Source organism: Anomaloglossus baeobatrachus, chromosome 1 (genome assembly GCF_048569485.1).
Source record: "Anomaloglossus baeobatrachus isolate aAnoBae1 chromosome 1, aAnoBae1.hap1, whole genome shotgun sequence".
In the NCBI taxonomy this organism is placed as follows: Eukaryota; Metazoa; Chordata; class Amphibia; order Anura; family Aromobatidae; genus Anomaloglossus; species Anomaloglossus baeobatrachus.
In genome coordinates, this window is record NC_134353.1 from 735,934,750 (window position 1) to 736,416,976 (window position 482,227).

The 482,227-nt window shown below is 49.4% G+C and overlaps 3 protein-coding genes and 5 non-coding genes across 9 annotated transcripts; 6 read left to right on the forward strand and 2 right to left on the reverse strand.

Moving 5' to 3' along the window:
- Window positions 1-61,469: 61,469 nt before the first annotated feature.
- On the reverse strand, window positions 61,470-84,013 carry BRI3BP (BRI3 binding protein). Its single transcript, XM_075322475.1, has 3 exons — window positions 83,751-84,013; window positions 74,251-74,353; window positions 61,470-62,501 (listed from the first exon to the last, which is right to left on the reverse strand). The coding sequence occupies exons 1-3, from the start codon at window positions 83,943-83,945 to the stop codon at window positions 62,083-62,085; spliced, it is 717 nt and encodes a 238-aa protein (XP_075178590.1). The 5' UTR covers window positions 83,946-84,013; the 3' UTR covers window positions 61,470-62,082.
- DHX37 (DEAH-box helicase 37) lies at window positions 77,313-296,076 on the forward strand. 2 transcript variants are annotated; one of them, XM_075322468.1, is made up of 28 exons: window positions 77,313-77,724; window positions 99,235-99,347; window positions 99,427-99,593; window positions 108,486-108,598; window positions 108,843-109,191; window positions 125,350-125,498; window positions 127,282-127,374; window positions 146,847-146,943; window positions 158,163-158,276; window positions 158,406-158,507; window positions 185,786-185,900; window positions 186,099-186,197; window positions 201,649-201,722; window positions 202,147-202,285; window positions 202,433-202,509; window positions 202,591-202,823; window positions 203,005-203,116; window positions 204,201-204,307; window positions 249,236-249,424; window positions 255,732-255,856; window positions 264,100-264,216; window positions 264,294-264,466; window positions 264,696-264,810; window positions 272,149-272,286; window positions 287,846-287,940; window positions 288,024-288,097; window positions 289,301-289,398; window positions 295,724-296,076. In XM_075322468.1, exons 2-28 carry the CDS (start codon window positions 99,245-99,247, stop codon window positions 295,804-295,806), a joined length of 3,450 nt encoding a protein of 1,149 aa, XP_075178583.1. In that variant the 5' UTR covers window positions 77,313-77,724; window positions 99,235-99,244; the 3' UTR covers window positions 295,807-296,076. The 2 variants fall into 2 exon arrangements, with proteins under 2 accessions (XP_075178583.1, XP_075178576.1); XM_075322461.1 differs by lacking the exon at window positions 77,313-77,724 and adding an exon at window positions 97,620-97,690.
- Window positions 296,077-314,580: 18,504 nt separating this feature from the next.
- TRNAA-UGC (transfer RNA alanine (anticodon UGC)) lies at window positions 314,581-314,652 on the reverse strand. The gene has a single exon. It is a non-coding gene; the product is annotated as a tRNA-Ala (tRNA).
- A 102-nt stretch (window positions 314,653-314,754) lies between these two features.
- Window positions 314,755-314,826, forward strand: TRNAD-GUC (transfer RNA aspartic acid (anticodon GUC)). Its single transcript has one exon. It is a non-coding gene; the product is annotated as a tRNA-Asp (tRNA).
- Window positions 314,827-314,996: 170 nt separating this feature from the next.
- On the forward strand, window positions 314,997-315,069 carry TRNAF-GAA (transfer RNA phenylalanine (anticodon GAA)). The gene has a single exon. It is a non-coding gene; the product is annotated as a tRNA-Phe (tRNA).
- Window positions 315,070-318,407: 3,338 nt separating this feature from the next.
- TRNAD-GUC (transfer RNA aspartic acid (anticodon GUC)) lies at window positions 318,408-318,479 on the forward strand. Its single transcript has one exon. It is a non-coding gene; the product is annotated as a tRNA-Asp (tRNA).
- Window positions 318,480-318,679: 200 nt separating this feature from the next.
- TRNAD-GUC (transfer RNA aspartic acid (anticodon GUC)) lies at window positions 318,680-318,751 on the forward strand. Its single transcript has one exon. It is a non-coding gene; the product is annotated as a tRNA-Asp (tRNA).
- Window positions 318,752-323,302: 4,551 nt separating this feature from the next.
- On the forward strand, window positions 323,303-328,088 carry UBC (ubiquitin C). The gene is made up of 2 exons (XM_075322487.1): window positions 323,303-323,403; window positions 326,401-328,088. Exon 2 carries the CDS (start codon window positions 326,404-326,406, stop codon window positions 328,003-328,005), a length of 1,602 nt encoding a protein of 533 aa, XP_075178602.1. The 5' UTR covers window positions 323,303-323,403; window positions 326,401-326,403; the 3' UTR covers window positions 328,006-328,088.
- Window positions 328,089-482,227: the final 154,139 nt, after the last annotated feature.

A 482,227-nucleotide genomic window follows, 5' to 3' on the forward strand; every position in this document is an offset into this window, starting at 1 on the left:
ATTGACCTTCATCTCATCGCTGAAAATCACTCATTTCCAACCTTCTACTGTCCACTTTTCGTACTTTTTGCAAACTCGAGCCGACGCTTCTTATGACGTAAAAATAACATTTTTCTTTCCTGTCATACCACTTTGTATTAATTCCTGAAAAGGACTGGAAAGGTTAATAAACTACATGACAGCAGTTTTGCATATGGTAAGGGGTGTTGTTTTTAAAATGGTATCACTTTGAGGGGTTCTCGACCTAACGTTACCATTAGGAAAATACAATGTGTGACGAAAAAACAATCTCAAAATCACTGGAATATGTTAAAGCATCCCAGAGTTATAGCCACATAAAGTGACACTGGTCAGATTTGAAAAATTTGACCCAGTCACTAATGGGTTAGAAATGTAGTATAGTTCTCCTGATTAGCTATGTCTCTTACATCACATGCAGGACATTATAGTACCTTAGGTATCAATGGTTATGGACACAAGAAACTAAGTAACTACCTGTCCCTATATGAATGGGTTGTAACTATTCATACCTAAGCTACTGCAATGCCCTGCACATGAGGTAAGCCACATAGCTAATCAAGAGAACTATACTACATTTCTAATTGGAGGTATTTGCTGATATTATTATTATTACTACACCTACTACATATTGAGATAGGATCTTGGAGATGGGAATATCCCTTTAAACAATCTCCAACATGTGATATACAACCCATTCAGTGAGAGAAACCAAATTATAATTTTGTAGTTGTGATACCTTTTAATGGCTAATAAAATAAAAAAAAGATGTTACAAAGCAAGCTTTCAATACTTCTTAGGTCTCTTCATCAGGCATAGTATGACAAAATATCTGAAGAGACACCAATATATGCACAAACAGAGCAGAGGCATGTGATCATGATGTTACTGCAGGAGCAAGTGCAGTGGTTTCTTTCATTACCAAGTAATATAATGTTACGACTGTCCACATACTCACACAGTTACATACAAAACGGTAAAATACCACACCTGTGCCCAACATGTCCCTGTTCAGACTAGAATGGTCGCTAATCTGATCCTAATTTGTCCCTGCCTGACTATGGAGGTTGGCACCCTAAGAATACGCAATGGTCCCCCCCACTCAACATCAACTGACCCGGAGTGTCCTTAACTGCATCCAAACTCTAGTCAATTTGTAACACAAAACAGGGATAACTGCAAAACGAAATACACATAACTAGAGGATTAGGCACAGGCCTAGGAATGTGTTCACATAGTAACACAGGACAGAGAAGTATATAAGAAGAACCCAGGAAGAAATAAATACAATAGGAGAAATTGGGTGGTTGCCGGGGCGACGTCAAGGAGGTGACATGTAGAAAAATCACCAGCAATGTCTTACTCCAAAGCAACTTTTTTTTATTAAACTTCTTGGTGGATTTATGGAAAAAAAAGTAACAAGGAAGGCAGAGTGGGTCATCTGGAGAATTTCAAGACCATATCCATCAAAATCGGTGAAGGCTCTTAGAAGATATAGCCAAAAATCTTCGACGGTGTCAGTTCTGTTGGCTCTGCGCAAAGCCATTAATAAGGCTATGGAGAATTAATCTCTGTGGACCCTGTACTGCGACAGCATTTTCACATCCCACATTCAGGATTTCCGGACTCAGATGAAGGTGCAGAAAATTTTGATACCACCCCCATGAAAATCGGAGGTGGCACACCAGAGATATAAGGAAAAAACTGCGGCAGATTTTAGTGAGTACAAGCGATCAGCGCTATCCCCAGACCATTTACACTGATCACACTGAACCCTGTTCCCTGTAAAATTTTATGCGCCCCCCCTCTCCTAAATATTATTGTAGACCTTGGGGAGATGTGGAAAAACCCACAGAAATCTTAAAATCCCCCTTCTGTGACACATATATTAACCAACTAGATCCCGAGTTGGGGTCCGAACAGCGGCCATTTTCTGACCACAAAGTGAAAGTGACAGTTGGAGTCAGTGAGGTGCGGCCATTTTATAAGTCCTGGCCATAATATTCCCTAATAGCCACCTATAATCACCCTAAATAGTGGTTATAAACCTTACTGGAAAAGTCCTATTGCTCTGTACTCTTCCCTGGAGGCTGCACTGTCACAATAAAGCAGCATAGCAGAAGTACCAGCAAAATTGATTTAATTAAAAACGTCAAATTTCGGATTTAAAGGGATAGCTCTGATTTCAAAAATTTTTTTTAAAATGGATAAAGGAGCAAGGCAGAAGATAAACCCAACCATAAAAAATGACCAAAAAATCTCCTTGAAGGCGGCACATAAAACCACTCTGGATAAGGATAATCTTGCCTATAACCTAAAATCCATCACCCCTAAAATAGAAGCTTCAGCAGCCACAGTCCAACATGTAGGAGGAGGTATAGAGACTAAACATCAATCAAGATTAAACCATAGAGATTGTGTGGAGCAGGGGATGAAAAGCACTCAAGCACCACTCCTCAATCTCGCTTCTCATAATAAGGTAGAACAATCCAACATCTCAGACATGGAAACATCATCTTCCAGTTCTAATAAAAGAAAAGGCCAGACTATAAGCAATGATGCGCTAATAGGAGACTTTAACAACTCTTCTTCATCCGCTAGTGAAGAATTTGACTCGTTAAGTCCCGATAAACAGAGGCCTAGACTCGATTACAATTCACCCTCACTACTTTCTGCTGAATCAAAGATCCTAAACAGCAGTGAAACTCATCCAAATCTTGTGAAAAATGACTCTGACTCCTATTTAGTAAACCTTATTAAAGCATTCAATAAAGATATGGTCTTAGCATTCGAAAATCAAACAAAGATCCTACGCGAAGACATTTTACAAGTCAAAAACAGATTGGATGCTAATGAAGCCAGAATATCCCAAGTAGAGGAAAAAGCGGACACACTCTCAAAGGACCAGTGTGAACTACAACTTCAGGTTCAATTTTTAAAGGGCAAAGTGGCTGACTTGGAGGATCGTGGTCGTAGAAATAACATCAAACTTAGAGGCGTTCCGGAGTCGGTAGCAAATAAAAACCTGGCAACCTACACTAAGGGACTTCTTAAATCTGTTATACCATCTTTATCGGAGTTAGAGATTATGATTGACCGGATACATCGTCTGCCCAAACCCAAATCTCTTCCTTCAGACATCCCCAGGGATGTTATCCTACGTCTCCATTTCTTTACCACAAAGGAGATTTTACTAAAATTTATACGAGAAAACAGGACACTACCGGATCCTTATCATCATATCAAGGTCTTTGCCGACTTCTCCAAGGAGACAATGGAATCAAGAAGAAGATTTAATGACATCACCAAACAACTGCGAGAATGGGGTATTCTTTACAGGTGGGGGTTCCCCACTAAACTTCTTGTCTGGTTAAATGGTAAAACAACCCTCATTAAAACCCCAGAGGATGGCTTAAAACTTATATCTTCATTAAATAATGAAGGGGACCCGAGAAGTCAACGCTAATGACCTCTCTGTTCAAATACTATTTTTCTTATGAAGAACCTAATATGTATATAATTTCAGGAGAATTGAAAAAGGGTGACCATCCCATTGGATTACACCATCTTTTCTTAAATCTAGATTTTGAAATAGTCTATTCCCTGGGAGCTTTTCCACCTAGAATTGAACTCAGAGAATCTACAGGAGGACACGTTGCTGTTATTATTCGGATTAAACTATTTTTTTTAATTTTTTCTCTGTCCACGTTTTACTTCAGTATTAATAGAGACAACACTTCTTTCTTGACGGGGAAAGGAGACAAGTATTATTTAGTCTCCTTTCTCTTCCACAAACTTTGACCTCTATTTGAAGGTTTTATCTTACCCGTTTAGTGGAGATACCTTCAGGGAGAACTTTTTTGCATTTGTCATTAAAAGTTTGCTTGCCACCCATATTGGACTCCCTCTTGATCCAACCTAGAAGTTTTTTTGTTCAGTTAAAATATATTAGAAATTATTTCCTTACATCCTTAGTAATTTTAACTAGTTGAGGGAAAGTTATATTGTTCATTGGAAGCACTGTAGTTATTTACAGATCTTATAATAACATATTATAATGGTAGTTTTGAAGTAATGAAAACCGTGAGAAAACCCTTAAAATTTTCAATTTTTATTATTAAAGATTAAAAACGTATCCCAAAAGACAATACACACATATGCATATATATACACAAATCAATGCAGCAGTGCAGCATGGGAGTGGACAATCACCCTGTCACTCCTCCCTACCTGTCCTGCGGAGGTCGGCACCCTAAAGTTGCGCAATGGCGCCCCCGCTCTCCGTCGGCTCGCCCTCCTCTCCCTGCACTACAATGAAGGTGCAACTAGTCTGGGAATGTGGGAGTGCTCAGGAAGGATATTGCTGCACTGCCAAAACAAATTATCAAAAGGTGCAAATGCTTTAAAATATTAGGGATAGCCCTAATGACATGTGACACACATATGGGTGTGGCTCTACAGGCTGACTATCAAACCTAAAATGGCTGTAGGAGATGTAAAGATTGGTTTCAGGACAATCCTTCATAAGACATACTGTAGCTGTAATAATATAACACTCATAGAGCACTCTGTACAAATGCCTGTTGTCCTACACATTCAACCGAGGCGGGGACTAGGACCGAGGCAGAGCGGCAGACTGTGGCCGTTCTCACTGCGCCCGATTGTGGGAGCTCCTGAAGAACCCTGGCGGGACTAGATACCAGGGGGAAACGCGTCGAGCGAGCAAGCGGTTTCCAATACTGTGCCTGCAATTAGAGTCCTGGCGATCTTATTGAAGGATTGCTGGCGGTCTGGCGATTGGTCCATATCTTCATTATAAGATAAGTGTATGAGTACATTATCATTACATGCTTTACAGTGCAATACCTAGAGTGGGAGGTTGATCCACGAGGCTGTCATTTGGCTATACTTATAGACTATAGATGTGTGTGCTGACGGGGGAGTCAACTCCATGATTGGTGGCATACGGCTATTGGCCCGTGGACAGCCATGTGCTATGGTTGAATGTGTAGGACAACAGGCATTTGTACAGAGTGCTCTATGAGTGTTATATTATTACAGCTACAGTATGTCTTATGAAGGATTGTCCTGAAACCAATCTTTACATCTCCTACAGCCATTTTAGGTTTGATAGTCAGCCTGTAGAGCCACACCCATATGTGTGTCACATGTCATTAGGGCTATCCCTAATATTTTAAAGCATTTGCACCTTTTGATAATTTGTTTTGGCAGTGCAGCAATATCCTTCCTGAGCACTCCCACATTCCCAGACTAGTTGCACCTTCATTGTAGTGCAGGGAGAGGAGGGCGAGCCGACGGAGAGCGGGGGCGCCATTGCGCAACTTTAGGGTGCCGACCTCCGCAGGACAGGTAGGGAGGAGTGACAGGGTGATTGTCCACTCCCATGCTGCACTGCTGCATTGATTTGTGTATATATATGCATATGTGTGTATTGTCTTTTGGGATACGTTTTTAATCTTTAATAATAAAAATTGAAAATTTTAAGGGTTTTCTCACGGTTTTCAATATATGATCCCTTAATAATCATCTATAACGGTTTTGTAGTTTTGAAGTAAGTTTCCTTTAGTGCATATTATTATTTTTTTTTTTTCTCTACTCTCTTCTCTTCTCTTCTCCTTTCTCTCCTTTCTTTCCTTTCCCTCCTCTTCCTTACTTCCATCCCTAAACATGACTGTTAAATTCATTTCTTATAACGTCCATGGTCTAAACTCTCCTAGAAAACGATATCTGACCTGGAAAGAACTAAGAAACTCTAAAGCAGATATAGCATGCCTACAAGAGGTGAAATTCACTAGAGACGATCATCCAAAATTCGTTAATAAAAACTTTCCACACATTCTCTCCTCACTAAGTGTTGGAAAAAGAGCAGGAGTAATGATATTGGTTAAAGATACAGTGTCCTTTAAGCTTCTTACTGAGAACAAAGACAAGGAAGGTAGGTATATTGTCATTACCTGTTTAGTAAATAATCATCCCTGTACTATAGTTAATGTGTATGCTCCTAACCACGCCCAAATTGGCTTTCTGGATAAACTATTCGAGTTGGTCCAGGAGGTCAAACAAGGCGATCTTATACTCTTGGGTGATTTCAATCTTGTCCCAGACAATGAACTTGATTCAACAGCTCAGGCAAGACACAAGAAGCACTGTCTGAAACATTGGTTACAAAGACAGGAACTTCTTGATGCCTTTAGATGTATAAACTCTACATCAAAAGAATTCACGTATTATTCTGACATCTATAACACATTTTCCCGGATTGACCTAATACTAACGGACTCATTCACAATCTCTAAAATAAAAAAAATTGAAATTTTACCCAAAACTTTTTCGGACCATTCGCCAATAATATGCGTTGTATGCCTTAATACTTCCTCTTCACACAATTTTTTATGGAAATGTAACTCTTTCCTCTTAAACTCCCCAACATATAAAAAAGACATTGAAAAGTCAATTAAATTATATTTTGATGAAAATTCAACTGAAAATATGTGCCCTTTTGTAATTTGGAATGCTCATAAAGCGGTAATTCGCGGGAGCCTCATCCAATTATCCTCGCAGCATAAAAAACGTCAAAGGGAAAAAGTTACAGCAATACAAAATATGATCAGACAGAAGGAAGAAGCTCAACAAAAACTTGTCTCTCCATCCACAACAATCCACAGGGAAATCTTAACTCTTAGAGCTGAATTAAAATCTGAACTATTGAAAGATTTTGAACAATATTCCCACAATATGCATTTCAATATTTACACCTCTATCAATAAACCCAGTAGACTGATGGCGCAAAGAGTCAAACAAGCCAGAATCAAAAAAAGGATTCATAAAGTTGCAAAACCTGACAGCTCCTTTGCATATCATCCAAAGGAAATTGCTGAAACTTTCGCCAACTATTACATCAAACTATATAACCTAAAAAATGACCCATCAATTTCCCAACCAGATGACACGACCATTAATAGTTTCCTAGACAGAATTCAACTTCCCAAAATTTCCAAACAACAACTAGACACTCTTGACTCCCCATTTACGGATACAGAAATTATTAGAAGAATATCAAACTTAAAATCCAAAAAATCCCCGGGGCCGGATGGGTTTAGCAATGACTACTATAAGGCTTTTCCACATGTTCTCTCCCCCTATCTGGTCAATATTTTTAATAAAGCCGCTGACACAGGAACATTTCCTAAAGAAATGCTAGAAGCTACAATTATTATAATTCCAAAATCAAAGGGAAATGAAGACCTCGTAAGCAACTACAGGCCTATATCCTTGATAAATACTGATGTAAAAATCTATGCCAAGTTGATCGCGGACAGGTTAAAAAAAATACTACCTGATATTGTCAATAATGACCAGATGGGATTCGTGGAAAGCCGACAAACTTCTGATGGTACAAGGAGAGTAATAAATCTAGTCTCTCATATCAACAATAGAAAAATCCCTTCTATGCTGTTGGCATTGGATGCAGAGAAGGCTTTTGATCGAATCAATTGGAAATATTTGGAATTGGCTTTATATAAATTTGGATTCGACAAAAAAATTGTTAAAACCATTTTAGCCCTCTATTCTAATCCCACTGCAAAAATATACACCAATAATCACTTATCAAAGCCTTTCCCAATTACAAATGGTACTAGACAAGGATGCCCCCTTTCTCCCCTCCTTTTCGTTCTGGCTATTGAACCCCTTGCAGAGTTAATCAGAAACAATTCCAACATTTTAGGTATAAAAACAAGTAACCGCCATCATAAAATTGGACTTTTTGCGGATGACATTATTCTTTCCCTCTCAGACCCCCTAAACTCTATCATAGAAGCCCAAAAAATCCTGAATGACTATTCAAAGACTTCCTATTATAAATTAAACAACAATAAATCTAAACTTCTTCCCTTTTTTCTTAAAACTAGTACTATTAGTCTCATTAAAAAAGTTTCCTCTTTTACTTGGGAAGAAAACTCATTTGCCTATTTAGGGATCAAAATTACCAATAACCTGGATTCTTTAGTGGAAACAAATATGGAGGACCTTGTTAAGATTACTCAAAGAAAGATTACAGAAATGCCCAAGAACAATATAAGTTGGTTGGGAAAAATTATGGCATACAAAATGATTATATTACCTAAAATTTTATACTACTTTAGAACGATACCCCTCTTAATCCCATTAAATTATCTATACAAATTACAAAGTCTCTTGAATGAGTTCATCTGGGACAAGAAAAAGCCAAGAATTGCCAAGAATACACTGACGAAACACAAAAGAAGAGGTGGGTTCAGCTTACCCAACATATTATGTTACTATAAGACTAATATCATCAAACAGAGTATAAATTGGATTCTAAACAATCACACCCTCCCATGGCTCGATTTGGAATTATCCCTCAATAACTACTCTTCCCTGCGATCCCTTATTCTACTTCATATCCTGAACCCTAAGCTACCTCTCCCAAACTCCCCTACAATTGCATCCACTATATCAATTTGGAAAAACTTTTCCAAGCAAAAATCCAAATTAACCAAATTTGAACAAATCAGTAATTTCCCCCTAAAATTCCTTGCCTTAATGACAAATGAGATCATTCCTGAAACATGGAATACTTTGGGCCTAAAATTAATAAAAGACATACACAATGGCAGAGATTTCATCTCATTCTTAGACATTAAAATAAGATATGATATACCTGACTCTGACTTTAAGTTCCTAATTTCTCTGAGGACCTCCCTCCGGAAAATCCTAAGCACTAACTATTCTCTCCCGGACTTTATTAGTATCCTATTCTGCAACTTAGAGAAACAAAGCGTTTGGAGTACTAGTAACATATATAGATTCTTAAATGATGACTATATATTTTGTAAGCAAACCTACATGGAAAGTTGGGAGAAGGATTTAAAGATGTGTTTCTCTGATGAGAAATGGCAAAACTGCCTAAAAGTTACGTACTCCTCCACCATCTCCTCTATCTTACAAGAAACCTTCTATAAAACTTTATCAAGATGGTATCTTACTCCGGTACGTTTAAACAAATTTGATAAATCAAACTCTCCTGATTGTTGGAGAGGATGTGGACATAAGGGTAGCCTATTGCATATCCTATGGGAATGTCCTAAAATTGGAAACATGTGGTCAGAGATCAACAACCTCTTGAATCATATATCTACTTCAAAGGTTTCAGTCTCCCCACAAATGGCCCTTCTGTCCCTAGATTTGGAGGACACTGACCCTGCCTTGGTTCCCATATTTATACATATATTTCTGATTATTAAGCAACTGTTAACAGTAAACTGGAGAAGTAATGTTATTCCTACCACCTCGGAAATAATTAAGCTAATGAATAAACACCAAGAATATGAGAGAAAGTATGCAATATACAATAATCTTTTCAGTTCATACTACAAAAGATGGAGTCTATGGCCTACAAACATCAGTAATGCCTCAACGTAAATGGAATGAACCCTTCCCCCCCCTTTTTTTTTCTCTTTCTTTTGTATCTTTATTCTTCTCTCTCTTCTCTTTTTCATTCTTAGCTTCTTATTGCATTTATATATGTCTTCACAGAGTTAAATAATAATGTAAATAATAGCAAATGTTATGGGTGTCAACATCTGCAAGTCTACAATATTCACTAGTCTGATATGATTTTTGTAAATAGTTTAATCCTGTATGTTTTCCCATTTCCCTCCCCCTGTGGTTTCCCCTATATATTTCCAAAATTCCCCCAATAAAAGCATTGTCCCTTATTTTTCCTCCCTCCCTTCCAATATCCTCCTCCCCCTTAAATTTCAATGGTTAAACATCTTTATGATTACTTATCTAGTTTTGAATATATTTACATAAGAGTGTTTGAAATTCTATGACTGTTATGTTATGTTATGTTTTGTTATGTAATAAAAATATTGAAACACACATACAATAGGAGAAATCTCCCAGACCCGCAGAATAAGAGAAAAGGAAGAGCTGCCAGGAGGGGAATCAGGATAGGGCCCATTATACAAAGAAAGGGTACATTATACCAGAAATTGACCCAGGATAGGGCAGATTATATCAGGATGGGGTACATTTTACCAAGAAGGGGTACATTATACCAGGGATGGATCCAGGATAGGGAACATTATACCAGGGATGGATCCAGGATAGGGCACATATCAGGATGGGGCACATTTTACCAAGAAGGGGTACATTACACCAGGGATGGATCCAGGATAGGGAACATTATACCAGGGATGGATCCAGGATAGGGCACATATCAGGATGGGGCACATTTTACCAAGAAGGGGTACATTACACCAGGGATGGATCCAGGATAGGGCACATATCAGGATGGGGCACATTTTACCAAGAAGGGGTACATTACACCAGGGATGGACCTAGGATAGGGAACATTATACCAGGATGGGGCACATTACACTAGAGATGGACCCAGGATGGTGCACATTATACCAGAATGGGGCACATAATATCAGGATGGAGTAAATTATATTAGGAAGGGGACCAGGATAAGGCACATTATATCAGGATGGGGCACATTTCACCAGGGATGAACCCAGGATGGGATACATTATATGAGGATGTGGCACATTATAGCAGAAAGGAGTCCAGGATGAGGCAACATTATACCAGGAAGGGGACCAGAATTGTGCACAATATACAGGAAAGGAACAAGGATGGGGCACATTATACCAGGATAGGGACAAGGATGGGGCACATTATACCAGGATAGGGACAAGGATGGGGCACATTATGCCAGCAAGGGGACCAGGATGGGGCACATTATACCAAGATAGGAAACATTATAGCAGGACAGGGACAAGGATGGGGCACATTATACCAGCAAGGGGACCAGGATGTGGAACATTATACCAGGATAAGATACATTGTTCCAGGAAGGGGATGAGGATGAAGCACATTATAACAAGATGAGGCACATTATACCAGGAATGCACCAAGGATGGGACAAAGTATATGGGGCACGCCAAACCAGAAAGGGGCACATTGTACCAGGAAGGGGACTCGGATGAGGCACAATATACAGGAAAGGAACCAGGATAGGGCAACATTATATCAGGAAGGGGACTAGGATGTGGCAATATTATAAGAGGAAGGGGGGGGATGGGGCATATTATACAGGAAATGAACCAGAATGGGACACATTAAACCAGGAAGGGAACTAGGATTGGGCAACATTATACCAGGAATGGGACTAGGATATGGCGTAGTATACAGGAAAGGAATCAGGATGGGGCACATTGTAACAGGACAGGGACAGTAGCCCAGGTTGGGAGACACTATCCAATAAACGGGCCCAGTATGGGGAACATTATTACTGGAAAGGGCCAATGGCTGCATTGATCAGTGTGACAAGATGCGTTGTGGGAAAATGTCGACATAAACGTCCGACCAGATAGAGAAGAAACAACCGAAAACTAATCGGATGAGAAGTAAGCGGTAAGTTATTTGATGTAAAAATTGGTCAGCACACTGACACCTCACACAGATACAGAAATGTAGCCTTATTTTGTAAAGCACAGTCCCTTAGTATATAGTATGGTAGTATGGTGTCTTGTTAAGGCCCCGTCACACTAAGCAACATCGCTAGCAACATCGCTGCTAACGAACAACTTTTGTGATGTAGCAGCGATGTTGCTAGCGATGTTGCTGTGTGTGACATCCAGCAACAACCTGGCCCCTGCTGTGAGGTCGTTGGTTGTTGCTGAATGTCCTGGGCCATTTTTTAGTTGTTGCTGTCCCGCTGTGAAGCACAGATCGCTGTGTGTGACAGCGAGACAGCAACAACTAAATGTGCAGGCAGCAGGAGCCGGCTTCTGCGGAGGCTGGTAACCAATGTAAATATCGGGTAACCAAGAAGCCCTGTCCTTGGTTACCCGATATTTACCTTTGTTACCAGCTTCCGCCGCTCTCACTGCCAGTGCCGGCTCCTGCTCTGTGCACATGTGGCTGCAGGACACATCAGGTTAATTAACCCGATGTGTGCTGTAGCTAGGAGAGCAAGGAGCCAGCGCTAAGCATTGTGCGCTGCTCCCTGCTCTGTGCACATTTAGCTGCAGCACACATCGGGTAATTAACCCCATGTGTGCTGTAACTAGGAGAGCAAGGAGCCAGCGCTAAGCAGTGTGCGCTGCTCCCTGCTCTCTGCACATGTAGCTGCAGCACACATCGGGTAATTAACCTGATGTGTGCTGTACTAGGAGAGCAGGGAGCCAGCGCTAATGCACATGTAGCTGCAGGACACATCGGGTAATTAACCCCATGTGTGCTGTAACTAGGAGAGCAGGGAGCCAGCGCTAAGCAGTGTGTGCTGCTCCCTGCTCTCTGCACATGTAGCTGCAGCACACATCGGGTAATTAACCCGATGTGTGCTGTACTAGGAGAGCAGGGAGCCAGCGCTCAGTGTGCGCTGCTCCCTGCTCTCTGCACGTGTAGCTGCGTGCGCTGGTAACCAAGGTAAATATCAAGTTGGTTACCCGATATTTACCTTAGTTACCAAGCGCAGCATCTTCCACGCGGCGCTGGGGGCTTGTCACTGGTTGCTGGTGAGCTCACCAGCAACTTGTGTAGCCACGCTCCAGCGATCCCTGCCAGGTCAGGTTGCTGGTGGGATCGCTGGAGCGTCGCAGTGTGACATCTCACCAGCAACCTCCTAGCAACTTACCAGCGATCCCTATCGTTGTTGGGATCGCTGGTAAGTTGTTTAGTGTGACTGGACCTTTAGATACACCACTGTCCCTAATTACATTGTTTCCTTTTTTAGCATAATAAATATACAGTGGAACCTTGGTGTTCGAGAACAATACGTTCTGAGAGTGTGCTTGTAAGCCAATATACTCGTCTAGCAAAGCAAGATTTCCCATAGGAAATAATGCAAGCTCAGACAATTCGTTCCACAACTTGTTAAATGTCCCATCCTGGTCCCCTTTTGTGCCATTCCACACACGTACAAACACACACGCACGTGCACACACATATTATGCTCACCTTACCTTCCGTTCCATCGCCGGCCTCCCGGTTCTTGCAGTCCACCGGTACAGGATGTGTATCGAGTAACCATCACGGCGATGGAGGAACGTTCACTGCCAGAGCGCTGATGTCAAAGGCATGAGCGCTTGCCTCTGGTTGGTCAGCACTCTGCCTTTGAGAAGCACCTGATGGCGGAAGTTCCTCCATCGTCGCGATGGTTACCTGATACACCTCCTGCACCGGTGAACTACAAGAACCGGGAGGCCGGCGATGGAACGGAAGGTAAGGTGAGCATAATATGTGTGTGTGCATGTTTGTGCGGACTGCAAGAGCGGGTCAGAGCGCGGTGGATGTACGGAACCGGAAGTGTGTGCGGTGAGTATTTGCTTGTACAGAAAAGCTTGCTCATAAACTGAGTTGCAAATTTACAGCAAGCTTTGCTCATATAGCAAAATACTCGCACACCAAGTTACTCGTAAACCGAGATTCAGCTTCCACTGTATACAACACTGGCCCTTATTATGTAGCATTCCCTCTAGTTATGTATGGTGCTGTCCCTTATTATATAGGGTCTGTAACACTCTCCGGTGTTGAGGCGAGCAGTAGTAGGAGTAGAACCACTGGACCACAGGGGGGAACCTGGGCTTACCCTGGCGTGTGAGGGGCTTAACTAAGCGACCACCGAGGTAGATGCCAAGGGCCACACCCAGGGCAGTGTCCGGGACTCAGGCAGCTGACCCCCAGAGCAGGGAACGCACTGACGGACACAGGGTGCAGGTGGGCTCTACAGCGTCCTTTCTTGTTCTCTTAAAGCAGCGTCCCTTACACAGCATATTCTTATTCTTGTTATTCACAGAGCACAATTTGTTACGTAATCCTTTATTGTTAGATATAAAATGTCTGCAGATGCAACAGCTTCTGATCAGAAGACCAGTCCATCAGCAGTCATTTAATTTTGTATTACACCCAAGTTATTATTTCTATAGGGGCTAAAGCTGCCCATATAAAGATTATCATGAACGAGTTTTCTTACAAACGTTTGTTTCACGATTATCTTGCCGTGTAAATAGTCTGCGAATCAACCAATGAACGAAGTAAAGACTCGTTCATCAGGAGAAATTGTCTTTTGCTGGGCACATAAGATCACTCTTGGCCTGATGTGTAATCAGGACTCGCACTGCCAAGAATGATTGTGTGCTGTGTGCACTGTGCAACCTGGTATAGATCACTCAATGTCATCGCTTTCTTTGGTCTGCCAATGTATAATAGCCTTTATATATCAGCCAGTCGCTCCATTTCGTGACATCAGTCGGGCCATTTAAACGGCGCTTTAGTCCCCTATGTGACAATGTGGTTAGTTCAGTGTTTTTGAAGTAAATGAACCTGTCACGTGAAAGAAAGATGCTAATAACCTGCAGATATGTCCTGACATGTGCGGTGTACTAGTGGGCACGCACATGACGGCATGTATGTGATTTGTATACTTGTATACATGTCAACTAGAATCCTCTGCGCCTCTCAGTTCTCTTCTATTGGGAGAAGCAGAATGAGACTAGTCAGCATGTGATCACAAGTATGTAAATCACATGCATAGCAATCCTGACAGTGCACACTCACACACTGTCACAATTCAGCAGTCTGCAGTCACATACATTGACTGAGCCTTGTCTTCTGAGACTGGACAAGCCCTTTAAGCATGGATCCCTACTCATAGATAGATGTGGTGTGCTTCCCCCAGGAATCCATCTGCCAGCTCCTGGGACATCCCCTGTAGGCAGCTTTATACCGCCAGAGCCAGCGTGTGATTGCCTGATGTCAGCTAAATTCTGCTTCCAGATAATTCTATTCTCTGCCACATAACAATACACAATATATGTGATAGCCAGAAGCAGACAAGTAGTGATAAGCCGTGATAGGACTGATAACAAGCGCCGTACTCCCGGCCACTCAGACAGGTGACGACCCTCCCGGGGGCGGGACACAGGGGCGGAACCATCACACCGTGTCCCAGTCAGGACAGGGCTGCGGGGCGGACACGAGGCTGTGACGTTCCCGGAGCGGCGGAGGGATATGGAGCTCACACACCACCATCACACAAGCGCTGATTGGTTAACGAGACTCTGGCTCCACATCAGCCGAGTGCTTGTAGCGTGCATAAGAAGCTGTATGTGAAAAGAACCAATGGTGGAAGAGCTAAGCCTTCCTCTCGGCCAATCACAGTGTCCGCCTGGTGGGTGCGTCCTGTCAGAGGCAGCGATGTTTATGTGTTGTAACAGGAAGAGTGTGACTGTCTGTGTAACGTGTAATCCTGCCCGACTGGGCGGGGCTAAAGTTTAACCCTGTGTAGTCCTAATGGAGGATGACGTGCTAAAAAGTGATGAAAGCCACAGTAATGTTCTCTTTACAAGTGTAACATTACTAAGCCCTGGATGACTGGCCAGTATAAGGTCATATGTAACTCAGAGCCCACAGGTTACAGCCAGCGCAATAGCAAGCCTCCATCAACATCTAAGATTTTGCCCTTTAGTTACTCAGCCACTAATGTGCTCTTCAGCCCCGGGGAACCCCTTAGTTACTCAGGCACAGATATGCTCTTTAGCGTCTGCACTGTGAGCCCTTTAGTTACTCAGCCACAGATGTGCTCTTTAGCGTCTGCACTGTGAGCCCTTTAGTTACTCAGCCACAGATATGCTCTTTAGCGTCTGCCTTGTGAGCCCTTTAGTTACTCAGCCACAGATATGCTCTTTAGCGTCTGCCTTGTGAGCCCTTTAGTTACTCAGCCACAGATATGCTCTTTAGCGTCTGCACTGTGAGCCCTTTAGTCACTCAGCCACAGATATGTTCTTTAGCGTCTGCACTGTGAGCCCTTTAGTCACTCAGCCACAGATATGCTCTTTAGCGTCTGCACTGTGAGCCCTTTAGTCACTCAGCCACAGATATGTTCTTTAGCGTCTGCACTGTGAGCCCTTTAGTCACTCAGCCACAGATATGCTCTTTAGCGTCTGCACTGTGAGCCCTTTAGTTACTCAGCCTCAGATGTGCTCTTTAGCGTCTGCCTTGTGAGCCCTTTAGTTACTCAGCCACAGATGTGCTCTTTAGCGTCTGCACTGTGAGCCCTTTAGTTACTCAGCCACAGATATGCTCTTTAGCGTCTGCCTTGTGAGCCCTTTAGTTACTCAGCCACAGATATGTTCTTTAGCGTCTGCACTGTGAGCCCTTTAGTCACTCAGCCACAGATATGCTCTTTAGCGTCTGCACTGTGAGCCCTTTAGTTACTCAGCCACAGATATGCTCTTTAGCGTCTACACTGTGAGCCCTTTAGTTACTCAGCCACAGATATGCTCTTTAGCGTCTGCACTGTGAGCCCTTTAGTTACTCAGCCTCAGATGTGCTCTTTAGCGTCTGCCTTGTGAGCCCTTTAGTTACTCAGCCACAGATGTGCTCTTTAGCGTCTGCACTGTGAGCCCTTTAGTTACTCAGCCACAGATATGCTCTTTAGCGTCTGCACTGTGAGCCCTTTAGTTACTCAGCCACAGATATGCTCTTTAGCGTCTGCCTTGTGAGCCCTTTAGTTACTCAGCCACAGATATGTTCTTTAGCGTCTGCACTGTGAGCCCTTTAGTCACTCAGCCACAGATATGCTCTTTAGCGTCTGCACTGTGAGCCCTTTAGTTACTCAGCCACAGATATGCTCTTTAGCGTCTACACTGTGAGCCCTTTAGTTACTCAGCCACAGATATGCTCTTTAGCGTCTGCACTGTGAGCCCTTTAGTTACTCAGCCTCAGATGTGCTCTTTAGCGTCTGCCTTGTGAGCCCTTTAGTTACTCAGCCACAGATGTGCTCTTTAGCGTCTGCACTGTGAGCCCTTTAGTTACTCAGCCACAGATATGCTCTTTAGCGTCTGCACTGTGAGCCCTTTAGTTACTCAGCCACAGATATGCTCTTTAGCGTCTGCCTTGTGAGCCCTTTAGTTACTCAGCCACAGATATGTTCTTTAGCGTCTGCACTGTGAGCCCTTTAGTCACTCAGCCACAGATATGCTCTTTAGCGTCTGCACTGTGAGCCCTTTAGTTACTCAGCCACAGATATGCTCTTTAGCGTCTACACTGTGAGCCCTTTAGTTACTCAGCCACAGATATGCTCTTTAGCGTCTGCACTGTGAGCCCTTTAGTTACTCAGCCTCAGATGTGCTCTTTAGCGTCTGCCTTGTGAGCCCTTTAGTATCTCAGCCACAGATGCGCTCTTTAGCGTCTGCACTGTGAGCCCTTTAGTTACTCAGCCACAGATATGCTCTTTAGCGTCTGCCTTGTGAGCCCTTTAGTCACTCAGCCACAGATATGCTCTTTAGCGTCTGCACTGTGAGCCCTTTAGTTACTCAGCCACAGATATGCTCTTTAGCGTCTACACTGTGAGCCCTTTAGTCACTCAGCCACAGATATGCTCTTTGGCGTCTGCACTGTGAGCCCTTTAGTTACTCAGCCTCAGATGTGCTCTTTAGCGTCTGCACTGTGAGCCCTTTAGTTACTCAGCCTCAGATGTGCTCTTTAGCGTCTGCACTGTGAGCCCTTTAGTTACTCAGCCTCAGATGTGCTCTTTAGCGTCTGCACTGTGAGCCCTTTAGTCACTCAGGCACAGATATGCTCTTTAGCGTCTGCACGGTGAGCCTTTTAGTGTCTTTGGCTCTTGTGCCACCAAAAAGGGTTCAGTAATCTAATAAAGTGACAGCATTGTTATAATTTGTCTTGGTCTGACCTCTTGAAGTTCCACATTTCTGAGGATGAGGGGTCGGAGTGCTGATACAGAGCTGCACCGATTGCAAGATGTCAAATTTAAATTTTAATTACTCTTCTCCATTTTGGAGGTATTAGATTGTAAAGTTTAGGTTATAAGTTATGTTCTAGTTTAACCGGGTGTTACCAGAAATGTTTCTCTAGGGTCGTGTTCTTCTTCCCCTGCATAAGTAAGCAGCATCATGTAGGGAAGTAAATAGCTCGCCCTCCTCTCCTCACTGATCTCTGCAGCCAGAGCTGCCACTAGGAATTTCAGGGCCCCATACTGGCAACATTTTTTGGGCCCCCTTGAGACACCACCCAGGCGCTACCCTAGCTCTGCTTCCACCCCTCAAATCCTCTAGTCTCATCACCACTTTTGGAAAAATATATATATTGTATATATATATCTTTATATGTATAGATATATACACACACAGTCATGGCCAAAAATGTTAGCAGCACCCTTGAAGTTGTTGCAGAAAATGAAATATTTCCCTCAGAAAATGAATAATACAGCCCCTACACCATCCTTCTCCATAATACACCCTTCTACACCGCCCCTCTCCATAATACACCCTCTATACATTACACCCACTACACAGCCCCTCTCCATAATATCTCTCCCACACTGCCCCTATGTATAATATCCCCCACACACACTGCCCCTCTGTATAATATCTCACACACACTGCCTCTCTGCATAATATTTCCCCACACACTGCTCCTCTGTATAGCATCCTCCTGCACACACACACACACACACACACACACACAGCCCCTCTGTATAATATCCACCACCACACACACACACCCATACACACACACACACACACACAGCCCCTCTGTATAATATCCACCACACACACACACACACACACACACACACCTCCTTGCAACACTTTGTTAAGAAAGAAGTAGTGGGCACCACAGTGTAGTAAATATAAATAAAGGGCTTAGTGCAAAAAATGAATTATAACATGAGAGGAAAAAAGCTGCATAGTAAAAATGTGCACATCCAGCTATTTATATAAAAACATGTCTTTTATTTTTACAAAACATATAAGGCTGAGAAAAACAAAAGGTTAAAAACATGATTGACAAGAGAAAATTAATAGATGAAGTAAGGATATGGACATAATAATCCTGTACATATCCCCAATGAAGTATCAGGGCACTGATAATAGAATGCACAATAAGTATATAAACAAGGCAGTGTCCGCAGATAATATAAGGCTGGTTTCACATCAGCGGTATTTTGCCGCAAATCCGGATCCGTCACAAATGTGGTACAGTTCAATACAGTTCACTGGCATTGCGGCAAGTCCGGTCACATGCGGTCATGATCATTTGCATATGACATCCTACCTCTGTTGGGCCCCTCGGCTGTCTATCTAACCATAGTTAAATATGTGAGAGTTGATATTCAGATGTCATTACCAATTAGCTTTCAGATCCATAAAATTGGTCAACAGATGGCAGGAATGGGTGATAAATGTGGCAAACATCATTGGTGCCAACTGGACTTTGCAGCACACTGACTGATCGGGTACATTCCAAGTAACCAATATTGATCTCTCCATCTTTGAGCACCATAAAATGGAATTGTATGTCTTCAGTTACCCAGTTTGTCTCGTCTTTTTGTATGAGAGATATTCGGCTATCCCGCTGTAGCAGGCATTGTTGTGCATAAGTGGCACCAGGGATGTCATAGCATTACAACAGTATGGATTTAGAGTCATATAATCGGCGGTTAACACGGAGGTTTTATTCTTAATAGATTAAAGTAGTATTCTGAAAGTTAAATTCCTGCATCATTATTTTTGATAATCTGATAGAAGTATGCTTGCACTATTATTATATACAGTGTATTTTTTTAATTCCTCTTAATTTATCATATGACTTACCCGCAGTGACCCCCCTGCATTCCTCAGCATCAGGATTGTGGTGGGCAGAATTTCTGATACAGCCCGCATGACAGGTGCCGCTGTCTAGACTACGATTTAACTCTCCCTTTGCGTGTTTCAGTCTCTCAAGGACACAGGGATAAGACAGGGGGCAGTGAAAATCATTGCTGAACTATGCACGCTCGACTAGGTTTAAATAATGGACTCCAGGGCATAGCCACAGACAGCACTAACTAAGCAAAGCCTAACATATAAAGGCCACATAACAATTGGGAATAGACCATGGCACACAAAGATGACCCTCCACACCTTTAGGTATGGCAAGAGCGGCACACAAGTTTTTGCATTGATAAATGTACTCTAAGGGTATTAAAACAAGAGTTAATCCCTTACTTAGAAGCCAATCAGTGACTGTTTAATGGTCTGTTGGGACAGGTTGACCGCACCTCTGTGTGCACAGAATAAATGTTAATATGATAATTCCATGCACATAGAGTGGTCTTGTTCTCCGCAGCACATGTCTTTTTTACACAGAATGATATGCTACCAAGAATTATTACATTTAGGCAAACTTAAAAATTGTTTCACCCGACGAACAAGCGTTTTGCTCATTTGGTGGGTGAATGGCAGCTTGTTCAAACATGGTGATTATCAGGAAATAAATGTTTCTAGGAATTGTTCCTGATAATTAGTTAGCATAAGTGCAGCGTAACCATAGAACGCATACCTGGGGCCCTCACAGGCCTGCTAGGTTACTTGTTTTCTATTGTAAATTTCTATGGTTGCACGTTCTAGGGTTAAAAGATGTTAAAAATGGGTAGAGATGAACGGACCCGAACTCTAAAGTTTGGGGATCGTACTGAACACTGACTATACAAAACATTAGTATCTGACTACGGAGTTTGGGTACTGTATGTATGCTAACCACTCGATCGAGCATCACTGTGCTCGGGTACAGTCGGTGCTCGGCCCAGTGGGAGACGTTTGCAGTCTCTGAATGGCTGTCACTGTGGGTAAAAACGTTTTCGAATGTAGTATGTACAAAAAACCCCACCATTCCTCCTCCACAAATGCTCTGTTTATGGTTGACTCTATGTTGGAGGAGAGCCGAAATACCCAATCAGTCACTTCTAATGGGGTTCGGGCTCCAGGATCAAGTTCAGGTCAAGTTCAGGTCCCGAACTGAAGTTTGTCTAAACACGGCGAACCCGAATTAAACAGATCAGCACATCTATAAAGATGGGCATTATAGTCATCCTGTGCAGTTGTGTTCCAGCAGGAAGAAATAGTCTCACTAGTAGGGCAAATTTTGTCATTTACTTCTTTTGAGTCTTCCAAAGATGAGTAATATATCATGAACTAAACCAGGTGTCTGAAGGCATAGCTTTGGAATGAGAGATGATGAGCGCTAAAGTATAGAACAACTAACCAATATCAGATAAAGAAGAGATCCATATACCAATTCACAATCAAAAAATCCCTTTAAAATTTTAATTTTTAATCATGATCATTAAAACACTATTAGTGCATGTACAAAAAACACACTCCATAAAAAGAGGGTGGACTAGAGGGTAATTACAGGAGAAAAAAAAAGGTAAAGGTGTATAATATACCGGAGAGGCCCTGATGTTACCCCTAAAGTTTCATAAAGTTTCACCTGGCCTTACTGCGTAGGTCGGCGCCCTAAATAAAACGCAAATTGCACCCCCCCTATATTGTATTTATTTTTGATGCTGGATATATTAGGTTCAGCATATTATGTGGCTACTGGATACAATTTTTTGAGATTAGTGTCTGAGTCTGGTCATTGTACCTTTTGGTCAGAATTATTTACTTACCTATTTTTTTGTGGTGGATATCATTTGTGTTGGTTGGACTTATTGTAGAAACTCCAAAGGATCTCTGAGGGTGAGTCTTCGGTGAGCGGGAGTGTCATTTGCATTTTATTTAGGGCGCCGACCTCCGCACTAAGGCAAGGTGAAACTTTAGGGATAACATCAGGGCCTCTCAGGTATATTATACATCTTTACCTTATTTTTCTATATGGGCATAGCTCAGAGACTCGTAGCTATATAAGATATTTTTAAAGTGAAATGTCGGCAGAATTGACCCTACTAACTGCTGATAGAGATAGACCTGGAGACCCAACTAGACATATATTTTTGGAGTGTTTTAGGTACGTCATGGCTGTAGGTCCATTGAGGAACCCACTACTGCAATCGATCGGAAGCAGAGGGGAAGACTTCAGTGTTAGGGACAACATCTAATGCAGGGGCAGGCATATTATTAGTAGAACATGGGCAGCCACACAGGTGCCTAAGAGGTAAGGAGGCCCACATCAACTTCTAAAATGGCAATTAGCTTCTTTCACGTACACTTTTTTTGGTTTGCAGAGGGCCCATGTAGTGTTCTTGCACAGTGTCCCTCTTCTGTGTGTCTCCATCCTGATCTACTCCACTTGAGGGAGTGTCTGGTGTTTAAATAAAACTTAACTTCAAGAATCTTGCTAAGGGGTGCTTCACACACAGCGAGCTCACTGCCGAGATCGCTGCTGAGTCACGCTTTTTGTGACGCAGCAGTGACCTCATTAACGATCTCGCTGTGTGTGACAATGAGCAGCGATCTGGCCCCTGCTGCGAGATCGCTGCTCGTTACACACAGCCATGGTTCGTTTTCTTCAAAGGCGCTCTCCCACTGTGACACACAGATCGCTGTGTGTGACAGCGAGAGAGCGACAAATGAAGCGAGCAGGAGCCGGCGTCTGACAGCTGAGGTAAGCTTGTAACCAAGATAAACATCGGGTAACCAAGGTGGTTACCCGATATTTACCTTAGTTACCAGCCTCTGCAGCTCTCACGCTGCCTGTGCTGCCGGCTCCGGCTCTCTGCACATGTAGCTGCTGTACACATCGGGTTAATTAACCCGATGTGTACAGCAGCTAGGAGAGCAAGGAGCCAGCGCTAAACAGTGTGCGCTGCTCCCTGCTCTCTGCACATGTAGCTGCATTACACATCGGGTTAATTAACCTGATGTGTACAGCAGCTAGGAGAGCAAGGAGCCAGCGCTAAACAGTGTGCGCGGCTCCCTGCTCTCTGCACATGTAGCTGCATTACACATCGGGTTAATTAACCCGATGTGTACAGCAGCTAGGAGAGCAAGGAGCCAGCGCTCAGTGTGCGCGGCTCCCTGCTCCCTGCACACACAGCTAAGCGGTGTGCGCTGGTAACTAATGTAAACATCGGGTAACCATACCCGATGTTTACCTTAGTTACCAGTCTCCGCAGCTTCCAGACGGCGGCTCCGTGCAAGCGCAGCGTCGCTTGCACGTCGCTGCTGGCTGGGGGCTGTTCACTGGTCGCTGGTGAGATCTGCCTGTTTGACAGCTCACCAGCGACCATGTAGCGATGCAGCAGCGATCCTGACCAGGTCAGATCGCTGGTCGGATCGCTGCTGCATCGCTAAGTGTGAAGGTACCCTAAAATACTCCACACATGTATACATAGGCTGATCTATTTATGCCTGCTGCTGTCTGGTTCTTCACCCTGCCTGAATGACATAGTTTAAAAAGACATGATAGTAAACTTGATGAACTCTGATCACATGCACCCAAATTTGTGCGCCCATGGGCAATGTTAGGTAAGTGCTGAGGGAAAAAAAAAGGGAATCATGAATGGATAAGAAAGTCGGGTTTAACACTGCGCTAAAACCATGAAGCCAAACGATGTGATGAATTCTTTGCTATATTTTCTTTATTTAGGCCAGGTCTACGCGTTTCAAAGGCATGTCCGCCTTCTTCATCAGGACAAAGGAAAAAACAGCATGATACCTAGGTGAGGTATCATGCTGTTTTTTCCTTTGTCCTGATGAAGAAGGCGGACATGCCTTTGAAACGCGTAGACTTGGCCTAAATAAAGAAAATATAGCAAAGAATTCATCACATCGTTTGGCTTCATGGTTTTAGCGCAGTGTTAAACCCGACTTTCTTATCCATTCATGATTCCCTGTTGCATCATCGGGGCTGCTGCTTGACCATTTTCTGCATACATAGGAGTTGTGCCTGTCACAACTTCCATAGGTGAGCACCTGTTTTCATTTTCTAAGCCTGCATTGTTTGCCAGATAAGACCCTATGTGCGCTTTTCTCTCCACAGCATTTTGAGGGAAAAAAAAAGACACATGGATTAAATCACCAAATTATTGTGACGCCCCTGGACTATCAGGTCGTCACAGGGTACTGCACAAGCTGCCCTCCCGTGCAGTATTTCGCCTCCCTCTTGGTTCTGGGTCCCTACTTAAGTGGTGTTGCCTCCAACAGCAAATCAAATCCTAGATACACCCTGCACCACACCCACCAAACACACCAGTGGACGGCTTCAGTGGAATAGAGTCATCCACCTGGGGGGTCAGGGAGGAGGGGTGAGGAGTGTAGTGAGTCGGTGGAGAGAGAGAGTTGAAGGAGGAAGGTTGGGAAGTAGCCCTCGAGCTGTGAGGAGCACAGATGAAGTCGGGAGTGGTGACTCCTGAAGGAACTGTCTAGGTTGCAGACGGTGGTCTGGGCCTAGAGGAGTCGGACCCCCAGTCACAGGGGATTGTGGCGAGGTGCTCAGACCTGTCGAGGAGGACAGCCGGCAGCCTAGCACTATCACCGGTCTGGGACCGAAGGCACGACGGGGTACATGGACCCTTGGTCGGGGAGTAGCTTCAGGTAACCCGACAATTCACCTGAGGAGAACGGAGCCTTTATGATTCGTTCTTACCCACTCCAGAATCAGGGCACTAGCGCAACGAGGGGGATAGGACTTTCCAACCCAAAACGGTCCAGAAAATCCCAAGCGTGAGCCCTGAGAGCAAGCTCCCATACTTAGCCATAGTAGGGAGCAGGGCCCGGCTAGTTCCACGCTACCGGGCCATCAAGTTGAAGTCAAACTAAGTGCCAGGAGGCAGGTCACGGATCACCAGGCAGCACCACTTGGGGACGGGACCCGGAAGAGCTCCCCTCAGCGGCAGCGGTACCCAGAGACTTGATTTACCTGGTTGTCAGTGCCTGCTTATGAACTGAGTGAGTACGAGAGTGACCCCTGCACCCCACAGCACCCCTCACCGAGCCCCAGGGCATCCCCCCTACCCGTGGAGGGTTACAACACCAAGCTGCCCCACTTCATCGCCCCGGGTACTCCCAACGGCAGCGGTGGTACTCCCCAAATTACCGCGCACCACGGGTGGCGTCACGAACTATACATCAACTCCCCTGTAAATACCCCCTTTCATTAGAGTGGCCGCATGACCCCCGGGTCCGGAGACCCTCGAGCCACAGTGAACCCGGATCCGAGCAGCTTGGCTGCTTCCACGGGGGCGGAACATTATTGCAAGTGCTAGACAGATGATCTGACCTTCACAGCGTAATGTCCAACAGTTGAGTCAACAACTCGTGAGCCTACAACACACATTTAGTATGTGGCTATGTGTACTTTTACTCATGGATTACTTTACTTTTTGTGTGTAATATGTTTACTTTATCCATGTTAATGATGCAGATTTAATATGGCAAGTGTGCCAGAACTCTGGGGAAAATTGTACAACCCAAAGAAACAGAAGCAGAGACCAGTGGGGATCAGGTGAGCCTGGGGGGATTTAAAGTGAACGAGTATCGTTTAGTATTTTAGGGCGCACCAAGGCATTAATATAGTAAAATGGCTGGATCACACCTTAAAGAAGTTTTCCCACAACAAAGGGAAAGGCGGGTTGGGTTCTACACAGCAGCAGAAATGGTAAAAGTCAAATTTTTAATTAAACTACATTAAAAAAATACAAAATACTAAATCGTAAGCATTGGGGTACTAACGCATTTCGGACCTCAAACCAAATATTAAAAACAGTCCTTAGTCATAGGTAAGTATGCCCAGCATAAGGACTGTTTTTAATATTTGGTTTGTGGTCCGATACGCGTTAGGTACCCCAATGCAAACGATTTAGTTTTTTGTATTTTTTTAATGTAGTTTGAATAAAAATTTGACTTTTACCATTTGCTGGTGCTGTGTCCAACCCAACCTGCCTTTTCCTACTGCCTGCATCTTTCCAGACTCAGGCTGTCTGGTGGACACTTTGCACCTGAAGCACGCCTGTAGCAGGTAAGCTGAAAACATTTTTTCCTATTTCCACAACAAAGTTTACTTTAATCAATTTATCTTGGAATAACAAGTTCAACAATTGGATGTAAATAAAAAAAAAATCTTCCTCCGCTCAATTAATCTTATATATATATATATATATATATATATATATATATATATATATATATATATATATACATATATATATATATATATATATACAGTGCCTACAAGTAGTATTCAACCCCCTGCAGATTTAGCAGGTTTACACATTCGGAATTAACTTGGCATTGTGACATTTGGACTGTAGATCAGCCTGGAAGTGTGAAATGCACTGCAGCAAAAAAGAATGTTATTTCTTTTTTTTATTTTTTTTTTTTTTAAATTGTGAAAAGTTTATTCAGAGGGTCATTTATTATTCAACCCCTCAAACCACCAGAATTCTGTTTGGTTCCCCTAAAGTATTAAGAAGTATTTCAGGCACAAAGAACAATGAGCTTCACATGTTTGGATTAATTATCTCTTTTTCCAGCCTTTTCTGACTAATTAAGACCCTCCCCAAACTTGTGAATAGCACTCATACTTGGTCAACATGGGAAAGACAAAGGAGCATTCCAAGGCCATCAGAGACAAGATCGTGGAGGGTCACAAGGCTGGCAAGGGGTACAAAACCCTTTCCAAGGAGTTGGGCCTACCTGTCTCCACTGTTGGGAGCATCATCCGGAAGTGGAAGGCTTATGGAACTACTGTTAGCCTTCCACGGCCTGGACAGCCTTTGAAAGTTTCCACCCGTGCCGAGGCCAGGCTTATCCGAAGAGTCAAGGCTAACCCAAGGACAACAAGGAAGGAGCTCCGGGAAGATCTCATGGCAGTGGGGACATTGGTTTCAGTCAATACCATAAGTAACGTACTCCACCGCAATGGTCTCCGTTCCAGACGAGCCCGTAAGGTACCTTTACTTTCAAAGCGTCATGTCAAGGCTCATCTACAGTTTGCTCATGATCACTTAGAGGACTCTGAGACAGACTGGTTCAAGGTTCTCTGGTCTGATGAGACCAAGATCGAGATCTTTGGTGCCAACCACACACGTGACGTTTGTATACTGGATGGCACTGCATACGACCCCAAGAATACCATCCCTACAGTCAAGCATGGTGGTGGCAGCATCATGCTGTGGGGCTGTGTCTCAGCCAAGGGGCCTGGCCATCTGGTCCGCATCCATGGGAAGATGGATAGCATGGCCTACCTGGAGATTTTGGCCAAGAACCTCCGCTCCTCCATCAAGGATCTTAAGATGGGTCGTCATTTCATCTTCCAACAAGACAACGACCCAAAGCACACAGCCAAGAAAACCAAGGCCTGGTTCAAGAGGGAAAAAATCAAAGGTGTTGCAGTGGCCTAGTCAGTCTCCTGACCTTAACCCAATTGAAAACTTGTGGAAGGAGTTCAAGATTAAAGTCCACATGAGACACCCAAAGAACCTAGATAACTTGGAGAAGATCTGCATGGAGGAGTGGGCCAAGATAACTCCAGAGACCTGTGCCGGCCTGATCATTTCTTATAAAAGACGATTATTAGCTGTAATTGCAAACAAGGGTTATTCCACAAAATATTAAACCTAGGGGTTGAATAATAATTGACCCACACTTTTATGTTGAAAATTTATTAAAATTTAACTGAGCAACATAACTTGTTGGTTTGTAAGATTTATGCATCTGTTAATAAATCCTGCTCTTGTTTGAAGTTTGTAGGCGCTAACTTATTTGCATCTTATCAAACCTGCTAAATCTGCAGGGGGTTGAATACTACTTGTAGGCACTGTATATATATATATATATATACACACCACTGCTATGTACTGTGTAATGGCAGTGTCTCACCCAGTGTCCAGGGGTCCAGTATTGGAAGAATAAATTCTCTGAGCAAACCTAAGATCTGGTAGTGCTCTGCTGTGGAGGTTTGCACCCTAAAAGCAACGCAAGATATGGCGCTCCCGCTCAACATGGACGCTCTCTCTCTGTCCCTATAAGGCCCTAAACAAAATCACTCACTGATACAATATATGTACCAGATTATAAAGGTGAAAAAAACCAACAAAATCACCAGAGCAGATGGTAATTAGCCAAGTTATGGTATGGAAAAAAGTATATATGCCCCACATGGAACAATAAATAATATCCACAAAGAAGTGATTAAGCGGCTGGTCACAATGGACCCAATGAACATATCACTTGACTTGATAGAAGGAATATGTGGTTCCCAAAACACTTCTGACATATAGAATGTAAACCAAAACTGGAAGAAATATCAATTCCCCTTAAGATGAAATCCTAAGGCATGGCCTACATGCGTTTCCCCCACAGATACCGGTTCAGGAGGCTGGGCAGTGGTGGACTGGCAGGGATTCTGGAAATAATGGATGCTGGATACTATCATACCAAACATTTTGGCAGGTTTAACACTAGTACTACTGGACTCGTGACACCTATATAGAAATACATAGTGCAAAGTAGTCAAAATGAATACCTCAGTAGTTCTAGTGTTAAATACTTACCCCCAATGAGATGCTGTGGATGAGGCATAATAATATATGTGGATCATACATTAAAAATGTCCCCTAAGTATACGGAGTGCATGTGTGCCTCCCCCACGTCAGCAGCCGAGCTGCTCGGATCCGGATCCGCAGTGGCTCGAGGGACCCGGGGGTTGTGCGGACACTCAAATAAAGAAGGGGATGTAGTATGTACATGGGATTGTTGTAGATTCTTCGTGACGCCACCCATGGTGTGTGGTAAGATGGGGTACCACCGCTGCTATTGCGGAGCACCCGGGGCGATGGATGACCCCTCCGTGGGTAGGGGTGGGTGCCCCAAGGCTCAGTGTCCAGAACACGGGAGCTGATGGTTTCCGGTGATGGTGCGTCGGGCCGGACCGGAGGGTGTTGGTGTACTCACGATTAAATGATTGCACACAAGTCTGCTGGTAAACCAAGGTGTCAGTGGCCGGCTGCCGCGTCCGGGTGTACTTGGTTCCCACACCCGGCTGGTGTACCAATGTCCCTTCCTCCGGCACGCTGTACTTTTCCTCTATTTTGGACAACCTCGTATGGAACGGGGAAGTCTGCTCCCGGTGCTGTTTTGGTTGGGAGACGTGTCCGCGAAAAAACTAACCCTTGGGATCTCAGTGGGTGTTTGCGGATACCTTATCCCCCGCAGTGGGCTGCCGTTTCACTCTGGGCTAACACACTGGAACAAAGTCTGGAACCTTGTCCCCGGCCTGGTTAATTAGAGAAGGGGCTTGCAACCGTCTTCTAACTAGGGCCCAGGTCCCCCGCCTGTGCACGGTTTCCGGACCGGATCTCCGCTGTCGGTACCAGCGGACTCCAACCCTGCCCTGGTCCACTTTGGATTTCCCACGACCAGACACCCGTCGCCTTCAGACATAGTCCACTGCTTGCCACCTAGCCAGTAGACCAGGGCCACTACCCTGGCTACCCTTCACTAAGCTCAGACTTCCACTTCACTTGAACTCCAACTCCACACCGACTTTGACACTGACTCTGACACTTTCTCTCTGACTGGTTCCCTCCCCCGGATCCTCAAGACCACTAGGTGGGCGCTCCCAATCCGCCTGGTCCCGCCCACTGGTGTGTCCTTCCTACCCTGAGGGGGATGGCTAGGATTTTGTGGCAGATGGTACCTGATGTAGGATGGTGTTTTGCTGGGTGCACTGTTTCTTCTGTGACCACCTGGCGGCGCCAGGGTGTCACACATGCTCCTAAAGCCATACCCCATAGTAGATAAAGAGGTCTCCAATAAAATGGTTGCTAAGTTAGAGCATCTTAGAACAGGCAGGGGGGATGAGGGGGTTGAAATCCTTTCAGATTTACTCAGAGGGGGAACAAGAGAGAGGCCTGGGTTCATTAAGAGACCTGAAAGCTTCTAGTAAGAAGATGCTTAGAACTGGTGATTTGACAAGTATTGATATTTTCATCATGGTAGTGTAAGGCTGCTTTCACACATCCGGTTTGAGCAGTGTGACTAAATCCGGCTGTAAAACCTATGCAACGGATGCGGCAAAAAAAACGCATCGTTTGCATAAGTTTTTACATGCGACCTGTCCGTTTTTTTCCAGTTGCAGCACGCTGAGCATGCCCAGTGCAAAAAACGCATGCGGCGGCCGGATGAGTTTTTTGCCGCATCGCGCCACATCCAGCGTCCATAGGCATGCATTGGAAAATGCACCGCATCGGCCGGATGCGGCGCGATGCGTTTTTTTTGCCAGACAAAAAAACGTGCCAGGCAATGTTCGATCCGGCCGCCGCATCGGCTAAATATGCCGCGTCCGGCAAAAAACTAACCGAACGCAAGACCATGCGGCACAACTGGGCACTAATGAAAGTCTATGCAGGAAAAAAACGGAACTGGCAGCAAAGAGCCGGATTGTGCCGCACAGCCAAAACCGGATGTGTGAAAGCAGCCTAAGGCAATTTGAAAAGAATACAAGACAGGACAGAAGCCTGAATCTCTCTGAACATGAGAGAATAACTTTGGAAAACTTCTGGGGAAAACCTCAAAACAAAATATAGTCCTTAAGCTCCGACAAAGGGTGGAAATCTGGTTATCTTTAATAATGATAATTACAGCCAGGTGTGGTATAGATTACTTGAGACCAAGGATAGGATCTTGAATGGAGTTGAAACGGGCTCTTTTGAGGATCGGTTGACCAAGATCCTGGTTGAGGCTCTAGATATGAGACTTATCTCGAAAAAACGAGTTTGATTTCATATTAGCAGTAATTCCAATCTTCCAACCTTCTATGCTTTGGAAAAAAAAAATATACAAAGGATTGAATCCCTTGACGGGATGCCCAATAGTCTCTGGGGTTAATTAATCAACATCAAAATGTTAGTGTTTATCTGGATAAGATCTTGAGCCCTTTCGTGCTGACACTCCCATCTTACATTATGGACAAGTCAGACATTTTGACTAAACTGAAAAATGAAAATAAAGAAATCTGGCACTTAGAAATGGATAAGGTGAAATCCAATAGCAAGTTTATTTTAGTGGTCCAAAGGTAATTGTTATGAATTTTTGATGTTGCAGCCAAAAACAGACCTTTTTCAAACAATGCGCATTACCCTGAGCGGTGCGGTCACGTACCCCACAGCGCTACATTGCTTTGCTCTCTATACAGGTGGCCACACTCCATCTGTGGAGGTTTGGAAAGGTCTGTTTTTGAAGTCATAAATTCATACAGAATTACCTTTGGACCACTAAAATAAACTTGCTATTGGTTTTCACCTTATCCATTTCTGAGTGTCGGTTTTGTCCATTTTCAGTTGATAGAAGGGGTGGGACCCTATCCAAAGCACCAACAATCCTCAGGAGTGCTGTATTTTCCTCTTAACGTAAACTGAAAGGAATGCATGATATTATGGGTCTGGTGTGATATTCTATTTGGCATGGCAGCCCCTCAAAACTTTCCCAAACCAATGATGTAGGGCGAGCTTATTATCAAACCACCCATCTTATGAATATGAATGGTAATTTATTATGAGGGGACATTTTCCATTAGTACCATGGAGGGGATGGCATATGATAGACTGTATTGTTTGTAAGAAAACCTGGCAAGTGGTTTAGGTGGGTAATATGGGCTAACTGAAATATGGCTTAGTACCATATGATATGCACATTAGTATAAAAACTGCATAATATAATGGAAGGACATGACATGTTGGTCACTGATTGACAAATAAGGTAATATTAGGGCAGTGCAAAAATAGATGGGGGTCATGAGTACTGCCTCATTAAATTGTTGCAGTAACATGATGTGCTGTAAGGATTATGACTCAAATGGCTGACTGACCGTAACTACAGGAGTTGTGCACACTTGATGGTGGTATGCGTGGGTCTCTACGCTGCGGCAATGCGGACCGTGTATGCCAGGGGCAGGCATGTGTGCTGGTTAGCGTGGCAGGTGGGACCATACACACATGTGGGCCTCAACTGTGAAAGCATCCAGGGAGGCAGCATTAGTGGCTGACAAAAAAGAAATGACTCATATGAGGTGGGCCTGGGAATACTGCACATGCACTGATTGGTGTAGTGCTATTGGTCCAATAATGACAGGTAACTCCCTGGTCTCACATTTAAATGCAGTGCCTAGTAAGTAATAGCCACACCCCTTGAAAAAGCAGTCGTTTGCGAAACGTGCGTTGGGGAAACAGATGAGAGATGTGAATCATACTATGGGTAAATAACTTTACTAACAATGTCCTATGTTCATTTATGATACTTCAAGTGATCATATGTAACTTAATAGTCCAGTGTATGGCATGCTCTGACACTTTACTGTGAAAGACTTAGCAAGGGTACATAGGAGATATAGCGCCCTCTTGTGCTGTTAGGATTATTACATGTGAAAAAAGGATTTATTGTATATTATGCATTGACACTTTATTGCTTGGGAATAACTTAGCAAGCATAAATGGAGGTGGGAGGGGTGCTTTCCTGTTACTTCACACAAGGACTACATGCACTTTTTGGTAATTCTATACTATATGGACATACTACTGTAAGATTAAATGTTCACCTAATTACGGTACGAACTTACATGTCAGAACAGCTTATATAAATTGAATTGGGATTATTATTTAAATCACCACTATTAAAATAAAGGTTGTTTTTATTTAGAGTGAAAATAACTCATTGTTATCCTGTTTATTATATATATATGTTGAGGATAAAGAATTGAGTATCCAAAAATACTTAATTCAGCCATTTCATAGACTCAGTTATATAGTTCAGTAGATGTGAACTAACACACATATTTGTGAATGCTTTTGTTTCTTACTAACATGTATATATGTATATTGCATATTCAGTGTATTTTCCTTAAACTCAGTATATACTAGGATATATATGTATATATGTATAGCTTGAAGATGGCCACCATTTCCTGTTCTCCACCCAAGACAGATCGACAAAGAAATTCCTGGAGCCTAGACTGACCAATCAACGGAGAATATGGAGATCTCTCTACGTCATGAAGCCCTGACTTACGATACTTGATTGGACTAAAACTTTTGTTCACACCCCCTTACTGTTTGGTCTAGAGTTTCTTTCAAACAATAAAGAACACACTTGGTTAAGAGCCAGTCATGGAGATAGACATAACTGACTTTGCTGTGCAGTTATTCATTCTCGTGTGCACACATGACATTTTAATTAGAAGCAGCAGCCGGATATCAAGAGATCCTTTGAGTCTCATCATCATCGTCATTGTGACCTTGACAGCTGGCGACCACGAAGGGACTACCGAGAAGGGTGAGTCAGAGCTTCCATTTTCCGGACGTCTGGGGGCTACTCCACAAGTATCCAGGTGTTGCTCGATATCAAGGATTTGATCACCCTTTCGTTTCCGCGGTAAGCATCATATACATTGTGTGTGCTGTTTTACCTGTGGTTCGAGAGACACCTGGCGAAAGTGGGTGGTCACTAGTCCAGAGAATGGTAGTGCACCGGAGACCTAACGGTGTGACTGTCACCCGCCGGTGGGCTAGAAGGACCCAGCTCCCATAGGGGCTAGGGGTAGGTTGTAAAGTATCCGGCTGTCTGTAATTAGAAATGGGGTGTTTTCTTGAGTAGCTGTTTTTATTTGTATAAAGTGTATAGTTGGTCAGGCTTGTGGTTTCTCTGTTTGGTTCTCGGAGAGTTGGTTGTCTGTTGTTGTTCACTGGAGGGAGAGAGGATGGGGGCTGGGGATGCAGCTGCGATGCAGCTGCTGGCTTTGTTCTGTGAGAAAGCGGGGGGGGGGGGGTTGTCGATCGCCCACTGCCTGCAGTTTTTTTTCTTCTTCACTGAGAGCGAAGAGACAGACTGCGGGGGTCTGGTTCAGCCCAGGGATATCCATGACAGTCTTTCTATTGAGAACAAAGAATGCGAGAGGGGGGAGCAGAGGCCCACGGAGGCAGCTACATCTTTACATTCTTACACTCAGAGGAAGAAAAAAGGTGGGGGCCATATGTCCACCAGCTGCTTGAGACAGAGCGGAGATCATATTACACCGCTCGGTCTCTGCTGTCTTTTAGCTAAGAAGCAAGGGGGGTGGAGGGTGAAGAGGCAGACGCCGGGGGGGTTAAAACAGCGCAGCTCTTTGGAGTGAGGAGAAAGGAGGTGTCAGTGGGCTAACATACAGGAGATGGCTGCAGCCTTTGTATAATACAGCAAACAGAGTTGTAATGATTTGAAAGAAAAACAAGTGTTATTTCGGTTTGTATTAGAGAGAAATTAACGGGTTCATGCATTTTTCAGTTTTTTTAACTTGTTTATTTTTGAACAGAAGTATGAGAACTAGCGATTCCCCTGTGTTGCGGACACAGCCACTGTTTGTTAGATATTAAACATCAGATATTAAATATTGAATATTAAATATTAAATATTGAATATTGAATGTTGGATAAATAATAGACGAGGCGGGAAGGGTTCTGTTAACTTAAAGTGGATTTAGCGTATTCCCCTGCGGTTAGGCGCATGTCACTGTCTGCGTGGCAGACGAGGCGGGAAAGGAACTCACTGTAGTTAAGGTAAAAGTGTCGGAATTAGCGTATTCCCTTGCGTATTAAACGTGAGTCACTGTTATGAGGCGGTAGGTCTTCATAACGAGACGGGAAAGAATTTCGGTTGGAGCCGGCCGGTCCAATTAAGCACTGTATACTCTGTTCAAAAGATAAATATGTTGTTTTTAGTAGAAGCTGAGAACGCTGTCGCCCTAGTTACAAAAAACGGGAAAAATATAAAGGATTGCAAAAAAGTTGTGTAATATCGTTGGACTACCACTAGATGGCAGGCTGCAACCCATGTATTGAAGTTCAGATTAATCTGTAGTGAGTTTATAATGAAGAACGAAGACCTCACTCACTGTCTGTTGCTGTTTGTAGAATCACTAAATGTGTTTCTCTAGCGGTGCCTCATTGTTCTGCTCTAGAAGTCATTATATCTGGTGCTAATCAAATCTCTCCTTTGTATGCTGGAATGCAAATTTACAGGCACTAAAGTATCCCTGGTTTACTACGTAGTTCCAGCCACTCCCAGTACACCCAGGGAGTCACAACATGGATGCTACACCCGGAAGTCAGGTGCCTGGAACTTCCTGTGGCAGCCGTCTTGCTACACCCACTGATGGCAGTACACCTCATAAGCCACACCCCTCGCAATGGCTCTTTGTTCAAAGCTCTCCACCCATCCCCGGTGGGAGGTGTTCTCTGGTATATATGACTAACACATTTGAATAAGTATAAATAGTATATTTGTTTACTCAGTTATCCCATAAGTGCAAGTCAAAGATAAGTAAGTGAAACTTTTACAGAATTGATGTGGAAAGATCTGTTCACATAAAATCAATTGGTATTTTAGAAGTCCTGTAGCATTATATCATAAAATAAAATAGAGGAAGGTAAATATATATATATCTTTGTATTATGTTAGTTAATTTAAAACAAAAATTGTAAACGACTTACCCCTACTGATGTCAAAATGTATCAAATCCATTTGTAAAAAAGGAATTAGGAAAAATGTATAATGCATTCAATGTAGATATGGGTAATGGATGTGTTCCCTGCTACGTCTTTGTTATAACAAAGGATGAGTTTTTTTTCCTTCTTCCTCTCTCACTTTTAAGAAGTAAGAATGGAATGTGTCTCTCTCCAATAGTGACGTAAGTTTGGTTTAACCCTTAGAGTTCAGGGTTTCCCATTTTTAGTTTGCTGTTTATACCTGAATAGGGAATATTAAATTTTATGGGATGTGCGATATAATTTGTGTTGTTTTGTGTTTAATGGCGATTTATTTGAACAATATATTTTTATTTTGTGACTCTATCACCTTTTCTGTTTTTACGATTATTTCTAAACCATTTATATATTTTTGCAGGTTAGTCGCCCAGTCACAGCTGTCATTTCATCATGTCTCAGTCGTTTCTACTATGAAAGGTTTTTCTTTTCTTTATGGATACAGTGTTGTTTATTGTAAAGTTTAAAATTTCCCAGTAATGTATAGTGTTCTGAGATGTACGTTATTTTCAGTGTTTGTTCATTTTAGGTTTTAGTATGTGGCTAATTTATTACCTGCTGTTTTATCTTTTCTTTTAGGGAATACCAGTATACAAATGCTGAATTTTGCCATATTGGTAAATAAACAATTAAACAAGGGGGGAATAAGGTATTAATTATATTCTGCAGTTTCTTGGAGGGCGCAGTAGGCATATTAGATAGGTTTTGAAGCTGACCTTTTTCCCATAAGTTATGTTTATTAGATTACTATGAGGTATATCTGTTAACTGAAATAGGAAAGTTTGTCTTATATGTTTATTCATTTATTTGTTTGTTTATTTATTTAGTATTCTCAGTCATGTGAAGTATAGATGACCACTAACTGTATTATGATCAGAGATGAAGTTATAAGAATGATCTAATGTATATTTTTTAGTTTTTGTTTTTATAGATGAAACCAGATGGTGGTCGATTCTGCACTGGATATGCTGCTGTTTACTCCACATGAGGTAGATCTAAATTCGACCACTCCCTCCAATCCTATTGATACAGGAGACAGTGATGCATTAAATGCCTCTCTTGATGGGTAGAACAGGAGTGGGTAAGAGTCTTTAGAGGTGTATGATGTAGGTTGTAGATTTTTTTCCTGTTGTCAAATGAATTAGGTATGCCGAAAAGAAAGTCTAGATCTGAGCTGATGGATTCGGATGGAGATCCTCGCACAGGTGCAGCTGACCAAGAAGCAGTGAACGGGCCTAGAGTTGAGAGTCTTTCACCAATACCGACCATGCCTTGGTGACATTGGTCACGTCAGTGACTTCTGTCACTCCTTGTGTTCTTAAATCCCTACAGGAACAAGCGATACAACAAGGAATGGATTGTGACATGCAGGGAGCCAGCTGACTGAGGAAGGTCTGTGGACAAAGGGTGGTAAGCTTTCTCTGCCATGAGAGCTCTTCTTAATGATGGCCCAGGTAACATCTGTGAAAGACAATTGTCAGTGTGTGCTTTGGTGACACCGGGTTCAGTACCCAGGTGGGCAGATTCACCCAGTCTTGTGAGACAATTGCCTAGAACGAAGTGAGAAAAAAACTGTAAAGAGTCCGTAGAAACACCCTGCACCTGCTCTACCCATTCTTAGAGACTGCAAACTGATTATAGATGTATATCATGAGCACGTTGTATGCAAGTCTGTGCGTGTTGTGTAAATTTCTCTCCAGGTTTGGTCAGAGGCATTCCAGTGCAGAAAACGACATTATTGTTGAGAAGCACATGAAGGTGGTATGTAAGAAAAATGTGTTTACAAAAAGTGTATATTTTATAGAAAAGTGGAAACTAGTAAATGGTGTATAAAATGTATATGTTCTGTTTTCTTTTTGCAATAAACAGGTTTTTATGTAAGATGTTTTTTGGTTTAGCATAGACATGTATATTTTTATATAATTGACTGAATAGTGTGATAATCAGGTGTATTCTCCAATTCCAGATCTTAAATCAGAGCTATTAGCATATGGTCTCCAGTCAGGAGACTGATTAATCCTAAAGGACAAGCGAGAAAGAGCTATGAGTCAACACTAGAGGAGCCGATCCAACCGCAGAAACATCTATGGATCCACACCTCGCATTGTAGAAGGGTTAATCGACCGGAGCTGCACTGAGCGTTCTGCTCATACTTAACCTTTTCAGAAAACCCTGTACAGTCTTAGACCAGCATTGCCAGAACAGTTAGAAGAGAGGACTTAGAGAACCTTGAGACATGGGAAAGTCCAACTACAAAGGGTGAGGACTCGCCTAGGAGTCCTTGGTCTCAAACCGGTGAAGAAAACCCCTTTCCCCTTTCCGCCCATGTTTCAACGTTCAGTTAGGCAGGTTTTTCAACAGATCTTCCTACCTCTCTTCCTAAGGGAACATAGTACCCTTAGAATTCAGAAATGGCAGAAGTAAGTCTTTAGGGGGGACTGTTGAGGATAAAGAATTGAGTATCCAAAAATACTTAATTCAGCCATTTCATAGACTCAGTTATATAGTTCAGTAGATGTGAACTAACACACATATTTGTGAATGCTTTTGTTTCTTACTAACATGTATATATGTATATTGCATATTCAGTGTATTTTCCTTAAACTCAGTATATACTAGGATATATATGTATATATGTATAGCTTGAAGATGGCCACCATTTCCTGTTCTCCACCCAAGACAGATCGACAAAGAAATTCCTGGAGCCTAGACTGACCAATCAACGGAGAATATGGAGATCTCTCTACGTCATGAAGCCCTGACTTACGATACTTGATTGGACTACAACTTTTGTTCACACCCCCTTACTGTTTGGTCTAGAGTTTCTTTCAAACAATAAAGAACACACTTGGTTAAGAGCCAGTCATGGAGATAGACATAACTGACTTTGCTGTGCAGTTATTCATTCTCGTGTGCACACATGACATTTTAATTAGAAGCAGCAGCCGGATATCAAGAGATCCTTTGAGTCTCATCATCATCGTCATTCTGACCTTGACATATATATATATATATATATATATATATATAATATAAATCTGAATGTGTGTGTGTGTGTGTGTGTGTGTGTGTGTCCGGGATTGGCATCTGCACCGTCGCAGCTACAGCCACAAAATTTTGCACACTCACACTTCTGGACCCCGAGAGCGTCATAGGCTATGTTTTGAGGGGAAATTTTAACCCCGCGCTTTACAGTTATTCACCAAAAAACCTGCCTCTATTAAAGCAAATGGAGCTGGGAGCCACATTGCAGCCAGAACTTCAGAAGAATGCGCAGCCACGCCCTTAAATGGAATGTTGGCGTGTCACAATGCAGCCAGGGAAAGAGACAGACACAGACAGGGAAAGAGGCAGACACAGACAGGGTAAGAAACAGACATAGACAGGGTAAGAGACAGACCCAAAGAGACAGACACAGACAAAGAGACAGACAGACACAGGGAAACAAACAGGTAAAGAGAGAGAAAGAGACAGGGTAAGAGACAGACAAAGACAGGTAAAGAGACAGACAGAGGGAAAGAGAGGGAAAGAGAGACAGGGAAACTGACAGATAGATAAACAGGGAAAGAGATAGATAGACAGGGAAAGAGACAGCCAGACAAAGAGATAGAGAGAAAGACAGGGAGATATATACAGAGGGGAAGACAGACATTATAATTACATTTATATCTATTTATTTTGTGTTTTTTGTCTGCAGAATACATTTTTGTTAATCCATTCTATTTTGTTAACAGCAGTTATTAACCCGGACGAAGCCGGGGAGTACAGCTAGTATGAACATATATATATATATACACACACACACATACATACATATATATACACACACACACACACACACACACAGTGTGTCCACCCATATCCTGTCCACCGCCATTAACTTGAGAATGGCGGCAGCTATAGGCATAGAAGTGGTGTCTAGGTATAGTAAAGTAGCCATGCGCTACGCAATGAAACCACCTATAGCACCACCTGGTTGAAAACAACGGAATTAGTATTTTGTATCTCGAAAACTGAACGAGATAGAGAAAAAAAGTGACTTACAAAGTTGTAGGGCATCATCAATTCAATACGAATCGACACCTTGCATAAAGAAATGCTATAATGAGAACATGTAAAACTCACAAGGCTGCGGACGTGAAGCGATACCTCATGGAGACCTTCCTACAAGTCATCGGGTATGGTGGCTGCATGGAGTGGCCTCCACGCTCACCTGAACTGGCCCAAATGGACTTCTTTCTGTGAGGTCACATCAAACAGCAGGTGTATGCGACCCCTCCACCAACATTGCAGGACCTACGACGACGTATCACAGATGCTTGTGCAAACGTGTCACCTACCATATTGCACAACGTGCAGCAAGATACAATATGCTGTCCAGAGTCCAGATGTGCATTGCAGCTGACGGTGGCCACTTTCAGCATCGGAGTTAAATAAGCACCATATGCGTGACCAGCATTCAATGTTTTGGGGGGGTCATGGGTTTCATATCATAGCTTTTCTGTATGCAAGGTGTCGATTCATATTGAATTGATAATGCCCTACAATTTTTTTAATTCACTTTTATTCTATCTCATTCCGTTTTCAATATAAAAATGCTAACTCCGCTGTTTTCCACCAGGTGGCACTATAGGTGGTTTCATTGTGTAGCGCATGGCTACTTTACCATACCTAGACACCACTTCTATTCCTATAGCTGCTGCCATTCTCAAGTTAATGGCAGTGGACAGGACATGGGTGGACACACTGTGTGTGTGTGTGTGTGTGTGTGTGTGTGTGTGTGTGTGTGTGTGTATTATATACACATACATACACACACTTTGGAGTCATACCACTTTTTATGTTCAAATTGTTTGGAAAATGTAGTTGTTTTGGAATTGTCTAGGTATACTAAACTGAAAGATCTTACTCTGGAAGACAATATTTACCTGGCATGGATCGATATTAAGTCCTTTTACAGCAATATTCCTCGGAAGGAAATTTAATTGCTAGGAAATTTTCTCAAGTCCAGAGTTGTGTTCTATAACTCACATAATTCTCTGGTCCTCAGCCTCCTTAAACAACTACTTCCTGTTTGACGGGAAGTACTTCCACCAGCTTAGGGGGACAGCGATGGGGACTTCCTGTGCCAAGTCATATGCTAATCTCTTCCTGGGTTGGTGAGAGGAAACAGTCGTCCTTCGGGAGGATGCGGTGTGGTGAGGCCCCAAAAATTGAACATACATAACTTCCATATCCAATCTAAAGAATCTCTGATCGGTGGGGGTGTAGGGTGTCTGACCCTGGCTAATGAGCTATCCTCTGTGACAGCGGTAGCAGGCGGCCACAAATGCTCACTTCCAGAGCTGCCACGTCAACTGATAGCACCATCCACCTGTCATGGATTTGAATAGGAGATGGATGTGCAATACCCATCCACAGTCGCTCCGGAACTAAGCATTTTCGGACGCCTGCTGCCACTGCCGGGATTGAGAACAGCTGATCGGTGGGGATGCGAGCCAACCTTTTTAATATACTGAACTGCTCTTCAACGGTTGGCGGAGAAGTTACAAATTGTAAAAGGTCCATTTTCTCCTATTACCCTTTTTCAAAATCAAAAATTTGATACCAAAGTATCATTTTAGTGGCAATCTTTTTTTACATTTTTTTTCAATCAACTTTGTGAATAGCTGTAAAGCATCTAGCTGTAGGGTTAACAAACTTCCTGAATACCTTTAAGACTGTAGTTTTTTTTTTTTTTTTAAAGTGAACCTGTCAGGTGCAATATGCACCCATAAGCACGAGCAGTTCTGGGTGTATATTGCTAATCTCTGCCTAGCAGTCACAGCCTATAGTAGCATATATAGAAATCTTTAGGGCTCATGTCCACTTGCGATCTTCATGTGCGAGTGCGATCCGATAAAAAAAATCGGGTAGCAATTGCACCAGTGATAATCTATGGTACAGTGTCCTTTTGCCATTGTTTTCTTGCCTCGAATCGTGCTCTCGGTGCAATTACAGCATGCTGCGTTTTGCACCGAGTCCCTGCTCACGCACCCTCAACATCGCACTGCACTCGCATGTTATGCGACTGCAGTGTGGTGCATACATAGACAGACAGTGGAGGATATGGGGAGAAAGTGTTCCCTCCATCTTCTCCCCTCCTGTGATGCAATCGCAACACAGTTACATGACCCCCCAGCTGACGCATGCAGCAGAGGGTCATTAGCATATCGCTTCCGATGCTCTTGGATCGGAAGAGGTACGCAAGTGGACATGAGCCCTTAGAAAAAGTATTCCTAAAGATTTTATTGTATGCTAATGAGCGAGGGACCTACTCCCCTGGGAATTAGTTCCCCTTGCCAGTTGCCCCAATTAGCACATTAGTATGGCCCTGTGGGCGTGCGATCATGCTAATATGCAGCGTCACAGGATGATCTCACTCACCTCTCCGCCGTCATCGCGTCTGACATGGGATTTTGGCTCAGTGAGCATGACAAAGAGTTTGGGTCATGCTCACTACTTCAGTTTGAAGCCAGGACGCGTACAGCCGGCTTCATAGTGCGCATGACCCAAACTCTAGGGTTATGCTCACTGAGCTAAAATCCCCCGTCAGACGCGATGGCGGTGGAGAGGTGAGTGAGATCATCCTGTGACGCTGCGTATTTATTAGCATGATAGCACGCCCACAAGGGCATACTAACATTTTAATGGAGGAAACTGGCCAGGGAACTAACGCACAGGGGTCTAGTCTCCTCGCTCATTAGCATACGATAAAAGATCTTTAGAAATACTTTTTCTAAAGATCTCTTTATCGATCCTAGTGTATACAGGGACGGTTAGGCAGGGATTAGCAATATGCACCCAGAACTGCTCGTGGTTCTGGGTGCATATTGCACCTGACAGGTTCCCTTTAAAATGTGGTCTTCGAAGGGCTTAAATATAAGAAAAAGCCCATAGTCACTTTTAAGTTAGGGCTGCACAGAAATCACAGCTACACATTGCAATGTTGGGTGTAATGATTACTTATAGGGTCACTATTGATCTGTGACAGGGGTCACAAATATTTTTCAGATGTATTGGATTTTCTGTTGCAAGATGCACTTTATTTACTTGCCATAGACTTATCTGCAAATTGGCTGTTTTATTCACAGCAAAATCAGAGCCTTAAATAAGTTGTAGACAAACCACAAATGTTTTTTTTCACCCGATTGTTCAGATAATTGCTGTTGCACTACACGTCACCATAGGGTCTACAAGTTAAGTGGTCCCTAAAACAATTGGATTTGTAAATTTCCTTTGAAAAATGTAAAATTGTTACTAAACTTTTAACCATTCTAACATCAAAAGGATGCTTGAAAATGGATTTTATAAAGTACAGATATGGTGATTGTTATTTATTAACCATTTTGTGTGGTATGACTGTTATAAAGACAAAAACTCAAAGTTGGAAAAATGTTCATTTTACAATAAATTTCATAGATTTCCATACTTGCAAAACATTTTTACCTAAATTTACCAGTATTGTAAAGCGTGATACATCAGATCTGAAAAATTGGGCTCTGTCCAGATGGTCAAAACTAGCTTCAGTAGTACGAGGCTAAAGGGGTCGTCTGGGTTTATCACGTCCTCATGCGGTGAGGATTCTCTTGTGGCGCAACACAGAGTGGTCGTGTGACCTCAAGTATGCAGATATGTATACTCTTGGCCACATTCAGACTAGACAGGTGTGGGATCACTCACTTCACTTATAATGAGTGAGGCCACGCATGTCTAGTTCGAATGTGGTCAGGATTACGCATGCTGCCGACTCTCGCCGCCGGCATCGGGGAATCCTCACAGCGTGCAAATTGATAAATGGATTCAATGTGACTGCAGACTTTCATGAGAGCTACCCCTTTAGAAAAGGGGAAACTCTTTTCATAGGTCCTATTATACATGATTAGAGGAGAGCACCAGTTTATCCTCCTGTTTAGACCATATGGGCAAATTTTTTATTTTCGCTCGTTTTTTTGTCTCTTACTATAGCCTGAACATCTATAAGTAAAGCTTAACGCTTGTACCAGGAAGCAAAATGTAATCCATACCACATGCAGCAAGAAAAAAAAAAAATAAAAAAAATAAAGAAGGGAATTTTGTTTACTTACCGTAAATTCCTTTTCTTCTAGCTCCTATTGGGAGACCCAGACAATTGGGTGTATAGCTTCTGCCTCCGGAGGCCACACAAAGTATTACACTTTAAAAAGTATAACCCCTCCCCTCTGCCTATACACCCTCCCGTGCATCACGGGCTCCTCAGTTTTGGTGCAAAAGCAGGAAGGAGGAAACTTATAAATTGGTTTAAGGTAAATTCAATCCGAAGGATGTTCGGAGAACTGAACCCATGAACCAAAAGAACAATTCAACATGAACAACATGTGTACACAAAAGAACAACAGCCCGAAGGGAACAGGGGCGGGTGCTGGGTCTCCCAATAGGAGCTAGAAGAAAAGGAATTTACGGTAAGTAAACAAAATTCCCTTCTTCTTTGTCGCTCCATTGGGAGACCCAGACAATTGGGACGTCCAAAAGCAGTCCCTGGGTGGGTAAAAGAAAACCTCGATAAAAAGAGCCGACAACGGCTCCCTCTTACAGGTGGGCAACCGCCGCCTGAAGGACTCGCCTACCTAGGCTGGCATCTGCCGAAGCATAGGTATGCACCTGATAGTGTTTCATGAAAGTGTGCAGACTCGACCAGGTAGCCGCCTGACACACCTGCTGAGCCGTAGCCTGGTGCCGCAATGCCCAGGACGCACCCACGGCTCTGGTAGAATGGGCTTTCAGCCCTGCAGGAATCGGAAGCCCAGAAGAACGGTAGGCTTCAAGAATCGGTTCCTTGATCCACCGAGCCAAGGTTGACTTGGAAGCCTGCGACCCCTTACGCTGGCCAGCGACAAGGACAAAGAGCGCATCAGAACGGCGCAGGGGCGCCGTGCGAGAAATGTAGAGCCGGAGTGCTCTCACTAGATCTAACAAATGCAACTCCTTTTCACATTGGTGAACTGGATGAGGACAAAAAGAAGGTAAGGAGATATCCTGATTGAGATGAAAAGGGGATACCACCTTAGGGAGAAATTCCGGGACCGGACGCAGAACCACCTTATCCTGGTGAAAAACCAGGAAGGGGGCTTTGCATGACAGCGCTGCCAACTCCGACACTCTACGGAGCGAAGTGACTGCCACTAGAAAGACCACCTTCTGCGAAAGACGTGAAAGGGAGACATCCCGCAGTGGCTCGAAAGGTGGTTTCTGAAGAGCCTTTAGCACTCTGTTAAGATCCCATGTTTCCAGCGACCTCTTGTAAGGTGGGACTATGTGGCAAACTCCCTGCAGGAACGTGCGGACCTGCGGAAGCCTGGCTAGACGCTTTTGAAAAAATACGGATAGCGCCGATACTTGTCCCTTGAGAGAGCCGAGAGACAACCCCTTGTCCATTCCGGATTGAAGGAAAGAAAGAAAAGTGGGTAAGGCAAACGGACAGGGGGTAAAACCCTGATCAGAGCACCAGGATAAGAAGATCCTCCAAGTCCTATGATAGATCTTGGCGGACGTTGGTTTCCTGGCCTGTCTCATAGTGGCAATGACATCTTGAGATAAGCCTGAGGACGCTAGTAGCCAGGACTCAATGGCCACACAGTCAGGTTGAGGGCCGCAGAATTCAGATGGAAAAATGGCCCTTGAGACAGCAAGTCTGGTCGGTCTGGGAGTGCCCACGGTTGACCCACCGTGAGGTGCCACAGATCCGGGTACCACGACCTCCTCGGCCAGTCTGGAGCGACGAGGATGGCGCGGCGGCAGTCTGACTTGATCTTGCGTAACACTCTGGGCAGCATTGCCAGAGGAGGAAATACATAAGGCAGTCGAAACTGCGACCAATCCTGAACTAATGCGTCCGCCGCCAGAGCTCTGTGATCTTGAGACCGTGCCATGAATGCCGGGACTTTGTTGTTGTGCCGAGACGCCATGAGGTCGACGTCCGTCGTCCCCCAGCGGCAACAGATCTCTTGAAACACGTCCGGGTGAAGAGACCATTCCCCTGCGTCCATGCCCTGGCGACTGAGAAAGTCTGCTTCCCAGTTTTCTACGCCCGGGATGTGAACTGCGGAGATGGTGGAGGCTGTGGCCTCCGCCCACAGCAGAATCCGCCGAACTTCTTGGAAGGCTTGACGGCTGCGCGTGCCGCCCTGGTGGTTGATGTACACGACCGCCGTGGCGTTGTCCGACTGTATGCGGATCTGCCTGCCCTCCAGCCACCGATGGAACGCCTTTAGGGCTAGGTACACTGCCCTTATCTCCAGAACATTGATCTGAAGGGAGGACTCTGTCGGAGTCCAGGTTCCCTGAGCCCTGTGGTGGAGAAACACCGCTCCCCACCCTGACAGACTCGCGTCCGTCGTGACCACAGCCCAGGATGGGGGCAGGATGGATTTTCCCTTCGACAGAGAAGTGGGAAGAAGCCACCTCTGAAGAGAGGTTTTGGCTGCCAGAGAAAGGGAGACGTTCCTGTCTAGGGACGTCGCCCTCCTGTCCCATTTGCGGAGAATGTCCCATTGGAGTGGACGCAGATGAAACTGCGCAAAGGGGACTGCCTCCATCGCTTCCACCATCTTCCCCAGGAAGTGCATGAGGCGCCTCAAGGGGTGTGACTGGGCCCGAAGGAGAGAGTGCACCCCAGCTTGCAGGGAACGCCGTTTGTCCAGCGGAAGCTTGACGATCGCTGAGAGAGTATGAAACTCCATCCCGAGGTAAGTCAGTGATTGGGCCGGAGTCAATTTTGACTTTGGGAAATTGATGATCCACCCGAACCTCTGGAGAGTCTCCAGAGCAACGGCCAGGCTGTGTTGACATGCCACCCGGGAGGGTGCCTTGACCAGGAGATCGTCTAAGTAAGGGATCACCGAGTGGCCCTGAGAGTGTAGGACTGCCACAACGGATGCCATGACCTTGGTGAAGACCCGTGGGGCTGTCGCCAGGCCGAAAGGCAGTGCCACAAACTGAAGGTGTTCGTTTCCAATGGCGAAACGCAGGAAGCGTTGATGCTCTGGTGCGATCGGCACATGGAGATAGGCATCCCTGATGTCGATTGATGCTAGGAAGTCTCCTTGTGACATCGAAGCGATGACAGAGCGGAGGGATTCCATGCGAAACCGTCTGGTTCTCACATGTCTGTTGAGCTGAGGTCTTTTTGGCTTGGATTGGGGTAAGGACGAGTCCTTTCCCTTGGATTGCTTAATAATTTCATCCAATTGCTCGCCAAACAATCGGTCGCCAGAAAAAGGCAAACCGGTCAAGAACTTCTTGGAAGCAGAGTCTGCCTTCCATTCGCGTAGCCACATGGCCCTGCGGACTGCCACCGAATTGGCGGATGCTACCGCTGTACGGCTAGCAGAGTCCAGGACGGCGTTCATGGCGTAGGACGAAAAAGCCGACGCCTGAGAAGTCAAAGACACTACTTGCGGAGCAGAGGTACGTGTGACCGCATTAATCTCAGACAGACAAGCTGAGATAGCTTGGAGTGCCCACACGGCTGCAAAGGCCGGGGCGAAAGACGCGCCTGTGGCTTCAAAGATGGATTTCATTAGGAGCTCTATCTGCCTGTCAGTGGCATCCTTGAGCGATGAACCGTCAGCCACTGCTACTACGGATCTAGCCGCCAGTCTAGAGACTGGAGGATCCACCTTGGGACATTGAGCCCAACCCTTGACTACGTCAGAGGGGAAGGGTAACGTGTGTCATTAAGGCGCTTAGAAAAGCGCTTGTCCTGAAAAGCTCTGTGCTTCTGGACAGCATCTCTGAAGTTAGAGTGATCGAAAAAAGCACTCCGTGTACGTTTGGGAAACCTAAACTGGTGTTTCTCCTGCTGTGAAGCCGACTCCTCCACAGGTAGAGGCGGGGGAGATAGATCTAGCACCTGGTTGATTGACGCTATAAGGTCATTTACTATGGCGTCCCCTTCAGGTGTATCAAGATTGAGAGCAACGTCAGGGTCAGAGCCCTGGGCTGCGCCTCTGCCTCCTCCTCCAGAGAGTCCTCAAGGTGAGACCCCGAACAGCCTGATGAAGTCGGGGAAGATTCCCAGCGAGCCCGCTTAGCCGGTCTGGGACTGCGGTCCGTGCCGGAGTCCTCCACGTGATACCTAGGGGCCACCCCAGGAGCATGCTGCGGCGCAGACCGAGAGGGGCCTGGGGGCGATGACCCCGCAGTGCCTGGGGCCTGTGTAAGGGCCGGTCTGGACTGTAAGGCTTCTAGTATCTTAGCAGACCATTTGTCCATAGACTGAGCCATGGATTGTGAAAGTGACTCAGAGAGTTTCTCAGCTAAAACTGCAAACTCTGTCCCTGCCGCCTGGACAGGGGAGGCCGGCGGTTCTACCTGGGCCGAGGGTCCCACCAGTGCCCGAGGCTCCGGCTGAGCGAGTGCCACAGGGCCCGAGCATTGCTCACAGTGAGGGTAGGTGGAACCTGCAGGTAGCATAGCCGCACAAGAGGTACAGGTTGCAAAATAACCCTGTGTCTTGGCACCCTTGCTCCCTGTGACCGACATGCTGTTCTCTCCTAGGAGAGTAATCACTGAGGGTATATAGCCAAAGGCTAAACACTGCGGCCGAACCTAGAAAATGTACACAAATATTATATATATATATATATATATATATATATATATATATATATATATATATATATATATATATATATATACAGTTCGGCACCCTAGGGGGACCAGCACCGTGTGACCGGTGTGGCTTACCGACCGCCCAGAGCGGTGTGTGTCCACCAGATTCCCTGCCTTGGGTCTCCCAGAGCTGCAGCCAGAAGTCCTCCACCGGCAGAATGTGTTTAAAACATGGCTGCCGGCGTTCTAAGGGGAGGAGGGAGCCGTGGGCGTGATCAATAAAGTGCGGGAATCTGGTGCCCCAGAGTGATGAGTGAGGGGGGAGGAGGACACTAAAGTATGCTCCAGTCCTCACAGTCGACGTCAGGCCGACCGTCCCGCCCTTACCCCTGACTGGCAGGCCCGGGGGCGGGAGTTTAATGCACTAGGCCGCAAAAGCCGGGGACTAAATTTAATACCGCGGCCGGCAAGCAGGCGCGGTCGGCGCGGTAGTCCCGGTCGTCACACAAAAACAGCAGCCGCTGCAGCGTCTGAGACCAAGTGCTCCATGCACCGTCCCCAAGGGGACACAGAGTACCTTTATGATGCAGGGCCTGTCTCTGATGATACTCAGTCTCCTGTCCGTCAGAATCCCACAGGGGCTGCGGAGGGAGCCCGGTCCCAGTGCCTGGATGACCGGTTAGGATCCCACTTCTCCCAGAGCCTCTAAGGGATGGGGAAGGAAAACGGCATGTGGCTCCAGCCTTTGTACCCGCAATGGGTACCTCAACCTTAACAGCACCGCCGACTTAGTGGGGTGAGAAGGGAGCATGCCGGGGGCCCTGGGGCCCTCTTTTCTTCAATCCGATAAAATCAGCAGCTGCTGCTGACTAAAATGTGGAGCTTGAGTGAATGTGTGCCTCCTTCCACACAAAGCATAAAAACTGAGGAGCCCGTGATGCACGGGAGGGTGTATAGGCAGAGGGGAGGGGTTACACTTTTTAAAGTGTAATACTTTGTGTGGCCTCCGGAGGCAGAAGCTATACACCCAATTGTCTGGGTCTCCCAATGGAGCGACAAAGAAAATATGTTTAAATTAATAATGGACACCCTATTTAAAAAATAAAATCTGTACTCTACAATTTCATTTACTTTCACATTACAGCATTCATATTTTTTTCAACTACTTCCGTTCCAGTTGCCTCCGTCTTTGCTGGTGGACATGCATGTTTTGGGTCCTAGCTCTGGGTCATTAGCAGAGGAATCTTTGGCTTGTTGCCTCCTGTTGTATGGGCTGTTGGATAATCCTGGGGGATTGTTGCCACGTCATGGATGTTAGCGTTTCCAAGTCTAATATGTACCTAAACATTGCTTTTTACTTTGCGCAATAGGAAGTATCTGATGATCATAGGAGATGATTGTAGAAAGTCTCATCAGTTGGATTCCCTCCATCAGTGTTTCCCAACTGCCAATCCTCACAGGCCCCTCAACAGATCAGGTTTTCAGGATTTCCATAGTGTAGCACTGGCGGTGGAATCATCATCAATGCATCAGAAATTGCCACCTTTACAATACCAAAGGAATTCCTAAAAACATGATTTGTTGTGGGGGTTGTGAAGACTGAAGTTTGGGAAACACTGCTCTAGAGTCCTCCACACTGCTTTGGACTCTAAGGCTATGAACGCACTTTGCATTGCCCTACATGCAGTTTAGAACGCACGTTTTTGCCTTAATTGATTTAACCAAAGTTGCCCGTTTCAGAAATTAAGCGCTGAAAACGCATGCGTATTTACCGCGTTTTTGATGCGTTTTTAGCGCTTTTTACCTGCGTTTTGACAGATGCGTTTTGAACATCAAGACACTGCTAAATAAAGTTTAAAGAGTCAAACTCAATGAAAAAATAGGAAAACAAGAAACAAAGCTATATTTTTAGGAAAATTCATGGAATTATATTTATTTCATTAAATTTTAGCGGTAATATATTTAATGGAAAAATAGCAATAAATTACGAAATTTCTTAATTTTAATTGTCGGACTATGGTGTGTAAAGGGACATATGAAATCATTATTTTGATGTGCAGAAAGCATACGTTTTTGAAGTCCAAAACGCATGTCTTCTGCACCTAAAAAGCAGGTAAAACACAGGAATTCAGAAGATTCTTGGTTTTTGCCATTTCTCATAGACTTCAATGTTATCAAAACGCACCCAAAATTGCAAAAACAACTGACATGCTGCTTCTCTTTGAACGCATGGTTTTTGCCACAAAATATGCAAATTAAACGCTGCGTTTAGAAACGCAAAGTGCGGACAGGAAATCAACATTTTCCATTGACTATCATGGAAAACCAAAACGCATGCCATTTGGCATGAAAACGCTGCAGCTCAAAACGCTGCGGAAACACAGGTAAAATCGCAAAGTGCGTTCATAGCCTAATGCCAGTTTTATCCAGGCCGTGCTTGGATAGGAAACCCAGGCCGATCACTGGATCTCCCTGCTTGAGCTAATCGAGTCATACTATAGTTATATAAGAAGCAATTAGCTAAGGTGGGCAGACCTGCTCGTTAGGCCGGTTTCAAATGTCCGTTTTTAAATCAGGTACAAGCCACACGCATGGTTATGATCATGCGTGTGTAATACGTGTGTCACGCGTATGTCACACGTGTGATATCTGTGTTTTCATAAGTGTGAGACATACCGAAGAAAATAAGGGTCTTTGAAATAAAAAGACATTCTATATTCACCTGTATCCAGTGGTGCAGTCTTCGGCTCTGCTGCCTCCTGCTTCTGACCCCCGCTCATTATATTCATTGATTATTTACCTCATTAAGGAGCTGGAAGGAAGCCAGAGCATCGCGGGGACAGCATCACTGGGGACAGCTGAGTATTCAGCAAGCAGTATGTGCAGTGACGTCCAGGAGGTCATTGGAGTCGCACGTACCTGAAACACGGAAGTCTGAAACCGGCCTTAGGGCTCTTCTCCACTGGCGTTTATCTCCAAATCCCATCGCCTGGAAAAACGGATTGCAATCTGTCCAAGGGTTTCATATGATGCAGTCTCCATTTCCACGTTTTTTTCAGACTCTACACAGGCTCTCCTTGAAATCGCAGCATCCTACGATTTGATACGATTCTCAGCTCTCTCACCCCCATGCAATGGGGGCGAGAGAATAAGTCAGAATCCGGGTGGCATGCGCATGTCACACGGATCCTGACACTTGAATACCTATCCTAATGATAGGTCATCAATGATACAGTCCAGGACAAGCCCTTTAATTCCATTGAATGTCAATAGGGCTAATGTTCATGCAGATCTAAAAACTGCTGTGGATTATTGCAGGGTACCGACTAATTGCGGTCATTGATCTTCTTCTGAACATGTCACAATATAAGCTATATGTTTGCCATTATCATGAAATAATAGGCTGGACCTCTGTTTTTTTCACATATGTGATTTATTGATACAATTTTTATTGTAAAGTCTCCCACTACAGCAAGTAGATTCATTAATAGAACAGAACGAATGGCAAATATCCTATTGAAAAAATAGATTTCCAGAGTACAGCAATAAATCTAGTATTTCACCGGAGGATTACAAGGAAACACATGATAACATGATTATTTGCGGGTAATTGCCAATACTTTGTCAAATACTTTTAGTAAGTGTAACCACACACAAATATTGGATTTTGCAGTCGTGGTGGTAACAGTAGTACAATACAGTCATTTTACCATAAACTATTAATACAAGTACCAAACCATCACAGTTGTCGTTAATGAGTTGATTTACAGGTGAACAAATAGAAATGTATCAATGTGAACATACAGAAGCAAAAATAGTCTATAGTACATAAAAGAAAATGACAGAGCATATTTAAGCTCTTTAGAAATTTACATTTTAGAAAGTCTTTTTTTCTTCTTCCCTGGAACAGTGCCACCCTTGGTGAAGGGCTGTGTCTGGTATTGCAGCCTACCCTTATTCTAGTGAAAGCCCTGAGACAAGAGTGGCTCCAATATGGGAGGCAGGAAAAAAGCCTATATTAAGAAACATTATGTTCTGCATCACATGCCCGACAGAAGGTCTCCAGTAGAGTGTCAGGTGCTTTGCTTCTGAAAATTTCTCATGTAGCTTAAAAGGAACCAGTCAGAAGGATTTCACCCCAAGCTACTTGTATGCGCATGAAGCACTTTCGAAAACAAGTCCAGCAATACCTTTACATGGCCGATCAGTTTCTCCATTACCGTGAAATCAGTTTGAGTTGATAAACAAATTATTGTCTGAATGTCACTCCAGCTCTATTCCCTGCTCAGTCCTCTTTTCCTGAACTCACACAGCATGAAGGCGGGAATAGAGCTGGAGTGATCTACAAATAACTCTTCAGTCTCATTTGCATATTAATTCAAACACTGATTTCTCAGTAACAAAGGAAGGGACTGGTCATGTAAAAGTATTGATGGACTCTTCCAAATAGTATAAATGGTTTAGGGGTGAAACATTGTTGACCAGATCCCCTTAAAGTGTGAAAGCCATCCATGGTTATAAGCATATAGACATTTATATAACATCAGTAATCTTTTGCCACTGTTTGCTTTGCTGGTAGAACTGCATGGCATCCATGCATTGTTTGGACCCGTATAGACATACAGAAGATACCTATCCTACTCAATACACTCCTATAGCAAATGGAGTCAGCAGTACTAAAATATACATATAATTATGGTCAACAGAGGTAAAGCATCTCTAAAACATGGACATCTAAGATAAAAGATTTCTATACTAACTTTACTTATTTGGTTTAATATCTAGTCTTCATTGGAGGGGTATGAGCTGCCACCAGTGGGTTAGTCTGAGTTTCCGGAGAATTAACCTACTTTAAGAATATACCCCTCCTCCACTACTATCAGCAGGTGGTCTCTACAAATTATTAGTACTAAGGAAAACCTTGTTAGATTGTAGATCCGCTGTTGTCAAGATGTGAGTATACATCTACCCTATGACCAAGGCAACAGAGCAAAACCACGTCAGTGTAAAGCCAAGGAAGAAAACTAAATCCAGCGTGGACTCCGGACAGTCATAAGAAACTACTGAGCATCAAGGTTTTTTTCCCACTAAATATATTCTATAATTAGTCAATAAATGTATGATCACAAGTGGAGGGGGCGGGTGTGCGACCACTGCCCTATTTACTTCTATGTAAAAGAGAGAGTCCCATAGAAGTTAATAGAGCTGTGGACACCGCTCAATTTACTTACTAGTAAAGACCCTTTGACAAAGACTGTTATTCCAACACCCGGATAATACGCTAAGTAAGCACTCATAATATAAAGAGGTCCTCTGCTCTGTGGTCTCGGAAAACGTCATTATCAAGCTTATTAAGTTATTATAAAACCAGCTGCCACTGTTCTAAATAAGTCAAAGAAATGCTAATCATGTACTCTCTTCCACATGATCCATCGATGACCCTCCTGAAGCACTTACCGCCTTTGTTTACATGCCGATGGTATGTGCCGCTGCAGCTTATCAGTGGCTGCAGCAATCACATGTCATACATGCCAACATTGCTTTATAAGCATGTGGTGATGCCAGCAGAATGGCACGTGACTACTGGAGCCACGAGACCAGGAGCACTGTAAGTGGGTTAACGGTGGATCGCGGTACAAGAGCCTAGGGGAGTAGTGTTCCTTTTATTATTTTAGACCCTCTATAACTTACGACAGTGCATGGTCTAATTAGTGATGAGTGAGCACTACCATGCTCGGGGTACTCGTAATGAGCAGTTGGACACTCAAGTGGGCGCGACACGAGTACCTGAGTATAATGGAAGGCAATGGGGAACTTAAGCATTTTTCTGGAAAATCTTGCGAAAAATGCTTGAAATTCCCATTGACTTACATTATACTCCGTACCTGAGTTTCACCCTCCAACCTTGTTTCGAGTACAGAGCACCCATCATAGTGCTCGCTCAGCACTATTCCTAATACTAGAAGATCTCAAGACCTAGGTAGCTATGAAGATTAACTCATTACAGGTAAAAATGGGAAGGGAGAAATTGCAGTTCCTATAATATCTTCTATTATTTCTAAGCCATACACATACAGATAATACTGACAGTAGCTATATATGTAGAACCTTATATTTATGCACAAAAAATTAGTGCAAAATTCTAAAAATGAAAAAAGAAGAAGAAGCAGAAGACATTTTTAAACTAGAATCTTAAAATATATTGCAAACCCTGCCCTAATATATGCAATACTAATCAGTGCAAAATCCTTACTAGTGCAGCGCTTATACTTCCTATAGGATCTAAACTAGAACACTCACATGTAGCACAGGTGATAGTTCACATTTCAGCAGCAAAAAGGGACACAAAAGAGCAAAGAACTAAAAAAATAAAACACATTAGGTTTTCTAGCACTAGGTTTCCCCAGGACCCATCCATATAGTCTACATTTCCATAAAAATATATCCCAAGCTAGTACAGTATATATAAATATATATTGGCCACAAGATATTACATGAAGTTTCTATACAAAACAGTAGAAGTAACCAAACCTGTGATACTCTAGTAAAACTACCGCACCTTGCCACTAGGGGGAGCATGTATACTATAATAATAAGTTTTATTTCTATAGCGCCAACATATTCCGCAGCGCTTTAAGAGTCAAACACATGACATAGGAATAGACTGAAATGTCAGATTTTCGTCACTATGGATAATGGTCCCAACATCTCAAACTCTGCACTTGATGAGGGATATACATTACTGGACGTTCACTTAATGTAAAGTGCTGACCAACGAATGACAGGACCACATATAAGCTTTTTGGAGCGAGATATTTTTACATTAGGTCACATAGAAAGTTATTAAGAGGGTTTTCCAAAGTCAATACATTTGTCTGAAACAGGTAAGGAATCAAAATAACATATACTCATCTAATATATCCACAACCATTGCTCCGGTGGTTCCCACCAGCACCCACCCATCCAACTGCTGGTTACGAGTACCGAGCATGGTAGAGCTCGCTCATCACTAGTTATAGCACTCCTCTTACTAAATGAGCCATGCGTGCTTCTTATTAAAATGTCTTCACAAATTCGCCCAATTTTTTACACCCATAATTTAACATTTTCTAATATTTTTGTAAAAGCAAAACTATGAACATAGAAGCAAGCGATAGACAGGATTGCATGGCTCTCTCTGACCCAACGTCCGGATCCGCGCGGTTTGAGCGGCAGATCCGAGTCCGACCCGGAATTCGGGGTGCACGATCCTGATTCGGGAGTGTTGTTTTTGTGTTGTTGTGTTCTCTCTCTCTCTCATTGTCCGGATTCCGGATCGGATCTCGGACTTCTGAGCCAAACCGACAATGATCCGCCGGACCCCGGATTATAAGCGATCCGCTCAACTCTAGTCACTAGCAGTAATTGGTAGCACAGTGCTGATATACATGCGAGCATAGTGCTGCAACAACCTTACAAATCTGATCTTACCTTTCCTAATAGAGGACATGTCTGACCACCTGACATTCGCATTACTAGTTTAAAAAACCCCACAAATAAACATTTCAAAAGAAATTGTGGAGAATCCCTTCTCTATGTTCCACTAGTCCTGTTATTTCTCCTAGACACTGACATCCGGGCGTTCCCATTCTTCTTATTAAAGGAGTTTGTGTAGAGGCGCACCCTGCCGACAGAGGAAGCAGTAACACCAAGTTGTAAAGATCTTCAGAAGTTTCCACGAGGAATATTAGAGGAAAGGCACAAGGTGAGGCTGTAGTTTGAATCACCAATTTATTCAAGGAGTGTGAAAAACATAAAGGCCTCAACTTCATCAAAGCCTTTATGCCAGAAAACTGAAAGAAAATGCTTTGAAAAGTCGTAATTTTTTTGTGGAACGCGAAGTTGTGGATTTTACGCCACTTTGACATGGAGACGAGCTCTGACAGGACATGGCTACAACTGCCCGTCAAATTCAGCAAAAGTGCCATCATTTTTTAAGCCAGAGATGCTACCCCATTATTGACTGGAGTAGCATCTCTATCTAGGTGGTATGCGCCTCTTAATGAATTTATGAGTAAGATACCTACATGATACATAGGAATATGAGTAACTCAGAGTATCGTATCCCAGCAATCCTTCATTAAAGAAGTTGGTCACTACTTTTCCACTGATGGCCTCAATGTCTGCTCGGCTGGGGTCCGACACTCAGCTGTTCTTGGTGCCAGCGGCAGCTAGAGATGCTCAATTACCGAGCTGCCCAGTGTTCTGATAGTGCCCGCAGCTGAGTACTGCACACCCACCTCCTATTCATTTGAAAGGAAGTCAGATCTGCAGTACCAGGCCTCGGCCACTATCAGAAGATGGGGAAGCACTGAAACCGAGCAGTTCAGGCTGCCTGCCCCGCCAGCACAGAGTACATCTGATCGTGGGGGTACGGGGTTTTGGACCCAAATGATCCGACATTGATGACCTAAGGATAGGCCATCAATGTAAAAGTAGTGGACAAGCCCTTTAAAATTGACATGCGCAATACCAGAACTTCATGAATCGACCCCAAAGATTTTTTTTTTTTTTTTTTTTAAAGCTGAATACACTTAAAAGAAGACTCTTCATACGTATAACTAGGGTGAGAATAATATGCCCTGGAAGAAGGATGCAGGCAACATCTTTTTCACACACCTGGTGCCACATCTCACTACCGGTATAATGTGTAGGTATCTACACAACCTCCCGAGCAGGATATTCGCAGTGATACACATCTGCACACCCAACAAAATTCATCAGGACAGGTATGGCAATCAGTTGAGTGCTTGCCAGCTACAGAACAAGTTCTCATACCCACACTACATATCTCACGTTCTACACTTCATTTTCTTATGTTAGACTATATAAAAAGGTAAAAAGGTATGGTAACCACAACAGTGCTATTCTAATATCCCTGAGTAGTAGAATGTGTACCTGTCACCAGCTGACAGGGGTGGCGGCCATGTGAAGGTACAAAAAAATAAAGCACAAAAACGTTCCTAGGATCAAGTGCAGTACAGTCAGATGAAGTGGTTTTGTCTACAATTTTACAATTTGGCTGCCCCAAATATGTTCAGAAGAGCACACCTTAACCATACAATGCACTCCCTGTGTGAATGTACGTAGTGATGCTAATGAGAAGATCTAGGGTCTATGCATTTTAGAAGTGTCAGCCACCAGTGTAAAAATGACAATATTTTGGTGTAGAAATTATATAATCTCGACATACAGTACATATACACCAAAATCTTATTCTTAAGCTGGGTTTACACACTGCAACATCTCAAACAACATCGCTGTAACGTCACCGGTTTTGTGACGTAATAGCGATGTCGTTTGCGATGTTGCAGTGTGTGAAACACATCAGCGACCTGGCCCCTGCTGTGAAGTTGCTGATCGCTACAAATCGTTCAGGACCATTCCTAGGTCCTTTGTTTCCCGCTGTGCAGCATGCATCGCTAGAAAGTTTCAGTGTGTGAAAGACTTTGCAGCGACTTTGTTAGCAACTTCCCTTTCAAAAAGCTGATTATCAACGTCCCCAACAACCAGCTAGGTCGCTCTGCAGGTCCGGATCGCTGTTGCGTTGTTGGCCAGGTTTGCCTGTTTGACAGCTCACCAGCGACTCAACAGAGACTTAGGGAGGTCGCTGTTACATCACAAAACCGGTGACGTTACAGCGATGTCCTTTGCGATGTTGCAGTGTGTAAACCCAGCTTTACACTGGCCTTTGAGCCTCATGTTAGGTTGACACTTCCTATTCTGTGAGGATCTGATTTCAGGAGTCATGTCATTATCATCACAAGTAGGCTTAGGGTATGTGCGCACGTTGCTTTTTACCTGCTTTTTACCTGCTTTTTTGCTGCTTTTTCTTCTGCGCTGTTTAATGCCAAAATGGATGTGTTCTTCTATTCAAGCAAAGTCTATGGGAATTTGGGTTTCTTGTTCACACTATGTTGTTCAAAATGCTGCCTTTTTGTGGCAGAACTTTGGTCAAAAACTCAGCTTTGCAGTGCAAAACCCAAATGGCAAAAACAATTGACATGTCGCTTCTTTGAAAAGCTGAGTTTTTGACCAAAGTTCTGCCTCAAAAAGGCAGCATTTTGAACAACATAGTGTGAACAAGAAACCCAAATTCCCATAGACTTTGCTTGAATAGAAGAACACATCCATTTTGGCATTAAACAGCGCAGAAGAAAAAGCAGCAAAAAAGCAGGTAAAAAGCAGGTAAAAAGCAACGTGCGCACATACCCTTACAGTGAAAGATAACACCATTATATAGAATACACAGGATTCACCATTCACAATAGGCAATATTCACAGCTCACCTCCTTCCCCCTCGCTGCATAATAACCTCTACCAAGTCAACAAATCAATGAACATCTTCAGTCTATTGTTACCTATGGTCCATGTAGCTGCCATATAGCACATTTCTAGATGTTATTAATGGTGTATTCTCAAGTTTGAAAGTCATCTATCTAAATGGGTAACTTTCACATCGCCATAGCCCCTTAAAATCCCGAGAACTGGGGCTCTGAAGTGCTTCATGTGAATGAAGAGGGGATCAATCATGTGCACCCTCGAGATAGCCGAGCACAGCTCATAGATGGTCTTCAGCACTCCCATTAGAATAAATGGAGAGACCGTGCAAAAGCTCAACCTGAGCACCAGTTCTCACCATGGCTGGGGGCCGTGAGGATCAGACCCCCTCCTGTGGATAGGAGAGAACTTTCAATCTTGATAATATCCTTAAAACAGAAGCTCGGGCAAGATGGCTACATGCACAAAAAAAAAAAACACGATAAAACCGTAAATAAAATGCAGTAGGAAAAAAAAAAGTAGAAAAGATCCACATTATGAAGCTCTATAAAACACAAGGATTTATTTTCGGTCCTTGAGATATACTATCAATAATAAACAATTACCTCTAAATTCAAGTAGAATAGGAAGAAAAAAAATACTAATTTAGCTCCAAAGAACCCCCGATAAACAGCTAATAAGGTTTCAGAAGGTTAGACCACCAACCTGATTAGATCATGCACATCAACCAAGAATGACCACCACATTTTCAGATGGGGTCTACTGGGATGTCACAATTATTCTTAGAACACATATCTGGCTCTTTGCATAAAGATGGAACATCCCCGGTGGGGAGTATACTTTTACAAGGAGGAAACCGTGATTGAGCAGGGGTTGTTTGAATAATGGACAACCTCTTTAAGGAGCTCCTGTTGTCAAAGTGTATAGTTTTTGGGTTGATGTTCACATTTTTCTTTAACAATCCACTGCGTGGTTCCACAGATATGGGACATTTTATTTAGTGTGCAGAAGATGCTAATTTTTATGGCCTTTACCAAAGGGGGAAAGTCCTCCTTAGGTGGGAACAGCCACTAAACTTTACGGAACATACCTGGACAGTAATACAACTAGTGTGTATGGATTTATGGTCTCCTATTTATATAGGAAAATTATCCAGGGATGAGCAAATATCACTGCTACTAGTATTGTCTAAGAGAATTAAATGAACAAAATCCAGGTGCAGACAAAATATCAAACGCAGCACGTGAACTGACCACGATTCCTACAAAGTGATGCTGAATTGTATACTAGATATATTACCTGGAACGTGACTGAGGAGTTCCCACAAGACCATAAACCTGCACAGCACAAAATATTAAAATGGCTTAGTCACTCGGCGTCACCACGAATAATAAGACCGAACACAACTAGCTTATTGCCGCTTGTCAAACCCTGAGAAAGATCTAAGCAGCAACAGGAGGAGACATTAAGCTGCTAAATTTCTAACCAAGTCCAATTTGGAAACTAAATGTCAATCCACCAACTACAACCAAAAAACAACACATAATAAAAACAACAATACAGTATAAACGTGTCTAATAAAACCCGCTATTCTACAAAGTGTAGTACAACATAAAGCACAGCGGTAACAGCACGTAGAATTGTCTGTATATGTATATTCTACCCAAGTAATCTACACAACTGTGTACTTAGCACAAAGGAAAACAATAAAAAAAAGGTATAAAAACACAACAGTAATTACTTCCTATTTAAAAAATTCTATATTGACCACTATATATATTTATCTAAAAAAGCACAAGTCAAAACGGATACAGATTTTATACACGTTGATATTCTTAGCTGATGCAAGACTTAGGCAGTGAGCTGCTTTGAAGGATGCACATAAAGTACTCTTTCTTCCAATACAGAACGTTAGATCTATTTTCTTCTTGAACCTTAACGCCAATTTCACAGGAGTGAGTACATTTCTTAAAGCCTGAACTGGCGCCCAAATTAGGAGTTTGTGGAACTGGGAAAAACAAATCACTTTTGGGTCACTGAGAATTTGGGCAAGAAAAATCAAGAGCTTCGTGCACCTTTGCATTATAGGGACCCAATGTCTCCTTCGGAGGGTGGATCTGATCACACGAAGAAGACAAACTTCATACTGGTTTACATTTCACCAGGATTTCATTTATTTGGATGGCAAAATGCCAATACGGTAAAAAAATAGAAATGGATACTTGGCAAATCAAGAGGATCCATTGTCCTCCTGTGAAAAATGATCTAATTTTACCAACATCTCTAAGCCAGAGGAACAGGGAAGAAGGAATAAAACCAGAAAGGTAAACACTAATTCCTAAAGGTTTAGGATATAATTTCGATAAGTCTGAAAGATGGGAATAACCCTTGGAGACTAGAATTAATCACTTGGTGCATTTATTTTTTTAAACCAAAGCCAGAAGTGGTTTAGAAGGAAATACAACGTATAATTCTCTTCCCTTCAAGATCCACTTCAGGCCTTGGCTTTAACCCCCACCCTGCATTTCCAGTCTTTACATGGGGTATTTAAAGAGCGCTGTCACTTTAAGGCTATGTTCACAGACTTTGGTTTGAGGCTTTAAAAATCGTTGTTCGTTTTTTTTTTAAAGCAGAAACCACTATAGAAAATACTCTTTTATTGGGAGTTTTTTTTTTCCCTGTGGTTTTAGAAGAAATTTTAACCTGGAGCATTTTGAGACTAGGGCCTAGTTTAGATTGAACTAAATAAGGGATTTGTGACACACATACTTTTCTTTCCACCAGATGGTTGTTTCGAAGTTAAAAAAAAAAACCTCACCAGGAAAGAAAATACTCCAAAAACTTCTCATATGAACAGTATGTGGATTTTCTATGTTGACGAATAGGAAAAGATTTCCAAGCAATTTGTTAACCATTTTGGAGTTGGATTCTGGGCCAAATTACCCCCAAAACCCATATGTAAGCCTAGCCTTAAAGATACTCTTAGCAAATGTATGTATGTGTATATATATATATATATATATATATATATATATATATATATATATATATATATATATATATATATATATATATATATATATATATATATATATATATATACATATATATACATATATATACATATACATACATACATATACATACACACACACACATATATTATATATATTATATATATATATATAATAAATATATTAGTATCTGCTAAATTCAGTCTAACACATTTAAACAGAAATTTAGCGAGAGAGGCCAAATGAATGCAAGTTTTTCGCCACTGAGTCTTAAAGGGGGCCTGCAGATTGCAGACAGGCACCAAAAAATTATTGGGAGGGCTCAGAACTTGCTGCATATGCTCTGATATTCAGAGAAAAGCCATTCAGCAAAGCAGTTACAATTCTACAGTAATAGTATTTTAGAATATAAGCCTAAAAAGTGTCTAGTAGACTTTAGGGAGGTCTACCGTACATTATAGAAAGGTAAAAAAAAAAAAAAAAAATATTCGACTCTACAACTTTATGTAGTATAAGCTAATAGGGGATTCATACTGCGATACGAAAAAAACCCACAAAGCTAAAAGATATTTTTGTAAAATTTGAACATCTAAGTTGGCAAAAATTTTTTTTGGCCTACTCTGATTTATTAATTGTTTTTTCTACTACAAAGAATTCCATAATTTGATAACGTCACAGATTCACACCGTACGGCCGACGTATAAACAGAGTGCTTTATGTGCTGGTGTCATCTACCGAACAGGAGGATCACTGCTCATTGGCTCGATCCAGACTTTCTATGACCCTTGAGAGACGGATATTTAATAGCCTGATCTGATTGTCTAAGTGATCGATCTTGTCTTCCAGGTTGTTATTGTTGTTCCTCCTCCAGTAAACTCCAACCGGGCCCGTCATAAAGTAGATGGCTACAACGAAACAAAGAGGCACCACGGCGTGCTCCGGCTCTCCTTCATATTTCTGGAGGATATAAACGCAGGAAAGTGCAAAGAGGCATACTCTGACCAGCCATAAGAAACGTCCAAAGATAACATGTAAAATATAGAAGAAAAATCCCAGGAAGAGGGATGCAAAACAATAGGCTAGGAGTACCGCCCCCACCAGCATCGGGACCCGAATTGGGTTACTGGCGACTGAAGCTGGACTAAAGTAGTGAGTGAGGTTGGAAGCTAGAAAAGACAAAAGAAAAGAAACAAGTGTCATTATTAGATTTAAAAAAAAAATACATTTCACAAAGCTAACAATATAATTTACATGGATTTTCAGTAATTAAAAAACAAAAAAAAAAAAAAAAGTGTTCAAAGGCAGACGATGTAATAAAATAGCAAAAGCACCTATACTCACCAACTACATCCCTCGATGCTCCCTTGTGGTCAAGATTTGACTGTGGCAATGACCTGCTCATTTATACATGTGACTGCTGCAGCCAATCACAGTAATTGATTGGTGGTATTATACCATATGACAGCTGAGATTAGTGAGTGACTGCAGCGCTCATGTTTATACTATGGCATGTAATCGCTGCAGAATAGTAAACAAGGACACATGTTGCAGAGAGGAGGTCTTCATTTAGTGACCGGCTGCAATGCTTACGTGCACTGTCATCTGTGTAGCACAAACTAGGACAGTCTGAGAGGGTCGGTGCTGAAAGGTTTTTTGTTTTTTGTTTTTTTGCCCTAATGCCCACTTTTTTCATATCTTAGAAAGAAAACCCTTTTAATGAATGGTCACATTTTACTGTGCCATAAGTTCTATAATAATGTTGACCTATGCAGGGTTAGTGTCACGCTAGGTACAGGGATGTACCAAATGCACAGCGAAAGGAAACCTTGTGTCTAGGGAGAAGGAAAATGATGACTCCTGACCGAACCTACTGCTGGTCCCTGACCACCCTCGATAGGGATACCTAGGGTCAGGTATTCGGCTCGGCGCATAGGTGTGGAACCTAATGCTGGGCCCTAAATAAGGAACAAAAGGGAAGAGCTCTTTGTCAACCCCAGTAAAAAAACTACAGAAGATACAAGGGGAACACAGAGGGGGAAAAGCATGAACTACTTATCATGAGATGACTCAAGTAGAAGTACAGCAGAGATTCAGCAAAGATACCACAGAGGAGTACAAACCACCTGCTTGCAACCTTGTCTTGAAGGAAAATATTACCAGCACAGTCCACAGGAAGGAAGAGGTATTTAAACACCAAGGGAATACTGATGATCAACAGCTGGGTGGAAGTCGAGCTCCTGCTGGGTCCAAAAGGGAGAGAGATGAATCCAGCAGGAAAGCTACCTCTATCAATAAATACTGACAGCAAGAACAATGGAAAGTCAGGGCGCATTGTGCGCAGCCAGATGCTGTGTTGTTCTATGACCAGAAATCACACAACTGTGTCACATGTGACACTCGTGATACTTATAGGCCATCACTTTTAAAAAAGAAGTTATCCACTACCCCAACTCATTTTGTTCTTTATTTATGAATCGTACTATTACGTGCCACTAAATGCATCCATGCTCTTATTATAGTAATTTAAACCTTTTACGAAGCAGATAGCATCACTTGGGGTCTCCCAGCAGTAGCTCTGATATTTAGATAGAGCTCTTCCCCTCCCCAGGGTTACTGTGTGCTTATACTATCAGTTCCATCATGCATTGATGCAGCCTGTGAAATTGCACTTAGCACTCCCTTCTCCATCCTGTGCTGCTGAAGATATTGGGAAACACCAAGTGTCAGGGCAACCCAGGGTAGAGACAAACCCATATAGCGATTGCCAGATGGCCAGTACAGGCCTGCCACATTGTTTGCTCAGCAAATTTCAGCACTTTTCAGTAGTGAATGTCAGTGATTGGATTACGTAAACCCCTCTGCTTTTGAAATACAGATTGCAGCAGTTCACTTGGTGTCGGCCCCTGCTGTTACTGCCGAATGAAACTATCAGCTTAACTTGATGAGACAGCAAAGCAGACTAATTGTGATTCATTCCAAAACGTCCGCACCCTCCATCAGGAGCCCAGTGACAACTTCCTTTCGTTTTGTCCGATGTCTGTGCCGGTAAAGAAAGTATCGGACATAACTAGAGGAAGAAGACTATGCATAACAATCCAGTACTATGTGATCCCTGCTGAGATGCGCTCATAGAAGCTATACATCCAATATAAGTAGATTACAAAAGGTATTGTTTAGAAGAACTATGATTTATGGCAAGGGGGTCAAAAAGTAGTAGAAAACCCCTTAACTTGGTGAGGGGTTGACTTTCAGCTTTCTAAAGGATCAGATGTTTGGAAGGGCAGCAGCGCTCCAGCGAGTGCCATGTCCACCTTTCGCTGCGGTTATCTGATTTGCGGCTCAATCCTATGTATTACAAACATATCCTGTGTAGAACAAAACTCTACTTCAATTTTTTTTCTTTTATTTAGCAAAAAATCTACTGAATTCATAATGTCCCTAGAAAATTACAATAAAAAACATTTAAAATTCAGGGAGAGAATACATGATGCGGAAAACAGGATCAGGAGGTGTGCTGAAATATTCTCAAATAATTACAAAAATATACACGATACTAAGGGTAAAATGAGAACGTGCATAAGTAATTATGACTATATAATCATAAGAAGCAAAGTAAATGAGCTGCATGTACGTGCTGCACTCCTCCACGGAGTATTAAAAGTAATGATCTCCCAAATGGAGAATGTTGGAGAATATAAACCAACCCTTTTCAAGAAGCCAACAGGAAACGCGTACCAGGGATGCTTCTGGTGGTATATGCTGCATGGTAAATAGGTGATTTCTCATGATTCCTTAATGGGATTGTCCAAAGGCACAAAAATATTTTATCTACATTCCTATCTATTAAGTGCGGCAATGTAAATTATTTTCTAATATGTTTGCATTAAAAATTCCCAATCCCTCCTTAACTACAATAACTGTTATTGTATTTTATTCACCTACTTTCTGTCTGACCATACTTTGTTTGAGAATCTCAGCATATGCTGTGATATTCAAAGTAGAGTCATCAGGTGGCAGAGGCTGTGGTCAATGTCACAGCATCTAGCCCTTCCCAAAAGAAAAAAAAAAAAAAAATATCGAAACATCAGTGATGCTCATTTTAGGAGCTGGGTTAGTCTCCGCTCTCTGTGCATTGAACACAATAACAGCGCACTCTCTTATGCCGGCTCAGATCAGAAATAATAAGCTGGTAACAGAGCAGAGTGCACAATTAGTGCGCATTGTCAGGATACCTGCATGCCAGGTATTTTGCTAATGCACACTGACTGTTGCTGGCTCATTACTAGTGATCTTAGCCGGCATCAGAGAGTGCGCTGTCATTGTGCACATTGCACAGCGACTAAAGCCCCTTTCACACACCAGTTTTTTGCCATCAGTCACAATCCGCTTTCTCGACAGATCCGTCACAGATTGTGGCTAAACTGATGCGACGGATCCGTTTTTCGACGGATCCAATTAGCTGGGGGCTAAATAATAAACTAGAGCATGCTCAGTTAAAAAAACCCCCAAAAAACGAAATCTGTCACCGGATTCTATCATTTGACGGATGACGACGGATCCTGTGCCTATAGGCTTCCATTCTACCAAACGATGGACGGCGACGGTTCAGTCGCTGTCCGTTTTTTTCGACGTACAGAAAAAGCGTTACTTTGGCCGTCGTCTCCATCCGACGGACAAATGTGAGGCCATCCATCGCTAATACAATCATAATCCAGTGGCATCGCCGGATCATTTTTTTTCCAAATTCGACGGATTGTGACTGATGGCAAAAAACTGATGTGTGAAAGGGGTCTAACACAGTCCCTGATATGAGCGTCACTGATAACACTTTGTTCCAAGGAGGCTGTAGCAGTTTTCCACATCATCTCTTCTCTCCTTGAAAATTGAATGTTTTCGGGGGTTTTTTTGTTTTTTTTTTATTTTGTACTAGCATTATGAATTAATAAAGCATTTTGTTTTAATTAAAAATATAAGTAGGGTCTTATTTTACATATCATATAGTTATATAGACTGTCATCACTTATTGGACCAAGTTGTTTGACCATTTACTACAAAGCTGTAGAAGAAGAGCAGCTCCAAAAAGTACCGATCTCTGCCTGGTAAACAGTAAAAGGGATGTGGTTTTTGCCAGAGCGCCAGATCCTACCGCTACTTTTGATGGCTACTCTAAGGCTATGTGTCCACGGTAGAATGTACCTGTGGATTTTTCTGCATGAAAATCCGCGACTTTCGCGGCAAATCCGCACCCGCGGATTTGCCGCGGATTTTGATGCGGATTTTTTTTTTTTCCATTCTATACTCAAAATCCGCACCAAATCTGCAACAAACAATTGACATGCTGCAGATTTTTCCGGATCAAAATCCGCGGCAAATCCGCAGCGGAAAAATCCGCAGCATGGACACAGCATTTCCAAAATGCCATTGAAATGGCTTGGAAGTGCCGCTGCTGCAGATTTTCGGCAAATCCGCGGCAAATCCGCGGCAAAATCCGCGGCAAAATCCGCGGTAAATCCGCAGCGTGGGCACATAGCCTAAAGGACACAAACAAAAATATCCAAGGCAGCAGATATTTAAATAAGCGTTTAGATGCACCAATATGCAGAATTTTGGCCTTTTTCTAGCTTGGAAAAGAAGGGAATTTTGTTTACTTACCGTAAATTCCTTTTCTTCTAGCTCCAATTGGGAGACCCAGACAATTGGGTGTATAGCTACTGCCTCCGGAGGCCACACAAAGCATTACACTTAAAAGTGTAAGGCCCCTCCCCTTCTGCCTATACACCCCCCGTGGGATCACGGGCTCCTCAGTTTTAGTGCAAAAGCAAGAAGGAGGAAAGCCAATAACTGGTTTAAGAACAAATTCAATCCGAAGGAACATCGGAGAACCGAAACCATTCAACATGAACAACATGTGTACCCGAAAAAACAAAAATCCCTAAGCAAACAGGGCGGGTGCTGGGTCTCCCAATTGGAGCTAGAAGAAAAGGAATTTACGGTAAGTAAACAAAATTCCCTTCTTCTTTGGCGCTCCATTGGGAGACCCAGACAATTGGGACGTCCAAAAGCAGTCCCTGGGTGGGTATAATAACCCCTCGTGATAGGACCGTAAAAACAGCCCTTCCCTACAGGTGGGCAGCCGCCGCCTGAAGGACTTGTCTACCTAGGCTGGCGTCCGCCGAAGCGTAGGTATGCACCTGATAGTGTTTGGTAAAAGTGTGCAGACTCGACCAGGTAGCCGCCTGGCACACCTGCTGAGCCGTAGCCTGGTGCCGTAATGCCCAGGACGCACCCACGGCTCTGGTAGAATGGGCCTTCAGCCCTGAGGGAACCGGAAGCCCAGCAGAACGGTAGGCTTCAAGAATTGGTTCCTTGATCCACCGAGCCAGGGTGGATTTGGAAGCTTGCGACCCTTTGCGCTGACCAGCGACAAGGACAAAGAGTGCATCCGAGCGGCGCAGGGGCGCCGTGCGGGAAATGTAGATCCTGAGTGCTCTCACGAGATCCAACAAATGCAAATCCTTTTCACATTGATGAACTGGATGAGGGCACAAAGAAGGCAAGGAGATATCCTGATTGAGATGAAACGGGGATACCACCTTAGGGAGAAACTCCGGAATCGGGCGCAGAACCACCTTGTCCTAGTGAATCACCAGGAAGGGAGATTTGCATGACAGCGCTGCTAGCTCGGACACTCTCCGGAGAGACGTGACCGCTACTAGAAAAGCCACTTTCTGTGAAAGTCGAGAAAGGGAAACATCCCTCATAGGCTCGAAAGGCGGCTTCTGAAGAACAATTAGAACCCTGTTCAGATCCCAGGGCTCTAACGGCCGCTTGTAAGGAGGGACGATATGACAGACCCCTTGCAGGAACGTGCGTACCTGAGGAAGTCGTGCTAGGCGCTTCTGAAAAAATACAGATAGCGCTGAGACTTGCCCCTTGAGGGAGCTGAGCGACAAACCTTTTTCCAAACCGGATTGCAGGAAGGAAAGAAAAGTAGGCAATGCAAATGGCCAGGGAGAAACTCCCTGAGCAGCGCACCAAGATAAGAAAATTTTCCACGTCCTGTGGTATATCTTGGCGGAGGTAGGTTTTCTAGCCTGTCTCATGGTGGCAATGACCTCTTGAGACAATCCTGAACACGCTAGGATCCAGGACTCAATGGCCACACAGTCAGGTTCAGGGCCGCAGAATTCTGATGGAAAAACGGCCCTTGAGACAGCAAGTCTGGTCGGTCTGGTAGTGCCCACGGTTGGCCTACCACGAGGTGCCACAGATCCGGGTACCACGACCTCCTTGGCCAGTCTGGAGCGACGAGGATGGCGCGGCGGCAGTCGGACCTGATCTTGCGCAGCACTCTGGGCAACAGAGCCAGAGGTGGAAACACATAAGGAAGCCGGAACTGCGACCAGTCTTGAACTAAGGCGTCTGCCGCCAGAGCTCGGTGATCGTGAGACCGTGCCATGAAAGCTGGGACCTTGTTGTTGTGCCGAGACGCCATTAGGTCGACGTCCGGCATCCCCCAGCGGCGACAGATCTCCTGAAACACGTCCGGGTGAAGAGACCATTCCCCTGCGTCCATACCCTGGCGACTGAGGAAGTCTGCTTCCCAGTTGTCCACGCCTGGGATGTGAACTGCGGATATGGTGGAAGCCGTGTCTTCCACCCACGTCAGAATCCGCCGGACTTCCTGGAAGGCTTGCCGACTGCGAGTTCCTCCTTGGTGGTTGGTGTATGCCACCGCTGTGGAGTTGTCCGACTGAATACGGATCTGCTTGCCTTCCAGCCACTGCTGGAAGGCTTGTAGGGCAAGATACACTGCTCTGATCTCCAGAACGTTGATCTGAAGGGTGGACTCTTGCTGAGTCCACGTACCTTGAGCCCTGTGGTGGAGAAAAACTGCTCCCCACCCTGACAGACTCGCATCTGTCGTCACCACCGCCCAAGATGGGGGTAGGAAGGATTTCCCTTTCGACAATGAGGTGGGAAGCAGCCACCATCGAAGAGAATCCTTGGCCGCCTGAGAAAGGGAGACGTTCCTGTCGAGGGACTTCGACTTCCCGTCCCATTGGCGGAGAATGTCCCATTGCAGTGGACGCAGATGAAACTGCGCGAAAGGGACTGCCTCTATTGCTGCAACCATCTTCCCTAGGAAGTGCATGAGGCGCCTCAAGGGGTGTGACTGGCCTTGAAGGAGAGATTGCACCCCTGTCTGTAGTGAACGCTGTTTGACAAGCGGAAGCTTCACTATCGCTGAGAGAGTATGAAACTCCATGCCAAGATATGTTATCGACTGGGTCGGGGTTAGATTTGACTTGGAAAAGTTGATGATCCACCCGAAACCCTGGAGGGTCTCCAGCGCAACGTTCAGGCTGTGTTGGCATGCCTCTTGAGAAGGCGCCTTGACAAGCAGATCGTCTAAGTAAGGGATCACAGAGTGTCCCTGAGAGTGCAGGACTGCAACTACAGCTGCCATGACTTTGGTGAAGACCCGTGGGGCTGTCGCCAGACCAAAAGGCAGGGCTACGAACTGAAGGTGTTCGTCTCCTATAACGAAGCGTAGAAAACGCTGATGCTCTGGAGCAATCGGTACGTGGAGATAAGCATCCTTGATGTCTATTGATGCTAGGAAATCTCCTTGAGACATTGCGGCGATGACGGAGCGGAGGGATTCCATCCGGAACCGTCTGGTTCTCACATGGTTGTTGAGAAGTTTTAGGTCCAGAACGGGACGGAAAGACCCGTCCTTTTTTGGTACCACAAACAAATTGGAGTAAAAACCGTGACCTTGCTCCTGAAGAGGAACAGGGATCACCACTCCTTCCGCCTTTAGAGTGCACACCGCCTGCAGAAGAGCATCGGCTCGGTCGGGAGGCGGAGACGTTCTGAAGAATCGAGTTGGAGGACGAGAACTGAACTCTATCCTGTACCCGTGAGACAGAATGTCTCTCACCCAACGGTCTTGGACCTGTGGCAGCCAAATGTCGCCAAAGCGGGAGAGCCTGCCACCGACCGAGGATGCGGAGAGAGGAGGCCGAAAGTCATGAGGAAGCCGCCTTTGTAGCGGGTCTTCCGGCTGTCTTTTTTGGGCGTGACTGAGCCCGCCAAGAATCTGAACTCCTCTGATCCTTTTGAGTCCTTTTGGACGAGGAGAATTGGGACCTGCCCGAGCCTCGAAAGGACCGAAACCCCGACTGTCCCCTCCTCTGTTGGGGTTTGTTTTGTCTGGGCTGAGGTAAGGATGAATCCTTACCCTTGGACTGTTTAATGATTTCATCCAAACGCTCACCAAACAGTCGGTCACCAGAAAATGGCAAACTGGTTAAGCATTTTTTGGAAGCAGAATCTGCTTTCCATTCCCTTAACCTCAAGGCTCTGCGTAAAACCACGGAGTTGGCGGACGCCACTGCCGTACGGCTCGTAGAGTCCAGAACAGCATTAATCGCGTAAGACGCGAATGCAGACATTTGAGAGGTTAAGGATGCCACCTGCGGAACAGATGTACGTGTGACCGTGTCAATCTGTGTAAGACCAGCTGAAATAGCTTGGAGTGCCCAAACGGCTGCGAATGCAGGAGCAAACGACGCGCCGATAGCTTCATAGATGGATTTCAACCAGAGCTCCATCTGTCTGTCAGTGGCATCTTTAAGTGCAGCCCCATCCTCCACTGCAACTATGGATCTAGCCGCAAGCCTGGAGATTGGGGGATCCACCTTGGGACACTGGGTCCAGCTCTTGACCACGTCAGGAGGAAAGGGATAACGTGTATCCTTAAGCCGTTTGGAGAAACGCTTATCTGGATAAGCGTGGTGTTTCTGGACTGACTCTTTAAAATCCGAGTGGTCCAGAAAAGTACTTAATTTACGCTTGGGATACCTGAAATGGAATTTCTCCTGCTGTGAAGCTGACTCCTCCACTGGAGGAGCTGGGGGAGAAATAGCCAACATTTTGTTGATGGACGCGATAAGATCATTCACTATGGCGTCCCCATCAGGTGTATCCAGATTGAGAGCGGTCTCAGGATCAGAATCCTGATCAGCTACCTCCGCCTCATCACACAGAGAATCCTCCTGCTGGGACCCTGACCAGTGTGACGAAGTAGAAGGCCGCTCATAGCGAGCACGCTTAGGCTGTCTGGGACTGTCGTCCGTGTCAGAGCCGTCACCCTGGGATGCATGGGACACCCCCGGAGCCCGGAGCTGTTCCAACTGAGGGGGACCAGGGAGCAATGAATGAACAGTGCCCATGGTCTGAGTTACTGGTCTAGACTGCAAAGTTTCTAGAATCTTAGTAATAGTCACAGACAATCTATCAGCAAAAATTGCAAACTCTGTCCCCGTCACCTGGACAGTATTCACAGGTGGATCTCCCTGGGACACCTCCAGCAGGGGCCCCGGCCGAGCAAGTGGCACAGGGGCCGAGCACTGCACACAATGGGGGTCAGTGGAACCTGCCGGTAGAACAGCCTCACAGGCGGTACAAGCAGCATAGAAAGCCTGTGCCTTGGCACCCCTGTTTTTTGCGGACGACATGCTGTATTCTCCACTGAGCAATCTAGGAGGGTATATAGCCAAGAATCACCAGCGACCGTTTAGTGCAATGTATAGCATGCAAGCATAAAAATACAATTGTACACTTCGGCACTAGTGGGTTCAGCACCAGAGGTGCCGCTTACCGCCCGCTAAAAGCGGGTGTGTGGTCGCCAGAATCCCGTGCCTGGGTCTCCCAGAACTTGTCTCCCCTCTCCAGCTCAGACTGCATTCAGGAATGGCTGCCAGCGTTCTGTGAAGAGGGGCAGACCGTGGGCGTGCCTCAGACAAAGTGCGGGAAACTGGCGTCCCACTGTGCTCAATGTGAGGGCTGGAGTATGTAAAGCAGACTCCAGCCCTCGGCGCTGACGTTCTGTACAGCGTCCCGCCCTTCCCCTGACTGGCAGGCCTGGGGGCGGGAACGAAAGGAAACTAGGCCGCAAAAGCCGGGGACTCTAGTAATAAGCGCGGCCGTCAAATATGCACGGCCAGCGCGGAAGTCCCCGGCGCACCACAAGTCCCAGCCGCGCCGCAGTAAAAACTGGTAGCAGCGGCCGGCGCGGCAGTTCCCCACACAATAACCCCTCAGCAAGCTGTGGGAAGTGTGGCACAAGCGCAGCGCTGCTGTCCCCGGCGCACTAACACACCCAGCAATGCTGCGGTGTGCGCGCGGTCTGTACGGGGACACAGAGTACCTTGACGTAGCAGGGCCTGTCCCTGACGATACTCCGCTCCATATCCAGCAGATTCCCCAGGGGCTGTGGATGGAGCACGGTCCCTTGTGCCTGGAGACCGGTAAAATCCCACTTCACCCAGAGCCCTAAGGGGGATGGGGAAGGATGCAGCATGTGGGCTCCAGCCGCCGTACCCGCAATGGGTACCTCAACCTTAACAAACACCGCCGACAAAAGTGGGGTGAGAAGGGAGCATGCTGGGGGCCCTAGTATGGGTCCTCTTTTCTTCCATCCGACATAGTCAGCAGCTGCTGCTGACTAAACAGTGGAGCTATGCGTGGATGTCTGACCTCCTTCGCACAAAGCTTGAAAACTGAGGAGCCCGTGATCCCACGGGGGGTGTATAGGCAGAAGGGGAGGGGCCTTACACTTTTAAGTGTAATGCTTTGTGTGGCCTCCGGAGGCAGTAGCTATACACCCAATTGTCTGGGTCTCCCAATGGAGCGCCAAAGAAAAAGACTTTTGAAATCACCGATGAGAGGATACAACGACATGCACCCTCACCAGTGTACATTAAATGCTGCTGTCACAGGCTGACAACGGCATATAACAGTTTAAGGTCTCGAGCAGAGCGAAGCTTCCCTTGCAGCTGTTAGAGGCAGGTGATGACTGAATATCACAGCCATCATCTGCCGGGAAAGATGCCAGCTCGGTGTGTGAGCCCACAACAAAGGCAGGCAGTGACTTATGACAACCTGGGCTATGGGCAGGACACCGATATGGATGAGAAATTTCGGCCTCCACGGCTTATATTAAGGAACCAATCCAGAGAGTTTTTTTTTTTTTTTTAATATATTTTTTATTTTATTGCTGCACTGGTGCTTTAAATCTAAGTTCCCTGACCCTAAACTCTTATACTTACCCTTCGGCGTCTTCACCTGCTATCGCCAATGCCCCTGATGGTCTCTGGCAGTTTGTGACCTGCAGGCTGCTCCAGTGTTTCATGGAGTGAGCCGGAGGTCACACAGAGCGAGTAGTGCTGGAGATTTTACAATTTCTGTCCTAAGGATAGGCTATCAAGTCTAAACAACCCCTTTATTAAAAGGGATTGTCTACTACTTGGACAACCCCTTCTCATTCGACGTTTGCACCCCATTAAAATAAAAAAAAAAAGCTTATACCCCCCTCCGGTACTGACGCCTTTTCAGCACTCGCTCTCCCGGGGATCACGTGAGGTTGTGACGTCACACGGGCCCAGTGCCTAATAAGCACCGCCTTCACTGTCCCGCCTTCAGACAAATAAGTAATCAACAGGAAGTGACTGGCCAGCTGCAGCTCTCACTTTCTATTGGTTTACTTACACGTCTGAAGGCGGGACAGTGAAGCAGACGCCAAATAGGCGTGGGACCTGCATTGAGCCCCAGGAGAGTGAGTGCCAGCACCCCTGAAACAGCATCTGTGAGTGTAAGCTTTTTTATTTTTAAATGGGAAAACATGTATAATGAGAGGGTGTTGTCTGAGTAGTTGACAACCTCTTTAAATATGCTCATTGTACAGTATTGTGGGGTAGTTTCTTTCTCCCCATATTTCTTCACCCGTTAATGCTTATGTCACATGAAATTACACTATTACAAAGATCTGTTACCTCACTAAGCAACCTTTTCTACAATGTTAGCTATCCTTTTTAGCGGAAGACAAGCTTTAAATAATCTACTCACCGTCAATCCCCAATACATCCAGCAGATCTGTCCAAATTTTCCACACGGTTTCCACCAACACATCGACTCCATAGACAAAGCGTTCGGTTAGTCGTGAGAAGAACTAAAAAAAAAAAAAAAAAAAGATACAGGGAATTCAGGTAACTACAAATTCATGCGATGTGGACACACAACTCATAGTCTATACTAACCAGTGACTGTGTGACTGGAGACCTTGTAATGACCGGTCGTGCTCACACACAACAGTATCACAGACCCGTGAACCTGCATAGTCAATTGGGCCCTACTGTCCCATCATATGTATGACTCATCTGTAAATACATAGCAGTGCTCCTCTGTGATGGATTATAATCGGTCATCAAATATTGATCTCCGTTGGATAATTGTCATGTAGAAAAGAAACAGTGGAGAAAGTGTCTAAGCTAAAAGGCACCAGAGATTTCTGATACAATTCACACCAGAAGATTGGATATGCTCTGTCCCTCATTTAACTTTTTCCCTACCTCAGTAAGGCTATGTGCGCACGTGTGCATAATTCATGCAGTTACGCTGCGCTTTGTAGCACAGTGTAACTGCATGCATCCTGCGTCCCCTGCACAGTCTATGGAGATTGTGCAGGGGCCGTGCGCATGTGGCGTCTTAGAGCGCAGCGCTTCGGCTGCTGCCCGAAGCGCGCGTTCTAAGAAGTGACATGTCACTTCTTCCGTGCGCTTTGCCGGCAGCCCCTGCTCTGTCTATGGCAGGAGCTGCATGCAGAGCGCACGTTCTCTGCCGGCACCATGCGCTTCAGAACGGAGCTTTTCAGCTGCGCTCTGAAGCGCACCTTTTAGGTGCAGTGCAGAGCACACACGTGCGCACATAGCCTAAGTGTGAGACATAGGGCACCAAAGTTTTGGTCAAAGTAAGCCAAGCAGTAGGTTGTGTACAGTTAGATTAGACCAGGGGTCAGGAACCTATGGCTCGCGAGCCAGATGTGGCTCTTTTGATGGTTGCATCTGGCTCACAGACAAATCTTTAATAAAGAAATACTGTATTTTCCAGTTTGTAAAACGCACTTTTTCCCCCCATAACTGGGGCAAAAAATGGAGATGCGTCTTACAAACTGCACATGGCTTACTGGGGCGGCAGTGGTGGCACAGGGTCTGCGATACTGCGGACTCGTGGGGTGTTGCGGCGGCAAGTCCGCAGCGGCCGGCAGACTGCTTTGAATCTCCCGCAATTGACGAGATCAACTTCAAGAAAATGGCCGCAGATAGGACTCCGTGGCCATCTTCTTGAAGTCGATCTAGTCAATTGCAGGAAATTCAAAGTAGCCCGCCAGCAGATTAATGGTGCCCGCCACCCCCTCCTCCGTGCCAGCAGCATCGCCTACCCTGCCTTCTGAGCTGCTCCACCACCGCTGCTCCCCCCTGGCGAGTATGGCTCTCACGGAATTATTTTAAAATATGTGGCGTTTATGGCTCTCTCAGCCAGAAAGATTCCCGACCCCTGTATTAGACCATCTAAAAATAAATTCAATGTATCATCCTGCATAAGCAATATGTATGGCGCCTTTTTAGACTATTTTGTCTAAGTTTAAAGGGGTTTTTCCCTTTAAGAAAAGTGGACCCCCAACGCTGTTATGTACATAATATAACAAAGAGCAGGTACTCCCCTGCTGCCCCATCCCAGGTTCAACAATTGCTCCACATCACTGCTCCGGTGTCAGTGTTTTGGCTTTAGTGTGCATCAATGCTGCAGCCAATCACTGTGCTCGGCAGCTCATGCAGTCTACATCAGCATAAATAGTATAATAGCAATTCTGCCAAGCAAAGAGATAGTGCCCAATAGTCCAAATACAATAATAATAATAATAGCAGGGACTAAAACTTAACTTTTAACCTAACAATAAAATTGATAATAAAGTGCTTGTGCATAACGCGTCGGGAGGGCGTCCCTTTTTTTCTCTTTTGTGTGGTTGCGGGGGAGACATTTTACTTGGGTGCTGCCCTTGTCAGGGCGGAAGTCCATTCACGGGGCACGACAGGGGCTGATACACCATTACCCGACGGCTGACCCTGGTCCTTCTAGCCTGTGACCTCTCACTCCTGGATAGGTGTACAGTCTTACCCATGGAGTAAGTTTGGGTGAGATCTTTCTAATTTGTTGCCATCCGGCATTATTGTTTATTGCACAAATTATGCACAAGCACTTTATTATCAATTTTGTTAGATTAAAAGTTAAGTTTTAGTCCCTGCTATTATTATTACATCAGCATAAACAATGAGCTCAGTGATTGGCTGTAGAGGTGTTGTGAGCTGTTGACACCACTGAAGGCAAAATACAGATCAGAGGACCAGTGGGAGATACACAGTGTAAAGGGGTGTAAGACTCGGCCTCCCCAGACCTGCAAATGTGCATACTGTGTATGAAATGCAATGTTTGAAGTTCATGTTCTGGTGTAATGTGTTCATACGGCCATTAGGTGGCGACAATGTGTAAGCTGCTTCCCTGGTTCTCGCGGGCTAAAGGGAGTTAGTGAAGGGGAGGAGCTTAGTTTGAAAAATAACGGTTAAGAAGTCAGTTGGTGTGAGGAGAGTCGCTGAGGAAAAGGAGTAGACTGCGTCTGAGAGGCGTGGTGAACGAAAAAATCCTATTACTTTAATTTGGTGTGACCTTGGTCGAATCAAGGTGCTGGACACGCAGTGCAGCACGGGTGGTGGCCATTCCCTGACAGAGACCTAACGAACCCCTCAATCAGTGGAAGGTCAGTGGGCTCGAGAGAAGAGTAGAGCCTGACTGACCAGAATGACTGATGTTTCTGCCGTGAACAATGAAGCTGAATGAGAGGATGAGGAGCTTCAGGAGCATAAGTGTGGTATCCCACAAAGTGGCCAACTCCATGGGATACCAGAAATATAGATATTTCACACAAATGTAATTTTCATAGTGTGTACTGTAGGATATTGTGAAAACCTGCTGACAGGCAGCACTCAGAGGGTTAAGTTTCCCCTGTGCAGTCAGCCAATGACTGCAGTGGTAGGAGTCCTATGCAAGGGGAGGAGCTAACTGCGACTACGCGTGGAAGGATAGGGTCAGTTGGGAGACGGCAGTTGTGAGGAAAAAAAAAAAAAGAGTTGACGTCCTCCATTTTGTGAGGATTTTCTAACAGATCTGGAGAAGAAAAGCTGCCCCTCAGAGGTCTGCCGTCTGGTGTGGTTGCATCTATAACAGTATGTGTGGAAAACACTGACCAGCTGTCATCTGTAAATAGTTATCTAGATCACCAGTAAACAGACTGTTAATCACCGAAGCGGAGTTGTTTTATGAGTAAAGATTAACAGCAAGAATAACAACTATTACCGCCATCAGACTCTACCGTGTCCCACACGAGGTTACCACACAAGTCCCAGGGAAGAGGTCAGCTGGAAAAATTAATGAATTATCCGTTGCTAATGGTAATTCCTTCGGGGAACAAGAATGCATCCACCTCAGGTGAGATAAAACACTGTTTTTGAAGTTGACAAATAAAAGGACTTTGGTTGTGACAGTATCAGTGCTTGACGCATGAAGAAAAAAGTATGCTTATTACTGTATTGCACTGAAGTTAGGGTGCGGAGAAAGAACGCCGGGCTGCAATGCAGCCAAACAGCAGGCTCTGCCACGACTAAAGAGGCCCCCAACCGCCCCTTTAACAACAGCACAGATGGGGTCTTGCAGATAAAGGCATAATGAGGAAGGTTTCTGCCAGACAATTTCATGGGATTAAAGGGCGCTTTACACGCTACAATATATCTTACGATGTGTCGGCGGGGTCACGTTGTAAGTGACGCACATCCGGCATCATAAGTTATATTGTAACGTGTGACAGCTACGTGCGATTGAACGTTAAAACGTTTATCGCACGCACGTCGTTCAATTCCTAAAAATTGAATGTGAGGTTGTTCAATGTTCCCGAGGTACCACACATAGCAGTGTGTGACACCCCGGGAACGGTGAACAGCAGCTTACCTGCGTCCCGCGGCTCCCGCCGGCAATGCGGAAGGAAGGAGGTGGGCGAGATGTTTACGTCCCGCTCATCTCCGCCCCTCCGCTTCTATTGGCCGGCTGCCGCGTGACGTCGCTGTGCCGCCGTACGTCCCTCCCACTCCAGGAAGTGGACGTTCGCCGCCCACATCGAGGTCATATGGAAGGGTAAGTACGTGTGACGGCAAATAATAGTTTGTGCGACACGGTCAACAAATTGAACGTGTCGCACATACGATGGGGGCGTGTCAAATCGCATACGATATCATATGCGAAATTGACACATATAAAGCAGGCTTAAGAGTGCAGTTGGTAAAATACTATTACAAAGCAGCAAACAGGTATTTAAAGGTGGTGCCTCAGGAGTCCAGCGGACATAAAGCTGTAGGAACATCCAGAGGCTTGCAGTTGTACAACCCCTGGCAAAAATTATGGACTCACCTGGCTCTGAGGATATTCATTCAGTTTACTTTTGTTTAAAAAAAACAACAAAAAAACAAAACAACAACAAGCAGATCACAAACATGCATCCAACTACTCCACAGCATGGCTGGCCAATAAAGGTCTAAAAGATGGAAAAATAATGACATGGCCCCCTTGTTCACCTGATCTAAACCCCATAGAGCACCTGTGGTCCCTCATAAAATGTGAGATCTACAGGGGGGGAAAACAGTACACTTCTCGGAACAGTGTCTGGGAGGCTGTGGTGGCTGCTGCATGCAATGTTGATCATAAAAAGATCAAGCAACTGACAGAATCTATGGATGGTAGGCTGTTGAGTATCATCATAAAGAAAGGTGGCTATATTGGTAACTAATTTTTGGGGGTTCTCTTTTTGCATGTCAGAAATGTTTATTTCTAAATTTTGTGCAGTTATATTGATTTACCTGCTGAAAATAAACAAGTGAGATGGGAATATATTTGTTTTTTATTAAGTTGCCTAATAATTCTGCACAGTAATAGTTACCTGCACAAACAGATATCCTCCTAAGATAGCCAAATCTAAAAAAAAACACTCCAACTTCCAAAAATATTAAGAATTGATATTTATGAGTCTTTTGGATTGTAACGCATGATTTCAAGATTTGTTAACTACAAAACCTAATAAAAATCATTTGAAGAGAACATAGTTGTTGATCAATAATAAAAAAAATCCTCTAAAATACAACTTGCCTAATAATTCTGCACACAGCGTAGGCTAATATTGGTCTGAGTGGAATGCGATTTTTTATCGCACCAATTTTCATGCGTTTTGGTTTTTTTGCTCCCCTTCTTCAGAGAGCCATAACTTTTTTTATATTTTCGGCAATTTTGCCATAGGAGGACTTGTTTTTTGCGGGACAAGTTGTGCTTTTATGAAACCATGAGTTTTACCATATAGTGTACAAAAAAAAAAATTTCAAGTGCAGAAAAACTGCAAAAAAAAAACAACGTGTGATCGCACAACAGTTTTAGGGATATTTTATTCACCATGTTCACTATGATAAAACCAATGTGTTGGGGTGATGTCTCAGGTCGGTATGAGTTTGTAGATACCCCACATGTATAGGTTTACTTTTATCTAAAAAAAAAAAAAAAAAAAAAAAAAAAAAAAAAAAAAAAATTCACAAGTTTGTCCAAAAAAAAAGTGGCGCACTTTTTGCATCATTTTCTGAAACCCGTTTCGGGATCTATGGCTTAGTGACTGCTTATTTTTTGCGTCTCGAGCTGATGTTTTAACTGTACTATTTTTCGCAGATGCTACGTTTTGATCGCCTGTTATTGCATTTTGTGCAAAATTTGTTATCACATGATAACGCGCTGTTACATCTCGCTGTCATATTTTGGCAGCGAGACGTAAGGGGTTAATAAGTGCGGGTGGAACGAGATTCCACTTGCGCCTAGCAGGCACATGTCAGCTGTTGAAATCAGCTGAGATATGCACGGATCACCGCGGACTGCCCACGGCAGCACGTGGGGATTAACCTCACACCATCCATGACGTACCCAGTACGTTATGTGTTGTGAAGAGGATATGCAAACCACTCGGGCGAAGCATCGCTATGCTCGGGTGCGCTCAGGCCAGTGCGAGCGGCTTGCAGTGTTTGAACATGGTATCACATGCCCACATTTCAAGGTCCGTGTAGGAAATACAATTTCTGTACTGACTGCAGGTCATATAACCCGAATGAAAAGCTGTATACAGTATATCACAAAACTGAGTACGCTCCTCACATTTTTGCGAATATTATTATTATTAATAATGATGGGCGAACATTACGGTGCTCAAGTACACGTTACTCGAGTCGAGCTGGTCAAACGCTCAGATGGGCTCAATCCGAGTATTATGGAAGCCAATGATTGGCCAGTTCGGCTCTCTGCCCACATACAGCCAGCCATAAAGAGAGCATTTCCAGGGGGAGGGAGGGCTGTAGTTATTTATTTTTACATACTACACACCAAAACCTTGTTTTTAACCCCCAGTGAGAGCCATTCAGAGACTGCTCGCTTCATTAAGTAAAGAAAGACTGTGATTTGTGCTCAATGTTTCACAAACGCAGCCGAGCCCAATGAGTCCCCGAGCACCCCGATGCTTGATCGAGTACTGAACACACAGCCATTAATGTTTAAACCGCTTGCAGCAAACTGTGCACAAAGTGTCAATATTTTGTGTGGCCACCATTTTTTTCCAAGAACTCTCTTAACATTCTTGGGCATGAAGTTCACTAAAGCTTCACAGTAGCCACTGAAACCTCTTGTATCCTCCATAATGATATCATGGAGCAGGTGGATGTTTGAGACCTTGCACTCTTCCATTTTCTGTTTGAAGAAGATGCTCCACAGATGCTCAATAGGGTTTAGTTCTGCAGACATGCTTGGCCAGTCCAGCACCTTTACCCCCAATTTCTTTAGCAAGGCAGATGTCTTTGTGGAGGTGTGTTTGGGGTACAGTTTCTGAAGGGAAGGGATCATGCTTTGCTTCAGTATGTCACAGTACATGTTGGCATTCATGGTTCCCTCAATGAACTGTAGCTCCCCACAGTCGTCAGCACTCATGCAGCTCCAAACCATGACACTCCTACCACCATGCTTGACTGTAGGAAAGACACACTTGTCTTTGTATTACTCATCTGGTTGCTGCCACACACAAATGGCACCATCTGAACCAAATTATTTTATCTTTTTCTGATCAGACCACAGGACCTGGTTCCCGTAATCAATGTTCTTATCCTGTGTCTTCAGCAAACTGTTGGTTGATTTTCTTGTGCACCAATTTTAGAAGAGGCTTCCTTCTGGGCAGATAGCCATACAGATCAATTTGATATTGTGAGCGGCGTATGATCTGAGGACTAACAGGCTGACCCCCACCCTGTTATCCTCTGCAGCAATGCTAGCAGCACTCATACATCTATTTTGAAAAGACAACTTCTAGATAAGATGCTGAGGATGCGCACTCAACTTCTTTGGTCAACCATGGTGAGGACTGTTATGAGTGGAACCTGTCTTGATAACGCACTGTATGGTCTTGGCCACTGTGCTGCAGCTCAGTTTCTGGATGGTAACATTCTTCTTATAGCCTAGGCCATCTTCATGTAGAGTAACAATTCTTTTTTTCAGATCCCCAGAAGATTCTTTGCCATGAGGCTCCATGTTGAACTTATAGTGACCAGTATGAGAGACTGCATGAGCAATAACATCAAATTTTACACACCTGCTCACCATTTCACCATTCACACCCGAGAACTTGTAACACTTAAGGGTGCTTTACACGCTGCGACATCGCTAACGATATATCGTCGGGGTCACGGTGTTTGTGGCGCACATCCGGCGCCGATAGCAACATCGCAGCGTGGGACAGCTAGGAGCGACGATCAACGATCGCAAATCCGGCAAAAATCGTTGATCGTTGACATGTCGTTCCAAATCATAATGTCGTTGGTGTTTCATTCCGCAGGTTGTTCGTCATTCCTGCGGCACCACACATCGCTGTGTGTGACACCGCAGGAACGACGAACATCATCCTGCCTGCGTCCATCGGAAAGAAGGAAGGAAGGAGGTGGAGGGGATGGTCTGGCTGCTCATCTCCTTTCCTCCTCTTCTATTGGATGGCCGTTTTGTGACGCCGCTGTGACACCGAACGCACCTCCCCCTTGAAGGAGGGATTGTTCGGCAGTAACAGCGACGTCGCTGAACAAGTATGTGTGTGTGATGCTGCCGTAGCGATATTGTTCGCTACGGCAGCGATCACATGTCGCACGAACGACGGGGGGTGGGTGCTATCGTTCGCGACATTGCTAGCGATGTTGCAGCGTGTAAAGCACCCTTAATGACTCATATGACACCAGGCAGGGAAATGGCTAACTGGGCAACAATTTGGACATATTCACTTAGGGGTGTATTCACTTGTGTTACCAGTGGTTTAGACATTAATGGCTGTATGTTCAGTTAGACGGCACCCTATGTACACTATTATACAAGCTGTACACTGACTACGGCACATTGTATCCAACTGTCATATCTTCAGTATTGTCCAATGAAAAGATAATACAATATTTACAAAAATAAGAGGGGTGTACTCACTTTTGTGATATACTGTATATGCCTGGGAGCCCCACGGTCAGTGTGGTAATTGAGGACTTGAACACTATACTGGACTCACTTGCAACGACCAATTAATAAAAGGAGAGTAAAAAAATATACCATTTGCATAACAATTTGGTACGTGCTGTACGTTTCCACTCTGATAAAATAATAACACCTATACTCCCCTCTGGTGCTGGCGGCGTTCCAGCAATGTTAACTTCAGCTCTGCCAAGGATCGTGTATCATTTGTATATCACACGATCCCTGCAGCCAATCAGAGCAGGCTTCACTGTCCCACTTCCTCAAACGAAAGGAAACAAAAGCTGCAGCAGCTCTCACTTCCCCTGGATGTCTGATTTGTCCAAAAGCGGAGACCATGAAACCAGCACTGATTGGCTGTAGGGATCGCATGACAATGTCATGGAATCCACAGGAGAGATAGTGTAGAGACAGAGAACTCTGGAGTGGCACCGGAAGCATAATTATTTCACTGCAGAGAAACAGGGATTAAGAAGGGACTGGTCAAGTAGAGGACAACCCCTTTAATGTACACGAAATAAGCATTTTGTGACCTAATGCATAAAGTACATGACGAATGTCTCTGTGGCTGGTACATATGTAGAATTTGAAAGAAATGCCTGAAAAAGCAGATCCCCCTTACTGCATGTTGCCTGGAAGCCCCTCTCGCCTACAGTGATCTATAGCACAGCAGTGAAGGAGAATATACAGTATGTTACTAATACATTATAGAGGGGGCTGGTACAGTGACTCTTGTGCCACTTACAACACACATGGAACCGGATCCACCATTGCATCAATGTGATGGCTGTGGTCAGCCTGTGCTCACATGGAGGGGGAGGGGCACGATGTGCCCGTGTAGTGGGTGCAGCAGTCTGCTGGGGTGCCCCTGCTGGTGCCCGATCCCTGCCCACCTTCTGCACGGCTCTCACGTTCTCCTCGCCGAACGTGCCGCTCATGGTCTGGTAGAAGCCGCTGGCCGCCTTCCGAAAGGAGTTGTTCTGCTTGTCATGGCCCCGATTCCTGGTAGCCTGCGCGCCCCGCACCGCCGCCACCAGCAGCAGCAGCAGGGCCAGGAGCCAGGGCAGCTTGGAGCGCAGGGGAGCCATGTCCGGCAGGTTAGCAGATGGCAGAAGACGTCTTCCACAGTACGATGGACGGCTCCTGCCTTCCGTCTCCTCCCAGCACCGGAAGATCAGCCCCTTCCTAAAGAAAGCCTACATGCACGCTGGAGATAGGCTGTTGTCAAAGAAGTGGCGGGGAGGCAGAAAGTACGGACCTCGCTGTAACTACAGAGGTGCCGGAGCAGCAGAGTGCCGGCTATTAGCACAGAGGTGCCGGAGCAGCAGAGTGCCGGCTATTAGCACAGAGGTGCCGGAGCAGCAGAGTGCCGGCTATTAGCACTGAGGTGCCGGAGCAGCAGAGTGCCGGCTATTAGCACAGAGGTGCCGGAGCAGCAGAGTGCTGGCTATTAGCACAGAGGTGCCGGAGCAGCAGAGTGCCGGCTATTAGCATAGAGGTGCCGGAGCAGCAGAGTGCCGGCTATTAGCACAGAGGTGCCGGAGCAGCAGAGTGCCGGCTATTAGCACAGAGGTGCCGGAGCAGCAGAGTGCTGGCTATTAGCATAGAGGTGCCGGAGCAGCAGAGTGCCGGCTATTAGTACAGAGCTGCCGGAGCAGCAGAGTGCCGGCTATTAGCACAGAGGTGCCGGAGCAGCAGAGTGCCGGCTATTAGTACAGGGGTGCCGGAGCAGCAGAGTGCCGGCTATTAGTACAGAGCTGCCGGAGCAGCAGAGTGCCGGCTATTAGCACAGAGGTGCCGGAGCAGCAGAGTGCCGGCTATTAGTACAGGGGTGCCGGAGCAGCAGAGTGCCGGCTATTAGCACAGAGGTGCCGGAGCAGCAGAGTGCCGGCTATTAGTACAGGGGTGCCGGAGCAGCAGAGTGCCGGCTATTAGTACAGAGCTGCCGGAGCAGCAGAGTGCCGGCTATTAGCACAGAGGTGCCGGAGCAGCAGAGTGCCGGCTATTAGTACAGAGGTGCCGGAGCAGCAGAGTGCCGGCTATTAGCACAGAGGTGCCGTAGCAGCAGAGTGCCGGCTATTAGCAGAGGTGCCGGAGCAGCAGAGTGCCGGCTATTAGCACAGAGGTGGCGGAGCAGCAGAGAGTACTGTCTGTTAGTACAGAGATGCCGGGGCAGTAGAGTGCCGGCTATTAGCACAGAGCTGCCGGAGCAGCAGAGTGCCGGCTATTAGCACAGAGGTGGCGGAGCAGCAGAGAGTACTGTCTGTTAGTACAGAGATGCCGGGGCAGTAGAGTGCCGGCTATTAGTACAGAGGTGCCGGAGCAGCAGAGTGCCGGCTATTAGCACAGAGGTGCCGGAGCAGCAGAGTGCCGGCTATTAGCACAGAGGTGCCGGAGCAGCAGAGTGCCGGCTATTAGCACAGAGGTGCCGGAGCAGCAGAGTGCCGGCTATTAGCACAGAGGTGCCGGAGCAGCAGAGTGCCGGCTATTAGCACAGAGGTGCCGGAGCAGCAGAGAGTACTGTCTGTTAGTACAGAGATGCCGGGGCAGTAGAGTGCCGGCTATTAGTACAGAGGTGCCGGAGCAGCAGAGTGCCGGCTATTAGTACAGAGGTGCCGGAGCAGCAGAGTGCCGGCTATTAGCACAGAGGTGCCGGAGCAGCAGAGTGCCGGCTATTAGCACAGAGGTGCTGGAGCAGCAGAGTGCCGGCTATTAGCACAGAGGTGCCGGAGCAGCAGAGTGCCGGCTATTAGCACAGAGGTGCCGGAGCAGCAGAGAGTACTGTCTGTTAGTACAGAGATGCCGGGGCAGTAGAGTGCCGGCTATTAGTACAGAGGTGCCGGAGTAGCAGAGTGCCGGCTATTAGTACAGAGGTGCCGGAGCAGCAGAGTGCCGGCCATTAGCACAGAGGTGCCGGAGCAGCAGAGAGTACTGTCTGTTAGTACAGAGATGCCGGGGCAGTAGAGTGCCGGCTATTAGTACAGAGGTGCCGGAGCAGGAGAGTGCCGGCTATTAGCACAGAGGTGCCGGAGCAGCAGAGTGCCGGCTATTAGCACAGAGGTGCCGGAGCAGCAGAGTGCCGGCTATTAGCACAGAGGTGCCGGAGCAGCAGAGAGTACTGTCTGTTAGTACAGAGATGCCGGGGCAGTAGAGTGCCGGCTATTAGTACAGAGGTGCCGGAGCAGCAGAGTGCCGGCTATTAGTACAGAGGTGCCGGAGCAGCAGAGTGCCGGCTATTAGCACAGAGGTGCCGGAGCAGCAGAGTGCCGGCTATTAGTACAGAGGTGCCGGAGCAGCAGAGAGTACTGTCTGTTAGTACAGAGATGCCGGGGCAGTAGAGTGTCGGCTATTAGTACAGTGGTGCCGGAGCAGCAGAGTGCCGGGTATTAGCACAGAGGTGCCGGAGCAGCAGAGTGCCGGCTATTAGCACAGAGGTGCCGGAGCAGCAGAGTGCCGGCTATTAGTACAGAGGTGCCGGAGCAGCAGAGAGTACTGTCTGTTAGTACAGAGATGCCGGGGCAGTAGAGTGCCGGCTATTAGTACAGAGGTGCCGGAGCAGCAGAGTGCCGGCTATTAGTACAGAGATGCCGGCGCAGCAGATAGTACTGTCTGTTAGCACAGAGATGCCGGGGCAGCAGAGAGTACCGGCTGTTAGCACAGAGGTGCCGGGGCAGCAGAGAGTACCGGCTGTTAGCACAGAGGTGTCGGGGCAGCAGAGAGTACCGGCTGTTAGCACAGAGGTGCCGGGGCAGCAGAGAGTACCGGCTGTTAGCACAGAGGTGCCGGGGCAGCAGAGAGTACCGGCTGTTAGCACAGAGGTGCCGGGGCAGCAGAGAGTAACGGCTGTTAGCACAGAGGTGCCGGGACAGCAGAGAGTATTGGCTGTTAGTACAGAGGTGCCGGGGCAGCAGAGAGTAACGGCTGTTAGCACAGAGGTGCCGGGGCAGTAGAGAGTATCGGCTGTTAGCACAGAGGTGCCGGGGCAGTAGAGAGTATTGGCTGTTAGTACAGAGGTGCCGGGACAGCAGAGAGTATTGGCTGTTAGTACAGAGGTGTCGGGGCAGTAGAGAGTATCGGCTGTTAGCACAGAGGTGCCGGGGCAGCAGAGAGTACCGGCTGTTAGCACAGAGGTGCCGGGGCAGCAGAGAGTACCGGCTGTTAGCACAGAGGTGCCGGGGCAGCAGAGAGTACCGGCTGTTAGCACAGAGGTGCCGGGGCAGCAGAGAGTACCGGCTGTTAGCACAGAGGTGCCGGGGCAGCAGAGAGTACCGGCTGTTAGTAGAGAGGTATTGGGGAGCAGAGAGTACCGGCTGTTAGTACAGAGGTGCCGGGGCAGTAGAGAGTATCGGCTGTTAGTAGAGAGGTATTGGGGAGCAGAGAGTACCAGCTATTAGTACAGCGGTGCCGATTTAGCAGAGTACTGGCTGTTAGTACAGAGGTATCGGGGCAGCAGAGAGTAACAGCTATTAGATCAGAGTTCCCAGAGCAGCAGAGAGGTCCCAGGGCAGTAGAGAGCATTGTCTGTTAGTACAGAGGTGCTGAGGCAGCAGAGAGTACAGGCTATTAGTAGAGAGGTGTTGAGGGAGCAGAGAGTACTGGTTATTAATACAGAGGTGCCGGGGGAGCAAGGAGTAATGCTTATTAGTAGAAAGACGTGTCGGGGGAGCAGAGAGTTCCGGCTATTAGTACAGAGACATGCTGGGTGAGCAGAGTTGCAGCACTTAGTACAGAGATGTGACCGGGAGCAGAGAGTACAAGCTTTTCTATAGAGATATACGTACAGGCGGAGCAAAGTACTGCTATTTATTATAGTGATGTGCCCAGAAACAGACAGTGCTGGTCATTCTTCACCACGCACTTGTATAGCCTACATATAATGTCTAGTTCCAATTATGTTTATAGTTCTAAAGACATGAAACACAATGTGAAGTTAACTTTCCATAAAATAAATAACTTACTGAGACCTCCAGTGTTCCTGAGAACTGAAGCCTGGTTTGAAGGGAGCAGAGCTACGCGCGCTCATCCTCCGCTGCACTCATTGTCTATGGGACTTGCAAAGTAACACATCCCTATTCCAGCAGTCCTATAGACAGTGTATGGAGCAGAGGTCCAGCATGCGCACCTCTGCTCCATTGAAGGCAGCTATTATAGGGATGCGGAGACCTGTTCTCAGGATCACGGAGGATCCCAGCAGCTGACACCTCAGCAGTCAGTAAGTTATACTCTATCTTAGGGTACTTTCACACTTGCGTTCAGCGCAGTCTGTCACTATGGAGACTAGCGCAGTCCGTTAACACACTGCGCTATTCTCCATAGACTTGTATGGACGACGCACTGTAACGCAAGTGTCAGCGTTGCATTCGCTGGACGACGCAGCGTCGTTATTTTGACACTGCGTCGGGCGGAGGGAACGCAGCATGTAACGTTTTATTGAGCAGCGCAATCCGTAGGATTTCACTGCGCATGCTCTTTTTTTTTTTTTTTTAAATCACATAAATTTTATTTTGTCTCTCGGTGGCCGAACGTTCAGCTGAGAGCCCAGCCGCCGGCATGTGAGAGCGCTCAGCTGAGCGCCCGGCCGCCGGCATGTGAGCGCGCTCAGCTTAGTACCCGGCCGCCAGCATGTGAGAGCTCTCAGCTGAGTGCCCGGTCGCCGGAATGTGAGAGCTCTCAGCTGAGTGCCCGGTCGCCGGAATGTGAGAGCTCTCAGCTGAGCGCCCGGCCGCCGGCATGTGAGAGCTCTCAGCTGAGCGCCTGGCCACCGGCATGTGAGAGCACTCAGCTTAGCACCCGGCCGCCAGCATGTGAGAACGCTCAGCTTAGCACCCGGCCGCTGGCATGTGAGAGCGCTCAGTTGAGCGCCCGGCAGCCGGCTTCTGAGAGCGATCGGTTGAGCGCCTGGCAGCCGGCTTCTGAGAGCGATCAGCTGAGCGCCCGGCCGCCGGGTGATCAGCTGAGCGTTCACAATAGTCTACTGCCGGTAAAACTGTAAAGAAAAAAAAAAAAAAAAAAAAGCTTTCCGTTGTTTTGTACGATCCGTTGTGCCATTATATGCAATGCAGCTGTTGCATCCGTCACACAACGCAACGGATACCGTTCAACGCAAGTGTGAAACTAGCCTCAGTCATTCTTCACACGTCCGTTTAAAGAAGGCACGTGTTGCACTATTCATTTTGTCCATCTGTGTGATCGGTACTGGAAAAAATGTATGATACTGAAATGAGTGGGTTTTATATGTAAAATATGTGCAAATATTTAAAACTATGTAGATACATGATAGATATCTATATAGCTTGTATAGCTATATAGCCCAGAAAAAAAAAATTAAGGGAAAAAAAATGATGTTAGCCCCCCCCTTTTGTTCATAACCAGCACAGGTAAAGCAGCAGCTGCGGACTGCAACTCACCTTTCAGCTGCAGACAATATTAGCGTATGGCATCCGATGCGAGAGCGTCATATGCGATATGCTAATGACCCCCGGGTCAGGCGCTGCTGCGAGTGTGAGCCGAGTGTCATGTGACTGAAGCTGAGGGCGGGGCGCTGCAAAGGAGAGGGAGGGGTTAATCCCCCCATCTCCTCCATTGTCAGCCTGTGCGTATATCGCACTGCACTGGGATAACATCCAAGTGCAGTCCAATGTTTCTCTCGCACCCATATACAGTGCCTACAAGTAGTATTCAACCCCCTGCAGATTTAGCAGGTTTACACATTCGGAATTACCTTGGCATTGTGACATTTGGACTGTAGATCAGCCTGGAAGTGTGAAATGCACTGCAGCAAAAAAGAATGTGATTTCTTTTTTTAATTTTTTTTTAAATTGTGAAAAGTTTATTCAGAGGGTCATTTATTATTCAACCCCTCAAACCACAAGAATTCTGTTTGGTTCCCCTAAAGCAGTGTTTCTCAACTCCAGTCCTCAAGACCCACCAACAGATCATGTTTTCAGGTTTTCCTCAATATTAGACAGGGGATAATTCCATCACCTGTGCAACATTAAGGAAATCCTGAAAACCTGATTGAGGAAAACCTGAAAACATGATCTGTTGGTGGGTCCTGAGGACTGGAGTTGAGAAACACTGCCCTAAAGTATTAAGAAGTATTTCAGGCACAAAGAACAATGAGCTTGACATGTTTGGATTAATTATCTCTTTTTCGAGCCTTTTCTGACTAATTAAAACCCTCCCCAAACTTGTGAACAGCACTCATACTTGGTCAACATGGGAAAGACAAAGGAGCATTCCAAGGCCATCAGAGACAAGATCGTGGAGGGTCACAAGGCTGGCAAGGGGTACAAAACCCTTTCCAAGGAGTTGGGCCTACCTGTCTACACTGTTGGGAGCATCATCCGGAAGTTGAAGGCTTATGGAACTACTGTTAGCCTTCCACGGCCTGGACAGCCTTTGAAAGTTTCCACCCGTGCCGAGGCCAGGCTTGTCCAAAGAGTCAAGGCTAACCCAAGGACAACAAGGAAGGAGCTCCGGGAAGATCTCATGGCAGTGGGGACATTGGTCTCAGTCAATACCATAAGTAACGTACTCCACCACAATGGTCTCCGTTCCAGACGAGCCCGTAAGGTACCTTTACTTTCAAAGCGTCATGTCAAGGCTCGTCTACAGTTTGCTCATGATCACTTGGAGGACTCTGAGACAGACTGGTTCAAGGTTCTCTGGTCTGATGAGACCAAGATCGAAATCTTTGGTGCCAACCACACACGTGACGTTTGGAGACTGGATGGCACTGCATACGACCCCAAGAATACCATCCCTACAGTCAAGCATGGTGGTGGCAGCATCATGCTGTGGGGCTGTTTCTCAGCCAAGGGGCCTGGCCATCTGGTCCGCATCCATGGGAAGATGGATAGCACGGCCTACCTGGAGATTTTGGCCAAGAACTTCCGCTCCTCCATCAAGGATCTTAAGATGGGTCGTCATTTCATCTTCCAACAAGACAACGACCCAAAGCACACAGCCAAGAAAACCAAGGCCTGGTTCAAGAGGGAAAAAATCAAGGTGTTGCAGTGGCCTAGTCAGTCTCCTGACCTTAACCCAATTGAAAACTTGTGGAAGGAGCTCAAGATTAAAGTCTACATGAGACACCCAAAGAACCTAGATAACTTGGAGAAGATCTGCATGGAGGAGTGGGCCAAGATAACTCCAGAGACCTGTGCCGGCCTGATCAGGTCTTATAAAAGACGATTATTAGCTGTAATTGCAAACAAGGGTTATTCCACAAAATATTAAACCTAGGGGTGGAATAATAATTGACCTACACTTTTATGTTGAAAATTTATTAAAATTTAACTGAGCAACAAACTTGTTGGTTTGTAAGATTTATGCATCTGTTAATAAATCCTGCTCTTGTTTGAAGTTTGCAGGCTCTAACTTATTTGCATCTTATCAAACCTGCTAAATCTGCAGGGGGTTGAATACTACTTGTAGGCACTGTACTTGAATGGGTGCGAGTGATACGGCTCTCGCAGAAAATCGCAGCATGTTGCGACTTTTCTCGCATCCAGAATCTCGATGCGAGAAAAGCTACCCAACTGCTCTCCCTCATTTGTTAACATTGGTCAGAGTGCAATGCGAGATTTTATCACATTGCACTCGTCTGTTTTTCACGCTCATCTGAGCATGCCCTTCTGCTGTGCCTTGGGTGGCTATCAAAAATACAGGGGATCTCATGCTGTTTTTTTTTTTTTTTTATTAAATGGCATGTATCCTCCCCATTTTTCATAACCAGCTAAGGTACAGCAGACAGCTGGTATTATTAGGGTGGGAAAGTCCATTTTTATTTGGCCCCTCAAAGCTTAAAAATAGCATCCCACAGCTGCCCCAAAAGTGGCGCGACCATTAGATGTGCCAATCTGGCACTGAACACAGCTCTTCCCGATTGCCCTGGTGCAGTGGCAATCAGAGTAATGGTTTATGGGGTTTATGCCAGCTGTGCATCAGAGATACCCATTACTAACCTAGTAGATGTAAACAGAAAAACAAACACAAAAAATGTTATTTTAAAAAAAAAAAAATAATAAATAAATCCCAACTCTGGCCCTCATTCACCAAATTCTAAAACAAGAAATAATAAAAGCATTAAAGTTCCGACATAATCCACATGGAGGTCCCACGACATTCCTCAACTTGGTGGCCTGGTCTATGAAGAATGTTCTGAGAATGAACCCCATAGGCTTGAACATCAGCCACTGCCGACTCTCACGCTGCACTCCATGAGAAACGGCGGCGGCAGTGACGACATGAGGTCACTGCAGTTCACAATAGCCAGGTCTCACAAAAGGAAGCGTGAGAACCGCAGCGGTAGTGACGAGCAGTGACGTCATGAAGCCTTAGGGTATGTGCCCACGATTCGCACACGCTGGATGCTGGTCTTCTGACACTTATTGGTTGTAGTCTTCTGCCATTTCCAGTGCTGCTTCGGTCCTCTTCTGGGACTTGTGACCACAGTAGTGACCTGTCAGCGCAATCCAGTATTTACTGTACGGACCCAAAGTCTGTGGGTCTCAGAACGAGGCTCTTAGATACTTATTTGAAGGCCTCGCTCCCGCTTGTGTTTAATACGGACGAGTGCACTCTAATAAAACATCGGATTGCACTCATCTGAATGTTAAATAATTAGGCAGTGTTCATCTGAGTTTTTCTCATTCTGATTTGGCATGAGAAAAAAATTGCAGCGTGCTGCGCTTGACAGCGAATCTCAGATCACACGTACTCATACACTTCTATGGGTGTTTGTGAAACGTCGGACTGCACAGATCTCACCTAAGTGCAGTATGGTATACCCAGAGACAGGCAGTGGAGATGGAGAAATTAACTTCTCCATCTTCTCCGCTCCTGTGCTCAGATTCTTAACTGCGGGAGAATCAGATCACAGGAAATAACACTCGGCTCACACTCGCAGAAGAGCCTGAACCGAGGGTCATTCGATGATGTACGCTAATGGGAGGGAGGCCTAGAGCGCCACGCTAGTACTGGGAGGGGGGTTGCAGTATTTGAGTGGTGCTTCTGATCGAAGTCCCCCAGTTTTATATTCAGCCACTGTCGCCTTCATCTTCTATTGCCACTGCTGTGGTCAGTCCAGGGCCGTATTTACCATTAGGCACCCGTGGTCCGGTGCCTAGGGCGGCAGATTGTGAGGGGCGGCACCTTCTGGCAGCAAAAAAAAAAAAAAAAAAAAATTTTTTTTTTTTTTTACATTTTTTTTTTGTGGCCGCCGAGCACAGGGAGCTGATTGACCCCGGAACTGCCGGCGCCTGCACTTCCAGGGTCACAGGCGCGCACCAATCAGCTCCTTCCTCTGTGCTGCGTCCACTGCTGTGTGGACGTCACATGCAGAGCTCACAGCAGGACGCCGCGGAGGACGTGATGGAAGCCGGTGTCAGAAGAGGATACTCACGTGAGCCAGGAAGATGGCGGCGGGCACTGGAGCAGGTAAGTGGATTCATAAGGAGCGTGGGAGTGTCTCTAATGCAGACCGGAGATCTGCGCATGCGGGGGGGGAGGCGGCAAAGGCAGATACTGGAGGGAGGCAGAGGCTGAGACTGGGGGGAGGCTGGAGGGAGGCAGAGGCTGAGACTGGGGGGAGGCTGGAGGGAGGCAGAGGCTGAGACTGGGGGGAGGCTGGAGGGAGGCAGAGGCTGAGACTGGAGGGAGGCAGTGGCTGAGACTGGGGGGAGGCTGGAGGGAGGCAGAGGCTGAGACTGGAGAGAGGCAGAGGCTGAGACTGGGGGGAGGCTGGAGGGAGGCAGAGGCTGAGACTGGAGGGAGGCAGAGGCTGAGACTGTGGGGAGGCTGGAGGGAGGCAGAGGCTGAGACTGGAGGGAGGCAGTGGCTGAGACTGGGGGGAGGCTGGAGGGAGGCAGAGGCTGAGACTGGAGAGAGGCAGAGGCTGAGACTGGGGGGAGGCTGGAGGGAGGCAGAGGCTGAGACTGGAGGGAGGCAGAGGCTGAGACTGTGGGGAGGCTGGAGGGAGGCAGAGGCTAAGACTGGGGGAGGCTGGATGGAGGCAGAGGCAGAGACTGGGGGGAGGCTGGAGGGAGGCAGAGACTGGGGGGAGGCTGGAGGGAGGCAGAGGCTGAAACTGGGGGGGAGGCTGGAGAGAGGCTGAGACTGGGGGGAGGCTGGAGGGAGGCAGAGGCTGAGACTGGGGGGAGGCTGGAGGGAGGCAGAGGCAGAGACTGTGGGGAGGCTGGAGGGAGGCAAAGGCAGAGACTGGGGGGAGGCTGGAGGGAGGCAGAGGCAGAGACTGGGGGGAGGCTGGAGGGAGGCAGAGACTGGGGGGAGGCTGGAGGGAGGCAGAGGCTGAGACTGGGGGGAGGTTGGAGGGAGGCAGAGGCTGAGACTGGAGGGAGGCAGAGGCTGAGACTGTGGGGAGGCTGGAGGGAGGCAGAGGCTGAGACTGGGGGAGGCTGGAGGGAGGCTGAGGCTGAGACTGGAGGGAGGCTGAGGCTGAGACTGGGGGGAGGCTGGAGGGAGGCAGAGGCAGAGACTGGGGGGAGGCTGGAGGGAGGCAGAGACTGGGGGGAGGCTGGAGGGAGGCTGAGACTGGAGGGAGGCTGAGACTGGAGGGAGGCTGAGGCTGAGACTTGAGGGAGGCTGAGGCTGAGACTGGAGGGAGGCTGAGGCGGAGACTGGGGCAGGCTGGGGCAGGCTGGGGCTGGGGGGAGGCAAAGGCTGAGACTGGGGAAGAGAGGCTGATGCTGAGGGAAGATAGAGGCTGATGCTGGGGGAGAGAGGCTGATGTTGGGGGAGTGGGAGAGAGGGGCTAATGCTAGAGACAGAGGACAAGGGATGAGGGATAGTGCAATGACAAAATCGATTGGGTGGGGGGAGTGTAAGGACTCAGAATAAGAGGGGGCAGCATTGGGAGCTCATTGTGAAGAAGGGGCAGCATGTGTGGGATCAGTATGGAGTGGAGCAATGTAGGGGAGTCAATATCAAGAGTGAGGTAGTGTGTGTGTGGGGGGGTCTCAGCATAAGCGTTAGTGTGGTGGTCTTAGCATGAGTGGGGCAACATGAAGGTCTCATTATGGAAAAGAGGAAGGCAGCATTAGGAGCTCATGGAGAGGGACAGCATGCATGAGACATTGTGAGAAGGGGGCAGCATGCATGGGACACTGAGGAGGGGGCAGCATGCATGAGACATTGTGAGGAGGGGGCAGCATGCATGGGACATTGTGAGAAGGGGGCAGCATGCATGGGACATTGTGAGGAAGGAGCAGCATGCATGGGACATTGTGAGGAGGGAGCATCAAGCATGAGACATTGTGCGGAGGGAGCAGCATGCATGGGACATTGTGAGGCGGGAGCAGCATACATGAGACATTGTGAGGAGGGGGCAGCATGCATGAGACATTGTGAGGAGGGAGCAGCATTCATGGGACATTGTGAGGAGGGAGCAGCATGCATGGGACATTGTGAGGAGGGGCAGCATGCATGGGACATTGTGAGGAGGGAGCAGCATGCATGGGACATTGTGAAGAGGGGGCAGCATGCATGGGACATTGTGAGGAGAGAGAAGCATGCATGGGACATTGTGAGGAGGGGGCAGCATGCATGGGACATTGTGAGGCGGGAGCAGCATACATGAGACATTGTGAGGAGGGGGCAGCATGCATGAGACATTGTGAGGAGGGAGAAGCATTCATGGGACATTGTGAGGAGGGAGCAGCATGCATGGGACATTGTGAGGAGGGGCAGCATGCATGGGACATTGTGAGGAGGGAGCAGCATGCATGGGACATTGTGAAGAGGGGGCAGCATGCATGGGACATTGTGAGGAGAGAGAAGCATGCATGGGACATTGTGAGGAGGGGGCAGCATGCATGGGACACTGTGAGGAGGGGGCAGCATGCATGGGACATTGTGAGGAGGGGGCAGCATGCATGGGACATTGTGAGGAGGGGGAAGCATGCATGGGACATTGTGAGGAGGGGGCAGCATGCATGGGACATTGTGAGGAGGGGGCAGCATGCAAGGGACATTGTGAGGAGGGGGCAGCATGCAAGGGACATTGTGAGGAGGGAGCAGCATGCATGGGACATTGTGAGGAGGGGGCAGCATGCATGGGACATTGTGAGGAGGGGGCAGCATTCATGGGACATTGTGAGGAGGGGGGCAGCATTCATGGGACATTGTGAGGAGGGAGCAGCATGCATGGGACATTGTGAGGAGGGGGCAGCATGCATGGGACATTGTGAGGAGGGGGCAGCATTCATGGGACATTGTGAGGAGGGGGGCAGCATTCATGGGACATTGTGAGGAGGGGGCAGCATGCATGGGACATTGTGAGGAGGGGGCAGCAAGCATGGGACATTGTGAGGAGGGAGCAGCATGCATGGGACATTGTGACGAGGGAGCAGCATGCATGGGACATTGTGAGGAGGGGGCAGCATGCATGGGACATTGTGAGGAGGGGGCAGCATGCATGGGACATTGTGAGGAGGGGGCAGCATGCATGGGACATTGTGACGAGGGAGCAGCATGCATGGGACATTGTGAGGAGGGGGCAGCATGCATGGGACATTGTGAGGAGGGGGCAGCATGCATGGGACATTGTGAGGAGGGGGCAGCATGCATGGGACATTGTGAGGAGGGGGCAGCATGCATGGGACATTGTGAGGAGGGGGCAGCATGCATGGGACATTGTGAGGAGGTGGCAGCATGCATGGGACATTGTGAGGAGGTGGCAGCATGCATGGGACATTGTCCTCACATCATGCTGCTCCCTCCTCACAATGTACAGATCATATTTCATAATCGAGGAAGGTGTGGTGCATATACAGTAGTTTATAAGGGAGGGCAGTGTGTAGTTTATTAGGGGCAGTGTCACAGTCACAGTATATAAGTGGGGACTGTGTGGTGGGAATATTTTATACTCATGCTATGTTTTGATGTGCCTGTGGTGATTCCCATTGGGGGGGGGGTTCGTTTCTTATTGATACTTTTTCAAGTGTTTTACAGAGTAGATCTGCCTTAAACAGATGTCGTGTGCGAAAACTCAGTTTTACGTTGTCACTAAGGGGCGCGACCACTTAAAGTGCCTAGGGCAGCATGAAGGCAAAATACAGCCCTGGGTCAGTCTCCTGTGATTTGTGACCTGCTAGCAACTCCAGTGTTTCATGGAGCGCACTGGAGGTCACAACTCAATAAAACTCTATGAGAGCCTCATTCTGTCCTCATTCTGGCTCTCATAGAGTTGCACTGGGAGCTTGTGATGTGACATCTGACTTCCGGCCAGTCAGATGTCGGGGTCACAAGATGGCACTGCGGGAATGCCGTGGCATCGGTATAAGGTCAAGACCACGGCAGGTGAGTATATGACGGGACCTAGATTATTAGAACCCAGTACAGCAAACAAAACCGCGGAGGGATGCTCTGAGAGAAAAAACCGACAGCATCGAGAGTGTGCTGGAATCCATGTAACAAAGCTGCTGCAGTTAAAAGCCGCAGTCTGACCGCTATGTCTGAACACAGTCTCATGCTGGGGCTGCATGCATTACGTATGACAGGTTAGCGGACCAAAGATGGCGGCGTACCGCTGCTGCAATCTTTGGCCACACACCCTGTGTGGCGGCTGATCACCGTGCAGCCCAGACCGTCCTCAACTGTAGTCACAGTGTCTTGTGTACTCGCCCCAGGTATATACACGAACATCACAATGTACAAAGGGCGGGACATGATCACTGCACTGCTGAGGCCGGAACGGGAGCTGCGCGCTGTAGTTCCCGAAGTGAAGCAGACGCAGAGCACCGCTGACGTCACTTCCTCTTCCGGCTCCTGCACATGTGTGTTCCATGCCATAGTGATCCGCCGTGCTCAGGTTTGTTTGTTTGTGTGTCCATGAAGTTGCGTCTGGCTCTTCCATCCCAGGACTGCAGCTGCCGAGTGTAGTGAGAGGCTCCATGGCCAGGCTGACTATAGGCTCCATTCCCTGCACTCAGGTCTCATGTAGGTCCCATAGAAAGTAACCTTGGCCATTGCAGAGAGCACTTCCAGCTGTGGCTGAGCCTGTGTTTTCTTCTCTGAAATGTAAATGGTGGCTTCATTTAAAGAAACTGAAGAAATTTGCTCCATTTACAAGTGTCAGAAATGTATGCGCTCCACAGCAGATCATCAGTCCTGTGGGTGATGTCCGAGCACCCGCCGATCATCATCAGTCCTGTGGGTGAGATCTGAGCACCCGCAGATCATCATCAGTCCTGTGGGTGAGATCTGAGCACCCGCTGATCATCATCAGTCCTGTGGGTGATGTCCGAGCACCCGCAGATCATCATCAGTCCTGTGGGTGATGTCCGAGCACCCGCAGATCATCATCAGTCCTGTGGGTGATGTCCGAGCACCCGCAGATCATCATCAGTCCTGTGGGTGATGTCCGAGCACCCGCCGATCATCATCAGTCCTGTGGGTGATGTCCGAGCACCCGCAGATCATCATCAGTCCTGTGGGTGATGTCCGAGCACCCGCCGATCATCAGTCCTGTGGGTGATGTCTGAGCACCCGCCGATCATCATCAGTCCTGTGGGTGATGTCTGAGCACCCGCCGATCATCATCAGTCCTGTGGGTGATGTCTTAGCACCCGCCGATCATCATCAGTCCTGTGGGTGATGTCCGAGCACCCGCCGATCATCATCAGTCCTGTGGGTGAGATCTGAGCACCCGCCGATCATCATCAGTCCTGTGGGTGATGTCTGAGCACCCGCCGATCATCATCAGTCCTGTGGGTGATGTCCGAGCACCCGCAGATCATCATCAGTCCTGTGGGGGGTGTCTGAGCACCCGCCGATCATCATCAGTCCTGTGGGGGGTGTCTGAGCACCCGCCGATCATCATCAGTCCTGTGGGGGGTGTCTGAGCACCCGCCGATCATCATCAGTCCTGTGGGTGATGTCTTAGCACCCGCCGATCATCATCAGTCCTGTGGGTGAGGTCTGAGCTCAGTTGGCCTAGGTGTCTGCGTCCTGCCACTTTTTTCACACAAACCATGAGGCCATGTAAGAAGTTGTTGGTGTGCACAAGTACGCATGTTATTATTGGACCAGTGTGCCGCCAAAATCCGTCCAGCTGAATGAGCCCTATAACATTTCTGATTTTAAATATAGTAATCAGAAAAAATCCCTGATCTTTAATCCAATTCTATTATTATGTAATGTCATTGCTGTCAGGCACCCAGGACCTTTCTATTATGACGTTCACCTGCCCTTACTGGTGCATGTGGACAAGATGGAGGGGATTTCTCTGTTTGATGTAACCGATGTATTCTCAAAGTATCTAAGTGGCTGCAGAGTAATTATTCACCTCTGCATTATTCAGCATTTTCCATGATGCCAGTATAGGAAATGTTAATTGTCATCTTGTGATTACAGAACTACCAGCATGGGCAAACAGAAGAAGGGGCATAACTGGAAAGCGAGACAGCAGGTGCAGTACACAGAGGACAAAGCCGAAGCTGTACAAAATGTACAGATTGAATTAGAAGGTGAGATATTAATTCCATGCTACTAGATAGTACCAATATAGACCACTAGATTTATATCTGGTAAAATAATATATTCCAGGAGTTGAGCAATTGAAAGGCGTCGATGAGAGCAACGTTCTAGTGTTACCATCCAAAAAAACCAAGAAGAAACAGGTTACTGCAACTGCTCCCACGAAAAAACCTCTAAGTCGGAAACAGAAAAAAGCCCTACAGAAGATCTTGGAACAAAAAGAAAAGAAAAGCCAGGTCAGTCTGTCTGATGGGTCAGTTACTGATCCTAATTTTTGACAGTTAAAGGCGTTTTCCCATTAACAAAGTTAATTTTAATGTTGATTGTAATCAATTGATCATGGAAGAATAATAAGTTTCACAACTGGATGGGTTTAACCCCTTCACGACCTTGGACGTATATATATATCTCTCCAAAGTCATGTCCCTCGGGTTACTGCGGGCTCCGACAGTGAGTCCGCGGTAATCCCTGCTGATCAGCAGCCATGTGCGGCTAGCAAGCATGGGTGGATGAGAGATCCACCTATGCCTGCTAATTATGGAGATCGTGCAGTCAAAATATAACAGCTGGATTTTCATGGCTGCAGCCGGGATTCTGCCATTTTTTGCTGCGATTGGCAGCCCTGTGACGTGATCCTGGGGTGCCATGGTGTTGCCATCGTAGCGCGGGGTCAGCTGTTAATCAGAGCGATGCTGCATATATTGCATTGACTCAAGCTGGATGATAAATTTGTCAAATCTTGAGACACTGTCTAATTTTGCTCCTTTATAAGTCTACTTACCATGCACCAAACATTTGGGACAATTTTTGCACATGGTGCCACGCTTGGTAAGTTACACTACTTTTGCACTACGGTATGCCCTTCTCATTCCAAGCCCTCAATTGTCCTGACTTTTTAAGCAGCCTTGGTACAATGAAAGCTATGCAGTGATTGTTTGCTATTTGCATGAAATACGTTTTTTCTTTAAGACAGTTTGCATAATCTGACAGGTTTTTGTTTTTCTTTTTCGCTCCTAATTGGGAGACCCAGACAGTGGGTGTATAGCTACTGCCTCTGGAGGCCGCACAAAGAACTACACTTAAAAGTGTAAGGCCCCTCCCCTTCTGGCTATACACCCTCCCGTAGGAGTACGGATTCCTCAGTTTTAGCTTTGTGCGCAGGAGGTCAGACACGCACGCATAGCTCCATTGTTTTTAGTCAGCAGCAGCTGCTGACTATGTCGGATGGAAGAAAAGAGGGCCCATACAGGGCTCCCAGCATGCTCCCTTCTCACCCCACTGTATGTCGGAGGTGTTTGTAAGGTTGAGGTACCCATTGCGGGTACGGCGGCAGGAGCCCACATGCTGATTCCTTCCCCATCCCTTTTTACAGGGCTCTGGGTGAAGTGGGATTTACTGGTCTCCAGGCACTGAGACCGTGCTCCATCTACAGCCCCTGGAGAAGATGCTGGATGGAGCGGAGTACATCAGGGACATGGCCCTGCTTCCTCAAGGTACTCTGTGTCCCCGTGCATTTGGCGCTCACACCGCAGCATGCTGGGTGTTGTAGTGCGCCGGGGACATCAGCGCTGCGGCGCTTGTGCCATGGCCTCATTCAGCTTCGCTGAAGCAGGCACACTTCTGGGAATCGGTCGCGCCGGCCGCTGGGACTGCGGCGCGGCTGGCACTTGTGGTGCGCCGGGGACTTCAGCGCGGGCCGCGCTTTTACGGCGGCCGCGCTGATAACTCGAGTCCCCGGCTTTTGCGGCCTGCTTCCGTTCGTTCCCGCCCCCAGACCTGCCAGTCAGGAGAGGGGCGGGACGCTGGTCAGTGCATCAGCGCCGAGGGCTGGAGTCGTTTTTACATACTCCAGCCCTCACAATCGGCACAGAGGGGACACTGTTTCCCGCACTTTTGTTTAGGAACTCCCACGGACCGCCCCTCTCCACAGACGCCGGCAGCCATTCCTGCTGACACGCTGAGCTGCAGAGGGGAGCCGGGGAGACCCAGACAAGGAATTCTGCGCCTCTTACCCGCTATTCAGCGGGCGGTAAGCAGCCCTCAGGGCTCACCCCCTCTTGTGCCAGAAGTATTCTTAGTATTTTGTTTCTACAAATACTTTGTATTGCATAGCGCTGGTCGCCTTTTGGCTATAGACTCTCTCACATTGCAGAGAGCCAGCAGCATGTCGTCCGTAAAACGCAAGGGTGCCAAGGCACAGACATTATATGCTTCCTGCACCGCATGTGGGACTTTTCTACCGGCAGGCTCCACGGACCCCCATTGTGTGCAGTGCTCGGCCCCTGCGGCGCTTGCACAGTCGGGACCTCTGCTGGACGTGACCCAGGGTGTACCACCTGTGAATACTGTCCAGGTGACAGGAACTGAGTTTGCAGCTTTTGCTGACAGAATGTCTCTCACTATGTCACAAATTCTTGACACATTGCGAGCTAGGCCTGTACTTCAGGCCACGGACACTGTGCAATCATTGCCCCCTGGTCCCCCTCAGCTGAGTTACCTCCAAGCTCCGGGACGGGCACATACACCTCAGGGTGAAGACTCTGACTCGGACGATGGCCCCGGGCAGCCTAAGCGGGCTCGCTATGACGGGCCTTCACATTCATCTCAATGGTCAGGATCCCAGCGAGATGAATCTATGGGTGATGAGGCGGACGTAACTGATCAGGATTCTGATCCTGGGACCGCTCTCAATCTAGATACACCAGATGGTGACGCCATAGTTAATGATCTTATATTTAACATCAATAAGATGTTAAATATTTCCCCACCAGCTCCTCTTGTAGAGGAGTCAGCTTCGCAGCACGAGAGAATCCATTTCAGATACCCTAAGCGTACATTAAGCACTTTTCTGGACCACGCTGACTTTAGAGACGCAATCCAGAAACCCCACGCTTATCCTGAAAGGCGTTTTTCTAAACGGCTTAAAGATACACGCTATCCTTTTCCCCCTGAGGTGGTCAAGGGTTGGACCCAGTGTCCAAAAGTGGATCCTCCAATTTCCAGGCTTGCAGCTAGATCCTTGGTTGCAGTTGAAGATGGAGCGGCACTTAAAGATGCCACTGACAGGCAGATGGAGCTCTGGCTGAAATCCATCTATGAAGCGATTGGAGCGTCATTAGCGCCATCTTTTGCGGCCGTATGGGCACTCCAAGCTATCTCAGCCGGGCTTGCGCAAGTCGACTCAGTCACACGTGCATTTGCCCCGCAGGTAGCACCATTGACCTCGCAAATGGCGGCATTCGCGTCGTACGCGATTAATGCTGTTCTTGACGCTACAAGCCGCACGGCAGTGGCGTCAGCCAACTCCGTTGTTTTGCGTAGGGCCCTGTGGTTGAGACATTGGAAAGCAGATTCTCATTCCAAGAAGTGCTTAACCAATTTGCCTTTTTCTCGTGACCGATTGTTTGGAGAGCGTTTGGATGAAATCATCAAACACTCCAAGGGTAAGGACTCATCCTTACCGCAACACAGACAAAACAAACCCCAACAGAGGAAGGGTCAGTCTGGTTATCGGTCCTTTCGAGGACCGGGCAGGTCCCAATTCGCCTCGTCAAAAAAGACTCAAAAAGACCAGAGACGCTCAGATTCTTGGAGGTCTCAGTCACGCCCAAAAAGGACAGCCGGAGGAACCGTTGCCAAGACGGCGTCCTCCTGACTTGCAGTCTCCGATTCCCACACCCGCGGTCGGTGGGAGGCTTTCCCACTTTGGCGACATTTGGCTGTCACGCGTCAAAGACCGTTGGGTGAGGGATATTCTGTCTCACGGGTACAGGATAGAGTTCAGTTCTCGTCCGCCAACTCGTTTCTTCAGAACTTCTCCACCACCAGACCGAGCCGATGCTCTGTTGCAGGCGGTGGCCGCTCTAAAGGCGGAAGGAGTGGTGACCTCCGTCCCTCTTCAGGAACAAGGTCACGGTTTTTACTCCAATCTGTTTGTGGTCCCAAAAAAGGACGGATCGTATCGACCCGTCCTGGATCTAAAGTTGCTCAACAGACACGTAAAAGTCAGGAGGTTCCGGATGGAATCCCTACGCTCCGTCATAGCCTCAATGTCTCAAGGAGATTTTCTAGCATCAATAGATATCAAAGATGCGTATCTCCACGTGCCGATTGCACCAGAGCATCAGCGTTTCCTACGCTTCGTCATACACGACGAACACCTGCAGTTCGTAGCGTTACCTTTCGGTCTGGCAACAGCCCCCCGGGTCTTCACCAAAGTCATGGCAGCAGTAGTAGCTGTTCTGCACTCGCAGGGTCACTCGGTCATCCCGTATCTAGACGACCTGCTTATAAAGGCACCCTCTCAAGAGGCATGCCAGCACAGTCTGAAGGTGGCACTAGACACTCTCCAGAGTTTCGGGTGGATTATCAACTTTCCAAAGTCTCATCTAACCCCGACCCAATCTCTGACTTATCTTGGCATGGAGTTTCATACTCTCTCAGCGATAGTGAAGCTTCCACTGGACAAGCAGTGCTCGCTACGGACTGGAGTGCAATCTCTCCTTCAGAGCCAGTCGCACTCACTGAGGCGCCTCATGCATTTCCTAGGAAAGATGGTAGCAGCAATGGAGGCAGTCCCGTTCGCGCAGTTTCATCTGCGCCCTCTACAATGGGACATTCTACGCCAATGGGATGGGAAATCGACGTCCCTCGACAGGACTGTCTCCCTCTCTCAGACTGCCAAGGACTCTCTGCGTTGGTGGCTTCTCCCCACCTCATTGTCACAGGGAAAGTCGTTCCTTCCCCCGTCCTGGGCAGTGGTCACGACGGATGCGAGCCTATCAGGGTGGGGAGCGGTGTTTCTCCACCACAGGGCTCAGGGGACGTGGACTCAGGAAGAGTCCACCCTGCAGATCAATGTTCTGGAAATCAGAGCAATCTATCTTGCCCTGCGAGCCTTCCAACAATGGCTGGAAGGCAAGCAGATTCGGATCCAGTCGGACAATTCCACGGCGGTGGCGTACATCAACCACCAAGGGGGAACACGCAGTCGCCAAGCTTTTCAAGAAGTCCAGCGGATTTTGACGTGGGTGGAAAGCAGAGCGTCCACCATATCCGCAGTTCACATCCCAGGCGTGGAAAACTGGGAAGCAGACTTTCTCAGTCGCCAGGGCATGGACGCAGGAGAATGGTCCCTTCACCCGGACGTGTTTCAGCAGATCTGTTGCCGCTGGGGGACGCCGGACGTCGATCTGATGGCGTCACGGCACAACAACAAGGTCCCAGTTTTCATGGCACGGTCTCACGATCACCGAGCACTGGCGGCAGACGCCTTGGTTCAGGATTGGTCGCAATTCCGACTCCCCTATGTGTTCCCACCTCTAGCATTGTTACCCAGAGTTCTCCGGAAAATCAAGTCCGACTGCCATCGAGCCATACTCGTCGCTCCAGATTGGCCAAGAAGGTCGTGGTACCCGGATCTGTGGCATCTCACGGTAGGCCAACCGTGGACACTACCAGACCGTCCAGATTTGCTGTCTCAAGGGCCGTTTTTCCATCTGAATTCTGCGGCCCTGAACCTGACTGTGTGGCCATTGAGTCCTGGATCCTAGCGGCCTCAGGTTTATCTCATGAAGTTGTTGCCACAATGAGACAGGCTAGAAAACCATCCTCAGCTAAGATCTATCACAGGACGTGGAAGATATTCTTAGCGTGGTGCTTGGCTCAAGGGTTTTCTCCCTGGCCATTTGCATTGCCAATTTTTCTTTCCTTCCTGCAGTCTGGGTTGGAAAAAGGTTTGTCGCTTAGCTCTCTTAAGGGTCAAGTCTCCGCGCTATCCGTATTCTTTCAGAAGCGCTTGGCACGGCTTTCTAAAGTACGCACGTTTCTCCAAGGAGTTTGTCATATCGTTCCTCCTTACAGACGGCCATTGGAACCCTGGGATCTGAACAAGGTTCTCATTGCTCTCCAGAAGCCGCCTTTCGAGCCTTTGAAAGAGGTTCCCCTTTCTCGGCTTTCACAAAAGGTAGTTTTTCTTGTGGCGGTCACGTCTCTTCGAAGAGTGTCCGAGCTAGCGGCGTTATCTTGCAAATCTCCCTTCCTGGTGTTTCACCAAGACAAGGTAGTACTGCGTCCAATTCCAGAGTTTTCTCCCAAGGTGGTTTCTTCCTTTCATCTCAATCAGGATATCACTTTGCCATCTTTGTGTCCGCATCCAGTTCACCAATTTGAAAAGGGTTTACATCTGTTGGACCTGGTGAGAGCACTCAGGATTTACATTTCTCGCACGGCGTCTCTACGCCGTTCTGATGCGCTCTTTGTCCTAGTCGCTGGTCAGCATAAGGGATCGCAAGCTTCCAAATCCACCCTGGCGCGGTGGATCAAGGAACCAATTCTTCACACATACCGTTCTGCTGGGCTTCCGATTCCATCTGGACTGAAGGCCCATTCTGCCAGAGCCGTGGGTGCGTCCTGGGCATTGCGGCATCAGGCTACGGCTCAGCAAGTGTGCCAGGCGGCTACCTGGTCGAGTCTGCACACGTTTACCAAACACTATCAAGTGCATACCTACGCTTCGGCAGATGCCAGCCTAGGTAGACAGGTCCTTCAGGCGGCGGTGGCCCACCTGTAGGAAGAGGCTGTCTGACAGCCCATTCATGTGGTATCTTTTTACCCACCCAGGGACTGCTTTTGGACGTCCCACTGTCTGGGTCTCCCAATTAGGAGCGAAAAAGAAGGGAATTTTGTTTACTTACCGTAAATTCCTTTTCTTCTAGCTCCAATTGGGAGACCCAGCACCCGCCCTATTTGTTCTTAGGGTTTCGTTTTTCGGGTGCACATGTTGTTCATGTTGTTTCTTAAGTTCTCCGATCTTGTTATCGGATTGAATTTGTTTTTGAAACTGTTATTGGCTTTCCTCCTTCTTGCTTTGGTACTAAAACTGAGGAATCCGTACTCCTACGGGAGGGTGTATAGCCAGAAGGGGAGGGGCCTTACACTTTTAAGTGTAGTTCTTTGTGCGGCCTCCAGAGGCAGTAGCTATACACCCACTGTCTGGGTCTCCCAATTGGAGCTAGAAGAAAAGGAATTTACGGTAAGTAAACAAAATTCCCTTCTTTTTTGCTCAAATTTATTCAGAATCTTGGTAAATTTGGTTCTGTAACTCCCCCTCTTCAGGATTTTCACATCAGATTTTTCTGCCCCAGTGGCCAGCCCAAAATGTATGGGTCTAAGTAAGAAAACAAATCACAGGTACATTCCAAATGATGTAGATAAACCTCCGCAACACATTTGAGTCCATGTGGCTTAAGGCCCAGTCACACTAAACAACTTACCAGCGATCCCAACAACGATACATCCTGATAGGGATCGCTGGTAAGTTGCTAGGAGGTCGCTGGTGAGATGTCACTCTAAGCGACGCTCCAGCGATCCCACCAGCAACCTGACCTGGCAGGGATCGCTGGAGCGTCGCTACACGTGTAAGCATGCTGCGCTTGGTAACTAAGGTAAATATCGGGTAACCAACCCGATATTTACCTTGGTTACCAGCGCATACCGCTTAGCGCTGGCTTCCTGCACACAGAGCCACAGTACACATCGGGTTAATTACCTAATTGCATGGTCCCCTGAGGAAGTCACCACGAAATACGTATTGGGACTTTTTTCCCCCCTTGTGTGACTGCATGTGAGTGCTATAATTGGTGGAATATCCACCGGGCTATGTGTTTGGGTAATGTGCTGATGATTATGTACTAAGTGTTATCCTGTCATTACTGTGAACTTGGAAAGGCACTTACATTGGTTTTGCTGGGAATACTTCCCAGTCCGTTGGACCATGTGCTTGTGTAATGTGCCTATTGTCATTCACTAAAGTGTTACCCTGTCATTTGCTGTGAACCTGTTTATGATATAGGCACGTACACTGGCCCTGCTGGGAATATATCCCTGTCCATTGGACTAGATGCCTGGGCAATGTGCCTATGTTCATATACTTGAATGTTACTCTATCACTCACTGTGAACCTGTTTATTGCAATGGCATTTACACTGACCTTGCTGGGAACACATCCCTGTTCACCGGATGATGTGTGTGGGTAACATGCTTATTGTCATTTACTTAAGTGTTATTCTGTCACTGACTGTGAATTTATCTTTTGTATAGGCACTTACACTGGCTCTGCTGGGAATATATTCCTGTTCATTTATCTGTAATGTGCCTAGAGTTCTTGATTAGGTGAACCTGCGTTTTGTAAGAGGCACCTACACTGGCCCTGCTGGGAGTACACCTTTTTGTGTGCACCTAATTTGATCCATGCAGCCCCACATGGGGTTCTTTATTCGCTCTTATATGTCATTTAACCTACTTTTCACAATTTTTATATCCCATGTAATATTTATATGCTTGACCCAACCAATTAAAGTTTTTCTATGTGCAACTTACTTTGGTGTTGGTGGTTCTTGGGCCATGGGATATGATGTAATATAAGGCAAATTTAAAGACTTTTTTTTTTTTCTGCTGTTTCAATACGTGTGCAGGCAGCAGGAGCCGGCTTCTGCGGACGCTGGTAACCACGGTAAACAGCGGGTAACCAAGAAAGCCCTTCCCTTGGTTACCCGATATTTACCTTCGTTACCAGCGTCCGCCACTCTCACACTGACACTGCCAGCTCCTGCTCCCTGCATTCCTAGCCACAGTACACATCGGGTTAATTACCTGATGTGTACTGCAGCTACGTGTGCACAGAGCAGGAGCCGGCACTGACAGCTGAGAGCGGCGGACGCTGGTAACGAAGGTAAATATCGGGTAACCAAGGTAAGGGCTTCTTGGTTACCCGCTGTTTACTGTGGTTACCAGCGTCTGCAGAAGCCGGCTCCTGCTGCCTGCACATTCAGTTGTTGCTCTGTCGCTGTCACACACAGCGATCTGTGCTTCACAGCGGGACAGCAACAACAAAAAAATGGTCCAGGACATTCAGCAACAACCAACGACCTCACAGCAGGGGCCAGGTTGTTGCTGGATGTCACACACAGCAACATCGCTAGCAAGTTGTGAATCAGCAGCGATGTTGCTAGCGATGTTGCTTAGTGTGACGGTACCTTTACTATTGTTTGTCTGCAGTGAGGCACAAGCCAGGCTTAGCTTTTTTGTGATAACAAGAAAAGTAATAAATGATCCGTTTTCCTTCGCAGAGATCAGATATCCTCAGTAAACTGAGTGCGGTGCAGGCCTCTGAGAAAGAACTGAGTTTGCTGTATACAACCTCCAAGTTGGGCACCGGAGATCGACTGTACAGTACTAAACGGTAAGATTTCCCAGAGGAGCCCTGTCCGGTATATACTATCATTTCTGACTTTTACTTACTGGGCATAGCATAGATAGTCTTTTGTAATGTAGGCATACATTTTAGGATCTATTCAGGAAAGTGACAATTTGCAGGCAAAGAGGTTTTCACATCTTTTTGTTGTATCCAGACTATAAGCTCAAATGCTGATTATAATAGGCATCAACCTTAATTTCTACTAACATTTAGCACGTTTCTTTTGCAGCACATATGAAGAAGTCAGTAGTCCAGGATTGGGATGTATAAGTAGCATCAGCGGAGCAAACAAGAAGCATAGGCGAAAAGTTTCAGTAGAAGAAAATAAAGAACAGATAGACGAGGGCATGTCGTCTGACAGTTCTAGTGATGAAGAGGAGACGGATGCCGCAGAGAAGGAAGAGAAGATTGTGGCTAGTGTCAGCTCTCCTGTGAAGCCTATAGATGCAAATATCTCACAGAGGGTCCCAGCAGAATCTAAGCCAGCACATGCTGAGAAGCCACCTGTAGAAAAACCTGCTCCTCCGCCCTCACAGCCAGCAATATTCATTCCTGTGGACAGGTCTCCTGAAATTCAGGTAAGGATGTTACCTCGCCTAGGCTCGGTTTATACTGCTGTTTTTGTGTCCATGTGCTCAGCAGACAGTGATAACTGGTGTACGTGTGCTCTCTAGCTATATCTACCCCCCCCCCCCCACGCTCCCCCGTCAAAATCAAAATTGCAGCATGCACTTGTCTGGCCTGTTTTATTGACAGGCCTGGGGCATGTAATAACACACATGCACATACAGCCATGGGCAAGTGTATTTTCAGATATGACTGTCCCCTTCTTTCAATATATAATAGATCAGTACAGCACTCTTGAGTTTTAGGTCCAACCCCATAGTAAAGACAAAAAATAAATCTGGCATTGAAAAATTACAGCAAATGTGATTACATATATTTCTTTGTCGCTCCATTGGGAGACCCAGACAATTGGGTGTATAGCTTCTGCCTCCGGAGGCCACACAAAGTATTACACTTTAAAAAGTGTAACCCCTCCCCTCTGCCTATACACCCTCCCGTGGATCACGGGCTCCTCAGTTTTATGCTTTGTGTGGAAGGAGGCACACATCCACTCATGCATTCTCATATTAGTTATGTCGGTTGGAAGAAAAGAGGGCCCCCACGGGGCCCCCGGCATGTTCCCTTCTCACCCCACTATGTCGGCGGTGTTGTTAAGGTTGAGGTACCCATTGCTGGTACAAAGGCCGGAGCCTCATGCCGTCTCCTTCACCATCCCTTAGCGGCTCTGGGAGAAGTGGGATCCTGAACGGTCAGCCATTTGCTGGGACCGTGCTCCCTCCGCAGCCCCTGTGGGAATCTGCCGGACCGGAGTCTATTCAACCTCAGGGACCGGGCCCTGCAACTCTAAGGTACTCTGTGTCCCCATTGGGGAATATGCAGGAGCGCACCTTCTTCCCGGACGCTGCGGCAGCTGCTGAATTGAGAAGACCGGCGGACTTCCGCGCCGACCGTGCCTGCTTGTCGGGCGCGGTCTCAAATTTAGTCCCCGGCTTCATCGCGGCCTAGTCGCAAAAATCCCGCCCCCGGGCCTGCCTGTCAGGGGTAAGGGCGGGACTGCCGACCTGACGTCGGATGTGAGGGCTGGAGCATCCTGCATGTTTCCTCCCCCCCTCACTGATCACTGTGGGGACCCCAGATTCCCGCACTTTCCTGGCGCCGCCCACGGCTCCACTCCTCCCCTGAGATCTCCGGCAGCCATTTCTTTGTCGCTCTATTGGGAGACCCAGACAATTGGGGTGTATAGGCTATGCCTCCGGAGGCCGCACAAAGTATTACACTCAAAAGTGTTAAGCCCCTCCCCTTCTGCCTATACACCCCCCGTGCTCCCACGGGCTCCTCAGTTTTTTGCTTTGTGCGAAGGAGGTCAGACACGCACAGCACAGCTCCACAAATTAGTCAGCAGCAGCTGCTGACTATGTCGGTTGGAAGAAAAGTGGGCCCATATAGGGCCCCCAGCATGCTCCCTTCTTACCCCACTCTTGTCGGCGGTGTTGTTAAGGTTGAGGTATCCATTGCGGGTACGGAGGCTGGAGCCCACATGCTGCTTTCCTTCCCCATCACCCTCAGGGCTCTGGGTGAAGTGGGATCCTATCGGTCTCCAGGCACTGAGACCGTGCTTCATCCACAACTCCTGTGGAGCCTGCTGGATAGGAGCCGGGTACCGTTCAGGGACATGGCCCTGCTACGTGAAGGTACTCTGTATCCCTGTGGGGACCGCGCACGGCAACACCTCAGCTTTGCTGGGTGTGCTAGTGCACCGGGGGACCGGGTTAAACTGTGCCATTACACACTCAGCGTCGCTGAGTGTGTTTATATGTAGGGGCTACCGCGCTAACCGCCGCTGCCATGGGAAACTGCGGCGTGGCTGGGACTTGTAGTTCGCCGGGGACTTCGGCGTCGGCCGCGCTTTTACGGCGGCCACGCTTATACTCGAGTCCCCGGCTTGGCTTGCGGCCTAGTTTCCCTTTCTCCCGCCCTCAGCCCTGACAGGCAGGGGAAGGGCGGGACGCTGCACGGAAGAGCAGCACTGAGGGCTGGAATATGATTTCCATACTCCACCCCCCTCACTGTGCACAGTGTGAGCACCTCGGCCACGCCCACGGCTCCCTCCTCTCGTCAGGACGCCGCAGCCATTTCCTGTCAGCTCCTACGACGCTGCAGAGAGGGACAAACCCTGAGAGACCCAGACACGGTCTCTGGTGGCCTCATAACCGCTTTAGGCGGCTGGTAAGCAGCACCTGTGGTGCTAGCCTCATGGTGCTGTAGTGTACTGATACATTATTTGTTTTTAGTATATATTTTACACTGTATGAGCACAGTTCATTCTGGCTATATACCCTAGTGTGTTACTCAGGGAAAACAATAGCATGGCGCCCACAAAAGGCAGGGGTGCCAAAAAACACAGGCTTATTTTGCTGCCTGCGGCGCTTGTACGACCCAGCTGCCGGCAGGTTCCATTAATCCTCATTGTGTGCATGTTCGGCGCCGGTGACACTTCTTTAGCCAGGGCCTCTGCTAAGAGGGGCCCAGGGGGAGCCACCTGTTGACACTGTCCTAGTGACGGGGACGGAGTTTGCAAAACTCTCTGAGACTATGGCTAAGATACTAGAAGCCTTGCAGTCCAGGCCGGTATCTCAGCAAAGGGACTCTGTTGAATCATTGTTCCCTGGCCCCCCTCAGTTGGACCAACAATGTCCTCCCGGGTATCTCATACATCCCAGGCTGAGGGTTCTGACTTAAACCCCAGCCCCAGACCGACTAAGCGGGCTCGCTTAGAATTTCCCTCGACATCATATTGTTCAGGGTCTCAGCGGGGGGAATCTCTGGTGATAATGCGGAGACAGCTGATCAGGATTCTGATCCTGAGGGCGCTCTCAATCTTAATACTCCAGACGGGGACGCCATACTGAATGTTCTTATTGCGTCCATCGATCAAATGCTGGATATTTCTCCCTCAGCTCCTCCGGCGGAGGAGTCAGCTTCTCTTACACAGAGTATGTTTCTAGACCACTCTGATTTCAGAGAGGCAGTCCAGAATCATCATGCTTGTCCAGATAAGCGTTTTTTCTAAGCGCCTTAAGGATACACGTTATCCTTTTCCCCCTGACGTGGTTAAAGGTTGGACTCAGTGTCCCAAAGTGGATCCTCCAATCTCCAGACTGGCGGCTAGATCCATTCTTGCAGTGGACGAGGGGGCCTCGCTCAAGGATGCCACTGACAGGCAGATGGAGCTCTGGTTGAAATCCATCTATGAAGCTATCGGAGCTTCTTTTGCCCCAGCATTCGCAGCTGTATGGGCGCTACAAGCTATCTCAGCAGGTCAAGCACAAATTGAAGCAGCCACATGCACGGCCGCGCCACAAGTGGCATCCATTACCACCCAGACCTCGGCAATTGCGTCTTACGCTATTATTGCTGTCCTGGACTCTGCGAGCCGTACGGCGGTCGCGGCCGCCAATTCGGTGGTACTCCGCAGGGCCTTGTGGCTACGGGAATGGAAGGCAGATTCTGCTTCCAAAAAGCGCTTAACCAGTTTGCCAATTTCTGGCGACAGGCTGTTTGGCGAGCGTCTGGATGAAATCATCAAACAATCCAAGGGAAAGGATACATCCTTACCCCAGTCCAAAAAGGACATACTCCAACGGAGGAGAGGGCAGTTGAGGTTTCGGTCCTTTCAGGGCGCGGGCAGGTCCCAATTCTCCTCGTCCAAAAGGTCTCAGAAAGTACAAAGGAACTCTGATGCATGGCGGTCTAAGTCACGTCCTTAAAAGGCCACCGGAGGCGCCGCTAACAAAGCGGCTTCCTCATGACTTTCGACCTCCTCTAGTAGCATCCGCGGTCGGTGGCAGGCTTTCCCGCTTTTGCGACACCTGGCTGCCACAAATAAAAGACCGCTGGGTGAGAGACATTCTGTCTCACGGTTACAAGATAGAGTTCACCTCTCGTCCCCCGACTCGATTCTTCAGGTCATCCCCGCCTCACTAGCGAGCCGAGGCTCTTCTGCAGGCGCTGCGCACTCTGAAGGCAGAAGGAGTGGTGATCCCGGTTCCTCTTCAGCAACTGAGCCACGTTTTTTTCTCCAACTTGTTTGTGGTCCCAAAGGAGGACGGGTCTTTCCGCCCGGTCCTGGACCTGAAACTGCTCAACAAACATGTAAAAACCAGACGGTTCAGGATGGAATCCCCCCGCTCCGTCATCGCCTCAATGTCCCAAGGAGATTTCCTTGCGTCGATCGATATCAAAGATGCTTATCTCCACGTACCGATTGCTCCAGAGCACCAGCGCTTCTTGCGCTTCGCCATAGGAAATGAACACCTGCAGTTCGTGGCACTGCCGTTCGGCCTGGCAACAGCCCCACGGGTTTTTACCAAGGTTATGGCTACTGTAGTAGCGGTCCTCCACTCTCAGGGTCACTCGGTGATCCCGTACTTGGATACTGATCAAGGCACCCTCTCAAGAGGCATGCCAACGCAGCCTCGACGCTTCCCTGGAGACTCTCCAGGGTGTCGGGTGGATCATCAATTTTACAAAGTCAAATCTGACCCCGGCCCAATCGCTGACATATCTTGGAGTTTCATACCCTCTCAGCGATAGTGAAGCTTCCGCTGATCAAGCAGTAGTCACTACAGAAAGGGGTACAATCTCTCCTTCAAGGCCAGTCACACTCCTTGAGGCGCCTCATGCACTTCCTGGGGAAGATGGTGGCAGCAATGGAGGCAGTCCCTTTCGCGCAGTTTCACCTGCGTCCCCTTCAATGGGACATCCTACGCAAATGGGACAGGAAGCCGACGTCCCTCGACAGGACCGTCTCCCTCTCTCAGGCGACCAAAGCTTCCCTTCGGTGGTGGCTCCTTCCCACTTCATTATCGAAGGGGATATCCTTCCTACCCCCATCCTGGGAAGTAGTCACGACAGACGCGAGTCTGTCAGGGTGGGGAGCGGTTTTTCTCCACCACAGGGCTCAGGGTACGTGGACCCAGCAAGAGTCCTCGCTTCAGATCAACGTGCTGGACATACGGGCAGTGTATCTTGCCCAGAAAGCGTTCCAGCAGTGGCTGGAGGGCAAGCAGATCCGAATTCAGTCGGACAATTCCACAGCGGTGGCATACTTCAACCACCAAGGCGACACACGCAGCCGGCAAGCCTTCCAGGAAGTCCGGCGGATTTTGATGTGGGTGGAAGCCACGGCATCCACCATATCCGCAGTTCACATCCCAGGCGTGGAAAACTGGGAAGCAGATTATTTCAGTTGCCAGGGCATGGACGCAGGGGAATGGTCCCTTCACCCGGACGTGTTTCAGGAGATCTGTTGCTGCTGGGGGGTGCCGGACGTCGACCTCATGGCGTCCCGGCACAACAACAAGGTACCAATGTTCATGGCACGGTCTCAAGATCCCAGAGCTCTGGCGGCAGACGCCTTAGTTCAGGATTGGTCGCAGTTTCAGCTCCCTTATGTGTTTCCTCCGCTGGCACTGTTGCCCAGAGTGTTACGCAAGATCAGGACCGACTGCCGCCGCGCCATCCTCGTCGCTCCAGACTGGCCAAGGTGGTCGTGGTACCCGGATCTGTGGCATCTCACGGTCGGCCGACCGTGGACACTACCAGACCAAACAGACTTGCTATCTCGAGGGCCGTTTTTTCCATCTGAATTCTGCGGCCCTCAACCTGACTGTGTGGCCATTGAGTCCTGGACCCTAGCGTCTTCAGGGTTATCTCAAGACGTCTTTGCCACTATGAGACAGGCTAGGAAACCAACGTCCGCCAAGATCTACCACGGGACGTGGAAAATTTTCCTGTCGTGGTGCTCTGCTCAGGGTTTTTTCTCCCTGGCCTTTTGCCTTGCCCACTTTTCTGTCCTTCTTTCAATCTGGACTGGAAAAGGGTTTGTCGCTCGGCTCCCTTAAGGGACAAGTCTCATCGCTCTCTGTGTTTTTCCAGAAGCGCCTAGCCAGGCTTCCACAGGTACGCACGTTCCTGCAGGGGGTTTGTCACATCGTTCCACCTTACAAGAGGCCGTTAGAACCCTGGGATCTAAACAGGGTTCTGATGGTTCTTCAGAAACCACCATTCGAGCCAATGAGAGATATTTCCCTCTCACAACTTTCGCAGAAAGTGTTTTTTTCTAGTAGCAGTCACTTCTCTTCGGAGAGTGTCTGAGCTAGCAGCATTGTCGTGCAAAGCCCCTTTCCTGGTGTTTCACCAGGACAAGGTGGTTCTACGTCCGGTTCCGGATTTTCTCCCTAAGGTGGTGTCCTCCTTTCATCTCAATCAGGATATCTCCTTACCTTCTTTTCTTTGTCGCTCCTAATTGGGAGACCCAGACAATTGGGTGTATAGCTACTGCCTCCGGAGGCCACACAAAGCATTACACTTAAAAGTGTAAGGCCCCTCCCCTTCTGCCTATACACCCCCCGTGGGATCACGGGTTCCTCAGTTTTCAAGCTTTGTGCGAAGGAGGCTGACGTGCTGTTTGAGCTGGAGAAGGGGAGACAAGTTATGGGAGACCCAGGCACGGGATTCTAGCGACCACACACCCGCTTTCAGCGGGCGGTAAGCGACACCTCTGGTGCCTACCCCACTTGTGCTGCAGTGTTCATTTGTATTTTTATGCTATACATTGCACTGTACTGGCGCTGGTAATTCTTCACTATATACCCTCTTGGATTGCTCTGAGACAACAGCATGTCGTCCGCAAAACCAAGGGTGCCAAGGCACAGGCTTTCTATGCTGCCTGTACCGCATGTGGGGCTACTCTACCGGCAGGTTCCACTGACCCCCATTGTGTGCAGTGCTCAGCCCCTGTGGCACTTGTTCGGCCGAGGCCTCTGCTAGAGGTGACCCAGGGAGAACCACCTGTGAATACTGTCCAGGTGACGGGGACAGAGTTTGCAGCTTTGCTGATAGATTATCCGTGACTATGACTAAAATCCTAGAAACTTTGCAGTCTAGACCAGTAACGCAGACCATGGGCACGGTTGAATCACTGTCCCCTGGTCCCCCTCATTTGGAACAGCTCCGGGCTCCGGAGGTGCCCCATGCATTCCAGGGTGACGGCTCTGACACGGACGACAGTCCCAGACAGCCTAAGAGAGCTCGCTATGAGCGGCCCCCTACATCATATCACTGGTCAGGCTCTCAGCAGGAGGATTCTCTGTGTGATGAGCCGGAAATAGCTGATCAGGATTCTGATCCCGAGATACTCCTGATGGTGACGCCATAGTGAACAATCTTATCGCGTCCATCAATAAAATGTTGGATATTTCTCCCCCAGCTCCTCAAGTGGAGGAGTCAGCTTCACAGGAGAAATTCCATTTCAGATTTCCCAAGCGGAAATTAAGTATTTTTCTGGACCATTCTGTCTTTAGAGAGTCAGTCCAGAAACACCACGCTTATCCAGATAAGCGTTTCTCCAAACGGCTTAAGGATACACGTTATCCCTTTCCTCCTGATGTGGTCAAGAGCTGGACCCAGTGTCCCAAGGTGGATCCCCCTATCTCCAGGCTTGCGGCTAGATCCATAGTTGCAGTGGAGGATGGGGCTGCACTTAAAGATGCCACTGACAGACAGATGGAGCTCTGGTTGAAATCCATCTATGAGGCTATCGGCGCGTCGTTTGCTCCTGCATTCGCAGCCGTATGGGCACTCCAAGCTATTTCAGCTGGTCTTGCACAGATTGACACGGTCACACGTACATCTGTTCCGCAGGTGGCATCCTTAACCTCTCAAATGTCTGCATTGGCGTCTTACGCGATTAATGCTGTCCTGGACTCTACGAGCCGTACGGCAGTGGCATCTGCTAACTCCGTGGTTTTACGCAAAGGGAATGGAAAGCAGATTCTGCTTCCAAAAAATGTTTAACCAGTTTGCCATTTTCTGGTGACCGGCTGTTTGGTGAGCGCTTGGATGAAATCATAAAACAGTCCAAGGGTAAGGATTCATCCTTACCTCAGCCCAGACAAGACAAACCCCAACAGAGGATGGGACAGTCGGGGTTTCGGTCCTTTCGAGGTTCGGGCAGGTCCCAATTATCCTCGTCCAAAAGGACTCAAAAGGATCGGAGGAGTTCAGATTCTTGGCGGGCTCAGTCACGCCCAAAAAAGACAGCCGGAAGACCCGCTACCAAGGCGGCTTCCTCATGACTTCCGGTCTCCTCCCTCCGCATCCTCGGTCGGTGGCAGGCTCTCCCGCTTTGGCGACATTTTGCTGCCACAGGTCCAAGACCGTTGGGTGCGAGACATTCTGTCTCACGGGTACAGGATAGAGTTCAGTTCTCGTCCTCCACCTCGATTCTTCAGAACGTCTCCGCCTCCCGACCGAGCCGATGCTCTCCTGCAGGCGGTGTGCACTACCAGACCGACCAGACTTGCTGTCTCAAGGGCCATTTTTCCATCAGAATTCTGCGGCCCTGAACCTGACTGTGTGGCCATTGAGTCCTGGATCCTAGCGGGTTCAGGATTGTCTCAAGAGGTCATTGCCACCATGAGACAGGCCAGACAACCTACCTCCACCAAGATATACCACAGGACGTGGAAAATATTCTTGTCTTGGTGCTCTGCTCAGGGAGTCTCTCCCTGGCCATTTAGTTTGCCTACTTTTCTTTCCTTCCTGCAATCCGGGTTGGAAAAAGGTTTGTCGCTCAGCTCCCTCAAGGGGCAAGTCTCAGCGCTATCTGTATTTTTTCAGAAGCGCCTAGCACGACTTCCTCAGGGACGCACGTTACTGCAAGGGGTCTGTCATATCGTCCCTCCTTACAAGCGGCCGTTAGAGCCCTGGGATCGGAACAGGGTTCTAATTGTTCTTCAGAAGCCGCCTTTCGAGCCTATGAGGGATGTTTCCCTTTCTCGCCTTTCACAGAAAGTGGCCTTTCTAGTAGCGGTCACGTCTCTCCGGAGAGTGTCCGAGCTAGCAGCGCTGTCATGCAAATCTCCCTTCCTGGTGATTCACCAGGACAAGGTGGTCTTGCGACCTATTCCGGAGTTTCTCCCTAAGGTGGTATCCCCGTTTCATCTTAATCAGGATATCTCCTTGCCTTCCTTGTGCCCTCATCCAGTTCATCAATGTGAAAAGGATTTGCATTGTTGGATCTCGTGAGAGCGCTCAGGATCTACATTTCCCGCACGGCGCCCCTGCACCGCTCGGATGCACTCTTTGTCCTTGTCGCTGGTCAGCGCAAAGGGTCGCAAGCTTCCAAATCCACCCTAGCTCGGTGGATCAAGGAACCAATTCTTGAAGCCTACCGTTCTGCTCGGCTTCCGGTTCCCTCAGGGCTGAAGGCCCATTCTACCAGAGCCGTGGGTGCGTCCTAGGCATTACGACACCAGGCTACGGCTCAGCAGGTGTGCCAGGCGACTACCTGGTCGAGTCTGCACACTTTTACCAAACACTATCAAGTGCATACCTACGCTTCGGCGGACGCCAGCCTAGGTAGACAAGTCCTTCAGGCGGCGACGGCCCACCTGTAGGGTAGGGCTGTTTTTACGGTCCTATCACGAGGGGTTATTATACCCACCCAGGGACTGCTTTTGGACGTCCCAATTGTCTGGGTCTCCCAATTAGGAGCGACAAAGAAGAAGGGAATTTTGTTTACTTACCGTAAATTCCTTTTCTTCTAGCTCCAATTGGGAGACCCAGCACCCGCCCTGTTTGCTTAGGGATTTTTGTTGGTTCGGGTACACATGTTGTTCATGTTGACTGGTTTCGGTTCTCCGATGTTCCTTCGGATTGAATTTGTTCTTAAACCGGTTATTGGCTTTCCTCCTTCTTGCTTTGGCACTAAAACTGAGGAACCCGTGATCCCACCGGGGGTGTATAGGCAGAAGGGGAGGGGCCTTACACTTTTAAGTGTAATGCTTTGTGTGGCCTCCGGAGGCAGTAGCTATACACCCAATTGTCTGGGTCTCCCAATTGGAGCTAGAAGAAAAGGAATTTACGGTAAGTAAACAAAATTCCCTTCTTTATCCTCATCCAGTTCACCAATGTGAAAATGATTTGCACTTGTTAGATTTGGTGAGAGCACTCAGACTCTACATTTCTCGTACGGCGCCCTTGCGCCGCTCGGCTGCACTCTTTGTCCTTGTCGCTGGCCAGCGTAAAGGGTCACAGGTTTCCAAATCAACCCTGGCTCGGTGGATCAAGGAGCCAATTATCGAAGCTTACCGTTCGGCTGGGCTTCCGGTTCCATCAGGGCTGAGGGCCCATTCTACCAGAGCCGTGGGCGCGTCCTGGGCTTTGAGGCACCAGGCTGCGGCTCAGCAGGTGTGTCAGGCAGCTACCTGGTCGAGCCTGCACACTTTCACGAAACACTATCAGGTGCATACCTATGCTTCGGCGGATGCCAGCCTAGGTAGACGAGTCCTTCAGGCGGCGGTTGCCCACCTGTAGGAAAGGGCCGTTTTACGGCTCTCTTACGAGGTATTATTTTACCCACCCAGGGACTGCTTTTGGACGTCCCAATTGTCTGGGTCTCCCAATAGAGCGACAAAGAAGAAGGGAATTTTGTTTACTTACCGTAAATTCCTTTTCTTCTAGCTCTAATTGGGAGACCCAGCACCCGCCCCTGTTTTTTTGTGTACACATGTTGTTCATGTTGAATGGTTTCAGTTCTCCGATATTCCTTCGGATTGAAGTTACTTTAAACCAGTTTATAATTCTTTTTCCTCCTTCTTGCTTTTGCACCAAAACTGAGGAGCCCGTGGGAGCACGGGGGGTGTATAGGCAGAAGGGGAGGGGCTTAACACTTTTGAGTGTAATACTTTGTGCGGCCTCCGGAGGCATAGCCTATACACCCCAATTGTCTGGGTCTCCCAATTAGAGCTAGAAGAAAAGGAATTTACGGTAAGTAAACAAAATTCCCTTCTTTTTGGGCATTTTGCCGGTGGAGGATTCTCAGGAACATCTCTGCAGCTCCAGGGGACCTAAAGCTGGGAATCTGGAGGCACACACTCCGCTTGTTAGCAGTCGGTAAGCCACACCGGTCACCCGGTGCTGGTCCCCCCTAGGGTGCCGGAGTAGATATGTATTTATATATATATTTCTGTTCGGTCGGGCTGTATACCCTGTTTTTGCCCATATACCCTCAGTGATCATTCTCCTAGGAGACAACAGCATGTCGTCCACAAGGAGCAAAGCTGTTAAGGCACAGGGTTTTTTTGCGGCCTGTACCTCTTGTGGGGCTATGTTACCTGCGGGTTCCACCTACCCTCACTGTGAGCAATGCTCGACCCCTGTTTCACTTGCTCTGCCGGAGCCTCGGTCACTAGTGGACCCCTCGGCTCATGTAGACCCCCCTGCTCCCCCTGTCCAGGCGGCAGGGACAGAGTTCTCCTCTTTTGCTGAGAAACTCTCTGAGTCACTTTCACAATCCATGGCTCAGTCTATGGACAAATGGTCTGCCAAGCTGCTAGAAGCTTTGCAGTCCAGACCGGTCCTTACACAGGCCCCGGCCCCTGTTGGATCGTCACCTCCAGGCCCCTCTCGGTCTGAGCCGCTGCGCGCTCCCAGGTTGGGCCCTAGGTCCCACGCGGAGGACTCCTGCCAGGACCACAGTCCTAGACAGGCTAAGCGGGCTCGCTGGGAATCTTCCCCGACTTCTTCACGCTGCTCGGGTTCCCAGCTTGAGGACTCTCTGGAGGACGAGGCGGACGTCGCAGCTCAGGGTTCTGACCCTGACGTCGCCCTTAACCTTGATACACCTGAGGGGGACGCATTAGTGAATGATCTTATCTCATCCATCAACCAGGTGTTGGATCTCTCTCCCCCGCCTCCTACTGTGGAGGAGTCGGCGTCTCAGCAGGAGAAACACCAGTTTCGGTTCCCCAAACGTACACGTAGTGCGTTCTTCGATCACTCTAACTTCAGAGACGCTGTCCAGAAGCCCAGAGCGGTTCCGGACAAGCGCTTTACTAAGCGCCTCACTGACACGCGTTACCCCTTCCCCGCTGAAGTCGTTAAGGGGTGGGCTCAATGTCCCAAGGTGGATCCTCCAGTCTCTAGATTGGCGGCTAGATCTGTGGTATCGGTGGCAGATGGCTCATCGCTAAAGGATGCCACTGACAGGCAGATAGAGCTCCTGGTGAAGTTCATCTTTGAGGCCACGGGCGCATCTTTTGCCCCGGCCTTTGCAGCCGTGTGGGAACTCCAAGCTATCTCGGCTTGTCTGACTGAGATTAATGCTGTCACATGTAATTCTGCTCCGCAAGTTGCGTCTTTGACTTCTCAAGCGTCAGCTTTTTCTTCCTACGCCATGAACGCAGTCCTAGATTCTGCTAGCCGTACAGCTGTGGCATCCGCTAACTCTGTGGCAGTCCGCAGGGCCATGTGGCTGCGCGAATGGAAGGCAGACTTGGCCTCCAAGAGGTTCTTAACCGGTTTGCCGTTTTCTGGCGAACGCTTGGATGAGATTATTAAGGAATCCAAGGGAAAGGACTCCTCCTTACCCCAGTCCAGACCTAAGAGACCTCAACAACCCCTAACCGCATCCTCGGTCGGTGGCAGGCTCTCCCGCTTTGGCGACGCCTGGTGGCCACATGTTCAAGACCGATGGGTGAGAGACATTCTGTCTCACGGTTACAGGATAGAGTTCAGCTCCCGTCCTGCGGCTCGTTTCTTCAGAACCTCTCCGCCCCCCGCTCAGGCCGACGCACTTTTTCAGGCGGTGGACGCTCTGAAGACAGAAGGAGTTGTGACCCCCGTTCCCCTTCAGGAACGTGGTCGCGGCTTTTACTCCAACTTGTTCGTGGTGCCAAAAAAGGACGGATCATTCCGTCCCGTTCTGGACCTCAAACTGCTCAACAGACACGTGAGAACCAGAAGGTTTAGGATGGAATCTCTCCGCTCGGTCATCGCCTCGATGTCACAAGGAGACTTCCTAGCATCGATCGACATCAAAGATGCTTATCTCCACGTGCCGATCGCACCCGAACATCAACGCTTCTTTCGTTTCGCCATCAGGGACGAACACCTTCAGTTCGTGGCATTGCCTTTCGGCCTGGCGACAGCCCCACGGGTTTTCACCAAAGTCATGGCATCCGTCGTGGCGGTCCTACACTCTCAGGGCCACGCGGTGATTCCCTACCTAGACGATTTCCTAGTCAGGGCCCCTTCTCGGGTGGCGTGTCAACACAGCCTTACAGTCGCTCTGACGACTCTCCAGCAGTTCGGGTGGATCATCAACTTCCCAAAATCCAAGTTGACACCGACCCAATCACTGACTTACCTCGGGATGGAGTTTCATACACAGTCAGCGGTAGTCAAGCTACCGCGAGACAAACAGCTTTCTCTGCAGGCAGGGGTGCAATCACTTCTTCGGAGTCAGTCACACCCCTTAAGGCGCCTCATGCACTTCCTGGGGAAGATGGTGGCAGCGATGGAGGCAGTGCCGTTCGCGCAATTCCATCTACGGCAGCTCCAATGGGACATTCTCCGCAAATGGGACAGGAGGTCGGCTTCCCTCGACAGGAACGTCTCTCTTTCCCTTGCAACCAAGACGTCACTTCAGTGGTGGCTCCTTCCCAACTCTCTATCGCAGGGAAAATCCTTCCTACCCTCAACCTGGGCTGTGGTCACCACGGACGCGAGCCTGTCGGGGTGGGGTGCGATTTTTCTCCACCACAGGGCTCAGGGAACCTGGACTCCGATAGAGTCATCCCTTCAGATCAATATTCTGGAAATAAGGGCAGTGTATCTAGCCCTATTGGCTTTTCAGCGGTGGCTGGAGGGCAGGCAGATCCGTATCCAGTCGGACAACGCCACTGCCGTCGCATACATAAACCACCAAGGCGGCACTCGCAGTCGTCAAGCCTTCCAGGAAGTCCGGCGGATTCTGCAGTGGGTGGAAGCCACAGCCTCCACCATCTCCGCAGTTCACATCCCGGGCGTAGAAAACTGGGAAGCAGATTTTCTCAGTCGTCAGGGCATGGATGCGGGGGAATGGTCTCTGCACCCAGAAGTGTTTCGAGAGATCTGTCGCCGCTGGGGAACGCCGGACGTCGATCTCATGGCGTCACGGCACAACAACAAAGTCCCGGCATTCATGGCACGGTCTCAGGATCACAGAGCTCTGGCGGCGGACGCGTTAGTTCAGGACTGGTCGCAGTTCCGACTGCCTTATGTGTTTCCTCCTCTGGCGATGCTGCCCAGAGTGTTACGCAAGATCAGGTCCGACTGCCGTCGCGCCATTTTCGTCGCTCCAGACTGGCCGAGGCGGTCGTGGTACCCGGATCTGTAGCATCTCACGGTGGGTCAGCCGTGGGCGCTTCCAGACCGCCCACACTTGCTGTCACAAGGGCCATTTTTCCATCTGAATTCTGTGGCCCTCAACCTGACTGTGTGGCCATTGAGTCCTGGCTCCTAGCGTCTTCAGGGTTATCTCAGGATGTCATTGCCACCATGAGACAAGCCAGGAAGCCAACGTCCGCCAAGATCTATTACAGGTCTTGGCAAATCTTCTTATCCTGGTGCTCTGATAACGGTTTCTCTCCATGGCCGTTTGCCTTACCCACTTTTCTTTCATTCCTCCAATCCGGAATGCACAAGGGTTTGTCACTCGGCTCTCTCAAGGGCCAAGTATCGGCGCTCTCCGTATTTTTTCAAAAGCGTCTAGCCAGGCTTCCGCAGGTCCGCACGTTCCTGCAGGGAGTTTGCCACATAGTCCCACCTTACAAGCGTCCGCTGGAACCCTGGGATCTTAACAGGGTGCTAACGGCTCTTCAGAAACCACCTTTCGAGCCGCTGCGGGATGTCTCTTTATCACGTCTTTCGCAAAAGGTGACCTTTCTAGTGGCAATTACATCACTTCGGAGAGTGTCTGAGCTAGCAGCGCTGTCATGCAAAGCCCCCTTCCTGGTGTTTCACCAGGATAAGGTGGTTCTGCGTCCGGTTCCGGAATTTCTCCCTAAGGTGGTATCTACTTTTCATCTCAATCAGGATATCTCCTTACCTTCATTTTGCCCTAATCCAATTCACCAATGTGAAAAGGATTTGCACTCGTTGGATCTGGTGAGAGCACTCCGGCTCTATGTGTCTCGCACGGCGCCCCTGCGTCGTTCAGATGCGCTCCTTGTCCTTGTCGCTGGCCAGCGTAAGGGTTCGCAGGCTTCCAAGTCAACCTTGGCTCGGTGGATCAAGGAACCGATTCTTGAAGCCTACCGTTCTTCTGGGCTTCCGCTTCCTTCAGGGCTGAAAGCCCAATCTACCAGAGCCGTGGGTGCGTCCTGGGCATTGCGGCACAGGGCTACGGCTCAGCAGGTGTGTCAGGCAGCGACGTGGTCTAGTCTGCACACTTTCACGAAGCACTATCAAGTGCATACCTATGCTTCGGCAGACGCCAGTCTAGGTAGGCGAGTCCTTCAGGCGGCGGTTGCCCACCTGTAAGAGGAGGGCCGTTCGGCTCTTTTTATTTGAGGTATTCTTTTACCCACCCAGGGACTGCTTTTGGACGTCCCAATTGTCTGGGTCTCCCAATGGAGCGACAAAGAAGAAGGGAATTTTGTTTACTTACCGTAAATTCCTTTTCTTCTAGCTCCTATTGGGAGACCCAGCACCCGCCCCTGTTCCCTTCGGGCTGGTTGTTCTTTTGTGTACACATGTTGTTCATGTTGAATTGTTCTTTTGGTTCATGGTTTTCAGTTCTCCGAACATCCTTCGGATTGAATTTACCTTAGACCAATTTATAAGTCTTCTCCTTCCTGCTTTTGCACCAAAACTGAGGAGCCCGTGGTCCACGGGAGGGTGTATAGGCAGAGGGGAGGGGTTACACTTTTTAAAGTGTAATACTTTGTGTGGCCTCCGGAGGCAGAAGCTATACACCCAATTGTCTGGGTCTCCCAATAGGAGCTAGAAGAAAAGGAATTTACGGTAAGTAAACAAAATTCCTTCTTTAAGCAATTAAAAAATGTGCAACATGTATGATATTTTGATTTGTTAAAACCTTCAAACACGCAAACAGACGGACTGTATATGATTCATGGGAGCAGCACTGTGTAGATGCGACCCCCATCACTATAAAGAATGGCGCCAACTATACTTAAAATGGAGTATATAAAGTGACTGCCGAGTCACAGAAAGATGTATAACCATGGCAGAACGGATACAGTTGTCACTTTGACCTGTGCAATGTGATTGGCAGACTTTATTGAACATTAATGAAAGCTAACTATTACTGTATCGTGTAGGAGGCGAGGTTACAACTCCCAATCCTGGCTGAAGAACAGGTCATTATGGAGGCCATTAAAGAAAACCATGTTGTTGTTTTATGTGGTGAGACTGGCAGTGGGAAAACTACTCAGGTGCCACAGTTTCTGTATGAAGCCGGCTATGGAAGGTAAGTCTATGCTTCCGAATTTGTCTAAGTATAGAAGGGGAGAAATGATGGTACAAATGAAAACGGCATGCATACACATGCAGCATGGATAGTGTTATTGTAAGATTGCTCTATTCAGCTCCAGCTCATCTCCGCTCTTGTATTCCTCAGGATACAATCCCTAACGTAGATATGTAAAAAAAAAATAGCTTCGTTTCCCCCTTTCTTGTTACCTATAACATATTTCCATTTATGAAGCTGAGAGAGGTCTTTTTATTGCTAAAAATTTGGGTACATACAATATTTTGATCATTTTTAGCAAGGTGATGAAAAATGTACAGTGACTACTGCATTTATGATGGAATATGTCACTTTATACTTTAATAAAAATGTAATGTTTTAAAAAAGAAAAAAAAAACATGCAATTTTGGCATTTAAATTTTTTTCTTTTCATTTTGCGTCATTTACCTTACAATTCATTAATTTCATAATTTGATAGACCGGACATTTATGGATGTTGTGAACTTGTGTGTTTGCTTTTTTTTTTTTTTAAATATTTATTTTGGGTTGATTTTTAAAAACTAATTTTTTTATGCTCGTGTGTCCTTACTAGACTTGTACCTGCCATTGTTTAATGTCCTGTACGATATACTGTAATATATAGGAAAATTCATGGTCTTCCATGGGACTTAGCCTATGGCTGAGCTTCACAGGGGTAAGGGATGGCAGCCGTAGGGGTTTCAGTAGGTTAACAGCTGGAGCTGAGCTGCTACTGATAGACACAGGTACCAGCTATGTAACACAGCCAATCTCTACCGTGTGAGAGCGAAGCTCAACTTCTGAGCCTCTTCCGCACTTGCAGCCCTCTGGCCAGGATGTTTATTCACGTCAATGTGCGCCATGCCATGTAGTGTAATGAACAGTGTCTTTCTGGTGCTTTCTGTTCTTTTATGTAGAAATCCCTAGGCCGTAGTCTCCTTGGAGTTTGGCTGGATGGCTTAGGCTGCTTTCACACTTGCATTGATTTGCATCCATCACAATCAGTTGTGTGACTGATGCAACCGATGCGTTGCAGATAGTGGCACAACTGATGTGACTCATGCTGCAAAACAACGATCCGTTGTTTTGGGGTTTTTTTTTTTTTTTTTTTTTTACTGGTTTACCGGCGGCCGGGCGATCAGCTGATCGTTCACAGTAGCCGGGCGATCAGCTGATCGTTCACAGTAGCCGGGCGATCAGCTAATCGTTCGACCGTCGAGAGAGAGACATTGCTTTCAATGATTAAACACGAGCTGAGCATGCGCAGTAAAGAAAAAGGATTCCGCCGCTTAAAAAAACGCTATATGCTGCGTTCCTGCCGCCCGACGGTCAGTCGTTCCACAACTGATCCGTCAAGCAGTGGATGCAACGCAGCGTGATCAGTCGCAATCAGTCACTAATAGAAGCCTAGGGGAATAAACGGAATCCTGCAAAATATTTTGCAGGATACCATATTTCCTCAAGGCGACGGATTGTGACTGATGCAAAACAACACAAGTGTGAAAGCAGCCTAATAGTCAATCAGCATACTGGCCTTTTACAACACAAAGCATACCTTGTTCCTGCACATAAATCCTTGTAAGGATTACAGAAAGGTTATTAAAGGAAATGCTTTTAATCGGAGATCAAGGCTAGTTTATATAGTTAAATTTCCACTACTTTTTCTTTTATTTCTACATTTCCTCTACTATCTTACACACTTATATAAGACTATGAAGCAAAGTAGAAGTCTGAATTTTGTAATTTCCCTCTTTTTATTCCTTAGTAATAATGACATAATCGGCATCACAGAGCCTCGCCGAGTGGCCGCAGTGACCATGTCACAGAGAGTGGCTCATGAAATGAACTTCCCTCAAAAGTAAGTTGTAGCTGCTGGGTTGCAATCTGCTTGATCTATAAGTAGATAAGTACTTTGTCTCTCCATGTACACAGATGTATATTTCTATTAATGCCATATCCTGTCACTGTGCTAGGCCTATGTACTGTCTACTAGGAGAGGCCCTGCTGTGGTGACTGGGGAGCAGTGGATGTAACGCTATGACTACTAGGGAAAGCTTGCGACCACTACTCGGACAACAGCGTCTCAATCAGTATGTTTCCCCCACTTGTAAAATAATATGCACCTCCAATACTGGCGCTGTTTCAGTGGTGTCGGCACTGGCTTTCCTGGGGTTCTGTGAAACTTGTTTTGCTCGATCCCTGCAGCTAATCAGTGGTAACTTCATTTGCCCCCCTCTTTCGGACATAATTGAATTCTGGTGAAAGTGAAAGACCAGCCGCAGCTGTCCCTGGAGGATCCAGTGCCGGCGCCACTGGAATGGTAATGGCACCACAGGCAAAGTACTAGTGTTAATATTATACAAGGTGGGAACATGGTGATTGAGACAAGGTTGTCAGAGTAGTGGACAACCCTTTTTAATGTAAAGTTAAAAGGGCACTGCTTTGACTATTAGAGAGGGACTGCAAAATTTATTTTTTGGTTAAAAAATGGAAATGGCAGGGTAGCTTTTGTCATTAACAGGATTGTTGAGATGAGATAACCCCTATTTAGATTAGACCTACAGTGCCTTGAAACAGTATTCATACCTAGTGAACTTTCCACGTTTTTTCATGGTACATCCACAAACTTTACATGTTTTTTATTGGGATTTTATGTGCTACATCAACACTAAGTAACAAGTATTTGTGAAGTGTAAAGGAATTGATACTAAAATAAATGTATTTTAAAAATATAAATCTGTAAATTGAGGTCCATTTCTATTCAGCCCCCTGTTGTCTTATACCCCCCCACCCCCAAGAAAAAAAAAATCTTCGTGAACAATTGTCTCCAGAAGTCACCGAATTAGTAAATTAAGTCCACCTGTGCAATTTATTCATTGTATAACTACAGGTGCTCTGTGAAGGCCTCAGAGGTTTGTGTATCAACATTTTAAGGATAAAACGTCATCATGAAAACCAAGGAACACACCAGACAGGTCAGGGGTAAAGTTATGGAGACTAAAGCAGCAGAGTTAGGTTGTTAAAAAAGACCACACAAAGCAAAACTGAACATATCACAGATGACTGTTTAATCTATCATCCAAAAATAGAAGTATGGCACAACTGCAAATCTACCAAGACATGGGCATTTGCTTAAACTGACGTACTGAGCAAGAACATAACTAATTAGAGAAGCAGCCAAGATACCCGGGATCACTCTGGAGGAGCTGTCCACTAGAGATCCACAAATCAAGTGGGAGAATATGTCCAAAGGACAACTATTAGTCAACTATTCAAGAAATCTGGCCTTTATGGAAGAGTGGTAGGAAAAAAGCCATTTTTGAAAGCAAGCCATTAGAATTCTCATTTGCATTTTAGAAAAAGCCATGTAGGGGACACAGATAGAAGGTGCTCTGGTCAGATGAGACCAAAGTAGAACTTTAAGGGCTAAATGCAAAACTCAGTGTCGAAAAACTAAAACTACGCCTTATCTTGAAAATCCCATCCCGACTGTCAACATGGTGGCAGCATCATGCTGTGGAGATGCATTTCTTTGGAAGGGATGCTGAGCAGAGTTGATGGGAAGATGGATAGGACTTAATACAGGGAAATCCTTGAGGAAAACCTGTTAGATATTGCACAAGACTTGAGATTGGGTATAGGTTCACCTTCCAGCAGGACAATGACCATAAACATACTGCCAGAGCTATAATGGATGGTTTAGATCAAAGCATAATCATGTGTGTGTGAACGGTCACAGTCCAGACCTAAATCCCATTGAGAATCTGTGACAAGGCTTGAAAATTGCTGTTCACTCCTTTCTCCCCTGAGGAAGCTGCTCCATTAATCCTTCCTTGGAGCCATGGGTCTTGTAATATGGCTGTTTCTTTATGGTTTGAGTACTTATTACATATTTGACTTTATTATTATTATTATTATTATTATTATTATTAATATTATCTTTATCGTTCCTATGGGAGACCCAGACCATGGTGTTTAGCTTCTGCCTCCGGAGGACACACAAAGTACTACACTTAAAAGTGTAGCTCCTCCCTCTGAGCTTATACACCCCCTGGAGAACCAGATCTAGCCAGTTTATCGCTTTGTGTTCAGGAGGCATACATCCACACATGCATTCTCATCTGATTTCTTTGATTTTTGGAAAGAGTTTGAAGAAAAGCGGGTCCATGTTTGGACTCCCGGCATGTTCCTTCTCACCCCACTGTGTCGGCGGTGTTGTAACGTTGATTCCTAGGCTGGAGCCTTACATGCCGTGCTCCTTCACCATCCTTCCTGGGCTCTGGCTTGAAGTGGGAGCCAGCACGGTCTCCATGCTTGGCAGGAGACCGGTCTCCATCCGCAGCCCTTCAGGACCCTGCTGGACTGGAGCACTCATCCCCAGGGACTTGACCCTGCGTCTCAGCAAGCTAAGTACCTGAGACGTTTACTTTTCGGGGTCCCTGTACATTATTGTTGTGGGAGAGTGTGCTTATTGTGTTTTTTGACATTTCCGGCGGGTTCTCTAGCTGTCGCCTGAGAAGCGCGCCGATGGTGCCTGCGCGCCGGCCGCGCCGCTCAAATTTAGGCCCCGGCTCCGCCGGAGGCCTAGTTTCGGTTTCACTGCCTTTGCATGTCACTCATGCAGAGGGACAGGCTCGGCTCCGCCCGGCGGCCGTTCTGCACAGGGGAGGGACACTCCCCACTGCAGTGTGTGTCCCCTCCCCTGTAGGTCTCTATGGCCCTCCAGATCCCGCTCCTCAAGCAAGTCCCGCCCCCTCCCTTCGGCGGCCATTTTATCAGCGTTCTCTCTGCGATCAGTCACATTGCAGCGCTGGTCTGCAGCATCTCTGCTGAGGTGCTGTGCTTGGGGGTCCGGGCTTCGGGATCTGGAGGGCACACAACACCGCTCCAGCGGTCCGGTAAGGCACAACCGGTCTCCGGTTGTGGACCTCTGTTTATACTCTCTGGGTTTCATTCTCTGGCAGAGCCCCCACTCCAGCAGCATGTCTCACACGAGGAGCAAGGCTCCAAAGCTGTATTCAGTATGCACTGCATGTAAGCTCCTGCTGCCTGAACCGAGCATATTCCCACATTGTGATGCCTGCTCTAACTTGGCGGTGCCTCAGCCTGGAGTCTTCCCCCCCCCCGCCCCCCAGTGGTCTCTCAGGCTGCTCCTGCTCCTGTGGCTGAACCCCCGGCTTGGGTAGAATCCTTTTCTAGGTCTATCTCCCAGTCTTTTGCTGACTCCATGGGACTTCTGTCCAGGACTTTGCTGAACATGCATCAGCCCCCTTCACAGGGTGCCTCTGCTGCTAAGGGTCTCTCAGGACCGGAGCTCACAGAGGATTCATCTGGTCCCAGACCCCGTCCTCCGAAGAGACGCAGGGTTCCCTCTCCTTCCTCGTCCCGCGGCTCTGATTCAGTAGCTGACTCGCAGGATGAGGAGGATGCCTTTACAGGGGGCTCAGAGGCTACCTCCATGTACCCCATTGATCTGTCCGAAAGTGACTCAGATATTAGTGACTTGATTGCCTCCATTAATTCTGTACTGGATCTCAATCCGCCAGTATCAGAGGAGCAACCCTCTCTGGCAGAAAAGCACCAGTTTACCTCGCCTAAGAGAGCAAAGAGTGTGTTCTTTAACCACTCCAGTTTTCAGGCCGCTGTGACCAAGCCCAGGGCCTGTCCTGACAAACGCTTCCCAAAGCGTGGTTCTGATGACCGCTTCCCCTTTCCACCTGAGGTGGTCAAAGAGTGGGCTCATTCCCCAAAGGTAGACCCTCCGGTGTCTAGGCTCTCAGCCCGGACCGTTGTGTCGGTGGCTGATGGCACCTCCCTTAAGGATTCCACTGACCGCCAGATTGACCTTCTGGCCAAATCCGTATATGAAGCGGCAGGGGCCTCGTTTTCCCCGACTTTTGCAGCAGTGTGGGCTCTCAAAGCCATCTCTGCTTCTCTAGAGGAGATGCATTCCCTCGCCAGGGAATCTATGCCCGAATTGGTTCCCTTAACTTCCCAAGCTTCAGCTTTTTCATCCTATACCATGTCTACCATGCTGGAGGCTTCTCACCACACTGCGGTGGCTTCGGCTAATTCCCTCGCTATCCGCAGGATCTTGTGGCTTCGAGAGTGGAAGGCAAATGCTTCTTCAAAGAAGTACCTTGCTGGGCTCCCCTTTGCTGGGTCCCGGCTGTTCGGTGAACAGCTGGATGAAATTATTAAGGAAGCTACTGGCGGGAAGAGTACTTCAATGCCACAAACCAAAACCAGGAAACCTGTCCAGGGTAGGAATCAGTCGAGGTTTCGTTCCTCCAACTGGTCGTCCTCTAAGCCCTCGGCCTCATCCACTAGCTCAGCCAAGGACCAGAAATCCAACTGGCGCCCAAAGCGTGTCCACAGAAGACCGCAGGAGGTGCTGCCGCTAAGGCAGCCTCCTCGTGACTATCTGTCCGCGCCAGCAACGTCCTTAGGCGGTGGCAGGCTCTCCCACTTTGGCGACACGTGGTTTCAACACGTCTCCGATCAGTGGGTAAGGGATATCATCTCCCACGGCTACAGGATAGAATTCTCTTCCAGCCCGCCAATCAGATTTTTTCTCTCAACTCCCCCCTGCTCCAAGGCCGTCGCCTTCTCACAGGCCGTGGCATCCCTGCAGGCAAGCGGAGTGATTGTACCAGTTCCCACTCGGGAACGGTTCAGAGGTTTCTACTCAAATCTCTTCCTAGTTCCTAAAAAGGACGGTTCCTTCCGGCCCATCCTGGATCTCAAGCTTCTCAACAAGCATGTTCAGGTGCGACACTTTCGCATGGAGTCTCTGCGATCAGTCATTGCCTCAATGACCTAAGGAGATTTCCTGGCGTCCATCGACATCAGAGATGCCTATCTGCATGTGCCAATTGCAGTTTCTCACCAGCGTTGGCTACGTTTTGCAATCGGAGAAGATCATTTCCAATTTGTGGCTCTTCCTTTCGGGTTGGCCACAGCTCCTCGGGTATTCACCAAGGTCATGGCAGCAGTGATTGCGGTCCTGCACCTACAGGGGTTGGCAGTGATTCCTTACCTGGACGACCTTCTAGTCAAGGCGTCATCCAGCGTGGACTGTCAGCGGAGTGTCTCGCTCACTCTCGCTACTCTAGCCCAGTTCGGGTGGCTTGTCAATCTTCCCAAATCCACTCTGACTCCGACCCAGAGTCTCACGTACCTAGGGATGCAGTTCGAGACTTTGCCGGCACTTGTGAAGTTGCCCTTAGTCAAACAGCAGTCCCTCCAACTGGCGGTGCGCTCTCTGCTGAGACCCCGCCGTTATTCCCTGAGGCGCTTGATGCAGGTGCTGGGTCAAATGGTGGCATCAATGGATGCTGTTCCCTTTGCCCAGTCCCATCTGCGTCCCCTGCAGCTGGACATTCTCCGCTGTTGGGACAAGCGGCCTTCCTCCTTGCACAGGTTGGTGGCTCTGTCGCCACAGACCAGGAGCTCTCTTCAGTGGTGGCTTCGGCCCCTCTCTCTGTCCCAGGGACGCTCCTTTCTGGCCCCGTCCTGGGTGATTCTCACCACGGATGCCAGCCTTTCCGGCTGGGGAGCGGTATATCTCCACCACAGAGCACAGGGCACTTGAACTCCGTCCGAGTCAGCCCTTTCAATCAGCCCGGACCGTTGTGTCGGTGGCTGATGGCACCTCCCTTAAGGATTCCACTGACCGTCAGATTGACCTTCTGGCCAAATCCGTGTATGAAGCGGCGGGGGCCGCGTTTTCCCCAACTTTTGCAGCAGTGTGGGCTCTCAAAACCATCTCTGCTTCTCTAGAGGAGATGCATTCCCTCACCAGGGAATCTATGCCCGAGATGGTTGCCTTAACTTCTCAAGCTTCAGCTTTTTCATCTTATGCCATGTCTGCCATGCTAGAGGCTTCTCACCGCACTGCCGTGGCTTCGGCTAATTCCCTCGTTATCCGGAGGATCTTGTGGCTTCGAGAGTGGAAGGCAGATGCTTCTTCCAAGAAGTACCTTGCTGGGCTCCCTTTTGCTGGTTCCCGGCTGTTCGGTGAACAGCTGGATGAAATTATTAAGGAAGCTACTGGCGGGAAGAGTACTTCCATGCCACAAACCAAGACAAGGAAACCCGCCCAGGGTAGGAATCAGTCGAGGTTTCGCTCCTTTCGTTCCTCCAACTGGTCGTCTTCTAAGCCCTTCGCCTCGTCCGCTAACTCAGCTAAGGACCAGAAATCCAACTGGCGCCCAAAAGCGCGTCCACAGAAGACTGCAGGAGGTTCTGCCACTAAGGCAGCCTCCTCGTGACTCTGCCCGCTCCAGCAACGTCCTTAGTCGGTGGCAGGCTCTCCCACTTTGGCGACGCTTGGTTTCAACAAGTCTCCGATCAGTGGGTGAGAGATATCATCTCTCATGGCTACAGGATAGAATTCTCTTCCAGCCCGCCAAACTGAATTTTTTCTCTCAACTCCCCCCTGCTCCAAGGCCGCCGCCTTCTCACAGGCCGTGGCAGCCTTGCAGGCCAACGGAGTAATTGTACCAGTTCCCGCCCGGGAACGGTTCAGAGGTTTTACTCAAACCTCTTCCTAGTTCCCAAAAAGGACGGTACCTTCCGGCCCATCCTGGATCTCAAGCTTCTCAACAAGCATGTTCGGGTGTGGCATTTTCGCATGGAGTCTCTGCGATCCGTCATTGCCTCAATGACCCAAGGAGATTTCCTGGCGTCCATCGACATCAGAGATGCCTATCTACATGTGCCAATTGCAGTTTCACACCAGCGTTGGCTACGTTTTGCAATAGGAGAAGATCATTTCCAATTCGTGGCTCTCCCCTTCGGGTTAGCCACGGCTCCTCTGGTATTCACCAAGGTCATGGCAGCAGTGATTGCGGTTCTGCACCTCCAGGGGTTGGCAGTGCTCCCTTACCTGGACGACCTTCTAGTCAAGGCTCCATCTAGCGCAGACTGTCAGCGGAGTGTCTCGCTCACTCTCGCCGCTCTAGCCCAATTCGGGTGGCTTGTCAATCTTCCCAAATCCACTCTGACTCCGACCCAGAGTCTCACGTACCTAGGGATGCAGTTCGAGACTTTGCCGGCACTTGTGAAGTTGCCCTTAATCAAACAGCAGTCACTCCAGCTGGCGGTGCGCTCTCTCCTAAGGCCCCGCCGTTATACCCTCAGGCGTCTGATGCAGGTGCTGGGTCAAATGGTGGCGTCCATGGAGGCTGTTCCCTTTGCCCAGTTCCATCTGCGTCCCCTGCAGCTGGACATTCTCCGCTGTTGGGAGAAGCGGCCTTCCTCCTTGCACAGGTTGGTGGCTCTGTCGCCACAGACCAGGAGCTCTCTTCAGTGGTGGCTTCGGCCCCTCTCTCTGTCCCAGGGACGCTCCTTTCTGGCCCCGTCCTGGGTGATTCTCACCACGGATGCCAGCCTTTCCGGCTGGGGAGCGGTATATCTCCACCACAGAGCACAGGGCACTTGAACTCCGTCCGAGTCAGCCCTTTCAATCAATGTGCTGGAAACCAGAGCTGTGCTTCTAGCTCTCCTAGCCTTTCACCACCTGTTGGCGGGCAGGCACATTCGAGTCCAGTCAGACAACGCGACAGCGGTTGCCTACATCAATCACCAAGGCGGGACACGCAGCAGCCTGGCAATGTTGGAGGTCCAACGCATTCTTCAAGGGGCGGAGGACTCCAAGTCCACCATATCCGCAGTCCACATCCCAGGCGTAGAAAACTGGGAGGCAGATTATCTCAGCCGTCAATCCGTGGTCGGTGGCAAGTGGTCCCTGCACCCGGCAGTGTTTCAGTCAATCTGCCGCAAGTGGGGCACTCCGGACGTGGATCTAATGGCATCCCGTCACAACAACAAAGTTCCGGTTTACGTGGCTCGCTCCCACGATCCTCAGGCCTTCGCCGCGGACGCTCTGGTTCAAGACTGGTCCCAGTTTCGTCTGTCCTACGTGTTTCCTCCTCTAGCTCTCTTGCCCAGAGTCCTGTGCAAGATCAGAATGGAGGGTTGTCGAGTCATCCTCATTGCACCGGACTGGCCCAGGCGAGCTTGGTACCCAGACCTGCTCCATCTGTCCGTAGAGGTGCCGTGGCATCTCCCGGACCGTTCAGACCTTCTCTCGCAAGGTCCGTTTTTCCGCCTGAATTCTGCGGCTCTCAAATTGACGGTGTGGCTCTTGAGTCCTGGATCTTGACGGCTTCTGGTATTCCTCCTGAAGTCATCTCCACTATGACTCGGGCCCGTAAGTCTTCCTCCGCCAAGATCTATCACAGGACTTGGAAAATTTTCCTGTCCTGGTGTCGCTCTTCCGGCCATCCTCCTTGGCCATTCTCCTTGCCGACCCTTCTGTCCTTTCTACAGTCCGGTCTGCAGCTAGGACTGTCCCTCAACTCTCTCAAGGGACAAGTTTCAGCTCTTTCAGTGCTGTTCCAGCGGCGTCTCGCTCGGCTGGCTCAGGTCCGCACCTTCATGCAAGGCGCGGCTCACATCATTCTGCCTTACCGGCGGCCCTTAGATCCCTGGGACCTTAATTTGGTTCTCGCGGTTTTGCAGAAACCCCCCTTTGAGCCCCTTAGGGAGGTTTCTTTGTTTCGTCTTTCACAGAAAGTGGCCTTTCTGGTGGCCATAACTTCCCTCAGGAGAGTCTCTGATTTGGCTGCGCTCTCCTCGGAGTCACCTTTTTTGGTTTTTCATCAAGACAAGGTGGTTCTCCGTCCGACTCCGGACTTTCTTCCTAAGGTGGTCTCTCCTTTCCACCTTAACCAGGACATTACCCTACCTTCCTTTTGTCCGGCTCCTGTTCATCGCTTTGAAAAAGCGTTGCATACTCTGGATCTGGTGCGTGCTCTCCAGATCTATGTGTCTCGCACCGCTGCTCTTAGGCGGTGCACTTCTGTTTTTGTGCTAACCACAGGCCGGCGCAAGGGCCTCTCTGCTTCTAAGCCGACCGTAGCCCGTTGGATTAGGTCGACCATTTCGGACGCCTACCAGTGCACTCAGGTACCTCCCCCGCCGGGGATCAAGGCACATTCGACCAGAGCTGTCGGTGCCTCTTGGGCTTTCAGGCACCAGGCTACGGCTCAGCAAGTCTGTCAGGCTGCCACTTGGACTAGCCTGCATACCTTTTCAAAGCACTACCAAGTGCATGCTCATGCTTCGGCAGATGCGAGCTTGGGCAGACGCATCCTTCAGGCGGCTGTCGCCCATTTGTGAAGTTAGGCTCCGCCTACTTCTTAGTTTTTCTGTTTATTTCCCACCCATGGACTGCTTTGAGACGTTTTATGGTCTGAGTCTCCCATAGGAACGATAAAGAAAAAGAGAATTTTGTTTACTTACCGTAAATTCTTTTTCTTATAGTTCCGTATTGGGAGACCCAGCTCCCTCCCTGTTGCCTGTTGGCAATTTCTTGTTCCGCGTGTTATCACCGGCTGTTGTCGTGGACAGAGTCTCCGGTTGTTCCGGTTCTTACTTGGTTCTACTTGTGGGTGGCTATTCTCCTTCAGCTTTTGCACTAAACAGGCTAGATCTGGTTCTCCAGGGGGTGTATAAGCTCAGAGGGAGGATCCACATCTTTAAGTGTAGTACTTTGTGTGTCCTCTGGAGGCAGAAGCTAAACACCATGGTCTGGGTCTCCCAATACGGAACTATAAGAAAAAGAATTTACGGTAAGTAAACAAAATTCTCTTTTATTCACTCTTAAGCTGGGTTCACACTAAGTGACAACGACGTCGCTGTTACATCACCATTTTCTGTGACGTAGCAGCGACCTTGTAAGTCGCTGTTATGATCGCTGCTTAGCTGTCAAACACAGCGACGCAGCAGCGATCATAACGTCGCTGTGCTACATGTGCAGAGAGCAGAGAGCCGCGCTTAGCGCTGGCTCCTTGCTCTCCTAGGTACAGTACACATCGGGTTAATTAACCCGATGTGTACTGCAGCTACATGTCACAGTGCAGAGAGCAGGGAGCCGCGCACACTGCTTAGCGCTGGCTCCTTGCTCTCCTTGCTACAGTATACATCGGGTTAATTACCCGATGTGTACTGCAGCCACATGTGCACAGAGCAGGAGCCGGCGCTGGTAGCAAGGGCGGAGGCTGGTAACGAAGGTAAATATCGGGTAACCAGGGAAGGGTCTTCCCTTGGTTACCCGATGTTTACGCTGGTTACAGCTTACCGCAGCTGCCAGACGCCGGCTCCTGCTCCCTGCTCGCTTCATTTCGTCGCTCTCTCGCTGTCACACACAGCGATGTGTGTGTCACAGCGGGAGAGTGACGACCATAAAATGAAGCTGGACATTCAGCAACGACCGGCGACCTCACAGCAGGGGCCAGGTCGTTGCTAGATGTCACACACAGCGACAGCGACGGGACGTCGCTGCAACGTCACAGAAAATGGTGACGTAGCAGCGACGTCGTTGTCGCTGTGTGTGACACCAGCTTTAGACCCATTAGTTGCTTTATGGCCATATTGATATGTTATTGATTGTATATCTTTCAATCTAGAGAGTACAAACAGTATTATTGCACATCATTGTTGTATTCACATATATTTATGGGCTTGTCTTCGTTTTAATTGTTTAGTTATGTGGTGCTAATAAAATTGATTGCCCCGTATTTCTGGGTGTGCACCTTTTTTCTATATTCCTTGTCTTTCCTCTTTTTTTGATCAATACTTGAAAATTGCATATCACAGACTTCTCCATCTAATCTGGAGATATTTCTCCCCATGCTTCCAGAAGCCCCTCGCACAAGTTGGATTGGCTTGATGATCACTTTTTGTGCACCATACGGACAAGCTGCTCCTACAACAGCTCAATAGGGTTGAGATCTGGTGACTGGGCTGGCCATTCCATTACAGATAGAATACTAGCTGCCTGCTTCTTCCCTAAATAGTTCATGCATAATTTGGAGGTGTGCTTTAGGTCCTTGTCCTGTTGTAGGATGAAATTGGCTCTAATCATGCGCCGCCAACAGGGCATGGCGTTGCGAAATGGAGTGATAGCCTTCCTTATTCAAAATCCCTTTTACCTTGTACAAATCTCCCTCTTTACCAGCACGAAAGCAACCCCAGACCATCACATTACCTCCACCATGCTTGACAGATGGTGTCAGGCACTCTTCCAGCATCTTTACAGTTGTTCTGCATCTCACAAATGTTCTTCTGTGTGATCCAAACACCTCATACTTTGATTCGTCTGTCCATAACACTTTTTTCCAATCTTCCTCTGTCCAATGTCTGTGTTCTTTCGCCCATAATCTTTTCCTTTTATTAGCCAGTCTCAGATATGGCTTTTTCTTTGCCACTCTGCCCTGAAGGCCAGCAACCCGGAGTCATCTCTTCACTGTAGACGACACTGGCGTTTTGCTGGTACTATTTAATGAGGCTGCCAGTTGAGGACTTGTGAGGCGTTGATTTCTCAAACCATAGACTGTAATGTACTTGTTTTGTTGCTCAGTTGTGCAGCGGGGCCTCCCACTTATATCTACTCTGGTTAGAGCCTTTGTGCTCTCCTCTGAAGGGAGTAGTACACACCGTTGTAGAAAATCTTCAGTTGGCAATTTCTCGCATGGAATATCCTTCATTTCCAAGAACAAGAATAGACTGTCCAGTTTCACATGAAAGTTCTCTTTTTTTGGCCATTTTGAGAGTTTATTTGAACCAATAAATATAATACTCTAGATTCTCAACTAGCTCAAAGGAAGGTCAGTTTTATAGCTTCTCTAATCAGCAAAACTGTTTTCAGTTGTGCTAACATACTTGCACAAGGCTTTTCAAGGGATTTCTAAACATCCATTAGCCTTCTAACACAGCAAACACAATGTACCATTAGAACACTGGAGTGGTGGTTGTTGGAAATGGGCTTCTATACACCAATATACATATTGCATTCAAAACCAGACGGTTGCAGCTAGAATAGTCATTTACCACATTAACAATGTGTAGAGTGTATTTCTGTTTAATTTAATGTTAGCTTCATTGAAAAATGTGCTTTCCTTTCAAAAATGAGGAAATATCTAATGACCCTAAACTTTTGAACTGTAGTGTATATTTTAACATTTTTAGGATACCATACTTCTTTTCCTTAAACACTTCACAAATATTTTCTATTTTTGTGTTGGTATAGCAGATAAAATCCCAATAACATGTACTTGTAATTTGCGAGTGTAACTAGTGATGGGCAAGCAGTACAATGTTCGATACTCGTAATGATGAGTGAACACTACAGTGCTCGAGTGCCCTTTACTGTTGTGCCGGTCGGTTGCACACACAGACACGAGTATTATGGAAGTGATTGGGCAGTTCTGCTGTCCATCCAAATACAGGCAGGGGAAAGGAGGGTGAGGGTTTCTATATTTTTTTTTTTTTTGGGACACACTACGTCTGAAAACGTTAATTTCTTTATCGTTCCTATGGGAGACCCAGACCATGGGTGTATAGCTTCTGCCTCCGGAGGACACACAAAGTACTACACTCAAAACGTGTAGCTCCTCCCTCCTAGCATATACACCCCCTGGTAGCCAGTCCTAGCCAGTTCAATGCTTTGTGTTTCAGGAGGTCACACACACATGCATTCTCTGATTTTTGATTTTTCCTTTTGGATCAAAGATTTGGAAGAAAAGCGGGTCCAGCTGGACTCCCGGCATGTCCCTTCTCACCCCGCTGTGTCGGCGGTGCTGTTAAGGTTGATTTTCCAAGGCTGGAGCCTTCTCATGCCGCGCTCCTTCACCATCCCCTGGGGCTCTGGCTTGAAGTGGGAGCCAACACGGTTCTCACTGCTTTGCAGGAGACCGGTCTCCATCCGCAGCCCTTTTTCAGGATCCTGCTGGACGGAGCGATCACCCCCCAGGGACCTGGCAACCTGCGTCTCACAAGCTAAGTATATGAGACGTTATTACCACAGAAAGTGGTCTTTCCAGGGGTCCTTTATACTTTATTTATTGGGGAGAGTGTGTTTTATGTTTGTGTAACATTTCCGGCCGGTTCTCCAGTTTTCACTGGAGAACCGCGCCGATGGTGCCTGCACGCCGGCCGCATGTTTAAATCTAGGCCCCGGCTTCTCCTGAGGCCTAGTTTCGGTTTCCACTGCCTCTGCATGTCAGTCATGCAGAGGGACAGTGTGGCTCCGCCCAGCGGCTGTGCAGCACAGGGAGGGGACACTCCTCACTGAGGAAGGATTCCCTCCCCTGTCTACCTCATTTGCCGCTCTCAGAGTAGGCCCCGCCCCCTCTCCTCGCTCCGGTCGCCATTTTCTCAGCATTCTCTGTGCCTGCATAGGCACAGAGATTCCACATTGTGACAAGTGGGGGCCTGGGCTGAGGGACTGGAGGGCACAGAAATGTCTGTTTAAACGATCTGGCAGCCACAACCTCCGGTTTGTGCAGCTGCTTATTTTATCTGTTTATATATGCTGGGGGCCATTCTAGGACAGAGCCCCCACCTCTGCAGCATGTCTCACATCAGAGCAAGGCTGCAAGGCTGTTTTTATTATGCACTGCATGTAGTCTCGTACGGCTGTACCGAGCTCATAAACACAGTGGCCCCTCAGCCTGGAGGCTCATCAGTGGTCCCTCCAGCTGCTCCGGCTTTGGTGGCTGACCCCCGGTTTGGGTAGAATCCGCTCTTTCCGGGGGTCGGCTGTCCCGGAATCTGCTGAGCATGCATTAGCCCCCTTCTCAGGGCGTTTTCTGCTACAGCTCGCTCAGCAAAGCTCACAGAGGACTCTCCTTCTGGTCTCAGACCCCGTCCTCCTGACATGGAGACGCAGGGTCCCCTGTCCTTCCCCGTCCCGCAGCTCTGATTCACGAGCTGACTCACTGGACGAGGAGGATGTCTCTACCAGGGACTCGGACGCTACTTTATGTATCATTGATCTGTCCGTAGGTGACGCAGATGCTAATGATTGGATTGCGTCCATTATACTTGTACTGGACCTCCATCCGCCTGTATCAGGGGAGTATTCCCCGCTGGCAGAAAGGCATCAGTATACCTTAAACAGGACAAGGAGTGTGTTCCTTAACCACTCCAGTTTTCAGCCCACTGTGTCCAAGCCCACAGCCTGTCCTGTCAGACCCCAAAGCGGGGTTCTGATGACTGTGTTTCCCCCTTCCACCAGAGGTGGTCAAGGAGTGAGCTCATTCGCCAAGGGTGGTCCCTCTGGTGTCTAGACTTTCAGCCCGGATAGTTTTATCAGTGGCTGACGGCACCTCTATAAGGATCCCACTGTACATTTTGTACTGGACCTCAATCCGCCGGAGTTACCTTACCTAGGGGAACACAAAGTGTGTTCCTTAACCACTCCAGTTTTCAGGCCACTGGGACCAAGCCCAGGGTCTGCTCTGACAGTCGCTTCCCATGAAGCGTGGTTCTGAGGACTGTTTTTCCCTTTCCACCAGTGGTGGTCAAGGAGTGGGCTCATTCACCAAAGGTGGCTCAGCCCGGACTGTTATGTCAGTGGCTGATGGCTCCTCACTTAAGGTTTTGCTGTCCGCCAGGTTGTCCTTCTGGCCAAATCTGTATGGGGGCGGCAGGAGCTTCGTTCTCCTCAGCTTTACAGCAGTGGGGTTTTTTTTGTAGCCTTCTCTGCTTCTCTAGAGGAGATGCATTCCCTCACAGGGACTCTATGCCCGAAATGGTTGCCTGAACTTCCAGACTTCAGTCTTTTCATCCTATGCCATGTCTGCCATGCTGGACACCGCACTGCGGTGGCCTCGGCTAATTTCCTCGCTATCCGCAGGCTCCTGTGGCTTCGGAAATGGAAGGCAGATGCTTCTATAGAAGTTCCTTGCTGGGCTCCCTTTTGTTGGGACCAGTCTCTTCGGAACCAACTGGATGAAATTAAGGAAGCTCTTGGCGGGAAGAGTTCTTCCATGCCACAAACCTAAACCAGGAAACCTGTCCAGGGCAGGAATCAGTTGAGGTTTCGTTTTTTTTTCGTTCCTCCATCTGATCGTTCTCTAAGCCCTCGGCCTCGTCCACTAGCTCGGCCAAGGTTCATAAACCCAAATGGCGCTCGAAGCTGCGTCTTCAGAAAACCGCAGGAGATGCTGCCACTAAGTCAGCTTCCTCCGAGCTATCTAGCCACGCCAACAACGTCCTTGGTCGGTGGCAGGCTCTCCCACTTGGCGACGTATGGTTTTAACACGTCTCCGTTCAGTGGGTGCGGGATTATATCTCCCATGGCTACAGGATAGAATTCTATCCACCCGCCAAACAGATTTTTTCTGTCAACTCCCCCCGGCTCCAAGGCCGCCGCCTTCTCACAGGCCATGGCATTCTTGCAGGCCAATGGAGTAATTGTACCGGTTCCTGACTGGGAACGGTTCTGAGATTTCTGCTTAAATCTATTCCTAGTCCCCGAAGAGGGCGGTGCCTTCCGACCTGGATCTTAAGCTTTTCAAGCATGTTCAGGTGTGGCGTTTTCACATGGAGTCTCGGTCTTGTTCCGTGTGTTTTTCACCCGATCAATCAATAACCCAAGGAGATTCCCTAGCATCCATCGGCATCAGAGATGCCTATCTGCAGGTGCCAATCGCAGTTTCACACCAGCGTTGGCTACGTTTTGCAATCGGAGTGGTCCAATTCGTGGCTCTTCCCTTGGGGTTAGCCACGGCCCCTCGAGTATTCTCAAGGTTGGGGCAGCTGTGATTAGGGTCCTGCACCTCTAGGGATTGGCAGTGATCTTTTGCCCTGGACGGTCTTCTTGTCGGGGCTTCATCCAGTGCAGACTCTTAGCAGAGTGCTTCGCTCACTCTCGCCACTCTAACCAATTCGGGTGGCTTGTCATTCTGTCCAAGTCCACTCTGACTTCGAACCAGAAGTTCCCGTTCCCAGGGACGCAATTCGAGACTCTGTCGGCACTTGTGAAGCTGCCCTTAGTCAAACAGTAGTCCCTCCGCTGGCGGTCGACGTCGTTCTATCAGGCACCGAATACAGGTACTGGTCAGATGGTGGCGTCAATGGAAGCGATTCCCTTGCCCAGTTTCTCCTGCGTCCTCTGAGGCTGGATATTTTCCGCTGTACAAGCGAACGTCCTCCTTCCACGGGGTGGTGGCTTCGCCACAGACCAGGGGCTCGTTTCAGTGGTGGCTTCGGCCACTCTGTCTCAGGGACGCTCCTTCCTGGCCCCGTCCCGGGTGATCCTCACCAGGATGCTAGTCTATCCGCCTTGGGAGCAGTATATCTCCACCGTGGAGCGCAGGGCGCTTGGACTCTGTCCGAATCAGCCCTCTGGATCAATGTGCTGGAAATCAGAGCTGTATTTCTAGCTCTCTAAGCCTTTCACCATCTGTTGGCGGCTAGGCACATTCGAGTCCAGTCGGACAACGTGACAGCGTTTTCCTACATCAACTTCCAGGGCGGGACACTCAGCCGCCTGGCAATGTTGGCGGCTCAACACATTCTTCAGTGGACGAGGGACTCCTAGTCCACCGTATCCGCAGCCCACATCCTAGACGTGAAAACTGCGAGGCAGACTATTTCAGCTGTCCAACCGTGGTCCACGATCCTCAGGTTTTGCGGCAGACGCACTGGTTCATGTTTGGTCCCAGCTTCGTCTCTCTTACGTGTTTCACCCTCTAGCTCTTGTCCAGAGTCCTGCGCAAGATCAGTAAAGAGGGCCGTCGGGTCATTCTCATACTCCAGACTGACCCAGGCAAGCTTGGTACCCTGACCTGCTCCATCTGTCCGTAGTGTTGCCATGGCATCTTCCGGACCGTCCAGACCTTCTCTCAAAAGGTCCGTTTTTTCCGCCAGAATTCTGGACTCTCAGATTGACGGCGTGGCTCTTGAGTCCTGGATCTTGACGACTTCTGGTATCCCTCCTGAAGTCATCTCCACTATGACTCGAGCTCCAAAGTGTCCTTTGGCCTTTTTGGCCTTGCCGACCCTCCTGTCCCTTCCACAGTCCGGTCTACAGCTAGGACTATCCCTCATTAAGGGACAGGTCTCGGCTCTGTCAGTGTGTGCCAGCGGCGTATCGTCCGGCTGGCTCCGGTGCGCTCCTTCAAGGGCGCATCTCACATCATTCCGCCTTACCGGCGGCCTATGGAGCCCTGGGACCTTAATCCGGTCCTCACGGTTTCCGGAAACCCCCCTTTGAGCCTCTTAGGGAGGTTTCTTTGTTTCATATTTCACAGAAAGTAGTCTTTCTAGTGGCCATAATTTCCTGCCAGAGAGTCTCTGTTTTGGCTGCACTCTCTTCGGAGTCACCCCCTTTTTTGTTTTTTTTTCATCAAGACAAGGTGGTCTCCGTCCGACTCCGGACTTTCTCCCTAAGGTGGTTGCTGCTTCCACCTTAACCGGGGCATTTTTCCTGCCTTCCTTTTGTCCGGCTCCTGTTCATCGCTTTGAAAAAGCGTTGCATATCCTGGATCTGGTGCGGGCGCTCTGGATCTATGTGTCTCGCACCGCCGTTATTAGGCGGTGCACCTCTCTCTGGTGCTGACCACTAGTGAGCGTAGCGGTCTCTCGGCATCTAAGCCGACCCTGGTTCGTTTGCTTAGGTCGGCCATTTCCGATGCCTACAAGTGTACTCAAGTGCCTTCCCCGCCGGGGATCAGGGCACACTTGATCAGAGCTGTCGGTGCCTTTTGGGCTTTCAGGCACCAGGCTACGGCTCAGCAGGTCTCAGACTGCCACTCGGATTAGTCTGCATACTTTTTCGAAGCACTACCCATGGCATGCTCATGCTTTGGCAGACGCGGGCTTGGGCAGACGCATCTTTCAGGCGTCTGTCGCCCATTTGTGAAGTTAGGTTTCGCCTGCTTCTCAGTTTGTCTGTTTATTCCCACCCATGGACTGCTTTAGAACGTCCCATGGTCTGGGTCTCCCATAGGAACGATAAAGAAAAAGAGAATTTTGTTACTTACCGTAAATTCTTTTTCTTATAGTTCCGTCATGGGAGACCCAGCACCCTCCCTATTGCCTGTTGGCAGGTTTCTTGTTCCGTGTGTCTTCACCGGCTGTTGTTGTTGTAGACAGAGATTCCGGTTGTTCCGGGTTTTACTCTGTCTCTACTTGTGGGTGGATGTCCTCCTTCAGCTTTTGCACTAAACTGGCTAGGACTGGCTAGCAGGGGGTGTATATGCTAGGAGGGAGGAGCTACACGTTTTGAGTGTAGTACTTTGTGTGTCCTCCGGAGGCAGAAGCTATACACCCATGGTCTGGGTCTCCCATGACGGAACTATAAGAAAAAGAATTTACGGTAAGTAACAAAATTCTCTTTTTGTACCCCCCAGTGACAGCCATTTAGATTGCGAATGGCTCACTGGAGGGCCGACTCACATCATTCAGTGACGCAAGCCTGTACTTTGTGTTGAATGTTTCACAATTGACACATCCGCTCAGGCTGCTTTCACACATCAGTTTTTGGCCATCAGGCACGATCCGGCAGAAACATGAAAAAACGCATCAGGCGTCTGTTGCTGCTGGATGCGTTTTTCCCCCCATAGACTTCTATTAGTGCCGGATGGCCTTGCGTTCCATCTGGCTTTCGCCGGATCCAGCAAAATGTGCTTGTCCGGCGGTCGGGATGGAACGTTGCAGTGAACGTTTTTTGTCTCCGGCGAAAAAACGTATTGCACCGGATCCGGTGACGTACGGCGTGTTTTATAATGGAAGCCTATGGACGACGGATCCGGCGTAATACGGCAAAAAACGGATTACAGACGCCACATCCGTTTTTTTTGAATTGAGCATGCTCATTATCACAACGGATCTGTCAAAAAACTGAAGGAACTGATGGAAAAAAACTGATGCCAACTGATCCGTTTTTTCGCCAGATCAGTCCCATCAGTTTTTTTTGCCGGATCGTGCCTGATGGCAAAAAACTTATGTATGAAAGCAGCCTCCACTGAGCGTACTTGAGCACCTGTGCCGAGCACACTCACTCGTCAATAGGTGCGACATGAAAAAAGTGAAAGTTCGCAGGGTATGAATACTTTTTCAAGGCACTTTTAAAGAATGTACTTTGACACTCTTACCTTTTTGGAATCCGATCTCTGTTGTTTTTTATGGTTGGTCCTAGATTTGGCCATGACCAATCCTTGCGTGTTTCAGATGATATACAAACATTTTATGTTGACCACCATGTTTGCATTAAAACATGTCAGACCTGTTGACATATGTTGATTTATACCTAAATTTAAAGGGGTTCTTGAATAATGAAAAAGAACAGAAAACGTAATAGCAGAAAATGTAAAAATATAAAGCACAGCTGTATACTCTTGAGCTACTCCACTGCAGTCCAACATCAGTACAGTATAATTGGTGGACAATAGGGAGTATGGGTCCGATGGGGAATCATTTTTTTTTTTTTAACTGTTTAAGCTGATTTTTTTTTTCTTTTATTCTTTTAAGTGTTGTTTCTTATCAAATCCGATATGAAGGAAATGTTTGTTCTGAAACAAAACTGAAGTTCATGACAGATGGTGTACTGCTAAAAGAAATTCAGAAGGTGAGCATGTTCCTAATCTGTGGCTGAGTGATGATGATGGTGGATGATTTATAAAGTTTATTTTTACAGCGCCAACCTATTCTACAGCACTTTATAATTAAGAGGGGACTTGTACAGACAAAATGCATTTTAACCACTTCATGGCCAATTGATTTTCTCCCTCCCCCGGAGCTATAGCTTTTCTATTGTTGAGTGCTTTTTTTTTTTTTCTTATGGCCCATCTTATGAAGGCTTGTTTTTATTCAGGAAGAGTTGTGTTGAAAGACTGCATTCGTTATGCCATAAAGTGTGCTGGAAATGGGAATGATTTTCCAGGTCAATATGATTATTGTGATTTAATACGTATTGTTTTTCTTCTCCAAAAATCTTTTACACCACTTAAAGGGTGGTTTACCCCTTTTCATTACTGGCCACAACAATATTATGTCTCTCTCACATTCCATGTGTTGCCGATAGTGCCTATTGCGAACCGCTCACCCTCTTCGTGTGACCCTCGGGCTCCGTGACCTCTGATGTCCAGTGATGTCAAGTCAGCTGAGGCGGGCTGCAGTCTTCCTGAGTGACTGGGCTGTGGGCGACATTTCACCGCCCGTCACAGCCCAGCATCTCCCTGCTTCCTCCTCCTTAACTGCAGAGCCCCGCAAGCAGAAGCAATGCTGGGCTGCGCTGAGCGGTGAAACTCCGCCCACAGCCTAGTGACTCACGGAGACTGGGGTCGGCCGCGGTGATCTCAGGTCAACAGGAAGTTGACGCGTCCTCACTGGACATCAGAAGTTATGGAGCCCGGTGGCACGAGGAGGAGGTGAGCGGACCACAATAGCGCCGTCCACAGGCACAATTGCCACCACAAGGTATTTGAGAGAAGCCTTGTTTCTCATCATAATATCATTGTAGATAATGAAAAGGGGTGAACTACATCTTTAAGGTATTCTACTATTTCCTGTTGTCATTTTTTGAGACCTGTAATTTTATTTTCTTTTTCGCTCCTAATTGGGAGACCCAGACAGTGGGTGTATAGCTACTGCCCTCTGGAGGCCGCACAAAGAACTACACTTAAAAGTGTAAGGCCCCTCCCCTTCTGGCTATACACCCTCCCGTAGGAGTACAGATTCCTCAGTTTTAGCTTTGTGCGCAAGGAGGTCAGACACGCACGCATAGCTCCATTGTTTTTAGTCAGCAGCAGCTGCTGACTATGTCGGATGGAAGAAAAGAGGGCCCATACAGGGCTCCCAGCATGCTCCCTTCTCACCCCACTGTATGTCGGAGGTGTTTGTAAGGTTGAGGTACCCATTGCGGGTACGGCGGCAGGAGCCCACATGCTGATTCCTTCCCCATCCCTTTTTACAGGGCTCTGGGTGAAGTGGGATTTACTGGTCTCCAGGCACTGAGACCGTGCTCCATCTACAGCCCCTGGAGAAGATGCTGGATGGAGCGGAGTACATCAGGGACATGGCCCTGCTTCCTCAAGGTACTCTGTGTCCCCGTGCATTTGGCGCTCACACCGCAGCATGCTGGGTGTTGTAGTGCGCCGGGGGACATCAGCGCTACGGCGCTTGTGCCATGGCCTCATTCAGCTTCGCTGAAGCAGGCACACTTATAGGAATCGGTCGCGCCGGCCGCTGGGACTGCGGCGCGGCTGGCACTTGTGGTGCGCCGGGGACTTCAGCGCGGCCCGCGCTTTTACGGCGGCCGCGCTGATAACTCGAGTCCCCGGCTTTTGCGGCCTGCTTCCGTTCGTTCCCGCCCCCGGACCTGCCAGTCAGGAGAGGGGCGGGACGCTGACCACGTCTAGGAATCGGTCACGCCGGCCGCTGGGACTGCGGCGCGGCTGGCACTTGTGGTGCGCCGGGGACTTCAGCGCGGCCCGCGCTTTTACGGCGGCCGCGCTGATAACTCGAGTCCCCGGCTTTTGCGGCCTGCTCCCGTTCGTTCCCGCCCCCAGACCTGCCAGTCAGGAGAGGGGCGGGACGCTGGCCAGTGCATCAGCGCCGAGGGCTGGAGTCGTTTTTACATACTCCAGCCCTCACAATCGGCACAGAGGGGACACTGTTTCCCGCACTTTTGTTTGGGAACTCCCACGGACCGCCCCTCTCCACAGACGCCGGCAGCCATTCCTGCTGACACGCTGCGCTGCAGAGGGGAGCCGGGGAGACCCAGACAAGGAATTCTGCAGCCTCTTACCCGCTATTCAGCGGGCGGTAAGCAGCCCTCAGGGCTCACCCCCTCTTGTGCCAGTAGTATTCTTAGTATTTTGTTTCTACAAATACTTTGTATTGCATAGCGCTGGTCGCCCTTTGGCTATAGACTCTCTCACATTACAGAGAGCCAGCAGCATGTCGTCCGTAAAACGCAAGGGTGCCAAGGCACAGACATTATATGCTTCCTGCACCGCATGTGGGACTTTTCTACCGGCAGGCTCCACGGACCCCCATTGTGTGCAGTGCTCGGCCCCTGCGGCGCTTGCACAGTCGGGACCTCTGCTGGACGTGACCCAGGGTGTACCACCTGTGAATGCTGTCCAGGTGACAGGAACTGAGTTTGCAGCTTTTGCTGACAGAATGTCTCTCACTATGTCACAAATTCTTGACACATTGCGAGCTAGGCCTGTACTTCAGGCCACGGACACTGTGCAATCATTGCCCCCTGGTCCCCCTCAGCTCCAAGCTCCGGGACGGGCATATACACCTCAGGGTGAAGACTCTGACTCGGACGATGGCCCCGGGCAGCCTAAGCGGGCTCGCTATGACGGGCCTTCACATTCATCTCAATGGTCAGGATCCCAGCGAGATGAATCTATGGGTGATGAGGCGGACGTAACTGATCAGGATTCTGATCCTGGGACCGCTCTCAATCTAGATACACCAGATGGTGACGCCATAGTTAATGATCTTATATTTAACATCAATAAGATGTTAAATATTTCCCCACCAGCTCCTCTTGTGGAGGAGTCAGCTTCGCAGCACGAGAGAATCCATTTCAGATACCCTAAGCGTACTTTAAGCACTTTTCTGGACCACGCTGACTTTAGAGACGCAATCCAGAAACCCCACGCTTATCCTGAAAGGCGTTTTCCTAAACGGCTTAAAGATACACGCTATCCTTTTCCCCCTGAGGTGGTCAAGGGTTGGACCCAGTGTCCAAAAGTGGATCCTCCAATTTCCAGGCTTGCAGCTAGATCCTTGGTTGCAGTTGAAGATGGAGCGGCACTTAAAGATGCCACTGACAGGCAGATGGAGCTCTGGCTGAAATCCATCTATGAAGCGATTGGAGCGTCATTAGCGCCTTCGTTTGCAGCCGTATGGGCACTCCAAGCTATCTCAGCCGGGCTTGCGCGAGTTGACTCCGTCACACGTGCATTTGCCCCGCAGGTAGCACCATTGACCTCGCAAATGGCGGCATTCGCGTCGTACGCGATTAATGCTGTTCTTGACGCTACAAGCCGCACGGCAGTGGCGTCAGCCAACTCCGTTGTTTTGCGTAGGGCCCTGTGGTTGAGACATTGGAAAGCAGATTCTCATTCCAAGAAGTGCTTAACCAATTTGCCTTTTTCTCGTGACCGATTGTTTGGAGAGCGTTTGGATGAAATCATCAAACACTCCAAGGGTAAGGACTCATCCTTACCGCAACACAGACAAAACAGACCCCAACAGAGAAAGGGTCAGTCTGGTTATCGGTCCTTTCGAGGACCGGGCAGGTCCCAATTCGCCTCGTCAAAAAAGACTCAAAAAGACCAGAGACGCTCAGATTCTTGGAGGTCTCAGTCACGCCCAAAAAGGACAGCCGGAGGAACCGTTGCCAAGACGGCGTCCTCCTGACTTGCGGTCTCCGATTCCCACACCCGCGGTCGGTGGGAGGCTTTCCCACTTTGGCGACATCTGGCTGTCACACGTCAAAGACCGTTGGGTGAGGGATATTCTGTCTCACGGGTACAGGATAGAGTTCAGTTCTCGTCCGCCAACTCGTTTCTTCAGAACTTCTCCACCACCAGACCGAGCCGATGCTCTCTTGCAGGCGGTGGCCGCTCTAAAGGCGGAAGGAGTGGTGACCTCCGTCCCTCTTCAGGAACAAGGTCACGGTTTTTACTCCAATCTGTTTGTGGTCCCAAAAAAGGACGGATCGTATCGGCCCGTCCTGGATCTAAAGTTGCTCAACAGACACGTAAAAGTCAGGAGGTTCCGGATGGAATCCCTACGCTCCGTCATAGCCTCAATGTCTCAAGGAGATTTTCTAGCATCAATAGATATCAAAGATGCGTATCTCCACGTGCCGATCGCACCAGAGCATCAGCGTTCCTACGCTTCGTCATACACGACGAACACCTGCAGTTCGTAGCGGTACCTTTCGGTCTGACAACAGCCCCCCGGGTCTTCACCAAAGTCATGGCAGCAGTAGTAGCTGTTCTGCACTCGCAGGGTCACTCGGTCATCCCGTATCTAGACGACCTGCTTATAAAGGCACCCTCTCAAGAGGCATGCCAACACAGTCTGAAGGTGGCACTAGACACTCTCCAGAGTTTCGGGTGGATTATCAACTTTCCGAAGTCTCATCTAACCCCGACCCAATCTCTGACTTATCTTGGCATGGAGTTTCATACTCTCTCAGCGATAGTGAAGCTTCCACTGGACAAGCAGTGCTCGCTACGGACTGGAGTGCAATCTCTCCTTCAGAGCCAGTCGCACTCACTGAGACGCCTCATGCATTTCCTAGGAAAGATGGTAGCAGCAATGGAGGCAGTCCCGTTCGCGCAGTTTCATCTGCGTCCTCTACAATGGGACATTCTACGCCAATGGGACGGGAAATCGACGTCCCTCGACAGGACTGTCTCCCTCTCTCAGACTGCCAAGGACTCTCTGCGTTGGTGGCTTCTCCCCACCTCATTGTCACAGGGAAAGTCGTTCCTTCCCCCGTCCTGGGCAGTGGTCACGACGGATGCGAGCCTATCAGGGTGGGGAGCGGTGTATCTCCACCACAGGGCTCAGGGGATGTGGACTCTGGAAGAGTCCACCCTGCAGATCAATGTTCTGGAAATCAGAGCAATCTATCTTGCCCTGCGAGCCGTCCAACAATGGCTGGAAGGCAAGCAGACTCGGATTCAGTCGGACAATTCCACGGCGGTGGCGTACATCAACCACCAAGGGGGAACACGCAGTCGCCAAGCTTTTCAAGCCCGGACGTGTTTCAGCAGATCTGTTGCCGCTGGGGGACGCCGGACGTCGATCTGATGGCGTCACGGCACAACAACAAGGTCCCAGTTTTCATGGCACGGTCTCACGATCACCGAGCACTGGCGGCAGACGCCTGGGTTCAGGATTGGTCGCAATTCCGACTCCCCTATGTGTTCCCACCTCTAGCATTGTTACCCAGAGTTCTCCGGAAAATCAGGTCCGACTGCCAGCGAGCCATACTCGTCGCTCCAGATTGGCCAAGAAGGTCGTGGTACCCGGATCTGTGGCATCTCACGGTAGGCAACCGTGGACACTATCAGACCGTCCAGATTTGCTGTCTCAAGGGCCGTTTTTCCATCTGAATTCTGCGGCCCTGAACCTGACTGTGTGGCCATTGAGTCCTGGATCCTAGCGGCCTCAGGTTTATCTCATGAGGTTGTTGCCACAATGAGACAGGCTAGAAAACCATCCTCAGCTAAGATCTATCACAGAACGTGGAAGATATTCTTAGCGTGGTGCTTGGCTCAAGGGTTTTCTCCCTGGCCATTTGCATTGCCAATTTTTCTTTCCTTCCTGCAGTCTGGGTTGGAAAAAGGTTTGTCGCTTAGCTCTCTTAAGGGTCAAGTCTCCGCGCTATCCGTATTCTTTCAGAAGCGCTTGGCACGGCTTTCTAAAGTACGCACGTTTCTCCAAGGAGTTTGTCATATCGTTCCTCCTTACAGACGGCCATTGGAACCCTGGGATCTGAACAAGGTTCTCATTGCTCTCCAGAAGCCGCCTTTCGAGCCTTTGAAAGAGGTTCCCCTTTCTCGGCTTTCACAAAAGGTAGTTTTTCTTGTGGCGGTCACGTCTCTTCGAAGAGTGTCCGAGCTAGCGGCGTTATCTTGCAAATCTCCCTTCCTGGTGTTTCACCAAGACAAGGTAGTACTGCGTCCAATTCCAGAGTTTTCTCCCAAGGTGGTTTCTTCCTTTCATCTCAATCAGGATATCACTTTGCCATCTTTGTGTCCGCATACAGTTCACCAATTTGAAAAGGGTTTACATCTGTTGGACCTGGTGAGAGCACTCAGGACTTACATTTCTCGCACGGCGGCTCTACGCCGTTCTGATGCGCTCTTTGTCCTAGTCGCTGGTCAGCATAAGGGATCGCAAGCTTCCAAATCCACCCTGGCGCGGTGGATCAAGGAACCAATTCTTCACACATACGTTCTGCTGGGCTTCCGATTCCATCTGGACTGAAGGCCCATTCTACCAGAGCCGTGGGTGCGTCCTGGGCATTGCGGCATCAGGCTACGGCTCAGCAAGTGTGCCAAGCGGCTACCTGGTCGAGTCTGCACACGTTTACCAAACACTATCAAGTGCATACCTACGCTTCGGCAGATGCCAGCCTAGGTAGACAGGTCCTTCAGGCGGCGGTGGCCCACCTGTAGGAAGAGGCTGTCTGACAGCCCGTTCATGTGGTATCTTTTTACCCACCCAGGGACTGCTTTTGGACGTCCCACTGTCTGGGTCTCCCAATTAGGAGCGAAAAAGAAGAAGGGAATTTTGTTTACTTACCGTAAATTCCTTTTCTTCTAGCTCCAATTGGGAGACCCAGCACCCGCCCTATTTGTTCTTAGGGTTTCGTTTTTTCGGGTGCACATGTTGTTCATGTTGTTTCTTAAGTTCTCCGATCGTGTTATCGGATTGAATTTGTTTTTGAAACTGTTATTGGCTTTCCTCCTTCTTGCTTTGGTACTAAAACTGAGGAATCTGTACTCCTACGGGAGGGTGTATAGCCAGAAGGGGAGGGGCCTTACACTTTTAAGTGTAGTTCTTTGTGCGGCCTCCAGAGGGCAGTAGCTATACACCCACTGTCTGGGTCTCCCAATTGGAGCTAGAAGAAAAGGAATTTACGGTAAGTAAACAAAATTCCCTTCTTTCCATCGAAAGACCTGTTTGGTTTTTTTGTGTGGCAAGCTAATAGCTTTGTTGATACTAGTTTGATTTGCATTTTTTTAGGGGTTTGTGACGACAATTTTTGCATCTTGATTTTTATATATTTTTTTTTTTCTACAGCCTATACTATACGGATTGATTGCTTTTATATTTTAATAATCTGGACTTCTATGGATGCAGCAATACCAAATACACGTATATATGTATGTATGTGTGTATTTGCTATTGCCACAGGCGGAAAAGTCCAGATAATAAGTATTTAATCTGTATGGTAAAGACAGTAGAGAGGAAAAAAAAAATGAGATGCAAGAATTCAGATGTTTTTGTTTTTTTTTTTTTTTTCTTTTCAGCCTGATTGGGCTAGGCTTTATATTTACAGGAAGTTTCAGCAGGCCAACTGCTGTCATGACAGTTACTATGCCTCGATCGTGGGGGTTGTCAGTGATTGATGGCAGCGTTCAAAAGGAGAGACCACAGCAATCTAAGCTGGCTCCAGTTGCTGCTTTTAGGGTATGTGCGCACTAGGCGTTTCTTTCACGCTGCGTTTTTATGTGCGTTTTTGTCTAAAAAAACGCACCCGCGGCTAAAAAATCGCGGCAAAAACGCATGCGTTTTTGCCGCGATTTGGTGCGTTTTTTTGCTGCGTTTTTGCTCACTGCGTTTTTAATCAGTGCACAATACCATTAAAGATTGTTGATGAAAAAAAAAAAAAAAAGGTCTGATGTCATTTCCTTCTTCAAAATGTTCACTGTATGCAGGAGAGCAGACAGCTGCAGAACTAGTGTATGCAGGAGAGCAGACAGCAGCTGCAGAACTACAAGTCTCAGCATCCTCCATTCACCAGTGTATGCAGGAGAGCAGACAGCAGCTGCAGAACTACAAGTCTCAGCATCCTCCATTCACTAGTGTATGCAGGAGAGCAGACAGCAGCTGCAGAACTACAAGTCTCAGCATCCTCCATTCACTAGTGTATGCAGGAGAGCAGACAGCAGCTGCAGAACTACAAGTCTCAGCATCCTCCATTCACTAGTGTATGCAGGAGAGCAGACAGCAGCTGCAGAACTACAAGTCTCAGCATCCTCCATTCACTAGTGTATGCAGGAGAGCAGACAGCAGCTGCAGAACTACAAGTCTCAGCATCCTCCATCCAGGACTGTATGCAGTTTTTTGCCCAAAAAGAAAAAAAAAATGACATGGGCTTCGCCATATTTTTGTATGCTAGCCGGGTACAGCAGGCAGGTACGGGCTGCCCCCAACCCCCAGCTGCCTATTTGTACCCGGCTGGGAACCAAAAATATAGAGAAGCCCTTTTTTTTTAATTATTTCATGAAATAATTAAAAAAAAAAATGACGTGGGCTTCGCCTAATTTTTGAGTCCAGCCGGGTACAACTAGGCAGCTGGGGATTGGAATCCACAGTGCAGGGTGCCCATGCTTTCTGGGCACCCCCACTGCGAATTGCAGTCCGCAGCCACCCCAGAAAATGGCGCTTTCATAGAAGCGCCATCTTCTGGCGCTGTATCCAACTCTTCCAGCTGCCCTGAAGCCGGGTGGCTAGCCGGGTAATAATGGAGTTAGGGCTAGCTGTATATTATCAGCTAGCCCTAAGCCCGAAATTCATGGTGTCACGCCAATATTAGACATGGCCACCATGAATTTCTAGTACAGATAAAAAAAAAAACCACAACACACAGAAAAATATTTTTATTAGAAATAAAACACAACACAATTAGTGACTCCATCTTTATTGAAATAAACCCCCCTCCGCAGTAATCCTGGGTCAGGGTCCCGCGCCGTCCAATCAGGATCCAATATCATCTGATCGGTTTGCTGGAAGGCAAAGCGATCAGATGATGTCAGGTTAAAGGATGTGAATCACATCACACATCAGCTGATTGTATAAAAGCCGGTTATACAATCAGCTGATGCATCAGTAGAAAAAAAAAAAAAAAATAATACTCACCTATGTGCTGTGGTGATTACCGGCAGCTCCTGGAGCGATCGATTGGACAGGAGTCTGATCCCGTCCGATCGCTGCAAGAGCTGCCGGTAATCAGCTGATGAAGTCCCCTGACGGCAGGATCAGCTGATAGCCGGCCGGACACGAAAAAGCCGGCGAGACTACGATCAGCTGATGCGTCAGGTGACTGCATCAGGTGATCCACCGCCAGGTCCTGCAAGCAAGGTCCTGCCCCGGGGAGACTGCACACAGGCAGAGCGGCGGGACCGGGAGGAGATGGGAGCGGGCATGGCACCGGGACCCTGCGGACAGGTGAGTATATATGACATTTTTTTTTTTTCTACTGTTCACTTTGATTTTCGCCGCTGCCTCGACCTCCCGCCCAGACATGGCGCCGCACGGAGCTGACATGCACAGGACGGGAGGTGGAAGCAGCAGTGGCGGTACCGGGAGGATTCACGCTTCTGTGTTTACCAACAGAAGGAATCCTCTTCCTGTACACGTCACTGTAGTACCCACCCCTTGCGTTTATAGCTGCGTTTTTAGTCATAGAAACGCGGCTATATGCATTTTTCATTGCGTTTTTAACATCTCATTGAATTCAATGGGTGAAAAACGCAGTGAAAAACGCAGAAATAATTGACATGCTGCGTTTTTGTGGTCACCACAAAAACGCAGCTAAAAAAAAACGCTGTGTGCGGACAGCACTTATGAAAACCCATTGACATTGCTGGGGAAGCAATGTCACTGCGTTTTCAGCACAAAAACGCGGTAAAAAACGCCGCTAAAAACGCGGCAAAAACGCCTAGTGCGCACAAGGCCTTACATGAGGTGCTGACTCTGTATGGCAGCTAGTACTTCCTGGGTATGGGGCAGGCTCAGCTCGAGACCTCTCTATAAATAGTCACCCATTGTGTAGGGGTTAAGAATGATTCCAAGGAATTATGCTAGTGAATGAAATGGATAATGCAAATTACAACTGAATTTTCGCAAATCACAAAACTAGCAGTACATTTGTAAGGACGTACAGTGAACCTCGGTTTACGAGTAACTTGGTGTGCGAGTATTTCGCTATACGAGTAAAGCTTGCTGTAAATGTGTAACTCCGTTTATGAGCAAGCTTTGCTGTACGAGCAAATACTCAAAGCACACACTTCCGGTTCCATACTTTCACCGCGCTCTGACCCGCTCTTGCAGTCCGCACAAACACACATGATATGCTCACCTTATCTTCCGTTCCATTGCCGGCCTCCCGCTTCTTGCAGTCCACCGGTACAGGTTGTGTTTCGGGTAACCATCGCGACGATGGAGGAACTTCCGCTTTTAGCCGCTTCTCAAAGGCAGCGCGCTGACCAATCAGAGGCAAGAGACTCATGCCTTTGACGTCAGCGCGCTAGCAGCGGAAGCTACAGCATCGGTCGCGATGGTTACCCGATACACATCCTGTACCGGCGAACTACAAGATCCAGGAGGCCAGCGAGGGAACGGAAGGTAAGGTGAGCATAGTGTGTGTGTGTGTGTGTGTGTGTGTGTGTGTGTGTGTGTGTGTGTAATGGCACAATAGGGGACCAGGATGGGACATTGCACAAGTTGTGGAACGCATTGTCTGAGTTTGCATTATTTCCGATGGGAAATTTTGCTTTGCTAGATGAGTAACTTGGTTAAGAAGCACACTCCCAGAACAGATTGGTCTCGTAAACCAAGGTTCCACTGTACTTTGGGAGAGAGCATGAAATTAGGAAGAGGTACAGTGGAGGAGCAGTAGTGCGCATGTATGACCACCACTCCTATAGGCAGTGTATGAAACAGTGGTTGCGCATGTTCACTTAATATGGGACCCCTGTTCCTATGATCATCGGTGTCAGCAATCTGAACCCCAGAGATCAAACGCTTATCTTGTGCATAGGTGATATATGTGGTTCATGAAAACCCACTTTACCTATATAGGGAGGTTTATGAAAACTAGAGCAAAAAGATAGTGGAAACCCATTAATTTCCAGATCTTCCTTTTTTTCTTAAAGGCTTTAGAAAAATAACAGTTTTAATCTCACTGGAAAGTCTACTTTTCATCTGTTTATGGCATATCCTATTTGTAGGCCACGAAAGCCTATGATGGGAGCACTCCAGTAATTCTTAGATCTTTTATTTTATTTGTAGGATTTCTTGCTTACGAGGTACCGAGTAATAATTATAGATGAAGCTCATGAGCGGAGTGTCTACACTGACATTTTAATTGGACTTCTATCTCGCATTGTCCCTCTTCGGGAAAAGGTTTGTTTATATTTTATATCTCACTTGACCTTTCAACTTTCTTTTTTTTACCCTAGATTACATGTTCTGTTATACATGACTATATGTAATGTAATCAGTAAGAGAACATTATCTGCATTTCTTTTTCAGAAAGGACTCCCATTAAAGTTGATTATCATGTCGGCTACTCTGCGTATCGAGGACTTCACTGAAAACAAACGATTGTTCCCTATTGCTCCTCCAGTGATTAAGGTGAACAGGGCATAAACTATATTATGGCTGAGATATGTATTCCCATGACGATTGTATGCCTATATGTAAAGGACAACTTATTATTTTTTATTTTTTTTTTATCAAAATGACTTTGAGAGATTCACATAACAATGAAACATTTATCCGATCTTATGAACTTAGGAGAATTTAAAGAAAAAAGAGCAAATAAGGATCTTGGCACAATACATGTGGAAGGGCATTTATTCCCACCCCAACTCCTCCCCCCCTCTTGTTTGGCAAGCACACCAATAGAAACACATATACAGTTATAAACCAATGTTACAATACTTTAAATATATTGGGATTGTCCCCAAAAGAATCAAAGGATTATCCTAGAATTGACAAATTGAAAATGACATCCCTTGCAAGATCTTCAGGTACCACAGTTGGGCATCCGGTCTCCCCACTGCTTCCCAATCTTGGCTGGTGCTCGCCTCTTAATGCAGGCCTTTTTTTCAATTACGATAGTATTGTTTAAGCACTGTACCTCTTCCTCTTTTGTAGGTGGACTACTCGACAGTCAATGTTTAGCAATAGACTTTCTCGTGTGGTATAAAATGTAACTTATGGCCAGATGTATTGGGAGAGGGACCTATTGTTTCCCACATACCCTAAGATGCAAGATATGGAATTCATAACTAGGTGAATGTTAAATACAGGGCGCTTTACACGCTACAATATATCTTACGATGTGTCGACGGGGTCACATCGTAAGTTTCATAGTTTTTAAGGTTGAAGGGAGACTCTAGAGAGTCCATTTAGTTCAGGGGTCTCAAACACGCGGCCCCCGGGCCGCATGCGGCCCGCCAGTCTGATTTATGCGGCCCGCAGACACACAGTGCAGAACACTTGATATTTGCCCTCCACTGCCTCCAGTCATTTAGCGGTAGACAGCCGCACTTTCAAATTGCAGCCGCGGCCGGCCGCACTTCCGCATTGGAGAAGCCGCCAGGGAGAAGCAATCAAATGCGGAGTTCAATCAGATGTCACGGTAAAGCAATCGACCGCGGCGTTCAACTCGAGCTCAGCAGAGCGACCCGAGCAGCGCTGACGTCAGCTTCTTTGCCGGCGGGTGCAGCAGAAGGAACAAGAGCATAGGGCACGTTAGAACGTACGTGTGTGTGTGTGTGTGTGTGTGTGTGTGTGTGTGTATGATGATGATGATGATGGCTGGGTAAAACAGACACAGAAAAAGACTTGGGTGTATGGGTGTATGGTAAACTTCACTTTAGTGGACAGTGTCAGGCAGCTGCTGACAGGGCTAATAAAATAATGGGATGTATTAAAAGAGGTATAAGTGTTCATGAAAAAAATATAGTTCTACCTCTGTACAAGTCACTAGTGCGACCGCACTTAGAATACTGTGTACAATTCTGGTCACCGATATATAAGAAGGACATAGCTGAACTGGAGAGGGTGCAGAGAAGAGCGACCAAGATTATTAGAGGAATGGGTGGGCTGCAATACCAAGACAGGTTATTAAACTTGGGGTTATTTAGTTTGGAAAAACGAAGGCTTAGGGGGGATCTAATCACAATGTATAAATATATGAGGGGACAGTACAGAGACCTTTCCAAAGATCTTTTTACACCTAGGCCTGCGACTGGAACACGGGGGCATCCGCTACGTCTTGAGGAAAGAAGGTTTAATCATAATCACAGACGAGGATTCTTTACTGTACGAGCAGTGAGACTGTGGAACTCTCTGCCGCATGATGTTGCAATGAGTGATTCACTACTAACATTTAAGCAGAGCCTGGATGCCTTTCTTGAAAAATTTAATATTACCTGTTATGTATATTAGATTTTATGACAGGGTATTAATCCAGGGAACTAGTCTGATTGCCGGATGTGGAGTCAGGAAGGAATTTTTTTCCCCATTGGAACTTGTTTGGCACATTGGGGGGTTTTTTGCCTTCCTCTGGATCAACATGTTAGGCTACGGGTTGAACTAGATGGACTTAGAGTCTCCCTTCAACCTTAAAAACTATGATACTATGATATGATACTATGGCTGTATGTGTGTGTGTGTGTGTGTGTGTGTGTGTGTGTGTGTGTGTGTGTGTGTGTGTGTGTGTGTGTGTGTGCGATGGCTGTGTGTGTGTGTGTATATGATGATGATGGCTGTGTGTGGATGATGATGATGATGATGGCTGTGTGTGTTGATGGTGATGATGGCTGTATGTGTCTGTGGATGATGATAGCTGTGTGTGTGGAGGATGATGATGATGATGGCTGTATGTGTGTGTGGATGATGATGATGGCTGTGTTGATAATGAGGAGGATGATGATAGCGGTGGTGGCTGTGTGTGACTGATGATGGTGGCTGTGTGCGACTGATGATGATGATGTCGGTGGTGGCTGTGTGTGACTGATGTGTGACTGATGATGATGGCGGTGGTGGCTGTGTGCGGCTGATGGCGATGGTGGCTGTGTGCGACTGATGATGATGATAGCGGTGGTGGCTGTGTGCCACTGATAATGATGATGGTGGTGGTGGCTGTGTGTGACTGATCATGATGATGTCAGTGGTGGCTGTGTGCGACTGATGATGATGATGATGGCGGTAGTGGCTGTTTGTGACTGATGATGGTGATGGTGGCTGTGTGCGACTGATGATGATGGCAGTGGTGGCTGTGTGTGACTGATGATGGCGCTGGTGGCTGTTTGCGACTGATGATGATGATGATGGCGGTGGTGGCTGTGTGTGACTGATGATGATCGTGGTGGTGGCTGTTTGTGAGTGACGATGATGATGATGGCTGTGTATGATGATGATGTTGGCTGTGTGTGTGTGTGTGTGTGTGTGTGTGTGTGTGTGTATATATAATGATGATGATGATGATTGCCATGTGTGTTTGTATGATGATGATGGTGGCCGTGTGTGTATGATGATGATAAAAATGATTTTGATGATGATGGTGACTGGAAGACCGGAAAATGTTACTTTCAGTCTCAGCCTTCTTGTCGGTCTGGACAGACGCTCATCTGTTCAGAGCGATGAAGCTGAGCTGACATTGACTTTGGACTACGTCAGAGGGAAGCTTTTTTTTTTCTAAAAAAAGATGGGAGTCCCTAAATGTGTTTTTTGTTTAATTTCTAATAAAAATATTTTTCTCTGTGTTGTGTTTTTTTACTGTTTACTAAAAATTCATGGTGGTCACATCTAATTTGACATGACACCATGAATTTCGGGTTTACTACCAGCTGAGAATACAAAGCTGGTATTAACCCCATTATTACCCAGCGTGCCACTGCCACCAGGGACGCTGGAAGAGCCAGGTAAAGCACCTGGAAATGGCGCTGTGATGAATGCGCCATTTCCAGGGGCGGTTGTGGGCTGCGGGGGGCTCAAAATGCTTGGGCCTTACCACGCTGAGAATCCCAGCCCTCAGCTGTCTGGTTTTACCTGGCTGGTGATCAAAATATGGCGGGAGCCCACGCATTTTTTTCCCCATTATTTAATTAAAAAAAAATTGGGCTTCCCTATATTTTGATTGCCTGCTAAGTAAAAGCCAGGCAGCTGGGGGTGGCAGCCCGTAGCTGTCCGCTTTATCTGCTCTGAGAATCAAAAATACTGCGGAGCTCTATGTCATTTTTTTAATGCTGTGACAGAGAATGAGTGTCTGTGCTTGGCTGTTGGAATAACCTGGAATCTGCTTATACATTTTGATGCTGATGCCAATCACAGATGCCCACTCTCTTTGACAAATAAATAATATAAAAAAATGACGTTTTGCTTCACGGTATTTTTGATTCTCAGCGCATACCAATGTAGCATTGTTATAATAGTTGAAATAATTAATTAACAATTATATTGTATTGTATTAAATTTGAAAGGAATGCGGCCCTCTGCCTTAAATTTTTTTTATGTGCGGCCCACTTACTCTGACGAGTTGGAGACCCCTGATCTAGTTCAACCCGTAGCCTAACAGTGACGCACAAGTGACGCACATCCGGCATCGTAAGTTACATTGTAGCATGTAACAGCTACGTGCGATTGCGATTGAACGGTAAAACGTTCATCGCATGCACGTTGTTCAATTCCTTAAAATTGAACGTCAGGTTGTTCATCGTACCCGGGGTAGCTCACATCGCAGTGTGTGACACCCCGGCAACAATGAACAGCAGCTTACCTGCGTCCCGCGGCTCCCGACGGCTATGCGGAAGGGAGGAGGTGGGCGGGATGTTTACGTCCCGCTCATCTCCGCCCCTCCTCTTCTATTGGCCGGCTGCCGCGTGACGTCGATGTGACGCCAAACGTCTTTCCCACTCCAGGAAGTGGATGTTCGCCGCCCACATCGAGGTCGTATGGACGGGTAAGTACGTGTGACGGGGGTTACTAGTATGTGCGACACGTTCAACAAATTGAATGTGCCGCACATACGATGGGGGCGGGTACGATCGCATACGATATCGTATGCTGGATCGTATGGTGTAAAGCAGGCTTACCTTTCCGACCAGCCTACACTGTCGCACTGTCCTACACTGTCCTAAAATCCCTTGAGTCTGGAACATGTATCAGTTCTGGCCTCTCTTCAATACATCTTGGACATGTCGTCCTTCCTGAGGTTCATTTTTAGCACAATCTTTGGAGTTCTGTAAGCTCTGTGAATGAGAAATAGCTGTGATCTCCTTTGTGCCACAATTTTCGGCACCTTTCCTAGAGTCTCCATGATATCCTGCCAGTTTCTGAGAAGATGCAGCCCACCTCTTTCCCAACAGGACCTAGTCCCGGCCGTAGGCTCCACCCAGAATCTTGGGTAGCAAAGCTTTGTACATTAAAGAGATTTGGCCTCGCTGCTTGAGCTTGAACATGTTAATCCAGAAGCCCATTGGAAGATACAGTAAGAGTCGATCCTTGATAAAGATTGATGGGTTGATGAGGCACATGAGAATACCTTTTGCGTCTGAGAATTTTTCCCTCCAAATCAGTCTCTCCTTTCAAATAAGGCAACCAAAAGGTGATAAAACATTACTTCCCTCCGGAAATCTCTCTATATGGATTACAGATATTATTAAAATCTCCCAGAATTACCAGGCATGTATCCAGCCATTTCGCTATTTCTTTATCGTTCCTTTGGGAGACCCAGACCTTGGGTGTTTAGCTTCTGCCTCCGGAGGACACACAAAGTACTACACCTAAAAGTGTAGCTCCTCCCTCTGAGCTTATACACCCCCTGGTGAGCCAGTCACAGCCAGTTTATCGCTTTGTGTTCAGGAGGCATACATCCACACATGCATTCTCATATGATTTTTTCTTTTTTTTTTGGAAAGAGATTGAAGAAGTGCGGGTCCACGTCTGGACCCCCGGCATGTCCCTTCTCACCCCACTGTGTCGGTGGTGTTGTAAGGTTGATTTCCAAGGCTGGAGCCTTACATGCCGTGCTCCTTCACCATCCCTCCTGGGCTCTGGCTTGAAGTGGGAGCCAGCGCGGTCTCCATGCCTGGCAGGAGACCGGTCTCCATCCACAGCCCTTTAGGACTCTGCTGGACCGGAGCACTCATCCCCAGGGACCTGGCCCTGCGTCTCAGCAGCTAAGTACCTGAGACGTTCATATGTTGGGGGTCCCTGTTCTTTATTGTATGGGGAGAGTGTGCTTACTGTATTTATTTTGGCATTTCCGGCGGGTTCTCTAGCTTTCGCCCGAGAACGGCGCCGATGGTGCCTGCGCGTCGGCCTAGTTGCTCAAATTTAGGCTTTGCCGGGGCCTAGTTTCTGTTACCTGCCCTCACATGTCACTCATGCAGAGGGACAGGCACGGCTCCTCCCGGCGGCCGTCCTGCACAGGGGAGGGACACTCCCCACTGCTGGAGCGTGTCTCCTCCCCTGCAGGTCTCTATGGCCCTCCAGATCCCGCTTTCCTACAGGAACGCCCCCAAGTCCCGCCCCCTCTCTTCGCTCCGGCGGCCATTTTCTTAGGCAGAGTTCATTCTGTGCTGGGCCATCCTGCACTCTGCATCCCTGCTGAGGTGCTGTGCATTGGGGGTCCGGGCTTCGGGATCTGGAGGGCACACAACACCGCTTCCAGCGGTCTGGTAAGCCACAGCCGGTCTCTGGTTGTGGACCTCGGTATATTCTCCCTGGGGTTCATTCTCTGCAAAGCCCCCACTCCAGCAGCATGTCTCACACAAGGAGCAAGGCTCCAAAGCTTTATACTGTATGCGCTGCATGTAAGCTCCTGCTGCCTGAACCGAGCACCTATCCACATTGTGATGTCTGCTCTAACTTGGCGGTGCCACAGCCTGGAGTCTCACCCCCAGTGGTCTCTCAGGCTGCTTCTGCACCTGTGGCTGAACCCCCGGCCTGGGTAGAGTCCTTCTCTAGGTCTATCTCCCAGTCTTTTGCTGAGTCCATGGGACTTCTGTCCAGGACTTTGATGAATATGCATCAGCCCCCTTCACAGGGTGCCTCTAATGCTCTTGCTAAGGGTCCTTTAGGATCCCTATCATCTGACCTCCGTCCACCGGAGCTCACAGAGGATTCATCATCAGGGCCCAGACCCCGTCCTCCTAAGAGGAGGCGCAGGGTTTCCTCTCCCTCCTCATCCCGCGGCTCTGATTCAAGAGCTGACTCGCAGGATGAGGAGGATGCCTTTACAGGGGGCTCGGAGGCTAACTCCATGTACCCCATTGATCTTTCCGAGGGTGACTCAGATCTTAGTGACTTGATTGCTTCCATTAATTCTGTACTGGATCTCAATCCGCCAGTATCAGAGGAGCAACCCTCTCTGGCAGAAAAGCACCAGTTTACCTCGTCTAAGAGAGTAAAGAGTGTGTTCTTTAACCACTCCAGTTTTCAGACCGCTGTGACCAAACCCAGGGCCTGTCCTGACAAACGCTTCCCAAAGCGTTGTTCTGATGACCGTTTTCCCTTTCCACCTGAGGTGGTCAAGGAGTGGGCTCACTCCCCAAAGGTAGACCCTCCGGTGTCTAGGCTCTCAGCCCGGACCGTTGTGTCGGTGGCTGATGGCACCTCCCTTAAGGATTCCACTGACCGTCAGATTGACCTTCTGGCCAAATCCGTGTATGAAGCGGCGGGGGCCGCGTTTTCCCCAACTTTTGCAGCAGTGTGGGCTCTCAAAACCATCTCTGCTTCTCTAGAGGAGATGCATTCCCTCACCAGGGAATCTATGCCCGAGATGGTTGCCTTAACTTCTCAAGCTTCAGCTTTTTCATCTTATGCCATGTCTGCCATGCTAGAGGCTTCTCACCGCACTGCCGTGGCTTCGGCTAATTCCCTCGTTATCCGGAGGATCTTGTGGCTTCGAGAGTGGAAGGCAGATGCTTCTTCCAAGAAGTACCTTGCTGGGCTCCCTTTTGCTGGTTCCCGGCTGTTCGGTGAACAGCTGGATGAAATTATTAAGGAAGCTACTGGCGGGAAGAGTACTTCCATGCCACAAACCAAGACAAGGAAACCCGCCCAGGGTAGGAATCAGTCGAGGTTTCGCTCCTTTCGTTCCTCCAACTGGTCGTCTTCTAAGCCCTTCGCCTCGTCCGCTAACTCAGCTAAGGACCAGAAATCCAACTGGCGCCCAAAAGCGCGTCCACAGAAGACTGCAGGAGGTTCTGCCACTAAGGCAGCCTCCTCGTGACTCTGCCCGCTCCAGCAACGTCCTTAGTCGGTGGCAGGCTCTCCCACTTTGGCGACGCTTGGTTTCAACAAGTCTCCGATCAGTGGGTGAGAGATATCATCTCTCATGTCTACAGGATAGAATTCTCTTCCAGCCCGCCAAACTGAATTTTTTCTCTCAACTCCCCCCTGCTCCAAGGCCGCCGCCTTCTCACAGGCCGTGGCAGCCTTGCAGGCCAACAGAGTAATTGTACCAGTTCCCGCCCGGGAACGGTTCAGAGGTTTTACTCAAACCTCTTCCTAGTTCCCAAAAAGGACGGTACCTTCCGGCCCATCCTGGATCTCAAGCTTCTCAACAAGCATGTTCGGGTGTGGCATTTTCGCATGGAGTCTCTGCGATCAGTCATTGCCTCAATGACCCAAGGAGATTTCCTGGCGTCCATCGACATCAGAGATGCCTATCTACATGTGCCAATTGCAGTTTCACACCAGCGTTGGCTACGTTTTGCAATAGGAGAAGATCATTTCCAATTCGTGGCTCTCCCCTTCGGGTTAGCCACGGCTCCTCTGGTATTCACCAAGGTCATGGCAGCAGTGATTGCGGTTCTGCACCTCCAGGGGTTGGCAGTGCTCCCTTACCTGGACGACCTTCTAGTCAAGGCTCCATCTAGCGCAGACTGTCAGCGGAGTGTCTCGCTCACTCTCGCCGCTCTAGCCCAATTCGGGTGGCTTGTCAATCTTCCCAAATCCACTCTGACTCCGACCCAGAGTCTCACGTACCTAGGGATGCAGTTCGAGACTTTGCCGGCACTTGTGAAGTTGCCCTTAATCAAACAGCAGTCACTCCAGCTGGCGGTGCGCTCTCTCCTAAGGCCCCGCCGTTATACCCTCAGGCGTCTGATGCAGGTGCTGGGTCAAATGGTGGCGTCCATGGAGGCTGTTCCCTTTGCCCAGTTCCATCTGCGCCCCCTGCAGCTGGACATTCTCCGCTGTTGGGAGAAGCGGCCTTCCTCCTTACACAAGTTAGTGGCTCTGTCGCCACGGACCAGGAGCGCTCTTCAGTGGTGGCTTCGGCCTCTCTCCCTGTCCCAAGGGCGCTTCTTCCTGGCCCCGTCCTGGGTGATTCTCACCACGGATGCCAGTCTATCCGGCTGGGGAGCGGTATGTCTCCACCCCAGAGCGCAGGGCACTTGGACTCCGTCCGAGTCAGCCCTTTCAATCAATGTGCTGGAAACCAGAGCCGTGCTTCTAGCTCTCCTAGTATTTCACCACCTGTTGGCGGGCAGGCACATTCGAGTCCAGTCAGACAACGCGACAGCGGTTGCCTACATCAATCATCAAGGCGGGACACGCAGCCGCCTGGCAATGATGGAGGTACAACGCATTCTTCAATGGGCGGAGGACTCCAGGTCCACCATATCCGCAGTCCACATCCCAGGCGTGGAGAACTGGGAGGCAGATTATCTCAGCCGTCAAAGCGTGGACGGTGGCGAGTGGTCCCTGCACCCGGCAGTGTTTCAGTCAATCTGCCGCAAATGGGGCACTCCGGACGTGGACCTAATGGCATCCCGTCACAACAACAAAGTTCCTGTTTACGTGGCTCGCTCCCACGATCCTCAGGCTTTCGCCGCGGACGCTCTGGTTCAGGAATGGTCTCAGTTTCGTCTGTCCTACGTGTTTCCCCCTCTAGCTCTTTTGCCCAGAGTTCTGCGCAAGATCAGAATGGATGGCCGTCGAGTCATCCTCATTGCACCGGACTGGCCCAGGCGAGCTTGGTATCCGGACCTGCTCAAATTGTCCATAGAGATGCCGTGGCATCTCCCGGACCGTCCAGACCTACTCTCGCAAGGTCCGTTTTTCCGCCCGAATTCTGCGGCTCTCAAATTGACGGCGAGGCTCTTGAGTCCTGGATTTTGACGGCTTCTGGTATTCCTCCTGAAGTCATCTCCACTATGACTCGGGCCCGCAAGTCTTCCTCCGCTAAGAGCTATCACAGGACTTGGAAAATTTTCCTGTCCTGGTGTCGCTCTACCGGCCATCCTCCTTGGCCATTCTCCTTGCCGACCCTTCTGTCTTTTCTATAGTCCGGTCTGCAGCTAGGACTGTCCCTCAACTCTCTCAAGGGACAAGTTTCAGCTCTGTCAGTTCTGTTCCAGCGGCGTCTCGCTCGGCTGGCTCAGGTCCGCACCTTCATGCAAGGCGCGTCTCACATCATCCCGCCTTACCGGCGGCCCTTGGATCCCTGGGACCTTAACTTGGTTCTCACGGTCTTGCAGAAACCCCCCTTTGAGCCTCTTAGGGAGGTTTCTTTGTATCGTCTTTCACAGAAAGTGGCCTTTCTGGTTGCCATAACTTCTCTCAGGAGAGTCTCTGATTTGGCTGCACTCTCTTCGGAGTCACCTTTTTTGGTTTTTCATCAAGACAAGGTAGTTCTCCGTCCGACTCCGGACTTTCTTCCTAAGGTCTCTCCCTTCCACCTTAACCAGGACATTACCTTACCTTCCTTCTGTCCGGGCCCCTGTTCATCGCTTTGAAAAAGCGCTGCATACTCTAGATCTGGTGCGTGCTCTCCGGATCTATGTGTCTCGCACTGCTGCGCTTAGGCGGTGCACCTCTCTTTTTGTGCTAACCACAGGTCGGCGCAAGGGCCTCTCTGCTTCTAAGCCGACCTTAGCCCGTTGGATTAGGTCGACCATTTCGGACGCCTACCAGAGTACTCAGGTGCCTCCCCCGCCGAAGATCAAAGCACACTCGACCAGAGCTGTCGGTGCCTCTTGGGCTTTTAGGCACCAGGCTACGGCTCAACAAGTCTGTCAGGCTGCCACTTGGACTAGCCTGCATACCTTCTCGAAGTACTACCAAGTGCATGGTCATGCTTCGGCAGATGCGAGCTTGGGCAGATGCATCCTTCAGGCGGCTGTCGCCCATTTGTGAAGTTAGGTTCTGCCTACTTCTTAGTTTTTCTGTTTATTTCCCACCCAGGGACTGCTTTGGAACGTCCCAAGGTCTGGGTCTCCCAAAGGAACGATAAAGAAAAAGAGAATTTTGTTTACTTACCGTAAATTCTTTTTCTTATAGTTCCGTCTTGGGAGACCCAGCACCCTCCCTGTTGCCTGTTGGCAATTTCCTTGTTCCGCGTGTTATCACCGGCTGTTGTCGTGGACAGAGTCTCCGGTTGTTCCGGCTCTTGCTCTGTTCTACTTGTGGGTGGCTATTCTCCTTCAGCTTTTGCACTAAACTGGATGTGACTGGCTCACCAGGGGGTGTATAAGCTCAGAGGGAGGAGCTACACTTTTAAGTGTAGTACTTTGTGTGTCCTCCGGAGGCAGAAGCTAAACACTCAAGGTCTGGGTCTCCCAAGACGGAACTATAAAAAAAAGAATTTACGGTAAGTAAACAAAATTCTCTTTTCTTTATCGTTCCTATGGGAGACCCAGACCATGGGTGTATAGCTACTGCCCCCGGAGGACACACAAAGTTACTACACTCAAAAACGTGTAGCTCCTCCCTCCTAGCATATACACCCCCTGCTAGCCAGATCTAGCCAGTTTCTTGCTTTGTGTCAGGAGGATCACACACACACATGCATCCTTTTTTGATTTTTCATTTTTTACTAAAAGATTTGGAAGAAAAGCGGGTCCACTGGACTCCCGGCATGTCCCTTCACACTCCCCTAGCGGCAGTGCTGTTAAGGTTGACTTCAGGGCAGGAGCCCTTCATGCCGCGCTCCTTCAACATCCCTTAGGGGCTCTGATTTGAAGTGGGAGCCAACACGGTTCTCACTGCCTTGCAGGAGACCGGCCTCCATCCGCAGCCCTTGTGCAGGACCCTGCTGGACGGAGCACTGACCCCCACCCCACAGGGACTGGACCCTGCGTCTCAAAGCTAAGTATAGAGACGTTTATTCAGAGGGTCCTTCTGCATTGTGGGGCACTTTTATTGGGGGGGACAGTGATTGCTGAATAATGCTGCTTTGTTTACTGTGTTTCCGGCCGGTTCCACAGTTTTTACTGAGAACCGCGCCGATGAGGCCTGATTTTCGGCCGCATGCATAACTTTAGGCCCCGGCTTCAGCCGCGGCCTAGTTTCGTTTCGTTCCCCTGCATGTCAGGCATGCAGGGGGACGCTGCAGAGCCGCCCGCCGGCCGCTCTGCACAGGGGAGGACGCTCCTTTTTTGAGGTGATGATTCCCTCCCCTGTACATCTCCTTCGCCCTCCGATTCCCGCTCCTGGGTTAACCCCCGCCTCCCCCCCTCACTCTGGCGCCATTTTCTCAGCGTCTTAGTACACTGGTCGGCGCTGGCTGCCCTGCAGCACAGGGAGGGAATACTGGCTGAGGGTCCAGGCTTGGAATCCGGAGGGCACTCATAATATGGCCTGATAAGTCACAACCTCTGGTTGTGCACTTTTTATACACTCTCAGGCATTCTGAAGGAGTTAATTCTTTATCATAGAATCTCCTCCTCAGCAGCATGTCTCACTCTAGCAGCAAAGCTACAAGGCTGTACTCTACATGTGCTGCATGTAACCTCATATTGCCTGAACCGGCACACTGTAATGGTTCTTAGGTGGGAGTCTCCCCAGGCTGAACCCCTGTCTTGGGTATTCTACGCATGCTAAAAGACAGAGCCCCCACCTCTGCAGCATGTCTCACAGAGCGAGGCTGCAGGCTGTTTTTTATTATCCACTGCAGGTAGTCTCGTACGGCTATACCGAGCTCCTAACCACTGTGGCCCCTCAGCATGGGGGCTCATTAATGGTCCCTCCAGCTGCTCCGGTTTCGGTGGCTGACCCCCATGGGATTCCTATTTCCAGGGGTCGGCTGTCCCGGCATCTGCTGAGCATGCAGTCCCCCTCTCAGGGCGTTTTCTGCTCGCTCGGCCAAGCTCACAAGGGACTCTCCTTCTGGGCTCAGACCCCGTTCTCCTGACAGGGAGACGCAGGGTCCCCTGTCCTCCCCGTCCCGCAGCTCCGATTACGAGCTGATTCACCGGACGAGGAAGATGTCTCTACCGCGGACACGGACGCTACTTTATGTACATTGATCCGTCCGTAGGTGACGCAGATGCGAATGATTGGCTTGCGTCCATTATTCTTGTGTCCGCCTGATCAGGGGAGTATTCCCCGCTGGCAGAAAGGCACGGTTTACCTTTAGCAGGTCAAGGAGTGTGTTACTTAACCACTCCAGCTTTCAGCCCGCTGCGTCCAAGCCCACAGCCTATCCTGCAGACCCCACAGCGGGGTTCTGCTGCCTGTCTCCCCCTCCCTTCAGAGAGGGTAGCCACTCCGGTCTAGACTGCCCGGTTAGTTGTATCAGTGGCTGACGGCACCTCTATAGGATTCTACCGTACATTAATTTTGTACTGGACCTCAATCCGCTCTGAGATGAAGCGTGTTTCTGAGGACTGTGTTTCCCCTGTCCACCAATGGTGGTCAAGAAGTGGGCTCATTCACTTCAGGTGGCTCAGCCCGGACCGTTATGTCAGTGGCTGATGGCTCCTCACTTAAGGTTCTGCGGTCCGCCCGGTTGTCCTTTGGGCCAAGTCGGTATGGGAACGGCAGGAGCTTGTTCTCCTCAGCTTACAGCAGTGCGGTTTTTTTGTAACTTCTCTGCTTCTCTGGAGGAGATGCATTCTCTCACAGGGACTCTATGCCCAAAACGGTTGCCTGAACTCCAGACTTCAGTCTTTTCATCCTCTGCCAGGTCTGCCATGCTAGATGCCGCACGGCGGTGGTCTGGGCTACCTTCCTCGCTATCCGCAGGCTCCTGTGGCTTCGAAATTGGGAGGCAGATGCCTCTATGGAGGTTCCTGGCTGGGCTCCCCCTTGGTGGGCCCAGTTTCCCCGGAACCAAGCTGGGTGAAATTAAGGAAGCTCTTGGCGGGGAGTGTGCTTCCTCGCCACAAACCTGTCCAGGGCAGGAATCAGTTGAGGTTTCGATGGTTTCCGTTCCTCCATCTGATCGTCCTCTAGCTCAGCCTAGGTTCATGGAACCAAATGGCTCGAAGCTGCGTCTTCAGAAGACCGCAGGAGATGCTGTCACTGAGTCAGTTTCCTCCGAGCTATTTAGCCACGCCAACAACCTCCTTGGTCGGTGGCAGGCTCTCTCCACTTGGCGACGTAGGGTTCTAACACGTCTCCGTTAAATGGGGGCGACATTATATCTCCCTGGGCTACAGGATGGACTTCTGTCCACCCGCCAAACAGATTTTTTCTGTCAACTCCTCCCGGCTCCAAGGCCGCCGCCTTCTCACAGGCCGTAGCATTTCTTGCAGGCCAATGGAGTAATTGTACCGGTTCCCGACTGGGAACGGTTCTGAGATTTTTGCTTAAATCTATTCCTAGTCCCCGAAGAGGGCGGTGCCTTCCGACCTGGATCTTTAGCTTTTCAAGCATAGCCAGGTGGGGCGTTTTCACATGGAGTCTCGGTTTTGTTCCGTGTGTTTTTTCTCACCGGATCAATCAAGAGCCCAAGGAGATTCCTTAGCAGCCATCGGCATCAGAGCTGCCTATCGGCAGGAGTCAATCGCAGTTTCTCACCAGCGTTGACTACGTTTTGACAATCGGAGTGGTCCAATTCGTGGCTCTTCCCTTGGGATTAGCCAAGGCCCCTCGAGTATTATCATTGAGGCAGCTGTGATTACGGTCCTTGCCCCCCTAGGGTTTGGCAGTGATCTTTTGCCCTGGTCAGCCTTCTTGTTGGGGCTTCATCCAGTGCTGACTCTTAGCAGAGTGCTTCGCTCACTCTCGCCACGCTGACCTATTCGGGTGGCTTGTCTTTCTGTCTAAGTCCACTCTGACTTCGAACCAGGGGCGTCAATGGAAGCGGTTCCTTGCCCAGTTTCCCCTGCGTCCTCTGAGACTGGATGTTTTCCGCTGTACAAGCGAACTCAATCCTCCCACGGGGTGGTGGCTTCGCCACTGACCAGAGGCTCGTTTTCAGTGGTGGCTTCGGCCACTCTGTCTCAGGGGCGCTCCTCTCTGGCCCGTCCCGGGTGATCCTCACCAGGATGCTAGCCTATCCGCCTGGGGAGCAGGATATCTCCACCGTGGAGCGAAGGGCGCTTGGACTCTGTCCGAATCAGCCCTCTGGATCAATGTGCTGGAAATCACTGCTGTATTTCTGGCTCTCCAAGCCTCCCCATCTGTGAGCGGCTAGGCACATTCGAGTCCAGTCGGACAACGTGACAGCGTTTTCCTATTTCAGCTCCAGGGCGGGACGCTCAGCCGCCTGGCAATCTTGGCGGCTCAACATTCCTCAGTGGACAAGGGACTCCTAGTCCACCGTATCCGCAGTCCACATCCTAGATGTGAAAACTACGAGGCAGGCTATTTCAGCTGTCCAACCGCGGTCCACAATCCTCAGGTTTTGCGGTAGACACACTGGTTCATGTTTGATCCCAGCTTGTCTCTTTTCGAATTTCACCCTCTACCTCTTGTCCAGAGTCCTGCGCAAGATCGGTAAAGGGGGCCGTCGGGTCATTCTTCCAGACTGACCCAAGAGGGCTTGGTCCTCTGACCTGCTCCTTCTGTCTGTTGGGTTGCCATGGCATCTTCCGGACCGTTCAGACCTTTTCTCAAAAGGTCCGTTTTTCCCGTCAGAGTTCTTGACGGCATTGCTCTTGAGTCCTGGATCTTAGCGACTTCTGATATCCTTCCCGAAGTCATCTCTGCCTTGACTCGAGCTCCAAAGTGTCCTTTGACCTTTTTGGCCTAGCCGACCCTCCTGTCCCTTCCACAGTCCGGTCTACAGCTAGGACTATCCCTCATTAAGGGACAGGTCTCGGCCCTGTCAGTATGTGCCAGCGGCGTATCGCCCGGCTGGCTCCGGTGCGCTCCTTTAAGGGCGCATCTCACATCATTCCGCTTTTCCGGCGGCCTATGGAGACCTGGGACCTTAATCCGGTCCTCCCGGTTCCCGGAAACCCCCCTTTGCGCCTCTTGGGGAGGTTTTGTTGTTTCATCTTTCACAGAAAGGTACACCTTCTAGTGGCTATAATTTCCCGCCTGAGAGTTCTGGCTGCACTCTCTCGGAGTCGTCCCCCTTGTTTTGGTCTTTTGCATCAAGACAAGGTGGTCTTCGTCCGACTCCGGACTTTTTTCCCTAAGGTGGTTTCTGCCTCCACCTTATCCGGGGCAATTTTCCTGCCTTCCTTTTGTCCGGCTCCTGTTCATCGCTTGAGGAAGCGTTGCATATCCTGGATCTGGTGCGGGCGCTCCGGATCTACGTGTCTCGCACCGCCGTTATTAGGCGGTGCACCTCTCTAGTGCTGACTGGTCGTCAGCGTAACGGTCTCTCGGCATCTAAGCTGACCCTGATGTTGGCCTAGGTCGGCCATTTCCGAGACCTATGAGTGTACTCAGGTGCCTTCCCCGCTGGGGATCGGGGCACATTTGGTCAGACCTGTCGGCGCCTTTATTTTTGGGCTTTCAGGCACCAGGTTGCGGCTCAATAGGTCTGTCAGACTGCAGCTCAAATTAGTCTGCATGCTTTTTCGAAGCACTCCCAACGCATGCTCATGCTTTGGCAGACGTGGGCTTGGACAGACGCATTTTTCCGGCGTCTGTCGCCCATTTGTGAAGTTAGGTTTGCCTGCTTCTCAGTTGTCTGTTTATTCCCACCCATGGACTGCTTTTGAACGTCCCATGGTCTGGGTCTCCCATAGGAACGATAAAGAAAAAGAGAATTTTGTTTACTTACCGTAAATTCTTTTTCTTATAGTTCCGTCATGGGAGACCCAGCACCCTCCCTATGCCTGTTGGCAGGTTTCTTGTTCCGTGTGTCTTCACCGGCTGTTATTGTTGTAGACAGAGGTTCCGGTTCTTCCGGTTTTTACTCTGTCTCTCTTGTGGGTGGATGTCCTCCTTCAGCTTTTGCACTAAACTGGCTAGATCTGGCTAGCAGGGGGTGTATATGCTAGGAGGGAGGAGCTACACGTTTTTGAGTGTAGTAACTTTGTGTGTCCTCCGGGGGCAGTAGCTATACACCCATGGTCTGGGTCTCCCATGACGGAACTATAAGAAAAAGAATTTACGGTAAGTAAACAAAATTCTCTTTTTTTGTCAAGATTCTTTAAGTATGGGGTAGGTATATAGACCATGATAAATTGAAAGTGCATGATTTTACATCCAACCCTAACAAATCTGCCTTCAGTATCTTTGAGTCCATATGTGTAGACTGCATGCTGTTGTTGAGGGGAGACACTAGGGGTCTCTCAAGGTCTGACTGCTCTTTTCAGATTATAATGTCATGTGTGCACGGGTGGGAAGAAATAACAGACTTAAATTGGTAATGAGCTTCCTTTTATGACGGACGCCAAAGAAATTCCTGTCATTTATTGTTCACAAAACTTTTATCGTTCTAGATAAGAAAAGGGTGTAGACAAAATATAGTCCAATCAAATATCACAGGTTAGGTTCAGGGCGTGAAGCAACTTGCATAGTCTCTACTGGAATGGTTGTTCCAAGCTTTGGGTGTTTTCAATCTCCTTATCACCTTAGGCATTGTCCACGATGCAGGTGCCATCTTTGAGTTGCATATGCTGGCATTTTGTATTAAGGAAAATCACTGAATATATTTATATATGTGTTAGTAGAAAACAAAAGCATTCATAAATATGTGTTAGGCTACATCAACTAATCTGTGAAATGGCTGAATTAAGAATTTCAGGTTACTCAATTCTTACCCTCAACACGGTTATGCACAATTGGACTACCTCTCCTACAATAGTTATGCAAGGCATGAAGGGTGTACCCCAACCAGAACCTGTGTACCTGGTTAATAGTATAATTTGTTAGATGGGTCTCCTGTAGCCCTATTGTTGAGGGGTTTACTCTTTTTATACAGTCAAGAAATAAAATGCAAATCTTTTTGAGCTGTCACTGAGACTATGAATCTTCCAGCATATACCGTATTTTTCGGACCTTAAGATGCACTTTTTTCCCCCAAAATGTTGGGGGAAAGTGGGGTTGTGTCTTATGGTCTGAATGTGGCTGTGGGGAATGAGGGTGCTGTGGTGGAGCGGGTCATCGGGGGCATGAACAGGCTGTAGCAGCCTGCTGTGACCACGTGGGCCCGCTCATTTCATATGCACGTCCATCCTCCCACCCATCATCTCTCAGCGCTGAAGTCGGCACTAACAGGTGGGCGGGAGGATGGGTGGGGGGTGCGCGTATAATTAACAGCCGGCCCGCATGATCACCCCTGGCAACTACAGCCTGGAGTGATCATGTGCGGCTGTATTCACTGCCCCCCGTGCATCATTATCAGCGCGGGGTACAGTGAATCAGTGTACTCACCCGTCACAGTGTGTGGAGCCGTCACCGTTGTCTGCAGCATCGCAATGTCTTCATGTCTGTGCCGGTCAGCTGATCTGTGTAGAGAGCGGTGAGCACGGCGATGACATCATCGCTGCGCACGCCGCTAGTGTCCACACAGATCAGCTGACCGGCACAGACAGGAAGACATCGCGATGCTGCAGGGGGGACGGCTCCACACAGGTCAGCAGCGCTGCTGCTGAGACAGAGAGGAAGATGATCGGTGCTGCAGGGAGTGAGGAAAGGGGAGTATAAACATTTTTTTTTTTTCTGTGCCATAGGATACAGGCCATATACCAGGATCGGGGTATTTTATGAGCAGGATGGGGGTATATTATGAGCAGGATGGGGGTATATTATGAGCAGGATGGGGGTATATAGCAGGATGGATGGGGGTATGTGAGCAGGATCATATACAACGCAGGAGGATAATTACCAGGCTGGGGTACCTTAGTAGAGAATTTGGGGACATTACCCCCATAACAGTGTCAGCAGCAGATCCTCGCCCCATAACAGTGTGTCATGACCACTTTTTTGGTTAAAATTTTATTTTCCTATTTTCCTCCTCTAAAACCAGGGCGCGTCTTATGGGCCGCAAAATACGGTAAAATCAACCGTAGTATGCATCTTTAAGAGCACCTAACCCTCTCAATCCTCAGTATTATCCAAATTTCCATGCAGTAGCATTCCAAACCCCCTCCTCCCACCCTACCCAACTGCGAACCAACCAAACTTTACCCGTTTCTAATGTAACCCTGCCCTTAACCTCTTCACGACCTGACGTTCTGGTACGTCATAGGTTATGTCACTCCCTTTTAATGTGGTTTCGAGTGTCGATCCCGCATATTTCCCTGAGCATGTCAGCTGATTGTTATTTTTTTATTTTTGAATTAACACACATTATGCCAATCTTCTACTTTTACTAAGACTGAAATGTTAGGTTACGAATGAGGTTTATAACGGTCAATTGTTTTTAGAGCGCATTCATCTAACACCTGACTGTATTCCGTTTTCTACACGATCAGCACATTTATCAATCATAATAGATTCTATTATAGAAAATAAAGCTTGCAGAATTGTCTATTTATTTATTTTTTTTTTTCTTTGTCGCTCCATTGGGAGACCCAGACAATTGGGTGTATAGCTTCTGCCTCCGGAGGCCACACAAAGTATTACACTTTAAAAAGTGTAACCCCTCCCCTCTGCCTATACACCCTCCCGTGCATCACGGGCTCCTCAGTTTTATGCTTTGTGTTGAAGGAGGCACACATTCACTCATGCTCCCATTTTAGTCAGCAGCAGCTGCTGATTTTATCGGTTGGAAGAAAAGAGGGCCCCCACAGGGCCCCCGGCATGCTCCCTTCTCACCCCACTAAGTCGGCGGTGCTGTTAAGGTTGAGGTACCCATTGCGGGTACAGAGGCTGGAGCCACATGCCGTTTTCCTTCACCATCCCTTAGAGGCTCTGGGAGAAGTGGGATCCTAACCGGTCATCCATTCACTGGGACCGGGCTCCCTCCGCAGCCCCTTTGGGAATCTGCCGGACAGGAGACTTGGTATCATCCGGGACAGGGCCCTGCATCTAAAGGTACTCTGTGTCCCCATGGGGACGGTGCATGGAGCGCTGGTGTCACAGACGCTACAGCGGCTGCTGTTTTTTTGTGACGACCGGGACTACCGCGCCGACCGCGCCTGTTTGCCGGCCGTGGTATTAAATTTAGTCCCCGGCTTCTGCGGCCTAGTACTATAACTCCCGCCCCCGGGCCTGCCAGTCAGGGGTAAGGGCGGGACGGTCGACCTGACGTCGACAGTGAGGGCTGGAGCATACTTTAGGTGTCCTCCTCCCCCCTCACTAATCACTGAGGGGCACCAGATTCCCGCACTTTATTAGTCGCCGCCCACGGCTCCCTCCTCCCCTGAGAGCTCCGGCAGCCATTTTTACAATCACATTCTGCCGGTGGAGGATTTCAGGAAGTCGGAGCTAGCAGCGTTGTCATGCAAAGCCCTTCCTGGTTTTTCACCAGGACAAGGTGGTTCTGCGTCCGGTCCCGGAATTTCTCCCTAAGGTGGTATCCCCTTTTCATCTCAATCAGGATATCTCCTTACCTTCATTTTGCCCTCATCCAGTTCACCAATGTGAAAAGGATTTGCACTTGTTAGATCTGGTGAGAGCACTCCGGCTCTACGTCTCTCGCACGGCGCCCCTGCGCCGTTCTGATGCGCTCTTTGTCCTTGTCGCTGGCCAGCGTAAGGGGTCGCAAGCTTCCAAGTCAACCTTGGCTCGGTGGATCAAGGAACCGATTCTTGAAGCCTACCGTTCTTCTGGGCTTCCGATTCCTTCAGGGCTGAAAGCCCATTCTACCAGAGCCGTGGGTGCGTCCTGGGCATTGCGGCACCAGGCTACGGCTCAGCAGGTGTGTCAGGCGGCTACCTGGTCTAGTCTGCACACTTTCACGAAACACTATCAGGTGCATACCTATGCTTCGGCAGATGCCAGTCTAGGTAGGCGAGTCCTTCAGGCGGCGGTTGCCCACCTGTAAGAGGGGGCCGTTTTCGGCTCTTTTTTATCGAGGTATTCTTTTACCCACCCAGGGACTGCTTTTGGACGTCCCAATTGTCTGGGTCTCCCAATGGAGCGACAAAGAAGAAGGGAATTTTGTTTACTTACCGTAAATTCCTTTTCTTCTAGCTCCTATTGGGAGACCCAGCACCCGCCCCTGTTCCCTTCGGGCTGTTTGTTCTTTTGTGTACACATGTTGTTCATGTTGAATTGTTCTTTCTTTGTCGCTCCATTGGGAGACCCAGACAATTGGGTGTATAGCTATTGCCTCTGGAGGCCACACAAAGTATTACACTTAAAAGTGTAAGGCCCCTCCCCTTCTGGCTATACACCCCCAGTGGGATCACTGGCTCACCAGTTTTGTGCTTTGTGCGAAGGAGGCAACACATCCACGCATAGCTCCACTTTTTAGTCAGCAGCAGCTGCTGACTATGTCGGATGGAAGAAAAGAGGACACATATAGTGTCCCCAGCATGCTCCCTTCTCACCCCACTGTATGTCGGAGGTGTTTGTAAGGTTGAGGTACCCATTGCGGGTACGGCGGCAGGAGCCCACATGCTGATTCCTTCCCCATCCCTTTTTACAGGGCTCTGGGTGAAGTGGGATTTACCGGTCTCCAGGCACTGAGACCGTGCTCCATCTACAGCCCCTGGAGAAGATGCTGGATGGAGCGGAGTACATCAGGGACATGGCCCTGCTTCCTCAAGGTACTCTGTGTCCCCGTGCATTTGGCGCTCACACCGCAGCATGCTGGGTGTTGTAGTGCGCCGGGGGACATCAGCGCTGCGGCGCCTGTGCCATGGCCTCATTCAGCTTTGCTGAAGCAGGCTCACTTATGGGAATTGGTCGCGCCGGCCGCTGGGACTGCGGCGCGGCTGGCACTTGTAGTGCGCCGGGGACTTCAGCGCGGCCTGCGCTTTTACGGCGGCCGCGCTGATAACTAGAGTCCCCGGCTTTTGCGGCCTGCTTCCGTTCGTTCCCGCCCCCAGACCTGCCAGTCAGGAGAGGGGCGGGACGCTGGCCACTTCCAGGAATCGGTCGCGCCGGCCGCTGGCAGCGGCGCGGCTGGCACTTGTGGTGCGCCGGGGACTTCAGCGCGGCCCGCGCTTTTACGGCGGCCGCGCTGATAACTAGAGTCCCCGGCTTTTGCGGCCTGCTTCCGTTCGTTCCCGCCCCCAGACCTGCCAGTCAGGAGAGGGGCGGGACGCTGGCCACTTCTATGAATCAGTCGCGCCGGCCGCTGGAACTGCGGCGCGGCTGGCACTTGTGGTGCGCCGGGGACTTCAGCGCGGCCCGCGCTTTTACGGCGGCCGCGCTGTTAACTCGAGTCCCCGGCTTCTGGGCCTAGTCTCCCTTCGTTACCGCCCACAGCCCTGACAGTCAGGGTAGGGGCGTGACGCTGCATAGAGCAGAGCTGAGAGCTGGAGTATGTTTTGCATACTCCACCCCTCTCACTGTGTGCACTGTGAATCCGGATTCCCGCACTTTCTCAGGCACGCCCACGGCTTCCTTCTCTACAAGGACACCGGCAGCCATTAGTGTCAGTTTCTGTACGATACAGAGACAAGTGTGGAAGACCCTGGCATTCTGATAGTCACACAATCGCTGTAACAGGCGTTAAGCAGCACCTGTGGTGCTAACCCCACTAGTGCAGAAGTGCACTTATAGATATGCTTGTACTATATACATTGCACTGTTTGGTCGCACGTTGTATATACCCTCCTGGATTATGCGGAGGAGTTATCAGCATATTCTCTGTGTAAAACAAAGGTGCAGAACCACATGTTTTTCTATACAGCTGGTACAGCATGTACGGCTATACGGCCGGCAGGTACATAGACTCCCATTGTATGCACTAATGGCCAGGGGATGAGGACGGTGTCTGCAGTATTTACTGACAGTTTTTCTGAGACTATGGCTATGATACTAGAAGCCTAACAGTCCGGACATGTCTCTCACAATATGGGCACTGTTGAATCATTGATCCATGGCCCCCCTCAGTGTGAATAACTAACAGCTCCGGGAATGTCACACGCATCCCAGAGTCACGGCTCTGCACGGACGTCAGTCCCAGACAGCCTAAGTGGGCTCGCTATGAGCGGCCTCGGTTTCATCAGGGTCCTAACAGAAGGACTCGCTGTGTAATGAGGCGGAAGTAGCGGCTCAGGATTCTGATCCTGAGACCGCTCTCAATCTGGATACACCTGATTGTGACGCCATAGTAAATAATCTTATAGCGTCCATCTATAGAATGTGGGTTATTTCTCACAGCTCCTCCAGTGGAGGAGTCAGCTTCACGTATTTTTCTGGACCACTCTGCCTTCAGAGAGGCAGTCCAGGAACACCACGCTTATCCAGATATGCGCTTCTCCAAACGGATTAGGATACACGTTATCCCTGTCCCCTGACTTGGTCAAGGACTGGACCCAATGTCCCGAGCGGCATCCTCCAATCTCCAGGCTTGTAGCTAGATCCATAGTTGCAGTGGGAGATGGAACTGCAAACTCAAAGATGCCACTGACAGACAGATGGATCTCTGGTCGAAAGCCATCTATGAGGCTGTCGGCACACCGTTGGCTCCGGCATTCTCTCCCTTGGGGCACTCCAAGCTATTTCAGCTGGTCTTACACAGATTGACACGGTTACACGTACATCTGTGCCGCAGGTGGCATCCTTAACCTCTCAAATGTCTGCATTTGTTTCTTACGCGATTCAGGTTGTCCTGGACTCTGCGAACCGTGCGGCGGTAGCCTCCGCTACTCCGTGTTTTTAAGCAGAGCCTGGTCTGCTCGTTAAGTGAATGGAAGGCAGATTCTGCTTCCAAAAAAGGTTGCCTAACCAGTTGCCTTTTTCTGCTGACCGACTGTTTGGTGAGCGTTGGATGTAACCATCAAACAGTCCAGGGGTAAGGATTCATCCTTTCCTCAGCCCGGACACAACAAACCCCAACAGAGCAAGAGGCAGTCGGGGTTTTCGGCCTTTTCGAGGCTCGGGCAGGTCCCATTTTTCCTCGTCCAATGTGGACTCAAAAGGATCAGAGGAGCTAAGATTCTTAGCGGGCTCAGTCTCGCCCAAAAAAGCGACAGTCTGAAAACCCGCTTCCAAGGCGGCTTCCTCATGACTTGCGGCCTCGGTCGGTAGCAGGCTCTCCCGCCTTGGCGATATTTAGCTGCCATAGGTCAATGACCATTGAGTGTGAGACATTCTGTCTCACGGGTACAGGATAGAGCTCACTTCTCGTCCTCCCACTCGATTCTTCAGAATTTCTCCACCTCCCGGCCGGGCCGCTGCTCTTCTGCAAACAGGGTGCACTCTATAGGCAGAAAGAGTGATGACCCCCGTTCCTCTTCAGGAACAAGGTCACGGTTTTTACCCCAAATTCTTTGCGGTACCTATAACAACGGGCCGTTCCGTCCCGTTCTGGATCTAAAAATGCTCAGCAAGCTCGTGGACACCAGGCGGTTCCGGATGGAATCCCTCCGCCATGTCATCGCCTCAAGGTCCCAAGGATATTTCCTAGCATCATTAGGCATCAAGGATGCTTATCCACACGTGCCGATTGTTCCAGAGCACTAGCGTTTCTACGCTTCGTTATAGGAGACGAACACCCTCTGTTCGTAGCTCTACCTTCCGGCTAGCGACAGTCCAACTGGTCTTCGCCAAGGTCAGGGCAGCAGTAGTCACAGTCCTGCACTCTCAGGGTCACTCTGTGGTCCCGTATTTAGACGATTTACTTGTCAAGGCACTCTCTTAGGAAACATGCCAACACTGCCCGAACGTTGCGCTGGAGACTCTCTAGAGTTTTGGGTGGATCATCAACTTTTTAAAGTCAGATCCGACCCCGACCCTATCGATAACATATCTAGGCATAGAGTTTCTTACTCTCTCAGCGATAGTGAAGCTGCCGCTAGACAAACAGCATTCACTACGGGCTGCAAGCTCTTCTTTAAGAACCAGTCGCACACATTGAGACGCCTCATGCACTTCCTACGTAAGATGGTAGCAATGGAGGCAGTTCCTTTCGCGCAGTTTTACTGCGTCCACTACAATGGGACATTCTCCGCCAATGGGACGAGGAGTCGACGTCCCTCAACAGAGTCGTCGTTCTTTCTCAGGCGGCCAAGGAATCTCTACGGTGGTGGCTTCTTCTCACCTCTTGGTCAAAAAGAAGGTCCTTCCTATCCCCGTCCTGGGCGATAGTTACGACAGACGCGAGTCTATCAGGGTGGGGAGCAGTTTTTCTCCACTACAGCGCTCAGGGTACGTGGACTCAGCAAGAGTCCACTCTTCAGATCAATGTTCTTGAACACAGAGCAGTGTATCTTGCCCTACAATCCTTCCAACAGCGGCTGGAAAGCAAGCATATCCGACTTCAGTCGGACAGCTCCACAGCGGTGGCATACATCAACCACCAAGGAAGAACGCGCAACCGGCAAGCCTTCCAGGAAGTCCGGCAGGTTCTGATGTGGGTGGAAGACACGGCATCCACCATATCCACAATTCACATCCCAAGTGTGGAAACTAGGAAGCTGACTTCCTAAGTCGCTGAGGTGTGGCCGAAAGAGTATGGTCTCCTCACCCGGACGGGTTTCAGGAGATCTGGCGCCGCTGACAGAGGCCGGACGTCGATCTAATGGCGTCACGGCACAACAACAATGTGCCAACTTCATGGCACGGTTTCACAATCATCGAGCTCTGGCGGCAAACGCCTTAGTTCAGCATTGGTCGCAGTTCCAGCTACCTTAGGTGCCACCTCTGGCATTGTTGCCCAGAGTACTGCGCTAGATCAAGACCGACTGCGGCCGCGCCATCCTCGTCGCTACAAATTGGCCGAGGATGTTGTGGTACTCGGTTCTGTGGTGCCTCACGGTAGGCTAACCGGGGGCACTACCAGACCAATCAGACTGGCTGTCTCAAGGGCCATTCTTCCATTTGAATTCTACGGCCCTCAACCGGATGGTGTGGCATTGAGTCCTGGAACCTAGTGTCGTCAGGATTACCTCAGGACGTGGTTGCCACCATGAGACAGGCTAGCATACCAACGTCCGCCAAGATTGACCACAGGACGTGGAAGATGTTCTTATCTCGGTGCTCGGCGCAGGGTGTTTCTCCCTGGCCGGTTGCATCGTCTATGTTTCCTTCCTTCCTGCAATCTAGGTAGGAAAATGGGTTGTCGCTCAGTTCCCTTTAGGGACAAGTCTCAGCGCTATCTGTTTTTTTTCAGAAACGACGACTTCCTCAGGTACGCACGTTCCTACGGGGAGTTTGTCTTCTCAGCACTCCGTACAAGCGGCCGTTAGAGCCCTGAGATCTGAACAAGGTTCTAATTGCTCTCCAGATGCCACCTTTCGAGCCTTTGAAGGATGTCTCCCTTCCCGTTTTTCACGGGAAGTGGCCTTCTAGTAACGGTCTCGTCTCTTAGGAGAGTTTCCGAGCTAGCAACGCTCTCATACAAACTCCCTTCCTGGTCCTTCACCAGGACAGGGTAGTTCTGCGTCCGGTTCCGGAATTTCTCCCTAAGGTGGTATCCCATTTTCATATCAATCAGGATATCACCTCACCTTCTTTGTGTCCTCGTCCAGTCCATCAATTTCAGAAAGATTTGCAATCTGTTGGTTCTGGTTAGAGCACTCAGGTTCTACTTCCCGCATGGCGCTCCTGCGCCACCCGGATGCACTCTTTGTCCTTGTCGCTGGTCGGCGTAAACAGTCGCAAGCTTCCAGATCCACCCTTGCTCGGGGGCTCGAGGAACCAATTCTTGAAACCTACAGTTCTACTGGGCTTCTGGTTCTCTCAAGGCCGAAGGCCCATTCTACCAGAGCCGTGGGTGCATCCTGGGCATTACGGCACCAGGCTACGGCTCAGCAGGTGTGTCAGGCACCCACCTGGTCGAGTCTACTTACTTTTACCAAGCATTATCAGATGCATACCTACGCTTCGGCAGACGCCAGCCTAGGTAGATAAGTCATTCAGGCGGCGGTTGGCCACCTGTAGGAGAGGGCCGTTTGACGGCCCTATCATGAGGTATTCTTTTACCCACCCAGGGATTGCTTTTGGACATCCCAATTGTCTGGGTCTCCCAATGGAGCGACAAAGAAGAAGGGAATTTTGTTTACTTACCGTAAATTCCTTTTCTTCTAGCTCCAATTGGGAGACCCAGCACCCGCCCTGTTTTCTCGGGGTTTTTCTGTTTTTTCGGGTACACATGTTGTTCATGTGGTATGGTTCAGTTCTCCGATGTTTCCTCGGATTGAATTGGTCTTTAAACCAGTTATTGGCTTTCCTCCTTCTTGCTTTGGCACTAAAACTGGTGAGCCAGTGATCCCACTGGGGGTGTATAGCCAGAAGGGGAGGGGCCTTACACTTTTAAGTGTAATACTTTGTGTGGCCTCCAGAGGCAATAGCTATACACCCAATTGTCTGGGTCTCCCAATTGGAGCTAGAAGAAAAGGAATTTACGGTAAGTAAACAAAATTCCCTTCTTTGGTTCATGGTTTTCAGTTCTCCGAACATCCTTCGGATTGATTTTACCTTAGACCAATTTATAAGTTTCCTCCTTCCTGCTTTTGCACCAAAACTGAGGAGCCCGTGATGCACGGGAGGGTGTATAGGCAGAGGGGAGGGGTTACACTTTTTAAAGTGTAATACTTTGTGTGGCCTCCGGAGGCAGAAGCTATACACCCAATTGTCTGGGTCTCCCAATAGGAGCTAGAAGAAAAGGAATTTACGGTAAGTAAACAAAATTCCCTTCTTTTGTTCTGATCCCAGTTGTTTACGCATGTGTTGCTTCTTTTCCTGTATATGTGTAGGTGGATTCCCGGCAGTTTCCCGTCACGGTCCACTTTAATAAACGGACTCCATTGGATGACTACGCAGGGGAATGTTTCAGGAAGGTCTGCAAGATTCACCGAATGCTCCCAGCAGGTAAGATTATACATTGCCTATGGAACTATTGCATTAGAGATGATTTCTTCCAAGGTGCCATAGTTAATGAAAAGACATATAACTGTACAGTTTTTATATGCTGATTTCTTTTTTTATAACTGGTGGTAGTAAACGGTTACCCTATTATTAATAAAATGAAAAAAATTAATTACATATAAAATGTCTTTTTATTATTAGGGGGCATCTTGGTGTTCCTCACAGGTCAAGCAGAAGTACATTCCCTTTGTAGGCGGTTGAGAAAAATGTTCCCTTGCCGAGAAAAGCAAGGGTCTGAAGGTAAGTTTTCACATGCTTGACTTGCTTTGCTTTCATTGTCAATATGACAATGTCCTCCAAAAATTAAGTATTACTCACAGCAAGTTGGGCTGTAGTGTGTACATCGCCCAGGCCAAAAGCTAATGCTCTACCAGGATACAGCTAAACTCCCACTAATGTGGAAGCGTCACAGGTGCAGGAGAAGCAGATCACACACACACCTCCATGGAATGGAGGGGAGGCGAATGCTAGATGATAAAACTGCACACAAGTGGCTTGCATAGAGCGCTGTTCACATGCAGATGGCACAGTCACAAACCCGCACCCTATTAGGTGACGCCCTTCTATTAGATCAGGCGGGCTGCCAAGCCGTACCCCACTGTGTATCATGCACGGACAGACACTCTACAATGCAAGGCCCAACAGAAAGGGGCCTGGCTGTATCCTGTACAAACAAAAAAATATGAGGTTTTTGTTGGTATTTATGGCCATAAAACGTAAGCCTACACCCTCGTCATGGGACCTCATGTCTGTAGGTCCCTACACTAAATATAAAAATAAAAATGGTGTAGGCTTACGTTTTATGGCCATAAATACCAACAAAAACCTCATATTTTTTTGTTTGTACAGGATACAGCCAGGCCCCTTTCTGTTGGGCCTTGCATTGTAGAGTGTCTGTCCGTGCATGATACACAGTGGGGTACGGCTTGGCAGCCCGCCTGATCTAATAGAAGGGCGTCACCTAATAGGCTGCGGGTTTGTGACTGTGCCATTGCATGTGAACAGCGCTCTATGCAAGCCACTTGTGTGCAGTTTTATCATCTAGCATTCGCCTCCCCTCCATTCCATGGAGGTGTGAGTGTAATCTGCTTCTCCTGCACCTGTGACGCTTCCACATTAGTGGGGGTTTAGCTGTATCCTGGTAGAGCATTAGCTTTTGGCCTGGGCGATGTACACACTACAGCCCAACTTGCTGTGAGCATTGTCTATATGACTTGCATAAATCTGTCAGCTGTTTTTTTTTTACTATATAATCTGAGAGCAGCATGATGCAGGGGCATAGACCCTGATTCCAGTGATGTCACTTACTGGGCTGCTTGCTTTAATGCAGTGGGAGCGACGGTATGCATAGCTGAATAGCTATAAATGCAAGACAGCTAGTCCTGTAGCGTTTGTCTCCTGCTGATTAAAACATTGAATTAATTAAAACAACATTAAGCAATCTAGTAAGTGACACATCACTGGAATCAGCATCTCAGTCACTACATCATGGTGCGCTAAGATTACAATCAGACAGATTCCCATTAAGTCATCTGTCACTAGATTTTTGCTACCCGATCTGATAGCAGCATACTATAGAGACAGAGACCTTGATTCCAGCGATGTGTCACTTACTGAGCTGTTTGCTGTCATTTTGATAAAATCAATATTTTCTCTGCTGCATAGCTCATGAATTTGCTGGACTACCTGGCAGCAGGGCAAGTAGTCATGTAATGATAATCTACTGCTGATTTATCAGTGATTTTATCAAAACTACACTAAGCAGCCCAGTAAGTAACACACCGCTGGAATCAGGGTCTCTGCCCCTACGTTATACTGCTCTCAGCTTAAGTGGCAAAAATATGGTGACAGATACTCTTTAAAAGCCGAGTATAGTGCTTGGCTTCCTTCAACTGACCCATTGACGTTGTATGGGGTAAAAGTCGAGAATATGCATTCCTGCCCCCATTCAAGCCAGGGGTTATAGCCCCAATCTCGGGTCAGCAGAGCCTTGATTTCAGGTAGGACCCCACTTTTCTGCATTTAATTAGTTTATCTGTGTAATAACCCTTTAAAACATTTTCATGTACAATCCGAGGCTGAAAAGCATCTCTTACCTATTACTGCTCACAGAAATGACAGTTCATTAGACTGCAGGAGTGTAAATCAGAGCCTGGAGACAGACCCGTGCCGCTGCTGTTTGGCTTCTACATAATAGAAAATGTCAGCTGTGAACAGAAAATGATTGTGTTTTCTCTAAGATGATTCTTTCATAGTTTTTAAAGGGAACCTGTCAGGTGCAATATGCACCCAGAGCCACGAACAGTTCTGGGTGGATATTGCTAGTCCCTGCCTAACTGTCCTAGTCTATACTAGCATAGATAAAGAGATCTGTAGAAAAAGTATTTCTAAAAATCCTTTGATATGCTAATGAGTGCAGGGGCTAGTCGCAAGGGCGTTATGTCCCCCGACTAGTCCGCCCTCTCAGTATGTTAACACGCCCACAGAGACGTGCTAACATGCTATTCAATGCCCGTTGCCCAGCGTCATCAGCGGTGATGCATGTACTTGTCTGCTGTCTCGACTTCGGAACACCGAGTTTAGGATCAGTGCGTATTATCTGAAGTTGTGGCACTTCCGTCATGCACGCCAGGACGCGTACACCCAGCTTCACAGTGCGTATGACCGGTAGTGCTGGGACTTGTGATCGTATGCACTGACCCTAAACCTGGTGTTCTGAGGCTATGACAGTGGACACAGGTACGAGCATCACCGCCGATGACAATGGGCATTTAATAGCATGTTACCACGCCCCTGTGGGCGTGCTAACATCCTGAGAGGGCGGACTAGTCGGGGGACATAATGCCCTTGCAACTAGTCCCAGCGCTCATTAGCATATCATAAAGGATTTTTAGAAATACTTTTTTGTTCTTTGTTTGCTGCTAGATGCAGGGACGGTTAGGCAGGGATTAGCAATATGCACCCAGAACTGCTCGTAGTTGACAGGTTCACTTTAAGTTTGACAGTAGACGCCAGTCCATCGAGTTCAACCTATAGCCTGACATGTTGATCCAAAAGAAGTCAGAAACCCTATGAGGCAGATGCTAACTTCCCGTATTTGATGAGCATTATAGGAATAGTACTTACTTTTATACTTGTCAGTAAATTTTTGGTTGCTGGATAGAGGTGAATTTTACAATGCAGCCCGTGTTACTTTGATTTGAGTGGTTGCTTTTCTGCGTGCATGGGTAAAGGCATTTTCAATTTTTATCTACTGTATATGATCACATTACCTACATTAATTAGATTGACTAATACTGTTTTCAGTTACCATTTTCCGATATTACGGTCAGTGAATGAGAACTTTCTTGTTTACATTTTGAAGCGACAGACTGATTGTAGCAAACTAGCCGGGAGATCGGTGCAGCTACTGCCGTGTACTGAGCTCACAGGACATTGCCTGGACTTCATACCATTGTTGTTTTTTTATTTTTGCTCCTGTCTCTGATTGTCAGCAGGATTGTTCTCAGGTATTGACTGTAAGCTTATATTGTGGAGATGTAAAACACAAAGGGGCTGATTCAGTCAGACTGGCATTGCACACACTAATGTTAATAGCTCGCTGGAGTGCAATGTGTCAAATTCATTAAGAGGTGCACGCCAATTTAATGAGTTTGATACATCTTCCGTGGCGATTGCATCTCCAAAAATGTAAGAATTGCCAGCATTTTTGCTGAATTTGGTCGTTGGGTGTAGCCTTGCCCTGTCCTACCCCAGCTCCTCCATTCTTCACTCATTTTGGCAGAGCTGCTTTAGGCTACATGCGCACGCTGCAGTTTTTCTTTGTCGCTCCATTGGGAGACCCAGACAATTGGGTGTATAGCTATTGCCTCTGGAGGCCACACAAAGTATTACACTTAAAAGTGTAAGGCCCCTCCCCTTCTGGCTATACACCCCCAGTGGGATCACTGGCTCACCAGTTTTGTGCTTTGTGCGAAGGAGGCAACACATCCACGCATAGCTCCACTTTTTAGTCAGCAGCAGCTGCTGACTATGTCGGATGGAAGAAAAGAGGACACATATAGTGTCCCCAGCATGCTCCCTTCTCACCCCACTGTATGTCGGAGGTGTTTGTAAGGTTGAGGTACCCATTGCGGGTACGGCGGCAGGAGCCCACATGCTGATTCCTTCCCCATCCCTTTTTACAGGGCTCTGGGTGAAGTGGGATTTACCGGTCTCCAGGCACTGAGACCGTGCTCCATCTACAGCCCCTGGAGAAGATGCTGGATGGAGCGGAGTACATCAGGGACATGGCCCTGCTTCCTCAAGGTACTCTGTGTCCCCGTGCATTTGGCGCTCACACCGCAGCATGCTGGGTGTTGTAGTGCGCCGGGGGACATCAGCGCTGCGGCGCCTGTGCCATGGCCTCATTCAGCTTTGCTGAAGCAGGCTCACTTATGGGAATTGGTCGCGCCGGCCGCTGGGACTGCGGCGCGGCTGGCACTTGTAGTGCGCCGGGGACTTCAGCGCGGCCTGCGCTTTTACGGCGGCCGCGCTGATAACTAGAGTCCCCGGCTTTTGCGGCCTGCTTCCGTTCGTTCCCGCCCCCAGACCTGCCAGTCAGGAGAGGGGCGGGACGCTGGCCACTTCCAGGAATCGGTCGCGCCGGCCGCTGGCAGCGGCGCGGCTGGCACTTGTGGTGCGCCGGGGACTTCAGCGCGGCCCGCGCTTTTACGGCGGCCGCGCTGATAACTAGAGTCCCCGGCTTTTGCGGCCTGCTTCCGTTCGTTCCCGCCCCCAGACCTGCCAGTCAGGAGAGGGGCGGGACGCTGGCCACTTCTATGAATCGGTCGCGCCGGCCGCTGGAACTGCGGCGCGGCTGGCACTTGTGGTGCGCCGGGGACTTCAGCGCGGCCCGCGCTTTTACGGCGGCCGCGCTGTTAACTCGAGTCCCCGGCTTCTGGGCCTAGTCTCCCTTCGTTACCGCCCACAGCCCTGACAGTCAGGGTAGGGGCGTGACGCTGCATAGAGCAGAGCTGAGAGCTGGAGTATGTTTTGCATACTCCACCCCTCTCACTGTGTGCACTGTGAATCCGGATTCCCGCACTTTCTCAGGCACGCCCACGGCTTCCTTCTCTACAAGGACACCGGCAGCCATTAGTGTCAGTTTCTGTACGATACAGAGACAAGTGTGGAAGACCCTGGCATTCTGATAGTCACACAATCGCTGCAACAGGCGTTAAGCAGCACCTGTGGTGCTAACCCCACTAGTGCAGAAGTGCACTTATAGATATGCTTGTACTATATACATTGCACTGTTTGGTCGCACGTTGTATATACCCTCCTGGATTATGCGGAGGAGTTATCAGCATATTCTCTGTGTAAAACAAAGGTGCAGAACCACATGTTTTTCTATACAGCTGGTACAGCATGTACGGCTATACGGCCGGCAGGTACATAGACTCCCATTGTATGCACTAATGGCCAGGGGATGAGGACGGTGTCTGCAGTATTTACTGACAGTTTTTCTGAGACTATGGCTATGATACTAGAAGCCTAGCAGTCCGGACATGTCTCTCACAATATGGGCACTGTTGAATCATTGATCCATGGCCCCCCTCAGTGTGAATAACTAACAGCTCCGGGAATGTCACACGCATCCCAGAGTCACGGCTCTGCACGGACGTCAGTCCCAGACAGCCTAAGTGGGCTCGCTATGAGCGGCCTCGGTTTCATCAGGGTCCTAACAGAAGGACTCGCTGTGTAATGAGGCGGAAGTAGCGGCTCAGGATTCTGATCCTGAGACCGCTCTCAATCTGGATACACCTGATTGTGACGCCATAGTAAATAATCTTATAGCGTCCATCTATAGAATGTGGGTTATTTCTCACAGCTCCTCCAGTGGAGGAGTCAGCTTCACGTATTTTTCTGGACCACTCTGCCTTCAGAGAGGCAGTCCAGGAACACCACGCTTATCCAGATATGCGCTTCTCCAAACGGCTTAGGATACACGTTATCCCTGTCCCCTGACTTGGTCAAGGACTGGACCCAATGTCCCGAGCGGCATCCTCCAATCTCCAGGCTTGTAGCTAGATCCATAGTTGCAGTGGGAGATGGAACTGCAAACTCAAAGATGCCACTGACAGACAGATGGATCTCTGGTCGAAAGCCATCTATGAGGCTGTCGGCGCACCGTTGGCTCCGGCATTCTCTCCCTTGGGGCACTCCAAGCTATTTCAGCTTGTCTTACACAGATTGACACGGTTACACGTACATCTGTGCCGCAGGTGGCATCCTTAACCTCTCAAATGTCTGCATTTGTTTCTTACGCGATTCAGGTTGTCCTGGACTCTGCGAACCGTGCGGCGGTAGCCTCCGCTACTCCGTGTTTTTAAGCAGAGCCTGGTCTGCTCGTTAAGTGAATGGAAGGCAGATTCTGCTTCCAAAAAAGGTTGCCTAACCAGTTGCCTTTTTCTGCTGACCGACTGTTTGGTGAGCGTTGGATGTAACCATCAAACAGTCCAGGGGTAAGGATTCATCCTTTCCTCAGCCCGGACACAACAAACCCCAACAGAGCAAGAGGCAGTCGGGGTTTTCGGCCTTTTCGAGGCTCGGGCAGGTCCCATTTTTCCTCGTCCAATGTGGACTCAAAAGGATCAGAGGAGCTAAGATTCTTAGCGGGCTCAGTCTCGCCCAAAAAAGCGACAGTCTGAAAACCCGCTTCCAAGGCGGCTTCCTCATGACTTGCGGCCTCGGTCGGTAGCAGGCTCTCCCGCCTTGGCGATATTTAGCTGCCATAGGTCAATGACCATTGAGTGTGAGACATTCTGTCTCACGGGTACAGGATAGAGCTCACTTCTCGTCCTCCAACTCGATTCTTCAGAATTTCTCCACCTCCCGGCCGGGCCGCTGCTCTTCTGCAAACAGGGTGCACTCTATAGGCAGAAAGAGTGATGACCCCCGTTCCTCTTCAGGAACAAGGTCACGGTTTTTACCCCAAATTCTTTGCGGTACCTATAACAACGGGCCGTTCCGTCCCGTTCTGGATCTAAAAATGCTCAGCAAGCTCGTGGACACCAGGCGGTTCCGGATGGAATCCCTCCGCCATGTCATCGCCTCAAGGTCCCAAGGATATTTCCTAGCATCATTAGGCATCAAGGATGCTTATCCACACGTGCCGATTGTTCCAGAGCACTAGCGTTTCTACGCTTCGTTATAGGAGACGAACACCCTCTGTTCGTAGCTCTACCTTCCGGCTAGCGACAGTCCAACTGGTCTTCGCCAAGGTCAGGGCAGCAGTAGTCACAGTCCTGCACTCTCAGGGTCACTCTGTGGTCCCGTATTTAGACGATCTACTTGTCAAGGCACTCTCTTAGGAAACATGCCAACACTGCCCGAACGTTGCGCTGGAGACTCTCTAGAGTTTTGGGTGGATCATCAACTTTTTAAAGTCAGATCCGACCCCGACCCTATCGATAACATATCTAGGCATAGAGTTTCTTACTCTCTCAGCGATAGTGAAGCTGCCGCTAGACAAACAGCATTCACTACGGGCTGCAAGCTCTTCTTTAAGAACCAGTCGCACACATTGAGACGCCTCATGCACTTCCTACGTAAGATGGTAGCAATGGAGGCAGTTCCTTTCGCGCAGTTTTACTGCGTCCACTACAATGGGACATTCTCCGCCAATGGGACGAGGAGTCGACGTCCCTCAACAGAGTCGTCGTTCTTTCTCAGGCGGCCAAGGAATCTCTACGGTGGTGGCTTCTTCTCACCTCTTGGTCAAAAAGAAGGTCCTTCCTATCCCCGTCCTGGGCGATAGTTACGACAGACGCGAGTCTATCAGGGTGGGGAGCAGTTTTTCTCCACTACAGCGCTCAGGGTACGTGGACTCAGCAAGAGTCCACTCTTCAGATCAATGTTCTTGAACACAGAGCAGTGTATCTTGCCCTACAATCCTTCCAACAGCGGCTGGAAAGCAAGCATATCCGACTTCAGTCGGACAGCTCCACAGCGGTGGCATACATCAACCACCAAGGAAGAACGCGCAACCGGCAAGCCTTCCAGGAAGTCCGGCAGGTTCTGATGTGGGTGGAAGACACGGCATCCACCATATCCACAATTCACATCCCAAGTGTGGAAACTAGGAAGCTGACTTCCTAAGTCGCTGAGGTGTGGCCGAAAGAGTATGGTCTCCTCACCCGGACGGGTTTCAGGAGATCTGGCGCCGCTGACAGAGGCCGGACGTCGATCTAATGGCGTCACGGCACAACAACAATGTGCCAGCTTCATGGCACGGTTTCACAATCATCGAGCTCTGGCGGCAAACGCCTTAGTTCAGCATTGGTCGCAGTTCCAGCTACCTTAGGTGCCACCTCTGGCATTGTTGCCCAGAGTACTGCGCTAGATCAAGACCGACTGCGGCCGCGCCATCCTCGTCGCTACAAATTGGCCGAGGATGTTGTGGTACTCGGTTCTGTGGTGCCTCACGGTAGGCTAACCGGGGGCACTACCAGACCAATCAGACTGGCTGTCTCAAGGGCCATTCTTCCATTTGAATTCTACGGCCCTCAACCGGATGGTGTGGCATTGAGTCCTGGAACCTAGTGTCGTCAGGATTACCTCAGGACGTGGTTGCCACCATGAGACAGGCTAGCATACCAACGTCCGCCAAGATTGACCACAGGACGTGGAAGATGTTCTTATCTCGGTGCTCGGCGCAGGGTGTTTCTCCCTGGCCGGTTGCATCGTCTATGTTTCCTTCCTTCCTGCAATCTAGGTAGGAAAATGGGTTGTCGCTCAGTTCCCTTTAGGGACAAGTCTCAGCGCTATCTGTATTTTTTCAGAAACGACGACTTCCTCAGGTACGCACGTTCCTACGGGGAGTTTGTCTTCTCAGCACTCCGTACAAGCGGCCGTTAGAGCCCTGAGATCTGAACAAGGTTCTAATTGCTCTCCAGATGCCGCCTTTCGAGCCTTTGAAGGATGTCTCCCTTCCCGTTTTTCACGGGAAGTGGCCTTCTAGTAACGGTCTCGTCTCTTAGGAGAGTTTCCGAGCTAGCAACGCTCTCATACAAACTCCCTTCCTGGTCCTTCACCAGGACAGGGTAGTTCTGCGTCCGGTTCCGGAATTTCTCCCTAAGGTGGTATCCCATTTTCATATCAATCAGGATATCACCTCACCTTCTTTGTGTCCTCGTCCAGTCCATCAATTTCAGAAAGATTTGCATCTGTTGGTTCTGGTGAGAGCACTCAGGTTCTACTTCCCGCATGGCGCTCCTGCGCCACCCGGATGCACTCTTTGTCCTTGTCGCTGGTCGGCGTAAACAGTCGCAAGCTTCCAGATCCACCCTTGCTCGGGGGCTCGAGGAACCAATTCTTGAAACCTACAGTTCTACTGGGCTTCTGGTTCTCTCAAGGCCGAAGGCCCATTCTACCAGAGCCGTGGGTGCATCCTGGGCATTACGGCACCAGGCTACGGCTCAGCAGGTGTGTCAGGCACCCACCTGGTCGAGTCTACTTACTTTTACCAAGCATTATCAGATGCATACCTACGCTTCGGCAGACGCCAGCCTAGGTAGATAAGTCATTCAGGCGGCGGTTGGCCACCTGTAGGAGAGGGCCGTTTGACGGCCCTATCATGAGGTATTCTTTTACCCACCCAGGGATTGCTTTTGGACATCCCAATTGTCTGGGTCTCCCAATGGAGCGACAAAGAAGAAGGGAATTTTGTTTACTTACCGTAAATTCCTTTTCTTCTAGCTCCAATTGGGAGACCCAGCACCCGCCCTGTTTTCTCGGGGTTTTTCTGTTTTTTCGGGTACACATGTTGTTCATGTGGTATGGTTCAGTTCTCCGATGTTTCCTCGGATTGAATTGGTCTTTAAACCAGTTATTGGCTTTCCTCCTTCTTGCTTTGGCACTAAAACTGGTGAGCCAGTGATCCCACTGGGGGTGTATAGCCAGAAGGGGAGGGGCCTTACACTTTTAAGTGTAATACTTTGTGTGGCCTCCAGAGGCAATAGCTATACACCCAATTGTCTGGGTCTCCCAATTGGAGCTAGAAGAAAAGGAATTTACGGTAAGTAAACAAAATTCCCTTCTTTCTGCACACAAAATCCAACCAAAACTGCACCTTGTCAGAGAGGGCCTGGAAATGTAAAAAAAAAAAACACTTGTAACGTAGGTGCATTTCTTTGTCGCTCCATTGGGAGACCCAGACAATTGGGTGTATAGCTTCTGCCTCCGGAGGCCACACAAAGTATTACACTTAAAAGTGTAAAGCCCCTCCCCTTCTGCCTATACACCCCCCGTGCATCACGGGCTCCTCAGTTTTTATGCTTTGTGCGAAGGAGGCTGACATCCACGCATAGCTCCACATCTTAGTCAGCAGCAGCTGCTGACTAGGTCGGATGGAAGAAAAGAGGGCCCATAACAGGGCCCCCAGCATGCTCCCTTCTCACCCCACTCTGGTCGGCGGTGCTGTTAAGGTTGAGGTACCCATTGCGGGTACATAGGCAGGAGCCACATGCTGTTTTCCTTCCCCATCCCTCTCAGGGCTCTGGGTGAAGTGGGATCCTTATCGGTCTCCAGGCACTGGGACCGTGCTCCCTCCGCAGCCCCTGGGGATTCTGCTGGACTGGAGCTGAGTATCGTCAGGGACAAGGCCCTGCAACTGTGAGGTACTCTGTGTCCCCGTGGGGACCGCGTATGGATCGCTTGTGCCACACACACTGCAGCACTGCTGGGTGTGTTAGTGCGCCGGGGACTGCCGCGCCGGCCGTGCTTATTTGCCGGCCGCGCTTATAACTTTAGTCCCCGGCTTTTGCGGCCTAGTTTCGCTTATTCCCGCCCACAGGCCTGCCAGTCAGGGGAAGGGCGGGACGCTGCACAGGACGGCAGTGCTGAGGGCTGGAGCATACCTAGTATCCTCCTCCCCCCTCACTCAGCACAGTGGGGCACTAGATTCTCGCACTTTTCAAGGGCACGCCCACGGCCCCCTCCTCTCCACAGAACGCCGGCAGCCATTCCTGTCAGCACTTCAGACCGGAGAGGACAACAGGGAGGCTCAGGCAGGGAATCTGATGATCACACAATCGCTTTGAGCGGTCGGTAAGCAGCACCTGTGGTGCTGGCCCCACTGAGTGCAGAAGTGTACATATATATATATATGCTTATATGCTATACATTACACTGTATGATCGCACTGTTGATTTTTGGCTATATATCCTCCTGGATTGTATCAGAGGAGACAACAGCATGTCGTCCGCAAAAAGCAAGGGTGCCAAAGCACAGGCTTACTTTGCAACCTGTACCTCATGTGCGGCTATCCTACCGGCAGGTTCCACTGACCCGCATTGTGTGCAATGCTCGGCCCCTGTAGCTCTTACTCAGCCGGAGCCCCTGCCACTGGTGGCCCAGGTAGAACCACCTGCTAACACTGTCCAGGTGACAGGGACGGAGTTTGCAGTATTTGCTGACAAACTGTCTGAGAGTATGGATAAATGGTCTGCTAAGATACTAGAAGCCTTACAGTCCAGACTGGTGACTCAGGCCCCGGGCACTGTTCAATCATTGGCCCAAGGCACCCCTCAATTGGAGCAGCAAAGTGCTCCTGGGGTGACCCACAGGTCCCAGGGTGAGGTCCCTGACACGGACCGCAGTCCCAGGCCGCCTAAGCGGGCTCGCTGGGAAATTCACTCGACTTCATCACACTGCTCAGGGTCTCAGCAAGGACTCTCTGGAAGATGAAGCGGAGGTAGCAGATCAGGATTCTGATCCTGAGATCGCTCTCAACCTAGATACACCTGAAGGTGACGCCATAGTGAATGATCTTATAGCGTCCATCAACCAGGTATTGGATATTTCTCCCCCAGCTCCTACAATGGACGGCTTCTCAGGAGAAATTCCGTTTCAGGTGTCCCAAGCGTTCTTTGAGTACGTTTCTGGATCACTCTGACTTCAGAGACGCAGTCCAGAAACACCGGGCTTGTCCAGATAAGCGTTTTTCCAAGCGCATTAAGGATACACGTTATCCCTTCCCCCCTGACGTTGTCAAGGGCTGGGCTCAGTGTCCTAAGGTGGATCCTCCAATCTCCAGACTGGCGGCTAGATCCATAGTTGCAGTGGAAGATGGGGCTTCACTCAATGATGCCACTGACAGACAGATGGAGCTATGGTTGAAATCCATCTCTGAAGCTATCGGCGCGTCTTTTGCTCCAGCATTCGCAGCCGTATGGGCACTCCAAGCTATCTCAGCTTGTCATGCGCAGATTAATACGGTCACACGTTCATCTGCTCCGCAAGTGATGCCCTTAACCACTCAGGCGTCGGCGTTTTGCGTCCTACGCCATTAATGCTGTCCTGGACTCTGCGAGCCGTACGGCGGTAGCATCCGCCAATTCGGTGGTAGTCCGCAGGGCCAAGTGGCTACGTGAATGGAAGGCAGACTCTGCTTCCAAAAAAGTTCTTAACCTGTTTGCCATTTTCTGGCGGCCGCCTGTTTGGCGAGAAATTGGATGAAATCATTAATCAATCCAAGGGAAAGGACTCATCCTTACCCCAGGCCAAACCAAACAGACCTCAACCACGAAAGGTACAATCGAGGTTTCGGTCCTTTCGGACCGCGGGCAGGTCTCAATTCTCCTCGTCCAAAGGGCCTCAGAAAGATCAGAGGAACTCCGATCATGGCGGTCTAAGGCACGCCCTAAAAAGACCGCCGGAGGAACCGCTCCCAAAGCGGCCTCCTCATGACTTTCAGTCTCCTCACACCGCATCCTCGGTCGGTGGCAGGCTCGCCCGCTTTTGCGACACCTGGCTGCCACAAGTAAAAGACCGATGGGTGAGAGACATTCTATCTCACGGTTACAGGATAGAGTTCAGCTCTCGTCCTCCGACTCGATTCTTCAGAACATCTCCGCCCCCCGAGAGAGCCAATGCTCTCCTGCAGGCGGTGTGCACGCTGAAGGCGGAAGGAGTGGTGATCCCTGTTCCTCTTCAGCAGCAGGGTCACGGTTTTTACTCCAACTTGTTCGTGGTGCCGAAAAAGGACGCATCCTTCCGTCCTGTTCTGGACCTCAAACTGCTCAACAAACATGTAAAAACCAGGCGGTTCCGGATGGAATCGCTCCGCTCCGTCATCGCCTCAATGTCCCAAGGAGATTTCCTAGCATCAATCGACATCAAAGATGCTTATCTCCACGTAACGATTGCACCAGAGCGAACACCTTCAGTTCGTGGCACTGCCTTTCGGCCTGGCGACAGCCCCACGGGTCTTCACCAAGGTCATGGCAACAGCGGTAGCAGTCCTACACTATCAAGGACACTCGGTGATCCCTTACTTAGACGATCTGCTTGTCAAGGCACCCTCTCAAGTGGCATGCCAACACAGCCTGAACATTGCTCTGGAGACTCTCCAGAGCTTCGGGTGGATCATCAATTTTCCAAAGTCAAATCTGACACCGGCCCAATCACTGACATATCTTGGCATGGAGTTTCATACCCTCTCAGCGATAGTGAAACTTCCGCTGGACAAACAGCGTTCACTACAGACAGGGGTGCACTCTCTCCTTCAAGGCCAGTCACACCCACAGAGGCGCCTCATGCACTTCCTAGGGAAGATGGTAGCAGCAATGGCGGCAGTCCCTCTTGCGCATTTCATCTGCGTCCTATTCAATGGGACATTCTCCGCAAATGGGACAGGAAGTCGACGTCCCTCGACAGGAACGTCTCCCTTTCGCGGGCAGCCAAGGCTTCCCTTCAGTGGTGGCTTCTCCCTACTTCTCTGTCGAAGGGGAAATCCTTCCTACCCCCATCCTGGGCGGTGGTCACGACGGAAACCTGTCAGGGTGGGGAGCGGTTTTTCTCCACCACAGGGCTCAGGGTACTTGGACTCAGACAGAGTCCTCCCTTCAGATCAATGTTCTGGAGATAAGGGCAGTGTATCTTGCCCTAAAGGCGTTCCAGCCGTGGCTGGAAGGCAAGCAGATCCGAATTCAGTCGGACAACTCAACAGCGGTGGCATACATCAACCATCAAGGCGGCACACGCAGTCGGCAAGCCTTCCAGGAAGTCCGGCGGATTCTGCTGTGGGTGGAAGCCACAGCCTCCACCATATCCGCAGTTCACATCCCGGGCGTAGAAAACTGGGAAGCAGACTTTCTCAGTTGCCAGGGCATGGACGCAGGGGAATGGTCCCTTCACCCGGACGTGTTTCAGGAGATCTGTTGCCGCTGGGGGATGCCGGACGTCGACCTAATGGCGTCCCGGCACAACAACAAGGTCCCGACATTTATGGCGCGGTCTCAAGATCACAGAGCTCTGGCGGCAGACGCCTTAGTTCAGGATTGGTCGCAGTTTCAACTCCCTTATGTGTTTCCTCCTCTGGCACTGTTGCCCAGAGTGTTACGCAAGATCAGGTCCGATTGCCGCCGCGCCATCCTCGTCGCTCCAGACTGGCCGAGGAGGTCGTGGTACCCGGATCTGTGGCATCTCACGGTGGGCCAACCGTGGGCACTGCCAGACCGACCAGACTTGCTGTCCCAAGGGCCGTTTTTCCATCTGAATTCTGCGGCCCTCAACCTGACTGTGTGGCCATTGAGTCCTGGATCCTAGCGTCATCAGGGTTATCTCAAGAGGTCATTGCCACTATGAGACAGGCTAGGAAACCAACGTCCGCCAAGATCTCCACAGGTCGTGGAGGATATTCCTACCTTCTTGCTTTTGCACCAAAACTGAGGAGCCCGTGATGCACGGGGGGTGTATAGGCAGAAGGGGAGGGGCTTTACACTTTTAAGTGTAATACTTTGTGTGGCCTCCGGAGGCAGAAGCTATACACCCAATTGTCTGGGTCTCCCAATTGGAGCTAGAAGAAAAGGAATTTACGGTAAGTAAACAAAATTCCCTTCTTTCGGTGCGTTTTTCACCACATGCGTATTTGATGCGTTTTTGTGACATATGTTGACAAAAACGCTAGAAGAATGAACATGTTGCATCTTTTTTGTCACAAACTTTTGACATAAAAAAGCTGACAAACTGCAAGGTGCACATAGCAAATATGACTTCTCATACGCTTTGCTGGGAAGTCAAACGTCAGAAAGTTCTGACAACAAAACTGCACCAAAAAACGCAGCATGTGCATGTAGCATTAAACTGGTGTGAAAATTCCCCAAATATGTCAGAATTATTGCGCAACTCCCATTTTTGCCATTTCTTAGCATTTTGGGTCTTTTTCTGGTGTAAAAGCTTTGATTCCTCAGACCCAAAGTGCATAGAAAGTTGTAGAGCTTTTGATTTAGAGTATTTTTGTGTTCTGTTTAAATAAGTCTAAAAGTAAATGGGAAAATGCCCCACTAGGCAAAGGAAAGCTTGATTTTATAGGGGTCATCTCAGGACAGACATTTTTGGGACGTGTCTCCAGGTTCTCTGTACATCATGCTAGTCTCAGATTAGGCCGAGTACAGCGATAGGTCACTTACTGGGCTACGTGTAATTTTGATCATTTCCTGCTGATAAAACAGTGGTTTTATCACTGGAGTGGTGCTTTAATGCTGACTAACCTAGTCTTTACTTATTTCTCATTAAATCATTTGTATTCATACATAGATTATCAATTTTGATAAAGGAATTCAGTCAGTTAATTTACATTAAGTATTTTAAACATTTATATATGTATTACTTTATTTTTATTAAATGGTTAAACTTTGTTTTTCAGTTGTAGTTGAAAAGGATGAGGATGGCCAGGATGCTGAGGCACTGAAAGAATTCAAGAAGTCCAAAAGAAAGAAGGTAGAAATTTTTATACTGGAAGCGATACAAACTTAAAGGGTGTGTCTAGGCTAATAATATTAATCACAGGATCAACGGGATATGTCATGAAGATCAGATTATGGGGTCTGACATCTGGCAACCCCACCGATCAACTGTTATTGGCTGCAGCGGTTGGATGTAAACCATGAGCTGAGCTGGACAGTGCATCTCCATTCATTGGAGTGACTACTACCCCGAGATCTGGAGATGATACCCCTGAACGCGAGCCGAGCTGCAGTCCTCAGCAGCTGATCAGTGGGGTATTCAGCCTCCACCGTTCTGATACTGATGACCTTCTATAAGAATGGGTCATTGGTATTATTAGCCTGACAACCCTATAATGTGACTTTGGTACAATCGCATTTGTTTTACTGTCTGCGCATTTTTTTGTACTTTTATTTAGAACCTGCCTAAAATCAGCTTAGACAATTATTCAGCTTTGCCCATGGATGAAGGGGATGAAGATCGGGAGGCTGGTGGAGATGAAGAGGGAGAGGGGTCTGACTTTGACCTGGATTTAGGAGATGCTGGATCAGATGAAGGTCTTGATTACTCTTATTTCTGAGTGTTAATTTATTGATAATATGGTTTATACAAAATGGCACATATGTCAGATACATGGCTGCTTTATCAGTTACTTCTGTAATCTAATTAGGCAATGCAGTGTAATTGCTTTTCTCCTTCTCCAGCTGAAGAATCGGACTCCTCCCTCCCGCTTTATGTGTTACCATTGTATTCCCTGCTAGCTCCTCAAAAGCAGGCCAAGGTAAGAATTTCTTTTTAAATAAAATTCCATTTATAATTTCTTTGATTTAGGTCTTATTCTTTTTTACTTGTTTTCATGCAGGTCTTTCGCCCCCCACCGAGTGGTACTAGGCTATGCGTTGTGGCAACCAATGTAGCAGAAACATCTCTAACTATTCCTGGGATAAAATATGTTGTGGACTGTGGAAAGGTTAAGAAAAGATACTATGATAAAGTCACCGGTGTCTCCTCCTTCCGGGTAGATTGGACTTCACAAGCTTCTGCTGATCAGAGAGCAGGAAGAGCAGGACGTACTGAGCCCGGCCACTGCTACAGGTGACTACCCAGCTATGGACGGGTTCATGTTAGGGAATATGGTCAATGTTCAGCTTTTCAGCTCATATCAGTAAAATAAATACAGTGTGTTCAGTCGTAATGGAAATGTTTACTTTACGTCTTGGGAATCCAAGACCAATATTCATTTGGTGCCATATATCCCCTTTCCGCACACATTTAGGTTGTACTCTTCAGCTATCTTCAGTGATTTTGAACAGTTTTCACAACCTGAAATCACAAGGCGTCCTGTGGAGGATTTAGTTCTTCAAATGAAAGATTTGAACATTGAAAAGGTGAGAAAAATACTAGTAGCGAATTAGGATATTTAGGTTATTCTAGTTCAGTTACAAAAAGCTAGTATTGCTAAATAAGACTGAAATATACGTTTAAAGGAGTGGTCCACCTTTTAAGGGTAATAGATTTAGTTTGTTTTCCTTAAACATATGATTTTAGCTAAAAATACTTTGTTTTTTAATTGGGTGTCATTAAAAATGTTACACCGTTTGACCTTAGCCTTTTTGTTGCAGTCTATTGCTGACTGCACAATGGGTTTACTGAGATCTGTTAGTGAGCTGTCCAGTCAGAGAGCCTAAAGGGTGCTTTACACGCTGCGACATCGCTAGCGATCTCATTAGCGGTGTGACACGCTAGATCGCAGATGTGATTTGTCGAGATCGCACATAGGTCGGTTTTGTAGCGCCGGTCACATGTGCGATCTCGGCAGATCAAATCTGCGATCTGGTGTGTCACATCGCTAACGAGGTCGCTAGCGATGTTGCAGCATGTAAAGCACCATTTAAACACTTATCTGTCTTTTGGACATCTCTTAGCTGAATTACGACTGCAGACTACATCAAAGTTGAATATGCAGGGACATAGAGCATGTAAAAGCAAAACTGGGATATTTTTATTGAAACCGAAAAAAACAAAAATGTATTTTATCCCTGAATACATATGTTTAAAAATAATAAGTAAAAAAGGTTCCCAGAGGTGGAGAACACCCTGTAAAAATGATCATAATGTCCAAAGTAGAAAGTGTAGGTATATAATACTTTTTATAGTCTCTAATATAAGCAAAATGTCTTAAAGCTTTATACATACACATTAGATGGTCAGCCATCCTGATAAAATTGGCTAGTGTGGTTGATGCTCAAGACTTTCCTCCTAAAGGATGTATTAGAGGGAAATAAGTATCAGGTGTTTCTCATAGGAGATTACACAAGGCTAGAGGTGTCTAGTAGCATCTTCTCCATTCTTGACTGAGAACACATGATGGACGGCTATCTAAGGTGAATGACCGTCTTTGAAATAAATGTCCTTCATTTTATGAATTATATGTTGTACATCTTCTAATTCACCTACTAATTTGCTTTCTAGGTGGTAAACTTTCCTTTTCCCACACCACCTTCAGCTGATGCTTTGATAGCAGCAGAGGAGTTATTAATTGCCCTTGGGGCATTGCAGGAGCCCCCGAAAACTGGCAGGTACAACCATTTTACTGATATTCCTTAAGTCGTATTTCTGTGCTTCTAAATTCCTTAATAAGCGAGCATGAGGACTATATGGACATCACTGCATTAAAGAGGAGCATCCACCAGGATTTTGCTATATGATGTAAATGGAGTGCTATACTGGCATTAAGATGCTGAATCCAAGCATACCTGTTGTAGAAAGATCGGATGCTTGGTTGATTAAATATCTTTAATCCAAATTGCAGAAAAGAACTTTACTTTGATTGTGTGCAATATGGGTGGGTCTTTGTGGGTCGGGTCCTTACATTTATTCCTCCTACTCTTGCGTCCTCTAGCATGCCCCCTTTTCTTTCTTTGAATATTGTGCCACCATTGCTGTTGCTGGTGGTGCAAGCGCATTGCCACAGTAGTCAGATCTTCTTCATTAAAATGGCGGAATGGGCACGCGCTGCCAACAACAGCAATGGCGCTGCAATATTCAAATACAGAAAAGGTTGCAAGACAGAGGATGCCGGAGGAGGAGGAATAAACACGAGGACCCGACCCACAAAGGCCCATGTTGCACACATTAAAGTACAGTGCTTTTCTGCAACTTTGATTAAAGGGGTGGTTCACCCATTTTTTTTTTCCCCCAATGATTCTCACTTACCATTATATGCATCTTCTGCATTGGCTTCTGTTTCCATTTCTGGCACTGAGCGGCGCTATCCTGCACGCTCAGTGCCAGTCACATGACCCCCTGGAGCTGTGGCCGCCGGCATCCTCTGACGTCCCGGCATTTCCGGGCTCTCAAACTGGACGGGTACGTCACAGGATGCCGGCGCCACTCACAGTGATTGACTGGGCTGTGGGCGGTGACTACCTGATGTCACAGCCCAGCATCGAGGGGAGGAGCCGGAGGATGCCAGTGTGTGGAGCGGTGAAGGCAGAGCGCGCGCTACCAGCATTCAGCTGTGGGAGGTACGGGGCGCCAGTGTGGAGTACAGGGGGGGTTTCTCCAACTGAAATCCCCCCTGTCACGCAAGTATGTGATCACACTGTCCACCCGCCCGCTGTGCTCAGCTGTCAGGAGAGCGGGCGGTGTCGGCAGTGTGATCATATACTCCCACCAGCAGCACAGGTGACCGGACGCGGAGTGAGTGTGTATGTGTATGTCATACTCACCTTTCTTCGGCGCTCCATTGGGAGACCCAGACGATTGGGTGTATAGCTACTGCCTCCGGAGGCCACACAAAGCATTACACTAAAAAGTGTAAGGCCCCTCCCCTTCTGGCTATACACCCCCCGTGGGATCACGGGCTGCTCAGTTTTCAAGCTTTGTGTGCGAAGGAGGTCATACATCCACGCATAGCTCCACTGTTTAGTCAGCAGTAGCTGCTGACTATATCGGATGGAAGAAAAGAGAGCCCATATAGGGCCCCCAGCATGCTCCCTTCTCACCCCACTTGCGGTTTGTAAGGTTGAGGTACCCATTGTGGGTACGGAGGCTGGAGCCCACATGCTGTTTTCCTTCCCCATCCCCCTGAGGGGCTCTGAGGAAGTGGGATCTTACCGGCCTCCAAGCCCTGAGGCCGGGCTCCGTCCACAGACCCATTGAACCTGCTGGATAAGGAGCCGGGGTACCGTTCAGGGACAAGGCCCTGCAACATTCAGGTACTCTGTGTCCCCCTATGGACTGGCCGCGCACACTCCAGACTTGCTGGGTGTGCTAGTGCGCCGGGGACAGTAGCGCTGCGCGCTGGGGTTTGAGTCACTGCAGCTTAGCTGAGTGACTTTATGTGTTGGGAACTACCGCTCCGGCCGCTCCGGGAGCGGCGGCGCGGCTGGGACTTGTAGTGCGCCGCAGGGCTGTGGAGTCGGTAAGCCAAACCTTCGACTCCGACTCCGACTCCTCAAATTCTCTTGCACCGACTCCGACTCCGGCTCCGACTCCGACTCCGGCTCCGACTCCGACTCCTACATATATTGCTTATAGTTAGGTGAAAAATTTATTGTAGTACATGAATATGTGTATGTGAACATCAGACATTTAATAATTTTTATGATACAATAATCAAGATATTTGGATAGAACATAAAATATATTTATTGGAATACAACTTTAGAACACAAAAAACTGTAATAAATTGTAAATATGTAATACACTATGTAATATACAGTAGATTACATATATATCTTGTGTGTGTATATACACTGTATATATATATATATATTATATATATTACATATTTACAATTTATTAGTTTTTTTGTGTTCTAAAGTTGTATTCCAATAAATATTTTATGTTCTATCCAAATATCTTGATTATTGTATCATAAAAACAATTAAATGTCTGATGTTCACATTGTACTACAATAAATTTTTCACTTAAATATAAGCATTATACTAAATGTTGTTATTTAGTAAAATATTCAGCACATTCTGCATTGCACTCCTGTCCCCAATTTATTATATATTTTAGGAGTCGGAGTCGGTGCATTTTATACCGACTCCGACTCCACCAAAATGAGCTCCGACTCCGACTCCACGACTCCGACTCCGACTCCACAGCCCTGGTGCGCCGGGGACTTAGCGCCGACCGTGCTTTTACGACGGCGGCGCTTATAAATCTAGTCCCCGGCTTTTGCGGCCTAGCTCCGCTTCGTTCCCGCCCCCTCCCTGTCAATCAGGGAAGGGGACAGGCGTTGTGCAATCGTCAGCGCCGAGGGCTGGAGCCTTATTTACATGCTCCAGCCCTCTCACTGGGCACAGTGGGACGCAGGTTTCCCGCTTTTTGTCTGAGCACACCCAGGGCCCGCCCCCCCTCCACAGAGACGCCGGCAGCCATTCCTGCATGCAGTATGGCTGGGGAACGGACGCAGGCTCTGGGAGACCCAGACAAGGGATTTCTGGCGACCACACACCCGCGTTAAGCGGGCGGTAAGCAGCACATTCGTGCTGGCCCCACTAGTGCCACAGTGTTATTTGGTGTACTTTTTCCTGTACCAGATATATCTATATATATATATTGCACTGTAAGGTCGCTTCTTGGCTTTATACCCTATATGCTCTGAGGAGACAACAACATGTCATCCACAAAACGCAAGGGGGCCAAGGCACAGGCTGTATACACTGCTTGTACAGCATGTGGGGCTAATCTACCGGCAGGCTCCAACGACCCCCATTGTGTGCAATGTTCGCTCCCGGTGGCACTTCGTCAGCCAGAGTCTAGGGTGGTAGTGGCCCAGGCAGAGACGCCTGTGAACCCTGCCCCGGTGACGGGGACAGAATTTGCAGTTTTTGCTGATAAAATGTCTGTGACTATGACAAAAATCCTGGAGACCTTGCAGTCCAGGCCAGTGGCTCAGACCAGGGACACTGCTGTATCTCTGCTCCCCGGTCCCCCTCAGTTGGAACTAATCCGTACTTCAAGGGGGTCCCAGGCATCACAGGCTGAAGGCTCTGACTCTGATGACAATCCCAGGCAGCCTAAGCGAGCTCGCTGGGAGAGACCCTCCACGTCATCACGCTGGTCAGGGTCTCAGCGAGAAGGGTCTCTATATGATGAGACAGAGGGGGGTGATCAGGAGTCTAGTCCTGAGACCGCACTCAATCTGGATACGCCTGATGGTGACGCCATGGTAAATGACCTTATAGCGGCCATCAATAGGCTGTTGGATATTTCTCCCCCAGCCCCTTCAGCAGAGGAGGCAGCTGCCCAGCAGGAGAAATTCCATTTCCGGTATCCCAAGCGTAAATTGAGTACTTTTCTGGACCACTCTGACTTCAGAGAATCAGTCCAGAAACACCATGCTTATCCAGACAAGCGTTTCTCCAAACGTCTTAAGGATACACGTTATCCCTTTCCCCCTGACGTGGTCAAACGCTGGACCCAGTGTCCAAAGGTGGATCCCCCAATCTCCAGGCTTGCAGCTAGATCCATAGTTGCAGTGGAGGATGGGGCTTCACTTAAAGATGCCAATGACAGACAGATGGACCTTTGGTTGAAATCTGTCTATGAAGCTATCGGCGCGTCGTTTGCTCCAGCATTCGCGGCCGTGTGGGCGCTCCAAGCTATTTCAGCTGGTCTGGCACAGGTGGACTCTATCATACGTCCAGCAGTGCCGCAAGTGGCGTCCTTAACTACGCAAATGTCTGCGTTTGCGACCTACGCTATCAACGCGGTACTGGATTCTACGAGCCGTACCTCAATGGCGTCCGCCAACTCTGTGGTTTTGCGCAGAGCCTTGTGGTTAAAAGAATGGAAAGCAGATTCTGCTTTTAAAAAATGTTTAACCAGCTTGCCATTATCTGGAGACAGACTGTTTGGTGAGCAATTGGTTGAAATCATTAAACAGTCCAAGGGTAAGGACTCTTCCTTACCCCAGCCCAGATCAAGCAAACCTCAACAGAGGAAGTGGCAGTCGAAGTTTCGGTCCTTTCGCGGCTCGGGCAAGCCCCAATTCTCCTCCTCCAAGGGGACTCAGAAAGAGCAAAGGAGCTCTGATTCCTGGCGGGCTCACTCACGCCCCAAGAAAACAACCGGAGGTACCGCTTCCAAGGCGGCTGCCTCATGACTTTCGGCCTCCTCCCTCCGCATCCTCGGTCGGCGGCAGGCTCTCCCGCTTTTGCGACATTTGGCTGCCACAGGTCAAGGACCGGTGGGTAACAGACATTTTGTCTCACGGGTACAGGATAGAGTTCAGTTCTCGTCCTCCGCCTCGGTTCTTCAGAACCTCACCACATCCCGACCGAGCGGATGCCCTTCGGCAGGCGGTGGGCTCACTAAGAGCAGAAGGAGTGGTGATCCCTGTTCCTCTTCAGGAACAAGGGCAAGGTTTTTACTCCAATCTCTTTGTAGTTCCAAAAAAGGACGGCTCGTTCCGTCCTGTTCTGGACCTAAAACTACTCAACAAGCATGTGAAAACCAGGCGGTTCCGGATGGAATCCCTCCGCTCCGTCATTGCCTCAATGTCCCAAGGAGATTTCCTGGCATCAATAGACATCAAAGATGCTTATCTCCACGTGCCGATTGCTACAGAGCACCAGCGTTTTCTACGCTTCGTAATAGGAGACGACCATCTGCAGTTCGTAGCTCTGCCATTTGGTCTGGCGACAGCCCCACGGGTTTTCACCAAGGTCATGGCGGCACTGGTAGCAGTCTTGCACTCTCAGGGACACTCGGTGATCCCGTACTTAGACGATCTTCTTGTCAAAGCACCCTCTCAAGGGGCATGCCAACTCAGCCTGAATGTTGCGCTGGAAACTCTCCAGACTTTCGGGTGGATCATCAACTTTCCAAAGTCAAATCTGTCACCGACCCAATCACTAACGTATCTTGGCATGGAGTTTCATACTCTCTCAGCGATAGTGAAGCTTCCGCTGGACAAGCAGCGTGCACTACAGACAGGGGTGCAATCTCTCCTTCACGGTCAGTCGCACTCCTTAAGACGCCTCATGCACTTCCTAGGGAAGATGGTGGCGGCAATGGAGGCAGTCCCGTTTGCACAGTTTCATCTGCGCCCACTTCAATGGGACATTCTCCGCCAATGGGACGGGAAGTCAACATCCCTGGACAGGAAAGTCTCCCTTTCCCAGACGGCCAAGGATTCCCTGCAGTGGTGGCTTCTTCCCACCTCATTGTCACAGGGAAGATCCTTTCTACCCCCATCCTGGGCGGTGGTCACGACAGACGCGAGCCTGTCAGGGTGGGGAGCAGTTTTTCTCCACCACAGAGCTCAGGGTACGTGGACTCAGCAGGAGTCCACCCTTCAGATCAATGTTCTGGAAATCAGGGCAGTGTATCTTGCCCTACTAGCCTTCCAGCAGTGGCTGGAAGGAAAGCAGATCCGAATTCAGTCGGACAACTCCACAGCGGTGGCATACATCAACCACCAAGGAGGGACACGCAGTCGGCAAGCCTTCCAGGAAGTCCGGCGGATTCTGATGTGGGTGGAGGACAGAGCATCCACCATATCCGCAGTTCACATCCCGGGCGTAGAAAACTGGGAAGCAGACTTCCTCAGTCGCCAGGGCATGGATGCAGGGGAATGGTCCCTTCACCCGGACGTGTTTCAGGAAATCTGTCGCCGCTGGGGCGTGCCGGACGTCGACCTAATGGCGTCTCGGCACAACAACAAAGTTCCGGCCTTCATGGCGCGGTCTCGCGATCAAAGAGCTCTGGCGGCAGACGCCCTAGTGCAAGATTGGTCGCAGTTCCGGCTCCCTTATGTGTTTCCACCTCTGGCACTCTTGCCCAGAGTGCTACGCAAGATAAGATCCGATTGCAGCCGCGTCATACTCGTCGCCCCAGACTGGCCGAGGAGGTCGTGGTACCCGGATCTGTGGCATCTCACGGTCGACCAACCGTGGGCACTACCAGACCGGCCAGACTTACTGTCCCAAGGGCCGTTTTTCCATCTGAATTCTGCGGCCCTGAACCTGACTGTGTGGCCATTGAGTCCTGGATCCTAACGTCTTCAGGATTATCTCAAGGGGTTGTTGCCACCATGAGACAGGCTAGGAAGCCCACATCGGCTAAGATCTACCACAGAACGTGGAAGATATTCTTATCCTGGTGCTCTGCTCAGGGAGTGTCTCCCTGGCCATTTGCATTGCCTACTTTTCTTTCCTTCCTGCAATCTGGGTTAGAAAAGGGCTTGTCGCTCGGCTCCCTTAAAGGGCAAGTCTCGGCGCTATCCGTGTTTTTTCAGAAGCGTCTAGCACGGCTTCCTAAGGTGCGCACGTTCCTGCAGGGGGTTTGTCATATCGCACCCCCGTACAAGCGGCCGTTAGATCCATGGGATCTGAACAGGGTACTAGTTGCTCTCCAGAAGCCGCCCTTCGAGCCTCTAAGGGATGTTTCACTTTCTCGACTATCACAGAAAGTGGCCTTTCTGGTAGCGATCACGTCTCTTCGGAGAGTGTCTGAGCTAGCAGCGCTGTCATCTAAGGCTCCCTTCCTGGTATTTCACCAGGACAAGGTCGTGCTGCGCGCCATTCAGGAGTTTCTCCCTAAGGTGGTATCCTCGTTTCATCTTAATCAGGATATCTTCTTACCTTCCTTTTGTCCTCATCCGGTTCATCGGTATGAGAAGGATTTGCATTTGCTAGATCTCGTGAGAGCTCTCAGAATCTACATTTCCCGCACGGCGCCCCTGCGCCGCTCGGATGCACTCTTTGTCCTTGTCGCTGGTAAGCGCAAAGGGTCGCAGGCTTCCAAAGCCACCCTGGCTCGATGGATCAAAGAACCAATTCTTGAAGCCTACCGTTCTGCAGGGCTTCCGGTTCCATCTGGGCTGAAGGCCCACTCAACCAGAGCCGTGGGTGCGTCCTGGGCATTACGACACCAGGCTACGGCTCAACAAGTGTGCCAGGCAGCTACCTGGTCGAGTCTGCACACTTTCACCAAACATTATCAGGTGCATACCTATGCTTCGGCGGACGCCAGCCTAGGTAGAAGAGTCCTGCAGGCGGCAGTTGCCTCCCCGTAGGGGAGGGCTGTCTTTGCAGCTCTATCATGAGGTATTTCTTTACCCACCCAGGGACTGCTTTTGGACGTCCCAATCGTCTGGGTCTCCCAATGGAGCGCCGAAGAAGAAGGGAATTTTGTTACTTACCGTAAATTCCTTTTCTTCTAGCTCCTATTGGGAGACCCAGCACCCGCCCTGTTGTCCTTCGGGATTTTTGGTTTTGTTCGGGTACACATGTTGTTCATGTTGAACGGTTTTCAGTTCTCCGATGTTACTTCGGAGTGAATTTGTTTAAACCAGTTATTGGCTTTCCTCCTTCTTGCTTTAGCACTAAAACTGAGCAGCCCGTGATCCCACGGGGGGTGTATAGCCAGAAGGGGAGGGGCCTTACACTTTTTAGTGTAATGCTTTGTGTGGCCTCCGGAGGCAGTAGCTATACACCCAATCGTCTGGGTCTCCCAATAGGAGCTAGAAGAAAAGGAATTTACGGTAAGTAACAAAATTCCCTTCGTCTGCAGGGTCCGGGTGCCATGCTTGCTTCCAGCCCCTGTCCCGGTCCCGCCGCTTCGGCTGTGTGCAGTCTCCCCGGGGCACGCACGAAGCTTGCAGGACCTGGCCGTGGATCACCTGATGCAGTCACCTGACGCATCAGCTGATCGTAGTCTCGCCAGCTTTTTCGTGTCCGGCCGGCTATCAGCTGATCCTGCTGTCAGGGGACTTCATCAGCTGATTACCGGCCGCTCCTGCAGCGATGGGACAGGATCATACTCCTGTCCAATCGATCGCTCCAGGAGCTGCCGGTAATCACCACAGCACATAAGTATGTATTTTTTTTTTTTTTTTTTTTTTTGGCACTGATGCATCAGCTGATTGTATAATCGGCTTTTATACAATCAGCTGATGTGTGATGGGATTCAGGCACTTGATCCTGACACATCATCTGATCGCTTTGCCTTCCAGCAAACCGATCAGATGATATTGGATCCGGATTGGACGGCGCGGGACCCTAACCCAGGATTACTGCGGAGGGGGGTTTATTTCAATAAAGATGGAGTCACTAATTGTGTTGTGTTTTATTTCTAATAAAAATATTTTTGTGTGTTTTTTTTTTTTTTTTTTTTTTTTTTTTTATCATTACTAGAAATTCATGGTGGCCATGTCTAATATTGGCGTGACACCATGAATTTCGGGCTTAGGGCTAGCTGATAATATACAGCTAGCCCTAACTCCATTATTACCCGGCTAGCCACCCGGCATCAGGGCAGCTGGAAGAGTTGGATACAGCGCCAGAAGATGGCGCTTCTATGAAAGCGCCATTTTCTGGGGTGGTTGCGGACTGCAATTCGCAGTGGGGGTGCCCAGAAAGCTTGGGCACCCTTCACTGTGGATTCCATTCCCCAGCTGCCTAGTTGTACCCGGCTGGACACCAAAATTAGGCGAAGCTCACGTCATTTTTTTTTAAATTATTTCATGAAATTCATGAAATAATTAAAAAAAAAAAAAAGGGCTTCTCTATATTTTTGGTTCCCAGCCGGGTACAAATAGGCAGCTGGGGGTTGGGGGCAGCCCGTACCTGCCTGCTGTACCCGGCTAGCATACAAAATATGGCGAAGCCCACGTCATTTTTTTTTTCTCTTTTTTGCCAAAAAACTGCATACAGTCTGGGATGGAGTATGCTGAGCCTTGTAGTTCTGCAGCTGCTGTCTGCTCTCCTGCATACACTAGTGAATGGAGTATGCTGAGCCTTGTAGTTCTGCAGCTGCTGTCTGCTCTCATGCATACACTAGTGAAGTTATGTACTAGTAAAACAACTCCCACGTCAGGAGCCAAAATTGGGAAAGATTTGTTTTGCCGAATCCATTGCAGGGTTAATGGTGTTCTCAGATTTTACAGAGGACCTCAATGTTAGCCTGTGTGGATGACGTAGGACGCATTAAGCACCCAGGCTTCAGAACAAGGAGGACAAAGATGGCCAAAAGAGGAGGCGCTGCACCCGGAGAATGGAGACGGTCATCTGACCAGTCTGCATCGCCCCTTAGGTAAGTATTATAAAGTCATGTTTATGTTCTACACAGCGGCCTGGGCTCTTATATACAGTATGTTAGAATGCTGTATATAAGAGCCCACTGGTGGTGGCCGCAGCTTATAGTCACCAAATCTGGTGACAGGTTCCCTTTAAGTGCCCGGCTCCTGGTCTTATACTCACCTTACAGCGTCTTCATCTTCCATCAGTGGTTTTCTGTAGTTTGTGACCTGCCAGCTTCGCTAATGTTTCATGGAGTAATCTGGAGGTCACAACTCAATACAAGTCTATGAGACCCTCGTTCTGGCATTCATAGAGTTAGATTGAGAGCTTGTGACGTAACTTCTAACTTCCAGACGTGATTGTCACAAGATAGCGCTGCGGGACCGGAGTATCGCCGATAAAATACACAACAGGGGTTTTAAGCGCCACTCGCGTGCTGAAATAAAACACTGGAGCGGTGCTTTAAGTAAAGGCTGTAAAGCGGTAGACAACCCCTTTTACGTTTGGCCGGTTGCTAATTTCTACTGAAAATTAGCCATTTGCCATAATTCAGAGATTAGCATCAGAGTCCTGATAGCCATAAAGACCTAAAAATCAAGGTGAAGGTGAAGGTGGGACTCACCTGGTGCAGGTCCATGTGGAAACGGATCTGTAAATGTATAAAGCATTGCGATGAAAACAAAGTAACGGCTTTCCTGTAAGGATTGCCTGTCAGCTGGTGCTAAGGCTGCTTTCACACATCCTGTTTTTGCTGTGCGGCACAATACGGCGCTTTGCAGAAAAAACGCAACCTTTTTTTTTTTGCCGCCGGTTGAGTTTTTTTCTGCATAGACTTGCATTAGCGCCGTATTGGGCCGCATGGCCTTGCGTTGCGTCCGTTTTTTGCCGGATGCGGCATATTTAGCCCATGATGGAACGTTGCCTGGCACTTTTTTTGTGCGGCGAAAAAAACGCATCACGCTGGATCCGGCGAGATTTACAATGCAAGCCTATGGACGCCGGATGCGGTTTTTTGCACTGCGGATGCTCAGTATCAAGCCGCATCTGGCAAAAAACGGACGGGCCGCATGGAAAAACTTATGCAACGGATCTGTTTTTTTCGCCGCATCCGTTGCATAGGTTTTCGAGCCGCACTGCAAAACCGGATGTGTGAAAGCAGCCTAAGACGTCTACTACTTCCAGACCGTGACCATATAGTGTGGTGAGGACTGAAAGCAATTACTACTCTGAGGCTGGACCAGAGCGCAGCAGGCAGACGCTGACCCCCTTCTCTGCTCCAATCATGCTCTGACCTGATTGTATATCATCAAGGCTGGAGCTTTCCATCCGGTGGCCATTCACAGAAATGTTCAGATATCAGCAGGCGAGAGAAAAGAACACAAGGTCCGGAAGCAGAAGCAGATACATATAGCGGAGCACTGCGGGAATTTGTGATTTGGCACATTGCTACACCAACACCAAGATTGGTACTTCTCTGGGGAGGTGGTATGGTCATAGTAAAGGCCGCTTTACACGCTGCGACATCGCATGTCGCTAGGGATAGCACCCACCCCCATCGTTCGTGCGTCACAGGCAAATCGCTGCCTATAGCGAACAATATCGCAGGAACGCGTCACACGAACTTACCTTCCTAACGACGTCGCTGTGGATGGCGAACAACGTCCTTTCTAAGGGGGCGGTTCCTGCGGCGTCACACGGCAGCCGTCCAATAGAAGCGGAGGGGCAAAGAGCAGCCGCATGAAAGTCACGCCCACCTCGTTACCAGAGGACGCAGGGACGGTGTTGTTCGTCGGTCCCGGGGTGTCACACGTAGCGATGGAACGACAGGAACGACGAACAACCAAATGAGCAACGATATTTGGAAAATGAACGACGTGTCAACAATCAATCAATGATTTGGTGAGTATTTGGGATCGTTAGCGGTCGCTTGTAAGTGTCACACGCAACGACGTTGCTAACGAGGCCGGATGTGCGTCACAAATTCCGTGACCCCAGTGATATCTCGTTAGTGATGTCGCTGCGTGTAAAGCGGCCTTAAGTCAGGGCTCCTACAGAGGTATATATAGGTGGTGGTGATCAGAATAGAAAAGGTACACAAAGAAAAAGGGAATGATGGGCACACCGGGCTGTATGTAGGGTGTTCTGTGTACACGAGCCTAAGGGTATGTGCCCATGATCAGGGTTCAGGGCGCTGAAGTCTCTCACTTGTGTTCTCCCTACGGAGGACACAGGCGAATGCGCGATAAACAACTGACATGCTGCAGTCTGGAAAGACGCACCGCAGATCAGGGTTTGCTGCGGAAAAAACAAGCACAGCGGGCACAGGATTTCTAGAAATCCCTCCACTGTGCTTGTACTGTACAATGCAGCGTTTTGGACACAGCTGAAGAATGCCGCATCCAAAACGCTGCAAACACTGATCGTGGGCACGCACCAGCAGACATTCAACTTCTCCCACACAAATGAAAAGCAGAAACCTTGTAGCACCTGCACTTATTGGAAGATAACCCATAAATATCGCTACTATCCGTCATGAGGTCATTTAAGTGGCCGTTGGATCATTCGGCCAAAAGCAATCATTCTGGATTCCCCCATACATAGTAACACTTAGACAGGCCAACATGCCGAATACTATTTTTTCTTTATCGTTCCTATGGGAGACCCAGACCATGGGTGTATAGCTACTGCCTCCGGAGGACACACAAAGTACTACACTCAAAACGTGTAGCTCCTCCCTCCCAGCATATACACCCCCTGCTAGCCAGTCCTAGCCAGTTCAATGCTTTGTGTTTCAGGAGGATCACACACACATGCATTCTGTGATTTTGATTTTTGATTTTTCCTTCTGGATCAAAGATTTGGAAGAAAAGCGGGTCCAGCTGGACTCCCGGCATGTCCCTTCTCACCCCACTGTGTCGGCGGTGCTGTTAAGGTTGATTTCCAAGGCTGGAGCCTTCTCATGCCGCGCTCCTTCACCATCCCATGCTGGGGCTCTGGCTTGAAGTGGGAGCCAACACGGTTCTCACTGCTTTGCAGGAGACCGGTCTCCATCCGCAGCCCTTTTGCAGGATCCTGCTGGACGGAGCTATCACCCCCCAGGAACCTGGCAACCTGCATCTCACAAGCTAAGTATATGAGACGTTATTACCACAGAAAGTGGTCTTTCCAGGGGTCCTTTATGTTTATTTATTGGGGGAGTGTGTTTTATGTTTGGTGTAAACGTTTCCGGCCGGTTCTCCAGTTTTCACTGGAGAACCGCGCCGAGGGTGCCTGCACGCCGGCCGCATGTTTTACTCTAGGCCCCGGCTTCGCCTGAGGCCTAGTTTCGGTTTCCACTGTCTCTGCATGTCAGTCAGGCAGAGGGACAGTGTGGCTCCGCCCAGCGGCTGCGCAGCACAAGGGAAGGGACACTCCTCACTGAGGAAGGATTCCCTCCCCTGGCTACCTCATTTGCCGCTCTCAGAGTAGGCCCCGCCCCCTCTCCTCGCTCCGGTCGCCATTTTCTCAGCGTTCTCTGTGCCTGCATAGGCACAGAGATTCCACATTGTGACAAGTGGGGACCTGGGCTGAGGGACTAGAGGTCACAGACATGTCTGTTTAAACGATTTGGCAGCCACAACCTCCGGTTTGTGCAGCTGCTTATGTTATCTGTTTATATATGCTGGGGGCCATTCTAGACAGAGCCCCCACCTCTGCAGCATGTCTCACAGAGCGAGGCTGCAGGCTGTTTTTATTATTCACTGCAGGTAGTCTCGTACGGCTGTACCGAGCTCATAACCACTGTGGCCCTCAGCTTGGAGGCTCATTAGTGGTCCCTCCAGCTGCTCCGGTTTCGGTGGTTGACCCCTGGGGGAATCCTATTTCCAGGGGTCGGCTGTCCCGGCATCTGCTGAGCATGCAGCCCCCTTCTCAGGGCGTTTTCTGCTTCAGCTCGCTCAGCAAAGCTCACAAAGGACTCTCATTCTGGACTCAGACCCCATCCTCCTGACAGGGAGACACAGGGTCCCCTGTCCTCCCCGTCCCGTAGCTCCGATTACGAGCTAATTCACTGGACGAGGAGGATGTCTCTGCCAGGGGCTCGGACGCTACTTTATGTACATTGATCCGTCCGTAGGTGACGCAGATGCGAATGATTGGATTGCGTCCATTATACTTGTACTGGACCTCCATCCGCCTGTATCAGGGGAGTATTCCCCGCTGGCAGAAAGGCATCAGTATACCTTTAACAGGACGAGGAGTGTGTTCCTTAACCACTCCAGTTTTCAGCCGCTGCGTCCAAGCCCACAGCCTGTCCTGCAGACCCCAAAGCGGGGTTCTGCTGCCTGTTTCCCCCTCCCATCAGAGGTGGTCAAGGAGTGTACTCATTCGCCAAGGGTGGCCCCTCCGGTCTCTAGACTTTCAGCCCGGATAGTTGTATCAGTGGCTGACGGCACCCCTATAAGGATCCCACGGTACATTAATTTTGTACTGGACCTCAATCCGCCGGAGTTACCTTACCTAGGAGAACACAACGTGTGTTCCTTAATCACTCCAGTTTTCAGGCCCCTGTGACCAAGCCCAGGGTCCGCTCTGACAGTCGCTTCCCATGAAGCGTGATTCTGAGGACTGTGTTTCCCCTGTCCACCAATGGTGGTCAAAAAGTGGGCTCATTCACCTCAGGTGGCTCAGCCCGGACCGTTATGTCAGTGGCTGATGGCTCCTCACTTAAGGTTTTGCGGTCCGCCCGGTTGTCCTTTTGGCCAAGTCGGTATGGGGGCGGCAGGAGGTTCGTTCTCCTCAGCTTTACAGCAGTGCGGTTTTTTTGTACCTTCTCTGCTTCTCTGAAGGAGATGCATTCCCTCACAGGGACTCTATGCCCAAAACGGTTGCCTGAACTTCCAGACTTCAGTCTTTTCATCCTAGGCCAGGTCTACCATGCTGGACACCGCACGGCGGTGGTCTTGGCTACTTTCCTCGCTATCCGCAGGCTCCTGTGGCTTCGGAAATGGAAGGCAGATGCCTCTATAAAGGTTCCTTGCTGGGCTCCCCTTTGGTGGGACCAGTCTCTTCGGAACCAACTGGATGAAATTAAGGAAGCTCTTGGCGGGGAGAGTTCTTCCTTGCCACAAACCTAAACCAGGGAACCTGTCCAGGGCAGGAATCAGTTGAGGTTTCGGTGGTTTCCGTTCCTCCATCTGATCGTCCTCTAGCTCGGCCTAGGTTCATAGAACCAAATGGCTCGAAGCTGCGTCTTCAGAAGACCGCAGGAGATGCTGCCACTGAGTCAGCTTCCTCCGAGCTATCTAGCCACGCCAACAACCTCCTTGGTCGGTGGCAGGCTCTCTCCACTTGGCGACGTATGGTTCTAACACGTCTCCGTTCAGTGGGGGCGGGATTATATCTCCCATGGCTACAGGATGGAATTCTGTCCACCCGCCAAACAGATTTTTCTTTATCGTTCCTATGGGAGACCCAAACCATGGGGTGTATGCTACTGCCCCCGGAGGACACACAAAGTTGCTACACTCAAAAACGTGTAGCTCCTCCCTCCTAGCATATACACCCCCTGCTAGCCAGATCTAGGCAGTTTCTTGCTTTGTGTCAGGAAAGGAAGCTCTTGGCAGGGAGTGTTCTTCCTTGCCACAAACCTAAACCAGGGAACCTGTCCAGGACAGGAATCAGTTGAGGTTTCGGTGGTTTCAGTTCCTCCATCTGATCGTCCTCTAGCTCAGCCTAGGTTCATAGAACCAAATGGCTCGAAGCTGCGTCTTCAGAAGGCCGCAGGAGATGCTGTCACTGAGTCAGCTTCCTCCGAGCTATTTAGCCACGCCAACAACCTCCTTGGTCGGTGGCAGGCTCTCTCCACTTGGCGACGTAGGGTTCTAACACGTCTCCGTTCAGTGGGGGCGAGATTATATCTCCCTTGGCTACAGGATGGACTTCTGTCCACCCGCCGAACAGATTTTCTCTGTCAACTCCTCCCGGCTCCTAGGCCGCCGCCTCCTCACAGGCCGTGGCATTTCTGGCAGGCCAATGGAGTAATTGTACCGGTTCCCGACTGGGAACGGTTCTGAGATTTTTGCTTAAATCTATTCCTAGTCCCCGAAGAGGGCAGTGCCTTCCGACCTGGATCTTTAGCTTTTCAAGCATAGCCAGGTGTGGCGTTTTCACATTGTCTTGGTTTTGTTCCGTGTGTTTTTTTCACCGGATTAATCAAGACCCCAAGGAGATTCCCTTGCAGCCATCGGCATCAGAGATGCCTATCGGCAGGAGTCAATCGCAGTTTCACACCAGCGTTGACTACGCTTTGACAATCGGAGTGGTCCAATTCGTGGCTCTTCCCTTCGGGTTAGGCAAGGCCCCTCGAGTATTCTCATTGGGGCAGCTGTGATTAGGGTCCTGCCCCCCTAGGGTTGGCAGTGATCTTTTGCCCTGGACGGCCTTCTTGTCGGGGCTTCATCCAGTGCTGACTCTTAGCAGAGTGCTTCGCTCACTCTCGCCACTCTGACCTATTCGGGTGGCTTGTCTTCTGTCCAAGTCCACTCTGACTTCGAACCAGAGGTTCTCAGGGCGTCAATGGAAGCGGTTCCTTGCCCAGTTTTTCCTGCGTCCTCTGAGACTGGATGTTTTCCGCTGTACAAGCGAACTCACTCCTCCCTCGGGGTGGTGGCTTCGCCACTGACCAGGGGCTCGTTTCAGTGGTGGCTTCGGCCACTCTGTCTCAGGGGCGCTCCTTTCTGGCCCGTCCCGGGTGATCCTCACCAGGATGCTAGCCTATCCGCCTTGGGAGCAGTATATCTCCACCGTGGAGCGCAGGGCGCTTGGACTCTGTCCGAATCAGCCCTCTGGATCAATGTGCTGGAAGTCAGAGCTGTATTTCTTGCTCTCTAAGCCTTCACAATCTGTGGGCGGCTAGGCACATTCGAGTCCAGTCGGACAACGTGACAGCGTTTTCCTACATCAGCTTCCAGGGCGGGACACTCAGCCGCCTGGCAATCATGGCGGCTCAACATCCTTCAGTGGACAAGGGACTCCTAGTCCACCGTATCCGCAGTCCACATCCTAGATGTGAAAACTACGAGGCAGGCTATTTCAGCTGTCCTACCGTGGTCCACAATCCTAAGGTTTTGCGGTAGACACACTGGTTCATGTTTGATCCCAGCTTTGTCTCTTTACGAATTTCACCCTCTACCTCTTGTCCAGAGTCCTGCGCAAGATCGGTAAAGGGGGCCGTCGGGTCATTCTTCCAGACTGACCCAAGCAGGCTTGGTACTCTGACCTGCTCCTTCTGTCCGTTGGGTTGCCTTGGCATCTTCCGGACCGTTCAGACCTTTTCTCAAGAGGTCCGTTTTTTCCCGTCAGAATTCTGGATTCTCAGATTGACGGCGTAGCTCTTGAGTCCTGGATCTTGGCGACTTCTGATATCCTTCCTGAAGTCTTCTCCACTATGACTCGAGCTCCAAAGTGTCCTTTGACCTTTTTTGGCCTTGCCGACCCTCCTGTCCCTTCCACAGTCCGGTCTACAGCTAGGACTATCCCTCATTAAGGGACAGGTCTCGGCTCTGTCAGTATGTGCCAGCGGCGTATCGTCCGGCTGGCTCCGGTGCGCTCCTTTAAGGGCGCATCTCACATCATTCCGCCTTCCGGCGGCCTATGGAGACCTGGGACCTTAATCCGGTCCTCCCGGTTCCTGGAAACCCCCCTTTGCGCCTCTTGGGGAGGTTTCTTTGTTGTATCTTTCACAGAAAGTAGTCTTTCTAGTGGCTATAATTTCCCGCCAGAGAGTTCTGGCTGCACTCTCTCGGAGTCACCCCCTTTTTTGGTCTTTTGCATCAAGACAAGGTGGTCTTCATCCGACTCCGGACTTTTTTCCCTAAGGCGGTTATTGCTTCCACCTTATCCGGGGCAATTTTCCTGCCTGCCTTTTGTCCGGCTCCTGTTCATCGCTTGAGGAAGCGTTGCATATCCTGGATCTGGTGCGGGCGCTCCGGATCTATGTGTCTCGCACCGCCGTTATTAGGCGGTGCACCTCTCTGGTGCTGACTGTTCGTCAGCGTAGCGGTCTCTCGGCATCTAAGCCGACCTTGATCGTTGGCTTAGGTCGGCCATTTCCGAGACCTACAAGTGTACTCAAGTGCCTTCCCCGCCGGGGATCAGAGCACATTTGGTCAGACCTGTCGGCGCCTTTTTTTGGGCTTTCAGGCACCAGGTTACGGCTCAGTAGGTCTGTCAGTCTGCAGCTCGAATTAGTCTGCATACTTTTTCGAAGCACTACCCAAGGCATGCTCATGCTTTGGCAGACGTGGGCTTCGGCAGACACATTTTTCCGGCGTCTGTCGCCCATTTGTGAAGTTAGGTTTGCCTGCTTCTCAGTTGTCTGTTTATTCCCACCCATGGACTGCTTTTGAACGTCCCATGGTTTGGGTCTCCCATAGGAACGATAAAGAAAAAGAGAATTTTGTTACTTACCGTATATTCTTTTTCTTATAGTTCCGTCATGGGAGACCCAGCACCCTCCCTATTGCCTATTGGCAGGTTTCTTGTTCCGTGTGTCTTCACCGGCTGTTATTGTTGTAGACAGAGGTTCCGGTTCTTCCGGATTTTACTCTGTCTCTTCTTGTGGGTGGATGTCCTCCTTCAGCTTTTGCACTAAGGGTATGTGCGCACGTTGCTTTTTACCTGCTTTTTACCTGCTTTTTTGCTGCTTTTTCTTCTGCGCTGTTTAATGCCAAAATGGATGTGTTCTTCTATTCAAGCAAAGTCTATGGGAATTTGGGTTTCTTGTTCACACTATGTTGTTCAAACTGCAGCCTTTTTGTGGCAGAACTTTGGTCAAAAACTCAGCTTTTCAAAGAAGCAACATGTCAATTGTTTTTGCCATTTGGGTTTTGCACTGCAAAGCTGAGTTTTTGACCAAAGTTCTGCCTCAAAAAGGCAGCATTTTGAACAGCATAGTGTGAACAAGAAACCCAAATTCCCATAGACTTTGCTTGAATAGAAGAACACATCCATTTTGGCATTAAACAGCGCAGAAGAAAAAGCAGCAAAAAAGCAGGTAAAAAGCAGGTAAAAAGCAACGTGCGCACATACCCTAAACTGGCTAGATCTGGCTAGCAGGGGGTGTATATGCTAGGAGGGAGGAGCTACACGTTTTTGAGTGTAGTAACTTTGTGTGTCCTCCGGGGGCAGTAGCATACACCCCATGGTTTGGGTCTCCCATGACGGAACTATAAGAAAAAGAATTTACGGTAAGTAACAAAATTCTCTTTTTTCTGTTAACTCCTCCCGGCTCCAAGGCCGCCGCCTTCTCACAGGCCGTGGCATTTCTTGCAGGCCAATGGAGTAATTGTACCGGTTCCCGACTGGGAACGGTTCTGAGATTTTTGCTTAAATCTCTTCCTAGTCCCCGAAAAGGGCGGTGCCTTCCGACCTGGATCTTTAGCTTTTCAAGCATGGTCAGGTGTGGTGTTTTCACATGGAGTCTCGGTCTTGTTCCGTGTGTTTTTCACCGGATCAATCAAGAACCCAAGGAGATTCCCTAGCAGCCATCGGCATCAGAGATGCCTATCTGCAGGGGTCAATCGCAGTTTCACACCAGCGTTGACTACGTTCTGCAATCGGAGTGGTCCAATTCGTGGCTCTTCCCTTGGGGTTAGCCACGGCCCCTCGAGTATTCTCATTGGGGCAGTTGTGATTAGGGTCCTGCACCCCTAGGGATTGGCAGTGATCTTTTGCCCTGGACGGCCTTCTTGTCGGGGCTTCATCCAGTGCAGACTCTTAGCACAGTGCTTCGCTCACTCTCGCCACTCTAACCTATTCGGGTGGCTTGTCATCCTGTCCAAGTCCACTCTGACTTCGAACCAGAGGTTCTCAGGGACGCAATTCGAGACTCTGTCGGCACTTGTGAAGCTGCTCTTAGTCGATCAGTAGTTCCTCCGCTGGCGGTCGACGTCGTTCTATCAGACACCAAATACAGGTGCTGGTCAGACGGTGGCGTCAATGGAAGCGATTCCTTGCCCAGTTTCTCATGCGTCCTCTGAGACTGGATGTTTTCCGCTGTACACGCGAACTCCCTCCTTCCACGGGGTGGTGGCTTCGCCACTGACCAGGGGCTCGTTTCAGTGGTGGCTTCGGCCACTCTGTCTCAGGGACGCTCCTTCCTGGCCCCGTCCCGGGTGATCCTCACCAGGATGCTGGTCTTTCCGCCTTGGGAGCAGTATATCTCCACTGTGGAGCGCAGGGCGCTTGGACTCTGTCCGAATCAGCCCTCTGGATCAATGTGCTGGAAATCAGAGCTGTATTTCTAGCTCTCTAAGCCTTCACCATCTGTTGGCGGCTAGGCACATTCGAGTCCAGTCGGACAACGTGACAGCGTTTTCCTACATCAACTTTCAGGGCGGGACACTCAGCCGCCTGGCAATCTTGGCGGCTCAACATTCTTCAGTGGACAAGGGACTCCTAGTCCACCGTATCCGCAGCCCACATCCTAGATGTGAAAACTGTGAGGCAGACTATTTCAGCTGTCCAACCGTGGTCCACAATCCTCAGGTTTTGCGGTGGACACACTGGTTCATGTTTGATCCCAGCTTCGTCTCTTTACGTATTTCACCCTCTTCCTCTTGTCCAGAGTCCTGCGCAAGATCAGTAAAGGGGGCCGTCGGGTCATTCTCAGATTCCAGACTGACCCAGGCAGGCTGGGTATTCTGACCTGCTCCTTCTGTCCGTTGGGTTGCCATGGCATCTTCCGGACCGTCCAGACCTTTTCTCAAAAGGTCCGTTTTTTCCGTCAGAATTCTGGATTCTCAGATTGACGGCGTAGCTCTTGAGTCCTGGATCTTGGCGACTTCTGGTATCCTTCCTGAAGTCATCTCCGCTATGACTCGAGCTCCAAAGTGTCCTTTGACCTTTTTGGCCTTGCCGACCCTCCTGTCCCTTCCACAGTCCGGTCTACAGCTAGGACTATCCCTCATTAAGGGACAGGTCTCGGCTCTGTCAGTATGTGCCAGCGGCGTATCGTCCGGCTGGCTCCGGTGCGCTCCTTTAAGGGCGCATCTCACATCATTCCGCCTTTCCGGCGGGCTATGGAGCCCTGGGACCTTAATCCGGTCCTCCCGGTTCCCGGAAACCCCCCTTTGCGCCTCTTAGGGAGGTTTCTTTGTTTTATCTTTCACAGAAAGTAGTCTTTCTAGTGGCTATAATTTCCCGCCAGAGAGTTCTGGCTGCACTCTCTCGAAGTCACCCCCTTTTTTGGTCTTTTGCATCAAGACAAGGTGGTCTCCGTCCGACTCCGGACTTTTTTCCCCTAAGGTGGTTACTGCTTCCACCTTATCCGGGGCAATTTTCCTGCCTTCCTTTTGTCCGGCTCCTGTTCATCGCTTTGAGGAAGCGTTGCATATCCTGGATCTGGTGCGGACGCTCCGGATCTATGTGTCTCGCACCGCCGTTATTAGGCGGTGCACCTCTCTCTGGTGCTGACTGCTAGTCAGCGTAGCGGTCTCTCGGCATCTAAGCCGACCCTGGTTCGTTGGCTTAGGTCGGCCATTTCCGAGGCCTACAAGTGTACTCAAGTGCCTTCCCCGCCGGGGATCAGAGCACATTTGATCAGACCTGTCGGTGCCTTTTGGGCTTTCAGGCACCAGGCTACGGCTCAGTAGGTCTGTCAGACTGCAGCTCGAATTAGTCTGCATACTTTTTCGAAGCACTACCCAAGGCATGCTCATGCTTTGGCAGACGCGGGCTTGGGCAGACGCATCTTTCCGGCGTCTGTCGCCCATTTGTGAAGTTAGGTTTTGCCTGCTTCTCAGTTGTCTGTTTATTCCCACCCATGGACTGCTTTAGAACGTCCCATGGTCTGGGTCTCCCATAGGAACGATAAAGAAAAAGAGAATTTTGTTACTTACCGTAAATTCTTTTTCTTATAGTTCCGTCATGGGAGACCCAGCACCCTCCCTATTGCCTGTTGGCAGGTTTTCTTGTTCCGTGTGTCTTCACCGGCTGTTATTGTTGTAGACAGAGGTTCCGGTTCTTCCGGGTTTTACTCTCTCTTCTTGTGGGTGGATGTCCTCCTTCAGCTTTTGCACTAAACTGGCTAGGACTGGCTAGCAGGGGGTGTATATGCTGGGAGGGAGGAGCTACACGTTTTGAGTGTAAAAGAAAAAAATCCAGCACTCGTGTCCAGGAAATGTAATAAAATTTGCTTCTTTTATTTATTCAATTTTCATAGTAAAATTAGATCATATCCACAAAGTATAAAAAATCCCCATAAAGACAGGATGGGATGACAGAGGAGTACGCGTTTCGAGCTACATGCTCTTAATCTCAATCCACATTGAATGAACAACCACATGGGGATTTAAAGGGAAAAAAGAAAAAAAAAAAAAAAGGCGGAGGAAAAATTTGAATTTAAGACGGATATGACACCATAGAAAAAAAAGTCAGAACCAAACAAAATAGCAGCAGATAAAAACAGAGCAGAATAACTAAGTACATTGTATGAATAGCAACCCCATATATACATATATAGAGAGGGGACGATCTGCAGTAAAAGTATGCAAAGTGACAAAACACATGTATCAAATATATTCTAGACGTACAAGTGCATCCTTATATATTTTATATTATAAATTTTTATCGACATTGTACATATAAGGAAAAAAAAACCAAAAAAAAAAAACAAAAAAAAAACCAAAAAAAAAACATCATTTCATTTTATCAAAGCCGTGTACCAATTTCAAATGCATTAATATATATTTCTTAATTCATCTCTTAAATTCATGCCTTGAGGGGCTCTAGTCTCCATCAAGAAAATCCATTTTGCCTCCTTCTTGCGCATGATTTTTGTGATATCACCCCCTCTATGTGGTAACACAATTTTCTCAATAGCATTCACACGGCAGCTGTTTGTGCAGCCACCGTGAACAGAGATAAAGTGTTGTGAAGCACCTGAAGGGCTTCTGCTACTTCTGTTACAAGCATCATATAGGTGTTCTGAAATCCTTTTCCTAAGGCTACGGCCAGTGCTTCCAATATACTGAATATTACATGTATCGCATGTAATGAGATACATGACATGAGTTGTACTACAGTTTATAAAAGAATTGATATTATATTCTTTTTTCGTTACACTAGATACAATTTTTTTCGTGTTAGGCATATATTTGCACAAGCCGCATACCTTCTGTCCACACCTATATGAGCCCGTAACAGATAGCCAATTATACACACCACCTCTATTACGATTTGTATGGTCACTGGGAGAGATCATAGAGGCAATAGTGTTGTTACGTTTAGAGACAAATTTTATTCCCTCCTCAAGAATATTTTTAACGGTATCATCCGTACTGAGTATAGGGAGATATTTCTTAATGATGTTGACAATAGAATAAAAATCCGTACTATATTTAGTGGAAAATACAATTGATGGCTGTTTATGTGTGAGGTCCATTTGTTTGTTCAATAGATACTGATCTCTGGTTTTAGAATCTGCACGTGCTTTAGCTTTGGAAATAATCGCATCAGAGAAACCCCGACAGAGAAACCTTTCCCTAATGATCCTACATTCTTTCACATATGCTTCCTCTGATGAGCAACACCTCCTTGCCCGTATGAACTCTCCTGTGGGAATGTTATCCACTACATGTTTTGGATGACAGCTATTAGCGTGGAGCAGGGAATTCCCTGCTGTCGGCTTTCTAATGGCTATGGGTGCGAAATTTTCCCCCTCCCTAGCAAATATTTATTTGTCTTGGTGGGAGGAGGGAAACATTTTTTCTGTGGACAACCCATTTTCACATAATATTGCAATATTCCTCCGTTATATTGATGACGTGATCATTGTGTGGAAAGGGGAGGATGAGGAGATTGTAGATTTCATGACATATCTAAATAACAACCCCTACAATCTTGGGTTTACATATGAACATCATAAAGAACAAATTACATTTTTGGATGTTATTTTTTCATCTAAACCTGGGAATGAGGGTGTAACTTGCAGTTTATTTAGAAAGCCGACAGCAGGGAATTCCCTGCTCCACGCTAATAGCTGTCATCCAAAACATGTAGTGGATAACATTCCCACAGGAGAGTTCATACGGGCAAGGAGGTGTTGCTCATCAGAGGAAGCATATGTGAAAGAATGTAGGATCATTAGGGAAAGGTTTCTCTGTCGGGGTTTCTCTGATGCGATTATTTCCAAAGCTAAAGCACGTGCAGATTCTAAAACCAGAGATCAGTATCTATTGAACAAACAAATGGACCTCACACATAAACAGCCATCAATTGTATTTTCCACTAAATATAGTACGGATTTTTATTCTATTGTCAACATCATTAAGAAATATCTCCCTATACTCAGTACGGATGATACCGTTAAAAATATTCTTGAGGAGGGAATAAAATTTGTCTCTAAACGTAACAACACTATTGCCTCTATGATCTCTCCCAGTGACCATACAAATCGTAATAGAGGTGGTGTGTATAATTGGCTATCTGTTACGGGCTCATATAGGTGTGGACAGAAGGTATGCGGCTTGTGCAAATATATGCCTAACACGAAAAAAATTGTATCTAGTGTAACGAAAAAAGAATATAATATCAATTCTTTTATAAACTGTAGTACAACTCATGTCGTGTATCTCATTACATGCGATACATGTAATATTCAGTATATTGGAAGCACTGGCCGTAGCCTTAGGAAAAGGATTTCAGAACACCTATATGATGCTTGTAACAGAAGTAGCAGAAGCCCTTCAGGTGCTTCACAACACTTTATCTCTGTTCACGGTGGCTGCACAAACAGCTGCCGTGTGAATGCTATTGAGAAAATTGTGTTACCACATAGAGGGGGTGATATCACAAAAATCATGCGCAAGAAGGAGGCAAAATGGATTTTCTTGATGGAGACTAGAGCCCCTCAAGGCATGAATTTAAGAGATGAATTAAGAAATATATATTAATGCATTCGAAATTGGTACACGGCTTTGATAAAATGAAATGATGGGTTTTTTTTTGGTTTTTTTTTGGTTTTTTTTTCCTTATATGTACAATGTCGATAAAAATTTATAATATAAAATATATAAGGATGCACTTGTACGTCTAGAATATATTTGATACATGTGTTTTGTCACTTTGCATACTTTTACTGCAGATCGTCCCCTCTCTATATATGTATATATGGGGTTGCTATTCATACAATGTACTTAGTTATTCTGCTCTGTTTTTATCTGCTGCTATTTTGTTTGGTTCTGACTTTTTTTCTATGGTGTCATATCCGTCTTAAATTCAAATTTTTCCTCCTCCTTTTTTTTTTTTTTTTTTTTTCTTTTTTCCCTTTAAATCCCCATGTGGTTGTTCATTCAATGTGGATTGAGATTAAGAGCATGTAGCTCGAAACGCGTACTCCTCTGTCATCCCATCCTGTCTTTATGGGGATTTTTTATACTTTGTGGATATGATCTAATTTTACTATGAAAATTGAATAAATAAAAGAAGCAAATTTTATTACATTTCCTGGACACGAGTGCTGGATTTTTTTCTTTTTCCTGGAGTTTCTTGGCCGGGCCGGCCTTCCCGTGCACCTGTCCTTCATTGGAGTCTCCATGTGATCTGGGTGAGCTGATTCTACCTTTACGTTTTGAGTGTAGTACTTTGTGTGTCCTCCGGAGGCAGTAGCTATACACCCATGGTCTGGGTCTCCCATGACGGAACTATAAGAAAAAGAATTTACGGTAAGTAACAAAATTCTCTTTTTTTCTCCCACATGTTACATTGTGGGCAGATCCAGCAAGTTTTGACAACTTTAATGTTTTTGGGGACCTTCGCTAATAGTATACAAACACTGAACAATAAAAAATAAATCTTTATTTTTATATAGCGCTAACATATTCCGCAGCGCTTTACATACATCAGGAACACTGTCCCCATTGGGGCTCACAATCTAAATTCCCTATCTGTATGTTTTTTGGAACAATCCTCTACTGACCACTTCTATAATCCAGCATCAAATACAGCTGACCGGGGCCACATGAAATATTCTACATTACTGGACATTTTAAGAACTGGACTTCCTTCACCAAAAAAAATAAAAAATTGCTAGTAATGATCTGTTCACATGGTATTTGATGAGGATTTTCAGCGGGAATGTGATGGCTTAGGCTGCTTTCATACATCCGGTTTTTGCAGTGTGGCTCAAAAACCTATGCAACGGATGCTGCGAAAAAAACGGATCTGTTGCATACGTTTTTCCATGCGGCCTGTCCGTTTGACGGATGTGGCTTGATACTGAGCATGCGCAGAGCAAAAAAAAAAACGTATTCGGCCGCCGGATGCAGTTTTTGCCGCAGGACGCCGCATCTGGCGCATGCAGGTGACAGGATGCTACATGTCACTAACTGTATCCACTCTGGGACTTGTGCAGGTGACCGGATGCTAAATGTCACTATCTGTCTCCACTCTGTGATTTCTGCTGCATAGTACCAACTGTATACACTCTCACCTGCAGAACAAGTACCACAGTGGAGACAGTTAGTGACATGTAGCATCCGTTCACCTGCACAACAAGTCCCAGAGTGGATACAGTGACATGCAGCACACTATGTGTCAGGGCACAGCATGTCACAAACTTGCTCTGCTCTGTCACCTGCGGTGCTGCATGTCACGTTTTTGCTGCGATTTGGTGCGTTTTTTGCTGCGTTTTTGCTCACTGCGTTTTTAATCAGTGCACAATGCCATTAAAGATTGTTGATGAAAAAAAAAAAAGGTCTGATGTCATTTCCTTATTCAAAATGTTCATTGTATGCAGGAGAGCAGACAGCAGCTGCAGAACTACAAGGCTCAGCATCCTCCATTCACTAGTGTATGCAGGAGAGCAGACAGCAGCTGCAGAACTACAAGGCTCAGAATCCTCCATTCACTAATGTATGCAGGAGAGCAGACAGCAGCTGCAGAACTACAAGGCTCAGAATCCTCCATTCACTAGTGTATGCATGAGAGCAGACAGCAGCTGCAGAACTACAAGGCTCAGCATCCTCCATTCACTAGTGTATGCAGTAGAGCAGACAGCAGCTGCAGAACTACAAGGCTCAGCATCCTCCATTCACTAGTGTATGCAGGAGAGCAGACAGCAGCTGCAGAACTACAAGGCTCAGCGTCCTCCATTCACTAGTGTATGCAGGAGAGCAGATAGCAGCTGCAGGACTACAAGGCTCAGCATCCTCCATTCACTAGTGTATGCAGGAGAGCAGACAGCAGCTGCAGGACTACAAGGCTCAGCATCCTCCATTCACTAGTGTATGCAGGAGAGCAGACAGCAGGTGCAGGACTACAAGGCTCAGCATCCTCCATTCACCAGTGTATGCAGGAGAGCAGACAGAAGCTGCAGAACTACAAGGCTCAGCATCCTCCATCCAGGACTGTATGCAGTTTTTTACCCAAAAAGAAAAAAAAATGACATGGGCTTCGCCATATTTTTGTTTGCTAGCCGGGTACAGCAGGCAGGTACGGGCTGCCCCCAACCCCCAGCTGCCTATTTGTACCCGGCTGGGAACCAAAAATATAGAGAAGCCCTTTTTTTTTTTTAATTATTTCATGAATTTCATGAAATAATTTTAAAAAAAAATGACGTGAGCTTCGCCTAATTTTGGTGTCCAGCCGGGTACAACTAGGCAGCTGGGGATTGGAATCCACAGTGAAGGGTGCCCAAGCTTTCTGGGCACCCCCACTGCGAATTGCAGTCCGCAGCCACCCCAGAAAATGTCGCTTTCATAGAAGCGCCATCTTCTGGCGCTGTATCCAACTCTTCCAGCTGCCCTGAAGCCGGGTGGCTAGCCGGGTAATAATGGAGTTAGGGCTAGCTGTATATTATCAGCTAGCCCTAAGCCCGAAATTCATGGTGTCACACCAATATTAGACATGGCCACCATGAATTTCTAGTAATGATAAAAAAAAAAAAAACACAACACACAAAAATATTTTTATTAGAAATAAAACACAACACAATTAGTGACTCCATCTTTATTGAAATAAACCCCCCTCCGCAGTAATCCTGGGTTAGGGTCCCGCGCCGTCCAATCCGGATCCAATATCATCTGATCGGTTTGCTGGAAGGCAAAGCGATCAGATGATGTGTCAGGATCAAGTGCCTGAATCCCATCACACATTAGCTGATTGTATAAAAGCCGATTATACAATCAGCTGATGCATCAGTGCCAAAAAAAAAAAAAATACATACTCACTTATGTGCTGTGGTGATTACCGGCAGCTCCTGGAGCGATCGATTGGACAGGAGTATGATCCTGTCCAATCGCTGCAGGAGCGGCCGGTAATCAGCTGATGAAGTCCCCTGACAGCAGGATCAGCTAATAGCCGGCCGGACACGAAAAAGCCGGCGAGACTACGATCAGCTGATGCGTCAGGTGACTGCATCAGGTGATCCACGGCCAGGTCCTGCAAGCTTCGTGCGTACCCCGGGGAGACTGCACACAGCCGAAGCGGCGGGACCGGGACAGGGGCTGGAAGCTGGCATGGCACCCGGACCCTGCAGACAGGTGAGTATGACATACACACACACACATACACACTCACTCACACACTGTATATATACACACACACTGTATATACACACACACACTGTATATACGCGCACACATACACTGTATATACGCGCGCACACACTTTCTTCCCCTGGCTGTGTAGAGCTGCTGCTGTCTGTATGATTGATCTCAGTGCACATCCACTGGGAAGAGGCAGGGAGGAGGGTTTGGGTGGGAGCAGAGTGGGTGTATTAGACACAATGGGTGTGTTAGATAAGCCAGACACCGCCCTAGAGCCACAAAGAATTCTGGGACTTGTAGGAACTGAACACAGGAAGTCAGAGGAGAGATTAACCCCATCAGAGCTGGAGCCAGCAATGACCGTGTGCTGCTAGTGCACAATGAAAGGTAATTTTGCTGAAAAAACATAATAGATGTGTTGAGGGGCACATATTAGCAAGATTTATCAGAAAAAAAAAAATCAGTTTTGGTAACTGGACAACTTCTTTAAAGATATTTAATCAACCAAGCATCAGATCTTTCTATAACAGCTAAGCTTGCAATCAGCATCTTAGTGGCAGTATGGCACTGCCTTTACCTCATAGCGCAAAATCTTGCTGGTTGGTCCTCTTTAAAGGGAACCTGTCACCATTAAAATGTAGCTCAATCTGCAGGCTGAATGTTATTGAGCAGGGAGAGCAGAGGACATTCATATATCAGTTTTTGAGAAAAAGTTCAGTATAATGTAGAGCGCTGCCACACCCCAGGCCCTTGGGATACCTTAGGCAAAACGGCGACATAGTTTATATACAATTTTAAACGGTTTAAGGCACACTGCACCCAGGGTTGCTGGGCCTAGTTTGTATCCTGTTCGTGACGCCAATTTGTAGAGCGCTGCCACACCCCAGGCCCTTGGGATACTCGGTTCCGGGTGGTGGATAATGGGGATCACTGTCACAGGTGGCCATGCCCGGTTCCGTTACCTGGGGGCGCTCGTTAACAGGGTTATTTTATATGTCACTTGTGACGCCATTGACTGGTTGCGGTAATAAGATGTCCCGCCGCTGCTGTGGTTTTAGGGACAGATGGTATAGCAGCAAGTGTGTTCGCACCCTCCGCCAGTAGGGGCTTAAGTCCCATGTAGGTGTGCTGCGCCTTGTGGTGCACCAGTAATAAACACGACACAGTTCTTGCAGATTAACTGGTAATTTACTCACAGGATGTTGCAAGTGCAATTTGGCACGGCTGGTCAACCGACTTTCCTTTGTCCCAGTGCTGACGTGAGTCCCAGTTGAGCCCTCCATGCACATGCAGAGCTGATGGTCCCCTTGCCTGAAGCTCCTTTGTTTTCCGGGCCCAGTATGACAGGCCTCGCGGTCCCTTGTGGGGTAGGCTACTTCTCTGTGCCCTCTCCCGGGTCCTATATATGAGGCTGTGTCCCTGAGCCTATGGGTGGTGTGGTACCCTGGAAGTCACCACACACGGCTGGATCAGCAGACCGCTTGGAGCTGTTGTCTACTCTGGGGTCCAGTACACCCCTCATGTGTAGTGCCTGGGATCTATCTACCCTCAGGCTACTACCTCCTAGTCGCCTTTTGGGGGACTCCTCACAATCCTCACACCCTTCTCACTCCCTGGCTCCTTTTAACTGTCACTCCTTCAACTGTCGTTTTTCCTCTCTGCCAACTCTGCCTAGCAACACCTGTTGCTTCCCACAAGCCACACCCCTTTCCCAGGCTCACAGCTAAGGGATTGGTTCTCACACCTGACCACTGTTAACCCTCTACATGCTGCGCCCAGGTCTCAGGGAATGTGCCCCTACCTGTGTGAGAGGTGTGGGTTGTCAGCATAGGGTGTTCCAGAAAGCCTTAGGATCCTGCAGATCACTGGGGTAGCATATCCCAGGGTGCTGCATTCCCCCTTGGTTAAGACCAGCACGTCCGCGGGCTGCAAAACAAGAAAATCTGCAAAATATATATTATTTTTAAAACAGCAATAAATAACAAATATACATTTGTAACAGGTTAGTACTCCGTACACTTTTCTTCCCACCACCCACAGTCTCTGAGGCCACTATCCGGTGGATCTCTCCGAACGTCCTGGTGACTGTTCCCTGTGGGGACTGTCCTAGGGAGCAAATCACTGGTTATGATGGTGATGGGGGTCTCAGCCTGCTTCGCTGCAGACCCTCCCTGCAACTTCCGGCTCAACTTTTAGGGTGTTGGGAACAAAAGTTCAGTTCCTGGGTAATCCCAATGAAAAGCACCACGTATGCAACTATATACAAATGTTTTTATGCCACGCCAGTCCTGTGGCTTAGGTCCATAAAAACAAAGGATGGGGAAAAACCTGTATTCTTCCCAAAGGGAGGCACAGTTCTTAAACAAACATTACGAACAGTTGTTAGAGACCCAAAAGTCCATACAGGTCAGTCTCTGTAGGGTTAACATTCTTAATATACATTATTTACATTTTACATACAGTTAATATGCATTTAATGACCATCTTTAGTAGTATTCCCACTCTCCTAATCTGGATGGGGGATGACCAATGTTGCTTCTGTTTGACCTACGCAACTCTGGTGTGTCAATGTTGTCTGTGTTTTGTACTACACTTGGTGCGGTAGGTTGACTTGGTAAGTATCTACGTGTTCTTACCCTTACTGTAGGATTGACAAGGTCAATGTTTGCAGAACGTTCTGGTTCAACTTCCCCTGAGATTTCTTCTGGTTCTTGTACTGGTACAAGTTCTTGTCTTGGTACAGGTTCTTCTGGTACTTGTGGAAAGGTGATACAAGGTATGACTATGGCTCCATTGTATTGCGGCCAATCTTCTGGGAAATCTCCTAATACAGTATGGATCATTTTCTTCTTTGGCTCAGGTTGAGGTAGATTTACAATTCTTTCTGTACTTTCTTTTGGTGCTAACTGTTCTGGACATTTCTTTAAATTGTCTCTAGAAACAGCTGTTGATGTTTTTCCTTCATCTTTGCTAATAATACAGACTTTTTAGTTGTCAAAGTTAGATCTTTTGGACAATGTAAGGTTCTTCTTCCCATTGATCATCAAGTTTGTGAAGTCTTCTTTTTCTTTTTAGTACCCTTTCTCCAGGTGTCAATGTTACAGCTTGCTTTTTTGTTGTAATCTCTTTCTTGTTTTTCCCTACTTTGGTCTAAATTCTTTTCAACACATTCTTGAACCTTCTTGTATTGAGCTTGACGAGTTGTATTCCAATCACTTTGTGGATGGTCTTCAGGGTTTAGGACTCCCATGTCTAAGTCGACGGGTAATCTTCCTGGTCTTGCTCGCATAAGATAAGCTGGGGTGAAGTTTGTAGACCCTACGGGGATGTTGTTATACATATCCACTAGGTCAGGCAATTTTCTTTATCGTTCCTTCCATGGGAGACCCAGACCATGGGGTGTATAGCTAGCGCCTCCGGAGGACACACAAAGTACTACACTCAAACGTGTAGCTCCTCCCTCCAGGCTATATACACTCCCTGGATGACAATCTACCCAGTTCAATGCTTTGTGTTTCAGGAGGATACACACACTTGCATTCTCTGATATTTTTTTCTCATTTTTATTTTATTTTAAAGATTTGGAAGAAAAGCGGGTCCAGTCTGGACTCCCGGCATGTCCCTTCACACCCCACTCTGTCGGCGGTGCTGTTAAGGTTGACTTTATAAGGCTGGAGCCTTCACATGCCGCGCTCCTTCACATCCTCTAAGAGGCTCTGGGTTGAAGTGGGAGCCTCCACGGTCCTCTCTGCTTGCAGAAGACCGGTCTCCATCCACAGCCCTGTCTGGTCCCTGCTGGAAGGAGCATTTACCCCCCTCTCCAGGGACATGGCCCTGCGTCTCAAAGCTAAGTATAGACGTTTTTCAGGGGTCCCGGGTACTTTTATTAGGGGGACAGTATGTGCGTTACTGTAAATTCCGGCCGATTCTGGGGATTTCCCCTGAGAACCGCGCCGAAGGTGCCTGCTCGTCGGCCGCGTTGTTAAATCTAGGCCCCGGCTTCTGTTTGGGCCTAGTTTCGGTTTTGGCTTCTCTGCATGTTTTGCATACAGCGCCGCCCACCGCCCGACCAGCAGAGGGGAGGGCACTCCTCTCTGGGGAGATGTTCCCTCCCCTGTATATCGTCCTGTATCTCTCTGCCCTCCGTTTTTCCCGCTCTTGGGCTTATACACGCCCCCCCTCTTTCTCCCAGCGCCATTTTCTCAGCGTTCTTACACTGGAGGGCGCTGGATGCTGCAGCTGCATACTATCAGGAAGGCTAACGCTTCACAGGGGAGCGGTGGAATCCGGAGGGCACACAGAGAGCACGGGCTGGTAAGCCACAACCTCTGGTTGTGGACTTTTATTACACTCTCAGGCATTCTACAGGAGTGTATTCTGGCTGCAGAGCCTCCACCTCAGCAGCATGTCTGTCACTAGGAGCAAGGCTGCAAACATGTACGCTATATGCACTGCTTGTAAGCTCATTCTGCCAGAGCCAAGCACATACCCACATTGTGATGCCTGTGCTAACATGGTTGTGTCTCAGCCTGGAGCCTCCGCAGGGGTCCCTCCGGCTGCTTTGGCCCCGGTGGCTGAACCCCCGGCTTGGGTAGCATCCTTTTCACAAGCTATTTCCAAGTCTTTTGCCGACTCCATGGGGCAGCTGTCCCGGACACTGCTGACCATGCATCAGCCCCCTTCTCAGGGTGCTTCGGCTGCTCCTAGCTCTGCAGAGCTCCCAGAGCATGTCCCAGGACCCCGTCCCCCTAAACGGAGACGCAGGGACCCTTCTCCTTCCTCTTCCCACGGCTCTGATTCACGTGCCGAGGTGCAGGGCGAGGAGGACTCGTTTACTGTGGGCTCAGACGCTACCTCTATGTACCCCATTGACTTGTCTGAGGGTGATGCGGATGTTAGTGACTTGATTGCGTCCATTAACTCCGTACTTAACTTCAACCCACCAGAGTCTGAGGAACAAGCCTCTCTGGTAGAGATACACCAGTTTACCTCACCTAAGAAAGCTAAAAGTATGTTTTTTAACCACTCCAGCTTTCAGGCCACTGTTACCAAGCCCAGGGCCTGTCCTGACAAACGTTTTCCGAAGCGTAGTTCAGATGACCGTTTTCCTTTTCCACCAGAGGTGGTTAAGGAATGGGCTCAGTCCCCAAAGGTAGACCCTCCGGTGTCCAGAATCTCAGCCCGCACAGTCGTGGCTGTGGCTGATGGCACTTCTCTTAAGGATCCCACTGACCGCCAGGTTGACCTTTTGGCCAAGTCTGTATATGAGGCGGCTGGAGCCTCGTTTTCCCCGTCTTTTGCGGCAGTGTGGGCTCTCAAGGCAGTCTCTGCCTCTCTGGAGGAGATGCATTCCCTCACCAGGGACTCTATGCCTGAGCTGGAGGCCTTAACTTCTCAAGCTTCGGCTTTTGCATCCTACGCCACGTCTGCCATCCTGGAGGCTTCTCACCGCACGGCGGTGGCCTCCGCTAACTCCCTCGCGATCCGCAGGATCTTGTGGCTTCGAGAGTGGAAAGCAGACGCTTCCTCAAAAAAGTACCTTGCGAGTCTCCCTTTTGCTGGGTCCCGGCTGTTTGGGGAACAGCTGGATGACATAATCAAGGAGGCTACTGGCGGGAAGAGTACTTCCTTGCCTCAAACTAAGGCCAGGAAACCTGTCCAGGGCAGGATCCAATCGAGGTTTCGTTCCTTTCGTTCCTCTAACTGGTCATCCTCGAAGCCCTCGACCGCGTCCACTACCGCAGCCAAGGATCGTAAATCGAACTGCCGCGCAAAGCCGCGTCCTCAAAAGACCGGAGGAGCCGCTGCCACTAAGGCAGCCTCCTCTTGACTATCTGGCTGCGCCAGCAACGTCCTTGGTCGGTGGCAGGCTCTCCCACTTTGGAGACGTGTGGTTCCAACACGTCACCGATCAGTGGGTGCGGGATATTATCTCCCACGGCTACAGGATAGAATTTTCTTCCAGCCCGCCAAACAGATTTTTTCTGTCCACACCCCCTTGCTCCAAGGCCGCCGCCTTCTCTCAGGCCGTGGCATCCCTGCAGGCCAACGGGGTAATTGTTCCGGTTCCCGCCCGGGAACGGTTCAGCGGTTTCTACTCAAACCTCTTTCTAGTCCCCAAGAAGGACGGTTCCTCCCGGCCCATCCTGGATCTCAAGCTTCTCAACAAGCATGTTCAGGTGCGGCACTTTCGCATGGAATCTCTGAGATCGGTCATTGCCTCAATGACCCAAGGAGATTTTCTGGCATCCATCGACATCAGAGATGCCTATCTGCATGTGCCTTTTGCGGTCTCACACCAGCGTTGGCTACGCTTTGCAATCGGAGAGGAACATTTCCAGTTCGTGGCTCTTCCCTTTGGCTTAGCCACGGCCCCTCGAGTGTTCACCAAGGTCATGGCAGCAGTGGTTGCGGTCCTGCACCTCCAGGGATTGCCAGTGATTCCTTACCTGGACGACCTTCTAGTCAAGGCCTCATCCAGTGTAGACTGCCAGCGGAGTGTCTCTCTCACTGTCGCCACGCTAGTTCAGTTCGGGTGGCTTGTCAACCTGCCCAAGTCCACTCTGACCCCGACCCAGGTACTTATGTACCTAGGGATGCAATTCGAGACTCTGCCGGCACTTGTCAAGTTGCCCTTAGTCAAACAGCAGTCCCTTCGGCTGGCGGTGCGCTCTCTGCTGAGGCACCGCCGTCATTCCATCAGACACCTCATGCAGGTGCTGGGTCAGATGGTGGCGTCAATGGAAGCGGTTCCCTTTGCCCAGTTCCATCTGCGTCCCTTGCAGCTGGACATTCTCCGCTGTTGGGACAAGCGGATCTCTTCCTTGGACAGACTGGTGGCTCTGTCATCACAGGCCAGGAACTCCCTTCAGTGGTGGCTTCAGCCCCTCTCCCTGTCACAGGGACGCTCCTTCCTGACTCCGTCCTGGGTGATCCTCACCACGGATGCCAGCCTCTCCGGTTGGGGAGCGGTATTTCTCCATCACCGAGCACAGGGCACTTGGACTCCGTCCGAATCAGCCCTCCCGATCAATGTGCTGGAGATCAGAGCTGTGTTTCTAGCTCTCCTAGACTTTTACCACCTGTTGGCGGGCAAGCACATTCGGGTTCAGTCGGACAACGCGACAGCGGTTGCCTACATCAATCACCAGGGCGGGACTCACAGCCGTCTGGCGATGTTGGAGGTTCAACGAATCCTCCAGTGGACGGAGGACTTCAAGTCCACCATATCTGCAGTCCACATCCCAGGCGTGGAAAACTGGGAGGCCGATTATCTCAGCCGTCAAACCGTGGACGGCGGCGAGTGGGCCCTGCATCCGTCAGTGTTCAGATCGATCTGCCGCAAGTGGGGCACTCCGGAAGTGGATCTAATGGCATCCCGGCACAACAACAAGGTTCCGGTTTACGTGGCTCGCTCCCACGATCCTCAAGCCTTCGCAGCAGACGCACTGGTTCAAGATTGGTCTCAGTTCCGTCTGGCCTATGTGTTTCCCCCTCTAGCGCTCTTGCCCAGGGTTCTGCGCAAGATCGGAACGGAGGGCCGTCGAGTCATACTCATTGCTCCGGACTGGCCCAGGCGAGCTTGGTACCCAGACCTGCTCCGCCTGTCCGTAGAGGTGCCGTGGCATCTCCCGGACCGCCCAGACCTTCTCTCTCAAGGTCCGTTCTTCCGCCAGAATTCTGCGGCTCTCAGATTGACGGCGTGGCTCTTGAGTCCTGGATCCTGACGGCTTCAGGCATTCCCTCTGAGGTCATCTCCACCATGACTCAGGCTCGGAAGTCTTCCTCGGCCAAGATTTACCACAGGACTTGGAGAATTTTCCTGTCCTGGTGTCGCTATTCCGGCCATGCTCCTTGGCCGTTCTCCTTGCCGACCATCCTGTCTTTTCTACAGTCAGGTCTACAGTTAGGTCTGTCCCTCAATTCCCTCAAGGGACAGGTGTCGGCTTTGTCGGTATTGTTCCAGCGGCGTATCGCCCGACTGGCTCAGGTGCGCACCTTCATGCAGGGCGCATCTCACATCATCCCTCCTTACCGGCGGCCCTTGGATCCCTGGGACCTTAATCTGGTCCTCACGGCCTTACAGAAACCTCCTTTTGAGCCTCTCAGGGAGGTTCCTTTGTCTAGACTTTCACAGAAAGTTGTCTTTCTAGTAGCCATAACTTCTCTCAGGAGAGTTTCTGATTTGGCTGCGCTTTCTTCGGAATCCCCCTTTTTGGTGTTTCACCAAGACAAGGTGGTTCTTCGTCCGACTCCGGACTTTCTCCCTAAGGTGGTGTCTTCCTTCCACCTTAACCAGGACATGTCATTGCCCTCTCTTTGTCCGGCCCCTGTGCATCGCTTTGAGAAGGCGTTGCACACCTTGGATTTGGTGCGGGCGCTCTGAATCTATGTGTCACGCACCGCCGTTTTTCGGCGGTGCACCTCACTTTTTGTGCTAACCACGGGTCAGCGCAAGGGTCTCTCTGCTTCTAAACCGACCCTAGCTCGTTGGGTTAGGTCGGCTATCGCCGATGCCTACCAGTGTTCTCAGGTGCCTCCCCCGCCGGGGATTAAGGCGCACTCGACCAGAGCTGTCGGTGCCTCCTGGGCTTTCAGACACCAGGCTACGGCTCAGCAGGTGTGTCAGGCTGCCACTTGGTCCAGTCTGCACACTTTTTCGAAGCACTACCAAGTGCATGCTCATGCTTCGGCAGATGCGAGCTTGGGCAGACGCATCCTTCAGGCGGCTGTCGCCCATTTGTGAAGTTAGGTTTTGCCTACTTCTCAGTTTGGTTTATTTCCCACCCATGGACTGCTTTAGAACGTCCCATGGTCTGGGTCTCCCATGGAAGGAACGATAAAGAAAAAGAGAATTTTGTTTACTTACCGTAAATTCTTTTTCTTGTAGTTCCGACATGGGAGACCCAGCACCCTCCCTGTTGCCTGTTGGCAGTTTTTTGTTCCGTGTGTTTCACCGGCTGTTGTTAGTAGACAGAGTTCTGGTTTTGCCGAGTTTTACTCTATCTCTACTTATGGGTGGATGTCCTCCTTCAGCTTTTGCACTGAACTGGGTAGATTGTCATCCAGGGAGTGTATATAGCCCGGAGGGAGGAGCTACACGTTTGAGTGTAGTACTTTGTGTGTCCTCCGGAGGCGCTAGCTATACACCCCATGGTCTGGGTCTCCCATGTCGGAACTACAAGAAAAAGAATTTACGGTAAGTAAACAAAATTCTCTTTTTTCTGGCCATTTGTTCCTATCTTCCAGTGGTAGGGTCTTTAGCATATAAATGACGATCTGATTCATTTTCTCACACATTCCATTTCCTTGAGGGTGATAGGATGTTGTACGAATCTTTTTACAACCATACATATTACAGAACTCTTGAAAAACTTCTGCTTCAAACGCTGGTCGTTGATCTGCAATTACTTGCTCTGGATAACCATGAGGTCTGCAAAAGTAGGCTTGAAACGCTTTTGCTGCTGTTTGTGCTGTTACGTCCTTGACTGGTACTACTACAAGGAATCTTGAATAGTGGTCTACAATGGTAAGGGCATAAGTATAACCTTTGGTACTCGGTGTTAACTTCACATGGTCTAAAGCGACTAGTTCTAGAGGTTGTTTGGTAACAATAGGTTGCAGTGGTGCTCTTTGACTATCTCTGTCTTTTCTTCTTAAATACATGGACCACAATTTCTACACCAGTTTTCGATAGAAGATCTCATTCCAACCCAGTAGAATCTTTCACGGAGTAATATCTCAAGTTTCTTCCAACCGAAGTGTCCGGCGTCATTGTGGTACGCTTCTAACACTATTGGGACGTCTCTTTTTGGTATTATCACTTGCCACCTCATCTCGTGAGTTTTTGGATTGATGAATCGTCTACAGAGTGTTCCCCGGTGGATAAACAACTTATTCCTATTCTTCCACAGATGTTGGGCTTCTTGTGGAGTCTCTGGTGCAAGACGAGAATCAGTTTGGCTTACCAGTCTCTTGATTAAGCTGACAGCGGGATCACATCCTGTGTCTCTTTCCAACTAAAATGTGATAAGGGTTTCAAGGTTGCCTCTTTTGGTCTAGAACCAATTTGTTGACATTGGCATGTTCTCTTGCGATGGAAGGCAGGTAACTCTATGGCTATGTGCCCACGCTGCGGATTTTGCACGGATTTTGCCGCAGATTTGCCGCGGATTTACCGCTGATTTCCCGAAAATCTGCAGCATCGGCACTTCCAAGCCATTTCAATGGCATTTTGGAAATGCTGTGTCCATGCTGCGGATTTTTCCGCTGCGGATTTGCCGCGGATTTTGATCCGGAAAAATCTGCAGCATGTCAATTATTCTTGCGGATTTTGGTGCGGATTTTGGGTATAGAATGGGGGAAAAAAAAAATCTGCATCAAAATCCGCGGTAATCCGCGACAAATCCGCGGCAAAAATAAGGTGCGGATTTGCCGCGAAAGTCGCGGATTTTCATGCAGAAAAAATCCGCAGATACATTCTACCGTGGACACATAGCCTATTTCTTCTAGCTCATCTATGTCTTCTCCCTCTTCTTGCAAATGGGGCATTCTTGACAGCGCATCTGCATTTGCGTTCTTACTCCAGCTCTGTACTTGATGGTAAAGTCATAGTTGGATAACCGAGCTGCCCAGCGTTGTGCTAATGCGCCCAACTTTGCTGTATCTAGATGGGTAAGAGGATTGTCAGTGAAGACTGTAAACTTAGTGGCTGCTAGATAGTGCTTGAACCTCTCAGTGATAGCCCAGACTATGGCCAGCAGCTCCAACTTGAAGGAGCTGTAATTTTCCGGATTTCTCTCAGTAGGCCGAAGCTTCTTGCTAGCGTAGGAAATTACTCGCTCTCTCCCATTCTGGACCTGTGACAACACTGCTCCTAATCCCACATTGCTGGCGTCTGTGTACAGCACAAAGGGTAAGTTGTAGTCTGGGTAAGCAAGAATTTCTTCCCTCGTCAGAGCCCACTTCATTTGTTTGAAGGAACTTTCTTCTTTTTCGCCCCATTCGAATGGAGGATCAGACTTCTTGCCTTTCTTGGGTTGACCAACCAGGAGGTCTTACAAGGGGGCAGCCATCTTGGTGTAACCTTTGATAAATCTTCGGTAGTATCCTACCAGGCCCAGGAACTGACGTACCTCTTAGATAGTAGTTGGTCTTGGCCAGCTCTTGATCACTGTTATCTTGTCTGGATCTGGCGCGACTCCCTCAGCACTGACTGTGTCCCAGATACTGAACCTTGGGTTTAAGTAGATGGCACTTGGATGGTTTCAGCTTCATGCCGTACTTGGATAGTGCTTCAAACACCGCTGCCAGATGTTCCAGATGATCTTCGTAGGACTTGGAGAACACAATGACGTCATCTAAATAAAGTAGTACAGTTTCAAAGTTCAGATGCCCCAGACAACAGTCCATCAGGCGCTGGAAGGTTCCAGGTGCATTAGAGTCCAAACAGCATACTGTTGAACTCGCACAGGCCCATCGGGGTGGCAAACGCAGTCTTCTCCCGGTCTTCCTCTGCTACAGAGACCTGCCAATACCCACTAGTAAGGTCTAAGGTGGAAAAGTAGTTAGCAGTCTTGAGTGCAGCTAGTGACTCTTCTATGCGGGGTAATGGGTTAAGCATCCTTATGTGTAATGCGATTTATCTGCCTGTAATCTACACACATCCGCATGGTGCCATCTTTTTTTCTCACTAAGACTAGTGGAGCTGCCCAAGGGCTACAACTATCTCGGATAACCCCAGCCTCCTTCATGTCATGTAGCATTTCTTTGGCCCTCTGATAGTGTTTTGGTGGTACAGGCCTGTATCACTCTCTGATGGGAGGATGGTTCCCAGTGGGGATATGGTGTTGTACCCCTTTAATTCTCCCAAAATCCAATCGATGCTTACTGAAGACTGGTTCATATTCCTGCACAACCCGGTATACTCCTTGCTTCTGGTAAGAAGGCGTGGAGTCGGTACTAACATGGAGTTCCTGGCACCAGTTTGCTAATTGCTCATCTGCCAGGTCTGTTGGGGCAAGTGGTTCTGCTGCTTGAATGGCATTTTCAGTGACGGTAAACAATTTACCAATGGTAGCGTACTTGGGCAATTTGGCTTCCTCATCCCCACAATTTAATATACGTACAGGAACTCTCCCTTTGTGTACATTGACTACCCCCCTGGCTGTCAGGATTGTGGACCAGTCCTCTGAGTACACGGGCTCTACCACTGCCTGGTAATCTCTCCCTCTAGGACCTATGGATGCCCGACACCACACCATCATTTCACTTCTTGGAGGTAACACAATGGGGTTAGAATCCATTACCCGCACACTACCCAGTTCTCCACTAAACTGGTTTACCTGTTGTTTTAGCAAGAGGGCTTTAATCTCCTTCTGCAGGACCCTCTGCTGCCTGGCATCGGCAGTCTTGGCGATCTGTTGGAGCAAGAACAATATTTCTCCCAAACAATTTTCGATGACATTGGTACCTAGGATCACATGGGGATTTCTATCATTTGCATCAGTTTTAACAACAATCAATCCCTGACCCCTAAGCTCCACCCTCCCCACCTTTATGGTTACTTCTTTAAATCCTATCTGCTCTACCGGTAACCAGTTTACAGCATATATGGTGAGGTTTGGATCAGGTCGGGTGAGTTGTTCATCACACCAGAATCGGCAGTACAGCTCATAGGGAATGGTGGTTACCTGTGAACCGGTGTCCAACAATGCAGAAGTGGGAATCCCGTCCAAAGTAATGGACAGAATCGGACGTCCTCCCACATACCGGTCCCGCCATTCCATTGGGCCTTGTCGACTTACACCTGGGGATTGGCCCTTGGCCCCAGGGGTTGCATATTTAAAGGACACTTTCTTGCAAGATGGCCTGTTTTACCGCAATGCCGGCAGATGGGTTGTCCTGAAGAACAATAGCGATCGGTGGGTCTTCCTCGCAGTGGGGGACTCCTCCGGTTCCTCATCCACGGGACGTCCTCAGGGCAGTCAGCAAGCAGGATACGGTCTGTTGTCTTGGGCTCTGGAGCAAGCTGCATGACTTTGAGGATCTTTGCTACGTCCTCGCTGAGTCGCTGCACTTGGGAACGCAGGTCCTCTAGTGCACTAGGGGGCGCAACCTGCCCGTTGGCCTTTGCTGGAGTAAAGGAGGCAGGTTCCACTTCCAAGGAAGGGACACTGGCAGGTAGTACCGTCCGGGAAGAGTCTGAGGTTGCCGTGGGCTGCAACGCCTTGATAGCCCGGTCTTTTAGAGTTGCAAAGTCCGTATCAGCATGTTCAAGGGACCACAGGCGCAGTTGCTTGCGGTCCTCTGATGACAACAGGCCCTGTATGAACTGCTCTGTTAGCATCCGGTTTTCCTCTCTGGCACTGAGAAGTTCGACATGTTTTAATGTCCTTATTGCTGCTTGGAGTCTCAGGGCATAGTCCCTGATGTTATCCTGCGGTTCCTGCCTGCAGTTGTAGAACTCCATCCGCAGTTCCGCCTCAGTGCAGGTCTCAAATGCAAGTTTCAATTTGTCAAAGATGGTGGTTACTGACTCGCATTCAGCGTCTGACCAAGTTTCTGCTTCTAGCTCCGCTGCCCCTTTAAGCTGACCCAGTATAATGGATGCCCTTTGCTTGCCGGTTAAGGGATACATGTCCATTGAAGTAGTTAATTTCTTTTTGAACCCGGCTAATGTACCCGATTTGCCATTGTACTGGGGCATCCAGGTCGCGCCTGGGAGGTAGGGTAGCATGAGCGGCATGATCGGTGCCACCGCCGCAGCGTCTGTGCTCTGACTCTGTCCGGCAGCATCTCCGTTTTCTTGCGCTTCCATTTTAGTCCCCCTTGGTTAATTTCAGCAACCTTCTCTATGGGGATCCCGAGCGGCTCAGGAGCTCCTGAAGTCAGGCTACTGCTCGGTGTTTGGCTTCTCTGCAGATTCGCTGTGGGGGGGGCGAGCCAGGTTTTCCTGCGCACTTTTTCAAACTTTGCTCTCTTTTACAGCCAGAGTGATGGCGCAGTAGTTTTTACTTAGGCAAAACGGCGACATAGTTTATATACAATTTTAAACGGTTTAAGGCACACTGCACCCGGGGTTGCTGGGCCTAGTTTGTATCCTGTTCGTGACGCCAATTTGTAGAGCGCTGCCACACCCCAGGCCCTTGGGATACTCGGTTCCGGGTGGTGGATAATGGGGATCACTGTCACAGGTGGCCATGCCCGGTTCCGTTACCTGGGGGCGCTCGTTAACAGGGTTATTTTATATGTCACTTGTGACGCCATTGACTGGTTGCGGTAATAAGATGTCCCGCCGCTGCTGTGGTTTTAGGGACAGATGGTATAGCAGCAAGTGTGTTCGCACCCTCCGCCAGTAGGGGCTTAAGTCCCATGTAGGTGTGCTGCGCCTTGTGGTGCACCAGTAATAAACACGACACAGTTCTTGCAGATTAACTGGTAATTTACTCACAGGATGTTGCAAGTGCAATTTGCCACGGCTGGTCAACCGACTTTCCTTTGTCCCAGTGCTGACGTGAGTCCCAGTTGAGCCCTCCGTGCACATGCAGAGCTGATGGTCCCCTTGCCTGAAGCTGTTGGTGACCAGCGGTGCTCCGCTCCTTTCTTTTCCGGGCCCAGTATGACAGGCCTCGCGGTCCCTTGTGGGGTAGGCTACGTCTCTGTGCCCTCTCCCGGGTCCTATATATGAAGCTGTGTCCCTGAGCCTATGGGTGGTGTGGTACCCTGGAAGTCACCACACACGGCTGGATCAGCAGACCGCTTGGAGCTGTTGTCTACTCTGGGGTCCAGTACCCCCCTCGTGTATAGTGCCTGGGATCTATCTACCCTCAGGCTACTACCTCCTAGTCGCCTTTTGGGGGTCTCCTCACAATCCTCACACCCCTCTCACTCCCTGGCTCCTTTTAACTGTCACTCCTTCAACTGTCGTTTTTCCTCTCTGCCTAGCAACACCTGTTGCTTCCCACAAGCCACACCCCTTTCCCAGGCTAACAGCTAAGGGATTGGTTCTCACACCTGACCACTGTTAACCCTCTACATGCTGCGCCCAGGTCTCAGGGAATGTGCCCCTACCTGTGTGTGAGGTGTGGGTTGTCAGCAGAGGGTGTTCCAGAAAGCCTTAGCATCCTGCAGATCACTGGGGTAGCATATCCCAGGGTGCTGCAATAACCTATGTTTTAATCATTTAAACCTCCGCTATTTTTGATCCACTGCCGGTCCTACTAGTGATTGACGGCTATCTATATATGCACACTTACTTTATTTTTCGGACTTAGAGAGCGCACTTTTTTCCCCCAAATGTTGGGGGAAAGTAGGGGGTGCGTCTTATAGTCTGAATGTAGGGCATGGCTGCGGGGAATGAGGGTGCTGCAGTGGCGCAGGTCATCGGGGGCACGAGCAGGCTGCAGCAGCGCCTACCGTGACCACGTGGGCCTGCTCATTTCATATGGACGCCCATCATCCCACCCATCATCTCTCAGCGCCGAAGTCGATGCTGACAGGTGGACGGGATGATGGGCGGGGGATGCGCGCATACTAAACAGCCGGCGCGTATGATCACCCCTGGCAACTACAGCCTGGAGTGATCGTGTGGCTATATTCACTGCCCCCTCGCGCATCATCATCAGTGAGGGGTGCAGTGAATCAATATACTCACCAGCCACGGCTGTGTGTGGAGACTAGCGGTGCGCACAGCAATGACGTCATCGCTGTGCGCACTTGTCCACACACAGCCGTGGCCGGCACAGACAGGAGGACGAGCGATGCTGAAGGGATCATGGCCGGTTCCACACAGGTTAACGGCGCTCCTGCTGGCACAGACTGGAGGAGGAGCGATGCTGCGTGGAGCGAGGAAAGGTGAGTATGAACGTTTATTTTTTGTGTGCCACAGGATGGGGTATATAGCAGGATGCAGCCATATGCCAGGATGGGGGTATATGAGCAGGATGGGGCCATACACCAGGATGGGGTACATAGCATGATGTGGCCATATGCCAGAATGGGGTATATAGCAGGATGCGGCCATATGCCAGGATGGCAGTATATAGCAGGATGGGAGCTATACCAGGATGAGGGACATATTTATGCAAAGCAGGAGGATTATATACAAGGCAGGAGGATCATTACCAGGCTGGGGTACCCTAGTAGAGAATTTGGGGACATTACCCCCATAACAGTGTAAGCAGCAGATCCGTGCCCCATAACAGTGTGTCATGACCACATTTTTTGCTTAAAATTTTATTTTCCTATTTTCATCCTCTAAAACCAGGGTTCGTCTTATGGTCCGGTGCGTCTTATAGGCTGAAAAATACGGTAAATAAAGAAAAACTGTCAGTCACTGATAGGACCGTTTACTGGACTGCAAATCCAGGAAAGAGCAGACAACTAAATGATTAAAACACAGGTTATACTGAATCTTTTCTCCCAAATCTATCTATATATCCATGTACTCTGTTCCCCCTTCTCTATAACATGGAGCCTGCAGATTGGACTGCATTTTCATGGTCACAAGTTCCCTTTTAAATGTTGCTTGATCCAGCTGATATTAATGGCTAAGAAAGAGGTTGTCTGTTATTTGGAACAAAAGTCTTTTTCTCCAGAAACGCCATCTCGGATGTTATATGTTGATGTTTCAAAACAGTCCCATTCAAATGAATCTGATCGAGCTGCAATATCAGACAAGGTCTATGGACAATATTTGCACTGTGCTCGGCTATCTTAGTCCCATAGACGGTGAATAGTGCGGCAGTGCGTATGCGCGACCACTGCACCATTCACACAGGAGGGCAGGACCCCTCTTCTCTTGGTGGTTCGGGATCACCTATCAATCAAAATCTTATTCCTTATCCTGTGAGGCTTTTTTTCATGTTTATGACCATCTAAAGAATAAATATATTTGTGCAGATAAGTTTTTACTGAAAATATTCATCTTTCTACAGACTAAAAGCCATGCAGAAAGCTAAACTGAGTTGCCCAATCACACCCCTCGGAAGGACAATGGCATCTTTTCCAGTTTCACCTCGATATGCCAAGATGCTTTCTCTTGGAAAGCAGTATGATTGCTTACCATACGTTATCACTATTGTGGCAGCCATGACTGTCAGAGAGCTGTTTGAAGAGCTGGACAGGTAGGTGGCATGTTGTTAATATTTTTTACTGTTAGGAGTTGTACCAAGTGTGAGTTAGCAAGAATGAATTGAGCGACCGTCTGTACGATCGACCTACACTCCATTTACAGTGGGCTCTTCAGTGCCCAGTTTCTCGGGGTCCCAGTGGTCAGATCCCCGGCAATTGGGAAGAAGCTATCCCCAATCTTTTGGATAGCGAATAACTTCCAACCTTGGTACAACCCCTTTAAATTGTGTGCGTATATATAGTTTATATACTATTCCAATATATAAATAGCTTCAGTTCCTGAATACTTCACTAGGGTTTGTATATTCTTAGAAAGCTAAACACGATCTTTTTTTCTGTCATCATTTCTGTTTTTCTCTGACGCCTCATTGGGGGACACAGGACCATGGGTGTTATGCTGCCTATCCATAGGAGGACACTAAGTAGATGCAAAAGCATAGCTCCTCCTCTGCAGTATACACCCCCTGGCCGGGCCAGGCAAGCTCAGTTTTAGCTTAGTGTCTGTAGGAGGCACATCTTCTAAGGTTTTGTTATTTTTTTGAGGGCGACGGTTTCCTTTTGGGACCGATCTCCCACTACCATCAACGGGCGGGAACATGAAGCGTTGCCTACACATACCCCCTCCCGTGACGCTGGATCCTGGGCTGGACGACGGGTTCCACAGACACCGATTTTCCAAAGCCCAGGGTAGAGGCCTGTGCCCTATAGCCCAATTCCTCAGCCCCTCTCTGCAGGCTCTGAGATGAAGATGGCACCAATTCCTCAGCCCCTCTCCGCAGGCTCTGAGATGAAGATGGCACTGATTCCTCAGCCCCTCTCCGCAGGCTCTGAGATGAAGATGGCACTGATTCCTCAGCCCCTCTCTGCAGGCTCTGAGTGCAATATGACAACGACACAACAAGCTGGCTCTGCTATTTTCACTGCCTGGAAAGCAGGTGAGATCCCCCCTGACTGGTTTCCCAGGCAAAGGGAGAAAAGACGCTGCAGGGAAGGCTCCCAGGCCATTTACAGTATTTATGTGCAAGGAGCAAGGATCCTGCACACACAGTGTTAACTTTCTCTAGCTTGCTGTCTGGGGGGAAGTTCTCCTGTTTGCAGAAAGTCTTGCAGATAACTTCCCGGTGGCAGGGGGAGGGCCCAAGGCTCAGGGACTGCTGTGTATTATCTGCTCTGTTTATTTGCTCCAGCAAAAGCCGGCTGATAACCACCACCGACAAGCTGTGTGGTGACTGTAGAGAGAGGAAGGAAAACTCAGAAGCTCACTTCCCGCCGTTTTTTACTACCCACAGCAGGTGGGGGCACACTGACTCATCTTCCCGCTTTTTTAGCGCTAAGCCCCGCACCCCCGCGGCCGCGATAAGCCCCGCCTTCCCCCAGGGAGCGTGCGAGATCTTCAAAGAGCTTAAGCCTTCCTGCGGACAGGGTCATCGGCTGATTCTGGTGAGGTGCTTGCTATCAATTGTAGCTCTGCTGAGCATTGCTCCCCCTCCTGGCATACTCCTATTAGGAACATGCAGAATTCAAAAGGCACGAAGAGGGCTAAGGCTCACATACTCTATTATTCAGCCTGCACTGCCTGCCATGTTGAGCTACCACGTAAACACACCTCTTCTCTCTGTGTGTCCTGTGCCCCTATATCCCCCAAGACTTCCCTGCCACCACCGCCGCAACTGGCAGCCCAGAGCCTAGGGCCCCCAGCCCACCGGAATGGGCACAGTTTCTGTCCCAATCCATGGAAAAACTGTCACAGAACCTGGTTCTGGCTATGCAATGTCGTCCTCCACACCCTTCTGGGTCCCTGGACAGAACGCAGCCTGAGGATACCCCTATGGAGGATCCTTCTGAGGTAATCCGGGCACATGCTTCACCGGTTGTAGGGATCAGGAAAAGGGCACACGGCCGGGTGTCTCAAGCGGGCTCTCCCTCCGGAGCACACAGGGCAGGCTCTCCCACACACTCCACGGCTTCTGAAGAGCTGGAGGAGGGAGAATGCTGTTTGTACCAGGAGGATTCCTGGGTTCCTCCCTCTCTCCCTCCTTTGCCTCTGTGTGGGTCGCAAAGGCGATCTCGGTCTGGGCAGAATCCCTTAACACTTCGCTTGAGGAATCCCAGTTCACTCAGACCTTCACAGAGGTAACAGCTCAAATTGCCGCTGCGGCGGAGTACCTCATCCAGGCCTCCATGGACGCTGCTACCTGCGCAGCGTTTGCCGCCTCAAATACCATAGCCATCCGTAGAGCTCTCTGGCTCCAACAATGGCGAGCGGACTCTGCCTCCAAGAAGTCTCTCACGGGCCTTCCTTTTTTTCCAGACCGATTGTTTGGCGAACGTCTGGACAAGCTCATTTCTGACGCCACGGGAGGAAAGAGTACCTCCCTCCCCCAGCTGAAGCCCAGGACGTCCTTCACCAGACGTCCACAGTCCTCGTTCCGCTCCTTTCGGAATTCATTTGGTTGGTCGACATCCCGTGCTGTCCCCGCCACCAGCCGCGGACTACGCAGGGACTGACCTTCTTAGCCCTCCCCGAAACCCACTTCGTCATGGCAGCCTAGACCGAAACAGTCCAGGACTAGGGAGACTCGACCACGACGTTTTCCCCCCTCATGACTCCTTCGGCGCCCCGGAAGACGCACTCATTGTAGGAGGTCAACTGCGGCTCTTTCAACACATCTGGGGTGCTGCCTCAGACGACAAATGGGTGCGAGACCTTGTGTCTTCCGGTTACCACATAGAATTTCGGACCCGACCCCCGAGTCGGTTCTTTCTCTCAAACCCCCCAAAGACTCGAAAACGACGCAAAGTTTTTTTTCTCAGCAATCCACTCGCTCCAAACAGCAGGAGTGATAATACCTGTCCCAGACGACGAGAAGTTCGGGGGGTTTCATTCCAACCTCTTTGTGGTCCCCAAAAAGGATGGGTCAGTTCGACCCATCCTGGACCTCAAACACCTAAACAAACATGTGCACGTACGGAGATTCAGAATGGAGTCCCTAAGGTCCATTATTGCATCCATGGTCGAAGGGGAATTCCTCGCCTCCATAGACATCAAGGACGCGTACCTGCACATACCCATCACCCCAGATCACCAAAAGTTCCTACGCTTCGCAATTCAGGACTCACACTTTCAATTCGTAGCTCTACCCTTCGCCCTTGCCACCGCACCAAGGGTCTTCACCAGTCATGGCGGCCGCCATGAGCGTCCTTCACGCCAGGGGAGTAGTCGTTCTCCCTTACTTGGACGACCTCCTCATGAAGGCCCCCTCCTTCCGCGACTGCTCAGCCAGCGTACAAATCACTGTGGACACCCTATCCCGCTTAGGGTGGCTAGTGAATCTGGACAAATCATCCCCAATCCCATCACGATCCATCACCTTCCTGGGCATGTCCCTGGACACCCGTCGGGGCTTGATCCTTCTCCCTCAGGACAAGGCGTTCGCTGTTCAACGAGCGGTACGCTGCCTTCTGCGTCCTCCGTCTCCATTCGATTCAGCATGAAAGTGCTCGGCAGGATGGTGGCGGCTATGGAAGCAGTACCCTTTGCTCAACTGCACCTCCTCCCACTGCAGCTAGCCCTTCTAGCGGCCTGGGACAAGAGCCCCTTCTCCCTGGACAGACATCTTCACATGACTCCTTCAGTCAGGTACGCACTCCGCTGGTGGCTTCGGTCCTCATCCCTATCGAAGGGGAGATCTTTTCTCCCAGTGAACTGGCTGGTCCTGACCAGGGACGCCAGCCTCCTAGGCTGAGGAGCAGTGTACCTGCACCACACTGCTCAAGGACGTTGGAACCCCCAGGAGTCTTTCCTCCCCATCAACATCCTGGAACTCCGCGCGATCTTCCTCGCGCTCAGAGCGTTCAGCCCTCTGCTAGCGGGTCGTCAGATTCGAGTCCAATCTGACAATGTGACAGCTGTAGCCTGTATCAATCGACAGGGGGGCACCCGCAGCAAAGTGGCTTATCTCGAGGCCCACAAAATCCTCAGCTGGGCCGAATCGACGGGATCAGTGATATCAGCGGTACACATACCGGGGGTAGAGAACTGGGCAGCAGACTTTGAGTCGCCAAGGCCTGGCTGCCGGAGAATGGTCCCTCCACCCAGATGTGTTTCTACACATCTGCACTTGCTGGGGCACACCAGACGTGGACCTAATGGCCTCAAGGTTGAATGCAAAGGTACCCGCGTTCATAGCCAGGTCACGCGACCCGCAGTCCATCGGCGCGGATGCTCTAGTCTGCTCCTGGCACCACTTCCGCCTGCCTTTACATATTTCCACCTCTACCCCTGCTGCCGCGGGTAATCAGGAAGATCAAGGCAGAGGGAGTCCCGGTGACACTGATAGCACCGGACTGGCCCAGGCGCGCCTGGTACGTCAAATTAGTACAAATGCTCACAGACGCACCGTGGCGCCTTCCAGACATCCCAGACTTGCTGACCCAAGGGCCAATTTCCCATCAGAACTCCAGAGCCCTGAAGCTGACGGCATGGCCATTGAGACCTGGATATTAACAAGAGCGGGATTCTCCCCCGCGGTTATTGCCACCATGATCAGCGCCCGAAAGCCTGCTTCATCCCGCATTTACCACCGTACGTGGAAAATCTTCCTTTCATGGTGCAGGGAAACTAACGTCCAACCTATGCCTCTGGCCATCCCCAGAATTCTCGATTTTCTACAGTCTGGCTTGCAAGCGTGGTTGGCTCTCATTTCCCTTAAAGGGCAGGTCTCAGCGCTCTCAATCTTCTACCAATGCCGCCTGGTTCAAAAACCGCAAGTCAAGACCTTCCTCCAGGGCGTTTCCCATCTAGTTCCCCCGTACAAACGGCCGCTGGAACCATGGGACCTCAACCTCGTTCTGGACGGTCTCCAGAGGTCTCTCTTTGAACCTCTCAAGGAATCCTCCCTTGCTCTTCTGTCCTGGAAGGTAACATTCTTAGTGGAAATTACGTCCATCAGACGGGTTTCGGAGCTGGCAGCACTCTTGCCGCGAGCCTTTTCTGATCTTTCACCAGGACAAGGTGGTTCTGCGCCCTCTCCCGGATTTCCTTCCAAAGGTTCTTACCCCATTTCATTTGAACGAGGACATTGTCCTGCCTTCCTTTTGTCCACACCCTGTTCATAGGGTGGAAAGGTCTCTGCATTCGTTAGACCTCGTCAGAGCTCTCAGATATTACATATCCAGGACAGCCCCCTTTAGGAAAACGGACTCTTTGTTCGTCATTCCTGAGGGGCCTAAGAAGGGACAGGCAGCTTCAAAGGCGACGCTGGCTCGCTGGATTAGCTGTGCGATCCAGGAAGTCTACCGCTTGCAACTCAAGCCCATTCCTAGTGGGCTGCGGGCTCATTCCACGTGAGCAGTTGGCGCTTCGTGGGCCATTAGGCATCAGGCTTCAGTGGAACAGGTGTGTAAGGCTTTGACCTGGTCTAGCCTACATACATTTTCAAAGCATTACAGAGTCCATACCCAGGCTTCAGCTGAGGCAAATCTGGGTAGGAAAATTCTGCAAACGGCAGTAAAGCACCTCTCTCAGTAGGCGCTCCAGGCTGTCTGGGACTGGTTCCTAGTCCTTGGGTTGTGTTGTCTTCTTTTATGTTTCCCACCCATGGACTGCTTTAGGACGTCCCATGGTCCTGTGTCCCCCAATGAGGAGTCAGAGAAAAACGGATTTTTGTGTACTCACCGTAAAATTGTTTTCTCTTAGCCATCATTGGGGGACACAGCAACTACCCTGTTGCCCTGTTGGGCCTTGGTTCTCTCAGTACCTTATTTGCTTATGACTCTTTTATTCTCATGTTCCTCTATTGAGAAGTTTTTACTGTTTTTTTTTCTCCTACTGCTTGTGTACTAAAACTGAGTTTGCCTGGCCCGGCCAGGGGGTGTATACTGCAGAGGAGGAGCTATGCTTTTGCATCTACTTAGTGTCCTCCTATGGATAGGCAGCATAACACCCATGGTCATCTGTCCCCCAATGATGGCTAAGAGAAAACTATTTTACGGTGAGTACACAAAAATCCATTTATTATTGTGTGGACGCGGTGGATTACTTTGCGCAGACATTTCCTGTAATGCCCTTTGCCCTAAGAATGTTGTTACAGTTATAAACGTCCTCTGCTTTTTACACATAAAGATAACAGAGTATCTTGTGAGAAGAGGGGCTCTAATCTTTATAGACATTAGCAAGATTCTGCCTGCCTACAAAGATGATGTAAGAGGGAATAACCTAAGGATTCTCTGCACTGCGCAATTATTTACGGACTAGCTGTGAGGAATGTTTTATCATTTTGATTTTATTTATTTTCTTAGGCCTGCCCTTAATGATGAAGAGAATGTAATATTGAAAGGCAAAAAAGCCCGAGTGCTGCAGATGCAGAAGATATGGGCCGGACAGGGCCCTGCACAGAAACTTGGTGATCTTATGGTTCTGCTAGGTATGCAATTAGAGGATTATGTGAGATTTAGGTAGCTACATGGCTATTTAACACCATATGTTCTGTGGCCATTTAATACAATTTGAGTTCAGAGTACTGTGGTTATACACCCTGTCACTAAGCGGCTCAACAGTAGGTAGAAAACAAATTGTTGGCTTCGCCTGGTGGGCTGTACCTTTTCCTTAGGCACGAGGTAGCTCCATTTTAGCCTGTTGATTGTAGAAGGCAGATATGACCTTTTATCAGGTCTCTCTGTATGGTTTTCCATTTTTTTTTTGTTTTTGTTTTGGCTTTCTCCTTTGTGGTATGGTGTCCTACACCTTATGCTCCATGGCCATTTCCTTCTTATCCTGCCCTTCGTTTCATGGTCCCTTAAACCATTTCACATCTCTTCAGACCACTGCATTTGCTGATGTCTGTTCAAGGTGAAGCTGTAAAATCCCTTGGGTCTATCTGAATCGGTCATCCAGACCATGCTGAAGGCTCATAAGCCACAGTTTGCCAAGTGTTCATGCCATTTTTGACCTTCTTGGCTTTTATGATATAGAGGGAGTTCGATCCAATGCTTCTTTTCATTTTTAGGATTCTTCTTTTTTGAATCCGATATCCGTGGAGGTCTCCTCCTTACCTTCTTGAAAGGACAGGTATTTCTGCCCTTTGTCAAAAAAAGCTCCTCCTTCAGGCATCCGGTTGAGTCTTGGGACCTTATCCTTCTTCTTTCTTCACTCCTATAGTCTTTCTTGATCCTCTCCACAACATCTAGCCAAAGTAATTTTCATGGAAGGTGGCATTTCAGGTGAACATAAGCTCCATAGCTTTCTGTTCTTCCTGCTTTTTCTTGCAGATTTTCTTTGTTTTCCTTAGGATAAGGTGGTCTTGTGCCCTGTACAATTTTGCCAAGTTAATCTCAGATTTCCTCATCAATGAGGTCATCATCCTTCTCTTCTTTGGTCATCTCCAGCTCACAATCTCTGAGAGTGTTCTCTCCACTGTCTGTATCTGCAAATTGGTGTTGTAACTTATCCCTTCAATTGGAAGCCTTTTTAATTCTATTAGTGATACCTGATGGTCCGCATAGAATTCGGTCAGCCTCCGTGACGACCATTTCCAAATGGTTCACTTCTGTTTTGTGGAAGCCTATATAGTCAGAGGCTGTCCTTTTTGGGTCACTGCTCATTTCACTAAGGCCCTCAGGACTTCGTGGGCAGTTAGGTATCGGGCCTTGCATGTCAGGTTTCCAATGTTTTCTTTGTCGCTCCATTGGGAGACCCAGACAATTGGGGTGTATAGCTATGCCTCCGGAGGCCACACAAAGTATTACACTAAAAGTGTAAAGCCCCTCCCCTTCTGCCTATACACCCCCCGTGCTCCCACGGGCTCCTCAGTTTTCATGCTTTGTGCGAAGGAGGCAGACATCCACGCATAGCTCCACAGCTTAGTCAGCAGCAGCTGCTGACTATGTCGGATGGAAGAAAAGAGGGCCCATAACAGGGCCCCCAGCATGCTCCCTTCTCACCCCACTCTTGTCGGCGGTGTTGTTAAGGTTGAGGTATCCATTGCGGGTACGGAGGCTGGAGCCCACATGCTGTTTTCCTTCCCCATCCCCTTTAGGGCTCTGGGTGAAGTGGGATCCTAATCGGTCTCCAGGCACTGAGACCGTGCTCCATCCACAGCTCCTGGGGACTCTGCTGGATAAGGAGCCGAGTATCGTCAGGGACAAGGCCCTGCTACTTTGAGGTACTCTGTGTCCCCGTGGGGACCGCGCACAGAAACACTCCAGCATTGCTGGGTGTGTTAGTGCGCCGGGGACCGCAGCGCTGACCGCGCTTGTGCCATCACACACTGCAGCGTGGCTGGGTGTGTTAGTTTACTGGGGACTACCGCGCTGACCGCGCGCTGCCATTTCACACTGCAGCGCGGCTGGGAATGTTAGTTCGCCGGGGACTACCGCGCCGACCGCGCTTATACGCCGGCCGCGCTTATAACTTTAGTCCCCGGCTTTTGCGGCCTACTCTCACTCTTTTCCCGCCCCCAGGCCTGCCAGTCAGGGGAAGGGCGGGACGCTGTACAGGACGTCAGCACTGGGGCTGGAACATGCTTTGCATACTCCACCCCCCTCACTGTGCACAGTGGGGCACCAGATTCCCGCACTTTCTAGGGCACGCCCACGGCCCCCTCCTCTCCTCAAGACGCCGGCAGCCATTCCTGTCAGCTCTTCTGACGCTGGAGAGGGGAGACAAGCTCGGGGAGACCCAGGCAGGGATTCTGGTGACCACACAACCGCTTTGAGCGGGCGGTAAGCAGCACCTGAGGTGCTGGCCCCACTAGTGCAGAAGTGTACTTATAGATTATATGATTATAAGGCTATACTTTACACTGTATGGTGCACGGTTGATTTTTGGCTATATACCCTCCTGGATTGCTCAGAGGAGACAACAGCATGTCGTCCACAAGAAGCAAGGGTGCCAAAGCACAGGCTTACTATGCTGCCTGCGCCGCATGTACGGCTATACTGCCGGCAGGTTCCACTGACCCTCATTGTGTGCAATGCTCGGCCCCTGTGGCACTTACTCAGCCGGAGCCTCTGCTAAGGGTGGCCCAGGGGGAACCACCGGCTAACACTGTCCAGGTGACAGGGACGGAGTTTGCAGTTTTTACTGAAAGACTTTCTGAGACTATGGCTAAGATATTAGAAGCCTTGCAGTCCAGACCGGTATCTCAGACCATGGGCACTGTGGAATCATTGTTCCCTGGTCCCCCTCAGTTGGAACAACAATGTCCTCCCGGGGTGTCTCATAGATCCCAGGGAGAGGTCTCTGACACGGACCGCAGCCCCAGACCGCCTAAGCGAGCTCGCTGGGAAATTCCCTCGACATCATCACATTGTTCAGGGTCTCAGCGGGAGGACTCTCTGTATGATGAAGCGGAGGTGGCTGATCAGGATTCTGATCCTGAGGCCGCTCTCAACCTTGATACTCCTGATGGGGACGCCATAGTGAATGATCTTATCGCGTCCATCAATCAAATGTTGGATATTTCTCCCTCAGCTCCTCCAGTAGAGGAGTCAGCTTCTCAGCAGGAGAAATTCCGTTTCAGGTTTCCCAAGCGTACAACGAGTATGTTTCTGGACCACTCTGACTTCAGAGAGGCAGTCCAGAAACACCGAGCTTGTCCAGATAAGCGTTTTTCCAAGCGCCTTAAGGATACACGTTATCCCTTCCCCCCTGACGTGGTCAAGGGCTGGACTCAGTGTCCCAAGGTGGATCCTCCAATCTCCAGACTAGCGGCTAGATCCATAGTTGCAGTTGAAGATGGGGCTTCACTCAAGGATGCCACTGACAGACAGATGGAGCTCTGGTTGAAATCCATCTATGAAGCTATCGGCGCGTCTTTTGCTCCAGCATTCGCAGCCGTATGAGCACTCCAAGCTATCTCAGCGGGTCAAGCGCAAATTGACGCACTCACACGTACGTCTGCGCCGCAAGTGGCGTCCATAACCTCTCAAACGTCGGCATTTGCGTCCTACGCTATTAATGCTGTCCTGGACTCTGCGAGCCGTACGGCGGTTGCAGCCGACAATTCGGTGGCAATACGCAGGGCCTTGTGGCTACGGGAATGGAAGGCAGATTCGGCTTCCAAAAAGTGCTTAACCAGTTTGCCATTTTCTGGCGACCGTTTGTTTGGTGAGAGATTGGATGAAATCATCAAACAATCCAAGGGAAAGGAAACATCCTTACCCCAGGCCAAACCAAACACATCCCAACAGAGGAGGGGACAGTCGAGGTTTCGGTCCTTTCGGGGTGCGGGCAGGTCCCAATTCTCCTCGTCCAAAAGGCCTCAGAAGGATCAGAGGAACTCCGATTCATGGCGGTCTAAGTCACGCCCTAAAAAGACCGCCGGAGGTGCCGCTACCAAGGCGGCTTCCTCATGACTTACGGCCTCCTCACACCGCATCCTCGGTCGGTGGCAGGCTCTCCCGCTTTTGCGACACCTGGCTGCCACAGGTAAAAGACCGTTGGGTGAGAGACATTTTGTCTCACGGTTACAGGATAGAGTTCAGCTCTCGTCCTCCGACTCGATTCTTCAGAACATCTCCGCCTCCCGAGCGAGCCGATGCTCTTCTGCAGGCGGTGGGCACTCTGAAGGCAGAAGGAGTGGTGGTCCCGGTTCCTCTTCAGCAACAGGGTCACGGTTTTTACTCCAACCTGTTTGTGGTTCCAAAGAAGGACGGGTCTTTCCGTCCTGTCCTGGACCTAAAACTGCTCAACAAACACGTAAAGACCAGGCGGTTCCGGATGGAATCCCTCCGCTCCGTCATCGCCTCAATGTCCCAAGGAGATTTCCTTGCATCGATCGATATCAAAGATGCTTATCTCCACGTACCGATTGCTCCAGAGCATCAGCGCTTCCTGCGCTTCGCCATAGGAGACGAACACCTTCAGTTCGCGGCACTGCCGTTCGGCCTGGCGACAGCCCCACGGGTTTTCACCAAGGTCATGGCTACAGTAGTTGCGGTCCTCCACTCTCAGGGTCACTCGGTGATACCTTACTTAGACGATCTACTTGTCAAGGCACCCTCTCAAGAGGCATACCAACACAGCCTCAACGTTACTCTGGAGACTCTCCAGAGTTTCGGGTGGATCATCAATTTTCCAAAGTCAAATCTGACACCGGTCCAATCGCTGACATATCTTGGCATGGAGTTTCATACTCTCTCAGCGATAGTGAAGCTTCCGCTGAACAAACAGCGGTCACGGCAGACAGGGTTGCAATCTCTCCTTCAAGGTCAGTCACACCCCTTGAGGCGCCTCATGCACTTCCTGGGGAAGATGGTGGCAGCAATGGAGGCAGTCCCTTTCGCGCAGTTTCACCTGCGTCCTCTTCAATGGGACATCCTACGCAAATGGGACAGGAAGCCGACGTCCCTCGACAGGAACGTCTCCCTCTCTCAGGCAACCAAAGCTTCCCTTCGGTGGTGGCTTCTTCCCACTTCATTATCGAAGGGGAAATCCTTCCTACCCCCATCCTGGGCGGTGGTCACGATGGACGCGAGTCTGTCAGGGTGGAGAGCAGTCTTTCTCCACCACAGGGCTCAGGGTACGTGGACTCAGCAAGAGTCCTCACTTCAGATCAATGTTCTGGAGATCAGGGCAGTGTATCTTGCCCTAAAAGCGTTCCAGCAGTGGCTGGAAGGCAAGCAGATCCGAATTCAGTCGGACAACTCGACAGCGGTGGCTTACATCAACCACCAAGGCGGAACACGCAGTCGGCAAGCCTTCCAGGAAGTCCGGCGGATTTTGATGTGGGTGGAAGCCACGGCCCCCACCATCTCCGCAGTTCACATCCCGGGCGTGGAAAACTGGGAAGCAGACTTTCTCAGTCGCCAGGGCATGGACGCAGGGGAATGGTCCCTTCACCCGGACGTGTTTCAGGAGATATGTTGCCGCTGGGGGATGCCGGACGTCGACCTAATGGCGTCCCGGCACAACAACAAGGTCACGGCATTCATGGCACGATCTCACGATCACAGAGCTCTGGCGGCAGACGCCTTAGTTCAGGATTGGTCGCAGTTTCAACTCCCTTATGTGTTTCCTCCTCTGGCACTGTTGCCCAGAGTGTTACGCAAGATCAGGGCCGACTGCCGCCGCGCCATCCTCGTCGCTCCAGACTGGCCGAGGAGGTCGTGGTACCCGGATCTGTGGCATCTCACGGTCGGCCAACCGTGGGCACTACCAGACCGACCAGACTTGCTGTCTCAAGGGCCGTTTTTCCATCTGAATTCTGCGGCCCTCAACCTGACTGTGTGGCCATTGAGTCCTGGATCTTAGCGTCTTCAGGATTATCTCAAGAGGTCATTGCCACTATGAGACAGGCTAGGAAACCAACGTCCGCCAAGATCTACCACAGGACGTGGAGAATATTCCTGTCGTGGTGCTCTGCTCAGGGTTTTTCTCCCTGGCCATTTGCCTTGCCCACTTTTCTGTCCTTTCTTCAATCCGGATTGGAAAAGGGTTTGTCGCTCGGCTCCCTTAAGGGACAAGTCTCTGCGCTCTCTGTGTTTTTTTCAGAAGCGCCTGGCCAGACTTCCACAGGTACGCACGTTCCTGCAGGGGGTTTGTCACATCGTCCCTCCTTACAAGCGTCCGTTAGAACCCTGGGATCTGAACAGGGTGCTGATGGTTCTTCAGAAACCACCGTTCGAGCCAATGAGGGATATTTCTCTCGCACGCCTTTCGCAGAAAGTGGTTTTCCTAGTAGCAGTCACTTCACTTCGGAGAGCGTCTGAGCTAGCAGCGTTGTCATGCAAAGCCCCTTTCCTGGTGTTTCACCAGGACAAGGTGGTTCTGCGTCCGGTTGCGGAATTTCTCCCTAAGGTGGTATCCCCTTTTCATCTCAATCAGGATATCTCCTTACCCTCTTTTTGTCCTCATCCAGTTCACCAATGTGAAAAGGATTTGCACTTGTTAGATCTGGTGAGAGCACTCAGATTCTACATTTCTCGTACGGCGCCCCTGCGCCGCTCGGATGCACTCTTTGTCCTTGTCGCTGGCCAGCGTAAAGGGACACAAGCTTCCAAATCAACCCTGGCTCGGTGGATCAAGGAACCAATTCTCGAAGCTTATCGTTCCTCGGGGCTTCCGGTTCCCTCAGGGCTGAAGGCCCATTCTACCAGGGCCGTGGGAGCGTCCTGGGCCTTGCGGCACCAGGCTACGGCTCAGCAGGTGTGTCAGGCAGCTACCTGGTCGAGCCTGCACACTTTCACGAAACACTATCAGGTGCATACCTATGCTTCGGCAGATGCCAGCCTAGGTAGGCGAGTCCTTCAGGCGGCGGTTGCCCACCTGTAGGACGGAGCCGTTACGGCTCTATTATGAGGTATTATTTACCCACCCAGGGACTGCTTTTGGACGTCCCAATTGTCTGGGTCTCCCAATGGAGCGACAAAGAAGAAGGGAATTTTGTTTACTTACCGTAAATTCCTTTTCTTCTAGCTCCAATTGGGAGATCCAGCACCCGCCCCTGTTTTTTTGTGTACACATGTTGTTCATGTTGAATGGTTTCAGTTCTCCGATATTCCTTCGGATTGAATTTACTTAAACCAGTTTATAATTTTTTCCTCCTTCTTGCTTTTGCACCAAAACTGAGGAGCCCGTGGGAGCACGGGGGGTGTATAGGCAGAAGGGGAGGGGCTTTACACTTTTAGTGTAATACTTTGTGTGGCCTCCGGAGGCATAGCTATACACCCCAATTGTCTGGGTCTCCCAATTGGAGCTAGAAGAAAAGGAATTTACGGTAAGTAAACAAAATTCCCTTCTTTCCAGGGCCTCCGTCCATATTTTCCTCAGGTTTCATAGTGCTGCTCTATGCGTTCTGCATATGACAGTTTTGCGCGTAGGTCCAACTACTCCTTTCTGTGTGAATCAATATTGGATCTAACCATAGTGTATAGATCAAATTCTCTTACCCATAGACCTTGTCTGAATAACAACTTCTGAGAATGTTTCCATTTAAAAAAAAAAAAAAAAAAATGAAGAAATGTCCTAAAAGCATAGCTATATTTGGTTAGTTGCGTAAATATTTCATATATTGTGTGACACTAGATTATTAGTAGTGATAGTGACACTGGAAACAATAATCTAATATATAAAGCTCTGTGTGTGTGTGTGTGTGTGTGTGTGTGTGTGTGTGTCCATGTGTCCATGTCCGCTAAAGGAATCCGCACTGTCGCATTTACAATCACGAAAATTTTGCACAGACACTCCATGTGACTCAGGGAACGTCATAGGCTATGTTTGGGAGGAAAAATGTAACCCCGTGCTTTCCAGTTACTCTACAAAAATCCTGCAGCCATTAAGTGAATGGAGCTGGGAGCTGTAGACTATAAATAGCAACTGTCAGTGGTTGCTAGGAACAAAATAAACTGTTAGTATAAGATAGGATAGATGGATAGAGAGAGAGACACAAAAAGACAGACAGACATAGAGAGACAGACCTAGAGAGACAGCCCGAGCAAAGAGAGAGCGAGACAGCCGGGCAAAGAGAGAGAGAGCGACAGCCGGGCAAAGAGATTGAGACAGACTGATGCAAATACAGAGAGATAGAAACAGACAGACAAGGAAAGAGACAGACAGCGACACACAGACAGAGACTGGGAGAGAGACAGAGAGAGTTACTATCCGGGCAACACCGGATACTACAGCTAGTTCCTGTATATAATCTTTTTGTAAATTTCATTTTTGCAGGTGCTGTCGGTGCATGTGAATATTCAGGATTAATGCCCAAATTTTGTGAACGTAATGGCCTCAGATTTAAAGCCATGATGGAGATTAGGCGTTTACGAGGACAGCTAACCACAGCAGGTAAGGAGAATTCTAGCATCCTAAATCAGGACGTCATGTCATGTTATAGCTAACAATCGGTCTTCTTCCTTCTACAGTGAACTCATTGTGCCCTGAAGTCTCCATCTTCCTTGATTCTAAGATGCCACCCCCTACAGAAAGCCAAGTGAACTATCTGAGGCAAATTGTAATGTCTGGTTTGGGCGATCACATAGCCAGACGGATTCGTCCTGAAGAACTTCTTGATGAGAAATGGAGGAATGCTTACAAGGTGAACAGACATACTCATTGCATGCAGTGACTCTGCTGTTTTGCTATGTGTTTCTTTCTTCCATCCATCATCTGATAATGATTTATCGCCTTTGTCCAGTGTCCTCATTATTTTGGCCACCAGTAGTAATCCTTCTGTTTCTTTGCTTTAGAGGAAAAATTCAATGCTCTGATTTGTTTTTTACATTTATATAGTTGAATCCATCAATAAACAATTTTTTTCTCCCCAGACTTCTCTTTTGGAAGATCCCGTTTTTATTCATCCAAATTCTGCTCTCTTTAGACAACTTCCTGATTTTGTGGTTTTTCAAGAAATAGTGGAAACAAGCAAGATGTACATGAAGGGTAAAGGGCAGTCTTGACTCGGGGACCGTTACTTTGTTTCCTTCCTGTTTAGTTTTTATAAAGCACCTGTCGCCATACCGGCCTGGTTGAGTAACCGCTTGTATTCTTTATGACACACCTATTCTGGAACATCTTTTCATACAGTTCTGCGTTGTACCCATCCTATGTTAATCCTCCTGGAAATTTCTGAATTAACAACCGGGTGATGCTATTTTTGTTTTTTTTGTTTTTTTTGTCAAAAAGCGGTGGAACACAATTTCTGGGAGGTGCAACATAAGTACTGTGTATTGCAGAGATGTTTGAAAAGATGCTCCTCAATTGTTATTTAATGAGAGATACATGAATCTGTCTAGATAGACATGGCAGGATATCTGAAAAGTCTGCATTTGATAGAAAGTTAAGTGACCCAAGGGCATGTTTCGGATTCTTAAACATTATCTCCCTCCCCCCCAAAAAAATACAAAAAAATATAATTTGTTGCTTCCTGTAAACATGAGTGGATGACCATGTATGACTCAATTTTAAAAGAGAACCAGTCATCGCGAATTTGCATGTTAAAGTAAAGGCATGGTGATAATGGTGGTGCTATACAGAGTAAATAGATTTAGTGAAGAAATATGCATCCTTGTTATTCTTTAATACCCAATTAAAGTTTGGGTGTAATATGGTTTTGGTGCATTGGGACCGAACTCTGGGTTTTCAGCTACTGTCTGTATCCGCCTTCTTTTTTAAGGTTTGCCCCTGCGAACTTATAAATCACGAGCCGATATCTAAATCTGCACATGCTCTGCCACTAGCATAATTTTACTGAAGACCACCAAGAGGTCAATTTGTGCAAGTGCCCCCACTGGCACCTTTTACTAAAGTCTGCCAGTGGAGCAATCTGCACAAGCACTGACCGCAGCGATAACTGCACTGGAAGAAGCTGTAAAAAAAAAGGAAGCAGAGGGGCAGGAGCTGAGGACCCTATCTATCTACAGTCCCACCCTAATGCACTAAAAGCGTATTACAGTCAAACTTTAAATGCAGATTAAAGAACAACCAGAAAGGGGGATTTCTTTGTCGCTCCATTGGGAGACCCAGACAATTGGGTGTATAGGCTATGCCTCCGGAGGCCGCACAAAGTATTACACTTAAAAGTGTTAAGCCCCTCCCCTTCTGCCTATACACCCCCCGTGCTCCCACGGGCTCCTCAGTTTTTTGCTTTGTGCGAAGGAGGTCAGACACGCACGCACAGCTCCACAGATTGGTCAGCAGCAGCTGCTGACCATGTCGGATGGAAGAAAAGTGGGCCCATATAGAGCCCCCAGCATGCTCCCTTCTCACCCCACTCTTGTCGGTGGTGTTGTAAGGTTGAGGTATCCATTGCGGGTACGGAGGCTGGAGCCCACATGCTGTTTTCCTTCCCCATCCCCCTCAGGGCTCTGGGTGAAGTGGGATCCTATCGGTCTCCAGGCACTGAGACCGTGCTTCATCCACAACTCCTGTGGAGCCTGCTGGATAGGAGCCGGGTATCGTTCAGGGACATGGCCCTGCTACTTGGAGGTACTCTGTATCCCTGTGGGGACAGCGCACAGCAACACTCCAGCTTTGCTGGGTGTGCTAGTGCACCGGGGACCACGGCGCTGACCGGGTTAATATGTGCCATTACACACTCAGCGTTGCTGAGTGTGTTTATGTATAGGGACTGCCGCACTGACCGCCGCGGCCATGGAAACACTGCGGCGCGGCTGGGACTTGTAGTGCGCCGGGGACTTTCACGCCGGCCGCGCTTTTACGGCGGCCGCGTTTATTACTAGAGTCCCCGGCTTTTTGCGGCCTAGTTTCCTTCCCTCCCGCCCACAGCCCTGACAGGCAGGGGAAGGGCGGGACGCTGCACAGAACGAGCAGCACTGAGGGCTGGAGCATGCTTTGCATACTCCACCCCTCTCACTGTGCACAGTGCGGGCACCAGTTCCCGCTCTTTCTGGGTCACGCCCACGGCTCCCTCCTCTCCTCAGGACGCCGGCAGCCATTCCTGTCAGCTCCTCGGACGCTGCAGAGGGGGACAAAGTCTGGGAGACCCAGGCAGGGACTCTGGTGGCCTCACAACCGCTTTAGGCGGGTGGTAAGCAGCACCTGTGGTGCTAGCCCCATTGTGCAGAAGTGTAACATTATATGTTTATGGTATATATGTTTTACACTGTATGGTGCACAGTTGATTTCTGGCTATATACCCCATTGTGTTACTCAGGGAAGATAATAGCATGGCGCCCACGAAAGGCAGGGGTGCCAAAACACAGGCTTATTATGTTGCCTGCGCCGCATGTACGACCCCCGCTACCGGCAGGTTCCACTGACCCTCATTGTGTGCACTGTTCGGCCCCTGTGGCACTTACTCAGCCGGAGCCTCTGCTAAGAGGGGCCCAAGGGGAGCCACCTGCTAACACTGTTCAGGTGACGGGGACGGAGTTTGCAAAACTCTCTGAGACTATGGCTAAGATACTAGAAGCCTTGCAGTCCAGGCCGGTATCTCAGCACAGGGACTCTGTTGAATCTTTGTTCCCTAGCTCACCTCAGCTGGACCAACAATGTCCTCCCGGGGTATCTCATGGATCCCAGGCTGAGGGTTCTGACACAGACCCCAGCCCCTGACCGACTAAGCGAGCTCGCTTAGATTTTCCCTCGACATCATCATATTGTGCAGGGTCTCAGAGGGGGGAATCTCTGGTTGATGATGCGGAGACAGCTGATCAGGATTCTGATCCTGAGGCCGCTCTCAATCTTGATACTCCGGACGGGGACGCCATAGTGAACGACCTTATTGCGTCCATCAATCGTATGTTGGATATTTCTCCCTCAGCTCCTCCGGTGGAGGAGTCAGCTTCTCAGCAGGAGAAATTCCGTTTCAGGTTTCCCAAGCGTACACCGAGTATGTTTCTGGACCACTCTGATTTCAGAGAGGCAGTCCAGTATCACCATGCTTGTCCAGATAAGCGTTTTTCTAAGCGCCTTAAGGATACACGTTATCCTTTTCCCCCTGACGTGGTCAAAAGTTGGGCTCAGTGTCCCAAAGTGGATCCTCCAATCTCCAGACTGGCAGCTAGATCCATACTTGCAGTGGAAGATGGGGCTTCACTCAAAGATGCCACTGACAGGCAGATGGAACTCTGGTTGAAATCCATCTATGAAGCTATCGGCGCTTCTTTTGCCCCAGCGTTCGCAGCCGTATGGGCGCTACAAGCTATCTCAGCAGGTCAAGCGCAAATTGACGCAGCCACACGCACGTCCGCGCCACAGGTGGCGTCCATAACCACTCAGACGTCGGCATTTGCGTCTTACGCTATTAATGCTGTCCTGGACTCTGCGAGCCGTACGGCGGTTGCAGCCGCCAATTCGGTGGTACTCCGCAGGGCCTTGTGGCTACGGGAATGGAAGGCAGATTCTGTTTCCAAAAAGCGCTTAACCAGTTTGCCAATTTCTGGCGACCGATTGTTTGGCGAGCGTTTGGATGAAATCATCAAACAATCCAAGGGAAAGGATACATCCTTACCCCAGCCCAAACCGAACATACCCCAACAGAGGAAGGGGCAGTCGAGGTTTCGGTCCTTTCGGGGCGCGGGCAGGTCCCAATTCTCCTCGTCCAAAAGGCCTCAGAAAGATCAAAGGAACTCTGACGCATGGCGGTCTAAGTCACGTCCTAAAAAGGCCACCGGAGGTGCCGCTACCAAAGCGGCTTCCTCATGACTTTCGGCCTCCTCACTCCGCATCTTCGGTCGGTGGCAGGCTCTCCCGCTTTTGCGACGCCTGGCTGCCACGGGTAAAAGACCGTTGGGTGAGAGACATTCTGTCTCACGGTTACAAGATAGAGTTCACCTCTCGTCCCCCGACTCGATTCTTCAGGTCATCCCCGCCTCCCGAGCGAGCCGAGGCTCTTCTGCAGGCGCTGGGCACTCTGAAGGCAGAAGGAGTGGTGGTCCCTGTTCCTCTTCAGCAACAGGGCCACGGTTTTTACTCCAACCTGTTTGTGGTCCCAAAGAAGAACGGGTCTTTCCGTCCTGTCCTGGACCTGAAACTTCTCAACAAACACGTAACGACCAGGCGGTTCCGGATGGAATCCCTCCGCTCCGTCATCGCCTCAATGTCCCAAGGAGATTTCCTTGCATCGATCGATATCAAAGATGCTTATCTCCACGTACCGATTGCTCCAGAGCACCAGCGCTTCTTGCGCTTCGCCATAGAAAACGAACACCTGCAGTTCGTGGCACTGCCGTTCGGCCTGGCAACAGCCCCACGGGTTTTCACCAAGGTTATGGCTACTGTAGTAGCGGTCCTCCACTCTCAGGGTCACTCGGTGATCCCTTACTTGGACGATCTCCTGATCAAGGCACCCTCTCAAGAGGCATGCCAACACAGCCTCGACGCTACCCTGGAGACTCTCCAGAGTTTCGGGTGGATCATCAATTTTCCAAAGTCAAATCTGACACCGGCCCAATCGCTCACATACCTTGGCATGGAGTTTCATACCCTCTCAGCGATAGTGAAGCTTCCGCTGATCAAGCAGCGGTCACTACAGACAGGGGTACAATCTCTCCTTCAAAGCCAGTCACACCCCTTGAGGTGCCTCATGCACTTCCTGGGGAAGATGGTGGCAGCAATGGAGGCAGTTCCTTTCGCGCAGTTTCACCTGCGTCCTCTTCAATGGGACATCCTACGCAAATGGGACAGGAAGCTGACGTCCCTCGACAGGAACGTCTCCCTCTCTCAGGCGACCAAAGCTTCCCTTCGGTGGTGGCTTCTTCCCACTTCATTATCGAAGGGGAAATCCTTCCTACCCCCATCCTGGGAGGTGGTCACGACGGACGCGAGTCTGTCAGGGTGGGGAGCGGTTTTTCTCCACCACAGGGCTCAGGGTACGTGGACCCAGCAAGAGTCCTCGCTTCAGATCAATGTTCTGGAAATACGGGCAGTGTATCTTGCCCTGAAAGCGTTCCAGCAGTGGCTGGAAGGCAAGCAGATCAGAATTCAGTCGGACAATTCCACAGCGGTGGCATACATCAACCACCAAGGCGGCACACGCAGTCGGCAAGCCTTCCAGGAAGTCCGGCGGATTTTGATGTGGGTGGAAGCCACGACCTCCACCATCTCTGCAGTTCACATTCCAGGCGTGGAAAACTGGGAAGCAGATTATCTCAGTCGCCAGGGCATGGACGCAGGGGAATGGTCCCTTCACCCGGACGTGTTTCAGGAGATCTGTTGCCACTGGGGGGTGCCGGACGTCGACCTCATGGCGTCCCGGCACAACAACAAGGTACCGACGTTCATGGCACGGTCTCAAGATCCCAGAGCTCTGGCGGCAGACGCCTTAGTTCAGGATTGGTCGCAGTTTCAGCTCCCTTATGTGTTTCCTCCGCTGGCACTGTTGCCCAGAGTGTTACGCAAGATCAGGGCCGACTGCCGCCGCGTCATCCTCGTCGCTCCAGACTGGCCGAGGCGGTCGTGGTACCCGGATCTGTGGCATCTCACGGTCGGCCAACCGTGGGCACTACCAGACCGACCAGACTTGCTATCTCAAGGGCCGTTTTTCCATCTGAATTCTGCGGCCCTCAACCTGACTGTGTGGCCATTGAGTCCTGGATCCTAGCGTCTTCAGGGTTATCTCAAGACGTCGTTGCCACTATGAGACAGGCTAGGAAACCAACGTCCGCCAAGATCTACCACAGGACGTGGAAAATTTTCCTGTCGTGGTGCTCTGCTCAGGGTTTTTCTCCCTGGCCTTTTGCCTTGCCCACTTTTCTGTCCTTCCTTCAATCTGGACTGGAAAAGGGTTTGTCGCTCGGCTCCCTTAAGGGACAAGTCTCAGCGCTCTGTGTTTTTCCAGAAGCGCCTAGCCAGACTTCCACAGGTACGCACGTTCCTGCAGGGGGTTTGTCACATCGTTCCTCCTTACAAGCGGCCGTTAGAACCCTGGGATCTGAACAGGGTGCTGATGGTTCTTCAGAAACCACCATTCGAGCCAATGAGATATTTCTCTCTCACGCCTTTCGTGGAAAGTGGTTTTTCTAGTAGCAGTCACTTCACTTCGGAGAGTGTCTGAGCTAGCAGCGCTGTCATGCAAAGCCCCTTTCCTGGTTTTTCACCAGGACAAGGTGGTTCTGCGTCCGGTTCCGGAATTTCTCCCTAAGGTGGTATCCCCCTTTCATCTCAATCAGGATATCTCCTTACCTTCTTTTTGTCCTCATCCAGTTCACCAATGTGAAAAGGTTTTGCACTTGTTAGATCTGGTGAGAGCACTCAGACTCTACATTTCTCGTACGGCGCCCCTGCGCCGCTCGGATGCACTCTTTGTCCTTGTCGCTGGCCAGCGTAAAGGGTCACAGGCTTCCAAATCAACCTTGGCTCGGTGGATCAAGGAGCCAATTCTCGAAGCCTACCGTTCGGCTGGGCTTCCGGTTCCCTCAGGGCTGAAGGCCCATTCTACCAGAGCCGTGGGCGCGTCCTGGGCTTTGAGGCACCAGGCTACGGCTCAGCAGGTGTGTCAGGCGGCTACCTGGTCGAGCCTGCACACTTTCACGAAACACTATCAGGTGCATACCTATGCTTCGGCGGATGCCAGCCTAGGTAGACGAGTCCTTCAGGCGGCGGTTGCCCACCTGTAGGAAGAGGCCGTTTTACGGCTCTCTTACGAGGTATTATTTTACCCACCCAGGGACTGCTTTTGGACGTCCCAATTGTCTGGGTCTCCCAATGGAGCGACAAAGAAGAAGGGAATTTTGTTTACTTACCGTAAATTCCTTTTCTTCTAGCTCCAATTGGGAGACCCAGCGCCCGCCCCTGTTTTTTTGTGTACACATGTTGTTCATGTTGAATGGTTTCAGTTCTCCGATATTCCTTCGGATTGAAGTTACTTTAAACCAGTTTATAATTCTTTTTCCTCCTTCTTGCTTTTGCACCAAAACTGAGGAGCCCGTGGGAGCACGGGGGGTGTATAGGCAGAAGGGGAGGGGCTTAACACTTTTAAGTGTAATACTTTGTGCGGCCTCCGGAGGCATAGCCTATACACCCAATTGTCTGGGTCTCCCAATTGGAGCTAGAAGAAAAGGAATTTACGGTAAGTAAACAAAATTCCCTTCTTCTTCGCTAAAGGTATTTATTGAATCTGTATAACAGCGCCATTATGGCCATGATTTACGTTAACATGCAAAATCGTGTTGACTGGTTCTCTCTAAGAGGGTTAGAATTGGGATCTGTGATCGAAAGCAGGCTGCATTGTTTCTCTGTTGTGCTCTATCTGTATAACATTTCTGTATCTGTTAATTAGTAAATGTAGGAATCATTTGGAACATCTTTTGTTTGCAGGCGTTTCCTCGATTGAGCCCGGGTGGATTCCTGCCTTGCTTCCACAGTATTGTCATTTTGGAGACCCGCTAGACGATCCATCTCCAACCTTTTGTCAAGCATCCGGAAGGGTGAAGTGTCACCGGCAAAGCACCTTCTGTATGTATAATTGAAGATACTTTCAGATTTGTTCTTGGTTTTATTAGCTGATTATGAAACTTTCATACTTTGGCTAATGATGTACATAGATATAAGACTTTAAGCGGTTGTGCACTACTTGGACAACACCTTCTCATTCCACCTGTTTGCCCCCATTAAAATAAAAAAAGTTTATACTCCCCTTCCGTTCTGGCTTCGTTCCAGCGGTGACAGCACTCGCTCTCTCAGGGCTCACATGATATGTCATACAAGCCGCATGCCCAAGCGGAGCAATCTTCACTGCCTCTGCCTTCGGACATTTCACACATCAAGAGGAAGTGAGCATGCAGCCGCAGCTCTTAGGCTATGTCTGAACTCTTCATTTTTGTGGTGACCACAGAAATGCACCAAAAACCTACCCTATGGTAAAAAAAAACCAACAAAAAACGCACGTTGGGGCAAAAAAAGCATGTTTTTTTTTAAAACATTTTTTGTATTTTTATATGCTTTTTTGACGCTTTTATTTTGTCACCAGTGGTTTAAAAACACAGGGGAAAAAGCAACATGCTGCATTTTTATGGTCACCTCAACGTGCGCACAGCAAATCTGAAAACTCAGACTTTGCCAGGGAAGGAAATTCATGCAGTTTGTGGTGACTAAAAGGTCACCACAAAATGCACCAAAACTGCAGCATGCGCATGAGGCCTTACTTTCTCTTTGTTACTTACTCGTCCGAAGGTTTTGATGCTGAAGCTGGCATGACATAAAATTGTGAGCTGCAGGAGAGAGTGCTACCACCACTGGAACAGCGCCTGCACGGCAGGGGAGCATCAGCTTTATTTTAACGGAGGCATACATGGGGAATGAGAAGGGGTTGTCCTCTATGAGGCTATGTGCCCACGGGGAAAGTGTCCTGCGGATATATCCGCACAAGCTCCCAGAAAACCGCAGCACAACTTTGTCTGTTTCCATGCTGCGGTTTTATTGTAGAATGTCCTGCAGATATGCTGCGGTCATTCTGCATTGAGGATACAGTACCATGGCTTCGGCACTGCATCCTAAATGCAGAACAAGTGCTGAGTGATCGGGGCGTTCATACTTACCTCCATCACACTTCACTTCAGTTTCCGGCCGGGTCTGTTCTGCACATTGCTGGAGAAGTGGGCGGGCCTGAACTAGCTCTGGCTGTCACATGACCAGAGCTCGTGCAGGCCCCGCCCACCTCCTGGTTCTGGCTCCACTGCCGTCCTCTGCACTGGAGGAAGTGACTCGGGTGTCTTCAATCAAGTCACGCAGGTAAGTATGGTATCCTGCGGAGAAATCCGCAGGAATTATTCACATGCTGCAGATTTTTCCGCAGGGAAATCTGCATTATTTCCGCTGCGGAAAAAAACGCAGCATGGGCACAGCAGTTATAAAATGCCATAGAAATGGCTGGGGACTCGCTCTACAGCGGATTTTTGAAAAATCTGCTGAATTTCCGCAAAAATATTGCGGCAAATTCCGCTCATTTTCCGCAGCGTGGGCACGTAGCCTTAGAGATATCTACTTATGATTCCAAGGTCCTACATAAATTACATAAAAATCTATACTTGCGTCCAAAACCAGTGCCACTCCTCTGCTGTTTGCCCTGTGTTTTCTGCCAGTTTTGGGCGTAAACAATATCATCTGACCACTACAGCTAATTAGCGGCTGCCGACTGACTGTAATCTTCACAATTTTGTGACCAAAAGGAGATCCAAATAGCTAGCTCACTTGAGTCTGTAAATTGCACAAAGAGCTCGGACAAACAATCTGTAGTAGCGTGGAAATCCAACAGGTGACAAGACATTCCAGCTCCAAACTGAAATAAAATGCAAAGCTTTTATTGCATATTAAATATAAAAAAAAAAACCAGCGTGGCATCTAAACAGCGTGGCTGTTTATCACCTACAGGCGTCAGCAACCCCATCATAATCATCATCAGACCAACATGATTTGTTATTTGCATGTTCTCTTTTTGGAATTTGGATTTTAATATTGCAATTAAAGCTTTAAATTTAATTTCACGTTGTAACTGGAGTTTATCTATTTGCCTTCACTATTGTGTCCAAGTGGAAGACCGCTTCCACGTAAATTTGGCTGTAGTGGTCATTGTTTACTCTAGGAGACAAGAAGGGCTCTGAGGCGGGGAAGCAACGCCGGTATGGGGTACAAGAATTTTTTATATATATTTGTTGTCGAGCCCTGTGGCCATTAATAGATTTATTTTTTTCCCCCAGAATTGGACAACACTTTTAAGATATATTGATTTAATACTTTAATGCAACTGCAAGAACAAATCCAAACATGGACATTTTTTTTTTTCTTCATCGTTCCTTATGGGAGACCCAGACCATGGGTGTATAGCTTCTGCCTCCGGAGGACACACAAAGTACTACACTAAAAAGTGTAGCTCCTCCCTCCGAGCATATACACCCCCTGGATAACCAAATCTAGCCAGTTCAATGCTTTGTGTTCAGGAGGCACACATCCACACATGCATTCTCATATGATTTTTGATTTTAAACAGTTGGAAGAAAAGTGGGTCCAAGCTGGACTCCCGGCATGTCCCTTCTCACCCCACTGTGTCGGCGGTGTTGTTAAGGTTGATTTCAAGGCTGGAGCCTTTTCATGCCGCGCTCCTTCACCATCCCTCGGGCTCTGGCTTGAAGTGGGAGCCAGCACGGTTCTCACTGCTTTGCAGGAGACCGGTCTCCATCCGCAGCCCTTTCAGGACCCTGCCGGACGGAGCACTCATCCCTCAGGGACCTGGCCCTGCGTCTCATAAGCTAAGTATTTGAGACGTTATTGAGGGGTCCCTTGTACATTTATTGTGGGGAGAGTGTGTTATTTAACTTTGCTGTGATTTCCGGCCGGTTCTCTGGTTTTCACCTGAGAACCGCGCCGAGGGTGCCTGCTCGCCGGCCGCATTGTAAAATTTAGGCCCCGGCTTCGGCTGCGGCCTACTTTCGTTTTCACTGCCCCTGCATGTCAGTCATGCAGAGGGACAGTGCGGCGCCGCCCACCGGCCGTTCAGCTCAGGGGAGGACACTCCTCTCTGAGGAGATGTTTCCCTCCCCTGGATATCTCCTTGGCACTCCGGTTCCCGCTCTTGGACTAGGCCCCGCCCCCCCTCCTTCCCCCGGCGCCATTTTATCAGCGTTCTCACACTGATCGGCGCTGGCTGCTGCATCTCTGCAACCTGTCTGGGGATCCGAGCTGTGGAATCCGGAGGGCACACAAAACGGTCTGGTAAGCCACAACCTCTGGTTGTGGACCTTCTTATACACTCTCTGGGGATCATTCTGAAGGAGTGTGTTCTTTACTGCAGAGCCTCCACCTCAGCAGCATGTCTCACACTAGGAGCAAGGCTGTACTCAATATGCACGGCATGTAAGCTTGTACTGCCTGAACCGAGCACATATCCACATTGTGATGCCTGCTCTAACATGGTGGTACCTCAGCCTGGAGTCTCCCCAGTGGTCCCTCCAGCTGCTCCGGCCCCGGTGGCTGATCCCCCGGCTTGGGTAGATTCGTTTTCTAAGGCTATCTCCCAGTCCTTTGCCGACTCCATGGCACAGCTGTCCCGGACTCTGCTGAGCATGCATCAGCCCCCTTCTCAGGGTGCCTCTGCTGCTTCGGCTCGCTCTGCAGAGCTCACAGAGGATTCTTCATCTGCTCCCAGACCCCGTCCTCCTAAAAGGAGACGCAGGGTCCACTCTCCTTCCTCGTCCCGCGGCTCCGATTCACGAGCCGACTCGCAGGACGAGGAGGAGGTCTTTACTGGGGGCTCGGACGCTACCTCCATGTGCCCCATTGATCTGACCGAGGGTGATGCGGATGTTAGTGATTTGATTGCGTCCATTAATTCTGTACTGGACCTCAATCCGCCAGTATCAGAGGAGCAACCCTCTCTGGCAGAAAAGCACCAGTTTACCTTGCCTAAGAGAACAAGGAGTGTGTTCTTTAACCACTCCAGTTTTCAAGCCACTGTATCCAAGCCCAGAGCCTGTCCTGACAAACTCTTCCCAAAGCGTGGTTCTGATGACCGTTTTCCTTTTCCACCAGAGATGGTCAAGGAGTGGGCTCACTCACCAAAGGTAGACCCTCCGGTGTCTAGACTCTCAGCCCGGACAGTTGTATCTGTGGCTGATGGCACCTCACTTAAGGATCCCACTGACCGCCAGGTTGACCTCCTGGCCAAGTCGGTCTATGAGGCGGCAGGGGCCTCGTTCTCCCCGTCCTTTGCAGCAGTGTGGGCTCTCAAAGCCATCTCTGCTTCCCTAGAGGAGATGCATTCCCTCACTAGGGACTCTATGCCTGAATTGGTTGCCTTAACTTCCCAGGCTTCAGCCTTTTCAGCCTACGCCATGTCTGCCATGCTGGAGGCTTCTCACCGCACTGCGGTGGCCTCCGCTAATTCCCTCGCTATCCGCAGGATCTTGAGGCTTCGACAGTGGAAGGCAGATGCTTCCTCAAAGAAGTACCTTGCTGGGCTCCCATTTGCTGGGTCCAGGCTGTTCGGTGAACAACTGGATGAAATAATTAAGGAGGCTACTGGCGGGAAGAGTACTTCCTTGCCACAGACTAAAACCAGGAAACCTGTCCAGAGCAGGAACCAGTCGAGGTTTCGTTCCTTTCGTTCCTCTATCTGGTCGTCCTCTAAGCCCTCGGCCTCGTCCACTAACTCAGCCAAGGACCAAAAGCCCACCTGGCGCAAGAAGCCGCGTCCACAAAGGTCCGCAGGAGCTGCTGCCACCAAGGCAGCCTCCTCTTGACTATCTGGCCGAGCCAGCAACGTCCTTGGTCGGTGGCAGGCTCTCCCACTTTGGCGACGTGTGGTTTCAACACGTCTCCGATCAGTGGGTGTGGGATATCATCTCCCACGGCTACAGGATAGAGTTCTCTTCCAGCCCGCCAAACAGATTCTCTCTGTCAACTCCCCCCTGCTCCAAGGCCGCCGCCTTCTCTCAGGCCGTGGCATCCTTACAGGCCAACGGAGTAATTGTACCGGTTCCCGCCAGGGAACGGTTCAGAGGTTTTTACTCAAATCTCTTCCTAGTCCCCAAAAAGGACGGTTCCTTCCGGCCCATCCTGGATCTCAAGCTTCTCAACAAGCATGTTCAGGTGCGGCATTTTCGCATAGAGTCTCTGCGATCAGTCATTGCCTCAATGACCCAAGGAGATTTCCTGGCATCCATCGACATCAGAGATGCCTATCTGCATGTGCCAATTGCTGTTTCACACCAGCGTTGGCTACGTTTTGCAATCGGAGAGGAACATTTCCAATTCGTGGCTCTCCCCTTCGGGTTAGCCACGGCCCCTCGAGTATTTACCAAGGTCATGGCAGCAGTGGTTGCGGTTCTGCACCTCCAGGGGTTGGCAGTGATTCCTTACCTGGACGACCTTCTTGTCAAGGCTTCATCCAGTGCAGACTGTCAGCGGAGTGTCTCGCTCACTCTCGCCACGCTTGTTCAATTCAGGTGGCTTGTCAATCTGCCCAAGTCCACTCTGACCCCGACCCAAAAACGTACGTACCTAGGGATGCAATTCGAGACTCTGCCGGCACTTGTGAAGCTGCCCTTAGTCAAACAGAAGTCCCTCTATCTGGCGGTGCACTCTCTGTTGAGGCCCCGCCGTCATTCCATCAGGCACCTTATGCAGGTGCTGGGTCAGATGGTGGCGTCAATGGAAGCGGTTCCCTTTGCCCAGTTCCATCTGCGTCCTCTGCAGCTGGACATTCTCCGCTGTTGGGACAAGCGGACTTCTTCCTTGCACAGGTTGGTGGCTCTGTCGCCACAGACCAGGAGCTCTCTTCAGTGGTGGCTTCGGCCACTCTCTCTGTCTCAGGGACGCTCCTTCCTGATCCCGTCCTGGGTGATTCTCACCACGGATGCCAGTCTATCCGGCTGGGGAGCAGTATTTCTCCACCACCGAGCACAGGGCACTTGGACTCCGTCCGAATCAGCCCTCTCGATCAATGTGCTGGAGATCAGAGCTGTGCTTCTAGCTCTCGTAGCCTTTCACCACCTGTTGGCGGGCAAGCACATTCCAGTCCAGTCAGACAACGCGACAGCAGTTGCCTACATCAATCACCAGGGCGGGAGTCGCAGCCGCCTGGCAATGTTGGAGGTTCAACGCATCCTTCAGTGGACGGAGGACTCAAAGTCCACCATATCCGCAGTCCACATCCCAGGCGTAGAAAACTGGGAGGCAGATTATCTCAGCCGTCAAGCAGTGGACAGCGGCGAGTGGGCTCTGCACCCGGCAGTGTTCCGGTCGATCTGCCGCAAGTGGGGCACTCCGCAAGTGGCTCTAATGGCATCCCGGCACAACAACAAGGTCCCGGTTTACGTGGCTCGCTCCCACGATCCTCAGGCCTTTGCAGCGGACGCGCTGGTTCAGGATTGGTCCCAGTTCCGTCTGTCTTACGTGTTTCCCCCTCTAGCTCTCTTGCCCAGAGTCCTGCGCAAGATCAGAATGGAGGGCCGTCGGGTCATACTCATTGCTCCAGACTGGCCCAGGCGAGCTTGGTACCCAGACCTGCTCCGTCTGTCCGTAGAGGTGCCGTGGCATCTCCCGGACCGCCCAGACCTTCTCTCACAAGGTCCGTTTTTCCGCCAGAATTCTGCGGCTCTCAGATTGACGGCGTGGCTCTTGAGTCATGGATCCTGACGGCTTCCGGCATTCCTCCCGAAGTCATCTCCACTATGACTCAGGCTCGGAAGTCTTCCTCGGCCAAGATTTACCACAGGACTTGGAGAATTTTCCTGTCCTGGTGTCGTTCTTCCGGGCATGCCCCTTGGCCTTTTTCCTTGCCGACCATCCTGTCCTTTCTACAGTCCGGCCTTCAGCTAGGACTATCCCTCAATTCCCTTAAGGGACAGGTCTCTGCGCTGTCAGTGTTGTTCCAGCGGCGTATCGCCCGACTGGCCCAGGTGCGCACCTTCATGCAGGGCGCATCTCACATCATTCCACCTTACCGGCGGCCTTTGGATCCCTGGGACCTTAATCTGGTCCTCACGGCCTTACAGAAACCCCCCTTTGAGCCTCTTAGGGAGGTTCCCTTGTTTAGACTTTCACAGAAGGTCGTTTTTCTGGTGGCCATAACTTCTCTCAGGAGAGTCTCTGATTTGGCTGCGCTCTCTTCGGAGTCACCTTTTTTGGTTTTTCACCAAGACAAGGTGGTTCTCCGTCCGACTCCGGACTTTCTCCCTAAGGTGGTGTCTCCTTTCCACCTTAACCAGGACATTTCATTGCCCTCCTTTTTGTGCTGACCACATGTCAGCGCAAGGGTCTCTCGGCCTCTAAACCGACCCTAGCTCGTTGGATTAGGTCGGCCATATCCGATGCCTACCAGTGCACTCAGGTGCCTCCCCCGCCGGGGATCAAGGCGCATTCGACCAGAGCTGTCGGTGCCTCTTGGGCTTTCAGGCACCAGGCTACGGCTCAGCAGGTCTGTCAGGCTGCCACTTGGTCTAGTCTGCACACCTTTTCGAAGCACTATCAAGTGCATGCTCATGCTTCGGCAGATGCGAGCTTGGGCAGACGCATCCTTCAGGCGGCTGTCGCCCATTTGTGAAGTTAGGTTTTGCCTACTTCTCAGTTTTCTGTTTATTTCCCACCCATGGACTGCTTTGAGACGTCCCATGGTCTGGGTCTCCCATAAGGAACGATGAAGAAAAAGAGAATTTTGTTTACTTACCGTAAATTCTTTTTCTTATAGTTCCGACATGGGAGACCCAGCACCCTCCCTGTTGCCTGTTGGCAGTTTTCTTGTTCCATGTGTTTTCACCGGCTGTTGTTGTAGACAGAGGTTCCGGTTGTTCCGGGTTTTGCTCTGTCTCTACTTGTGGGTGGATGTCCTCCTTCAGCTTTTGCACTAAACTGGCTAGATTTGGTTATCCAGGGGGTGTATATGCTCGGAGGGAGGAGCTACACTTTTTAGTGTAGTACTTTGTGTGTCCTCCAGAGGCATAAGCTATACACCCATGGTCTGGGTCTCCCATGTCGGAACTATAAGAAAAAGAATTTACGGTAAGTAAACAAAATTCTCTTTTTTTCTTTGTAAGTCTTATTGATTTCACACAGTTTTTGGAGTCTTCTTTGTACGTTTAAAATTTACCTAAAACAGCCATGTGTTTATGTTCAATTTTTAATGTATTTTTAAGTCATTTAACCAGTTGATGACCGGGTGAGTTTCCATTTTTTTGCATCAGTTTTGCTGTGAAGCGTTATTTTTTGCGGGACAAGTTGTACTTTTAAATGAAACCAGAAGTTTTACCATATAGTGTACTAGAAAGTGACAAAAAAAAATTCCGAGTGCAGAAAAATTGCAAAGTGTGACCGCATGATTGTTTTGGGGATACATTATTCACTGTGTTCACTGTATGGTAAAACTGATGTCTGTGTGATGCCTCAGGTTGGTACAAGTTCGTAGACCCCAAACATGTAGGTTTACTTTTATCTAAGGGGTAAAAAAATTCAGACGTTTGTCCCAAAAAAGTGGTGCACTTTTTGCTCTATTTTTCCGCAATCTGTAGCGTTCTCGTTTTCTTTATCGTTCCTTTGGGAGATCCATACCATGGGTGTTTAGCTTCTGCCTACGGAGGACACACAAAGTACTACACTAAAAAGTGTAGCTCCTCCCTCTGAGCTTATACACCCCCTGGTAGCCAGTCCTAGCCAGTTTATTGCTTTTTGTCAGGAGGCATACATCCACACATGCATTCTCATCTGATTTGTTTGACTTTTGGAAAGAGTTTGAAGAAAAGCGGGTCCATGTCTGGACTCCCGGCATGTCCCTTCTCACCCCACTGTGTCGGCGGTGTTGTTAAGGTTGATTTACAAGGCTGCAGCCTTACATGCCGCGCTCCTTCACCATCCCTTCTGGGCTATGGCTTGAAGTGGGAGCCAGCACAGTCTCCATGCCTGGCAGGAGTCCGGTCTCCATCCACAGCCCCTTGAGGATTCTGTTGGACCGGAGCACTCATCCCCAGGGACATGGCCCTGCGTGTCTGAGCAGCTAAGTACCTGAGACGTTTATGTTGGGGGTCCCGGTTCTTTATTGTAAGGGGAGAGTATGCTGTATGTGATTGTTTTAACTTTTCCGGCGGATTCTCTAGCTTTTGCCTGAGAACCGCGCCGATGGTGCCTGCTTGTCGGCCTCGCCGCTTAAATTTTGGCCCCGGCTTCGCCGGAGGCCTAGTTTCATTTTCCTGCCCTCGCATGTCACTCATGCAGAGGGACAGGTTCGGCTCCTCCCGGCGGCCGTTCTACACAGGGGAGGGACACTCCCCACTGCTGGGGCGTCCCTCCTTCCCTGCAGGTCTCTATAGCCCTCCAGTTCCCGCTCTTTTATAGGAACGCCCCCTAGTCATTTCTCAGGCAGAGTTCACTCTGCTCTGGGACATCCTGCATTCTGCATCTCTGCTGAGGTGCTGCGACTAGGGGACCGGGCTTTGGGATCTGGAGGGCACACAACACCGCACTCAGCGGTCTGGTAAGCCACAGCCGGTCTCCGGTTGTGGACCTCTATATATTCACCCTGGGGTTCATTCTCTGCAAAGCCCCCACTCCAACAGCATGTCTCACACAAGGAGCAAGGCTCCAAAGCTTTATTCTGCATGCACTGCATGTAAGCTCCTGCTGCCTGAGCCGAGCACCTATCCACATTGTGATGTCTGCTCTAACTTGGCGGTGCCACAGCCTGGAGTCTCACCCCCAGTGGTCTCTCAGGCTGCTGCTGCACCTGTGGCTGAACCCCCGGCCTGGGTAGAGTCCTTTTCTAGGTCCATATCCCAGTAATTTGCTGAGTCCATGGGTCTTTTGTCCAGGACTTTGATGAATATGCATCAGCCCCCCTCACAGGGTGTCTCTAATACTCTTGACAGAGGACTCCTATCCTCTGACCTCCGTCCATCGGAGCTCACGTAGGATTAATGATCCCAGACCCCGTCCTTCTAAGAGAAGGCGCAGGGTTTCCTCCCCCTCCCCTTCCCACGGCTCTGTCTCAAGAGCTGACTCTCAAGATGAGGATGCCCTCACTGGGGGCTTGGAGGCTATGTATCCCATCGATTTCTCTGAGGGTGACTCAGATCTTAGTGATTTGATTGCTTCTGTTAATTCTGTGCTGGATCTCAATCCGCCAGTGTCAGAGGAGCAACTCTCTTTGGCAGAAAAACATCAGTTTACCTCGCCTAAGAGAGTGAAGAGTGTGTTCTTTAACCACTCCAGTTTTCAGACCGCTGTGACCAAACCCAGGGCCTGCCCTGACCAACGCTTTCCAAAGCATGGTTCTGATGACCGGTTTCCATTTCCACCTGAGGTGGTCAAGGAGTGGTCTCACTCCCCAAAGGTAGACCCTCCGGTGTCTAGGCTATCAGCCCGGACCGTTGTGTCGGTGGCTGACGGCACCTCACTTAAAGATTCCACTGACCGTCAGATTGACCTTCTGGCCAAATCTGTGTATGAAGCTGCGGGGGGCGCGTTTTCTCCGTCTTTTGCAGCAGTGTGGGCTCCCAAAGCCATCTCTGCTTCTCTAGAGGAGATGCATTCCCTCACCAAGGAATCTATGCCCGAGATGGTTACCTTAACTGCTCAGGCTTCAGCCTTTTCATCTTATGCCATGTCTGCCATGCTAGAGGCTGCTCACCGCACTGCGGTGGCTTCAGCTAATTCTCTTGTTATCCGCAGGATTTTGTGGCTTCGAGAGTGGAAGGCAGATGCTTCTTCCAAGAAGTTTCTTGCTGGGCTCCCTTTTGCTGGTTCACGGCTGTTTGGTGAACAGCTGGATGAAATCATTAAAGAAGCTACTGGCGGGAAAAGTACTTCCATGCCACAAGCCAAGACCAGGAAACCCGCCCAGGGTAGGAATCAATCGAGGTTTCGTTCCTTTCTTTCCTCCAACTGGTCATCCTCTAAGCCTTCCGCCTCGTCCGCTAACTCAGCCAAGGATCAGAAATCCAACTGGCGCCCAAAAGCGCGTCCGCAGAAGACCGCAGGAGCTCCTGCCACTAAGGCAGCTTCCTCATGACTCTCGGCCCGCTCCAGCCACGTCCTTAGTCGGTGGCAGGCTCTCCCACTTTGGCGACGCTTGGTTAAAGCAAGTCTCTGATCAGTGGGTGAGAGACATCATATCTCACGGCTACAGGATAGAATTCTCTTCCAGCCCTCCAAACAGATTTTTTTTCTCTCAACTCCCCCCTGCTCCAAGGCCGCCGCCTTCTCGCAGGCCGTGGCGTCCTTGCAGGCAAACGGAGTGATTTGTCCCAGTTCCCGCTCAGGAACGGTTCAGAGGTTTTTACTCAAATCTCTTCCTAGTTCCAAAAAAGGACGGTACCTTCCGGCCCATCCTGGATCTCAAGCTTCTCAACAAGCATGTCCGGGTGCGGCATTTTCGCATGGAGTCTCTGCGATCAGTCATTGCCTCTATGACCCAAGGGGAGTTCCTGGCGTCCATCGACATCAGAGATGCCTATCTACATGTGCCAATCGCAGTGTCACATCAGCGTTGGTTACGTTTTGCGATAGGAGAGGATCATTTCTAATTCGTGGCTCTCCCCTTCGGGTTAGCCACGGCCCCTCGGGTATTCACCAAGGTCATGGCGGCAGTGATTGCGGTCCTGCACCTCCAGGGGTTAGCAGTGCTTCCTTATCTGGACGACCTTCTGGTCAAGGGTACATCCAGCGCAGACTGTCAGCGGAGTGTTTCGCTCACTCTCGCCACCCTAGCCCAATTCGGGTGGATTGTCAATCTTCCCAAATCCACTCTGACTCCGACCCAGAGTCTCACGTACCTAGGGATGCAGTTCGAGACTTTGCCGGCACTTGTGAAGTTGCCCTTAATCAAACAGCAGTCTCTCCGGCTAGCGGTGCGCTCTCTCCTGAGGCCCCGCCGTTATTCCCTCAGGCGCCTGATGCAGGTGCTGGGTCAAATGGTGGCCTCCATGGAAGGCGGTTCCCTTTGCCCAGTTCCATCTGCGTCCTCTGCAGCTGGACATTCTCCGCTGTTGGGACAAGCGGCCTTCCTCCTTACAGAGGTTAGTGGCTCTGTCGCCACGGACCAGGAGCTCTCTTCAGTGGTGGCTTCGACCCCTCTCCCTGTCCCAAGGGCGCTCCTTCCTGACTCCGTCCTGGGTGATTCTCACCACGGATGCCAGCCTATCCGGCTGGGGAGCGGTACATCTCCACCACAGAGCACAGGGCACTTGGACTCCGTCCGAGTCAGCCCTTTCAATCAATGTGCTGGAAACCAGAGCTGTGCTTTTAGCTCTCCTAGCCTTTCACCACCTGTTGGCGGGCAGGCACATTCGAGTCCAGTCAGACAACGCGACAGTGGTTGCCTACATCAATCACCAAGGCGGGACACGCAGCCGCCTGGCAATGTTGGAGGTCCAACGCATTCTTCAATGGGCGGAGGACTCCAAGTCCACCATATCCGCAGTCCACATCCCTGGCGTAGAAAACTGGGAGGCAGATTATCTCAGCCGTCAATCCGTGGACGGAGGCGTGTGGTCCCTGCACCCGGCAGTGTTTCAGTCAATCTGCCGCAAGTGGGGCACTCCGGACGTGGACCTAATGGCATCCCGTCACAACAACAAGGTTCTGGTTTACGTGGCTCGCTCCCACGATCCTCAGGCCTTCGCCGCGGACGCTCTGGTTCAAGACTGGTCCCAGTTTCGTCTGTCCTACGTGTTTCCCCCTCTAGCTCTCTTGCCCAGAGTCCTGCGCAAGATCAGAATGGTGGGCCGTCGAATCATCCTCATTGCACCGGACTGGCCCAGGCGAGCTTGGTATCCGGACCTGCTCCAACTGTCCGTGGAGATGCCGTGGCATCTTCCGGACCGTCCAGACCTGCTCTCGCAAGGTCCGTTTTTCCGCCCGAATTCTGCGGCACTCAATTTGACGGCGTGGCTCTTGAGTCCTGGATTTTGACGGCTTCTGGTATTCCTCCTGAAGTCATCTCCACTATGACTCGGGCCCGTAAGTCTTCCTCCGTCAAGATCTATCACAGGACTTGGAAAATTTTCCTGTCCTCGTGTCGCTCTTCCGGCCATTCTCCTTGGCCATTCTCGTTGCCGACCCTTCTGTCTTTTTTACAGTCCGGTCTGCAGCTAGGACTGTCCCTCAACTCTCTCAAGGGACAAGTCTCGGCTCTATCAGTGCTGTTCCAGCGGCGTCTCGACCGGCTGGCTCAGGTCCGCACCTTCATGCAAGGTGCGTCTCACATCATTCCGCCTTATCGGCGGCCCTTGGATCCCTGGGACCTTAACTTGGTCCTCACGGTATTGCAGAAACCCCCTTTCGAGCCCCTTAGGGAGGTTTCTTTGTATCGTCTTTCTCAAAAGGTGGCCTTTCTAGTTGCCATAACTTCTCTCAGGAGAGTCTCTGATTTGGCTGCGCTCTCCTCGGAGTCACCTTTTTTGGTTTTTCACCAAGACAAGGTAGTTCTCCGTCCGACCCCGGACTCTCTTCCTAAGGTGGTCTCTCCCTTCCACCTTAACCAGGATATTTCCTTGCCTTCCTTCTGTCCGGCCCCTGTTCATCGCTTTGAGAAAGCGCTGCATACTCTAGATCTGGTGCGTGCTCTCCGGATTTATGTGTCTCGCACCCCTGCGCTTAGGCGGTGCACCTCTCTTTTTGTGCTAACCACAGGGCGGCGCAAGGGTCTCTCTGCTTCTAAGCCGACCTTGGCCCGTTGGATTAGATCGACCATTTCGGATGCCTACCAGAGTACTCAGGTGCCTCCCCCGCCGGGGATCAAAGCACACTCGACCAGAGCTGTCGGTGCCTCTTGGGCTTTTAGGCACCAGGCTACGGCTCAACAAGTCTGTCAGGCTGCCACTTGGACTAGCCTGCATACCTTTTCGAAGCACTACCAAGTGCATGCTCATGCTTCGGCAGATGCGAGCTTGGGCAGACGCATCCTTCAGGCGGCTGTCGCCCACTTGTGAAGTTAGGCTCCGCCTACTTCTTAGTTTTTCTGTTTATTCCCACCCTGGGACAGCTTTGGAACGTCCCATGGTCTGGGTCTCCCAAAGGAACGATGAAGAAAGAGAATTTTGTTACTTACCGTAAATTCTTTTTCTTATAGTTCCGTATTGGGAGACCCAGCTCCCTCCCTGTTGCCTGTTGGCAATTTTCTTGTTCCGTGTGTTATCACCGGCTGTTGTCGTGGACAGAGTCTCCGGTTGTTCCGGTTCTTACTCGGTTCTACTTGTGGGTGGCTATTCTCCTTCAGCTTTTGCACTAAACTGGCTAGGACTGGCTACCAGGGGGTGTATAAGCTCAGAGGGAGGAGCTACACTTTTAAGTGTAGTACTTTGTGTGTCCTCCGGAGGCAGAAGCTAAACACCCATGGTATGGGTCTCCCAAAGGAACGATAAAGAAAGCGAGAACGCTACAGATTGCGGAAAAATAGAGCAAAAAGTGCACCACTTTTTTGGGACAAACGTCTGAATTTTTTTAACCCCTTAGATAAAAGTAAACCTACATGTTTGGGGTCTACGAACTTGTACCAACCTAGGACTGGCTACCAGGGGGTGTATCAGCTCAGAGGGAGGAGCTACACTTTTAAGTGTAGTACTTTGTGTGTCCTCCGGAGGCAGAAGCTAAACACCCATGGTATGGGTCTCCCAATACGGAACTATAAGAAAAAGAATTTACGGTAAGTAATAAAATTCTCTTTTTTCTCGATATGGGGCTCAGTGATGGCTTATTTTTTGCGTCTCGAGCTGACGTTTTTAATGATAACATTTTTGCACAGATAATACGATTTGATCGCCTGTTAATTGCATTTTGCGTAAAATTTGTGACGACCAAAAAAAATGTAATTTTGGCGTTCGGAATTTTTTTTGCTGCTACATCGTTTACTGATCAGATTAATTGATTTTATATTTTGATTGGGCGTTTTTGAACTCAGCGATACCAAATGTGTGCATATTTTTAATTTTTCAACCCTTTAATTTTCAATGGAGCGAATGGGGGGTGATTTGAACTTTTAGGGTTTCTTTTTTATTTTATTTTATTTTGATCTCTCATTCATTTCTCCTGATCAGAGCAGCACAGCTCTGATCAGGAGAAATGCTGTATTCTTGTTCTAGCTGCAGCTTTGTCTTCTGTAACAGGAACTACGTCATGATAGCGACAGGAGTCTAAAAATGACCCTGTGCTACCATGACAACCATCGGCTCCTCGTGATCGCGTCCCGGGGCCTCCGATGGCAGTGGGAAAAGGCGCATGCCCCGCAGCTGGCAATTAAATTGCGCTGTCACATTTTGACACTGCGATTTAAGAGGTTAACAGGCGCGGGTGGATCTCGGATCCACCTCTGCCTGCAAGGCACACATATCTGCTGTACAAATCAGCAGACATGTGTGGGGATCACCTAGAGTGCGGTTCCAATGTGGATATTGTTATTCAAGCTAGATTTAAAAATACAAAAAATAATGTTTTATTTCCCCCCTCTTTGAGTACTATTATCTGTACATGGTTGTAGTAGATATATCATTATATAATTTATATGTGGTCCTTGAATTTCTAATCTTACTTTTATCAGATCGAGTTGGATGGCAGCTACCGACTGTGGAGGTGGATTTCCCAGAAGGTCTTGAGCGCTACAAGTATTTTGCAAAGTTTTTACTAGAAGGAAAGGTAAAAAGATGTAGTACTTTTATTTATCCTGTTCTCTTGTAAATGATTTTTTGTTTTCTAAAATATTTTCTTTTTCTTTTTAGGTGATCAAAAAACTAGGCTCCTACACCAGTATTTTACTATCAAACCCTGTAACAATGATTAAAACATGGGCCAAGTAAGTGACTTGTCTGTATTCACTGCTGTAGTGTTAGTGATATTGTGACCATTAATGTTTCATCATGACAGTCCATTTCGATCAAGTAAGGATATTTCACATTTTGCTTAAGCCAAATATTCTGAATCTAGAGGGGTTATAGTGTTTCACTACTAGGATCCCTCGTGATCCACTGTAATATGTGGGGAAGTGTTAAAAAGAATCTGTCAGCAGGTTTTTTCTACCTCATCTGAGAGCAGCATGATGTAGGTAAAGATTCTCTGATTCCAACGATGTATCATTTAGATTCGTGGCAGCAGCTGTTCTGATAGAATCAAAGATTTTACATTTTGTATGTAGCAGGGTTGAGGGAACTTTCCCGCTCACACCAGGTTTTCAGTGTACATTTCCATAGACAGAAGCTGATAATCACAGAGAGGGGCAGAGTCTGGCCTGAGCTCCAGCTGCTGGGGTGCAACTAATAATAAAGATAGGAAGCTTAAGTTAACATTGCAAGTAAACAAAAACACACTCTGATAAGAGACACATGGCTGAATTTCTAGTGTTGACCCTTGCAGCATGCTGTCTTAAGATTACATAGAAAAACGCTGCTGACAGAGACCCTTTAAAGGGGTTGTCCAGTACTTGGACAACACCATCTCAATCCGTATGCTTGGCCCCAGTAAAGTAATAACACTTATTCTCACCTCCAGTGCCATTCCAGCTGTGTCAACACTGCCTCTCCTGGGATTTGCGTGACGTTATGTCCTGTGTTCCCTCTGGCCAATCAGTGCTGACAACACTCTCCACATCTACTGACTAATCACATCCGGAGGATGCAAGATCTGTTGGTCTCTCACTTTCTTTTGGATACATGTGATTTGTCTGAAGGCGGGAGAAAGCATAGGGATTGAGAAAGGGTTGATCTGACTAGTGGATAACCCCATTAAAATTCTTTATAGTGTTAAATTCACAGGAGTAATATTTACTGCAGCTCACCACGTCCAGTCCCACCATTGGATGTGATCCTTGTAAGAAAAAAAGCAGCCACATGTTTATCGCATGAAATTTCCATTACTTGTATACATGTAGTGGTTCTTTCGGAAGCAGTTGCCGCACATAGGAGTGTCTCGGCATAGGCTTACAAGAAGAACAGGAAATTGTACATTTGTCATAATTGTTTTGTGTTACTCATTTTAGCTTAATATTTTGTATCTCTCATAGGCTTCAACCTAGAACCGAAGTTTTATTAAGAGCATTGGTTTCTGCAAAGGCCGACAATCTATCTTCTTTACGTGCAGCTTGGAAAAATGATCCTGAATGTAAGTTTTGTTTTTTTTTTTCCTTGCTCTTTTATTTAACTTTTCAATAACTGGTTTGGGTTTTTCTTGTCTTTTCCAAGATATATTATTTATTTTATTAAGATTCGTTGTCTGATCAGCTACAATGGGTTGTGATCTCCCACACTATCTGACCTCATGTGTATCAAGATGCCACTACACGCTGGGTGATTCAGTTGCCGATGAAGCCGTCTGATACCCAGCAAGTATTGTGCACCATGACTGTTGGAATTATTGCCACTTTCTCTGACGCCTCATTGGGGGACACAGGACCATGGGTGTTATGCTGCCTATCCATAGGAGGACACTAAGTAGATGCAAAAGCATAGCTCCTCCTCTGCAGTATACACCCCCTGGCCGGGCCAGGCAAGCTCAGTTTTAGCTTAGTGTCTGTAGGAGGCACATCTTCTAAGGTTTTGTTATTTTTTGAGGGCGACGGTTTCCTTTTGGGACCGATCTCCCACTGTTTATTTGCTCTGCTCATTTGCTCCAGCGGCTCTGATTGCAGAAAGCCGGCAGAGATTATTCTTCGGTAACAAGCTGTGTGCTGACTGGAGGGAGATGTCACAGAAGCTCCCTTCCCGCCATTTTTTTGCTACCAACAGCAGAGGGGAACACTGACTTTTTCTTGGCGCTCTTCTAGCGCTAAGCTCCCCCCCCCCCCCCCCCCCGGAAAGCGTACAAAGATCCCCACACAGAGGTAACAGCTCAAATCAGAGCTTGCGCCTTCCTGAGTGCAGGCTCACATAGTCTACTATTCAGCCTGCACTGCCTGCCACGCTGAGCTACCACGTAAACACACCTCTTCTCTCTGTGGTTCCTGTGCCCCTATAGCCCCCCAAGACCCCCCCGCCACCACCGCCGCAACCGTCAGCCTAGAGCCTAGGGCTCCCAGCCCACCGGAATGGGCACAGTTTCTGTCCCAATCCATGGAAAAACTGTCACAGGACCTGGTTCTGGCTATGCAATGTCGTCCTCCACACCCTTCTGGGCCCCTGGACGGGAACGCAGCCTGAGGATACCCCTATGGAGGATCCTTCTGAGGTAATCCAGGCACATGCTTCACCGGTTGCAGGGATCAGGAAAAGAGCCGGCCGGGTATCTCCAGCACTCTCACATGGCCCCCATGACTCTCCCTTGGGAGCACACATGGCAAGCTCTCCCACACGCTCCACGGCTTCTGAAGAGCTGGAGGAGGGAGAATGCTGTTTGTACCAGGAGGATTCCTTGGTTTCAGCCTCCCCAGATGATCAAACTGCAATAGACTCCCTTATAGCAGCAATCAACCAAACTCTGCATGTGGAGGATTCCCCATCCACTACCACTGACCATGCGGTCTCCTTTAAGAGGGCAAGGAAACCCCAAAAGGTTTTCGCTGATCACCCTGAGTTTCAGGATATACTCACAAAGCAAAGGGAGAAGCCTGACAGGCGCTTCGGTAACCGAAAACTCATGGAGTCCCGGTACCCTTTTGCCTCACCTGCCCCTAAGGGCTGGGCCGATCTGCCCTCGGTCGACCCCCCCGGTCTCCCGCCTTACCACAAAGACGCTCCTGTCTGTACCCGATGGTTTCTCCATCAATGACCCGACAGACAGACAAGTGAAGCACCTCGCCCGCTCTGTTTTGAGGCTGCGGGTTCCTCCCTCTCGCCCTCCTTTGCCTCTGTGTGGGGCGCAAAGGCGATCTCTGTCTGGGCAGAATCCCTTAACACTTCGCTAGAGGAATCCCAGTTCCCTCATACCTTCACAGAGGTAACAGCTCAAAATTGCCGCTGCGGCGGAGTACCTCATGCAAGCCTCCATGGACGCTGCTACCTGCGCAGCGTTTGCCGCCTCAAATACCATAGCCATCCGTTGAGCTCTCTGGCTTCGACAATGGCGAGAGGACTCTGCCTCCAAAAAGTCTCTCACGGACCTTCCCTTTTTTTCCAGACCGATTGTTTGGCGAACGTCTGGACAAGCTCATTTCTGACGCCATGGGAGGAAAGAGTACCTCCTTCCCCCAGCTGAAGTCAAGGACGACCTTCACCAGACATCCACAGTCCTCATTCCGCTCCTTCGAAACTCATTGGTTGGTCGACATCCCGTGCTGTCCCCGCCGCCAGCCGCGGACTACGCAGGGACCGACCTGCTCAACTCTCCCCGAAACCCACTTCGTCATGGCAGCCTAGACCGTAACAGGCCAGGACTAGGGAGACTCGTCCACGACGTTTTCTCCCCTCATGACTCCTTCGGCGCCCCGGAAGACACACTCATTGTAGGAGGTCGACTGCGGCTCTTTTCAACACATCTGGGCTGCCACCTCAGACGACAAATGGGTGCGAGACCTTGTGTCTTCCGGTTACAGGACCCGACCCCCGAGTCGGTTCTTTCTCTCAAACCCCCCAAAGACTCGAAAACGACGCAAAGCTTTTTTCTCAGCAATCCACTCGCTCCAAACAGCAGGAGTGATAATACCTGTCCCGGACGACGTGAAGTTCAGGGGTTTTTATTCCAACCTCTGTGTGGTTCCCAAAAAGGATGGGTCAGTTCGACCTATCCTGGACCTCAAACACCTGAACAAACATGTGCACGTACGGAGATTCAGAATGGAGTCCCTAAGGTCCATTATTGCATCCATGGTTGAAGGGGGAATTCCTCGCCTTAGACATAAAGGATGCGTTCCTGCACATACCCATCGCCCCAGATCACCAAAAGTTCCGCTTCGCAGTTCAGGACTCACACTTTCAATTCGTAGCTCTATCCTTCGACCTTGCCACCGCACCAAGGGTCTTCACCAAAGTCATGGCGGCCGCCATGAGCGTCCTTCACACCAGGGGAGTAGTTGTTCTCCCTTACTTGGACGACCTCCTCATCAAGGCCCCCTCCTTCCGCGACTGCTCAACCAGCGTACAGATCACTGTGGACACCCTATCCCGCTTAGGGTGGCTAGTGAATCTAGACAAATCATCCCCGATCCCATCATGATCCTTCACCTTCCTGGGCATGTCCCTGGACACCCGTCGGGGCTTGATCTATCTCCCCCTGGACAAGGCGATCGCTCTTCATTCAGCGGTACGCTGCCTTCTACATCCTCCGTCTCGCTCCAATCGATTCAGCATGAAGGTGCTTGGCAGGATGGTGGCGGCTATGGAAGCAGTACCCTTTGCTCAACTGCACCTCCGCCCACTGCAGCTAGCCCTTTTAGCGGCCTGGGACAAGAGCCCCTTCTCCCCGGACAGACATCTTCACCTGACGCCTTCAGTCAGGTACGCACTCCGCTGGTGGCTTCGGTCCTCATCCCTATCGAAGAGGAGATCTTTTCTCCCAGCGAACTGGCTGGTCCTGACCACGGACGCCAGTCTCCTAGGCTGGGGAGCAGTGTACCGGCACCACACTGCTCAAGGATGTTGGACGCCCCAGGAGTCTTCCCTACCCATGAACATCCTGGAAATCTGCGCGATCTCCCTCGTGCTCAGAGCATTCTGCCCTCTGCTAGCGGGTCATCAGATTCGAGTCCAATCGCACAATGTGACTGCTGTAGCCTATATCAATCGGCAGGGGTACACCTGCAGCAAGGCAGCTTATCTTGAGGCCCACATGATCCTCGGCGGGGACGAATCGACAGGGTTAGTGATATCAGCGGTACACATACCGGGAGTAGAGAACTGGGCAGCAGACTTCAAACTCGCCAAGGCCTGGCCGCCGGAGAGTGGTCTCTCCACCCAGAAGTGTTCCTACACATCTGCACTCGCTGGGGTACACCAGACGTGGATCTAATGGCCTCAAGGTTGAACGCAACGGTACCCGCGTTCATAGCCAGGTCACGCGATCCACAGTCCATCGGCGCGGATGCTCTAGTCTGCTCCTGGCTCCACTTCCGCCTGCCTTACATATTTCCACCCCTACCTCTGCTGCCGCGGGTAATCAGGAAAATCAAGGCAGAGGGAGTCCCGGTGATACTGATAGCACCGGACTGGCCCAGGCGCGCCTGGTATGCCAAATTAGTACAAATGCTCATAGACGTACCGTGGCGCCTTGCAGACATCCCAGACTTGCTGACACAAGGGCCCATTTCCCATCAGAACTCCAGAGCCCTGAAGCTGAAGGCTTGGCCATTGAGACCTGGGTATTAACAAGAGCAGGATTCTCCCCCGCGGTTATCTCCACCACGATCACCGCCCAAAAGCCTGCTTCATCCCGGATTTACCACCGTACGTGGAAAATCTTCCTTTCTTGGTGCAGGGAAACTAACGTCCAGCTTCTGCCTCTGGCCATCCCCAGAATTCTCGATTTTCTGCAGGTTGGCTCTCAGTTCCCTTAAACGGCAGGTCTCTGCACTCTCAATCTTCTACCAATGCCGCCTGGCTCAAAAAACGCAGGTCAAGACCTTCCTCCAGGGCGTTTCCCATCTAGTTCCCAGGTACAAACGGCCGCTGGAACCATGGGACCTCAATCTCGTTCTGGACGGTCTCCAGAGGTCTCCCTTTGAACCTCTCAAGGAATCCTCCCTTGCTTTTCTGTCCTGGAAGGTAATGTTCTTGGTGGCAATTACGTCCATCAGACGGGTTTCGGAGCTAGCAGCACTCTCTTGCCGCGTGCCTTTTCTGATTTTTCACCAGGACAAGGTGGTTCTGCGCCCCCTTCCGGATTTTCTCCCAAAGGTTCCTACCCAGTTTCATTTGAATGAGGACATTGTTCTGCCTTCCTTTTGTCCACACCCATTTCATAGGGTGGAAAGGTCTCTGCATTCGTTAGACCTCGTCAGAGCTCTCAGATATTACATATCCAGGACAGCCCCCTTTAGGAAAACGGACTCCTTGTTCATTATTCCTGAGGGGCCTAAAAAGGGACAGGCAACTTCAAAGGCGACTCTGGCTCGCTGGATTCGCTCTGCGATCCAGGAAGTCTACCGCTTGCAACTCAAGCCCATTCTTAGTGGGCTACGGGCTCATTCCACGCGAGCAGTTGGCGCTTCGTGGGCCATTCGGCATCAGGCTTCAGTGGAACAGGTGTGTAAGGCTGCGACCTGGTCTAGCCTACATACGTTTTCAAAGCATTAGAGAGTCCATACCCAGGTTTCAGCTGAGGCAAATCTGCGTAGGACAATTCTGCAAACGGCAGTAGAGCACCTTCGCTCAGTAGGTGCTCCAGGCTGTCTGGGACTGGTTCCTAGTCTTTGGGTTGCGTTGTCTTGTTTTTATTTTTCCCACCCATGGACTGCTTTAGGACGTCCCTTGGTCCTGTGTCCCCCAATGAGGCGTCAGAGAAAAACGGATTTTTGTGTACTCACCGTAAAATCGTTTTCTCTTAGCCATCATTGGGGGGGACAGCACCCACCCTGTTGCCCTGTTGGGCCTTGGTTCTCTCAGTACCTTATTTGGTTATGACTCTTTTTTTTTTTTTTTCTCATGTTCCTCTGTTTAGGTAAGTTTTTACTGGCTTTTTCTCCTACTGCTTGTGTACTAAAACAGCTTGCCTGGCCCGGCCAGGGGGTGTATACTGCAGAGGAGGAGCTATGCTTTTGCATCTACTTAGTGTCCTCCTATGGATAGGCAGCATAACACCCATGGTCCTGTGTCCCCCAATGATGGCTAAGAGAAAACGATTTTACGGTGAGTACACAAAAATCTGTTTTTTTACTCACCATAGAATTTCTCGCGTCTGGTGCACTATAGCATCTTTCCATACCCGATGTCAACACAGCAGGAGAGTATTCTTACACAACCATTTTAATGGGATTGTATCAAGACTGGAAGTTATCCCCTATCCATTTGATAGGGGATATCTTCCTAGTCGCTGGGGGTGCAGCCACTGGGACTCCCATATATCCAAACAGTGAAGCATTGAAGAGCCCTGTCTGAATTGATTGGAGGTACCACTTTACTCTTTGTCAGACCAGGTTCACAGCTAGTTCAGTCTAGGTGGCATCTATGTCTGTAGTTGACTACACTATTGCAGTTGGAAAGATAGACAATATAGTTGGTGAATGTAGGGTATTCTTCTTGCATACATCTGGCCAGTAGGACTCTCGGGGCATAACACTTGTATAAGTCAGGAGCATTGTTCTTCCATAAATTATAATTCCTGTTACATGATTGATCCTGTGCCATGCTGTGAGAAAGCATAGTTTTCTATTGGATGCTTGGATGGCTGTCCTCCACTCATATGTACATGAATCTGTCATACTTTGAGAGATTAGTGGGGGCCTTACAACTCTTAGAGGACTGAAAGCTGAATCTGTTCCTATTAAGATGCAGGTATTACTTATTTAAATCTTGCTTTTGCTCTATTCATATATTTACACATTGAATCTTTTCTTTTTTAGACCTCTTACATGCGTTTTGTCAGTGGATACCAGAAGCAGCACACGCAGATGTCACCCGTGCCTGGCCTCCAGTCGCCTCTTGATCAACGAACTGTATTAAATGTTGTTTACTGAAAAACAAACTTTAGGATTTTCTATTTCCAAGAAAAAAAAATGAACATCTTAAGTGCCTTGAACTGTACAGTAATTGCTGCTGACTCTACTGATTTCTAATCACAATTTAAGACAGTTCGCTCTTTTGGCATGAAAAACATTGTTACAATGTAACTGAACACATCTCTGTATATTTCCCATATATGCTACATATTGTAAAATATGTATATAAAAAGTGAAATTAAAAGTGTTTTTATTTATTTTATGCAGTTTTGTGTCATAAAGTAGTAGGGATTGTCTGTCATGTTCTTCCGTGTTTCTACCGATTCTTTTCTCTTCTGTCCAATACAAGAGGTCACTACTTGATGTGAATAGGGAACAGGGATAGTTGATGACCCCAGTGACTATACCACCAGTGTCACACCCTGCATCTTCATTACACCTCATATCAGTACTATTTATTCAGGGGAAGATTTCTTGGGCTAGTCTCTGTAAACTCCTGCAGAACATTGCTACTCCTTTCAGCAAATCCCAATCCAACTTTCAATTTCTTTGTCGCTCCATTGGGAGACCCAGACAATTGGGTGTATAGCTATGCCTCCGGAGGCCACACAAAGTATTACACTAAAAGTGTAAAGCCCCTCCCCTTCTGCCTATACACCCCCCGTGCCTCACGGGCTCCTCAGTTTTTATGCTTTGTGCGAAGGAGGCTGACATCCACGCATAAGCTCCACAGCTTAGTCAGCAGCAGCTGCTGACTAGGTCGGATGGAAGAAAAGAGGGCCCATAACAGGGCCCCCAGCATGCTCCCTTCTCACCCCACTTTGTCGGCGGTGTTGTTAAGGTTGAGGTACCCATTGCGGGTACACAGGCAGGAGCCACATGCTGTTTTCCTTCCCCATCCCTTAATGGGCTCTGGGTGAAGTGGGATCCGGATCGGTCTCCAGGCACTGGGACCGTGCTCCCTCCGCAGCCCCTGGGAATCTGCTGGATAGGAGCTGGGTATCGTCAGGGACAAGGCCCTGCTACTATGAGGTACTCTGTGTCCCCGTGGGGACCGCGCATGGAGCGCTTGTGCCATACACATTACAGCACTGCTGGGTGTGTTAGTGCGCTGGGGACTACCGCACATGGAGCGCTTGTGCCATACACATTGCAGCATTGCTGGGTGTGTTAGTGCGCCGGGGACTACCGCGCGGCCGCGCTTATTGCCGGCCGCGCTTATAACTTTAGTCCCCGGCTTCTGCGGCCTAGTGTCGTATATTCCCGCCCACAGGCCTGCCAGTCAGGGGAAGGGCGGGACGCTGCACAGATCGTCAGCGCTGAGGGCTGGAGCATACATTAGTATCCTCCTCCCTCCTCACTCAGTACACTGGGGCACTAGATTCCCGCACTTTTCTTGGGCACGCCCACGGTCCCCTCCTCCCCACAGAACGCCGGCAGCCATTCCTGTCAGCGATTCAGACGCTGGAGAGGAGAGACAACACAGGGAGACCCAGGCAGGGAATCTGGTGATCACACAACCGCTCTGAGCGGTCGGTAAGCAGCACCTGTGGTGCTGGCCCCACTGAGTACCGAAGTGTATATATATATATATATATATATATATATATATATATATATATATATATATATATATATATATATATATATATATATATATATAATATAGGCTTATAGGCTATACATTTGCACTGTACGGTCGCTCTGTTGATTTTTGGCTATATACCCTCCTGGATTGTTCTCAGAGGAGACAACGTGTCATCCGCAAAAAGCAAGGGTGCCAAAGCACAGGCGTACTTTGCAACCTGTACCTCATGTACAGCTGTACTACCGGCAGGTTCCACTGACCCTCATTGTGTGCAATGCTCGGCCCCTGTGGCACTTACTCAGCCGGAGCCTCTGCGACTGGTGGCCCAGGTGGAATCACCTGCTACCACTGTCCAGGTGACAGGGACGGAGTTTGCAGCCTTTGCTGACAAACTGTCTGAGAGTATGGTTAAATGGTCTGCTAAAATACTGGAAGCATTGCAGTCCAGACCAGTGATTCAGGCCCCGGGCACTGTCCAATCCTTGACCCCTGGTCCCCCTCAATTGGAACAGCAAAGTACCCCTGGGGTAACCCATAGGTCCCAGGGTGAGGTCTCTGACACGGACCGCAGTCCCAGGCCGCCCAAGCGGAGTCGCTGGGAAATTCCCTCCACTTCATCACACTGTTCAGGGTCCCAGCAGGAGGACTCTCTGGAGGATGAAGCGGAGGTATCAGATCAGGATTCTGATCCTGAAGCCGCTCTCAACCTAGATACACCTGAAGGTGACGCAGTAGTGAATGACCTTATAGCAACCATCAATCAGGTGTTGGATATTTCTCCCCCAGCTCCTCCAATTGAGGAGTCTGCTTCTCAGGAGAAATTCCGTTTCAGGTTTCCCAAGCGTACATTAAATATGTTTCTGGATCACTCTGACTTCAGAGAGGCAATCCAGAAAAACCGAGACTGTCCAGACAAGCGGTTTTCCAAGCGCCTTAAGGACACACGTTATCCCTTCCCCCCCGAGGTTGTCAAGGGCTGGACTCAGTGTCCTAAGGTGGATCCTCCAATCTCCAGACTGGCGGCTAGATCCATAGTTGCAGTGGAAGATGGGGCTTCACTCAAAGATGCCACTGACAGACAGATGGAACTATGGTTGAAATCCATCTATGAAGCTATCGGCGCGTCTTTTGCTCCAGCATTCGCAGCCGTATGGGCACTCCAAGCTATCTCAGCTTGTCAGGCGCAGATTAATGCAGTAACACGTACATCTGCCCCGCAAGTGGTGTCCTTAACCACTCAGGCGTCGGCGTTTGCGTCCTATGCCATTAATGCCATCCTGGACTCGGCGAGCCGTACGGCGATGGCATCCGCCAATTCGGTGGTACTCCGCAGGGCCATGTGGCTACGTGAATGGAAGGCAGACTCTGCTTCCAAAAAGTTCTTAACCGGTTTGCCATTGTCTGGCGACCGCTTGTTTGGTGAGCGATTGGATGAAATCATTAAACAATCCAAGGGAAAGGATTCATCCTTACCCCAGTCCAAACCAAACAGACCTCAACCACGGAAGGTACAATCGAGGTTTCGGTCCTTTCGGACCGCGGGCAGGTCTCAATTTTCCTCGTCCAAAAGGCCTCAGAAAGATCAGAGGAACTCCGATTCATGGCGGTCTAAGTCACGTCCTAAAAAGACCGCCGGAGGAACCGCTCCCAAAGCGGCCTCCTCATGACTTTCGGCCTCCTCAAACCGCATCCTCGGTCGGTGGCAGGCTCTCCCGCTTTTGCGACGCCTGGCTGCCACAAGTAAAAGACCGATGGGTGAGAGACATTCTATCTCAAGGTTACAGGATAGAGTTCAGCTCTCGTCCTCCGACTCGTTTCTTCAGAACATCTCCGCCCCCCGACAGAGCCGAGGCTCTTCTGCAGGCGGTGTGCACCCTGAAGGCGGAAGGAGTGGTGATCCCTGTTCCTCTTCAGCAACGGGGTCACGGTTTTTACTCCAACTTGTTCGTGGTGCCAAAAAAGGACGGATCCTTCCGTCCCGTTCTGGACCTAAAACTGCTCAACAAGCATGTGAGAACCAGGCGGTTCCGGATGGAATCGCTCCGCTCCGTCATCGCCTCAATGCCCCAAGGAGATTTCCTGGCATCAATCGACATCAAAGATGCTTATCTCCACGTACCGATTGCACCAGAGCATCAGCGCTTCCTGCGTTTCGCCATAGGGGACGAACACCTTCAGTTCGTGGCACTGCCTTTTGGCCTGGCGACAGCCCCACGGGTCTTCACCAAGGTCATGGCAACAGTGGTGGCAATCCTACACTCTCAGGGACACTCGGTGATCCCTTACTTAGACGATCTACTTGTCAAGGCACCCTCTCAAGGGGCATGCCAACACAGCCTGAACATTGCTCTGGACACTCTCCAGAGTTTCGGGTGGATCGTCAATTTTCCAAAGTCAAATCTGACACCGGCCCAATCACTGACATATCTTGGCATGGAGTTTCATACTCTCTCAGCGATAGTGAAGCTTCCGCTGGACAAACAGCGTTCACTACAGACAGGGGTGCAATCTCTCCTTCAAGGTCAGTCACACCCCCTGAGGCGCCTCATGCACTTCCTAGGGAAGATGGTGGCAGCAATGGAGGCAGTTCCTTTTGCGCAGTTTCATCTGCGCCCACTTCAATGGGACATTCTCCGCAAATGGGACAGGAAGTCGACGTCCCTCGACAGGAACGTCTCCCTTTCTCGGGCAGCCAAAGCTTCCCTTCAGTGGTGGCTTCTCCCCACTTCTCTGTCGAAGGGGAAATCCTTCCTGCCCCCATCCTGGGCGGTGGTCACGACGGACGCGAGCCTGTCAGGGTGGGGAGCGGTCTTTCTCCACCACAGGGCTCAGGGTACTTGGACTCAGACAGAGTCCTCCCTTCAGATCAATGTTCTGGAGATAAGGGCAGTGTATCTTGCCCTAAAGGCGTTCCAGCCGTGGCTGGAAGGCAAACAGATCCGAATTCAGTCGGACAACTCCACAGCGGTGGCATACATCAACCACCAAGGCGGGACACGCAGTCGGCAAGCCTTCCAGGAAGTCCGGCGGATTCTGCTGTGGGTGGAAGCCACAGCCTCCACCATATCCGCAGTTCACATCCCGGGCGTGGAAAACTGGGAAGCAGACTTTCTCAGTCGCCAGGGCATGGACGCAGGGGAATGGTCCCTTCACCCGGACGTGTTTCAGGAGATCTGTTGCCGCTGGGGCATGCCGGACGTCGACCTAATGGCGTCCCGGCACAACAACAAGGTCCCGACATTCATGGCACGGTCTCAAGATCACAGAGCTCTGGCGGCAGACGCCTTAGTTCAGGATTGGTCGCAGTTTCAACTCCCTTATGTGTTTCCTCCTCTGGCACTGTTGCCCAGAGTGTTACGCAAGATCAGGGCCGACTGCCGCCGCGCCATCCTCGTCACTCCAGACTGGCCGAGGAGGTCGTGGTACCCGGATCTGTGGCATCTCACGGTCGGCCAACCGTGGGCACTTCCAGACCGACCAGACTTGCTGTCTCAAGGGCCGTTTTTCCATCTGAATTCTGCGGCCCTCAACCTGACTGTGTGGCCATTGAGTCCTGGCTCCTAGCGTCCTCAGGGTTATCTCAAGGGGTCATTGCCACTATGAGACAGGCTAGGAAACCAACGTCCGCCAAGATCTACCACAGGACGTGGAAAATATTCCTGTCGTGGTGCTCTGCTCAGGGTTTTTCTCCCTGGCCATTTACCTTGCCCACTTTTCTGTCCTTCCTTCAATCCGGATTGGAAAAGGGTTTGTCGCTCGGCTCCCTTAAGGGACAAGTCTCTGCGCTCTCTGTGTTTTTTTCAGAAGCGCCTAGCCAGACTTCCACAGGTACGCATGTTCCTGCAGGGGGTTTGTCACATCGTCCCTCCTTACAAGCGTCCGTTAGAACCCTGGGATCTGAACAGGGTGCTGATGGTTCTTCAGAAACCACCGTTCGAGCCAATGAGGGATATTTCTCTCTCACGCCTTTCGCAGAAAGTGGTTTTCCTAGTAGCAGTCACTTCACTTCGGAGAGTGTCTGAGCTAGCAGCGTTGTCGTGCAAAGCCCCTTTCCTGGTGTTTCACCAGGACAAGGTGGTTCTGCGTCCGGTTCCGGAATTTCTTCCTAAGGTGGTATCCCCTTTTCATCTCAATCAGGATATCTCCTTACCCTCTTTTTGTCCTCATCCAGTTCACCAATGTGAAAAGGATTTGCACTTGTTAGATCTGGTGAGAGCACTCAGATTCTACATTTCTCGTACGGCGCCCCTGCGCCGCTCGGATGCACTCTTTGTCCTTGTCGCTGGCCAGCGTAAAGGGACACAAGCTTCCAAATCAACCCTGGCTCGGTGGATCAAGGAACCAATTCTCGAAGCTTATCGTTCCTTGGGGCTTCCGGTTCCCTCAGGGCTGAAGGCCCATTCTACCAGGGCCGTGGGAGCGTCCTGGGCCTTGCGGCACCAGGCTACGGCTCAGCAGGTGTGTCAGGCAGCTACCTGGTCGAGCCTGCACACTTTCACGAAACACTATCAGGTGCATACCTATGCTTCGGCAGATGCCAGCCTAGGTAGGCGAGTCCTTCAGGCGGCGGTTGCCCACCTGTAGGACGGAGCCGTTTACGGCTCTATTATGAGGTATTATTTACCCACCCAGGGACTGCTTTTGGACGTCCCAATTGTCTGGGTCTCCCAATGGAGCGACAAAGAAGAAGGGAATTTTGTTTACTTACCGTAAATTCCTTTTCTTCTAGCTCCAATTGGGAGACCCAGCACCCGCCCCTGTTTTTTTGGGTACACATGTTGTTCATGTTGAATGGTTTCAGTTCTCTGATATTCCTTCGGATTGAATTTACTTTAAACCAATTTATAATTTTTTCCTCCTTCTTGCTTTTGCACCAAAACTGAGGAGCCCGTGAGGCACGGGGGGTGTATAGGCAGAAGGGGAGGGGCTTTACACTTTTAGTGTAATATTTTGTGTGGCCTCCGGAGGCATAGCTATACACCCAATTGTCTGGGTCTCCCAATTGGAGCTAGAAGAAAAGGAATTTACGGTAAGTAAACAAAATTCCCTTCTTCTTCAGTAATTCTTGTAAGTGAACGTTGGTAATAGCCATGTGTAGTGCGGAGGTTGAATCATCGTGAATGGACCCCTCAGACCCTACACTACACATAACCTATTGTATAATTTCTGCCTAGAGCATCTGTTGTCAAAAAAAGGCTGTGGAGACTTGGTCCTTCTGCTGTGCATGCTCACTTGTCAACAATCATCCAGGGTATAGCACTTTTAGGGCTGTGTGACCCACAACATCCCGAGCCCAGCATCCAATTTGTGCACCTGACCGTCAATCCGTACGGGGCCTGAGAGACCTCCGATAGGGGACGTCGGGCAGTTTGAATACATTTTATCAGACCGTTTGTTTACTCAGAAATAAGTGCTGCCAGAGTCTTCTGGTATCAGCTCTTTCCCTCTCATCTATTGGAATATGAATGCTTAAATTATTCATAAGTATCGGGATGTTGACCGATTACAGCTTTTGGCCAAACCACCATCTGACCATTATGTGTATGATCAGCTTTAAAAAGAACCAATCACCAGGATTTTTGTATATAAGCTACAGCCAGTGCTATACTAGCACTATCAGGCAAATTCTCTACATACCTGTAGTGGTCAGCTCGACTGTTTAGGTTTTGAAATCCAAGAAAGTAAAGTTTATAAAATCGGCAGCTGCTTGAGTAACAGCAGCTGAGGATCAGATAATAGCTGGGAGGGGAATTCATAGTTATCCCCTCCCCCTGTTAGAATTAGTATAAGTATTATACAAACGATTCACTTTGTCTCTTGCAGGACCTGTGTGAGGTCATACCCATGTGACCAGAAGGGGCGGGGCCTCAGTGAAAGCTGGATACCAGGACACAAGGCTTTGACCTCACACAGGTCCTGCTAGAAACAAAGTGAATCGTTTTGTATAGTACTTATGCTAATTCTAACGAGGGGGGGGTAACTATGAATATATCATTTGATCCTTTGCTGCTGTCACTCAACAAGCAGCTAATTTGATATACTTTACTTTCTTGGATTTCAAAACCTACACATCCGAGCTGACCACTATAGGTATGTAGAGAATCAGCCTGATAGTGCCAGTACAGCACTGGCTTTAGGTTATATACGAAAATCCTGGTGATTGGTTCCCTTCAATCTCTGTTAACAGTTGTGTCTTAGGCTACTTTCACACATCCGGTTTGAGCACTGCGGCTCAATCCGGCTATGAAAACTATGCAACGGATGCGGCAAAAACACTGCATCCTTTGCATAAGTTTTTACATGCGGCCCGTCCGTTTTTTTCCGGTTGCGGCATGCTACTGAGCATGCGCAGTGGAAAAAAACGCATGCGGCGGCCGGATGCGTTTTTTTCCGCATCGCGCCGCATCCGGCCTCCATAGGTATGCATTGAAAAATGCGCCGCAGCGGCCGGATGCGGCGCGATGTGGTGTTTTTTGCCGGAGCAAAAAACGTTGCAGGGAACGTTCGATCCGGCCGCGGCATCGGCTAAATTTGCCGCATGCGGCAAAAACCGGACCGAACGCAAGCCCCTGCGGCACAATACGGCACTAATGTAAGTCTATGCAAAAAAAAACGCAACCGGCGTTACAAAAGCCGGTTGCGGTTTTTCTGCAGAACGCCGTATTGTGCCGCAGAGCAAAAATCCGGATGTGTGAAAGTACGCTTAGGCTGCATTAAAACCCTTCTAATATTATATCCATTGATGCTATGTGCGTCATGGCAGAGATTTGGCACTGCTTGGTGGCTTTGTATTTACAACACAATGCAGATGTAAGTAGAGCCTTAACACTAGAACTACTGAGGTAGTCATTTTGACTACGCACTATGTACCGTATTTTTCGGACTATAAGACGCACCGGACTATAAGACGCACCCTGGTTTTAGAGGAGGAAAATAGGAAAATAAAACTTTAAGCAAAAAAAATGTGGTCATGACACACTGTTTTGGGGCGAGGATCTGCTGCTGGCACTTTATAGGGGTAATGTCTCCAAATTCTCTACTAACCTACCCCATCCTGGTAATGATGCTCCTGCCTTGTATATGATCCTGCTATAAACCCCCATCGTGCTCATATACTCCCATCCTGCTCATATACCAGCATCCTGCTCATATTCCCCCATCCTGTTCATATACCCCCATCCTATTGATATACCCCCCATCCATCCTGCTCATATTCCCCCATCCATCCTGCTCATATACCCCCATCCTGTTCATATACCCCCATCCTGTTCATATACCCCCATCCTGTTCATATACACCCATCCTGTTCATATACACCCATCCTGTTCATATACACCCATCCTGTTCATATACACCCATCCTGTTCATATGCCCCCCATCCATCCTGCTCATATACTCCCATCCTGCTATATGCCCCCATCGTGCTCATATACCATCCTGGTATATGGCCTGTATCCTATAGCACAGAGAAAAAAAAATAAACGTTTATACTCACCTTTTCCTCACTCCCTGCAGCACCGATCATCTTCCTCTCAGCGGCAATGACCTGTGTGTGTGGAGCCGTTCCCCTGCAGCATCGCGATGTCTTCCTGTCTGTGCCGATCAGCTGATCAGCACAGATCAGCTGACCGGCACAGACAGGAAGACATCGCGTGCTGCAGGGGGACGTCTCCACACACGGGGACGGGTCAGTACACTGATTCACTGCACCCCGCGCTGATGATGATGCGTGGGGAGCAGTGAATACAGCCGCACATGATCACTCCAGGCTGTAATTGCCAGGTGTGATCATGCGGACCGGCTCTTTACTATGCGCGCGTCCCCGCTCGTCCTCCAGGCCACCTGTCAGCGCCGGCTTCTGCGCTGAGAAATGGGCGGGAGGATGGGCGTGCATATGTAATGAGCGGGCCCACGTGGTCACGGCAGGCGTTGCTACAGCCTGCTCGTGCCGCCGATGACCCGCTCCACCGCAGCACCCTCATTCCCAGCCGCAGCCCTATAGTCAGACCATAAGACGCACCCTCAACTTTCCCCCAACATTTGGGAGGAAAAAATGCGTCTTATGGTCCGAAAAATACGGTAGTTCTAGTAGGTGTCACGAGTCCAGTAGTTCTAGTGTTAAAGGGGCAGTCCAGTGCAAATATGTTATCACTAATTATGAGCGAGCACTACCATGCTTGGGTGTTCAGTATGCAAAACAAGCAGATCGGATGGGCTCGACTCGTGTTCTGAGAGTAATGGAGAGCAAGCGTGAACTCTAGCATTTTTCCAGAAGATCTTATGGAACAATGCTTGAGTTCCCAAATTGACTTCCATTATGATCTCATCAGGAGTCGAGAGCGTAGTGCTTACTAGTCACTAGTTATAACTGATCTGCAGGATAGGTGAAAACTTGTAGATTGATGAGGGTCCGACCATTTGGACCCACTCTGTTTGGCAGACCGGGCAATTTTTATCCCCAACAGAGAACTTTTTTATCTACATTACAAAATGATGTGACCAACCACCACTCCATTCATTTTGTATTGCCCTGCCGGAAGAAGCCGCAGTGCTCAAAAGCCCCATGGTGAATGAATGGAGCAGCACTCGAGCATGGACCGTGCCAAAGCATTCTAAGGGGTGTGAGGTAGCGTCGTCAGCTGCGCTGCAGAAGACACGGGATCCAGGCACCAAGGTTCACAGCACACGGTTTATTCCAAAGAAAAAGTCCACAATAGTACATATGTGCCTTTCCGGCAGAGAACTCAGGGAGATGTGATCACTCCCTCACACCCGGCACACCTGCCCTTGTTCCTGAATCTATTTAACCCTTCCTTCAGCCTGTAGGGAAACAGCATTAACCCTATAGTGGATTATCATGGAGTGAGCACAACCGGGGCGAGACATACCGGCCGTCATAGATAACCCCGGTCACAGTCTCACATACCCCCCCCCCTCAGTTCAAGCGTGCGGGGTTGAACTCCTGCCATCAAACACGGGCCGCGGGACAAGGCATCGGCGTTGCCCTGCAACCTACCGGCCCGGTGTTCAACCGTAAACCGGAAGTTCTGCAGAGAAAGGAACCACCGGGTAACCCGGGCATTCCGTTCCTTGGCGGACCTCATCCAGACCAGTGGAGAGTGATCCGTCACCAAGTGAAACTGACGTCCCAGCAGGTAATAGCGTAGGGACTCCAAGGCCCACTTGATCGCCAGGCACTCCTTCTCCACTACGCTATAATTCCGCTCGGGAGGGGTGAGCTTCCTACTTAAGAAGGTGACGGGGTGTTCCTCCCCCTGAACCACCTGAGACAGCACTGCCCCCAGGCCGACCTCCGAGGCGTCAGTCTGTACTATGAACTCCTTCCGGAAATCAGGGTTGACCAGAACGGGCTGTCCGCACAGGACCTCCTTCAGGGCCCGGAAGGAGTCCTCGGCCTGCGGAGTCCAGCGCACCATGACGGACTTCTTGCCTTTGAGAAGGTCCGTCAAGGGGGCTGATAGTCCCGCAAAATCTTTTACAAACCTCCTGTAGTACCCCACGATACCCAGGAAGGCCCTAACCTGCTTCGTGGTCAGGGGTCTAGGCCACTTCTGGATCGCCTCGACCTTGTTAATTTGGGGCTTAATCACTCCTTGGCCTATCACGTAGCCCAAGTAGCGGGCTTCCGTGAGTCCCAATGCACATTTCTTGGGATTGGCTGTCAATCCGGCTGTTCGAAGCGCGTCCACCACCGCTTGTACCTGTTCCAAGTGAGTCTGCCAATCGGAGCTGTAAATAATGATGTCATCAAGGTACGCTGATGCATACGCCTGGTGGGGTTCCAGCACTAAGTCCATCAACCTCTGGAACGTGGCCGGAGCGCCATGTAACCCAAAAGGCAAGACAACATAGTGGAAGAGACCCTCCGGCGTAACAAAAGCGGTTTTCTCCTTGGCGGACTCCGTTAGTGGCACCTGCCAGTACCCCTTGGTCAGGTCGAGCGTGGTAAAATATCGCGCCTGTCCCAGCCTATCAATCAGCTCATCCACCCGGGGCATGGGGTAGAGATCAAACTTGGATATTTCGTTCAATCTCCTAAAGTCATTGCCTTAACCTTAAGGAGCCATCGGGTTTTGGTATTAGGACAATCGGACTAGCCCATTCACTCCGGGATTTTTCGATGACCCCCAGGCGTAACATTGTCTTTACTTCCTCCGATATGGCTTGTCGTCGAGCCTCCGCTACTCGGTATGACTTCAGGCGTACCTTCAGGTGGGGCTCGGTGACAATATCATGTCGTATCAGACTGGTCCTACCGGGCAGCTCGGAGAAGACATCGGGGTTCTGCTGAACCAACCGTCTGGCCTCTCGCCTCTGTGTCTTGGTGAGGGCTTCTCCAATCCTTACTTCCGGTTCGTCCTCTCCGGAGGTCGCTGGAGCCGGATGTGAACGACCCGAAGAGGAGGGAGGTGGAGAAAAAACAGCCATCAGGCTTTCCCGTTCCTGCCAAGGTTTTAATAGGTTGACATGGTATATTTGTTCAGGTTTCCGCCTACCGGGCTGCAATACTTTATAGTTAACCACCCCGACTCTTTCCTTTATCTCGTAGGGGCCTTGCCACTGAGCCAGGAATTTACTCTCCGCCGTGGGGATTAATACCAACACCCGATCCCCGGGATTAAAGGTCCGCACGGTGGCTTGTCTATTGTAGCGGCCGCTTTGCGCGGCCTGAGCCTCCTGTAAATGCTCCTTCACAATTGGCATGACCGCGCTTATGCGGTTCTGCATACCCAAAATGTGTTCAATCACACTTTTATGGGGGGTGGGCTCCTGCTCCCAGGTTTCTTTTGCCAGGTCCAACAATCCCCGGGGATGTCGCCCGTATAACAATTCGAAAGGCGAAAACCCCGTGGATGCCTGTGGCACCTCTCGTGTGGCAAACATCAAATAGGGAAGCATCATATCCCAGTCTTTCCCGTCTTTGGAAATCACCCTTTTGAGCATGGTTTTCAGGGTTTTATTGAATCGTTCCACTAAACCATCCATCTGAGGATGATACACAGACGTACGCAACTGCTTGATCTGGAGTAGCCGGCATAGCTCTTTGGTCACTTTAGACATGAATGGGGTCCCCTGATCCGTAAGGATCTCCTTGGGCAACCCCACCCGGCAGAACACAGCAAACAACTCCCGAGCTATAAGCTTGGCTGCAGTATGTCTGAGAGGTATCGCCTCTGGATACCGGGTGGCATAGTCAACGATCACTAGGATATGCTGGTGCCCTCGAGCAGACTTTACGAGGGGCCCCACCAGATCCATCCCTATCCGTTCAAAAGGGACTTCTATAATGGGTAACGGTACCAACGGACTGCGAAAGTGGGTCAGGGGTGCGGTAAGCTGACACTCCGGGCAGGTTTCGCAGAACCGTTTTACCTCCCCAAAGACCCCGGGCCAATAGAACCTTTGCAATATTCGCTCCTGTGTTTTCTTGACCCCTAGGTGACCACTCATCAGGTGTTTATGAGCCAAGTCGAGGACCCGCCGGCGATACGGCTGGGGCACCACCAACTGCTCTACCCCTACGCCCCGTATTTCATCTACCCGGTAGAGTAAATCCTGCTTAAGAGCGAAATGGGGGTATCTTACCTGGGCACCAGGCAGCTGTGCCACCCCGTCAACTACTGTCACCCGACTCCGGGCATGTATTAATGTAGGGTCCTGGAGTTGGGCTGTCCCAAACGTATCCGGGGACGCCTCCAACTCCGGGATGGGCTCGACCGTCTCAGCCTCTCCTGCCAATACCTCTAGGGGCGACCTATCAGGTTCACATCCTGTCCCTATCATGGGGACCCCTACGGCAGGCGTCCCGGATTCAGGATTGTAGGGCTCAGGTCCCGGACTGACCAATATCTGAGGGGACTTAGGAGGTCCCTTCCATAAAGTCCAAAAATAGGGCAGATCCCTTCCTAGGATCACATCATAGGGAAGAGTATTAATAAGTCCCACCTCATGTTGCACCTGACCGCAAGGTGCTGTGATGGTGACTATCCCCGTGGGATAGGCTCGGCGGTCCCCATGTATGCAAACCACCCCCACGGTACGTCCTGTGGCCTTTACTTTAGCCCTTAGGGTTGATCGCACAAGGGTCACTAAGCTTCCGGAATCCAACAAGCCTGTAACCGGACATCCATTCACCTGAATTTGGCACAAGTGGGGCTCAGTCTCTGGGTAGACCAGGTCAGCGGTACACACCACCTGAGCATACATTGAACCCCGCCGTGTAACCCCACAATCCATGGGCTCCGTGGTGAGTGGACACTGGGCTTCCATATGTCCCACCCGCTGGCACCGCCAACATCTAATAGGGAAGGACATCCCCTTGACGAGTTGTCGTTTAGGGTACATAGTTTTCCGGACCTCCGAGACGGAGGGTGCGGCTTCAGACGGGACGGTAGCGGACTCCCGCACCGGTGTCAGCGGTGGGTCCTTGGCCCTAGGCTTGGAGGGGCCGGACCGACGGGCAGTACGCAAAGTCTCAGTGTCCCGTATCAAGTCCTGCGTAGCCACATGCCGCTCTACCAGGCCCACTAATTGGTCCAGGGTACTCGGGTCACCCTGTCCGACCCACCGTTGAACGGTGACGGGTAAAGTGCGCACAAAACGATCAACCACTACCCTTTCCACCATTTGCGCCGGGCTCAGAGTGTCAGGCTGCAACCACTTTTTTACAAGATGTAACAAGTCATAGGCCTGGGAGCGTACGGGTTTGGCTTCCTCAAAGAACCACTGATTTACCCGCTGAGCCCGTACATAGGTATTCACCCCCAACCGAGCCAGTATTTCGGCTTTCAGGGTCACATAGTCAATGGCGTCCTCGGTACAGAGGTCCAGGTATGCTTTTTGGGGTTCCCCCGTCAGATAGGGTGACAATACCTCAGCCCACTGCGGGGTCGGCAGCTTTTCCCGCTCGGCCACCCGTTCAAACACCGCCAGGAACGCTTCCACATCATCACCCGGGGTCATCTTTTGCAACGCTTGTCTCACCGCTTTCCGGACGCTGCCGTCGTCACCCGGTCCCTGGGTTGTTGCTGCCGGTCCGGCACAGATCGACTTGGCCAGGAGAACCATCTGTTCTTGGTGCCTTTTTTCCTGCAATTGCAAGGCTTGCTGCTGACGTGCATTGGCCTGATCCATCTGTTCTTGGAATTTTTTTTCCTGCACTTGCAAGGATTGGAGCAGGTGTGCATTGGTCTGTTGCTGCTGTGCATTAGCCTGAGCCAAATGCTTTATTATGTCCTCCATGGCGTCGCCGGGTTTGGGCTGTAGTATAGCCGCTCGAATCCAGGACATGCGCAGCTGGGTCACCAGGGATGGATGCTACACCTCACCGGCTGTCATGCCCGCATTCTCCACCATATGTGAGGTAGCGTCGTCGGCTGCGCTGCAGAAGACACGGGATCCAGGCACCAAGGTTCACAGCACACGGTTTATTCCAAAGAAAAAGTCCACAATAGTACATATGTGCCTTTCCGGCAGAGAACTCAGGGAGATGTGATCACTCCCTCACACCCGGCACACCTGCCCTTGTTCCTGAATCTATTTAACCCTTCCTTCAGCCTGTAGGGGAACAGCATTAACCCTATAGTGGATTATCATGGAGTGAGCATAACCGGGGCGAGACATACCGGCCGTCATAGATAACCCCGGTCACAGTCTCACAGGGGGAATAAAAGTGGTTTTTCCCCATCCAATCCCTTTAAAGCAAAGTGAAATGAAAGCTGAATCCCCACTAGAGCTGTATCTGTGCTCTTGGTAATAGTATTGATTTTTAGGCTGGGGCTAGTCAGCGACTTTGGCTGCGGTACCTGTCATGTGGGTGAAGATTTCTAGTTTTCGCTACTGAAGTGTTCTCTCATTGCAATCTCATGCGTACTGTGACTGCAGCAAGCAAGTCGCCATAAGGCCTCTTCCAAACATCCATGTAAAACACGTGTGTTTCACGGTCCATGGTGTATGTGCGTGTGTTCCATGTGCAGTCCTGTGACATGTCTGTGCTAGTATGCTGTCCGTGTGACATCCGGATAGCACACGGACAGAATGAGCTTGTATAGTGCCTGCCTCCGGCGCTGCTGTTACTTCTGGGTCCGTGGTGAGTGCAGTTAATATGCAATGAGCGTGCCCTGAAGCATCAGCAGAGACAGCAGCGCAGTAAGGCTGCTTTCACATTTTTTTTTTTTTTTTTTTGTTGGATGTCAAAAAAACACAAACTGCGTGTGACTGGATCCTGTTGATTTAGTGTTGAGCGCATGCAAACGCAAGAGTTATTTTACAGGATCCTTTCACTTGCAGTTTATGGGCGGGCATTGGAGTAATCTACGGACTGTGATCTGGAGGAGAGAGACTGACTGTGAGACTGGTTTTTGGACATGCTCACTAGAGCAAACTGGATCCTTTCTATCAGAATACCACCGTTCACATGTGCTTGTGTGCGGTATAGTTTGGATCCGGTGACATACAGTATTTGGACGCAGATAAAAAAAGCTACATGTTGCGTTTTTAAAATTCGGTAAACGCAAAGGAACGGATCCATTATAGAACGCATGCGAACGCATCTTAACGCGATTCCATTGAAAATGCATTGCAATGACAACACATTTGTCATGGATCCAGTCAGATGCGGGGGTTTTTTTTTAACGTCCTTCAAAAAAAATGCTGATGTGAAAGCAGCCTTAAGCGGGTTTTACACACAGCAACAACGCTAGCGATGTCGCTGGTGAAAGCACCCGCCCCCGTCGTTTGTGCGTCATGGGCAAATTGCTGCCCCTGGCGCACAACATCGCTAACACCCGTCACACATACATACCTGACCAGCGACGTTGCTATGGCCGGCGAACCGCCTCCTTTCTTAAGGGGGCGGTTTGTTCGGCGTCACTAAGCGGCCGCCCAATAGAAGTGGAGGGGTGGAGATGAGCGGGCCGAACATCCCACCCACCTCTTTCCTTCCTCATTACGGGCGGCTGCAGGTACGGTGATGTTCCTCGTTCCTGCGGTGTCACATGTAGCGATGTGTGCTGCCGCAGGAAAAACGAACAAACTGCGTCCTGCAACAGCAACTAATTGGGATTAGACCGACCGAACAACGATCAATGATTAGGTATTTTTGATCGTTAACGGTCGTTCCTGCGTTTCACACGCAACAACGTTGCTAACGAGGCCGATGTGCGTCACGAATTTCGTGACACCCAACGACATCTCGTTAGTGATGTCGTTGCGTGTAAAGCCCCCTTAAGTCTAAAAATTCTTTATTTTATGTGACGTGTTTTCTCCAATAAGGCCGGGGCCACACTGGGATTACTGCGATCCCCTCACATGGCACTGCTCACGCTGGCAGTACAGCAGAGCCGAGTGTCCCTGCAACTGAGATCCGACTGTGCGAGCAGACCTCAGCTGCGGGGGGGGGCCGGCACTAAACAGGTGCTGCGGAGGGGAGGGAGGGATTTATCTCCCTCTCTCCTCCGTAGCCAGCTATTACCATTCTCGCACTGCAGTCGCGGTACACCGGTGTACCGCAAGTGCAGTGCGATTTTTTTTTTTTTTTTTTATTGCCCCATACACTTGAATGGGTGCGAGAGAAAGAGTCTCGCATTACACCCGCTGCATGCTGCGATTTTTTTCTCGGTCGATTAGGGCTGAGAATATAATCGCTCATGTGTGCTGACACAGGCTAGAATTGGTCCGAGTGGAATACGATGTTTTATTGCATTCCAGTCACACTGATTTTCATGCCGTGTGGCTTAGGCCTAAGTGTCACACGGATCACATCAATGTGAGGTCCATGTGACATCTTTTCTGCCAGAGAAAAACGGACATGTCGCCGTGTGGAGCACACTGACACATGGTCCTTGTGAAAGCGCGGATGTGTGCGCAGACCCATTGATTTTAATGGATCTATGTGTGTCCATGTCTCCAGTATGTGTGAAAAAGGACATCGCACTTACCGGAGATACGGAGGTGTGAAGGAGGCCTAAGGCTATGTACACACGTACCATATTTACTGGTTTTGTTTTTTTTTTGCAGATTTTAATCAATACTGTAAGGAAAAACACATCCCAGGAAAGTCTGAAAATCCTGAAGTGGTGTGCACATGTTGCTTCTTTTTTCCTTGCAGATTTTGGTGCTGAAAAAATAAGTAGCATGTGTTTTTTTTTCTGCTTTTCTCCCAATGTCAATAGATAAATTAAAGCATGAAAAAAAAGACCTTGTGCCCACGTGGCATTTTTTTTGTGTGTTTTTCCTTGCTTTTTTTAATCAACAAAAACAAGGATAAAGTATCCCAGCAAAGTCTATGAGAATCGTGACTTGCTGTGCACACGCTGTTTATCTTTTCTTGCAGATTTTGTTGCTGAAACAAAAAGCAGCATGTCAACTGTTTCTGCGTTTATTTCCTGGGTTTCTAGAATTCCCTGCAATGCTTTATCACTACTGGGGATTATAGTGCAGTCCTTTGCCTCACACACCATGCATCCAGTATGATGTGTGAGGCTCTCCGTAGCTCAGTAACCCAGAATTGTCTTGGTGATGACCCATTGTTACCATGGCAGCAATCGGGTCCCTGTGATTGCATTACAGGGACCTAATCACCAGAGAGAAGTAAGAGATCCCTCTCCCTGCATTCTGAATGCTGCAATCGCACTGATTGCAGCATTCAGAGGGTTAAGCCGCTGGGGGTGGCGCGGACACAGATCCTGGCATTGAGAGCTGGGCCCAGGCTTTAACGTCAGTCGAAGACCCGGCATTGATCACGGGGGTACATCGTCCGAACCCCCATGATTATAAAAAGCACAAAAATAAGCATGGGAAAAAAACGCGCAAACACAATAAAAAAAAGTGTTATTTCAGTTGTCTTTTTCCTGCCAAAACGTGAGTTTTTATGTGCAGATTTCCTGCAGATAAAAACACAATGTGAGCATATAGCCTAAATGCTGCAAAAAAAAAAAACAACACATGCTTTTTTCAGAATATGTGCAGAAAAAAAAAATCTGCTGTGTGCGCACATAATCTTAATCTAATGCTGATTAATTTTTTGCCACTTGATTGTTGCATGAGGAACAACAACTACCGAATTTAGGTTGCATGAGTAAAGTCATTGGAATGGTGGCCTAATAGAACGAAGGCAAAGAATAATGAAGAAAAAAAAAAAAAAAAATTCCCTTGGAGATGCCGGGGATTGAACCCGGGGCCTCATACATGCAAAGCATGCGCTCTACCACTGAGCTACATCCCCTTTGTGTTATAATATAGGAAACCGAGCCCTAAAATACAGTACAAAGCAGCCTGTGCACTGTGTACATTAGTGGTAGAAAGAAATCTGCTGACTCTCAGCCAATCCTCGTTAGTATAGTGGTGAGTATCCCCGCCTGTCACGCGGGAGACCGGGGTTCGATTCCCCGACGGGGAGGCTGCATTTTTTTTTTATTTTTTTTTTCTGTTCTTTTCTTTCATTTCTTTTTTTTGCACAGGTAGAAGTCAGCACTGAATATAGAACATAGCTGTATACAATGCACATAACAATGTATTTTGCTGGAGATATGTGGCTAGAAAGAATTATGTGAGGTATGCAACAATATGGCCGAAATAGCTCAGTTGGGAGAGCGTTAGACTGAAGATCTAAAGGTCCCTGGTTCGATCCCGGGTTTCGGCAGTTGTTTTGCCAATAGCTTTTCCATACTTCAGTCTCACTGGCTTTTACATGTTGCTTCTCACATGTATTTTAAACGTGTGAGTTTCTCTATTTTTCTGCAGTTTCTCTATTTGACTTCAGATTGCTGACTCTTCACAGCGTCCACTGAGGCTTCTCCAATGTGGACAGCAGAAGCAGCAAGTATAAGGCTAGGTTCACATTTCCGTTGTTTAGCATCAGTCACATGCGTTGCTTGACGCTTGTGACTGATGCGTTGTACAACGGGTGACAAGGATTGAAATTCATTGTCACAAGAAAGCGGATTCCGTTGCAAAACGAGTAAACGTTCACAATAGCCGGCGGCCGGCTTTTGAGAGTGATCAGCTGATCTCCCAGCGGCCAGATTCTGTGAAAGATCAGATGATCGGCCGGTTATTGTGAACGATCAGCTGATTGCTCTCGTAAGCCGGCCGCCGGTTTTGAGAGCGATCAGCTGATTGCCCGACGGCCGGCTTCTGTGAGCGATCAGCTACCCTACCGGCCGCCGGCTTTTGAGAGCGACTGATCGCTCTCAAAAGCCGGCAGCCGGGAGATCAGCTGATTGCTCACAGAAGGCAGCTGCCGGGCGATCAGCTGATCGTTCAGCCGCCGAGAGAGAGCATGCGCAGCGAAGTCAAAAGGAATCCACTGCTCAAAAAACGTTACAAGCTGCGTTCCTGCCACCCGACAGTCAGTCGTTCCACAACTGATCAGTCGGGCGGCGGATGCAACGCAAGGGCATCAGTCACAATCTGCCCATACAAGTCTATGGGAAACAACGGAATCCGCCCCACGGATTGCGTTGTTTATCAGAGCGGCGGATTGTGACTGATAATAAACAACAGAAATGTGAACCTAGCCTTAGATTTGCATATGTTCCGCCACATTCCGACCAGCCACGTCCAACCTCGCTCAATTCATTTGCACATCTAATCGTCACGTGACCACATGCATGCAAAGCATATATTTGCAGAGACAGCTTATTTTTTGCGTCTTGAGTTGACGTTTTACATTATACCACTTTTGGGTAGATGCGATGTTTTGATGTTGTTGCATTTTAATACACAGTTGCGGCAACAAAAAAACGTAATTCTGGTGTTTAGATTTTTGTACTGATGAGAATAATTGATTTTATATTTTGGTAGATCAGGCATTTCTAAATGCAGCAATACCCAATATATGTATTTTTTTATATTGTTTTATTTTCAATGAGGCAAAAAGGGGGGATTTAAGCTTTTAGGGGTATTTTAGTTTTAATTTTTTTTAACATTTTTTATTGATTTTACTACGCCTGCACTATCCATTCAATTCCTCTGTTTAGAGCATCGCTCTGATCAGGAGACATGTTCAGTGCTTCTGAAAACCGGCGCTCTGCTGCTATTCTCAGGAGCCATGACAGCGCCAGGGGTCATCAGCTGACCCTACACTGTCAGGACAATCCATTGGCGCTCAGTGAACGGTGACTGTATACGTAACCGGGAACTGACTGACAGCCGTTCTAATGTAGTCAGTGTCGGTGCAGCAGTTACAGTCACTATTTTTTGTTATAATTTCACACTATTTGTCATAGCCTTAAAGGCAACCTGTCATATGAAAAAACAATAGGCTTTGTGCGCACGCTGCTTTATTTGCTGCATTTTTGTTGCTTTTTTGGTGCAGTTTGTGGTCCTAAACTGCATGTAGTTCTTCCCCAGCAAAGTCTATAAGAAATCTGAAAGACTGTGCGCACGTTGCTTCTTTTTTACTTGCAGTTTTGGTTGCAGAAAAAGGAAGCGGCATGTCACCTCTTTTTGATGTGTTTTTCCCTGTGTTTTTCCATTCACAATGTTAAAAAAAAAATATGCAGGGGCAAAAACTCACCAAAACGCAGTAAAAATGCTGTAAAAATGCATGCCTTTTTTGGATGCGTTTTTCCGGGCAGAAGTGCGTTTTTCTGTCAGAGGGAGCGTTTTTTGCTGGAGAAACAAAACTGCAGTGTGCGCACATACGCTTAACCAGAGAATATGGGGTTAATCTACAGGTTAATAGCACTCTGAACCTACCTGGTGTCTGCACTTGGAGCCCTGCTGCCGGGAGGCTAAATAGTGTGAGATTAGGCTGCTTTCACACCTCCCGTTTTAGCAGCGTGGCTAAATCCGGCTCTAAAACCTATGCAACGGATGCGGCGCAAAAACTGCATCTATTGCATAAGTTTTTACATGCGGCCCGTCCGTTTTTTGCCGGTTGCGGCACGCTACTGAGCATGCGCAGTGCAAAAAACCGCATGCGGCGGCCGGATGCGTCTTTTGCCGCACCCGGCATCCATAGGCATGCAATGGAAAAAGCGCCGCATCGACCGGATGCGGCGCGATGCGGGTTTTTTTGCCGGACAAAAAATGTGCCAGGCAATGTTCCATTCGGCCGCCGCATGGGCTAAATATGCCACATCCGGCAAAAAACGGACCGAACAGAAGGCCATGCGGCACAATCCAGCACTAATGAAAGTCTATGCGGGAAAAATGCAACCGGCGGGAAAAAAAAAACGGTTGCGTTTTTTCTGCAAAGAGCCGGATTGTGCCGCACAGCAAAAACCGGATGTGTGAAAGCAGCCTTAGGCTAGTTTCACACTTGCGTTGGACGGGATCCGTAGCATTGCGTTGTGTGACGCATGCAACGGATGCGTTGCATATAGAGGCACAACGCATGCTACAGATCGTACAAAATAACGCAATCCGTTGTAGTTTTTTTTCCTTGTCTTTACACATCTGAGCATGCGCAGTTGTGTAAAGACAGCTGCGTTAACGGAATCCGTCAAATGACGCATTCTAACGGAATCCGCCACCATAGGCGTCCATTATAAAAACAACAGACGCCTAAAGGATTCCTGCAGGTTGCGTTTTTTTTACACTCCGCCAAGCGCAGAAAAACGTTACATGCTGCGTTCCATCCGCCCGACGCAGCGTCAAAATAACGACGCTGCATCGTCCAGCGGATGCAACGCAGACACTTGCGTTACAGTGCGTCGTCCATACAAGTCTATGGAGAATAGCGCAGTGCGTTAACGGACTGCGCTATTCTCCATAGTGACGGAATGCGCTGAACGCAAGTGTGAAACTAGCCTAAGAGCAAAAAAAAAAAAATACATTTTTATACATAATATACAGTATTTGCCCTTATTGTCTAAACAGTATTTGTTAATGCTGTAAAGGCACAAATTTAATGTAACAGAACATAGAAAAATGGATAAAATAAAAAATAGCAACTTTGTAATTTTGTGTGTAATAAACCTCTGTTTCAGTCTGTCCACATAACGAGTGATTCTCAGAGCAGACAGCCGCCAATCCTCGTTAGTATAGTGGTGAGTATCCCCGCCTGTCACGCGGGAGACCGGGGTTCGATTCCCCGACGGGGAGGCTGCATGTTTTTTTTCTATTTATTATAAATACTTCCCTAATTAAAATGTACTATTATTTTACAGGAGCCTTTTTATTTTGAACTGATTGAACACTGCACCGTTGTTACATATCTACCGTAGTTATTTCTATGCAGAATACACTCAGCAATTTAGCTGTTTTACAATAAGAGCCCAGTGCAGGAGGTCTCCGGCAGCTAATCCTCGTTAGTATAGTGGTAAGTATCCCCGCCTGTCACGCGGGAGACCGGGGTTCGATTCCCCGACGGGGAGGCTGCATTTTTTTTTTTTTACTTTAACGTATTTAATTATAAATCAGGGGTACCTAGGTGTATTACTTTATTATAAAAAGGGATCATGTGGTGTTTAGGTTTATTAATCATGTATTACGGGGTTACTGTTCTCTTATGAGGTATTTAGGTTTATTAGTCCTTGATTATGGTTGTGTAGAATAATTACTCTTCTATTATGGGTTGTGTAGTAGGATTATTACTCTTCAGGTATGTGGTGTCTAGGTTTATTAGGTTTATTAATATAAACCTAGGTTTCTAGGTTTATATTTCTCCTAGTCGCACATCTGCACTTGCCCAGAGCTGGAGCACATTACTGCTCACATGCTGCACTGGCAGCCTTCTCTCCTCTCCTGTTCTCTCCTCTCCTGTTCTCTCCTCTCCTGTTCTCTCCTCTCCTGTTCTCTCCTCTCCTGTTCTCTCCTCTCCTGTTCTCTCCTCTCCTGTTCTCTCCTCTCCTGTCCTCTCCGTTCTGTCATTTTAGTAGCTGATTAGTTTATTTTCTCCAAATGAAAATAACTGAGAAACGTATTTTTCTGGACTTGTTTTAAAGAGAAGATTGTTTATTTTAGGAATGAGCAAATAGACCTGGAAGGGCATTCAGCTTTATGCTGGGAACATGAATGCTGGTCTTTATGTGCTTTTCACATGGTGCATTTAAAGGGAACCTGTCAGCTGCAATATGCACCCAGGATCACGAGCAGTTCTGGGTACATATTAGGGTACTTTCACACTTGCGTTTATTTCCTTCCGTTACAATCCGCCCTTTTGGAAAATAGCGGAATCCGTTAACGGATTCCGCTGTTTCCCATAGACTTGTATGGGTGACGGATTGTACCAAAAGGACCTGCGTTGCTTCCGCTGGGCGACGCTCCGTTGCTTCCGCCCAGCGGGAGGAACGCAGCATGTAACGTTATTTTGAGCAGCGGAATCCTCTGGATTTCACTGCGCATGCTCTTTTTTTTTTTTAAATCAAACTTTATTTTGGCTCGCGGTGGCCGAACGTTCAGCTGAGCGCCCGGCCGTCGGCAAGCGACAGCGCTCAGCTGAGCGACCGGCCGCCAGCATGGCCGGCCGCCGGCAAGTCACAGCGCTCAGCTGAGCGCCCGCCCGCCTGCCCGGGCGCCGGCATGCCTGGGCGCCGGCAAGTGACAGCGCTCAGCTGAGCACCCGCCCGCCGGCATGCCCGGGCGCCGGCATGCCCGGGCGCCGGCAAGTGACAGCGCTCAGCTGATCACCCGGCGGTCGGCTGCAGGGAGCGATCAGCTGATCACCCGGCGGCCGGCTACTGGGAGCGATCAGCTGATCACCCGGCGGCCGGCTACTGGGAGCGATCAGCTGATCACCCGGCGGCCGGCTACTGGGAGCGATCAGCTGATCACCCGGCGGCCGGCTACTGGGAGCGATCAGCTGATCGTTCACAATAGTCTGCCGCTGGTAAAACTGTAAAAAAAAAATAAAAAATAATCAAAACGAATTGCGTTGTTTTGCAGCATCCGTTGCATCCGTTGTGCCACTATATGCAACACATCCGTTGCATCCGTTACACAACGCAATGCAACGGATACCGTTCAACGCAAGTGTGAAACTAGCCTTAGGCTAGGTTCACACTTCCATTGTTTTAAATCCATCAGCAATGGATCAGTCGTTTTTTAGTTGACAACTGATGCAACGGATGTGTTTTTCACAGGATTCCTTTCACAGGAATCCTGTGAAAAAACTGATCAGTTGCGTCCGTTGCATCCGCTGTGCGTCCGTTTTTTGACGGATCAGTCATGATCCGTTTGTGTTTGGGATAGCCCAGTGGGTGTGCCAAACATACTGGGCATGCTCAGTAGAGCATGACGGAATCCAGCGCTGGATTCCTTCGTAAGACGGATTACGACGGAATCCAGCACCATAGACATCCACTACAAGCGTGATGGACTGTGGTGGATTCCTGCGCTGTGCGTCAATTTTGACGGCCAGAAAAACGTTACATTCTGCATTGCTCCCGCCCGGCAGTCAGTCAAAAAACGACTGACCGCGACGCAGCAGATGCAATGCAAGGTCATCAGTCGCAATCCGCCACTAATACAAGTTTATGGGACACAACGGAATCCGCTAAACGGATAGCGTTGTTTACCAGAGCCACGGATTGTGACTGATATATTTTAACGGAAGTGTGAACCTAGCCTTACTAATCCCTGCCTAACCGTCCCTGTATACACTAGCATACATAAAGAGATCTTTCGAAAAAGTATTTCTAAAGATCTTATATCATATGCTAATGAGCAAAGGGACTAGTCCCCTGGGCGTTATATCCCCCTCTAATTATGTTAGTACGCTCACAAAGAGGGCAGACTAGTCAGGGAATATAACATCCTTGGGACTAGTCTCTTTGCTCATTAGCATATGATATAAGATCTTTAGAAATACTTTTTCTAAAAATCTCTATCTATGCTAGTGTATACAGGGACGGTTAGGGTCTGTGCGCACGCTGCGGTTTTTACTGCGGTTTTGCCGTGGTTTTACTGCAGAAAATGTTCAGATCCGTTTTATCCCCATTGATTTGTATTAGCGCCGGATTGTGCCTGATGGCCTTGCGTTGCATCCGGTTTTTCACGGATCCGGCGTAATTACTCAATGCGGCAGCCGGATGGAACGTCTCAGGCTACGTTCACACATCAGTTTTTTGGCATCAGGCACAATCCGGCGTGTGCCTGATGCAACGGATCCAGCGCAGAATATACAAAAACGGATGTGCCTGATCCTTTTTTTTGATGGATCCAGTATACACCTGATCCGTCAAAAAACGGATCCGGCGCATCCAGTTTTTTGCATCCGTTTCGTCCGTTTTTTTTTTTTTTTGCTGGATCCGTTATTTTTCAATAAATTGGAGCATGCTCTGTTTAAAAAACGGATCCAGTGGCTGCATCCGTTTTTTTTGCCACATGGCGCCGGATCCGGCATCCATAGGCTTCCATTGTAAATCACGCCGTAACGTTTTTTCAGAGATAAAAAACGTTCAATGAGACGTTTTATCTGGCCGGCGCATTGAGTAATTACGCCGGATCCGTCAAAAGCCGGATGCAATGCAAGGCCATCAGGCACAATCTGGCGCTAATACAAATCAATGGGGATAAAACGGATTCGCGCCAGCGCTCACAGGCACTATTGCCAACACAAGGTATTTGAAAGTTATCGTTGTGGCCAATAATAAATATGGGTGAACCACTTCTCCACTTCTTTAATGACGTTATTAATAGTTGTTATTAATGCTTCTGCCGCACTGACTACACTTGTTCCACAAATCATCCAAATCCGCTGCTGGCAGCCCCCTGCAATCGCCCATCTATTATGTGGCAGATGTGTTCGATGGGAGACGAGTCCGGAGACGCAGTAGGTTTAGGCCCCACAGGCTGCTCACAGTAGGAGTGAATATATAGCGGCGTACCTCGACGCCCCTATGTGGCACAACGGATGCTACGGATCGTACAAAACAACGGAAGCTTTTTTTTTTTTTATTCTTCTTCTTTACAGTTTTACCGGCAGCAGACTATTGTGAACGATCAGCTGAGAGCTCTCACATGCCGGCGGCCGGGCGCTCAGCTGAGAGCTCTCACATGCCGGCGGCCGGGCGCTCAGCTGAATGTCGGCCACCGAGGGACAAAATAAAGTTTGTGATTTTTAACAAAAAAAAAAAAAGAGCATGCGCAGTGAAATCCTACGGATTGCGCTGCTCAAAAAAAGTTACATGCTGCGTTTCTTCCGCCCGACGCAGCGTCAAAATAACGCCACTGCGTCGTCCAGTAGATGCAACGCTGACACTTGCGTTACAGTGCGTCGTCCATACAAGTCAATGGAGAATAGCGCAGTGCGTTAATGGACTACGCTATTCTCCATAGTGACGGACTGCGCTGAACGCAAGTGTGAAAGTGCCCTCACCATCCTTTGTGCCTGAAAACGTCAGCGGATTTAGGGGGTCGAGATACAGAATCCTGACGGACCCCCTCTGTCACTGCACCGACGCACTAGGACTCCGCCAATTGTTCCACTATAGTTTTTGGTGAGACTTTAGCTGTGTGCCCGTGTTTTTATTTACGCTCCTACATATAATAATGCCTTAATCCCATTTCCTAGTAACTATTCTATTACAGAGCAAGCACAAAAGGGGATTTTCCACATTTTATTATGTGCTTTCTGTCAGCCACTTCCCATGCTGTGTCCTCCCATCCCCACACACAATAAGCCTCTGCAACCAACCCGCCCAGCACGAGGGGGCAGAGGCGGAGAACCCGTGAGGAGGCGGAGAGCGCAAGAAGTGCCGACAGCCGCCACACTCCTGTGTTCCATGTGTTCCTCCGCCAACGTCCTCTCGTCCGTCTCTTCGTAACCTTTCGTTACACAGGACCAGTGAATCATATTATCATAGTGTAATAAACACGTCACAATAACACGCGGGCCGCTCCTCGTGTGCTATATCCCTATGTATGAGAGTGTGGGGAGCGCCACAACAGGTCAAGTAGTCCGTCTAGTAGGTTCCGCGGAAGGTTACCTCTTCTTATCTATATAAGCGCCACCCTTCTGCGCAACGGCATATTCTCACACAGCTAAGGACGTGGTCGCTCTGTGCAGACGGTATCGCGGATTGCAGTAAGTATATACGCGCGCTTTCCCGTTATGGCAGCTGCTATAGTGTAAGGATAGACTGCGCTACCTCGTTACTGGTTATGATATAATTTGCACATTTGCGGGATTTTGTGAGGGCTCCGCCATGAGGTTTCCCTACTTCGCGAGCGTTCTAGTGGAGCACCTTTGAGTCGTTACCGTCGCTGGTATGTTATTCTAGTTATGTGCGTATGTTAGTCACGTTATGGCTGCAGGCTTTCCTCCGCCATTGCCGTTAGTCGGTGACGTAGAGGGCAGACAATAGGGGGCGTGTCCTGCGAGCAGAGGGGAGGAGTTCGCGCCTATAGCGCCGGAAGTCAGTCCTGGGTCGGTGCCGGAAGTCAGTCCTGGGTCGGTGCCGGAAGTCAGTCCTGGGTCGGTGGCACTGCATTCTGAGAGCTTGATAATATTGGTTGCCTTATTTAATTAACATTTATGTGCGGGTTAAATATTTTATATTCTACTTTCGACAGTACAGTAGTGGTTATTGGTAAGTACAGGTGTGATGGGAATTAATGCAATCACTTGGTAGGGTTGGAGAGTAAAGTGTTAACTCTACATGAATTATGGCGGTGACTGATCACTGCCAGCAACAAAAGTCATAGGTTCTGATTTTACACCAAATTTTGGTCCTGTCCTATAACACTATCGTGATCTTTTGCTGCTGACAGAACTTTTTTTTTTTTTTTTTTTTTAACGCAAACCCTCTTATGTAAAAGGGGTTTTCCACTTCTCAGACAGCCCCTTTCTCATAAAATAACCCCTATTCTTTGGAGTTGATGCTGTCAGTGCTGGGGTCATGTGAGCTATAGCAATCCATACAGCCAATCAGCAGCTACTTACATGAAACAGGTCTCTCCCATGTACCACTCCAATGGTTTGTGCCACTTGGGGTAGCTCTCCATATTCCACAGATAAGACTCAATACTGTATCCAAGACACCAAAAACTCCTTCAAATAGATTTTTTTTTTTTTTTGACCCCAGAATACATGAAGGGGGAAAAACACAACTGCAAATGTTTTGGCCAATGCAAGGCCTATATCATGCCGTGAAAAGGTGTAAATATGGCTTATAAAAGCCCCTGCATTGGCTGAATTTTTTTTTTTTTTTATCAGTAAAGTTTTCTATTTGAAGGAGTTTTTGTGCCATGCATTATTGCGCGGATACTTCACTGTCCGTTGTGACTGCTCCTTGGTGCTCGTGACACAATGTGAGATTCCGCTGACAGCCAGGGGTCTACTTAAGACCTGTGCCTGTCAGGGCCATGGCCGGCATGCATAGGAGGCCGTCATTTTCACAAGTGATTGGATTTTTGCAGCTTTTAGTCCCCTAAGAACTAAACTAATATACAGTGAAAAGTAAAAAAAAGTGTATACTTTAGATTACTGAGTTATATTTTTGGTACACCAACTGTGACCAGTGTAATGCAGAAAAAAGCCCCCCCCCCCCCCCGCAGTTGCTGCAACATCAGTAGTAGTAATAGGCTATCAAAACTTATCTGCTCTACAATTATATCAATAAAGCAATTGGGTGCAAAAAAGTCCTCACTGCTCAATATCCTGAAATCTTAAAACATTGGGGAAGTGGTGTTAAAAGTGCAAATTTTAATTTATTTTTTTTTACAAATTTGTAACTTTTTTTTTTCCACCACTTAAATAAAAGTTCTGTTCTCTGTAATCCTATTGGCCTTGGCAACTGATTACCAGGGTTTTTTTTTCTTCTATACAGTAAAGTTAATGCTGTAATAAAAACAATTGTGGAATTATGTGGGGGGGGGTTGTTTTGAAACACTTTGAATTTTTCCCCACTATCCATTATGCCACATGATAAATGGAGGATGTCACTCAGTACAACTCATCCTGCAAAAAACTCTCTCCTAGCTATGTCACTGGGGGGGAAGAAGTTGTTTCTTGGAATAAGTGGAGGAAAAAATCAAAAACAAAATATTGCCTGGTCCTAAAAGGGCTGTCCATGTGACTTGAAACATGTCATAAAAATAACTGATATAAATGTTTGCTGCTTGTGTATAGGCTATTTATAGTATTACAGCTCATACCTCTGTTGAGCGCTTTTCCTTATGATAGGTTGTCATTATCAAGATTGCTGGGACTCCTGATCAGCTTTTCCTGGCTGGATGTGATCACTTGCAAACTGTCACCTGTTTTGTGTGTACTGCACATCTGCCATTAAATAGCAGTGTAATCTGCAGTACCCAGCTGTGGCCACTACACTGGTCTGCAACTGGTCATATGCAGCTGGGAACAGGTGATTGGTGGAGTTGCCAAGTGTTGCACCCCCAGCAATCTGATATTTATGACCTACGTAAAGGGAATCTGTCAACACTATTTCACACCCTAAACTACTTTTCTTGTAAAGAGCTACATGCACAAGTTCAGCAAAAAATCGTTGCATGGCCTTGTCAGTTCTTGTTACTGAGAAATCTGCATGGAAATGCAAATTTGACTGAAAATTATAAGCACGCAGAACGTTTTTTTTCTTGGTGGGGGGGGGAGGTTTTAAAGTTTAAAACGGAAAAACGCAAAATGCCCGGGGGTTAACCTTTTTAAAATCGATAAGCATTGACTGAACCAGACAACCAACCTGTAAGATTTCTTGAAAATCAGAACCAGCTCTAGACAAAATACCAGTGTATTGCCATGGAGTGTTGGTGTGATTCAGACCGATTTTTGTCCAGGACTTTAATCACCTATCCTCCAAATGTCCTATCGTAAGGACAGATGATTAGTATCATTGAATCAGATTGCTGGTCTGCCATCCCCTATGGTCATGTGTTTCCAGGTCCTGTGGCAGCCAATAGTGAATAGAGCAGCATATCACTGGTCCATACAGTGGCTCTTGTACACTGACATCTTGGCAATGCAGTTAGAGTACCAATTATAATTGCGTTTGAATTATATTTGTGACATCAAAATATTTTACTAGGTTTATTTTTAAATAACTTCTTTTTATTTGTGTTTCAGAACATGCAGATTTTTGTGAAGACCCTTACTGGGAAGACTATCACCCTAGAAGTTGAACCAAGTGACACAATAGAGAATGTAAAGGCAAAAATCCAAGATAAAGAAGGAATTCCCCCTGACCAACAGAGGTTAATCTTTGCTGGTAAACAGCTTGAAGATGGCCGCACACTCTCTGACTACAACATCCAAAAAGAATCCACACTTCACTTGGTGTTGCGTTTAAGAGGTGGCATGCAAATTTTTGTGAAAACCCTAACTGGCAAAACAATTACTCTTGAGGTTGAACCTAGTGACACCATTGAGAATGTAAAGGCCAAAATCCAAGACAAAGAAGGAATTCCCCCTGACCAACAGAGGTTAATCTTTGCTGGTAAACAGCTTGAAGATGGCCGCACTCTCTCAGATTACAACATTCAAAAAGAGTCAACTTTGCACTTGGTTCTCCGACTTAGAGGCGGCATGCAAATTTTTGTGAAAACCCTGACTGGCAAAACAATCACTCTTGAAGTGGAACCTAGTGATACCATTGAGAATGTGAAGGCTAAAATCCAAGACAAAGAAGGAATTCCCCCAGATCAGCAAAGATTGATTTTTGCTGGTAAACAGCTTGAAGATGGTCGCACACTCTCTGACTACAACATCCAAAAAGAATCCACTTTACATCTTGTTCTCCGTTTGAGAGGTGGCATGCAAATCTTTGTGAAGACCTTGACAGGCAAAACAATAACACTGGAAGTGGAACCCAGTGACACAATTGAGAATGTGAAAGCCAAAATCCAAGACAAAGAAGGAATTCCCCCAGATCAGCAAAGATTGATTTTTGCCGGTAAACAGCTTGAAGATGGCCGCACACTCTCTGACTACAACATCCAAAAAGAATCCACACTTCACTTGGTGTTGCGTTTAAGAGGCGGCATGCAAATTTTTGTGAAAACCCTGACTGGCAAAACAATCACTCTTGAAGTGGAACCAAGTGATACTATTGAAAATGTGAAGGCTAAAATTCAGGATAAAGAAGGCATTCCCCCTGACCAACAGAGGTTAATCTTTGCTGGTAAACAGCTTGAGGATGGGCGCACCCTCTCCGACTACAATATTCAGAAAGAATCCACTCTTCACTTGGTCCTTCGTCTTAGAGGTGGCATGCAAATCTTTGTTAAGACCCTGACTGGCAAAACAATTACTCTTGAGGTTGAACCTAGTGACACCATTGAGAACGTGAAGGCCAAAATCCAAGACAAAGAAGGAATTCCCCCAGATCAGCAAAGATTGATTTTTGCCGGTAAACAGCTTGAAGATGGTCGCACCCTCTCCGACTACAACATCCAAAAAGAATCCACTTTACATCTTGTTCTCCGTTTGAGAGGTGGCATGCAAATCTTTGTGAAGACCTTGACAGGCAAAACAATAACACTGGAAGTGGAACCCAGTGATACCATTGAGAATGTTAAAGCCAAGATACAAGACAAAGAAGGAATTCCCCCAGATCAGCAGAGGTTGATCTTTGCCGGAAAGCAGCTAGAAGATGGTCGCACTTTATCGGACTATAATATTCAGAAGGAGTCTACTCTTCACCTTGTCCTGCGTCTGAGGGGTGGTATCTGAAGCATGCCTATCAAACAGCATTTCATAGCATTCTGAATCATGCTTTCGCTGCACTTTCATTAAAGTTTAATGCATTCCAAAAATCTATTTGTTTTTTATTTATTGCTGAATTTCTTAATGCTTGTTCAAAAACCTATCCTGTTGTGTGGTGATCTTGCCTAAGGAGTTAGATTTTTAAATTAACAGAATAAGCAGTGTTAAGAAAAAAACCCCTAAAGTATTGGAAAATCTGAAAGGTGCAAATTGATCCTTTATAGTGCCAAATACATTTGTTTAATACAATTAATGTATAAATCGCAAGGATAGGTAAAAATGAGCAACTATAAAAATAGGCAACACGTGTCAATCTGGGCCAATTTTTATTTTATTTTTTTTTCTTTTTCTCCAAGCAAGCACTCCTACACAATGGTGAGAGGATAAATCCAGTTAGATTTGTTGTGCAGGTTCCACACTATAATACAAATGCGTTTTTAAAAATCCTTGTGACGTTGTGGGTAAAATGAAAATGAAAGCACAGTGCAGATTTCAAACCTTTTTATTGTGGCTTTAACTCTATAGCCCAGTAACTGGAGTCCTGAATCCACAAGCAACACATGCAGATTTGTTACCAAATCGACATTGAAAAACAAAGCAGCGTTTGAACACCACTTTATAGGTACAAAAACATAAACAAACTGTTTCTCCAAAGGTGGAAGGGGTTAGGAGTAAGATGTGAATAAGCACAATATATAATGAACTGTGGACACATACAAATTTTCCACTCTAGTTTCATTTACTGAAATGTACTCCTCACAGGTGCATGCTTCATTATGTGTAACTTCACATTTACTTATGCGCTCCACCTCTTTTGAAGTTATAAATGTCTGTTACCCACATATACTAAAAAGTGCCTTAGATCATCAAAACATGTTGCTTTAGTATAAATTATATTTGATTCCCATTTTTTAATGTTATATTTTCATAAATTCAGTACATCACGAGTACACAACACTCTTGAAATTTAACTTTTCATGCAATAACATACAATGTACAGTAGTCAGTGACCTTCTAGAGCAGTGATGCCGAACCTATGGCACGCGTGCGACATTGGGCATGCAGAGCCCTTTGTGTTGGCACGCGCGCTGTCACCACACTGAGCCACGTTGAACTGCTGATGTGATCGCGCCGGAAGTTCCATGTGGTGTTTAGCAGAGGAGACATTTCTCCTTGCTCTGACACTCCTCCTCTCCTGGGCTGCAGGCCTGTTGCCTAGGAGACGGAGGAGCATCACTCAGTAGGCGGCGCCGGTGTCTTGTGGCTGTGGTGGAGCTGCTGCTAGAAGGTGGATTTTTTTTTTTGTGTAAGCTGTGTGCGGCTGTGCCAAGGTGTGGGGACCGTGCCAGCACGGGGCATATATGGGGAGCACGGGGCATACATGGAGAGCACGGAAACCGCACAGGGCATACATGGAGCGCACGGATGGGGGGGGGAAACATGACTGCAGGGATGGGGGGGGGGGGGGAACATGACTGCAAGGATGGGGTACATTTACCAGTATGGGGGATACATTTACCAGCATGGGGGGGAAACATGAACATGCCAGGATGAGGAACATTTATCAGCATGGGGTACATTTACCAGGATAAGGGAACATGCCTGGATGAGGTACATTTACCAGGATGGGGTCATTTGACAGCATGGGGGAACATGCCAGGATGGGATAAATTTACAATGATGGGGTACATTTACCAGGATGGTTAATATGCTGGGATGGGGTATATTTGCCAGGACGGGGCCATGATGGGGACAAATATACCAGAATGTAGTAAATATCAGGATGGGGGGACATGTTTACCAGGAAGTGGCCAGGAAGGGGGACATAACTACACAATGAAGGGGGAGGGGAGCAACTCGTACGTCTTTATGGGATTTCAAGATCTTCAGACATTGAAATGTAGATGTGGATTACAGGGTGACATCTGATTGCATTCCAGGCTAAAATCTGTCTAATATGCTGCAATTTTTTCCAGAAAGATCAATCCAACTGCTGTCTGGAAAGGGCAGAGGCTCAGCTTCAATGTGTGGTAAGCATGCATGAGTGTGATGCTCCCTGCTGGAGAGAAGAGAAGACGGCAAGGGAAAGGTTACAATCAATTATTTACATGATAGAATTGGTTGGCACTTCGGGAAAAAAAATGGATTTAGGGCTACAGTTTGGGCACTCGGCCTGTAAAAGGTTCGCCATGACTGTTCTAGAGTGTTCTCAAAACACAGGTATTGATGAGAACCCGCTTGCAACAAAAGTGAGTACATAACTAATGAATAGTACGAAATTGTCAATATTTTGTGTAGGCACCATTATTTTCAAACGCTACCTTAACGCTCTTGGGCATGGAGTTCACTAGAGCTTCACAGGAGCTACTGGAATACTCTTCCACTCCATGACATGGAGATGGTGGATGTTAACTTTTGCTTCTCCAGCTTCTGTTTGGGGATGCCCTGCAGATGCTCAATAAGGTTTAGATCTGGATACATGCTTGGCCAGTAAAGCTCATTTTACACTCCTTAGGGCTGCTTCTCGCTTGCGAGTTTCTCGCAGTAGAGCAATGCGAGAGATGCATTGGAATCGGACACATGTTAGTCAATGACTTCAGCTCGCATTTGCTTTTTTTTTTTTTTTTTTTTTTTTTTTTTTTCCTTCCCCTCAGTCCACATCGGACTGAGAGAAAAAATCGCAGCATGCTGCTTTTTTACGAGTTTCTACTGCGAGTTTCTCCAATGCAAGTCTATGGGAGCATGTAAATAATCGGATGTCACGGGACTGCACTCACACCATCCTAGTGACATCAGATTTTCTAAAAAATACATTTCTCGCATGTTTCCTAAAACACTGGAAACTAGCGATGTCTCACAATGTCTGTCAATCACTATTCTGTCAGTCGGTCTCTCTCGGTCTCTATTCTCTGTCGGTCCGTCACGATCTCTGTCCCTCTCAGTCTGTCGGTCATTTTCCCCTCCTCTCTCATACTCACCAATCCCCGGCGCTGCACAGCATTCACACTGCTGCGGCGGCTTTTACTATTTTGAAAGTCGGCCGCTCATTAATCAATCTCGTATTCCCTGCTTTCCCCGCCCACAGGCGCCTATGATTGGTTGCAGTGAGACACGCCCCCAAGCTGAGTGACGCGTCTCACTGCACCCAATCACAGCAGCCGGTGGGCGTGTGTATACTGTGCAGTGAAATAAATAAAAAACCGGCGTGCGGTCCCCCCCCAATTTTAATACCAGCCAGATAAAGCCATATGGCTGAAGGCTGGTATTCTCAGGATGGGGAGCTCCACGTTATGGGGAGCCCTCCCAGCCTAACAATATCAGCAGCCGCCCAGAATTGCCGCATACATAATATATGCGACAGTTCTGGGACTGTACCCGGCTATTCCCGATTTGCCCTGGTGCGTTGGCAACTCGGGGTAATAAGGAGTTAATGGCAGCCCATAGCTGCCACTAAATCCTAGATTAATCATGTCAGGCGTCTCCCCGAGATACCTTCCATGATTAATCTGTAAATAAACACCCGAAAAATCCTTTATTAGAAATAAAAAACACAAGTTCCCTCATTACCAATTTAATAAGCCCTAAAAAGCCCTCCATGTCCGGCGTAATCCACGGACCTCCAGCGTCGCTTCCAGCATGAAGGTGACAGGAGCTGCAGCAGACACCGCCGCTCCTGTCACCTCCACGCAGCAACTGAGGAGTAACGCGATCTGCTGAGGTGTCACTGAGGTTAATCGCGGTCACCGCTGGATCCAGTGGCGGCCACCGGGTAACCTCAGTGGCAGCTCAGCTGATCGCGCTACTCACCTCAGTTGCTGCGTGGAGGTGACAGGAGCGGCGGTGTCTGCTGCAGCTCCTGTCACCTTCATGCTGGAAGCGACACTGGAGGTCCGTGGAGTACGCCGGACATGGAGGGCTTTTTGGGGCTTATTAAATTGGTAATGAGGGAATTTGTGTTTTTTATTTCTAATAAAGGATTTTTCGGGTGTTTATTTACTGTAATTTACAGATTAATCATGGAAGGTATCTCGGGGAGACGCCTGACATGATTGATCTAGGATTTAGCCCATAGCTGCCATTAACTCCTTATTACCCCGATTTGCCAACGCACCAGGGCAAATCGGGAAGAGCCGGGTACAGTCCCAAAACTGTCGCATATAATGTATGCGGCAATGCTGGGCGGCTGCTGATATTGTTAGCGTGGGGGGCTCCCCATAACGTGGAGTTCCCCATCCTGAGAATACCAGCCTTCAGCCGTATGGCTTTATCTGGCTGGTATTAAAATGGGGGGGGAACCACATGCAGTTTTTTTTTTTTTTATTTCACTGCACAGTATAGACCCGCCCATCGGCTGCTGTGATTGGGTGCGGTGAGATACCTGTCACTCAGCGTGGAGGCGTGTCTCACTGCAACCAATCATAGGCGCCTGTGGGCGGGGAAAGCAGGGAATACGAGATTGTTTAATGAGCGGCCTGCTTTTTCAAAATAGTGAAAGCCGCCGCAGCAGTGTGAATGCCGTGCAGCGCCGGGGAACGGTGAGTATGAGAGAAGGCTGCTAACTTCAGTCACTCCGGGGATTAGTGGTCACTGGTGAATCCTTCACAGGTGACCGCTAATCAGGACGCGGCACAGACAGAGCTGCAGCATGACAATGAAGTCGGGTGAAATTCACCCGAGTTCATTCTGATCAAGCGGCTCTGTCTGTGTCTGCTGTCATCTGCCATTCAGCTCTGCTACATGGCTGTCTGTGTCTGCTGTCAGTGGCCATGTAGCAGAGCTGAATGGCAGATGACATAGTAAAAAATACGCATTACATACGCTAGTAAAATCATTAATTTATTCAGAAATAGCATCACACTTGTGTTGCACTCGGACCTAACGTGAACTAAAATCAGCCGAGTTTTTTTCAGCCCAGTCGGACCGATTTTACTCGCATAGATGTGTTTCCAGCCTTAGGCCTCTTCTCCACTAGCGTTTTTTTTTCTCCAAATTCCATCGCATTGAGAAACGGATTGCAATCTTGCAAATGGTTTCTAATGATGCTGTCTCCATTTCCCTGTTTTTCTCAGACGATATACGGGCTCTCCTTGAAATCGCAGCATGCTGCACTTTGATGCGATTCTCAGCTCTCTCACCCCCATGCAAGTCAGAATCCGGGTGGCATGCGCATGTCACACGGATCCTGACACTTGCATACCGCGTCAGACTGGCTACCGGAGGAATCTCCTGTAAAACCAGTCCTGGCCGCGGTTACATGCACTGAACCCCGGAGCTGTCACCTGAGCTCCAGACTGCAGCCTGAACAGCGAGCGCCGAGTGATTGATTCCCCGGCGATTGCGGTTCAGGTCAGCACAGCTGCAAACAGATCAGGCAGACGCTGGAGCTCAGGTTACAGCTCTGGAGCTGAGTGCAGGTAACCGCGGCCAGGACTGGTTTTACAGGAGAGTTCTCCCGTAGCCAGCCCTACACTGCTTACCCAAAAACTCACATAGCACTCGCATGACGCTTACATGTCATACGGATGCTATGTGAGGAAAAAAAACACACACTGTACGCATATCACACGCAGGATACTCGACTCACATTTTGAGCCTAGTATCGCTGTGTAGGTCACCACAGCACTCCTTCAGCCCCAAACCATGACACTCCCACCACCCTCTTGGTAAGACAGTCGCAGCTGCCTCAATTTTCCAGGCAAAGCTAGTTCACATGATTGCTGCTGGCAGCATTGTACTGTGGAGTATACAGAGCAGGTGGCGATAATTGAGTGTTTTTTGTTAAAAGCTCCAGGGTTCCTGATCTTTGAAGCAAATATTACAGCTCTTGTTTAGCCATTGCTTTGCACCATCTATGGAATAATGCTTTCAGCCTCGATATGCTGCTGTTAGGTGGCAAAAATCTGGTAACACCTTTGCTTTAACCCCTTCAGCCCCAAGCCTATTTTGACCCTAAAGACCAGGCCATTTTTTGCAATTCTGACCAGTGTCACTTTATGAGGTTATAACTCTGGAACGCTTCAGCGGATCCCGGTGATTCTGAGATTGTTTTTTCGTGACATATTGGGCTTCATGATAGTGGTAAATTTAGGCCGATATTTTTTGCATTTCTTTGTGAAAAAAACGGAAATTTCGTGAAAATTTTGTAATTTTCAAACTTTGAATTTTTATGCTCTAAAACCAACGAGACATATGACACAAAATAATTAATAAATAACATTTCCCACATGTCTATTTTACATCAGAACAATTTTGGGAAAAAAAAAAAAAATTTAAGGAAGTTATAGGGGTTCAAAGTTTATGAGCAATTTCTCATTTTTACAACAAAATTTACAAAGCCACTTTTTTTTAGGGACCACATCATATTTGAAGCAATTTTGAAAGGTCTACATGACACAGAACACCCAAAAGTGACACCATTCCAAAAACGGCACCCCTCAGGCTACTCAAAACCACATTCAAGAAAGTTAACCCTTCAGGTGCTTCACAGTAACTAAAGCAATGTGGAAGGAAAAAATGAACATTTTACTTTTTGCAACAAAAATGTTAATTTAGCCTCAAATATTGCATATTCACAAGGGTAGCAGGATTAAATGAACCCCCAAAATTTGTTGGGCAATTTCTACTGAACACGCAGATACCTCATATGTGGCGAAAAACCACTGTTTGGGCGCACGGCAGGACTCGGAAGGGAAGGAGCGCCATTTGACTTTTTTGAACAGAAAATTAGCTAGAATCGTTAGCCGCACCATGTTGCGTTTGGAGAGCCCCTGAGGTGCCGAAACAGTGGAGCTCCCCCACATGTGACCCCATTTTGGAAACTAGACCCCTCATGGAATTTATCTAGATGTTTATTGAGCACTTTGAGCCTCTGGGGGCTTCACAAAAGTGAATAGAGTTGAGCTGTGAAAATAAAAAAAAAATTTTTTTACCACAAAATTGTTACTTCAACCAGGTAGCTTTTTTTTTCACAAGGGTATCAGGAAAAATTGCACCATAAAATGTATTGTGCAATTTCTCCTGAGTACACAGACACCTCATATGTGGTGGAAATAAAATGTTTGGGCGCACAGCAGGGCTCGGAAGGCAAGGAGCGTCATTTGACGTTTCAAACGCAAAATTGTCTGGGATAATTAGCGTATTCCATGTTGCGTTTGGAGACCCCCTGAGGTGCCGAAACAGTGGAGCTCCCCCACATGTGACCCCATTTTGGAAACTAGACCCCTCATGGAATTTATCTAGATGTTTATTGAGCACTTTGAGCCTCTGGGGGCTTCACAAAAGTGAATAGAGTTGAGCCGTGAAAATAAAAAAAAACTTTTTTACCTCAAAATTGTTACTTCAACCAGGTAGCTTTTTTTTTCACAAGGGTATCAGGAAAAATTGCACCATAAAATGTATTGTGCAATTTCTCCTGAGTACGCAGATACCTCATATGTGGTGGAACTCAAATGTTTGGGCGCACAGCAGGGCTCGGAAGGCAAGGAGCGTCATTTGACGTTTCAAACGCAAAATTGTCTGGGATAATTAGCGTATTCCATGCTGTTTGGAGACCCCCTGAGGTGCCGAAACAGTGGAGCTCCCCCACATGTGACCCCATTTTGGAAACTAGACCCCCATGGCATAGAAAAAAAAAACAGCGGAAGATAGGGGGGGGGGCGGCAGATGGGGCGGCAGCAGATGGGGGGGCAGCGGCATATAAAGGGAGCATCTGTGATTGTGAGACGGCGGCTGGGATAGGGTGGGGGCGGATGGGAGAGGGCGCAGTGGATGCAGGAGCGGCAGAGGATGGGGGGAGGGGCGGGTGGGGGGCTTGATGGGTGGGAAGGGGAGTGGGAGGTGAGATTGGGGATAGTTACCCTACAGGATGGATCTAGGCAGCTGGATCACAGGAGATGAAGGAGGCAGCAGATCGGGGAGGGTGAGAGGTGGGGGAGGGAGCGCAGCGCAGATCACGGAGGAGACAGGTGAGCAGAGCACAGATCACGGAGGAGACAGGTGAGCAGAGCACAGATCACGGAGGAGACAGGTGAGCAGAGCACAGATCACGGAGGAGACAGGTGAGCAGAGCACAGATCACGGAGGAGACAGGTGAGCAGAGCACAGATCACGGAGGAGACAGGTGAGCAGAGCACAGATCACGGGGGTGAGAGGTGAGGGAGCGCAGATCACGGGGTGACAGGTGAGGGAGAGCGGACAGCAGATCACGGGGTGACAGGTGAGGGAGCACAGATCACGGGGGAGAGAGGTGAGCAGAGCGCAGATCACGGGGGTGAGAGGTGGAGGGAGAGTGGACAGTAGATCACGGGGGTGACAGGGGAGGGAGCACAGATCACGGCGGTGACAGGGGAGAGCACACATCACGGCGGTGACAGCGGAGGGAGCGCACATCACGGCGGTGACAGGGGAGAGAGCGCACATCACGGCGGTGACAGGGGAGGGAGCGCACATCACGGCGGTGACAGGGGAGGGAGCGCACATCACGGCGGTGACAGGGGAGGGAGCGCACATCACGGCGGTGACAGGGAAGGGAGCGCACATCACGGCGGTGACAGGGGAGGGAGCGCACATCACGGCGGTGACAGGGGAGGGAGCGCACATCACGGCGGTGACAGGGGAGGGAGCGCACATCACGGCGGTGACAGGGGAGGGAGCGCACATCACGGCGGTGACAGGGGAGGGGGCGCACATCACGGCGGTGACAGGGGAGGGGGCGCACATCACGGCGGTGACAGGGGAGGGGGCGCACATCACGGCGGTGACAGGGGAGGGGGCGCACATCACGGCGGTGACAGGGGAGGGGGCGCACATCACGGCGGTGACAGGGGAGGGGGCGGGTAGCTGACCACGGGGGTGAGAGGTGGGGGGGAGCGTGCAGCACATCACGGAGGGGAGGGGGCGTGCAGCACATCACGGAGGGGAGGGGGCGAGCAGCACATCACGGAGGGGAGGGGGCGAGCAGCACATCACGGAGGGGAGGGGGCGAGCAGCACATCACGGAGGGGAGGGGGCGAGCAGCACATCACGGAGGGGAGGGGGCGAGCAGCACATCACGGAGGGGAGGGGGCGAGCAGCACATCACGGATGGGAGGGGGCGAGCAGCACATCACGGAGGGGAGGGGGCGAGCAGCACATCACGGAGGGGAGGGGGCGAGCAGCACATCACGGAGGGGAGGGGGCGAGCAGCACATCACGGAGGGGAGGGGGCGAGCAGCACATCACGGAGGGGAGGGGAGGGGGCGAGCAGCACATCACGGAGGGGAGGGGAGGGGGCGAGCAGCACATCACGGAGGGGAGGGGAGGGGAGGGGGCGAGCAGCACATCACGGAGGGGAGGGGAGGGGGCGAGCAGCAGATCGGAGGGAGCGGTGGCACTATGACAGATGGAGGAGGACAGGGTGCACGATCCCTGTCCTCCTCCATCTGTCAGTGCCACCGCTCCCTCCGATCTGCTGCACGGAGGTGAGGGGCCGGGCAGCAGATTGGGGGAACGGTGGCACTGTGGCAGATGGAGGGCGGCGGCGGCAGAGGATCGGGAGGTGTGGGGGTGAGGGTGCGGGCAGGAGATCGGGGAGACAGGTGGCAGATCGCGGAGGGCAGCGGCGGCGGATCGGGACGCTTTTCGTACAGTGAGTGCAATGGCAGCGCGGCAACTTCCGGGTCCCATGCTCCGGTCTCATAACAGCATGGGACCGGAGCTTGTCGCCCTGCCATTACACTGTGTACACTCACTGTGCTCAGCGTGCTGCAGGGACAAGGGAAGCTGATGGGGGCCGTCACCGGCAACAGGTCCACTGTGATTGGAGAAATCGGTCACAAGGCCGATCTCTCCAATCAGAGCAGTGGAGCTGGGGGAGGGTGATCCAGTGAGGTCACCCAGCTCCAGCCAATGGCCAGTGCTACAGCTGCACTGGCCAGGGCTGGATTTCAATGTTTCAGTCATTTTAAATGGCTGGAACATTACAGTGGCTGTGATTGGTTGAGCGGCGTTCCTCAGCCAATCACAGCCTCCGTAGGTCCGGGGAGGAGGCACCACCCCTCCTGAGGTCAGGTAAAGGTCCCCTCCTCCCCGAATCTGCGGTTTATGTTAACCGATCGCAGTCACCGGAGGCTCCGGTGCCGCGATTCCGCCATGACGGAAAGATCCGTCCTTGGTCGTTAAGGCCCAGGGCACAAGGACGGATCTTTCCGTCCATGGTCGTGAAGGGGTTAAAGGTCAAGTGGGGGAAGCAGTGACTATGTATGAGGGTTAATGAGTGGATCTGGAAGTAGTTTTACAGCTGTGTGGGAGACTCAGTGTAACAGTTTTGCTCTAATATATACAGTACAGACCAAAAGTTTGGACACACCTCATTCAAAGAGTCTTATTTATTTTCATGACTTGAATTGTAGATTTACATTGAAGGCATCAAAACTATGACCTAAAACAGGTGGAATGAAATACTTAGTGTGAAACTGAAAATATGTCTTATATTCTAGGTTCTTCAAAGCAGCCACCTTTTTGCTTTCATTACTGCTTTGCACACTCTTGGCATTCTCTTGATGAGCTTCAAGAGGTAGTCACCGGAAATGGTCTTCCAACAGTCGTGAAGGAGTTCCCAGAGATGCTTAGCACTTGTTGGCCCTTTTGCCTTCACTCTGCAGTGCAGCTCACCCCCAAACCATCTTGATGGGGTTCAGGTCTGGTGACTGTGGAGACCAGGTCATCTGGTGTAGCACCCCATCCCTCTCCTTCTTAGTCAAATAGCCCTTACACAGCCTGGAGGTGTGTTTGGGGTCATTATCCTGTTTGAGAAATAAATGATGGTCCAACTAAACGCAAACCAGATAGAATAGCATGCCGCTGCAAGATGCTGTGGTAGGCATGCTGGTTCAGTATGCCTTCAATTTTGAATAAATCCCCAACAGTGTCAGCTGCAAAGCACCCCCCACAACATCACACCTCCTCCATGCTTCATGGTGGGAACCAGCCATGTAGAGTCCGTCCGTTCTCCTTTTCTACAAAGACACGGTGGTTGGAGCCAAAGATCTCAAATTTGGACTCCTCAGACCAAAGCACAGATTTCCACTGGTCTAATGTCCATTCCTTGTGTTCTTTAGTCCAAACAAGTCTCTTCTGCTTGTTGTAACAATTAAAGGAAGAAATCTGTACAAAGGCTTAGTAGTTTAAAAAAAGTGTATACATTTTATTAAGTGAAAAATACATATAGCATTACACGTTAAAAATTGTAGAGACAGGTGATGAGTACCACTAGATGGCGCCCTCACAGCACACTGGTATGCAGATAGATATAGCAAAACAGTTCAGTGGCCAAAAGGTCACATAGAAAAACCAAATGCCATCATAATAAAAATCCACTGACTGACAGTATCATATAGCTGTAGCACGGACTATGCCTGTCAGTCAGTGGATTTTTATTATGATGCCATTTGGTTTTTCTATGTGACCTTTTGGCCACTGAACTGTTTTGCTATATCTATCTGCATACCAGTGTGCTGTGAGGGCGCCATCTAGTGGTACTCATCACCTGTCTCTACAATTTTTAACGTGTAATGCTATATGTATTTTTCACTTAATAAAATTTATACACCTTTTTTTAAACTACTAAGCCTTTGTACAGATTTCTTCCTTTAATCGTTACAATCATTCTCTGTATATGGCTTTCTCCATATGCTGATTATGGCACGAATGCTTTCGTGTGTTATGGTATTGGTTGCTCTTCTGCTTGTTGCCTGTCCTTAGCAGTGGTTTCCTAGCAGCTATTTTAACATGAAGGCCCGCTGCACAAAGTCTCCTCTTAATAGTTCTAGAGATGAGTTGTGTCCAAACTTTTGGCCTGTACTATGTATGTATGTATGTGTGTGTGTGTGTGTGTATGTGTGTGTGTGTGTGTGTATATATATATATATTATATATATATATATATATATATGTATATGTATATGTGTGTGTGTATGTATGTATATATATATATATATATATATATATATATATATATATACTAGAAGGTGGCCCGATTCTACGCATCGGGTATTCTAGAATTTACGTATTGTGTAGTTAATGTATGATTTTTGTTATATATATATAGATGTTGTTGTGTGTAGTTACCAAGTGTTTGTGTAGGCGCTGTACATGTTCTGGGTGTTGTCTGGGTGTGGCGGGGGGTGAGAGCGGTGTTGTATGTGTGTTGCGTGTGTTGCGTTGTTTGTGGAGCGCTGTGTGTCTGTAGCGTTGTGTGTGTGTGTGTGTTGCGCGGTTTGTGTGGGTGTGGTGTGTTTTGGGGGGAGGTATGTTTTGTGCAATGTGTGTGTTGCGTGGTATGTGCGTATATTTATGTATGCTGCGGTGTTTGTGTGTTGGGTGTTGTATGTGTGCAGCGTTGTCTGTGTGTGTGGGTGTCTGTGTAGGGCGGTGTTTGTGGTTCCCAGTGTGTGTGTGTGGTGTGTTGTGTGTGTGTGTGTGTGTTGGGGGGAGGTGTGCACCTCCCATCGTGCTCCATCCCCCATGCTGCGCACCCCCCATCGTGCTCCATCCGCCATGCTGCGCACTCCCAAACGTGCTCCATCCGCCATGCTGCGCACTCCCAAACGTGCTCCATCCGCCATGCTGCGCACTCCCAAACGTGCTCCATCCCCCATGCTGCGCACTCCCCATCGTGCTCCATCCCCCATGCTGTGCACCCCCCATCGTGCTACATCCCCCATGCTGCACCAGCATCAGCCTCTCTGCCCCCAGCATCAGCCTCTCTCCTCCCAGCATCAGCCTCTCTCCTCCCAGCATCAGCCTCTCTGTCCCCAGCATCAGCCTCTCTCCTCCCAGCCTCAGCCTCCCCCAGCATCAGCCTCTCTTCTCTCAGCCTCCCCCCTCCCAGCCTCCCTCCTCCCAGCCTCCCCCAGCATCAGCCTCTCTCCTCCCAGCCTCCCCCTCCCAGCCTCCCCCAGCATCAGCCTCCCCCAGCATCAGCCTCTCTCCTTCCAGCCTCCCCCAGCATCAGCCTCCCCCAGCATTAGCCTCTCTCCTCCCAGCCTCCCTCCTCCCAGCCTTCCCCAGGATCAGCCTCTCTCCTCCCAGCCTCCCTCTTCCCAGCCTTCCCCAGCATCAGCCTCCACCTCCCAGCCTCCCTCAGCATCAGCCTCCCCCAGCATCAGCCTCTCTCCTTCCAGCCTCCCCCAGCATTAGCCTCCCCCAGCATCAGCCTCTCACCTTCCAGCCTCCCCCAGCATCAGCCTCCCCAGCATCAGCCTCTCTCCTCCCAGCCTCCCTCCTCCCAACCTCCCCCAGCATCAGCCTCCCCCAGCATCAGCCTCCCCCAGCATCAGCCTCCCCCAGCATCAGCCTCTCTCCTTCCAGCCTCCCCCAGCATCAGCCTCTGCCTCCCAGCCTCCCCCAGCATCAGCCTCTGCCTCCCAGCCTCCCCCAGCATCAGCCTCCGCCTCCCAGCCTCCCCCAGCATCAGCCTTTCTCCTCCCAGCCTCCCCCAGCATCAGCCTCTCTCCTCCCAGCCTCCCCCAGCATCAGCCTCTCTCCTCCCAGCCTCCCCCAGCATCAGCCTCTCTCCTCCCAGCCTCCTCCAGCATCAGCCTCTCCCCTAGCATCAGCCTCCCCTAGCATCAGCCTCCCCCAGCATCAGCCTCCCCCAGCATCAGCCTCTCTCCTTCCAGCCTCCCCCAGCATCAGCCTCCCCCAGCATCAGCCTCACTCCTTCCAGCCTCCCCCAGCATCAGCCTCTCTCATCCCAGCCACCCCCAGCATCAGCCTCCCCCAGCATCAGCCTCTCTCCTCCCAGCCTCCCCCAGCATCAGCCTCCCCCAGCATCAGCCTACACCCTCCCAGCCTCCCCCAGCATCAGCCTCTCTCCTTCCAGCCTCCCCCAGCATCAGCCTCCCCCATCCCAGCCACCCCCAGCATCAGCCTCCCCCAGCATCAGCCTCTCTTCTCCCAGCCTCCCACAGCATCAGCCTCCCCCAGCATCAGCCTACACCCTCCCAGCCTTCCCCAGGATCAGCCTCTCTCCTCCCAGCCTCCTCCAGCACGCCGTGCTCCTCTGCCGACACTCACAGATCCGATCGCATACACTCACACACACACCCACCCGATCGCATACACTCACACCCACCCGATCGCATACACTCACACCCACCCGATCGCATACACTCACACCCACCCGATCGCATACACTCACACCCACCCGATCGCATACACTCACGCACACCCGATCGCATACACTCACGCTCACCCGATCGCATACACTCACGCTCACCCGATCGCATACACTCACGCACACACACATTGACGATATTGCACATACGCGCTCATACTCACAACATCCGGAGATACCACATGCTTCTGGCCATGTGATCCTCCGGCAGGTCCTGGAAGCTCACAGCACAGTATCGCGGCCGAGAAGCAAGCGCTATCTCCGGATGCTGTGAGTGTGTGGATGCGATCTGAGGTGTGTGTGAGAGTGAGTGTGATCTGATGTGTGTGTATGTCTGTTGTTATGTGTGTGCGTGTGGATGTTCCGCCGCTGCAGGACCTTGATGCGCTGGTAACTATGCTACCATGTTTACCAGCGCATCACGTCCCCCACTCGCATGGGAGCCCACACCAGCATACGGCGGCAAACCCCAGCAATGCGAGGGTTTGTGTCGGCTAGGTTGGCGGAGTATGCTGGTGTGGGCTCCCGAGGGTACAGTACTCACCTGGTAGTCGTGTCTCCGTGTCAGTTCGGGGGATGCGTGCGGGGGGCGGGGCCAGAGCGAGCGTGCCTTGCGTGAGGGGGGCGGGGCGTGGCCGAGTTGCCAATACGTGCAGGGTGCCGGGGCGAGAGGCCAATCCATGTGGGGGGCGGAGCCTGTGCGAGCGGCCGGCCAATCAGTGTGGGGGAAGGAGCCAGGGCGAGCGACCAATCCGTGCGGGGGGGCGGGGCCATGGCGAGGCCAGTGGCCAATCCGCTTTGTGTCACCGTAAGGACACAATTTTGGAGCAAGACAGACAGACAGACAGAATAAGGCAATTATATATATAGATTATATGCGCGCGGAACTGTTTTTGCAGCTATGTGGGAGACTCAAAGTATAACTACTTTAAAAAGTCCCTGCCCAGCAGGAGAAGCGGCATTGTAGGGGCCTTCACGTAAAGAAACAGCGGCAGGGGTCCCTAGGAGAACAGCATCGGTGCAGCCAGGGTCTGTACAAAAGAAGTTCGGCGGGGGACCTTACAGAGGTGTCTGAGGAGGGAGAGGTGAGTGGTGACTAATGACCTGAGGTGGGGGTGTAGTGATGTTGTTTAATTACTGGTGCGTGTAGTATATGGGGGTGTATATAGGGGTGTAGTTTGTTACAGGTGTAATATATGGGGCTTGTAGTAATGTAGTATATTACAGGTGTAGTACATAGGGGTGTTGTGATGTATGTGGGTGTGTAGTTTGTTAAAGCGATAGTACATATGGAGGTTGCAGTGATGTAGTATAGGGGGATGTAGTATTTTCCTTTCGTCACGACAGCACCCACGAGAGAGGGATCCGCCCCCTTCAGGACAGGAAACCTACAGATAAAAAAGGGGCAGTCCCCTCCCTCATCAGTTGGTTTCCTGTCCTGCATGGAGAGGAACCTACAGTACCTGAGTCCGGTTGAGTCCGTGCGGTCTCCGTGGGAACGGCGGAGCTCTAGGTCCAGAAGCACGGTCGGTGGAGCTCCCCTCGTGGACTCTGTCCTCCGGTGCACCTCGTCCTCTTCCCCTTGGTTCGGCTTTGCCTCCGGGGTAATGACGCCTGCACTTGCGCGCGCCTGGCTCTGTGGACGGCAGGGGGGGCTCTGCCGCGTCGGCGCGCGCTCTCTGCTGCCGTGACCCGGAGGTGCACTGGAGCGCTTCCGGGGGAGTGGATCGGGCAGGTTCCTGGGAAACCCGTGGACCCCTCCTTCCTGAGCAGGACGCGGCGTGATCGGTAAGTTGCTGTCTGTGCACGGAGGCCGGCGCCTCTCCCTGTGTCGCGGGCTGCGCCTTCTGACTGCACGGCGGGTGCGCTGTGTTCCGGGGCCGCGTCCTCGCTCTGTCTCCTCGGCGGTGACCCGGCTGTGCACGGGGGATCGTTCCGGAGTCTCTGCCTGCGCTGGTCCGCGGTCGATGTGTGGCTTCGGGCTGGGATCGGGCTTTGGAGCTGGATTCTGCCAAGTATGGCCGGGGTCCCTGGGGCCTTTGTGTACCTCCTGGCCCCTGTAAGGCCTCTGTGGACTCCGGGCCCCTGTGGCCTCGGTGGACTCCGGGCTCCTGTGGCCTCTGTGGACTCCTGGCCCCTGTGGACTCCTGGCCCTCGTGGCCTCTGTGGACTCCTGGCCCTCGTGGCCTCTGTGGACTCCTGGCCCTCGTGGCCTCTCTGGGACTCCTGGCCCTCGTGGCCTCTCTGGGACTCCTGGCCCTCGTGGCCTCTGTGGACTCCTGGCTCCTGTGACCTCTGTGGACTCCTGGCCCCTGTGGCCCCTGTAGGCTCCTGGCTCCTGTGGGCTCTATGGACTCGTGGCCCCTGTGGGTTGCTGGCCCCCTGTGGGTTCCTGGCCTCTGTGGGGTTTTGGCCCCTGTGGCCTCTGTTACCTCCTGGTCCCTGGGGCATCCGGGCCCCTGTGGCCCCTGTAGGCTCCTGGCTCCTGTGGGCTCTATGGACTCGTGGCCCCTGTGGGTTCCTGGCCCCCTGTGGGTTCCTGGCCTCTGTGGGGTTTTGGCCCCCGTGGCCTCTGTGACCTCCTGGTCCCTGTGGCATCCGGGCCCCTGTGGCCTCTGTGGCCTCCGGGCCCCTGTGCATTCTGTATGTCCTGGCCCATGTGGCCTGTGTGTTTTTTCTGGCCTCTGGGTCTCCTGGCCTCTGTGGCCCCTGAGCCTCCTGGCCTCTGGACCTCCTGGCCTCTGGGCCTCCTAGCCTCTGGGCCTCCTAGCCTCTGGGCCTCTGTGGCCTCTGTTGGCCTCGGGGCCTCCTGGTCTCTGTGGCCTCTGTGACCTCTGTGACCTCTGGTCTCGGGTCCTCCTGGCCTCTGGCCCTCCCGGCCTCTGAGCCTCCTGGCCTTTGCGCCTTCTGAGGTTGGGTCTCGGGGCCTCCTGGTCCCTGTTCCTCCTGGCCCCGGACCTCCTGGCCTCGGGCCTCTGTGTCTCTTGGCCTCGTGCTTCCGGGTCTCGTGCTTCCTGGCTTGTGCCTCTGTTCCTCTGTGCTGCCTGCCCTTGGTCCTTTGTACTTCATGGCCTTGGCCCTCTGTGCTGCCTGCCCTTGGTGCCTCCTGGCCTGGGGCCGCTGTACCTCCTAGCCTTTGACCGCTGTGCCTCCTAGCCTTGGGCCGCTGTGCCTTCTGGCCTCGGGCCTCTGTGCCTTCTGGCCTCGGGCCTCTGTGCCTTCTGGCCTCGGGCCTCTGTGCCTTCTGGCCTCGGACCTCTGTGCCTTCTGGCCTCGGGCCTCTGTGCCTTCTTAGCCTCGGGTCTGTGTACCTCCTGGCCTCGGTGCCTCCTGCCTTCGGGCCTCTGTGTGTACTGTCTCTGTGCCTTGGGCTTCCTGGCCACGCGCCTCGGTTGCCTCCTGGCCTCATGCCTCCTGCCTCGGTGCCTCTGGCCTCTCGGGTTCCTGGTCTCTGTGGCTGCTTGGCCTCTGTGTGTGGCTCCCTGGCCTCTGTGTGGCTTCCTGGCCTCTGTGTGGCTTCCTGGCCTCTGTGTGGCTTCCTGGCCTCTGTGTCGCTTCCTGGCCTCTGTGTCGCTTCCTGGCCTCTGTGTCGCTTCCTGGCCTCTGTGTGGCTTCTTGGCCTCTGTGTGGCTTCTTGGCCTCTGTGTGCCTTCCTGGCCTCTGTGTGCCTTCCTGGCCTCTGTGTGCCTTCCTGGCCTCTGTGTGCCTTCCGGGCCTCTGTGTGCCTTCCGGGCCTCTGTGTGCCTTCCGGGCCTCTGTGTGGCTTCCGGGCCTCTGTGTGGCTTCCGGGCCTCTGTGTGGTTCCGGGCCTCTGGGCCTCCTGGCCCCGTGCCTCTGTGCCTTCTGGCTCGGGCCTCTGTGTCTCTTGGCCTCTGTGCCTCTTGGCCTTCTGTGCCTCTTGGCTTCTTGGTCTCTGTGCCGTCTTGTCCTCTGTGCCTTCTTGGCTTCTGGGCCTCTTGGCCCCGTGCCTCTGTGCCTGCTGACTCCGGCCTCTGTGCCTCGTGGTCTCTTGGCCTATGTGCCTCTTGGCTCCGGCCTTTGTGCCTCTGTGCCTCTTGGCCTCTGTGCCTCTTGGCCTCTGTGCCTCTTGGACTCTGGGCCTCTTTGGCCTCTGTGCCTTCTTGGCTTCTGTGCCTTCTTGGCCTCTGTGCCGTCCTGGCCTCTATGCCTTCTTGGCCTCTGGGCCTTCCTGGTCTCTGTACCTGCTGGCTTGGGCCTCCTGCCCCTGTGCCTCCTGGCTCCGGCCTCTATGCCTCTGTGCCTCTTGGCCTCTGTGCCTCTTGGCCTTTGTCGTTTTGGCCCTTGTGCCTCTGTGCCTCTTGGCTCCTGTGCCTCTTGGCTCCTGTGCCTCTTGGCTTCTGTGCCTCTTGGCCTCTGTGCCATTTGGCCTCTGTGCCTCTTGGCCTCTGTGCCTCTTGGCCCTTGTTGTCTGGGCCTTTATGCCTCTGTGCCTCTTGGCCTCTGTGCCTCTTGGCCCTTGTCGTCTGGGCCTTTATGCCTCTGTGCCCCTTGGCCTCTGTGCCCCTTGGCCTCTGTGCCTCTTGGCCTCTGTGCCTCTTGGCCTATGTGCCTCTTGGCCTCTGTGCCGTTTGGCCTCTGTGCCTCTTGGCCTATGTACCGCTTGGCCTCTGTGCCTCTTGGCACTTGTGCCGCGTTGCCTCTTGCCTCTTGGCCTCCGCTCCGTGCCTCTGTGCTTCTTGGCCTCTGTGCCTCTTCGCCTCTCTGCCTCTTGGCCTCTGGGCCTCTTGGCCTCTGGCCCTCTTGGACTCTGGGCCTCCTGGCCTTTGGGCCTCTTGGCCTCTGGGCCTCTTGTCCTCCGTGCCTCCGTGCCTCTGTGCCTCTGTGCCTCTTGGCCTCTGGGCCTCTTGGCCTCTGGGCCTCTTGGCTTCGGGGCCTCTGTGCCTCTTGTCCTCTGTGCCGCTTGGCCTCTGGGCCGCTTGGCCTCTGGGCCTCTTGGTCTCTGGGCCTCTTGGTCTCTGGGCCTCTTGGACGCTGTGCCTCTTGGACGCTGTGCCTCTTGGGCTCGGGGCCTCTGTGCCTCTTGGGCTCGGGGCCTCTTGGGGTCTGGGCCTCTTGGGCTCTGGGCCTCTTGGCCTCTGTGCCTCTGTGCCTCTGTACCTCTTGGCCTCTGTGCCTCGGGGCCTCCTGGTCGTGTGGGCCTGTGTTCTCGTCTCTGCGTCTCTACGCTTTTGTGCTTGCTTCTTGCGGCGCTCCTGCCTTGCGCCGCTGCCGCCTTGCGCCTCCCTGGCCTTCCGCCTGGCCTGGTGCCTTGGGCTTCCTGCTTCGCCTCTGCGTCTCTTCTCCTCCTCGTCCGTTACGGTGCTGTCTCTTGGTCACCCTTGCTTCTGCGGGGCGTGTTCGCGCCTGTCCGGCCCTGTCCGTTGGTCCTTCCTGCCTTGGGGTGTTCCGGTTCCGGTTGTTCTTCTGCCGCACAGGGTGTCTTCGGGGTTTTTCTTCCCGCGCGGGGTGTCTTCTCCATTTCTTCGTTTCGCTGCCTGATCGTGGGGGGGGCTCTGTCCTCGTCTGTGTCGCTAGGTCGGCCCCTTGGTGGCGGGGTTGGTCTTTGTTTTTTGTTCTTTGTCTTTCAGGATTCCGGCTGTGGTCCTCGCGTGGCGTGACGTCCCTTGTCCCGATGGCTGTGGGATGCTGTTCCCCTATCGTCTGTGGTGCAGTGGGTTCCCCTGGCCTCCTCGGTGTCGGATCCTTCTCCTGGGCGGTTGCCTCCTCCTTGGATGGATGTGGCCTGTGTCTCCTTCGATGGTATTGTACGGCTGTGTCCTGATCCTCTCCGTCCGCCTTTCCGGGCTCTGCCGGCTAGCCTTTGTTCTTCCGCTGTCTTCCGTTGGAGGCTTGGCCCTTCACGCGTTTTTTTCCCACCCTCTGAGTGTATTCTCTCTAAGTCTCTCGTGGGTGCTGTCGTGACGAAAGGAAAAGGTTACATTACTTACCGGTAATGGGATTTTCCTGAGTCCACGACAGCACCCTTTACACCCCTGCCCTTTCTTGTTTGTTTTTCACCATTTGGTGTCCTGGGGTCTGGCTATTTTGTGTATTCATTCATTGGCGGTTCCTCTCCCGGTTCTCTGCAACCAACTGATGAGGGAGGGGGACTGCCCCTTTTTTATCTGTAGGTTTCCTGTCCTGAAGGGGGCGGATCCCTCTCTCGTGGGTGCTGTCGTGGACTCAGGAAAATCCCATTACCGGTAAGTAATGTAACCTATTACAGGTGTAGTATAGGGGGGGTAGTGAGGGATGTAGTATGAGGATTTAGTGATAGAGAGATAAAGATTACATATCTCTTTAAGCCACTATAGCAAGTGTGGGGACCCAGGTACAATTTCTTGCACAGAGGCCCCAAGCTGTCAGTGTCTACTCGCACTCATATATTTATACGTAATTGCCAGTTGCAGATGTAACCGTATCCCACAATGCATTGCAGCACTGTCAGTAGCGCAGCTGCAGTTTGCGCAGACATGGTAACCAGGAACAACAGTGCAGGCGGAACACGAATGGGCTGAGTGGGAACAAAATTGTGCTTAGTCTAACATTATGCTACCCATACCACATCCAGGTATAATGAGGTGTTTTAAATTATACATTTGCGATGTCACAAAGCTGTAAGGTGGCGGGGCCGAGTATATCCGCCCTTGCCTGACATCGCCATGCCTTGAGTGATGTTGCGGTGAGCAAAGAGACATGACGGCACTGACGAGAGAGGTGAGGAAAAAAATGCATATATTTATTTACAATAAAAATACAGTTTTTAACACATTAAATTAGCCCCAAAAGCTCAAACACTGACACATGTCCACTGCTCCTGTCAGCGCCACTAAGCTTAGGCAGATGTTCATTTCACCGCATTACCAATGCAATAGCATCGGGTCTATTTCTAGTCTAATATATAAAGCTCAGTGTATGTCCGCTAAAGGAATCTGCACTGTCTCATTTACAATCACGAAATTTTGCACAGACTTATGTGACCCAGGGAACGTCTTAGACTATGTTTTGACGGAAAAACTTAACCTCGCGCTTTACAGTTACTCACCAAAATCCTGCCTCCATTTAACTGAATAGAGGTGGGAACTGCAGACTATTAATAGCAACTGTCAGTGGTTGCTATAGGAACAAAAACTGTTAGTATAAGAAGCTTATGTGTGAGGTAATAAAATGTCGGTGGTGAGATGGATAGAGAGACAGACGGGGAAAAGAGACAGCCCGGGAAAGAGACAGACACCGATAGAGACAGCCTGGCAAAAAGACAGCTGGACAAAGAGATGGGCAAAGGGACAGACGGGCATAGAGTGAGACAGACACGCATAGAGAGAGACAGACTGATACAAATACTGTACAGAAAGATAGAAACAGACAGACCAAGAAAGACACAGACAAACAGACAGCGACACACAGACAGAGATTGGGAGAGAGACAGTTACTATCCTGGGCAACGCCCGGGTACTACAGCTAGTCTAATATATAAAGCTCAGTGTATGTATGTGTCGCGGGCGGGGAGGGGACGCTGCGCTCACCCACTGCTCGGGTCCGGATGCTGCTGCTGCTTCGCTCGCTGCTCGGTTTCTCGAGCGGTGGGCCGGATCCTGGGGACTCGAGCGGCGCTCCTCGCCCGTGAGTGAAAAGGGGAATGGTTTGGGGGATTTATTGTCCGTGATGCCACCCACGGTTGTGGTGAGGTTGTGACACCACCGCTGCTCTGGATGGGGATCCCGGGAGCGATGACAGGGAGCAGCTCGGATGTTGGTTGTCCCGGGGCCCGGTGAGGTAGGGATGGCAGGCGGGTTACGGGGCCTGGTGAGGTGCAGGGTCGCGGGGGCAGCACGGTGCCGCATGGCACGGTGGTACTCACTCAGCCAATGACGAATGCAAAGTCTCCGGTAAAATAAACGGCTGGATGGACGGGTCCCACAGATGGCTGTGGTTGTTCTTCTCCCGGTAGGTTGATGGTGACTGCCTTTCCCTGCACCTGTGTTATGTTCTCGGTTCTGGTGGCTTCCCACCGGTAACCCGCTCCCCAGCTTGGATGGCTGCTGAGGGAGCCCCTTTTGCCCGCAGGCTCTGGCCCTGGGAACTGTAGCCTTGGCGGTGACTATATTTCCCTTCACGGTTTGAGCTGTTGCCTTCAATCGGGTCTTGACTGCTGGGAAACCCCGAAGGTTCCCTTCGCTAACGGATTTGACCGGTTTTTCGGCGACTCCTAGCCTGGTCGGGGTCCGTAAGCCCTGCCGAATGGTGCTGGCTTCTCTTCATTCCCCGATCCGGTACTGGTGGGCCACCGCCCGTCTCCGGTTCTTACGGTTCACGTCAATCAGCCTCTCCTGCAGACGGTCACCACCGTCTACCAACCTTGCTGTCAAGTGCCCGGGCCACGCACCCGGACACGGTCAGTCTCCTCCACGGCCACTTCACTCCTCCAACTCCAAACTCTCGTCCCTATCTGACCTTGTTTCCAGCCTCCAGGACTATGAACTCCTCGGTGGGTGGGGCCAACTGCCTGGCTCCACCCCCTGGTGTGGACATCAGCCCCTGGAGGGAGGCAACAAGGATTTTTGTTTGACCTCGATGTGCCTAGCCGGGGTGTGGGGTGTGTTGTTGTAGTACCAGTGACATCCTGGCTTGTCCAGGGCGCCACATTCCCCCTTAGTAAAATGCAGACTGTCCGCGGGCTGCCCGTCCATCACCGGTTTTATTTTTGTTAACTGCAAAGATAGAAAACGGTAAAAACATGTAAAAACATCACAGACATTTTACAACGGTACGGCTTCCGCTCTTCTCCCACCCAAACTACCTGGCCCTGATGCTGCCTCTAAGAAGTGGGCAGCACCCCTTGACCCCAGTCCAGAACCAAGTTGCCCGAGCGGGTATGGTCTCTTTCAGGGGACCCACGTCCATGGGGACCCCTGAACCCCCGGAAGATCGCCACCGGTTACGGTAGTGGCGGGCCTGGGCCATCCGTTTCCTCCAGGCCCATCCTCCCAAAACAGCCTCTCCGGAGGCGGTAACGGTTTCAAGCCAACATTTATTTACATCCCACTAAGTTTGTGGTTGCCCTGCCAGTTCTCGGGCTTGTCCGTAAGAAGTCCCTTACGCAACGGTTGCAAAAAGTCCCTACGGGGACTAGTTGCCGGCAACGGCCGGTTCAATCAAAGTTCCAATCAGGTGACATCTTCTGTTAATTCACTTATCATTCAAACTTTTCTAACAACAACGGTGCTGATGGTCCCAACGGGGACAACTTTTGGGCGGAGGACCACCGGCTTCAATTTAGGTCCACCTCGCCGACCGGGGTAGGGGGCTGAGCGGGTGCTTGAGGCCCCTGGCCTCCTCTCAGCCGGACACCCAGGGCGTACCAGCCCCTCTCCCCACAATGTCGGGTGTAGTTGACGAGGTCACCGGGGAGCAGATTGCGGCTTGGATGGTCTTCTGGTAAGTGGTCATTCACATCTCTTCGGGCCACGAAGACTTCGGCCTCCAGGCCCAGTTCGTAAATGAAGCCATACCCCCTTCGGGTATCAAATCTCCGCACCTGCCCTTCATATCTCGGGCCCCGCACCCGGAAGGTGGCTCTTCGGAGACGCTCCTTCTCTTCAATAGTGCGGGCCACCAACTCCGCCTTTCTCCTCTCCCTTTCGGCAATCTCTCGACCCAGCAGTGTCGGCTCCCTGTCCCAATATGGGGCTGCTGCGGGCCCCTGCGCACGGATCGGGCCCCGCGAGACCTCCTTCACACTGCCCACTGCCAGTGTTCTGGGCGGCAGGTCCCACGGTGTCATAGCCTGGGGCGCTGCCTTACAGCAGCGACCCGGCGCGGCCTCAGCCGAGGCATAGGGAACGGGTACAGGGGTCCTCTCCCGCTGAGCCTCCGCCTCCTCCTGCACGAGACGGGCTGCCAGGGGCGGTACGGGACCAGGCACGGTCACAGGTGCCTCCGGTGGATCCTCGCAGACGAGCTCAGCCTTCGGCTTCTTCCATGGAAGCGGTTCAGGGCGGTCACGGACTTCCGCTGCAGACCGGTCCACGGGGGAGGATTGGCGGGGTACCACTACCGATTGTGGTGGTAGCGGGCCTAGTGACGGGGCAGCAGCAGCTAACACGGGTAGCGGGGGAGGTAGCAGGGCGAGCGGGTGTAGACCGGGCCCTTTGGCCGCGATGACCGACCCGCTAGGGGTACAGGGGCGTGGGACACTTACCCGCTCTTCCAGAACTCCCTCCACCTCGCGTCTCCGTATGGCCACCACCACCTCCGCCATGTCGGCCTCCCACTCCTCCAAGAGGAGCTGCACCCGGATCTGCAGCCGTTGTTGTAGCTGGGCGGTCCGGACCTCCACCCACGCCACGGTCCCGGGCGCGGGGGCTACGGTGCTGCGGGACGGTTGGTACATCACTGCGGCCTCTTCCAGTAACCAAAAGATGGCCGCAGGGTCCTGGCGTCCCTGCTTTTATAGCCGCGGGCTACATGCGGCCAGACGCCATCCGTCCCCCTTAGTCTTTTTCTGGCTCCTCCTCTACAGGGGCGGGGTTTCGGTTTTCGTGCCTCCACTGCTCGAGGAGACGCTCGAGAGGGGACTTTTCGCGCCCAAAATGGCGGCTTCTCAGAATTTTCAGGCAGACACCTCCGGCGGTCACAAGGTGCACCTCTACCAGACAGCAGAGCGGTAAGATCCTGTTCGTGACGCCAAGTTGTCGCGGGCGGGGAGGGGACGCTGCGCTCACCCACTGCTCGGGTCTGGCTGCTGCTGCTGCTTCGCTCGCTGCTCAGTGGCTCGAGCGGTGGGCCGGATCCCGGGGACTCGAGCGGCGCTCCGCGCCCATGAGTGAAAAGGGGAATGGTTTGGGGGATTTATTGTCCGTGACGCCACCCACGGTTGTGGTGAGGTTGTGACACCACCGCTGCTCTGGACGGGGATCCCGGGAGCGATGACAGGGAGCAGCTTGGATGTTGTTCTTCCCCTCCGTGGGTAGGGGGGTTGGTTGTCCCGGTGAGGTAGGGATGGCAGGCGGGTTACGGGGCCTGGTGAGGTGCAGGGTCGCGGGGGCAGCGCGGTGCCGCACGGCACGGTGGTACTCACTCAGCCAATGACGAATGCAAAGTCTCCGGTAAAACAAACGGCTGGATGGACGGGTCCCACAGACGACTGCGGTTGGTGGTGACTGCCTTTCCCTGCACCTGTGTTATGTTCTCGGTTCTGGTGGCTTCCCACCGGTAACCCGCTCCCCAGCTTGGATGGATGCTGAGGGAGCCCCTTTTGCCCGCCGGCTCTGGCCCTGGGAACTGTAGCCTTGGCGGTGACTGTATTTCCCTTCATGGTTTGAGCTGTTGCCTTCAATCGGGTCTTGACTGCTGGGAAACCCCGGAGGTTCCCTTCGCTAACGGATTTGACCGTTTTTTCGGCGACTCCTAGCCTGGTCGGGGTCCGTAAGCCCTGCCGAATGGTGCTGGCTTCTCTTCGTTCCCCGATCCGGTACCGGCGGGCCACCGCCCGTCCCCGGTCCTTACGGTTCACGTCAATCAGCCTCTCCTGCAGACGGTCACCACCATCTGCCAACCTTGCTGTCAAGTGCCCGGGCCGCGCACCCGGACACGGTCAGTCTCCTCCACTGCCACTTCACTCCTCCAACTCCAAACTCTCGTCACTATCTGACCTTCCTTCCCGCCTCCAGGACTGTGAACTCCTCGGTGGGTGGGGCCAACCGCCTGGCTCCACCCCCTGGTGTGGACATCAGCCCCTGGAGGGAGGCAACAAGGATTTTTGTTTGACCTCGATGTGCCTAGCCGGGGTGTGGGGTGTGTTGTTGTAGTACCTGTGACATCCTGGCTTGTCCAGGGCGCCACATTTGTACTGTGTTAGCTAGTCTAATATAAAGCTGAGTGTATATGTATGTATGTCCGCAAAAGGAATCCGCACCGTCGCATTTACAATAATAACATTTTGCACAGACGCCTCATGTGGAAAATTTAACCCCGTGCTTTAGTTACACTCCAAAAAACCTGCGTCCATTAAAGTGAATGGAGCAGCGAGCTATTAGGTTATTAATAGGAGCTGTAATTGGTTGCTATAGGAACAAAGGACGTTCATGGTGTAAGACGCTTGTGTGAGGTAATATGATGTCGGTGGGGAGACGGATAGAGAGACAGACAATCAGAGACAGACAAGTAAAGAGAGACTGGGAAAGAGACTGACAGAGACAGAGACAGTGATAGAGACAGACAGACTGATACACACAGAGACAGACTTGAGAGACAGTTACTATGCCGGGCAACGCCCGGGAACTACAGCTAGTCTAATATATAAAGCTCAGTGTATGTACAGTGCCTACAAGTAGTATTCAACCCCCTGCAGATTTAGCAGGTTTGATAAGATGCAAATAAGTTAGAGCCTGCAAACTTCAAACAAGAGCAGGATTTATTAACAGATGCATAAATCTTACAAACCAACAAGTTATGTTGCTCAGTTAAATTTTAATAAATCTTCCACATAAAAGTGTGGGCCAATTATTATTCTACCCCTAGATTTAATATTTTGTGGAATAACCCTTGTTTGCAATTACAGCTAATAATCGTCTTCTATAAGACCTGATCAGGCCGGCACAGGTCTCTGGAGTTATCTTGGCCCACTCCTCCATGCAGATCTTCTCCAAGTTATCTAGGTTCTTTGGGTGTCTCATGTGGACTTTAATCTTGAGCTCCTTCCACAAGTTTTCAATTGGGTTAAGGTCAGGAGACTGACTAGGCCACTGCAACACCTTGATTTTTTTCCCTCTTGAACCAGGCCTTGGTTTTCTTGGCTGTGTGCTTTGGGTCGTTGTCTTGTTGGAAGATGAAATGACGACCCATCTTAAGATCCTTGATGGAGGAGCGGAGGTTCTTGGCCAAAATCTCCAGGTAGGCCGTGCTATCCATCTTCCCATGGATGCGGACCAGATGGCCAGGCCCCTTGGCTGAGAAACAGCCCCACAGCATGATGCTGCCACCACCATGCTTGACTGTAGGGATGGTATTCTTGGGGTCGTATGCAGTGCCATCCAGTCTCCAAACCTCACGTGTGTGGTTGGCACCAAAGATCTCGATCTTGGTCTCATCAGACCAGAGAACCTTGAACCAGTCTGTCTCAGAGTCCTCCAAGTGATCATGAGCAAACTGTAGACGAGCCTTGACATGACGCTTTGAAAGTAAAGGTACCTTACGGGCTCGTCTGGAATGGAGACCATTGCGGTGAAGTACGTTACTTATGGTATTGACTGAAACCAATGTCCCCACTGCCATGAGATCTTCCCGGAGTTCCTTCCTTGTTGTCCATGGGTTAGCTTTGACTCTTCGGACAAGCCTGGCCTCGGCCCTGGTGGAAACTTTCAAAGGCTGTCCAGGCCGTGGAAGGTTAACAGTAGTTCCATAAGCCTTCCACTTCCGGATGATGCTCCCAACAGTGGAGACAGGTAGGCCCAACTCCTTGGAAAGGGTTTTGTACCCCTTGCCAGCCTTGTGACCCTCCACGATCTTGTCTCTGATGGCCTTGGAATGCTCCTTTGTCTTTCCCATGTTGACCAAGTATGAGTGCTGTTCACAAGTTTGGGGAGGGTCTTAATTAGTCAGAAAAGGCTGGAAAAAGAGATAATTAATCCAAACATGTGAAGCTCAATGTTCTTTGTGCCTGAAATACTTCTTAATACTTTAGGGGAACCAAACAGAATTCTGGTGGTTTGAGGGGTTGAATAATAAATGACCCTCTGAATAAACTTTTCACAATTTAAAAAAAAAAAAAAAAAGAAATAACATTCTTTTTTGCTGCAGTGCATTTCACACTTCCAGGCTGATCTACAGTCCAAATGTCACAATGCCAAGTTAATTCCGAATGTGTAAACCTGCTAAATCTGCAGGGGGTTGAATACTACTTGTAGGCACTGTATGTCCACTAAAGGAATTCGCACCGTCGAATTTACAATCATGAAATTTTGCACAGACACCCCATGTGACTCAGGTTTTGATGGGAAAATGTAACCCTGCGCTTTACAGTTACTCTCAAACAAACCTGCCTCCATTAATGTCAATGGAGTTGCGAGCTACAGGTTATTAACCCCTTAACGACCCATGACGTACTGGGTACGTCATGGATCGTGTGCCGGGTAAGCCCTGCCCCCTGCCGGCAGCCGCGATCCGCGCACATATCAGCTGTTATCAACAGCTGATGTGTGCCTGCTAGCCGCGGGTGGAATCGCTTCTACCCGCGGCCATTAACCCCTTACATTTCGCTGCCAAAATCTGGCAGCGATATGTATATGGGCGCCGCCATGACAGTCACTCACCCCGCCCCCACCGGAAGTCACGTGACATGATCAAGTGACTTTCGGTGGTTGCCATGGTAGCACAGGGTCATGTTATGCATGTTATACAGCCGGCATTGAAAGTAAAGCAGCAAATCTGCAGTTCTCAGCTCTGTAGCTGAGATCTGCAGATAGTGCAGAGCGATCGGATTGCTGATTGCTATAGCCCCCTAGGGGAACTAGTAAAATAAAATAAAAAAGTAAAAAAAAAGTTTTAAAAAATTAAAAAAAATAAAAAAAACCTAAAAGTTCAAATCACCCCCCTTTCACCCCATTGAAAATTAAAGGGTTAAAAAAATACAAAATACACACATATTTGGTATCGCCACGTTCAGAAATGCCCGATCTATCAAAATATAAAATCAATGAATCTGATCAGTAAACGGCGTAGCGGCAAAAAAATTCCAAACGCCAAAAATACGTTTTTTTGGACGCCGCAAATTTTGCGCAAAATACAATAACAGGCGATCAAAATGTAGCATCTGCGCAGAAATGGTACCGTTAAAAACGTCAGGTCGAGACGCAAAAAATAAGCCATCACTGAGCCTCAGATCCTGAAAACTGATAACGCTACGGGTTTTGGAAAATGGCGCAAAACGTGCGCCACGTTTTTTGGACAAACTTGTGAATTTTTTTTAACCCCTTAGATACAAGTAAGCCTATACATGTTTAAAGTCTACAAACTCGCACTGACCTGAGGCATCAGATAGATATCTCAGTTTTACCATATAGTGAACACAGTGAATAAAATATCCCAAAAACTATTGTACGATCACACTTTTTTTGCAATTTTTCCGCACTTGGAATTTTTTTGCCGTTTTCCAGTACACTATATGGTAAAACTTATGGTTTCATTTAAAAGTACAACTCGTCCCGCAAAAAACAAGCCCTCATATGGCAAGATTGATGGAAAAATAAAAAAGTTACGCCTCTCGGAAGAAGGGGAGCAAAAAACAAAAACGCAAAAACGGAAAGTGCCCGGGGGCTGAAGGGGTTAATAAGAGCTGTAATTGGTTGCTATAGGAACAAAGTAAGTTGTTAGTATAAGGAGCTTATGTGTGAGCTAATGAGATGTCAGTGAGGAGATGGATAGAGAGAGAAAGACACAGTAAGAGGCAGACAGGGAAAGAGACAGACACAGGCAGACAGAAAGAGGCAGGCAGACAGGGAAAGCGAGACAGACAAAGAGAGGTGTGGAAAGACACAGAGAGAGAGAGACAAAGACTGATACAGAGACAGACCGAGAGACAGTTACTATCCCGGGCTAGTGTATGTGTGTGTATACATAATATATACATACACCTATAATATATATATATATATATATAATCAAAAATTTCAAGGTGACAGATGGGGTATATAATAGAAGTAAAGTACGGCCACTCCATAAGGGCATCAATAGAAAACAAAAGAAAAGGAGTATTAAATGGCCAATCATATAGTCAGAAAAAATCATCAAGACCATTGTCATTATAATATGAAAACTAAGAAAGTTTATTGAATACAATTTCAGACAATGGTAAAATCACATAAATAGAAAAAAGCATGATAGGTAGGAGATCAGTCCCAGATAAATAATCCCAAAACACAAGGACATCAGCCCAATAAAGTAAGGGCAAATACACAGAGTGGGCAAGCAGCACCCAAAGGATGTAGTCGAGGGAGTTCCTCTGACTACAAATACAAAAGGATGTCCCTAGAACAAGGCTGCTTACCCATTACAAAGTGCAAAGTGCTTCAATAGTGCCAGGGCAGATGTCCAGAAGTACGTGGGAGAAGCCCCAACGCGTTTCGCTTTGCGTTGCTTCTTCGGGGGGCAGTGCATGCATCCTATGTGGCCAAACACCCCTAAATACCCCTGTGCATTAACGTAGATAGCCGCCATCTGTGCCGCATGTGTCGCGTCAGCGCTCCCCATCCACCCATCACTTCCGGGTCTCCCCGGCGGAAGTGACGCCACAACAGCGTCACCTCTCACCGCATCCGAGATCCTCAGCGTGGGCGGAAGTGGGGAGCGGCAAGACACATGCGCCGCGGCCATCTTATGTGTGGGCAAGAGAAAGGGCGTCCCCGAACTCAATGCCGCACGGGACATGGCGTCCCATGATATTATTATAGGTCCGTTCCACACTGATCCACCTCAAAAAAGAGGGGAGCACTAAGATGCCATCACTGGAAAACCCAATGTGATGGCACCAATTATAAGCTGGTACATGTGTATAGGACCGGCAGGGAAGTCCCTGGAGCAACAGGAGAGCTGGGGAAACCAAAAAGTGATAATAATCACTGCATAAATGGAAAGAGAATACAAATATAAAAGACACATCATGAAGCATTTACATGAATCAGAATGTATATAATGCAACATATTCTTGAAGGCTTCATTCCTGTGTCACACAAAGTCCATCATATTGGCCACAAACAGACATAAAAGCACTAAGAAAAAATAGAAGGAAAAATGGGAAGTAATTAAAAATCAATTTAAAAACAAAACATACATAAACACATATGAAATGCCCCTAGAGAGACAGAGAAGTCCGCACAAATATTATAAGAATGGAGAGAAGCTGAGTTTCTCGTTGAGACCCCTGGGCGTCATAGTTCCAAGGCGGACAATCCATGCACATTCTCTCTGTGCCAAAATCTTGCCATAATCTCCACCCCTCGCCCCAAGGTGGACCACATCTATGCCCCTCACCCTGAATTGGGTTGGGTCACATCCATGTGCCGCCTTGTGGTGACGGGGTAGCGTAGTAAGGCCAGGGTCATCCATATCCAAATCTGATGCCGCAGAAATGCTTCTAACGTGTTCACGTGTTCGTAGACGCAATTCACGTGTCGTAAGTCCTATATAGACTAAATTGCATCCACAAGTGGCATAGTAAACCACATTGCTTGTGCGACAAGTAATATGATGGCGTATCTCAAATTCACGACTGCCATCAGCAGAAGAGAATGTGGTTGCTCTTATCATATTACGACAAGCGAGGCAGCTGCCACAAGGAAAGAAACCATGTCGTGGCTCACCGGCACCAAAAAGACGAGGCACCTTAGCCACGTAATGGCTATTGACCAATGAATCACGTAAGTTGGAGGCCCTTCTAGCTGTCATAGGTGGATTAGATGGCAACTTATCCCCAAGGGAAGGTTCAGTCTTGAGCACATCCCAATGACGTTTGAGTATGGTCCGCATATCCTGCCATCTGTCGTTATAAGTGGATATGAACCTAGCAACAGGAGCTGTCTCCACTTTCCTCCTTGAGATCAATAAGTTGTTCCTTGGTGTACTACGGGCCCGATGATACCCTCTGCGCACACTCCTCCCACTATATCCCCTAGAATTAAATCTCTCCCGGAGATTTCTAGCCTCCTCTTCAAATAGATGGTCATTAGAGCATACTCGTTTGGCTCTTAGATATTGGCCAATTGGTATCGCGGAGATTGTGGAGGGAGTGTGCGCAGATGAGGCATGGAGAAGGCTGTTCACTGAAGTTTCCTTGCGGTGTATAGTAGTCTGGATCGAGCGGTCTGAATGCACAGATATATGAATATCCAAGAAATCAATAGCAACAGCATGACATTTGGATGTCAATTTGATATTATAGCTATTAGAATTCAAAACAGAAATAAATTGAAAAAATTCCAAATCAGTGCCCTTCCAAAAAATCAAAATATCATCAATAAAACGGAGCCAGCACTGCGCTTGAGACGCGGCGGGCACGCCCTCGCCAAAAACCTCCCTCTCCCAGTAACCCAGGAAAAGGTTTGCATACGAAGGCGCGCACGCCGCGCCCATCGCAGTGCCGCGCTCCTGTAAAAAGAATTTATCCTTAAAAAGAAAATAATTGTGCGTTAAAATAAAAGAAAGTAATTCCAGAATTAATTCAACCATCGGCGCATCCAGACCGCTCGTCTCCAGAAAAAACCTAGCTGCTTGAAGTCCAAAGGTATGACCAATGGATGAGTACAAAGACTCAACATCTACAGTGGCCAGTATAACGCCAGGATCCACAAAGATCCCATCAATCTGCCTCAGGACGTCAGAGGAGTCCCCGACATAGGAGGGCAAAGTCTGAACCAGCGGGTGCAGGTAAAAACCAATAAACCTACACACCGGCTCAGACAGCCCCCCAATGCCGGAGACTATCGGACGCCCCGGGGGGACAAGGGGATCTTTGTGGATTTTAGGGAGTAGGTAGAAGGTCGGAATTTTGGGATCCCTAATCAACAGCCCCTCCATAACCTTTTTTGGTATCAACCCCAACTGAAAGGCCCGATCCACTATCTCAAAGAGGGTAGTCATGAATTGATTAGTCGGATTGGATGTCAGGGTAGAGTAGGATGATTTATCCCTCAGATGCCTGAAGGCTTCCCGCTCATACATTTTGACGGGCCAAATAACCACGTTCCCCCCTTTTTGTCCGCAGGTTTGATGACAACATTGGGCAGGGACCCCAGCTCCCTCAGAGCTTTCCTCTGATCCAGGGTCAGGTTGCCCCCACCCGATCTCCTACTCTCCAGTGCCTTAAAGTCACTGGACACTAATTTATGAAAAATATCAACCGCAGGACAAAGTGAAAAAGGGGGGAACGTGGTTGAACGTGGACAGATAGAATAGGGGATTTTACCTCCAGACGTCGAGGGAAGATCATCATCCAACTCTTCTGACGTATCCATATTATCCATTGTTGAAGGCTCCAATTGATTCGCTCTCAAGTCCCGCTGGGAATGTAATTTCTGAAGGACCAACTTCCGTGAAAATAGATTCAGGTCTTTTAGTGCTGTGAAATAATCAAATTTCATATTAGGCACAAAAGACAACCCTAGTTCCAACACCTCCAATTGGGGTTTAGATAATGAGATATTCGAAAGGTTAATCACCTCAAGATTATTGTCCTTGTTTTTACTTTTTTTCTCCACCGGTGCAGGAGGAGTAATCTTCCTCTTTGAGGAGGTCGGACCTACTTGTTTATATTTACGATTATCCCATCTACCAGTCAAGGGGGTCACTAGACTCCTTTTGGATAGAAAATCCTCATCCAAAGAGGAGAGGGAGGAGGCTGAGAGAGACTTGGAATGATCCAAATTAACCGTCATTTTCTTTTTCTTATTAAATTTCTGAGGATTTTTCCACTTGTAGACGGAATTACAAGTGCTTCCGTGCTTCCGTGCAGCTTCCGGGGATTTTGCGGACCCATTGACTTGTATTGAGTCACGGTCCATAATAAGGGAACAGACATACGGCATCCGATATTTTTTTTCTTCTTTCCTTTCCTTTGTGTATGATCGTATGCACACGGAAGTGCTTCCGTGTGCCATCCGATCTTACACAAGACATTAAAAAGATTGGTCCTGTTAGTAGGTCTGCAAAAATCCAGGAACTGACCAGGACAAATTAAACTGTTATGTGTGTGAAGCCCCACAGGTGTTGTGTCGGTGCATTACCTTCAGGGACTCCACTCGGCTGGATCTGGTCACAGGTAGGAGATCTTCTTCTTGTCGTGACGCCACTCTCAGTATTGCGGCCAGTAGGGACCGCCACTGCAGGTTGAGGGTCGCCTGGGGCTGATGGTATGTGCAGTTAGTTGGAATAGCCTCCTGAGAGTGAGGCAAGCCCCAGGGCCCGATGTAGGTGCGTAGTACCACAAGGCGCAGAATAACTCCACACAGGCAGAATGTCTTTCAGGGTTTTTACTCACTTCAGGTGGCAGGGTGAGTAACCCGGGCGTAGCTGGGATGAACCAGGCGGGAACCAGGTGTCCTTCAGGCTGACTTGTGAGGGTGACTACTAACTCGCCTTCCTTAGCCCTTGGTGGTTTGGGGTGACCCCGACTTTTAGTCCCTATGGGGGTCACCCAGGGAAGTTGCTGAAGCCTCACTCCCCTTCGTTTGCCGTGTGCTTGTTGCCTGGGCCAGATCACTCCAGCTTCTTGCCTCCTGTGAGCTATGGGCCCTAACTGTGGCTACGTGGCTGCGGCTTTTAGGTGTTGTGGCGTGGGCTTTGAGAGCCCCACACCGGCAGGTTTAGCAAAAGAAAGCTGGATCTATCTCCGCTTCGGGATCTGCCGCCCGTTTGGGCCTGGTGCTCTCTAGCAGTCTCCTTACTTCCCACTCCGTTGCTCTCTCTCTAGCTGAAGATGGATTTCGGGTAGCACTCCTAGTTGACCGTTCTCCCCCGTCAGTAGCCACTGCGCGGGCGCTGTCAGACTGCACAGCCCCAGGGATCTGCTCCTCACTCGAGCTCCCTGAACTCTACACTGAACTGGCTCACTGCCCCTCCTCTCCTGTTCTTGCCTACGCCACCTAGCAACCAGACTCTCTTACCACACCCCTTGAGAGGAGATGGAGGCTTTTGGCCCCCTCCACTATTCCAGTGAAGGTGAAGGCTTTTCCCCCTCCTGGGATCCCCAGGGGTCCTCTCATGGGTACATGTGTGAGACCTGATCACTATGCGCCTGTGTTCCACACCCCGGTCAGCCTTCTGGATTACCTGTGTTGTACTGTCCCCAGCATGGGTGCAGTACTCAGTGGTGCCTGACCAGGTCAGGGGCGCCACATGTGTATGAGCCCTAAAGCATATGGCTCCTGAAGCCTGGCCAGAGGCAGGGTTTCAAGGGAGCTCCATAATGAAAAACAGCAAGGTTTTCAACAGACCTCCAGCTGTCATAGCAACTCATTGGCACCCTGTGATCACGTCCCAGGCTCGCTGATGTGCCATTCTATGAACCTGCCACCGCCATTACCAGTGCACTGTAATGCATTTCACAGCAGCATTTAACAGGTTAAAAATAGTGGGCTCCGCTCCACCATGATTGTTAAATGCAGGTTCCGACTGTAACACATAGCTATTACCTGCTGTGTATGGGGTGAGCTCACCCCGAGCCCGCTACGTACACCCACTACTGACTTGCTCAGTCTATGTACGGCGGATGTCAATAAGAGGCATTATATTTTCTCTGAAATCTGGAGCATTTCAGATTAAAATATACCTGGCTGCAATTGTACATCCCAACTCTGCTTCATGCTGCTTGCAGTTCGAGTGACATGATTTGGATGACCGTTTCCCTTTTAAAATTAACATCTTAGGTCTTGTATGCACCCAGAACCATGAGCAGTTCTGGACGCATATTGCTAATCACTGCCTAGCAGTCCCAGCCTACAGAAGCATAGATAAATGCATCTTTGAAAAAAAGTATTTTTAAAGATCCTTTATGATATGATAATGAGGCCAGGGATTAGTCGCAAGGGCATTAGTTACGTCGGCTCCCTTGGCATGTAACCATACATGCCTGTGTGTGCGTGCTGACATGCTAATGAATGCACAGCATCAGGAGCATGATCGATAACACCGCTCTCAGCTGCCACAACGCCAGATGCTGGATTTCGGCTCAGTGCACATGGTCAGAAGTGCCAGACTTCCGGTCATGCATACTATGAAGCCGGGAGTACACGTTCCGGCTTCAAACTGGTGTAGTGCGTATGACCGGACGTCCTGGGACATTCTGATGATGCACACTGAGCTGAAGACCAGTGGTGGCAGCAGGCTTCATATTATGCATGACCGGAAGTCTGGGACTTCTGATCATGCGCACTGAGCTGAAATCCAGCGCCGGGCGCGGTGGCAGCAGAGAGCGGTGAGAGTGACTATGCTAAGGGGGCTTTATCTAGGTTACTGTGACGCCCTGGCCTGTGATGCCCTGGCCTATCAGGTCGTCACAAGGGTACTGTGCAGTCTGCCATTATGCATGGTACCCGCTCCTCCTTGGTTACGGGTCCTGTCCCTTTTGTGTTGCTAAGAACAGGTATATATAAATCCTGAGGAACACTCTGCACCCCACCCACCAAACACCCATTGGGCAGCCTGAGGGGAATAAGGCCACCCAGATGGAGGGATGATAGAAGGAGGGCCAGAAGTGTCAGTGCAGTGGAGAGAGTGCCAGTGAGCAGTGACAGGAAAGGTCACGCTGCGGAGCTGGGCTCCTGTACCCATCCCAGGTGCCAGACGTTGGCCTGGCCTGGAAGGAGCTGGAACCCCAGTTGCAGGGGGTAGTGACAGGGGGCATGGTACTGCCACGGGGGGCAGACCGGCGGCCCTGTGCTATAACCGGGCAGGGGCCAGAGCACGACGGGGTACACGGACCCTAGGCTGGGAGGTACCTTTATGCAGCCCAGTAATTCACCCAACGAGGATAGAATCTTCATGAACCGCTCTCCACCCGCTCCAAAATCGGGGTACTAGCGCAACAGGGGGGATAGGACTTCCCAACAATGTCCAGAAAATCCCAAGCGTGAACCCTGAGAGCAGGCTCACCTTGCTAGCCACGTAGGTGAGCGGGATCCTAGTAGTCACAGGCGAAAGGGATCCACCAAGTTACACACAGTGTCAAGGAAAGGCTACAAGTCAACCAGCAACGCCAAAAGGGCACGGACCCAGCGTGTTCAGCTAAAAGGCTGCAGGACATACAGGACTTTGGTTTACCCGGTGTCTGTGTCAGCATCTCTGGACTGTGTGAGTACATTGTGCCCCTTTGTCTCTAACAGGTTCCCAGCCTGCCCAGCACTCAGCCCCGGGACATCTTCCCCTGCCCAAGGAGGGGTTAACATCTCCAGCTGCCATCCCATCGTTCCCGGGTGCTCCCCCAACAGCAGTGGTAGTATCCCCTTTTACCACGACCCATGGGTGGCGTCACGAACACTATCCAAATCCACGTTTTAAAAACCCCCCTTTTATTTTCGAGTGGCCGTGCGATCCCGCCTCGTATCCGGAGACCCCTCAAGCCACTGTGGATCCGTCAGCTGTCACGGGGACGGCACACTACTATAAGTTGGGACTGTTAGGCAGGGATTAGCAATATGCACCCAATATGCTCTTGGTTCTGGGTGCATACAGGACCTGACAGGTTCCCCTTAAGCCTTTGTAATGCAATGGGTAAAATCAATGGGAAAATTTCAACAAAATACAGCATTAAAAACTATTGTACTCGTAACCATTCAATTCTTTTCTGGGACATGTGAACTGGCTTTTGTAATGTACTTTATTGTTGGTGTTTGGTGCAGTTTCTGATCCACAAATATTAATGTGAAGATAGGTTAAAAATTAGATAACCTTGAAATTATTCTTAATAGATTTTAATATTTCAAATCAAATATAAACTTTGGGTTTAGTGTCCCTATAAAAAGAAAAAAAATTCTGAAGATACAGTTAAGGGTACCTACGATGCTTACAGTTTAGTTGTGTCACTTTTACAAAGCTCAACCTTTTCCTGCTTTATTATTTTTTTTATTATGTTAAATTATTGTTTAGCTTGGAATTCTCTTTAAAAATAAGCGCTTCTGGAATGCCTTTTATTTGCCAAGAACACTTTGTTTCCACCCAACTGCTCCCTTTGACCTATGCATGCCTCAAATATTATCAAACACTGGTACTTCATGATGAAAAATTGTCACTCTATAAACCGGTGCTTAAATTTTGTACTTTTTCTTGCCATTGCATGAACGTAGGAGGCCAAAGTAACAAGTGAAATTTTAAAAATAGGAAGAAGACACTGAGGACTCGTAGAATCCCTGTAGCACTGGAGATGATCAGCGTGGAAAACATTGTGACTAACCCAAATAGATCCAGAAGCAAGTAAAAAGCCTTTTCAGAGCATGTAAGTACCGTAATTAGAAAATACAGTCTTTTGTCTCCGCAGAGTAGATCAGTATGCATTCCAAACACAGAACAAGTTCCTCGCACACACAAAATTTCAAGAAGAGACCCTGCTCTCAACATAACATGATGGAGGAGGATGTTTCAGACCAAAAATTAATGCTTCATTGTTCTCTGTACTTGCATTGCATATTGATCTACTCTGTGAAAAAAAAAATGTGAACATCCTTCTTAACCCCTTCACGGCCGGCCGGTTTTTCGCTTTCTGTTTTTCTTTTCGCCATTCTTATTCTGAGAGACGTAACTTTTTTTTATTTTTCAGTCAATATAGTCATGTGAGGGCTCATTTTTCGTGATCTATCGCTCAGTGGCGGCTTATTTTTTTGCGTCTCGAGCTGACTTTTTTAACTACATATTTTGCGCAGAGCTACATTTTGATCAACTGTTATTGCATTTTATGCAAAAGTTGTGGCGACAAAAAAACGTAATTTCGGCATTTGGAATTTTTTTGCCGCTACGCCGTTTACTGATCAGATTAATTGATTTTATATTTTGATAGATCGGGCGTTTCTGAACGCAGTGATACCAAATGTGTGTATATTTATTTATTTTTTTTACCCTTTAATTTTCAATGGGGCGAAAGGGGGATGATTTGAACTTTTAGGTATTTTTTGCTTTTTTTTTTTAATTTTTTAATACTATTTTTTTTATTTTTAATTTTTTTTTTTATTTTACTAGTCTCCCTAGGGGCTATATGGATGAACAATCCGATTGCTCTGCCATATCTTCTAATCACAGCTATACAGCTGTAAACAGCAGATAAGCTCACTTTCTGCTTCACTGGACTCCGGGCCGAGTGAAACTGAAAGTAATTCATGTGTAGTACAGGAGTCATCACATGACCCTGTGCTACCATGACAACCACCGGAAGTCACGTGATCACATCACGTGACTTCCGATATCGGGCGGTAAGTAAAACTTTACCGCGATCGCGTTTATAATGGCGCTGTCACATATTGACAGCGCCATTTAAGGGGCTAAATGGCACGAGCAGCTAATGATTCTGCTCGTGCCTAGCAGGCACACATCTAATCTGTGAAAATCAGCTGCAATGTGCGCCGATCGCGGCATGCTGCCGGCAGCAGATCGCGGGCAGTAACATTATGACCGCTAGGACGTAATATTACTGCCCGTGGTCGTTAAAGGGTTAAAAAGACTGTGAAGTAGCCTGTTATTTACTTTTGGATAACTTTTGACAGCCAGAATGGGTGATGTTTGGATTGAGTCACATAAAAATGTTTTAAAGTTGCCGTGGAGTGCAATTGCTATTTGAATTGCAATATCTTGCTGTCACACACGGACTTGGGGAAGGTCTGGCATGGGGTAAAGCACACAAAAAAAAACAGGTTTAACTAAGACAAACAAGGGGTGCACTTCCTCCATTTACCTGCAACTGTACTTTGCACGCCTAGCCAGTCCCTATTCAGGTTTCTCACCTCTCGCTGAGCAGGAACCTGAAGCCAGGAATAACCACACAATACTCCTGGCTAGTGAGTAGAGAGGTATGGATCACTAATCCCACCACTGCACTAAAATAACACACAAGGGAAGGAAGACAAACCAGGGAATCAACAAAGGATAAACTCCAACTTCTTGGCTGCAGTCAGGCACCAGGACAGTAGCCTACACCACAACACAGTAAGGATTCCAGCAGCTCCTTCCACCTCCAAGGCCAAGTCACAGAATGAGGATTTGGTATAACCAGCACCCGCTACAGGGAGTAGACGGTGTATAGTTGGGGACTGGGAGTGGTCCCAAACCGGAAGCACTTGAAAAGGTAATGAGAAGGCTGCTGGCAAGGAAAACGGACTTCAACCCTAAAGCGGGCTTTACACGCTATGAGATCATTAATGAATTATCGTCGGATGGTGTTTGTGACACACATCCGGCGTCATTAACGATATCTCAGTGTGTGACATTTATGTGCGACCTAAAACAATCGCAAAAGTGGCAAAAATCGTTTGCCGTTGAGAGGTCGTCCTAAAACAAAAAATCGTTTTTTTTCTAATTAGCGATGTTGTTCCTCGTTCCTGCGGCAGCACACATCGCTGTGTGTGACACCGCAGGAGCCAGGAACATCTCCTTACCTGCCTCCACCGGCTATGCGGAAGGAAGGAGGTGGGCGGGATGTTTACGTCCTGCTTATCTCCGCCCCTCCGCTTCTATTGGACGGCTGCCATGTGACGTCGCTGTGATGCTGCACGACCCGCCCCCTTAGAAAGGAGGCGGATCGCCGGCCAGAGCAATGTCGCAGGACATATAAGTGCGTGTGACGGGGGTAAGCGAGGTTGTGCGCGACAGGCAGCGATTTGCCCGTGTCACACAACCGACGGGTACGATCGCTTGCAATCTCGCTAGCGCGATCGCAGCGTGTAAAGCCCGCTTAAGACTGCCAACAGAAAGGAAATACACTTAATATTGAGACGATTGCTTGGAAATTACTCTCTATCCCTGAAACTGTTACTAGTCTCATGATGCAGAGAGACAGCCGTGACATTTGCACTCCAAGGAGAAAATGCACGCCACCAATGACAAAAAGTTGTTCTTCATTAGATCTTAAAATATACTTGAAGGTTGATGTAGAGTTTTGCAAACCAGGCAATGTCTGTTACAAATGAAGATATGCTTGATGCAAGCCCATCATATAGTGAGGAACAAGCACAAGTCATTTACTCTTAGAAAGGCTTCAATCAGAAATTCGTCATTCAGGCATGATATTTTTGTTCATATTGGTTTTCACACATATTTTCTTGGATCTTTTTATGTCTCTATTGTGTTGCATCAGGATGACATCTTTGTATTCTTTTCTACACAATAACCATTACAAGCAGCAGGACACAACAGGGCTTTTATTTGCAGAAGTCTGGCATGCCCCCTCCTCTTATTGAAACCTCACTGTCAATGTGCAATCTCTATTGAGAGCCTGGTGTTGAGGGGACAGTTCTCTCCGCTCTGCTACAAGGTTAAATCTAAAAATTCTGATTGTGTCAGAGCTGCTGCACCAAGTAATCTAAGTGAACATCGTTGGATTCAGGGTCTCTTTGCCTATATCATGGTGCTCTCAGATGAGGTAACATAAACCTGCTGACAGATTCCCTTTAAGAATAAAAATTAATCAAAATTACATGTTCCTGTGGCGCCCCTGAGGCTTCCGTCGCCACAGGTCACTGCACCCCATCAGCGGTGTGATGCCCCATTCTGGGAGAGGAAGAGAGTGAACTCCGGTCCCCTGGTAAATCCACACTACACCCATTGCTAGGGACACACAGGACCAGGGAAAGTGGCAGGCAACCCTCCCATGCTGCATGCTGAGAGGGGCTGTAAGACCCATCCCTGCTCCCATAGGGTGGTAGCTTAGCAACTGGGGAGGTGGGAGGAGCCACCAGAGAGCAGATAGAGAAAGGAAGGTCAAGTTAGTTTCAGTTTACCTCAGGGAGTGAGAGAAGCAGCATGTAGTTGGAGGAGAAGAACGGGAGAAAGGAGGGAGGAGGAGGCCTGCTGAGGCAGGCAAGGAGGAGAAAGAAGAGAAGAAAAGAAAGGGTCGCAGGGCCGCGGGTAGTCCTGTAGGTACCACGCGCTGTCCTTGTTGGGTACCGAAGCCGAGGGCCCAGAGGCGCTACGAGTAGCTGCAGGCTGCGGTGGCCTGGTCCACAGTGACATCGGTGGAGTGATTAGCTGCGACAGGGGACGGTCCCTAGAGACTGGAGGAGTGAAAAGACAATCTCCAGACAGTAAAAACCGAGGCCCAGGGAATTGCAAGCTCCCAGGGCCAGAACCCAGAGCAGACCTTCAGAAAAGGGGTAATCAGCCGACAGGTGACCCCCCAGCCTGGAGGCTGTAATGGAGGCCAAGCCAAGTCCATCTAACTAAGGCAAGGCTAGTGAAGACAGCAGAGAAAGAGACACTAAGAGAGAGGGTACCGGATTTCACACTCTGAATCACCCAGAAGACGGAGGTCCCTGACAGCGGTCCCAGCAGTCCAAGGGTTCTGCCTGCCCTGACAAGAACTGTGAGTAAAAGAACTTGAACTGCACCTCTGAAGTTGCCTCAGTTATTTCATCTGCATAGACATTTACAAGCACCAACTGTGCCCCGGGCATTGCTCCACCTGTGGGGAGCAGTACTACCATTGCTGCCATAATATCATCCCGGAGGCCTCACACAGCAGCGGCGGCTTATTAGCCGCATACCACAGGTGGCGTCACGAACACAAACTTTAACTTAAGCCACTTATTCTACTGACACCCACCAGGGCCACGGAGCCGGGCCCAGCCACCACTGACTACCACCGGACTAGTCCGGCCCGGCACCGAGTGTCCCATAGCCCTGGGGTGGGCGAGTCAACTTTTGGCGTCACGAACAGGATTTCGTGCCCGGTCTAACCGGGTACTGTGCGCCTGAAGAACCGTGTGACAGACTGTGTACTTTACTGAGAAACCGCCGCCATTAGCGCTGCTGAGAGCGGGAAGAAGAAAGGGCGCGAAGAGAAGCCCCGCCCCCTTGTCCAAGAAAAGCGCGCGAAGCGGTGCCCGCCATAGAAGGCGGAGGAAGAAAAGATGGCGCGTGAAGAAGCTAAAAGGATGGACGCCGAGCAACGAGCGGCCAGAGGAGGAGTGGCCGAGCCGGGACACGCACCTCAGAACCGGGTTGTGTCCTACGTCCTGGAGAGCGGAGAAGATCCAGCCGCCGCTGCAGAGCCGGGTAAAGAGAGTGACACCCCCAGCCGGCGGAGCCCGGATTGCCCGGTGGGGTTCCTGCCCGGTCCTCCTGCAGGCGCGCGTGCCACGACCGCAGCTCCGATACCAGCACCCTGCAGCAAGACAGCGACCACCAGAATACCGGAGATGCAACTGAGGGGTGAGTCATTTAATGCCCCTGCCGGCGCGAGAGCCCCAACCCCCGCTGCCATGCCCGCGGTCCCTGGAGAGACGCCCGACACGGCGACGCCGATCCGGGCCGCAGCTACGCCAGGTGCGGCCCGCCAAGATCTCACCGCAGCAGCGACTCCAACCCAGGCCGCCGCCATGCCAGGCGCGGCCCGCCAAGACAAGGAGGCAGCCCCAGAAGGGCCAGAGTGGCGCCGTATGGCTGGTAACCCCCTGCAAGCCAGCAGCCTCGCGCCAGCCAGTAACCCTATGCAAGCCAGCAGCACTACCTCAGAGCAGGCCCAGGCCGCAGCATCTTGCAGCAGGCCTGCTACAGCCACGCAGGAGACGCAGACTGTGCTGACCGCTGTCTACCTGCTGCCAGGTGGGGAGCTGGAGAAGAATCCCTACATGTAAAGAAGTAAGAAGCAGCTGAACTGTACATAGCCCCTCATTCTTTTCGAAGAAGTCCCTCATGTTTCGCCCCTGATTCTTTTCGAAGATGACACCCTTTCCTACTGTACTGCCCCTGATGCTTTTTGAAGACGTCACCCCCCATGTTATGTGCTACCGGGCCACTGAACTGGAATGTGGGCCCCGGTGAAAGTGTATGTGTTATGTCCTACCAGGCCACTGGACTTAGTGGCTGGTATGTTGTTTATGTGTCCTATGTAACCAGGCCATTGGACTTAATGGCTGGTTGATTGTCCCATTATTGTCTGATGGAAAGAAACGAACTGCCGGGCTACTGGACTTGTAGTAGCCAAAAATGTAATTAGTTGCACCCATTGTGCCCCCTACCAGAATTATGGGGGATTTGCCTGAACCGTGCAATGGACTGGAAGTGCACACTTAGAGTTTTCTTTATAAGAAGTTCGCAACGTTCACTGATATGTGCCTCCCATAAAGGGAAGAAATGTTTTATTGTTTTATGTTTTGCATAACAAAAATTTTGCAGTTTCTCCACATGTTTTTGTTGTTTTTCAGCCCGAGGACGTGCTGGGATTTGCTGTGGGGGAGTGTGGCGCCCCTGAGGCTTCCGTCGCCACAGGTCACTGCACCCCATCAGCGGTGTGATGCCCCATTCTGGGAGAGGAAGAGAGTGAACTCCGGTCCCCTGGTAAATCCACACTACACCCATTGCTAGGGACACACAGGACCAGGGAAAGTGGCAGGCAACCCTCCCATGCTGCATGCTGAGAGGGGCTGTAAGACCCATCCCTGCTCCCATAGGGTGGTAGCTTAGCAACTGGGGAGGTGGGAGGAGCCACCAGAGAGCAGATAGAGAAAGGAAGGTCAAGTTAGTTTCAGTTTACCTCAGGGAGTGAGAGAAGCAGCATGTAGTTGGAGGAGGAGAACGGGAGAAAGGAGGGAGGAGGAGGCCTGCTGAGGCAGGCAAGGAGGAGAAAGAAGAGAAGAAAAGAAAGGGTCGCAGGGCCGCGGGTAGTCCTGTAGGTACCACGAGCTGTCCTTGTTGGGTACCGAAGCCGAGGGCCCAGAGGCGCTACGAGTAGCTGCAGGCTGCGGTGGCCTGGTCCACAGTGACATCGGTGGAGTGATTAGCTGCGACAGGGGACGGTCCCTAGAGACTGGAGGAGTGAAAAGACAATCTCCAGACAGTAAAAACCGAGGCCCAGGGAATTGCAAGCTCCCAGGGCCAGAACCCAGAGCAGACCTTCAGAAAAGGGGTAATCAGCCGACAGGTGACCCCCCAGCCTGGAGGCTGTAATGGAGGCCAAGCCAAGTCCATCTAACTAAGGCAAGGCTAGTGAAGACAGCAGAGAAAGAGACACTAAGAGAGAGGGTACCGGATTTCACACTCTGAATCACCCAGAAGACGGAGGTCCCTGACAGCGGTCCCAGCAGTCCAAGGGTTCTGCCTGCCCTGACAAGAACTGTGAGTAAAAGAACTTGAACTGCACCTCTGAAGTTGCCTCAGTTATTTCATCTGCATAGACATTTACAAGCACCAACTGTGCCCCGGGCATTGCTCCACCTGTGGGGAGCAGTACTACCATTGCTGCCATAATATCATCCCGGAGGCCTCACACAGCAGCGGCGGCTTATTAGCCGCATACCACAGGTGGCGTCACGAACACAAACTTTAACTTAAGCCACTTATTCTACTGACACCCACCAGGGCCACGGAGCCGGGCCCAGCCACCACTGACTACCACCGGACTAGTCCGGCCCGGCACCGAGTGTCCCATAGCCCTGGGGTGGGCGAGTCATTCCCACCATTGTAATAGAGAAAATTACAACATAACCCATAAGAAACAAGGCACAGGCTCTGTCTGGGAAAAGTTATGAAAAATGTATGGCCCTAAAAATATGTAAACAAAAAAATATAAAAAAACCTTTGTAGTGGTAAGGCTACGTGTACACATTGCTTTTTTACTGCTTTTTTCATTTGTTTTTCCTTGCAGATTTTACTCAATACTGCAAAGAAAAATGCATGCCATCAAAGTCTATGAGAATCCTGACTTGCTGTGCACGTGTTGTTTCTTTTTTCCTTGCAAATTTTGTTGCTGAAAAAAGAAGCAGCATTTCAATTCTTTCTACTTTTTTTCCTGCATGTATAAAATCCACTGCAGTTCTTGATCACTACAGTGGATTACAGTTTGCCTCACACATCATGCATCCGGTATGGTGTGTGAGGCTCTCCGTAGCTCAGTAACCCATGGTCGTCATGGTGACGACACACTGTTTCAATGGCAGCAATCGGGTCCCTATGATCGTAGTACACGTATATGATCACCAGGGAGAGGTAAGAGATTCCTCTCCCTGCCTCCTCAATGCTGAAATCGCATTGATCTCAACATTCGGAGGTTAAACTGCTGGGAGCGGTGCAGGCACCGCTCCGGGCAGTGAGAGTCAGGTCCCGGCTATAACAGCCGGAGATTTGGTGGCGATCATGGGGTTACAGCGTCTGAACCCCTGCGAATGCCATCACTAAAAAAAGAAAAAGAAAAAACATGGAAAAATTCATGTAAAAAATGCGCAAACACGATAACGTCAGAAAAAGTGCATGTTTTTACTGCTGCATTTTTCCTGCCAAAACCATGTTTTTTATGTGCAGAAAAGAAGCACATGAAAAAGCAACGTGCGCACATAGCCTAATTGTATTCACCAACAGAATAAATCTACCATGTAAATTATACTGAAATCATCTTTAACCAATTATGGACTAAGCCGATTTTATCCTTCAAAAGCAAGCTCCTTTTTTCCACATCTGATCACTGTCACTTTATGAGGTAATGAAAGAATAAGAAGCAGGGGTGCCCCATGTGTGAAATCAGTGGGATAAAACTGAGATGTGAGCTGCTCACTTGAAAAGGTTGTGTAAATTGCAAGCACAACACTGCATAAGGTTTGAGGAAAGGTAGGACTTGGCTGCTGCTCCACCAGCTGAACCTGACCTAGTCAGGTATGGAACTTAAGGATAAAGAAAAAAAGTGGAAAACACCTTGTTTGTGAGCGCTGCTGGCTTCAGAGGAAACAGTGTAATCAGGAGTGTAACGCTCGCGGCCAGTATAGGGGCAACGAGCAGGGTTAGTGGACCTACTGGACCACATGGGGACCCGGGCTTACCCTTTATATGGAGGTGCTTACCTAAGCACCTACCACAGGGAAGATGCCAGGTACCACTCCCAGGGCAGTGACCGGGACTGTGGCAGCTGACCCCCAAGACAAGTATGGGCACAGATTTCAGCAGCTGCAATGAAGATGACTGAGGCAAAAGGCGCGCGGGTACGGACAGATATGGTGAGCACAGCAGGGACAGAAAGGTATGGGGAAGGCAAGTACAGGTGACAGACACAGGGATAACAGGACAGGAGCATGGGAACCTGACTACTAGCTAGCAGACTGAAGACTAACTAAAGTCATTGTGCAGGCACTTCCCCCTAATGGGAGAGTGCCTTAACTACATAGTGCCTTTCAGCAATAGGCTAGAGGCATTTCCTGGAGATAGAGCACCAGCCCTTTAAGAGGAGGGTCGTGCGCGTGCGTGAACGCAATGTGCACAGGCTCGGGGGGAAAGGGAAGCAGACGAGATGCGAGAGAGGATGCAACACGAATGCGGCGGTAAGTCGGCGTCATACTACACAAAAAAGTTAACGAACAACATTTGTTATATATCAAATCAAACCCCCCCGCCCCCATGAGGACCCGCCAAGATCCAAAAAAAAGGGAATAGTGAAAGAATGTTAATATTAAAAAATGAATTTTATTAATATGCAGGTTAAAATTACCATAGACAGAAGTGGAATATAAAATAAAAAAAAGAAAATTCCCTGGTGTTCAGCAGCGGTATTACAGAACAATAAAGTGCTTAGTGCTATGACCAAATTTCCAATAAATAAATGTATTAAGATGTTAGTAAAAGTAGACAAAAGGTGCTCCCATAAAGTGCAAAATGCAGGATATCTTTCAGCATATCTGATAGAATAAAATATTGAAGGAGATCCTATACCTTAGGAAATGGTTATAGGTCCTGTGTACCGCAATACCCCGACGCGCGTTTCAAGCAATTTCTTCCACATTTATTTATTTGAAATTTTGTCATAGCACTAAGCACTTTATTGTTCTGTAATACCACTGCTGAACACCAGGGAATTTTCTTGTCTTTATTTTATATTCCACTTCTGTCTATAGTAATTTTAACCTGCATATTAATAAAATTCAGTTTTTAATATTAACATTCTGTCACTATTCCCTTCTTTTTGGATCTTGGCGGGTCCTCATTGAGGGAGAGTTTTGATTGGATATATATTGATGCACTACAGTGACTTTATACGGAATTTTTTGATTATTTTTAACATTTCTTATATGTCTGTTTTATATCAGCATGATTTTTAATGTCTCCTTTTCTTTTCTTAGAATGGTTAAAATTGTTGCAGCAATTTATAATATATTTTCAGGAAATTACCAAAATTATATTTTATGGACCTGTTCACTTTAAGGCCATGTGTACATGTTGCCTTTTTGCTGCATTTTTTTCATGCGGTTTTTCCTTGCAGATTTTAATCAATATTGCAAAGAAAAACGCATGCCAACAAAGTGTATGAGAATCCTGATTTTCTGCAGATATAATCCACTGCAGTGCTTGAGCTCAATCCCTGCAGTGGATTATATCTGTCAGGGCTGCACTCCCAGTACTGACAGATCGCCTCACACACCATGCTTCCGGTATGGTGTATGGGGTGATCTGTAGCTGAGTTTCCTGGGGTTGCCATGGCAGCGATTGGGTCCCTGTGATTGCATTAAGGGACCCCATCTCCAGGGAGATGTAAGTGATCTCCTTCCCTGCTACCTGAAGGCTGCAAATGCATTGATTGTAGCATTCAGAGGGTTAAACTCCCAGGAGCGGCCCAGGCACCGCTTCTGGGAGTCAGAGCCAGGTCCCGGCTTTAACATCAGCCAGAGTCCTGGCGGCGATCATAGGGGTACAGCGCCTGAACTCCCGCAATCGCTATCACTAAAAAAAAAACGCTTCAAATAATTGCAAAAAAAGTGATAAAAAATTAGCATTTTTTTCTGCTGCGCTTTTCCTGCTAAAACATGCAGTTTTGTGTGCAGAAAATCCTCACACAAATCTGCTACATGGGCACATACCCTTAAGGTAACTATGAGGGACCTGTATATTGGAAAGCAACCAAAAGTATAACCATGTTAAAAACTGCAACACTCAAAGTATTGAAAACTGCTGTCACAAAGTTTAATCCCTCAGATGCTTTCATATAGCGTTAACTGAAAAAATAAAAAAAAATCAATTTTTTCTTCATCCGCAAACTTTTTATTTTCACAAGTGATAATGGGGCACCCCTGAGGCTCCAGTCGCCACAGACTATCGCACCTTATTTAAGGTGCGATATTCGCCTCGGGTAAGGAGGGAGTTAATCACCAGTGTTCCACATTCACACTTTACATACAACTTAGGAGCCTTCTTAAGCCCACTTTACACGTTGCAATTAATTGTACAATCGCATTTGCGATGTGACACGCCCAGGTTGCATACGGGATCTATGAGATTTCACGTTGGTCGTTCATTTGCTGTCACACGAGCGTTAGTAGTCTATGTTAAATTGATCAATTTTGTGTGCGATCCTTTAGATCATGTGTTCTGTGATGTATGCATTGGGCACCCTTTTTTTTTTTTTTTATTTATTGACTTGCCAAGCGTGTGTAATGTGTAGGGATGCGTTTTTACTATGTCATCTGCCATTCAGCGCTGCTACATGGCCGCTAACAGCAGACACAGACAGCCATGTAGCAGCGGTGAATGGTAGTTGACAGCAGACACAGACAGAGCCGCACTGTCAGAATGAACTCGGGTGAACTTCACCCGACTTCACGGTCATGCTGCGGCTCTGTCTGTGCCGCGTCCTGATTAGCGGTTACCAGTGAAGACTCACCGGTGACCGCTAATCTCCTAAGTTACTGAAGTTAGCAGCCCTCTCTCATACTCACCAATCCCCGATCCCCGGCACTGCACGGCGTTCACACTGCTCCGGCGGCTTTTACTGTTTTGAAAAAGCCGGCCGCCCATTAAACAATCTCGTATTCCCTGCTTTCCCCGCCCACCGGCGCCTATGATTGGTTACAGTGAGACACGCCCCCACTCTGAGTGACAGGTGTCACACTGCACCCAATCACAGCAGCCGGTGGGCGTGTCTATACTGTGTAGTGAAATAAATAATTAAATAATTAAAAAAAACGGCGTGCGGTTCCCCCCAATTTTAAAACCAGCCAGATAAAGCCATACGGCTGAAGGCTGGTATTCTCAGGATGGGGAGCTCCACGTTATGGGGAGCCCCCCAGCCTAACAATATCAGCCAACAGCTGCCCAGAATTGCCGCATACATTATATGCGACAGTTCTGGGACTGTACCCGGCTCTTCCCGATTTGCCCTGGTGCGTTGGCAAATCGGGGTAATAAGGATTTATTGGCAGCCCATAGCTGCCAATAAGTCCTAGATTAATCATGTCAGGTGTCTATGAGACACCCTCCATGATTAATCTGTAAATTACAGTAAATAAACACACACACCCGAAAAATCCTTTATTAGAAATAAAAAACACACACACATTCCCTGGTTCACCACTTTAATCAGCCCCAAAAAGCCCTCCATGTCCGGCGTAATCCAGGATGCTCCAGCGTCGCTTCCAGCGCTGCTGCATGGAGGTGACCGGTGCTGCAGAAGACACCGCCGCTCCGGTCACCTCCACGCAGCTAATGAAGACAGCCGCGTGATCAGCTGCTGTCACTGAGGTTACCCGCGGCCACCGCTGCATCCACCGCTGGATCCAGTGACAGCGGGTAACCTCAGTGACAGCAGCTGATCACGCGGCTGTCTTCATTAGCTGCGTGGAGGTGACCGGAGCGGCGGTGTCTTTTGCAGCTCCGGTCACCTCCATGCAGCAGCGCTGGAAGCGACGCTGGAGCATCCTGGATTACGCCGGACATGGAGGGCTTTTTGGGGCTGATTAAAGTGGTGAACCAGGGAATGTGTGTGTGTTTTTTATTTCTAATAAAGGATTTTTCGGGTGTGTGTGTTTATTTACTGTAATTTACAGATTAATCATGGAGGGTGTCTCATAGACGCCTGACATGATTAATCTAGGACTTATTGGCAGCTATGGGCTGCCAATAAATCCTTATTACCCCGATTTGCCAACGCACCAGGGCAAATCGGGAAGAGCCGGGTACAGTCCCAGAACTGTCGCATATAATGTATGCGGCAATTCTGGGCGGCTGTTGGCTGATATTGTTAGGCTGGGGGGCTCCCCATAACGTGGAGCTCCCCATCCTGAGAATACCAGCCTTCAGCCGTATGGCTTTATCTGGCTGGTTTTAAAATTGGGGGGAACCGCACGCCGTTTTTTTTAATTATTTATTTATTTATTTTACTGCACAGTATAGACACGCCCACCGGCTGCTGTGATTGGGTGCAGTGTGACACCTGTCACTCAGAGTGGGGGCGTGTCTCACTGTAACCAATCATAGGCGCCGGTGGGCGGGGAAAGCAGGGAATACGAAATTGTTTAATGGGCGGCCGGCTTTTTCAAAACAGTAAAAGCCGCCGGAGCAGTGTGAATGCCGTGCAGCGCCGGGGATCGGGGATCGGTGAGTATATGAGAGAGGGGGATAGACTGACATGGACAGAGATTGAGGGACAGAGATAGTGACTGACTGACAGAGATTAGTGAATGACAGACATTGTGAGGCGCTTCAGAATGCAGCTTTTCAGCTGCGCTCTGAAGCGGACCTTTTTTAAGCTGCGGTGCAGAGCGCACACCTGCGCACATAGCCTCAGACACCAAAATCGTATGAGGGATGTCACACATTACAATTGACTAGGTTCGTGCAACAAAACGCTCAATTCTAGAGAATGATACGATGTGTTTGCGATCAACGGTTTTGCGTTCAATCCTGATCGCACGTAGCTGTCACACGCAGGTACCTCACAAACGATGCCGGATGTGCGTCACTTACAACTTGACCCCAACGACGGATTGTGAGATATATTGAAGCGTGTGTAGCGGGCTTTACAGGGGGGGTTGGATCAGGGTAGATAGTGGGGTGGTCATTACGATGCATAGGACTTGCCCGGTCACTGAAGCCAGCCACCTGGGGCGGGTTCCACTTGGGGTAGAAGTAGAAGAAACTCACACAATCTTCAGTTAGTTGACCCGGGACACAAGTTCTGAACACAACACCATCACCACTTTCTTCTCTTCTCTTCACGAGGTCTGCAGCTTGGAGCGGTGCGCTCAGCCCAGGTTCCTCATGGCTGGAAGGGCAACTCTGAAAAAGGACTTTCTTCTTTCAAACACCGATGATTTCTTCTAACTTATCCGAGGTCGAGAGGCACATCACAGCGGGTGACCAGTAATACCCGGGCAAGCGGCACAAGGAGTGACTAAAGACACCTGGAATCGCAGCATCTGACTTGGACTCTTATTACCGGCGCTGGCGCCCCATGCCTCGATGCCAAAGACCTTCGCCATCACTACTCCCCTCATCATCCCTGCCGGGCCCACTCCACCTGTGGGGAGTGATACCATCTTCAGCTGCTATTACCATCCACCTGGAAGACAGGGACAGCAGCCACGGCTAATCTCTGGCCATGTACCACAGGTGGCGTCACGACAATCCTCCTATTATAACCCCCATCCTCCTCCCTCCTTATTGGTGAATGTGACGCCCCTGGACTATCGGGTCATCACAGGGTATTGCACAATCTGCTCTCCCGTGCAGTATCCACCTCCCTCTTGCTCTTGGTTTAGGGTCCCTAACGACATGGCGTTGCCTACATCAGCTAATCAAATCCTAGATACACCCTGCACCACACCCACCAAACACACTAGTGGACGGCTTGAGTGGAATAGAGTCGTCCACCTGGGGGGTTGGGGAGGGGAGGTCAGGATTGTAAAGGAGAGAGTTGGGTCTGAGAAGTGAAAGTGAGAGGAGGTCAGGAGCGTGGCTCCTGGGAAGCAATCTAGGTAGCAGACGGTGGTCTGGGCCTAGAGGAGCTGGACCCCCGGTCGCAGGGGATCGTTGCAAAAGGCACAGATCTGTCGAGGAAGACAGCCAGTGGCCTTGCACCATCACTGTTCTGGGACCAAGGTACGGCGGGGTACGTGGACCCTAGGTCAGGAGTAGCTTCAGGCAACCCGATAATTTACCCGAGGAGAATGGAGTCTTCAAGATCCGTTCCCATCCGCTCCAGAATTGGGGCATTAGCACAACGAGGGGGATAGGACTTTCCAATTCAAAACAGTCCAGAAAATCCCAAGCGTTTGCCCTGAGAGCAAGCTCCCACACTTAGCCATAGTGGGGAGCGGGACCCGGCAAGTTTCACACTACCGGGACCACCTAAGAAGTAAACCTAGTGCCAGGAGGCAGGTCACGGATCACCATGCAGCATCATTGGGGATGGGACCCGAACTAAGCTCCCCTCAGCGGCAGCGGTGTCCAGAGACTTGTTTGACCAATTGTCGGTGTCAGCTTAATGGACTGAGTGAGTACCTCAGTGACCCCCTTGCATCCAACGGCACTCCCCTTCGATCACCGAGCCCCGGGGTATACCCCCTACCCGTGGAGGGTCACAACACCTGGCTGCCCTATTCCATCATCCCCGGGTACTCCCAACTGCAACGGTGGTACTCCTAATTACCACATACCATGGGTGGCATCACGAACTCTATAAAATCCCTTGTAAATAACCCCCTTCATTTGAGTGGCCGCACGACCCCCGGGTCCGGAGACTAGAGATGAGCCACCCCTCTAGTGTTCGAGTTCGGTTCGTCAATCGGCGGGTGTGTACAAAAGCTGGAGTACAAAAGCTGTCTGGAACAGATTGCCAGCGCTATGGCGCATTTGCAGAGCCTCTGGGGTGCCAAAACACCAGAGACGCCCTATAAATGCTGTTTTGGAAAATTAAATCCCTCAAGGAATTCATCTAGTCTAGAGTAGATCTGGGCACAGGCAGCTCTTTGGGGATTCCAAGCTTCTACCTTTTACCGATATTTGCATCCTCAGAATGCAGATGTCGCGGGCGGGGAGGAGGGTGTCAGCACACTACGCTCACCCCTTCTGCTTGGGTCCGGCGGCTGCTGCTCAGTGGTGGCTCGAGCGGTGGGCCGGATCCCGGGGGCTTCTCGAGCGGCACTCCTCGCCCGTGAGTGAAAGGGGGTTGTTGGGTGTGGGGATGATTATTGTCCGTGACGCCACCCACGGTTGTGGTGATTTCACCACCGCTGCTCTATACGGGGCTCCCGGGGATGGTGATGCGGAGCAGCCAGGTGTTGTGTTGCCCCTCCGTGGGTAGGGGTTGGTGATCCCGGGGCCCTGGTGATGGTGAGGGAGGTGCAAGGCCTGGTGGACGCGGGGGCAGCGCTGTGCCTTGCGGCACTGTGGTACTCACTCAGCCTGAGACGTGACACAGTTTTTACGGTAAACCAAACGGCTGGATAGACGGTCCCACGGACGGCTGCACTTGCTCTCCCAGTAGGTGACGGTGATGTCCCTTTTCCTTGCACCTTGATGTACTTGTTGGTTGCGATGGGTCCCCACCGGTAACCCGCTCCCCGACTTCAAGCTGGACCGGGGGAGCTCTACTCTTTGCCCGCAGGCGCTGGCCCTAAGAAACTGGTGCCTTGGCGGTGGCGGTGTCTCTTCTATACTGGCTGGGCTGTTGCCTTCAATCGGGACTTGGTTGTTGGGGGATCTACGTCCCCTTCACTGACGGATTTGGCAAATTTGGCGACTCCTAGCCTTGCCGGGGTCCGAGAGGCCCCTGCCCTGGTGCTGACTGTCCTTCGGAACACTGCTCCAGACCGCCGGGCACACAGCCTACGGGGTCCTTCCAGGAACTTCCAAACGGTCCCCCTCCAGACAGTCACCGCCGTTGCTGACCTTGCTGACCTGGTCCTACACACAGCTGGACCCTTCAGGCTTTCTTTCTTTTCCGTCACCTCACTTGCTTTCCTCCTTTTCCACTTTTCTACTCTCACTTTCACTTCCTTAGCTCATCTTAGCTCCTCACTCCTGCTCCTCCCTGAGCTGTCTGCCTGGTTTCTCCCGCCTCCAGAGCTGTGACCTCCTCGGTGGGCGGAGCTAACCGCCTGGCCCACCCCCTGGTGTGAATCATCAGCCTCTGGAGGAAGGCAACAAGGATTTTTGGTTAGCTGTGGTGTTCCTACCTGGGATGTAAGGTGTGGTGGTGTGTGACCTGTGTCCCCTGGCTTGCCCAGGGCGACACACAGATACCGATGAATACAATGATACAATGATGGAGCAGGGAGTCATTAACAGGTGTAATAACATCACTATATCAAGCCCGCTGTGCCTTAGTACCAAGTGCAGACTAATCCTGCCAGGGAATGGGGTTAGGTGAGTAGCTGTTTTTCTTTTTCTAATTTACAGTACATTGTGAGAAATTGTGGGGACATCATTCTTTTCTCTAAGGGGCTTATTTAGGGACATCATTCTGTGCCCAAATGGACATACTGTAAATAGGGACATCATGCTGTGCTCTAAGAGGCATGTGGGGAGACATCATGTTGTGCCCTAAGGGGTATGTGTAGGAACATTATACCTTGTCTTATTGGGCATATTTAAGCACAACATGCTGTGCCATAAGGGGGACATCATGCGGTGCCCTGAGATGTATATATAGGTACACAGGGTCAGACTGGGGTGTCTGGGGCCCACCAGAGGAATTGACTGCAGAGGCCCACCCTACAGTGATATGCAACTACCTGTTAGCCGTTATCACCGTTTGGCTAGTTTCACACATCCGGCATTTTGCCGGATTGCCAGACCCAGCACACTCCAGTACTATGTAAAACAGTACAATGGCATGTGACCAGAGCTTGTGACCGGAGCTCGCCGCAATACCATTGTACAGTATTATGTTGCGGGCGGGGGGCCGCAGACGCTTCTCTCAGGGGCCTGCATACCGCCCCGCGGGCTCGGCTGCGACTGCCGAGCCGCTAGGATCCGTGCTCGTACGGTGGGTGGTGGCTCGAGCCTCTCACGGACCCGGGGGTCACGTCACTCTGCAAGGGAGTTGGCGCTACACCCAGGGGCTTGACGGGGAGTTCCACGGCCGGGGCCGCGGTGGTTTAATTTGGGATGTAAGTTCGTGACGCCACCCACAGGTTGTGTTGAATAGATGGACACCACCGCTGCCGTTAACTAGGCCTCCCGGGGACGGTGTTGCGCAGCTTGGTGTTGACCCCTCCGTGGGTAGGGGAGCGATGTTCCTGGGGGCCCGAGGGAGGTGCTGAGGCGTGGGAGCGGGTATGTGCTGGGTGCTGATGCTGTGTGGCGCGGTGCGCGGCCCGAAGGCACTGGTGTACTCACTATGACACAAGACACCGGAGTCTCTGGTAAACCAAACGGGGTGATGAACGGGGCCCGCAGCTGGCTGCAGCTTCTCCCAGAATAGGTTGGTGGTTTCCGCCTTTCTCCTGCACCTCTTTGTATGAATGTTTGACTCCTATGCCTAAGCAACGGTAGTCCGCTCCCCGACTTGTAGATGCCGTAGGAGCCCGTTTGCCCGCAGACGCTGGCCCTTTGGGTCTCTTTGCCTTGGCGGTGGCTTTACCCTGTATGGCTGGGCTGTTGTCTTCTAACGGGTCTTGTGTGGGATAGGTCCTAAAGTCCAGTCCTCAATCAGTTGATTTGACTCGACCCTGTCGGTTCAGGGCTTTGTACTGGGTCTGAGTACCACTCCTGGTGCTCCGGTTTCCAATCAGTTCCCCGGTTCGGTACCGGCGCGCCACCGCCCGACCCCGGTCCCTACGGTTCCACCGGCTGTAATCCCAGCTCCTGCAGACGGCCACCACCGTCTGCCTCCTTGCCAAAGGTGACTGGGCTCCAACCCAGCCACCGGAGTAGTCTGCTGGCAGGCCTGGACACAGGTCTGCCCTTGAACTTGACTTTTCTCTACTCTGCTCTACAACTGTCTGACTGTTTTCCCGCCTCCAGGCCTGTGAACTCCTCGGTGGGCGGAGCCAACCACTTGGCTCCGCCCCCCTGGTGTGGACATCAAACCTTGAGGGTGGTGACAAGGGTTTCTTGGTTGGCTGCTGTCACCTGATCGGGGAGGGGGGTGATGTGTGTGTGACTACCTGGGACGACCTGACTAGTCCAGGGCGTCACATTCCCCCTTGGTTTAATACAGACCGTCTGCGGGCTGCCCGTCCATCACCGGTTTATTTTTGTTTCTGACAAATAGAAAAACGGGAACATAGTACAAGTATACTAACATTTGTACAAACTTTTCAAAATTTTAAACTTTTTAGATCTTCCCTTACGGGAGGCACATACTTGAACGTTGCAAAATGGTAAAACATTTTTATTGTTACGGGAAACGGGTCCGGGTCCTTCACTCACCCACCCAAACAACCTGTACCTTGATGCTGCCCCTAAGAAGTGGGCAGCACCCCTTTTCCCCAGTCCAGGAACGGGCCCAGGTGTTTTCCACGGGACAGGTGCAGGTTTCACAATTGCCTGTCTTGTCAGAGGCTCCACGTCCAAGGGGACCCCTGACTCGGAGGATGGCCACCGATTGTAGTGGTGGTGAGCCTCGGCCATCTTTTTCCCGCAGGCCCATCCTCCAGTCTGCCTCTCCGGAGGCTGTGAATCCGGAAGGCCAGTTAAGGGAAGGTATTATTTACAAGCCCAAAAGTTTTTGAGTGGCCTGCAAGTTCTCAGCCTTGTCTCTTGTAAAAACAGGGTCAAAACAAAGTCCCAACGGGAACGGGCAGTAGGGTCCCTACGGGGACTGTGTCACTTTGGCAGCCGGGTTCCGCTGACTTTAACTTTTTTTTTTTGGTAAATCAGGTGAAAACCTCGGGTGATTAGTGCTCATACATTCAGCTATTTACACAATCAACATATTGCACCCCTAAATGGCAGTCTCCCTGCACCTAAGCGGGGGTCTAACTAGGTTAGGGCGTGTGGACCTCCTGGGCCCAGTGTTGGCAGTGGGAGGCAGTGGGACAGAGGGGACAACTGGTCCCTCTTCCCGTGTGTCAGCTATGGCAGGTAGAGACCTATGGGGGCGCAGTATAGGTGCATCCGTGGGCGCTTGTTCGGGTGGCTCGCTGGCGGGCGTTTCCGTCTCTCTCTCTTCCACGGGTTGTGGGAACATTATCACGGGAACAATCACCGCACCATTCTGCATAGGCCAGTCCGCTGGGAAGTCACCCATTACGGTATGGATCACCTCTTTCTTCTTTTTCTCGCTCGGCATGGGGACCGGAGCCTCATCCACCAGCCTCAAGGGATCGGGGCATCTCTTCAGGTGGTCCCTGGAAACAGTAGCCGTGGTTTTCCCCTGGTCACGACTAATCAGATAGGTCTTCTTGTTCTCCCATCCAGTGGGCTGTATGACATATGGGGTCCTTTCCCATTGATCGTCGAGCCTATGCGTCCTCCTCTTGCGCTTCAGTACCACATCCCCGGGTTCAAAGGGGGCAGCCAGAGCCCGCTTGTTGAAGCGCTGCTCTTGCTTTTCTCGGCTCTGGCGCAGATTCCTTTCCACATACTCCTGGATCTGTCGGTACTGCATCTGCCGCTTGGTTTCCCAGTTGTTAGTGGAGGGAAGGGCTTTGGGTGCTTCTATATCCATTTCTAGGTCCACGGGCAGCCACCCCAGTTGGGCTCTCATCAGATATGCGAGTGTGCACTTGGTGGAACTGCAGGGGATGTTATTGTACATGTCCACCAGGTCAGGCAACTTATGCGGCCACAAGTTCCTTTCCTCCAACGGTAGTATCTTGAGGAGGTTCAGGACTAGGTGATTCATTTTCTCACACATCCCGTTAGTCTGGGCATGGTATGGCGTAGTCCGGATCTTCTTACACCCGTACAAGTGACAGAACTCTTGGAACACCTCCGCTTCAAAGGCCGAGCCCTGGTCTGTGAGCACCCACTCCGGGTAGCCGTGCGGTCAGCAGAAGTAGACCTGGAAGGCTCTAGCTGCAGTACAGCCCGTCAAATCTTTAACAGGGACAACCACCATGAACCTGGAGTAGTGGTCTACAATAGTCAGGGCATAGGTATACCCGCTTCGGCTGGGCGTGAGCTTGACGTGGTCCAGGGCAAACAACTCCATTGGCTGGTGAGTGACGATCGGCTGTAGGGGGGCCTTCTGGCTGGCTTCGTCCCGCCTTCTCAGTGTGCAGGGACCACACTCTCGACACCAGGCCTCCACAGACTCCCGCATCCCACTCCAGTAAAACCGCTCTCTCAGCAACATCTCCAGCTTTTTCCAACCGAAGTGCCCTGCGCCATCGTGGTAGGCCTGCAGGACCCTGGGCACACTGGCTTGGGGAACCACCACCTGGCGGACCTTCTCATGGGTCTTCGGATTGATCATCTCCCTATACAGCTTCCCCTGATGTAAGTACAGCCGGTTCCTCTCCTACCACAGCCGTTGAGCTTCTGAGGGGGTCGTGGGGTCCATCCTGGAGGAGCCTTGCGCGATCATAGCTTTGACCAGCTGGACCGCAGGTTCCTGATCCTGGGCTTCCTGCCACCCATGGCTGCCATTACTGTGGGCCAGTGCTCTGAAGGCGAGGGTTCCACCAACGCCGGGTAATCTCGTCCCTGGGGGCCTACTGCTGCTCTACACCAAATTATCATCTCGCTCCTTGGCGGGACCACTAAAGGGGCTGCGTCCATCATCCGCACACCACCAATCTCTCCACACGTCAGGTTCACTTGCTGCCGGTGCAGGAGGGCCCGGATTTAACGCTGTAGGGCCCTCTGCCGACCTCCCCCTGCAGTGGCAGACAGTTGCTGCAACAAGCTCAACACCTCTCCCATACAGTGCTCAATCACATTGGTCCCTAGGACCACTTTCGGGTTACGGTCACTGGACTCATTCAGCACCACAATCATCTCTTGGCGTTTCAGCTGGGCCCGTCCCACGGTCTGGGTCACCTCCCTGAGTCTCACTTGGGTCATAGGGAGCCCATTGGCCGCAATAACGATCATGCTATCATCGGGAGGGGCGAGTTCACTATCGGCCCAATATCGCTGGTACAATGAGAAAGGCATAGTGGTTACCTGCGATCCGGTGTCAAACAAGGCCATGGTCGGGACTCCATCCACTGCCAGGGAGATGATGGGGCGGCCTCCAATAAACCGGTCTCGCCAATCAGCCGGGCCACGAGGGTCTACTCCTGAGGATTGGCCCTTGGCCTCAGGGGTTGCTCGTTTAACGGGCATCGTCTAGAGTAATGGCCAGGCTTGTTGCACCTGTAGCACACAGGCGGCCCGTACCGCAAATCGGTGTTCTTCCTTCGCTGCATCCAAGGGACATCCTCTGGCCTATCGGCGAGCTGGATTGTTTCCGGAAGCTTGACTCTCGGCGGGAGCTTGAGTGCGGTGATCACCCGGGCGAGGTCCTCACTCATGCGCTGTACTTTTTCAGCCAGCTCGTCTCTCGCCCCGGGGGGCGCAGCGGGGGCCGGCAGGGCCAGGAGCGGGGGCGCCACCGAGACAGGAGCAGATTCAGCCGGCCAGAGGGCCGCCAACGTCAAGGGATTGCAGGGCCTTTATGGCCCGTTCTTTCAGTACCGCAAAGTCCAGTTCAGGGTGCTCCAGGGCCCACAACTGCAGCTGCTTGCGATCTTCGGCGGACCCCAGTCCCCGCAGAAACTGTTCCACTAACATCTTATTGCTGTCGGCCTCGTTGATGGTATCCACCCGCTTCAGGGTTCGGAGAGTTGTCTGCAGGCGCAGGGCATAGTCTCTGATACTGTCTGCGGGTCACTGCCGACAGTGGTAGAACTGCATCTGTAGCTCGGCTTCGGCGCGCGTCTCAAAGGCGGTCTGGAGCTTTTCAAAGATGGTGGTCACTGAGGCCCGGTCCGCGTCAGCCCAGGTCTCCGTCTCCTGCTCGGCTGCGCCGGTCAGCTGCCCCAGCACTACCACCGAACGCTGTCTGCCGGTCATGGCATACAGATCGAGAACCGAGCATATCTTTTTCTGGAACGCCTGTAACGTGTCAGGCTTCCCACCGTACTGGGGTAACCAGGCAGTGCCGGGCACGTAGGGCAGAGAGATCGGCATTACCTGGGCGACCGCCAGACCCGCGGCCTCCTCCGCTCGTGCGACCGGAGCGGGGGCTATTGCATTTCCGTCTTCGGGTGCCGCCACTCCTGCGGCTGACGTCCCTTCGCCATCTCCGGTAGGCACGGACATCTTCCTTCCGTCCCCCTTGGTCTTTTCCGAGCATTCTCCTTGCTCTCAGCACCGCTCTGCTCTTGGGGGGCGGGGCTTCACTTTTCGCGCCTTTTCCGTTCTGGGAAGACGGCTCGGGCGGGAACTTTTCGCGCCCAAGATGGCGGATTCTGCAATTTTTCAGCGGGACGCTGCTAACAACAGTTTCAAGGTGCACTTCCACAGGTAAGTGGATGGTTCTATCCTGTTCGCAGATGCCAAAAGAGTCGATAAGTACCGCCCTGCGGGCTCGGCTGCGACTGCCGAACCGTTCGGATCCGTGCTCGTACGGTAGGTGGTGGCTTGAGCCTCTCACGGACCCGGGGGGGGTCACGTCGCTCTGCAAGGGAGTTGGCGCTACACCCAGGGGCTTGACGGGGAATTCCGCGGCCGGGGCCGCGGTGGTTTGATTTGGGATGTAAGTTCGTGACGCCACCCACGGGTTGTGGTGAATAGATGGACACCACCTCTGCCGTTAACTAGGCCTCCCGGGGACGGTGTTGCGCAGTTTGGTGTTGACCCCTCCGTGGGTAGGGGAGCGATGGTCCCGGGGGCCCGAGGGAGGTGCTGAGGCGTGGGAGTTGGTGCGTGCTGGGTGCTGATGCTGTGCGGCACGGTGCGCGGCCCGAAGGCACTGGTGTACTTACTATGACACAAGACACCGGAGTCTCTGGTAAACCAAACAGGGTGATGAACGGGGCCCGCAGCCGGCTGCAGCTTCTCCCAGAATAGGTTGGTGGTTTCCGCCTGTCTCCTGCACCTCTTTGTATGAATGTTTGACTCCTATGACTAAGCAACGGTAGTCCGCTCCCCGACTTGTAGATGCCGTAGGAGCCCGTTTGCCCGCAGACGCTGGCCCTTTGAGTCTCTGTGCCTTGGCGTGGCTTTACCCTGTATGGTTGGGCTGTTGTCTTCTAACGAGTCTTGTGTGGGATAGGTCCTAAAGTCCAATCCTCAATCAGTTGATTTGACTCGGCCCTGTCAGTTCAGGGCTTTGTACTGGGTCTGAGTACCCCTCCTAGTGCTCCAGTTTCCAATCGGTTCCCCGGTTCGGTACCGGCGGGCCACCGCCCGACCCCGGTCCCTGCGGTTCCACCGGCTGTAATCCCAGCTCCTGCAGATGGCCACCACTGTCTGCCTCCTTGCCAAAGGTGACTGGGCTCCAACCCAGCCACCGGAGTAGTCTGCTGGCAGGCCTGGACACAGGTCTGCCCTTGAACTTGACTTTTCTCTACTCTGCTCTACAACTGTCTGACTGTTTTCCCACCTCCAGGCCTGTGAACTCCTCGGTGGGCAGAGCCAACCACTTGTTTCCCCCCCCCTGGTGTGGACATCAAACCTGGAGGGTGGTGACAAGGGTTTCTTGGTTGGCTGCTGTCACCTGATCGGGGAGGGGGGTGATATGTGTGTGACTACCTGGGACGACCTGACTAGTCCAGGGCGTCCCACCTGCTCAGATCCGGGTTTGCTGCTGCGGCTCGAGTGGTGACCGGACCCGGGCTCGCATGGCCGCCCGTCCTCACAATCGTCAGAAAGGGGGTATTTACAAGGGAGGTTGTCTGTGACGCCACCCCTTGGTTGCAGTGAAGGATGTTGGCACGGCCGCTGCCTGTTGATGGAGGTGCCTGGGGCTGATGGAGCGGGGCAGCAAGTTGGGATCCCCTCCACGGGTAGGGGAGGTGTAGTCCCGGGGCCCTGGGATGGAACACGGGAGTGATGGCTGCTGGACGTGGCTTGCCGGACCGGGGGACAGTGGTGTACTCACTGTTCAATAACTTCACCCAAGTCCAGTAGTAAACCAAGTTGTCATTGGCCGGCTGCCTCTGGAGGGTGCATTCGGGTCCTGCACCCAGGTTGATGAGCAGATAACCCTTCCTCCTGCACTTCATGTTTCCTTTTCTTTTGGACAACTTCGCTTGGAATGGAGAAGTCCACTCCCGGTTCTATTTGTGTTGGGAGCTGTGGTCCGTGAAAGCTGACCCTTGGGATTTTAGTGGGTTCTTGGCGGAAACCCTATCCCCTGCGTTGGGCTTCCGTTTCGATCTATCTGGGCAGTAAATTGGGACAACGTCTGGAACCTTGTCCCCGGCTGGTTAATTGGAGAGGGGCTTGCAACCTTCCTCGCCCTAGGGTCCAGGCACCCCGACTGTGCACGGCCTTCAGACCGGATTCCTGCTGTCGGTACTGGCGGGCTACAACCATGCCCCGGTTCACTTTAGGTCTCCTGCGACCGGATCTCCGTCACATGTGGCTCTGCTCACTGTCTGCCACCTAGCTAAGTAGTCCAGGGGCTACGACCTCTGATTACACTACTATAAGCTCTCTACACTTCAACTGTCAGCTTCAACTGTCAACTCAACTCGACTCAACTCAAAACTGTTGTGTTCCCGCCTCTGACTTCTTAAGACCCCTAGGTGGGCATTCTCATCTGCCTGATCCCGTCCACTAGTGTGTCCTAGTTGTCAAGAGGGGGAGACCAGTGTTTTATGGCTGTGTGTTGTGCCTAGCTGTGGGTTGTGATGGTAACAAGGAGGATGTAAGCTATTTGTGACTACCTGGTTTTGCCAGGGCGTCACACTCCCCCTTGGTTGAATACAGCCCATCTGCGGGCTGTCCAGCCACTGACGTTTATTGTTTTCTGCAACTGCAAAGTAGAAAAGATAACAAGTATAAAACATGGTAGAAAACATTCATCCATTACAGGAGGCACATTACTTGAACGTTGCAAAACTTTGACAATAGTCATCTACATTTCCCGTTTTCACTCGCCACCCAAAACACCTGAACCCACCCTCGGTGCCACCGCTAATCCAAGTGCACACCGTTTCGGGTTCCTGGGGGCGTTTGCAATGTCGGGGCAAAGTCCCTCGCCCGCCAGTCCACCCCAAGAGTTCTAAAGTCCGGGAACTCTTGGCCTGGAGGTTAGCCACCGGTTTTGTTAGTGACTGGGCCTCGACCGACTCCACCGCAGGCCCTTCCTCCAACCGACCTTTCCAGAGGGGTAGCAGTTCTGGCAGTGGAGGTAACAAGAAAGTAGGAAGGGTATTTACAAGACCCAAGAATGTTTTTGGGTTGGCTCTGCCAGTTCATGAGTCATGGTCCATGATTTAACTTTTAAATGGGAAGGTAAACATTTTTTAACTGTAGGAAGGTAGCCAGGAACCGCTACCAACTCCTTTTTACTCTATAACACAATCTGGTAAAGTATACAGTTAATTAGCATTTTCTTATATACATGCATGGTTATATACAGAAACATACAGGCACCACTCACTCCCTATATCTGAGCACTGGCTGTCCTAGGTTAGGGTGTGTGGACCTCCTCAACCCTACATTCTCACCTAGGTTCAGTGGGGTAGAGAGATCTGTGGGTTCCTCACTCCTAGTGACAGGTACAGTAGGCAGGGACCTACGAGGGCGTGATACAGGTGCGGGTGCATCCCTGGGTGTATGTGCTGGTGTACTGCCAATAGACCGTTCTGATTCTATATCTTCCACTCAGGGCCGACTCCAGGTTTTTTGTGGGCCCCGGGCGGAAGAGTCCCAGTGGGCGCCATCCACACGCAGTCACACACATATGTACATATACATATTTAAAGACAAACTCACAAAAATACATGCATAGATACACATCATACATGCATACAGACACACACAGCTCTTCTGCATACACACAGACACACACACACAGCTCTGCCACATACACACAGACACACACAGCTCTGCTGCATACATACAGACACACACACACACAGCTCTGCTGCATACATAGACACACACAGCTCTGCTGCATACACACAGACACACACACACACACACAGCTCTGCTGCATACACACAGACACACACACAGCTCTGCTGCATACATACAGACACACACACAGCTCTTCTGCATACATACAGACACACACAGCTCTGCTGCATACATACAGACACACACACAGCTCTGCTGCATACATACAGACACACACACACACAGCTCTGCTGCATACACACAGACACACACAGCTCTGCTGCATACACACAGACACACACAGCTCTGCTGCATACACACAGACACACACAGCTCTGATGCATACACACAGACACACACACAGCTCTGCTGCATACATACAGACACACACAGCTGCTGCATACATACAGACACACACAGCTCTGCTGCATACATACAGACACACACAGCTCTGCTGCATACACACAGACACACACACACAGAGCTCTGCTGCATACACACACAGCTCTGCTGCATACACAAACACAGCTCTGCTGCATACGTAGACACACACAGCTCTGCTGATACATAGACACACACAGCTCTACTGCATACAGACACACACAGCTCTGCTGCATACAGACACACACAGCTCTGCTGCATACAGTCACACACAGCTCTGATGCATACAGACACGGCTCTGCTGCATACAGACAGCTCTGCTGCATACAGACACACACAGCTCTGCTGCATACATACAGACACACAGCTCTGCATACATACAGACACACAGCTCTGCTGCATACAGACAGACACAGCTCTGCTGCATACAGACAGACACAGCTCTGCTGCATACAGACAGACACAGCTCTGCTGCATACAGACACAGCTCTGCTGCATACAGACAGACACAGCTCTGCTGCATACAGACAGACACAGCTTTGCTGCATACAGACAGACACAGCTCTGCTGCATAAAGACAGACACAGCTCTGCTGCATACAGACAGACACAGCTCTGCTGCATACAGACAGACAGACACAGCTCTGCTGCATACAGACACAGCTCTGCTGCATACAGACAGACACAGCTCTGCTGCATACAGACAGACACAGCTCTGCTGCATACAGACAGACACAGCTCTGCTGCTTACAGACAGATACACACAGCTCTGCTGCATACAGACAGACACACGCGGCTCTGCTACAGACAGACACACGCGGCTCTGCTACAGACACATGCGGCTCTGCTACAGACAGACACACGCGGCTCTGCTACAGACAGACACACGCGGCTCTGCTACAGACAGACACACGCGGCTCTGCTACAGACAGACACACGCGGCTCTGCTACAGACAGACACACGCGGCTCTGCTACAGACAGACACACGCGGCTCTGCTACAGACAGACACACGCGGCTCTGCTACAGACAGACACACGCGGCTCTGCTACAGACACATGCGGCTCTGCTACAGACAAACACACGTGGCTCTGCTACAGACAGACACACGCGCTCTGCTACAGACAGACACACGCGGCTCTGCTACAGACACACGCGGCTCTGTTACAGACAGACACACTCGGCTCTGCTATAGATAGACACACGCGGCTCTGTGGGGCCCACACACGCGGCTCTTCGGGGCCAGGGCATACATCTTGAGGGGGGGGAGGAGAAGCCCATACAGCTCATAGGGGCCCATAAATCGGGGGGCTGGGAGGACACATACCGCTCAGGTCACGGAGGAGAGTGGGCCCACAGTCACACAGCGCCTGAGAGAAGTGCTGAGCTGGGGGGTCGCTGGCTGTCAAAGCGCCTCCTGACTCCTTCATCTGTGGGACTGAGCAGGACGCCGGGCGGTAGCTCCGCCCACAGATGAAGTTCAAACCAGGAGGTCTGCGCGCCTTAAAGGGACAGCGCTGCAGATTACTGCCGTGTACTGCGGTCCCCGGAACTCGGCCCGGGGGCAGCAAAACTGACAGCGAGTGGGCCCCGGCTCTCCGGGGCTCCAGCATTTGCCCGGGTGTGCCGCGTGTTGACGCCGGCCCTGCTCCACTGGTTGTGGGAATATTATAACGGGAACAATCACTGCTCCTTTCTGCATAGGCCAATCAGCTGGAAAATCATCCATAATGGTGTGCATCACCTCTTTCCTTCCTTCTACACCCTGAGCGGGAGTAGGAACCTCTTCCACAATCTTCAGGGGCTCCGGACACTTCTTCAAGTGGTCCCTGGAAACGGTGGCTGTAGTCTTCTCTTGATCTCGGCTGACCAGGTAGGTCTTTTGATTACCCAAATCAGTGGGTTGGATAACAAAGGGGGCTCTCTCCCATTGGTCATCCAATTTATGCAGTCTTCTCTTCCTTTTCAGCACCACATCTCCGGGTGCAAAAGGGGTAGCTTTCGCCTGTTTGTTAAAGTGCTGCTCTTGTCGTTCTCTGCTCTGGGTCAAGTTCTTCTCTACATATTCCTGGATTTGTTTGTACTGCATCTGGCGTTTGGCATTCCAGTCTGTAGCCTGCGAGATGGTTCATGTACCTCGATATCCATGTCCAGGTCTACTGGCAATCTTCCAGGCCTTGCCCTCATAAGATACGCAGGTGTACATTTAGTAGAACTGACAGGGATATTATTATACATGTCCACCAGATCGGGCAGTCTCTCCAGCCACAGGTTCCGCTCTTCAAGGGGTAACGTTTTAAGCAGGTTGATAACCAGGTGGTTCATCTTCTCACACATCCCGTTGGTTTGGGCATGGTAAGGCGTGGTACAGATCTTCTTGCATCCGTATAGACTGCAGAACTCCTTGAAGATCTTGGCTTCAAAGGCAGGGCCTTGATCTGTAAGTGCCTTCTCTGGGTACCCTCGCTGCCGTGCGAGCTGTTAGATCCTTGATGGGTACCACGACCATAAATCTTGAGTAGTGGTCCACTATTGTGAGAGTGTCGCGGGTGGGTAAGGACGCCGCTGCGCTGCGCTCGCTAACGCCCGGGTCCGGCGCTGCTACGACGGCTGCTCGGTGGCTCAAGCGGTGGGCCGGATCCGGGGACTCGAGCGGCGCTCCTCGCCCATGAGTGAAATGGGGTAGTTTGGTTAGGGGATTTGGTCCGTGACGCCACCCACGGGTTGTGGTGAGGTTGGGCACCACCGCTGCTGGTGACGGGGATCCCGGGAGTGATGGCAGGGAGCAGCTGGGATGTTGTTTTCCCCCTCCGTGGGTAGGAGTTGGTGGTCCCGGGGCCCGGTGAGGTGACGGGGAGGCAGGGTTGGATGGGTGCAGGGTTGCTTGGACTGCGCAGCGCGGTGCCGGACGGCACAGTAGTACTCACTCAGCCACAAATGTACGCAAAGTCTCTGGTAAACCAAACGGCTGGATGGACGGGTCCCGCAGCCGGCTGCTGTGGCTTCTCCTGGACGGTTAGTGGTGGCTGCCTTTCCCTGCACCTTTGTGTATGTTCGGTCCCGATGGATTCCCACCGGTAACCCGCTCCCCAGCGTGTATATGTGCCGGAGGAGCCCTTTTACCCGCAGGCTCTGGCCCTTGGAACTCTAGCTGTGGCGGTAGCTGTATTTCCTTTTGCTGGTCGGACAGTTGCCTTCAATCGGGTCTTGGCTGTTAGGAAACCCCTGGGGTTCCAGTCACTGACAGATTTGACCTCTAATGACGACTCCAAGCCTGGTCGGGGTCCGTAGGCCCTGCCTGTGTGTGCTGGCTTCACTTCGCTACCCGGTTCGGTACCGGCGGGCCACCGCCCGTCCCCGGTCCTACGGTTCCGCGTTGATCTGCCTCTCCTGCAGACGGCCACCACCGTCTGCCAACCTTGCTCTTGGTGCCCGGGCCACACACCCAGACACGGTCAGTTTGCTCCTCACTTCACTCCTCTCTCTTCCACCTCCCTAACTGATCTCTCTTCCTTTCCCGCCTCCAGGACTGTGAACTCCTCAGTGGGTGGGCCAACCGCCTGGCTCCACCCCACCTGGTGTGGACATCAGCCCCTGGAGGGAGGCATCAATGATTTTGTCTGGGTGATGTGCCTGTCTCAGGGTGGGGGTGTGTGTTGTAGTACCTGTGACAACCTGGCTAGTCCAGGGCGCTACATTCCCCCTTGGTTAAATGCAGACTGTCCGCGGGCTGCCCGTCCATCACCAATTTTATTTTTATTTTTATTTTTTTTTTAAACTGTAAAAGATAAATAACATTTAAAACTTTTCAACATATACATACTTGTAAGGACACTTGAACGTTGCAAAATAATCATATTACACTTTTACTGACATTAAACGGACGGCTTCCACTCTCCCAACCAAGCAACCTGGCCCTGATGCTGCCCCTAAGAAAATGGGCAGCACCCCTTGACCCCAGTCTAGATCCAGGCTGCCCGAGCGGGAACGGGTACGGTCCCTGACCCCCGGAGGATTGCCACCGGTTACGGTAGTGGCGGACCTGGGCCATCTCTTTCCTCCAGGCCCATCCTCCAAATCAGCCTCTCCGGAGGCGGCAACGGAAACATGCCCCAACATATTTACAATCCCACCAGTTCGTGGGTGCCCTACAAGTTCTCAGGCATGTCCATGAAGAGTTCCTCATGCAACGGTTGCAAAGGGTCCCTACGGGGACAACTTGCCGGCAATGGCCGGGTCAATCACGGTGTCAATCAGGTAAAACTTTGGTTTGATTCATTCATTTACTCATTTACACATTCAACATATAACACCCCTAAATGGTAGTTTCCCTGTACCTAAGCGGGGGTCGGCCTAGGTTGGGGCGTGTGGACCTTCGGGGCCCACTGTTAGTGGGGACAGGCAGTGGGGCGGAGGAAACAACTGGTTCCTCTTCCCGTCTATCGTGTGGGGCAGGCGGAGACACAGGGGAGCTGGGTACAGGTGCATCCCTGGGCACTGGTTCATTGGCGGCTACTTCCATCTCTTTTTCCTCCACAGGTTGTGGGAACAGTAGCACGGGAAGAATCACTGCGCCGTTCTGCGTAGGCCAATCTGCCGGAAAATCGCCTATCATGGTGTGGATCACCTCTTTTTCTTTCTCCCCAGCCGGTCTGGGGGCCGGAACTTCAGTTGCCACCCTCAACGGTGGTGGGCACCTCTTCAGGTGGTCCCTGGAAACCATGGCCGAAGTCTTCCCCTGGTCACGAATGATCTGGTAGGCCTTCCCGTTCTCCCATTCAGTGGGTTGTATAACATACGGGGTCTTCTCCCATTGGTCATCCAACTTACTGTATGGGTTCTTCTCTTTCGCTTCAGTACTACATCCCCAGGCTGAAAGGGCCCTGCAGGGGCCTTCCTGTTGAAGCACTTTTCTTGCTGGCCCCGACTTCGGCACAAGTTCTTTTCTACGTATTCTTGGACTTGTCGGTACTGCGCCCTCCGCTGGGCGTCCCAGTCAGCAGTGGAAGGAAGGGCCTCTGGAGCCTCCAGATCCATTTCTAGGTCCACCGGCAACCGGCCTGGTCGGGCTCTCATTAGGTACGCGGGCGTGCACTTGGTGGAGCTGCTAGGAATATTATTGTACATGTCTACCAGATCGGGCAGCTTTTCCGGCCATAAGTTCCGCTCTTCCAACGGCAGGGTCTTAAGGAGGTCCAAGACCAGATGGTTCATCTTTTCACACATGCCGTTAGTCTGGGCGTGGTACGGGGTGGTCCGGATCTTTTTACAGTTGTATAACTGGCAGAATTCCTGAAACCCTTCTGCTTCGAAAGCTGGACCCTGGTCGGTCAGCACCCTCTCCGGGTACCCATGTGGTCGACAAAAGTAGGCCTGGAAGGCTCTGGCTGCAGTACGCCAAGGCAGACCTTTAACTGGGACAACCACCATGAATCTCGAATAGTGGTCTACAATGGTCAGAGCGTAGGTATACCCACTTCGGCTAGGGGTGAGCTTCACGTGGTCGAGGGCGACCAGCTCCAGCGGTTGATGGGTAATTATTGGGCGCAGGGGGGCCTTCTGGCTAGCTTCGTCCCTTCTTCTCGCGTGCAGGGACCACACTCCCGGCACCAGGCCTCTACCGACTCCTGCATCCCACTCTAATAGAACCGTTCCCTCAACAGCATCTCCAGCTTCTTCCACCCAAAGTGCCCGGCACCGTCATGGTATGCTTGCAGAACAGTGGGCACGTTAGCCTGGGGAACCACCAGCTGGCGAACTTTCTCATGGGTCTTCGGGTTGATCAATTCCCGATACAGCTTCCCCTGGTGCAGGTACAGCCGGGCTCGTTCTCTCCACAGTCGTTGGGCCTCGGCGGGAGCGGCAGGGTCTATTCCGGCAGAGACTTGTTCCACCAGGGTCTTGACCAAGTGGACAGCAGGTGCTTGGTCCTGGGCTTCTTGCCACCCTTGGCTGGGCAGCGGATCTAAGTTCCCTTGTTGTTGCTGAACATGCAACTTCTCGGCTGGCGGCCTGTGGAACGCAGGCAACTCGATAACTTCGAGGACATCATCGTCCGGCCCCTCTCCCAACAGGTGGGGCATCCGGGAGAGTGCGTCTGCGTTAGCATTTTTTCGGCCGGCTCGGTACTTGATGGTGAAGTCATAGTTAGCCAACCTGGCCCCGCACCGCTGCTCCAATGCACCCAGCTTAGCTGTATCCAGATGGGTTAGCGGGTTATTGTCGTATAAGCAGTGAACTTGGCTGCCGCTAGGTAATGGCGGAATCGCTCGGTGATGGCCCACACCAGTGCTAAGAGCTCAAGCTTAAAAGAGCTGTAGTTCTCAGGGTTCCTTTCTGTAGGTCGGAGTTTCCGGCTAGCATAGGCGATCACCTTCTCCCTTCCGTCCTGGACCTGGGATAAGACTGCTCCCAATCCTACATTACTGGCATTGGTGTAAAGGATGAACGAGAGACTGTAGTCGGGGTACGCCAGGATTTCTTCCCCAGTCAAGGCAGTCTTCAGCTGACGGAAGGACTCTTCATGCTTTTCTTCCCACGCCAACGCGGTTCCAGGGGACCTGCCACCCTTGGTCTGTCCCACGAGGAGGTCTTGCATGGGGGCGGCCATCTTCGTGTACCCCTTAATGAAGCGGCGATAGTAGCCCATCAGACTCAGGAACTGTCTCACCTCTCTCACCGTGGTCGGCCTCGACCAGTCCTGAATGGCAGTGATCTTTTCAGGGTCTGGGGCGACGCCTTCCGCGCCCACCACATGTCCGAGGTACTGCACCCTGGGCTTCAATAGATGGCACTTGGAGGGCTTCAATTTCATCCCGTACTTGGCAAGGGACGCGAACACCTCAGCTAGGTGCTCCAGGTGGGCTTCATACGTCTGTGAGTATACAATTACATCGTCCAGGTACAGCAAGACGGTCTCAAAATTCAGATGTCCCAGACAGCATTCCATCAGCCGTCGGAAGGTTCCAGGGGCGTTGCACAGCCCGAACGGCATGCTGTTGAATTCACAGAGTCCCATGGGTGTAGCGAAGGCAGTCTTCTCGCGGTCTTCGGGTGCCACGGCTACCTGCCAGTACCCACTGGTGAGGTCCAGGGTGGAGAAGTAGTTAGCGGTTCTCAGTGCGGCCAGTGACTCTTCAATACGGGGCAGAGGATAGGCATCTTTATGCGTTATCTGATTAATCTTCCGGTAATCCACACACATCCTCATGGTGCCATCCTTTTTCTTTACCAGCACCAGTGGGGCGGCCCAGGGACTGCAGCTATCCCGAATAACCCCCGCCTCCTTCATGTTCCTCAACATGTCTTTGGCGCATTGGTAGTGTGCGGGTGGGATAGGTCTGTATCTCTCTTTAATGGGGGGATGCTCGCCGGTGGGGATGTGGTGTTGGACCCCTTTCATCCGCCCAAAATCTAGTGAATGTTTGCTGAAAACCTGCTCGTACTCCTGTACCACCCGGTATACCCCTTCTTTGTGATGTGTGGGGGTAACATCAGTGCCTACATGTAACTCTTGACACCACTCATCTAACCGCTCGGGGGATGTGTAGTGACTGGCAGAAGGCAGTGAGGTCGGAGGAACGGCCTCCTGGATGGTGTGGGGGTCTAGCGTAAGCAGCTTGGCAAGGGTAGCGTACCGGGGAAGCCTGACCATCTCCTCACCACAGTTTAACACCCTTACGGGCACTCTCCCCTTCTTAACGCCTACTACCCCTCGGGCGGCCATGACTGTGGGCCAGTGTTCGGAGGGCATGGGCTCTACCAAGGCTGGGTAATCACGCCCCTGGGGACCTACCACTGCCCTGCACCAAATCATCATTTCACTCCTGGGAGGCACAATCAAAGGGGCCGCATCCATCACTCTCACTCCCCCAATCTCCCCTCCTGTTGAGTTCACTTGCTGCCGATACATCAAGGCCCGGATCTCACGCTGCACAGCCCTCTGTCGGCCTCCTGCTGCGGTGGCAGCCAGCTGCTGCAGGAGGGTCAGCACTTCAGTCATGCAGTGCTCCATCACGTTAGTCCCTAGCACTACCTTCGGGTTATGGTCGCTGGGTTCATTCATTATCACAATCATTCCCTGGTGCTGCAGTTCAGCCCGTCCCACGGTCATGGCCACTTGTTTGTATCCTACTTGGGTCAAGGGGAGTCCATCAGCTGCGATCAGTGTCATGCTACCGTCTGGAGGGGCAAGTTCATCATCCCCCCAATACCGCTGATACAGTGTGTATGGTATCGTGGTTACCTGGGTTCCAGTGTTCAGGAGTGCCATCAGCAGGATGCAGTCTACTGCCAGAGGGATGATGGGACGGGCTCTAATGTACCGGTCCCGCCAGTCTGGGGGGCCACTGGGTTCTACTCCTGAGGATTGGCCCTTGGCGCCAGGGGTTGCTCGTTTAACAGACACCGTCGGGAGTAGTGGCCGGGCTTGCTGTACCTGTAACATATTGGAGGTCCATACCGTGAGTCATTGGCATTTCTCCGCTGCATACAGGGGACGTCCTCCGGGCTGTCGGCGAGCTGCATCCTCCCCGGGGGCTTGGATCTCGTCGGAGGCTGGAGTGCGGCAAGGATCTTGGCGAGGTCTCCATCCATGCGACGGACCTGGGCAGCCAGCTCCTCCATCATTCCACCAGGGGCTGCAGGGGCTGAGGGAGCTGGGAGAGGAGGGGCTACCAAGATGGGAGCCGTCTCAGCTGGCCATGGGGCCGCTTCAGGGACGTCGGACGCTGGGGGCTGCAGAGCTTTGATGGCCCGTTCTTTCAGCACGGCAAAGTCCACGTTAGGGTGTTCTAGGGCCCACAGCCGGAGCTGCTTGCGGTCTTCCGGGGATCCCAGCCCCTGCACGAACTGCTTGACTAACATTTTGTTGCTGTCCGCATCGTTAATGGTATCCACCCGCTTCAGCGTATGGAGGGAAGTTTGCAGGCACAAGGCATAGTCTCTAATACTATCTGCAGGACGCTGTCGACATTGATAAAACTGCATCCGCAGCTTGGCTTCGGTGCGGGTCTCAAAGGCAATCTGAAGCTTTTCAAAGATAGTGGCCAAGGAGGACCGGTCCCCCTCGGTCCAGGTCTCATCTCCTGCTCAGCCGCGCCGGTTAGCTGCCCCAGCACTACCGCTGCACGTTGCTTATCGGTCAGAGGATACAGTTCAAGGACCGGGTTAAGCTTCTTCCGGAAGACCTGTAAAGCATCAGGTTTCCCGTCGTACTGCGGCAGCCAGGTAGCTCCGGGCACATAGGGCAAGGAGAACGGCATCACCTGAGCAATGGCGGGGGCCACGGCCTTCCCTGCTCGTGCGACCGGAGCACGGGCTGGCCCATTTCCATCCACGGGTGCCGCTGCGGCTGCGACCGCCGCTCCTCCAGCAGCCTCGTCGAGTGCAGACATCTTGTTACCGCCCCCCTTGGTCTTTTCTTGGCACCTCCTCTTCAGGGGCGGGGCTTCGGCTTTCGCGCCTCCACTGCTCGAGAAGACGCTTGAGCGGGAAAAAAATCTTCGCGCCCAAGATGGCGGATTCTGAAATTTTTCGGCCGGACACCGCCGGCGGGGCACAAGGCGCACTTCTACCAGCTGGCAGAACGGTAAGATCCTGTTCGTGATGCCAAGTTGTCGCGGGCGGGGAAGGACGCTGCTGCGCTGCGCTCGCCAATGCCCGGGTCCGGCGCTGCTGCGACGGCTGCTCGGTGGCTCGAGCGGTGGGCTAGGTCCGGGGACTCGAGCGGCGCTCCTCGCCCGTGAGTGAAAGGGGGTAGTTTGGTTTGGGGATTTGGTCCGTGACGCCACCCACGGGTTGTGGTGAGGTTGGGCACCACCGCTGCTGGTGACAGGGATCCCGGGAGTGATGGCAGGGAGCAGCTGGGATGTTGTTTTCCCCCTCCGTGGGTAGGACGGACGGCACGGTAGTACTCACTCAGCCACAAATGTACGCAAAGTCTCTGGTAAACCAAACGACTGGATGGACGGGTCCCGCAGCCGGCTGCTGTGGCTTCTCCTGGACGGTTAGTGGTGGCTGCCTTTCCCTGTACCTTTGTGTATGTTCGGTCCCGATGGATTCCCACCGGTAACCCGCTCCCCAGCGTGTATATGTGCCGGAGGAGCCCTTTTGTCTGCAGGCTCTGGCCCTTAGAACTCTAGCTGTGGCGGTAGCTGTATTTCCTTTTGCTGGTCGGAAGGTTGCCTTCAATCGGGTCTTGGCTGTTAGGAAACCCCTGGGGTTCCGGTCACTGACGGATTTGACCTCTAATGGCGACTCAAAGCCTGGTCAAGGTCCGTAGGCCCTGCCTGTGTGTGCTGGCTTCACTTCGCTCCCCGGTTCGGTACCGGTGGGCCACCGCCCGTCCCTGGTCCTACGGTTCCACGTTGATCTGCCACTCCTGCAGATGGCCACCACCGTCTGCCAACCTTGCTCTTGGTGCCCGGGCCACACACCCGGACACGGTCAGTTTGCTCCTCACTTCACTCCTCTCTCTTCCACCTCCCTAACTGATCTCTCTTCCTTTCCCGCCTCCAGGACTGTGAACTCCTCAGTGGGTGGGGCCAACCGCCTGGCTCCACCCCACCTGGTGTGGACATCAGCCCCTGGAGGGAGGCAACAAGGATTTTTTGTCTGGCTGATGTGCCTGTCTCAGGGTGGGGGTGTGTGTTGTAGTACCTGTGACGACCTGGCTAGTCCAGGGCGCCACAAGAGCATATGTATACTCACTCCTACTTGGTGTGAGCTTGACGTGGTCCAGAGCGATGAGTTCCAATGGCTGGTTGGTGATGATCGGCTACAACGGGGCCTTCTGGCTGATACTATCTTTTCTTCTTAAAACACAGGGACCACAATCCCGACACCATGCTTCGTTGAATTCTCTCATCCCAGCCCAGTAGAAGCGTTCTCGTAGCAGCATCTCCAGTTTCTTCCAGCCAAAGTGTCCAGCTCCATCATGGTAAGCTTCCAGGACCACCGGTACATATGCTTGAGGTACCACGATCTGAATTATCCTCTCATGCGTCTTGAGGTTAATCAGTCCTCTGCACAGCTTGCCTCTCTGCAAGTATAACCGGCCCCTCTCTTTCCACAGCCTCTGTGCCTCTGGTCGTTCAGCGGGTTCTATCTTGGAATCAGCCTGGGAAATTAAAGTCTTGATCAGCCTCCTGCCAACCATGGTGGGGTAGCGGATTGAATCCTGCCTCCTGCTGACTGCTGTAGGGTCTCGTATTCTCCATACCGGCAGGTTGATGGAATGCAGGCAGTTCAATCTCTTTCAACTCATCTACATCCACCCCACCATCAGGCAGATGTGGCATCCTGGACAACGCATCGGCGTTGGTATTCTTCTGATCGGCTCTGTACTTTATGGTGAAATCATAGTTCGCCAACCGGGCTACCCAGCGCTGTTCCAGGGCTCCAAGCTTTGCTGTGTCCACATGGGTCAAAGGATTGTTGTCCGTATACGCAGTGAATTTTGCAGAAGCCAGGTAATGCTTAAATCTTTCCGTCACCGTCCAAACGAGTGCCAGGAACTCCAACTTGAAAGAACTGTAATTCTCAGGGTTCCTCTCTGTGGGGCGAAGATTCCTGCTCGCGTAAGCTATTACCTTCTCCTTGCCATTCTGCATCTGAGACAGGACAGCTCCCAATCCCACATTACTGACATCCGTATAGAGTATGAATGGGAGGCCGTAATCTGAGTACGCCAAGATCTCTTCTCCGGTCAGGGCCGACTTTATTTGCTGGAAGGAATCTTCTTGTTGTTTGCCCCACATAAATGGAGGGCTGGGAGTTTTACCATGTTTGGTTAGTCCCACAAGGAGATCTTGCATAGGGGCTGCCATCTTAGTGTAACCCTTAACAAAGCGGCGGTAATAGCCCATCAGGCCCAGGAATTGCCGTACCTCTTTGATGGTCGTGGGGGTTGGCCAGTTCTGGATTGCAGTTATCTTCTCCGGATCCAGAGCCACACCTTCTGCTCTTACCACATGGCCAAGATACTGGACCTTGGGTTTTAGCAAGTGGCACTTAGACGGTTTCAACTTCATCCCGTACTTGGAGAGAGCTTCAAAGACTTCAACAAGGTGTTCCAAATGCTCTTCGTACGTCTTCGAATAGACAATGACGTCATCCAAGTATAGCAGGACTGTTTCAAAGTTGTGATGTCCCAAACAGCACTCTATCAGCCTCTGGAAAGTTCCCGGTGCATTGCACAACCCGAAGGGCATACTGTTGAAATCACAGAGACCCTCTGCGAATGCGAAGCATTCTCTTCGATTGGAGGAAAGAAAATTCCAACATCAGCATAGAAGAGGGTTCTTCACGGTAAGAGCAGTGAGGCTCTGGAACTCTCTTCCTGAGGAAGTGGGGATGGCCAACTCACTGAATGAATTTAAGAGAGGAATGGATGCTTTTCTTGATAGGAAAAGTATAGAAGGTTATAAATAGCATAATCTTACAGGTAGATAGAAGAGCGACCAAGATTATTAGAGGAATGGGTGGGCTGCAATACCAAGACAGGTTATTAAACTTGGGGTTATTTAGTTTGGAAAAACCAAGGCTTAGGGGGGATCTAATCACAATGTATAAACATATGAGGGGACAGTCCAGAGACCTTTCCAAAGATCTCTTTACACCTAGGCCTGCGACTGGAACACGGGAGCATCCGCTACGTCTTGAGGAAGAAAGGTTTAATCATGGTCACAGACGAGGATTCTTTACTGTACGAGCAGTGAGACTATGGAACTCTCTGCCGCATGATGTTGTAATGAGTGATTCACTACTAACATTTAAGCAGAGCCTGGATGCCTTTCTTGAAAAATATAATATTACCAGTATGTATATTAGATTTTATGACCGGGTGTTGATCTAAGGAACTAGTCTGATTGCCGTATGTGGAGTCAGGAAGGAATATTTTTCCCCATTGGAGCTGTTTGACACATTGGGGTTTTTTTTGCCTTCCTCTGGATCAACATGTTAGGCTACGGGTTGAACTAGATGGACTTAGAGTCTCCCTTCAACCTTAAAACTATGAAACCCATCAGGGTAGCGAAGGCAGTCTTCTCCCGGTCTTCTTCTGCAACAGACACCTGCCAGTAACCACTAGTGAGATCAAGGGTAGAAAAGTAATTTGCAGTTCTTAACGCAGCCAGCGATCCCTCAATACGGGGAAGAGGGTATGCATCCTTATGGGTGATCTGATTAATCTTCCGGTAATCCACACACATCCTCATGGTGCCGTCTTTTTTCTTTACCAGGACCAACGGAGCTGCCTAGGGGCTACAACTATCACGGATGACCCCTGCCTCCCTCATGTTCCTCAACATGTCCTTGGCACACTGGTAATGTGCAAGTGGTATTGGCCTATACCTCTCCTTGATTGGTGGGTGTGCACCTGTGGGGATGTAGTGTTGGACCCCCTTTATCATCACAAAATCTAAAACGGGTGTTTACTGAAGACCTGCTCATACTCCTGTACTACCCTGTAAACCCCTTCCTTGTGATGTGAAGGGGTGGAGTCAGTGCCTACACGTAGTTTTCGACACCACTCGTCTGGCTGATTTGATGAAATGTCACTAGCTGGTTGAGTTGCAATATTGGGGGGGTACAGTGGTTTGGATAGCGTGTGCATCTACAGTGAATAGCTTAGCAATAGTGGCATATCTGGGTAGCTTAACCTCTTCCTCTCCGCAATTCATCACTCTCACTGGCACTCTCCCCTTTCGGACATCAATTACTCTTCTGGCTGCCAAAACTGTGGTCCAGTTTTCTGAAGGCAGGGGTTCCACCACCACCTGATAGTCTTGTCCACGGGTACCTACCGCTGCCCTACACCAAATCATCATCTCCCTACGCGGAGGCACTACAAGAGGCGCCACATCCATCACTCGCACACCACCAATCTCTCCACCGGACAGATTCACCTGTTGCCGCTGCAGGAGGGCCCGAATTTCACGTTGCAGAGTCCTCTGCCGGCCCACTCCTGCCATGGCAGACAGCTGTTGCAATAAATGCAGTACTTCCCCCATGCAATTTTCAATGACATTAGTTCCTAAGACCATTTTCGGATTACGATCACTAGGGTCATTCTGCATCACAATAAGTCCTTGATGTTCTAGCTCCACTCGCCCCACCTTAAGAGTCACCTCTTTAAACCCCACTTGGGTCATTGGGCGTCCATTGGCCGCAATAATAGTAAGGCCAGTGTCTGGTAGGGTGAGATCATCATGAGACCAGTAATGCTTATACAGTATACAGTGCCTACAAGTAGTATTCAACCCCCTGCAGATTTAGCAGGTTTACACATTCGGAATTAACTTGGCATTGTGACATTTGGACTGTAGATCAGCCTGGAAGTGTGAAATGCACTGCAGCAAAAAAGAATGTAATTTATTTTTATTTATTTTTTTTAAATTGAGAAAAGTTTATTCAGAGAGTCATTTATTATTCAACCCCTCAAAGCACCAGAATTCTGTTTGGTTCCCCTAAAGTATTAAGAAGTATTTCAGGCACAAAGAACAATGAGCTTCACATGTTTGGATTAATTATCTCCTTTTCCATCCTTTTCTGACTAATTAAGACCCTCCCCAAACTTGTGAACAGCACTCATACATGGTCAACATGGGAAAGACAAAGAAGCATTCCAAGGTCATCAGAGACAAGATTGTGGAGGGTCACAAGGCTGGCAAGGGGTACAAAACCCTTTCCAAGGAGTTGGGCCTACCTGTCTCCACTGTTGGGAGCATCATCCGGAAGTGGAAGGCTTATGGAACTACTGTTAGCCTTCCACGGCCTGGACAGCCTTTGAAAGTTTCCTCCCGTGCCAAGGCCAGGCTTGTCCGAAGAGTCAAGGCTAACCCAAGGACAACAAGGAAGGAGCTCCGGGAAGATCTCATGGCAGTGGGGACATTGGTTTCAGTCAATACCATAAGTAACGTACTCCACCGCAATGGTCTCCGTTCCAGACGAGCCCGTAAGGTACCTTTACTTTCAAAGTGTCATGTCAAGGCTCGTCTACAGTTTGCTCATGATCAATTGGAGGACTCTGAGACAGACTGGTTCAAGGTTCTCTGGTCTGATGAGACCAAGATCGAGATCTTTGGTGCCAACCACACACGTGACGTTTGGAGACTGGATGGCACTGCATATGACCCCAAGAATACCATCCCTACAGTCAAGCACGGTGGTGGCAGCATCATGCTGTGGGGCTGTTTCTCAGCCAAGGGGCCTGGCCATCTGGTCCGCATCCATGGGAAGATGGATAGCACGGCCTACCTGGAGATTTTGGCAAAGAACCTCCGCTCCTCCATCAAGGATCTTAAGATGGGTCATCATTTCATCTTCCAACAAGACAACGACCCAAAGCACACAGCCAAGAAAACCAAGGCCTGGTTCAAGAGGGAAAAAATCAAGGTGTTGCAGTGGCCTAGTCAGTCTCCTGACCTTAACCCAATTGAAAACTTGTGGAAGGAGCTCAAGATTAAAGTCCACATGAGACACCCAAAGAACCTAGATAACTTGGAGAAGATCTGCATGGAGGAGTGGGCCAAGATAACTCCAGAGACCTGTGCCGGCCTGATCAGGTCTTATAAAAGACGATTATTAGCTGTAATTGCAAACAAGGGTTATTCCACAAAATATTAAACCTAGGGGTTGAATAATAATTGACCCACACTTTTATGTTAAAAATTTATTAAAATTTAACTGAGCAACATAACTTGTTGGTTTGTAAGATTTATGCATCTGTTAATAAATCCTGCTCTTGTTTGAAGTTTGCAGGCTCTAACTTATTTGCATCTTATCAAACCTGCAAAATCTGCAGGGGGTTGAATACTACTTGTAGGCACTGTATAGGGTATAGTCGTTACCTGCGAGCCAATGTTAAGGAGTGCAAACATCGGGATCCTGTCTACGGTGAGGGAGATGATGGGGCGGCCTCCGACATACCGCTCACACCAATCAGCTGGGCCTTGTGGATCTATTCCTGAGGATTGGCCCTTGGCCTCAGGGGTTGCTCGTTTAAAGGACACCGACAGGAGTAGTGGCCAGTCTTGTTACATAGTTACATAGTTACTTAGGTTGAAAAAAGACCTAGGTCCATCTAGTTCAACCTTGTTGCATCTGTAACACACGGGCTGTCTGTACCAGTTGTTGCTCCTTCTCTGCATCCAGGGGACGTCCTCAGGGCTGTCGGCGAGCTGGATCTTCTCCGTCGGCTTGACCTTTGGCTGGAGCTACAGGGCTTCGAGGATCCTGGCGATGTCCTTGCTCAGTTGCTGAACTTGGGATAACAAGTCACTGGGAGCCCCAGGGGTGCTGTCGGCACTGCAGGCGCTGGCAGGGCTAGTAGAGGAGGCTTCACCAATAAGTGAGAGGTATCAGCTGGCCAGGGTGATGGTACAGAGTCAATAGCTTCCGGGGTTTGCAAGGCCTTGATGGCCTGGTCCTTTAGGACTGCGAAGCTTAAGTCCGGATGCTCCAGGGCCCACAGCCGCAGCTGCTTACGGTACTCCGCTGACCCCAGCCCCTGCAGGAACTGCTCCACCAGCATTTTGTTATGCTCAGGCTCGTTGATAGAGTCTATCTTCCTCAGGGTGCGCAAAGCGGTTTGTAGCCTCAGGGCGTAGTCTCTGATGCTGTCCTGTGGACGCTGCCGGCAATGGTTAAACTGCATCCTTAGCTCCGCTTCCGTGCGGGTCTCAAAGGCTACTTGCAGCTTATCAAAGATGGCGGCTACCGAGACCCGGTCCTCATTTGTCCAGGTTTCTACTTTTTGCTTGCCAGTCATGGCGTACATATCAAGCACGGTATATATCTTCTTCTTGAATATCTGCAGGGCATAGGGTCGACCATCATACTGGGGTAGCCAGGTAGCGCCAGGCACGTAAGGTAGGTGATCGGCATAACCTGGGTAACTGCCGAAACCGCAGGCTCCACCACTCCTGCAACCGGAGCAGGGCCTGCCACTTCTCCGTCATCTTGCACCGCTGCGGGAGCCACCGCTTCACCGTTGCTATCAGGTGCCGACATTCTTCCGTTTTTTCCCCCCATGGTTTTTCGACAGCAGTCTTGCGGGACCTTTGCGCTTCCTGTCTTGGGAGTCACTAGCTTCCGCCCGCGTTCCCAGGGGCGGGGATTCAAGTTTGCGCCTTTTTCGGGGAAGAAGATGACACCGTTGTCGTTTTTGGCACCAAAGATGGTGGCAGTTCAAAATTTTCAAACAGTTCACGGAATTTGAAGCAAGGCACACGTCATCTACAGATGGGGTAGGAATCCTGTTCGTGATGCCAGATTCGGGCTGTTGCGGGCAGGGGGGCTGCGGCTGCTTCTCTCGGGGGCCTGCTCGGATCCGGGTTCGCTGCTGTGGCTCGAGTGGTGACCGGACCCGGGCTTGCATGGCCGCCCATCCTCACAACCGTCGGAAAGGGGGTATTTACATGGGAGGTTGTCTGTGACGCCACCCGTGGGTTACGGTGAAGGATGTTGGCACCGGCGCTGCCTGTTGATGGGGGCTGATGGAGTGGAGCAGCAAGTTGGGATCCCCTCCACGGGTGGGGGAGGTGAAGTCCTGGGGCCCTGGGCTGGAACACGGGAGTGATGGCTGCTGGAGGTGGCGCGCCGGACCAGACCGGGGGACAGTGGTGTACTCACAGTTCAATAACTTAACACAAGTCCAGTAGTAAACCAAGTTGTTAGTGGCCGGCCGCCTCTGGAGGGTGCATTCGGGTCCCGTACCCAGGTTGATGAGCAGATAACTCTTCCTCCTGCACTTCGTGTTTCCTTCTCTTTTGGACAACTTTGCTTGGAACGGAGAAGTCCACTCCCGGTTCTATTTGTGTTGGGAGCTGTGACTCGCAAAAGCTGACCCTTGGGATTTTAGTGGGTTCTTGGCGGACACCCTATCCCCTGCGTTGGGCTTCTGTTTCGCTCTATCTGGGCAGTAAATTGGGACAACGTCTGGAACCTTGTCCCAGGCTGGTTAATTGGAGAGGGGCTTGCAACCTTCCTCGCCCTAGGGTCTAGGCACCCCGACTGTGCACGGCCTCCGGACCGGATTCCTGCTGTCGGTACCGGCGGGCTACAACCCTGCCCCGGTCCACTTTAGGTCTCCTGCGACCGGATCTCCGTCACCTGTGGTCCTGCTTGCCATCTGCCACCTAGTGCGGTAGTCCAGGGGCCCCTACCCCTGACTCCGCTGTCACTCCATACTCCTCCACTGTCGACTGTCAGAACTCTTCTCCGGTGTTTCCCGCCCCTGACACCTCAGGACATCTAGGTGGGTGCTCCCATCCGCCTGGTCCCACCCACTGGTGTGTCCCTATTGTCATGGGGGGGTGACTAGGCTTTACTGGCTGGTGTTGTGCACCTGGGTGTGGGTTTTGTGTTGGTCTGCCAAGGAGGATAGAGTTTTGTACCTGAGAGATTTGTACAACCTCTGTGACTACCTGGTTTTGCCAGGGCGTCACAATCCCCTTTGGTTGAATACAGCCCGTTCTCAGGCTGTCCAGCCACTGGCGTTTATTTTTCTGCATCTATAAAAGGTAATAGAGAAAAGGTATAACATAATAAACATTTAAAACATTTTAAACATTTCTTCCCATTAAGGAGGCACATTTCTTAAACTTTACGGTTTATCTCCATCTTCCCTTTCATCCGCCACCCAAAACACCTGAACCCACCCTCGGTGCCACCGCTAACACAGGTTTCACACCACCCCAAGTTCCTGGGTGGATGAATATGATGTGACATTTCATCACAAAAACTACATTTCTTGGCCTAAAAATGCAATAAAAAAAAATGTTTTGATGCCATTTTGGTCGAGTTTTCTGCCAGGACATGCATATTTAGTGCTGAAATGTCTGCAACAGATTTCCGCACCAAATTTGCACCTCATGGCAGGAAAAAACTTTTTTTGTGTGTTTTTAGGGCAAGAGATGCAAATTTGGTGATGAAATTTTTACACCGTAGTTGTGGCGCCCCAGGACCTGGTCGCTACAACAGCATTGCCCTCCCAAAGGGTTAATGCTGAGCCTGGAGGTAATTGGGAGATCTATTGGCCAGTAAGTTAACACCCAACACAGTTCTCCCTCCGGCCAGCAGAGGGAGCTCTGAACCTGGAACTTCAGGGAGCATTCCTTAAGTCTGGCTGAAGGGAGGAAGTAGTGGTTAGTCTGGACACAGGAGTGAAAGAGTGCAGACGCAGAGTAGTGCTGCCTTGTGAAACTGGGGCCTAGAGCTGGAATAGCTTGGCCCAGTGAAGCAAGGGGTGCAGAGAGGCACAGCAGAGACTTGGACATCGGAGTCTGTAGTTGCCAGGGCATAAAATCCATCCCTGGTAGCTGAATCCGGAGGGCAGGAGAGCTGCAAGCCCCCTGGCCCAGAAGCAATCTGAAGGTACAGCTGCATCCCAAGGGCCTGGTGTGGACTCCAGCAGAGAAGCACCAGAGAGGCCTGCGCAGTCTACCCCACAGAAAAAGGGACGAACCACGAGTCCCAGCAGCAAGAGGGCAATTGCTAACCCAAAGTGCAGTGTCCTAAAACAGCAAAGAAAGATTAAGGAGTAGGCCTCATACTCAACTGGCCAAAGATCACCCCAGGCACTTCCAGGCCGGCCGGACCATCTTTACCATCTGTGACGGTCTCCCTGGACTAAACTTCTGCCGAGTAAAAGAGGAGAAGGTAAAGAGACTACTGTTTGTGCCTGTTTCTTTCATTGCTTGTCGGCCCTGCACCGTGCTGGTCACACAACACCATAGACTTTCACAAGCACCAACTGTGTCCCGGGGCACCGCTCCACCTGTGGGGAGCAGTACCACCATTGCTGCCACTTCATCACCCCGGAGGCCTTACACAGCAGCGGCGGCTTAATAGCCGCATACCACAGGTGGCGTCACGAACACAAACTTAAAGTCATCAGCCACATATTATACTGACACCCACCAGGGCCACGGAGCCGGGCCCAGCCACCACTGACTACCACCGGACTAGTCCGGCCCGGCACCGGGTGTCCCATAGCCCTGGGGTGGGCGAGTCAACTTTTGGCGTCACGAACAGGATTTCGTGCCCGGTCCCACCGGATACTGTGCGCCTGCAGGAATTGTGCTTAAAAGACTGTGTACTGGTTGTAAATTGCCGCCGCCATTAGCCGCGCCGAGCGCAGGAAGAAGGGGGGCGTGCCTGACAAAGAGCGCGAAGGGAGCGCGCCATCAGAGCAGAGCGCTGTTAACCCCGCGCGACCCAGAAGAAAATTTGAAAAGTGAACGGAGCCTGGTAAGGTTCACTAAGGGGGAGGAAGATGTCCGACTCAGAGGGAGAGCAGGTGGCTGCCATAGCCCGAGACGCCGCAGCACCAGCCGAAGCAATCCCAGTCGCCGTCGCCCCAGCCCCCGCTGTAGCGCCGGTAATGCCGATCACCATGCCGTACATACCGGGAGCAGAATGGCTGCCGCAGTACTCCGGGGAGTCCCATACCTTGAGTGACTTCAGAGAAAGCCTGCACAGCTTATTCCGGGTGTATCCGCTGACTGAGAGCCAGAAGGTGGGCATAGTAATGGGACAGCTAGCCGGCGCAGCCCAGCGTGAAGCGAAGTCCTGGCCTGATACAGATAAAGGGACAGCAGCCCAGATACTGGCCAAGCTAAAGAGTACTTTTGACACCCGCACCGCAGCAGAGATAAAGATGAGATTCTTTGGGTGCAAGCAGCGGGCCACAGACAGCATAAGGGACTATGCCTTAAACCTGCAAGAGGCCCTGAAAGCAGTTAAACAGGTGGACCCAGAGAGTGTACGTGAATAAGACAAACTCCTAACTGAGCAGTTCATAGAGGGGCTCCTGTCAGACGCCCACAGGACCCAGCTGCGTATCATGGTCCTGCAGAACCCTGCTCTGGACTTTGCAAAGTTTAAGGACCAGGCCATCAGGGTACTGAGAGAATCTACACCGAATGACCCAGTACCCCTCCGGCCTCTTGCTATCACGTACCCCGGGGTGGTGCCTGCAACACGAGCCACTGCAGGGGCTGAGGCGCAGTCCCTGGATAAGGATCCCACTGCAGAGCTCAGACAACAGGTCCAGGAGCTGACCAAGACTGTGGCTGCCCTTGCCAAGACCGTGCAGTCTCTACAAATGACCCCCTCGCCTGCAAAAATCGAGTTGGCCTCCAGCCCAGATGACGTCCCATGGATGCGACAGAGGAGGATTCCGCCGACCCGAGGCAGAGACACAGACCGGTATGATTCAACGGGACAACCGATCTGCCGCCGCTGCAGCCAGGCGGGCCACATTGCACGACGCTGTCCTTTAAATGGGCTGAGCCTGGGGCCAGGAGCCAACCCCCAGGTGTAAGGAAGCCCGGCTCAAACCCCAGCCGCAGCAAGTATGTGGGAGGACGACCGGTCCTTCCCATTGTGCTGGATGGGATCCCTTTGAATGCCCTCCTGGATACGGGGTCCCAGGTAACAACCATCCCCCACAAACTGTACAAAAGATATTGGGCTGATTCAGACATTGACCATGGCCCAGATGATGATTTAACAATTGTGGCCAGTAATGGTCAGCCCTTACCTCAAATTGGGTACAAAGAAGTAACCATTAAAGTGGGGCGGGTGGAATTGCCATGTCAGGGGATGATAATTGTAGATATTGATCGCAAAGAATCTGACCCACTGCTAACCATTGGTACAAATGTGATAGAAAATTGTATTGCCGAAGTGATAATTTTGTTGCAACAGGCGTCTGAAACTGCCAGCTCCGGGCAGCAGCGTGCCCTACAGAGGGAGATCCGAGCCCTGATGAGGAGGCAGCAGGTAGAGCTGGCCGGAGGAGAAATTGGCAGTGTGAGGGTAAGTGACCCCCTCCCCATTGCAATACCCCCAAGAAGTGAAATGTTGATATGGTGTCGGGCAGCAATAGGCCTCAAGGGTCAGGATTACCATGCCTTGGTAGAACCGGTGTATTCAGACAGTAGGCCTGGAGTCCTGATAGCCAGAGGGGTAGCGGACGTCCGCAAGGGGAGAGTGCCCGTCCGTGTCTTGAATTGTGGGGAGGAGGAGGCCAAATTGCCCCGGTACGCCACTGTAGCAAAACTGTACACTGTCAGCAACAATACCATTAAAGCAGTGGAACCCTTGATCCCGTCCGACCAGGCGGAAGACAATGGCTCCAAGGGGCAGCTGGAAGACTGGTGCCAAAAATTACATGTAGGCACCGACTCCACCCCCTCGCACCAAAAGCATGGGGTTTACCGGGTGGTACAGGAGTACGAGCGGGTCTTCAGCAAACACCCCCTAGATTTTGGGCAGGTGAAAGGGGTTAAACATCAAATCCCCACGGGTGATCATCATCCCATTAAAGAGAGATACCGCCCTGTACCCCCCGCACAGTATCAGTGTGCTAAGGAAATGTTACGAGAAATGAAGGAGGCTGGGGTTATCAGAGATAGTTGTAGCCCCTGGGCAGCTCCACTAGTGCTCGTAAAGAAAAAAGATGGTACAATGAGAATGTGTGTAGATTACAGGCAAATTAACCGCATTACACATAAAGATGCTTATCCACTGCCCAGAATAGAGGAGTCACTAACAGCCTTAAAGTCAGCTAACTATTTCTCCACCTTGGATCTCACCAGTGGGTATTGGCAGGTTCCCGTGGCAGAGGCGGACAAGGAGAAGACTGCATTCACGACACCAATGGGCCTCTGTGAGTTCAATTGTATGCCATTCGGGCTCTGCAACGCCCCAGGGACATTCCAAAGGTTGATGGAGTGCTGCTTGGGCCACCACAACTTTGAAACCGTGCTGTTGTACCTGGATGACGTCATAGTCTACTCCAAGACTTATGAGGACCACCTGAAGCACTTAGCAGAAGTGTTTGAGTCCTTGTCAGAGTATGGCCTGAAGATAAAGCCGTCTAAATGTCACCTCTTGAAGCCAAAGGTACAGTACCTGGGTCATGTGGTCAGCGCAGAAGGTGTGGCACCTGATCCGGAGAAAGTCACTGTAATCAAGGACTGGCCAAGACCCACCACAGTGAAGGAGGTGCGGCAGTTCCTTGGACTGGTGGGCTACTACCGAAGGTTCATTGATGGTTTCACCAAGATAGCAGCGCCCCTTCAAGATCTCCTGGTGGGCCAGCCAAAGCAGGCTAAGAAGCAGAGCCCTCCATTTGAATGGAGCAGCCAACTAGAAACATCCTTTGTCCGGCTGAAAGGGGCTCTCACGGGAGAAGAAATTCTGGCCTACCCTGACTACAGCCAACCGTTTGTACTGTATACAGACGCCAGCAACGTGGGACTGGGAGCAGTTCTGTCCCAGGTACAGGGAGGCAGAGAGAGGGTGATAGCGTACGCCAGTAGGAAGCTTCGGCCCACAGAAAGGAACCAATGGCCAGAGAAGTTGCCAGATCTGGTAGACCTGTACAACCATATCCCAGTAAATTCGACCAACTGCAGCCCCGCTTACCTGATGCGAGCCAGACCTGGCAAGTTGCCTGTAGACTTTGAGATGGGGACTGTGTCGCCTGAGGCGGTTCAAGAAATAGAGGATTGGGATACAGAACGGCAGCAGCGGTACCGTAAGGTCCAGGAGTGCGTAGAGAGGAGCCTGTCTCAAGCAAGAACGAGACAAGAGCAGCATTACAATCAAACAGCCCCAGCAACTCCCTTAGCACCTGGAGAACAAGTCCTCAAGAAGAAGCGGAGGACGCATAAATTGGATGATCAGTGGGAAAACGAGCCCTACACCATTATCCCCTCCAACTTTGACAATAGTAAGGTATGCCTCATAAGCAAGGATGAAGGCAAGACCTATCAAGCAATTTCTCGAGACCGCCTGAAAGCGTGCCCTGAACGGTGCAGAATCCAAAGAGAAATGGAAGAAGTACAAGGAAGTCCCCAAAGTCAGGAGAAAGAAGGGGAGATGATTCAAACCATCCTTGGAAAATTCCCCAAAACTTGGACCCGAATAAACAATGCCATAGTGGTACCAGTTTTGACGTTTCCGCAGTTGGTCGAGCCGGAAACAGAAAAGGTTCCGGATCCACTTAAAGAACCGTCCGCTCCAACACGAGATGACACGCCAGCAGTGGAACAGGAGGATCAACCCCCTGTCAGTGGTGAACCTGTCATACCCTTGGCGACTCTTAGACCACATAGGCAACCATCACGCTTACCTATCGGGGTTAGGCCCACCTGTAGTGCTGAGGTAGAAGACGCACCACGTAGTCAGGGGCAAACACCAGAGCTACGCAGGTCCCAACGCAGCACTCGGGGACAACCCCCTCCAAGGTATAGAGAGTCAACTGTATAAGGGAAAAAGAAGGAGTATTTATTAGAATGTACATAGTTATGCAAAATGTCTGTAAGGTTGTGTACAAAATGTTTTTCTTTTTCTTTGATTGCGAAAATGGACAATTGGGCCACTGGACTATGGGTGGCCAACACCTAAATTGTTCATAGTTAGCACCAGTGTGCTCAACACCCCTGAAGAAAAACCCGTCCGGCGTGCATAGAGTGGGGTCATCAATGCTCTGACGCACGCCCAGAGCCTACATTGGGGGTTTGCTCGCGGCGGGTCCCTCATGGAGCAGTGTAATGGACACCCGGCAGGGAGCTACACTGGACTCTTATAGTAATGTTTAAGTTTGTAACGTTAAAGTATTTGCGCCTCCCATAATGGGATGAAATGTTCTAACATGTCATGTTTGTTTCTACAGTCCGGGAGTACTGAATTTAACTAAGGGGGAGTGTGGCGCCCCAGGACCTGGTCGCCACAACAGCATTGCCCTCCCAAAGGGTTAATGCTGAGCCTGGAGGTAATTGGGAGATCTATTGGCCAGTAAGTTAACACCCAACACAGTTCTCCCTCCGGCCAGCAGAGGGAGCTCTGAACCTGAAACTTCAGGGAGCATTCCTTAAGTCTGGCTGAAGGGAGGAAGTAGTGGTTAGTCTGGACACAGGAGTGAAAGAGTGCAGACGCAGAGTAGTGCTGCCTTGTGAAACTGGGGCCTAGAGCTGGAATAGCTTGGCCCAGTGAAGCAAGGGGTGCAGAGAGGCACAGCAGAGACTCGGACATCGGAGTCTGTAGTTGCCAGGGCATAAAATCCATCCCTGGTAGCTGAATCCGGAGGGCAGGAGAGCTGCAAGCCCCCTGGCCCAGAAGCAATCTGAAGGTACAGCTGCATCCCAAGGGCCTGGTGTGGACTCCAGCAGAGAAGCACCAGAGAGGCCTGCGCAGTCTACCCCACAGAAAAAGGGACGAACCACCAGTCCCAGCAGCAAGAGGGCAATTGCTAACCCAAAGTGCAGTGTCCTAAAACAGCAAAGAAAGATTAAGGAGTAGGCCTCATACTCAACTGGCCAAAGATCACCCCAGGCACTTCCAGGCCGGCCGGACCATCTTTACCATCTGTGACGGTCTCCCTGGACTAAACTTCTGCCGAGTAAAAGAGGAGAAGGTAAAGAGACTACTGTTTGTGCCTGTTTCTTTCATTGCTTGTCGGCCCTGCACCGTGCTGGTCACACAACACCATAGACTTTCACAAGCACCAACTGTGTCCCGGGGCACCGCTCCACCTGTGGGGAGCAGTACCACCATTGCTGCCACTTCATCACCCCGGAGGCCTTACACAGCAGCGGCGGCTTAATAGCCGCATACCATAGGTGGCGTCACGAACACAAACTTAAAGTCATCAGCCACATATTATACTGACACCCACCAGGGCCACGGAGCCGGGCCCAGCCACCACTGACTACCACCGGACTAGTCCGGCCCGGCACCGGGTGTCCCATAGCCCTGGGGTGGGCGAGTCATAGTCATGCACCCAATCTACACCCGCTAGCAAAAAAAACAAACAAAAAAAAAATGCATCACAACCGAATGTGGGATGATGCGGTAGTGATCTGTTTTTTTTGCCAGGAGGTGTAGAGTGGGTGCATGAATATGGTGTAAAAATTTGAGCACCAAATTTTCATCTCTTGCCCTAAAAACAATCTGCATCTCTTGGCAAAAAAAAATGCGGTTTTCTACCAGGAGATGCAGGTGAGTTCACTGAGGTCAGGTTACCTACAGTCACAGGTGGAGGACCAGGGAACCTCCAAGTGTGACTGCAACTAACCTGAGTGACGCCACTGCTGATTGCGCGGCTCATTCATTCTCTGCCTGGAGCTCACATGTTCGATGATCACGCGCTGTGAGTCAAATGTAGCAGAGCTAGAATCATCGTGGGACCTTGTGTGGACTACGTCGGACCAGTAGAGGTGTTTTGGAGTTAATAAAGTTTCACCACAGAGGTTGGATTTTTTATTTTATTCCTAATAAAGGATTTTTTTGGTAAATATTTTTTTACTTTACTTACAGATTAGTGATAGGGGTCTCATAGACACCTCCCATTATTAATCTAGGGCTTAGAGGCAGCTGTGGGCTGTTATTAACCCCTCATTACCCTGATTGCAACCGCAGCAGGGCAATCAGTAAGAGCTGAGTAAAGCACCGGGCTTGTCGCATCTAATGGATGCGACAATACTCGGCAGCTGCTGGTTGTTATTTTTAGGTTGGGGGGGCCTAATAACCATGGGCCTTTCCAGTCTGAGAATACCATCCTCCAGCTGTCAGGCTTTATCATGGCTGGGTATCAAAATTAGAGGGGCACCGCACATTGTTTTTTAAAATTATTTAAATGATTTAAAAAAAAAAAAAAAAAAAAAGAGCTGCATACAGTTCCTCTTATTTTGATAAACAGTCAAGATAAGCGCACGGCTGCATGCTGCAGCCTGTAGCCGTGGGGTTTATCTGTGCTCCGTATCATAATATAGGGGACTCTACGCCAATTTTTAAATTTGCTTTTATACCACGGTAGACGCAGACAGCACCTGAGATTGGAAGCGTCAGACATGCTGTCACTCAGTGGTGGTGAAAGCTGTGTATATGCAATGAAGGTAAATTATCGGCCTTGGAAGTGAATGATTGGCCTGGAAGCAGTGTACAGCCACGATGGAGCCTCGGTAAGTACAGCGTGCTTGCTCCTATTCCCCTTTCCCTTCTACCACAATTTTTAATCTTCGGTTTCTGGTCCCCATAGACTTATATGGGGACTGACATCCAGCCTGGAACCGGTTTTTAAAAAAAGGATCATTGGGATACGCCAGTACCGGTTATCTGTGAGTCTGTAAGGGTGGTACCCCCATTATCAATCTTAGCAGGACTTACCAGTAAACTAACCTATCAAATATATGTGGTATATATTTGATGCCTAGTGACAAACTGCCAAAACACGCAAGACTTTTTATATAATAAATCTAATTGGCCCTTGTCCATTGTATATCGCTCCCAAAGCAGACTACAATTGATCACAGTCGCCTTCTACTAATAAATCACTAATACACCATATCTGACTCAACAACCATTTGGCATGAGCACAAGAATCAAATATGATGGAGTGAAAATAAAACGATACGGATGGGTGATCCCGAACTGTAAAGATTGGGGATCGTACCGATCACATACTGATCGTGTACACGAGCCCGATCACAAGCTTTCCTGGGAAGCTCGAGTTACAGATCGGTTCCCGATCGGGTCCAGGGACTGTGAAAAAAAAAATAATTAAAAAAACATTATCATCATTATGATCATACTTACAGGTACCACGACGCGTCCTGCAGACTCTGTCTCCCGGTGCTTCTGCTTCCGAGTCAATCATCACTGTGCCCTCCCGGTAACCAGAATGACTAAAGGACCTTCCGTGATGTCATACCCATGTGACCAGTCACGTGTGAATGTTGTATTACCTCACTGGCTACAGACTGGTCACATGACTATGATGTCATCAAAGGTCCTGGACGGTAACTGACCTTTGATTGTAACTGCACGAGTGTCACGTCGCATCACTGCACACAATCTACCCACAGCAGCAGGTCAGCTGCATCTATTTCCATGCAGCTGAGGTGCTCCTGTCCTGAGAGCATCAGGTGTGGGGTTATGCAATGCGACATGTAAGTGCAATCATCCCCTCACTGTCAGCCTGCATCATCGCTCTGTACAGAGTGATGTAGCAGAGCTGACATGGCTCTCTGCTTCTCACTATGTATAGACTTTATCTGTGCACAGTAATGAAGCAGAGTTGACAGTACTGCCCTTGTGAATTACGTCGGACTAAGGATTGTTGTTATAATGACGATGGAGTCTCTAAATGTTTTTTTTTTGTTTTATTGCTAATAAAAAAAAATTCTCTGTGTTGTGTTTTTTTTTTTACTGTTTCCTAGAAATTCATAGTGGCCACGTCTAATTTGGCATGACACCATGAATTTCGGACTTAGTACCATCTGAGAATACAAAGCTGGTATTAACCCATTTATTACCCAGCATGCCACCGCCATCATGGCTGCTGGACAAGCCGGGTAAAGCGCCTTGAAATGGGGCTAAGAAACAATGCACCATTTCAAGGGGTGGCTGCGGGCTGCCGAGAATCCCAGCCCCCAGCTGCCTGGCTTTACCTGACTGGCGATCAAAATGTAGCAGGAGCCCATGCATTAATTTTTTTAATTATTTTTTTAAGTGATTTAAAAAAAAAAATGGGCTTCCCTGTATTTTGATTGCCAGCCAAGGTAAAGCCAGGCAAATGGGGTGGGGGTGGCAGCCCGTAGCTGTCTGCTTTAGCTGCGCTGAGAATCAAAAATACTGCAGAGCGCTACGTCATTTTTTTTTAAAATTATTTATTTACTTTTATACATATATATTGTGTATCTGTGTATGTGTTTGTATATATGTGCAGGTGCACCCTCTAGGTACAGTGCTGGCCAAAAGTATTGGCACCCCTGCAATTCTGTCAGAGAATACTCAGTTTCTTCTTGAAAATTATTGCAATCACAAATTCTTTGGCATTATTATCTTCATTTATTTTGCTTGCAATGAAAAAACACAAACAAAAGAGAATGAAACAAAAATCAAATAATTAATCATTTCACACAAAACTTCAAAAATGGACCAGACAAAAGTAGCCTAATACTTGGTTGCTCAACCTTTAGCCAAAATAACTGCGAACAACCGCTTCCAGTAACCATCAATGAGTTTCTTACAATGCTTTGCTGGAATTTTAGACCATTCTTCTTTGGCAAACTGCTCCAGGTCCCTGAGATTTGAAGGGGCCTTCTCCAAACTGCCATTTTGAGATCTCTCCACAGGTGTTCTATGGGATTCAGGTCTAGACTCATTGCTGGCCACTTTAGTAGTCTCCAGTGCTTTCTCTCAAACCATTTTCTAGTGCTTTTGAAGTGTGTTTTGGGTCATTGTCCTGCTGGAAGACCCATGACCTCTGAGGAAGACCCAGCTTTCTCACAATGAGCCCTACATTATGCTACAAAATTTGTTGGTAGTCTTCAGACTTCATAATGCTATGCTCACGGTCAAGCAGTCCAGTGCCAGAGGCAGCAAAGCAACCCCAAAACATCAGGGAATCTCCGCCATGTTTGACTGTAGGGACAGTGTTCTTTTCTTTGAATGCCTCTTTTTTTTCCCCTGTACACTCTATGTTGATGGATTTTCCCAAAAAGCTCTACTTTTGTCTCATCTGACCAGAGAACATTCTTCCAAAACGTTTTAGGCTTTCTCAGGTAAGTTTTGGCAAACTCCAGCCTGGCTTTTTTATGTCTCGGGGTAAGAAGTGGGGTCTTCCTGGGTATCCTACCATACAGTTCCTTTTCATTCAGACGTCGACGGATAGTACGGGTTGACACTGTTGTACCCTCGGACTGCAGGGCAGCTTGAACTTGTTTGGATGTTAGTCGAGGTTCTTTATCCACCATCCGCAGAATCTTGCGTTGAAATCTCTCGTCAATTTTTCTTTTCCTTCCACATCTAGGGAGGTTAGCCACAGTGCCATGGGCTTTAAACTTCTTGATGACACTGCGCACCATAGACACAGGAACTTTCAGGTCTTTGGAGATGGACTTGTAGCCTTGAGATTGCTCATGCTTCCTCACAATTTGGATTCTCAAGTCCTCAGACAGTTCTTTGGTCTTCTTTCTTTTCTCCATGCTCAATGTGGTACACACAAGGACACAGGACAGAGGTTGAGTCAACTTTAATCCATGTCAACTGGCTGCAAGTGTGATTTAGTTATTGCCAACACCTGTTAGGCTACATGCGCACGCTGCTTCTTTTTCGTGTTCACAAACTGCAGCCAAAACTGCAGCCAAAACTGCACCTTGTCAGAGAGAGCCTGGAAATGTCACAAAAAATGTAGGTGCTTTTTTGGTGCGTTTTTGCTGCTTTTTGGTGCGTTTTTGGCTGCAGTTTTGTCAACAATTGTTTCATGTATTTTTCAGTTCAAACAAGCCCATAAAGCTTGTTGAATTGAAAAAAAAAAAAAAATTAGAAATAAATAAATAATTAAAAAAAACTGGCGTGCGGTCCCCCCCAATTTTAATGCCAGCCAGATAAAGCCATACGGCTGAAGGCTGGTATTCTCAGGATGGGGAGCTCCACGTTATGGGGAGCCCCCCAGCCTAACAATATCAGTCAGCAACCGCCCAGAATGGCCGCATCCATTAGATGCGGCTGTTCTGGGACTGTACCCGGCTCTTCCCGATTTGCCCTGGTGCGTTGGCAAATCGGGGTAATAAGGAGTTATTGGCAGCCCATAGCTGCCACTAAATCCTAGATTAATCATGTCAGGTGTCTATGAGACACCCTCCATGATTAATCTGTAAATTACAGTAAATAAACACACACACCCAAAAAATCCTTTATTAGAAATAAAAAACACAAACACATTACCTCATTACCAATTTATTAACCCCGACAAAGCCCTCCATGTCCGGCGTAATCCAGGATGGTCCACCGTCGCTTCCAGCTCTGCTGCATGGAGGTGACCGGAGAAGCAGAAGAAACCGCTGCTCCGGTCACCTCCACACAGCAACTGAAGACAGCCGCGCGATCAGCTGAGCTGTCACTGAGGTTACCCGCGGCCACCGCTGAATCCAGCGGTGGCCGCGAGTAACCTCAGTGACAGCTCAGCTGATCGTGCTACTGCGTGGAGCTGACAGGAGCGTGGAGGACGGGACTATCAGTGGCGGCGGTGGCAGTGAGAGGGGTCCATCATCTCCCCTGTGCGAGGACAGCGGTACTTTGGGGAACACGTGGAGGACGGGACTATCAGCGGCGGCAGCGAGAGGGGGATGGACATTGGCAGCTGAAAACATTGATTTTTCCCTCTCGCTGCCACCGCTGCTGATAGTCTCCGTCCTCCACATCATCTCCCCTGGGGACAGCGGTACTTCGGGGAACACATGGAGGACGGGACGGGACCACTTGCCTGACCTCACTTCCTGACAAATCACCTGCGTTTTTGGTACCAAAAAGGCAGGTAAAAGGCAGGTAAAATGCACCACTTTTGATTAGCATGCATTTTTCCTGCGTTTTTGATGCCCTCAACGCAGGAAGAATGAACATGCTGCATTTTTTTTGTCACTAACTTTTGACAAAAAAAACGCTGACAAATAAACTGCAATGTGCGCATGACAAATCTGACTTCTCATAGACTTTGCTGGGAAGTCAAATGTCAGAAAGTTCAGCTGACAAAACTGCAGCCAAAAAAGCAGCAAAAAAGCAGCAAAAAAAAGCAGCGTGCGCATGTAGCCTTAGGTGCCACAGGTAAGTTACAGGTGCTGTTAATTACAGAAATTAGAGAAGCATCACATGATTTTTCAAACAGTGCCAATACTTTTGTCCACCCCCCTTTTTTTGTGTTTGGTGTGAAATTATATCCAATTTGGCTTTATGACAATTTTTTTTTTTTTTTATTTCATTGAAGACAAATTAAATGAAGATAATAATACCAAAGAATTTGTGATTGCAATCATTTTCAAGAAGAAACTGAGTATTATCTGACAGAATTGCAGGGGTGCCAATATTTTCAGTTTTTCTGATTTTTCTCTTTATAGGTATATTTGAGTTAAATGTAAACTGCTCTTTTATTCAATAAACTAGTATTTTCAGAGAATAAATATAAAATGTATTGCTTGGAAATTCGGAGACATGTTGTCAGTAGCTTATAGAATAAAAGGACAATCTACATTTTGCTCAAAAATATAAAGAGAAAAAACAGAAAAACTGAACATTTTGCAGTGGTCTCCTAATTGTTGCCAGAGCCGTATATATATATATATATACACACATACATATATATGTGTGTATATATATATATATATATGTATATATATATATATATATATATATATATATATATACATATATATATATATATATACACACACATATATATATATATATATATATATATATATATACACATATATACATACTGTACATATATATATATACATTTACACACACATGGATATATACATATACACACACGAATATATGGTTGTATTTGTATGCGGTATTTTTGATTCTCAGTGCACATAAAGCAGACAGCTGCAGGCTGCCTCCCACATCTGCCTAGCTTTACCTTGGTTGGCAATCAAAATACAGGGAAGCCCTTTTTTTTTTTTTAAGCAATTAAAAAAATAATAAAAAAAAATGTGTGGGCTCCTGCTGCATTTTCTCTTGCTAGCTAAGGGTATCCCCAGCAGCTACTGGCTGCTAACCCCCACTGTTTGGTGTTACCTTCACTGGCAATGGAAAATCCAGGGAAGCCCTTTTTTTTTTTTAAAGTTTGTTGCCCAAACAAAATGACGTGGGCTTCACCATATTTTGTATGTTAGCCAGATACAGCGGGCAGCTACAGGTTGCCCCCAACCCCCAGCTGTCTATTTGTACCCAGCTGGGAACCAATAATATTGGGAAGCCCTTTTTTTAAATTATTTCATGAATTTCATGAAATAATTAAAAAAAAACAACGACGTGGGCTTCACCCAATTTTTGTGTCCAGCCAGGTACAACTAGGCAGCTGGGGATTGAAATCCGGCAATCCGCAGCAAATGGGGCAAAAGCTTTCTGCCCCCCCCCCTTCATAGAAGAGCCATCTTCTGGTGCTGTATCCAACTCTTCCAGCGGCCCTGGTGGCACGCTGGGTAATAAGGGGTTAATACCAGCTTTATTTTACCAGCTGGTATTAAGCCCAAGATTCTTAATGTCAGGCCAAATTTGACCCGGCCATTAAGGATCTCCAATAAAAAGTTAAAAAAAAAGACACCACACAGAGAAAAATTACTTTATTAGAAATAAATACACAGACACACTTAGGGACTCCATCTTTATTACTCCCTCTCACCCCTCCACGATTCTGGTCTTCTTCAACCCATCTTGCTCTGCTATATCAGAAAGCATGCGGGAGGAAGACACTTCTGCTCCCCATGTTGTGTAATCGAGCAGAGGCTGGGGGTTGGTAAGCGGTGATGTCACCGCTGTCACCGTTGCCACAGTAACCTAACAAGTGGGTTACTATAGCAACGGTGATCTCTGATCACCTGATTCCCTGCGCCGCTATTCACCGGCGGTAGCATTACAGTGTGTGGCAGCTAATCTCTGCATGTGGGCTGACTCTGTAAAGAGCGCCAACATGCACGGAGGGGGAGCCGAGCATGTGCCCGAGTACCTCGCCGGTACTCGGCACTCACCAAGTATACCAAGTACTGAGATGCTCGGGCAAGCACTGAGTACCGGCGAGCATGCTCGGCCATCCTTATCCACTGTTACAACAGGACCTTGCATGACGTCATAACCATGTGACCAGTCTGTAGCCAATGAGATAATACAACATTCACACGTGACTGGTCACATGGCTATGACGTCACGGAAGTTCCTTGAGTCATTCTGGTTACCGGGAGGGCACAGCGATGATCGACCCGGAAGCAGAAGTGCCGGGAGACAGAGTCTGCAGGAAGCGTCGCAGGACCTGTAAGTATAATGACAATGTTTATTATTAATTATATTATTTATTTTACAGCACCCCTGCCCCATCCCATAACTGTAAAGTCTAAGCTCGGTGATCGGACGCAAGATCGTGTTATCTCAATCCCGATCTCGATCTTTACAAAACGGTCGGGCGACTCTTCCCGATCAATCGGGGTGATCGCCCATCACTATAAAACGAATCTTGTGCTCTATGGGCCAGATACCTGACATGGACTCTTTTCTTTATCTATGCTCTCTCGGATGCCCGGTAAACATCAAGACTGTGAGATAAGACCTTTGTTTTCAGTGTCTCATGCTCAGCTGGTCTGTAGAGAAACTCTATAGATTGATTCTTCTTCACATGAAAGCGTCTCATACAAACTATGCTAAAATAATGTCGATGCCCAATCAACAGCTTGCATGGAGTCTCTAGGAGCTCTACAGAGACCCTTTGCAAAATCACAAATGTCACCTTCATAGAGTGTACCCGTCCCTTCCCAATTCAGTAGACATGGAGGCTTAGACATCTCACAATTTTCACAGATGAGTTCACTGAGTCCTATGACCTCATATGAAGAGACACTACTTCTTTTGATGCAATTAGATTTCCAGGCTCTGCAGGATTTCATACAAGCTTTGCAACAAAACAGGGCATTGACACAGTAGCCCAGAGAATCAAAGCCACTCATCAAGAGGCAATGGATGCACTACGGGATGATATTAACTTAAGGCCCTGTCACACACAGAGTTAAATCTGCGGCAGATCTGTGGACAATCAGTGCCAGGTTTGTGGCTGTGTACAAATGGAACAATATGTCCATGAATTCACTGCAACCACAGATCTGCCAAAGATTTATCTCTGTGTGTGACGGGGCCTTTACTCTTCTCCAAAACAACAGCAACAGAAAGCATCTCCAAAGAGCTATCCGATCGGCTTCAATCTCTTGAGGGAAAACATGAGAATTTAAATTCCCAAATACAGAACTTAGTATACTAGAACTTGATACTACAATATCATATGTAAAATGATATCTCTGTAATCGTATGTCAAATTTACCTATTACCAGCTACATTGCGGTTTGTCATTTTATATGTTTTTGTATGTCCATCTATTTTAATTGAACCTATTGAAAGTATATGTTTATCTAGCACCAACACTGTTGTCCACAGTTTCTCACTTTGTTGTTATTTCACACTGTATTTTCTTTATCACTTTTTTGGCAATTTTTTTTTATATTATGTACTTATTAGAAACAAAATGAATTAGTAATCTTGTAATTTTCAAACTGTCTACTGGGAATTTTCTTAAGGCCTAAGACACCCGGCATGACAATCAGAGCAAGTGGAATGCGATAAAACATCGCATTCCACTAGGACCAATATTAGCACCCATGAGCAATTATGTTCTCAGCCCTAATCGGACCGAGAAAACAATCGCAGCATGCTGCGACTGTAATGCGATCCTAGTTTCTCTTGCACCCATTCAAGTCTATGGGGCGAGAGAAAAATCGCACTGCACTTTCAGTACACTGGTGTACTGCGAGTGCAGGGCGAGAATGGCAACAGCCGGCAACGAAGGAGAGAGGGAGATAAATCCCTCCCTCCCCTCCTCAGCGCCGGCCCGTCCCTCCTCAGGGCCGGCCCACCCCTCCTCAGCACTGGCCCGCCCCTCCTCAGAGACGGCCCACCCCCCACAGCTGTGGTCCGATCGCATGATCGGATCTCAGTCGCAGTGACACTCGCATGACACTGAGCTCTCGCTGTGCTGCCGGTGGGAGCCGAGTGTCATGCGAGGATCACAGTAGTCCCCATGTGGCCCTGGCCTTAGCCTCATACTTCCTGTCCTTTCAGGAAAAGTATCCAGCAAGATTCCATATTCAGAGGAAGGATTACAAAGACAGGTAACATCTCTGTATACAACTGATCACATAGGATGCACAAATCACAATAGGCGATGTCACAACTGACTTTACTCTCCCTCCATTCACATTGACATTTGCACAGGCTCATAAGGCACTTCAAACCAAAAGATAGGGTTGGGATTTAGTCATTGTGGCTATGCCCATATGTTCTTTCTGAAACAATAGTAAGTTTTTTTTTTTTTATTCAATTGATCTCAAACCAAGGCAACTTGATGTATGAACGCTCTGTGGGAAGACCAATCTTGTGCAAAAGTAAATTAAAGTCTAAAAAAGCCCAAGTTGCCAGTGTGAAAATTGCAGATTACCTTTTTTTTTTTACAGATTGTTATAAAAAAACAAAAATAGTCAATTTTTTTTTAAATATATTGAAACATAATAATAAGATTTAAATAAACAGTAATTTTTCATGATGGCTCCCCTTTAAACTACAGTATGTATGATTGTAAATCTTCTTTTTGCTAAGCCACAAAAAACCCCAAACCCTGACTTATGTAAAGCATTCTTTTTATGAACAAATGTAAAATCCTATATATTTTATGCTGTTATCAAAGACACTTATTAATTTGAATTACATCTAATATGTAAAAAGTGTTTTTAAAGGCCTAGCTTTTTGAGCTACTGACCTCCAGAAACTGAACTGAGCTAATTTGATATTTTGTAGCTCTCTGTCAGCACAAGTGAAGGACAAGTGTATTTTTTTTACACAAGTTTATACGGGACATTAAGCAATAAAACCCCGATGATGTCTCTACTGACACAAGATGTGTGATGCCTGAAAAGAGTGACGTTCTTCCACTAGGCCTTCAGCTATAGATTAAAAATATACTAGAAGCGACGTCAATACTGTCCCTTCTTACTAGTACAGGTCTTCACATTTATGATATGTTTTCAAGGATTTTTTCCAGTGATTTTTTCCAGCTAAAAAATCCACATGAAATTTTTTTTGAAAACTAAAGTTTTTGACACATTTTGGGGTGCTTTACAGTCTTTGTGTATACACTGGGTTTTTTTTTGCTTCCATTCCTTCAGATTGTAATTCAAGGAGAACACCCTAAAAATCTAATATATTTCTTTTACCAAGTGGATTTTTTTTGTTTATACTAACATGTGTTTTCACATTTAAATGAACAGCAAGCTTAGGCCGAAGTCACACTTGCGAGGGACTCGCACGGGTCTCACATCGCATGACCTGGCACAGCCTTATGCTCTCCAGACACGAGTGTGCAGCTGCATAGAAATACATGCAGCCGATCCGCTCCTGTCAGGAGAGAAGACGGCCGCGCCAGGTAATGCGATCTAATACTCATGCGAGTCAGACGGCTCGTGTGAACGCACCCTTACTCAGCAGAATTTGCTGTAAAATCCACGTAAAAATACTCAGTATGGACAAACCCTTATGTTATGTGCAAAAGCCAAGGAGATATTTTTTTAAATGTTTATTGGAATGGGTCTGTTTTATTAAAAAAATGTCTGAAGAATCTCAAATAAGCTTGACTGTTCAATTCACTTCTATTGTAAAACGCCTTTGCCGAGAATATGCTCAGCCTTTCTTCTACTCTCGGTTCTGAAAAATGTAAGTTGGGGGAAGCAGGTTATTTCTTGTAAGATGCTCAAAATGTAAACTGCTCCCAAATAGTCACTGACCAACCAGAAGGCTGCAAAAAAAAAAAAAAAAAAGCCTCAGGAAAAGAACTCTTTCAAAACACTTGAAAAATGACCCAAAAAAACTTCCCCGAATAAGAGCATTTCCTGAATTTCTACTAGAAAACTTGATAAATGCCTTGAAAAAAAACCTCTCTGTACACATACCCATCTTTTTTGCTGTGTGTTTGGAGCAGAAACTCTCCAAAAACCACAAGTTAAAAAAAACACTAGCTTTGATTGTTGAATTGGAGAGAGCTTCTGTTTCAAGAATTCATAATAAAACCTACTGTAAATGTGAACATACCCATGAAGAAAGCACGCTGGTGTCTTTTTTTCCTGAAGTGTCATTTTTTTTGCATGTTTTTGGTCATTTCCTGAGCACTTTTTGTGAGTTCTTTGGCAGCATTTTACTTACAGTATATTGTATAAACTAGTGAGCGGCTTCTAAGCAGGAGCCACCTGAAGAATGGAATGGTCACTTCTTTCAACCATTTTGTTTCTTTGGAAACCTGAAGCAGTTAAAAAGCTCAAAAGACTGAAAATATGACAGCAAATCATTTTTACATAGAATTAAGCGGGTTTTACACGCTACGATTTCGCTACAGCGATCTCGTTGGGGTCACGGATTTTGTGACGCACATCCGGCCGCTGTAGCGATGTCGTAGCGTGTGACTTCTAGGAGCAATTTTGGATCGTTGCAAAAACGTCCAAAATCACTCCTCGCTGACATGGGGGTCCGTTGCCAGTTATCGCTGCTGTCGCTGGGGCGAAGTTGATCCTCGTCCCTGCGGCAGCACACATTGCTACGTGTGACACCGCAGGAACGAGGATCATCTCCTTACCTGCCTCTGGCCACAATGTGGAAGGAAGGAGGTGGGCGGGATGTTACGTCCCGCTCATCTCCGCCCCTCCGCTTTCATTGGGCGGCCACTTAGTGACGTCGCTGTGACGCCGAACGGACCACCCCCTTAGAAAGGAGGCGGTTCGCCGGTCACATCGACGTCGAAGGGCAGGTAAGTACGTGTGACGGGGGTGCGCGATTTTGTGCGCGACGGGCAGCGATATGCCCGTCGCGCACAAACGATGGGGGCAGGTCTCATGCTAGCGATATCGGGCCGGATATCGCAGCATGTAAAGCCACCCTTATTCATTCTTTTTAATGGTTAGCTTTGTTTCAGGCAGGTTAAGAAGCGTACCAATCTAAATTGTACACTGAGTACAAATACCCTTTGAGTAAAAATAGGGAAAACTAGTAGTAATGGGTGAATCCAAATTGTAAAGTTCAGGGTCCTTATCGGACACCTAGAGTCCATGCACGGGCCCCGAACACAGACTTCTCAGGGAAGTTTGTGTTACTGTTCGGGTTCGCCACCCAGATAATAAGAAATAAAGCAAGACATACTTACCGACCTTCCCTGCACCTTTAACACTGTTTCTGGGTCTGATCATTAGCTCTCATACATATTCACTGCTTCTCCCACCCACCATCAGTTCCGGCGTCTGATTGGTTGCAGTAGGACTGTACCCTCACCCTGTGTGACAGCGTTTGTATTTGGTTGGAATCACACACACTGTCTGCGTCCTTATAATGGTGTAACAATCTATATATATAATTGCCTTATTCTGTCTGTCACCAAAATGACGTCATTACAGTGACAACCGTCGCATTGGCCACTGGGCTCGGCCTGGCCCCGCCCCCCGCACAGATTGGCCGCTCAGCTCGGCCTGGCCTTGCCCCCCGCACAGGTTGGCCGCTCGGCAAGGCCCCGTCCCCTGCAAGCATTGGCCTCTTGGCCATGCCCCGCCCCCCGCACGCATTCCCCGAACCCACATGGAGCCCCAACACCCAGGTGAGTGCTGCACCCCCGGGAGCCCACGCCGGCAACCCAGCCGAGACATACCCTCAGGTTGCTGGGGTTGCTGGCATACACTGGTAACCATGGTACACATCGGGTAACCATGGAAACCACTTTGCTTAATTATCCAATTGTGTACCATGGTTACCAGCGTATGCCGGTTCCTGCCCATTCAGATCGTTGGTCTCCCGCTGTCAAACACGCCGATGCAGGAGACCAACAAACAAAAAGTGAACCAGCACTGTCGCTTTGAATAGTTACCTGATGTGTACCAGGCTTACTAGCTTACCTCGGCTCCCGGCACACGTGTCCCGGAGCCGGCGTACGCTGGTAACCATGATACACATCGGGTAACTATGGAAACCGCTTTGCATAGTTGCCCACTCGGCCACGCCCCCCACACTCTGCCCGCTCAGCCACGCCCCCATACACTCTGCCCGCTTGGCCACGCCCCCCACACACATTGGGCACCTATACACCTCCCCCCAGGACTACTCCACCTATTAGACGCCTCCCCCCAGGACTACTCCTCCTATTATACTCCTCTCCCCCAGGACTACTCCTCCTATTATACTCCTCTCCCCCCAGGACTACTCCTCCTATTATACTCCTCTCCCCCAGGACTACTCCTACTGTTACACGCCTCCCCCCAGGACTACGCCTCTTATTATACTCCTCTCCCCCAGGACTACTCCTCCTATTTGACTCCTCTCCCCCAGGACTACTCCTACTATTAGACTCCTCCTCTCCAGGACTACTCCTCCTATTATACTCCTCTCCCCCAGGACTACTCCTCCTATTTGACTCCTCTCCCCCAGGACTACTCCTACTATTAGACTCCTTCCCTCCAGGACTACTCCTCCTATTATACTCCTCTCCCCCAGGACTACTCCTCCTATTAGACTCCTCTCCCCCCAGGACTACTCCTCCTATTAGACTCCTATCCCCCCAGGACTACTCCTCCTATTATACTCCTCTCCCCAGAGGACTACTCCTCCTATTATACTCCTCTCCCCCCAGGACTACTCCTTCTATTATCCTCCTCTCCCTCCAGGACTACTCCTCCTATTATCCTCCTCCTCCAGGACTACTCCTCCTATTATCCTCCTCCCCCTTCAGGACTACTCCTCCAATTATTCTCCTCTCCCCCCAGGACTACTCCTCCTATTATTCTCCTCTCCCCACAGGACTATTCCTCCTATTATCCTCCTCTCTCCCCAGGACTACTCCTCCTATTATACTCCTCACCTCCAGGACTACTACTCCTATTATACTGCTCTCCCCCCAGGACTACTCCTCCTATTATCCTCCTCTTCCCCCAGGATTACTCCTCTTATTATCCTACTCTCTCCCCAGGACTACTCTTTTTATTATACTCCTCTCTCTCCCCAGGACTACTCCTTCTATTATCCTCCTCTCTCCCCAAGACTATTCCTCCTATTATCCTGCTCTCCCCCTATTATCCTGCTCTCCCTCCAGGACTACTCCTCCTATTATACTCCTCTCTATCCAGGACTACTACTCCTATTATCCTCCTCTCTCCCCAGGACTACTCCTCCTATTATCCTGCTCTCCCCCTATTATCCTGCTCTCCCTCCAGGACTACTCCTCCTATTATACTCCTTTCCCCCCAGGATTACTCCTCCTATTATCCTACTCTCTCCCCAGGACTACTCTTTTTATTATACTCCTCTCTCCCCAGGACTACTCCTCCTATTATCCTCCTCTCTCCCCAGGACTACTCCTCCTATTATCCTGCTCTCCCCCTATTATCCTGCTCTCCCCCCAGGACTACTCCTCCTATTATACTCCTTTCCTCCCAGTACTACTTCTCCTATTATACTCCTCTCTCCCCAGGACTACTCCTCCAACATACACACTGCACAAAACATACCTCCCCCAAAATACACACAGCACCACACAAACCGCGCAACACACACAGCACCACACACACACAACGCTGCAGACACACAGCGCTCCACAAGCAAAGCAACACACACAACGCAACACACAAACAACACCACTCTCACACACCGCCACACCCAGACAACACCCAGAACATTTACAGCGCCCTACACAAACACTTGGCAACTACACACAACAACATCTATATAACACAAATCATACATTAACTACAAAATAAATTCTAGAATACCCGATGCGTTAGAATCGGGCGACCTTCTAGTAAATAAATAAATGTCGTAAGGTCCCCATATATTGTGATACCCAGTGCAGATAAAACATATGGCTACAGGCTGCAGCCCCCAGCCGTGTTGTCACGCTCCCCGGGTCCTCACCCCCGCTCCCCGGCTCACCTGCCACGCTCCCCGCTCTCCAGCCTCCGGTGCCCGTCCTTCCCGGGCCCCCTGGTGCCCGATTCCGGCGCCCGACGGCTTCCCAGGATCTGGCCGGCTCCCCTGCGTCCTCCTCTCAGCCTCCTTCCCTGGCTTCTGGCACCCGGGCGGCGCGCATGCGCATTAGGGCGCGCGCGCGGTCACTGACCCTTTCTTAAAGGGCCAGCGTCCATTAACAGGAAATGAGGTTGAACAGGTTCAGGGTATAAAGGGGGTTAGTGTCCAAGGGGGCGGGGCCTGATCTTCGTGTTTTCCAAGCTAGGAGTCAGGTCTCCTTGTGTCGTCTTGCCATACTCACGTATCTCTCTTCTAGAGCTGATCCTGCCTCGCCAGCCGGGCCTGCTGAATCCCGAACCCCGCACGCTGTCCGTCTGCCATCTGACAGTCCGTACCATCTCGGATCCCTGCAGTGACCCGTCATCTCGCTCCAAAAGGTTCCGGACCCCGCCTGACATCATCTCGGCTTCCGAACCTGAGCTACGTCACCCGGACTACCATCCGTGACTCCGTGGTCCCAGGGACTTCTTCGGTACCTTCACTTGCACGGACTGTTCTGCTGCCCATACTGCTGCAGCTACCGGACTCCTTACCACCATCTTAGAGTTCGGCCCAGTGGATCCACCTCCTGGGTCTGGCCGACCGCCTGGCCCTGACACGTGTGCTTATCTTGGCTGTGTATCAAAATAAGAACGACCCAAGCGCCTTTTTTTCTTTTTAAATTAGTTAACCCTTTAATGACGGAACCAAATTTAGCCTCAAATGACCAGGCTAAATTTTACAATTCTGACCAGTGCCACTTTATGATGTAATACCTCTGGAATGCTTAATGGATCCTGGTGATTCTCAGATTGTTTTTTTTTTTGTGACATATTATATATCATGGTAGTGGTAAATTTAGTATGATATATTTTGCGTTTATTTGTGAAAAAATCAGAAATTTGGGCAAAATGTTTAAAATTTCGCTATTTTCAAATTTTGAATTTTTATATTCATAAACCAGAAAGTCATGTCACACAAAATAGTTAATAAATAACATTTCTCACATGTTTACTTTACATCAGCACAATTTTTAAAACATTTTTTTTCATTAGGAAGTTAGAAGGATTTAAAGTTTATCAGCAATTTCTCATTTTTCCAACAAAATTAACAGAACCATTTTTATAGCAACCACATCACACTTGAAATGACTTTGGGGCATTTTCTATCAACTAGGCTTCTCAAAGTGACACCATTCTAAAAACTGCAGCTCTAAAACTGCTCAAAACCACATTCAAGAAGTATATTAACTCATCAGGTATTGCACAGGAACTAATACAATGTGAAATGAAAAAAAAAATATGTTGCTTTAGCTCCATTTTATTTAGTTTTTACAAGAAATAGCATGGTAAAATGGTTCCCTAAATGGTTACCCAGTTTCTTCAGAGCCCACTGATATTTCACATGTTTTCAGAAACCTCTGTTTAGATAAACAGCCAGGCTCGGAACAGAAGGAGCACCATTTGAATTTTGGAACACAAATTTGGCTGAAATAGCTTGTGGGCACATTGTTGCATTTGCAGAGCCGCTATGGTACAAAAACATCAGAAACCCCCACAAGTGACCACATTTTGGAAACTAGACCAATCAAATAATTTATATAGTGGAGGTTGAGCATTTTGAACATGTAGGTGCTTCACAGAACTTTTTAAAATATGGATGTGAAAATGATGGTTACGGGTTGTTTTTTTTCACTAAAATGTTATTTTAGGCCAAAAATTGTAATTATGACAATGGATAATAGGAGAAAACGGACACCATAATTTGTTATGCAATTTCTTCCGAACATAATGATACCCGACACATGGTCAAAAACTAAAGTTTGGGCACATGGCAGGGCATGGAAAGTGAATGTAACGCCTTTACCGGTGTACCCTGCACTGTGCTGCCTCCCTCCCTGGTGGGGACACCAGCACGCTGCTTCGTCCCGGGTCCCTGCCATCTCCCAGGGTCTGTGCTCTTAGGTCACACACACAGTACCGCCCCATGGGGCAGGTGCATTTAACCTACTCGTCGCCGGGCCATCCACTGTCATCGTCACAGGCAGCCTAGCCCAGTTCGTTATCCCGAGGTGTACAGAAGATGGCAGGGGAGAGATGTTGGGGGTTGTTGTGAGGTGTTCGTGATGCCACCTGTGGTATGTGGCCAGAGAATGGACCGCCGCTGCTGTCACTATCCTCCGGGGCAGATGGTAGTAGCAGCCAGGGATGGTATCAGTCTCCACAGGTAGAGCAGGCCCCGGGGAGGATGATGAGCGGAGTAGTAATGGCGGCTCGGAGCGGCAGTACGGGTAATAAAGAGTCAGAGTCTATAGCTGTGGTTCCAGGTTGTTTACTCACTTTTAGTGCCATGCCACTCACCCAGGTAATACCGGTCACTTGGAATGATGGGCTCCGTTGAACCCGAATCCCTTTAGAGATCAGTCCGGTTTGGTGTTCGGTGGGTTTCTCCTTGTAACGCATGTCTGTGGAACCTCTGGCTTGAAGCTACGAGGGGACCCTGGGTTTCATGAGATGTACTCTTGTCCCTACATGCAGGTGTCGTGGTTCCGATGTGGGGTCTAGCTTAAAGCAAGGCCCCAGATCCTATATGGCACTGTGATGTCGAGTGCAGTGTGGTTAGAGAAACTTGAAACTTTCCCCGTCTAGGCAGATTCTGGAAAACCAATGTAAAGTATGATCTTCCCTAAGGTCCTGCTGCCCTGCGTGGCATCAGTTCCGATGGGAGCAGGTTCACTCTCCCCACGGCAACCGTGTGAACTTTCTCCTCCTTCCCACTGGAGCACCTGTGAGGCACGTCTGCTCCGCTGCTCTCCTGCTGGAGTACTCCTTAACTGTTGTGTTGGCTCCTGACTCCCCCTACTGGCTGCTCTTCCCCCATCCCAGGTCCTAAGCTAGTGAGACTTGGGCCCCTGTAGAGGGCATCCTGTAAATGCCTCTCTATCGGCGACCCCTTGATTACCCTACCCTAGCCCAGACCCCAGTGGGAACAAGGCAACCTGGTGTGTATTTGAGTGTGTAATGTGGTGAAACCGGGACTGATCTCTTTAGGAACCGGGTTTAGCATTACACCCAAATTTGGGTGGAATACTTTGTGGCGACTGAAGCCTCAGAGGCGCCACACTCCCCCACAGCAAATGACGGAACTCCCGGCCCGCAGCAATTTAAAGTTGGTACACCGCATTTTGTATATGCATTAAACAAATAACATTCTTCCCTTTATGGGAGGCACCATCCATGAACATTACTGTCACGGGGTCCTTCTCCCATATCACATGATCAACAGAGCGAGAGATGGCGGTACAATCCAAAGAGCATTTATTCCAAGCATATCAAAATGGTCCATAACATAATCCACAAAACAGAGGGTAAAATTGTCCAGTAGTGGCATAAATGTCCCCATCTCTCTAAGTCCCAGCTTCTCCCAGAGGATCAATCCTTCTTCCTTAAAGTTCTCAAATAGACTGACTGCCCCAGGTAAGCAAAAGGTCTCTAGGCCCATTTCCCCCCATACCCAGGGACGGAAGCGCCTCAAGAGACTATAATCTTGCACTATCGGTGGTGATTACTTACAAACAATACAATGTACACAGAAGCAGTACAAGTAAGACAGTGAACCAAGCTTAAAATAGGAATCTGTACAGCAAGATACACCTCCCCCCATATCCCACCATCACAGTTACAAACATGTCAACTCTATACCGGTAGCAATATCAAAAGCAGTATTAAAAACATTTCAAATAGCAGAAATATTAAAAACAGTATCAAACATTTTCAAGTATTGGTTATAGCAGCATGCATTGTCATAAACCATTGTCATTATAAAACTAGTGCAAACTTCAGGCATATAAAACATTTTCATATAAACACAATAAAGAGTGGCGACCGCTGGAGTCCTTTTGTGCCACTGGTCAGTGCACCGCTCCCAGTCAGCAAAACTTTCCTTGGTAAGTGCAAAAACACATTCAAGTTTAAAAAATCAAGTGCAAATATTCAAGTCACCCTAATTCTGGTAGGGGGCACAACGGGTGCAACTATTTACAATAAGTTCCGTTACTGTTAGTCCTGTGGCCCTGTTGCCCTTATTAACACGCAAAAATCAACCGCGGAAAAGTATCGTTATTTACAGCAGAAAAATCAACCGAACACATTATCAGCTATTGGGAACATTCCTTACCAGAGTGTGGCAGGATGTCTGTTCCCAAAGTTTGGGTGCAGCAGTCTCTGGTGCTCGATTTCTGTGAGGATTTAGAAGAAGCGGGGGCTGGCACTGGATGCTCCGCTGCTTGGGAGTCTGGCTTTGCAGCGGCCTCCTCCTGTGAACACAGTTCCACGTCTAGGGCGTATCAGCCCCGCTCTCCCTTGTGCCGAGTATACGTCACCAGGTCTCCGGCAAACAGGTCTCGTCCAGGGTGGACCTTGCGGAGGTGGGAGGCAACATCAAGGAGAGAAACAAACACCTCCCTGGAAAATCCTTTTTCCGCGATGAAGCCTTACCCCCGCTGTAGATCAAACCGGGACACCACTCCGGTCCGTATCTGGCCCCTGTCCAACGGGTGGCTTTTCCGGAGCCGTTGCCTTGCAGCAAGGTTACAGGTTTTCGTGGCTGCTAGCCACTCCTGGCGTACCCTCTCCTCTTCAGATAGTTTGGAAAGGGTGGCCTGACAAATGGCCCAGTCTCAGTCCTCTTGACTGATGGACTCCGGGGACAGAGGCTCCAGCTCAGCGCAGTAATCTCCCCAAGTCATACCCAGGGAATCACCACCTCAAGCTCCCAGTTCAGGCTCCAGGTCAAAGGTGATTAGATCCCCTTCGGTGCAGACACCAGCCTCAGCTGCTGGGAATGAGGCAAACAGGTCAACAGTAGAGATGAGCCACCCCCCTAGTGTTCGAGTTCGGTTCGTCGAACGGCGGGTGTGTTCGTCGAACAACTTCGAACCCCATTGAAAACAATGGCAGGCAAACACAAACACCTTCTAAGGTGTCCAAAAGATGACAAACAACTGAGAAGACACCACAAATGCATGGAAAAGTGACAAGTACAAATACTCATGCTGAAAGAAAAGAGCTGGACGAGTAAAAAGAGTATCTCCAAATGAACATCGATGCCATGACTGTGCACCTGGAGCCTTGCTCATTTTGGGCTTCCAATCTGGAAAAATGGCCTGAGCTCGCCACTTATGCCTTGGGGATCTTGTCGTGTCCCGCAGCCAGCGTTTTCTCGGAACGTGTCTTCAGTGCTGCTGGGTGTGTGCTGACAGATAAGTGCATGCGTCTTTCCAGTGACAATGTGGACAGACTAACGTTCATCAAGATGAACAAATCATGGATCCGCAAGGACTTTTCTACCCCTATGTCATCCTGAAAATAACCATTTTAAGTTTGCAACTGTGGAACAATTAATGTCATTTAAGTGATGTCTGTAGCCAAATTTTTTGAAAACATGGAGACTCTTGTTGGAGTCCCCTTGCTGTGTTTTACATGATTTTAGAAAGGCATGACATCCCTAAGAGGTTCACTTTCAGCATCTGCAAGCTGTTGGCTACAGAAATGCTGCCTTTCCGCCCGGTGGACACAGAGGATTTTCGAGATCTTATGTCCATCGCAGTGCCCCAAGAGCAGATGCCTAGTCGCCACTACTCCAAGAAAGGTGTGCCTGCGCTAAACCAGCATGTCGCACACAACATCACCGCTTCCTTGAGAAACTGTGTGTGACAGGGTGCATTTCACCACAGATACTTGGAACAGTAAGGGGTACTTTACATGGTGCGACATCACTAGCAATTGCTAGCGATGTTGCGCGCGATAGCACCCGCCCCTGTCGTGTGTGCGATATTGTGTGATTGCTGCCGTAGCGAACATTATCACTACGGCAGCGTCACATGCACATACCTTGACAGCGACGTTGCTATGACTGCCGAACAAGCCCTCCTTCAAGGGGGAGGGGCGTTCGGCGTCAGAGCGATGTCACTGCCGCGTCACTAAGCGGCCGGCCAATAGAAGCGGAGGGGCGGAGATGAGCAGGACGTAACATCCCGCCCACCTCCTTCCTTCCCCATTGCCGGTGGACGCAGGTAAGGAGATGTTCGTCGCTCCCGCGGTGTCACACATAGCGACGTGTGATGCCGCAGGAACGACGAACAACATCGTACCGGTGGCAGCAGCGATATTAAGGAAATGAACAATGTGTCAACGATCATTGTTTTGGAACGATTTTGCGATCGTTGATCGTCGCTCATTAGTGGTACACGCTGCGATGTCGCTACCGGCGCCGGATGTGCGTCACTAACGACGTGACCCCGACGATATATCGGTAGCGATGTCGCAGCGTGTAAAGTATCCCTAAGCATGGACAGGGGGGTTACATGTCGCTGACTGGGCACTGGGTAACTATGGTGAGAGATGGAGAAGGGTCTGCTGTACAAGTCTTGCCGTCCCCACGAGTTGTGTGTCAATCCTCTGTATGTAGAAGTTCCTCCACTGCTTTTGCCTCCTCAACCTCGTCTCGGTCCTCCACCTCCACCCAAATCCTGTCTGGTAAGGCCACCCGCATTGTAACTGTGCACAAGGAATCCCGCACACCTCCTTACTATGCTGGCAGCAGAGCTCAACGGCATCGGGTGGTCGACTCTTTACTTTGAAATGTATGGGAAATGTTAGTCGCACCGCTGAGGAGTTGTGGATGGTTAGCTCTGGAGACTGATTTTCATCAATGGTTGTCTCCACTCAACCTGCAGCCAGGGAAGGCCGTGTGTGACAATGCTACAAACCTGGGTGCGGCCCTTTGCCGGGACAATGTGACACACGTGCCTTGTATGGCTCTGCGTGTTCAACCTGGTTGTCCAGCAATTTTTAAACCACTATCCCGGCCTACATGGGCTTCTGCAGAGGGCACGGTGTAACGCCTGCCTGGATCCACACAGTCAGACGGGCTGTAAAGGATAGGCTAGAGGGAAGCCACTCACCAAGGAGGACCCCTAGAACCCTGAAACCCTTTAACCCCTATACAGGGATTTGGAATTACAAGGGCCCAAGGTTACCTGTGGAAGGCTGCAGTCCAAGAGAGTAGTAGTCAGGCAGAGTCAAACCAGGAATTGTGGAACAGGGACAGAATCGGCCGGCAAGGACGTAATCAGAAAACAAGCAGAGGTCAAATGCGGATCAGGCAAAGAGGTACATAAACAGCAGGCAGGAGACGTAGTCAGGAAAGAAGCGGTAGTCAGCACACAAAATCACAAAACAGAACAGGGCGGATCAGGAAACAGAAGTTCAGAACTATCTCTGGCAGTGGGCAACAGACAGGAGGGATATTTAAAAGGGTGTGATGTCTTCCCATTGGTTGTAGCTGAATGATGGTACTTCAGCTGTGAGACATCCACCATCTACAGTCAGCCAGTGGTACTGCAGATCCAAGGTAACCCAGCCCAGTGGATGAGCGGAACCTGCGCCCAGCGGCGCCGCTGGCATCGACTCCTCTCCCATCACCAGCACTATCCACGAAAGGAACACGTCGTCACCTGGCGATCGGAGTAGAAGTTGCTGGAGCGGACTCCGGTGGTGACGTAACAGCCATGTGCAACAATGCTGCAAACCTGGGTACGGCCCTTCGCCAGGGTAATGTGATACACATGCCTTGTATGGCTCACGTGTTGAACCTGTTTGTCCAGCAATTTTTAAACCACTATCCCGGCCTAGATGGGCTTCTGCAGAGGGTACGTTCGCTATGTGGTCACTTCCGCCATTCACACCCTGCAGCTCAACGACTTGTATCGCTCCAGAAGTCTTTCGGCCTGCCGGTTCACCAGCTGAAATGCGATGTGCCGACACGCAGAAATTTGAATCCGCACATGTTGCTGCGACTGTGACAGCACCGCTGAGCCCTGCTGCAATACGTTATGACGTATAGCCTGGGTGTAACACCTGCCTGGATCCACAGACTCAGATGGGATGTAAAGGGGAGGCTAGAGGGAAGCCACTCACCAAGCAGGACCCCCAAAACCCTGAAACCCTTTAACCCCTATACAGGGATTTGGAATTACACAGGGCTCTGGAGATCACTACCTGTGGAAGGCTGCAGTCCAATAAGAGTAGTAGTCAGGCAGGGTCAAATCAGGAATTGCGGAACAGGGACAGAATCGGCAGGCAATGACGTAGTCAGCAAACGTAGCAGAGGTCAAATCCGGATCGGGCAGCGAGGTACAAAAACAGTAGGCAGGAGGGTAGTCAGAAAACTCGCAGAAGTCAACACACAGGAATCACCAAACAGAATAGGACGTAACAGGAGCCAGGAAAATCAGAACTATCTCTGGCAGTGGTCATGTGACAGGATGGGGAATAAGAAGGGTGTGGTGTCTTCCCATTGGCTATAGCTGAATGCTGGCAACTTCAGCTGGAAGACACATGCCACCCACAGTCAGCCAGCGGTACTGCAGATCCCAAGCTCACCCATCCCAGTGGATGATCGGAGCCTGTGCCCAGAGGTGCCACTGGCATCAACTCCTCTCCCATCACCAGCACCATCCACGGCAGGAACACTGCGTCGCTTGGCGATCGGAGCAGAAGTCGCTGGAGCAGACTCCGGCGGTGACGTAACACTGGGCTAACGAGATCCAGAGGTGGAGCAGATCACGCTGCTGGAGTGGTCTCAGATCAAGGACCTATGCACCCTTCTGCACAGTTTCAAAATGGCGATGAAGATATTTAGCGCTGACGATGCCATTATTAGCATGACAATTCTGGTCATCTACATGCTGGAGTACACTCTAAACATTATTCGGAGTCAGGTGGTGGGACAAGAGGAAGGGGAGGAAGTACAGGAGGAGTCATATGCGGAAGGGATAACAAGATCTCCAAGGTCCAGACAGTCAGCAGCACCAAGGCGGCAGGCATGTGACGGTGGGGGAGAGGGATTAACAAGGACGCATGTGTGATGCCCCGGGGGTGCCGATACTGTTCAGGGACGCCACAGGTCTTGTTCAATATGGCAAACAGGTAATGTCAGTTTTTATATGTCGTGACGCCACTCACGGCTTGCGGTTGGAGATGTGAACGACCGCCGCGGCAGGTTTTACGAGCATCTGGGGCTGATGGGGTCTGCAGCCAGATGATTTAGCCTCCCGTGAGTGAGGCAGGCCCCAGGGGCTCGGGTGAGCAGGGTAGCGGGTCCTACTCCACACTGATCAGGGGCAAATACCCCGAAACAGCTGTCTGTGGATGGATACCATGTTTTGGCATAGGTGGTTTTCTTGACTGGAGACTGCCCTTCCCGTGATTGTTCCTTCCCAGTGAAAGACCTGGCTAGTTTCCTGCCAGCGTTGAGAAACATGTGATGGTGTCTCCGCGGCTTCCTTGTTTTGTATATTTCCCAGGGGGCATTGCTCTAGAATCACTGTGTTGAGAAACACATGCTGGTGTCTCCGCGGTGCTGGATGTTGATCTCCCTAAGGTCAACCATCCTTACCTATGTATTCTTCTACTAGGCATTGCTCCCACTAGCCAGTTTCCTACTCCACACTGATGAAGAGCAAATACCCCGAAACAGCTGTCTGTGGATGGATACCATGTTTTGGCATAGGTGGTTTCCTTGACTGGAGACTACCCTTCCTGTGGTTGTTCCTTCCCGGTGAAAGACCTGGCTAGTTTCCTGCCAGCGTTGAGAAAATGTGATGGTGTCTCCGCGGCTTCCTTGTTTTTCATATTTCCCAGGGGGCATTGCTCTAGAATCACTGCATTGAGAAACACGTGATGGTGTCTCCACGGTGCTGGATATTGATCTCCCTAAGGTCAACCATCCTTACCAATGTAGTTTTTATATGTCGTGACGCCATCCACGGCTTGCGGTCAGAGATGTGAACGACCGCCGCTGCAGGTTTTACGAGCGTCTGGGGTTAATGCGGTCTGCAGCCAGATGATGTAGCCTCCCGTGAGTGAGGCAGGCCCCAGGGGCTCAAGTGAGCAGGGTAGCAGGTCCCGGAATAACACAGGCTGAGTCCAAAAGTCTTTTAACTGGTTTTTACTCACTTTGGATGTTGCGGTGAGCTGACCCGGGCGTTGCTGTGATGAACCAGGTAGGACCAGGGCTCCTTCGGGCCAGTCTGAGGGTAACCTGTTGGCTCACCTTCCTAGCACTCTGTGTTCGGATAACCCCCTGATGTGGAGTACCATGGGGGTCTATCCAGGGAGTCGCTGCTGCCTTTTCTCCCGTGTTTGGCTCGTTTGCCGGCAGCATGGACCAAGTGAGATGGCTCCAGGCTCTGTCCCCTTATGGGTCCCTGCGTTGCTGCTGAGGCTCGGACTCTGTGAGGTTGGTGAGGTACGTGTACATCCCCTCACTGGCAGGTTTAGCAGGTAGTTAAACTGGAGTCTGCTCTAGGAACCTGTACCCTGTGCGTGCCTAGCCACCAGGAGCACGGTACTGTTTCTCCAGGTGACCGTTCTCCCACGCTAACGGTTACTACCCCGTGCAGGGTCTGACTAGTGGCAGCGCGCGTATCCGCCTCGCGACCGCCGCTGTCCACCACCAGACTGGCTCTCTTCCTCCTCAAAACTCGACTCTCCTCCCTTCCTGACAACCTCTGCACTCTAGCTCCCAGTCCTTTCGCTCCACCCCTTGACAAGATTTGAAGGCCAGCCCCCTCCGGAGACTGCCCAAGGGTCCCATCTACTGGTGTGGGAGAACTGGTTGCTATGTGTTTGTGCATACACACTTCGTTCTGGCCCTTAGGATTACCTGAAAGTACTGTCCCAGCATGGGTGCAGTACTCGGTGGCGCCTGACCGGGTCAGGGGCGCCACACATGGTAGCAGCCAAACTGTTGGGGAAGGTGCAGGAGTCCAGGAAGAAATTGAGGATGAACTGGCGATGGGCATGGAAAACTCAGCAGATGAGGGAGACCTTGATCACATTTCTGTTGTGCGAGGTTGGAGGGAGAGGGCAGAGGAAGGAAGCATGATTCTCACCTTGCCGCCAACAACACAACAAGGATTTGTTCCTCGCGGATGCACAAGACACAGGAGCGCCTTCTTGCTGCACTACCTACAACATGACCCTTGAATTTTCTGAATTAGAAGTAATGCTGACTACTGAATTGCCACACTCTTAGATCCCCGGTACAAGACAAAATTTGGCGAAATAATTCCTGCCATAGAAAGGGACGCACGTATGCATGAGTATCAGCAGAAATTGGTACGCAATCTTAGATCGGCTTTTCCACTAAACACCAGTGCTGCACAGAATGAATCTCACAGTTCTAACTTGCCAACCATTGGACTGTCGAGTCATCATCACTCAAACCGTACCAGCAACACCGTATCTGGTGGTAACAGCAATTTTATGGAATCGTTTTATGAATTTTTTAGACCATCCTTTGCAAGGCCACAAGACACAAGAAATCTGACACATAGTCAACGCCTGGAGAGGATGATACTGAAGTATCTCCAAGTGAATATCGATGCCATGACTCTGCAACTGGAGCCTTGCTCATTTTGGGCTTCCAATCTGTAAAAATGGCCTGAGCTCGCCACTTACGCCTTGGAGATCTTGTTGTGTCCCGCAGCCAGCGTTCTCTCGGAACGTGTCTTCAGTGCTGCTGAGTGTGTGCTGACAGATAAAAGCACGCGTCTGTCCAGTGACAATGGGGACAGACTAACGTTAATCAAGATGAACAAGTCATGGATCCGCAAGGACTTTTCTACCCCTGTGCCATCCTGGGGAGAGTAAAGGCTTGGGGATTTTTGATTGTGCTTCATGCAAATCAACATTTTAAGTTTGCAACTGTGGGAAAATTGATCCCACTTAAGTGGTGTCTGTGGCCAAATTTTGCAAAATAATTTGTGCCATAGAAAGGGACGCACGTATGCAGGAGTATCAGCAGAAACTGTTACACAATCTTAGAACAGCTTTTCCACTAAACAACAGTGGTGCACAGAATGAATCTCCTTGCTTTGTCATGGCTAGGAGGAAATGGTCTTGTCCACATCTGAGGGACCGAGAGCTGGTTGCTGTGCTGAGACGGCATTGAGTAGGGTGTCCCTGCAGAGTTACAAATTTGGTAATATACAAAATGAGTGGATAAAGGACAGATGCTGGTGGAAAGGGGAACAGGTGTGTTGGAAAGAGGAAAAAGGTTTGTGTCAGTGGGGTTGGTGGTAAAGCAACAGTAACATCTGCTGAAGAAACACCATCTGTTACGGGGGGACTGGCAGATTAGGATAAGGTGGTATATATCCCAATCGCCAGTCGGGGTCCACCGTGCTCCCAGATGGAAAAGGAGATGCTGGCAACCTGAAGGTTAGGTGGAAGATATAGAACTGGGTGGCTCTTAAACTAATAGGAGCCTGACCCGAGTTAGACGACACTCTGATCAGGAGACTGTGAACCCTGTTAGCGTCACAGGGTCCACACACCCAGCCTAGAAACTACCTGTTAACAACACAGGGGCCCTGGGGTACGCTGTCCGTGTGCGTACGGGGCACACCTCTGGACAGCAGGTACAGCAGCCCAGTTAATGCCACTGGGCTGCACTAGCAGGACTGGTAGGACAGTAGCTGGCCATAACCGTGCCGCGTTACCAAGTGTGGTGGCATCCAGCACCGACGCCCTATCCCTGCCTACCTCTGTCCTAAAGCCGCGATGGGTTCAACACATGGCGGTGTGCTCTGTCTGAGCATAATAGAAGACTGCGCACCTCCATGTTGTGTCCAGCCCCTTTTATAACCTGGGTCCGCCTCAACCCAGGGTGGACCACAATGCACCTCCAGGAGCCAATAGCAGAGTGCCACATCATCAGTGACATAACCAGCGGCCTATCCGGAACTGCCACTTCACTGATGACCTCATGGCATCCACGCCCCAAACACCTCACCAGTCATCATCTGACGAACAATGATGAGGTGTCAAGTCATAGGGGCGGGCCTCTGCGAGCCAGTCCGAAGTGGCCACATCAGGACACCTAATGCCCTCTGGCCTATCAGGGCCTACCACCTTACGGACAGGGCCATTGAGGTCCTTACCGGAGCTAGCTTCTGATGCACTAAGTGCCTAAAATGCTCAGTAGCCTAAACAACAGTCTCAGAAAACAGACTATCAGCTTGAGAATGCTCAGTAGGCACAACACAGGACTTAGACACGGCACAGAGTCTAAGTACCTGTGCAAAGAGGCTTTTCGCAAGTGTGGGACCATGCTCAGTAGCCCGAACTGAGGACTTAGCCTCAGGAATGGCACAGTCAGGCTGAGCATGCATAGTAGGCGAAACACTTGACTTAGGCAGTGGCTGGGGTAAATCAGCACACGCATGCGCACTAGACGCCACTCCACACTTAGACGTGGAGGAGGAAGTAGCCAGCTGGACGACCCGAGGCACGGCCAAAAATGGCAGCTGATGCCTGGGCGCAACTGGAACCACAGCAGGCTGCTTGCGGTTATGGCGGCACCAATTCGTAACACCAACTGCCAGCCAAAATAAGAGGTCTACGTCTTCCCGTGGATAATCTGATATGATCCCTTTGTTTACGGACACGACCATCGCTACCAAATGTAGATGAGGCACAAAAGAGCAGGTACTTAAATGGATCTCAAGTGCTCCATCAAGTGACCTTTCCTCCACCTCAACTTCAACATCCCAAATACTCCATTCCTCTGTGGTGTCACCCCAATCGCACTTGCTTCCTACCAGTTCTCAAGTCTCCACCCGCCCTGCTGAGTATGGGGTAACAGATGGTTGAGTCTGCAGAACTGCTCAGTCACACTATAGCCTGGTAATCAGAGGTCAGCTCCAAAGATGCAGTGAGTCCAGACAAGGAAATGATCTGCACTGATGCCCAGAAGCTTTGTGAGTCGGATCCAGGCCCAGATGAAGAAGATTCTAAGCATAATGTAGACCCTCATTCCCAAACTATAACTCCTCTTGGAGGAAACAATGGGGAACATGTTGATGAGACTCAGATACCTGATTGGAATGACAACTTTACTATTCGGTCAGAGCAGGAAGAGGTTGGCTCTGAGGAGTCAGGAGGAGGGGAGAGAGAACACACAGGGTGATGATGTGGTTGGAGACCCCACTTAATGTCAACCCACAGTCAGCCAGTCGATGAGGTCAGCAAAGGAGGTGGAGGAGGATGCTACTGACGACGAGGTAAGGTTGCGCCTTCCTGGACAGAGACGGAGTACTGGAAGCACGTCAACAACTGCATCCTCAGCCACAACTCTGCCTCTGAGCAGAAGTCGTGGTGGCTCTGCAGGTTGCATGGGCTGTAAGCCTTGTCTAGTCTGGTCCTTTTTTGACATCGCAAAGGATCACCCAACTCATGTCTGTAACAGAGTGTCTCTCCCCCGCCTGTGCTCATGTTGTAATAGTCTGTCTCTCTTTGAGTGTCCTGTATGGATCCTGAGGGATTGTTTGTTCTTAAAAACACCAAAAAGGAGCCAAGACAAATGATATGTGCACACACAGAATGTGGTGAGCCTTCCTCATAAAGATGGCTGCAGCCAAGGTGCAAGATGCTGATGTCACAGCCACTCAACCTCCACACTAGAGGGGAGGGGCGGCTGCTTAGCATAAGACATGCACACTAATAAGGCTTGCACTGGGAGCCCATCATATAATGAGTGAAATGCACAGTGTCTGAACTGTAACCTATAAATGACGCCAGAAACCCAGGTCAGGCGGGCTAAACAGCACTATATAGGTGCATCTCGCACGGATACACGAGACGCACAGTGTCTGAATTAAGGCCTATAAATGACGCACAACACCAGGTCCAGGCGGGTTAGTTAGCACTATGAGTACATAACACATGACAGGCTCACTGTTACGCTCACCGAGGAGCGGCGAACGTCCGGAGGTGGACCCACTGGACCGTGCACCGGACTCCCCTGAGAAGACGGCCAGCAGCGAACCCCTATACAGGGACTGTGCGGCGCCTCCCCAGAAGGCCTAAATGCACGGCAGCCAGGGACCGGAGGTAGGAGTCTCTGTACGGCCAGGCGTGGCTCGGGTACGATGTCCGCGGCAGGCGGAACACGGAAGTGGCACCGGAGATGTTTCACAGCAGGTGACGTCCACAGCTGGTACGGTACAGATAGTGTCCACGGCAGGTATGGCACGGTGACGTCCACGGTAGGAATGGGTGGTGACGTCCACAGCCGGTACGGTACAGATAGTGTCCACGACAGGTATGGCACGGTGACGTCCACGGTAGGAATAGGTGGTGACGTCCACAGCCGGAATGGTATAGATGGCACTACGGTGAGACACAGGATTAGAATCAGGTAACAAATGTACGGATCATAAACAATAGCAAGACAGATTAGGACACTGGCAATGCACTAATAGAGGCGTTGCTCGGGCGCCTGCTGCCGGGGGAAGTGAACTTAAATACCTATTAGGCAGCAGGTGACCTCTGAGATCACTTCCAGGATTTGGGGCATGCCACTTTAAGAAAGGGGGCGTGGCCTCGCACGCAGCCTAGAATCACCTACAGCAATTCTGTGTGAGGAGGAAACTGCAGCAGGCCTAGGAGTGGGAGCAGCGTCTGCAGAGCCCTGGGGCCGGTAAGTGGAAGGCCTTCTCTGCCTGGGAGTGGGGGCAGGAGTGCATGTGGGAGCCATGCTGGGACTGGGCAGATGTGAGGGAGAGCTCCCCCCCCGGGGTCTGGTGGGACCAGGCGTTACACTCACCATTTAACCACCTGAATTCAAAAGGTCCACACACATCCTGCAAAAATGGATAAAATGTGCCATACCTCAAATAGTGAGATATTAGTTTATATTTTGGCCCAAAATATGTAAGCTCGCAATCCGTTCGTCAAGGATTCTCACACTTGCGAGTCCCTACACTGAATTAGTTAGAGGATTGTTTGTTCTTCTCAGCATGGGACTTCTCCAATCCACAACTTGGTTGGACTCTTCTGCCCACCTAAGGGGCTTATCCCAGTAGGAGAGAACAATGAGACCCATGTTAGGTCAGTTAGTTGGATCTCGGCTTATAGGATACTTATAGGACTCAATTCTGTACGTTAGCCTGTGATGGGGAAGTGTCTTTCCAGATGTATGCCCACAGACTGAAACAAGTATGCCATCGCTGGCTGGAGGGAGAGGGGGCTTTAACTTGGGAGACGTTCGTCCAGGTCATCCTAAATGAACAGTTTTATGGCAAGTGCCCTGCTGAAATCAGGGCATGGGTGCGCGAGAGGAGACCAGAGACAGTGGAACAAGCTGCTGCTCTAGCTGATGAGGTGCTCACTATCTAGTGGAGGGAGAAAAAATGACCAGTTCCCCAACACCAGAGGTTCCTTGTCCTTCAGTGCCCAATGGTCCTCAACCTCCTAGATCACCACCTCATGTGGATACCAGTGTGAATGTGCCTCCAGTTGTTTCCACCACATTTTCTGGAATGCAACGAGGAGAGAAAGTAGAAGAGCGAAGATGTTATAGCTGTGGGTATCCCGGGCATCTGCGGGCCACATGCCCATCTATCCAGCGGAGTCATCCTTCAAATCAACAACCACCTCCAGCACCTGCACCTCAATATCAGTCACCATGTTCTCCTACCTACTTCTCCAGAAGGAAAACTGGAAGGAGTGAGACGCAGCGCAGATGTTATCGATGTGGGCAGCCTGGTCATCTGCAAGCTCACTGTCCAGGTGTTTGGAGGCAGATCAGCTGCAGACCACCTTTGCCTGTCCATTATCTACAGACACACTCAGTAGGAGAAGAGCTGGATTCAGACGTTGATGATTTGCCAAGTGACTCTGATATGTTGACTTCCCTACCAGGAGTCTATGGGGTGCGAGCCACAGCCGCCCATTCTTCTGATCTTCAGCATAAACATCTACAGGAGGTCGTGCTGGATGGCCAAAAAGTTGTTGGCTTTCGTGACACTGGGGCTTTTCTCACCATAGCAGATCCCCTAGTAATTCAACCAGAAGCAATGCAAAAGGGACCAGGAATTGCCATTGAATTGGCTGGAGGTACTCAGAGATATATTCCAAGAGCAAGTGTAACCCTGGATTATGGCTTTGGGGCAAAACAATGCATGATTGGTGTGATGAGCGGCCTTCCTGCAGACATTCTTATAGGGAATGATGTGGGGAATCTTCAATGACACTTTGTCGGTGCGATAACCAGAAGTCAAGCAAAGAGAGCATCAGATGTGGACGTGTTCAACCCATCAATGGAAATGAGGCCACCTGAACCACCTTCACAGCCGCTCTGTGGCCAAGCCCCTAACAGACCTCACGAAGAAAATGATGCCCCAGCTGGTGATCTGGACTCCAGCCTGTGATGAGGCTTTTAACCGGCTGAAGGACGCCTTGGTCTGCAACCCTGTTCTGGCTGCTCCAGACTATAAGAGGAGATTCACTGTACAGACGGATACCTCTTGTTATGGATTGGGAGCTGTACTCAGCCAGGTGAATGCAACCGGGGAGGAGCACCCCATTGCCTACCTCAGCAGGAAACTGCTGGACCGAGAAGTGGCCTATGCAACTGTTGAGAAGGAATGTCTGGCTGTAGTATGGGCCCTTAGGAAATAAAGCCTGCTTTACACGAGTCGATCTATCGTGCGATAGCACGAGCGATCGTACCCGCCCCCGTCGTTTTTGCATCACGGGCAAATCGCTGCCTGTGGCACACAAACTCGTTTAATCCCCGTCACACGCACTTACTTTCCGGACGACCTCCCTGTGGGTGACGAATGTCCACTTCCTGAAGTCGGAGGGACGTTCGGCGTCACAGCGACGTCACACGGCAGCCGGCCAATAGAAGCGGATGGGCGGAGATGAGCGGGATGTAAACATCCCGCCCACCTCCTTCCTTCCATTAAGCCGGCAGGTGCCGTGGGACGCAGGTACGCTGTGTTCATCGTTCCCGTGGTGTCACACGGAGCAACGTGTGATGCCACGAAAACGATGAACAACCTGCACCCATGAAAATAAACAATATTATGAAAGTTAACAACGAGTACACGACTCATGATTTGTGAGTGATACTGCATCGCTCGGAGGGGTTACACGAGAAGACGTTGTGCGCTATGCCGGATGTGCGTCACGAAAACCGTGACCCCGACGACATATCGCACGATATATCGTCTCGTGTAAAGCCCGCATAAGGCCGTATCTGTATGGACGAGAATTCACTGTGGTTACTGATCACAATCCCCTCACCTGGCTGAACAGAGTCTCTGGGGACAATGGACGCTTAGGGTACCTTCACACTTAGCGATGCAGCAGCGATCCGACCAGCGATCTGACCTGGTCAGGATCGCTGCTGCATCGCTACATGGTCGCTGGTGAGCTGTCAAACAGGCAGATCTCACCAGCGACCAGTGAACAGCCCCCAGCCAGCAGCGACGTGCAAGCGACGCTGCGCTTGCACGGAGCCGCCGTCTGGAAGCTGCGGAGACTGGTAACTAAGGTAAACATCGGGTATGGTTACCCGATGTTTACATTAGTTACCAGTGCACACCGCTTAGCTGTGTGAGCAGAGAGCAGGGAGCCGCGCACACTGCTTAGCGCTGGCTCCTTGCTCTCCTAGCTGCTGTACACATCGGGTTAATTAACCCGATGTGTACAGCAGCTACATGTGCAGAGAGCCGGAGCCGGCAGCACAGGCAGCGTGAGAGCTGCAGAGGCTGGTAACTAAGGTAAATATCGGGTAACCACCTTGGTTACCCGATGTTTATCTTGGATACAGCTTACCTCAGCTGTCAGACGCCGGCTCCTGCTCCCTGCTCGCTTCATTTGTCGCTCTCTTGCTGTCACACACAGTGATCTGTGTGTCACAGCAGGAGAGCGGCTTTGAAGAAAACGAACCAGGGCTGTGTGTAACGAGCAGCGATCTCGCAGCAGGGGCCAGATCGCTGCTCAGTGTCACACACAGCGAGATCGCTAATAAGGTCACTGCTGCGTCACAAAAAGCGTGACTCAGCAGCGATCTCGGCAGTGAGCTCGCTGTGTGTGAAGCACCCCTTACTACGATGGAGCTTGGCTCTTCAACCCTATAACTTTACAATACAATATAGAAGGGGCAGCCAACACCAAAATGCAGATGGATTGTCCAGGCAAGAGGAGCCCTGAGTCAGGGTCGGCATGTTTACGTGTACTTGACAAGCGACCTGTTGAGGTCACTAGTCCGTAGACAAATTGAGGGGGGAAGGGGTTGTAACACAGTGTCCCTCCCCCGCCTGTGCTCATGTTGTAATAGTCTGTCTCTCCTTGAGTGTCCTGTATGTACTACTGGTGGGGGATTGTTTGTTCTTCTCAGCATGGGACTTCTCCAATCCACAACTTGGTAAACAGTACTGAGCCAGGAGTCTAAAGTCCATTCATGTATCAAGTGTCCAGGCAGAGTTGGACTCTTCTGCCCACCTAAGGGGCTGATCCCAGGAGGAGAGAACAATGAGACCCATGTTAGGTCAGTTAGTTGGATCTCGGCTGGAGAAGGACTAGGATCTATAGCTGAGGCTGGATCTTAGAGCCTGTGTATGGACTGTTAATGACTGGAGATCAGTGGCCACGTGGGATTGCGTTTTGTTGTTCACCCTGTTGGACTCAAGGAACTCATATAAGGACCATTGCCATATTTTCCCTGGCATCGGAATACCGGGAGGTGCCCCTGGATCTTTTGTTTTGTTGGGGACTCCTTGCAGACTTTAAGGATCTATATTTATGTTTGGTGCTTTATTTTTGTGGTTCCAATAAAGCCCTTTGGATTTTTCCTTGGCCTGGCGTCTCTTACTGCTCTGCCGCATACCCAGTCACAATGTCATCTGTAAGATTTGTCACCAATGTCTAAGTAGAGGCCAAAAACTCACTAGTTTGAGTACTTCGTCCATGAACCGTCACATGGATATGATGTGATAGGGTGAGGGTACATTGATGACCTTTATCCATTGTGAATGCAAGATGCTTATTTGCCGTTCATTGTATTCATGTTGGAGTTTGGTGAGGAGGACCGTAACACGTGTGAGTAGCATCCTGTGTCGGAGACCGCCATTCTTCAGTTGCTGGCTATACTGATTACAGTTATGAGGATCATCAAGTCTGTATTTATGGCAGCTGGACACCACAGTATCCGGTTACGGTAGGCTGGGCCCAGGACTGCGTGCACGCAACACTTTGTTTTGGTAACAAAACACATATCTGTTCTGCTTAGGCCGACTATGTAGACAATAAAAATTGCTGCCTCTACTCTGTCAGTTTGTCAGTTACAGTTAAAATCTTAAAGGGACAGCGACACATGTTTGCATTGACTGTTGCTTTACAAGATTTCCAGGACTGTGTTGCTGAGCTGTGTGGTTCGCTTTACCACTTTTATCATCTGCCTTATCTGTAAGGCTTCAGCAAACAAGGGTATTTAAGGGGGGTAATGGGTTTTGTCTATGTTTAGGTAGATAAGTTGTAAGCTGTTGTGCTGCGCCACTGGTAGGTCGTGTTCGCGCGCGCACACACACACACACACACACACACAATTACTCCTGCTACCCAGAGGGATTATCAGGTATTAGGCAACTGTTTAGACAGTCCTTTGGTTAGGCAAAGGTTGGTGAGAAGGTGGTATAAATCGTCATTATGGGTTGCGCAGCAAAGGGGTGTAGGCTTTTAGACTTGTGAATAGATTGTTCTATTCTTTCTGTTTTATGCATGGTTTTTATTGTTTGTTTTGGTAAAGTTAAGCAATCATTTATCAACCCAACTGCCTAGAGTCCTTTTCCTGGTGCGTAGTTTTGCTGTATAGTGGGGAGCCCACCCTGTACACGAGTTTAAATGAAGCATAAGTCGCAGTGGGAAGGTCACTGTGCTACAATGCGGCCCAGCGGGGCGGGGCAACCACCGTCTGCCCCATCAAGTGCATCTGCGTGCTCTTCATCCGCTGTGACTGTGGGGACAACAGTCACACATGCTGTTGGACGCAGGCCTTCCACCTCTTTATCTGCAACAAGCAGTGTGATTGGCAGGTCATCAGTTGTTTTGGAAGTGGAAACAGCTGCTGGTGTTGAGCTCTCTCAGACATCAAGAGCACCACCTTTGGATGAAGGCATTATATCTACGCCTGTACCTTCCTCACAGAATTGCCTGCACTTTTTGCAGTTAAAATGGCATAGCAGAAATGAAGAGGTGGTGTAGAATGGATAGGTGGTGTAGCTTTCTTGACAGCAGAGATACGTCACTGACTATCACAGACACTGATACTATACCCCAAATAATTGCCTGCACTTTTTGCAGTTAAAATTGCATAGCAGAAATGGAGAGGTGGTGTAGAATGGAGAGGTGGTGTAGTTTTCTTGACAGCAGAGGTACGTCACTGACTTTCACAAACACTGATACTATGCCCCAAAGAATTGCCTGCACTTTTTGCACTTAAAATTGGGTAGCAGAAATGGAGAGGTGGTGTAGCTTTCTTGACTGCAGAGGTACGTCACTGAATATCACAAACACTGATACAATGCCCCAAAGAATTGCCTGAGCTGATTTAGACAGACGCTGTGAAAAACCCTTGCACAGTACTAGCACAGACCTGCCTAGCAAAAATAGCTATTAACTACTCTAATCTAGCACTGAAAAGTGCTGAAATTACAATTAGTCCCTACTCTCTAAACCGATGTCTTGATTGCACTTTATAGCGCCCACAGCAGCAGCAGCAGCGGGAGCGGTGACTGACACACACCCGCAGCACTGAGATAATGGAGGTGATGGGGAAAATGGCCGGGTCTTATAGGGCAAGGACATGTGACATGCATAGCCAATGAAACATGCCCTTGCTTATCTGGCAAAAATCCACTTTGCTGTGTGTGTGTCTGTGATTGCCTGACAGCCTGGCCGTCCCCACTGTACGCGCGGTTTGGAAAAAAAAATGGCGATCGCCATTCTTTCAGCACTCAGCAGCACTGATCTAAACCCGGTCCCCCCCTGCACACTATACGCTAAATTTTGATAATATCATTATTAACAGTGACTGATAGTATTATAGTGAAAAGCCAGCTAGTAACTAGCTACGCTTTTTGTGATCGAACCGTTATTGAACGGTAACTCGAACGGTCGAATGTGAAGCAAATGGTTTGAGTTCGTCGAGCAACTCGAACATCGCCCAAAACAACTCGAATTTGAAATTGGCGAACGGTTCGCTTCAAACATCGCTCATCTCTAGTCAACAGCCGGAGGTTGTGCAGCAACCGGTTCCTCCGCTGCTGTGCATCCAGCAGCCGGGTGTGTAGCTTTGTCATCAGCTACCAGGGGGTCAAAGATTTGGTCGAGGGCTTCTGCTTCTGGGGATGCTGGGCTGCTCGGTGGGACCTGAAGGGCGTCGCCGGTAGCAATGGTGACAATGGTCTCTGCAGTTTCCACTGCAGACTCCTCTTCCTCCAGGTACTGCGACTCCTGCTCTTCGTGAGCCAGCATGACTCCCACCACTCCCATCATGGATGCCTTCCATTCATGGATGGCGTCCAACTGCGTCCTCCTCAGCATCTGGCTCGCCCGAGCCACCTGTGCCTCCATGTCTGTAGTGCTCCAAAACAGGGGTCGTACCGGTGTTGCCCCATAACGGCCAGGGTTTGCCATTACTGACACCCTGCACCCCAGGTGATCCCAGTACGTCCGACTCTTTGCGCTGCAGACTCTCACTCCATAAGTTTCGTTTTTCAGTCCACTTGCACACCAGGAGGCGGGGCTTAGCTTTTATGCCCCTCTCCTCATGTTAGTTTCGTTTTCCTCTTTTCTCGCATCTGTGAGGGGTATGGACCAATGATTTTTTCGCACCAATACCCTTACCAGCCCACGAAGGGCGGGAATTCTTTAACCCCTTCTTGTTCAATAATGGCTACTGGTCACAAGCTTTTCAATAAACTGTCTCTCAAACATGCAGTTCAAAAGGCGCACAGTACCCAGGTTTTGGACTGAGCACATTATCTTGTTCATGATGCCAAAAGTAGCCCCCATGGGGCAGGTGCATTTAACCTACTCATTGCCGGACAGTCGACTCTCCTCGTCACGGGCAGCCTAGCCCAGCTCCATTGCCCCGAGGCGTACAGAAGATGGCATGGGAGAAATGTTGGGGGTTTGGGGGTAGTTGTGAGGTGTTTGTCGTGACACCACCTGTGGTATGCAGCCAGGGAATGGGCAGACGCTGCTGTTGCTGTCCTCCGGGGCAGATGGTAGTAGCAGCCAGGGATGGTATCACTCTCCACTGGTAGAGTAGGCCCCAGGGAGGATTATGAGGGGAGTAGTAATGGCAGCTCGGAGCGGCAGTATGAATAATAAAGAGTCAGAGTCTATAGCTGCGGTTGCAGGTTGATAACCCACTTTTAGTGCAATGCCGCTCACCCAGGTAATACCGGTCACTTGCTATGTTGGGCTCCGTCGAACCCGAATCCCTTTAGAGATCAGTCCGGTTTGGTGTTCGGTGGGCTTCTCCTTGTAAGGCCTGTCTGTGGAACCCCTGGTTTGAAGCTACGAGGGGACCCTGGGTTTCACAAGATGTACTCTCGTCCCTATATGCAGGTGCTGTGGTTACGATGTGGGGTCCGGCTTGAAGCGAGGTCCCGGATCCTATATGGCACTGTGCGTAGGGCGCTGTGTGTTCAGGGAAGCTTTAAACTTTTCCCGTCCAGGCATATTCTGGAAAACCAATGTGAAGTATGATCTTCCCTAGGGTCTTGCCTCCCTGCGTGGTGTCAGTTCCGAGGGTAGCACGTTCACTCTCTCTACAGCAACTGTGTGAACTTTCTCCTCCTTCCCACTGGAGCACCTGTGAGGCACGTCTCCTCTGCTGCTCTCTTGCTGGAGAATGCCTTAAGTGTTTTGTTGGCTCCTGACTCCCCCTACTGGCTACTCTTCCCCCATCCCAGGTCCTAAGCCAGTGGCACTGGGGCCCCTGTTGAGGGCATCCTGTAAATGCCTCTGTCGGCAACCCCTTTATTACAATACCCTAGTTCCCAGTGGGAACAGGGCAACCTGGTGTGTATTTGAGTGTGTAATGTGGTAAAACCGGGACTGATCTCTTCAGGAATTGGGTTTAGCATTACACCCAAATTTGGGTACAATATTCTGTGGCGACTGAAGCCTCAGAGGCGCCACATACCTTTTCTTAAAGGGCTAGTACGTCCTAACCCAGAAGTGCCTCTCAGCCTATGCTGAGAAGCATCAGGTATTAAATGCAACTTCCCCTTATGGGAGGTTCCTTAGCAACATGGTCAATTCCTAGAGATGTGTTATTTATACTTTTCTGTTTCATAGTACTGGCTGCCGCTGCTACATCATATCCGATTGGCTAAATCTGCTATACTGGCCACTGCTGCATTGTACCCTATCGATGAAGTCAGTGTACTTACCCCTGGGTCCAGCTGTCGCAGCACTGAGTGGCACCTAGTTTCTACCTACAAAGCAACACCCTCACCATTAGAAGCTCTGGTGAAAACCTGGTGTGAGCCATAGTCAAGTCCCTCAGGTATTCTATGTGCTGTGGCCCAGTGGATCCACTTCTCGCTCGCACCTGTGAGCATTATAGTGAACAGCGCCATTTGATTTTTGAAACACAAATTTTTACGTGTTGTATTTGCAGAGCCCCCGAGGTGCAAAAAAATGCAGAAATACCCATGTGACCTCATTTGGCAAACTTAAGCCTATGATGAATTCATCTATTGGTGTGGTGAATATTTTTAATCCAAAAATGACACAAAGTTTTATTAGATTGGGCAGTGAAAATGAAAAACGTAGGGTTTTTCCTGCTAAAAGTTTACATTAGCTTAAAAATTGTTGTTCAATGTTTTATAGCATCCACCCCAAACTTTTTTTGTGGACAATTACAAATAAGCCAATTTAGTGGCCATACATTGTGTCCTCATATACTGTAGTGCCCCCATGATTTGTGCCCAACTTATGCTTATGGAGACACAAACCCAGTAAATTGTTAAATGCGCTCTCTCCACTAGAATAATGCCACATACGTGGTCGCTTACTACAGTTTAGGCACGGAAGGATCCGAAGGAAAAGGACATTTGGATTTGGAAGCGCAGATTTCACTGGATTTTATTTGTGGGGGAGCCATATCGCTCTTCCAGAGTCTTCGATCTACCAGTAAAGTGAGAGCCCTCGATATTTCCAGTGACAGATGACAGACCTGGGTGGGGGCTTGGTTTGTGCGGGATAAGATAGGGGTTTTATTGGTAGCATTTTGAGGTACAGAACATTTTTTTTATTGCTTTCAGTATAAGGCTATGTTCACACTAGAAAAATGATTTTTCTTAAGAAATTTCTTAAGAAATTTCTTAAGAGTGAAGGATTAGTGCATCTGCGTTAAAAAACGCACCAAAAACGCACCTGCGTTTTTGCCGCGTTTTCGGTGCGTTTTGGTGCGTTTTCGGTGCGTTTTTGGTGCGTTTTTACCGCTGGTTGCTCCCTGCGTTATTGTGCCAATTATCTATGGCAAAAAACGCAGTTAGCTGCAGAAAAGAAGTGACATGCTCATTCTTTTTCTTAAGAAAATCTACTGAAAGAATTTTCTTAAGAAAAAAACGCAGTGTGTGCACAGCTAATTTTTTTTGCCATAGGTTTTGCTGGGGAATGTCTGCAGAAAGGTTACAAGAATTTCTCAAAAAATTTCTGCAGCAAAAACGGACCCAAAACGCAGGTAAAAAACACAGTGTGTGAACATAGCCTTAGGCTGGGATCATATTCTTGTGTTCTGTGCTGAGCACTTACATTGGGGTTTTCATGTAAATCCCCCAAAAATGTAATTCAAATAAAACCCTCGTCGGAAACATTCCCTCTAATGAGGCAGATAAAGACACTTTGGACTCCGGTTGGCATCTGTTTCACTGGTGTCCATCCTTTTAGGCGAGCTCACAACTGTGGTCGTCCACATTTATGCACTAAAAAGATGTTGAAAATGATGGGATATTTCTCCGCCAGAACAGAGACTAGACAGAGTCCAAAGTGTGTAAATCTGCCTCCTTAGAGTGAGTAGCTCTAACAGGGATTTTGTCTAAATTACGTTTTTTGGGATTTCCACGGAAACCCCGACATAAGTGCTCAGCGGAGAGCGCAGAATAATGTTAACTGAGCTTTATTCTGATTTTCTGGAGGCAGAATGAAGAAATAGACAGCAGTAGAGAAATAGTTGTTATTTTTATTTTGCCGCAGTTCATCTTGCGGTAATAGGGATTTATTCTTTGGGTCCATGTGATTACAGCAATACCAGATTTCTATAGTTGTTTTATGTTCTGCTTGTATCACACAGTAAAAATGCTTTTTTATAATAAATAGTTTTTTCCGCACTGTATGTGAGAGAGTGTCCGCCCCCAGGAACAGGAAACTTAAAAAGATAAAAACGGCGGCACCTCTCCGTAGCCCCAGTGTGTTTCCTGTTCCTGGAAGAGGATACCTGTGGACAGTACTGTCTGGGAAAGGTTTTCCAGGCATACCTGCGTCTTTCTCAGTCGCGCGTGCAAGAGAGGGATGGATGCAGATGTTGCGTGCAGCCGCCGCCATCGGCATCTGCTCTGTAGCGACTGCCTCCCTCTTGGAGCTTCATACTGTAGACTGGGCCGGTGGAGGGCAGATTGAGGTGTGTACCTGCACACATGGCTCCACTGCAGCAGAATCCCGGCAACCACTCCATGCTGGAAGCAGGGCCAGAAGGGGACGTACAGTGCTGGCCAAAAGTATTGGCACCCCTGCAATTCTGTCAGATAATACTCAGTTTCTTCTTGAAAATGATTGCAATCACAAATTCTTTGGTATTATTATCTTCATTTAATTTGTCTTCAATGAAAAAAAAAATTGTCATAAAGCCAAATTGGATAAAATTCCACACCAAACATAAAAAAGGGGGTGGACAAAAGTATTGGCACGGTTTGAAAAATCATGTGATGCTTCTCTAATTTGTGTAATTAACAGCACCTGTAACTTACCTGTGGCACCTAACCGGTGTTGGCAATAACTAAATCACACTTGCAGCCAGTTGACATGGATTAAAGTTGACTCATCCTCTGTCCTGTGTCCTTGTATGTACCACATTGAGCATGGAGAAAAGAAAGAAGACCAAAGAACTGTCTGAGGACTTGAGAATCCAAATTGTGAGGAAGCATGAGCAATCTCAAGGCTACAAGTCCATCTCCAAAGACCTGAAAGTTTCTGTGTCTACGGTGCGCAGTGTCATCAAGAAGTTTAAAGCCCATAGCACTGTGGCTAACCTCCCTAGATGTGGAAGGAAAAGAAAAATTGACGAGAGATTTCAACGCAAGATTCTGCAGATGGTGGATAAAGAACCTCGACTAACATCCAAACAAGTTCAAGCTGCCCTGCAGTCCGAGGGTACAACAGTGTCAACCCGTACTATCGTGGGCGTCTGAATGAAAAGGGACCGTATGGTAGGATACCCAGGAAGACCCCACTTCTTACCCCGAGACATAAAAAAGCCAGGCTGGAGTTTGCCAAAACTTACCTGAGAAAGTCTAAAACGTTTTGGAAGAATGTTCTCTGGTCAGATGAGACAAAAGTAGAGCTTTTTGGGAAAAGCCATCAACATAGAGTTTACAGGAAAATAAAAGAGGCATTCAAAGAAAAGAACACGGTCCCTACAGTCAAACATGGTGGAGGTTCCCTGATGTTTTGGGGTTGCTTTGCTGCCTCTGGCACTGGACTGCTTGACCGTGTGCATGGCATTATGAAGTCTGAAGACTACCAACAAATTTTGCAGCATAATGTAGGGCCCAGTGTGAGAAAGCTGGGTCTCCCTCAGAGGTCATGGGTCTTCCAGCAGGACAATGACCCAAAACACACTTCAAAAAGCACTAGAAAATGGTTTGAGAGAAAGCACTGGAGACTACTAAAGTGGCCAGCAATGAGTCCAGACCTGAATCCCATAGAACACCTATGGAGAGATCTCAAAATGACAGTTTGGAGAAGACACCCTTCAAATCTCAGGGACCTGGAGCAGTTTGTCAAAGAAGAATGGTCTAAAATTCCAGGAGAGCATTGTAAGAAACTCATTGATGGTTACCGGAAGCGGTTGTTCGCAGTTATTTTGGCTAAAGGTTTTGCAACCAAGTATTAGGCTAAGGGTGCCGATACTTTTGTCTGGCCCATTTTTGGAGTTGTGTGAAATGATTTGATTTTTGTTTCATTCTCTTTTGTGTTTTTTTTCATTGCAAGCAAAATAAATGAAGATAATAATGCCAAAGAATTTGTGATTGCAATCATTTTCAAGAAGAAACTGAGTATTATCTGACAGAATTGCAGGGGTGCCCATACTTTTTGCCAGCACTGTACCTAGAGGGTGCACCTGCACACAGGGTCCCCCGGGTCATTTCCGGTGGTTGGGACGTCATACGCCAGGGGAGCAGTATTCTAGCACTTCCGGGAACAAGTAGCCAGAGGAGCTGCATGTCCTGTGTCAAGACACAAGATACTGAGAGCAACGCAACCGGTGGCACCCTGTCACCCGTGGATCTGGACGCATGTGGAACCTACATACCATGGAGAATCCCACAATGCCAGCGGACACTATAGAGGACACAAAACTCCCTCCTAGCATGGTAGTGCTGGGAGAAAGGATGGGTGTGTGCCTACTCTGTGAATTCCATACTGATAGCCTTATTATTGTCTTTTGTTTATGCTAGGAAAGCAATATCTAAAACCAAGCATAAAGAATGTGCCCTGTGCAAGAGGAAGCTGGGGAATATGATAAAAAGCTGTGCCGTTCTTGTATTGAGAAGATGATGGCAAAGGAATCCCCCTTTTTCTTTCAAGAGATTAAAACTCTGATCAAAGAAGAGGTTAAAGCTACAGTAAGAAAAGAAATTGACCAAATTATACGCCCCTCCCCCTCCTCAAGCAAACAACTGCCCTCGGATATTAGCTCGGAGTTCGAATCGGCAGATATATTAATCTCAGAGAGGTTGTACCGCCCCAGCGCCAGCAGCCGGGCTGCTGCTCGGATCCATGGTGGCTCGAGGGGTCTCCAGACCCGGGAGGGGTCGCACGGTCACCTGAAATAAAAGGGGGGTATTTACATGGGATTTTGTGGTTAGAGTTCGTGATGCCACCCACGGTGTGTGGTAAGGTGGAATACCACCGCTGCTGTTGGGAGCGCCCGGTGGCGATGGAATGGAAGCCAGATGTTTAACCCCTCCTTGGGCAAGGGTAAGTGCCCGATGGTGTTGCTTGTTAGCCTGTGACCTTTTCCTTGGAACTTTCTTTACTGGTTCGCCCCTGTAGTATAGAACTAGTCGGGTCCCGCTCACCTGTATGGCTAACGGAGTGAGCTTGCTCTCAGGGTTCACGCTTGGGATTTTCTAGACTATGTATTGGGAAAGTCCTATCCCCCTCGTTGCGCTAGTACCCCGATTTTGGAGCGGGTGGAGGACGAATCGTGAAGTCTTCGCCATCGTCGGGTAAATTACAAGGACGCTTGAAGATACTTCCCGGCCTAAGGTCCCCGCAGTGCCCTGGCCCCTGCCTGGAGATGGCTCAAGGCTGCCGGCTGCCGTGCTCTGCAGTTCCGTGCCCCTTGACATGATCCCCTGAGACCGGGGTTCCAGCTCCTACCAGGCCCAGACCAACGTCTGCCACCCAGTAACTGAGGAGCCCAGCTCCTAACCTCCTCCAACTAACTTGTGACCTCTCCTTTCCAGAGTCAAAACTCAACTGACTACTCCTGACACTCCTGACCCTCTCTAACTAACCCCCCAAGTGGGCGGCCCTATTCCCTTCAAGCTACCCATTGGTGTGTCTGGTGGGTGTGGTGCAGAGTGTTTCTAGGGTTTTGATTAGCTTGTTCTTAGCAACACCAAAGGCCAGGGACCCGTAACCAAGGAGGAGATGGACAACATGCAGAAGGGCAGATTGCACAATGTCCTGTGACGACCTGATAGGCCAGGGCGTTACAAGGTCAGTGTCAGACTCCTCAGATGAGGAATACGGCCCTCCCATTATTTTCAGCAGATAACACCAACAAACTCTTGAAGATAGTCAGGGCAACCAAGGGGTTGAATCCCCTAAAGAGCTTAGATCAGTATAGGATGCCATGTTTGGTAACTTGGAGGAGTGGAAACAGTAAGTGTTTCCAGTACATGAGAACTTATTAGTGCTAATCAAAAAGGAGTGTAAAAAAAACTGTTAAAAATGTAACAGTCCCTTAAACTTTAAAAAGAAAATATCCCTTAAGCGAGGATCTGTGTGAAACTTGGGAAAAGCCCCGAAAATTGATGCCGCCATAGCTAAAGTTTCCAAAGGTGTGGCCCTCCCCTTTGAGGACTTGGAGTCCCTAAAAGACCTTCTGGACAAAAAGGCTGACATCTTCCTTAAGGAAACATGGGAAGCAGCAGCGTGGTCCTTGAAACCCAGCGTAGCAGCAACATGTACTGCACGAGATATGGTCACCTGGCTCAATGAGTTATCCTCTCAGATCAAGGATAAATGCGCTAGGGAACAGCTACTGGAGGGACTACCCATGATTCAAAAAAATGGCTGAGTTTCTAGTGAACGCCTCAGTGGACAGTGTAAGGTTCGTCGCTCATGCATGCGCCTTGTACAACTCCAGCCGCAGAGTTCAATGGTTAAAAACTGGGTAGGGGACTTCCAGTCTAAAGTAAAGCTCTGCTCTCTCCCTTGTCAGGGAGAGTTTCTATTCTGGCCAGCGTTAGATGAAATCCTAAAGAAAGGGCAGACAAGAAAAAGAGCTTCCTTCTTCCCCCCCTACCAAAGATTTAGGAGGTCCTTTCGTGGCTCAGAAAAGAGAGGACATAGAGGGGGGCCAAAAGGAAGACAGTCCAAAAGAGGGGCAATCCTGGAAGGGCAAGGAGAACAAAGGGTTCCTTTTCAATTAGGCTTCCTATAGGGGGAATCACAGACACCAGGAATGAAGCCAGGCAACAAGTGGGAGGAGTATTGAAACACTTCTCCCACCAATGTTCTCTACTCCAATCATCCAGATGAGTAATAGGCACACTGTCTCAGAGCTTAAGAATAACTTTTGCCTCCCTCCCCCCACAACGGATAATAAAAACTCGAACAACTGGTGAAAATCAGGGAGCATTAGTGCGGGAGGTTCTCCTCCTGTTAAAGAAAGGGGTACTAACCAAGGTCCCGCAATCTGACATTGGACAGGGGTTTTACAGCAGTCTTTTTGGTCAAAAAACGAATGGGTCTTACAGGACCATAGTAAATTTGAAACCTTTGAACCAGTACATCAAAGTGGAGAGGTTTAGGATGGTGACCGTAAAATCAGCCGTAAAACTCCTTTACCCCTCTTGTTACATGGCAGTCGTAGATCTAAAGAATGCGTACTACCATGTCCTCATATACAGAGAACATTAGAGATACCCCAGGGTATTGGTAGACATCGACAGAGTCGCGACCCACATACAGTACCAGTGCCTCCCCTTTTGGTGAATATCCTTGGTGCTAAGGAAATCCCAGACAGTGGCAGAGATGATATCATAAATGAGGAAGGAAGACATCTTAATCGTGCCGTATCTAGACGACTTCCTGGTTGTGGGCAAATCAATAGAAGACTGCTCAGCAGCAATCAAACGGGTCCTGGCAATATTGACAGACCTGGGTTGGATTGTAAATATGGAAAAATCAAAAGTAGATCCCTCTCAACAGCAAGTATTTCTAGGGATCAAGCTAGACTCAAGACTCCAACGCTGTTTTTTGCTCGAGGATAAAATGACAAAAATCAAGGAAAAATCTACGCAAGTGCGTAAACAATAGATAATCTCAGTAAGAGAGGTGATGTCTCTGTTGGGCTTCCTGATGGCTACAATTCCAGCAGTCTAATGGGCACAGATACACACGAGGGATCTGCAATTGCAGGTCCTCTCGACACAGGCAACAAATCTATACAAACTAGACAAAAAGTTCCAGCTAAGCGCAAACGTGCTAACATCTCAGGATTGGTAGCTAGATAAGGACAATCTAAAGAAAAGGGTTCCCTGGACAATTGTGATCACCACGGACGCAAGACCCTTGGGGTGGGGAGCTCACATGGAAGATCTTTTTTTAAAGGGGAGTTGGGACCCTGCCATTAAAAATTACTCTTCCAATTTAAAAGAACTATCGGCTGTAAGGGGTACTTTACACGTTGCGACATCGCTAGCATCGGCTAGCGATGCCGAGCTCAATAGTACCCGCCCCCGTCGCACATGCGATATGTGGTTATTGCTGCCGTAGCAAACATTATCGCTACGGCAGATTCACACGCACATACCTGCTCGGCGACGGCGCTGTGACTGCCGAACTATCCCTCCTTCAAGGGGGAGGTCCGTTCGGCGTCACAGCGACGTCACTAATCATCCGGCCAAAAGAAGCGGAGGGGCGGAGATGAGCGGGACATAACATCCCGCCCACCTTCTCCCTTCCGCATTGCCGTCGGGATGCAGGTAAGGAATGTTTGTCGCTCCTGCAGGTTTACACACAGCGATGTGTGCTGCCGCAGGAGCCACAAACATCGTACCTGCGGTCGACCCGACATTCTGAAAATGACCGACGCTACACAGATCACCGATTTTCGACGCTTTTGCGATCGTTTATCGGCGCATCTAGGATTTACACGTTGCGATGTTGGTACCGGCGCCGGTTGTGCGTCACTAATGACGTGACCCCGATGATATTTCGGAAGCGATGTCGCAACGTGTAAAGCCCCCCTAAGACAGGCTCTCCAACAAGCCATATAAGAGATCTCAGGGAAGGACGTGGTCATAATGTCCAAAAACAAGGCAACAATGGCATACCTAAACTACCAGGGGGGAACCAGGTCCAGATCCCTGATGGAAGAAGCAGGAAGGTTATTCCAACTAGCGGAAGCGAATGTGTCATCCCTAACCAGGCAACACATAAATGGAGCGGAAAACACGGTGGCCAACTTCCTAAGCTGTCATGTTCTCAGCCAAGGAGAATGGGTCTTGAATCAGGACATCTTCACACAATCTGCATATCCTGGAGATAGCCAGAAATGGATCTATTTACCACCAACAAAACCACCAAGTAAGAAGATTCTTCACCCTAGATCCAAGGGAATTCCCCCATAGGGTAGATGCACTCCTCCAGAATTGGGACTTTCGGCTTTTCCTTATTACAGATGATACCGGCAGTGCTCACAAAGATCTGGAAACACAGAGCCAGAGTAATTTTAATTTCTCCATTCTAGCCAAGGAGACAGACCACGGTTCACGTGGCTCAGGCGCATGTCAGTATTGGACCCCGGGATACTACCCGACGTGGCCAAGTTACTATCCCAAGGAATTGTCCTGCACTCCTGGGTTCCAGGATTATATCTGACGGCATCTAACTTGAAAGGAGACTCCTCTTAGCCAAGGGGTTCTCTGATAACTTAATATTTACCATGCTGTCAAGCAGGAAAAAGTTGATGTCAGTGAAATACACAAAAATTTGGGAAAAGTTCTTAGAATTTTCAGGATGGAGCTTAACCAATCAAATCCAGCAGGTTCCCCTGAAAGAGGTTCTAGAGTTTCTGCAAAAGTGACTCGAAAGGGGTCTATCCACCAGACCACTACTCTGAAGGTGCAGGTCTCAGCCCTGGGGATACTATTTGACCAAAAAATTGCAGATCACCCATGGATTCGAAGATTCATTAGAGCCTCTTTTACTTCTAGACCCCTAAAGTCCCCTAAAGTCCCCAAAGTTAGCTCCTTGGGATCTAAAATTAGTGTTAAAGGGAACCTGTCACCAGATTTTTCCCTATTAAGCTAAATGAATCACCTTCTGCAGCTCCTGGGCTGCATTCTATGAAGGTGCACCTTGGCTCAGACTCCCCTTCCAAACCCTAAAAATAATGTTATAAAACTTGGCCCTTAAGTATGCTAATTACCTGTGTTGGCCAGATGGGCAGGCTCATTTTCTACTCTTTTCCCCCTCCTGCCACTTATCGCCGTCCTCCTTTCTTGATTGACAGGATGACGCCCTCCGTCATCCTCCTCGTCACATTTTCAAATCTCGCTCCTGTGCAGTTAGGTAGGCTCGCGCAGGCGCAGTTCTCTCTGCCATAGAGGGTCTTTTACCCCTTTTTAACCATTAAGATGCCGCTGTCATGTTTGACAGCGGTCTTTAAAGGGGCTAATCGGGCCTGATTGGTTCCGAAATTGATCAGGGTCAATGCCCGAGGGTGCCAGCCGTCATGTACAGCTGTCACCCGTGGGATTTTCACATGTAGGGCAGTGCTGTTTACCTATTTCTCAGCGACGTTAAAAAGAGGGGCTGAGGAATAAGGCTCATGAACGACTGGCGTTAAAAAGCATATCATCAGACATTAATAGGTTTAACAAATTAGCCAAGCGAAACAAAATTTCAATATTTACAAATATTTATTTGTTCCAATGCTTCAACTACTACTAATCTATTTATTGACTTGGAACACAATCAATCCTATTTGGACTTGAATGAACACTTCTCCTTTTTGCTGGACTAATTGTTAAACAGGAAAACATTCTACATATACGATAGACAATTTTCAAAAGTTGAAAAATAATTTTTTCGCTTGCCTAAATGATTTTATGCCTGTTTTAGGAAACATCGTTCAGTTGCTCAACCCATTCACATTACACAATTATTGTTAACGATGGGTCATTAATGTTATAATCTGATAGATCGGCCAGTGTGAGGAGTCTGTTTTGGGGTCTGATAATTTAGGGGTCCATTATGGGATATGATTTAGTATGTGACACAGATTAGTATTATGCTTACAAAAAATGTTCCTTATGATCTTTTATATTTGACCTGTTAAAAGAATTGTAGAAATTCTCCTGAGTCTTTTAGTGTTTTTTCTTCCGTGACTTCTACATTGCTCAGTAAGTATAATCTGGTAATCCTGTATAAATGCTTACTGTACGATATCAGACTCTTATCGCGGTTCTTCTACTCACCTTAATCTCTTCTAGTTCAGGATCAGATAAATGGTGATGTGACTTTATAATTCCTTACTGATAATACTGAAAACACAGACAAAGTCCATCACAGACATGAAATATTCCAGGCAATGTGGTACAGAACATAATTATATGGACATGGCCACTCATGAAGATACATCCACTAATGCATTAGGTAACAGATTGCTAGATTTAAATTGTGTGGTAACGATCAATCCAGTTCAGACACATTGATTGCCACACAGCAGTATTTGTAAGAAAAATGCAGGAGTGGATCAAAAATGGTTACACACTCTATGGGGTACTTTGCACGTTGCGACATCGCTACTGCGATATCGTCGGGGTCAAATCGAAAGTGACGCACATCCGGCGCCGGTAACAACGTCGCAACGTGCAAAGCCTAGAAGAGAAGATGAACGAGCGTGAAACAGTCAAAAATCGCTGATCTGTGTCACGTCGTTCATTTTCATAATGTCGGTGTGTCCGCAGGTACGATGTTGTCGTTCTTGCAGCTCCACACATCGCTCCGACAAACATCTCCTTACCTGCGTCCGCCGTCCACCGCCAATGCGGAAGGGAGAAGTTGGGCGGGATGTTTACATCCCGCTCATCTCCGCCCCTCCGCTTCTATTAGCCGGCCGCTTAGTGACGTCGCTGGGACGCCGCACGACCTGCCCCCTTAGGAAGGTGGCGGGTCGCTGGCTAGAGCGACGTCGCAGGGCAGTTATGTGCGTGTGAAGCTGCCGTAGCGATAATGTTCGCTACGGCAGCTATCACAAGATATCGCATGTGCGACGGGGGCGGGTACTATCGCACTCGGCATCGCTATCATCGGCTACCGATGTCGCAGCGTGCAAAGTACCCCTAAGGCTGGAATCACACTTGCGACTGTAAAATCGGACCGATTCTCATGCCATAAAGTAGCATGAGCTCTGTCCGAGTGTTGATCAGTGTTCAATGCAACAGCAATGCGATTCTGTGATTTTTCTCATGATTGCAATCTGTGTGTGATCCGTATTTGATCAGTTTTTATTCTCAGCAGCTATGTCATCTGCCATTCAGCTCTGCTACATGGCCGCTGATAGCAGACACAGACAGAGCCATGTAGCAGAGCTGAATGGCCGCTGACAGCAGACACAGACAGAGCCACGCGATCAGAATGAAGTCGGATGAACTTCACCCGACTTCATTGTCATCCCGTGGCTCTGTCTGTGTGTCATGGCATGATTTTCGGTCACCGGTGAAGGTCTCATCGGTGACCGCAAATCCTCTGAGTGACTGAGGTGATCTGCGCTATCAGGGGTGCCGTCACTGAGGTCACTGAGGTTACCCGTGGCCACACCTCAAGGAGGTGAAGATCAACCTAACAGACTTGATGATAAAAAACTCACTCTGAGTATACTGGGACTGGATTCTATATGCTTGATTTTTCTGGACCTGCCTAAACTATAGTGGCGTCTGCCATGAATATAATGGAAAAGAACATATAAGTCCATAAGTTAAGTTTCTGTGAAGCATTATCCATAACCCTGGAGTGAGCAGTCTGTATATATATTAATTAACTATTGTTTGCTATATGTATGCGAATTTGTCCTTGATATCAAGGCTTAATTGTACTATAATTAACTCACTGTAGGTGTGGATATTTTGAAAAAATTTTATATTCTAAATAAATAAATATTTGGGAATATATCTGCCTGATACCATTAACTCCTTATTACCCCGTTTGCCACCGCACCAGGGCAATTCGGGATGAGCCGGGTACAGTCCCGGGACAATGCCGGGTGGCTGCTCCCCATAACGTGGAGCTCCCCATCCTGACAATACCAGCCTCCAGCCATATGGCTTTACCCTGGCTGGTATGAAAATTGGGGAGGACCGCACGCCAGTTTTTTTTAATTATGTATTTATTTAATTTGCTGCACGATATAGACCCGCCCACCGGCAGCTGTGATTGGTTGCAGTGAGACAGCTGTCACTCAACGTGGGGGCGTGTCTGACTGCAACCAATCATAGGCACCGGTGGGCGGGGAAAGCAGTGAATACTAGATGGAATAATGAGCGGCCGGCTTTTTCAAAAGATGAAAAGCCGTTGGAGCTTTGTGACAGCCGTGCAGCGCCGCACCGGTGATCGGGGATCGGTGAGTATGAGAGAGGGGGTGGGAGAAACCGACAGAGAGAGAATAGAGACTGAGAGGGAGAGACCGACAGAAAGAGAATAGAGAACGAGAGGGATAGACCGACAGAGAGAGAGAGACCGACATCGACAGACCTCACTCATTTCCAGTGTTTTCTGCAACATGCGATAAATGTATTTATAAAAACGCATGTCACTAGGATGCTGTGTGTGCCGTCTGTGTGACATCCGTTTATTTTCACGCACCCATAGACTTGCATTGGAGTGACTCGCGCGAGAAACTCACCAAAACGCAGCATGCTGCGATTTTTTTTCTCAGTCCGATTGGGACTGAGAAAAAAATAGCAGATCTGAGCTGACTCATTGCTTAACATTGGTCCGAGTGTAATGCGAGATTTTCTCGCATTGCACTTGTGTGAGTTAATCGCAAGTGTGAGTCCAGCCTAAGATTTGGACTACTTCTATATTTTGGATTACAGCTCTTTGAAATCAGCAGTTTATACGGATGTATGCTGTCTATGTGCGTCACGGGGAAGGCAAACAGACACATTATAGCCACTGTGCCAGTGTATATGGCCAATTTTTCACATGGATCAATAGTCTGTGTGGGAAAAATTACAGCTTACACTATTCTGGTGTGATGTTATGGAGTAGACTAGTACATATAAATGGCAGGCAGCTGCTGCATTCGTCCAATATGTGAAAAAGCCACACAGAGCTGCATACGGCCAGAGATGTCTGCAATTGTTGTATGTGACTGGCATGAGTTATATTATAACTACCGTATGTGAACATGGCTTTAAAATTAGTAGCCCAATTGTTTGGCTTGGGGGGCACTTGGTTTTTTAGATGAGTCTTGCACTTATAGTATTGTGCTTAAAGGGAACCTGTCAGCAGAAATTTCGTAATAAACCTAAAAGATTCCCCCTCTGCAGCTCCTGTGCTGCATTCTAGCAAGGTTCCTGTTGCTATTCTGCCCCCTTTGAGCACTAAATAAATAGTTTATAAAGTCTTACTTTTTGTATGCAAATATTTTTTTCTGTACACGGGGGCGGGCTCTCTTGCGTCCGTTAGTCGCCCTCCTGCCGTTTTACGCTGCCGCCAATCGCTCATTTCTCGCGCATGCGCCGTGCCACACTCGCGGCACTGTGCACAGTGTGACCGCTGGTGACGTGATTGCGCAGGCGTTAGATTATGGGCGGCGCCGTGATTGTCATCAGCAAGTACCCGCCCATAATCTCGTGCCCGCGCTTTCCCCTCTGCCTCCACTGTTCTGCGCAAGCGCTGGGCAGATGAACCCTGTTGATCGGTGGTGTGCTCTCCGCTCCTCCCATCTATTTCCTGCTCCAGGGAAACATGGGTAAGAGGTGACATGGGTTCATCTGGCCAGTGCTTGCGCAGAACGGTGGAGGCAGAGGGGAAAGCGCGGGCACGAGATTATGGGCGGGTACTTGCTGATGACAATCACAGCGCCGCCCATAATCTCACGCCTGCGCAATCACGTCACCAGCAGTCACTGTGCAGTGCACAGTACCGCGAGAGTGGCACGGCGCATGCGCGAGACCTCAGGAGCACTGGGCGAGGTAGAATGCAGCACAGGAGCTGCAGAGGGGGAAGGTTTAGGTTTATTACGAAATTTCTGCTGACAGGTTCCCTTTAAAATATCTGTAAGACTAGATCCACAATTTCTTTCTCTCCTATGATAACTATATGAGAAAACTGCTTTACAACACTAGCCAATGTTGTCTATGCCTAACCTTCAGTCTTAACACTATGGCCTCGATTCTTCAAACTTGGGCTTGTGTATGCAGTCAGGGCGGTATCTTGCATTCATGCTGCCCTAGGCACTTTAAGTGGTCGCGCCCCTTACTGACAACTCAAGCTATGAATATGTGCACAGCACTTCTATTTAAGGTGGATCTATTCTGTAACACACTTCAGCTTTTCAGACACTAAGCGGTTAACATAGGTAACCAAACCATTTTTATGGCTGCTACCACCAGGAAGTTGCTGACTAGTACTTAATACAATTTCAATTGTAAAAAAAAAACAAACAAAAAAAACACAGCAGCCAAAAGATGTTAGATAAAAAAGATGCTAGTGTTTCCCAACCTGTTCTCCACCTGAAAAACGAAAAAGATTTGCAGATGTCTAAGGCTATATGTGCATCCACATATCTTATGGATGCACCACTTCTCGGGCGGCTGTGGGCTGCTATTGTTAGGCTAGAAAGGGCTAAATAATGATGGCCCTTCCCACCTAATAATATCAGCCCTCAGTTGTCTGCTGTACCTTGACTGGTATTAGTAAAATGGGGGATCCCGAAGTCATATTTTTTTTTAAATAAATTAAATAATTTTAAAAAAAGTGTGGGATCCCCACTATTTCTTTTAACCAGCCAAGCTACAGCAGACAACTGAGGGTTGCAGCCTGCAGCTGGATATGAAAAAAGGAGGGGACCCCACGTCATTTTTTTTACTCCCACCCCAAAAAATTTAAAAAAATAGCTGGCCAAGCTGGCTATCACTCTATTAAGCTATTCTGTTATTTCTTTCTATGTACTCTGTTCTTTCTTATTATCTATTCTATATGTTCTATCTATCGTTCTATTTTTTTTCTATCTATCATCTATTCTAGCTATCTATCCATTATCCTATCCTATCATATTTTGTTTCTCCTGTAAAAAATGCATTAACAAAAACGCAGCAAAAACGCACGAAAAACGCACCTACATTCCAAGCGTTTTTTTTTTTTCATTTCCAGGCTCTCTCTGGCAAGGTGCAGTTTTGGTTGCAGTTTGTGTGCAAAAAAACCTGCAGCGTGCGCATGTAGCCTAAAAGCCATGGTGTGCACATACCCTAGCAGTTTACATACTCTTTAGATAATAGTTAAGGTGCTTGTACACAGACTGCAGTTGGTTGAACCCGGAGATACAGTAGACATGTTTGGCCGACAATCTCTGTCAGGGAGATGAGGACCCAGTATGTCCAATTTTGAACTGTGGATCCTTTTTTTCTCCAAGAGATGACTATACCACCAGATATGTCTAGTAGCGTCTGTCTCATAGAGAACACAAGAGCTCTTGACAAATTGAGTGCTCATGTGTATGGGAGAGTCAGGCGAGATAGCTGTGAGCCATATGATGGGACACTTGGCTACAGTGCAAGAGGGCTTTATTCAAATACTTGTTTGGCTGACGTATGGCCTCATTTAAACAGCTATATTTTCAGTCTGGCACACTGACCCTATAATGATCTAATATCAAGTCTAATAAATTATATATTGCTACATCTACACGACTACATCACCTAGACCAAGCTCAAGTCACAACTACATCACCAGAACCAAGCTCAAATCAGGAATACATCACCAGAACCAACCTCAATTCATGACTACATCACTAGAACCACCATCTGTACATGGCAACATCACCAGAACCAACCTCTAATCACTACTACATAACCAGAATCACCATTGGTACATAATTACATCTCCAGAACCAAAACCTGCCCAACATATAATTGTATGACATGAAACTGCAGTTGCTAGTATGTCTTTAACAATGGTAAGGAGATACTAAAGGGTGCTTTACACGCTGCAACATCGCTAACGATATATCGTCGGGGTCACGTCGTTAGTGACGCACATCCGGCGTCGTTAGCGACATTGCAGCGTGTGACACCAAGAAGTAACGATCAACGATCGCAAAAACGTCAAAAATCGTTGATCGTTGACACGTCGCTCCTTTTCATAATATCGTTGTTGAGGCATGCCGCTGGTTGTTCCTCGTTTCTGCGGCATCACACATTGCTATGTGTGACACTGCAGGAACGACGAACATCTCCATACCTGAGTCCACCGGCAATGAGGAAGAAAGGAGGTGGGCGGCATGTTCCGGCCGCTCATCTCCGCCCCTCCTCTGCTATTGGACGGCTGCCATGCGACGTCGCAGGGCAGGTAAGTGCGTGTGAAGCTGCCGTAGCAATAATATTCGCTACGGCTGCTATCACAAGATATCGCAGCTGCGACGGGGGCAGGGACTATCGCGCTCGGCATCGCAGCATCGGCTTGCGATGTCGTAGTGTGCAAAGGGCCCCTCAGAGTTGGAATGGACCTCCTGGGCATAGATGAGGCTGCTGAGTTTGGGTTGAGAGACCTGGGGCCAGTCCATGCATTGTGGTTCATAGACAGTATTTTATGAATGTCTGTATGAGGCTTTAGTGCACACTAGTCTCGATACCAATATCTGTACACTCAGGAAGTATACATTCAGCAGTGATCAACCTGGATGGATATCTAGGAAACCATCCGCCATAGGGAACAATTGCAAAAAAAGTATGGTGACCCTTGCGCTTTGCTGTAAACATTATGCAAATGCACACTGGCCAGATGGAGACTAAAAGAACACCCTTGAGTAAATGATGGCCTACGGAAGTATTAGGGTAGGTATACGCAAAAAATTTTGGCAGGCGGAAAAATCCAGCAAATTTTTCAAAAGTGTCGCGGGCGGGGACGCAGACCACGGCAGGGGGGCTACTAAAGACGCTCGGATCCGGGATCATGGCTGTGGTTCGAGTGGCAGCCAGATCCGGGGCTCGTGCAGCAGCCCGTCACCCACAACTTAATAAAGGGGTTATTTACAGGGGAGAGTTTGTCGGTGACCCCACCCGTGGGTTGCGGTGATAGTTGGTGACACCGCCACTGCCTTGGTATGGGGCACCCGGGGCTGATGGAGCAGGGCAGCAGGATAGTATCCCCTCTACAAGTAGGGGAGGTGTTGTCCCGTGGGCCCAGGTGTAGGTGGAGTGGAGTGCTGGGACGCAGTCTGCAGGCTGGACGGGATGGTACCGGTATACTCACTGTTTTTGAATAATTCACGCAGAGTCCAGATAGTAAACCAAGTGCCGGATACCGGTAGCCTCCGGAGGGGTGTGCTCGGGTCCCACACACCGGTGAACAGAACAGGGGCCCTTCCTCCTGCACTCTAGTTTGGTGTCTCGTGTGTTGACTAGTCCGTATGGAACGGGAAAAGTCCACTCCTGGTGTATTTGCTGTGGGAGCAGTGGCCCGCGAGATCTGACCCTTGGGATTTTTGCAGGCACTTGCAGACGCCCTATCCCCCACGTTGGGCTTCCGTCTCGCTCTATCTGGGCTGCTGGTGGGAAAAGACTTGGAATCTTGTCCCCTGCTGCTTAATTGACAAGGTGCTTGAATGTGTCCTCGCCCTAGGGTCCGGGTTCCCCGACTGTGCACGGCCTCCGGATTCCCGCTGTCGGAACCGGCGGGCTACAACCCTGCCCCCGTCCACTTAAGGTTTACCGCGGCTGGATCTCCGTCGCCTGTGGCCCTGCTCTGATGTCTGCCACCTAGTCAGCTCCGGTAGTCCGAGAGCTACAACCCCCAACTACCACTTCACTCCTCTCACTTCCTCTGTCTCCTACACACTGTCTGACTCAGACTAACTTGTTCCCTCCCCTGACACCTCAGGACCCCTACGTGAGCGTCACCATCTGCCTGGCCCTGCCCACTGGTGTGTCCCTATTGTCCTGGGGGGGTGACTAGGCTTTTGTGGCTGGTGTATGTACCTGTGTGTGGGGTTGTGTTGGTAGGACAAGGAGGAGGGAATCCTGCATCTGGAAGATGGATGCAGTTTTCTGTGACAACCTGATTTTGGCAGGGCGTCACAAAAGGAATGCACTTCTGGAAACGCTGCTTTAGATCTTTTTTAGGCAATCTTTTTCAAAAATGGTTTTGGTAGTGATTCTTTTCTATACAGTGTTTTGCAATCTTTTGACTTGACAGTGTCAGGTCTCGATAGGATTCCATTTGGAATTTATCTCCAAGAACTGACATGTAATTTTTGTTTTTTCGAAAACTTTGAAACTAAAAGCTCTCAAAGAATTTGCCGTATGAACAGCAAAGTATATTTTCTACTAAAATGAACGAGTATTTCAAGAGCATTTGAAGCGGTTTTTACATGGATTTTGGAGCGGATCCAGTTCAAAATCTTCCATAAAAAACTCCTTGTGAACCTAGCCTTAAAATATATGTTAGGCAGGGCCAGCACCCAATGTACATGGGCCCACAGCAATTTGTATTTGCCTTTCATGGATAGTTGAGGTGCATACTGCATACAACATGGGTTCTAGCTCTGTTACACAGCTGGCACCAAGTCTAACTGCTATGATTGGAGTAGTTTATCCTTCAAATCTTAAGCCAGTTACTCGAACTTGACAGTCTCAAATATGCACGGACTTATTGCTGGTCACCTGACCGGAATTTCACAGACTCATATATGCCATATATGGGGCTGAGAATAATTTTAGGTCAAGAGTAGTGAAGAGCGAGCGCTACCATGCTTGGGTGCTCGGTACTTGTAGGACACTTGAACGGGCTCAACTTATTTACCGAGTATAATTGAGGAAAAACGCTTGAATTTCACATTGACTTCCTTTATACACGTTACAGCGCATCCATCCTCCGACGGCCACCATGAAGAGTGAGGTATGTGCGCGTCGCTGTGTATTCATTAGCATCTAAGTACACCCACCTCCCATATTATTAGGACGCCCACATCTCCCATATTATATCTCCCATGCTGCACTGCTGAATATATAATTGTTACTCACTGTGCTTCCTGCACAAAATATGTTCCCAAACTACCCCACTCCATAATGTCCCCCCTACATTGCACCTCTCCATAATATCCCCCCACATGGTTCCTCTACAAAATCCTCCCCCACAGAGCTCCTCTCCATAATGTCACCCCCACATATTAAGCTTTTCCATGATATCCCCCCTCCACACACACTGAGCCTCTCCATAGTATATGGTCTCCTCTCCCCAGTGCCCCTGTCTGTATGATATCACCCCCATACACTGCCCTGTCCAAAATATCCCCCCAAACTGCCTCTACCCATAATACTCCTCTCACATTGCTCCCCAACATTGTGCCTTGGAAGTAACCCTAATTCTCCTCCCTCCTAATAATTACATATATCTTCAGCTCCTCAAAGGAACACTTACCGAAGCCAGATATCCTAGATGCCTCTGTAGCGCCGGCAACAGCGTGATGACATCAGCAACGTGCTGACTTCATCACACTACTGCACATGGGGCCAGGGATGACGAGAGCTCCTCTGAACCAGTCCAGATGCCGCAGTAGTCAAATATATTGGAGACAGAAAGACACAAATACATTTGACTATAGGAAGCAGGGATTGGCATCTGCCTGACAGGTCAGCGGACCGCAGCAGATCCTGTTGCGCGCTGCATGCAGCCTGCGAGTTGTATGTTGTGCAGACCTGATCTAATGTTTATGGAGCGAAGTGGTCTAATGTATACGGAGGGGGGTTAGGCTAATGAATATGAAGGGGGTTAGTCTTTTGAATAGGGAGGGGTGTTAGTCTAATGCAGGGCTGGGCAAAGATTACCCCCCCCCCAGCCAGATCTGGCCCTCTGGTTGTTCCAGTCCAGCCAATATATCGAGAGCCGAAGGGCTGAAAACAGTGGACCGCGGGCCGCACCATGCCCTTTGCCCGATGTTACTGCTACCTGCAACCTCAGGATGCGGAAAGTGGTGAATACATTGGTGGAAGAGGAGCCGCCGGGTCTTCTTTCCTCCAGTCAGCACAAAGCTTTCAAGTGTCCGAATTCACTGTCATGATTTGAAGGCTCAGTCCCGCCATTCTAGAAGTCAGGGTTTTTAGTCCCGGCTTCCTCTCTCCTCTCCCTCCCTGGCTCTGTAGCTCCACCTGCTCATGGGTGAGGCCAGCAGCTTTCTGCAGGGCATAAATTAAATCAACATTTCTTCTCTCCTCTTCCCATGACTCAGACTTGCAACCTTCGTGTTCCTCTCTATTCACAGGCAGTAGCGCTAACACAGCCACCACCGAAACTGAGAGACATTGGAAGGGATTTGGTAACCTTGATCTGTAGTGCAGGCAGGGAATCCAGAAGCAGATTATACAGGTAGATAGAGATAACTCTGCACGTAGCAGTGTATCTCTATATCTCTATATTCTAGAGGTCAGATTTTTTTGCTGTTTAAGGCCTCCAACACATACGTCCGTGCCGCTGGTACGTGTTTGGTACGTTTTTGCGCGTACCGGCGGCACGGAGACACGTACACCAATATTACCTTATGGTAACAGGCACACACACGTAAAACCACATGGAACGTGTGTCTGTGTCGTTTGTACGTGTGTGCGTTTTTCCTCACGCTCAACATGTCCGTTTTTCTCCAGCATCACGCAGGCACGGGCCCGATAAAGTCAATGGGTCCGTGCCTGCACGTATGTGACACGTAGCATGTCCGTGTTCTACCCGTACCGTCCATATCACTTTTTTGTGCATTCTGGATGCGTTTCGGTCAATCTCCCTCTGTCGGTCGGTTGGTATCTTTCTCTGTCAGATGGTCACTCTGTCTCTCTCTCTGTATGTCCCTCTCTCTGTCCGTTGCTCGGTCTCTCCCCCTCTCTCATACTCACCAATCCTCGATCACCATCACGGAGCTGCACAGCTGTCAAAAAGCTCCGGCGGCTTTTGCTATTTTGAAAATGCCGGCCGCTCATTATTCAATCTCGTATTCACTGCTTTCTCCGCCCACCGGCGCCTATGATTGGTTGCAGTCAGACACGCCCCCACGCTGAGTGACAGCTGTCTCACTGCAACCAATCACAGACACTGGTGGGCGGGTCTATATTATGCAGTAAAATAAATAAATAAATAAAAACGACGTGCGTTCCCCCCAAATTTTGATACCAGCCAGGGTAAAGCCACATGGCTGAAGGCTGGTATTCTGAGGATAGGGGGCTCCACGTTATGGGGAGCCCCCCAGCCTAACAATATCAGCCAGCAGCCGCCCATAATTGCCGCATCCATTAGATGCGACAGTTCCGGGACTCTACCAAGCTCATCCCGAATTGCCCTGGTGCGGTGGCAATCGAGGTAATAAGGGGTTAATCATGACAGGCATCTCCCCGAGATATCTTCCATGATTACCTGTAAGTTAAAGAAAATAAACGCACACATCCAAAAAATCCTTTATTTGGAATAATACACAAAAACAAACACCCTCTTTCACCAATTTATTAAGCCCCAAATACCCATCCCGGTCCGGCGTAATCCACACGACGTCCCACGACGCTCTCAGCTCTGCTACATGAAGCTGACAGGAGCGGCCACAGACCACGACCACTCTCTGTGAGCTCCACGCAGCAACTGAGGTGAGCCGCGCGATCAGCGATGATGTCACTCAGGTCCTCCAACTGTGACAGCAAGTCGCCCAAGTGACTGAAGTGAGCTGCGCGATCAGCGATGAAGTCACAGGTGAGTTGCGGTCTCGGGTGGAGGACTCCAGCTAGCCGAGGGTAGCCAGAGTGACGGCAGCGCTAAACACGCCGCTAACTTCAGTCACTCAGGAGATTAGTGGTCACCGGTGAGTCCTTCACGGGTGACCGCTAATCAGGGCGCCACACAGACAGAGCTGTGGTATGACAATGAAGTCGGGTGAAGTTCATTCGAGTTCATTCTCATCGCGCGACTCTGTCTGTGTCTGCTGTCAGCGGGTATGTATCAACGACATTTTGCCTCACACACGGATCATTTAAAACGGACAGCACACGGACATTACACACACACATCTCACGCATACACAGACATTCCACATGCACACACGGCGAGCATACGCCATCACACAGATGTCACACGTACCGGTGAAAAATGGACATAAAAAACGGAACACGGACCCAAAAAATGGAATGCGAGACACGCACGTGTTTTTTCCTGAAGTGTGGCAGAGGCCTAAGACTGAAAAAATAATGAAAAACATATAAAAATGTAATATTTTTTTTAAATCCCCTACACCCTGGACTAAAACTAACAAAAGTCAACATTGTAAGCAAGAAACTAAATCTTTCAGTCACCGGCTCTGCTGATGTCAGTGGGAGGATTTTGTGTACTTGAAGCTGCAGTACAGGCTCTGACTCCACAGGCACATTATACTGGTGCATAGAGATACATAGTACATAGTAGTGTATTTCTATGTCCCTGTATTGTATAAGGAAAATTAACTTTGATATTTTTTAAGTGCCGGTATCCCGTAGCAGAGGAAAGAGCTCCCCCAACACCCACCAATGTACATTTCGCCGGGGAAGTGAGTGCTCTCACATCTGGCTTCTCCTGCCCTGAAGAAGCCAGACGTGGGAACACTCACTTCCCCGGCGAAACGTACGTTGGTGGATGTTGGGGGAGCTCTTTCCTCTGCTACGGGACACCGGCACTTGTCACTTTAGGAGCATTTGGCACTTTACTGGGTACATGCAATTTTGCATATAATCTCTACAAATCATAAGGAAGATTGTTTACCTGAGCAGGTTGTTTAAGGGATGTGTTAAATGGATTGGAACATTGGATATTAATTTTTCAAGTGATTGCTTGTGGTTCCTATGCACTGGACACTTTATGGGGGAACTACTGGGATAATGTTTCAATTTTCCTCTACCTATGCTGCATTGATATACCATCTGCCATACCTATTTGATACCCATTATTTAAAGGGATTTCTTTTGTGTCCATCCATTTTATTAGACCTATATGTCCTATGGT

Bases quoted from the DNA above. Each gene is read 5' to 3' on its own strand.
- BRI3BP (XM_075322475.1), bottom strand. From the start codon at position 83,945: ATGGCTCCCCTGCGCTCCAAGCTGCCCTGGCTCCTGGCCCTGCTGCTG. The intron at 74,354-83,750 runs GTGGGCAGGGAT...TTTTTTTTTTAG, and splicing joins ACGTGAGAGCCGTGCAGAAG to TTCTTCTCACGACTAACCGA. The intron at 62,502-74,250 runs GTGAGTAGATTA...TGTCTTTTCTAG, and splicing joins GGATGTATTGGGGATTGACG to CTTCCAACCTCACTCACTAC.
- DHX37 (XM_075322468.1), top strand. From the start codon at position 99,245: ATGGGCAAACAGAAGAAGGGGCATAACTGGAAAGCGAGACAGCAGGTG. The intron at 99,348-99,426 runs GTGAGATATTAA...AATATATTCCAG, and splicing joins TGTACAGATTGAATTAGAAG to GAGTTGAGCAATTGAAAGGC. The intron at 125,499-127,281 runs GTAAGTCTATGC...TTTATTCCTTAG, and splicing joins TATGAAGCCGGCTATGGAAG to TAATAATGACATAATCGGCA.
- UBC (XM_075322487.1), top strand. From the start codon at position 326,404: ATGCAGATTTTTGTGAAGACCCTTACTGGGAAGACTATCACCCTAGAA.